Source organism: Scaptodrosophila lebanonensis, unplaced genomic scaffold (genome assembly GCF_003285725.1).
Source record: "Scaptodrosophila lebanonensis strain 11010-0011.00,11010-0021.00 unplaced genomic scaffold, SlebRS2 tig00001445-arrow-arrow-pilon, whole genome shotgun sequence".
Lineage (NCBI taxonomy): Eukaryota > Metazoa > Arthropoda > Insecta > Diptera > Drosophilidae > Scaptodrosophila > Scaptodrosophila lebanonensis.
Genome location: NW_022060757.1, coordinates 1 through 502,097, shown reverse-complemented (window position 1 = coordinate 502,097; position 502,097 = coordinate 1). Strand labels below are relative to the sequence as shown.

General features: G+C 41.3%; 7 protein-coding genes across 8 annotated transcripts; 2 read left to right on the top strand and 5 right to left on the bottom strand.

Moving 5' to 3' along the window:
- Nucleotides 1-43,274: 43,274 nt before the first annotated feature.
- On the top strand, nt 43,275-139,843 carry LOC115633564 (putative uncharacterized protein DDB_G0271606). Its single transcript, XM_030531021.1, has 5 exons — nt 43,275-43,280; nt 48,174-48,371; nt 48,674-49,061; nt 138,836-139,110; nt 139,664-139,843. The coding sequence occupies exons 1-5, from the start codon at nt 43,275-43,277 to the stop codon at nt 139,841-139,843; spliced, it is 1,047 nt and encodes a 348-aa protein (XP_030386881.1).
- A 21,963-nt stretch (nt 139,844-161,806) lies between these two features.
- On the bottom strand, nt 161,807-162,139 carry LOC115633563 (thioredoxin-2-like). Its single transcript, XM_030531019.1, has one exon. It carries the CDS (start codon nt 162,137-162,139, stop codon nt 161,822-161,824), a length of 318 nt encoding a protein of 105 aa, XP_030386879.1. The 3' UTR covers nt 161,807-161,821.
- A 42,958-nt stretch (nt 162,140-205,097) lies between these two features.
- Nucleotides 205,098-207,906, top strand: LOC115633565. Of its 2 annotated transcripts, XM_030531022.1 has the most exons (3): nt 205,098-205,295; nt 205,361-205,461; nt 205,520-207,906. In XM_030531022.1, exons 1-3 carry the CDS (start codon nt 205,216-205,218, stop codon nt 207,841-207,843), a joined length of 2,505 nt encoding a protein of 834 aa, XP_030386882.1. In that variant the 5' UTR covers nt 205,098-205,215; the 3' UTR covers nt 207,844-207,906. The 2 variants fall into 2 exon arrangements, with proteins under 2 accessions (XP_030386882.1, XP_030386883.1); XM_030531023.1 differs by lacking the exons at nt 205,098-205,295; nt 205,361-205,461 and having other exon boundaries at nt 206,349-206,563; nt 206,656-207,906.
- Nucleotides 207,907-209,594: 1,688 nt separating this feature from the next.
- On the bottom strand, nt 209,595-259,463 carry LOC115633562. Its single transcript, XM_030531018.1, has 5 exons — nt 259,088-259,463; nt 213,423-213,801; nt 210,937-213,356; nt 209,667-210,428; nt 209,595-209,617 (listed from the first exon to the last, which is right to left on the bottom strand). Exons 1-5 carry the CDS (start codon nt 259,461-259,463, stop codon nt 209,595-209,597), a joined length of 3,960 nt encoding a protein of 1,319 aa, XP_030386878.1.
- A 3,155-nt stretch (nt 259,464-262,618) lies between these two features.
- On the bottom strand, nt 262,619-421,466 carry LOC115633561 (trichohyalin-like). The gene is made up of 8 exons (XM_030531017.1): nt 421,149-421,466; nt 410,735-411,139; nt 405,488-405,892; nt 400,126-400,645; nt 273,528-273,848; nt 268,371-268,691; nt 263,092-263,534; nt 262,619-262,630 (listed from the first exon to the last, which is right to left on the bottom strand). Exons 1-8 carry the CDS (start codon nt 421,464-421,466, stop codon nt 262,619-262,621), a joined length of 2,745 nt encoding a protein of 914 aa, XP_030386877.1.
- Nucleotides 421,467-425,058: 3,592 nt separating this feature from the next.
- On the bottom strand, nt 425,059-431,911 carry LOC115633559 (trichohyalin-like). Its single transcript, XM_030531016.1, has 3 exons — nt 431,546-431,911; nt 426,342-426,746; nt 425,059-425,064 (listed from the first exon to the last, which is right to left on the bottom strand). Exons 1-3 carry the CDS (start codon nt 431,909-431,911, stop codon nt 425,059-425,061), a joined length of 777 nt encoding a protein of 258 aa, XP_030386876.1.
- Nucleotides 431,912-437,630: 5,719 nt separating this feature from the next.
- LOC115633566 (angiomotin-like) lies at nt 437,631-442,361 on the bottom strand. Its single transcript, XM_030531024.1, has 4 exons — nt 442,352-442,361; nt 441,806-442,185; nt 437,682-437,888; nt 437,631-437,636 (listed from the first exon to the last, which is right to left on the bottom strand). Exons 1-4 carry the CDS (start codon nt 442,359-442,361, stop codon nt 437,631-437,633), a joined length of 603 nt encoding a protein of 200 aa, XP_030386884.1.
- Between the last annotated feature and the right edge of the window lie 59,736 nt (nt 442,362-502,097).

The window sequence follows — 502,097 nt, the reverse complement described above, 5'->3', positions numbered from 1 at the left end:
CCAAACAAAGCCACACGCACCTACGAAAACATTTTCGCGTACGGTTTTCCCAGCCTTTACCGTGACAGGTTTTTAGAGGGGGAGTACTGTGGCAACCTCATTCGCCACTATTGGTATCACTACCGAGGGCAACTCCGTGGCAAGACTTTCGATGTGATCTATCGACGCTACGGCCTTGCCCGCGCTACAACACGTATATAATATATTGAACATTATCTTGTAAAGTATTGTATTAAAAAAGTGTATATAATACTAATAGATGGCTCTTGCATTCGCCATAAGTTCAATGCAACTGGCTCCCTCTATCAATCAAGCACTCATTTGTCGTGTGCCATCTTCAACAGTGTTGCCCATTTAGCTATTTTCTAGCCAGTTTTAAAGATGCGGCGAAAATTACAAAACTGCTGCCTTTCCCAATCAAAAAGCCAAAATAAAATAAAAGAAGCACTGTTTTGCAACAGTATTATAATATAATTGATATTAATAACATCAATTCTTATATTGACCCAATTCGTTTAGCTAATTCTAGCTTGTTATAATTGCGGATCCAGCTCTTTAATGGTCAAAAACTGGCAGCCCTGCTACACAAAAAAAAAAAAAACAGCGACCACGTGGCAATCAAAATAAAAGAACAAATTGAAAAGAAAACCGTATGTACATATGTATGTATGTATATGTTCAGAAGCAGAAGAGCAACAAAATAGTTGTTTCGCCGCAGCAATTTATCGATAGACAATTACAATTATGTGCACATCTATGTGTATGCGCGAGTACATATATGTATTTAAATATGGATGTACTATATGTATAATAATTCCGGGTATAAATACAATAAAATAAATACACTTGTACACTTACATATGAAATACTAGCAGGTATTGCCCGTCTTAACCCCTCAATATAATGTTTCCAATTGTATTTATTTTGTGTGTGCATAACCTACCCATATATTTTCACCTTATAAGTTACCAGTAGGAAGGCATTTAAGGTATTAAATGAACATATTCTGTTCTTGACAAACAGTAGTCCGTTACATTTTTGTTTTTGCCAACTATTTCGTTAAACGAACATGACCTATAACTAATATTTTTTAAAGCTCGTTTTCCCCCCTTTGGAGCTAGAATTTTCCAAAAGCCTTTCTTAGTGTGCTCCTACACTATGATGGATACTATGAAAGGATACTTGAGTCCAAATTTCATCTTTTACCGTTTGGGCTGTGCGTTGATCACCAACTAGTCAGGACAAACTGTGAAAATTTATATGAGTTTTTATAAATTATTAAAAAAAGAATAATTGGACGCTTGCTTTTAACTTTTTTTAATATCGGCGCTCGCCAGGAGTCACGGGCGCACTGCCCACCGTCCGTAGGAACAGGTGCTTTGCAGACTTGACACCTGCCTCCCATAGACCGCCGAAGTGAGGCGCTCTGGGTGGTATGTACGCAAACTCGCATCCTTTTCTTGATGTGAATTCGCGTACGCCTTCCGCTCCTTCTCCCATCTCGCTCGGAACTCCTGCAGCTTCCTGTCGGCTCCCACGAAGTTCGTTGCGTTGTCGCAGTAAACTTTGCGAGGGACGCCTCTCCTGCCGACGAACCTTTCAAAAGCCAAGAGAAAAGCAAGCTTTCGAGGCAAAACAAACGAAAGAGCCACGTACGACTTGTACGGTGGCTTGCCACGGATGCGGAGCGTTGTGCTTATAGGACCACAAAAATCACACCACATACTTCGAACGGGTGGAACGGCTGGAGCCTGTCTGCCGAAGATTTCCCATTACTTGGGAGGCCAACCGGGCTTCCATTTGAAGCAGAGGATGCACGAATGTACTGTTCGGCGACACACTGAGCGTTAACCAGCCAAACTCGCTCACAAAGCAGGCTCACCACGATCTAGGGCCAGCATGGCAATTTGACACATGCAAATAAGATACGTACGATCTTATGAATTGTGACTTTTTAGAAAGCAACAACGGAAACTTGGCTTCGTACGGGATAGGAGCATTTAATATCTTCCCCCCACTCTCAGCAAGGAAACAAGACCCCGTCTTCTCTAAACTCATGTAGAAATGGACTCAGACGCTGTAAGTTAGCGTTAAGTGTTCTCTTTTTTTCGAACCTTGTCATTTCGTCACCAAATCATTTTTCTGGATGACTTGAACAATTTGGTTGAATACCAAATTGAGTTCGCTTGGCTTGGCTATCGGGTCAAAGGGCTTCGAGAACTTTCAGCAATTTTGAATGTGACGAGTAGCTTTCGATAACTTCGAGAATATATTGGCTTGCCGATCTGCGAGTAAAGCTACAGCAGACTTACGAATTTCTAGGGCAGCTAAATTTTTAGGCGCTCGAAGTGAGCATTCACAGGCCAATTTTCTTCCGATTCCATGAGGAAGGCTGGCCCTGTAAACGCAACTCGTCTACATTACATCCTCTGGACACGATGTCTGCTGGGTTGGATTTCGTTGGGACATGTCGCCACGTTGCATTCTCGGACCACTCTTGGATTTGAGAAACCCTGTTTGAAACGAAAACTGACCATGCCGACGGATGCGACTTGATCCAGTGGAGCGTTATTTCCGAGTCAGTCCACATAACTATCTTGTCTATTGGAAAATTAAGCAACGGGCGGACTTGACGAAAAAGATCTGCGAGAAGGTGAGCTGCACACAGCTCAAGACGAGGCAAAGTTTTCGTCTTGAGTGGAGCTACTTTGGATTTTGAGGTCAAAAGTGACACTTTCCAACCATTCGCAGTCGAAACACGAACATAAATACAGGTGCCATAAGCTCGCATTGAGGCATCGGCGAACGAATGTATTTGAATGGGTGACTGCGTATCTGTATGGATGAATCTAGGGACTTGAATACCGCTGAGGTTCAACAATTCTGCTTAAATGAGTCCCAAACTGTATGAAGATTCTCAGGGATGGATTCGTCCAAATCTAGTTTTTGTAGCCCCAAATCTTGCAGCAACATTTTTGCTTTGGTGATCAGCGGGCAAAGAAGGCCCAGAGGATCGAAAAGCCTGGCAGTCACCGATAATATGTTCCGTTTTGTCGGGCGGAGATCTAGGAAGGAATTTTCCAACTGGAACTGAAATACATCTTCCTTAGGCAACCACATAACGCCGAGCGTTTTGGTTGGGTCTGAGTCGACTGTGGCTACTGGAATAACTGTGCTATCAAATGCGGACAGTTCCGAGCAGTTCGAAAACCACTTTGCCAATTCGAAGCCTGCACTTTCAAGAACGTTCAACGCTTCAGCAGCTGTTGGATGTGAGGAACGGACCATTTCACTCAGCCTTGTTAAGCACCCCGCACCGCCAAGAACGGAGCTGGCGACGTGCCATATGTTACAGTGTTTAACCTGAAGATTTTCAAAGACTCAGACGGATCTCTTCGCCACTATGAGCTGATAGTTTCTATCTGCTTCGTGCACCATCACCTGACGGTACATTTTTTTAATGTCTGCCGCTAAGGCGAACTTTCGCTAACGAAAACGAAGCAGCGTAGAATAAAGCTCCTCCTGAATTGTTGGACCGACCATTAAGTATCATTCAACGCAATCTGAGTGGACGTGCGACAAGAGGCATCGAAAACGACACGTAACTTGGTCGACGTGCTTTGAGGCCGCAGGACACACTGATGCGGAATAAAATAGTGTGGAGTATCTGGAATTTTGTTGTCCGTTGAGGACATGTGACCGAGCGAAACATACTCGTCCATAAATTCCAGATACATGCTTTTCATTTGAGGGTCTTTTGACAACCTCCTTTCAAGCGACAAAAAACGACGTTTCGCAATTTCATACGACGAGCCAAGATTTTTGGGTCAGATTTAAAGGTAACCGTACCTGAAATCGACCAGACGACAAGATTTTTGTATTATCAACAAATTGTTGTTCACAAAGCTGTTGCTCAGCTGAGAGAACTTTCGAATTATTAGGCAAGTCCTCAATGGACCAAAACTTTTGTATCGTTGAGTCTATCGAAAGTAATTGTTCTTCTTGGCAACTTAAATTCACTGCTTCTTCTATACTCGTTGTACTGACACTATCCAGCCGAGAAGCGTTTTTGTAATGTGGGAGACTCAGGGCCTTGCTTTATTTGGCCTACCGACAATAAGTCGAAGAATGACTCTGCTCCAATTAGCATATCAATTTTTTGCGGTTTATGGAATTGAGGATCGGCCAATTGAATATTTTCGGGACCCTCCACCCGCTGGTGTTCACCGCTTGATCGGGATGATAACCAGAAATCGATCCCAAGATCCAAAAATCTGCGGAAACTCGCTACAATTGACACGCGACTTCACCACTGTATGAATTCTTTTCTTGGCACGCGCATTGGTGTCTCCAATGCCGCGCAAGACCATACACGTATCCTCTCGTCTGAGCTGTAGCTTTTGAGCTAGATCCTCAGTCACAAAGTTGACTTGTGACCCAGAATCTAACAATGCTTTTGCTAAAACGAAATCGCCACTTTTCGTTTTAACGCTCACGACTGCTGCTGCAAGAACCACTCTATCCGAAGCAGTCGCATGCATGGCATGCGAAGTGGAAGAGCTATCTTGAAGATGTGGTGGCTGAGAGGGTGGTGGTAACGCAAGATTTGTGCTAGCAGTATAAATATGTAGCAGTGTGTGATGAGAACGTTGGCACACGCTACATTTCTTTGCCTTACACTTCGCTACTGTGTGGCCTCGTCGAAGACAGTTTATGCACAAAGGCGCACCTTTAGCGAAGTCAAACCTTTGCTGCACTGACAAGGCAATATATGCCGGGCAATTGCCAATCGAATGGTCAGCTGAATTGCAAAACTGACAAAGGTTATTCTGTTCGTTTTGCAGCAACGAACGAATGATTTATCTGCTAGCATTTTTTTACTTTTTGAGTCTGAGTGTTATTGCTCGACTGGCTGCCCTTCGCTTGAGCTTTACTAGCTTCTTCAGCAACAATATGCTGGTAGCGTTGTTAAGAGTAGTCTCACAATCTCGCCATAGTGGGAGCGTTGTGTAGTCAAGCTGCTATTCCCACTTACTTTTTTGTGGTAGGATCGACTTGCCCATAATTAAATAAATTAAAAGGCATTAGCGATTTCTTGTCGTCCCAATTGACAGAAGTGAGTCATAGGTTGGCCGACCACTGTGTCGATCAGGCTTCTCAAAGCTGACGCAGATGGCTGGGAAATCTTTTGCAGATTGAAAAGTGTCGATATGTTATCGAAAAATATTAGGCTGTCTTATTTTACACCCGCTTTAGACTTTCAATGGCTTTGCTATAATTGTCTTCCGTCACTTGGAAGGCGCGAACTGCGCCTAAAGCGTCACCAGCCAAACATGATATTCAGTGATTGAATTTTTCAATATCATGCAGTGTGTCATCATTGTGAACAAAAGTTTCAAAAAGACTCATGAAATTTTTAAATTCAGAATGCTTGCCGCTAAAAGTTGGAAGAGCGACCGCTGGCAATCGACAGCTTGGCTTTTTTGAAGTAGGCTTGAATTGTCGATGGTTTTTCTTCTTAGTTTTTCCAGCTGGCCTTTTAATAAGGATTTGGTCATAATGCAAGTTTCTTCCAACTCTTCACGGTAGTCTTCTTCTGTATCTTTGCTTCAATTTTGCTTTGCAATATATTTGCAGTTTCTATATGAGTTGTTAGAAGCTCTAACCTGCATTCTAACTCGATTGGCTCTAACGAAATCGAGCCTTCTTTTAATTGCCGTTGCATACGACATATACTCCTCATACAGCCCTCGCGCTTCCTTTTAAGTTCGATCAAGTTCGATCAAGTCCTTACCCATATTGATTTAAGGTTTTAAAAACTTTGATCGAACGAAAATTGTCAAGTGGCAAACGAGTAATCGAAAATAATATGCTGTTTCTCAGCAAGTGTAGGGGAGCGCAACAGATGGTGCGAACGAAAACGAGAAGAACTGCAGTTGACTGACCGTCGAAGGCAATACTTTTGGAAGCAGCAGCGAAAGTGGCGACAAACGAAAAGAATAATTCTAATACAATGCCTTGTGTGCGTTAGCAGAACAGCTAATTCTTATGCATGTATTATACGAAGCGCAGGCAAACAAAAGATGCAGCAGCTTAAGCGCGAACACGACAGCAATGTATTAGCTAAGTTATGTATGCGAGTATGTCGGTATATATGTACATATGTAATAACGACAACGGCGAATTTGATGAGAACAACGAGAGCAAGCAACAAACGAAAACTCCGACGGTTAGCTGAGATTGACCCTGTAACCGCAACTCGTCTACATTACATCCTCTGGACACGATGTCTGCTGGGTTGGATTTCGTTGGGACATGTCGCCACGTTTGCATTCTCGGACCACTCTTGGATTTGAGAAACCCTGTTTGAAACGAAAACTGACCATGCCGACGGATGCGACTTGATCCAGTGGAGCGTTATTTCCGAGTCAGTCCACATAACTATCTTGTCTATTGGAAAATTAAGCAACGGGCGGACTTGACGAAAAAGATCTGCGAGAAGGTGAGCTGCACACAGCTCAAGACGAGGCAAAGTTTTCGTCTTGAGTGGAGCTACTTTGGATTTTGAGGTCAAAAGTGACACTTTCCCAACCATTCGCAGTCGAACACCGAACATAAATACAGGTGCCATAAGCTCGCATTGAGGCATCGGCGAACGAATGTATTTGAATGGGTGACTGCGTATCTGTATGGATGAATCTAGGGACTTGAATACCGCTGAGGTTCAACAAATTCTGCTTAAATGAGTCCCAAACTGTATGAAGATTCTCAGGGATGGATTCGTCCAAATCTAGTTTTTGTAGCCCCAAATCTTGCAGCAACATTTTTGCTTTGGTGATCAGCGGGCAAAGAAGGCCCAGAGGATCGAAAAGCCTGGCAGTCACCGATAATATGTTCCGTTTTGTCGGGCGGAGATCTAGGAAGGAATTTTCCAACTGGAACTGAAATACATCTTCCTTAGGCAACCACATAACGCCGAGCGTTTTGGTTGGGTCTGAGTCGACTGTGGCTACTGGAATAACTGTGCTATCAAATGCGGACAGTTCCGAGCAGTTCGAAAAACCACTTTGCCAATTCGAAGCCTGCACTTTCAAGAACGTTCAACGCTTCAGCAGCTGTTGGATGTGAGGAACGGACCATTCACTCAGCCTTGTTAAGCACCGCACCGCCAAGAACGGAGCTGGCGACGTGCCATATGTTACAGTGTTTAACCTGAAGATTTTCAAAGACTCAGACGGATCTCTTCGCCACACTATGAGCTGATAGTTTCTATCTGCTTCGTGCACCATCACCTGACGGTACATTTTTTTAATGTCTGCCGCTAAGGCGAACTTTCGCTAACGAAAACGAAGAGCAGCGTAGAATAAAGCTCCTCCTGAATTGTTGGACCGACCATTAAGGTATCATTCAACGCAATCTGAGTGGACGTGCGACAAGAGGCATCGAAAACGACACGTAACTTGGTCGACGTGCTTTGAGGCCGCAGACACACTGATGCGGAATAAAATAGTGTGGAGTATCTGGAATTTTGTTGTCCGTTGAGGACATGTGACCCGAGCGAAACATACTCGTCCATAAATTCCAGATACATGCTTTTCATTGAGGGTCTTTTGACAACCTCCCTTTCAAGCGACAAAAAACGACGTTTCGCAATTTTCATACGACGAGCCAAGATTTTTTGGGTCAGATTTAAAAGGTAACCGTACCTGAAATCGACCAGACGACAAGATTTTTGTATTATCAACAAATTGTTGTTCACAAAGCTGTTGCTCAGCTGAGAGAACTTTCGAATTATTAGGCAAGTCCTCAATGGACCAAAACTTTTGTATCGTTGAGTCTATCGAAAGTAATTGTTCTTCTTGGCAACTTAAATTCACCTGCTTCTTCTATACTCGTTGTACTGACACTATCCAGCCGAGAAGCGTTTTTGTAATGTGGGGAGACTCAGGGCCTTGCTTTATTTGGCCTACCGACAATAAGTCGAAGAATGACTCTGCTCCAATTAGCATATCAATTTTTTGCGGTTTATGGAATTGAGGATCGGCCAATTGAATATTTTTGGGGACCCTCCACCCGCTGGTGTTCACCGCTTGATCGGGATGATAACCAGAAATCGATCCCAAGATCCAAAAATCTGCGGAAAACTCGCTACAATTGACACGCGACTTCACCACTGTATGAATTCTTTTCTTGGCACGCGCATTGGTGTCTCCAATGCCGCGCAAGACCATACACGTATCCTCCTCGTCTGAGCTGTAGCTTTTGAGCTAGATCCTCAGTCACAAAGTTGACTTGTGACCCAGAATCTAACAATGCTCTTGCTAAAACGAAATCGCCACTTTTCGTTTTAACGCTCACGACTGCTGCTGCAAGAACCACTCTATCCGAAGCAGTCGCATGCATGGCATGCGAAGTGGAAGAGCTATCTTGAAGATGTAGTGGCTGAGAGGGTGGTGGTAACGCAAGATTTGTGCTAGCAGTATAAATATGTAGCAGTGTGTGATGAGAACGTTGGCACACGCTACATTTCTTTGCCTTACACTTCGCTACTGTGTGGCCTCGTCGAAGACAGTTTATGCACAAAGGCGCACCTTTAGCGAAGTCAAACCTTTGCTGCACTGACAAGGCAATATATGCCGGGCAATTGCCAATCGAATGGTCAGCTGAATTGCAAAACTGACAAAGGTTATTCTGTTCGTTTTTGGCAGCAACGAACGAATGATTTATCCTGCTAGCATTTTTTTACTTTTTGAGTCTGAGTGTTATTGCTCGACTGGGCTGCCCTTCGCTTGAGCTTTACTAGCTTCTTCAGCAACAATATGCTGGTAGCGTCTGTTAAGAGTAGTCTCACAATCTCGCCATAGTGGGAGCGTTGTGTAGTCAGCTGCTATTCCCACTTCTTTTTTGTGGTAGGATCGACTTTGCCCATAATTAAATAAATTAAAATGGCATTAGCGATTTTCTTGTCGTCCCCAATTGACAGAAGTGAGTCATAGGTGGCCGACACTGTGTCGATCAGGCTTCTCAAAGCTGACGCAGATGGCTGGGAAATCTTTTGCAGATTGAAAAGTGTCGATATGTTATCGAAAAATATTAGGCTGTCATTATTGTACACCCGCTTTAGACTTTCAATGGCTTTGCTATAATTGTCTTCCGTCACTTGGAAGGCGCGAACTGCGCCTAAAGCGTCACCAGCCAAACATGATATTCAGTGATTGAATTTTTCAATATCATGCAGTGTGTCATCATTGTGAACAAAAGTTTCAAAAAGACTCATGAAATTTTTAAATTCAGAATGCTTGCCGCTAAAAGTTGGAAGAGCGACCGCTGGCAATCGACAGCTTGGCTTTTTTGAAGTAGGCTTGAATTGTCGATGGTTTTTCTTCTTAGTTTTTCCAGCTGGCCTTTTAATAAGGAATTTGGTCATAATGCAAGTTTTCTTCCAACTCTTCACGGTAGTCTTCTTCTGTATCTTTTGCTTCAATTTTGCTTTGCAATATATTTGCAGTTTCTATATGAGTTGTTAGAAGCTCTAACCTGCATTCTAACTCGATTGGCTCTAACGAAATCGAGCCTTCTTTTAATTGGCCGTTGCATACGACATATACTCCTCATACAGCCCTCGCGCTTTCCTTTTAAGTTCGATCAAGTTCGATCAAGTCCTTACCCATATTGATTTAAGGTTTTAAACTTTGATCGAACGAAAATTGTCAAGTGGCAAACGAGTAATCGAAAATAATATGCTGTTCTCAGCAAGTGTAGGGGAGCGCAACAGATGGTGCGAACGAAAACGAGAAGAACTGCAGTTGACTGACCGTCGAAGGCAATACTTTTGGAAGCAGCAGCGAAAGTGGCGACAAACGAAAAGAATAATTCTAATACAAATGCCTTGTGTGCGTTAGCAGAACAGCTAATTCTTATGCATGTATTATACGAAGCGCAGGCAACAAAAGATGCAGCAGCTTAAGCGCGAACACGACAGCAATGTATTAGCTAAGTTATGTATGCGAGTATGTCGGTATATATGTACATATGTAATAACGACAACGGCGAATTTGATGAGAACAACGAGAGCAAGCAACAAACGAAAACTCCGACGGTTGGCTGAGATTGACGTGGGGGGGATGCCGTATGTAAAAGTGGCTATGTATATTTATGTATGTATGTATGTATAACAAAATCAACGACAATAAATTGGCACTTTAAATAATTGCCTATAGCGGTTCACTTTTATTTAATATTAGTACGACATGCGATTTATATTTGTGTTAATTATGCTCAACTATCTACCGTATTATATTATGGTCACGTATGTGCCCAAGGTTGACAGTTGAAGGCCGAAATAAGCAATTCGCTGGTTAAATTCCACTTTCAAACTTTAGCACAGTACCTGTGAAGTCGACTTTGGCTCAGGAACTTCCCTTTGGTCGACTTGACTCATCCTCCAATAATCCAGTTGACGTGACAGCAACACACACAATCCCCAGTGCAGAAATAATAACACGACCGACGCGGTTCCGCACAATTAAAGTTTTTAATTAAAAAAAAACAAGCAAGTCCCTGCTCGGGCGCCAATGAAAATTTATATGAGTTTTTATAAATTATTAAAAACAAAGAAAAATATGACGCTTGCATTTAACTTTTTTAATATCGAAAATTACGACACGATGCGGTGGCGTTTGTGCTTCTATTTAGTTCTATTTTACAACTAACTTCAAAATTCGGCTTACATGCTAAACTAAGCCTAAGGCGGCGAAAAAAGGGCGCGATGCGACGTCCGCAAACGGCCGCAAACTATCATAATCTAAAACAGCATCCTGCGCCAACAAACTGTTTTATATATAGAGACTAGCAGATATTGCCCGTCGTAGCCCAGGCAAGTTAATTTTTATACCCTGTACCCCAAGGGTACAAGGGTATATTAGTTTTGGTGCGAGTGCACATGAACACACAAGGAAGGGCTTGGTAGACCCCACAAAGTATATATATATTCTTGATCAGCATGACAAGCCGAGTCGATATAGCCATGTCCGTCTTTCCGCCTGTCTGTCCGTCTGTCTGTATGAACGCAAGGATCTCCGAAAGTATAAGAGCTAGAATAACCAAACTTGGTTTCCATATTCTCCTAAGACCGAGAAAGTACGAGTTTGAGTTTTTTTTTCGATGCACCCCCGCACTCCCCCGCAATTCGTGTTTTTTTCTTTAACTTCCGTAATTCTCTGAATTTGAAATAAAATTTTGGTAGGTACATCCAGTTAGTACTAATGTGTCCGTGTGCCAAATTCATCATGATAGGTCAATTCTGAAGAAAGTTATAGCCATAAGTAAAATCGCTGCTCATGCGCTGCCTGCAGCTCTGTCGGCAGCACTGCCCGCAGCTGTTGTTGTTGTTGCTGCATTGGTTCAACTTTGTGCTGCATACATACACGCATATAAACACGCATAGGTACGTGATGTAAATGTATGCTGTAAAAACTGAACATAAACATGTATTCTAATTTAATTTAATTAATTAATTAATTAATTCATTTTTTTTAAATAATTTTATTTAAAAAAAAAATTTTTTTTTTTTAATTTTCCCTTTTTGTGGAGAGTACAGGCTATTTTACTGTCGGGCTTGCTCGACTGTAGCGTTCTATCTTGTTTATGATTCCAAATATGCGAAATTATGTTGGCGAAATAATTGCAAATAAGCGAAAACGAAATTGTAATTGAAAAAAAGAGGTTCACAAATGTTTATTTTGAATAGGTAGCGATCGCCGAGATTTACAAAGTTTATGCTGGTAGACGGAAAGCTAAGCTTCTCCGTACCACATGCGATAAACGAAAAACGAACTTGACTTGCAGAGTTAGCGACAATAACTAGTACATATGTGGCGGCTGCGCAGCAGCCTATGCAAATTTATGGCAAGCAACAAAAGGAAACGTTAAGTGCTCAGCTTGCTATGCAAAGCAAGTGACAAGAAAACGAGCACTTTGTATTGAGTTATTTACGTTACTTATTAACTATGATGTGCTGCTGGTTTTGGCTGTTTTTGGCCGGATGACCAAACATACTCCCCCTGTTGAAGAACCAGGGTCTTCAAACAACATCTTGTTTCGGCAGCGGGCATGATTTGCGAACGGCTCGTCGAATGGTTCGAGTGGAAGTCCTCAATTTTGCAACTCTCGACACGCCATCTGCGCCGCTGATGAGGCTGACCACCCTTGCTAATGGCCATTTGAGGGGCGGCAAATTCTCGTCCTTGACCAGAACGACATCATCAACGGAGAGTCCAGTTCGAGACACTCGCCATTTTGAGCGCTGTTGAAGAAGCGTCAAGTATTTTTCACGCCAGCGAGCCAAAATATCTGCTGGTAGTACGTCACGCGCTGCCATCGATCCAGCCGATTGAAGTTGAGCTTCGTCAGATCAGGCTCAACGTACGTTGACAGCGTAGCAGCACCAAGAAATGAGCTGGAGTCAAGACATCGAGATCTGCTGGATGTTCTGAAAGGGATAACAATGGGCGAGAATTAATAATTGCCCCGATATGGCATACAAGCGTGCGCAGCTCATCAAATTCGAGCAGCGATAGTCCAACGGATCTGTAGAAATGATGCTTGGCAGTCTTTACAGCCGCTTCCCATAGACCATCAAAGTGAGGCGAGCGCGGCGGAATGAAACGCCAATCAATACAGTCAGCAAGGCAAAATCTTGTACAGCCTGCAGGTGCTCGCTGGATTCAAAAAGACGCTTTAGCTCAGCCATCTCGTTCCGTGCGCCAACGAAATTTGTAGCGTTGTCAGACCAGATCCTCGTAGGTCGACAGCGCGTCAAAATAAAGCGTTTAAGTGCATTTAAGAATGCTCCGGTGGTTAAATCTTTCACCAACTCCAAATGCAACAGCTTTGGTGGCGAAGCAAATGAAAATGCAAATATAGCATTTTATTGGTGCCTTATTGCGGACCTCGCTTTTGTAGAAAAACGGCCCACAAAAATCCACACCAGTGACCATAAAGGTATGTGAAGCATCAACTCGATCCTTTGGCAGGTCAGCCATAACATGCTCTACAAGACGAGGCTTGGCTCGAAAAACAAATGGTGCATTTGCTGACTACGCTGCACACTGTTTTCCGACCGCCAATTGGCCAATACGCAAACCGAATTGAGGCCAGAAATGCACGAGGTCCAGCAATGCACGAGAATGCAGATTACGGACATGGTAGTGCATAATGACTGAAACGCGTGACTGGATGACGCCTTGGAAGTATAATTGGATGCTGGGCTTCAAAGTCGGGCGCAGAGTTACTTAGACGGCCACCAACGCGCATCAATCCAGAGCTGTCGATAGCCCATGAATTCGTACACGATGCAGGAACTTGTATACATATGCAAACACGCGCTGCAGCTTTCCAAATGTGTTAACATATTTGCATTGCTGTGCAATGTCTTCGCACAGTGTGGTGCTTACAAAACACTTTAGAGCGCTGCTCAGGAAGCGACGAGACGGAATCGCAAGACTCTGGCCAAGAAGATTTATCTTTCGTCAGAAATGCGGGACCATGTAGCCACAAGTTGGACTGGACTAATTCGCTGGGCAAAGCTCCACGTGAATGTATGTCCGCAGGATTCAAATCGGTTGGAATATATCGCCATTCCATGCCAGAGGGTCAACTCTTGAATAGTTGCGATGCGATTGGAAACGAAATTTGAAACCTGGATGGCTCGCTGCGAATCCAAGATAGCGCTACTGCAGAATCAGACCAACAATAAAACTTGCAGTCGAATAACTCCATACGAGATATTTCGTTTATGAGTTGTGCCAGCAAAATGGCTCCGCACAACTCTAGTCAGGGCACGGTCAACGATTTGAGTGGCGCCACACGAGATCTGGAACACAGCAGCTCCGCACGAGATTGGCCTTGCGTGGTCGAAATGATGTAGACGCAAGCTCCATAGGCATCTATGCTGCTTTGTGCGCTCAAAATCTGCAATAAGATTATGCCAAGATGTTGTCAATGATGCTGAAAGGCTTTCATCCCAATCAAGTTTTTCTCTCCAAAGCGCCTGCAGGAATATTTTAGCCTTTGCGATTACTGGTCCAATAAGGCCAAGAGGATCATAAAATCTGGCAATAGTTGACAAAACAGTGCGCTTGCAAATTCGACCAGATGTCAATGCTGGCAGAAACGTGAAAATGAATAAATCCGTCGCAGGATCCCACGACAGTCCTAGAGTTTTTGTTATGTCGCTGCCATCATCAAACTTAACTAGAGTTTCTTTGTCTTCTTCCGGAACTTGTTTGAGCACATCAGGATTGCTGGAGCACCACTTCCTTAGCTTGAATTAGCCTTGGCAAGTAGCCCTGTGGTTTGTCTCATAATTTCTATGACTTCGTTTGTAGAAGCACCCACCAGTGATTAAATCATCAACATAAAAAATCGCGGCGCAAGATATCGGAGCCAATAGGAAATAGCTCATGCTCATCTTCAGCCAGCTGATGCATAGTGCGAACGGAGAGAAACGAGGCAGGCTTTGTACCGTAAGTGACGGTATCAAGACGGAAAACTTGAATAGGCTTTTGAGGCGAGTCACGCCATAGAATGCATTGAAAATAGCTATCCGGATTTGATACTCGCACGCAGCGGTACATCTTGCAGATGTCTCCTGTTAAAGCGATAGGAAACGTGCGAAATCGAACAAGCGTGTTTGCGAGCTTTGACTCAATGGAAGGACCAGCCATTAGGATGTCATTTAAAGAATGCTGTCCTCCTTCAGAACGCAATGGTGCGGAAGGAAATACTTGCACAAATTAGCGAAACTGGCGATACAAGCGACATATGACCCAACTCTAAATACTCCTTAATGAATGCAGAGTACTGTGCTTTGAGAAGTGGATTGCTGTGCTGTGCTGAGCTTTACAGGTAGTCGGACGGAATACTCGCCAGTACGCAGGAGCCTGTAATTAGCCTTGAAATGCTCCTCGCAGTCGAACTCTTCTTTTGTAAGTAAATGTAATAATAGTGTGCAGATCATCTGTAAGTGCTTTTGATCTCTGTATAATGCGTGGGCGTTTGATTGTTTTGTGGACTCCATGCAAGATAACTTAAGATATGCTTCCACAGCGAACAGTCATTCCATTATTCGGGTTCTATGTAAGCAAAAGAAGGGTGTTCATATTTGTCACCTCAACGCACAAAGTCTAGTGAATAAAATGGACGAGTTTAGATCTTTGTTTGTCAATTCTAATGTAGATGTAGTGTGTGTGTCTGAAACGTGGTTTGTCTCTAGTCTTAATGATCAATATGTATGTTGTAATGGGTATAATGTCTATCGTTCTGACCGTGAGGGGCATGCGGGGGGTGTGGCCATATATGTTAAAAATAGTCTTAAATGCCAGGTGATTAGCAACCAGCCATTGGGCAGCAATCTGGAATATTTGTTTCTGCAAATATCAGGCCGCAAAAATATTGAAAGCATCCTTGTCGGATGTACGTATAGACCTAACAGACACACTGACTACAGAGACTTTCTGGATACCTTTTCCGCAGTGTCTATAAAATATAACAATATTGTCCTGGCTGGAGATTTTAACAGCAATATGCTAATCGAGCACCACCTAAAAGATGACATGATCGGTTTGGGCATGAGACTGGTAAATACTGTTTTATCTACACATTTCTCCAACACCTGTAATACCCTCCTTGACGTATTCTTTGTTAATGACACCAATAAAGCGATTCTTTTTGACCAGCTCTCAGCACCAGCTTTCTCCAAACATGACATGATCTTTTTGACGTATGATATCTACCTAGATCAAAATAACCATACAATCACTTATAGGGACTTTAGGAATATTGACATTAGGCTACTCTTTGATTACTGCGAAACCATAATCTTTGACGAGATATATACAAAACCCACAGTAGACGAGCAGCTTGAACTTTTTAATGAACACTTTCAGCACCTTTATAATAGTTTTGTGCCGCTGCGACTAAAAGTAATTAAGCCTGTTAAAAACGAATGGTTTAGTAGAGAAATTGGTTATGCAATAATACGACGAGATCATGCTTTCAATAAGTGGAAACGCTATAAGACCACGGCTCACCTTTTGCATTATAGGAAACTCAGAAAAATAGTTGGGCTGAAAATCATAAATGCTAAGCGTGCCCATTACTCAGCCAAATTTACATCAGTCCTGTCATCAAGTCAGGTTTGGTCGGAAATAAAAAAGGTAGGGATTGGAAAATCCCTACCCTCCGTAAACCTTGACGTAGATGTCGATGAGCTTAACAATAAGTTTGTAGATTTAGCAGTACCTGAAGTTCTCGAAAATGCGTACGCGAACCATACTTCGCTACTAAACTGTGATATTAGTTTTAGTTTTATGTGTGTACGTGAATGTGATGTTTTAGATTCTATCCTCGAGGTAAAGTCCAATGCGGTTGGTCTCGATGAAATTCATCCTAAATTTTTAAAATTGCTACTCCCCAAACTTTTAACGCATATAACATATATCTTTAACTCAGTGTTTACAACCTCGTGCTTTCCGTATAAATGGAAATTCGGGAAAATAATGCCAATACCTAAGGGAGGCAATGATTTTCGGCCTATTTCCATACTACCGTTCCTCTCAAAAGCATTTGAACACCTGATGACAAACCAAATTACTAACTTCATGGTAACAAACTCACTATTAAGCGACAAACAATCGGGCTTCAGGAAAAATAGAAGTTGTATAACTTCAATATTAACAAGAGAGAACGCTACAGTCGAGCAAGCCCGACAGTGTAATACCCTGTACCCAGGTAAACTTCCGTCACTGAGTTATATGCGCCCATAGCAGCAGCAAAAAGAGGAAGAAGAAGAGCGAACTTGTTGCTGCAGTTTGTGGGGGTTGTACTGGGGAGAATTTGTTTTGCTAATAACTTTCTTAGAATTGACCGAATTGAATAAAATTGTATACAACAGTAGACAATTATATATTAATTATGTGTGCAAAGTTTGGTTTAGGTAGCATTTGAAATGTGGACGCTATTGACGAAATTCTGTAGCGGGGAAAGGGGGGGAAAATTAAAAAAAAAACATAAACTCGTCCTTACTCGGACCTAGGAGAATCTGGGTGCCAACTTTGGTTATTCTAGCTTTTATAGTTTCTGAGATCCTCGCGTTCATCCAGACGGACGGACAGACGGACGGACATGTCTAGATCGATTTCTCTCGTCATGCTGATCAAGAATATATATACTTTATGGGGTCGGAGATGCTTCCTTCTGTATGTTACATACTTTGCACAAACCTAATATACCCTTTTTACCCTACGGGTACAGGGTATAAAAATTACAGAGGACATTCGTGAGCAAATGGACAACAGTATGGTAACTTTTTTGACCCTTCTTGACTACTCAAAAGCTTTTGACACGGTAAATCATACCATACTCTGCACCAAACTTGAAAGACTCTATAACTTCTCTGACTCCGCTATACATCTAGTCCAATCATACCTGTCCTGTCGCCATCAAGCAGTCGTCACCTCGTGTAGTGTTTCGTCTTTTCTGTTAATAAAACGTGGAGTCCCACAGGGTTCAGTGCTAGGGCCCCTGCTATTTTCTATTTATGTTAATGACCTTCCATGTTCTGTGTCAAACTGCGATATTCACTTGTATGCAGATGATGTTCAGTTGTATGTTAGTCGTCCGTTAGATAGATTAAAAGAATGTGTACGTGCTTGTAATGACGATCTGTTGAAAATCAGTGAATGGGCGAGAATAAATGGTCTGGAAGTCAATCCGGAAAAATCTAAATGCCTGGTAATTTATAAAAAGAAAATTAACTTACTTAATCTAGAGAAATTACAACTGAAAGACAAACATATTGAATACGTAAGGCAGGCAAAAAATTTAGGGATAATCATTAATGAGACACTATCATGGCACAATCATGTTAATAATGCTGTAGGAAGAACGTATAGTGCACTTAGGTTTCTCTCTTTGACGCAGAATTTCCTCCCAGCCAAACTCAAGCTACTTATTGCTAAGACATACTTGATACCCTCACTATTTTATGGAGTAGAATTATTCGGAAACTGTGACGCCGTAAGCCAGAACAAACTAAAAGTAGCCTTTAAAAGCATTGCACGTTATGTCTTTGATATTAAAAGAAGAGAATCCATAACGGAATACGCAAAACTAATTTTTAACTTGACTCTTAACTCCTGGATTAAACTTAGGACCCTAATTTTTATACACAGAACCATTACTCGAAAAGAGCCGAATTATTTGTATGACAAAATTTCATTTACCTCTTCAAGAAGAACAAATAATATAGTCTGCATAAGATATAGATTATCTTGTTCCGAAAAACACTTTTTATATTTGCTGTTCGTCTGTGGAACGAGTTACCGCATGGCTTAAAAACAATCAGCAATGAAACGCATTTTAGAAATAGAATTCATGCGCACTATTAAGAAAATACCTAAATGAAATAAAGTAAGAGCACAATATTAATACATTTACACTCAGTAGGCAACATTTTTGGTCAGATTATAAAATAATAATAATATTAATAATAAGAACCAAATACACTTTAAATTTATGTATAATTACACTAGGAATAAATAAATAAATAAATAAATAAATAAATAAAAAAATAAAAAAATAAAAATAAGTTTTACAGCCGGATCGACACCACTTTCGAGTTCCCAAAAAGAGCGAACCATCTGCTCGATTCGTGTATTGCAATCCTGTGGAGACGGAGACTTGGATGCAACCAAAGCAGATTTCTAACGCTGCGAGCCACCTCCAGTAACTATCCAGCCCAAACGAGTCTTTTGCAGAAGTGGCAGGCCATCAGCCTGTTTAATCTGACCTACGCACAACAACTCGTAGAATAAATTGGCACCGATAAGCATATCAATTTGCTGTGGCTTGAAGAACGCCTGATCAGCTAAGCGGACATTTCTTGGTATATCCCAATGAGATATGTCAACCGTGAAATTTGGTTGGTTCTCAGTAATGGAAGGAGCGACCAAAGCAGTAATATTTGCGGAATAGTCAGTGACCAATGATTGCAAGCATAAGTGCACAGTGCAACCATCAGACTTGAAACCAAGACCAGACACAGAGGCCGACGACTTGGTCTTTCGAAGTTGGAGCCGGGGAGCGAATCGCGAAGTTATAATGTGCAACTGTGATCCGGAATCGAGCAGTGCACGGCAGGGTACCCAAGTCCCGGCGCGATTTTGAATGCTGATGACAGCGGTGGCCAAGAGCACAACATCTGAGCCGAGATTTTGGGCAGGCAATGAAGCAAGCGATGATGGCGAAACAGCTGCGAGAGCGCTACGTGGCAGTAACGATGAAGACGGCCGCGGACGATTGCTCAGGCATCAAATGTACGGCAGCTGAATTATTAAAATGCAATAAACTGTGATGTTTGGCACCACAGGTTCTGCACGATCCAGAATTGCAAGTTCTCATTCTGTGTCCTTTTCTAAGACAATTTATACACAGAGAGAGGCGTTTCGCTTCCTTTAAACGAAGTACAGGCGACAAATTACCAAAAAGTGGGCAACTGTATATTTCGTGTGCATTATTGTCACAAAACAGACAACCATTTGCGGATGGGTTAGTGGCGACAAACGAGCGTTTGGTGTTAGTGTTTTTATTCTTTCCCACCTGATAATTCGACGAATATGATGCCATTGCATGCTCGATGTTTTCCAATTTTGGCACCTGCTATCCAAGAACGTCGCAAATTGCTCCCATGACGGTATAACGTTTAATGGGGCGGCTTCCTCCCACTTTGCCTGCGTCGCAGCATCCACCTTGCCCAAAATTGTCTGAACGACGATGCTGCCAGCTACATCTTGCATATTGCCCAAGCTCAACAGTGCACGCATATTTGCGTTGACTTTGTCGGACAACTCTCGCAGCTTGCTTGTAGTTTCAGCCTTTTTAATGCCCAAAATCTCGGAGATGTGTGCCTGGAAAATAAGACGCTTATTGTTAAACCGCTTGTCGAGTAGGTCTAACGCCACTGAATAATTTGCACCACTTATCTCAAGCGCACGAATCGTGTCCAACGCAGATCCTCTTAAGCTTGACCTCAACTGCTGCAACTTTCCACATCGGAGAGATCTGGATCCTTGGCGATCACTGATGTGAACATCGAAGCGAAATCTGCATATTCAGTAGTGGAATTATACTTTTATATACCCTGTACCCGTAGGGTAAACAGGGTATATTAGGTTTGTGCAAAGTATGTAACATACAGAAGGAAGCATCTCCGACCCCATAAAGTATATATATTCTTGATCAGCATGACGAGAGAAATCGATCTAGACATGTCCGTCCGTCTGGATGAACGCGAGGATCTCAGAAACTATAAAAGCTAGAATAACCAAAGTTGGCATCCAGATTCTCCTAGGTCCGAGTAAGGACGAGTTTATTTTTTTTTTAATTTTCCCCCCCTTCCTCCGCTACAGAATAGCGTCCACATTTCAAATGCTACCTAAACAAAACTTTGCACACACTATTCATATATAATTGTCTACTGGTGTTCAAAATTTTATTCAATTCGGTCAATTCTAAGAAAAGTTATTAGCGAAACAAATTCTCGCCAGTACAACCCCAACAAACTGCAGCAACAAGTTCGCTCTTCTTCTTCCTCTTTTTGTTGCTGCTATGGGCGCATATAACTCAGTGACGGAAGTTTACCTGGGTACAGGGTATTACACTGTCGGGCTTGCTCGACTGTAGCGTTCTCTCTTGTTTTATATTTAATTAGTTAATATTTAGTTAATTAATTAAATTAATTTAGTTAATTAATTTAATTAAAATACTTAATTAATTTAATTTAATTAATTAATTAATTTAATTACTTTTTGTGGGGTGGTACAGGGTATTTAAGAGTTGAGCCTGCTCGACTTTAGCATTCCTTTCTTGTTTTATTATTTATTTCTGCGAATAAAAATTCTAAAATAAAACAATTCACAATTTTAGCATACCGTTTAACTTTCAGTCTTCGTCAAAATAACGTTAAACGTACAACTAAGCCCACTACAATTAATATTCCTTTTTTTGATAAGGATAGATACTTAATAATGGGCATTTTAATTAGACAAATCAATTTCATGTTTCCTCCTTTCCACACCACCTTAGAGGTAGAGGTTTGGGTGCGTCTTTATTAACGTGGTATCCCCTTTAGGTCTACTCCACGGTCCCACTTAATATACACGTATTTAACATAGGTTAAATGTGCACTATATAAACCATTAAAAAATCTTTAAGTTGCAAGTTTTACATTAGTTCTGTTGTAAAACTTATCTATAAACAACATTTGCCGATTTCCCCCCTTGTGCGAGAATCATTAAGCTGCTAGCGGAGCTAACCCTTGAACAGGCCACATAAAACTGTCCATGAGAGAAGCAATCCTCCTGTAGGTCTAATCCAGCTATCTTTAATGTCTGGCCCTGTGACTTATTTATTGTAATGGCAAAACAGACTTTGAGGGGAAATTGAAGTCTTTTAAATTGAAATGGAAGGTTTGATGGTATAAGTGGGATTCTTGGTATAAATACCGTCTCCCCTTTGGCACAACCAGTGGCTTCAATTACATAAGAGTGAAGACTTTTTACTTGCAATCTTGTTCCATTGCATAATTTGGGAGGATTAAGATTCCGTAGCAACATTATTGGTGCTCCCACCTTAAGAATAAGGTTATGTGGGGGAAGGCCCGCAGGATTTTGCGAGTTGAGGAACTCAACAGGATAATTAACTGCATCCTCGACTTCTATTACAGAGTCGACGGACTTATAGGTAATTTCTTCTCCATCAAATGACTTTAGAGGTATGTTATTTATTTTGGTGGCTCCTTCATTTTTTGAGGTTAAAATTGCTCGCTCAGATAACCAATCCAGCGATTTTGTTGATATATTTGAAATATCTGGAAATATGCTGGAGATAAGCTCTTTTAGAGACTTAACCAAAGTGCCCAAACATGATGGAATGACTATTTTCCCATCTGTTGTTGGACTACTCCGTCTCCTATTTTAAGAAGTGTTTCTGCGAAAATGCCGGCAGAAGTATCACCTTTTAGGTACACTCGCATATTTTTTGTTAGTGCCAATTTTTGGATCTTAGGGCACAAAAATGAGGATTTCAAGCATGACTTTATTTCATCAGCTTTTGTTCCTCGAGGCACTACTGGAAGCGTTTGACGAAAGTCTCCAGCTAAAAGGACAGTAATTCCTCCCATTAAGGAGTTATTATCTCTTAAATCCTTTAGTGTTCTATCTAAAGCTTCAAAGCCGCCATTGTGCACTCATCCCAAACAATAAACTTGCAATCCTTAAGAACCTTAGCCATATTGCATTGCTTTGAAATACAGCAATGTGGCGTTTCTACATTTATTAAATCAAACGGGAGTTTAAATGCAGACTGTGCTGTCCGACCTCCGTTGAGCAATGTGGCTGCAATACCAGAAGAAGCTACAGCCAAGGCTATTTTCTGGTTGTGCCGCACTTTCGCTAACAGTAAATTTAGCAAAAATGTTTTTCCTGTACCACCAGGGGAAAAAGATTTCACCTTTTTCAGCTTCAATGCTTTCTAATATTTTTTTATATACCCCATTTTGCTCATTTTGAGTAAATGTTCATTGTTATTAACAATATGTTCATTGTTTTCATAACTTATTTCTCTGAGGTACTCTTTATTTTGCAGCACTTCTTCGGATCTACTCGGCTTAGGATGTCCATATACTGTAAGATTTTGTCCGCCTATGGACAAAAATATATCTTCAATATGGATGAGACATTTATTAAAGATTATATCCATAATAACTGAATCAATATTACCATCTGTTGGTAATTCCATATCATTTACAATGTCTTCCGATAAGCTTTCTTTATACTTATCCCAAAGGCTTAAAGCGTCAGATATTTGACAAAAAACTAACATAATTGCGAAAAGCTCTCGCAATTTACGGGGACCTTGACATAGTACTGCTTCTGCTAAGGTAGAGTCCCAGTGCTTGTCATCCTCAAGTAAGCCTAAGGCTTTGCACGCTAATTGAAATGTGTCATAGCTGACACCATTTACTGTTTTTAGGTGCAAAAATGAGGTTGGTCCCCGTACTTCATGGAGTAGAAGTCTTAAGTAATAACATTCAGTTTTTTGGGGTGCACAGTGTACACTCTACCTAAAGCTTGATCTTTTTTTACTCCAGGAAAATTATCCACATCACAGCCGCGTTTCCTTCTTTGAAACTTCTGGCTATTCCATGTATAATAAGAAGGAACTTCTACATACAAAAGTGTTTTTGAAAAGCCATCAATTTTGCATAAATCAAAAAACGCTGTAAGTGTCGTTTTGGATGGGTTTCTTAGCTTTTCAACTAATTGGTTGGGATTATTTGGATTAAAGTAAATGCGCTGGCCATTTTCTAAGTGCACAGCCAAGTGTGTGATAGCCGGAAACCGTTCATGTATGGGAAATGCAAGAATTCTCCACACGGCTTCTGAACTACTGATGTATCTACCACTTTCATACGATTGAACCTCATCTCTGTGGTTCTCAAGCGTATATGCTGCTTGATCATTGCCTTTATTAACATATTTGCAAATGTATTTGATTGACTTCACAGAACTGCAGTACTCCACATTTATGTGAGCTTCGAAAGTTCGTGAAAGTACACAGTTGTAAGGTACAACCCAACGATTATCTATGATGTTACCATTCATTTCGACAATAAAGCCTCCATCATCTGGAGCTCTTCGCCGATATTGAGGGTAACCATCAATTCCCGTGTTAGTTGCATTAAGCAACTGCCGAGGAAACCGTTTGCTACATTTACCTTCTTTCATGAAAGGACCACGTTTTTGCCACTCTATAGAATACATAAAGCATTGGACTTTACCAAACAAAGCACCCTTTGTCAATAGTGACATTAAAGCCTTGACTTTTAAATGAAAAACTCGAGCTATAATATCATGACGATCGTAAGACTTTTGACCTGGCATTAATGCATCTGTTATATCCTTCCACCTAGGATTACAGGTAAATGTAATAAAAAGGTCAGGACGACCGAAATGTCTAACATACGTCATAGCATCTTGAGCATGTGTCGCGCTGAGCCGGTAAAAGAAGATAGTAGAATTACCATTTGCCCAATCTGAGCAACATCAATATCTTGCTTTCCTATAGCATCTTGGAGATGTATGTAACTGTCTGCTCTCAATTGGGCTGTTGTGGCGAATGTAATTAAGCCTTTCTGTTTCAATTTTGGCATACATATCAACCAAGAACTTACTGAATAGAGATCGACAGTAAACCAAATGATTGGCTTCAGATTGACGAATCATTATTCTGTAGCTATAAAAGCTTAGAGCAGAAACCGTCTTGGTCAGAGGCAGTTTTGAGGTTACATTGAGGTGTGTCAACGGAATATCCATCCTCCCCATAACAGAAAAGCAGTGGATATTGCAAAGCATCGTAAGAACGATGAACTTCACTGATTCGTTGCAATTTATTATTATGACTTTCAATAATAATATCGCGCTCCTCAAACTGCTGTCCGACTATTAGCAAAGCTACTTCGCTTGCCTGGGGTGCATTAAAGCGACCCTTATGAGCCCCAGCTGGTGTTCTATCAGCGTGAATAATCATTTTATAGTCTTTATTATTTTTGGGTGCTTTATCAAGAGCAACTTTTAATCCTTGATATATGAGTTACTTATGCGCAACATGGATTGGAGCGCCTTTATTAAGTCAAGTTTGACATCAGAGATATTTTTTCTCCTCAGTTTCGATTCTCTTTCATCTTCACCAACAAAATATATTTGAAGAAACTGTTCTTCTTTTTGAGGGCAAGGGTAAAGACTACCAACTAAATGATAGACTTGACCCTGCACCTTAAATGTTGGCATAAACCCATCATTTACAATTCTTGTACTTCCAAATGAAGTCATTTGGAAGCAACTATTGTATTTTCTTATGCGGTCCATAAAATGGATATGGTTGGGATAGCCACCTAATATTAGGCTAGCAAGAGGTTCAGGTAATTCCCTAAATGAAGGCAGATTAACTTTCCCTCTTTGCAGCACATCCCTAGAGACTCATCTTTCCATTTAAGAGCATTACAAAACTTGCATTTGTGATCCATGGAACCTAGCGCAATGCTTAAGTCTGTACTATATGCCGTTTTGGAATCATACATTAAACCAGACATTGCTTTAACTTTCCATGGGAGCAAACGTCTCTCTTCTTGCACTTTAGGATTATTGCGTTCATAGCGGCGAAAAGCTCTTCTATGAACATCAGGATTTTTATTCTGATATTTATCGGCTGAAGCTCGGTGCACTTCAGGATTCTCATCCTGATATTTCTGTGCTACAGCACGGTGCACTTCAGGATTATTTTCCTGATATATTTTTGCTGCAGCTCGGTGAACTTCAGGATTATTTTCCTGATATATTTTTGCTGCAGCTCGGTGCACTTCAGGATTCTCATCCTGATATTTCTGTGCTGCAGCTCGGTGCACTTCAGGATTCTCATCCTGATATTTCTGTGCTACAGCACGATGCACTTCAGGATTATTTTCCTGATATATTTTTGCTGCAGCTCGGTGAACTTCAGGATTATTTTCCTGATATTTATCTGCTGCAGCTCGGTGCACTTCAGGATTCTCATCCTGATATTTCTGTGCTGCAGCACGGTGCACTTCAGGATTATTTTCCTGATATATTTTTGCTGCAGCTCGGTGCACTTCAGGATTATTTTCCTGGTATTTATCTGCTGCAGCTCGGTGCACATCAGGATTCTTTCCCTGATATATTTTTGCTGCAGCTTGGTGCACTTCAGGATTCTTTTTCTGGTATTTTTTTGCTGCGGCTCGATGCACATAGGGATTGTCATTCTGATACTTTTCAGCTGAATCTATGAGTTTTTCACGATGCTCAGCGCGATTTATTTGAGATGCAAGCTTTCGCTGCTTTTTTCTCATTTCGTCACAAAATCGAGCTCGTCTTTTAATAGGCTTTTTCTCACTTCCTGTTTGGGATTCCCTTTGAGCCCCAAGACTTGTGTTAAGTACAGTTTCAGAACGAAAGTGTATTTCTGTTCCCCGATGCGCATTAGGATTGTTCTCCTGATACTTTTTCGCTTCATCTTTTAGCAGTTCACGATGCTCAGACCGATAAATTTGAGATGCAAGCTTTTGCTGGGTTTTTCTTTTTTTATTAGAAAATCGAGTTCGTTTCGTGCAGTGATTGCTTGCGATCCCTCCTGAGAAACAGAATCTGCAGTGGACAAGGGTTCATCAAAGTGCCCATTAGAGAGGTCGCCGGAGAAGCGGAGCCTTTTCACAGGGCCTTCTGTACCAAATCTTCCAAGAATATTCCCATTACGAAAGACTTCAATGCAAATTGGATATAATTCGCTTGCTGCTTTTAGCTCGCATGTGGTCCCATATGTGTGGGAAGCATCATTTCGGACTTATATAGTGCAGGTGTACTATAATTATTGCCCATAGAATCGAATGTAAAAGAAACAAAATTATGTCGGTTATTCACCACATGGGTTACTATTTGTTGGCGTATTAAGCCTGCAAATTCCTGTGAACCTTTTAAAACATGTGAAATTGCTCTAAACAGGCAAGCTCCATCGCCAATTATAAAAACGACAGAGTGGGGCACCATTATGCCATTTATATTCAAGCTTTCAGTAAGCATGATGTCTTAGTGGTAGCACTACCGTAAAATATGGCAAATTTTTAATTGCTTAGTAGTAAATTAGCAAATGAATTCGTTTTATAAAAAACGTTCTCAGCAACTACTATAAATTATAGTATAAGTATAGTAGTTTCTGACTCCACTATTTAGAAGAAAGTGGAAATATCGTAATTTTTCAACTATTTTAAAAATAGTTTTTATGAAATTTTACGATATATTATATGTTTCAGTATCAAAAATACCGTGTTGTGTGATAGCCTAAAATGTTTTCAAGGCACAAAACACTATTTATATTTTGAATATAAAAAAATATTGCAAAATAATTTTACCGTAAGAATACAACTATTTATAAAATAGTTTCCTGTAAATCTTAGGATTTATATTTCAGTACTAAAAGTACTGTGTTGTATTATCCCCTAAAATATTTAAAACATGCAAATATTTAAGGCAGAAAATACAATTATTTTGAACAATATTGCAAAATAATTTTACCGTAAGAATACAACTATTTATAAAATAGTTTCATGCAAGTCTTACGATTTATATTTCAGTACTATATATACTGGGTTGTATAATCTCCAAAAATATTTCAAACATGCAAATATTTAAGGAAGAAAATACAATTATTTTGAACAATATTGCAGAATAATTTTTCCTTAAGAAAACAACTATTTATAAAATACTTTCATGCAAGTCTTACGATTTATATTTCAGTACTATGTATACTGGGTTGTATAATCCCCAAAAATATTTCAAACATGCAAATATTTAAGCAGAAAATACTATTATTTTATATTATTATTATATTAGTATTAAAAATACTGTCTTGTTTGATAGTCTAAAATATTAAAAGCATGCAAATATTTAAGACAACAAATTCAAAACAATATTTTGAGTCACCTCAAAAATATTTATACCGATATATAAATACCGATTATAAATACCGATATTTATAGTGGAATATTCAAAAAACTTTCTTGTATGAGAGTCCAAAAAAATGCACTCATGCAAACACAGGCAACAAATACAGAATAGTGAAATTTTGTTGAATAGTGCAAAATATAATATCAAATATTTTTAAGCCCATATATACATATGCATATGTATGTATGTATGTATGTATATATGTGCACTCGCGACTTGTAACAATTTCACTTTAAAAACTGAAAAGCAGCTATTCGCACTTATCGACACTAACGCATGGTATAAATCGACTAAGAACAATAAATAATTTTCTGAAATATACGTGAAACGTACTTGGAAAAATATTTATTCTACTTCTCTACTTTCGATCGAACCGCGTGGTTAATTGACTAATTTGTAGGGTTGTAAACAAACATCGATTTTTTTACATCGTCGATGTACTCGATTTTTTCCGATGATTTGGCAAAAGCCATGAAAGCCTAATTTTAAAAGGAATTCAAAAGTAAACGGAATCTTGTTTGAGACTTAAGAATTAAAACCAAATATAAAATTTTCATAAATATCGAAAAAAAAACAACAAAAATCGATGCATTGATTTTTTGTCGCGACAACCGGAATAAATGGCACTTGACGATAGATCGATTGTGTGAAAAATCGTTGCTCTTTACTTTACTTACGCCTCTACCAATTTGCAGATGGCTTTTATCTCTGACAAAAACAAAGTAAAAGGCACATGCATTTATAAATTATCAAAATATTCAATAAAATTCTGCCGGCATTGCGACCATAAAATGCGTAGATCCGTTATATGGTTTCTTTTCAACATTATTATAGCCTGTACCCAAAGGGTGAAAGGCTATACTAGTTTTGTGCGCATGTATGTAACACACAGAAGGAGGCGTGGCAGACCCCACAAAGTATATATATTCTTGATCAGGATGAGAAGCCGAGTGGATATAGCACCCCCCCCACTCCCCCGCAATTCGTGTTTTTTCTTATAACTTCCGTAATTCTCGGAATTTTGAAATAAATTTTGGTAGGTACATCCAATTGATACTAATGTGTCCGTGTTCCAAATTTCATCATGATAGGTCAATTCTGAAGAAAGTTATAGCCATAAGTAAAATCGCTGCTCATGCGCTGCCTGCAGCTCTGTACATACATACACGCATATAAACACGCATAGGTACGTGATGTAAATGTATACTGTTAAAACTGAACATAAACATGTATTCTAATTTAATTTAATTAATAAATTAATTCATTCATTTTTTTTTAATTTCATTTTTTTTTTAAATTTTTCTTTTTTGTGGAGAGTACAGGCTATTTTACTGTCGGGCTTGCTCGACTGTAGCGTTCTATCTTGTTTTAATATGACAGCAAAAAGAATGCCTTCAAGAACAGCCGACATTGACAACGTAATGATAAGGCTGTCGCAACTTGGGCGCCTGGATGTCACACACCTAAGCCATTCCGCAACGACGTTCTGCGACACATGTTGACAGATTGTTGGCATTAATTGTAATTTTCCCGCGTCATCATAACAATGCCCCTTAAAGAAAAGCTTCTGTCGATGCTAGAAAGGTAAACTTAGAATGAGATATTGTATTGCAAAGATTTTTAATTGAGTATTGATAACAGTGGAAATCAGATTCTTTGGAATTCTTATTCAGACGGTACGTGCCTAATTTATTGCCCCCTTTTTAAAGAAGGAGGGTACTTGGTACTTCAAGTGCTTGGCTTTGATCTCAATTGCTTTAATTGGAAAACTATGCAGCGCTTGTGTTTGCTAATTAACAGCAAAACATTAAGGTCAAACAGCCAAAGACGAGTTGCAAACCCCGAAGCTACCGACAACAGATAACGGTGCGGATGCGTTATACCAGATGAAAGCTATTCAGAGACAATTTTCGCCGTGTATGTATACGCAAAACAATAAATTCAAATTCGAATAATCATGTGAAAGAAGATTTTAAATCTGTTCTGATTGCTTTACAATGAACACTGTTAAGCAGTTAGTTTTGCTTCTAATTCTATTATTAGGTATGCTGTTTGTTTGGTCATCCGGCCAAAAACAGCCAAAACCAGCAGCACATCATAGTTAATAAGTAACGTAAATAACTCAATGCAAAGTGCTCGTTTTCTTGTCACTTGCTTTGCATAGCAAGCCGAGCACTTAACGTTTCCTTTTGTTGCTTGCCATAAATTTGCATAGGCTGCTGCGCAGCCGCCACATATGTTCTAGTTATTGTCGCTAACTCTGCAAGTCAAGTTCGTTTTTCGTTATCGCATCTGGTACGGAGAAGCTTAGCTTTCCGTCTACCAGCACAAACTTTGTAAATCTCGGCGATCGCTAGCTATGCAAAATAAACATTTGTGCAACTCTTTTAAATTGAACAATTTCGTTTTCGCTTATTTTGCAATTATTTCGCCAACATAATTTCGCATATTTGGAATCATAAAAAAGCTTATGATTATACATTTTGGTGACCCCGACGTGATTAATAATTCCACAAAACCTTGCTTAATCGCGTTTAAAAACAAAAGCGTACATAATTGAGTTCATTGTACACAAAAAATATTCAAGTACATAAGTGCAAAAGTATAAGTTCATAGTGCCTACTGTACCGCCAATAAGCAGCCGTGTGAAGCGACGTTTTTGAGGGCAACGAACATCAGCAGATAAAACAGTTATTCGCGCGCGTCATTTATCTCTGCTATTTTCGGTTTTCGGTTCTCTCTCGCGTTCATAATGTCTGAGAGCGGCGGTCAAATGCGCGCCTTCCAAGCTGTCGCATCAGCTGCTGCTGACGTAGCTGATGCAGCGACGCTTGCGCCAACAGCTTCGACGTCAACAGCTGTGGGCAATGCAGTGCAGGCTACGAGCAATAGTGTTGAGTTTTATAAGCGCAAGGCGCAATCATTATATGCGTGGGCGCTTTCTATTCAAAATAAAATAAATGATTGTGAAATTGACAATATTTCAGAAAGTGAGCTGCGAAAACGTGTGGAAATGCTGCAAAGTATTCAGGCCTCTTTTAATTTGGTGCATGACAAATTAGAGGAGCTGGACTTTGACGAGATTGGCAGCAGTTTGCGCTGCAACTTTGCTGAGCTGGTGGTCTGCTTGGAGGGCCGCCTGCTAAATGCAATACAAAGGATGCAATCTGGCGCGCCGCCGTGTTCGACGCTTCGGCAAGATGATCAGTCTACCATTGTGATAAATCGGTCTCGTTTGCCTGAGCTTAAGTTGCCTACATTCAGTGGTGGATATACTGAATATGCAGATTTCGCTTCGATGTTCACATCAGTGATCGCCAAGGATCCAGATCTCTCCGATGTGGAAAAGTTGCAGCATTTGAGGTCAAGCTTAAGAGGATCTGCGTTGGACACGATTCGTGCGCTTGAGATAAGTGGTGCAAATTATTCAGTGGCGTTAGACCTACTCGACAAGCGGTTTAACAATAAGCGTCTTATTTTCCAGGCACACATCTCCGTGATTTTGGGCATTAAAAAGGCTGAAACTACAAGCAAGCTGCGAGAGTTGTCCGACAAAGTCAACGCAAATATGCGTGCACTGTTGAGTTTGGGCAATGTGCAAGATGTAGCTGGCAGCATCGTCGTTCAGACAATTTTGGGCAAGGTGGATGCTGCGACGCAGGCAAAGTGGGAGGAAGCCGCCCCATTAAACGTTATACCGTCGTGGGAGCAATTTGCGACGTTCTTGGATAGCAGGTGCCAAAAATTGGAAAACATCGAGCATGCAATGGCATCATATTCGTCGAATTATCAGGTGGGAAAGAATAAAACCACTAACACCAAACGCTCGTTTGTCGCCACTAACCCATCCGCAAATGGTTGTCTGGTTTGTGACAATAATGCACACGAAATATACAGTTGCCCACTTTTTGGTAATTTGTCGCCTGTACTTCGTTTAAAGGAAGCGAAACGCCTCTCTCTGTGTATAAATTGTCTTAGAAAGGGACACAGAATGAGAACTTGCAATTCTGGATCGTGCAGAACCTGTGGCGCCAAACATCACAGTTTATTGCATTTTAATAATTCAGCTGCCGTAAATTTGATGCCTGAGCAATCGTCCGCTTCTGACTTACACTCGCGGCCGTCTTCATTGTTACTGCCACGTAGCGCTCTCGCAGCTGTTTCGCCATCATCGCTTGCTTCATTGCCTGCCCAAAATCTCGGCTCAGATGTTGTGCTCTTGGCCACCGCTGTCATCAGCATTCAAAATCGCGCCGGGACTTGGGCACCCTGCCGTGCACTGCTCGATTCCGGATCACAGTTGCACATTATAACTTCGCGATTCGCTCCCCGGCTCCAACTTCGAAAGACCAAGTCGTCGGCCTCTGTGTCTGGTCTTGGTTTCAAGTCTGATGGTTGCACTGTGCACTTATGCTTGCAATCATTGGTCACTGACTATTCCGCAAATATTACTGCTTTGGTCGCTCCTTCCATTACTGAGAACCAACCAAATTTCACGGTTGACATATCTCATTGGGATATACCAAGCAATGTCCGTTTAGCTGATCCGGCGTTCTTCAAGCCACAGCAAATTGATATGCTTATCGGTGCCAATTTATTCTACGAGTTGTTGTGTGTAGGTCAGATTAAACTGGCTGATGGCCTGCCACTTCTGCAAAAGACTCGTTTGGGCTGGATAGTTACTGGAGGTGGCTCGCAGCGTCAGAAATCTGATTTGGTTGCATCCAAGTCTCCGTCTACACAGGATTGCAATACACGAATCGAGCAGATGGTTCGCTCTTTTTGGGAACTCGAAAGTGGTGTCGATCTGGCTGTAAAACTTACAAAAGAAGAGTTCGACTGCGAGGAGCATTTCAAGGCTAATTACAGGCGCCTGCGTACTGGCGAGTATTCCGTCCGATTGCCTGTAAAGCTCAGCACAGATCTGCTTGGCGATTCCTATACGCAAGCCTATCGTCGGTTCATAAACTTGGAGCGAAAGTTAGAACGCAATCCACTTCTCAAAGCACAGTACTCGGCATTCATTAAGGAGTATTTAGAGTTGGGTCATATGTCGCTTGTATCGCCAGTTTCGCTAAATTTGTGCAAGTATTTCCTTCCGCACCATTGCGTTCTGAAGGAGGACAGCACAACGACAAAGTTGAGAGTCGTGTTTGACGGTTCCGCATCCACATCCTCTGGTCATTCTTTAAATGACATCCTAATGGCTGGTCCTTCCATTGAGTCAAAGCTCGCAAACACGCTTGTTCGATTTCGCACGTTTCCTATCGCTTTAACAGGAGACATCTGCAAGATGTACCGCTGCGTGCGAGTATCAAATCCGGATAGCTATTTTCAATGCATTCTATGGCGTGACTCGCCTCAAAAGCCTATTCAAGTTTTCCGTCTTGATACCGTCACTTACGGTACAAAGCCTGCCTCGTTTCTCTCCGTTCGCACTATGCATCAGCTGGCTGAAGATGAGCATGAGCTATTTCCTATTGGCTCCGATATCTTGCGCCGCGATTTTTATGTTGATGATTTAATCACTGGTGGTGCTTCTACAAACGAAGTCATAGAAATTGTGAGACAAACCACAGGGCTACTTGCCAAGGCTAATTTCAAGCTAAGGAAGTGGTGCTCCAGCAATCCTGATGTGCTCAAACAAGTTCCGGAAGAAGACAAAGAAACTCTAGTTAAGTTTGATGATGGCAGCGACATAACAAAAACTCTAGGACTGTCGTGGGATCCTGCGACGGATTTATTCATTTTCACGTTTCTGCCAGCATTGACATCTGGTCGAATTTGCAAGCGCACTGTTTTGTCAACTATTGCCAGATTTTATGATCCGCTTGGCCTTATTGGACCAGTAATCGCAAAGGCTAAGATATTCCTGCAGGCGCTTTGGAGAGAAAGGCTTGATTGGGATGAAAGCCTTTCAGCATCATTGACAACATCTTGGCATAATCTTATTGCAGATTTTGAGCGCACAAAGCAGCTGAAATTTCCAAGGCTTGCACTTTCTGCTGGTGTTTCCATTGAAGTGCATGGTTTTAGTGATGCCAGCATAGATGCCTATGGAGCTTGCGTCTACATCATTTCGACCACGCAAGGCCAATCTCGTGCGGAGCTGCTGTGTTCCAGATCTCGTGTGGCGCCGCTCAAATCGTTGACCGTGCCCCGACTAGAGTTGTGCGGAGCCGTTTTGCTGGCACAACTGTGCGAAGACATTGCACAGCAATGCAAATATGTTAACACATTTGGAAAGCTGCAGCGCGTGTTTGCATATGTATACAAGTTCCTGCACCGTGTACGAATTCCTGGGCTATCGGTGGACTGCATCCGTCATGGTACACTGCTGTTGATGCGCTCAATTCAAATGTCTACGCTTCGGGACGAATACAAGACCTTGCAGGCCGGACACACTTTGAAATCGTCTAGCTCCTGTCTTTCTTTATCTCCGTTTCTCGACAGCTCTGGATTGATGCGCGTTGGTGGCCGTCTAAGTAACTCTGCGCTCGACTTTGAAGCCCAGCATCCAATTATACTTCCAAGGCGTCATCCAGTCACGCGTTCAGTCATTATGCACTACCATGTCCGTAATCTGCATTCTGGACCTCGTGCATTGCTGGCCTCAATTCGGTTGCAGTATTGGCCAATTGGCGGTCGGAAAACAGTGTGCAGCGTAGTCAGCAAATGCACCATTTGTTTTCGAGCCAAGCCTCGTCTTGTGGAGCATGTTATGGCTGACCTGCCAAAGGATCGAGTTGATGCTTCACATACCTTTATGGTCACTGGTGTGGATTTTTGTGGGCCGTTTTTCTACAAAAGCGAGGTCCGCAATAAGGCACCAATAAAATGCTATATTTGCATTTTCATTTGCTTCGCCACCAAAGCTGTGCATTTGGAGTTGGTGAAGGATTTAACCACCGGAGCATTCTTAAATGCACTTAAACGCTTTATTTTGACGCGCTGTCGACCTACGAGGATCTGGTCTGACAACGCTACAAATTTCGTTGGCGCACGGAACGAGATGGCTGAGCTAAAGCGTCTTTTTGAATCCAGCGAGCACCTGCAGGCTGTGCAAGAATTTTGCCTTGCTGACTGTATTGATTGGCGTTTCATTCCGCCGCGCTCGCCTCACTTTGGTGGTCTATGGGAAGCGGCTGTAAAGACTGCCAAGCATCATTTCTACAGATCCGTCGGACTATCGCTGCTCGAATTTGATGAACTGCGCACGCTTGTATGCCATATCGGGGCAATTATTAATTCTCGCCCATTGTTATCCCTTTCAGAACATCCAGCAGATCTCGATTTCTTGACTCCAGCTCATTTTCTTGGTGCTGCTCCGCTGTCAACGTACGTTGAGCCTGATCTGACGAAGCTCAATTTCAATCGGCTGGATCGATGGCAGCGCGTGACGTACTACCAGCAGATATTTTGGGCTCGCTGGCGTGAAGAATACTTGACGCTTCTTCAACAGCGCTCAAAATGGCGAGTGTCGCAGCCTGGGCTCTCCATTGATGATGTCGTTCTGGTCAAGGACGAGAATTTGCCGCCCCTCAAATGGCCATTAGCAAGGGTGGTCAGCCTCATCAGCGGCGCAGATGGCGTGTCTAGAGTTGCAGAATTGAGGACTTCCACTGGAACCATTCGGCGAGCCGTTCGCAAATTATGCCCGCTGCCGAAACAAGATGTTGTTGAAGACCCTGGTTCTTCAACAGGGGGAGTATGTTTGGTCATCCGGCCAAAAACAGCCAAAACCAGCAGCACATCATAGTTAATAAGTAACGTAAATAACTCAATGCAAAGTGCTCGTTTTCTTGTCACTTGCTTTGCATAGCAAGCCGAGCACTTAACGTTTCCTTTTGTTGCTTGCCATAAATTTGCATAGGCTGCTGCGCAGCCGCCACATATGTACTAGTTATTGTCGCTAACTCTGCAAGTCAAGTTCGTTTTTCGTTATCGCATCTGGTACGGAGAAGCTTAGCTTTCCGTCTACCAGCATAAACTTTGTAAATCTCGGCGATCGCTACCTATGCAAAATAAACATTTGTGCACCTCTTTTAAATTGAACAATTTCGTTTCGCTTATTTTGCAAATATTTCGCCAACATAATTTCGCATATTTGGAATCATAAAAAAGCTTATGATTATACAAGGTCCTTTTTACGAAGCGCAAAGTCCTGTCGCAAATCTCAAAACTGTTCGATCCGGCAGGCTGGCTGGCCCCGTTCATCTTACAGTCAAAAATATTCATGCAGGAGGTTTGGTTAAGCGGAATAGGATGGGACGATCCGCTCCCCTCAGAACTCCTGCAACGGTGGTACGAGTTTCTACAGAGCTACCCAGAGCTTGACCAGATCCGGATTCCGAGATGGGTAGATTTCCGCCCTCAATGCCTCTTCCAGTACCATGGTTTCTGCGACGCGTCACAGCGGGCGTACGGAGCCGCACTCTACGTCCGAGTAGAGTTTCGCCAGGAAATCCGAGTCCACCTCCTTACAGCCAAAACGAGAGTGGCTCCAACCAAAACAGTGTCGCTGCCACGTCTAGAATTATGTGGCGCAGTCCTACTAGCTGATATGTGCGCTTCAATCCTGCCACACCTTCAGCTCAGTAGCCTTCCGATTCAGTGTTGGACTGATTCCACCATTGTGCTAGCCTGGTTGCGCAAGCCCGCGTGCAACTGGACCACCTTTGTGGCCAATCGATTGGCTAAAATTGTACAAGCCACGAACAAAGATGATTGGCTCCACGTTCGCTCTGAGCATAACCCCGCCGACCTCGCGAGCCGAGGAGTCTCTCCGCAGGACTTAAGAGACAGCGACTTGTGGTGGCATGGGCCGGCCTGGCTCGTGACCCCGAAAGAGAATTGGCCTGCTCAAGAGCAGCCTCCACAGGAGACGGACATGGAACAACGCCGCGTCCAAACGCATGTCGCCACACTGCCTTCAGCTCCAGACTTTCTTGAGCGGTTCTCCGACTTTGGGAGAGCGCTCAGGGTCATGGCGTATATCCAGCGTTTTGTGCAGCGCTGCCAGAAGGCCCCCACTCCGTCGACCAAGGAGCTGACACACCAGAAGCTGGTCCGGACCCAGCGGATCTTGACGATTTGCGCCCAAAAGAAGGAGTATCCCCAGGAATACGGCGCCTTGTCGAATCAGAAGAGGATATCCTCCAGCAGCTCCCTCCAAAACTTGAATCCGTTTATGGATGATCTAGGTGTCATCCGGGCATGCGGACGATTGTCTTCCTCCGACTCGCTCACCTACGACGAGCGACATCCAATCGTCCTGCCTTACAGCTGTGCCTATTCTCGGCTCCTAGTCCGTTTCGTCCATCGGCTATCCCTTCACAGCGGGAACCAGCTGACCGTCAGCCTCGTCCGAGCGAAGTTTTGGATCCCCAAACTGCGGAATTTGGTCAAAGCCACCATCAACTCATGCAAGGTCTGCGTCGTGTTTAAAAAGCGGCTGCAGACTCAGCTGATGGGCAGCCTTCCGGCTACACGTAGTACCTTTTCTCCTCCATTCACTCATACAGGCGTTGATTACGCGGGCCCGTTTGAAATTAAAAATTATACGGGCCGCGCCTGCCTCATCACGAAGGGCTACGTGTGTGTCTTCGTGTGTTTCAGCACGAAGGCTATCCACTTAGAAGCAACTTCCGACTTGACCACCGAGAAGTTTCTGGCCGCTTTCGCGCGCTTCGTCGCCCGGCGGCGGTGTCCCCAACAAATTCATTCTGACAATGGGACAACATTCGTTGGAGCAGCAAAAGCGTTGGAGCGCGATTTTCTGGAAGCAGCCCGGGCGCGGATAGTCGGATCCTACGGCCACCAAATAGTGTCATGGCGTTTTATCCCGCCAGGTGCACCCCATATGGGCGGTTTATGGGAAGCCGGCGTCAAAAGCTTCAAGGCGCTTTTTTACAAAGCCGCCTCCAACTTCAAGTACACATTTGAAGAGCTCTCCACGCTCCTGTGCAAAATTGAGGCGGTTCTGAATTCACGTCCAATCGCGCCCATGTCAGAAGATGCCACAGACGTCCAGGCGCTAACGCCAGGCCACTTTCTCACCGGCGGGCCTCTCCTCTCCATTGCTGAGCCGGAAATAACGCAGAGTGCGCCATCCATTATTAATCGGTGGCAGCGCCTTAAAGCGCTCAACCAGCAGCTGTGCCTCCGATGGAAGGAGGAGTACTTGAAGGAATTGCAGAAGCGCCACAAATGGCAGCAGCCACAGGAGGACCTCAAACCGGGCGCCATGGTCATTGTCAAGGAGGACAATATCCCTGCAAATGAATGGCGCCTTGGTAGGATTCAAGCGGCGCACCAAGGTCCGGATGGCAAGGTCCGAGTGGTCGACGTCCGAACTGCGCGCGGCGTCATCCAACGACCCGTCGCCAAACTCGTCCTACTCCCTATGCTCTCCTAAATCCCACTAACACACTGCTTGCCACTTTCCTTCCCGTTTCTGACAAAGCACTCACAAGTTCTTTATTTCCATAGGATCTCAACATGCCCTCTCATCGCCTAGTACGTTCCTCTGCCACTCGTCAGCCAAGGGGGCTACCTACCTACCTACCGGTGCAGGATGTGTCGTGGTGTGCACGCCCTAAAGAAGTGCCCGCGGTTCCTGAACCTGCCTCCCGTCAAACGTGCGCGTGCAGTAGGCATTAACCAGTACTGCTCGAACTGCCTCGCACACGAGCACGCGGGCAGCGTCTGTCGCAGTGGTGCCCGGTGCAAGATCTGTGGGGCCGCGCACCACACTTTGCTGCACGTTGGCTCGTCGCCGCGCCAACCTCCGAGCCGCAGCACAGCACCTCCTCCAGCGTCACCATACACCAGCTCGCCGTCGCCTCCACGTGCTTTGGCTTACTCCAGCTCGCCGTCGCCTCCCCGCGCTTTGGCTTACCCCAGCTCGCCGTCGCCTCCACGTGCTTTGGCTTACTCCAGCTCGCCGTCGCCTCCACGCGCTTTGGCTCATCCCCGCACGCCATCACTGGATCGCGTCCCGCGTCGCGTTCAAGCGCAGGTCCCGCGCCCAACCTTATGGGGCACCAGTGTCCTGCCCACCGCCACGGTTTTTATGACGAGCAGGAGTAAGCGATGGGAGGTGAAGGTTTTGCTCAACGCCTGCTCCCCGACCAGCACCATCTGACGGCACTCGGCTGGACGTCATTCTCGTCGGACGGGACCGAGGTGTGCCGTGCCGAAATCGAATCCAGGGCATCCAGCTGGCGTCATGACGTAGCGCTAGCAGTCGTGACGGACCTTGCACATCGAACCCCCCAGCGGCGCATCACAGAGCCAGTGGATGGCCATTACGGCAATGTGCGCCTGGCGGACGAGCGCTGGCACACCCCAAGCACGGTATCCATCGTGCTCGGGGCAGAGATCTACCAAGAGATCCTCTTGCCGGGCGTTCTGCCGGCAAGCCACGGAGTCCCCGCAACCAGCTGGGCTGGGTCCTCGCTGGCGCGCTACCCTAGGAGGCACTAATTTGCATCCTGCAGGGGGGGAGGATGTTGACGTGGCAGCACTGCTAGTAGCCTGCATGGCAGGCTGGCAACGTTTGCTAGCAACATTCGCTAGCAACATCTGCTAGCACAGCGCGGCTGACGTCAGCGCCCTCTCTCTCCCACACGCTAGTTAAGGACCAGAGCGCTGTAACTAGGTTAAGTTAGTTACAAATTGTCTTTATACGAAGTGAATACATACGTGCAGAAGAGCACTTTGACACCTGAAAATCCCGCCATTTTGTTCTTGTACTGGAGTTTGGATATTTTATCCCCGACGCCCCCCGACTTTTACACCCTGTGTTACACAAATTACCTCGAGCATTGCTAACTCCAATTTAAACATGACCCTAAGAAGTTCTACAACTTCGTAAATTCTAAACAGAAATCTTCGACTTTGCCATCGTCATTTTTTCTTGCGAATGACAATTCTGTTAATGATTCCGTAAGTGCTGAATTATTTGCAAAGTTTTTCCAGTATTTTTTAAAAATCGGTCAACAACGACTAATCTGCTAGAATTTACATCTGTCATAAATGATGCATTCCTAGCAAAGATGCAAGCTGATGTTATATATACTGACTTCAGCAAAGCATTTGGTTCTGTGAATCATGACCTTCTCCTCTTAAAGCTATCTCGTATGGGATTTCCGTCAAACTCTTTGAATTGGATTTCCTCATACTTAAAAAATAGGACACAGAAGGTACTACTCAGGTCGAATATTTCTAAACCTGTTATCGTAACTTCGGGCATACCTCAAGGTAGTCATCTCGACCCCCTATTATTCACTCTATTTATTAATGATCTTCCGTCTATCCTGCTGCATTCCAGTATACTAATGTATGCCGATGATGTAAAGCTTATTTTTTCGTATAAAGATCCTCTTTATAAGTCTTGTCTGCAGTATGATCTAAACTGTTTTCAACGGTGGTGCTTGGTCAACTACCTGCACCTTAACTGTTCTAAATGCAAGTTTATGACTTTTTACCGGTCCAGACCACATCTAGGTACTTATGCTATTGACAATATACCATTGCAACGTATATCTACAGTTGAAGATCTTGGAGTTCTTTTTGATTCCAAATTGAATTTCAATCTTCACATCTCCACTATCGTTAACAATGCTAACGCGTTGCATAGCGGGCAGCCGCGCGTCATTACGAGTAGTCGTAAGAATGAGTATTTTGTAAAGACTAAGAAGCCATGAAGGCAAGTAATTTTAAGTTGAGTTAGTTAGTTCTTTTTTGGCTCATGCCCAACGCGCACTGAAGCGCTCTGTATGATATTGGAAATAAAACAACGTAAAAGAAAGACACGTGGTGAAAATTCTTGGCATACCGCCCTTTTATTTTGCACATATTTGGTGGACACCTCGGCACTTTGGGGTGCCTAATTTATTTCAGCATACTCTGGCCGGCGAGCATACCCGCGGCAGAGTAACAACGTTACAAGTGGCGCCCGAGCAGGGACCCCAAAGAAGTTTGAGGTTAGATCCGACCAAGTAGTCCATTGCTGAGCCGGAAATAACGCAGAGTGCGCCATCCATTATTAATCGGTGGCAGCGCCTTAAAGCGCTCAACCAGCAGCTGTGCCTCCGATGGAAGGAGGAGTACTTGAAGGAATTGCAGAAGCGCCACAAATGGCAGCAGCCACAGGAGGACCTCAAACCGGGCGCCATGGTCATTGTCAAGGAGGACAATATCCCTGCAAATGAATGGCGCCTTGGTAGGATTCAAGCGGCGCACCAAGGTCCGGATGGCAAGGTCCGAGTGGTCGACGTCCGAACTGCGCGCGGCGTCATCCAACGACCCGTCGCCAAACTCGTCCTACTCCCTATGCTCTCCTAAATCCCACTAACACACTGCTTGCCACTTTCCTTCCCGTTTCTGACAAAGCACTCACAAGTTCTTTATTTCCATAGGATCTCAACATGCCCTCTCATCGCCTAGTACGTTCCTCTGCCACTCGTCAGCCAAGGGGGCTACCTACCTACCTACCGGTGCAGGATGTGTCGTGGTGTGCACGCCCTAAAGAAGTGCCCGCGGTTCCTGAACCTGCCTCCCGTCAAACGTGCGCGTGCAGTAGGCATTAACCAGTACTGCTCGAACTGCCTCGCACACGAGCACGCGGGCAGCGTCTGTCGCAGTGGTGCCCGGTGCAAGATCTGTGGGGCCGCGCACCACACTTTGCTGCACGTTGGCTCGTCGCCGCGCCAACCTCCGAGCCGCAGCACAGCACCTCCTCCAGCGTCACCATACACCAGCTCGCCGTCGCCTCCACGTGCTTTGGCTTACTCCAGCTCGCCGTCGCCTCCCCGCGCTTTGGCTTACCCCAGCTCGCCGTCGCCTCCACGTGCTTTGGCTTACTCCAGCTCGCCGTCGCCTCCACGCGCTTTGGCTCATCCCCGCACGCCATCACTGGATCGCGTCCCGCGTCGCGTTCAAGCGCAGGTCCCGCGCCCAACCTTATGGGGCACCAGTGTCCTGCCCACCGCCACGGTTTTTATGACGAGCAGGAGTAAGCGATGGGAGGTGAAGGTTTTGCTCAACGCCTGCTCCCCGACCAGCACCATCTGACGGCACTCGGCTGGACGTCATTCTCGTCGGACGGGACCGAGGTGTGCCGTGCCGAAATCGAATCCAGGGCATCCAGCTGGCGTCATGACGTAGCGCTAGCAGTCGTGACGGACCTTGCACATCGAACCCCCCAGCGGCGCATCACAGAGCCAGTGGATGGCCATTACGGCAATGTGCGCCTGGCGGACGAGCGCTGGCACACCCCAAGCACGGTATCCATCGTGCTCGGGGCAGAGATCTACCAAGAGATCCTCTTGCCGGGCGTTCTGCCGGCAAGCCACGGAGTCCCCGCACCCAGCTGGGCTGGGTCCTCGCTGGCGCGCTACCCTAGGAGGCACTAATTTGCATCCTGCAGGGGGGGAGGATGTTGACGTGGCAGCACTGCTAGTAGCCTGCATGGCAGGCTGGCAACGTTTGCTAGCAACATTCGCTAGCAACATCTGCTAGCACAGCGCGGCTGACGTCAGCGCCCTCTCTCTCCCACACGCTAGTTAAGGACCAGAGCGCTGTAACTAGGTTAAGTTAGTTACAAATTGTCTTTATACGAAGTGAATACATACGTGCAGAAGAGCACTTTGACACCTGAAAATCCCGCCATTTTGTTCTTGTACTGGAGTTTGGATATTTTATCCCCGACGCCCCCCGACTTTTACACCCTGTGTTACACAAATTATCTCGAGCATTGCTAACTCCAATTTAAACATGACCCTAAGAAGTTCTACAACTTCGTAAATTCTAAACAGAAATCTTCGACTTTGCCATCGTCATTTTTTCTTGCGAATGACAATTCTGTTAATGATTCCGTAAGTGCTGAATTATTTGCAAAGTTTTTCCAGTATTTTTTAAAAATCGGTCAACAACGACTAATCTGCTAGAATTTACATCTGTCATAAATGATGCATTCCTAGCAAAGATGCAAGCTGATGTTATATATACTGACTTCAGCAAAGCATTTGGTTCTGTGAATCATGACCTTCTCCTCTTAAAGCTATCTCGTATGGGATTTCCGTCAAACTCTTTGAATTGGATTTCCTCATACTTAAAAAATAGGACACAGAAGGTACTACTCAGGTCGAATATTTCTAAACCTGTTATCGTAACTTCGGGCATACCTCAAGGTAGTCATCTCGACCCCCTATTATTCACTCTATTTATTAATGATCTTCCGTCTATCCTGCTGCATTCCAGTATACTAATGTATGCCGATGATGTAAAGCTTATTTTTTCGTATAAAGATCCTCTTTATAAGTCTTGTCTGCAGTATGATCTAAACTGTTTTCAACGGTGGTGCTTGGTCAACTACCTGCACCTTAACTGTTCTAAATGCAAGTTTATGACTTTTTACCGGTCCAGACCACATCTAGGTACTTATGCTATTGACAATATACCATTGCAACGTATATCTACAGTTGAAGATCTTGGAGTTCTTTTTGATTCCAAATTGAATTTCAATCTTCACATCTCCACTATCGTTAACAATGCTAACGCGTTGCATAGCGGGCAGCCGCGCGTCATTACGAGTAGTCGTAAGAATGAGTATTTTGTAAAGACTAAGAAGCCATGAAGGCAAGTAATTTTAAGTTGAGTTAGTTAGTTCTTTTTTGGCTCATGCCCAACGCGCACTGAAGCGCTCTGTATGATATTGGAAATAAAACAACGTAAAAGAAAGACACGTGGTGAAAATTCTTGGCATACCGCCCTTTTATTTTGCACATATTTGGTGGACACCTCGGCACTTTGGGGTGCCTAATTTATTTCAGCATACTCTGGCCGGCGAGCATACCCGCGGCAGAGTAACAACGTTACAAGTGGCGCCCGAGCAGGGACCCCAAAGAAGTTTGAGGTTAGATCCGACCAAGTAGGGAAGAGAGCGTGGACCTACGATGCTACGAACGAGCTGGATACGTGTGCTGCGGAAGGAAGAGCTCAGCACGGTGCTGCGCGAGTTCGACATCGAGGAGACCGGCACCGTGGAGGCGTTGCGGGTGCGGCTGGCAACTTTCGTGAAGTCGGCCCAAGAAGAGTACCGACCCCGCCTGGAAGAACTAGCGGCATATTACGAGAACATGTCGTCGCGTACCGCGGCGACAGGTCAGTTGAGCCCGGTGCCCGGCGGACGGCTGGGAGTCCCGAAACAAGAGGACGTACCGGAGGGGCTGCTCGTCGTGACAGAGGCAAACACGACACCGCTAACTCCTGCGACAGTGCCGACCATTTCGGTAGCGGTCGCGGCCTCGCCGGGAGCTACCACAACCGAGCCCACGGCAGCCTCAGCGACGCCAACAGTGGCTCCAGTGCTCTCAACGGCGGATCTGACACAAGCGATTGCCGATTCGGTGACTGTTGCGTTGGCTCAGTACACCCACCGGTTGGCCCAGGCTATGGAGGATGGTTTCCAGAAACTGTCGAGCCAGGTCTGCGCTTCCACCGCGCCTGCTGGTAATGCGCCTGACGAAGATGACCCAACAGCACCGACTCCAGCGTCATCGCTCGCAAGCGCGCAGGCGGTGGCAGAACCACAGGCGCCAACATCAGCCGAACGAGACAGACGAGCCGCACTGTCGACACAGGTAGCCCAGTGGGGCGTCCGATTCGACGGCAGCGGGGACCCAAGAACGTTCCTCCGGGATCTGGAAGATAAGGCACAGATGAGGAACGTGCGATTAGATGAGTTGCTGACCGTGTTACCGGAAGTCCTGGTTGGCGAGGCGAAGGAGTGGGAGTGGTCAAGGCGCAATTTGGTATAACGGTGGGCAGAGTTCCGCCAAGACCTACTAAAAGAATATCCAGCGGGTCCCCACATAGAAGAGCGCCGGCGGGAAGCATACAGCCGGGTCCAGGGCGCATCAGAGGGCCCTGTCGAGTATGTCCGAGCGATGCAACGACTGATGCGCGGCGCGGGGATGACTGCAGAGGAGCAGCTGAGACTTGTCCACGCCAACGGGCTACCAGAAATACGCGCCAATCTCCGCCTGGCAGGCGAAGAAGTAAGCTCACTCGATGGGTACGTACAGGCGGCACAGGGCGTGCACCAAGCAATCTTAGCACGGTCACAGGCGGCCGGCAATGATGAGACGAACGCCACACACCCTACGCCGATCCCACGGCCGGTGGCGGTTGGCCCAGCGGACACGCATCGTCGCCCACCCATCTGCAGACGTTGCGGGATGGGAGGGCACAGTATGGACGCGTGCCCAAACTCTCAACAGCTCTACTGTTGGGACTGTGGTAAGATGGGGGTGCGTGCGAACGAATGCTGCCGACGCGCGACGGGAAACGCCAGGGGGGCTCATCCCACATCAACAGTCGGCGAGCCCACGCAGGCAAATTCCAATTAACAACGACACGCAGGGTAGCGGCCGCGCTACCAGTAGACTATGTTGGTGTACTGGTAGAGGCGGTCGTGGACACCGGAGCGACACGCAGCTTCGCGAGTCCGAGAAAATGTACGGTCCGTGAGCGTGACTGTGTCCATGGCTGACGGGACACAGAAGACGGTCCGTGAAGAAACGAAGGCGACAGTCGCGCAGTACTGCCGCTGCTCACACTCCCCGGATGCATAGATGAGCTCACATTGGGACTGGATTATGTCCAAATGGCCAACGGGGCGGTGACTGTGGGCGGCCAAACTGTAGAACTGCGAACGAACGATCCACGGCCACGCAGACGGCGGAGGCGAAATCGCAGAGCCCGACATGCAGCCTTGGTGACAAGCGAACAGGCGGGGCTCACTATAGCCGCCCACCTAACGGAGCAGCAGACCCAGACGGCCGCCAGGTTCATCGAGGGGGAACTGGCAAGCTTTGAGAGCATCACAGGAGTCTCGTCGGCGGCGGTGCACAAAATCCGGATGAAAGACGAGCGTCCCATCAAACAGCGGTACTAGCCCCGGAATCCGGCCATGCAGGCAGTGATCAATGAAGAAGTCGACGAATTGCTGGCAAAGGGCTGCATCGAGCAATCCGACAGTGCCTACAGCACACCCATCGTGTTGGTGCGCAAGAAGACAGGCGCCTGGAGGATGTGCATCGACTACCGACAGCTGAACGAACGCTCAGAACCAGATGCGTACCCAATTCCGCGGATCCAGCACATTTTGGAGCAGCTGCGCCAGGCCAAATACATAAGTAGCATCGATTTGCGGAATGGGTACTGGCAGATTCCGATGGAGCGCGAAAGCCAGCGATATACAGCGTTCACGGTGCCAGGACGCGGGCTGTTCCAGTGGCGTGTGATGCCGTTCGGCCTGCATTCTTCGCCCGCAACATTCCAGAGGGCGTTGGACAGCGTCATCGGCCCGGACATGGCACCGCATGCGTTTGCATACCTCGACGACATAGTGGTGGTCGGCAGGACGTTCGAGGAACACTTGAGCAACTTGCGCGAGGTGTTCCGGCGACTGCGGGCGGCCAATCTGCGAATAAATCGAGATAAGTGCGAATTCTTTCGTAAATCCATTAGGTACCTGGGGCATCTAGTGACGGAGGCGGGCATCCAAACGGATCCGGAGAAGGTAGCAGCTATCCACGAGCTGAAGCCGCCATCAAATCTGAAACAATTGCGGCAGTACATTGGAATGGCCTCGTGGTATCGACGCTTCGTACCACAACGGTTGGGGCCCTTACCAAACTGTTGAAGAAGGGCCACAAGTGGAGTTGGGGAAAACAGCAGCAGGAGGCATTCCAGTGTATCCAGAAGCAGCTGATGGAAGCTCCGGTGTTGCCGTGCCCCGATTTCTCTCGACGTTTCTGCCTACAGACGGACGCCAGCGAGTGTGGGCTGGGCGCGGTTCTGACGCAAGACATAGACGGCCACGAACACGTAATTTCCTAGTGCCTCGCAATTGTTTGGGGAATCCGAAAACTGCGACACTATTTGGAAGGCTACCATTTCACTGTCGTGACCGATCACTTGGCGTTGCGTTGGCTCAACTCGATTGAGAGCCCCACCGGCCGCATCGCACGCTGGGCTTTGGAGCTGCAGCAGTACACCTTCGATGTCCAGTACCGAAAAGGAGCCCTGAATGTGGTGGCCGACGCACTGTCACGACAACCACGCGAGGTGATCGGCCGTGCGCACGTGGAGTCAGAGGCAGCACCAACTTGTAAATGGTTACAGCGGCTAACGACAGCGGTGTTGGAGAGTCCCAGCAAGTACCCAGATTACGCCATACAGAACGGCAGGCTGTACCGCCGCATCGCCCACGTGCTAGGAGAAGATCAGGTGTCTCCATGCGTCTCTATGCGTGGCCGCGCCTCTACGACAGGAGGTGCTGAGGGAATGCCACGACGACGCAACGGCGGGCCATATGGGAGTATGCCGAACCTGTGCACGCATTCCAGACCGATACCACTGGCCTGGTCTGTATCGCGACGTAGCGAAGTATGTGCACCAGTGCCTGTTGTGCCAACGTTATAAAGCCCAGCAACAGCTGACGGCAGGCAAGATGCACTTCAAACCAGCGGAGGCAGCGTGGGACGTCGTCTGCGCCGATTTTGTGGGGCCGCTGCCGCGGTCCAAACGAGGCAACGCGTATCTACTGGTCCTGGTCGATAAGTTCAGTAAATGGGCAGAACTGGTCCCCATCCGCAAGGCGACGGCAGCGGCAGTGAAGCTGGCCTTGCGAGAGCGGATTCTGGCTCGGTTTGGCACACCAAGAAAGCTCATTACAGGCAATGGAGCCCAGTTTACGAGCCGCGCGCTGAAGCAGTTCCTCGCCGAGGCAGGCATACAGCAACAACTGACGGCACCATACACACCGCAGGAGAATCCCACGGAGCGGACCAATAGAACGGTCAAAACACTGATCGCTCAGCTGGCGGATGGGCAGCACAACACGTGGGACGAACAACTGCCGGAAGCACAATTGGCCATTAATACAGCGATTTCAGACGCAACGGGCTACCCACCGGCTTTCATCCTATTTGGGAGAGAACCACGGCATCCACACACACTGTACGGCAGGGATCCTGATGCCCCTGAGGCAGCACCAGGTAGCCCAGAAACACACGCAACGCTGCTACAGTTTGTTGCCCGTATAGCAAGAAGAAACCAAGGGGTGGCCAGCGAGGATCAGGCACGCCAGTACAATCTGCGGAGACGCGAGTGGCGACCCAAACTGGGCGACGAGGTGCTCGTGCGACAGCATCACCTGTCCAACGCAGCCGAGCAGTTTGCGGCCAAGCTGGCGCCTCGCTTCGATGGACCATTCACGGTGCGAGCATTTATATCCCCAGTCATAGTGCGTGTGCAACCAGTGGCGGGCGGCAGAGGTAGAACGGAACATGTGCGGGATCTAAAAGCGGTGAATGCGGTGAAGACAGCGAAGCCGACGAAGGCAGCGACGACAGAGGCAGCGTTAGTATGGTCACCAGGGCCACGCCACCGACAGCTTCACAGCAGCCACAGCAGTCCATTGCTCAGCGACCACAACAGCAGCCGCAACACCAATCTCCGCAGCCACAGCGGCAGTCCGGGCAACTAAATCGGCCATGTCAACGAACACGACGACAGCAGCCGCGGTCGCAACAGCCGCACGACAGCAGTTACAGCAGCCAGGGCCCTATTGGCCACACCGATAGCAACAACAGCAATGCAACTGGCGTCCACTCAAGCGGGAGCGGCAAAGTGGCCGTTCTGGCCGAAGAGGACACCCATGTAAGCCGAAGACATAATTAGACAAAACTTGTTGTTACGTTTCAGGCCTGATGAAGCGACATACACACACCACACCAGTCGAGATACCCAAACCGCGCAAAATATGCCAGGGGCACCGCGGATGGACAAGGACCGGGCGGGCAGCTGGACAAACACGACGAAAAGGAGGTTAGGCACAACGCAGAAAATAGCCCAGGACCGGAAGCCAAGCACAACATAAACATGTGGGCGGTGATGTCGAGTTGCCAGAGCGACAGGTGGCCGTCGATAACGAGTTATCGTGGAGATGCGATAAGTGGCAGCACCGGCCACTATCGCTGCGAGTGGTAACACCGACTATAGACCGCCGGGCATGGGTAGCACTGGCAAACCGCGGGGGCCGTCGAGTGAGAGTGCGACGCCAACGGATACAGCAGGCGCGGCTGGAGGAGCAGCAGCGAGAGCAACGCCAATGGGCACAACAGGCGCGGCTGGAGGAGCAGCAGCGCGATGAGAGGCTGCGGCGTCGGGAGCAGCGAACACGCGAGCGGCGCGAGGAGCAGCAGCGGGTGGAAGGGGCCATACGAGACGTGGAGGCGCGTCTGACATACGCCAGATGGGGCAGAGAGCCCGATGGCACAGCGAGCGAGCAGCCGATGGTAGTGCTGGAGAGGTGCGGCGGCTCCACAAAGCCCCTTGCTTGGGCGATGTGTTTGAAGGAAGGCTTCCGATGGTGGCGTTGGCAGCCACCCCCCTCGACCGGATCGTGTTCCGCTCAGGAAGGAGGAACGTGTAATGACGCGTTGCATGGCGGGCAGCCGCGCGTCATTACGAGTAGTCGTAAGAACGAGTAGAGACTAAGAAGCCATGAAGGCAAGTAATTTTAAGTTGAGTTAGTTAGTTCTTTTTTGGCTCATGCCCAACGCGCACTGAAGCGCTCTGTATGATATTGGAAATAAAACAACGTAAAAGAAAGACACGTGGTGAAAATTATTGGCATACCGCCCTTTTATTTTGCACATATTTGGTGGACACCTCGGCACTTTGGGGTGCCTAATTTATTTCAGCATACTCTGGCCGGCGAGCATACCCGCGGCAGAGTAACAACTTTACAATGCACTAGTGTTTACGCCGTGCACAACCCTTTTCGAGTATTATGCTCTAATTATAATTCTTTTCACTTTTTAATCTCAAGTGAGCTCTCTCTCCCCTCACTAAAAGCTTCTATTAGATTCGCTATTAGATATTTGTGTCATTTGTATAGGCTTTTTATTCCAATAGCTATATTTTAGTTTAAGTTCTCTTTTGTATTGATTTTTTGTTTTCTTTTTCTTTTACATCGACTGCATTGTTTGTCGATAAAATAAATAAAGGTAATTTAACCTATTGGCAATTTAATATTTTTTCTGCGGCGTAAACAAAAAAATATAAGAAACCGGATCATCAGGAAAACATGTATCGTTAAAACCTAATTCGGCGGTTTTTCCATTAGCACTGTCCACTTTAGAAGGCGTTTAAATTAACCCAGAAAATAATTATTTTTCGACTGGCCATAAGCACAGGGTCCGCCGGCGTATACATCCGCGCATCAACTGCTGGGCTTAGAGTTCTCGGGTCCGCCAGTGAGTACGAAAATAGTTCGTTTTTTCGGACAAAAATTTAACAGCGGCTTAATAAATAGCTCCAGACGTTGTAGAATGAATCGTATATAGGTATATGCATAGTGCCGAATCTAAATGTGAGCGAACAGAAAAACGGCAACTAAGTAATAGGCACAAAAAAAACAAGACTGAAATTAAAATATTTACCCTGTTCGGCATCAACTTAAGAGCAATTCTTTTGCCAACGCAAATGGCATCCAAGCAAAAAAAAAAAAGATAATAGGCAGTAGCTCTAGCTTGCACTTAACGCAGGCGTTCACTTTTATACCAAAATTTGTTTTTTTTTTAACAAAAGTTGTTCTTTTCTTTTAAATTTCTTGCACGGGAGCAATTATTTCTTATCCAAATTAAAATTTTAATGCAATCACATTTCTTTTTACTATGAGAAAAAGCGCGCCTGTTCCGTTCGGCGGTTCAAAGGAAAAAGAAAGTGGCTAGTTCTAACCTAGGCTCATTAGCCCTTCCACGGAAGTGGTTGAGGTGGCAGTTGTCAAAAGAAAAGTGCAAGGAGAACACTGACATTGACAATTCAGCCAAAAGAAAGGAAAAGAGAAATGAACCTTGCCACGACCATAGATGGCGCTCGTATGCAACTAATCTACTACTAAGAGAAACCATAGATTCTACTACTAAATGTAAAACCGAATCTTCTACTAAATATAAAGGCAAAAAAAAAAAATTTTACTACAAAACAAAAATAAATAAAAGCAAAGTTTCTAATATTTGCGACAAGCAAATTCCCTGGCCAAAATCACACTTGGGGAATGCAATTCCACAACGGGTGATCCACGCTTGTCGAAACATCACTTGCTTGGACCAAACTATTGCTTAATATCTTTATCATGATATTTCCCAACCAAATTTCCTTATAGGTCCTCTAGCTAGTAATAACTATTTCCAAATTTCCGTTTTATTCTAGCTTTTACAAATGTAGGCGCTAGTTTGGCATTAAATCCTTTACTAAAATTGCTTTGCTGGAAATTCCTACGGTACACTTCCTGACCTACAACAAAAGAAACTTCTAACAATTCGAGCTCGCGCAACAGTTTATATGAATTCCCTTCGGTAATCATGTGCTGTCCAAAAACCAATCTATAGGGAGTATTGTTCACGGCGGAATGCCAACTTGCCCGCAGTGCGCAACAAATGCTACTTAACTTTTCGTCCCAGTTTGACTGATCAGGATGAATATAATCTTTAATTGCCGTCAAAACTGAGCGATTTACACTTTCTGAAGCATTCGCTTGCGGAGCGTATAACTCTGTATATGCGTGATGTACACCATATCGCTGTAGCAAGTCTTTAAAGATACGGAACTTAAATTGAACTCCGTTGTCTGAGACTATAACTTCTGGTATCCCGAAACAATGGCATAAATCTTCTTCTAAGAACTTCAAAATGGCATCGGCTGTGAACTTCTTAACAGGCTTTAAAGAAGGGAATTTAGAAAAGTGATCCAGTACTATAAATATTCCTACATTACCGGATTTAGACCTGGGATACGGACCCAAAAAATCTACATACAACCTTTGGAAAAAACGCTTACTTTCACCCGTTTTGCCCAAAGGTAGACGGAGTACATAATTAGGATGTTTAGTGCTTTTGCACACTTCGCATCGATTGACGTATTCCTTTACATCTGTCACCATATTTGGCCAATAATAATGACGCTTAAGTTTTTCAAGCGATTTATTTATTCCACAGTGGGATGACAATGGGTCATCGTGAACTCTTTTCAAAACTTCAGGGATCAACTCTTTTGGGAGCCATAATTTCCATACCAAGTCATCTGCTATTCGCTCTCCTGAAGCATGTTCGCTTCGTCGATAAATAAAATTATCCACTTTTTTTATGTCAGGTGTTCAAGCTTTCTGCTGCTCCAGCTTCGACCTCAAATCCTGATAACTTGGTGAATTGAAATGCGGATGCTGCAAATCTATAACACAACCCAAATCTATTGCAGAAAAATCTTCTGTGAAGGTACGCGATAATGCATCTGGGACTACATTCTGACTACCCTTCCTATGTTGTATGGTAAATTAATACCCTTGCAATTTCAAGGCCCATCGCGCTGATCGACTGCTAAGATCTGACTGTGACATTAACCATTTAAGGGACGCGTGATCAGTTATAATTGTAAACTGCTGCCCTTCTACGTATGCACGAAACTTCTTAAGACTTAAGATAGCTGCCAAGCATTCTTTCTCTGTTACTGAGTATTTACGCTGACACTGATTCAATTTCCGAGACATATAGGATATTGGCACCTCATTTCCTTCGTTGTCTTTCTGCATGAGCACTCCACCTACTCCCGAGTGACTTGCATCACAATGAATATAAAATGGAGACTTAAAATCGGGCGTGTGCAAAAGAGGCGCTGTACACACGGCTGTTTTGAGCTTCTGAAATGCACATTCGGCTGCGTCAGTCCATATAAATTGTCTGGATTTCTTTAGGGCATCCGTAAGGACTATTGCTATTGCTGCATAATCTATATATATAAAACAGTTTGTCCTGACTGACTGACTGACTGATTGGTGATCAACGCATAGCCCAAACGGTAAAGGCTAGGAAGCTGAAATTTGGACTCAAGTATCCCTTCATAGTCTAGGTGCCCACTAAGAAGGGATTTTGGAAAACTCCAGCTCCAAAGGGGGGAAAACAGGCTCCAACGTTTGTATGAAAAATCTAAAGTTTTCATCTGATTAACTTCAAACTCAGTTTGTATACTATAGAACAATTCCAAGAAAAACAGTATACTTCGTTTTTTGATATTTTTTTGGGGCCCAAAATATGGGAGATTTCCTGTAAGAAAAATGTTGGGGCAGCCCACAGCCCACACAGTAAAAGCTGGGATGCTGAAATTTGGGCTCAAGTATGCTATCATGGTGTAGAGGCGCACTAAGAAGGGATTTTGGAAAATTCGAGCTCCAAAGGGGGGAAAACAAGCTCCAAAGTTTGTTTGAAAAATCCGCATTTTTTAGCCGATCGACATAAAACTTGGTTTCTGAAATCAATAAAAGAATACAAATAAAACTGCATACTCGGTGTTCTAAATTTTTTGTTGGAGCTTGAATTATTGGGGTTTTAATATTTATTCACTATTTCAAATGAAAAGATTGTGTTATAAATTTAGTCCGATCAATTTAAAATTTGGATAATGTAATCTACGTAACTAAATCTACAACTTTGCATTCAAGGATTTTCAAAATATGCATTTTACAAAAGCAGGCAGATCAAACAATACAAAATGTCAAACAGTTGGGGACAAATAAATATACATACACACACACACACACATACAAACAGCTGTTCGTGTAGTTGCGTGCAAACGATTGAAATAGCCAAAGCAAAATGTGAGACACTAATGTGTGAATGTCCAAAGATACATATGTATGTGCACATCTATGTACATATGTATCTACATATGTATGTATGTACATTCGTCTTGCACTGACAGAGCAAGAAATGTTAATTAATTGAAAATTATATAATATAACATTTTTAAAAGTAATTTTTTCTTTGTTTAGTGCATTTGGCATTAGTGTGTTCATTAATAACTTTATGCAGCAACAACAAATATCAAATAGTTGGGGACATCACATACACACACTCACACACAACAAGCAACAGTTCGTGTCTAAGTGTGCGGTTCTCTACGTACGGTTGAAAAAGTAAAGAGAAACATATGTACATATGTATGTATGCCTGTGTATGAATATAGCATGTATTTACATTCGTATTAATGTATACATTGGGCAATCGAACACAGTTGTTTGATTGTAAAAAAAAAATAATGCTCTAAAAACAACAACAACTGCAAGTCATTAGCTCGCTCTTCTTCTTTCGTTTTGACCATTTAATGTTAATTGCAAAGGCAAAATGCCAAAATGTTACAGTTACCGTCGCTAGGCAACGACTGCGTAAGCGATAGTAAAGCAGAAACCTAATAACGGAGCTACGCATATTCTGATTCGCATTGCGGGCAGATGTATGTATGTATGTATATCATTTGTTCTTATTGATGTCAATAAATAATTCAATTTTATTATTTTAATATTCTGATTATTGCATTCAAACTTCGATATTTTGATGGTATCGTTGGCTTCAACTATCTAAAATTAGGATATACCCTTATAATTATTCCCCTTTTTTGCACATAGTCTATCTTAAAACGTTGCGTTATCTCTATATATAAAACAGTTTGTCCTGACTAATTGGTGATCAACGCACAGCCCAAACGGTAAAAGATGAAATTTTGACCTAAGTATCCTTTCATACTATCCATCATAGTGTAGGAGCACACTAAGAAGAGCTTTTGGAAAAATCTAGCTCCAAAGGGGGGAAAACGAGCTTTAAAAAATATTAGTTATAGTGGTCATGTTCGTTTAACGAAATAGTTTGGCAAGAACAAAAATGTAACGGACTACTGAACAATTTTTTGTCAAGAACAGAAAATGTTCATTTAAATACCTTAAATTCCTTCCTACTGGTAACTTATAAGGTGAAAACATATGGGTAGGTTATGCACACACAAAATAAATACAATTGGAAACATTATATTGAGTCGGGTTAAGACGGGCAATACCTGCTAGTTCCTAATAAATTTATTGTACCAGCCAGTCATACCTAAGAACCGGCGTAATTGCTTAACAGACTTTGGAGTAGGTAACTCTTTTATTGCAACTATTTTATGACCATCCATCGAAATGGTACCATGCCCTACAATATGGCCTAAATACTGCACTTCTGCAACACAGAAATTACTTTTTTGAACATTAATTGTTAAGCCAGCATCGGCCAACCATTTTGCTATGTCCTTCAGAACAGCAATATGTCTTTCAAACTTATCGGAAATGATGAGAAGATCATCCAGATAAACAAATACTTTGACAGGAACTATTCGGTCCATTAGTTTTGACATTGTGGACGGTGCGTTGGTAAGGCCAAAATGCATTACCGTGAATTGGTAAAGAGCCCGCCCGGGAACGGTGAAAGCAGTTTTGTCCCTTGAACTGGCATCTAGAGAAATCTGCCAATAAGCATCTTTCAGATCCAGAGTTGTTATAAATTCAGCCTTGGGAAGCCGACTAAGTATGCCATCTATCAGTGGCATGGGATAAGCATCCTTTCTCGTCACTTCATTGACCTTTCGACTATCTAGACATAGACGCACCTTTCCAGGCTTCTGGAATGGGGGACAACCACGCACTCTCTGACTCTTCAATTAATCATGCGGTCGAGTTCCTCGTACATCAGTTTCTCTACGGCCGGAGAAACAGGATAATGCCTCTGTTTAATTGGTTTGGCATCGCCAACATCTATTACATGAGACAACAAGCTAGTTTTTCCTAACCCTTTCTCTATCAATGAAGGAAAACACTCAATGGCGTCCTTCAACGCTTTCTGTTGTTCGTTATTTAAGGGACGCTGTTTCATAGCAATATCTTTTTGCACGCTGGCGTGAGCAGCGGGGCAATTGGACACCTGATTCGATAAGCCCATTGGCAATAAATCAAAATCTGTCCAAAAATCTATTCCTAAGTACAACGGTTGAGTTATGGAGGGTACTAAATAAAATATCAAAGCTTTACTACTTCCGAGATACTCAACTTTACAACGAATCTTTCCTACGATATTTTGCGTTTTACCATCGGCGGTACGCACACTGGACTCCATAGGCTTGTACGGCTTCCCAGAGTCTCTCAACAAATCGATGCTCCGGTATCCATTAAACCTATCATAGAACTACCAAGCATGCTGACTTCAGCATATGGCCTTAAATCATGACCGACTATGGCGGCGATCAACGCTTGTTTTTCAATCTTCTTCCGCTTAAAATATTCCTTCTGTCGCAAGCGAGAACGAGTGATTCTCTTCTTCTTTATGGTTATTTTTGTAGATTTATGCTTTAGACAGTTATGTAGCTGTATTTATAAGGTAAGTCAAGGGAAAAGGGATTAGTGGGGGCAGAACCGTCCACTATTCCGTATTGGTGGCCTTCGTCACTAGTTTGCGTACACTTTTCGGCAGTGCACGCTGCAAACAGTTTTTTGAAGCATTACAATTATAGCAAGATGGTTTATACGTATCTGGCTGTCCACAACCATAACAAAATACGCGTCGTTCAGAAACGTTCCTGATACCGATGTCCAATTGCACGACAATTCAAACAGGACAAAGTCAACGCGGACACTTCATTGTCGCTTAGATCCGACTCTTCTAATGGAGCTTCTTTTTCATGTAGGGTGCGCTGTGGAGCAGTTCGCATTTTAGGCCCTGCAGGTTTAGCTAACGACTGCAAAAACGACTCACGCTTTCTTACTAGGTGTCGGAGCTGGGCTACACTAAATATGCGTTCATACAGAAGCTCATGTTGGATTTCTGGCAACAAGTTAGCTTGCAGTGTCTCTAGCAAGGCTGTCTCTGGCAAGGGGTTAGACAATTGTTCAGCTAGACAACTACTGACTCATAAAATTGGTCAAACGACTCATTTGGCTGTTGCTTTCTGTGACTCATGACAGCTCGAATATTGCTATCAGTTCGCTCATCTTTAAACTGTATTCACAACTGAGTACACAAATCCTCCCATCGGATGGATTTAGCGCTTTTATGATAGCGCCAAAACCAGTCACTAGCACTACCAGCACTACTTGACAATCGACATGGCTGCTCATCCTGTGGCGGAAGAGTATGTGTAGCAACATTTGTTACTTGACTCGGACTGTCATTTCGGATTGTATGAAAACCCTCGGCTATAGCCTCTCTCAACATATTTGTTTGTCGTAATGTAGCTTCTGACAGTATTTCCGTTTGTCGGATAGCGGCTGCTGCCATTGCCTCAGCTACAATTTGCTGTAATTCACTCATATTCGGTGAGGGAGCCGTAGAAGAACCATACAGTTGACCCAAGGTAGAACCTTGCAGGGGAGCTTGGCAAACAGAACAAACTTTCTTCGAGCCTACTTTAGTGTTTACACAGACTTTATGAAAAGTGTGACCACAACTATTAGTTATCAACTGAGCCTCAAACTGCACTGATCGGAGGCAAATAAAGCAGTCAATATCGCTCAAAGTCTCGTTTGATTTGTCGCCGCTGCGATTTAAAGACATTTCCGCCAACTCTCAGATTGGCCAAACAGTACAAACAGTTGGTATGTACACCCAAAAATATCAAAGAAAAAGAATAAAAATATTCCTTTGTAGCGAATAACTTTAATTCTAACACTATTCTATAATAAGGCAAGATAAGATAGCACTAAATACAAATCAAAATCAAAACTACAACATCCGGAAATCATGAAACGCTTTCCTGAGCAATGTAATGTATCAAGTGAAAGAGAAACCAGAAAACTGGCACAAGTACCACGGACAGTATACAGCAAACGGCAGCGCAACTGATATCCAGCAATACCTATGCTCTACATAAAATAGTATGCAGAATGCTCAGCTTTCAATATAGTAGTAATATTCTAACGAGTACTTATTAATCCAAGGAATAAGGTAATTAACTCAAGGCGTCAGCAAAATAACTTCACATTCCGGTAATAATTCTCGAATACTATAACCAACATCTTCTAGCCGAACAAGGAAAAAAATTTAAAAGTTGAAAGAACGGACATTATCCTAAAATATTGTGCATTCGCATTTACATATAATTAGCGCGATACGGCCTTAAAGAAGTTTTTGCAGTATATCCAGCACTGGTCAAATAATATAGCTCGCACACAATACCAAAGACAATGGTAGATAGGACAAGGGATGAGAGTTGTGCCGGCAATGCACTTATGTTGAAAGTATCACTGATCTAATACACAGCGTAGGGTGTAACTAATGTTCTGAATTTAAATAAGCGCTAGGCCGTAGATTGCATTCACATAGAACCTAAATCCAGCAATACTTTTGCAGAATTATCAGAAACACAGGAAAAAGAAGTCATCGGTTATCTCATGATTGTGGAGCTGTAACTGATCTAGAAATGCAACATGTCCAACAAATCTAACCAAATGCGCAAGCGTTTACAGCTTCTATTAAGGCAGGGCTGGAAGTTATTTGAAACCACTACAGTGTCCGCCGCACTCAAGTACGTAAACTGGTATTTGGGAAAAACATTTAAATTAACCTACACTGATTGATTTAAGTCAGCTGTTAATGACTGAAACTAGGATGGGGCTTGCTGAACCAAGCTTATAAGTTGATAAGCTAAAAACATAAACTAATAAAAGAAATCTTGTAAATGGCTTAGAATGTAGCATTGAGATAGAAACAGGCCTCTTAAATTGGCTCCAAATAATTAAAATACTAAAAAAAAATATTGTATCTGGCTTAACATTTAGCATTGATTCCGAAACAGGCAAATAAGTAAAATATGAAAAAGAAATAGTGCAACTGGCTTAACATTTAGCATTGGTTCAGAAACAGGCCCCTCACGTTGGGCGCCAAAATAATTAAAATAATAATAATGGTGGGAGTGGGTTATGTTGAGGGTACCGCAACACTGCGTGCTCACAAAGGTATATTATTTTATTTATTAAAAAATCGCGTGCTGTTTTGAGGGAGGAGGGAAATGATGTTCTATCAATCAGCGATCAGTTATCGGGAGGAACAGAAGGAAAAGGAGGGGCAGAAAGTATTAGGAGAAGAAGCTTGCTACGCTAGGAGTCATAGTTGCAAAATGAGCTCGCAATGGTGGTAATGAGCGGCTCGAGTAACCCCACCCTTCCATGATCGTCATGCTGCATCTACAAAAATTGACGATCCCTAAGCACACTACGGATTCCAAAATTGGCTCACGGACGGCGCACATGATTCCCGAATTTAGACACTTACGTCGATTTCATTATAAATTTATTCATATTAAAAAAAAAACTAGTTCTAATAAGTAAGTAAACAAAAAAAAATTCAGGGAGTTTCTCGCTTCATCGATAATCACTTTAATCCATATTAAAAAAGGAAAACACAATAATAACAAGTAAAAAAGCTAAAGTCGGGTGTCCCGACTTTGAAATACTCTGTACATATGTTTACAATAATTATAGAAAATAAAAAAATTTAAAAAAAAAAAAAATTTGATCGATTTTACCTCCCTCGGTATTCGAAATCACGTAAAGGGTTTATAATTGCACATTTACATCGCAATTGCGCCTGTGTGAGTGTATGTATGCCTATGCGCATCTATTCGTGTCTGTGTAAGCATTTTCGCAGTCAACCAAACAGCAACATCAACAACAGCCCCGGGCAGCGCTTGAGCAGCGCTGCAGCAGCAAATATATTTATGGATATAACTTCTTGTTAAATCGGTCTATCATAGTGAAACTTGGCATACGGACACATAATAACTAACTGGGGATATTTGCCAAATTTTAGTTTGAAATTCCAAGAATTACGGGAGTTACGATTTGCGGGGTAGAGGGGCGAGGGAGGGAAATTCCAAAATACACATTTTCTGCGTATTCACGTAAGGCATCTGGCACTAAAATTTGGTGTTCCTAGGTCTTATAGTCTCCGAGATATAGGCGATTATACGAATGGAAAATCGGGAAAACCCCCATAGGGAAGTGGGGGGGGGGGGAAATCAAAAAAATAAAACAAACTCATATAGAATACACACATAACGCATCTTTGTGCAAAATTTGGTGTCTCTATCTCTTATAGTCTCTGAGATCCAGGTGTTCATACGGACGGACAGACTGACAGACGGACAGACAGGGCTAGATCGACTCGTCTCGTCATGCTGATCAAGAATATATATACTATATACACGCCTCCTTCTGCCTGTTACATTTTTCAGCTCCCGCAAACCTAATATACTTCTGTACATTTCATGTACAGAGTATAAAAATAATAGCAATAATAATTAATAATAGTACTAATAATAATAACAGGAAATACAATAATTAAATACAAATTCCATGAAAGAATTTAAACAGTATATATGAATTAATTAATTAAAATAATTAATTAAATTAAATTAGAATACATGTTTATGTTCAGTTTAAACAGCATACAATTACATCACGTACCTATGCGTGTTTATATGATTGTATGTATGCAGCACAAAGTTGAACAAAAGCAGCAACAACAACAACAGCTGCAGGCAGCGCATGAGCAGCGATTTTACTTATGGCTATAACTTTCTTCAGAATTGACCTATCATGATGAAATTTGGCACACGGACACATTAGTACTAACTGGATGTACCTACCATTGATTTCAAAATTGCGAGAATTACGGAAGTTATAAGAAAAAACACGAATTGCGGGGGAGTGGGGGGGTGTATCAGAAAAAATAAACAAACTCGATATGCCTAGGGCTTATAGGAACCTTGATACCAATTTTGGTTATCCTATCTTGTACTTACTGAGATCCTTGCGCTCATTTAGACAGACGGACAGACAGACAATCGGACATGGCTATATCGACTCGTCTTCTCATCCTGATCAAGAATATATATACTTTGTGGGGTCTGCCACGCCTACTTCTGTGTGTTACATACATGCGCACACCCTTTCACCCTTTGGGTACAGGCTATAAAAATATGGAGAAGGATAAAAAAAATGCGCAAACGAAAATTGCATATGTTTTGTGCAGTAAAATGTATTAATGCACTAAGGTCAATGACCGACTTAAAGCACACAGCTGACTACGATGTCGGCATTGCTTCGAATTTGCATTAGAATTTCAATAGAGAGCTATTAAACATTGCGGTTTCTGCCCGCTTAAAATGAGCGCTTTAAGAAATATAAGAATAATAAAAACAAGAAAGGAATGCTAGTGTCGTGCGAGCACGACTCTTAAATACCCTGTACACCAGTCACACAGAAAATTACTTTAAATTGAAATCATTTTCCACTCGGCATTCATAACATTAATGACTGTACGCAGCATAAAAGTCTTACATAGTTTAAACTCGTAATTTTAAAACTCTAAAGAAGTTGCCTTTTTACAGGATATTAAAAAATACTAGTATATAGTAATGCGCCGCTCGAATTCGCTACCGATTTATAAATGTCGATACCCAGGGAATACCACGAGGAGGCTATTGCAAGCGCAATAGGGTCACCTGCACATAGTGTTAGGGACCTACGAGTCGACTTGGGGCACTCTAATTTATATTATTTATCATATAATTGAAGAACCCCCTTATTATGGAGAAAAGAAAAAAAAATTTAAAATTTAAAAAAATAAGGGTATCCCTAGCAAAAGTCATAGCGCGCAAACACAAATTAAAATCTCCTAATACAATTGAGGAATCACTGCATAAAAAGGGATATTTAACAAATAATTTCTAAAATTCAGTTTTAAAATTAATAAGCGGATAATTTGGACTTCTATATACTACCAAAACCCCTAAAGACATGTACTTAAATACGGCAAACTCAAACACATCTGAATTATTACAAAATCGCCCACTGCTACAATGACTAACATTCTCTAATAATTCATTTTTTTTTAAAATAAAAATGCCTCTTTTATGTCGTACTGTGTTGGATACAAGACAGTCTAAACGTACGACAGGGCTAAATCCAGGAATTTCGTATACTTCGTTATTAGCTTATCAGACTGGACATCGCTAAGGTGACAATGAAGACTTTTTGTATTGTGGAAAATAATGTTGAAATTGGGACTATTTATTAAATAGTCGAAGTGCGTATGGAGCAATTTAACTGAACGCAATTTGCTTAATTCTTTTTCCACTTTATCTTCAGCATGAGGAGGTAATGGAGGATGAAAATCTCCTATTATGAAAAGACCGGACGCACTAGTTGCCCTACTACACGCTACATATATTGATGCACGTTGCATACGAGCGCATGTGTGGACCACCACCTTGCTATATGTAGCTCCCTGACTTTTGTGAATAGTTATACCTTCTGCAGGTACAACTTGAAACTGCCTACGGTCAATATTAACGTTATCGTTTTTTTTATATTGAAAGCTTCGAAGAGCTTTCTGAATGGGGGTCCAAGAATGTTGTGCAAGATTTCTACATTTCGGACGGGCACTGCACCTAAACTTTCCTCCAAAAAGTCTATCCACAAAGTAATAGGACTATTGGATTCATTGAAATCTACTTGCATAAGTATGTCTGTTGCTCCATTAACAAGGCCATCTGCAGTATCTATATTGACCGTCATCATATATTTAGCGCTGGTTTTTAAAATAAGAGAGTTGCATAAGCCCTGAGTTTCAGAAGTTTTGAAATTTTTTATGGATTCTAAAATCCGACTCCTATTTGCGCTATTTAGATGAGTGCCTTTGATAAAATCGTCGGAATAGGAAATATGTTGAACAGTGGGAATTGAGTTGAGCTTAGATGTGTTAAAAAAGTCAGTGGCCGCGTTTGTACTAAAAAGATGTATGGCATCTATAGGTACATTTGCATTTTCGACAATCCGTGTGCGAATTAATGCAATGTCAACAGGGGTCATTTTCCCAGATGCCATGTTATTTAATGCTATGGCAAAACCCTGATCTCCTCTTTGCCGCATAATTTCTGTTAGCTCGAAGAATTTGAAATTATCCCAAAAAGGTGTAGTTAATACACTATAAGGATCGGACGGATTGGAATCGAATATCCAATTATCCCCTACCGGACGCAACTGTCTCAAGTCCCCGAAAACAATGACGGAAATTCCCCCAAATATTGTTGGACTTTTGAAAATTTGTTTAAGTCGTGAGTCTAAATGAGCAATCATCTTGGCACCTACCATAGAAATTTCGTCAATTATGAGTAACTTGAGATCAATTAATCTCGAATGTAAAGTATTTACTAAGTCGGAACTTAATGGAACCGGACTGATTAATCGGAAGAGAAAACATTGAGTGCAATGTGGAACCGCTGATGCCAAAGGCAGCCTTTCCTGTAGGTGCACACAGAAGAATTTTAGTTGACATCGGATTGCAACCTGGCTTTTTGTTGAAGTATATTGAAAGGGCTTGAAAAATAACTGAAATTAAACGACTTTTACCAACGCCAGCACCACCCCCAACAATCTCCAGAAAAACTGATTTTGTTTTCATATTGTGCATGACGTGGTTAAAGTAAACTCTCTGCATCAAATTAAGGGATTTAATAATATTTAATACATTTTCGGACGAAATCAAAGAGGGAAGTTTTATTATTCGGACATTATTATTATTATCGGACAAATCTGAATTTTCGTTATTTGTTTCTAAATTTAAAACATTTAGTTGAGAATTTATTTCAGGCAAGCCTAAAACTCTAAATTGATCGTCTATCACAGCCTGATTTTCATCTAAGTATAAAAAGCTATGAATTCTGCTAAGCACAAACTAATAAGGTCATTGGCGCGTTGAACATAATGGTCCAATGGACCAAGAATGAATATATCTGTTGAATCAGATGGAAGATTGCGTAATTGCTGTTTAGATTTCAGCATTCTAACTCTATTTCTTGGTAAGCCTGTATTTATATATTTTGCAGCGTTGCTGCTTGCTGATAATTGCATGCCCAGACAACAATATACGGCTTCCTGGGCGGATAGTTCTGTACCCGAAATAAATTTATGACCTAAGTGCTGTAGCTTTTGCTTTATTGTAAAATTGCCCCTATGTACTTCTTCTATAGCTTTTCTCATTAAATTTGAGATGCCCCTTTGAGATTTATTAATGTAATTAATAATGTAGCTACAACAAGCATACGAGTCTAGTATGAACTGAATATCCATATTAGCCCTTTGAAGAGAGAGAAGGTGCTTGTTGTAAGCATTAGTCATACGCGCTTTAAAAGATCTTTTTAGAAAAATATGGGGCTTTTTAAAGTTTGATCTAAGCGCGTATTTGTAATCCTCAAATGTTACATGAATGTGAGATAGAAAATTGTCAAATATATCAAGATGATTGACAGTTTCCGAATCGATAACAGCATTTAATACTTCTTTAATTTGTTCAAAATTGGCCTTATGAATTGAAATATTGGGGAAATCTTCAGGCAAAGGAACTAATATTTCTGTTCTAGGCATAGGTAAGGTATACCAAAACGACAAATCAGTTGTTCTCTTATTTTACGTCTACACGAATTACTATGCTTATGGTTTTGGTATCCTATGAACGGACTAATGGCTTGATCATTTACATCAGTGACTGGAGGAATTGAAGTGTCATCATTTAAATCTAATTTTGGGGCATTTTCAAGCCAAAACATACCATGTATGTGCGGTGAACCTCTGTGTTGAAACTCAACTCTCCAGTAAAACTTAGTAACATAATGACTACCGAATATACCCCCATTTTTCTTCATCAATTTTAATACCTCTCTAAAACGAAAATCAAAATATCTAGCACAAGTGACCGGATCTGTTCATTAAAATGTAACCCTGATGCTGTCTCTTCTGTAATAACATTATTATCTACTACTTTAGAAAGAATAACTAACAGTTCGGGCCACCTAGTCTCAGCAGCCGACAAACTTATAAAAAAGGTAGGAAGGCCGAATTGTCGTATCATGGCCAGTACCTTTTTCTTCTCATCTTCCCAATGGGCTGGAGACGAACGAATACCTTTCAAAACTCTATAGCCATCATTGTGGCGAACTATATTGTCTATATGGTCCTCATTAAGGGCATTTGCAGCTGTTATGCCTTGAATGGCGCTATGCTTACGTAAGCAAGTATAAATATTATTTCTAATATTAATCATTTCTAATGACTATAGCCATGAAATAAGCAATCTGGCCTACAGGCTCTTCTATCTATATTCCTAAGTTCTGATCGCACTATATGCGTTAAGCTTCTAGAGCTTTTTCTTTCGCTACCTGCATAAATAGTCGGAAAAGCCAACTCCTTAGAATGGGAATCTGTAACAAGATTCAAAGGCCTTTGACCTTCACCAGGTGCTATAATTACCCTACCAATATCAATGTTTTCTACAGGAATATTATCTAGCAATGTAACTTGTCCACCTGGATTTAATTCCTCCTCTTCTAGATATTCAGCCTGGTCGCGTTGCTCTGACCGGGTGCTTGCTAACTTCTGAACTAGTTCGCTATCAAGTGGTGATGCAACAAATGGAATCACATCCGAATTAAAAGAAGCCATCCATTCTTCATTAATGCTAACTACATGTTTTCTGTAAACCTCAGTGTTAATCAAAAAGCTTATTGCTGCATAAACTTTTGATGGTCGAATGGTTTCCACCATGAAAGAATGCCTATATTCCATTTTGCTTTTGAGGTGGAGCTGAACAACCTCGGCTTCATTAAAAGCTCTCGGAAGAGAAGAAACTACGTTTGCAACGGGAATAGGGACGTTAACAATAGCTCCTTTTAACCCTGTTTGGCGTTCATATCCTAGCGACTTAATTATCATAAATGGAAGACGAGGCGAAATAAGTCTTTCCTCTAAAGGCGTCAAGCATTTGAGGCACTCGGGAAGGTCTGGAAAGTCTAAATTATTTGTTATAGAATTTAAAGGTTTTCTGCGACCTTTAATAGAAGCTGCGCATGTTCTGCAAAATCTGTAAGTGTCGTCTGAAGATGGAAATTGACTGGACAGAAATAATATTTCCGAACTAAAACTGTTGTTGCTTTCAATGGTATGGCGGCTTAATTTTTGAACTTGCTTTGGAGACCACAAGCCCTTACAGCAAAGGCAAAGCTGATCAGGGTCTTGCTTAACTGTCCTATTAAACACCCGAATATGAGAGGCTAATGATGCTATTTGCACATTATGTTGAGTATTCATTCGTTCTTCCCTATTGCAAGATGCATTTTGTCGGTTTTCCACTGCTCTGTTCTCTGCGATATTTCTGTACTCACTAACTCTTTGTGCTAAGTTCCTATTGGCGATAACGCCTTCCTGTCTTGCCTGCAAACGTAAATTTCGTCTTGGAAGTGTGTTGCGCGCCTGCTCTATAATTCTGCGAACTGGGTCTGCACTAGCATTTGATCATTTAATACGTTCATTATGTCTTTCTCTTTCTCTAACTTCTAATTCCTGCCTACGAGTTGCACGACGCAGGGTGTTAACTGCCTGCTCTTGTTCCCTGACTTCTGAGTCCTGTCTGCGAGATCGGCGGCGTGAAGTGTCACCTATTTGCTCCTGATGCCTGACTACTGAGTCCTGCCTACGAGTTGCACTACGCAGGGTGTTAACTGCCTGTTCTTGTTCTCTGACTTCTGAGTCCTGTCTACGAGATCGCCTACGTGCAGTGTCGCCTTCCTGCTGGTTTTCCCTATAAACTACATTATTTCGTCGAGCTGCTTGTAGTTGACTATCCTGCAGACGCTCGGCTTCTCTATACTCAAAATTTTCCCTCCGGGCTCTTTGTGATTCAGAATTTAAATCATTTTCTGCCTGTCTATATTCTATGTTTGACCTAGTCAGTTGATTTCTCTGCCTTTGCCTTTGAGACCTATTTAATGCGGATTGTTTTTTTACGCGAGGCATTTAATTTTAAAAAATATAACCTTCAATTATAATACCAAAATATATATAATATTATAATATATGGTACAATATTTTATATAAAATTAATATTTAATATAATATAATATTAAATATAATAAAAATATGTACGAGTATAATAGCAGTAATACTTGTTTATAATTATAAACAAATACAAGTCAAAATAATAAGAAATTATATATATTGAAGAAATTATATTAAAACTTAAAAACTAATTAAATTTTAAGCAGTTATAATTCAAATAAGTAGCTAAAAGTCTTTAAAAAGACTAATTAGAAAAGGGGCCAATTTTACTTTTCCTATAAAAATTCTATTGGACGGTGCAACTGGATGTGGTTGTTGCTTTCGGTGCGGACAAAATGTCTAATGACACAAAAAACAAACAAAGACAAGTAAACAACGCAAGCCTTCGGACAAAAAAGCAAATAAAAAATTGCTGAGCTGACACGTGCATGCGGTGGGGCCTTACAAAATTTCTATGTATACACACACACAGACAAAGTAACACCGATATGTGCGCTGGAAAAAGATGCACTACAAATTAATGTGTACACACAACTGGTCACTTTCACCGAATTTAAAATTGGAGCGTACTTACTTTGACTTGCATCAAAGGGAAGAGGGGAGAGTTGTGCACTGGAGCAAGTGTGTATTGATGCTCCACCTAAAATCACAAAGAAAAATCACTCCCGTGCAATTACGTGGCCGTAAAATTACGATGGTGAACGAGTACAACTGCGCCAAAAGTTCGCGCCAAAAAATATTGTACCTTTTTCAAACAAATATTGAGGACACAAATATAAGCTTAATTAGCTCAATTAATCAAGTTTTTAAACTAACACAAAATTTGCAAAAATCAAAGCGAAATACTTATAAATTGGACACAAATTAATTAATATTCAAAATAGACCGCAGCTGAATGTGCGCTTGCGTGAAAAAGTTTGTGGCAACCTCATTCGCCACTATTGGTATCACTACCGATGGCAACTCCGATGGCAAGACTTTCGATGTGATCTATCGACGCTACGGCCTTGCCCGCGCTACAACACGTATATAATATATTGAACATTATCTTGTAAAGTATTGTATTAAATAAAGTGTATATAATACTAATAGATGGCTCTTGCATTCGCCATAGTGGTGACCCCAACATTTTTGAATCATACGTAAAACTAAAACGTTTCACATTGTAGCGCATGAAACAACATAGATACGACCTACGCTCCCTTACAAGAAAAAAACTAATTTTCCAAGACGAACCTTCTACAAGCAACATGAGTGAGTTGGAACAGGCAATCAAGGATCAGCTACGTTTGCTTCAGAGCGAAATGGACACATTACGTGCTGTTCAACAACCAAGCAATGGGGCAAATCAATTTGCACCGCCACCGCAACGCTTGCAAATACAGGTACCCAAATTCACTCGCAGCAATCCACAACTTTGGTTCGCACAGGTGGAACGCGCTTTTCGCCTTAACAACGTCCATGCTGATGTAGATAAATTTGACCTGGTCACAGTACAGTTAGAGGAAGACATCGCACTGGTCGTGGCTGATTTAGTAACCAACCCACCGGCTAACGACAAATACGCTGCTCTTAAAACTCGTCTCCTGGAAAAATTTGCCGAAACGCCTGAATCTATGTTGCGTCGTTTGTTACAAGGGGGAGAGACGGCTGGCATGAAACCGTCCGGAATTTTGGCGCACATGCGTCGGCTGGCCCCAGATCCCAAGCACGAAAATATAATCCTTACACTGTTTCTTGCAGAGATGCCGGTGTCCATTCGACCAATACTCTCGGTGTGGGAAGAAACCGATCTTGACAAACTTGCCAGGATTGCTGACAAGATGTTAGAAGCTGGCGGAACAAATACTACATATTCTATGGCTGCCGCCGAAGACTCCGTTAGCGCAATCGCTTCCCCAAAATCAATCACAGATCTAACAGAGGCTATTCGTACACTGTCAGAAAAGGTCGAGAAACTGCAAACCGATGTTACACATCTCAAACAAAATCGTTCACGTAGTCGATCACGTGAAATGGCTAAAACAATCCACAAAAAGGCAGACGAACAACAGCCAAAGGTTTGTTTTTATCATCAGACTTTTGGCAAGGATGCCCGTAAATGCCAGCCTGGCTGCTCTCAAAATCAAGCTTTAAACTAACAAAGCTGTCATCGAACGCGCTGGTAGGCGACAGCAAACAATCTTCCAGCGATATAGTCAAACCACCTACAACTCTAAAGGAAACTCGTCTACATATTTTCGACCAAGCAACACAAACTCGATTTCTGGTGGACTCGGGATCAGTGGTGTCTGTGATACCGCGATCTGCAGTCAAACAGAAGACTCAACAAAGCGATCTCCTCTTGTATGCCGCAAATCAATCCATCATTCATACTTACGGCAGACAAGTTATCCAACTGAAGCTGGGACTGCGTCGCGACTTTAGTTGGCCCTTCATCATAGCTGATATACACACTGCTATAATTGGTGCGGATTTCCTTATTAACTTTAAACTCATCATCGATCTCAATAATCAGCAACTCATCGACTCAACGACTGGATTAACTACAGGCGCCCGTTTGATGAAATCTGATCAACCTGCAATCTCAACAGTACAAAGCGCTGATGACTTTCGAAATCTTCTCAAAGAATTCGTGGAGGTTACAAGACCGCCAAACTTATCTACACAGACTGACTCTGAGGTCCGTCATTTCATCGAAACAACTGGTAGCCCAGTCGCTGATCGACCTCGGCGCCTCGCCGGCGAAAAACTTTTAGCTGCAAAAACAGAAGTCAATTTTCTCATCAAACAGGGAATCTGTCGACCATCAAAGAGTTGCTGGTCCAGCCCTCTGCACTTAGTAGCCAAAAAGGATGGTAGTTGGCGCGCCTGCGGGGACTACAGCAAATTAAACGCTGCTACAATTCCAGATCGTTATCCGATCGCGCACATTTACGATTTTTCAGAACAGCTAAACGGAAAAACGATCTTCACGGCACTCGACTTGGTGCGTGCATATTATCAAGTACCAATGGCCGAAAACGATATCAAAAAGACTGCTGTTTGTACACCATTTGGCCTTTTTGAGTTTCTAAGGATGCCTTTTGGATTAAAAAACGCTACCCAAACCTTCCAAAGATTTATGGATAATCTATTTCGTGGATTGGATTACGTATACTGCTACATAGATGACATCCTCATAGCCTCTACGACAGCTGATGAACACGAAAAGCACCTCAGCACAGTTTTGGAGATTTTGCGAAAACACGGCTTGTGTATCAACGCCAGCAAATGTCAGTTCGCAAAATCCGAGGTTCGTTTTTTAAGTTATACTATTAACGAAAACGGTATAAAGCCACACAACGATCGCATAGAAGCAATTTTGAACTACGCCAGACCGGATACCATTTGTGAGCTAGGTCGCTTTCTTGGAATAATAAATTATTACCGCCGTTGCTTACCTCATGCGTCCCATATTCAGGCACCTCTTTCTGAGCTCACAAGAGACATCAAGAAAAATGACAAACGCAAAATTACATGGACTCCTGAGTTGACAAAAGTTTTTGAGGACTGCAAGTGCAGCGTGGCGGATGCGACGCGGTTGGCGTATCCAATGACTAAGGCAATATGGGCTTTAGTTTGTGACGCTTCTGACGTTGCCATTGGAGCTTCCCTCGAGCAACAAGTCGACGACATGTGGCAGCCACTGGGTTTTTTTTCTAAGAAGCTAACCAAAACGGAACAAGGCTACAGCACCTACGACCGTGAGTTGCTTGCCATTTATGAAGCAATCAAACACTTCAAACATCTTCTCGAAGCACGCGTTTTTGTCATTAAAACGGATCACAAACCATTGACCTTTGCTTTCAACCAACGACCAGAGAAGGCATCCGATAGACAGCTGAGGCAACTAGATTTCATATCACAATTTTCGACCACAATTGTACACGTGAAAGGCGAACAAAACGCAGTTGCAGACGCACTGTCGCGACTGTGCGAAATAAAGATGCCGACCACAATCACCTTCTCCAGTATAGAAGCAGCTCAAGCTTCTGACACTGAGCTGAGTGAGCTACTAAAAGGAACAACAGCATTACAGTTGAAATCAATTCGGAACGATGACAACACAACCATTTTCTGCGATGTTTCTACAGGCCACATACGTCCATACATACCCAGAAGTCTGCGTCATCAGGTGTTCGTTTCTGTACATGGATTGTCACACCCTAGTGGCAGAGCAACACTTCAGCAACTACGGAAACAATATGTCTGGCCATACATGAACAAAGACGTTTTATATTGGTGTAGAAATTGTCTCCCATGTCAGAGGGCGAAAATTCACAAGCACAATTCTTTGCAGCCTCGAAAAATTGACGTTCCCGACAAGAGATTTGAGCATGTCCATATGGACATAGTCGTATTGCCACTTCAACAAGGTTTTCGTTATTGTTTAACAATGATTGACCGATTTTCACGCTGGCCTGAAGCCATACCGCTTCGCGACATTACAGCAGAGACGGTTGCATCGGCATTCTGGACACATTGGATTGCTCGTTTCGGCACACCTAAAACTCTGACAACCGATCAAGGTACCCAATTCGAGTCTGCGTTATTCAAGGAGCTTATTAAATTGATTGGTGGACAACATATTCGTACAACGCCTTACCATCCACAATCCAATGGCCTCATCGAACGATGGCACAGATCGTTCAAAACAGCCCTTATGTGCCATTCCGATTCTCCTTGGACGGAAATACTACCCACTGTGCTACTTGGATTGCGGTCATGCTACAAACACGATTTGAAGGCGTCTGCAGCAGAAATGCTATATGGCGCACCGTTAAGATTGCCGAATGAATTCTTCGACGACATTGATGTTGCTGCTGATTCTGATATTTTCATCACTAAGTTTCGCAGCTATATGCGACAAGTACGCCCAACAGCAACATCGCATCACATCCGAGACAAATTATTCTTACAAAAAGGAATCAACGACTGCACACATGTGTTCATAAGAGTTGATTCCGTCAAACAGCCGTTGCAGCCGCCATATACTGGTCCCTACGAACTGGTGCGAAGAGAAAATGATCGTGTCTTTATCATCAAGAAAAATGGTAAAGAAGTAGCGATTTCCATAGACAGACTCAAGCCGGCTTTCGTGGTCAAGGACGATGCTGACAAACAGCCAAACAAAGCCAACACGCACCTACGAAAAACATTTTCGCGTACGGTTTTCCCAGCCTTTACCGTGACAGGTTTTATAGAGGGGGAGTACTGTGGCAACCTCATTCGCCACTATTGGTATCACTACCGATGGCAACTCCGATGGCAAGACTTTCGATGTGATCTATCGACGCTACGGCCTTGCCCGCGCTACAACACGTATATAATATATTGAACATTATCTTGTAAAGTATTGTATTAAATAAAGTGTATATAATACTAATAGATGGCTCTTGCATTCGCCATAAGTTCAATGCAACTGGCTCCCTCTATCAATCAAGCACTCATTTGTCGTGTGCCATCTTCAACAAGTGTTGCCCATTTAGCTATTTTCTAGCCAGTTTTAAAGATGCGGCGAAAATTACAAAACTGCCTTTCCCAAATCAAAAAGCCAAAAATAAAAATAAAAAGAAGCACTGTTTTGCAACAGTATTATAATATAATTAGATATTAATAACATCAATTCTTATATTGACCCAATTCGTTTAGCTAATTCTAGCTTGTTATAATTGCGGATCCAGCTCTTTAATGGTCAAAAACTGGCAGCCCTGCTACACAAAAAAAAAAAAAAACAGCGACCACGTGGCAATCAAAATAAAAGAACAAATTGAAAAGAAAACCGTATGTACATATGTATGTATGTATATGTTCAGAAGCAGAAGAGCAACAAAAATAGTTGTTTCGCCGCAGCAATTTATCGATAGACAATTACAATTATGTGCACATCTATGTGTATGCGCGAGTACATATGTATGTATTTAAATATGGATGTACTATATGTATAATAATTCCGGGTATAAATACAATAAAATAAATACACTTGTACACTTACATATGAAATACTAGCAGGTATTGCCCGTCTTAACCCGGCTCAATATAATGTTTCCAATTGTATTTATTTTGTGTGTGCATAACCTACCCATATATTTTCACCTTATAAGTTACCAGTAGGAAGGCATTTAAGGTATTTAAATGAACATATTCTGTTCTTGACAAACAGTAGTCCGTTACATTTTTGTTTTTGCCAAACTATTTCGTTAAACGAACATGACCACTATAACTAATATTTTTTAAAGCTCGTTTTCCCCCCTTTGGAGCTAGAATTTTCCAAAAGCCTTTCTTAGTGTGCTCCTACACTATGATGGATACTATGAAAGGATACTTGAGTCCAAATTTCATCTTTTACCGTTTGGGCTGTGCGTTGATCACCAACTAGTCAGGACAAACTGTGAAAATTTATATGAGTTTATATAAATTATTAAAAACAAAGAATAATTGGACGCTTGCTTTTAACTTTTTTTAATATCGGCGCTCGCCAGGAGTCACGGGCGCACTGCCCACCGTCCGTAGGAACAGGTGCTTTGCAGACTTGACACCTGCCTCCCATAGACCGCCGAAGTGAGGCGCTCTGGGTGGTATGTACGCAAACTCGCATCCTTTTCTTGATGTGAATTCGCGTACGCCTTCCGCCTCCTTCTCCCATCTCGCTCGGAACTCCTGCAGCTTCCTGTCGGCTCCCACGAAGTTCGTTGCGTTGTCGCAGTAAACTTTGCGAGGGACGCCTCTCCTGCCGACGAACCTTTCAAAAGCCAAGAGAAAAGCAAGCTTTCGAGGCAAAACAAACGAAAAGAGCCACGTACGACTTGTACGGTGGCTTGCCACGGATGCGGAGCGTTGTGCTTATAGGACCACAAAAATCAACACCACATACTTCGAACGGGTGGAACGGCTGGAGCCTGTCTGCCGGAAGATTTCCCATTACTTGGGAGGCCAACCGGGGCTTCCATTTGAAGCAGAGGATGCACGAATGTACTGTTCGGCGACACACTGAGCGTTAACCAGCCAAACTCGCTCACAAAGCAGGCTCACCAGCGATCTAGGGCCAGCATGGCAATTTGACACATGCAAATAAGATACGTACGATCTTATGAATTGTGACTTTTTAGAAAGCAACAACGGAAACTTGGCTTCGTACGGGATAGGAGCATTTAATAATCTTCCCCCCACTCTCAGCAAGGAAAACAAGACCCCGTCTTCTCTAAACTCATGTAGAAATGGACTCAGACGCTGTAAGTTAGCGTTAAGTGTTCTCTTTTTTCGAACCTTGTCATTTCGTCACCAAACTCATTTTTCTGGATGACTTGAACAATTTGGTTGAATACCAAATTGAGTTCGCTTGGCTTGGCTATCGGGTCAAAGGGCTTCGAGAACTTTCAGCAATTTTGAATGTGACGAGTAGCTTTCGATAACTTCGAGAATATATTGGCTTGCCGATCTGCGAGTAAAGCTACAGCAGACTTACGAATTTCTAGGGCAGCTAAATTTTTAGGCGGCTCGAAGTGAGCATTCACAGGCCAATTTTCTTCCGATTCCATGAGGAAGGCTGGCCCTGTAAACGCAACTCGTCTACATTACATCCTCTGGACACGATGTCTGCTGGGTTGGATTTCGTTGGGACATGTCGCCACGTTGCATTCTCGGACCACTCTTGGATTTGAGAAACCCTGTTTGAAACGAAAACTGACCATGCCGACGGATGCGACTTGATCCAGTGGAGCGTTATTTCCGAGTCAGTCCACATAACTATCTTGTCTATTGGAAAATTAAGCAACGGGCGGACTTGACGAAAAAGATCTGCGAGAAGGTGAGCTGCACACAGCTCAAGACGAGGCAAAGTTTTCGTCTTGAGTGGAGCTACTTTGGATTTTGAGGTCAAAAGTGACACTTTCCAACCATTCGCAGTCGAAACACGAACATAAATACAGGTGCCATAAGCTCGCATTGAGGCATCGGCGAACGAATGTATTTGAATGGGTGACTGCGTATCTGTATGGATGAATCTAGGGACTTGAATACCGCTGAGGTTCAACAAATTCTGCTTAAATGAGTCCCAAACTGTATGAAGATTCTCAGGGATGGATTCGTCCAAATCTAGTTTTTGTAGCCCCAAATCTTGCAGCAACATTTTTGCTTTGGTGATCAGCGGGCAAAGAAGGCCCAGAGGATCGAAAAGCCTGGCAGTCACCGATAATATGTTCCGTTTTGTCGGGCGGAGATCTAGGAAGGAATTTTCCAACTGGAACTGAAATACATCTTCCTTAGGCAACCACATAACGCCGAGCGTTTTGGTTGGGTCTGAGTCGACTGTGGCTACTGGAATAACTGTGCTATCAAATGCGGACAGTTCCGAGCAGTTCGAAAACCACTTTGCCAATTCGAAGCCTGCACTTTCAAGAACGTTCAACGCTTCAGCAGCTGTTGGATGTGAGGAACGGACCATTTCACTCAGCCTTGTTAAGCACCGCACCGCCAAGAACGGAGCTGGCGACGTGCCATATGTTACAGTGTTTAACCTGAAGATTTTCAAAGACTCAGACGGATCTCTTCGCCACACTATGAGCTGATAGTTTCTATCTGCTTCGTGCACCATCACCTGACGGTACATTTTTTTAATGTCTGCCGCTAAGGCGAACTTTCGCTAACGAAAACGAAGCAGCGTAGAATAAAGCTCCTCCTGAATTGTTGGACCGACCATTAAGGTATCATTCAACGCAATCTGAGTGGACGTGCGACAAGAGGCATCGAAAACGACACGTAACTTGGTCGACGTGCTTTGAGGCCGCAGGACACACTGATGCGGAATAAAATAGTGTGGAGTATCTGGAATTTTGTTGTCCGTTGAGGACATGTGACCGAGCGAAACATACTCGTCCATAAATTCCAGATACATGCTTTTCATTTGAGGGTCTTTTGACAACCTCCTTTCAAGCGACAAAAAACGACGTTTCGCAATTTCATACGACGAGCCAAGATTTTTTGGGTCAGATTTAAAAGGTAACCGTACCTGAAATCGACCAGACGACAAGATTTTTGTATTATCAACAAATTGTTGTTCACAAAGCTGTTGCTCAGCTGAGAGAACTTTCGAATTATTAGGCAAGTCCTCAATGGACCAAAACTTTTGTATCGTTGAGTCTATCGAAAGTAATTGTTCTTCTTGGCAACTTAAATTCACTGCTTCTTCTATACTCGTTGTACTGACACTATCCAGCCGAGAAGCGTTTTTGTAATGTGGGAGACTCAGGGCCTTGCTTTATTTGGCCTACCGACAATAAGTCGAAGAATGACTCTGCTCCAATTAGCATATCAATTTTTTGCGGTTTATGGAATTGAGGATCGGCCAATTGAATATTTTCGGGGACCCTCCACCCGCTGGTGTTCACCGCTTGATCGGGATGATAACCAGAAATCGATCCCAAGATCCAAAAATCTGCGGAAAACTCGCTACAATTGACACGCGACTTCACCACTGTATGAATTCTTTTCTTGGCACGCGCATTGGTGTCTCCAATGCCGCGCAAGACCATACACGTATCCTCTCGTCTGAGCTGTAGCTTTTGAGCTAGATCCTCAGTCACAAAGTTGACTTGTGACCCAGAATCTAACAATGCTTTTGCTAAAACGAAATCGCCACTTTTCGTTTTAACGCTCACGACTGCTGCTGCAAGAACCACTCTATCCGAAGCAGTCGCATGCATGGCATGCGAAGTGGAAGAGCTATCTTGAAGATGTGGTGGCTGAGAGGGTGGTGGTAACGCAAGATTTGTGCTAGCAGTATAAATATGTAGCAGTGTGTGATGAGAACGTTGGCACACGCTACATTTCTTTGCCTTACACTTCGCTACTGTGTGGCCTCGTCGAAGACAGTTTATGCACAAAGGCGCACCTTTAGCGAAGTCAAACCTTTGCTGCACTGACAAGGCAATATATGCCGGGCAATTGCCAATCGAATGGTCAGCTGAATTGCAAAACTGACAAAGGTTATTCTGTTCGTTTTTGGCAGCAACGAACGAATGATTTATCCTGCTAGCATTTTTTACTTTTTGAGTCTGAGTGTTATTGCTCGACTGGCTGCCCTTCGCTTGAGCTTTACTAGCTTCTTCAGCAACAATATGCTGGTAGCGTCTGTTAAGAGTAGTCTCACAATCTCGCCATAGTGGGAGCGTTGTGTAGTCAAGCTGCTATTCCCACTTCTTTTTTGTGGTAGGATCGACTTTGCCCATAATTAAATAAATTAAAATGGCATTAGCGATTTTCTTGTCGTCCCCAATTGACAGAAGTGAGTCATAGGTGGCCGACACTGTGTCGATCAGGCTTCTCAAAGCTGACGCAGATGGCTGGGAAATCTTTTGCAGATTGAAAAGTGTCGATATGTTATCGAAAAATATTAGGCTGTCATTATTGTACACCCGCTTTAGACTTTCAATGGCTTTGCTATAATTGTCTTCCGTCACTTGGAAGGCGCGAACTGCGCCTAAAGCGTCACCAGCCAAACATGATATTCAGTGATTGAATTTTTCAATATCATGCAGTGTGTCATCATTGTGAACAAAAGTTTCAAAAAGACTCATGAAATTTTTAAATTCAGAATGCTTGCCGCTAAAAGTTGGAAGAGCGACCGCTGGCAATCGACAGCTTGGCTTTTTTGAAGTAGGCTTGAATTGTCGATGGTTTTTCTTCTTAGTTTTTCCAGCTGGCCTTTTAATAAGGATTTGGTCATAATGCAAGTTTCTTCCAACTCTTCACGGTAGTCTTCTTCTGTATCTTTTGCTTCAATTTTGCTTTGCAATATATTTGCAGTTTCTATATGAGTTGTTAGAAGCTCTAACCTGCATTCTAACTCGATTGGCTCTAACGAAATCGAGCCTTCTTTTAATTGCCGTTGCATACGACATATACTCCTCATACAGCCCTCGCGCTTCCTTTTAAGTTCGATCAAGTTCGATCAAGTCCTTACCCATATTGATTTAAGGTTTTAAACTTTGATCGAACGAAAATTGTCAAGTGGCAAACGAGTAATCGAAAATAATATGCTGTTCTCAGCAAGTGTAGGGGAGCGCAACAGATGGTGCGAACGAAAACGAGAAGAACTGCAGTTGACTGACCGTCGAAGGCAATACTTTTGGAAGCAGCAGCGAAAGTGGCGACAAACGAAAAGAATAATTCTAATACAAATGCCTTGTGTGCGTTAGCAGAACAGCTAATTCTTATGCATGTATTATACGAAGCGCAGGCAAACAAAAGATGCAGCAGCTTAAGCGCGAACACGACAGCAATGTATTAGCTAAGTTATGTATGCGAGTATGTCGGTATATATGTACATATGTAATAACGACAACGGCGAATTTGATGAGAACAACGAGAGCAAGCAACAAACGAAAACTCCGACGGTTAGCTGAGATTGACCCTGTAAACGCAACTCGTCTACATTACATCCTCTGGACACGATGTCTGCTGGGTTGGATTTCGTTGGGACATGTCGCCACGTTGCATTCTCGGACCACTCTTGGATTTGAGAAACCCTGTTTGAAACGAAAACTGACCATGCCGACGGATGCGACTTGATCCAGTGGAGCGTTATTTCCGAGTCAGTCCACATAACTATCTTGTCTATTGGAAAATTAAGCAACGGGCGGACTTGACGAAAAAGATCTGCGAGAAGGTGAGCTGCACACAGCTCAAGACGAGGCAAAGTTTTCGTCTTGAGTGGAGCTACTTTGGATTTTGAGGTCAAAAGTGACACTTTCCAACCATTCGCAGTCGAAACACGAACATAAATACAGGTGCCATAAGCTCGCATTGAGGCATCGGCGAACGAATGTATTTGAATGGGTGACTGCGTATCTGTATGGATGAATCTAGGGACTTGAATACCGCTGAGGTTCAACAAATTCTGCTTAAATGAGTCCCAAACTGTATGAAGATTCTCAGGGATGGATTCGTCCAAATCTAGTTTTTGTAGCCCCAAATCTTGCAGCAACATTTTTGCTTTGGTGATCAGCGGGCAAAGAAGGCCCAGAGGATCGAAAAGCCTGGCAGTCACCGATAATATGTTCCGTTTTGTCGGGCGGAGATCTAGGAAGGAATTTTCCAACTGGAACTGAAATACATCTTCCTTAGGCAACCACATAACGCCGAGCGTTTTGGTTGGGTCTGAGTCGACTGTGGCTACTGGAATAACTGTGCTATCAAATGCGGACAGTTCCGAGCAGTTCGAAAACCACTTTGCCAATTCGAAGCCTGCACTTTCAAGAACGTTCAACGCTTCAGCAGCTGTTGGATGTGAGGAACGGACCATTTCACTCAGCCTTGTTAAGCACCGCACCGCCAAGAACGGAGCTGGCGACGTGCCATATGTTACAGTGTTTAACCTGAAGATTTTCAAAGACTCAGACGGATCTCTTCGCCACACTATGAGCTGATAGTTTCTATCTGCTTCGTGCACCATCACCTGACGGTACATTTTTTTAATGTCTGCCGCTAAGGCGAACTTTCGCTAACGAAAACGAAGCAGCGTAGAATAAAGCTCCTCCTGAATTGTTGGACCGACCATTAAGGTATCATTCAACGCAATCTGAGTGGACGTGCGACAAGAGGCATCGAAAACGACACGTAACTTGGTCGACGTGCTTTGAGGCCGCAGGACACACTGATGCGGAATAAAATAGTGTGGAGTATCTGGAATTTTGTTGTCCGTTGAGGACATGTGACCGAGCGAAACATACTCGTCCATAAATTCCAGATACATGCTTTTCATTTGAGGGTCTTTTGACAACCTCCTTTCAAGCGACAAAAAACGACGTTTCGCAATTTCATACGACGAGCCAAGATTTTTTGGGTCAGATTTAAAAGGTAACCGTACCTGAAATCGACCAGACGACAAGATTTTTGTATTATCAACAAATTGTTGTTCACAAAGCTGTTGCTCAGCTGAGAGAACTTTCGAATTATTAGGCAAGTCCTCAATGGACCAAAACTTTTGTATCGTTGAGTCTATCGAAAGTAATTGTTCTTCTTGGCAACTTAAATTCACTGCTTCTTCTATACTCGTTGTACTGACACTATCCAGCCGAGAAGCGTTTTTGTAATGTGGGAGACTCAGGGCCTTGCTTTATTTGGCCTACCGACAATAAGTCGAAGAATGACTCTGCTCCAATTAGCATATCAATTTTTTGCGGTTTATGGAATTGAGGATCGGCCAATTGAATATTTTTGGGGACCCTCCACCCGCTGGTGTTCACCGCTTGATCGGGATGATAACCAGAAATCGATCCCAAGATCCAAAAATCTGCGGAAAACTCGCTACAATTGACACGCGACTTCACCACTGTATGAATTCTTTTCTTGGCACGCGCATTGGTGTCTCCAATGCCGCGCAAGACCATACACGTATCCTCTCGTCTGAGCTGTAGCTTTTGAGCTAGATCCTCAGTCACAAAGTTGACTTGTGACCCAGAATCTAACAATGCTCTTGCTAAAACGAAATCGCCACTTTTCGTTTTAACGCTCACGACTGCTGCTGCAAGAACCACTCTATCCGAAGCAGTCGCATGCATGGCATGCGAAGTGGAAGAGCTATCTTGAAGATGTAGTGGCTGAGAGGGTGGTGGTAACGCAAGATTTGTGCTAGCAGTATAAATATGTAGCAGTGTGTGATGAGAACGTTGGCACACGCTACATTTCTTTGCCTTACACTTCGCTACTGTGTGGCCTCGTCGAAGACAGTTTATGCACAAAGGCGCACCTTTAGCGAAGTCAAACCTTTGCTGCACTGACAAGGCAATATATGCCGGGCAATTGCCAATCGAATGGTCAGCTGAATTGCAAAACTGACAAAGGTTATTCTGTTCGTTTTTGGCAGCAACGAACGAATGATTTATCCTGCTAGCATTTTTTACTTTTTGAGTCTGAGTGTTATTGCTCGACTGGCTGCCCTTCGCTTGAGCTTTACTAGCTTCTTCAGCAACAATATGCTGGTAGCGTCTGTTAAGAGTAGTCTCACAATCTCGCCATAGTGGGAGCGTTGTGTAGTCAAGCTGCTATTCCCACTTCTTTTTTGTGGTAGGATCGACTTTGCCCATAATTAAATAAATTAAAATGGCATTAGCGATTTTCTTGTCGTCCCCAATTGACAGAAGTGAGTCATAGGTGGCCGACACTGTGTCGATCAGGCTTCTCAAAGCTGACGCAGATGGCTGGGAAATCTTTTGCAGATTGAAAAGTGTCGATATGTTATCGAAAAATATTAGGCTGTCATTATTGTACACCCGCTTTAGACTTTCAATGGCTTTGCTATAATTGTCTTCCGTCACTTGGAAGGCGCGAACTGCGCCTAAAGCGTCACCAGCCAAACATGATATTCAGTGATTGAATTTTTCAATATCATGCAGTGTGTCATCATTGTGAACAAAAGTTTCAAAAAGACTCATGAAATTTTTAAATTCAGAATGCTTGCCGCTAAAAGTTGGAAGAGCGACCGCTGGCAATCGACAGCTTGGCTTTTTTGAAGTAGGCTTGAATTGTCGATGGTTTTTCTTCTTAGTTTTTCCAGCTGGCCTTTTAATAAGGATTTGGTCATAATGCAAGTTTCTTCCAACTCTTCACGGTAGTCTTCTTCTGTATCTTTTGCTTCAATTTTGCTTTGCAATATATTTGCAGTTTCTATATGAGTTGTTAGAAGCTCTAACCTGCATTCTAACTCGATTGGCTCTAACGAAATCGAGCCTTCTTTTAATTGCCGTTGCATACGACATATACTCCTCATACAGCCCTCGCGCTTCCTTTTAAGTTCGATCAAGTTCGATCAAGTCCTTACCCATATTGATTTAAGGTTTTAAACTTTGATCGAACGAAAATTGTCAAGTGGCAAACGAGTAATCGAAAATAATATGCTGTTCTCAGCAAGTGTAGGGGAGCGCAACAGATGGTGCGAACGAAAACGAGAAGAACTGCAGTTGACTGACCGTCGAAGGCAATACTTTTGGAAGCAGCAGCGAAAGTGGCGACAAACGAAAAGAATAATTCTAATACAAATGCCTTGTGTGCGTTAGCAGAACAGCTAATTCTTATGCATGTATTATACGAAGCGCAGGCAAACAAAAGATGCAGCAGCTTAAGCGCGAACACGACAGCAATGTATTAGCTAAGTTATGTATGCGAGTATGTCGGTATATATGTACATATGTAATAACGACAACGGCGAATTTGATGAGAACAACGAGAGCAAGCAACAAACGAAAACTCCGACGGTTGGCTGAGATTGACGTGGGGGGGATGCCGTATGTAAAAGTGGCTATGTATATTTATGTATGTATGTATGTATAACAAAATCAACGACAATAAATTGGCACTTTAAATAATTGCCTATAGCGGTTCACTTTTATTTAATATTAGTACGACATGCGATTTATATTTGTGTTAATTATGCTCAACTATCTACCGTATTATATTATGGTCACGTATGTGCCCAAGGTTGACAGTTGAAGGCCGAAATAAGCAATTCGCTGGTTAAATTCCACTTTCAAACTTTAGCACAGTACCTGTGAAGTCGACTTTGGCTCAGGAACTTCCCTTTGGTCGACTTGACTCATCCTCCAATAATCCAGTTGACGTGACAGCAACACACACAATCCCCAGTGCAGAAATAATAACACGACCGACGCGGTTCCGCACAAATTAAAGTTTTTAATTAAAAAAAAACAAGCAAGTCCCTGCTCGGGCGCCAATGAAAATTTATATGAGTTTTTATAAATTATTAAAAACAAAGAAAAATATGACGCTTGCATTTAACTTTTTTAATATCGAAAATTACGACACGATGCGGTGGCGTTTGTGCTTCTATTTAGTTCTATTTTACAACTAACTTCAAAATTCGGCTTACATGCTAAACTAAGCCTAAGGCGGCGAAAAAAGGGCGCGATGCGACGTCCGCAAACGGCCGCAAACTATCATAATCTAAAACAGCATCTGCGCCAACAAACTGTTTTATATATAGAGACTAGCAGATATTGCCCGTCGTAGCCCAGGCAAGTTAATTTTTATACCCTGTACCCCAAGGGTACAAGGGTATATTAGTTTTGTGCGAGTGCACATGGAACACACAGAAGGAGGCTTGGTAGACCCCACAAAGTATATATATATTCTTGATCAGCATGACAAGCCGAGTCGATATAGCCATGTCCGTCTTTCCGCCTGTCTGTCCGTCTGTCTGTATGAACGCAAGGATCTCCGAAAGTATAAGAGCTAGAATAACCAAACTTGGTTTCCATATTCTCCTAAGACCGAGAAAGTACGAGTTTGAGTTTTTTTTCGATGCACCCCCGCACTCCCCCGCAATTCGTGTTTTTTCTTTTAACTTCCGTAATTCTCTGAATTTTGAAATAAAATTTTGGTAGGTACATCCAGTTAGTACTAATGTGTCCGTGTGCCAAATTTCATCATGATAGGTCAATTCTGAAGAAAGTTATAGCCATAAGTAAAATCGCTGCTCATGCGCTGCCTGCAGCTCTGTCGGCAGCACTGCCCGCAGCTGTTGTTGTTGTTGCTGCATTGGTTCAACTTTGTGCTGCATACATACACGCATATAAACACGCATAGGTACGTGATGTAAATGTATGCTGTAAAAACTGAACATAAACATGTATTCTAATTTAATTTAATTAATTAATTAATTAATTCATTTTTTTTAAATAATTTTATTTAAAAAAAAAAATTTTTTTTTTTAATTTTCCCTTTTTGTGGAGAGTACAGGCTATTTTACTGTCGGGCTTGCTCGACTGTAGCGTTCTATCTTGTTTATGATTCCAAATATGCGAAATTATGTTGGCGAAATAATTGCAAAATAAGCGAAAACGAAATTGTAATTGAAAAAAGAGGTTCACAAATGTTTATTTTGAATAGGTAGCGATCGCCGAGATTTACAAAGTTTATGCTGGTAGACGGAAAGCTAAGCTTCTCCGTACCACATGCGATAACGAAAAACGAACTTGACTTGCAGAGTTAGCGACAATAACTAGTACATATGTGGCGGCTGCGCAGCAGCCTATGCAAATTTATGGCAAGCAACAAAAGGAAACGTTAAGTGCTCAGCTTGCTATGCAAAGCAAGTGACAAGAAAACGAGCACTTTGTATTGAGTTATTTACGTTACTTATTAACTATGATGTGCTGCTGGTTTTGGCTGTTTTTGGCCGGATGACCAAACATACTCCCCCTGTTGAAGAACCAGGGTCTTCAACAACATCTTGTTTCGGCAGCGGGCATGATTTGCGAACGGCTCGTCGAATGGTTCGAGTGGAAGTCCTCAATTTTGCAACTCTCGACACGCCATCTGCGCCGCTGATGAGGCTGACCACCCTTGCTAATGGCCATTTGAGGGGCGGCAAATTCTCGTCCTTGACCAGAACGACATCATCAACGGAGAGTCCAGTTCGAGACACTCGCCATTTTGAGCGCTGTTGAAGAAGCGTCAAGTATTTTTCACGCCAGCGAGCCAAAATATCTGCTGGTAGTACGTCACGCGCTGCCATCGATCCAGCCGATTGAAGTTGAGCTTCGTCAGATCAGGCTCAACGTACGTTGACAGCGTAGCAGCACCAAGAAAATGAGCTGGAGTCAAGACATCGAGATCTGCTGGATGTTCTGAAAGGGATAACAATGGGCGAGAATTAATAATTGCCCCGATATGGCATACAAGCGTGCGCAGCTCATCAAATTCGAGCAGCGATAGTCCAACGGATCTGTAGAAATGATGCTTGGCAGTCTTTACAGCCGCTTCCCATAGACCATCAAAGTGAGGCGAGCGCGGCGGAATGAAACGCCAATCAATACAGTCAGCAAGGCAAAATTCTTGTACAGCCTGCAGGTGCTCGCTGGATTCAAAAAGACGCTTTAGCTCAGCCATCTCGTTCCGTGCGCCAACGAAATTTGTAGCGTTGTCAGACCAGATCCTCGTAGGTCGACAGCGCGTCAAAATAAAGCGTTTAAGTGCATTTAAGAATGCTCCGGTGGTTAAATCTTTCACCAACTCCAAATGCACAGCTTTGGTGGCGAAGCAAATGAAAATGCAAATATAGCATTTTATTGGTGCCTTATTGCGGACCTCGCTTTTGTAGAAAAACGGCCCACAAAAATCCACACCAGTGACCATAAAGGTATGTGAAGCATCAACTCGATCCTTTGGCAGGTCAGCCATAACATGCTCTACAAGACGAGGCTTGGCTCGAAAACAAATGGTGCATTTGCTGACTACGCTGCACACTGTTTTCCGACCGCCAATTGGCCAATACTGCAACCGAATTGAGGCCAGAAATGCACGAGGTCCAGCAATGCACGAGAATGCAGATTACGGACATGGTAGTGCATAATGACTGAACGCGTGACTGGATGACGCCTTGGAAGTATAATTGGATGCTGGGCTTCAAAGTCGGGCGCAGAGTTACTTAGACGGCCACCAACGCGCATCAATCCAGAGCTGTCGATAGCCCATGAATTCGTACACGATGCAGGAACTTGTATACATATGCAAACACGCGCTGCAGCTTTCCAAATGTGTTAACATATTTGCATTGCTGTGCAATGTCTTCGCACAGTGTGGTGCTTACAAACACTTTAGAGCGCTGCTCAGGAAGCGACGAGACGGAATCGCAAGACTCTGGCCAAGAAGATTTATCTTTCGTCAGAAATGCGGGACCATGTAGCCACAAGTTGGACTGGACTAATTCGCTGGGCAAAGCTCCACGTGAATGTATGTCCGCAGGATTCAAATCGGTTGGAATATATCGCCATTCCATGCCAGAGGTCAACTCTTGAATAGTTGCGATGCGATTGGAAACGAAAATTTGAAACCTGGATGGCTCGCTGCGAATCCAAGATAGCGCTACTGCAGAATCAGACCAACAATAAAACTTGCAGTCGAATAACTCCATACGAGATATTTCGTTTATGAGTTGTGCCAGCAAAATGGCTCCGCACAACTCTAGTCAGGGCACGGTCAACGATTTGAGTGGCGCCACACGAGATCTGGAACACAGCAGCTCCGCACGAGATTGGCCTTGCGTGGTCGAAATGATGTAGACGCAAGCTCCATAGGCATCTATGCTGCTTTGTGCGCTCAAAATCTGCAATAAGATTATGCCAAGATGTTGTCAATGATGCTGAAAGGCTTTCATCCCAATCAAGTTTTTCTCTCCAAAGCGCCTGCAGGAATATTTTAGCCTTTGCGATTACTGGTCCAATAAGGCCAAGAGGATCATAAAATCTGGCAATAGTTGACAAAACAGTGCGCTTGCAAATTCGACCAGATGTCAATGCTGGCAGAAACGTGAAAATGAATAAATCCGTCGCAGGATCCCACGACAGTCCTAGAGTTTTTGTTATGTCGCTGCCATCATCAAACTTAACTAGAGTTTCTTTGTCTTCTTCCGGAACTTGTTTGAGCACATCAGGATTGCTGGAGCACCACTTCCTTAGCTTGAAATTAGCCTTGGCAAGTAGCCCTGTGGTTTGTCTCATAATTTCTATGACTTCGTTTGTAGAAGCACCACCAGTGATTAAATCATCAACATAAAAATCGCGGCGCAAGATATCGGAGCCAATAGGAAATAGCTCATGCTCATCTTCAGCCAGCTGATGCATAGTGCGAACGGAGAGAAACGAGGCAGGCTTTGTACCGTAAGTGACGGTATCAAGACGGAAAACTTGAATAGGCTTTTGAGGCGAGTCACGCCATAGAATGCATTGAAAATAGCTATCCGGATTTGATACTCGCACGCAGCGGTACATCTTGCAGATGTCTCCTGTTAAAGCGATAGGAAACGTGCGAAATCGAACAAGCGTGTTTGCGAGCTTTGACTCAATGGAAGGACCAGCCATTAGGATGTCATTTAAAGAATGCTGTCCTCCTTCAGAACGCAATGGTGCGGAAGGAAATACTTGCACAAATTTAGCGAAACTGGCGATACAAGCGACATATGACCCAACTCTAAATACTCCTTAATGAATGCAGAGTACTGTGCTTTGAGAAGTGGATTGCTGTGCTGTGCTGAGCTTTACAGGTAGTCGGACGGAATACTCGCCAGTACGCAGGAGCCTGTAATTAGCCTTGAAATGCTCCTCGCAGTCGAACTCTTCTTTTGTAAGTAAATGTAATAATAGTGTGCAGATCATCTGTAAGTGCTTTTGATCTCTGTATAATGCGTGGGCGTTTGATTGTTTTGTGGACTCCATGCAAGATAACTTAAGATATGCTTCCACAGCGAACAGTCATTCCATTATTCGGGTTCTATGTAAGCAAAAGAAGGGTGTTCATATTTGTCACCTCAACGCACAAAGTCTAGTGAATAAAATGGACGAGTTTAGATCTTTGTTTGTCAATTCTAATGTAGATGTAGTGTGTGTGTCTGAAACGTGGTTTGTCTCTAGTCTTAATGATCAATATGTATGTTGTAATGGGTATAATGTCTATCGTTCTGACCGTGAGGGGCATGCGGGGGGTGTGGCCATATATGTTAAAAATAGTCTTAAATGCCAGGTGATTAGCAACCAGCCATTGGGCAGCAATCTGGAATATTTGTTTCTGCAAATATCAGGCCGCAAAAATATTGAAAGCATCCTTGTCGGATGTACGTATAGACCTAACAGACACACTGACTACAGAGACTTTCTGGATACCTTTTCCGCAGTGTCTATAAAATATAACAATATTGTCCTGGCTGGAGATTTTAACAGCAATATGCTAATCGAGCACCACCTAAAAGATGACATGATCGGTTTGGGCATGAGACTGGTAAATACTGTTTTATCTACACATTTCTCCAACACCTGTAATACCCTCCTTGACGTATTCTTTGTTAATGACACCAATAAAGCGATTCTTTTTGACCAGCTCTCAGCACCAGCTTTCTCCAAACATGACATGATCTTTTTGACGTATGATATCTACCTAGATCAAAATAACCATACAATCACTTATAGGGACTTTAGGAATATTGACATTAGGCTACTCTTTGATTACTGCGAAACCATAATCTTTGACGAGATATATACAAAACCCACAGTAGACGAGCAGCTTGAACTTTTTAATGAACACTTTCAGCACCTTTATAATAGTTTTGTGCCGCTGCGACTAAAAGTAATTAAGCCTGTTAAAAACGAATGGTTTAGTAGAGAAATTGGTTATGCAATAATACGACGAGATCATGCTTTCAATAAGTGGAAACGCTATAAGACCACGGCTCACCTTTTGCATTATAGGAAACTCAGAAAAATAGTTGGGCTGAAAATCATAAATGCTAAGCGTGCCCATTACTCAGCCAAATTTACATCAGTCCTGTCATCAAGTCAGGTTTGGTCGGAAATAAAAAAGGTAGGGATTGGAAAATCCCTACCCTCCGTAAACCTTGACGTAGATGTCGATGAGCTTAACAATAAGTTTGTAGATTTAGCAGTACCTGAAGTTCTCGAAAATGCGTACGCGAACCATACTTCGCTACTAAACTGTGATATTAGTTTTAGTTTTATGTGTGTACGTGAATGTGATGTTTTAGATTCTATCCTCGAGGTAAAGTCCAATGCGGTTGGTCTCGATGAAATTCATCCTAAATTTTTAAAATTGCTACTCCCCAAACTTTTAACGCATATAACATATATCTTTAACTCAGTGTTTACAACCTCGTGCTTTCCGTATAAATGGAAATTCGGGAAAATAATGCCAATACCTAAGGGAGGCAATGATTTTCGGCCTATTTCCATACTACCGTTCCTCTCAAAAGCATTTGAACACCTGATGACAAACCAAATTACTAACTTCATGGTAACAAACTCACTATTAAGCGACAAACAATCGGGCTTCAGGAAAAATAGAAGTTGTATAACTTCAATATTAACAAGAGAGAACGCTACAGTCGAGCAAGCCCGACAGTGTAATACCCTGTACCCAGGTAAACTTCCGTCACTGAGTTATATGCGCCCATAGCAGCAGCAAAAAGAGGAAGAAGAAGAGCGAACTTGTTGCTGCAGTTTGTGGGGGTTGTACTGGGGAGAATTTGTTTTGCTAATAACTTTTCTTAGAATTGACCGAATTGAATAAAATTGTATACAACAGTAGACAATTATATATTAATTATGTGTGCAAAGTTTGGTTTAGGTAGCATTTGAAATGTGGACGCTATTGACGAAATTCTGTAGCGGGGAAAGGGGGGGAAAATTAAAAAAAAAACATAAACTCGTCCTTACTCGGACCTAGGAGAATCTGGGTGCCAACTTTGGTTATTCTAGCTTTTATAGTTTCTGAGATCCTCGCGTTCATCCAGACGGACGGACAGACGGACGGACATGTCTAGATCGATTTCTCTCGTCATGCTGATCAAGAATATATATACTTTATGGGGTCGGAGATGCTTCCTTCTGTATGTTACATACTTTGCACAAACCTAATATACCCTTTTTACCCTACGGGTACAGGGTATAAAAATTACAGAGGACATTCGTGAGCAAATGGACAACAGTATGGTAACTTTTTTGACCCTTCTTGACTACTCAAAAGCTTTTGACACGGTAAATCATACCATACTCTGCACCAAACTTGAAAGACTCTATAACTTCTCTGACTCCGCTATACATCTAGTCCAATCATACCTGTCCTGTCGCCATCAAGCAGTCGTCACCTCGTGTAGTGTTTCGTCTTTTCTGTTAATAAAACGTGGAGTCCCACAGGGTTCAGTGCTAGGGCCCCTGCTATTTTCTATTTATGTTAATGACCTTCCATGTTCTGTGTCAAACTGCGATATTCACTTGTATGCAGATGATGTTCAGTTGTATGTTAGTCGTCCGTTAGATAGATTAAAAGAATGTGTACGTGCTTGTAATGACGATCTGTTGAAAATCAGTGAATGGGCGAGAATAAATGGTCTGGAAGTCAATCCGGAAAAATCTAAATGCCTGGTAATTTATAAAAAGAAAATTAACTTACTTAATCTAGAGAAATTACAACTGAAAGACAAACATATTGAATACGTAAGGCAGGCAAAAAATTTAGGGATAATCATTAATGAGACACTATCATGGCACAATCATGTTAATAATGCTGTAGGAAGAACGTATAGTGCACTTAGGTTTCTCTCTTTGACGCAGAATTTCCTCCCAGCCAAACTCAAGCTACTTATTGCTAAGACATACTTGATACCCTCACTATTTTATGGAGTAGAATTATTCGGAAACTGTGACGCCGTAAGCCAGAACAAACTAAAAGTAGCCTTTAAAAGCATTGCACGTTATGTCTTTGATATTAAAAGAAGAGAATCCATAACGGAATACGCAAAACTAATTTTTAACTTGACTCTTAACTCCTGGATTAAACTTAGGACCCTAATTTTTATACACAGAACCATTACTCGAAAAGAGCCGAATTATTTGTATGACAAAATTTCATTTACCTCTTCAAGAAGAACAAATAATATAGTCTGCATAAGATATAGATTATCTTGTTCCGAAAAACACTTTTTTATATTTGCTGTTCGTCTGTGGAACGAGTTACCGCATGGCTTAAAAACAATCAGCAATGAAACGCATTTTAGAAATAGAATTCATGCGCACTATTAAGAAAATACCTAAATGAAATAAAGTAAGAGCACAATATTAATACATTTACACTCAGTAGGCAACATTTTTGGTCAGATTATAAAATAATAATAATATTAATAATAAGAACCAAATACACTTTAAATTTATGTATAATTACACTAGGAATAAATAAATAAATAAATAAATAAATAAATAAAAAAATAAAAAAATAAAAATAAGTTTTACAGCCGGATCGACACCACTTTCGAGTTCCCAAAAAGAGCGAACCATCTGCTCGATTCGTGTATTGCAATCCTGTGGAGACGGAGACTTGGATGCAACCAAAGCAGATTTCTAACGCTGCGAGCCACCTCCAGTAACTATCCAGCCCAAACGAGTCTTTTGCAGAAGTGGCAGGCCATCAGCCTGTTTAATCTGACCTACGCACAACAACTCGTAGAATAAATTGGCACCGATAAGCATATCAATTTGCTGTGGCTTGAAGAACGCCTGATCAGCTAAGCGGACATTTCTTGGTATATCCCAATGAGATATGTCAACCGTGAAATTTGGTTGGTTCTCAGTAATGGAAGGAGCGACCAAAGCAGTAATATTTGCGGAATAGTCAGTGACCAATGATTGCAAGCATAAGTGCACAGTGCAACCATCAGACTTGAAACCAAGACCAGACACAGAGGCCGACGACTTGGTCTTTCGAAGTTGGAGCCGGGGAGCGAATCGCGAAGTTATAATGTGCAACTGTGATCCGGAATCGAGCAGTGCACGGCAGGGTACCCAAGTCCCGGCGCGATTTTGAATGCTGATGACAGCGGTGGCCAAGAGCACAACATCTGAGCCGAGATTTTGGGCAGGCAATGAAGCAAGCGATGATGGCGAAACAGCTGCGAGAGCGCTACGTGGCAGTAACGATGAAGACGGCCGCGGACGATTGCTCAGGCATCAAATGTACGGCAGCTGAATTATTAAAATGCAATAAACTGTGATGTTTGGCACCACAGGTTCTGCACGATCCAGAATTGCAAGTTCTCATTCTGTGTCCTTTTCTAAGACAATTTATACACAGAGAGAGGCGTTTCGCTTCCTTTAAACGAAGTACAGGCGACAAATTACCAAAAAGTGGGCAACTGTATATTTCGTGTGCATTATTGTCACAAAACAGACAACCATTTGCGGATGGGTTAGTGGCGACAAACGAGCGTTTGGTGTTAGTGTTTTTATTCTTTCCCACCTGATAATTCGACGAATATGATGCCATTGCATGCTCGATGTTTTCCAATTTTTGGCACCTGCTATCCAAGAACGTCGCAAATTGCTCCCATGACGGTATAACGTTTAATGGGGCGGCTTCCTCCCACTTTGCCTGCGTCGCAGCATCCACCTTGCCCAAAATTGTCTGAACGACGATGCTGCCAGCTACATCTTGCATATTGCCCAAGCTCAACAGTGCACGCATATTTGCGTTGACTTTGTCGGACAACTCTCGCAGCTTGCTTGTAGTTTCAGCCTTTTTAATGCCCAAAATCTCGGAGATGTGTGCCTGGAAAATAAGACGCTTATTGTTAAACCGCTTGTCGAGTAGGTCTAACGCCACTGAATAATTTGCACCACTTATCTCAAGCGCACGAATCGTGTCCAACGCAGATCCTCTTAAGCTTGACCTCAACTGCTGCAACTTTCCACATCGGAGAGATCTGGATCCTTGGCGATCACTGATGTGAACATCGAAGCGAAATCTGCATATTCAGTAGTGGAATTATACTTTTATATACCCTGTACCCGTAGGGTAAACAGGGTATATTAGGTTTGTGCAAAGTATGTAACATACAGAAGGAAGCATCTCCGACCCCATAAAGTATATATATTCTTGATCAGCATGACGAGAGAAATCGATCTAGACATGTCCGTCCGTCTGTCCGTCCGTCTGGATGAACGCGAGGATCTCAGAAACTATAAAAGCTAGAATAACCAAAGTTGGCATCCAGATTCTCCTAGGTCCGAGTAAGGACGAGTTTATTTTTTTTTTAATTTTCCCCCCCTTCCTCCGCTACAGAATAGCGTCCACATTTCAAATGCTACCTAAACAAAACTTTGCACACACTATTCATATATAATTGTCTACTGGTGTTCAAAATTTTATTCAATTCGGTCAATTCTAAGAAAAGTTATTAGCGAAACAAATTCTCGCCAGTACAACCCCAACAAACTGCAGCAACAAGTTCGCTCTTCTTCTTCCTCTTTTTGTTGCTGCTATGGGCGCATATAACTCAGTGACGGAAGTTTACCTGGGTACAGGGTATTACACTGTCGGGCTTGCTCGACTGTAGCGTTCTCTCTTGTTTTATATTTAATTAGTTAATATTTAGTTAATTAATTAAATTAATTTAGTTAATTAATTTAATTAAAATACTTAATTAATTTAATTTAATTAATTAATTAATTTAATTACTTTTTGTGGGGTGGTACAGGGTATTTAAGAGTTGAGCCTGCTCGACTTTAGCATTCCTTTCTTGTTTTATTATTTATTTCTGCGAATAAAAATTCTAAAATAAAACAATTCACAATTTTAGCATACCGTTTAACTTTCAGTCTTCGTCAAAATAACGTTAAACGTACAACTAAGCCCACTACAATTAATATTCCTTTTTTTGATAAGGATAGATACTTAATAATGGGCATTTTAATTAGACAAATCAATTTCATGTTTCCTCCTTTCCACACCACCTTAGAGGTAGAGGTTTGGGTGCGTCTTTATTAACGTGGTATCCCCTTTAGGTCTACTCCACGGTCCCACTTAATATACACGTATTTAACATAGGTTAAATGTGCACTATATAAACCATTAAAAAATCTTTAAGTTGCAAGTTTTACATTAGTTCTGTTGTAAAACTTATCTATAAACAACATTTGCCGATTTCCCCCCTTGTGCGAGAATCATTAAGCTGCTAGCGGAGCTAACCCTTGAACAGGCCACATAAAACTGTCCATGAGAGAAGCAATCCTCCTGTAGGTCTAATCCAGCTATCTTTAATGTCTGGCCCTGTGACTTATTTATTGTAATGGCAAAACAGACTTTGAGGGGAAATTGAAGTCTTTTAAATTGAAATGGAAGGTTTGATGGTATAAGTGGGATTCTTGGTATAAATACCGTCTCCCCTTTGGCACAACCAGTGGCTTCAATTACATAAGAGTGAAGACTTTTTACTTGCAATCTTGTTCCATTGCATAATTTGGGAGGATTAAGATTCCGTAGCAACATTATTGGTGCTCCCACCTTAAGAATAAGGTTATGTGGGGGAAGGCCCGCAGGATTTTGCGAGTTGAGGAACTCAACAGGATAATTAACTGCATCCTCGACTTCTATTACAGAGTCGACGGACTTATAGGTAATTTCTTCTCCATCAAATGACTTTAGAGGTATGTTATTTATTTTGGTGGCTCCTTCATTTTTTGAGGTTAAAATTGCTCGCTCAGATAACCAATCCAGCGATTTTGTTGATATATTTGAAATATCTGGAAATATGCTGGAGATAAGCTCTTTTAGAGACTTAACCAAAGTGCCCAAACATGATGGAATGACTATTTTCCCATCTGTTGTTGGACTACTCCGTCTCCTATTTTAAGAAGTGTTTCTGCGAAAATGCCGGCAGAAGTATCACCTTTTAGGTACACTCGCATATTTTTTGTTAGTGCCAATTTTTGGATCTTAGGGCACAAAAATGAGGATTTCAAGCATGACTTTATTTCATCAGCTTTTGTTCCTCGAGGCACTACTGGAAGCGTTTGACGAAAGTCTCCAGCTAAAAGGACAGTAATTCCTCCCATTAAGGAGTTATTATCTCTTAAATCCTTTAGTGTTCTATCTAAAGCTTCAAAGCCGCCATTGTGCACTCATCCCAAACAATAAACTTGCAATCCTTAAGAACCTTAGCCATATTGCATTGCTTTGAAATACAGCAATGTGGCGTTTCTACATTTATTAAATCAAACGGGAGTTTAAATGCAGACTGTGCTGTCCGACCTCCGTTGAGCAATGTGGCTGCAATACCAGAAGAAGCTACAGCCAAGGCTATTTTCTGGTTGTGCCGCACTTTCGCTAACAGTAAATTTAGCAAAAATGTTTTTCCTGTACCACCAGGGGAAAAAGATTTCACCTTTTTCAGCTTCAATGCTTTCTAATATTTTTTTATATACCCCATTTTGCTCATTTTGAGTAAATGTTCATTGTTATTAACAATATGTTCATTGTTTTCATAACTTATTTCTCTGAGGTACTCTTTATTTTGCAGCACTTCTTCGGATCTACTCGGCTTAGGATGTCCATATACTGTAAGATTTTGTCCGCCTATGGACAAAAATATATCTTCAATATGGATGAGACATTTATTAAAGATTATATCCATAATAACTGAATCAATATTACCATCTGTTGGTAATTCCATATCATTTACAATGTCTTCCGATAAGCTTTCTTTATACTTATCCCAAAGGCTTAAAGCGTCAGATATTTGACAAAAAACTAACATAATTGCGAAAAGCTCTCGCAATTTACGGGGACCTTGACATAGTACTGCTTCTGCTAAGGTAGAGTCCCAGTGCTTGTCATCCTCAAGTAAGCCTAAGGCTTTGCACGCTAATTGAAATGTGTCATAGCTGACACCATTTACTGTTTTTAGGTGCAAAAATGAGGTTGGTCCCCGTACTTCATGGAGTAGAAGTCTTAAGTAATAACATTCAGTTTTTTGGGGTGCACAGTGTACACTCTACCTAAAGCTTGATCTTTTTTTACTCCAGGAAAATTATCCACATCACAGCCGCGTTTCCTTCTTTGAAACTTCTGGCTATTCCATGTATAATAAGAAGGAACTTCTACATACAAAAGTGTTTTTGAAAAGCCATCAATTTTGCATAAATCAAAAAACGCTGTAAGTGTCGTTTTGGATGGGTTTCTTAGCTTTTCAACTAATTGGTTGGGATTATTTGGATTAAAGTAAATGCGCTGGCCATTTTCTAAGTGCACAGCCAAGTGTGTGATAGCCGGAAACCGTTCATGTATGGGAAATGCAAGAATTCTCCACACGGCTTCTGAACTACTGATGTATCTACCACTTTCATACGATTGAACCTCATCTCTGTGGTTCTCAAGCGTATATGCTGCTTGATCATTGCCTTTATTAACATATTTGCAAATGTATTTGATTGACTTCACAGAACTGCAGTACTCCACATTTATGTGAGCTTCGAAAGTTCGTGAAAGTACACAGTTGTAAGGTACAACCCAACGATTATCTATGATGTTACCATTCATTTCGACAATAAAGCCTCCATCATCTGGAGCTCTTCGCCGATATTGAGGGTAACCATCAATTCCCGTGTTAGTTGCATTAAGCAACTGCCGAGGAAACCGTTTGCTACATTTACCTTCTTTCATGAAAGGACCACGTTTTTGCCACTCTATAGAATACATAAAGCATTGGACTTTACCAAACAAAGCACCCTTTGTCAATAGTGACATTAAAGCCTTGACTTTTAAATGAAAAACTCGAGCTATAATATCATGACGATCGTAAGACTTTTGACCTGGCATTAATGCATCTGTTATATCCTTCCACCTAGGATTACAGGTAAATGTAATAAAAAGGTCAGGACGACCGAAATGTCTAACATACGTCATAGCATCTTGAGCATGTGTCGCGCTGAGCCGGTAAAAGAAGATAGTAGAATTACCATTTGCCCAATCTGAGCAACATCAATATCTTGCTTTCCTATAGCATCTTGGAGATGTATGTAACTGTCTGCTCTCAATTGGGCTGTTGTGGCGAATGTAATTAAGCCTTTCTGTTTCAATTTTGGCATACATATCAACCAAGAACTTACTGAATAGAGATCGACAGTAAACCAAATGATTGGCTTCAGATTGACGAATCATTATTCTGTAGCTATAAAAGCTTAGAGCAGAAACCGTCTTGGTCAGAGGCAGTTTTGAGGTTACATTGAGGTGTGTCAACGGAATATCCATCCTCCCCATAACAGAAAAGCAGTGGATATTGCAAAGCATCGTAAGAACGATGAACTTCACTGATTCGTTGCAATTTATTATTATGACTTTCAATAATAATATCGCGCTCCTCAAACTGCTGTCCGACTATTAGCAAAGCTACTTCGCTTGCCTGGGGTGCATTAAAGCGACCCTTATGAGCCCCAGCTGGTGTTCTATCAGCGTGAATAATCATTTTATAGTCTTTATTATTTTTGGGTGCTTTATCAAGAGCAACTTTTAAATCCTTGATATATGAGTTACTTATGCGCAACATGGATTGGAGCGCCTTTATTAAGTCAAGTTTGACATCAGAGATATTTTTTCTCCTCAGTTTCGATTCTCTTTCATCTTCACCAACAAAATATATTTGAAGAAACTGTTCTTCTTTTTGAGGGCAAGGGTAAAGACTACCAACTAAATGATAGACTTGACCCTGCACCTTAAATGTTGGCATAAACCCATCATTTACAATTCTTGTACTTCCAAATGAAGTCATTTGGAAGCAACTATTGTATTTTCTTATGCGGTCCATAAAATGGATATGGTTGGGATAGCCACCTAATATTAGGCTAGCAAGAGGTTCAGGTAATTCCCTAAATGAAGGCAGATTAACTTTCCCTCTTTGCAGCACATCCCTAGAGACTCATCTTTCCATTTAAGAGCATTACAAAACTTGCATTTGTGATCCATGGAACCTAGCGCAATGCTTAAGTCTGTACTATATGCCGTTTTGGAATCATACATTAAACCAGACATTGCTTTAACTTTCCATGGGAGCAAACGTCTCTCTTCTTGCACTTTAGGATTATTGCGTTCATAGCGGCGAAAAGCTCTTCTATGAACATCAGGATTTTTATTCTGATATTTATCGGCTGAAGCTCGGTGCACTTCAGGATTCTCATCCTGATATTTCTGTGCTACAGCACGGTGCACTTCAGGATTATTTTCCTGATATATTTTTGCTGCAGCTCGGTGAACTTCAGGATTATTTTCCTGATATATTTTTGCTGCAGCTCGGTGCACTTCAGGATTCTCATCCTGATATTTCTGTGCTGCAGCTCGGTGCACTTCAGGATTCTCATCCTGATATTTCTGTGCTACAGCACGATGCACTTCAGGATTATTTTCCTGATATATTTTTGCTGCAGCTCGGTGAACTTCAGGATTATTTTCCTGATATTTATCTGCTGCAGCTCGGTGCACTTCAGGATTCTCATCCTGATATTTCTGTGCTGCAGCACGGTGCACTTCAGGATTATTTTCCTGATATATTTTTGCTGCAGCTCGGTGCACTTCAGGATTATTTTCCTGGTATTTATCTGCTGCAGCTCGGTGCACATCAGGATTCTTTCCCTGATATATTTTTGCTGCAGCTTGGTGCACTTCAGGATTCTTTTTCTGGTATTTTTTTGCTGCGGCTCGATGCACATAGGGATTGTCATTCTGATACTTTTCAGCTGAATCTATGAGTTTTTCACGATGCTCAGCGCGATTTATTTGAGATGCAAGCTTTCGCTGCTTTTTTCTCATTTCGTCACAAAATCGAGCTCGTCTTTTAATAGGCTTTTTCTCACTTCCTGTTTGGGATTCCCTTTGAGCCCCAAGACTTGTGTTAAGTACAGTTTCAGAACGAAAGTGTATTTCTGTTCCCCGATGCGCATTAGGATTGTTCTCCTGATACTTTTTCGCTTCATCTTTTAGCAGTTCACGATGCTCAGACCGATAAATTTGAGATGCAAGCTTTTGCTGGGTTTTTCTTTTTTTATTAGAAAATCGAGTTCGTTTCGTGCAGTGATTGCTTGCGATCCCTCCTGAGAAACAGAATCTGCAGTGGACAAGGGTTCATCAAAGTGCCCATTAGAGAGGTCGCCGGAGAAGCGGAGCCTTTTCACAGGGCCTTCTGTACCAAATCTTCCAAGAATATTCCCATTACGAAAGACTTCAATGCAAATTGGATATAATTCGCTTGCTGCTTTTAGCTCGCATGTGGTCCCATATGTGTGGGAAGCATCATTTCGGACTTATATAGTGCAGGTGTACTATAATTATTGCCCATAGAATCGAATGTAAAAGAAACAAAATTATGTCGGTTATTCACCACATGGGTTACTATTTGTTGGCGTATTAAGCCTGCAAATTCCTGTGAACCTTTTAAAACATGTGAAATTGCTCTAAACAGGCAAGCTCCATCGCCAATTATAAAAACGACAGAGTGGGGCACCATTATGCCATTTATATTCAAGCTTTCAGTAAGCATGATGTCTTAGTGGTAGCACTACCGTAAAATATGGCAAATTTTTAATTGCTTAGTAGTAAATTAGCAAATGAATTCGTTTTATAAAAAACGTTCTCAGCAACTACTATAAATTATAGTATAAGTATAGTAGTTTCTGACTCCACTATTTAGAAGAAAGTGGAAATATCGTAATTTTTCAACTATTTTAAAAATAGTTTTTATGAAATTTTACGATATATTATATGTTTCAGTATCAAAAATACCGTGTTGTGTGATAGCCTAAAATGTTTTCAAGGCACAAAACACTATTTATATTTTGAATATAAAAAAATATTGCAAAATAATTTTACCGTAAGAATACAACTATTTATAAAATAGTTTCCTGTAAATCTTAGGATTTATATTTCAGTACTAAAAGTACTGTGTTGTATTATCCCCTAAAATATTTAAAACATGCAAATATTTAAGGCAGAAAATACAATTATTTTGAACAATATTGCAAAATAATTTTACCGTAAGAATACAACTATTTATAAAATAGTTTCATGCAAGTCTTACGATTTATATTTCAGTACTATATATACTGGGTTGTATAATCTCCAAAAATATTTCAAACATGCAAATATTTAAGGAAGAAAATACAATTATTTTGAACAATATTGCAGAATAATTTTTCCTTAAGAAAACAACTATTTATAAAATACTTTCATGCAAGTCTTACGATTTATATTTCAGTACTATGTATACTGGGTTGTATAATCCCCAAAAATATTTCAAACATGCAAATATTTAAGCAGAAAATACTATTATTTTATATTATTATTATATTAGTATTAAAAATACTGTCTTGTTTGATAGTCTAAAATATTAAAAGCATGCAAATATTTAAGACAACAAATTCAAAACAATATTTTGAGTCACCTCAAAAATATTTATACCGATATATAAATACCGATTATAAATACCGATATTTATAGTGGAATATTCAAAAAACTTTCTTGTATGAGAGTCCAAAAAAATGCACTCATGCAAACACAGGCAACAAATACAGAATAGTGAAATTTTGTTGAATAGTGCAAAATATAATATCAAATATTTTTAAGCCCATATATACATATGCATATGTATGTATGTATGTATGTATATATGTGCACTCGCGACTTGTAACAATTTCACTTTAAAAACTGAAAAGCAGCTATTCGCACTTATCGACACTAACGCATGGTATAAATCGACTAAGAACAATAAATAATTTTCTGAAATATACGTGAAACGTACTTGGAAAAATATTTATTCTACTTCTCTACTTTCGATCGAACCGCGTGGTTAATTGACTAATTTGTAGGGTTGTAAACAAACATCGATTTTTTTACATCGTCGATGTACTCGATTTTTTCCGATGATTTGGCAAAAGCCATGAAAGCCTAATTTTAAAAGGAATTCAAAAGTAAACGGAATCTTGTTTGAGACTTAAGAATTAAAACCAAATATAAAATTTTCATAAATATCGAAAAAAAAACAACAAAAATCGATGCATTGATTTTTTGTCGCGACAACCGGAATAAATGGCACTTGACGATAGATCGATTGTGTGAAAAATCGTTGCTCTTTACTTTACTTACGCCTCTACCAATTTGCAGATGGCTTTTATCTCTGACAAAAACAAAGTAAAAGGCACATGCATTTATAAATTATCAAAATATTCAATAAAATTCTGCCGGCATTGCGACCATAAAATGCGTAGATCCGTTATATGGTTTCTTTTCAACATTATTATAGCCTGTACCCAAAGGGTGAAAGGCTATACTAGTTTTGTGCGCATGTATGTAACACACAGAAGGAGGCGTGGCAGACCCCACAAAGTATATATATTCTTGATCAGGATGAGAAGCCGAGTGGATATAGCACCCCCCCCACTCCCCCGCAATTCGTGTTTTTTCTTATAACTTCCGTAATTCTCGGAATTTTGAAATAAATTTTGGTAGGTACATCCAATTGATACTAATGTGTCCGTGTTCCAAATTTCATCATGATAGGTCAATTCTGAAGAAAGTTATAGCCATAAGTAAAATCGCTGCTCATGCGCTGCCTGCAGCTCTGTACATACATACACGCATATAAACACGCATAGGTACGTGATGTAAATGTATACTGTTAAAACTGAACATAAACATGTATTCTAATTTAATTTAATTAATAAATTAATTCATTCATTTTTTTTTAATTTCATTTTTTTTTTAAATTTTTCTTTTTTGTGGAGAGTACAGGCTATTTTACTGTCGGGCTTGCTCGACTGTAGCGTTCTATCTTGTTTTAATATGACAGCAAAAAGAATGCCTTCAAGAACAGCCGACATTGACAACGTAATGATAAGGCTGTCGCAACTTGGGCGCCTGGATGTCACACACCTAAGCCATTCCGCAACGACGTTCTGCGACACATGTTGACAGATTGTTGGCATTAATTGTAATTTTCCCGCGTCATCATAACAATGCCCCTTAAAGAAAAGCTTCTGTCGATGCTAGAAAGGTAAACTTAGAATGAGATATTGTATTGCAAAGATTTTTAATTGAGTATTGATAACAGTGGAAATCAGATTCTTTGGAATTCTTATTCAGACGGTACGTGCCTAATTTATTGCCCCCTTTTTAAAGAAGGAGGTACTTGGTACTTCAAGTGCTTGGCTTTGATCTCAATTGCTTTAATTGGAAAACTATGCAGCGCTTGTGTTTGCTAATTAACAGCAAAACATTAAGGTCAAACAGCCAAAGACGAGTTGCAAACCCCGAAGCTACCGACAACAGATAACGGTGCGGATGCGTTATACCAGATGAAAGCTATTCAGAGACAATTTTCGCCGTGTATGTATACGCAAAACAATAAATTCAAATTCGAATAATCATGTGAAAGAAGATTTTAAATCTGTTCTGATTGCTTTACAATGAACACTGTTAAGCAGTTAGTTTTGCTTCTAATTCTATTATTAGGTATGCTGTTTGTTTGGTCATCCGGCCAAAAACAGCCAAAACCAGCAGCACATCATAGTTAATAAGTAACGTAAATAACTCAATGCAAAGTGCTCGTTTTCTTGTCACTTGCTTTGCATAGCAAGCCGAGCACTTAACGTTTCCTTTTGTTGCTTGCCATAAATTTGCATAGGCTGCTGCGCAGCCGCCACATATGTTCTAGTTATTGTCGCTAACTCTGCAAGTCAAGTTCGTTTTTCGTTATCGCATCTGGTACGGAGAAGCTTAGCTTTCCGTCTACCAGCACAAACTTTGTAAATCTCGGCGATCGCTAGCTATGCAAAATAAACATTTGTGCAACTCTTTTAAATTGAACAATTTCGTTTTCGCTTATTTTGCAATTATTTCGCCAACATAATTTCGCATATTTGGAATCATAAAAAAGCTTATGATTATACATTTTGGTGACCCCGACGTGATTAATAATTCCACAAAACCTTGCTTAATCGCGTTTAAAAACAAAAGCGTACATAATTGAGTTCATTGTACACAAAAAATATTCAAGTACATAAGTGCAAAAGTATAAGTTCATAGTGCCTACTGTACCGCCAATAAGCAGCCGTGTGAAGCGACGTTTTTGAGGGCAACGAACATCAGCAGATAAAACAGTTATTCGCGCGCGTCATTTATCTCTGCTATTTTCGGTTTTCGGTTCTCTCTCGCGTTCATAATGTCTGAGAGCGGCGGTCAAATGCGCGCCTTCCAAGCTGTCGCATCAGCTGCTGCTGACGTAGCTGATGCAGCGACGCTTGCGCCAACAGCTTCGACGTCAACAGCTGTGGGCAATGCAGTGCAGGCTACGAGCAATAGTGTTGAGTTTTATAAGCGCAAGGCGCAATCATTATATGCGTGGGCGCTTTCTATTCAAAATAAAATAAATGATTGTGAAATTGACAATATTTCAGAAAGTGAGCTGCGAAAACGTGTGGAAATGCTGCAAAGTATTCAGGCCTCTTTTAATTTGGTGCATGACAAATTAGAGGAGCTGGACTTTGACGAGATTGGCAGCAGTTTGCGCTGCAACTTTGCTGAGCTGGTGGTCTGCTTGGAGGGCCGCCTGCTAAATGCAATACAAAGGATGCAATCTGGCGCGCCGCCGTGTTCGACGCTTCGGCAAGATGATCAGTCTACCATTGTGATAAATCGGTCTCGTTTGCCTGAGCTTAAGTTGCCTACATTCAGTGGTGGATATACTGAATATGCAGATTTCGCTTCGATGTTCACATCAGTGATCGCCAAGGATCCAGATCTCTCCGATGTGGAAAAGTTGCAGCATTTGAGGTCAAGCTTAAGAGGATCTGCGTTGGACACGATTCGTGCGCTTGAGATAAGTGGTGCAAATTATTCAGTGGCGTTAGACCTACTCGACAAGCGGTTTAACAATAAGCGTCTTATTTTCCAGGCACACATCTCCGTGATTTTGGGCATTAAAAAGGCTGAAACTACAAGCAAGCTGCGAGAGTTGTCCGACAAAGTCAACGCAAATATGCGTGCACTGTTGAGTTTGGGCAATGTGCAAGATGTAGCTGGCAGCATCGTCGTTCAGACAATTTTGGGCAAGGTGGATGCTGCGACGCAGGCAAAGTGGGAGGAAGCCGCCCCATTAAACGTTATACCGTCGTGGGAGCAATTTGCGACGTTCTTGGATAGCAGGTGCCAAAAATTGGAAAACATCGAGCATGCAATGGCATCATATTCGTCGAATTATCAGGTGGGAAAGAATAAAACCACTAACACCAAACGCTCGTTTGTCGCCACTAACCCATCCGCAAATGGTTGTCTGGTTTGTGACAATAATGCACACGAAATATACAGTTGCCCACTTTTTGGTAATTTGTCGCCTGTACTTCGTTTAAAGGAAGCGAAACGCCTCTCTCTGTGTATAAATTGTCTTAGAAAGGGACACAGAATGAGAACTTGCAATTCTGGATCGTGCAGAACCTGTGGCGCCAAACATCACAGTTTATTGCATTTTAATAATTCAGCTGCCGTAAATTTGATGCCTGAGCAATCGTCCGCTTCTGACTTACACTCGCGGCCGTCTTCATTGTTACTGCCACGTAGCGCTCTCGCAGCTGTTTCGCCATCATCGCTTGCTTCATTGCCTGCCCAAAATCTCGGCTCAGATGTTGTGCTCTTGGCCACCGCTGTCATCAGCATTCAAAATCGCGCCGGGACTTGGGCACCCTGCCGTGCACTGCTCGATTCCGGATCACAGTTGCACATTATAACTTCGCGATTCGCTCCCCGGCTCCAACTTCGAAAGACCAAGTCGTCGGCCTCTGTGTCTGGTCTTGGTTTCAAGTCTGATGGTTGCACTGTGCACTTATGCTTGCAATCATTGGTCACTGACTATTCCGCAAATATTACTGCTTTGGTCGCTCCTTCCATTACTGAGAACCAACCAAATTTCACGGTTGACATATCTCATTGGGATATACCAAGCAATGTCCGTTTAGCTGATCCGGCGTTCTTCAAGCCACAGCAAATTGATATGCTTATCGGTGCCAATTTATTCTACGAGTTGTTGTGTGTAGGTCAGATTAAACTGGCTGATGGCCTGCCACTTCTGCAAAAGACTCGTTTGGGCTGGATAGTTACTGGAGGTGGCTCGCAGCGTCAGAAATCTGATTTGGTTGCATCCAAGTCTCCGTCTACACAGGATTGCAATACACGAATCGAGCAGATGGTTCGCTCTTTTTGGGAACTCGAAAGTGGTGTCGATCTGGCTGTAAAACTTACAAAAGAAGAGTTCGACTGCGAGGAGCATTTCAAGGCTAATTACAGGCGCCTGCGTACTGGCGAGTATTCCGTCCGATTGCCTGTAAAGCTCAGCACAGATCTGCTTGGCGATTCCTATACGCAAGCCTATCGTCGGTTCATAAACTTGGAGCGAAAGTTAGAACGCAATCCACTTCTCAAAGCACAGTACTCGGCATTCATTAAGGAGTATTTAGAGTTGGGTCATATGTCGCTTGTATCGCCAGTTTCGCTAAATTTGTGCAAGTATTTCCTTCCGCACCATTGCGTTCTGAAGGAGGACAGCACAACGACAAAGTTGAGAGTCGTGTTTGACGGTTCCGCATCCACATCCTCTGGTCATTCTTTAAATGACATCCTAATGGCTGGTCCTTCCATTGAGTCAAAGCTCGCAAACACGCTTGTTCGATTTCGCACGTTTCCTATCGCTTTAACAGGAGACATCTGCAAGATGTACCGCTGCGTGCGAGTATCAAATCCGGATAGCTATTTTCAATGCATTCTATGGCGTGACTCGCCTCAAAAGCCTATTCAAGTTTTCCGTCTTGATACCGTCACTTACGGTACAAAGCCTGCCTCGTTTCTCTCCGTTCGCACTATGCATCAGCTGGCTGAAGATGAGCATGAGCTATTTCCTATTGGCTCCGATATCTTGCGCCGCGATTTTTATGTTGATGATTTAATCACTGGTGGTGCTTCTACAAACGAAGTCATAGAAATTGTGAGACAAACCACAGGGCTACTTGCCAAGGCTAATTTCAAGCTAAGGAAGTGGTGCTCCAGCAATCCTGATGTGCTCAAACAAGTTCCGGAAGAAGACAAAGAAACTCTAGTTAAGTTTGATGATGGCAGCGACATAACAAAAACTCTAGGACTGTCGTGGGATCCTGCGACGGATTTATTCATTTTCACGTTTCTGCCAGCATTGACATCTGGTCGAATTTGCAAGCGCACTGTTTTGTCAACTATTGCCAGATTTTATGATCCGCTTGGCCTTATTGGACCAGTAATCGCAAAGGCTAAGATATTCCTGCAGGCGCTTTGGAGAGAAAGGCTTGATTGGGATGAAAGCCTTTCAGCATCATTGACAACATCTTGGCATAATCTTATTGCAGATTTTGAGCGCACAAAGCAGCTGAAATTTCCAAGGCTTGCACTTTCTGCTGGTGTTTCCATTGAAGTGCATGGTTTTAGTGATGCCAGCATAGATGCCTATGGAGCTTGCGTCTACATCATTTCGACCACGCAAGGCCAATCTCGTGCGGAGCTGCTGTGTTCCAGATCTCGTGTGGCGCCGCTCAAATCGTTGACCGTGCCCCGACTAGAGTTGTGCGGAGCCGTTTTGCTGGCACAACTCATAAACGAAATATCTCGTATGGAGTTATTCGACTGCAAGTTTTATTGTTGGTCTGATTCTGCAGTAGCGCTATCTTGGATTCGCAGCGAGCCATCCAGGTTTCAAATTTTCGTTTCCAATCGCATCGCAACTATTCAAGAGTTGACCTCTGGCATGGAATGGCGATATATTCCAACCGATTTGAATCCTGCGGACATACTTTCACGTGGAGCTTTTCCCAGCGAATTAGTCCAGTCCAACTTGTGGCTACATGGTCCCGCATTTCTGACGAAAGATAAATCTTCTTGGCCAGAGTCTTGCAATTCCGTCTCGTCGCTTCCTGAGCAGCGCTCTAAAGTGTTTGTAAGCACCACACTGTGCGAAGACATTGCACAGCAATGCAAATATATTAACACATTTGGAAAGCTGCAGCGCATGTTTGCATATGTATACAAGTTCCTGCACCGTGTACGAATTCCTGGGCTATCGGTGGACTGCATCCGTCTTGGTACACTGCTGTTGATGCGCTCAATTCAAATGTCTACGCTTCGGGACGAATACAAGACCTTGCAGGCCGGACACACTTTGAAATCGTCTAGCTCCTGTCTTTCTTTATCTCCTTTTCTCGACAGCTCTGGATTGATGCGCGTTGGTGGCCGTCTAAGTAACTCTGCGCTCGACTTTGAAGCCCAGCATCCAATTATACTTCCAAGGCGTCATCCAGTCACGCGTTCAGTCATTATGCACTACCATGTCCGTAATCTGCATTCTGGACCTCGTGCATTGCTGGCCTCAATTCGGTTGCAGTATTGGCCAATTGGCGGTCGGAAAACAGTGTGCAGCGTAGTCAGCAAATGCACCATTTGTTTTCGAGCCAAGCCTCGTCTTGTGGAGCATGTTATGGCTGACCTGCCAAAGGATCGAGTTGATGCTTCACATACCTTTATGGTCACTGGTGTGGATTTTTGTGGGCCGTTTTTCTACAAAAGCGAGGTCCGCAATAAGGCACCAATAAAATGCTATATTTGCATTTTCATTTGCTTCGCCACCAAAGCTGTGCATTTGGAGTTGGTGAAGGATTTAACCACCGGAGCATTCTTAAATGCACTTAAACGCTTTATTTTGACGCGCTGTCGACCTACTAGGATCTGGTCTGACAACGCTACAAATTTCGTTGGCGCACGGAACGAGATGGCTGAGCTAAAGCGTCTTTTTGAATCCAGCGAGCACCTGCAGGCTGTGCAAGAATTTTGCCTTGCTGACTGTATTGATTGGCGTTTCATTCCGCCGCGCTCGCCTCACTTTGGTGGTCTATGGGAAGCGGCTGTAAAGACTGCCAAGCATCATTTCTACAGATCCGTCGGACTATCGCTGCTCGAATTTGATGAACTGCGCACGCTTGTATGCCATATCGGGGCAATTATTAATTCTCGCCCATTGTTATCCCTTTCAGAACATCCAGCAGATCTCGATGTCTTGACTCCAGCTCATTTTCTTGGTGCTGCTCCGCTGTCAACGTACGTTGAGCCTGATCTGACGAAGCTCAATTTCAATCGGCTGGATCGATGGCAGCGCGTGACGTACTACCAGCAGATATTTTGGGCTCGCTGGCGTGAAGAATACTTGACGCTTCTTCAACAGCGCTCAAAATGGCGAGTGTCGCAGCCTGGACTCTCCATTGGTGATGTCGTTCTGGTCAAGGACGAGAATTTGCCGCCCCTCAAATGGCCATTAGCAAGGGTGGTCAGCCTCATCAGCGGCGCAGATGGCGTGTCGAGAGTTGCAGAATTGAGGACTTCCACTGGAACCATTCGGCGAGCCGTTCGCAAATTATGCCCGCTGCCGAAACAAGATGTTGTTGAAGACCCTGGTTCTTCAACAGGGGGAGTATGTTTGGTCATCCGGCCAAAAACAGCCAAAACCAGCAGCACATCATAGTTAATAAGTAACGTAAATAACTCAATGCAAAGTGCTCGTTTTCTTGTCACTTGCTTTGCATAGCAAGCCGAGCACTTAACGTTTCCTTTTGTTGCTTGCCATAAATTTGCATAGGCTGCTGCGCAGCCGCCACATATGTTCTAGTTATTGTCGCTAACTCTGCAAGTCAAGTTCGTTTTTCGTTATCGCATCTGGTACGGAGAAGCTTAGCTTTCCGTCTACCAGCACAAACTTTGTAAATCTCGGCGATCGCTAGCTATGCAAAATAAACATTTGTGCAACTCTTTTAAATTGAACAATTTCGTTTTCGCTTATTTTGCAATTATTTCGCCAACATAATTTCGCATATTTGGAATCATAAAAAAGCTTATGATTATACACTGTTCATAGAAATAACGAAAGCTTCTTAAATAGTTTACAGACAGACTCTGTATTTTAGCAAGCATTGCTTTATCTCATTACAGGGCGCGCATGTATATCTAATTTGTGTTCAGGAACCGACATAGGAGTCCTTGAATATGTATGTATTATTCACTGAAAATGTAAGTACACATTAACATGTGGATGTGTATGTGTTTGTTTGGGTTTCTGTCCGCACTCTCTTCATTAACATATAACGCATGACGATATTTCCCCCCCGTCTCATAATCTAATGGCGTTGCCAAGTAAATGTCATTGTGCGTGGCATGTTCAGTGCTTTGTCACGAAAAAAAGGAAAAAGTATGCATATTAGAGAGCTGCATGGATACAGCTATAGTTCACTGTCATCCTCATGACTGAAGTATCCTTTTTAAATTTATTTCATTTTAATTAATTTACAAGCAAACATTTATGAATCTTTTAATCTAATTTAATTTAAAATATTGGTCACCATTCATTCGGTTATTCATTAAATGGGTGTATCAGATTTGGAGCGATCCACCTTTATAAATAGAGCGAGTGATTGGATTGAGTGCATCACTGGGTACGATGCATTCGTGCAGGTCTTTAATGCATATGCAAATTTGAGTGTGTGTGTTTGTTTTTAACGCGCTCGCTTTCTGGCTGTCCTGTCCTTGAAGTGCATTGTAGGATGTTAAGTTTGTGCATGGCTTTTATGTACGCTCAGGTACGACTGAAAAGGTCCTGGTACGCTTGTGCTTTAAGATCACGCTGAAACCAGGTTAATTAGAGCATCACGCGGGCAGGCATCTGCACATTTTGTGATTGCACGTATTTTCTGTGTGACTGGGTATGCGGTGTACAAGTTGGGTCGCAATTGTTAAACGTCATGAAGTATGTTCCAAAGCAGACCCTTCCCTTATTAGAATATGAAGTAACAGAATTATTATTACAAAAATGAACAAGATTTCAAAGTTATTCAAGTAAAGTAATGAACATGAGCTGAAGAACATTACCATTATGCATAAGTACATAATTCTAAAGTTCTCTATACACACTGTTCTCCGTCTAAAATATGACTCTACTAGGCTTACTGACGGATAGGACTTTTAAAAATGAATAATTTGCGACATTTGGTTGTATATTATTTTCTGTCTATAAACCCCTTCGACATTTTTTACGATTTTTCCTCCATTTAGTCGAGTGCAGCATTATCAGGAGCGTCTGTTCGTTTGCAATTCAAATGCCACATATCGTATGCGCAATGTAAAATTGAATGCAGCTGTAGCGTGAAGCTTGACAGCCAATATAAGCAGCATGTGCTGTTGCCATACGCTGCATATACACTACTCGTATATATGTATGTATGCATATAAGTATGAATAAATGCATACAGATCCGACACTTTACATATGTACATACGGGCACCATACACTCGCAGATACTATATGTTCATGTGTACATAGAAGGTTTTATGGCATGCAATATAATTTAATACGTATTGATTGGTATTCAATTGCGTCCGCTGACAGACTTGCAGACAACGCCTGGAAAAATATCATTCAATTTATTTTGCAAATGTCAAGGCGCTATATAATTCGGCTTTTATGTACATTGTCCTGTCTAGCACAAGCCCGCTCATTTCCTGGCATCGATCCGCATTTTAACCTTGTGCCTTTCCCTGGACAATGCGCATCACGAAATCATTCCTTACCACTCCACGGTCAACACCTGCGGCACTTTACAACCAATTTTGTCATTCAGTCATTCATCAGCGTATACGGACATAAAAAAATTCGCTCAACAACGGCCATCAAGAAATTCGTTTATCGATTTTTCTTCCTTTCATTGCAAACAAGAATTATTGTCAAGAGATTTTTATTTCGTTCTCTGTGGCGGCTGTCAAATGTGTTGAGTGTGTGGCGAAAGTTTTACGACGTTTGTCTTGGCATTTGACTTTGCATTGTGTTAATACTTCCATATACACGCAAACACACGTGCACACACACACTCAGTCAATTCTTAGTCTTGATGTATTGCAAACGTCTGACAAGAAACCCCGACCTCACTCAGCATTCATATATATACTTATATGTAGATAGTTTTATCTTTTGGCCATCATCAAGCTAAGTGCTGAGTTATTTTTATGGCGCCAAAAGCATTTTACGGCCCATGTTCAGCCGCGCCTATCAAAATATTTGGATATTGATGTAACTATGGGATTCATGTTTTATGACATACTTGCAGGCTAACCTCCGCTGGCACAGATTTCTGCTCCATTATTAAAGTGCGCACACTCAATATTTTTCCTGTTAAAGTAATTTTAGCGAAAGTTCTAAAGCGAGCAATTGAAGAAAAAAAAAGGAGCCTCATGCTCATTAAGTAAATATTTGATTTGCCCAAAAACCTACAAACGACAAACTATGCGAAAAAAAACACGTCAATGGAGCAATTCGGAGAATTAGTTTTATATAAAAGCGGACAAGATTAGAGGTTTGGACTTTTAAATAATTAAACATTTGAAAAACTCGCGAATTATCGTAAAGGCTTTGAATATTTCTTTAATTTTTTTTTATTTCTGTCATTTATCTTTATCTATATATTCCTAATAGTAAACTTGTTACTAAGTGGTAATGTGTTCCATTGTTCGGCTGAGCGAAAACCGCAGACAAGCTGAATTGTTTTATATAATTTCTGGACTTTTTCTTTAAAACTATTTATTTTTGTAAAACTATTTGCTAAGTGGTGATGTGTTCCATTGTTCGGCTGGGCAAAGGCAAAAATAGTTCCAAAGTGGCTGCTTCAATAAATAAAAATCGAAGGAAAAAATATATACCAAGTGTACCAAAACAGTAGCAGAGCTGAAGGAGCGAACGCAACCAAAGCTAGACCGGAACAGGAAATGAAAAGTTTGTGTGCCCTGGGGTTTGTGGTTGAATAAAAAAACGGACGTTCGCTCTTCGTTTTATTTAGCTTACACAGATGGATTTGCATATATTTAAATAGGTACATGTATGTATAAGTGTTCAAACATAAAAAACGAATTTCGCAAATTATTTTATGTGCCTCTCTCGGCGGAATTATTCCGTCACCCAGAGAAAGACTTTTCTATCAATCTATGCAAATTTATATGCCAAGCCACAAATAAAGTTGAGCTAAGGCCATATACAAGCAAAAGTTGTTAACAAGCAATGAAAGCTAGAGTTGATGTCGTTTGAGAATTCACAAGCATGTTGAATGAATTAGGAGGAGACTGCTCCAGTCCCGCTTCTACAAGAGCAACGTGACGAGCAAGTTAATGGTGAGCATTGAGTATGCGCCATGTTGTGCGCTTAGTTTGGACCCATTGTACAATATGTATTTCTAAAGTTATGTAAGTTAAAGATGCTTTAGGAAAATATCGAAAAATGGCTCGCGTGCCTTTGCGGCCCAGCGACACAATCTCAATACTGGAAATGCCTGAGCACTTCCTCGCTCCTTTGTAGAAGAGCAGTGCTCGGAATTCTGTTTGAACACAGGCAGCAATAACAAACGAAATTCAATCAACTTACGAGTAAATCTCCATATGGGCAAGAGGGTAGGCAGTCGGGCGGTCGGGCGAAATCCAGCACTAAAAATTCATATGTCAATAAAAATCAAATGAATACCTGAGATGGGAGGACTTTATTGTTGTTGTTGTTATTGTATTTTCATATTTTGGGTGGCATGTGTTGGCGGATAATCAAAATAAACGGCAGCTGTTGCTGCCACCTATCCTGGTAGCGTGTGTAGTGCGTGCGTGTGTGTCTGTCGTTTTTAAAGCATTTTATTCTTCTTCTGGAGCATTTTTGTGTCAATAAAAATCTTTTATTTATAAACAAAACGAAGGGATCTGAAAGTTAACAGCCGCAATGACAACAGCAATAGCAGCAACAGCCAGATCCATAATCAAACTTCAATAAGTGAAGGGAAAATAGAAAATTGAAATTGCCAAGGCGAGTAAGAAATCAAGGAAATGCCGAAACTAATATTCATTCATTTGTTTGTTTAGTTGATTGTGGCATCTTTTGTCAAACTATTAATTAGGCTAATGAATGCCCTTGGCCTCAGCAAATAAGTTGAAAATCAAATCAAATAAAATGCGGTGCGAATTGGCCGGCAGCGAGCTCGGCTTTTTCTTTTGAGTAACTTATCAGCAATTGAGCAAATACTATTCGTACAAGACAGGCAGAAATAGCAATAATTAACGAAAGACAATTAAGATGCAAGCAAACTGCCGTTTGAATTGACCTTCAGCGAGTGGTTATTTATGTGGAGCATGGCGCGTGGTCCGTGTGGTAAATGGGCAAATGGGAGTGGGAAACGGAAAACTGGTCAGCCACAACTCTGAAGGCGTCATAAATTCATTAGTGCAACTATGTTAAATTTCAGAACATTTAAGCAACCAAAAAGATAAGACAGCAGGGTCGGTTTCACCGCACTAGTCAATTAAAGTGACTTGTTCTCTGTTAACATTGCTCTTTCATGGCGCCCAATGTGGCGGCTGCTTTATTTCCTAGGGCTCTAATTAAGTATGCGTAACACGAAGGCTTTCCAAACACAATGCCAAATGGGGACTACACAACAGAACGAGGGAGGACAAAACTGTGGTCGGCTTTGTTTTAAGGCCACTTCCCTGGTGCTGCTGCCTTTGTTGAGCTCAAAGCCGGATATTAAAGCCGTCCTTTTTATGTATGGATGGGTGACAGCAACAATTCTTTTATATATATGTATATATATACTGTATAAAACAAGTAGAAAAGCTAAAGTCGGGTGTCCCGACTTTGAAATACTCTGTACATATGTTTACAATAATTATAGAAAATAAAAAAAATTAAGAAAATAAAAAAAAAAAATTTGATCGATTTTACCTCTCTCGGCATTCGAACTCACGTAAAGGGTGTATAATTGCACATTTACATAGCAATTGCGTCTGTGTGAGTGTATGTATGCCTATGCGCATCAATTCGTGTCTGTGTAAGCATTTTCGCAGTCAACCAAACAGCAACATCAACAACAGCCGCGGGCAGCGCTTGAGCAGCGCTGCATCAGCAAATATATTTATGGCTATAACTTCTTGTTAAATCGGTCTATCATAATGAAATTTGGCATACGGACACATAATAACCAACTGGGGGTATTTCCAAAATTTTAGTTCGAAATTCCAAGAATTACGGGAGTTACGATTTGCGGGGTAGAGGGGGGAGGGAGGGGAATTCCAAAATATACATTTTCTGCGTATTCACATAAGGCATCTGGGACTAAAATTTGGTGTTCCTAGGTCTTATAGTCTCCGAGATATAGGCGATTATACGAATGGAAAATCGGGAAAACCCCCATAGGGGGGAAGTGGGGGGGAAAATCGAAAAAATAAAACAAACTCGTATAGAATACACACATAACGCATCTTTGTGCAAAATTTGGTGTCTCTATCTCTTATAGTCTCTGAGATCCAGGTGTTCATACGGACGGACAGACGGACAGACGGACAGACAGACAGACAGGGCTAGATCGACTCGTCTCGTCATGCTGATCAAGAATATATATACTTTGTGGGGTCTGCCACGCCTCCTTCTGCCTGTTACATTTTTCAGCTCCCGCAAACCTAATATACTCTTGTACATTTCATGTACAGAGTATAAATATATTATCCAGTTCGGCCTACAACAATTGTTGTGTGAATTTAAATGGAGCACTCATAATAGAGGAGGGTAATAGAGGCGGTTTAAATATGTATAAAATATTTTTATATTTTTTCATATTCGGTAAAACAGAAATTTTGTAATAGTCTTCATTATCCTAGTTATTGATTGAACAGTTTTGTAACTTGAAGCGTCAAATGGTATACTATTTTAATGTAAATGTATGAAAACTCAGAAGGAGGCGTGGCTGACACCCAAAAGTATTTATATTCCTTATCATATGACAAGACTAGTCAATACTGATGCTACGGGAGTTATGGAAATCAGTGATTACGGGATCTGCCACGCCTCCTTCTGCCTGTTAGATTTTTCACATCCCGCAAACCTAATATACCCTTGTACATTTCATGTACAGAGTATAAAAATAGTATTTAAGAGTTGAGCCCGCTCGACTACAGTATACCTTTCTTTTGTTGAGGTATTTAAGAGTGGATTGCGTCCGATTCTACAAGTAGCATTCCATTCTTGTTTTGATTCTTTTTAATCTTTATTTAAGATCTGTCCTATTTTGGACAATTGTTCGATTTTGACATTTGTGTAATCATCCTTGTCATGGTGGTGAGTACCTTCTCAAGGAACGAAATCCTGCTAGCTCGTTGAGATATGCCAGGTGCCCTTGTTTTGAATTGAAATTAAAGAAAATGTAGAGAGTGGATTACTTAGTTCAGTAATTCATTTGAATATTAAATAGATTTTTAAACTTCGCCGCATAATTTTGGAAGTACTGTATGTTTTTAATTAATATTGTAGCAGTTCTATCTACATAGAGCAGCTTACTCTTGCATTTTATGCATTTATTTCCAAATTATTACTGTATTTAAAACTTGTAACATCATAAATAAATGCTACAAATCATTTATTATCTAAATTCGTCAATACAAATTGTAATTAATTTCAAAATACATTTTATACTTATTTTGCTTGCCATATTCGAACACAGTAGAAGTTAAACCAAGCATATGAGTACAGATATGAATTTTAAGTATAGCATATTTTGGGATCAATTCGGGGTGTAGCCGTATGGCCTAAACGCACACACATACACACGCACTGACATTACTAATTTCCGTACCATGAATGGAAAATGGGCTTCTTACGTGCTTCATGCAGGCACACGTGCAGATGAAAGCGAGTTTTATTTGTCACTTTCTGCCACTAAAGGAGTGGCACAACCCATAACACAGATACAGCCGCATATACAGGCACCGACAAGCATGGCTTCACAGACATAACAAACACCCTGCAAGCGCGCATTCGAGGTCATTGTAAGTGTCTCTTTGGGGCACTTTTGTGTTTATTTCTGCAGCATTTCCTTGTCATTTTTCTTGTCTTTTTGCGCCTCCTGCGTGACAGCCGTCCCCGCCATCGGTTTCTCTGCCATCTTATGTTTTTGCTTTGTTTCCTACACTTGAGCCGCTTAATGTTAAAGGCAGTTAATAGGACGAGACTTTTCATCTTGCGTTTTGCACGTCCGACAGTTTCAGATTTTGTGTATCTTTGTGCTCCTAAGTGTGTATATGTGCTTCTGATTGAGACGCTGCTCGTGGGGGCTAAAAGTTGTAGCGTTTGCTGTTTTGGAAATGCTCGCGTCATTTTTATACATTTTTATAAAAAGGGTATATTAGGTCTGTGCAAAGTATGTAACATGCAGAAGGAAGCATCTCCGTAAAGTATATATATTCTGAATCAGCATGACAAGAGAACTCGATCTAGATATGTCCGTCCGGATGAACGCAAGGATCTCAGAAACTATAAAAGCTAGAATAACCAAAGTTGGCAAAGGTCCGAGAAAGGTCGAGTTTATTTATTTATTTTTTTTTTTTAATTTCCCCCCCTGCCCCTGCTACAGAATTTCGTCAATAGCGTCCACATTTCAAATGCTACATAAACCAAACTTAGCACATATAATTTATATATAATTATCTACTGTTGTTTAAAATTTTACTCAATTCGGTCAATTCTAAGAAAAGTTATTAGCAAACCAGTACAACCCCCCACCAAACTACAGCAACAAGTTCGCTCTTCTTCTTCCTCTTTTTGCTGAAGCTATAATGCACATATAACTCAATGACGGAAGTTTACCTGGGTACAGGGTATTTCACTGTCGGGCTTGCTCGACTGTAGCGTTCTCTCTTGTTTTTTTTTTACAATCAAACGACAGTGTTCGATTGCCCAATGTATACATACATACATACTAATGTACATATGTACATGCGATATACACACATACACAGGCATACATACATATGTATGTATGTATGTATGTATATACATTTGCATGCATGTTTCTCTCCACATTTTCAACCGTACGTAGAGACTGCACTCATAGACACGAACTGTTGCTTGTTGTGTGTGCGAGTGTATGTACATATGTGATGTCCCCAACTATTTGATATTAGCGTTTTTTGTTATTTGTTGTTGCTTCATAAAGTTATTAATCCCTAATGCCAAATGCACTAAACAAAGAAAAAATTACTTTTAAAAATGTTATATAATTTTCAATTAATTAACATTACTAGCTCTGCCAGTGCAAGACGAATGTACATTCATACATATGTAGATACATATGTATATACATAGATGTGCACATATGTATGGACATTCACACAATAGTGTCTCAAATTTTCCTTTGGCTATTTCAATCGTTTGCACGCAACTACACGAACAGCTGTTTCTATGTGTGTGTATGTATACTTAGTTGTCCCCAACTGTTTGATATTTTGTATTGTTTGTTCTGCCTGCTTTTGTAAAATGCATATTTTGAAAATCCTTGAATGCAAAGTTGTAGATTTAGTTACGTAGATTACCTTACCCAAATTTTAAATAGATCGGACGAAATTTATAACATAAACTTTTCATTTGAAATCTCCATATATATGTATATATATTCATTTTATTTCATTTATATGTAATATGTACATGTACATTTTAATTTTCAGGCTGTGCCTGTTGGATGGGCCCTTGGAATCCCCAAGGCACCCAATTCCCCTCCACCAAACCACCTGGCCAAACTCCTTCTTGCAGCGGCATGAGTGCAAGGCCTTGTTGGGGCTGCTTCAAGCCATGGATTTGACTTTGCAGCTCCTGGATCTGACGTTGTTGTTTTTTAATTTGTGCAGCCAAATTTTTGATCTGCCGCTGTTGTTGCTGCTGTTGTTGGGCATGCTGCCGGCGAAAATTATTCAATTTTAACAGCAGCTGTTGTTGTTGTTGTTTTTTAGGCTGTTTTGGCTGGGGCTGATGTTGGCGCTACTGTTGTTGCTGGGGCTGTTGTTGTTGCTGAGGCTGTTGTTGTTGCTGGGGTTGTTGTTGTTGCTGGGGCTGTTGTTGTTGCTGGAGCTGTTATTGTTGCTGGGGCTGTTGTTGTTGCTGGGGCTGTTGTTACTGCAGTTGCCTGTAAGCCTGCCATGCGAACCCAGGTTGCAGGTGCTGTTGTAAGTGCAGCAGTTGAGGTGGGTGTGGCGAAAGAAAATTAGAAGCCGGACCCTGCAGTGGTTGTTGCATTGCTGCATTATACTTCAGCCAGCGCTGAAACTGCAACCACTGCAGAGCATCGGGATTGTAGCGACCTCCCTCGTTGGCACTCATTTTAATTGTGATCGTAACTTCTGTCTGCATTGCGTAGCAGAATATCCGTAGGTCCGTTATTTGGATTCTCCTTTACTATCGCTTACTCAGTCGCAGTTAGAGATGGGCAAACACGACAGGGCCACAAAATGATCTTTTAAAAACAGGCACGCTCACGCACTACGAAAATTTTTCTAAACACGGCCCAACACTTGTTATAACCAATAAATGTAAAAACGGAAAATATATCTATTGTTGGCGCAGATGCTGCTTTAGATTTAGTTTAAGAGAATTATTTGAATTTTAGTTTAGGGTGAAAAGAGAGCGCGAGAGCGGCCGTTTGCGGACGTCGCCTCGCGCTCTTTTTTCGCCGCCTTAGGCTTAGTTTAGCATGTAAGCCTAATTTGAAGTCAGTTGTAAAACCGAGCTAAATACAAGCACAGTCGCCGCCGAATCGTTTTGTAAATTTCAATATAAAAGTTAAAGTAAAAGCAAGCGTCCCATTTTCTTTGTTTAAATAATTTATATAAACTCATATAAATTTTCATTGGCGCCCGAGCAGGGACTTGCTTGTTTTTTTATACCCTGTACCCGTAGGGTAAAAAGGGTATATTAGGTTTGTGCAAAGTATGTAACATACAGAAGGAAGCATCTCCGACCCCATAAAGTATATATATTCTTGATCAGCATGACGAGAGAAATCGATCTAGACATGTCCGTCCGTCTGTCCGTCCGTCTGGATGAACGCGAGGATCTCAGAAACTATAAAAGCTAGAATAACCAAAGTTGGCATCCAGATTCTCCTAGATCCGAGTAAGGACGAGTTTATGTTTTTTTTTTTAATTTTCCCCCCCTTCCCACGCTACAGAATTTCTTCAATAGCGTCCACATTTCATATGCTACCTAAACCAAACTTTGCACACATAATTAATATATAATGGTCTACTGGTGTTCAATTTTATTCAATTCGGTCAATTCTAAGAAAAGTTATTAGCGAAACAAATTCTCGCCAGTACAACCCCAACAAACTGCAGCAACAAGTTCGCTCTTCTTCTTCCTCTTTTTGCTGCTGCTATGGGCGCATATAACTCAGTGACGGAAGTTTACCTGGGTACAGGGTATTACACTGTCGGGCTTGCTCGACTGTAGCGTTCTCTCTTGTTTTAAATTCAAATCTTTAATTTGAACCGCGTCGGTCGTGTTGTTGTTGCTGCACTGGGGATTGTGTGTGTTGCTGCCACGTCAACTGGATTTAGAGGATGAGTCAAGTCGACCAAAGGGAAGTTCCTGAGCCAAAGTCGACTCCACAGGTACTGTGCTAAAGTTTGAAAGTGGAAATTAACCAGCGAATTGCTTTTTTCGGCCTTCAACTTTCAACCTTTGGCACATACGTGACCATAATATAATACGGTAGATAGTTGAGCATAATTAACACAATATATAAATCGCATGTCGTACTAATATTAAATAAAAGTGAACCGCTATAGGCAATTATTTAAAGTGCCAATTTATTGTCGTTGATTTTGTTATACATACATACATACATAAATATACATAGCCACTTTTACATACGGCATCCCCCCCACGTCAATCTCAGCCAACCGTCGGAGTTTTCGTTTGTTGCTTGCTCTCGTTGTTCTCATCAAATTCGCCGTTGTCGTTATTACATATGTACATATATACCGACATACTCGCATACATAACTTAGCTAATACATTGCTGTCGTGTTCGCGCTTAAGCTGCTGCATCTTTTGTTTGCCTGCGCTTCGTATAATACATGCATAAGAATTAGCTGTTCTGCTAACGCACACAAGGCATTTGTATTAGAATTATTCTTTTCGTTTGTCGCCACTTTCGCTGCTGCTTCCAAAAGTATTGCCTTCGACGGTCAGTCAACTGCAGTTATTCTCGTTTTCGTTCGCACTGCTAGACGACCATCTGTTGCGCTCCCCTACACTTGCTGAGAACAGCATATTATTTTCGATTTCTCGTTTGTCACTCGACAATTTTCGTTCGATCAAAGTTTAAAACCTTAAATCAATATTAGTAAGGACTTGATCGAAGAACTTAAAAGGAAGCGCGAGGGCTGTATGAGGAGTATATGTCGTATGCAACGGCAATTAAAAGAAGGCTCGATTTCGTTAGAGCCAATCGAGTTAGAATGCAGGTTAGAGCTTCTAACAACTCATATAGAAACTGCAAATATATTGCAAAGCAAAATTGAAGCAAAAGATACAGAAGATGACTACCGTGAAGAGTTGGAAGAAACTTGCATTATGACCAAATCCTTATTAAAAGTCCAGCTGGAAAAACTAAGAAGAAAAAGCATAGATAATTCAAGTTCGGCAAACGGTATTGCACCGCCTACTTCAAAAAAGCCAAGGTGTCGATTGCCAGCGGTCGCTCTTCCAACTTTTAGCGGCAAGCATTCTGAATTTAAAAATTTCATGAGTCTTTTTGAAACTTTTGTTCACAATGATGACACACTGCATGATATTGAAAAATTCAAAACTTAATATCATGTTTGGCTGGTGACGCTTTAGGCACAGTTCGCGCCTTCCAAGTGACGGAAGACAATTATAGAAAAGCCATTGAAAGTCTAAAGCGGGTGTACGATAATGACTGTCTAATATTTTTCGATAACATATCGACACTTTTCAATCTGCAAAAGATTTCCCAGCCATCTGCGTCAGCTTTGAGAAGCCTGATCGACACAGTGTCGGCCACCTATGACTCACTTCTGTCAATTGGTGACGACAAGAAAATCGCTAAAGCCATTTTAATTTATTTAGTTATGGGCAAAGTCGATCCTACCACAAAAAAGAAGTGGGAAGAGCAGCTCGACTACACAACGCTCCCACTATGGCGAGATTGTGAGACTGCTCTTAACAGACGCTACCAGCATATTGTTGCTGAAGAAGCTAGTAAAGCTCAAGCGAAGGGCAGCCAGTCGAGCAATAACACTCAGACTCAAAAAGTAAAAAATGCTAGCAGGATAAATCATTCGTTCGTTGCTGCCAAAAACGAACAGAATAACCTTTGTCAGTTTTGCAATTCAGCTGACCATTCGATTGGCAATTGCCCGGCATATATTGCCTTGTCAGTGCAGCAAAGGTTTGACTTCGCTAAAGGTGCGCCTTTGTGCATAAACTGTCTTCGACGAGGCCACACAGTAGCGAAGTGTAAGGCAAAGAAATGTAGCGTGTGCCAACGTTCTCATCACACACTGCTACATATTTATACTGCTAGCACAAATCTTGCGTTACCACCACCCTCTCAGCCACTACATCTTCAAGATAGCTCTTCCACTTCGCATGCCATGCATGCGACTGCTTCGGATAGAGTGGTTCTTGCAGCAGCAGTCGTGAGCGTTAAAACGAAAAGTGGCGATTTCGTTTTAGCAAGAGCATTGTTAGATTCTGGGTCACAAGTCAACTTTGTGACTGAGGATCTAGCTCAAAAGCTACAGCTCAGACGAGAGGATACGTGTATGGTCTTGCGCGGCATTGGAGACACCAATGCGCGTGCCAAGAAAAGAATTCATACAGTGGTGAAGTCGCGTGTCAATTGTAGCGAGTTTTCCGCAGATTTTTGGATCTTGGGATCGATTTCTGGTTATCATCCCGATCAAGCGGTGAACACCAGCGGGTGGAGGGTCCCCAAAAATATTCAATTGGCCGATCCTCAATTCCATAAACCCCAAAAAATTGATATGCTAATTGGAGCAGAGTCATTCTTCGACTTATTGTCGGTAGGCCAAATAAAGCAAGGCCCTGAGTCTCCCACATTACAAAAAACGCTTCTCGGCTGGATAGTGTCAGGCAGATGCTCTACTCAACCTACAACGAGTATAGAAGGAGCAGTGAATTTAAGTTGCTAAGAAGAAAAATTACTTTCGATAGACTCAACGTTACAAAAGTTTTGGTCCATTGAGGACTTGCCGAATAATTCGAAGGTTCTTTCACCTGACCAACAGCTGTGTGAACAACACTTTGTTGATAATACAAAAATCTTGTCGTCTGGTCGATTTCAGGTACGGTTACCTTTTAAATCTGACCCAAAAAAATCTTGGCTCGTCGTATGAAATTGCGAAACGTCTTTTTTGTCGCTTAAAGGAGGTTGTCAAAAGACCCACAAATGAAAAGCATGTATCTGGAATTTATGGACGAGTATGTTTCGCTCGGTCACATGTCCTCAACGGACAACCAAATTCCAGATACTCCACACTATTTTATTTCGCATCAGTGTGTCCTGCGGCCTCAAAGCACGTCGACCAAGTTACGTGTCGTTTTCGATGCCTCTTGCTGCACGTCCACTCAGATTGCGTTGAATGATACCTTAATGGTCGGTCCAACAATTCAGGAGGAGCTTTATTCTACGCTGCTTCGTTTTCGTTTGCGAAAGTTCGCCTTAGCGGCAGACATTAAAAAAATGTACCGTCAGGTGATGGTGCACGAAGCAGATAGAAACTATCAGCTCATAGTGTGGCGAAGAGATCCGTCTGAGTCTTTGAAAATCTTCAGGTTAAACACTGTAACATATGGCACGTCGCCAGCTCCGTTCTTGGCGGTGCGGTGTTTAACAAGGCTGAGTGAAATGGTCCGTTCCTCACATCCAACAGCTGCTGAAGCGTTGAACGTTCTTGAAAGTGCAGGCTTCGAATTGGCAAAGTGGTTTTCGAACTGCTCGGAACTGTCCGCATTTGATAGCACAGTTATTCCAGTAGCCACAGTCGACTCAGACCCAACCAAAACGCTCGGCGTTATGTGGTTGCCTAAGGAAGATGTATTTCAGTTCCAGTTGGAAAATTCCTTCCTAGATCTCCGCCCGACAAAACGGAACATATTATCGGTGACTGCCAGGCTTTTCGATCCTCTGGGCCTTCTTTGCCCGCTGATCACCAAAGCAAAAATGTTGCTGCAAGATTTGGGGCTACAAAAACTAGATTTGGACGAATCCATCCCTGAGAATCTTCATACAGTTTGGGACTCATTTAAGCAGAATTTGTTGAACCTCAGCGGTATTCAAGTCCCTAGATTCGTCCATACAGATACGCAGTCACCCATTCAAATACATTCGTTCGCCGATGCCTCAATGCGAGCTTATGACACCTGTATTTATGTTCGTGTTTCGACTGCGAATGGTTGGAAAGTGTCACTTTTGACCTCAAAATCCAAAGTAGCTCCACTCAAGACGAAAACTTTGCCTCGTCTTGAGCTGTGTGCAGCTCACCTTCTCGCAGATCTTTTTCGTCAAGTCCGCCCGTTGCTTAATTTTCCAATAGACAAGATAGTTATGTGGACTGACTCGGAAATAACGCTCCACTGGATCAAGTCGCATCCGTCGGCATGGTCAGTTTTCGTTTCAAACAGGGTTTCTCAAATCCAAGAGTGGTCCGAGAATGCAACGTGGCGACATGTCCCAACGAAATCCAACCCAGCAGACATCGTGTCCAGAGGATGTAATGTAGATGAGTTGCGTAGCTCCATTTGGTTTACAGGGCCAGCCGCCTAAAAATTCAGCTGCCCTAGAAATTCGTAATTCTGCTGTAGTTTTACTCGCAGATCGGCAAGCCAATTATATTCTCGAAGTTATCGAAAGCTACTCGTCACATTCAAAATTGCTGAGGGTGTTCGTTTGGGTTTTTCGATTTATACAAAGGTGCAGAAAGGTCTCGAAGCCCTTTGATCCTATAGCCAAGCCAAGCGAACTCAATTTGGTATTCAACAAAATTGTTCAAGTCATCCAGGACAATGAGTTCGGTGACGAAATCGACAAGGTTCGAAAAAAGAGAACACTTAACGCTAACTTACAGCGTCTGAGTCCATTTCTACATGAGTTTAGAGAAGACGGGGTCTTGTTTTCCTTGCTGAGAGTGGGGGGAAGATTATTAAATGCTCCTATCCCGTACGAAGCCAAGTTTCCGTTGTTGCTTTCTAAAAAGTCACAATTCATAAGATCGTACGTATCTTATTTGCATGTGTCAAATTGCCATGCTGGCCCTAGATCGCTGGTGAGCCTGCTTCGTGAGCGAGTTTGGCTGGTTAACGCTCAGTGTGTCGCCGAACAGTACATTCGTGCATCCTCTGCTTCAAATGGAAGCCCCGGTTGGCCTCCCAAGTAATGGGAAATCTTCCGGCAGACAGGCTCCAGCCGTTCCACCCGTTCGAAGTATGTGGTGTTGATTTTTGTGGCCCTATAAGCACAACGCTCCGCATCCGTGGCAAGCCACCGTACAAGTCGTACGTGGCTCTTTTCGTTTGTTTTGCCTCGAAAACGGTTCACTTAGAGCTTGTGTCAGATCTAACCACTGATGCTTTTCTCTTGGCTTTTGAAAGGTTCGTCGGCAGGAGAGGCGTCCCTCGCAAAGTTTACTGCGACAACGCAACGAACTTCGTGGGAGCCAACAGGAAGCTGCAGGAGTTCCGAGCAAGATGGGAGAAGGAGGCGGAAGGGGTACGCGAATTCACATCAAGAAAAGGATGCGAGTTTGCGTACATACCACCCAGAGCGCCTCACTTCGGCAATCTATGGGAGGCAGGTGTCAAGTCTGCAAAGCACCTGTTCCTACGGACGGTGGGCAATGCGCTCCTGACCGCAGAAGAGCTCGGAACACTCCTGGCGAGCGTCGAGGCGGTGCTGAACTCTCGGCCACTGGGACCACTCAGCGCGGACCCCAGCGACGGCGAGGCGCTAACCCCGGGCCACTTTCTAATCGGGCGGCCTCTTCTGGCGACTCCAGCTCCACCGCTCCCGGACATCGACAGCCAAACCTGCTTAAGGTGATTGCGCAATGCCTCGTGTCTCAAGCACAGGTTTTGGCAGCGATGGTCCCGGAAGTACATTTCGAGCCTCCAGGTGCGAGCGAAGTGGTTCCAGGAGGAACCCAACGTCGTCGTGGGACAACTCGTCGTGGTGGCCGAAGACAACGTGCCGCCACAAAAGTGGGTACTTGGCAGGGTCACCACAACTCACGCCGGGACAGACGGGAAGGTGCGGGTGGCCGACGTCGCCACGAGTAGTGGCAATCTACGGGGGGCTATTCATCGGCTGGCGCCATTGCCCGTTGAAGGACGATGTCCCTCCAAAGGGGCCGGTGTTGGCGCAGATGCTGCTTTAGATTAAGATAGTTTAAGAGAATTATTTGAATTTTAGTTTAGGGTGAAAAGAGAGCGCGAGAGCGGCCGTTTGCGGACGTCGCCTCGCGCCCTTTTTTCGCTGCCTTAGGCTTAGTTTAGCATGTAAGCCTAATTTGAAGTCAGTTGTAAAACCGAGCTAAATACAAGCACAGTCGCCGCCGAATCGTTTTGTAAATTTCAATATAAAAGTTAAAGTAAAAGCAAGCGTCCCATTTTCTTTGTTTAAATAATTTATATGAACTCATATAAATTTTCATCTATATTAAGCACTTCAAATTTGTATTAAGAAATAGTTACTTATCTATATTTGAGCTAAGAAGAAGCGGAAAAAACTCGTTCACTTGTTTGAAAAACTGTCAGGGATATTAAGTATATTGATATATTTGCCTTAGCAATTCAAAAATTTTTGTTTTTTCCACTACTTTAACACACAAATTGCTGAATCAACTGCACTACTTATATAGTAATATACTTCAAAATCTATTCTTGACCTGCCCAGAAAATTTTGGAATTATTAGTACCCAAATATTTAAGAAAGTCGTGTTGGCTATTAGTTGTTTGGTTTTCTGATTCAAATTTTCAATCTATTTAAGCCATTCCTTTTCTATCGGAACTTAAAAAATTCTATTCTTAAAAAGTTAATTTAAAACAAGAGAGAACGCTACAGTCGAGCAAGCCCGACAGTGTAATACCCTGTACAAAAAAAACATAAACTCGTCCTTACTCGGATCTAGGAGAATCTGGATGCCAACTTCTGGTCTGGATGAACGCGAGGATCTCAGAAACTATAAAAGCTAGAATAACCAAAGTTGGCATCCATATTCTCCTAGGTCCGAGTAAGGACGAGTTTATGTTTTTTTTTTTTTAATTTTCCCCCCCTTCCCACGCTACAGAATTTCTTCAATAGCGTCCACATTTCAAATGCTACCTAAACCAAATTTTGCACACATAATTTATATATAATTGTCTACTGTTGTATTTTATTCAATTCGGTCAATTCTAAGAAAAGTTATTAGCAAAACAAATTCTCCCCAGTGCAACCCCCCCAAACTGCAACAACAAGTTCGCTCTTCTTCTTCCTCTTTTTGCTGCTGCTATGGGCGCATATAACTCAGTGACGGAAGTTTACCTGGGTACAGGGTATTACACTGTCGGGCTTGCTCGACAATAGACAATTATATATAAATTATGTGTGCAAAGTATGCTTTAGGTAGCATTTGAAATGTGGACGCTATTGACGAAATTCTGTAGCGGGGGAAGGGGGGAAAATTCCAAAAAATAAAATAAATTCGTCCTTTCTCGGGCCGTCAGCCAATGGGTATCACAAGGGGATCACGTGTAACCACCAAGCCAGGTGGTACGCGCCGTAATTGTGATACACCATGGGAAGTGCGACCATACTCTCCTCGCGAGGGCGGCAGCAAGCAGGCCCTTGGCACGGTCATGTCTCTGCCTTGTGGTGCTGACTAATGGTGGTCGGGCGAGACGTGAAAACTCTATACAATTTTCCTCAATCCAAAGCAGAACAGCTTAGGCCGATGGATGCGTGGCTGAGGGGGTGCTCAGTCTCTACTATGCGAACTCTGGATACCTGCCGACCTCCAGTTTAAATCAGGCTTCCCGTGGTACTCGGGCTATGCCACGGGTGACCCAACCCTTCCCGACTACTCGTGGGACCAACATGAAACCAAGCATCAAAAAACAAAATAAACTAACAAAATAAAACAATGAGACCGGAACTCGCCATAAGCCGGACGGGACCTCAAATCCCTCTAACCAGATGGTCATAGATTTGACTGTCGCCAGGATGGGAACTCCTAGCAGCTCCCATCCCCTTGCTGCCAGTGCAGGTGGAGACAATCCGACAAGCCAATCGGTTGTCTCAGAATCTGGGGAGCATCAGACCCCCTCCACTTCGAAGGCGAAGCAGCTAAGCCAAGCTTGGAGGAGGCTGGTAACTCCGCAGAGCCAGAAACTTCGGCAATGCTACCACCTAAAACAAAAACGTCGTTTCAAGACAAGAGACGCGCAGCAGTCATTCTGCAAAAAAAAACACTCCGCCCCCGAGATGTCACCAGACGGTCGAAGGATGGTGGAAGAGAGAACGCTACAGTCGAGCAAGCCCGACAGTGTAATACCCTGTACCCAGGTAAACTTCCGTCACTGAGTTATATGCGCCCATAGCAGCAGCAAAAAGAGGAAGAAGAAGAGCGAACTTGTTGCTGCAGTTTGGCGAGGTTGTACTGGTGAGAATTTGTTTCGCTAATAACTTTTCTTAGAATTGACTGAATTGAATAAAATTTTAAACAACAATAGACAATTATATATAAATTATGTGTGCAAAGTATGCTTTAGGTAGCATTTGAAATGTGGACGCTATTGACGAAATTCTGTAGCGGGGGAAGGGGGGGAAAATTCCAAAAAATAAAATAAATTCGTCCTTTCTCGGGCCGTCAGCCAATGGGTATCACAAGGGGATCACGTGTAACCACCAAGCCAGGTGGTACGCGCCGTAATTGTGATACACCATGGGAAGTGCGACCATACTCTCCTCGCGAGGGCGGCTGCAAGCAGGCCCTTGGCACGGTCATGTCTCTGCCTTGTGGTGCTGACTAATGGTGGTCGGGCGAGACGTGAAAACTCTATACAATTTTCCTCAATCCAAAGCAGAACAGCTTAGGCCGATGGATGCGTGGCTGAGGGGGTGCTCAGTCTCTACTATGCGAACTCTGGATACCTGCCGACCTCCAGTTTAAATCAGGCTTCCCGTGGTACTCGGGCTATGCCACGGGTGACCCAACCCTTCCCGACTACTCGTGGGACCAACATGAAACCAAGCATCAAAAAACAAAATAAACTAACAAAATAAAACAATGAGACCGGAACTCGCCATAAGCCGGACGGGACCTCAAATCCCTCTAACCAGATGGTCATAGATTTGACTGTCGCCAGGATGGGAACTCCTAGCAGCTCCCATCCCCTTGCTGCCAGTGCAGGTGGAGACAATCCGACAAGCCAATCGGTTGTCTCAGAATCTGGGGAGCATCAGACCCCCTCCACTTCGAAGGCGAAGCAGCTAAGCCAAGCTTGGAGGAGGCTGGTAACTCCGCAGAGCCAGAAACTTCGGCAATGCTACCACCTAAAACAAAAACGTCGTTTCAAGACAAGAGACGCGCAGCAGTCAGTCTGCAAAAAAAAACACTCCGCCCCCGAGATGTCACCAGACGGTCGAAGGATGGTGGAATGGGCGAAGAAAATCTTACCGGATTTCAAGCCAGCTCCGGTAAGAAGAAATAAAAATGCCCCGAAAAGGCAGAGGTCGGCAGAAGATACGCCGCCACAACCAGCGAAAAGAACACGACCTCCGCAGCCTCTGCATCGAACCTTCGCAGAAGTGGCGAAGGATAAGATCCTCATTGGTGTCCTTGACAAGGGCAGCAAAGATGGTCTTATCCCGAGACACCGATGGGCAGGAGTCGAAAACGAGCTGCAAGGTCGGTTTCTGACGGACCTGGCAACGAGTGGAGGACCACCACCTATATGCGACGATGCAGGATGGCATCAAGGCAGGGCCTATAAGAAATCTATTGCAGCACTCGGAGAAGTGTATCCAGGTGCAAAATTGGTTGCGGTGGACTGGTGCGACATACCCAGCAGACCATGTGCCAGGGTCAGGGTATCGGCCAAACCAGAAAAGCCAGAAGAGATCCTAAAGGTGTTTCAGATCTGCAACCCGAGCATGAAAACGGACGACTGGAGCGTGGTCAAGGTAGAGGAGGCGGAAGGGACCACGCGCCAGATCGTACTCGTTATAAATAAGGAATCGGTGGACGAGCTGGCAAGATGTGGCTACAAATCGGTAGCCATACGTGTCTACCGAGGAGACACAGCGAGTGGTAAGTCCACCACACAAAGCGCAGAACCGGTCGTTCCAGGCAGTCCTGAAACAGAGGTCGCGTCGGATGATGAGGATATCCATTAAGGATATTCCTCCGAAACCTCCGAACTGGCGAAAGGGTTCGCTACTTTAGGCCAAGAGGATGAGGACTTCATCCTAGACGACGACGAGGCCGATAGGACAGTGGTGGAGATGGAGGTAGATGCCCTTGAGGTTTCTACAGATTAATCTCCACCACTGCAAAGCAGCAACAGCTGCCCTAATACATCGTCTGAGCAAAGACGACATCGACGTAGTCCTCATTCAGGAACCTTGGGTCCGTAGGGACAAGGTTTCTGGACTGGGGACGAAGGAGTATAAGCTGATTACAGCGAAGAGCTCAGGCAAGACCAGAACCTGTATTTTAATCAAGAAAAACATAAACATTTTTCTGCTATCTAATTTCAGTAATGAAGATAACACAGCGGCATGCATTGAGGCTAAGCCAAAGCCTCTAAGAATATGCTCAGTCTATATGGCTTACGAGGAAGCTAACCCTCCACCTCTGTTGACAAGACAGATAATAGAGGACAGCAGGCAGAACAACATTGATCTGCTCATAGGATGCGATGCCAACGCTCATCACACTCAGTGGGGTAGCACTGATACCAATGTACGGGGTGAGTCCATTTTTAACTACATCCTGTCTACTAACATACTTTTATGTAATGCTGGATCAGATCCAACTTTCGTGGTAAGGAACCGAAGTCAGGTTCTTGACCTCACTTTGGCGTCAGACGCACTTTACAATCGTATTTCCAAATGGAGAGTCCTATTAGAACACTCCTTCTCAGATCACAGATACATTCAATTCGAAGTATCTCTGAAGAATGAAAGACCAATCGCGACAAGAAATCCTAGACGCACAAATTGGTCTTTGTACTCTAATCACCTAAGTAATATACTTCCAAACTATCCTCCCGATGGCCCAGACACAGTTGAATTCACCTCGTCGCTAATAAAACAATTCACCACAGCGTGCAATATCGCGCTGCAGAAATCATGCCCCACTGGGAAACCAAGAGGCAAACTCAAGCCTCCCTGGTGGACTCCACAGGTCAGTGAGGCAAGAAAAAAGGCTAGGAAACTCTTCAATGCAGCCAGATCCCAAGGGGGAGACCAACACTGGTATGCATACAAACAAAGCCTGTCAGAGTACAAGAAAATACTCAGACAGGCCAAACGATCTCAACGCTAGGTTACCTTCAGAAGCCAGACAAGACTTGGACGACCTCGAGTCAAGAGTCTTTAGAGCTGCTTCTAGGCACCCATTTTCCCAGCTCTACAAGCATCAAACCAACCGGCCTTTCAGCAAGCGCAGGTCCATCTCAAACGCCACCCTATCTTCTATCTGAAAATAATATTAGATGGGCAATAAAAAGCTTCAAGCCCTATAAATCTGCAGGGCCGGATAATATCATTCCGGCGCAGCTAATTCACGCAGGAAATACTGCCATCAGATGACTGGCAGATATTTTTCACAAGATCTTCCTGACAAGGAATATCCCAGAAGCTTGGCTGAGATCAAGAGTGGTCTTCATACCCAAAGCAGGTAAAGCCTCGCACACTACCCCGAAAGATTTCAGGCCGATAAGTCTCTCATCTTTTCTATTAAAGACATTCGAGAGATTAATGGGTCTCTATTTAAGAAGTAAGATCCCCCTCTCAGAGCTTTCAAGCTCTCAACACGCATACTGCAAAGGCAGATCTATTAAGTCCATTAAGTCTACACTGGGGATGTCCACGGTATCCAGATATGTGAGTGGCGGAACGCTCTCACCCTTCTTATAGAACGTGGCGGTTAACTCACTCCTACGATCCTTAGAAGGGATAGGGGGATGCCGCGCGATAGCCTACGCAGATGACGTGACCATTTCCTTCTCGGGTAAATTTCCTCAAACCTTGTGCGAACGCATGACTGATGCGTTAAGCACACTTTCAACTTGGGCAACGTCAAGTGGCCTAAGTGTAAACCCCAGCAAAACTGAGCTGGTATTATTCACGAGGAAATACAAAATCCCATCTCTTCGTCCCCCATTACTAAATGGGGTACCATTATCCTTCAGCAGCTCAGCCAAATATCTAGGCTTGATACTAGATAGGAAGCTGGACTGGAACTTGAACATTGAAGACAGAGTGCGGAAAGCCAAAATCGCACTCTATACCTGCAGAAAATCCATTGGACTGAAATGGGGCATGGCCCCCTATGTGGTCCACTGGCTATATACTGCAATAATCAGACCCATACTTTTATATGGTGTCTCCATATGGTGGCCATCACTTACGAAAAACTCATGTCTTCAGAGACTTAACAAAGTTTAGCGACAGGCTGAGCTAACGATCTCGGGCGCATTACGCACTACTCCAAATGATGCACTAGATGCAATTCTGGGAATACTCCCAATACACCTCATGGGAAAAATGAACGCCACGCTGGCGGCTCTTCGCATGAGAGAAACAAACCAGTGGTCAGAAGAATGCTTTGGCCATGCCAAAATTCTGAGGGGAAATGACAATATCCCATCAGTCACTGACCACTGCATCGCAGAGGAGTATCCACATACTCCTTTCCACACCATCATTCCCTCTAGGGAAGATTGGAACTTCGGCCCGCCAGGCCCAACCAATTCCATCAAAATATATATAGACGGTTCTAAGCTGGATAACCGCGTAGGCGGGGGTGTCTTCTGCGAAGAACTCGGAATCAGAAAAGCCTTCAGGCTACCGGATCACTGCAGTGTGTTCCAGGCGGAAATCATAGCCATTCAAGAAGCTCTTCTTATACTGCCAAGCCCAGCCACATATACCAGAGAAATCTGCATTTACTCGGATAGCCAAGCGGTTATAAAATCCCTTAATGCCATCACGTCGAACTCGACGTCAGTACAGAACTGTCGCAAATCTCTTCACGAGATGGCAACACAGCTCTCTATATACCTCATTTGGGTCCCAGGCCATAGGAATATCGAGGGAAACTGCATAGCCGATGAGAAGAATCACACGCCAAACATGGCCAACCCTCAACAAGAGACGATCTTCTGAACTCTACAAACTGAGCAGAGGCCAATGCTCAGTCGTAATCAGAGCCATCACAGGGCACTGGCTGGTGGGCACCCATGCCGCCAGACTAGGACTCCACCATAACGATTTCTGCAGAAGCTGCAGAGACGTGGAAGAGGAGGAAATGGTAACACACCTCTTCTGCGACTGCTCGGCCTTGTCAAGGACAAGACAACGATTCCTAGGAGACAGCCTCCTACCAAATCTATCGGCACTAGCAAACAAGAAGCTGATAGACATTTTCAAGTTCATCCAGGCAGTCGGATGGACGTAATACTCGCGCAGACATGCAGCCAAACACGGGTATTTTGGGAAGTGGACTTGTCCATGCGGTATAACAACGGGCCAATCTCCAGGGCCTAAGTGAGTCGGGGTGCATACCCTGGCTGCCGCTCCGACCTACCTACCTACCTTTCTCTGGATGCCAACTTTGGTTATTCTAGCTTTTATAGTTTCTGAGATCCTCGCGTTCATCCAGACGGACAGACGGACGGACGGACGGACATGTCTAGATCGATTTCTCTCGTCATGCTGATCAAGAATATATATACTTTATGGGGTCGGAGATGCTTCCTTCTGTATGTTACATACTTTGCACAAACCTAATATACCCTTTTTACCCTACGGGTACAGGGTATAAAAAGAACTCACAATACTAAATGAAATAAAAATACCCAGAAGGTTAATTGGAAATAACGCCAAAACAATAGAGTTGCATGGTTTCGGTGATGCATCTGAGAAAGCATATGGTGCAGTTATCTATATTAAATCAATAGATTGTAACAATAAAATATGAATTAACATAGCCGCGTCCAAATCCAGAGTAGCGCCAATTAAACTTTTAACAATACCAAAGCTTGAATTATGCGCCGCAGTACTTTTAGTTGAGTTAACGAAAAAGGTTACAGATAGTTTGAAAATCCAATTCAGCAAAATTTTCTACTACAGCTATTCAACGATTGTGCTTAGCAGGTTAAAACTTGACTCAGCGTCATTAAAAACATTTGTGGCAAATAGAGTTAACTTTATTCAAACAGAAACAAAAATTGCATGTTGGCAGTTTGTTGAGTCAGAGCAGAATCCAGCGGACATCGTGGCTAGAGGTAAATACTCATCGGCGTTAATAGGAAACCAGCTGTGGTTTCAAGGGCCATTATTTTTAAAAAGTAATAATCACCAGTCTCGACATAATTCAGTTACATTTAAAAGTCAAAGCTTTAATGACATTATTGACATATGGTGCTTTGTTTGGGAAAGTCCAATCCTTCTTGTAATCTATAGAGTGGCAGAAACGTGGTCTGCCCCACGAACATATGCTTCTTCGGTTAGAAAAACATATTATGCCAGATCAAATAAGTGCGATTATCTGTGCATAGATACCAGATCCTGAAAAGGATCATATTCTACATGAAATCGTCAAGGCTAATATGATTAATGGGCCTTGCGGTAAATTAAACCTAAAGTCGCCCTACATGAAAGAAGGTAAATGTAGCAAACGGTTTCCTCGACAGTTGCTTAATGCAACTAACACAGGAATTGATGGTTACCCTCTATATCACGAAGAGCTCCAGATGATGGATGCTTTATTGTCGAAATGAATGGTAATATAACAGTTATGTGAAGTCAATCATTTGCAAATATGTTAACAAAGGCAATGATCAAGCATCATTTACACTTGAGAACCACAAAGATGAGGTTCAATCGTAGGAAAGTGGTAGATACATCAGTATTTCAGAAGTCGTATGGAGAATTCTTGCATTTCCCATACATGAAAGGTTTCCGGCTATAAATAATCGTAAATTAATTGATAAGCTAGATTTGCTCTGTCTAGACCACGAATGGTACATTATCACATTTGTAAAATTGCAAGCGTTTTTGCAATTTTATATACATAAACTTTTAATGGTTATGTACATACAAACGAAATTTTATTTTGACCACGGTAATGAAACAGTCCTTTGTAGGCTGAGGACGTAGTCCCTGGACCAGCTGTGTCAAAACTGCAGCTTGAGCGCCGAAAGTTGCTGCCACCGTTTCAAGAACCCGGAGCTGGTCCTGCTGCTAGCCCTTCTTGGCTCGGATTCGTGCGGCAGCGAACGTAGCGGCCGAATTATGAGGCCTGGAGTGAGGGCCTCGCCGACGCTTGGATCGCTGCTGAGGGGGGCGATAGGCCTGGAGTTGAGTAGAGCCTCTACTTCCACCAGATGCGTGTTCAGCTCTGCCTGCGTCCGATTGGCGTTCCCGACTCCTCGCAGAAGATGATTCTTGGCGGCCTTCACTGCTGCTTCCCACAGTGGGGTGCTCGCGGCGGGATGAACACGCAGTCTATCCCTCGCTGTGCGGCGTACGACACCATCCTGTCCTTCTGGTCGCTGAATGCTGCCCGAAGCTCCTTCAGAGCGTTGCTTGCTCCCACGAAATTTGTCGCGTTGTCGCTGTGGAAGACCCCGTCAACCGATGAACCTTTTAAAAGAATTTAAAAAACAATCAGGTTCGAGATGGACTGAGGCTCACGTGGAAAGGACCAAAATAATCTACGCCACAAACCGCGAACGCGTGCTCAGGATTCACGCGATCGGCTGGAAAGTTGCCCATTATCTGACTCAGCAACTTTGGTTTGTAGCGGAAGCAATGCACGCAGTTTTTTACTGCCCTTGTCATGCCTCTCGAGCATTAATAAGCCATATTTGTTGCCTTAGAAGAGCAACCATGACTTTGGCACCTGCATGACTTTGGCAAAGCATGAATTTCGTGGCATCAGCAAAGGAAATTTTGTGTCGTACGGTAGCGAAGCGTTGAGCAATCGTCCGCCTACTCGCATAAGTTGCAAGTTAACTCCGTTTTTCTTGTACTGATGCAAGAACGGATTTAAACGCTGATATTTCGGCTGAAGCAGAAACTATAAAAGCTAGAATAACCAAAGTTGGCATCCAGATTCTCCTAGGTCCGAGTAAGGACGAGTTTATTTTATTTTTTTTAATTTTCCCCCCTTCCCCCGCTACAGAATTTCGTCAATAGCGTCCACATTTCAAACGCTACCTAAACCAAACTTTGCACTCATAATTTATATATAATTGTCTACTGTTGTTCAAAATTTTATTCAATTCGGTCAATTCTAAGAAAAGTTATTAGCGAAACAAATTCTCGCCAGTACAACCCCCACAAACTGCAGCAACAAGTTCGCTCTTCTTCTTCCTCTTTTTGCTGCTATGGGCGCATATAACTCAGTGACGGAAGTTTACCTGGGTACAGGGTATTACACTGTCGGGCTTGCTCGACTGTAGCGTTCTCTCTTGTTGATATAGTTATGTTGATTACATTACCCAAATTTGAAATCGATCGGACAAAATTTATAACACAAACTTGTAATGACGCGTTGCGTAGCGGGCAGCCGCGCGTCATTACGATGCCAAATAGTTGTAAGTTAATAAGTAATTGTAAGAATAGTAAGCCATGAAGGCGGGTAATTTTAAGTTCGTTTTAGTTAGTCTTTTCCTTGGTCTCGCCCAACACGCACTGAAGCGCGGGCAGTTTGTCATTTTGTTTGAGAATATAAATCACGTGGAGAAGTTTTGGCATACCGCCCTCTTTTATTTGTTCGACACCTCGGCACTTTGGGGTGCCTAATTTATTTCAGTATACTCTGGCCGGCGAGCATACCCGCGGCAGAGTAACAACGTTACAAGTGGCGCCCGAGCAGGGACCCCAAAGAAGTTTGAGGTTAGATCCGACCAAGTAGGGAAGAGAGCGTGGACCTACTATGCTACGAACGAGCTGGGTACGTGTACTGCGGAAGGAAGAGCTCAGCACGGTGCTGCGCGAGTTCGAAATCGACGAGACCGGCACCGTGGAGGCGTTGCGGGTGCGGCTGGCAACGTTCGTGAGGTCGGCCCAAGAAGCGTACCGACCCCGCCTGGAAGAACTAGCGGCATATTACGAAAACATGTCGTCGCGTACCGCGGCGACAGGTCAGTTGAGCCCGGTGCCCGGCGGACGGCTGGGAGTCCCGAAACAAGAGGACGTATCGGAGGGGCTGCTCGTCGTGACAGAGGCAAACACGACACCGCTAACTCCTGCGACAGTGCCGACCATTTCGGTAGCGGTCGCGGCCTCGCCGGGAGTTACCACAACCGAGCCCACGACAGCCTCAGCGACGCCAACAGTGGCTCCAGTGCTCTCAACGGCGGACCTGACACAAGCGATTGCCGAGTTGGCTCAGTACACCCACCGGTTGGCCCAGGCTATGGAGGATGGTTTCCAGAAGCTGTCGAGCCAGGTCTGCGGTTCCACCGCGCCTGCTGGTAATGCGCCTGACCCAACAGCACCGACTCCAGCGTCACCGCTCGCAAGCGCGCAGGCGGTGGCAGAACCACAGGCGCCAACATCAGCCGAACGAGACAGACGAGCCGCACTGTCAAACTCTCAACGGCTCTACTGTTGGGACTGTGGTAAGATGGGTGTGTGCGAACGAATGCTGCCGACGCGCGACGGGAAACGCCAGAGGGGCTCGTCCCACATTAACAGTCGGCGAGCCCACGCAGGCAAATTCCAATTAACAACGACACGCAGGGTAGCGGCCGCGCTACCAGTAGACTGTGATGGTGTACTGGTAGAGGCGGTCGTGGACACCGGAGCGACACGCAGCTTCGCGAGTCCGAGGCTGGCGCAACGCCTGCGGGCGCCAGATGGAGAAAATGTACGGTCCGTGAGCGTGACTGTGTCCATGGCTGACGGGACACAGAAGACGGTCCGTGAAGAAACGAAGGCGACGGTCACGGTGGGCGACAGTCGCGTAGTACTGCCGCTGCTCACACTCCCCGGATGCATAGATGAGCTCACATTGGGACTGGATTATGTCCAAATGGCCAACGGGGCGGTGACTGTGGGCGGCCAAACTGTAGAATTGCGAACGAACGATCCACGGCCACGCAGACGGCGGAGGCGAAATCGCAGAGCCCGACATGCAGCCTTGGTGACAAGCGAACAGGCGGGGCTCACTATTGCCGCCCACCTAACGGAGCAGCAGACCCAGATGGCCGCCAGGTTCATCGAGGGGGAACTGGCAAGCTTTGAGAGCATCACAGGAGTCTCGTCGGCGGCGGTGCACACAATCCGGATGAAAGACGAGCGTCCCATCAAACAGCGGTACTAGCCCCGGAATCCGGCCATGCAGGCAGTGATCAATGAAGAAGTCGACGAATTGCTGGCAAAGGGCTGCATCGAGCAATCCGACAGTGCTCAGAACCAGATGCGTACCAAATTTTGCGGATCCAGCACACTTTGGAGCAGCTGCGCCAGGCCAAATACATAAGTAGCATCGATTTGCGGAATGGGTACTGGCAGGTTCCGATGGAGCGCGAAAGCCAGCGATATACAGCGTTCACGGTGCCAGGACGCGTGCTGTTCCAGTGGCGTGTGATGCCGTTCGGCCTGCATTCTTCGCCCGCAACATTCCAGAGGGCGTTGGACAGCGTCATCGGCCCGGACATGGCACCGCACGCGCTTGCATACCTCGACGACATAGTGGTGGTCGGCAGGACGTTCGGTGTTCCGGCGACTGCGAGCGGCCAATCTGCGAATAAATCGAGATAAGTGCGAATTCTTTCGTAAATGCATTAGGTACCTGGGGCACCTGGTGACAGAAGACGGGATACAGACGGATCCAGAAAAGGTGGCAGCCATACGTGAACTGAAGCTCCCGGCCAACCTAAAACAGCTGCGGCAGTACATCGGGATGGCCTCGTGGTACCGCCGCTTTGTACCCAATTTCGCCACAACGGTAGGCCCACTCACCGAGCTGTTAAAGAAAGGCCACAAGTGAAGTTGGGGAACACCGCAGCAGGAGGCATTTGATTGTATCCAAAGACAGCTCATGGAAGCGCCGGTGTTAGCGTGCCCCGATTTCACACAACGCTTCTGCCTACAGACTGACGCCAACGAGTGTGGGCTGGGCGCGGTTCTGACGCAAGACATAGACGGCCACGAACACGTAATTTCCTACGCCAGTAGGAAGCTGCAGAAAGCGGAGGTCAACTACAGCGCCACGGAGAAGGAGTGCCTCGCAATTGTTTGGGGAATCCGAAAGCTGCGACACTATTTGGAAGGCTACCATTTCACTGTCGTGACCGATCACTTGGCGTTGCGATGGCTTAACTCAATTGAGAGCCCCACCGGCTGCATCGTACGCTGGGCTTTGGAGCTGCAGCAGTACACCTTCGATGTCCAGTACCGAAAAGGAGCCTTGAATGTGGTGGCCGACGCACTGTCACGACAACTACGCGAGGTGATCGGCCGTGCGCACGTGGAGTCAGAGGCAGCACCAATTTGTAAATGGTTACAGCGGCTGACGGCAGCGGTGTTGGAGAGTCCCAGCAAGTACCCAGATTACGCCATACAGAACGACAGGCTGTACCGCCGCATCGCCCACGTGCTAGGAGAAGATGAGGTGTCTCCATGGAGGCTATGCGTGGCCGCGCCTCTACGACAGGAGGTGCTGAGGGAATGCCCCGACGACGCAACGGCGGGCCATATGGGAGTACGCCGAACCTGTGCACGCGTTCCAGACCGATACCACTGGCCTGGTCTGTATCGCGACGTAGCGAAGTATGTGCACCAGTGCCTGTTGTGCCAACGTTATAAGGCCCAGCAACAGCTGACGGCAGGCAAGATGCACTTCAAACCAGCGGAGGCAGCGTGGGACGTCGTCTGCGCCGATTTTGTGGGGCCGCTGCCGCGGTCCAAACGAGGCAACGCGTATCTACTGGTCCTGGTCGATAAGTTCAGTAAATGGGCAGAACTGGTCCCCATCCGCAAGGCGACGGCAGCGGCAGTGAAGCTGGCCTTGCGAGAGCGGATTCTGGCACGGTTTGGCACACCAAGAAAGCTCATTACAGACAATGGAGCCCAGTTTACGAGCCGCGCGCTGAAGCAGTTCCTCGCCGAGGCAGGCATACAGCAACAACTGACGGCACCATACACACCTCAGGAGAATCCCACGGAGCGGTCCAATAGAACGGTCAAAACATTGATTGCTCAGCTGGCGGACGGGCAGCACAACACGTGGGACGAACAACTGCCGGAAGCACAATTGGCCATTAATACAGCGATTTCAGACGCAACGGGCTACCGACCGGCTTTCATCCTATTTGGGAGAGAACCACGGCATCCACACACACTGTACGGCAGGGATCCTGACGCCCCTGAGGCAGCACCAGGTAGCCCCGAAACACACGCGACGCTGCTACAGTTTGTTGCCCGTATAGCAAGAAGAAACCAAGGGGTGGCCAGCGAGGATCAGGCACGCCAGTACAATCTGCGGAGACGCGAGTGGCGACCCAAACTGGGCGACGAGGTGCTCGTGCGACAGCATCACCTGTCCAACGCAGCCGAGCAGTTTGCGGCCAAGCTGGCGCCTCGCTTCGATGGACCATTCACGGTGCGAGCATTTATATCCCCAGTCATAGTGCGTGTACAACCAGTGGCGGGCGGCAGAGGTAGAACGGCACATGTGCGGGATCTAAAAGCGGTGAATGCGGTGAAGACAGCGAAGCCGACGAAGGCAGCGACGACAGAGGCAGCGTTAGTATGGTCACCAGGACCACGCCACCGACAGCTTCACAGCAGCCACAGCAGTCCATTGCTCAGCGACCACAACAGCAACCACAACACCAATCTCTGCAGCCACAGCGGCAGTCCGGGCAACTAAATCGGCCATGTCAACGAACACGACGACAGCAGCCGCGGTCGCAACAGCCGCACGACAGCCAAGACAGCAGTTACAGCAGCCAGGGCCCTAGCGGCCACACCGACAGCAACAACAGCAATGCAACTGGCGTCCACTCAAGCGGGAGCGGCAAAGTGGCCGTTCTGGCCGAAGAGGACACCCATGTAAGCCTAAGACATAATTAGACAAAACTTGTTGTTACGTTTCAGGCCTGATGAAGCGACATACATTACCACACCACTCGAGATACCCAAACCGCGCCAAATATGCCAGGGGCACCGCGGATGGACAAGGACCGGGCGGGCAGCTGGACAAACACGACGAAAAGGAGGTTAGGCACAACGCAGAAAATAGCCCAGGACCGGAAGCCAAGCACAACATAAACATGTGGGCGGTGATGTCGAGTTGCCAGAGCGACAGGTGGCCGTCGATAACGAGTTATCGTGGAGATGCGATAAGTGGCAGCACCGGCCACTATCGCTGCGAGTGGTAACACCGACGATAGACCGCCGGGCATGGGTAGCACTGGCAAACCGCGAGAGGTGGCAGCGCTAACTAAACAGCTGTCACAACAAGATTACACGAGGAGACCGGCGCGTCGAAAAAAAAATTTAAGAAGCAAAAAAAATATCACCGACGCCGGCAGGCAACCGACGTCGCCGCCGTGGGCACCGCGGGGGCCGTCGAGTGAGAGAGCGACGCCAACGGATACAGCAGGCGCGGCTGGAGGTGCAGCAGCAAGAGCAACGCCAACGGGCACAACAGGCGCGGCTGGAGGAGCAGCAGCGCGATGAGAGGCTGCGGCGTGGGGAGCAGCGACAACGCGAGCGGCGCGAGGAGCAGCAGCGGGTGGAAGGGGCCATACGAGACGTGGAGGCGCGTCTGACATACTCCTGATGCCTGCAGGAGCTGCAATGGCTGCATGCAGTGGGGCCGCAGGTGGCACAGCCGCAGGTCCCCTGGCCAGTGTTTATGGCGTGGGGCAGAGAGCCCGATGGCACAGCGAGCGAGCAGCCGATGGTAGTGCTGGAGAGGTGCGGCGGCTCCACAAAGCCCCTTGCTTGGCGATGTTTTCACCGGCGGAGGCGCATGGCTTGCGGCGGATGGCCGAGGAAGGAAGGCTTCCGATGGTGGCGTTGGCAGCCACCCCCCTCGACCGGATCGTGTTCCGCTCAGGAAGGAGGAACGTGCCCCGCTCAGGAAGGGGGACGTGTAATGACGCGTTATTTTAAGTTGGTGGTGAAAATTCTTGGCATACCGCCCTTTTATTTTGCACATATTTGGTGGACACCTCGGCAATTTGGGGTGCCTAATTTATTTCAGCATACTCTGGCCGGCGAGCATACCCGCGGCAGAGTAACAACGTTACAACGGATGCAGTCCACCGATAGCCCAGGAATTCGTACACGGTGCAGGAACTTGTATACATATGCAAACACGCGCTGCAGCTTTCCAAATGTGTTAACATATTTGCATTGCTGTGCAATGTCTTCGCACAGTGTGGTGCTTACAAACACTTTAGAGCGCTGCTCAGGAAGCGACGAGACGGAATCGCAAGACTCTGGCCAAGAAGATTTATCTTTCGTCAGAAATGCGGGACCATGTAGCCACAAGTTGGACTGGACTAATTCGCTGGGCAAAGCTCCACGTGAATGTATGTCCGCAGGATTCAAATCGGTTGGAATATATCGCCATTCCATGCCAGAGGTCAACTCTTGAATAGTTGCGATGCGATTGGAAACGAAAATTTGAAACCTGGATGGCTCGCTGCGAATCCAAGATAGCGCTACTGCAGAATCAGACCAACAATAAAACTTGCAGTCGAATAACTCCATGGGAGATATTTCGTTTATGAGTTGTGCCAGCAAAACGGCTCCGCACAACTCTAGTCGGGGCACGGTCAACGATTTGAGCGGCGCCACACGAGATCTGGAACACAGCAGCTCCGCACGAGATTGGCCTTGCGTGGTCGAAATGATGTAGACGCAAGCTCCATAGGCATCTATGCTGGCATCACTAAAACCATGCACTTCAATGGAAACACCAGGAGAAAGTGCAAGCCTTGGAAATTTCAGCTGCTTTGTGCGCTCAAAATCTGCAATAAGATTATGCCAAGATGTTGTCAATGATACTGAAAGGCTTTCATCCCAATCAAGCTTTTCTCTCCAAAGCGCCTGCAGGAATATTTTAGCCTTTGCGATTACTGGTCCAATAAGGCCAAGCGGATCATAAAATCTGGCAATAGTTGACAAAACAGTGCGCTTGCAAATTCGACCAGATGTCAATGCTGGCAGAAACGTGAAAATGAATAAATCCGTCGTAGGATCCCACGACAGTCCTAGAGTTTTTGTTATGTCGCTGCCATCATCAAACTTAACTAGAATTTCTTTGTCTTCTTCCGGAACTTGTTTGAGCACATCAGGATTGCTGGAGCACCACTTCCTTAGCTTGAAATTAGCCTTGGCAAGTAGCCCTGTGGTTTGTCTCATAATTTCTATGACTTCGTTTATAGAATCACCACCAGTGATTAAATCATCAACATAAAAATCGCGACGCAAGATATCGGAGCCAATAGGAAATAGCTCATGCTCATCTTCAGCCAGCTGATGCATAGTGCGAACGGAGAGAAACGAGGCAGGCTTTGTACCGTAAGTGACGGTATCAAGACGGAAAACTTGAATATGCTTTTGAGGCGTGTCACGCCAGCTATTTGGATTTGATACTCGCACGCAGCGGTACATCTTGCAGATTTCTCCTGTTAAAGCGATAGGAAACGTGCGAAATCGAACAAGCGTGTTTGCGAGCTTTGACTGAATGGAAGGACCGGCCACTAGGATGTCATTTAAAGAATGACCAGAGGATGTGGATGCGGAACCGTCAAACAAGACTCTCAACTTTGTCGTTGTGCTGTCCTCCTTCAGAACGCAATGGTGCGGAAGGAAATTTATACTTGAACAAATTTAGCGAAACTGGCGATACAAGCGACATATGACCCAACTCTAAATACTCCTTAATGAATGCCGAGTACTGTGCTTTGAGAAGTGGATTGCGTTCTAACTTTCGCTCCAAGTTTATGAACCGACGATAGGCTTGCGTATAGGAATCGCCAAGCAGATCTGTGCTGAGCTTTACAGGCAATCGGACGGAATACTCGCCAGTACGCAGGCGCCTGTAATTAGCCTTGAAATGCTCCTCGCAGTCGAACTCTTCTTTTGTAAGTTTTACAGCCAGATCGACACCACTTTCGAGTTCCCAAAAAGAGCGAACCATCTGCTCGATTCGTGTATTGCAATCCTGTGTAGACGGAGACTTGGATGCAACCAAAGCAGATTTCTGACGCTGCGAGCCACCTCCAGTAACTATCCAGCCCAAACGAGTCTTTTGCAGAAGTGGCAGGCCATCAGCCAGTTTAATCTGACCTACGCACAACAACTCGTAGAATAAATTGGCACCGATAAGCATATCAATTTGCTGTGGCTTGAAGAACGCCGGATCAGCTAAGCGGACATTGCTTGGTATATCCCAATGAGATATGTCAACCGTGAAATTTGGTTGGTTCTCAGTAATGGAAGGAGCGACCAAAGCAGTAATATTTGCGGAATAGTCAGTGACCAATGATTGCAAGCATAAGTGCACAGTGCAACCATCAGACTTGAAACTAACGTCACCAAGACCAGACACAGAGGCCGACGACTTGGTCTTTCGAAGTTGGAGTCGGTGAGCGAATCGCGAAGTTATAATGTGCAACTGTGATCCGGAATCGAGCAGTGCACGGCAGGGTACCCAAGTCCCGGCGCGATTTTGAATGCTGATGACAGCGGTGGCCAAGAGCACAACATCTGAGGCGAGATTTTGGGCAGGCAATGAAGCAAGCGATGATGGCGAAACAGCTGCGAGAGCGCTACGTAGCAGTAACAATGAAGACGGCCGCGAGTGTAAGTCAGAAGCGGACGATTGCTCAGGCATCAAATTTACGGCAGCTGAATTATTAAAATGCAATAAACTGTGAAGTTTGTCACCACAGGTTCTGCACGATCCAGAATTGCAAGTTCTCATTCTGTGTCCTTTTCTAAGACAATTTATACACAGAGAGAGGCGTTTCGCTTCCTTTAAACGAAGTACAGGCGACAAATTACCAAAAAGTGGGCAACTGTATATTTCGTGTGCATTATTGTCACAAAACAGACAACCATTTGCGGATGGGCTAGTGGTGACAAACGAGCGTTTGGTGTTAGTGTTTTTATTCTTTCCCACCTGATAATTCGACGAATATGATGCCTATGCATGCTCGATGTTTTCCACTTTTTGGCACCTGCTATCCAAGAACATCGCAAATTGCTCCCATGACGGTATAACGTTTAATGGGGCGGCTTCCTCCCACTTTGCCTGCGTCGCAGCATCCACCTTGCCCAAAATGGTCTGAACGACGATGCTGCCAGCTACATCTTGCATATTGCCCAAGCTCAACAGTGCACGCATATTTGCGTTGACTTTGTCGGACAACTCTCGCAGCTTGCTTGTAGTTTCAGCCTTTTTAATGCCCAAAATCTCGGAGATGTGTGCCTGGAAAATAAGACGCTTATTGTTAAACCGCTTGTCGAGTAGGTCTAACGCCACTGAATAATTTGCACCACTTATCTCAAGCGCACGAATCGTGTCCAACGCAGATCCTCTTAAGCTTGACCTCAAATGCTGCAACTTTTCCACATCGGAGAGATCTGGATCCTTGGCGATCACTGATGTGAACATCGAAGCGAAATCTGCATATTCAGTATATCCACCACTGAATGTAGGCAACTTAAGCTCAGGCAACCGAGACCGATTTATCACAATGGTAGACTGATCATCTTGCCGAAGCGTCGAACACGGCGGCGCGCCAGATTGCATCCTTTGTATTGCATTTAGCAGGCGGCCCTCCAAGCAGACCACCAGCTCAGCAAAGTTTCAGCGCAAACTGCTGCCAATCTCATCAAAGTCCAGCTCCTCTAATTTGTCATGCACCAAATTAAAAGAGGATTGAATACTTTGCAGCATTTCCACACGTTTTCGCAGCCCACTTTCTGAAATATTGTCAATTTCACAATCATTTATTTTATTTTTAATAGAAAGCGCCCACGCATATAATGATTGCGCCTTGCGCTTATAAAACTCAACACTATTGCTTGTAGCCTGCACTGCATTGCCCACAGCTGTTGACGTCGAATCTGTTGGCGCAAGCGTCGCTGCATGAGCTACGTCAGCAGCAGCTGATGCGACAGCTTGGAAGGCGCGCATTTGACCGTCGCTCTCAGACATTATGAACGCGAGAGAGAACCGAAAACCGAAAATAGCAGAGATAAATGACGCGCGCGAATGACTGTTTTATCTGCTGATGTTCGTTGCCCTCAAAAACGTCGCTTCACACGGCTGCTTATTGGCGGTACAATAGGCACTATGAACTTATACTTTTGCACTTATGTACTTGAATATTTTTTGTGTGCAATGAACTCAATTATGTACGCTTTTGTTTTTTAACGCGATTAAGCAAGGTTTTGTGGAATTATTAATCACGTCGGGGTCACCAACTGACAACTCTTTGTTAAGGTCCTTGTATAAAATCCTGTTTCGAACAAAATAATCTTCTGTAACGTTGTTACTCTGCCGCGGGTATGCTCGCCGGCCAGAGTATGCTGTAATAAATTAGTAAATTAGGCACCCCAAAGTGCCGAGGTGTCCAACGAAATAAAAGAGGGCGGTATGCCAAAATTCCTCCACGTGTTTTATATTCTCAAACAAAATGACAAACTGCCCGCGCTTCAGTGCGTGTTGGGCGAAAGCAAAGAACAAACTAAAACTACTTAAAATTACTTGCCTTCATGGCTTCTTAGTCTCTACTCGTTCTTACGACTACTCGTAATGACGCGCGGCTGCCCGCTATGCAACGCGTCATTACACGTCCCCCCTTCCTGAGCGGGGCCCGTTCCTCCTTCCTGAGCGGAACACGATCCGGTCGAGGGGGGTGGCTGCCAACGCCACCATCGGAAGCCTTCCTTCTTCGGTCATCCGTCGCAGGCCATGCGCCTCCGCCGGTGTAAACATCGCCCACGCAAGGGGCTTTGTGGAGCCGCCGCACCTATCCAGCACCACCATCGTGCCATCGGGCTCTCTGCCCCACGCCATGAACACTGGCCAATAGACCTGCGGCTGTGCCACCCGCGGCCCCACTGCATGCAGCCGTTTCAGCTCCTGCAGGCATCTGGCGTATATCAGACGCGCCTCCACAACTCGCATGGCTACTTCCACCCGCTGCTGCTCCTCGCGCTGCTCGCGTTGTCGCTGCTCCCGACGCCGCAGCCTCTCAACGCGCTGCTGCTCCTCCAGCCGCGCCTGTTGTGCCCGTTGGCATTGCTCTCGCTGCCGCTCCTCCAGTTGTGCCTGCTGCATCCGTTGGCGTCGCTCTCTCACTCGACGGCCCCCCCGGTGCCTACGGCGGCGACGTCGGTTGTCTGCCGGCGTCGGTGAGCTTGCTCAGGCGGGCGCCCGAAACTGGCAGTTCCGGGGGTCCCGGTCGAATGCCATCTGTTCTTGCAGCCTGCACCACTCTTCCAGATCCTCGCAGCCCTTTATCGCGTCCATGTTTCGTCGTTTTTTCCCTTTGGCCTTATGTTATTTTTCTTCAATGTTGCCGTTCGACGCGCCGGTCTCCTCGTGTAATGCTGTTGTGCCAGCTGTTTGATTAGCGCTGCCACCTCTCGCGGTTTGCCAGTGCTACCCATGCCCGGCGGTCTATCGTCGGTGTTACCACTCGCAGCGATAGTGGCCGGTGCTGCCACTTATCGCATCTCCACGATAACTCGTTATCGACGGCCACCTGTCGCTCTGGCAACTCGACATCACCGCCCACATGTTTATGTTGTGCTTGGTTTCCGGTCCTGGGCCTGAAACGCAACAACAAGTTTTGTCTAATTATGTCTTATGCTTACATGGGTGTCCTCTTCGGCCAGAACGGCCACTTTGCCGCTCCCGCTTAAGTGGACGCCAGTTGCATTGCTGTTGTTGCTGTCGGTGTGGCCGCTAGGGCCCTGGCTGCTGTAACTGCTGTCTTGGCTGTCGTGCGGCTGTTGCGACCGCGGCTGCTTTCATCGTGTTCGTTGACATGGCCGATCTAGTTGCCCGGACTGCCGCTGCGTCTGCGGAGATTGGTGCTGTGGCTGCTGTGAAGCTGTCGGTGGTGTGGTCCCGGTGACTATACTAACGCTGCCTCTGTCGTCGCTTCCTCTGTCGTCGCTGCCTTCGTCGGCTTCGCTGTCTCCTGCATTCACCGCTTTTAGATCCCGCACATGTGCCGTTCTACCTCTGCCGCCCGCCACTGGTTGTACACGCACTATAACTGGGGATATGAATGCTCGCACTGTGAATGGTCCATCGAAGCGAGGCGCCAGCTTGGCCGCAAACTGCTCGGCTGCGTTGGACAGGTGATGTTGTCGCACGAGCACCTCGTCGCCCAGTTTGGGTCGCCACTCGCGTCTCCGCAGATTGTACTGGCGCGCCTGATCTTCGCTGGCCACCCCTTGGTTTCTTCTTGCTATGCGGGCAACAAACTGTAGCAGCGTTGCGTGTGTTTCTGGGCTACCTGGTGCTGCCTCAGGGGCATCAGGATCCCTGCCGTACAGTGTGTGTGGATGCCGTGGTTCTCTCCCAAATAGGATGAAAGCCGGTGAGTAGCCCGTTGCGTCTGAAATCGCTGTATTAATGGTCAATTGTGCTTCCGGCAGTTGTTCGTCCCACGTGTTGTGCTGCCCGTCCGCCAGCTGAGCAATCAATGTTTTGACCGTTCTATTGGTCCGCTCAGTGGGATTCTCCTGAGGTGTGTATGGTGCCGTCAGTTGTTGCTGTATGCCTGCCTCGGCGAGGAACTGCTTCAGCGCGCGGCTCGTAAACTGGGCTCCGTTATCTGTAATGAGCTTTCTTGGTGTGCCAAACCGTGCCAGAATCCGCTCTCGCAAGGCCAGCTTCACTGCCGCTGCCGTCGCCTTGCGGATGGGGACCAGTTCTGCCCATTTACTGAACTTATCTACCAGGACCAGTAGATACGCGTTGCCTCGTTTGGACCGCGGCAGCGGCCCCACAAAATCGGCGCAGACGACGTCCCACGCTGCCTCCGCTGGTTTGAAGTGCATCTTGCCTGCCGCCAGCTGTTGCTGGGCCTTATAGCGTTGGCACAACAGGCACTGGTGCACATACTTCGCTACGTCGCGGTATAGACCAGGCCAGTGGTATCGGTCTGGAACGCGTGCACAGGTTCGGCGTACTCCCATATGGCCCGCTGTTGCGTCGTCGTGGTTTTCTCTCAACACCTCCAGTCGTAGAGGCGCGGCCACGCATAGCCTCCATGGTGACACCTCATCTTCTCCTAGCACGTGGGCGATGCGGCGGTACAGCCTGCCGTTCTGTATGGCGTAATCTGGGTACTTGCTGGGACTCTCCAACACCGCTGCCGTCAGCCGCTGTAACCATTTACAAATTGGTGCTGCCTCTAACTCCACGTGTGCGCGGCCGATCACCTCGCGTGGTTGTCGTGACAGTGCGTCGGCCACCACATTCAAGGCTCCTTTTCGGTACTGGACATCGAAGGTGTACTGCTGCAGCTCCAAAGCCCAGCGTACGATGCAGCCGGTGGGGCTCTCAATTGAGTTAAGCCATCGCAACGCCAAGTGGTCGGTCACGACGGTGAAGTGATAGCCCTCCAGATAGTGTCGCAGCTTTCGGATTCCCCAAACAATGGCCAGGCACTCCTTCTCCGTGGCGCTGTATTGGATACAATCAAATGCCTCCTGCTGCGGTGTTCCCCAACTCCACTTGTGGCCTTTCTTTAACAGCTCGGTGAGTGGGCCTACCGTTGTGGCGAAATTGGGTACAAAGCGGCGGTACCACGAGGCCATCCCGATGTACTGCCGAAGCTGTTTTAGGTTTGGCCGGGAGTTTCAGTTCACGTATGGCTGCCACCTTTTCTGGATCCGTCTGTATCCCGTCTTCTGTCACCAGGTGCCCCAGGTATCTAATGCATTTACGAAAGAATTCGCACTTATCTCGATTTATTCGCAGATTGGCCGCTCTCAGTCTTCGAAACACCTCCCTCAGGTTACATAGGTGTTCTTCGAATGGCTTCCCAACCACAACTATGTCGTCCAGATAGGCAAACGCGTGTGGAGCCATATCCGGGCCGATGACGCTATCTAGCGCCCGCTGGAAGGTGGCTGGGGCGGAGTGCAGGCCAAATGGCATCACTCGCCATTGGAAAAGGCCCCGTCCGGGTACTGTGAAGGCGGTGTATTTACGGCTGTCGGGCTCCATGGGGATCTGCCAATAACCGTTTCGGTACGCTTCTTGGGCCGACCTCACGAACGTTGCCAGCCGCACCCGCAACGCCTCTACGGTGCCGGTCTCCTCGATTTCGAACTCGCGCAGCACCGTGCTGAGCTCTTCCTTCCGCAGTACACGTACCCAGCTCGTTCGTAGCATCGTAGGTCCACGCTCTCTTCCCTACTTGGTCGGATCTAACCTCAAACTTCTTTGGAGTCCCTGCTCGGGCGCCACTTGTAACGTTGTTACTCTGCCGCGGGTATGCTCGCCGGCCAGAGTATGCTGTAATAAATTAGTAAATTAGGCACCCCAAAGTGCCGAGGTGTCCAACGAAATAAAAGAGGGCGGTATGCCAAAATTCCTCCACGTGTTTTATATTCTCAAACAAAATGACAAACTGCCCGCGCTTCAGTGCGTGTTGGGCGAAAGCAAAGAACAAACTAAAACTACTTAAAATTACTTGCCTTCATGGCTTCTTAGTCTCTACTCGTTCTTACGACTACTCGTAATGACGCGCGGCTGCCCGCTATGCAACGCGTCATTACACTTCATAGCTGTTAGAGCTTTCCAAAACTATTTTGACTGCCTTTATCCAATTGTCTGCCTCTTGTGTTTCCCGCAACCTATACTTTACTGACTCTTTAATTATTAGACAAGACAATCGGCTTAATGCATCAACGTGCTTCATTTGGCTTCCCGATCTATGTTCAACTTGGTAGTCAAATTCTTGCAGAAACATAGCCCATCTAGCAACTCGCACTGGTACATCGTCTTACTTAACTGTCATCGCAGAAGCATTGCAGTCCGTCATAATTTTGAATTTTATGCCTAATAGGTATATTCGCCACTTTTTTATTGCTGTTATAACTGCCAAGATTTCCAATTCGTAAGAACTGTACTTTTCTTCACACGGATTTGTTTTCTTGCTCATAAATTCTATCGGGTGGAAGAGTTGATCTTCTGAGTCCATCTGCATCAAAACAGCCCCAAACCCATGCTTACTTGCATCTGTATGCACTTCTGTTACTGCGCTCGGTTTATATAACTTTAATAGTGGAGCTGAAACAAGCAAATGCTTTAAGAATTCAAAAGCAACGAGGCCCTTTTGATCTAACTCAATTTTTCTATTATTCCCTTTCGGATTGTCTCTACGAAGCATGTCGGTTAGCGACTTGGCCTCTAGTGCATAGCTTTTAATGAAGCGTCGTAAATATGACGTAAGACCCAAAAATCGTTGAAGAGCATTTTTGCTTTTAGGTACTGGGAAATTTACTACCGCATCAATTTTGTCCCGTGTTGGCGAAATGGTTGCGTTTTCAATAACATACCCTAAAAATTGAATTTTCTTTCTGAGATACTGTCCTTTTTCCCATTTTATACGTAAACCGGCCCTACCTGCGACTTGCAAAAACTCTTTTAGCATTTCTATACCCTCATTCTCGTCCCTTGATGGAATAATTATGTCGTCCATGTAAATAATTATTTTCTTCGCTTGCAACAGGTCTCTAAGTACAGCGCTAATATATCGACAGAATACAGCTGGTGAATTTGTAATACCAAAGGGTACGTGTGTGAACTCGTACTGGCCATTGTGGGTTACAAAAGCTGTAAATTTTCTGGATTCGTTTTCCATGGGTACATGGAAAAATCCGTTTGTAAGATCTAGTGTGGTAAACACTTTCGAACCCTGTAAGCGATCTAACACGTCATCAATGAGCGCCATTGGAAAATTGTCTTTTTTAATTTTTAAGTGTAACTTCCTATAGTCGCAGCAGAACCTCTTCGACCCATCTTTTTTCGACACTAGCACAACTGGAGCAGCATATTCTGAAGAGCTTGGTACTACGATTCCCTCATCTAACCATTGCTGAACTTGTTTTTCAATAATCATTCTGTTTACATACGAAGTCCTGCGAGGGTGGTGAAAAACTGGAAAGTCATCTTCTAGAACTATCTTCATTTTAACTGGTGACTTAATGACCTTTTTGGGAGAGTAATTGTTTATCAACCCCTCTACTACAAACTTCTGTTCTTCCTTCAGGTGACTTAAATCGACCCTGTCTGATGCCAATCATTCCTGTGACATTTCCTCAACGCACATTCTACTAAACACGTTTGCAGATTCTTTATTTCTACCTTTAAACTTGACCCCTTCTGCGCTGAATGTTATGTCAACAGACTTTAGAACATCTTTCCCGATTATGGCAATGTAGTTCAAATCGTTCCTTTTAACCACATTAAAGGTAACACCAAAACATAAGTCCTCGACCTCTACATCAGTTGTGAAATACCCTATAGTAGTTAATTCGCCCTTGCCTATGCCTCGTAATTGTTTACTGTCCTTCACCAAATTCACAAATAAGACACAAATCGCAGCCAGTATCGATCATCGCTAAAAACGGCATGTCCTTGATGACAAACTGTTTATAGGTTAAGTCTTTTCTCACTGATTCTAATCCGGCAAACGCAACTTGCTCTTTTTTTTACTTTTTTTCACAATTTTTCGCGATGTGGCCCGGCTTGTTGCAATTATAGCATGTTGATGGTTCTTTGCATTCCCTTGCCTCATGACCTTCTTTATTGCATTTAAAGCATCCCTTAGTATTTTGTCCTGTCCTTTTTTCATTACAATTTCTTTGTTTCCACCCTCGATCTTATCGTAGATCTTGATTTCCTCTTTTAAATCTTTTATAGTTTTGCAATCCTTGTTGGATTTTGTGTCTGGCACACCATCGGCAAAGTAAGAGATCAAGCTCTCATCATCGAGTTGAATTTGTTTCCCCATCTCAATCAGGCTGTATAAATATTCGGTCAAAGTCTCTTTCGGTAGTTTTCGTCTTTTCCTTAGCAAAATGTGTATCTCAGCTGAGCTCAATTTCTGGCCAAATTCAGATTTGCCTTCAATTGTGTCCAACTGCGGACTCCAATCCTCTTGTAAACAATTTTGCTGCCCCAATCAATAGCTGTTTGGCGTAAATAAACTTTTGGAGGTCATCCCATCGCACGGTTATGGCAACATCTTCAAATTCTGCAATCCACTGTTCTACGTTTGGCTGACTTGTGCCAGAAAAAGCTGTAATGCTATCCTGCACGTCGCGCAATGTTCTGATTGCCTGTTCTGATTTGTCTTCCTCTACATCTAAATCAACCTCCTCCAAATCATAGTGGTCCAACAATCTATCCTGCAACACACTTTTTCTGCCCACTGTACTAAGTTTGAGCTCTTTTAAATGCTGCCGCAGCTCTTCTACTTTCAATGACATAATTGTTTTCGAATCCATTATTGTTTGCGCAAGTACTACTGCTTTGTACAACAAAATATTTTCTTAAATTATGTTAGTTTACAAAATTAATGGAGGATTCACTTCTCATTAAAAGAATTGACAAAATTTTAAGTTTTTTTTTTTTTTTTTTTTTTTTAATTGTTAGGCGCCTGCACATACACTCACCAATACCGCGTTCTCTGGTATTTGGATTTGCCTACCGCTTGTACTGCTGCTCTCCACTGTTTCAAACTGCTTCTACTGCTTGCTGTTGTTTGTATGCTGTTTCTCACTGCTTGCGTCCCGCGTCGCACTTCCCACGCTGCGCTACTTGCAAACTGCTTGGCGGCCGTTAACTCGCTACACAGCGATATTCTGTTGCGCTATACTTTTTTACGATGCTTATTGTTAACGTAACTAAGTATGTATGTCACAGCTTGCAGATAAACGTATACACGCACACACACTTTGCGTTGTTACGTTTTCTACGCCCTTTAACTGTGACTCCCTCGCTGCCGCCGCTTTCGATGTCGCAGAATGCAGATCAACGCACACACACTTTGCGTTGTTACGTTTCTGCGCCCTTCAACTGCGACTCCCTCGCTGCTACAAATTAGTTTATTTGGGATGTCTTGTAGTATACATAAGTTTTAAAAGTTACATGAATAGTTAATATAAAAGAAATGCGCAGCACTTCCGCGAACAACACTTTAAACTGGCCTTGGCAACAACACTCACTGTCTACACTCTGACCCGCAACTCTCAAACAACTGACTTCAGCCACTCCACTCAAGCGAATGCCTTATTCTCCTCTTCTGTTCGATTCTTAAGCCTATCGATACTCGCCGATGCCATATTAGACCAGGGTTGCTAATAGGGTATTCTACTCCCGCCTTATTCCCCACATCCTACATATATATATAAAAAAAATAATAATAATAATAAAAAATGTATATAAACATAAATATATTACTAATTAATACGTAATGTATAATTTTAAATAAAAATAACTACACTATGTTACGTTATTTTTCAAAAGGAGGGAGATGTGGTATGCGCATATGTCGTGAGTGCACTGTATCCAGTGCCCGTCAAATATATACAACAGCAACACTTTGTCGCTGCATAAACATAATTCAAACAGCGACACTTTCAAGTGCAATGACTTGAACGTAGCTGGCGCAATTAGCCGCGTCAGCATTCTTGTCCGCTCATGAGACACATATGTATACCACTCACCTATGTTATATATAAGCATATATACATAAGGCTGCTCTGCCGCTGACTCTGCTGAAGCGACGCAGCGATGCAGTTTTTAGGCTAAGCACATTTATGTATGTCAATGAATAAAGATTTACCAAGCGACTCGGAAGTGCTTTTTGTTTCTTTGTGTTCGAGACGTTTTCGACGTTAAGGATTCTCATCCTGACATTTCTGTGCTGCAGCTCGGTGCACAACAGGATTCTGATCCTGATATTTTTGTTCTGCTGCTTGGAACACATAAGGATTCTGATATATTCCTGCTGCAGCGCGGTGCACATTAGGATTCTCATCTTGATATTTCTGAGCAGCAGCTCGGTGCACATCAGTATTGTGACCCTGATATTTCTGTGCTGCTGCTTGGTGCACATAAGGATTCTAATCCTGATATTTCCCTGCTGCAAATCGGTGCACATCAGGATTCTGAACCTGATATTTCGGAGCTGCAGCTCAGTGCACATCAGTATTCCGATCCTAATATTCCGTTGCTGCAGCTCTGTGCACATCAGGATTCTCATCCTGATATTTCCCTGCTGCAGCTCTGTGCACATCAGGATTCTGATCCTGATATTTCCCTGCTGCAGATCGGTGCACATCAGGATTCTGATCCTGATATTTCGGAGCTGCAGCTCAGTGCACATCAGTATTCCGATCCTAATATTTCCTTGCTGCAGCTCGGCGCACATCAGGATTCTGATCATGATATTTCACTGTTGCAGCTCGGAGCACATCAGGATTCTGATCCTGATATTTCCCTGCTGCAGCTTGGTGCACATCAAGATTCTGATCCTAATATTTCTGTGCTTCACCTCGGTGCACATCAGGATTCTCATCCTGATATTTCCCTGCTGTAGCTTGGTGCACATCAGGATTCTGATCCTGATATTTCCCTGCTGCAGCTTGGTGCACATCAGGATTCTGATCCTGATATTTCTGTGCTGCTGCTCGGCGCACATCTTGATTCTCATCCTGATAGTTCCCTGCTGCAGCTCGGTGCACATCAGGATTCTGATCCTGATATTTCCCTGCTGCAGCTCGGTCCTGATCCTCATATGCTGTGCTGCAGCTTGATATTCAACTTTTAAAATCAATAAATTCACCAAATAAAACTGCACACTAGGTATTCTTAAGTTTGTCTTGGAGACTGAATTAGCCGTAGGAGCTAGGAGGCTGAAATTTAGGGTCAAGCATCCTATCATAGTGTAGGTGTGCACTAAGACGGGCATTTGGAAAATTCGAGCTCCAAAGGTGAGAAAATAAGCTGCAAAGTTTTGATCGGTTACTCGATCTAAAACTTTGTTTCTAAAATCAATAAAGACTTCAAATAAAACTGCATACACGGTTTTCTTAAATTTGTCTTGGAGACTGAATTATTGGGGAATTAATGGGGCACAAAAGGAAACTGCGTCAACAGCCCACAGCCCAAACCGAAGGAGCTGGATAACTGAAATGTATGGTCAAGTATCCTATGGTGTGATGGTGTGCACTAAGGAGGGAGTTGCACTTTACCTGCGAAATATTAATTAACAATTGATCCGGCTTGAGGGACCATGCTGCACCCGGACGCACAAGTGACAATCTCCTTTGTAATTATTTCATCACCTCACAATAACAACATTCACAATAAAAACACCAATAATTAATTACTCAATGATTAACTTTATTTGCAGTGTTTAAATATAACTATTTTTAAATTAGCTTTTGCACAGCGATCTTGTGTGTTTGCCGCAAAGAATCAGAATGAGAACAACGAACTAAAAAAAGAATGAACTGAACTTCTAAATCAAAAATGAAATGTTCTTTGCATAGTTTGATACATTAAATCGATAAACATAAACGTTTTGCTTCCTTAAAATTCAAATTTAACATTTTCAACATACTCCTCCCAAATTATTAAATCATTATTAATTTTCTTAATTTTGTTTCATAATGTTTTTCTTAACATCTAACTTAGCAAGTTTATATATATTGTTTTTTTATACCCTGTACCCAAAGGGTACAAGGGTATATTAGTTTTGTGCGAGTGCACATGGAACACACAGAAGGAGGCTTGGTAGACCCCATAAAGTATATATATTCTTGATCAGCATGACAAGCCGAGTCGATATAGCCATGTCCGTCTGTCCGTCTGTATGAACGCAAGGATCTCCGAAATTATAAGAGCTAGAATAACCAAACTATTCAGATTCTCCTAAGACCGAGAAAGGACGAGTTTGTTCATTTTTTCTGATCCAACCCCCCACTCCCCCCTATTAACGATTTTCTATAACTCCCGTAATTCTTGGAATTTTGAACTAAAATTTGGTAGTCACATTAGGTTAGTAATTATGTATCCGTATACCAAGTTTCAATATGATAGAATGATCGGAAAGAAAGTTATAGCCATATAAACAGGCCCAATGCACACATACATACATATGTACATGTAAATGTTTGTATGCATGCATGAAATATTTTATATTTAATTTAGTTAATTAATTAAATTAATTTAGTTATTAATTTAATTAAATTAATTAATTAATTTAATTACTTTTTTGTGGGGTGGTACAGGGTATTTAAGAGTTGAGCCTACTCGACTTTAGCATTCCTTTCTTGTTTATCTTAATGTCTACAACACGAATACAACCGTCTTTGGCCTCGTATAATTTCACTACCAAGCCTTTTAGCCAAGTGTTTCTGGGAAGGTCCGAATCCATTACTAAAACTACGTCCCCTATATTAAGTGCTTTTTTGTCATTTTTTCCAAAATTAATCTGCAAGTTTCTGCGAGGCTCGCCACATATTTACTAATTTTAATTCGTTGTGTTGGCGCCATAGGTGCATTTAATGAATTAATTGAATTTTGTATCGCTATTGATATTTGTATGTATCGGCTATCGATTACAATTAGATTTAAGAAGAAGAAGAATTTATTTATCTATACTTTTGTCATGAAGAGAGCACGCAATGCATACGGTGAAATAAATTAATACAATAAATAGGAACCAAATACTGCGGAGCAACCTTCGATAATTCTATGGGAATTAGGTACACAGCTGGCAGAAGATTTGGGCCGAATCATTGGCGCCCGAGCAGGGACCTGAGGAGAAGGTTCAACACTCGGCTCAACACCCAGCTCAATAATTGGAGCTCAATCGCTTTACATGGAGACTGGCTTTAGCGTGTACATCTCTGGAGACAAGGCATGGCGGCAGCAGCTCTAAGGTCGAATTGTGAGTAGGTATTGTACTGGTGCATTAAATATTTTGTGCTGAGGCATGTAAACTCAACTTCGGCGAATGTAAGGCAATCAATTAATTAATTAATTTCTTATAACGGCATCGGCTTTAGTTAAATGCAAGTATATGGATAAAAGGTATCACAGGCACATACACATTTACATACAGGCATAGCGGCAACCTTTTACAAGTTGACATTGAAGTGACATTTGGGTCTTTCAGTCAAGTTCAACGGCATAGGCAGCATAGTGTATACATATGTACATATGCATGTGAACGAATGCAAGTGGAATTTTACCACCGACGCATACATACATATGTACATACATAAAGCTGCGGTGCATGAAGTAAAGTTGTACTTTAAACATAAGCTTCGTTATTTTAGTAGCGTGTTCATTTAATCGAACGTATATTGCACATTGACTAGGTGCATTTAATAATTTGTTCGTATAAGGTAAAAGTGTACCTTAAACATAATTTCGTTATATTAGTAGCGTGTTCATTTAATCGAACGTATATTGCACATTGACTAGGTGCATTTAATAATTTGTTCGTATAAGGTAAAAGTGTACCTTGAACATAATTTCGTTATATTAGTATCGTGTTCATTTAATCGAACTTATATTGCACATTGACTAGGTGCATTCAATAACTTGTTCGTATAAGGTAAAAGTGTACCTTGAACATAATTTCGTTATATTAGTAGCGTGTTCATTCGATCGAACTTAGATCGCGCCTTCACTAGGTGCATTAAATAATTTGGCTATTTAAGTAGCAAACAAGTGTAGACGTTTGACTTAGGCGTTGTATCTACAGACTTGGCAAGGTTTGCAAAATGGCACCTAAAAGAACTAAAGAAGCGGAGCTCATGAGCGCACGTGATGGTCTAATGAATTCTTTTAATAGAAATAAAGGTTATGTTGCCAAGCACAATGCGCCCATGACCGCTGCTGACTTGGAGGCAAGATTGAGTTTAGTAGAAGCTAATTTTAGTCAGCTTTGCGATATTCAAGCTAAAATTGAGCAAGAGACTAACGATTCTTTAGAATCACAGTGTCGTTTCGAGGCTGAGGAGATATATTGCGAAATAAAGGTAAAGTTACTAAGTCGCATGAGACATCGTGGACGAAGCCAGTCAGATGCAGACATCCTAAACAGCACAGCTATTACACGATCGTCTAACCTGCCGGCTATTCAAATACCACAATTTTCTGGAAAATTCACTGAGTGGACAAGTTGGTTTAATACGTTTAGCACACTTGTAGGGTCGGATTCAGAGTTGGATGACTTGTCGAAAATGATACATTTGCGAGCTTCGTTAAGTGTAGTTCCTCTGACCACAATAGATTGCCTGGAGTTATCAGGAGCCAACTACAAAGAGGCATTGCGATTATTGCAGGATATGTTCGACAATAAGGCCATTATTGCGCAGTGTCATATAAATGAGTTATTTAACTTAAAACGCATCAAGCAATCTGATTCCGAGTCGTTAAGAGGGCTTATAGATAGCGTCAATTCGCAACTTACGGCGCTTCGGTCAATACGTGAAGAAGCAGACCTATTAAACTTTTTTATTTTTAATTTGATTAGAGGCAAGCTTGATGACGAGACGGTGGATAGATGGGATAGTGACTGGGATTGTCAAAAGATGCCATCATGGTCTTCGTTATCTCAGTTTTTAGCTCAGAGAGCCATAAATTTAGCCAATAAAGAAGTTCGCCATCAGAAGGGTGGTCGAAATATTAATAAGGGCGAGTTTAAAAGGGCTAGTTTAGCTGCTGCACTTGGCAGTAATAGCAACAACATATGTTACTGTTGCTCGGGACCACATTATATAAAGGTATGCCCAAAATTTAAAGGCTTAACTCCAGTACAAAGGTACCAGGAAGCTAAAAGGCATTCGTTATGCTTAATTTGCTTTAGTAAGCGCCATGCAACTAAAGGTTGGACGAACCCAACGAACTACTGCATATGGAAGGTAGTGCAGTAGAAGGTCCTAGTATGAATGTTAAAGAATCGCCAGCCAACATTCATTCGGGATCAAGTTCTTTGCACAGTACACTACTTACTAGGGCTTCGACTAACTTTTTAGCCACCGCAGTAGTACTAATAAAGGACGATGAAGGAATTTACCATAGCTCCAGGTGTGTATTAGATTCTGGCAGCCAACTTAACCTTTTGACGCATAGCTTGGTCACAAGATTTAAGTTAAAAATGCAAGACACGTGTATTCGTCTCAGTGGTATAGGAAATTCTGCTTCTCAAATTCTCGGCGAGGTACAGGCAACTTTTAAATCTAGAGTCACAAGATTTGAAACAAGTGCGAATTTTTGCGTACTAACCAAAATAACTCAATATAATCCGACTAGTTCTCTGTTGGAGTAAAGTTGGCTGATCCTGCGTTTTATTCGGCAGAAAATATTGACATGTTAATTGGAGTTTCGTTGTTCTTTAATTTGATAGTAGCAGGCCAAATCCGACTAGGGGACAACTTGCCTGTATAATAATAAGCTTTTTTATGATTCCAAATATGCGAAATTATGTTGGCGAAATAATTGCAAAATAAGCGAAAACGAAATTGTTCAATTTAAAAGAGGTGCACAAATGTTTATTTTGCATAGGTAGCGATCGCCGAGATTTACAAAGTTTATGCTGGTAGACGGAAAGCTAAGCTTCTCCGTACCAGATGCGATAACGAAAAACGAACTTGACTTGCAGAGTTAGCGACAATAACTAGTACATATGTGGCGGCTGCGCAGCAGCCTATGCAAATTTATGGCAAGCAACAAAAGGAAACGTTAAGTGCTCGGCTTGCTATGCAAAGCAAGTGACAAGAAAACGAGCACTTTGCATTGAGTTATTTACGTTACTTATTAACTATGATGTGCTGCTGGTTTTGGCTGTTTTTGGCCGGATGACCAAACATTGCCAATATTACAGAAATCGTAGTTAGGATTTGTTGTTGTAGGCGAGTGTTGCGATACTGCAGGCATTTCACTTCTCGTAAATCAGGAAGAAAAAGACACAGACAAATTGAGCAAGTTGGTTGAAAAATTTTGGAAATGTGAGGAAGTATCGCAGCCAGTAAGTCCGCTAACTGAAGAGGAAATTCAGTGCGAAAATAACTTTAAAGATAACGTAAGTCAAGACAATTCTGGTCGTTTTGTGGTTCACCTGCCCTTCAAGGTGCCCACCCCAGTGTTAGGAGAATCCTATAACATTGCGTTGAATCGATTCTTAAACCTAGAGAAAAGGCTCAATCGAAATAAGGCATTAAAGAAAGAATATTGCAATTTCATTGAGGAGTACAATGTAAAGACGTCTTTGCAAAAAACAGACGTCTCTTGTTTATAATCTTTATTCATATTGATCTGTTACATTTTTACTTAAAGTCAGCTTAGCTAGGGCCGCGTAGCTGGGCTGTCGGTGACTCCGGCAGCGGAGCGGCTGCATTATATATTAGCCTATATACTCAGCGCTGTTGGCAGCGACAGCGCGAGAGAGAATAACATGCACACATGAAGTGATTATGATAAAGACGCCGACGCTGCGCTTAGGGCGCATAAGTGCGATCATGTTACGTCGCGTATGAATTATGCTTGGTTTTCATAAATACCCTGCGTATAGTGTGTACTCAGTACGTGTGTATACTACATCTCCCTCCTTTTGGAAAATAACGTAATACAATGAAGTTATTTTATTATATAGAACGATGTGTTTTTGTGTCTTATTTTATAAGTGCATAAAATGTGTTATCTCTATTAAAATATTTGTGTTCATTTGTAACGTTGCTCTGGCCCGGGTATACTCGTCGGCCAGAGTCGCTGCAAAATTCTTTGTTTGGTTCCCCAGGAATAAAGTGAGCCCGCAGTTACCATTCAAATATGATGCTCGCCGTGTATACAATTTGTGTTTTATTTCCCAAATGTAACAAATAGGAGGGTGCGCTTCAATGCGCGTTCGTTTCCCTCTCCAGCTGAACTAACTCCCAACTCTCTTCAACTTACAACTACTTATACCTACTTAAAACTACTCATCGGCATCGTACATCGTACGCGTAGATGGCAGCTGAGCGTCGTTACAAGCAGGACTTTCCCTTTATTATACCCTGTATCCAAAGGGTGAAAGGATATACTAGTTTTGTGCGAATGTATGTAACAGGCAGAAAGAGGCGTGGCAGACCCCACAAAGTATATATATTTTTGATCAGGATGACAAGACGAGTCGATATAGCCATGTCCGTCTGTCTATCTGTCTGTCCGTCTGTCTGTATGAGCGCAAGGATCTCAGTAAGTACAAGAGCTAGGATAACCAAAATTGGTATCAAGGTTCCTATAAGCCCTAGGTAGATCGAGTTTGTTCATTTTTTCTGATACACCCCGCACTCCCCCCCTATTAACGATTTTCTACAACTCCCGTAATTCTTGGAATTTTGAATTTTTGGTATTCACATTAGGTTAGTGATTATATAGCCGTATACCAAGTTTCATTAGAATTTACGATTCTGATGTAAATGTAAATGTATGTATGCATTTTATGTATTTTATGTTTAATTTAGTTAATTAATTAAATTAATTTAGTGAATTAATTTAATTAAATTTATTAATTTATTTAATTTCTTTTTTGTGGGGTGGTACAGGGTATATAAGAGTTGAGCCTGCTCGACTTTAGCATTTTTTTTTTCTTTTAGCTTTAAGACTGCACTGTGTCTTGTATGTTTATTTAGCTCTTTTTATACAAAATGTGGCTTATGTACTAATTATGTATATAATGTCATGTATTAACAATATTTGCTTAATGTCTAATGTGTGTAAGTAGATCAACTGTGTAAGTGTAAGTGAAGTGGAATGGCATACGACCCTTGGTTGTTCCTATCCTTTTCCCTATTCATCGATCGTCAATAAGTCTGTTTCGTTCGCTACTTTGATTGGTCATTGGGTCAGAGCCAGTGCTGACGCTGCAAGTCAAGTGGCGCACTTAGAGCGTTGACACTTGCCTTGTCAGTAAGTCAGCGGGCTGTAATCCTAAACCTTTCTTTCGCGTTCATTGTTTATGACAGTGGGCACTAGGTATTGATGAACGGTGGCTATGCTACACCTTCCCCCTTTGGAAAAAAATTTTATTTTCGTAAAATAAATGGAAAAGAAAATTTTTTGTATTTTTATACTCTGTACATGAAATGTACAAGAGTATATTAGATTTGCGCGAGCTGAAAAATGTAACAGGCAGAAGGAGGCGTGGCAGACCCGACAAAGTATATGGGACCATTCTGGAAGCACCAGCTTTCAAATGGTATAAGAACCATTAAAAACAGTTCACCCAGTCGAGTGTACCGAGGTAACATACATAAAAAAAAAATAAATAAAAAAAATACAGACGAATTGATAACCTATTCTTTTTTGAAATCGGTTAATAAACAGACTTTATGGTACTTTATGTTGTAGGCTCACAATTCAATGTTACAATTCATAAAAAAAAATTAAAAAAATTCTCCTACCACATATGTTAGTAATTAAAGCCTAACAGGTTTTAGTGTTTGCGAATTGCACTGACGTGCATCAATTCGCATGTAGGACTTAAATCTATGGCAAGTTAAGGCTTACGCATATTTGCGGCCCCCTTGCGTGACTTCGCCCGGTTGCGAAGTTTTAATTCGGCCTTCAATTCATTGATGTGCTCTATGTAGCGCTGTAGGTCTTCTCGTGTGGTGTTGGAAAATCATCCGTCGAACAATAATTTAGCGGACATTGAGACTAAAGCATTCCAAAAAACACTTTTTAGGCCGAAAGCTTTTAAATGGTGTCGATTAATCGTTGGGCATTGGCGCCGGCAAACTCCTCAATCTTTTTCAGGAACACAAAAGTGGGCATGCTGGATACATTCAACTCCATGACGATTTCTTCGCACTTATCCACATCGACCTTCAGCACAACAATTTTCTCTGCCAATTTTTGCGCAATCTCCTCCAGCTTGGGCGCAATAATTTTGCAAGGTCCACACCAGGTGGCAAAGAAATCCACAACCATTAGCTTGTCTCCAGCGCTGGCCAGCTGAGCGTCCAAATCGGCCTTGTCTTTCAGTTTTTTTCTGTTTGCCTGGGTACACAACATTTTTCCGTAGGTTTTCCTCCGTAGAAGAGCGACTGCTTTTTCTTCATCGACGGCAGGGTTTCACTTTGATTTTTACTGGAGTTTTCTCTCCCCGTTTGCTTGTTTCTTCTGTATTAGGACCATCATCCCGCAATCTTCGGACGTTGGTCCTGTCACGGTCGCTATGTAAAGACGTTTAGCTGCGCTGTTGGTGACGCCGGCAGCGTCAGCGCTGTTGGCAGCGAGAGCGCGAGAGAGAATAACATGCACACATGAAGTGATTATGATAAAAACGCCGACGCTGCACTTATGCCGCTTAGGGCGCATAAGTGCCATCATGTTACGTCGCGTATGAATTATGCTTGGTTTTCATAAATACACTGCGTACAGTGTGTACTCAGTATGTGTGTATACTACAACAAGCAATTAGGTCACTTGGAGGTAGTAGCACCCACAAAGATGCATGAAGTGCAATATGTTATGCCTCATCATCCGGTCTTCGATGCCTCTTGTAAATCCAGCAACGGGGTATCTTTAAAGGACACAATGTTGGTAGGTGCAACACTGAAACCAGATTTATTTGACATTCTGGTAAGATTCCGATTTTATAAGTATGCTCTTACAGCAGATATTGCCAAAATGTATCGGCAAGTGCTCGTAGAGAGCTCGCAGTGCAACTACCAATGCATTTTGTGGATAAGTGACAGCCACGAACCTTTAAAGGCGCTTCGCTTACGCACAGTCACTTACGGTACCAGTGAGATGTTTGTCGTATTTGGCGGATAAGCATGCCGAAAAGTATCCATTAGCATCCGAAACAGTCAGATGCAATTTTTCTATGGACGATATGCTAAGCGGTGGCGATTCCATCCCTCAGTTATTAACATTGTGGCAAGAAGTGACAGACATGCTTAATTTGGGAAAATTTGAGTTGCATAAGTTTCGAAGCAATTGCCAGGAAATAGTGAGTCAGCTGCCTAAATTGGACCCATTGGTTCTGGCAAGCGAGGACGCTGCAAAGACTTTAGGCATCAGTTGGATTTGTAAGGAAGACATATTCAGGTTTTCATTTCATCCAAAAGGTTCTCCTGTTATTACCAAGAGAGTAGTACTGTCTGAATTAGCTGAGTTGTTTGACCCTTTGGGGGTCTTAGGTCCCGTAATCATTCTCGGAAAAATATTTGTGCAGGAGCTGTGGCTGCTGAAACTTCAATGGGACGATGAACTTTCAGCCGGCTTAAAGGCACAATGGAAAAAATACCGAGGAGAACTGAATGCAATTAGCCAATGCATTTTGCCGCGTTCGGTGATGGCAAAGTCAGAGACAAGGCTGGACAAATCGCGATACACTTGGTGGCGGCCAAGTCAAAGGTTGCTCCAGTGAGAGTCACGTCGTTGCCACGCATAGGACAAAAAGGAGCACTGCTAATGTCAGAACTAATGGCAAAGGTGCAGTCCTGCATACAGTTAAAGTTAGCACAGTGTCGTTACTTTACAGATTCCACTATTGTTCTAAACTGGATTTCATCGCACGCTAGCCGATGGACAACTTTCGTCGCAAATAGGGTTGCAAAAATACAAGAAATGTCGAACATTCAAGATTGGTTTAAGGTTGAGTCGAAGTCAAATCCAGCGGACGTAGTTTCCCATGGCATGTATCCAAGGGAATTGAAAGACTCAGCGCTGTGGTGGCATGGCCCGAGCTTCTTGAAGCAACCAGTCAATGAATGGGTGAAAGGACATTGGTCCGGAACAGCAGAAGAAATGCCAGACCGAAGAAAGGAAAATTTTGCTCTAGTGTGTGCCCAGACAGAAACAGACCATATAGTAGAAGAACGCATTTTTGCGAACGATTTCCTTAAACTGCAGCGCGTCTTCAGTTTCATATTTCGTTGGAGAAAGGCTTGATCCAGTTCTATAGGCAAGGGTGAACTAACGGTTGCAGAAATGTATGGAGGATTGCGCTACATTATTTACAATTTGCAAAACATAGCGTTTAAAAGGGAATTCATTTGCCTTCAGAAAGAAATGTTCATTAAGTCGGCGAAGATACAACGCTTAAGTCCGTTCATACATATAGAAGAAGGAATCGAACAAATTCGCGTTGGCGGTCGGTTAACTAAAGCTGATGGTCCATTTGAGTTAAAACATCCTGGGCTGGACCAATTCATATGCATTTTAACGTGCGAGGGAAGCGCCCAGTCAAGGTCGCTAAGCAACTTCTGGTGAAGTGTGCAAACAGCTCTGCCCTAAACTTTGACGGCAGTAGCTCAAGTGGAGCCCATAATGAATTCCAGGCCGTTACACCCTCGGTCTTTAGATGCCAACGACTTAGAGGCCCTGACACCTGGACATTTTTTGGTTGGCCGTCCGCTGAACACCATGGTAGAGCCATATGATGAAGACGTGATAAAGATGTCCATGACTAATCACTAGAAGCGAATTCTACTGGTGCAGAATGCATTTTGGAAGTGTTGGGCGGCAGAATACTTGACTTTGCTACAAGAGCGGACAAAATGGAATGGCCTGTTCAAAAATGTGAAATTGGGCTCTCTCGCGTTGATTGCGGAGGACAACTTACCGCCGGGACAATGGCTACTTGGAAGAGTTCACGAACTTCATCCAGGAAACGATGGTGTGGTTAGAGTAGTGACTCTTAAAACCAAAAATGGCTATCTCAAGCGGAACGTACACAAAATCTGCCCCTTACCCCTAGACGAAGAAGGCTAGACTGATGTTGGAAGGAGCTTCCAAGGTCGGGAGTATGTTGGCGCCATAAGCGCATTTAATGAATTATTTGAATTTATGTTGGCGCCATAGGCGCAGTTTATGAATTAATTGAATTTTGTATCGCTATTGATATTTGTATGTATCAGCTATCGATTGCAATTAGATTTAAGAAGAAGAAGAATGTTTTTTATCTATTCTATATTTTTTGTCTGAAGAGAACACGCAATGCATGCGGTGAAATAAAATAAGACAATAAATAGGAACCAAATACTGCGGAGCAGCCTTCGATAATTCTATGGGAATTAGCTACACAGCTGGCAGAAGATTTGGGCCGAAACGATATCAGCTATCATATTTGTCACAGCATACTTCAATTCAATTTGACCCTCGTGCAGAACCTGACGTATAAAATGGTATCTGATATCCACGTGCTTGGTTCGTGAATGATGCACAGGATTTTACGCCAACTGCTGAGCGCTCAGATTGTCGCCGTACACCACAGTTGGTGTGTCTGCCGTGCCGCAGCCAATTTTAATGATGAGCCGTCTCATGGCTATCGCCTCCTTGCATGCAGTAGAGTGCCACATTGCGTTGTTTCTCCGATTTCCATGAAATCGGTCTTCCAGATAGGAAATATACGTAGCCCGTATACGACTTGTAGTCAGTTTTATCACCGCCCCAATCTGCATCTACGTAACCAGAGAAAGGTTGGCCGCACTTGCTGTAGTAGAGCTTCATCTCAATTGTAGACGCCAGATAACGCAGAATATGTTTTACAGCTGTAAGATGCTCGGAGGATCCTTGTTCCTCTGTGCCAGCTTCGCTACGGAGTGTAAAATATCTGGTCTAGTGGTTAGGGCCAGCCACATCAGCTCGCCCACTATCGATTGATACAGTGCCGGTTCCACCTTTTGACAGTTCGTACTCTCGCACGCCACCTGATGGCCTGCCTCCAAAGGCGTCGCTGCCGGCCTGCAATTTTCGATGTTGTGTTGATGCAATATTTTCTTGATATATTGCGAATGGCTTAAGGTAATGCCACCAACTTCACCATCCCGCTGAATCTCCATGCCGAGAAACAACTGTATAGGGCCCTTGTCGACGCATTCAAAAGCTCCTGATATAGCAGCTTTAAGCCCATATCTCGCAGGACATGGTCAAGCTTGAAATTCCATTCCCTTCCTGACTGCTTCAGTCCATAGATCGCCTTCTTCAACAGCAGGACTTGACCTGGATGACTTCCTTGTGGTTGCTTCATATATATGGTGTCTTTCAAGTCGCTGTTCAGGTATGCCGTGCATACGTCCATTTGGTGCAAATATAGGTTTAGCTCAGCCGCCAATGCCAGAATGAACCGGAAACTCTCCATTCGGCATACAGGTGAGAATCTTTCGACGTAGTTAATACCATACTGCTGCGAGCATACTTTGGCAACTAAACGTGCCTTAAAACGTTCTATGCCACCGCTTGCATTCGCTTCAAATTGAAAACCCATTTAAGGCCAATTGCTCGCTGATTTCTTGGTAAATCTGCAAGCGCCCAGGTTTCATTCGCCCTCAAAGAATCGTATTCTTTCTTCATTGCCTCGCGCCAGTAAGATGCATGTGTACTCTCCATTGCCTCCTCATAGGATAATGCACAACGACATCCCTTGTGACCATAGCGCTGGTCTACCCGTTCTTAGTAATCTTGGCCTGCCGGGTCCAACCCGCACACCACCATCCTCTTGGGCAGGTGCATCTTCAGCACTTTCGAATGCATCGCCACTGTCGACATCTGTACTGGAACTTTCTGCATCGCTGTTGTCGTCTTTGTTGTCATCAGAGCCATCATCGTTGCTGTCATTCAAATTAATCTACGGTGCCACGGAGCCTTTGGTACGGAGCCACGCTTCCATCGGTGTCATATTTGTCAGCGCCCTTGCATGCGACCGATTACGCAAATACGCTGCAGTGTTTATAGCCTCAGCCCAAAGCGCCTTGCAAAGTTTGGACTCCACTAACAAACACCTCGCCATTTCCACTAGGGTACGGTTAGCTCGCTCTGCAACTCCGTTCTGTTGCGGTGTGTATGCAACGGTCAGCTGACGTGCAATACCATGTTGTGTAAGGAATTCATCAAACCTTTTGTTTACATATTCGCTACGAATATATTTAAGCTTCTTGCCGCTCCATAAGATTCTTGTACTCAACGAACTTTTCAAATGCTTCATCCTTGGATTTTAAAAAGTACACGAATATACGCATGGAGAAGTCATAAATAAAAGTCAAGAAATATCTGGATCCGCCAAATGAACATGTTGCAAATGGCCCACATACGTCCGTATGAACCAGCTCCAGTAGTTCTTTTGTCCGACTTTCGGCAGCTTTTGGGAATGGATGAACATGAATCTTGCTCACCATGCACGTTTTGCATTGTTTCACTGAAGAAAATTCAGCCGCTTCCACACCTCGTACCATGCCTTTCATTGTCATTTCCTATAAACTTGCGTAATTTAAATAGCCGTATCTTCTATGCCACCATCGACTTGCACAGCAGCATAACATTGGTTTAATTTGTCTTCAAACATGTACAAATTACCAACTTTGTTTACTTCCAGTATGCAATCACCGTTTTGAATTATTTTGGCTTTTGCCAGGCCAAAATTAACAAAACATTTGTTTTCAACAGCCCGATTTACTGAAACTTTAATATATACCACTATACTCTATACATGCAAGATGTAGAGGGCTATCTGGTTGTCTTAGCCTATCGTTGGCCGCCATAAGTTTATGTAATAAACTACACATTGATATAAAGCTTATCGGGTCGCCTGGGCTCCCCATAGAGCGCCAACGTCATGTAAATCGAATCTACATTGAGGTATCCTGGCTAGATTTAAAAAAACCAGATAGCGTGAGTCGACGGTGTCACAGCGGAGGTCGGGACCCTTTGATACTACTTTGACCTAGCTCTTTCGGGGTGGTGTGTCCTGAAGACGCGAAGTACATAAATTAAATTATTATAGAGTCCCTGCTGAAACTAAATTTTGGGAGGCCTACTTCCAACAAAGCAACTAAAACAAATCAAAGGCCAATTAAACGGGAGAGGAATACTGACGGTACAGGTGATGGCTTCTTGCATCAGAATATATGTCTAGCTAGCTTGCGAGATCTTGAGATGGAAGTCGATGCTCGCGTTCTATACCCACCCAACCATGGAGCTCCAATGCGAGTATTGTTTATGGAGTTCCCCTAGAGTAAATGTTCTAGCTAGTTTACGTCACCATGTCACCAGAAAATCAAACTTTACCAATTCATTTTAAACCAAATTTAATAATACGCATGATTAATTATAAAGATATACATTGGCGAGAAAACAAATTATAAATCTAATAGCAGGATAAATTCATATGACAATGCAAACATAATAGGTATAATAATTCATTGGAGAAAACTTATTTAGTATGAGTAAAAAAAAATTTAAACCAAGTAGTTATTTATATATATAATTCAAAGTAAATAGGCTTAATATTTTATAGTGTCAAAAAAAATTGAAAAAAAATTAATTGTGAAATCCGAAAGTGTGTGTGCATATACGCTTAATGTTAGTTATTTTCATTTTATTCTTTATGCATTAAAGTAACGTCGATTCAAAATTTAACTACCCGAATCAGCAGCTGTTTATTTAATGGCAATTAAATGAAAAAAAAAAAAAAAAACTACACTAAAAGTTCACATGAGTGATAGTGAGGCAGGTCAGTGCTGCAGATCAGCGCATTCTTTGCGGGTTCATTGACCTCCGCATTTTAAGTTATTGTCATATGTTCTCTCAAAGGCATATTAGTATAAGAGAAAAAGTTAGTATCAGACGAAAGTAAATTGACATGCGATAACTGTCGAGCAAAAGCTCTGTACTAAAATTGATATGTATGTATGTATCACATTATATCAATTTAACTTCGGCTTACAAACGAGATAAGAAACAAAAGCGATAGCAATGATAAATACAAACTTACGTACAGACTCCAGCGATGAAGGGCCCTCCAGCGAGGGGTTGTCGTTGTTTTATGTACAGATTAATTCAATGCACATACATTTATATGCAAATGCATATTTATTTGGTGTGTTATTATATGGATGGGTTAATTTTGGGCTTATTTAAATTTGTCTTATTTATCTCGAGGCATATTTTTTCGGGTTCATTTTTTTTTACTATTATGATATATATTTGTACACATGCCTTTTCGAGAGCTGATTTCGGTTTAAGCTTTTATGCACTGATCTTGGGCACGAAGAAAAAACAATAGCAAAAAAAATTATACAAACTTAAATGCACATGTCTGCTAAAAAAAACTGTACCCATTGGTATTTATAAGTATATGCACTATATTGGGTTTTAAGGCATTTCCCTTTCTATGCACTTTACACACACTCTCTTCAATTTTGAAACTGTGATTTTCAAACTTAGACACTATATAGGCTATTTTTATGAGCAGTAGCACATTTTATGTAGTTAACGCTGAGGTGGTGGTGGCGGCAATGGTTTCTACGGCAGAGGGAAGTCGGCGGTGGTCAGGTTGGGCTAATGACGTTTCGACACCCAGAGCAAAAAGATATATCCCGCATGTTCGCAAGCTCCTTTTTGGAAGACGGAATTGTAGCATACGGCAATTCACTTTGCCGGTTGGAACCAAATGTTTCGTCCAAGTGTAAACAACGAAATAACCCTTATGTCGAAGTTATTTGATTCGGCTGCACCCAATACAGCAGCGACAAGGTATTAGTCGCAAATCTAGTGACGGATGCGCACCAATTACTTAGCAGCACCCTTAATAGGCAGTTGCCCACAGGCGGAAAATGCCATAAAGATTGGGGGGTCTTCAAATCGTCTCCAGCCGCACGGATTTACACTCGATGAAGGTCCAGGTTAACGTGGACAAAATCTTTGGGTTCGAGAGTGTCACGCCGTTTTCCTTTTGGGCCAGTGAATAACTCCCAAAACACGTGTTAGGCGTAGCTGACGGACGTGGCTACTTTGTAGAACTTGGCCATCCAAAAGTTAATGAACAAAAGAGCGCGATCTTAGCAAGATCAGGCCTTTTATAACACCTAATTCCAGGTAACTACTGAAGTGCGTAAAGTTAGATGCGCTTTACATTCCAACCCAAAACCCAGAGTTGTACTAACTAAAGCTTTCAGAGTAATACAGCTGATAGGGGCCTGAAGCTTTGGGACATATATTAACTATATCGTAAGTGCCAATTTTGTAGCACCGAGCTGCGATAAAGGTAAAAAAAAATCAATTTTAATACGGGCGACCATTACACCACACGATAATATGACAAGCATGATTGGAAGATTAGCGAGAATAAGCTTCGAATATCTTTTGCATGATAAGTTCCAATATCCCGACCTTGAAAATCTTCTAGTTGGTAGAAGCAATTTCCAAGTTTCTTACCTATTTGGCACTTTATGAACTGTGGTCCTAACACTTCTTGTCCTTCTTTAAAGGAAACTGGCTTCGATCATAAATTATATTGAGCTTCATTACGTTCATAAGCCTTTTTAATATTTGCTTGAATATCTTTGCGTAGCAATGCTAAATTATCTTTTCGATCTAGTGGAACAACAGGCTCTTCTAGCAACGATAAATCCTTTAACAAGCGATAATCCGAACCATGTGTTATCATATCCAATCCAAACAAGGCTTTATATGGCGAGCATCACAAGGATTGATGTAAAGCAGAGAGTAATGAGCAAGAAATGGCTGTAAGGTGTTAATCCCACTCGGTTTGATCTTGTTGCAGATACGAGCGAATAGCAGCTAACAGAGAACGGTTTACTCGTTCAGCAGCATTACTTTGCGGAGAGTACAATGCTGTATAAACATGCTTTATGCCTAATTCTGCTAAGAACGCATTAAAATTGTTTGCTTTGAACTGCGTTCCATTATCGCTAACAATGGTCTCGGGCACTCCAAAACAGTGAAATATTTGCTTTAACAAGAACTCTTGTATCGCAGCAGAAGTAAATTTCTTTAACGGGTGTAACCAATGAAATTTACTAAAATGATCTAGAACTATTAATAGTCCAATATGACCACTCTTACTACATGGATATGGGCCAAGCAGATCTATGTACAACCTTTGAAAAGGTCTACACGTTGGTGTTTGCGCACCCATAGGCGGGCGAAGAATACAAATAGGAGCTTTATTTTCCTTGCATGCGTCACAGTTACGAATGTAATTGCGCACATCTCTCGCTAAACCAGGCCAGTAGAGATTTCTGCGAAGCTTTTCAATAGTTTTCTACATACCACAATGCGAAGAAACTACGCTGTCATGAGCTTGTTTAAGCACATCGGCTCTTAAACGTTCTGGAACCCCCAATTTCCAAGAATTTGGTTCTTGTTTCTCTACTCAGGTAGCATGTTCAGTTCTCATGTAAATAAACTGATTTAAAATTTTAACGTCAGGAAATTTGGATTGCTGCAGAGTACATTTTTCTTTCAATTCCTTATAATCCGCATCAAAGAATGCATCTGATTCCAAATCAATAATAGGACCTACCGTTAATTCCGCTAACTCATCCTCACACATTCGAGACAGTGCGTCAGGAACAACGTAGTCTTTCCCTTTTCTATGTGAAATGGTAAACTTGTATGGTTGTAAACATTTTGTTGGCGCATTAGCCACATACGACTGGAATGATCTGTAACTACTTCGAATTCTTGAAGTTCAAAGTAGCACCTAAACTTTTCAATTGCTAAAATAACAGACAGACATTCACGTTCGGTAACGCTATAATTGTGTTGTGCACGACTCAGTTTTTTAGACATAAACGCAATTGGCATTTCATCACCCTCGGAAGATAATTGCACTAGCACAGCGCCTATTCCGAAGTTACTTGCATCACAATGAAGATAGAATTTCTTGGCGAAATCTGGATTTTGCAACACAGGAGCCGTAGTCAAAATGGTTTTCAAGTTATCCATGGCTTTCTGTGCTTCTTCAGTCCAGACAAACTTCTTTTTATTTGACAACATTTCGGTGATGGGGCATGTCAAATCTGCATAATTTGCAATAAAACGACGATACCAGCTACATACGCCTAAGAATCCTCGAACCTGCTTGAGATTTCTTGGTGATGGCCAATTTAAAATACACTCAATTTTTGCGGGATCCGTACAGATACCACCGCTGCCAATAACGTAACCTAAGTAGTTAACATTATTCACGCAGAGTTAAATGTGCTTTACGAAATTGTTCTACAAGACGAACCAACACCGAAAGGTGGGAAGAAAAGTCTTCAGAAACAATACAAACATCATCTAGATAACCAAAAACGCAATGACGAAGATCAGGGGGAATGATATCATCCATTAGACGACACATTGTAGACGGCGCATTACAAAGGCCAAAAGGCATCAGCGAATGCTGTTAAAGGCCTTGAATCGTCCGTAAGCTCAATTTGCCAATATGCATCTTTTAAGTCGAGCTTAGAGATTATATTTGCTTTTGGCAAGCGAGCAAAAATACCATCGATGATTGGTAGAGGATAAGCATCCTTTTTAGTGACGAACTTTATTTGGTTTTAATACAAGCCGCATTGGCGAACTCCAAGCGATGGAAGAAGGCTCTATAACTTCCAATTCTAACATTCGATCAATTTCTCCATATAACAATTTCTCAACTGCTGGGCTAACAGGGTAAAAACGCTGTTTCACTGGACGGGCATCACCAACATCAATATGGTGTTGAATTAAACGAGTGCGACCCAAAGCTTCTGAACAGTTTGGAAAAAGTGTTTTAACCACATCAAGCTGTTGCTTTTGTATATTGGTTAGTGGATATCAATTCGAGTCAGTAATTGTATGGTCGGCACTATTATCATTTTTCTCGGGAGTGGAAAATTCTACCAAACTGATAATATTAGGGGCCAAAGCAAAAATTTTCCAGAAGTCAATGCCTAAAATCAATCTCTGCTTTATAGAAGGAATAACGTACAGCTGAATTGATTTTGCAGTACCCTTATATGTCATATTGACAGTCAAAACGCCAATGACGTCATGAGCTTTACCATCTGCAGTTCTTACATATGATTTAATAGCTTGAAACTCAGGCAATATAGAAAAGTTTTCCATAGCTAAACTCGAACCAATACAACTTACGTTCGCACCTGTATCTAACAGACCGTGCTCAGTAAACTGCAAAAATGAACCTTACGCGTAACAACGCATGTCATTTTTGTGATTATTAACAGACGCGACTAACATTTTACATTGTTTCCTAATTTGATGGAAATAGTTTTTGATCCGTTGTGTATTTGTAGATATTACAGGATTAATATCATAGAAGATTTTATTTCTGACTTCTAAATAATTTCTCAGCCTCTCATGATATGGACGAAAACTTTGAGGGGCGACTGACACATTCTTATCCTCTTGCGGTCATTGTATAACTTGTACAGGAGCAAGAGAATCTGTGGCGTCCTTGTTGACATTTTCAGTTGATTGGTTGGGGGCATCCGGCTGTTGTTGGATGCACCCGGCTGGCGGTTTTCCGAACGACGACGATTGCAAGTTCGGCACTGTGGCTTATAAACATTGAGGGCTTCACATCCGTAACAAAATATTCGGCGCTCTGCCAAGCAATTTTCCCATACATGGCCTTGCCCATCGCAATTCCAACAGGTAATGTTTACATTGCGAATAGCGACGAGTTCATTTTCCATATTTAAATCGATGTCAGGATCAGTGTGCTCTTCTACTTCAATCTCCTCAACTGCATAACATTGACGACGCGGCATAGCTGGATTTATTCTTTGTCTTCCCTCCGCGCGACAACTGAGTTCGCTCACCAGATTCTCGTGCATTTGTACAAGTCGACTTAACTGACCGATGGAATGGATAGGCCGGTACAATAGTTTGTGCCGTATTTCTGGGAGCAAATTATTTTTAAGAACTTCAATCAATTCTTCATCCTCAAACCTTATCAAAGATTTATCAATCAATGCGATTACAGCTTCATATAAATTCGATAAAGTTTCACCTGATTTCTGTTTGCGAGACCGTATTTGTTCTTTGCTTGCAAATTCTGATCAGTACTCTTTGTACTGCTGTCGTAATGAAAGGCATATTGCCTGATATGATCCACTTGTTTGTGGTATCGCCCTGGCTCTTCCTACGAACAGAATGTGCATATGTTTACATAATGCAGTAAAATCGCTATCGAGAGTTTCATCGGTAAGTGCTTTTACGCGATAAATAAACTCTTCGACCCCTAAACTATCCGACGAACCATCAAAGTGCAAATTCCACTTCTGTATGACCTCTGCCACTTTACTGGGATGAACTGAAGTACGACTATTAGACGATCTTGCGGCTGTCGTTACTTGTGATGAATTAGCATTCGAAACAGGGCTCACATTTAAAGAGGACATTCCTCTAGAAACAGTCTGTTCAATCATAGCTTGTATAGTAAAATAATTAACTGGCTGTTCACGTGCATGACCGAAACGGTTGGGACGACCTCTTCTCCTAGTATTTCCGATTCGCTGTGGAGGAGGGTCTGCTGCAATTGTAGCTTGACTGACATCTAATTCTGGCACTGGTGCATCGCTCACATCCAGAGGACGGTGATCAATAACTTCTTCGGGGCCTTGAGCATCTCTCATGCTTTTTGCCAAATTTCTAGTGACCGGACGACGACTTGGACCAGGGCCTATAGGATCTACTTGCTTAGGTTGTGGAGGTTGTAACCAATTTAAATTGTTGGACCTCTAGCACAGTGGAACAATTGGGACATTCAGTGTGAGACTCTAGCCAACTTTCAAGACATATTAACACATTAACTGACAACAAATATTGCAATTCCTTACGGCAGTATCCGCTGAGAATTGCGCATTTTGGGGACTATGTTCAATAGGCATAATACTTTTAATATATTTTTTCTGATATATGACATTTTTGGTTGACATAATAACTAGAACAGAAATCAACTAGACATTATTCAAGTGCAAGAAGTAGTGTTTTTTTTTTTAATTTTATATGGGCTATTGCATTTATAAAAAGACAAATATAACGTGCTATGTATGTACCCTTTCAATTGACCGCCCTTACTCGGTACCGATATGCCAAAGCAGCATGATACATCTATTCTAGAAACAAAGGTAGTCCAATATCACCAGATAAATACTAACAACCATTTATCAATCTTACCTGATCAATGAAAAGGGCTCTCACAGTGACAATCGGCAGGGTATCCAATCTTAGCTGAATACGCAAGATTCCAGAAAGTATACAATAGTATTTCAAAAACTCAAAATGCTAAAAATCTAGACAAAATCAAAAAGCAATCGAAAACAAAACGAGCTAAAACTCCGAAGCAGTGTGATAGCGATGTTATTCTATCTGTTTAGGATTTTACAACTCGAATTTGATTAAGTCAATACACAACAAACTAAACGTCGGCAAGGCATCCGATCGCACTCAAATACCAGATTCCAGTACGTATATTCTGAAGTATTGAAACGTAATCACAACTCTTAAAGAACATTATGTTGTGCTATTCGCTCGTATCTGCAACAAGATCAAACCGAGTGGGATTAACACCTTACAGCCATTTCTTGCTCATTACTCTCTGCTTTACATCAATCCTTGTGATGCTCGCCATATAAAGCCTTGTTTGGATTGGATATGATAACACATGGTTCGGATTATCGCTTGTTAAAGGATTTATTGTTGCTAGAAGAGCCTGTTGTTCCACTAGATCGAAAAGATAATTTAGCATTGCTACGCAAAGATATTCAAGCAAATATTAAAAAGGCTTATGAACGTAATGAAGCTCAATATAATTTATGATCGAAGCCAGTTTCCTTTAAAGAAGGACAAGAAGTGTTAGGACCACAGTTCATAAAGTGCCAAATAGGTAAGAAACTTGGAAATTGCTTCTACCAACTAGAAGATTTTCAAGGTCGGGATATTGGAACTTATCATGCAAAAGATATTCGAAGCTTATTCTCGCTAATCTTCCAATCATGCTTGTCATATTATCGTGTGGTGTAATGGTCGCCCGTATTAAAATTGATTTTTTTTTACCTTTATCGCAGCTCGGTGCTACAAAATTGGCACTTACGATATAGTTAATATATGTCCCAAAGCTTCAGGCCCCTATCAGCTGTATTACTCTGAAAGCTTTAGTTAGTACAACTCTGGGTTTTGGGTTGGAATGTAAAGCGCATCTAACTTGATGATCACTGGGAATGGAAAACGCGGCACTACACGACCGATACAACAGAATAATTTCTGACAAAATTTAATTTGTTTTTTAATTTTTTATGAACGCAGCGTAAAAACACATGCATGTCAGTTTAAACGAATAACCCGACTGAAGGTTGAGGCAAAATTCCTAGGCTATAAAACTGGATGCTGGGTGTACCAGTGGAAAATTGCCGTTTAAGAATAAAGCTCATTGAGCGAAAAGCTCAGAATAGACTCACTCAAATTGAGTCATAATAAATGAGTAGTAGCTTAGTAAGGCTTGGAACGATTTTGACTCTCATGAGTGAAGAGACAGGAGAAACATTATAAAGAAAGATAAAAAGGGGAAGGAGAGCATAAATGTTAATTAACAGTGATAGACAAAATACAGACCCAGGAAAAAATGTTTGGTTTGAGCAGCAGTGGCAAAAAGCGCTCAATTATATCGCTGATCGAGGCAGCATATTAGAGCACAAGTCAGCACGACCGCCCACAGTGGTAGAGAATGGCCAAGGGGGATCCAGAATCCAGCTGTATATAAAGTAAAATAAATTACCATACACGGATCTGGGTCCTTCTTAGCACTAAAATGACCTCCAAATGGCCATAGAGCAAATTGAATTTAGATCTGATTTAAATATAACAAATTTTATATGAGGAATGTAAAATAAATCCCAATATTTAAAGTTAAACAATATGGAAAATCAGTTTATTTATGAAAAATTGGTTACAAGTTGCTCTTGTGAATCGTTGGAAATCAGTCAAAAATGTTCTTATTAGATTTGCTGGTATATGATTCAAGTAAGAAAAAATTTCCGACACAGACAAGCTGTTCGCCGAAAAACATTGACAGTAAAATCGCAGCATAATAATAAGAAGAACATTTAGACATGACAGAACGTATAGCTAATAGCAGGTAATTGTTAGAAAAGTTCCCGACTAGGACATATCGTGCACAGTTAATATGCCAGTCCAGGAACATAAACCACAATAAAATAGCATATTAGCCAACGAAGAAATAGGTACAAAAGGAGGGGTGAAGAATTTTTACAGCTGATATGCTGCCGTGCTGCACAAGCGCATGACGCGTATGGCCGAAATGACGTCGGCAGTGCACGGGACGCATAAGAGTAAGCAGGGCAGCAATATGATTTAAATCAAAGCAAAAAGAAAAACTAAACGGCAGTTAAAATTAGAATTTGTATTGTGCATTGCGAGGAATTTAATGTATGAAAAAGAAGGTCAATAAATGGAGACGATAAATAAATAGAGATTTAATTGAAAAATAAACTGAATTATTTGAATCAGAGATTACAAAGTTATTGATAAAATATTAGCCGAAGCATGAAAAAAGAAAAAATATAAGCCCTGGCTTATAATTGTGAGAGGAGAGCGACGATATATTGGTGAGGAGGACAGAAATAGAGCACCCAGAGAGAATCAACTGAGAGCGGGCGTATAAGAGATTCAAAAGCTTATGAAAAGGGGAACGACCTACACAAGCGTGTGTGAAGGGAGTTTCTTTTGCTTGTAGATCAGCATTGTGAATTAGGGCAGGTCAGTATGCGTGTGTATGCGCTGTGTGTACATGGCATATGAACACATAGCGCATGTACAAAATTATGTATGAGCACATTAATTGTGCAGCATGAAAATATAATGACCATAATACTTTATGCTGTATTTGATTTATTTATAGTGGTAGCATGTCGTATTTAAGAAAGGCAAAGTAAATGAATTGATATGTTTTTATTAAATAGGAGTAATTATGAAGAATAAATAATGAGTAAAAGGAAATATTTATTTAATAACAAGTAATTATTAGAAAAATTCACAACTAGAAACTATCGTGCACAGTTAAGCTGCAGTGCAGGAGGAAAAACCACAATAATAATATAATATAAGCTAATGAATAAATACGTACAAAAGGGGGGGTGAAGAATTTACAGCTGATATGCTGCCGTGCTGCACAAGCGCATGACGCGTATAGCCGAAATGACGTCGGCAGTGCACGGATTTCAGAGCAAAAAGAAAAAGCTAAGCAGCGAGACTAAAAATAGCATTTGTATTGTGCATTTGTATTGTGCATTGCGAAAAATTTAATGTATGAAAAGAAAATTAATAAATGGAGACGATGATTATTTAGAATTTAATTAAAGGTAAATTGAATTATTTGAATTAAAAAATTACAGTGTTTTGGTAAAATAATAGCCAAAGCATGAAAAAAGAAAAATAAAAGCCCTGGCTTATAATGGTGAAAGGAGAGCAACAATACATTAATGAGGAGGACAGAAACAGAGCACCCAGAGAGAATCAACTGAGAGCGGGCATAAGAGATTCAAAAGCGTATGCAAAGGGGAACGACCTACACAAGCGTGTGTGAAGGAAGTTTCTTTGCATTAAGATCAGCGTTGTGAATTAGGGCAGGTCAGTATGCGCTGTGTATGCGCTGTGTGTACATGGTGTGGATAAGAATAGCGCATGTACAAAAAGTAATGGGCGTAGTGTTGCTGTGCAACATGGATACTCCTAAGACCAGCATACTTTGTGTAGTAGCTGGTTTAGTTATAGTAGTAGCATATTGTAGGTGAAGGGCAATATACATATATTAATATAATTTGATTAAATATATTTACTATGAAAAGTAAATGATGAATTTAAGTGTGAATAGAACAAAAAAGAAATTTTTTATAAATGAAATATAAGTAAGAAAAAATTTGTGTATAAGGTAGAAAATAAGAATGACTGCCAGATTGTGAAATTAACAATATGTGAATCTTATTATTGATGAGAAAGAGTTCTATGACTCAAAGTTTGCAACGAATGCAGTTAGCAATCCAAATTGACAATCTGATTAGTTTATTCGTTGGAATTATTTAAAGAAAAAACGAGCTGCTCCATCCTTGTAAGGGAGGCCGTTAATTGTGTTTGAAAAGAAGCTATTTGGAGTTGCATATTTTGAAAGCTATCTGAAACAAAAATCCTGAATTCTGTGTCAGGGAGATTTAGTAAATTGGAAGTGTAAGAAGAAATTTGTAGGGCGTCATTTCGATTGTGAATAGTAGGATTCTGTAATGTAAGAGCCGTTTTAGGCGGTGGAAAATTATCGGCAGTTTTGCCCAATATTCTTGGGAATTTTTCCCCACGCATTTGATGTGGAATATCCGCAAGATCATGTTTAGCGTTGAAGGAACGAACTCTGTCGGCGTAAGATTTGGGCTGTGCGCCAGTTTTTCTGGAATTCGCTACTATTGATGACGCATTTGTGGTCAGGTGATGAGGAGTAGCAGAAGAGGGATTCTTTCCAACAAAATTTTTAAATTGCGTATTGAAAGACCCATCTGCAGCTTGTGGCTTTTGCCTGGCATTTGACGGATCAGTCAAAGTGGGAAAATTGGCTTCATCAAAAGGCATAGAAGCAATTTGCATTGCTCGTGTTCGAGCAGGAAGCTGGTGAACCTTATTTCGCCTGGCCTTGACAGCAGCAAGGATTGGGCAGCCAGAAAAATTTGCAGTATGTGTGCCTTTGCAATTTGCGCACGTAGGAGGAGTGTCAAATTCTTTAGTGCAGGTGGATGACCAGTGTTCATTTCCACATTTTACACATCTGGGGGAGTGTCTACAAAATCTTGCAGTATGTTGAAATCGTTGGCAGCGCTTACATTGTGGTATGTCGAGGTTTTTCATTGTTGCCTCGACACGCACAATGAAGTTGCCAATATTTTTAATTTGAAAAATTCTCTCATTATTAGGTGTGTTTAATAAATTAACGAAGAAGGCGTTTGGAGAATATTTAGCTGCAGGATCAGACTTCCTTTTATCAATAAAGGTGGGATTATGAACTCCCACAATGTCAAAGCCTTCGGCTGTTAAGGAACTTTTAATAAAATCGGAATTAGTAGCACGTGGCAATCCTCTGATGTAAACCCGAAGGGGCCTAAGCTCTTTCGGCTGGTGAGTATGGTAACAAAAGTTGTTTGAATCCAGAAAATGAATAATCGCCCTATAATCTTCAGGGATTTTGGCATGTATCCAAATATTACCAGAAGTACCCATTTTTAAAAAGAATTGGGACGGTGAAACTACATCTGACAAAGCGACTAAAAAAGCAGTGGCATCCTCACATTCTGCTTGGATGGGAGGGGGCTTTCCAGTGAAAATAATGGGAGAATTTGGCTTACCCTGGGTTTCCAAGTCATCAGACTGCAAGGGAACGGGCTCGGCAACAACATTCTGGTTGGTATTTTGTTGGTTCGGCGGTGAAGCGGGAAGAGCACTCGCGCCTTCCATACATAAGGAATCACTATCAATCTCCTCCTCGTTGGAATCAAGTTCGATAAGATCAGATCTAGAAAGATCCTGAACATCGGGTCTTAAGTGGTCGTGCTGGGCAGCCCTAGCCGAAGCAGAGGTGCTTCGTACAGCAGCACTAGAACGAATTCTCCTTGTTTTTGGTGATGTGTGGGATGCAGTAGTACGCTTGTATAGCGATGCCGTACTGCTTCCTGAGTTTGCCGCCTCAGCAACTGTTGGATTGTACGGTTGTACAGGTGCATGGAATTCACCCGAACGACGCACAACAGTAGTAGTATTTTTAATGGGGCGAAAACTCGTTTTGGGAGTAGAATTCGCAGGTTCGTTTTTCCCAGTGGCCTCCTTAGAAGAAGATGAATTTGGAGAGCCCTTTGCGGGACGCAAGAGCACATTAGAAGTCACCAGAGCGGACCCCTTGGGGCTTCTCTTGGGCTTTGGAGTGGTTGAATTAGATTTATCTTGATTCATGTTAAATAAATAAAGAAAAATTATGAACTTTAGTGTTTTGAGTCGAGTTATTCGTGGTAATAAAATAAAATTGCAAAAGCAAAAAACTGACCAGAATTTACAACAGGGCACAATTCCAGCGTCAAAAAGTCACCCGCGCAAGACGAAGAGTCCCAAACCGAGCTCGAGCACGCGCAGAAATATGGTCGCTGCAGCAAGAAACACCAGACAAAATCCTCGAGGAGGAAGATACCCCAATACTCGCAAACTGCAGCAGCCAAAAATCGTCGCAGCCAGAAAAAACCAGGCAGAAGAAAATTCACGTACGCAGGCAACCAATGCACAAAAATGGCCAAATGCAAATTATTTTATTCAAAAACTGTGAAAAAATCAATAAAAATGAATGATGAATAAGATAAATCGGACCAAATGAAGGTCAAGGTCAAGACGGATATGAGTCAAGACAAGCAAAGGTCAGGACAAATAAAGGTCAGGACACTTGAAGGTCAAAATGGCGGTGCAGTACAGTCACGCACACACGCAACACACGCCCGCGTAGTCCTACCAACACTAGCGAAATACCGCTGAAAAAGGGACACGTGGCCAACTTAAACGGCCAACAGCGTGGACAGGCAGCTCAAGCAGCTAACACCTCCAGCCGCCGCGACCAACCAGATAGACACGGTCCCCACAAAAACGATATGACACCAGGCGCGCAAGATCACTGGGAATGGAAAACGCGGCACTACACGACCGATACAACAGAATAATTTCTGACAAAATTTAATTTGTTTTTTAATTTTTTATGAACGCAGCGTTTTTTTTTATATATATATCATTTATTATGGCGCACATAGCCAGAAAATGGGTACAACTTCTCTTAAACTAAACTTAGAACTAATCCCAAATCCAGCCAGCAGTGCAGTAAAAGGAGGTGACGACAACAAAAATACTGCCTTGATCCTTCCCGTTTGAATGAGTGGAGGGAATGCGGTGAAAAGCCGAAGCGAGTAGGTGAGGCACCCCCTCCCTCAAGGGGGTACCGAGAGTAGATGTTGTGGTGTGACTGTTGTTGTTTTACAGGTGTATAAATTAAATCTAAGTGTAATTAATTCTAATGAGGAATAACAAACAATATATAAAGGTAAAAGTAATAAGAAAAATGAATTTTATAACAATAATAGTGTGAAGAGATTTAAAAAATTGAATTCAAGTTGTAAATTATAATATAAGGAGATTACAAAATAAAGTGAAATATAATTATAACAAAATATTTAAAGTTTACTTTTCAAAATTGAAATTTAAAATTTTGGGTAAATTCATTTTGTGTAACAAAAAACTAAGAACTAGACATTTTAGTGGGCTTAAACGTATGACAATAATAATCTTAAATAGTAAATATAAGTATGAATAGTGTAGTTGTAGATGTAACTGCTGTGAGGATCCAGTAGTACCATGGAAAGCGTTTGTGTGGCAGGCGTGGGCGCAGCCAAATGAATCCCAGGAACGGGCATGGAGATGCGCACCAGTGGGGTGCCAGCCGAGAGAAACTGGAGGTGCAAATCCAGGGACCATGGTGACAGTAGTGATAAAAAAGAAGTCATTAGTTATAATGTTGAATGTATAGATGAGAAGTGCCGTGAATGATGATGTATAAATAGTAATGTGTAGCGATGAATATGTAACCATATATAGGGGCGATGAAAGCGGTAAAATGTGTATTGATGAAATTTAGAATATGATGTGGTGTATAAATGGAAATCCAAAACCAGTGTGTATTTTCAAATGTATGTTGAAATGCATCTGTATATGTTGATTTAGTATTAATAAGTTAATTGTATTGTTGTATGTTATAAGGAATTCTAATATTTATGAAATGTGTTATTATGAATTATGGGCTATTTATTAGTAAATTATAGTGTGAAAAACAAAGTTATGTGGCTTAATGTTGTAATTGGAATTATGATTACCAATAATTGATAATTGATATTGAATGAAAGTAGTATGTAATAGTTGCGTGTATGTGTATTATAATTATGAATATTATTTTCATTTATAAAAAATTTTTTATATGTGTGATTATGTGAAAGTGGTTTTAATAAGTTTATATTTACGTTGCAGGAACAGTATCTTGTCAGAAGAGTATGTTGAATCCAAGGCATATTGGATACCAGACATCATTGCAATTAAAGCATGTATGAGTCCTATACAGGGAGTGTGATAGTCCATGAAGCCAAGAGAGACAGGACGGCGATTACAAAGATTCCAGAGTCGGAAGGTCCAGAGACGTCGTTGCATTCGAAAGCAGCACGCAAATCCAGCACGATAACGTAGCAAAATCAGGCAGCAAGCGAGCATAAAAAACATCATGTCGGGAGACAAGTGGGTACCAGTCCAAAATCCGGAACCAGATACAAGTTAGGCCAATCCATATAGAGGTAGTTTACCGGCGGTAATTATAAAAATAATTAGTTGGGTGTGGAGCGAGAAATATAAATGATGGTGAAAAGACGGCGTGGTAGTAATAAGTGTGGTGGTAAAGATGAGTATGCGTTGATTACTGGTATGATGGTGCGATATATAATAATATATTGCAAAATACAGCTTCGAAAAATTTTGGGAGGAGTTACTACTGCGAATAAATGGACTTCAATTCAATTATGTTCTTAATCCATCGTACCCTTATTTATTCACATGCAGCAGCAGCCACACATGTTGTGATCTAAATGTATATAACTTTTGTTATTCACAAGCAGTAGCAGCCCCACACGTTGGGCGCCAAACATTTATGTAATATACCACTCCTATACTCTATACATGCAAAATGTAGAGGGCTATCTGGTTGTCTTAGCCATCGTTGGCCGCCATAAGTTTATGTAATAAACTACACATTGATATAAAGCTTATCGGGTCGCCTGGGCTCCCCATAGAGCGCCAACGTCATGTAAATCGAATCTACATTGAGGTATCCTGGCTAGATGTAAAAAAACCAGATAGCGTGAGCCGACGGTGTCACAGCGTAGGTCGGGACCCTTTGATACTACTTTGACCTAGCTCTTTCGGGGTGGGGTGGGTTTGCTGTGTCCTGAAGACTCGAAGTACATAAATTAAATTATTATAGAGTCCCTGCTGAAACTAAATTTTGGAAGGCCTACTTCCAACAAAGCAACTAAAACAAATCAAATTGAAAGGGAGAGGGAAACTGACGGTACAGGTGATGGCTTCTTGCATCAGAATATATGTCCAGCTAGTGTGCGAGATCTTGAGATGAAAGTCGATGCTCGCGTTCTATACCCACCCAACCATGGAGCTCCAATGCGAGTATTGTTTATGGAGTTCCCCTAAAGTAAATGTTCTAGCTAGTTTACGTCACCATGTCACCAGAAAATCAAACTTTACCAATTCATTTTAAACAAAATTTAATAATAGGCCTTGTTTGGTCATCCGGCCAAAAACAGCCAAAACCAGCAGCACATCTTAGTTAATAAGTAACGTAAATAACTCAATACAAAGTGCTCGTTTTCTTGTCACTTGCTTTACATAGCAAGCTGTGCACTTAACGTTTCCTTTTGTTGCTTGCCATAAATTTGCATAGGCTGCTGCGCAGCCGCCACATATGTACTAATTTTTGTCGCTAACTCTGCAAGTTAAGTTCGTTTTCGTTATCGCATCTGGTACGGAGAAGCTTAGCTTTCCGTCTACCAGCATAAACTTTGTAAATCTCGGCGATCGCTACCTATGCAAAATAAACATTTGTGAACCTCTTTTAAATCGAATAATTTCGTTTTGGAATCATAAAAAAGCTTATGATTATACATTTTGGTGACACCGACGTGATTAATAATTCCACAAAACCTTGCTTAATCGCGCTAAAAAACAAAAGTGGACCTAATTGAGTTCATGTACACAAAAAAAGATTCAAGTACATACATACATAAGTGCAAAGGTACAAGTTCAAAGTGCCTACTGTACCGCCAATAAGCAGCCGTGTGAAGCGACGTTTTTGAGGGCAACGAACATCAGCAAATAAAACAGTTATTCGCGCGCGTCATTTATCTCTGCTATTTTCGGTTTTCGGTTCTCTCTCGCGTTCACAATGTCTGAGAGCGACGGTCAATTGCGCGCCTTCCAAGCTGTCGCATCAGCTGCTGCTGACGTAGCTGATCCAGCGATGCCTGCGCCAACAGCTTCGACGTCAACAGCTGTGGGCAATGCAGTGCAGGCTACGAACAATAATGTTGAGTTTTATAAGCGCAAGGCGCAATCATTATATGCGTGGGCGCTTTCTATTCAAAATAAAATAAATGATTGTGAAATTGACAATATTTCAGAAAGTGAGCTGCGAAAACGTGTGGAAATGCTGCAAAGTATTCAGGCCTCCTTTAATTTGGTGCATGACAAATTAGAGGAGCTGGACTTTGACGAGATTGGCAGCAGTTTGCGCTGAAACTTTGCTGAGCTGGTGGTCTGCTTGGAGGGCCGCCTGCTAAATGCAATACAAAGGATGCAATCTGGCGCGCCGCCGTGTTCGACGCTTCGGCAAGATGATCAGTCTACCATTGTGATAAATCGGTCTCGGTTGCCTGAGCTTAAGTTGCCTACATTCAGTGGTGGATATACTGAATATGCAGATTTCGCTTCGATGTTCACATCAGTGATCGCCAAGGATCCAGATCTCTCCGATGTGGAAAAGTTGCAGCATTTGAGGTCAAGCTTAAGAGGATCTGCGTTGGACACGATTCGTGCGCTTGAGATAAGTGGTGCAAATTATTCAGTGGCGTTAGACCTACTCGACAAGCGGTTTAACAATAAGCGTCTTATTTTCCAGGCACACATCTCCGAGATTTTGGGCATTAAAAAGGCTGAAACTACAAGCAAGCTGCGAGAGTTGTCCGACAAAGTCAATGCAAATATGCGTGCACTGTTGAGCTTGGGCAATATGCAAGATGTAGCTGGCAGCATCGTCGTTCAGACCATTTTGGGCAAGGTGGATGCTGCGACGCAGGCAAAGTGGGAGGAAGCCGCCCCATTAAACGTTATACCGTCATGGGAGCAATTTGCGATGTTCTTGGATAGCAGGTGCCAAAAAGTGGAAAACATCGAGCATGCATAGGCATCATATTCGTCGAATTATCAGGTGGGAAAGAATAAAAACACTAACACCAAACGCTCGTTTGTCACCACTAGCCCATCCGCAAATGGTTGTCTGTTTTGTGACAATAATGCACACGAAATATACAGTTGCCCACTTTTTGGTAATTTATCGCCTGTACTTCGTTTAAAGGAAGCGAAACGCCTCTCTCTGTGTATAAATTGTCTTAGAAAAGGACACAGAATGAGAACTTGCAATTCTGGATCGTGCAGAACCTGTGGTGACAAACTTCACAGTTTATTGCATTTTAATAATTCAGCTGCCGTAAATTTGATGCCTGAGCAATCGTCCGCTTCTGACTTACACTCGCGGCCGTCTTCATTGTTACTGCTACGTAGCGCTCTCGCAGCTGTTTCGCCATCATCGCTTGCTTCATTGCCTGCCCAAAATCTCGCCTCAGATGTTGTGCTCTTGGCCACCGCTGTCATCAGCATTCAAAATCGCTCTGGGACTTGGGTACCCTGCCGTGCACTGCTCGATTCCGGATCACAGTTGCACATTATAACTTCGCGATTCGCTCACCGACTCCAACTTCGAAAGACCAAGTCGTCGGCCTCTGTGTCTGGTCTTGGTGACGTTAGTTTCAAGTCTGATGGTTGCACTGTGCACTTATGCTTGCAATCATTGGTCACTGACTATTCCGCAAATATTACTGCTTTGGTCGCTCCTTCCATTACTGAGAACCAACCAAATTTCACGGTTGACATATCTCATTGGGATATACCAAGCAATGTCCGCTTAGCTGATCCGGCGTTCTTCAAGCCACAGCAAATTGATATGCTTATCGGTGCCAATTTATTCTACGAGTTGTTGTGCGTAGGTCAGATTAAACTGGCTGATGGCCTGCCACTTCTGCAAAAGACTCGTTTGGGCTGGATAGTTACTGGAGGTGGCTCGCAGCGTCAGAAATCTGCTTTGGTTGCATCCAAGTCTCCGTCTACATAGGATTGCAATACACGAATCGAGCAGATGGTTCGCTCTTTTTGGGAACTCGAAAGTGGTGTCGATCCGGCTGTAAAACTTACAAAAGGAGAGTTCGACTGCGAGGAGCATTTCAAGGCTAATTACAGGCGCCTGCGTACTGGCGAGTATTCCGTCCAACTGTTCTGCATCCACATCCTCTGGTCATTCTTTAAATGACATCCTAATGGCTGGTCCTTCCATTCAGTCAAAGCTCGCAAACACGCTTGTTCGATTTCGCACGGAGACATCTGCAAGATGTACCGCTGCGTGCGAGTATCAAATCCGGATAGCTATTTTCAATGCATTGTCACTTACGGTACAAAGCCTGCCTCGTTTCTCTCCGTTCGCACTATGCATCAGCTGGCTGAAGATGAGCATGAGCTATTTCCTATTGGCTCCGATATCTTGCGTCGCGATTTTTATGTTGATGATTTAATCACTGGTGGTGCTTCTACAAACGAAGTCATAGAAATTATGAGACAAACCACAGGGCTACTTGCCAAGGCTAATTTCAAGCTAAGGAAGTGGTGCTCCAGCAATCCTGATGTGCTCAAACAAGTTCCGGAAGAAGACAAAGAAACTCTAGTTAAGTTTGATGATGGCAGTGACATCACAAAAACTCTAGGACTGTCGTGGGATCCTGCGACGGATTTATTCATTTTCACGTTTCTGCCAACATTGACATCTGGTCGAATTTGCAAGCGCACTGTTTTGTCGACTATTGCCAGATTTTATGATCCGCTTGGACCAGTAATCGCAAAGGCTAAAATATTCCTGCAGGCGCTTGGGAGAGAAAGGCTTGATTGGGATGAAAGCCTTTCAGCATCATTGACAACATCTTGGCATAATCTTATTGCAGATTTTGAGCGCACAAAGCAGCTGAAATTTCCAAGGCTTGCACTTTCTGCTGGTGTTTCCATTGAAGTGCATGGTTTTAGTGATGCCAGCATAGATGCCTATGGAGCTTGCGTCTACATCATTTCGACCACGCAAGGCCAATCTCGTGCGGAGCTGCTGTGTTCCAGATCTCGTGTGGCGCCACTCAAATCGTTGACCGTGCCCCGACTAGAGTTGTGCGGAGCCGTTTTGCTGGCACAACTCATAAACGAAATATCTCGTATGGAGTTATTCGACTGCAAGTTTTATTGTTGGTCTGATTCTGCAGTAGCGCTATCTTGGATTCGCAGCGAGCCATCAGGTTTCAAATTTTCGTTTCCAATCGCATCGCAACTATTCAAGAGTTGACCTCTGGCATGGAATGGCGATATATTCCAACCGATTTGAATCCTGCGGACATACTTTCACGTGGAGCTTTGCCCAGCGAATTAGTCCAGTCCAACTTGTGGCTACATGGTCCCGCATTTCTGACGAAAGATAAATCTTCTTGGCCAGAGTCTTGCAATTCCGTCTCGTCGCTTCCTGAGCAGCGCTCTAAAGTGTTTGTAAGCACCACACTGTGCGAAGACATTGCACAGCAATGCAAATATGTTAACACATTTGGAAAGCTGCAGCGCGTGTTTGCATACGTATACAAGTTCCTGCACCGTGTACGAATTCCTGCGCTATCGGTGGTCTGCATCCGTCATGGAACACAGCTGTTGATGCGCTCAAATGTCTACGCTTCGGGACGAATACAAGGCCTTGCAGGCCGGACACACTTTGAAATCGTCTAGCTCATATCTTTCCTTATCTCCGTTTCTCGACAGCTCTGGATTGATGCGCGTTGGTGGCCGTCTAAGTAACTCTGCGCTCGACTTTGGAGCCCAGCATCCAATTATACTTCCAAGGCGTCATCCAGTCACGCGTTCAGTCATTATGCACTACCATGTCCGTAACCTGCATTCTGGACCTCGTGCATTGCTGGCCTCAATTCAGTTGCAGTATTGGCCAATTGGCGGTCGGAAAACAGTGTGCAGCGTAGTCAGCAAATGCACCATTTGTTTTCGAGCCAAGCCTCGTCTTGTGGAGCATGTTATGGCTGACCTGCCAAAGGATCGAGTTGATGCTTCACATACCTTTATGGTCACTGGTGTGGATTTTTGTGGGCCGTTTTTCTACAAAAGCGAGGTTCGCAATAAGGCACCAATAAAATGCTATATTTGCATTTTCATTTGCTTCGCCACCAAAGCTGTGCATTTGGAGTTGGTGAAGGATTTAACCACCGGAGCATTCTTAAATGGACAATTATTAATTCTCGCCCGTTGTTATCCCTTTCAGAACATCCAGCAGATCTCGATGTCTTGACTCCAGCTCATTTTCTTGGTGCTGCTCCGCTGTCGTTTTCTTGTCACTTGCTTTGCATAGCTAGCTGAGCACTTAATGTTTCTTTTTGTTGCTTGCCATAAATTTGCATAGGCTGCTGCGCAGCCGCCACATATGTACTAGTTTTTGTCGCTAACTCTGCAAGTTAAGTTCGTTTTCGTTATCGCATCTGGTACGGAGAAGCTTAGCTTTCCGTCTACCAGCGTAAACTTTGTAAATCTCGGCGATCGCTACCTATGCAAAATAAACATTTGTGAACCTCTTTTAAATCGAATAATTTCGTTTTCGCTTATTTTGCAATTATTTCGCCAACATAATTTCGCATATTTGGAATCATAAAAAAGCTTATGATTATACATTTTGATGACCCCGACGTGATCAATAATTCCACAAAACCTTGCTTAATCGCGTCCTTCGAGCCGGATCTAGGTCTGCACCTCCTCACTCATCCCACGTTTTGTGCAGCCGACACCCGTTCGCCCCAGCTTGTTTTTGGCGTTGGATACCTACGAGGAGAAAGCAGCTAAGTAAACCATTTACTTGGGGCTTTATACTTACGCCATATTGGTTTCATTGTCGGTCTGTCCGTCGACACCCACAACGGAATCAGCATCCCACTGTCCGTCCCCATTTCGTCGAAAGCCGGTGGCGCTTAAACGAAGAATAGGGTGCAAATTGATAATATAAAACCGAACTCCGTCCGTTTGCGGCTGCATCTCGGCATAGTTGAGCATGTGCATTCCTGTATGCAACAAGGGACCAGTGCGAAACGCAACCGTGTCTTACCTCTTGCACACTTCTAGTGCCCGCTCACCATCATATATAAAACACAAATACACGATTTCAACCATCACCACCTAATTGTGCACCCATATACACAGATATACAATACATATATATATCCATACCCATTTATATGTTGGCAGCTACATCAAACGTAGTCCGCAATATTTATATTGGCATACGCAACCATAACCGCATACACTAAAAGTATCGAAACCATATATATTGGCATATGTAGTTATATCCAACCACATTTACATATCCACATACATAAAATTATCCAAACATATTTACACGCATATATTTACATGTACATATCCACATACATAAAATTATCCAAACATATTTGCACGCATATGTTTACATGTACGTATCCACATATGTACATAAACTTATGCCAACATATCCATACACTTTTTCCGGCATAAACACTTGCATGTTTCCATATGCAACCTATTTAGTGGCACAAGATATATCTGGTAAATACAGTGTTGCACGATCCATTTGCAACCACAACGAATACATGTCCATATATTTTCTTTTGACATATACATATGTATATATTTTGAAGCCACAAATACATCAACATACATACTTGTACATACATCCACATATGCTTATATATATAAACCTGGATCCGTAATAAACATACGTCTGCATGCTCTTATACATATGCTTGGTACCCACAATAAATATATTCACACGCATAAGCTTATATTTACACATATTACACCTGCTTACGTACTAACAATTAATCCACCCATTAAATGTAAACAAGTGGTGCACACTTGTTTCGAAGCCGGTTATCGGAATATCGAAGACTGCAGTGTGACCTAATACTAGTCACAGTCACGAGTGCAGACGAATTAATGAATTTCGATACAAGTGATTTCTACTGGCGGCAGTGATTTTGTCACACAAAAACTTAATAAAACAAGTAAAAAAGCTAAAGTCGGGTGTCCCGACTTTGAAATACTCTGTACATATGTTTACAATAATTATAGAAAATAAAAAAATTAAGAAAATAAAAAAAAAAAATTGATCGATTTTACCTCTCTCGGTATTCGAACTCACGTAAAGGGTGTATAATTGCACATTTACATAGCAATTGCGTCTGTGTGAGTGTATGTATGCCTATGCGCATCTATTCGTGTCTGTGTAAGCATTTTCGCAGTCAACCAGCAACATCAACAACAGCCGCGGGCAGTCTATCATAATGAAATTTGGTATACGGACACATAATAACCAACTGGGGGTATTTCCAAAATTTTAGTTCGAAATTCTAAGAATTACGGGAGTTACGATTTGCGGGGTAGAGGGGGGAGGGAGGGGAATTCCAAAATATACATTTTCTGCGTATTCACATAAGGCATCTGGGACTAAAATTTGGTGTTCCTAGGTCTTATAGTCTCCGAGATATAGGCGATTATACGAATGGAAAATCGGGAAAACCCCCATAGGGGGGAAGTGGGGGGGAAAATCGAAAAAATAAAACAAACTCGTATAGAATACACACATAACGCATCTTTGTGCAAAATTTGGTGTCTCTATCTCTTATAGTCTCTGAGATCCAGGTGTTCATACGGACGGACAGACGGACAGACGGACAGACAGACAGACAGGGCTAGATCGACTCGTCTCGTCATGCTGATCAAGAATATATATACTTTGTGGGGTCTGCCACGCCTCCTTCTGCCTGTTACATTTTTCAGCTCCCGCAAACCTAATATACTCTTGTACATTTCATGTACAGAGTATAATTAAATACAAATTTATTATTTATTATTGGATTTATAAAAGGAAAAAATTTTAATAAAATTCAAGACAAGTTTATTATTGGTTTTCTAACAAAAAATTCTAACAAAATTAAATTCAAATTTATTATTGGGTTTGTTGTTGGTTTTTTTTTTGGGATTCTCCGTCCCATATCAGCGCCCCTCGCTGGTTTCATCAACGTAATTGCACGTATTTTTGTGGTGCTGCGTTTTTCATCAGTTTAAAAAAGAAGTTACTATTTTCTTTATTTTTCCCGTCTTTCTCATCGGTCGAGTTTATTCTCAAAGTTCTGTGGGGCGGCTTTATTTAACGGTTCCTCAGTCTAGCGCCTCCAGCTGCATTATCCAGATTAATAGAGCAATTATAACTCGTCGCAGAACTTGGTTGTCATAAGTTGACATCAACGCCGCTTTTCCGGCGTACTTAGATCCGATGTGCCTCAAGTGGGCCCACTCTATCAGGCTCGTGTGAGAGCCTAGTATGCCAAGTGAAGGCGAGGAGGACACGAAGAAGCATTTGGTCCTTCCGTCTACCTCGGTCGTCCCAACCACTTCGCAGCATTTGGCCGTTCCTTCTTCTGACACACAACCCAGTTCGGTTCCGAAACCACCGTCATCCTTGAAGAAAGTTTCGCCCTCTACCTCCAAGAGGAGCAGTCGGGGTTCACGCTTGTTGGTGAAAAAACCTTCGCCTTCCACTGCCAAAAAGGCCAGCCCCAAATCACAGTTGTCCGTGAACGCATTCTCGTCTCCCTCTCCAAGGAAGACCTGCTGTTCGCCACAGCTCTCTGTGAGGGTGCCCAGAATTGCGAAACCAGTTCCGTCTACTCGAGCAGCTGTTCGGATCACTTCCCAAACAATCAGAATGGTATTGGACGAATTTATTACGGTCAGCGATGACCTGTGCCAATATGAGGCGCTAGTTTCTTCGTCCGACCCAGCCGTGTCGCTTGTCACGCAGCAGATCCGACTAGACGAGGTCAAAGCCCTCTGGGAACAGGTCCAGCAAGAGCGTCGGCGCTATTCCCGGGCTCTGAATCAATCAGAGTCTGGCGACTCCGACAAGCAGGCGTTACAAACCAAATATGAGCACTGCTACCGCGTCTATGAGCGATGAGCCACTCAGCTTACCACGCTGATACGAGGCGCGTCCGCGCCGAGCAGTGCTCCCACTCCAGCGCCAACTCCAGCTCCCGAGCACCAATTCAGGGGCTGCAACCTACCACCAGTGGACACCGAGGTTTTCACTGGCGACTACCTGAAGTGGCCCACATTCAGGGACCTCTTCACCGCTGTATACATTCGCAACCAGCGGTTGACAGAGGTGGAAAAACTGTTTCACCTCCGCTCCAAAACTCGCGGCGAAGCGAAGGATATCGTGAGTAAGTCTCCACTCACCAACGACGGTTTCGCATCAGCTTGGAAAAATCTGACTGAGCGCTTCGAGAACAAGCGATTGCTAGTCAACAGTCAGCTCAAGGTCCTCGCCAACCTCCAGCCTATTCCTTCGGAGTGTGGCATCGCCTTAAAGGAGCTCCAAAGCACAATCCAAGGGTGCTTAACGGCGGTCGAGAATGCCAAGATAAGCACCGAAAATTGGAATTGTATCTTGGTGTTTTTCTGCGCCACCAAGCTTCCTCCAGCTACCCTTTGCTACGCCGCGCGTGCCCTCATCGACTCTGGTTCCGAGGGAACTTTCATTTCAGAGCGCCTACGCAGAACTCTTCGGCTGCCGTTCCTGAAGGTGCAGGCCCAGGTATCGGGACTGAACGCGACCACATCTGGGCTCGCGACCAAGGTGTGCAGTGTCAAGCTGGCATCTTCCTCGCAACCGAGGCGCGAAGTCGAGACGGCGGCATACGTGCTGCCGCAACTGGCAGGCACCCTGCCATCGTTCCCCATATCCGACGAGGCTTTGAGAGATCTTCCTGACCTGCCGTTGGCGGACCCATGTTTTTTCCGAAGCGCCACCATTGATTTGCTCATCGGCGCTGACATTCTGCCTGCGGTGCTGCTTGGCGGCACCCGATCAAACGTCTGCGGCTCGCTGCTGGCACAGGAGACCATTTTTGGATGGATTCTGACCGGGCCAGTGGCGGCGGCAAAGAAGACGGCCATCCGTTCCTTCACCACGCGAATTTCTCCGGGCACACAGCCTTCCTTGGAGCAGCTGCTCACGAAGTTCTGGGAGGTGGAGGATATTCCGGTGAGTTGCGAGAAGCAGGCTGACGCAGTGTGCGAACAGTTTTTCGTCCATACATGGTCTCGCTGCCTTTTAAGGACCCCCAGGACATTCAACTGGGCCATTCTAGATCCATCGCGATGGCCCAGTTCCTCAAGAACGAGGCTCAGCTGCGTAGGAACGCTCCGTTGAAGGAGCAGTATGATGCGGTCATCAACGAGTATCTCGATTTAGGGCACATGCGCCCTGTCCCTCCTCCGACGGACAACGCCAACTTTTACTTGCCCCATCCCACGGTGCTGAAGCCGGACAGCACCACGACCAAGGTCCGCGTGGTCTTCAATGCGTCCTGCCCGTCGTCCAACGGGAATAGTTTGAACGACGTGCTCCACACGGGGCCCGTCCTACAGGCCGACCTAACTTTACAGGTGCTGAAGTGGCGTTTTTTCCAGCACGTTTTCAGTGCCGACATCACCAAGATGTATCGGCAGATTCTGGTCGACCCCACACATACCCGTTTCCAGAGAATCCTGTTCCGCGATCCGGCAGGTGACTTGCGGGATTATGAGCTCCGCACAGTCACTTTCGGGGTGAACTGGCCATGCAAAATGTTTGCCTGCACTTAAGTCTTTAGCAGAACGTCTCCTTGTCTTTTAATTGTATTATATTGCATGAAAAGTTCCTCAACAATGACTCGTGACGTCATTTCATCTTGTTAATTATCTACTGCCAGTTCTGATTCAATTCTCTTAAAATCTATGAAGAACGAATTCTAAAGTATTTTCGATTGTTATTATTGCAAACGTAATATCTTTTTTATAAAATTGCTTTAAAATAAACAAATTAATTGATTACTGGACAGATAGAAACTATGAAGACAAGTCATTAATTCTTTTACAATATGATGGTAGTTGAAGTCTCTAAATATTTACTTTTACTTTTCTACTCACATTTATGTAGATTTTTTGAGACCCTGGTATATCAAAATACTTATATGTGCTTGCTAATGCCATCTGTTACTTTTCTATCACACCTTATTCCAGCCCGTTCAAGGAACTTGACTTCGAATTTGGTTATTTTTAAAACAACTTTGTGTGTTTTTGTTAAGATTTTCTCTATTGTTTGCTACTCAAAAAGCAACGCTGCGTGTAACTTTTCACCTTTCAACTGATCATTAAATATTTGAAGAGGCACGAGGTGTGAGAAAACTGCCAAAGGCATACTTATATGTACAAACGTTCTTTAAAGCACGTACAGGAAATTCCCGTATCGAAGTGCAGGGAATAATCATAATTTGGAAGCACGCAGGTTCACTTCCACCGAACAAATAACTAACTAATGCAGACCAGGTAGTAAACAAATACGAGTAGTATGCTTTTCCGAGCTGTGCTCACGGACTTCATGTATGTAGATGACGTCCTAGCCGGAGCACATACGAAGCAGGAAGCACTCTCACCCATTCGAGAGATACGAGAAGCCTTCAGCGCAGCAGGTTTTCCATTGCGCAAGTGGGTCGCCAACAGCAAGGACATCCTTCGCGACATACCACCAGAGCATCTGCTGCGCGCCGACTTCCTAGACATTGAGGATGCCAGCATGACTAAGACGCTGGGCATCCGCTGGAAGGCCACCAATGATGAATTCCTTTTCATCGCATCCGTTTTGGAGGAGAAGTCCTCATTCACCAAACGGGAGGTTCTGGCCCAGATTTCCAGACTGCTCGATCCCGCAGGATGGCTGGCCCCAATGATTGTACGTTCCAAGATTTTTATGCAAGAAATCTGGCTCAGCGGAATCGGATGAGATGACCCACTCCCCTCCGAGCTGCAGCAAAAGTGGAACGACTTTTTGCGCAGTTATCCCGTTCTGGACCGGATCCGGGTCCCAAGGTGGGTTCGTTTCCGACCACAAGGTACATTCCAGTACCACGGCTTTTGTGATGCATCGCAGCAGGCATACGGGGCGGCCATCTACGTGCGCGTCGAGGCGCACGAGCAAGTGGAGGTCCATCTCCTGGTAGCCAAAACCAGGGTGGCGCTAGTCAAAACGGTGTCACTGCCGCGCCTGCAGCTGTGTGGCGCCGTCCTCCTAGCAGACATGTATGCGGCCATCCTGCCACATCTTCCTCTCAGCAGCTACCCAACGGCGTGCTGGACGGATTCCATCATCGTGCTGGCCTGGCTGCGCAAGCCAGCGTGCAGTTGGACCACCTTTGTGGCAAATCGCGTATCCAAGATAGCTGAATCCACGGATATACAGGCTTGGCTGCACGTGCGCTCCGAGCACAACCTTGCTGACCTGGCGAGCCGAGGCGTTGCGCCGCAGGATTTGGCGGATAGCAGCCTGTGGTGGCACGGACCAGCTTGGCTCCAGACGCTTCGAGGGACCGCTTATCCCGGCCACGACACCAAGGTGCGAGTGGTTGACGTCCGCACTGCTCGTGGCGTCGTCCGACGACCAGTCGCTAAGCTGGGCCTCCTGCCCACTCTTCCCAATTAGCGTTCTACTAACCACATGCCTCACCTTATCCCAACTACCGCAACCGCTAATTCCCCCTACCATCTTTTTTTTTAGGCCCGTCGCTATGCCGTCTCGCCGTCCAGTGGAGGCTCCTACCACGATCACACCACCGGGAGTGGGCTCATATCGGTGCCGGCTGTGTCGCGGTGTGCACCCACTCCGCAAGTGCCCGCGTTTCCTGGCGCTGCCCGCGATCAAGCGAGCACGGGCGGTGCTCATAAACAAGTATTTCCTGAACTGCCTGGCTCATAAGCATTCGGGCGATACTTGCCGAAGTGGAGCCCGCTGCCAACAGTGCGGGCAGCGAGCAGGGCGGCGCTCCCGTCCGCACCGTCGGAACCGACCGCACCAGCGCGCCAACTCGCCACGTCCCATTCGTTCACCACGCTGGGCCGCTCCCGCTCACCGAGCCGCATCCGCTCGCCACGCCGCCTCCACTCGCCTGGCCGAAGTCGCTCGCCAAGCCGATCCCGCACGCTAAGCCGCTCCCTTACGCCGAGCCATTCCCCTTGCCACTCTCCGCTCCAGCATGCCCCGAGTCACTGGCTCTCAACAGGAAGTTCATGTGGGGCACTGCAGAGCGCTGCCAGCGTCGGCGGCCCTTCTCTCTCTCATATGTTAGCTAAGCGCCTTTGTAATTAGGTTAAGTGGGTTCAAAGTTGAAAACCAAAGTGAATACAAGTGCGTGCGCTGCAAGTGCACAGCAACGAAATTGAACAACCGCCATCTTTTTTTCCTCTGGGTTTTTTGGAAACTCATCCCCAGCGCCCCACGCCAACATTGTCCTTCGAGCCGGATTATTATTAATTATAAAGATATACATTGGCGAGAAAACAAATTATAAATCTAATAGAAGGATAAATTCATATGACAATGCAAACATAATAGGTATAATAATTCATTGGAGAAAACTTATTTAGTATGAGTAAAATAAAATGTAAACCAAGTATTTATTTATATATATAATTCAAAGTAAATAGGCTTAATTTTTTATAGTGTAAAAAAAAATTGGAAAAAAAAATTAATTATAAAATCCGAAAGTGTGTGTGTGTGTGTACGCTTAATGTTATTTATTTGCATGTTATTCTTTATGCATTAAAGTAACGTCGATTCAAAATTTAGCTACCCGAATCAGAAGCAGTTTATTTAATGGCAATTAAATGAAAAAACAAAACTAAACTAAAAGCTCACATGAGTGATAGTGAGGCAGGTCAGTGCTGCAGATCAGCGCATTCTTTGCGGGTTCATTGACCTCCGCATTTCAAGTTATTGTCATATGTTCTCTCAAAGGCATATTAGTATTTAAATTTGTCTTATTTATAAAAGCTTAAACTGAAATAAACTCGCGAAAAGGCATGTGTACAAATATATATCATAATAGCAAAAGAAAATGAACCCGAATAAATATGGGCCAGTGAATATCATTCAAAACACGTGTTAGGCGTAGCTGACGGACGTGGCTACTTTGTAGAACTTGGCCATCCAAAAGTTAATGAACAAAAGAGGTCGGTTTTAGCAAGATCAGGCCTTTTATAACACATAATTCCAGGGAACTACTGAAGTGCGTAAAGTTAGATGCGCTTTACATTCCAACCAAAACCCGGAGTTGTACTAACTAAAGCTTTCAGAGTAATACAGCTGATAGGGGCCTGAAGCTTTGGGACAAATATTAGCCCTTTGTATCGCAAGTGATAATTTTGTAGCACCGAGCTGCGATAAAAGTAAAAAAAATCAATTTTAATGCAGGCAACCATTACAAAACGAAATTGCCCGTCAGCTGCGGTACATACAGAACGTTGATCAGCTTAAGTGCATATAAACCACCGTTCAATGCCACTTCTCCTTTTCCTTCTTCTTGCAAAAAAACGCCATTTGCCAAACCTATCATTTCTGAATGTTTCTCAAAACTTGTAAACATTTCTCTATGACAATACATATGACTCGTTGATCCGCTGTCCAAACACCATTTCGTTCGATGAGAACTACCTGCGTTTAACGCATTTAGTAAGCTGAAGTGTTTTTGATCTCTTTCTTTTATATTTCTGCTCTCATTGTGAACGCTTACACTGCGGCAATTCGCCTTGAAAAGTCCCTTTTCGCCGCATTTATCTGTATCTATTGACCTTCGTTCACCCTCTTCTTTGAGCTTTATACTTAGAGTGTCAAATCGCGGTAAATCATCGCGCGTCTCCATAGCAACAACGAAATTTTCGTATTCTGATGGAAGGCTGGAAAGCAGAATAATAGCACGTAACTCATCATTTATCTCAATTCCCACAGAAGCTAGCTGGTCCAGTACTTCATTAAACGTGTTTAAATAATTGGAAATGCTCTGTCGTTGTGCCATCCACAAGCTTAGTATCTTTTTATAAAGTGCTACTTTGGTGAACTTCTTGCAATTTCATCCAAGCTTCACTTAATATTTATTAAATTGAACGAACTCTGGCCTGCGAGCATACCCGCGGTATTGATTGTGTATTGATCCATGCGGAGCTATGGGGCATGGCCTCTGGTGAAGTGGTTGCGGAAAGTGCTGAGGATGCCAAGTGGAGAGCTTTGGATCAGAAGGCCCTTACAACTATCACATTGAGTGTAAAACCATCGCAATTGGGTTATAGCAAGACCGCTGAATAAAATAGGGCGGTATGCCGAAATCTTCTTCACGTGTTTTATTTAAAACTCAAAAAATATATAACCCGCGCTTCAGTGCGCGTTGGGCAAAAATCAAAAAAAGACTAACAAACTCAAAAGAACTTAAAATTTACTTGCCTTCATGGCTTACAGCTAATTACGATTACTTATTACTACTTAACTACTCTCGGCATCGTAACGACGCGCGGCTGCCCGCTACGCAACGCGTCGTTACACGTCCCCCCTCCCTGAGCGGAGCACGATTCGGTTGGCGGGGGTGGCCGCCAACGCCACCATCGGGAGCCTTCCCTCGTTCGCCTTCCGCCGGGTCCCGATCGAACTCGATCTGCCTTTGGGTCCGACGCCACTCCTCCAGGTCCACATAGCCCCAATCCGCGTCCATTTTTCTCACTTCTTTTTTTTTTTTTTAAATTTATTACTTCCAAAATTTGCGACGCGCCGGTTTCCCGCCACGTGTATTAATGTTGTGCCAGCTGTTTTGTTAGCGCTGCCACCTCTCACTTTCGCGGTCCGCCAGTGCTACCCATGCCTGGCGATCTATCGTCGGTGTTAGCACTCGCATACTTATGCGATAGTGGCCGGTGTTGCCACTTATCGAATCCCCACGATAATACATTAACGACGGCCACCTGCCGCTCTGGCAACTCGACATCACCGCCCACATGTTTATGTTGTGATTGGCTTCCGGTCCTGGGCTATTTTCCTGCGTTGTGCCCAACCTCCTTCTTGTTGTGTTTGTCCAGCTGCCCGCCCGGCACTTGCCAATCCGCTGCGCCTATTTGGCACTGTTTGGGTATCTCGGCTGGTGTGATAATTGATTGCTGTTGCTGCTGTCGGTGTGGCCGCTAGGGCCCTGGTTGCTGTTGCTGCTGTCGTGGCTGTCGCGCGGCTGCTGCGACCGTGGCTGCCGCTGTGGCTGCTTTTGTTGACGCTGAGGAGTGGCCTGCTGTTGTAATGGCCGCTGTGCAGCTGTCGGTGGCATGGTGGCCATACTAACGTGGCTTCCGCCGTTGCTGCCTTCGTCGGCCTCGCTGTCCTCTGCATTCACCGCTTTCAAGTCCCGTACATGTGCCGTTCTACCTCTGCCACTCGCTACTGGTCGCACACGCACTATGACTGGGGATATGAATGCCCGTACCGTGAATGGTCCATCGAAGCGAGGCGCCAGCTTGGCCGCAAACTGCTCGGCCGCGTTGGACAGGTGGTGTTGCTACTCGCGTCTTCGCAGGTTGTACTGGCGTGCCTGATCCTCGCTGGCCATCGCTTGGTTCCTTTTTGCGACTCGGGCAACGAACTGTAGCAGCGTCGCGTGTGAATCTGGGCTACCTGGTGTTGCCTCGGGGCCGTCCGGGTCTTCGCCGTACAGTGTGCGTGGCCGCCTTGGTTCTCTCCCAAATAGGACGAAAGCAGGTGGGTAGGCTGTCGCGTCTGACCGTGCTGTATTAATGTCCAATTGTGCTTCCGGCAGCTGCTCGTCCCACATATTGTGTTGCCCGTTTGCCAGCTGCGCGATCAGCGTTTTTACGGTTCTATTGGTCCGCTCCGTGGGATTCTCCTGCGGCGTGTATGGTGCCGTCAGCTGTTGTTGTATGCCTGCTTCGGCGAGGAACTGCTTCAACGCGCGGCTCGTAAACTGGGCTCCATTGTCCGTAATGAGCTTTTTTTGGTGTACCAAAACGCGCCAGAATCCGTTCCCGTAAGGCCAGCTTCACTGCTGCTGCCGTCGCTTTGCGGATGGGGACCAATTCTGCCCATTTGGTGAACTTGTCCACCAGGACCAGTAGATACACGTAGCACGTGGGCGATGCAACGGTACAGCTTGTCGTTCTGCATGGCGTAATCTGGGTACTTGCTGGGACTCTCCACCACCGCTGCCGTCAGCCGCTGTAACCATTTACAAGTTGGCGTTGCCTCTGGCCCCACGTGTGCACGGCCGGCCACCTCGCGCGGCTGTCGTGACAGCGCGTCGGCCACCACGGTCAAGGATCCTTTCCGGTACTGGAAATCGAAGGTGTACTGCTGTAGCTCCAAAGCCCAGCGTGCGATGCGGCCGGTGGGGCTCTCGATCGAGTTGAGCCAACGCAACGCCAAGTGATCGGTCACGACAGTGAAATGGTAGCCTTCTAGGTAGTGCCACAGCTTTCGGATTCCCCAAACAATTGCGAGGCGCTGTAGTTGACCTCCGCTATCTGCAGCTTCCTACTGGCGTAGGAAATCACGTGTTCGTGGCCGTCTATGTCTTGCGTCAGAACCGCGCCCAGCCCACACCAATGTACTGCCGCAATTGTTTTAGATTTGATGGCGGCTTCAGCTAGTGGATGGCTGCTACCTTCTCCGGATCCGTTTGGATGCCCGCCTCCGTCACTAGATGCCCCAGGTACCTAATGGATTTACGAAAGAATTCGCACTTATCTCGATTTATTCGAAGATTGGCCGCCCGCAGTCGCCGGAACACCTCGCGCAAGTTGCTCAAGTGTTCCTCGAACGTCCTGCTGACCACCACTATGTCGTCGAGGTATGCAAACGCATGCGGTGCCATATCCGGGCCGATGACGCTGTCCAACGCGCGGAGTGCAGGCCAAACGGCATCACACGCCACTGGAACAGCCCGCGTCCTGGCACCATGAACGCTGTATATCGCTGGCTTTCACGCTCCATCGGAATCTGCCAGTACCCATTCCGCAAATCGATGCTACTTATGTATTTGGCCTGGCGCAGCTGCTCCAAAATGTGCTGGATCCGCGGAATTGGGTACGCATCTGGTTCTGAGCGTTCGTTCAGCTGTCGGTAGTCGATGCACATCCCCCAGGCGCCTGTCTTCTTGCGCACCAACACGATAGGTGCGCTGTAGGCACTATCGGATTGCTCGATGCAGCCCTTTGCCAGCAATTCGTCGACTTCTTGATTGATCACTGCCTGCATGGCCGGATTCCGGGGGTACTACCGCTGTTTGATGGGACGCTCGTCTTTCATCCGGATTGTGTGCACCGCCGCCGACGAGACTCCTGTGATGCTCTCAAAGCTTGCCAGTTCCCCCTCGATGAACTTGGCGGCCGTCTGGTTCTGCTGCTCCGTTAGGTGGGCGGCTATAGTGAGCCCCGCCTGTTCGCTTGTCACCAAGGCTGCATGTCGGGCTCTGCGATTTCGCCTCCGCCGTCTGCGTGGCCGTGGATCGTTCGTTCGCAATTCTACAGTTTGGCCGCCCACAGTCACCGCCCCGTTGGCCATTTGGACATAATCCAGTCCCAATGTGAGCTCATCTATGCATCCGGGGAGTGTGAGCAGCGGCAGTACTACGCGACTGTCGCCCACCGTGACCGTCGCCTTCGTTTCTTCACGGACCGTCTTCTGTGTCCCGTCAGCCATGGACACAGTCACGCTCACGGACCGTACATTTTCTCCATCTGGCGCCCGCAGGCGTTGCGCCAGCCTCGGACTCGCGAAGCTGCGTGTCGCTCCGGTGTCCACGACCGCCTCTACCAGTACACCATCACAGTCTACTGGTAGCGCGGCCGCTACCCTGCGTGTCGTTGTTAATTGGAATTTGCCTGCGTGGGCTCGCCGACTGTTAATGTGGGACGAGCCCCTCTGGCGTTTCCCGTCGCGCGTCGGCAGCATTCGTTCGCACGCACCCCTATCTTACCACAGTCCCAATAGTAGAACTGTTGAGAGTTTGGGCACGCGTCCATACTGTGCGCTCCCATCCCGCAACGTCTGCAGATGGGAGGGCGACGATGCGTGTCCGCTGGGCCAACCGCCACCGTCTGTGGGATCGGCGTAGGGTGTGTGGCGTTCGTCTCATCATTGCCGGCCGCCTGTGACCGTGCTAAGACTGCTTGGTACACGCCCTGTGCCGCCTGTACGTACCCATGGAGTGAGCTCACTTCTTCGCCTGCCAGGCGGAGATTGGCGCGTATTTCTGGTAGCCCGTTGGCGTGGACAAGTCTCAGCTGCTCCTCTGCAGTCATCTCCGCGCCGCGCATCAGTCGTTGCATCGCTCGGACATACTCGATAGGGCCCTCTGATGCGCCCTGGACCCGGCTGTATGCTTCCCGCCGGCGCTCTTCTATGTGGGGACCCGCTGGATACTCCTTTAGTAGGTCTTGGCGGAACTCGGCCCACCGTTGTGCCAAATTGCGCCTTGACCACTCCCACTCCTTTGCCTCGCCAACCAGGACTTCCGGTAATGCGGTCACCAACTCGTCTAATCGCACGTTGCTCATCTCTGCCTTATCTTCCAGATCCCGGAGAACGTTCTTCTGCCGTCAAATCGGACGCCCCACTGGGCTACCTGTGTCTGCAACGCGGCTCGTCTGTCCCGTTCGGCTGATGTTGGCGCATGTTGTTCTGCCACCGCCTGCGCACTCGCGAGCGGCGGCGCTGGAGTTGGTGCTGTTGGGTCATCATCGTCAGGTGCATCACCAGCAGGAGCAGCAGACGCGGTGGAAGCGCAGATCTGGCTCGACAGTTTCTGGAAACCATCCTCCATGGTCTGGGCCAACCGGTGGGTGTACTGCGCCAACGCAACTGTCATCGAATCGGCAATTGCTTGTGACAGGTCTACCGTTGAGGGCACTGGAGCCACTGTTGGCGTCGCTGAGGCTGCCGTGGGCTTGGCTGCGGCAGCTTCAGGCGAGGCCGCGACTCGGTAGCGGTCGCGCTGGTCGGCACTGTCGCTGGAGTTAGCGATGTCGTCCACGCTGGGTGCAGCTCGCACCGGGACCACGGCTGGTGTCGTGTTTGCCTCTGTCACGGCGAGCAGCCCCTCCGGTACGTCCTCTTGTTTCGGGACTCCCAGCCGTCCGCCGGGCACCGGGCTCAACTGGTCTGCCGCCGCGGTACGCGACGACATGTTTTCGTGATATGCCGCTAGGCGGGGTCGGTACTCTTCTTTGGCCGACTTCACGAACGTGGACAGCCGCGACCGCAACGCCTCCACGTTTCCGGTCTCCTCGATTTCGAACTCGCGCAGCACCGCGCTGAGCTCTTCCTTCCGCAGCACACGTATCCAGCTCGTTCGTAGTATCGTAGGTACACGCTCTCTTCTCTACTTGGTCGGATCTAACCTCAAACTTCTTTGGAGTCGCTGCTCGGGCGCCACTTGTAAGGTTCTTACTCTGCCGCGGGTATGCTCGCCGGCCAGAGTTCGTTCAATTTAATAAATAGTAGGCACCCCAAAATGCCGAGGCGTCCGCTGAATAAAAGAGGGCGGTATGCCGAAATCTTCTTCACGTGTTTTATTTAAAACTCAAAAAATATATAACCCGCGCTTCAGTGCGCGTTGGGCAAAAACCAAAAAAAGACTAACAAACCCAAAAGAACTTAAAATTTACTTGCCTTCATGGCTTACAGCTAATTACGATTACTTATTACTACTTAACTAATCTCGGCATCGTAACGACGCGGTGTGGATTTTTCAACCATGCTTTGTAGAAATTTTGTGATCCCTTCCTTAGTGCACGCAATCACACAATAGGATATTTGACCCGAAATTTCAACATTATAGATCCTACGGTTTGGACTGTGGGCTGTTGACCCGGTTTCCTTTTTTAACCCAATAAATCCCCAAAAATTCAATCTCCAAGACAAATTTAAGTTTATTTGTAGTTTTTAGTGATTTTAGAAACCAAGTTTTAGATCAAGTAACCGATAAAAATGTGGATTTTTCAAACAAATTTTGCAGCACGTTTTCCCCCCTTTGGAGCTTGAATTTTTGCGCACTAAAAAGGGCATTTGGGAGCGATTTTATTTATGGCTATAACTTTCTACAGAATTATACATCTGTATATCGACTCGACTTGTGATCCTGATCAATAATATATAAACTTTGTGGGGTCTGCCACGCCTCATTCTGCCTGATACATTTTCAGCTACTGCAAACCTAATATACTTCTGTACATTTCATGTACAGAGTATAAAAATCGTAGTTGCCTAGCGAGTAATTGTTATAGACATGTGTTCAAGTTTAGTTACAAAATATAAATTTTCGTGTACTAGATATATAGTCAAGTAAATACAACAAACATTTTTTTGGAAGCAAGTTTCGAAAGTTATTAGTAACCAGGGTTGACGTAAAATGTATTGCCTAAGTTGCCCAGTAAGCGCTCATAAATTCTATCGTAAGCGTTCTATCTACAATTGTACAAAAAGTCGAAGGTGCGTCGTCAATATATTAAAAATCTAATAACAATTTACATCACACATTAAATTTAAATCATTAGCCATTCCAGCTACTTTAGGCTAAATAACACCAGCGGCAGTTTCTACAGCCGGCAGTGCATTGGTATTCCCTTAAGGGTTGATAATAAATTGCACAGTAGCAGTAAGCGTACTTATTAAAGTAGCCGACATATTTAAAGGCACTAATTATTTAATTTCAGTTAATCATCAAAAAGAAGTTGAGGCTGGCTCCATAGGTGGACCAGTTGGCGTTGTCTTTTCCAGCACCGTTTGTGCAAATAGTCCTAATCAGGACTCCATTATTTTTGCAACCTATTTAAAGGCGTTTGCCTTAATTTATGTTCTTCCAGAGGTTGATTGGACAGCTGAAAACATTGACAAGTTGATACAGGATGGCGCAGCTCTATTTAAATCAAGCAGCAAAGACTTACAATGCGACGGTCCAAAAATCCAATCCCCAATCTACTCGGGCGCGGAGCTGCAGATTAAGCGAACTTTTAATATTGAAGGACATACATTCACTTTGGAGCTCGAGCCACGATACTTGGGCGATCCATGCAAGGCAGCAGAGAAACAGCCAGCGCACATAATACGCAATCTAAAGAGCGTTCTACATGCCTTCTTTCGGAATGGCCACTACTGCCTTTTGTGGACCTGTACGGGTTATTTGCTGATTTGGCGAAGGCGAAGGGTGTTTTTTGTATTAGATGTAAAAGGCCGACGGCGTGAAGACTTATGCAGTACCAATAATTATGGCGTGGCTATGCTAGTGTGTCTAAAGTCTATTAACGATGTTTTCCATTTGATAAGCAACATGAGCGGTGTGGGTTCTACCGATCCTTTTACCCTTCGGGAACTTGTAGTGGTACGTCTGGTTACTCCAGATGGCCGTGTTTTTATACGGGATATAACCACACGCTCTGTTGAATTCGAAATTGTTAACAAAAATTATGCATATTTAAAGTCTAATCTTCATCTGTCGTTAAGCCAAGAAGAACCTCTTCAAAACCGGAGTAGTCTCATGGTCTGCGTTGCAGCTATACTGGCTGCCAAAATCGATCATCCGGCCACTTGGAACACTAACATGTTAGATCGCCTGATTTGTTATGGGATAGAACTGTGTCGCAACTACTGGAAGTTGTGTGCAAATGATGGTTCATCTATCAATTTGGACATGTTTCCTACACAGCTGCGTCTGGGCCAATTCGTCATTGAACTGTCTCTACTTCCCAAAGTGTATTCAGGTCAGTGGCGCTGCACGGCTCACTTTAGAGATAATGATTTTGAGGAACTGGTATTTAAGACTTTACGGCAGTATAATAACGCACTTTTCCAGATAAATAATCAAATGTACGCATTGTGGTGCAAGAATGATTTCTACTATCTTCTGGACCCCTATCGCCATCAAATTGTTGGCTCTCGAAATGCTATGGATAGCAAGCCTGGTTTAAGGTGGGCAACAGTACGAATGTTTCGTGATCAGATTACTATGCTCAGCGTGTTTCATCAGCAACTCTTAGAGTCCAACAGTCATTCTATATTCTATCTGCACGCAGTACTTATTAAGAATCTTGCTGAGTGCCCTCGAGGATATGCATTAGCACCAACACCAGACGGTCTTGCGTACGAAGTAAAGTCCATCAATGAGACCATTTACTTTCCCGAACACAATTATGACTGTTCGAAACTATTGACCCACATAAGTGACAATGAGAAGGATGTCTGTAGTTGTTGCTTTGATTCCGATATTAGGTTGCAATTTGAAGAGGGTGAATGCCAGTTCCCGGTTGATGAAGGTAAAGGACATAATTCAAAACACTTGATGATGACGAGATTTGAGGACGCCCAGCCTTGCATCAGTTTGGAAAGTTACCAATCCAAGAAGAAACTAGTGTTGCCTAATTATACGATGAAGTCGCCTACTACTGTGCTGAACAGAACCCCAAAAATAGAATTTCTAACAGTTCCTAGAAAATCTAATAAAACGAAGGCTGTTGAAATCAGGGACAATATAATGAAACCGGTGCGTTCAAAATTACCGGAAAAAAAAAGCAAGTATTCTGATTCACGATTCGCAGTTACCAAAACCATCTACCAAAATGAAAAACAGCGGTATGCATCAATTAACTACCCTAGCTATACGGAGATTCCCAACAGCTTGGCTGTTGCAGGTTCTGAGAGTGGTACAGTGGAGAGTCTAAGGCGACTTTTGAACTCCTCCTTCAAGGTTACTGATCGAGTGCTCATAATGACACCTTGGGGAAATTATGTAGTCTTTCAAAAATCAGAAGGCATGAGAGACGCGCACCCATACTATATCTTTGATGGTTGCACATGCAATATTGATCGCTTTCGGCATTTGGATCTACGTAGTGGAACTTTAGGTCTACTGCCATTCTGTAATCAGCACGATGTGGTTTGCCACATTATAGACTCGCGTGAGACCCGTGCAATGAAAATCCTGCGTTTTAGTTTGGAACACTTTTGCACACGCTTTAAGAAATTTCTTAGTCCAAAACCATAGAAAACAGCCCAAGTCATTTATAACCCTTTAAGCCATTTTCGAAATAAATAAGTTATAAATTCATTTTGGTGGAGTTGCACAGTAATGCTTATCATTGCGACTCACAAAACATAACACAATACAAATTACAATAATATCTAAAATAAACACTTCTGGCTTGATGCATCGCGATAGGGGCATTTTACTCACCATTCGGCTAAATCTACTCCGAATAATTGCACAAACCTAGTCAGAGGGGTAAGTAGGACAACAAGAAAGAAGTAAAAAAGCCAAAGTCGGGTGTCCGGACTTTGAATTACTCTGTACATATGTTTAGAATAATTATAGAAATTATTATGTACGTTTATGCTCGTATATTCGTATCTATGTAAGCATGTTCGCAGTCAACCAAACCACAAGCATCACAATAATCACAAAAATATAACAAACTCGTATAGAATACACACATAACGCGTCTTTGTGCAAAGTTTGGTGTCTCTACCTCTTATGGTCTCTAGATCCAGGTGTTCATACGGACGGACAGAGAGACATAGATCGAATCGTCTCGTCAAGCTGATCAAGAATATATATACTTTGTGGGGTCTCCCAGGCCTCCTTCTGCCTGTTACATTTTTCAGCTCCCGCAAACCTAATATAATTCTGTACATTTCATGTACAGAGTATAAACAAGAGAGAACGCTACAGTCGAGCAAGCCCGACAGTAAAATACCCTGTACTCTCCTCAAAAAGGAAAAAATTTAAAAAAAAACCTTTTTTTTAAATTTAATTATTAAAAAAAATGAATGAATGAATTAATTAAAATTAATTAATTAAATTAAATTAGAATACATGTTTATGTTCAGTTTTAACAGCATACATTTACATCACGTACCTATGCGTGTTTATATGCATGTATGTATGCAGCACAAAGTGTTCAAAGCAGCAACAACAACAACAGCTGCGGGCAGCGCTGCCGACAGCGCATGAGCAGCGATTTTACTTATGGCTATAACTTTCTTCAGAATTGACCTATCATGATGAAATTTGGCACACGGACACATTAGTATTACCAAAATTGATTTCAAAATTCCGAGAATTACGGAAGTTATAAGAAAAAACACGAATTGCGGGGGAGTGGGGGGGTGTATCAGAAAAAATAAACAAACTCGATCTGCCTAGGGCTTATAGGCACCTTGATACTAATTTTGGTTATCCTAGCTCTTGTACTTACTGAGATCCTTGCGCTCATACAGACATACGGACATGGCTATATCGACTCGTCTTGTCATCCTGATCAAAAATATATATACTTTGTGGGGTCTGCCACGCCTCTATCTGCCTGTTACATACTGTAAAAAATATATTACTGTTTTATGCCCGGAACTCAAATAAGAGCGACTGTATGCTGCGTGTGTTCCTTTATTACTAGTTTTATATGTACAATGGATATTTGTATTAGTTATTATTCGTGTGTATGAGTATAAGAGTAAGGTTTACAAAGTAGAACGTTTGAAATGAAACGATTAGTTCTTGTGTGCTTATTTTGGGTATTTTGTTAGTAAATTTTCACATCCTCGGCCCCGGCAAGCTCGATTGGATTTCCAAAGGGTAGAGAAGTTGAACAGGCCGGCGCAGGATTTGTTGATTCTTTGATCTGATGTCGCAAGCTCTAGTTCTTCCATCTCGTCCAGTGTATGTTTTGACTACTACACCAAGTTTCCATAGTAGTCGCGCCTGATTATCATCGTGCACCAGTACGACGTCACCTTCAGTTAAGCTTCGACTCGGTTTTGACCTGTTAAAATAAAGAGTTCGTAATTGAGCGAGGTATTCCTCGCGCCAACGCTTTATGTAGCGCTGCATCAAATTGGTTCTGTGGCGCCACATTTGCGCCAAATTGCTTCCATCTGTCGTGAAGCCTTCACCACCTAGTAGTTTGGCCTCTCCCATAAAGTGAGCTGGTGTGAGAGGCTCTAAATCGTTAGAGTCAGTGGTGATGTACGTAAGAGGTCTTTGGTTAACTACGCATTCCACTTCGGTGAGCAGTATCTCCAAGTTTGTTTTGCTAAGGCTAGCTTTTCCAATGGCAGCTCTTAGGCAGCCTTTTACAGTGCGCACAAGTCTTTCCCAGAATCCGCCCCACCAGGCTGCTCGTTCTGGGATAAACTGCCAATTTATACCTCCATTGGCCGCATATTGTTGAATCTTGCTGTTTTCCATCAACTTCTCCAGTTTCTGCAGTTCCAGGCTGGCTCTTTTGAACGTCTTTGCATTGTCGGATATTATAGTTTTGACCGGTCCTCGCCTTGCTACAAATTTACGAAGCGCACCTATGCAGCTTTCGACAGTCATATCCGCTACCAGCTCCAAATGTACACCGCGTATAGCAGCGCAAGTAAATAGCATAATGTAGACTTTACGGTTGCTTGGTCCCTCTTCTGTTGCTATATAAAGCGGACCAGCAAAATCCAGTCCTGTTGTTTCGAATGCCTTGCTTGTAGTCAATCGATTCGTTGGTAGAGTTGTCCAAGGTTCGGATGCGCTCTTGCCATGTAGCCGTCTGCACACCACACACCTGCCCAGTACGTTCTTGATCAGCTGGCGCCCTTTTATTATCCAAAATCGTTTGCGAATTTGTGTTAATGTAGCGTTTATACCACAATGCATTATTCTCTGATGAGCATCTCTAATAAGCAATTCTGAAAAATGTGAATTTTTCGGTAAAATTATTGGATTATATAGCGTTTCAAAATTATGGTTGGGTAAACGCCCTGTAAGCCTCAATACTCCATCAGTCATGGCTGGATTTAAGCAGATGATCCTTGAGTCTCTTGGCAAGTCTTTTCCGGATTTCAGTGCTTCAATTTCGGGTAAGAATTCTTTTCCTTGTATAAAACGAATCCAATATAGCTCGGCTGCCTGTAGCTCTGCAAATGATAGCGCCTCGTTGATCTCGTTGTGTGTGTCTACTCCGTTAGTTGTGCGTTTTCGGAGACGTTCTATAAAACGTAACACAAAGCCGGTTACCCTAAGCATTTTTCGCAGTGTGCTATATCGTTGAACAGGAAATAGTGGTTCCGCTTTGCTGCCAAGATCGTCTTCTTTCTCCCCTACGACAGTTTAAAATTGTATTTATGGTTGGCCATTCGTGGATTGTCAATTCAAGCCATTTTGGGCCTCGCTTCCAAAGTTCTGATCCTAGGAGCCTTTTAGCTGTTATACCGCGTGTCAGAAGATCAGCTGGGTTGCAATTTCCTTGACAATGTCGCCACTCGTATATATTTGTGAGTTTGTTTATTTCGGCCACCTTTGATTTAATTGAAGACATTGGCTGCCCGCATCCTGAAATCCAGTTTAGCACAATGCTTGAGTCCGACCACATGTAGGTCGAAGAGACGCCGAGCTTTAGCTCCTTCTTTAGATATTGAGCAAGTCTAGAGGCCACCACTGCTGCCGTAAGTTCAAGTTTCGGTAAGGTGGCTCCACTACTCTCTTTGATTGGGCTTACTCTATTTTTTGAGCAAACAAATTTTATTTGTATTTCGCCATTCATCCCCACTTCTCTTAAGTAAGCGACGGCTCCATAAGCAGCAGGGCTTGCGTCAGCGAAAATGTGCAGTTCTAGGTCAGCCATATTCCCCGACACCATACACCGCTGCAGGGAAAAGTCTTCAAGCAATGCCATATCCTCTCGCCAGGCCATAAACTCGTCTGATAGTCTCGTGCTGAGTGTTGCATCCCATTCTAGATGCTCCTTCCATATCTTTTGGAGTAAAATTTTTATGTTTATTGTAAATGGACCGAGAATGCCCAATGGATCATAAATTCTGGCCATAGCTCGTAATACGTTGCGTTTTGTTGGACGTAGACTCTGAACATACGTTATGATCGGTTTTATGTCTACGCTCAATTCGTCAGTTATAGTGTCCCATTGGACTCCAAGCACCTTTTGAACTCTTGCTAAATTTACATCAGTTTCTTTAAATTTCCTTTTCAGTTCTGCATCGTTAGAGTTCCATTTTCGCAAGTTAAAGCTTGCGCCTTGCATGATGATCTTTGATTGGTAGTAAAGATCCTCTGCATCCCTTAATGTAGCCACGCTGGTTACCAAGTCGTCAACATAAAATGAGTCTTGCAGTTTCTGGCATATGGCTGCATGCGCCGGATCCTGCATTTGCAAGTGCTGCTGAATTGTTGACGTCAATAAAAATGGGCTGCATGTTACTCCAAATGTAACACGTGTCATTCGATACTCCGCAATTTTCGGATATAGTGTGCCAATAGATGCTACTGATGCATACCAAAAGAACCGGTGGTAATCACGATCGGATTCATCTATAGATATTTGCAGAAACGCCTTTTCGATATCCGCAACGATAGCAATTCTATGGCAACGAAATCTTATTAAAACAGCAGTTAAATCTGTTAATAAATTGATACCTGGGCTAAGATGATCATTCAATGAAGAAGCTCCATGTTCGCTGGCTGAGGCATCGAAAACAATGCGCACCTTAGTTGTCGCTTTGTCGAGCCGATAGACCGGATGATGGGGCATATAGTATGCCTTCTGGGTTTCACCCAAAACAGGCGCTGCTTCAGCCACGCCACTACTCAATAGCTCTCTGATGCCAGCATCGTATTCCTCTAATTTATCAGAATTTTTGAGCAATTTATTGCCCAAACTGCTTAGCCGATTCTTTGCATTTTGTTTGTTGTCATGCAAATTGTCCTTTGGAAGCTTCCATGGTAAGAGCACTGAGTAACGCCCGTCTATATGGCGTATTTCGGCTGCCTGTACTGCAGCTTGCGGTTCGGAGTACGACGATATGCCAATACTCTCCAAATTCCAAAATTGCTCAATGTCGAATGCTTCGCGATGCTCCAGAATATTTAAAACGCACCTTGATTCGCCTTGACCTTCCCCATAATGACCTTGTATTGTCCAACCGAAGAAAGTTTCTACTGCGACTAAGTTTCCTGCTAATAGTTCACGATTATTGTTATTAAATTTCCAGTAGTTGTCTTGACCAATCAGTAAATTAATGCCTGGAATTAGCTTTTCTTGGGCTACAATGCTTTCAGCCATATTTTTGTTCGATTGTTTATTTAAACGCGGCACAGGCAATACATCTTCGCATATGTTCGGCACTATAGTTGCATAAATCTCCACGGTTTCATCCGAGTACTGACTCTTTACATTAATAATTGTGCGTTTGAATTGTGTGGCCCGTGATTGTTTATCAGTTTGGCCGAATGCGACGATTCTAGTTCTTTCCGTACCTACGACCGGCAACTTTAAATGTTTTGCTAAACGTTCCGTCACGTAGGTGCATTGGCTCCCGTTATCCATTATAATCCGGGACAACACCTTTATTTCACCACTTATAAGAACCGCCTTGGCTGTTTGTAAATAAATCTCATTGTTTACGCGATGCACCATTGTACTGAGTGTCGCCGTCTCTGTGTGTTGTTCTTGTTCACCGCCTTGTTTCTGATTTGCCTTGCCATCGCACATAGCTGTAATGTGCCGCCCGCTACAAATTGAACATTTTAAATGCTGATTTTTACAAAATCTTGCCGTATGATTTGGTTTAGCGCACCTGAAACAGCTTCCCTTACTACGCAATATCTTTTTTCGCAACTCAATGCCTACTGTCTTATCTTTACACTCCTTCGTGTCGTGATTCGTACGTTTGCAAAATATGCATTGTTTTTGTTTCGCTTGTTCGACAGCATATAGCCCTACTGCCGTCGCATTGCCAGCTGCTCGCGTGATTTTGGTTTCCTTGCCGTCTCGTTCTCTCTTATCCCTATTTCCAACTTCGGACAGTTGCGCTTTCTCTAATGCTTCGACTTCGACTTTTATGTACTCCAAAAGTACAGTTAGTTGATCGTTTGACTCAATTACTGTAGAACTGAGCGCTTTGTGCGAGAGTTCCTCTCGTTTGCGTACTCTATGATATTCTATGCGCATGTCAACTGGAATTGATTTTAGAAGAAGTGAACTAACCATAATCTCATATTGAGACGTGGAAACTCCAAGTGCCTTTAATGTTCTTATTGTTGCCTGCGTTTCATTATATAGTTGGCGCAGACCCCTTACGTCATTGTTTGACTGGACGGCCTTCACACTTAACAATTTTTGCACATACCTCTCAATTATTTTTTCTGTGCTTCCATACTCTTCGAGTAGCAGCTCGACGGCATCTTTATAGCATGTTTCGGACGGAATAAAACCTTAAAGAACTGCGGCTGCTTCACCTGTTAGAGCATCATTTAAATAATTAAATTTTGCGACTGCATCTAACGAGCTATTTTCATGCACTGCTATTTTAAACTGCTCCCAAAAGGGTATCCAATTTTCGAACGATCCGTTGAATTTCCTTAGCTCGATTGGCTTTAATTTCGTGAAGCTCTTATAACTGTTGTTGCCTTCCGTTTGTCGCTCATTTTCAAGGCCTCTCTCGTTGTGGCCCGTTATAGGGTTTTGAGTGGAAATGGCCTGATGAGCCGATATCGCCATGCGGTGCAGTCTATATTCCAACTTAGCGACTGTACTTACAGCACGGTCATCATATTCAATAATTACGTCATAATCTCTTTCCTTTTCATCTTCGCCAAATGGCGCTGACAAAGCTTGCTCATCTGCACATTTTAGGTTTGCGTGTGCGTTTTTTAGTCGTTGCACGTACACGCTCAAGCCCTCCTCAGTGACATCCTCGGCCACCTTGAGGTACTTGTCGATATTATTACACAACTTGGTTAGTTGTGTTCTGCATGTGGATCTATAAGCGGGATCCATCTTTTTGATTATATATCCAATCAACGCCTCGAGTAACTGAAACACGCCCGTTAGTTATTCTTCTTGATTATATATGTCTAATCAACCTCATTAATTTTAGAATAACGACAGACACTGCGTTCCCGGGTTTCGGCACCATGTAAAAAATATATTACTGTTTTATGCCCGGAACTCAAATAAGAGCGACTGTATGCTGCGTGTGTTCCTTTATTACTAGTTTTATATGTACAATGGATATTTGTATTAGTTATTATTCGTGTGTATGAGTATAAGAGTAAGGTTTACAAAGTAGAACGTTTGAAATGAAACGATTAGTTCTTGTGTGCTTATTTTGGGTATTTTGTTAGTAAATTTTCACACATACATTCGTACAAAACTAGTACCCTTTGAGTACAGGGTATAAAAATGATTAAAAAAATTTAATTAATTAATTTAATTAAATATAAAATATTCCATACATGCATATATACATTTAAATTTACATCAGAATCCCATCTATTCGTGTTGGTGTACTTGTGCATATGTATGTATGTGTGCATTGGGCCTGGTTATATGGCTATAACTTTCTTTCTAATCACCCTATCATAATGAAACTTGGTATACGTGTAGGGATCTTTAGTGAGTTCCCTACGAGTGGGTAAAAATCTGTCCAGAAACTCCGTTAATAATAAGTACACCACACGTCGTCGTTTTAATCAATTGAGTACAATATTTATTCATGTGCAAATTAAATCAAATTAAATTAAAGTTTATTCATACCTTGTTCACAACGTCTCCTCGTTTCCGAAGTCAAACTCTTACTACTCAAAACGATATACCTTCTTAGACTACCCTGGACTGCCCACCCCGATAGTCCAATGATTATCTGCTGGTTAAAGAGCTGCCAACTCTACATTCGGCTGTCCTGATTCATTATTCGACCCGAATGATGGAGACCACATTTTCATATACTCTGCCAGTGTATTGGTCTTTAATGGCCCTTCACCATCGCCCACTTCCTCAACAATGTACCGGCCATGGCTTAGTTTACGCGTCACAACATAAGGACCCAAAAATTTTCCCTTCAGCTTCAATGCGGCGCCAAATTGGGTACGCTTGATAGCGACCATATCATTGACTTGGTACTCTTTTTCTGTCTTTCGGGACTTGTTGAATAACATGCGATTTTCATCTTGTATTTGTGCTATGTTCTCTTCAGCTGTCTTGCGAATATCTTCTTTCTCCTGCTGCAACTCCAAACTATACTCTTCCTCTACAAGCTTTTCTATATCACTGTCATACTTGGTTCTCATTTGTATGCCTGTCAGAATCTTAAATGGAGATATCTTAGTACTTCTCGGAGGAGTGGAATTTATAAACGATTGTACCCTACCTACATGCTTGTACCAGGCTTTCGGATCCTCTGCGCAAAGTTTGGTTAACATAGTAGTGACCACCCTATTAATTCGCTCCACCTGTCCATTACCACGCGGCACTCCTGTCGCTATCAGCAAATGTTGGATACTCTGTTCCTTACAATATTCTTCAAACACGTGTGCAGTAAATGCGGTACCTCTATCGGTGATCACGCGCTTTGGGTTTCCAAATACTTCGCCCTGTTTCTGCAACTTGTCAACCACCTCATCGGCGCCTGTACTCTTTGTTGGATAAAGCCAAACAAATTTAGAAAAAGCGTCGATAACTACTAAAACGTGGTTATATTGTTTCCTAGTCAACTCCATCGGTCCGATATGGTCGATATGATATGTTTGCAAAGGCTCATCAGAATTGTTGATTACATTCAAACATTCAAAACCCTTCTTTCTTTCCAAATTTCGCGTCACTCACAATGCACTCTACACAAGACTTAACAATCCTATCTACTTTCCCTAACAACTCTGGAATAAAGTATTCTCGCTGCACTAAATCGGTAGTTCTTTTAACACCAAAATGCCCTTGACGATGAGCTGTCATTATGATTTCGTTTTCCATCCTGGTTGGTATTACAATCAATTCCTTAACTGGGTCCTTGTGTAAGATTTCATACTTCAAATCAAAGTCGTCGTAAGTACCGGACTCTAACACTTTACAAATTGTTGCTATCCACTTATCCTAACGCTGAGCTTGCTTTATTCGGTGTCTTAGTGAATCTGCCAACAATAAACAATGCACTCTACTCAATGCATCGACATGTTTCATTTTTGTCCCTGAACGATGCTCAATTTCATAATCGAAGTCCTGCAGAAATATGGCCCAACGAGATACCTTCACTGGAACATCTTGCTTCTTCATCGTTAACGCAAAAGCATTACAGTCAGTAACGATCTTTATCTTTCTACCAAGCAAATAAACTCTCCACTTCTTAAGAGCCTGCACTATAGCGAGTACTTCAAGCTCGTATGAAGGATACTTTTTTCTTCAGCTGGGGTTGTCTTACGACTCATATATTCTACCGGGTGGAGACTTTGGTCCTCCGAGTCCTTTTGTAAGAGTATGGCACCATACCCATACATACTTGCATCGCAATGAACTTCTGTATAGCCCTTCTGATCAAACAGTTTTAAAACAGGGGAACAGGATAAATAAACTTTTAACTGATTGAATGCTGCTAACTCTTCTTCGCCCATTTTGAAACAAACATCCTTCTTCATCAGATTTGTCAGTGGTCTGGCAACGACAGCAAAATCCCTAACAAATCTACGGAAATAAGATGTGAGGCCCAAATAACGTTGAACTTTCCGGTCTCTCGGAATTGGAAAGCTTTCAACTGTCGAAGTCTTCTCTTTAGATGGTCTTATTGTTGAATTTTCTATTATTTAGCCCAAAAAATTCACCTTGCGCTGTAACACCTGAGATTTTCCCCATTTAATGCGCAATCCTGAAATCTCTGCGAGGCACAATACCTTCTCTAACTTTCTGAGTCCTTCTTGCTCATCTTTTAATGGAATAATATAATGTACCGTCGTCTATCAATGGTCTTAGAACAGCAAATATGTACCTCATAAAGACCGGGGGTGAATTAGAAATCCCGAATGGTACGTAATTAAATTCATATTGTCCACTTTGTGTGAAGAAAGAAGTATATTTACGAGAATCCTCATGTACCGGGACGTGAAAGAAACCATTAGACAAGTCCAATGTAGTGAAAATACGTCCTTCTTGAAACAAAACATCATCAACATCATCAAAACATCATCAATTAACACCATTGGAAAATTGTCGCGAATTATCTTCTCATTAAGTTTTCTATAATCGCAGCAAAGTCTTTTTGAGCCATCTTTCTTGGCGACAAGCACCACAGGGGAAGCGTATTCGGACACACTATGTCGAATTATCCCCTCCTTTACCTAATCCATGATCTGCGTATCGACTTTCTCATTTTCCACGAAAGGTAAACGTCTAGGTCTTTGACGGACTGGTACTTCATCTGACAATATTATTTTCAATTCGACAGGGGTTCTTTCTGGTTTTACCGGGCTATAATTTTCGACCAATCTCCCTATTTTTGACATCATATCACGGTTCAAATGCGACAGCTTTATTCCTCGTGAAAACTCTTCGATAACATTGGTAGACAGTATTTGACGGAACGCATTTTCCAAATCATATATTGAACTCGCTGATTCTGAAGGCCTGGTCCCTTGAGTATCACTATGTTGAGTGAACTCTAAGTCACGGCTTTCCTTTGCCAAACTACTGCTAATTGCTTTTTCATCCAACTTAGTGACCACATTAAACGAACCCAATGTATAGATTTTCTTGCCTCCTATTCCGATCAATTCTTTTACATCATTTTTCAACGCAACTGGGAAAATCTTTCTGTAAACTTTCTCGCTCATCGTACAAATATCGCTGCCAGAATCAAACTGGTCTGAGAAAATTGCTGGACATTCGACATTTTCTTCTCCCTTTCCATTCTTGGACCTTTTGTTTCGCATTGATTTGCCTTGTGGCCTAGCTGATTGCAATTGAAACCATTGACGGTATTTTCTTTGCAATCCTTTGCAATATGGTTGCTACCTCCACATTTGAAACAACGCCTATTGTCCTTGATTTGAATCGAACTATTCTCAAACTTTGATTTTGTCCTTAGTGTACTTCCTTGATTCGAACTGATCTTTTCATAAATTTTTAAATTGCTCGCGAAACTCCTTGAAATTGTTTGCTTGGTATAAGCAGCTCTTGTTTTGCTTGGTATCTTGAATGCCTTCAATAATATATTCAATAATGCTTTCTTCATCTAACTGGGATTGACTTGCCCAACGACACATACTATAGAAATATTCAATTAAGCTTTCCTTATGACTCTTCTTCCTATTTTCTAATAACTTATGGATCTGCTTTGCTGTTAACTTTTCACTAAATTCACGTTTTAGTGCTTCCTTCAGAGAATTCCAATCATTAATACCAGATTCACTACTCAAAAATAATTTCGCTGCACCTTTTACTAATGTCCTGCCATAAACAAACTTTTGTAAATCATTCCAATTCACTGTTAAAGCATTAAGTTCGTAATCATGCAACCAATCATCAACTTCCGGAGAGCCATTGCCAGTAAATGCTGAAAGGGAATCTTCGATGTCTCTTAATGTGAACGCCATTTAAAACTTGAGCGTCTTCTGTCTGTTCGTCCCCAGTTATGTTAATCGTTTCTTCATAAATAGATTCCTCGTTTTCGTCTTTATCTAATCCAAAATAGGACAATAGTCTTTCCTATAAAACTGCTTTAGCGCCTGAATTCTTCAACTGTAACTCTTTCAATTTTTCCTTCAACTCTGCCACTGTTAAGCTTAAAATTTATATTATAAATATAATATAATATTTTAAATTTATATTAGCTTATTTTAAAGTGTGTGAATTAAATTTACATTAAATAAAGTTTAAGTTGAGTCCGCTTGCTTAATTTGCTACACCATGCATTTCTTCTATATGATCAATACTTGCGTATACAGACATCATATGTGAATACACACAAACAGATGGTGCTTTTTCTTCTTGGTCTTCTTTACGTAGTTCGCAGGTAATACAAGCCGCACGTGGCTGTTGCTTTCCTCTATGTTCGCAATGCGGACGAAAACGAATAATGTCGGTTTTCGCCTTTCTTGGTCTGTAGATCCGCCGTTTTCTCCTTTCTTTAACGTTCGCTATTCTTTCGTTCGCCTTGCACGAAAACGAATAGCGTCGATTAAGTCTTCTTTGCCCTCTATTTTCGTCGTCGTTGTGATTTCTCTCTGCTCTGCTTCTACTGTTTGCTACAGTACCTTCGTCTTTGCGTCGTACTGTAGCCTCGTCGTATTTTAGCTCTTTGTCGTTAGCTACTTCTTCGTTCTACACATTGGACGAAAACAAATGGCGTCGTTTTACGTCCTCTTTACTGCGTTTAGCAATGCTGATTCTCTGCATCTGTTTTCGTCTGATCTTCGTTGCGTCGTTCGTGGTAATTTCACAATGTTGCGCAAAACTTAGTGGTTGGCAATTTATACATACACGTACACACACATTAAATGCTTCATTTGTACAATTTCTTAATGTTAATTTATAATTTGCACATTCACTTGTGGTTCTATCCCGGTTGAAAATTGTAGGGATCTTTAGTGAGTTCCCTACGAGTGGGTAAAAATCTGCTCCAGAAACTCCGTTAATAATAAGTACACCACATGTCGTCGTTTTAATCAATTGAGTACAATATTTATTCATGTGCAAATTAAATCAAATTAAATTAAAGTTTATTCATAACTTGTTCACAACGTCTCCTCGTTTCCGAAGTCAAACTCTTACTACTCAAAACGATATACCTTCTTAGACTACTGGACTGCCCACCCCGAAATCCAATGATTATCTGCTGGTTAAAGATCTGCCAACCCTACATACGGATATATAATCTCTAACTGGACGTGTCTACCAAATTTTGAGAATTACGGGAGTTATAGAAAATTTGAGTAGGGGGGAGTGGGGGTGCATCGGGAAAAATGAACAAACTCGTCCTTTCCCGGGCTCAGGAGAATCTCGATACCAAGTTTGGTTATTGTAGCTCTTATACTTTCTGAGATCCTTGCGTTCATACAGACATAGCAGAAGCAAAAAGAGGAAGAAGAGCGAACTCGTTGCTGCAGTTTGGTGGGGATGTACTGAAGAGAAATTGTTTCACTAATAACTTTTATTAGAATTAACCGATTTATATGATGTGACGCAGTTAAATTCTGCGCCCCAAACTATTATGATAGAATTTAAGTATATTAAATTACTAGATTTACTTGTAAGTTTTCCTATTGCACATATGAATATTGTACATTGTATTACTATCCTAAGTTTCTATTGCACACTTGAATATTGCACATTGTTTTATTAGCCTAAAGTTTTCATGCAATATTGCTAATTCTAAGACGCCATATTTTGCTTATTACTCTAATATTGCACATTGTTACGCTAAGACTAAACAGGAACACATGAAGTTAAAGATTTAGTTATAATTAGTATATTGCGCATTATCATGAAGGATCGGTACAATTTGAATTTGCACAACAAGAGGTATTTTATAAGTGTTGTAAATAGAGAGAGAACAGGCGAGGTGCGTAGCGAAAAGGGACGGAAGAAAACGAGGGCGAGCAAAAATGTAAGCTAGCTCTCGTCTCCAGTGACCACAGCAGCGAACAGATGTGCGAGTACCAGCCGCAAAGTATTAAGCGACCAAATAAAATCCATGTAAGTTGCAAGAATCCTGGTGTTAAATTTGTGTAGCATAGGGCCGGCAGCATTTTGAGTAGGTGTACAACGAAGTGGGGCGGTTGGTTATATCTGCTGGGCCATTAACAGGCATTAACGCTAAGGTGTTATAAACCGCGAAATCGGCAGAGCAAGTCGTTAACCATAATTGCAAGACGGCAGCAGTTTGGTAGATGCGTCGAACTTTCGTCCATCGGGCATCAACCAGTGAACGCAAATTCCACGTGTCACTGCCAATAGTCCCCTACAGCGTGCGTCGAGCTCTTTTGGTCGCAAGGTCCCGCAACTTACAAATTTTCTTGTAAGGGATCCTGGACAGCTGAGCATTACCTCGGCTGGAAAAATAATTTCTTTACAATGAAATTTAAAACAAAAGTAAATAGGTATATATGAATTATGTGTGCAAAGTTTGGTTTAGGGCGCTATTGACAAAATTCTGTAGCGGGGGAAGAAGGGAAAAATAAAAAAAAAAATAAAATAAACTCGTCCTTTCTCGGCCATAGAACAATCCGGATACCAACTTTGGTTTTGGTTAGCTTTTATAATTTCTGAGATCCTTACGTCCGGACGGTCTAGATCAGAATATATATACTTTATGAGGTCGGAAATGCTTCCTTCTGCATGTTACATACTTTGCACAAACCTAATATACCCTTTTTACCCTACGGGTACAGGGTATAAAAACAAGAAAGGAATGTTAAAGTCAAGCGACCTCAACTCTTGAATATCCTGTCCTACCATAAAAAAATGTATTAAAAATATTGGATGCATAGATATCTGTAAAGTAAACTTGAAGTACATATACGTACATATGTATGTATTTAAGAAATGAACACACGCTGCCTCATTAAGGTAATTGTCTGCTATGGATTGTTTCCCGTTTTATAGTTACATCGAGGGAAAAATGTGTGAGAAGGAATGAAAAAACATTGATAGCCCCAGGGGGAAAGGAGCCATCTTTTGTTTGGCGAGCAGTGATGATTCATTTAATTCTGTAGTCAGGCAGTTCATTGCCGTGTCATCTACATTATGTGCCACTGAACGCACTTTTAGCAAAGCTGGCTAAGTTATAACAGAAGTAGGACAGTATACATGTATATATGCCTGCAGCGCTGCCCGCAGCTGTTGTTGTTGCTGCTTTGGTTTTACTTTGCGCTGGATACATACATGCATATAAACACGCAGAGAAACGATTCTGATCTAAATGTATGCTGTTGAAACTGTACATGAACATGTCTTTAATTTAATTTAATTACTTAATAAATTAATTAACTTTTTTTAATAATTTAATTTTTTTTTCAATTTTCCTTTTTTGTGGAGAGTACAGGCTATTTTACTGCCGGGCTTGCTTGACTGTGGCGTTGTCTCTTGTTTACAAACACATTTTGTGTTTTTTCTTCGAACTTTAAATCTTCTGATTTTAGGAACAACAATTTTTTCAGGAGCTTTTCCTGAGACTTCACAAAAATCCCTAAATTTAGGAAACTCTAATTTTTCCTCAGAAACTTTCTCAAAAAACCATCTTGACACTATTATTATTTTTTAAACAAAAAATGTTGTTTATTTACTTTCCTTAACATTGTTTTTTTCCATGTTATTAATTGTTGTTGTTGTTTTGACGACCTATGGCCCAAACCTTGTAGGGCTTAGTTTCCGCTGCTTTTTCGTCTCTCTTGCGGTCATAACCTTATAGGGATTTGGTCTGTTGTCTTCCTCGCCGTTTTCCGAAGGACCAAATGTAAAAGGTGAACACTATACAGCGCGCGACCTTCTTACCACCAGAGGCTGCCGACTATATTTTAGTTGCAGATCGCTCTGGAGATCAAAAAAGGAATCAAACTAATTTCCAAATTCATTCTAACTTTATTCCTGAAATTCCTTCAGTATTTATACAATTTTTGTCTTACTATATGTACTAGCTTTTTCTTATAATTCAATATTTGATTCTTTCTCATTCTTTAAATATTGCACTTACTCTAATTTTACATTTTTTGTCTTATTCTATCCTAATCGTGTCAAGTGGATTTCCCCTCCATATGTACTTATCCGAAGCCGTTCTTATCTAGTGGATTGCGCACCCACCCTTAAACGCTGTCGTCTCATATGCACATGTCTACGATGCGTTGGTCTGCAGCACTGATGCACGCGGCTAGTTTTAGGCCGAGATTCTGTTAAGCCTACCTATATTTATTTCCCTATGCTAACTCCTGAGCTCTTGTTCACTTTTGTGAACATTGTGTCAATCGAACCCCTAAGGGTTCGCGGCCATCATGCGGTGTGGTAGATATTAAAAGGATATTCACCACAAATTTCCAACTGGTGACCCAATTAGACTAATCAAAACCTGTTATGCAACTCAATACGACCTTGTTCAAATATATTCCCCTCAATATCAAAGTATCTTACCATATTTCACTTCCAACTGGAGATCCAATTCGAGTATAATTAAATATATAACGCAACTCAATTCCAACTTACTAAAATAATTGTAAGTTGAATCAGGATCCAAACCACTGAACCGATTACGTAATATTTCTAAGTTGGCTCATGGACCAAACCACTAACCCAATTAGTTTAACTTGTATGGGGAAATATCACATACAGCTCAATACCAATTGGTAAAAATATTTAGAATCGCAACCAAAATATTATACCGCAGACAGTTTGTTGGCTAAGGCTAAACCAATTGCAAAATTTTTTTTTTTTGGAAAAACAGTTACATTTTTTTGAAATACTTTGTGGACAAATTTAATAAATTAATTAACTAAATTAATTTAATTAATTAACTACATATTAACTAATTAAATATAAAATATTCCATGCATGCATACATACATTTACATCAGAATCGTGCCTTATGCGTGTTTGTGTACTTGTACATATGTATGTATGTGTGCATTGGGCCTGGTTATATGGCTATAACTTTCTTTCCGATCATTCTATCATAATGAAACTTGGTATACGGATATATAATTACTAATCTAATGTGACTACCAAATTGTAGTTCAAAATTCCAAGAATTACGGGAGTTATAAAAAATCGTTAATAGGGGGGGGAGTGGGGGGGGGGGGGGTGGATCAGAAAAAATGAACAAACTCATCCTTTCTCGGTCTCAGAATTATTATGCACGTAAATCCGTGGAATAATGAGATGTTGCCGACGTGGCAGTTTTCACCCACACCAAGTGAAATGATTGAAGTGGACTCCTCAGCCTTGGAAGAGGAAGCACAGAAATATTATGATAAAAATATGCCTAAGAATTAATTAGGAGTGCCAGACTTCCACAGACGAGTTATGGAGATTGATGCAGATCTTAAAGCAAAGAAAAAGTCGAAGCAACATAATGGCCAGCCTGTTCCTCAAAATAATAAGCAACAGGACTTGATTGCAGAATTAATGTCAGATGATGCGATGTTACTATTCGCAATGGAAAAAGAAGCTCCCCTAGCTATGCCCGACGAAGACGATGTAATACTAATTTTAGTTGCAAAACATCTGTAGACTAGAAATTTATAAACATATGCATTGAATAAAAAAATATAACAAAATACTATTGTAGACCAACTTTCTTGGCAACCGCAAAACGACTGACAGCCATTTTAATTTCAGTTCGACGTATTTACACAATACTTAACATATAATATATGGTTAGTTAAATCATCGTATAGTATTTACATAAAACTACTCACTACTACAGTATTTACATAAGGGTGCTTACTACTACACCTCGGCCGACCTGACTTTAAGGATCTCCTGAGCCTAGCTGACATACTTCCTGTGACTTTGTTGCGTATAAACGTATTGGGTTTTTTCTTCTTAAATTAAAAATAAATAAATAAATCTTTTATCCATTCTTAACGGACCACTTTACAAGAGAATGTACCTGACCTAGCCTGAAGATGTTTAAAGATGAGGAAAGCATGAAGCTGACAAGGAGGATGTTTTTCCTTGTATACCCGCCTTACCTTGTTATCACATATTTCTAAATATTCCTGCAATAACCCATATGTAAATTTATTTTCAATGCATGTTTGTTTTATGATACCCCCTTTTATAAGACCCTACTCAACGTTCATTTGTAGTACTTTAATTCAACAATTATCATTTCAATCTTTATCAAAGCAGAAGTCATTTTAATGCTAATTATACAAATTTGAATTCCATTAATTATAAGCATTAATAAGATTCATATTTACAATTCTTAAAGCGGTGATATTAATGTGCAATCGATTTTATAAACCTATAACATAATTATTATTTTTTATAGCCTGTACCCAAAGGGTGAAAGGCTATACTAGTTTTGTGCGCATGTATGTAACACACAGAAGGAGGCGTGGCAGACCCCACAAAGTATATATATTCTTGATCAGGATGAGAAGCCGAGTGGATATAGCCTTGTCCGTCCGTCCGTCTGACCGTCTGTCCGTCTGTCTGTCCGTATGAACGCAAGGATCTCAGAAAGTATAAGAGCTAGAATAGCCAAACTTGGTTTCCATATTCTCCTCAGACCGAGAAAGTACGAGTTTGAGTTTTTTTTCGATGCACCCCCCCACTCCCCCGCAATTCATGTTTTTTCTTATAACTTCCGTAATTCTCGGAATTTTGAAATACATTTTGGTAGGTACATCCAGTTGGTACTAATGTGTCCGTGTGCCAAATTTCATCATGATAGGTCAGTTCTGAAGAAAGTTATAGCCATAAGTAAAATCGCTGCTCATGCGCTGCCTGCAGCTCTGTCGGCAGCGCTGCCCGCAGCTGTTGTTGTTGTTGCTGCTTTGGTTCAACTTTGTGCTGCATACATACACGCATATAAACACGCATAGGTACGTGATGTAAATATATGCTGTTAAAACTAAACATAAACATATATTCTAATTTAATTTAATAAATTAATACATTATTTTTTTTTAATAATTTAATTTTTTTAAAAAATTTTTTTTTTTTAATTTTTCTTTTTTGTGGAGATTACAGGCTATTTTACTGTCGGGCTTGCTCGACTGTAGCGTTCTATCTTGTTTGAAATTTGATTGGTATCTTTATGTTGTTTCAAAATTGGCACAATTATTATATTTTCTGTATAAGGTTTGTTTCTTTACTCACTATCGTTGTATGTTGCTCTCCAATGCATGCAGTGGTGCTTTACTTCGTGTTCATCTACATTTATATTATTCTGTGTCAAAATAAAAACATAAATAATTGGCCAGAAGAAATACTTGTATATGTAATTTAAATTCAATTTCAAACCACAACTATAAAAGATTGCGTTTTCCAAATTAAGTCGGCCTCGTTGTGCTGGGCAAAATTAATTATAAACTCCGGTCAAGCTTTTCTTCAGTTCCATGTGCCAGGTTACCTGATCAATACGTCAGTTTATCATTATGTTCCAAAAGCACAATTGTAAAAGCTCTTTTGCAAATTCTCCTCGTGTTATGTCCGATATAGGTTATATCTCCAAATTGCCACGAGAAATTTATATGCATATGTGCATCAATATGGTTGTTGGCGCAGATGCTGTTTTAGATTAGGATAGTTTAAGAGAAATATTTGAATTTTAGTTTAGGGCGAAAAGAGAGCGCGAGAGCGGCCGTTTGCGGACGTCGCCTCGCGCCCTTTTTTCGCCGCCTTAGGCTTAGTTTAGCATGTAAGCCGAATTTTGAAGTTAGTTGTAAGATAGCACTAAATAGAAGTTAAAGTTAAAGTTAAAAGCAAGCGTCCCATTTTTCTTTGTTTCTAATAATTTATATAAAATCATATAAATTTTCATTGGCGCCCGAGCAGGGACTTGCTTGTTTTTTTTTTTTAAATTAAAAACTTTAATTTGTGCGGAACCGCGTCGGTCTTGTTGTTGTTGCTGCACTGGGGATTGTGTTGTGTTGCTGCCACGTCAACTGGATTATTGGAGGATGAGTCAAGTCGACCAAAGGAAAGTTCCTGAGCCAAAGTCGACTTCACAGGTACTGTGCTAAAGTTTGAAAGTGAAATTTAACCAGCGAATTGCTTATTTCGGCCTTCAACTTTTAACCTTTGGCACATACGTGACCATAATATAATACGGTAGATAGTTGAGCTTAATTAACACAAATATAAATCGCATGTCGTACTAATATTAAATAAAAGTGAACCGCTATAGGCAATTATTTGAAGTACCAATTTATTGTCGTTTGATTTTGTTATACATACATACTGTTTTGGAACAAACTCCCGGACGAGTAGTGGACTGTAGTATTAAAACACGTGTGTACTGAACTGTTGAAACTTTAATACTAAATGATAATTTCACAATTATAAGAAATGCCGTCGCAGTGGTCACAAATGTTTTAAAGGGTGTACACACTAATTAGTATACATGAACCTGGATAATGATAATCAAATGTGTATAAACATTGGGTTGGAAAATATACGATATGTTGCAGGCGTTCATCAACATCCCGGCCCGCCCTGAAACACAGTTTCTGAACAGGGCAGTACCGCAAGCTTGGTAATAGGTCGGACCAATTCTCCTGATTTGGTTCTAAGTTTAACGACGCGAACCAATTGGTCCTTTCCAGGATAGGTTTCCAGAACCCATGCGATGGGCCATAAAGCTGGTGGTGTGTTGGATTCTTTAATGAGGACAATATCTCCAATTGAAATATTCGGTGTTCTCTTTGTCCACTTTGGACGTTGTTGCAGAGTGGTTAAATAAGCCTGATGCCATTGTTTCCAAAATCCTTGGTACATGGCCTGAATGCTCTGCCAGTAGCCCAGTCGACCAATTTGAATATGACCCAAATCAGGATCCGGTATGGTCGTGTATGGTCGTCCAATTAAAAGATGTGCTGGTGAAAGGTAGGTAGCTCACCATCTGAGCTGTGCTATACAGCGGGCGTGAGTTAACCACTGCGCTAATTTCTGCAAGAAGATCGAACAGCGACTCCCATTTTCCTCCCCAGTGAGGAGCGTGTGGTGGGATAAATACCCACTGGATTGCTTCATCTGCTAGTTTTCTAGTGACCAAATCGATGTGTGACTGCGATGCTAAGAGCGCTTGCATTTCATCAAGTGCTCGCTTGGCTCCAACAAAATTCGTGCCATTGTCGCTGTAGATTTTGGCACACTTACCCCGCAGAGACATGAAGCGACGCAGTGCAGCTAGGAATGTTTCACTGCTTAGGTCAGTGGCAAGTTCCAGGTGTATTGCCGATGTCACCAGGCAGACAAATAAGCATATGTAGCCTTTGATTATGCGCGGTTTGCGCCCGATGCCTTCCTTGAGGATGATCGGTCCAGCATAGTCGCAACCTGAATTTACAAAAGGAAGTGCTTGAGTTATACGTATACTAGGTAAATCAGCCATTTGCTGATGCGATGTATGTTGCCGCTGTCGAAAACACAACAAGCAATCATGAGTGATTCTTCTGATAATATTACGTGCGCCGAATATCCAGAACCTTTGCCTTACAATAACAAAGAGTGCCGAAACACCAGGGTGTAGGTTTACACGGTGCTCGTATTCCAATAACATTTTTGTAATTCGATGATTCTTGGGTAAGACGATTGGATGTTTGGCCTCGGTCGGTAATTGTGAGTACTGCAATCGCCCGCCAACCCTTAGTAAGCTTTCCTTGTCAATAATTGGGAAAAGCTTTGCCAGTTGCGATTGGTGCCGTAGTGGTTTGTTGGCGCGGAGCAATTGATAATCATCTTGAAAGCATTTCTGTGCGTGCAGCAAACAAAAAATGCGTGCTGCCTTTATTTCGTCGTATGTAAGCGTTTCTGATCTTCCTTCGCGAAGTTCCCTCTTGCAGCGTTGTATGAAGCGTGAAACGTATGCCCATATGTGTATAAGCTTCAGCCATGATGAAACTCGTTCTATAAGCTCATCTAGAGGGTCAGTTATTATTTCTGGGCTGTGCGTTGTTCACCCTGTCCTGAAGTTTTTCCTTGTCCCGTAGCCATGACGGACCATTCCACCACAGCTCAAAGTTGATGAGTTCGGATGCCATCATGCCTCTAGATGCACAAACAGATGGGTTTGATTTGGAATCCACATGATGCCAATTCTGCCTTGGAATTACTTCGAGGATTTCGGAAGTTCGGTTTCCGACAAATGTTTTTAGTTGAGATGGTGTATATGATAGCCAGGATAGAACAATTGTAGAATCGCTCCAAGCATAGATTGTAACGTTTTCGTGGCGTAACGATGCCTTGATTGATCGTATTAGCCGACTTAGAAGCAGTGCAGCGCAAAGTTCCAGGCGTGGCAAAGACTGCTGCTTCAGTGGTGCCACCCTTGTTTTCGCTGCCACTATGGATGTAGAACTGGAACCATCTTCGTGTATTACCCTGCAGTAAACTACTGCAGCGTATGCCTTAATGGATGCATCGGCGAAGGCATGCAGTTCGATGTCATTCCCATCGTTTTCCACAAACCTTGGAATGTGAAACAGTTTGAGTGTTTCAAGATCAGACCGCTATTTCAGCCAGTCTTCTGCCAGTTTAGTTGGAAGTAGCTCATCCCAATCCAGATTGAGAAGCCATAGCCTTTGAAACAGTATCTTGAACTGGACCACGCAGGGTGCCAAAAGCCCAAGAGGGTCGAACACTCGTGAGACATCCGACAGAAGTTGTCTTTTTGTGCAACTGGGATTTGCTGTAAGACCCAGATTGTATGTGAGTGTGTCTTCCGCAGGATGCCAGTAAATCCCAAGTACCTTAGCCAGTGTAGGTTGGTTTGGCTGTGAAGTTAAATTGGTATCGTCAGATTGTATGCGATTTGTATTTGATACCCATTTCCCGAGCTCTAGATTAGCGCAGGACATCAGTTTTATGAGTTCATTCCGGTTTTGGAGTAACTCATCCTCGTCATTCGAACCAGTAAGCACGTCGTCTACATAAAAGTCCTCCAGAAGGATTTTTGCAGCATGTGGAAACTCGTGTTGATGATCGTGGGCTAGCTGCTCCAACCCTCGAACAGCCAGGAATGGTGCGCATGACGTTCTGTATGTAACTGTGTTGAGTTGAAAATGCCTTATTGGTTCCGATGGATTCTCTCTCCAGACGATTCTTTGGAAATCGCGATGCTTGTCGTTCACCCAGATTTGGCGAAACATCTTGACTATGTCTGCCGAGAACACAAATTTATACATCCTGAAGCGCAGGCACACCGCCATGAGGTTGCGTTGGATGCTTGGCCCTGTGAATAAAATATCGTTTAAAGCCTTACCATTGGTGTCGCGAAATGAACCGTCGAAAACAACTCTCAGTTTTCGACCTACTATAGGATGATGTGGCAAATAGAAATGTTGGTCAGAGTTGACCTCATCTGGCGGCAGCTCTCTCATATGCCCCAGATTGGCATATTCCCTCATGAAGTTTATGTACTGAGTTCGTAGCTGTTCGTTCTTTTGTAACCGTAGCTCAACAGACTTGAAGCGACTGAGAGCCCCTTGTAGAGTGTCTCCGAATTGAAGATTTTCAGTGTTAAATGGAAGTTCCACAATATATTTTCCATTTTTATCGCGTGTGTGAGTGGCGAGAAAGTGCTTCTCCACCTGTTCATCTTCGAGTCCAACTGAAGACGCGGTGTCGACGTTGTCCAGTTCCCAGAATCTCTGAAGTGAAGCGTCAATATCCAATGTTGTCGTGAGTGTGATGGGGTTCCTTAGTTGCGGTGTATTGATTGATGTGATCACCCATCCAAAAATGGTAGAGATTGCGATTATATTTCCCTTATCGTCATATGTTTTCTCTCCAGTCAAAGTGGACCAAACATAATCGCTACCCAATAGTATGTCAACTGGTGCGTTTCTAATGAAGTGTGAGTCAGCCAGTTGCAGTTTTTCGAAAATCTGAAGTGCTGATGCGTCGACAGATTGCCTTTCCAACGGTGATGTGATTTTCGCCATGATGTGTGCATTGACGACCAAGCGTTGATCGGAAATACGGGATTTGATATGAAGTGTTGTACTTCCCCTTGTGGTACCAGCCTTTACTGATGCCATACCCGTAACCAATAAGCATGAATGTGAACGTGCCAAACCAAGAGAATTAACGCAACGTTCCGATACATACGACACTTCTGATCCAGTATCCAATAGTAAACGGCTCGTTATAAAGTCTCCGTTTGCGCTTTTAACCAACACCATGGCAGTTGGTAGTGTGCTTCTGTTTCCTGCTATCTGGACACATTGTGCAGTTTCCTTTGTCCCCTGTGATTGGGCAATGTGACTTAGAGTCACCGATGTATTATAAGGAGCGGTTTGTGTACGCTGATTCTCATCAACTGCTTGCGCGAGAGTTCCAATGAACTGAGATTGATTGTTCTCCACATGTATGAGAGAATGGTGATGACCCTTGCATTGTCTACACGTGTATTTCGATTTGCATTTATTCACTCCATGACCAGGTTTAAGGCAGTTGTAACAAAGATGTTTTTCTTTCACGAAAGATCGACGTAGTTCACCTGTCATATCCAAAAATTGTTGACATGCATACAGACTGTGTTCTGTTGACTTGCATTTTATGCAGCTGATGCCTTCAAGTGCTACCAATGACTGTGTAACTCGTCTTTGTCCTTTTGCTTGTGTTGTTGCTTTCACAACAGCTGAAAGTTCACGGCTACTCAGCTCCAACTCTTCGCAGCGAGAATCCAAAAACGTAAAGAATTCCTCAAGAGTAGGTGACTTCTTGTCCAGACTTCGCTCAATCCACCTGCGCCGCGTGTCAGCGTCAAGTTTCTCAAGCACCAAGAATATAATCCAGCAATCACGTCCCTTTTGATCGATAGCATCTAGACCTCTTATAATCTCATTTGCGCCGTCAGCTACCTTTCGCCATATTGGAGCATCAATTTTCGTAGTCGCTGGTAAGCCCATGAATTGTTCCAGAAATGAATTAACAATATGCCGTGGACGGTTATATCGTTCCTTTATACGTTCCCAAGCTGTGGTATAATCTGTATCTGTGACTGCCAAATGTCGCACTAAGTTGGCAGCATCCTCTATTAGTAGTGTTTTCAAATGATGAAATTTCTGTGTGTTAGACAAATGGTGATTGTTATGAATTGTGCTTTCATAAATATCCTGAAAAGCTGGCCACTCTGTGTGGTTGCCAGCAAACCTTTTTATTTGAATTTTGGGTAATTCATTCTGAATGGCAGGCGCCGCGCTGACCGCGTGCAATGCCGTTGCCGCCTGTGTGGCGTTGTTGCCGTCGTTGTTGCCATGCATCATTGTTGTTGTTGTTGTTTGATTAACCGCAAGCCGTTCGAATAGTTGTTGTTGCTGTTGTAGCAAACTTATAATGGCGTCGTTCTGATGAAGCCCGTTGCTTTCATCACCTTTGTTTGTTGTACTTGCAGTTTTGTGTAGCGAACCATGTTTCTTTAAAAGCAAAGCATTTGCCTTTAAATACTTTTCCTCGTAGATCTCAGCCTCTGGATCCACATAACCCTCCACCTCGTCTAGAAGGGCTATGGAGTCCCCAAGTGTGGTGAACTCCTTCCAAATAATCTGGAGCTGATCTATCAGTGAGGTTACCTCTTCCGATTCAACTGGATGATCTCCCTCACTCCACGCTAGTATGCGTGTGAGAGAAGCCTTTACTCTGGCGCGAACCTTCATCAATGCTTTTAATTGTTCCATTGCAAACAATTAACTTTGAGTAATAAATCAACAATTCCCTTTCTTGGTATCCGGTTTGAAGGACCATTAATGTTTTGGAACAAACTCCCGGACGAGTAGTGGACTGTAGTAATAAAACACGTGTGTACTGAACTGTTGAAACTTTAATACTGTTGACGCCGAAAGCTGATATAAGTTAAAGTTACATTAATTCCTCATGGCCGGGAGAATATTCATGTAAATACCTTGTTATAATTAGTAGTATTGTAAACAGAATTGAATTACTCAACCGATATTTCGTGGTTTATGTAAATAGCTGAATGATAAGAAACCCACAAATGTAATTGAAATGTAGCAGATATCGAATGAATTTGAGGTATCGATTGTGTGCATAAAAAAGACACACGCCCACCCCTAGGCTAAGCACATTATTATAATAAAATTCGTTTTCCGACTTAGTCGAATCAGCAGCCATTCGGCTTTTTATTGCGAGATTTTTCGATCCGCACCTGGTTCAGAAGTTGCGGAATCATTTGGCGCCCGAGCAGGGACTTCTTGGACAAAGTTCTAACCCGATTGGAGCTCATTGTTGGAGCTCTAACATATTTGGACATATATCAGCCTGGAGATTGGATGCTGGTGCACATTGGAGTGCAGCTTCAACTCTAACATTCGACTGTGAGTAGTTTTCTGCATGGTGCTCCTAGTATTTTTGCACGGCATATACATATTCTCAGTTTGATGTGTTGACTATTCAAATATTGTAAGTAAAATATAATTGAAATATTTACGCGGCATACAGTGGTACATTGGTGAGACACGTGTTGTGAAAAATTCGCGAAGAGGTTAATTCATATACATATGCTGTACATACATACATATATATGTATGTATACGTAAATGCAAGCGGCAACTACTTACCGTTTAACCTTGAATTGATTTTGAGTGCACATGTACTGAGAGCATCAAAGGTAAGGCAACGAAATTCTTGCTGTTCTTCTTGAGAAACAGTTAGAATAGCTGAAGCTGTTGCTGCTCTCAAACATTGTTGTTGTTGTTGGCGTAGATAGGAGTTGTTGCGGTATAATTAAACGCACATAAATACATACCTACACGAACATTAAATTTGGTCATATATTCGTCTGTAGGCTCGTACAGTTGGTACAGTGGGACTAATTCGTTGTTTGTTTGTATAAAAAAGTCAAAATTTCTAGTGGCTCCTATTAATCTGGTTAAGATTATAATAATATTAATATTAATTAATATTATTATTGAGGGGTAATTGAATAAAAATAAAATGGCTCCAAAAAGAAACATGAAAGAAATGGAGTTTTATTCTTCGCGCGAAAGTTTAATGAATTCTCTTAATCGTAATAAAGATTATGTTATAAACAATTGCCAGTCAATGACTGCAGCAGAGCTAGAGGCGCGCTTGAGCTTAGTTGAATCAATTTTCACGCAATTATGTGACATCCAGAGCCAAGTTGAGACAAAAATTGAAGATGCCAGCCAATACGAAACACGTCAAGTTATAGAAGATATGTATTGTGATATAAAGGCGAAGATTTTAAGCTACTTGACACAAAGGGGGCGTCATTCAGTAATCGGAACAGATCCAGCGGCCAATTCAACATTGCTAAATGGTGCTGCAGTTTCCCGAGTAGGTAAATTGCCAATGTTGAAGCTGCCAGAATTCTCTGGCAAATATACAGAGTGGACTAGTTGGTACAACGCATTCACTACCTTGATTGAGGCAGACCATGACATTGATGAGCTGTCAAAGTTTATTCATTTGAAGTCATGTCTAAGCGCTGTCCCATTGAGAACTATAGAGTGCTTGGAATTATCTGCAGTCAACTATAGGAAGGCCTTACAGTTACTTAGGGATCGTTTTGAAAATAAAGCTATTATCGTACAATCGCATGTGAGTGAGCTATTCAATATTCGTCGACTTAAGAATGCAGACGCAGAGTCACTTGGCAGTTTGGTAGATGCAGTGAATTCGCAACTTGTAGCCCTTCGATCTCTAGGCAATGAAGGGGAAATTCTTGAGGCCCTCGTGTTCCATTTGGTTCGTAGCAAGTTGGACGATGAAACACTAGAGAAGTGGGAGAGCGAATATGATTGCGCCAAGCTACCTTCTTGGCAGCTGCTAGCACAATTCTTATGCAATAGAGGAATTAATCTAGCCGGGCGAGAAGTCAGAAAGGCAGTCATTGCCAAATCAAATGCTAAGGGTGACAGCAAAAGGGCCAGTCTAACTGCTGCATTGGGAAATACTGCAACTAACTTGTGTTATAGTTGTTCGAGTTCACATCACTTGAAGATGTGCCCAAAGTTTAAGTCATTGTCACCGTTGCAAAGATATTACGAAGTTAAAAAATTTGGAATATGTCTTGTCTGTTTTAGTAAGCGTCATCAAACAAAGGATTGCAGCGCGCAGCGTTGTTCGGCTTGTAACAAGCCACATCATGAGTTGCTTCATAGATCAGCAATGGAAGTGGAAGGTTCAAGCAATTGTCCTGTCAGTAGGCAAGCTAATCCTAGCTCACTGCATAGTGCGATACTGCCAAGTCGGACAACAAGCTTTTTGGCAACGGCGGGTAGTTCTTGTGCAGAATTCGAACGGTAAATATTCGCAATGCAGATGCGTACTAGATTCAGGTAGTCAGTTGAATTTCATAACCACCAGTTTGGCATCACAGTTGAAACTCAATATAAAGGATGTTCAATACTCGCTAAATGGAATAGGAAATGCCAAGTCGAGAATTTTAGGTGAAGTTCAGACTACCATCAAGTCCAGGGCAACAAATTTCGTAGCTACAGACAAGTTCAGTGTATTGCAGGAAATAACGCGATACAATCCGGCAACAAGCGCGTCAGCAGAAGGCTTTTTCGTGCCATCAAAAGTAAAGCTGGCAGATCCCTTCTTCGATTCAGCTAATGAAATATCTATGCTGCTCGGAGTTAATTTGTTCTTTAAGCTTATCGTAGCAGGCCAAATTAAAATGGGCATAAATAAGCCATTACTTCAAAAATCTCTTTTAGGTTGGATTGTTGTAGGTGAATGTATAACAAGTGAAAGGAATGCCTTAATTGTTAGTCGAGTACCAAGTTCCGACCAAGAGGATACAAGAAAACTGCACAAGTTGGTGCAAAGATTTTGGCAGTGTGAAGAGATTTCACAGCCAGAAAACAGGTATACAGAGGCTGAGCAGACGTGCGAAACGCAGTTTGTCTCATCTGTGAGAAGGACAGCTGCTAATAGGTTCGTGGTACGTCTGCCCTTTAAAGTACCCAAAGAGGAATTAGGAGAGTCTTATAGTATTGCTCTCACCAGGTTTTTGAACCTTGAAAGAAAACTCATTCGTAATCCAGAACTCAAAAGGAGTTACACAGAATTCATAGAAGAATATCGGATGCTGGATCATTTAGAGGAGGTAGGGTCTGAACAGGTACAGAATGTTAGATACGTGATGCCTCACCACCCAGTAATTCGACCAGAAAGCTCAACGACTAAATTAAGAGTCGTATTTGATGCTTCATGCAAGACGAGCAATGGGCTCTCATTGAACGATATCATGTTAGTAGGCCCTACCTTGCAGCCGGACTTATTCGATATACTCACTCGTTTCCGGTTCTACAAGTATGCGCTTACAGCTGACATCTCAAAGATGTATAGACAAATCTTAGTAGAATCTGGTGACTGTAATTATCAGTGTATTTTGTGGCGACAAGAGCGTACTGAAGCTGTAAAGACACTGCGGCTGAAAACTGTAACATACGGTACAAATTCAGCACCATTCCTGGCAGTTCGCTGCTTATATTATTTAGCTGAGCAGGCTGGTCATCAATATCCTTTAGCTAGTGAAGCAGTGAAGCGCAACTTTTACATGGACGATATGCTCTGCGGAGCTGACTCCATTAATGAGCTAAAAGAGTTAAAACAGCAAGTGACAGAGTTGTTAAAGTTAGGGCGATTTGAACTTCATAAATGGCGCTCTAATTTCAAATTTGCCTCTCATGATGAGAGCACCGAGCCGTTGGAACTTAAAGTTACCGACGCTGCAAAAACGCTTGGGATACGTTGGGCGTCGACTAGTGACAAGTTCCAATTCGCTTACGGTGCGCAGTGCTCGGACGCGGTCACTAAGCGCGTAGTATTATCGGAGCTAGCGCAATTATTTGACCCGCTTGGGTTTTTGAGCCCCATTATTATATTAGGTAAAGTTTTCATGCAAGAGTTATGGCTATTGAAGCAGGGTTGGGACGAGGATTTGCCACCCAGTCATGCCATACAGTGGAAAAAATATCGTAGCGAGTTAAAACTCATACACGAATGTTCGTTGCCTCGAGCTGTCATCCCAAATTCAGGGGAAGTAGACACGGTTGAGTTTTATGGATTTTCGGATGCGTCCTGCCGTGCCTTTGGGGCAGCCATATACGCTCGGGTTATAGACAAGCTAGGAACCATATCTGTCAATTTGGTGGCGGCAAAATCCAAGGTAGCACCAGTTCGTGTCACATCGCTACCTCGTTTAGAACTTGAGGGCGCCAGACTTTTGGTCCAGCTGATGGCCAAGGTTAAGAAGTGTGTTCCTAGATATGTTTCTAGCGTCAGGTATTTCACAGACTCTACCATCGTGCTTAATTGGATTGCCTCTCATTCTAGCCGATGGACCACCTTTGTTGCAAATAGGGTCGCTTTAATCCACGAATTATCTAGTATAGATGAATGGTTTAAGATAGAATCGAAACTTAACCCAGCAGACATAGTGTCTCGTGGTCTGCATACGAGCGAATTGAGAAACTCGTCGCTGTGGTGGAAAGGTCCTAAATTCTTGCAGCAGCCAGAAGATCAGTGGCCCGCGGTGCATTGGAATCGCTCTGATTCACTTCCCGAGCAACGTAATTCTAAATTCACATTAGTAGCCAGTCCCCAAAGGCTTGTGGAGGATATCGTTAGCAAATGTAAATATGCAAGAGATTTTGTTAAGTTGACTCGCGTGTTTGGCTATATTTGTCGCTGGCGTCGGGTTATATCAAAAATTGAATTAGCTAAATCCAAGCCGCTGACAGCCTCTGAAGTAAAGGGTGGATTAAACTACATAATATTTAATTTGCAAAGTTTGAGTTTTCACGAAGAGATCGTAAAATTGCACGATGGCAAGCTTATTCGATCCGCGAAAATACAAGCGCTCAATCCGTTCCTAGACGTAATTGACGGGATAGAAATTATTCGGGTAGGTGGCAGGTTGTCTCAAGCTAATGTACCATTTGACACAAAGCACCCAATTTTATTGCCGAATAATCATATTGTTATAACCGCTTTATTTGAGTACACACATCGAACTAATATGCATGCCGGAGCGCATGCATTATGCGCTTTTGTGCGACAAAGGTACTGGGTCATTAATGCTCGAAAGCTAGCTCGCAAGACAGTGCGGAGTTGCTTGGCATGCTTTCGCCAGCGCCCAGTAGCGGCAAACCAGATTATGGGCTCGCTGCCAGCGAGCAGAGTACAAACGGGTGTGAATCCGTTTCAACGAGCAGGATTGGATTTCGCCGGCCCGTTTTGGATGCATTTCCACCAGAGAGGACGACGTCCAACCAAGATGTATATGTGTGTCTTTGTATGCTTCCTGACAAAGGCTTGCCATCTGGAGCTCGTGTCGGACCTTAGCACAAATGCATTTATTGCCGCCCTCAAACGTTTTTTTTGCGCGCCGTGGACTCAGCGCAGAGCTATTTTGCGACAACGCCACAAATTTTGTTGGCGCAGCTCGTGAAGTAAAAGAGCTGACTGATCGTATGTGGAACGAAACTGGCAAACGTCGAATCGAAAACCAATGCAGCAGCCTCGGGGTTCAATTTCATTTTATACCCCCTCGCTCGCCCCATTTTGGAGGGCTTTGGGAAAGCGCTGTGAAGGTGGCTAAGCAGCTGTTGGTGCGGTGCTTTAATGGAACGGCGCTCGACTATGAGGAACTCGCCACGGCCATTGCACAAGCTGAAGCCGTTATGAATTCGCGGCCACTCTGTCCATTGTCTTCAGACCCAAATGACTTGGAAGCCTTAACGCCAGGTCATTTCTTAATCGGACGTCCGTTAAACGCTATGACCGAAGCGTGCGATGAGGATATTCTGAAATTATCAGTAACGAATCGATGGAAGAGAATCGTAGCGGTGCATCACTCATTCTGGCGACGCTGGTCGCTGGAGTATTTAACTTTATTGCAAGAAAGGAGAAAATGGGCATCGACGTGCAACAATCTACAACGCGGGACCTTGGTTCTTATTGGAGAAGACAATACTCCCCCAGGACAATGGGTACTGGGTCGAATCCAAGAAGTTCATCCTGGCGCTGACGGAGCTGTTCGGGTCGTCACGGTGAAAACAAAGGCGGGATTGTTTAAGCGGAATATACACAAGCTTTGCCCACTACCGATATCAGACTGACGAGATGATTGTTGGAAGGAGCTTCCAAGGCCGGGAGTATGTTGACGCCGAAAGCTGATATAAGTTAAAGTTACATTAATTCCTCATGGCCGGGAGAATATTCATGTAAATACCTTGTTATAATTAGTAGTATTGTAAACAGAATTGAATTACTCAACCGATATTTCGTGGTTTATGTAAATAGCTGAATGATAAGAAACCCACAAATGTAATTGAAATGTAGCAGATATCGAATGAATTTGAGGTATCGATTGTGTGCATAAAAAAGACACACGCCCACCCCTAGGCTAAGCACATTATTATAATAAAATTCGTTTTCCGACTTAGTCGAATCAGCAGCCATTCGGCTTTTTATTGCGAGATTTTTCGATCCGCACCTGGTTCAGAAGTTGCGGAATCAAATACTAAATGATAATTTCACAATTATAAGAAATGCCGTCGCAGTGGTCACAAATGTTTTAAAGGGTGTACACACTAATTAGTATACATGAACCTGGATAATGATAATCAAATGTGTATAAACATTGTGTTGGAAAATATACGATATGTTGCAGGCGTTCATCAACACATACATACATACATAAATATACATAGCCACTTTTACATACGACATCCCCCTCCACGTCAATCTCAGCCAACCGTCGGCAGTTTTCGTTTGTTGCTTGCTCTCGTTGTTCTCATCAAATTTGCCGTTGTCGTTATTACATATGTACATATATACCGACATACTCGCATACATAACTTAGCTAATACATTGCTGTCGTGTTCGCGCTTAAGCTGCTGCATCTTTTGTTTGCCTGCGCTTCGTATAATACATGCAGAAGAATTAGCTGTTCTGCTAACACACACAAGGCATTTGTATTAGAATTATTATTTTCGTTTGCCGCCACTTTCGCTGCTGCTCCCAAAAGTATTGCCTTCGACGGTCAGTCTACTGCAGTTATTCTCGTTTTCGTTCGCACTGCTAGACGACCATCTGTTGCGCTCCCCTACACTTGCTGAGAACAGCATATTATTTTCGATTTCTCGTTTGTCACTCGACAATTTTCGTTCGATCAAAGTTTAAAACCTTAAATCAATATGAGTAAGGACTTGATCGAAGAACTTAAAAGGAAGCGCGAGGGCTGTATGAGGAGTATATGTCGTATGCAACGGCAATTAAAAGAAGGCTCGATTTCGTTAGAGCCAATCGAGTTAGAATGCAGGTTAGAGCTTCTAACAACTCACATAGAAACTGCAAATATATTGCAAAGCAAAATTGAAGCAAAAGATACAGAAGATGACTACCGTGAAGAGTTGGTAGAAACTTGCATTATGACCAAATCCTTATTAAAAGTCCAGCTGGAAAAACTAAGAAGAAAAAGCATAGACAATTCAAGTTCGGCAAACGGTATTGCACCGCCTACTTCAAAAAAGCCAAGGTGTCGATTGCCAGCGGTCGCTCTTCCAACTTTTAGCGGCAAGCATTCTGAATTTAAAAATTTCATGAGTCTTTTTGAAACTTTTGTTCACAATGATGACACACTGCATGATATTGAAAAATTCAATCACTTAATATCATGTTTGGCTGGTGACGCTGTAGGCACAGTTCGCGCCTTTCAAGTGACGGAAGACAATTATAGCAAAGCCATTGAAAGTCTAAAGCGGGTGTATGATAATGACTGCCTAATATTTTTCGATAACATATCGACACTTTTCAATATGCAAAAGATTTCCCAGCCATCTGCGTCAGCTTTGAGAATCCTGATCGACACAGTGTCGGCCACCTATGACTCACTTCTGTCAATTGGTGACGACAAGAAAATCGCTAATGCCATTTTAATTTATTTAGTTATGGGCAAAGTCGATCCTACCAAAAAAAAGAAGTGGGAAGAGTAGCTCGTCTACACAACGCGACTGCTCTTAACAGACGCTACCAGCATATTGTTGCTGAAGAAGCTAGTAAAGCTCAAGCGAAGGGCAGCCAGTCGAGCAATACCACTCAGACTCAAAAAGTCAAAAATGCTAGCAGGATAAATCATTCGTTCGTTGCTGCCAAAAACGAACAGAATAACCTTTGTCAGTTTTGTAATTCAGCTGACCATTCGATTGGCAATTGCCAGGCACTTCGTGCTCGAACGCATAAGCGACCCGTACAGGTTCGATTGAGTTTTGTAATCATTATTATCGTAATAAATAAAATTAAACTCATTGATAAATATGCTTCCTCATTTCATTCTTCACAGTTTTTCTTAACGTTTTCTTATCGCATTTAAAGGTTGCTTTCCTATATCTATACTACTTGGAGTTCCAGCTGTTAGCTATTGTTTACTGCTTGAGCACATAATGTGTTCCAATACCTGCAGAGTTATTTATGACTTTTCTTTGGGTTGATTTGAAAATGGTGAAGTGCTGGAACTGTCTCTGACAGACCATAAAATGATGAGTTTATGATTTTTGAGCTAGAGAAAAAAAAATATATGAAAGAAAAAAGAACACCGCCCTTCTAAGTCCATTGCTTCTTACCTGCTGCTGAATAAAACGCGAGGAACGACTCCAGTTCCTTTGCAGTTTACTGTAAGCAGTGCGTTACAACACTCAACGTTTTTCAAGTTTAAAAAATAAATACCAAAAACATTTTTCAAAGTGGTTTGCGCGAATAAACAATTCCAGTGCAATTTTATTATGTTCAAACCAAAAAAACAAAAAACAAAAACAGAAAAAGCGTGAACGTGATTCAGTGAAAAACAAAAAAAAAATAAATAAATAAAACAAACGTTGTGTTAAAAAACTAAAAACCAATACAACAATGTCCTTAAAAGTTAGTTGTGATCAATGCAAGACCACCATTGAAGGCGTTGAAGCCTTTGAGGAACACTACGCTGAGTGCTCAGGACCAAGGAACGTATTCACCACAATGATGGCGGCGGCAGCTAAAATTAGTAAAAGGGCATTTTCTGAGCAAGAAGAGGAAACCGCAAGCTTACGCGCTTCGAAGAAAATGAAAGGATCTGAGACCGATGTAGACTGCTTGATATGCAAAACAAAAGTTCCGGCAAAATTTTATAAAATTCATTTGAGAAGCTCAGCTCATAAAGACACTGCTTTTAAGCAACTAGATGGCAACAAGAACGTCCTTGTAATTTCACCAACAAGCAATTTCCCATGCAAAATTTATCGCATTAAGGGAGAACGTGAAAATATAATAGACGCAAAAGAAATTTATAACCACACGAAGCAAGATATTAAAACTCTGCTCGAACTACGGTTCAATGACCATAATGCTATTAAGTACAGCTTAAAACTGTTCGGTGAATATGTTAAAAATTCAGAGGAAGGAACTGTTGCGTCGTTAAAGCACTTTGCCACTACATTAAATAGCATCTATAATATCGATGAAATTGATGCTGAATTAGATAAAACAATTGAAAATCTTGCTTTATCATCAAGTGAGTTTCAAGAAAAAGATAGTGGATGGGAAATTCAAAAATTTACATATTTCGAAATGGTAGTTAAGAAATTGGAGCACATTCGAGCTTCATCGTACTGCCCGCTGCCATCCAATATCAGAACCAAAGGAGCAATAACAAATGTTATGAATAATGATGCATATTGCTTTAAATGGACCGTTTTAGCGGCAATAAGGTTTCGCAAATATCCTGAAGAGCCTCTGAATTTGTTAACAGCTACAAAAACATATAGGATAAACGACATATCATCAAACAAAATAACATATGAACGGGAGACATTGGATTTTACTGGAATGACTTTTCCTGTTGATAGAACAGATATAGCTCGTTTTGAAACATTGAATCGCAAATTCAGTGTTAATATCTTTGTTTTGGAAAAACGCTCTGATGGAAGTTCGAAGGTCGTTGGACCATCCTATCATACGAAGCAGAAAAAAGAAATTCATATAATCAGTACCATTATGCACTGATAAGGGACACAAAAAGACTCCTAAAGGCACAGTGTAACCAAAGGCTAGTAACTGCTAATAATGAATATTTAAAAAAATTTTAATCCAGCACAGGATAAGGTTTTTATAGCCTGTACCCAAAGGGTGAACGGCTATACTAGTTTTGTGCGCATGTATGTAACACACAGAAGGAGGCGTGGCAGACCCCACAAAGTATATATATTCTTGATCGGGATGAGAAGACGAGTCGATATAGCCATGTCCGTTTGTCCGTCTGTCCGTCTGACCGTCTGTCCGTCTGTCTGTATGAGCGCAAGGATCTCAGTAAGTACAAGAGCTAGGATAACCAAAATTGGTATCAAGGTTCCTATAAGCCCTAGGCAGAACGAGTTTGTCTATTTTTTCTGATACACCCCCCCACTCCCCCGCAATTCGTATTTTTTCTTATAACTTCCGTAATTCTCGGAATTTTAAAATCAATTTTGGTAGGTACATCCAGTTAGTACTAATGTGTCCGTGTGCCAAATTTCATCATGATAGGTCAATTCTGAAGAAAGTTATAGCCATAAGTAAAATCGCTGCTCATGCGCTGCCTGCAGCTCTGTCGGCAGCGCTGCCCGCAGCTGTTGTTGTTGTTGCTGCTTTGGTTCAACTTTGTGCTGCATACATACACGCATATAAACACGCATAGGTACGTGATGTAAATGTATGCTGTAAAAACTGAACATAAACATGTATTCTAATTTAATTTAATTAATCATTTTAATTAATTAATTCATTCTTTTTTTTTAATAATTTAATTTTTTTTACATTTTTTTTTTTTAATTTTTCATTTTTGTGGAGAGTACAGGCTATTTTACTGTCGGGCTTGCTCGACTGTAGCGTTCTATCTTGTTTTAGCATATATTGATGCTAACAATTTATATGGTTGGGCTATGTCCCAAGAACTTCCTATTTCCGACTTTCGCTTCTTAAGTACCTATGAAATACGATTATTAAATATTTCAAATCTTTCCGATAAAGAAGCCAACGGTTATACACTTGAAGTGGACTTAGAATATCTCAAAAAAGTTCATGATAAACATAATAGCTTACCATTCTGCCCAGAAAATAAGATACCCCCTGGTGGGAAACATAAAAAATTATTAGCAGACTTAACTAATAAAAAAAATTATATTATTCATATTAAGCAACTTCAGTTGTGTCTCCAGAATGGTCTTGAATTAACAAAAATTCATAGAGTACTCACTTTTAAACAAAGCCCTTGGCTAAAGCCGTATATTGACCTGAATACAGAGCATAGGAAAAAGGCGAAAAACGACTTTGAAAAGAATTTTTTTAAATTAATGAACAATGCCGTTTATGGTAAAACCATGGAAAATGTCGAGAAACGTCGAGATGTTAGACTAGTGAGTAGATATGAATCAGCTCAAAACTCTGTGGGTTAGAGACAACTTGTAGCTATGCCGAATTGCCATAGCATTGAAATATTTAATAATGATTTAGCAGCAGTAGAACTTTCTCAACTAGAAATAGTATATGATAAGCCGATTTATATAGGATTCACAGTTTTAGAACTTTCAAAATGGTTGATGTATGAATTTTATTACGAATTTCTTACTACCGTATCAGACACAATTAAAATAGTATACATGGATACCGACTCTTTTATTACATCTTCAACCGTTGACATATATGAATTAATTAAACAATATCCTGAAAGATTCGATACATCAAACTATAATGAAAGAAATAGATTCGGAATATTACCTGCTAATAACAAGGAACTAGGTTTAATGAAGGATGAAAATGCTGGGAATATAATGAAGTCCTTCGCGGGTTTGAAAGCAAAAGCTTATTCATATATCGTTGAAACAACAAAAGAAATTGATAGTGAAATTAAAAAAGTAAAAGGTGTTAAGAGATCTGTTGTAACAAAATTAAATCATTCCGATTATATTGAATGTATCCGAAAAAGGAAAATATTTTTGGGACAGCAAAGGGTGATAAGAAGCAGGGCACATACTCTTTATACTGAAATTGTAAATAAAGTAAGTCTAAATTATAAAGATTATAAGAGGTATATTACTGAAGATAGAATTAATACTTTAGCGTGGGGTCATTATAAAATTGACTTGAATCCAAAAAACAGAAATTTTTAAATTGTATTTTATATTTAAAACATAGCATTTTATATATTTATAAGCATCAATGAACTGTATATGTATTGTATATGTAAATAAACTTGTATTTAAACAAATAAATAAATTATTGAAAAGCAATTGTCTTTGTTAATCAATTTTTTTATTAATGCTCTTATTAAAATATATTTTTCTTAGCGATCCATGAATTATGGCTTTCATCGAAACCTAACCATTTTACCAATACCTTATTACCTTTAGTTGTCAAAATTTTCTCAACGAGATAAGCATTCTTATCTTTAACCTTTTGAAGTTCATACTCATAAAATGAACCCTCAATGAATTCCTTGTTATAATCTTGTAGCGTATACGTCACTGGAGAAGTTGACTTAACTTTTTTTACTGTAAATATTTCAGTGGTCCAGTTTGGTTCATAACCTTTTTCGAAATGCCCTTTGTATTTACTTATTCGAACCGAATCTCCTACTGAATACTTGTGCGACGGAAATACTTTAGGATAATTGTACACAGTATTTAAAATAAATTGTTAATTTTGCTTTCCAACAGAAGTGGGTTTCATTTTAATCGTCCTATGATATGTGTTGTTATACTTTGATACTAAATCTTGTATTCGATCTATCCATCTATTGTTTCCTTGCATACTAAACATTCTCCACATTAGATTTTTAGGAATTACATCTGATCTCAAAAAACATTTGTAACTGCTGATACGATGTTCTCAGCAGTTTTTTTTTACTGGTTCTACATAAGCAAATTTTGAGAATGTGTCAATGACAGTGAGCAAGTAGCGGTATCCATTATTTGATTTTTGAAATGGAATCATTTCAACTAAATCAATTTGCCAAGTATCATTTAATCCTTTTTGTACAAATTTGCGTCGAGTAAAGTTTCTTCTAGCTTGTTTATGAATTTCAAAAACAACTTGTTCTTTACTCATTTTAAATTGCTTATTTATATACTTAAATTAATGTCTCTCTCCTATGTTGCTTTTGTAAAACTGTTTGCTTATACACACTAACATCATGTTTTATTTCCTTACACATCTTTTTACAAATTTCAAAACATATGCGAGTTAAATCTATTTGGACATCTTGCGAATATGAAGCATTCAATTCGCTTAAATGTATTTCATATTTATTAAGCTCTACACATTTAGGAATTATGTGATTGTGATAAATAAAAGAAATCTGCTTTTGTAATATCGTATTCCAGCACAAAAATGTTGTTATCATTACACCAACTCTTAAAAACGATCTCCATATTTCATATCAAACTCAACTTTGTTACCATACTGGTTCAACGTCATAATACACTGTCTATCATTTTTTCTAAATTTAAAATTACATTTTATTGTCTACAACAGAGGGTGGTCTATTATAGTATCAGGCATTAAAAACTCGTATTGATCAAGTTTTAGTTGAATATACTCCTTATAGGTTAGTAATTGAATCCACTCCTCTTTTTCTAATCCAATTCAGTTATTTTTGTTTTGTTGAATCCAAACGATAGGAGTAAATTTTCGGCTTGTAGAAAATCCACATTTTAACTTTAGATTATGTATTATGTAATATTCGAAACCAAAAATAATTTCATGATCTTGTTTTTTTTTTTGGAGTTCTTATTGCATTTGCTTGTTAGCTGATGATCCATTTTATTTGAAAACGTCTAACGAACTAACTAGAAAAAGTCTTTGCTGCCTCTATATAAAGAGTCTTTGATATAATAAAAGGAACTCAGTATTGAAATTGTCATCAAGTCGAAATGTTAAAAATCGATAGAAATTCAAGCGTAGCAGTGGATTTTCAATATGTGTATGGAAATAATAAGCAAATCTTTGTTAAGGAATTGGCATTCATGCAAACTGGTTCAGTGCTACCAAATTTTTTTCATTTTAAACCTCCATATGGTACTAAGGAGCTGGATAATGATGTTAGGAAAACGCTGTACATAACCCCGATGAATATAAATGGACTAGACTGGTCTTCTGGCAATATATCATATTTGAACCTTGGAGACATACTATCGCCGCTAAATAGTTTTTCTACAGTCATTGTACGAGGAGAAATTAAAAAACAGTTTTTACGAAAATATTTGACGACTAATATTGTCGATGTTGATATGGGAAAAAGCTTATCATGTTTCCCAAACTATTTTACTAATTGTAGAATACATGCAAAACTAACAACCAAATGTGCACTCAATAATTTGTTTAAGATTTTTGTATTCCTAGAAAATTCTAATTACGAAATATATGAAATTTAAATTACAAAATGTTTGTTCAATTTGTACACCCGTTTACAATGCTAATTAGTGGACCTTCAGGATCTGGAAAAACCACTTTTTTAAGAAATCTTCATCGTATGAAACCGTGAAAATAAGTGAAAATATTAATCGAGTCATTTGGTGCTATGGAGAAGAGAATGCAAGACCTGATTTTAATAATGTGGAATATTAAAAAGGTGTTTCTGATTCTTTTGAAAATTATGAAAATGAGCCTGTTCTAATAATATTGGATTACTTAATGATGAATTGTTTACTAAAGGGTCGCATCTTAGAAATTTATCTGTTATAGTGGTAACACAAAACATATTTCATAAATCTTCACATACACGGGATATATCATTAAATACTAAATACATAATTGTTTTTAAAAATCCCCGAGATAAACTGCAATTTCAATACTTAGCTCGGCAAATTTACCCTGAAAACCCAAATGAATTAATGAGAATATATAAGGAAGTAACAGAAGAACCACATGGTTATTTACTTATCGATCTTACTCAACGAATGAACGACCTTCTAAGGTTTCGTACAAGTATTTTCAGTGCAGAATTCTCATATTGCTACTGCGATATAACTGAAAATGGTTTACAAAAAGAGCCTAAAACGGCTGAAAGCGAACAAGCATATGTTGTACTAGCAGGTATTGCCCGTCTTAACCCGGCTCAATATGTTTCCAATTGTATTTATTTTGTGTGTGCATAACCTACCCATATGTTTTCACCTTAAAGGTTATCAGTAGGAAGGCATTTAAGGTATTTGAATGAACATTTTCTGTTCTTGACAAAAAATTTTTCAGTAGTCGTTACATTTTTGTTCTTGCCAAACTATTTCGTTAAACGAACATGACCACTATAACTAATATTTTTTTAAACTCGTTTTCCCCCCGTTGGAGCTAGAATTTTCCAAAAGCCTTTCTTAGTGTGCTCCTACACTATGATGGATACTATGAAACGATACTTGAGTCCAAATTTAAATTCACATTTGAGTCTTTTCGTGCCATATTGAGTCAATACGGCCACGCACAAACTCGGAAACACGGCACTCGTGTCAATGCCGTGCAGCGCTGAGCCACGATCAAAAAGCACTGGCACCGATACCATCAAAATATCGAAGTTTGAATGCAATAAGCAGAATATTTAAATAACAAAATCTAATTATTTATTGAGATCAATAAGAACAAATCATATACATACATACATACATACATACATCTGCCCGCAATGCGAAGCAGAATATGCGTAGCTCCATTATTCGGTTTCTGCTTTACTTTCGCTTACGCAGTCGTTGCCTAGCGACGGTAACGACGGTAACTGTAACATTTTGGCGTTTTGCTTTTGCAATTAACATTAAATGGTCAAAACGAAAGAAGAAGAGCGAGCTAATGACTTGCAGTTGTTGTTGTTTTTAGAGCATTATTTTATTTACAATCAAACAACTCTGTTCGATTGCCAAATGTATACATTAATACGAATGTACATACATGCTATATTCATACACAGGCATACATACATACATATGTATATATGTTTCTCTTTACTTTTTCAACCGTACGTAGAGAACCGCACACATAGACACGAACTGTTGCTTGTTGTGTGTGAGTGTGTGTATGTGATGTCCCCAACTATTTGATATTTGTTGTTGCTGCATAAAGTTATTAATGAACACACTAATGCCAAATGCACTAAACAAAGAAAAAATTACTGTTAAAAATGTTATATAATTTTCAATTAATTAACATTTCTTGCTCTGTCAGTGCAAGACGAATGTACATACATACATATGTAGATACATATGTACATAGATGTGCACATACATATGTATCTATGGACATTCACACATTAGTGTCTCACATTTTGCTTTGGCTATTTCAATCGTTTGCACGCAACTACACGAACAGCTGTTTGTATGTGTGTGTGTGTGTGTGTGTGTGTGTGTGTGTGTGTGTGTGTGTGTGTATGTATATGTATATTTATTTGTCCCCAACTGTTTGACATTGTGTATTGTTTGTTCTGCCTGCTTTTGTATGCATATTTTGAAAATCCTTGAATGCAAAGTTGTAGATTTAGTTACGTAGATTACATTATCCAAATTTTAAATTGATCGGACTAAATTTATAACACAAACTTTTCATTTGAAATAATGAATAAATATTAAAACGCCAATAATTCAAGCTCCAACACAAATTTCGAAAATCTAAGTATGCAGTTTTGTTTGTTTTCTTTAATTGATTTTAGAAACTAAGTTTTAAGTCGATCGGTTGAAAAATGCGGATTTTTCAAACAAACTTTGGAGCTACTTTTCCCCCTTTTGGAGCTCGAATTTTCCAAAATCCCTTCTTAGTGCTCATCTACACCATGATAGGATACTTGAGCCCAAATTTCAGCATCCTAGCTTTTACCGTGTGGGCTGTGGGCTGTTGACGCGGTTTCCTTTTGTGTCCCAAGAAAACCCCAATAATTCAAGCTCCAACACAAATTTCGAAAATCTAAGTATGCAGTTTTCTTTGCATTCTTTAATTGATTTTATAAACTAAGTTTTAAGTCGATCGATTGAAAAATGCGGATTTTTCAAACAAACTTTGGAGCTACTTTTCCCCCTTTTGGAGCTCGAATTTTCCAAAATCCCTTCTTAGTGCTCATCTACATCATGATAGGATACTTGAGCCCAAATTTCAGCATCCTAGCTTTTACCGTGTGGGCTGTGGGCTGTTGACGCGGTTTGCTTTTGTGCCCTTTTTTACAGGAAAACTCCCATATTTTAGGCCCCAAAAAAAATATCAAAAAACCAAGTATACAGTTTTTCTTGGAATTGTTCTGAGAGTATACAAACTAAGTTTAAAGTAAATCAGATGAAAACTGTAGATTTTTCATACAAACGTTGGAGCCTGTTTTCCCCCCTTTGGAGCTCGAGTTTTCCAAAATCCCTTCTTATTGGGGACCTAGACTATGAAAGGATACTTGATTCCAAATTTCAGCTTCCTAGCCCTTACCGTTTGGGCTGTGCGTTGATCACCAATCAGTCAGTCAGTCAGGACAAACTGTTTTATATATATAGATGTTCTGAAAAAGGCTAACTCTAAATTAAGAAAAGCAATAATAAGCCATACCGGAAATGACCTTATAAAAACATTAGTTGAAATTGTATTTAACACTTTAAGTGGAAACAACAATTTAAACGGCAAGCAACTCAACCATCTGAAACGGTATAAAAATGTACTACGTAAGATTTCGTGCCCAAAACGCTCAATAAATTCAAAGAGAAAAGTTCTAATACAAAACGGTGGGTTTCTTCCAGTTTTAATTTCATCTTTACTTGGAGGCATTTTTGGAAAGGTTTTAGAAAATGTTTAAAAACCATAACCGATTAACTAAAGTAATAGTTTTACATCCTAACACATATCACAAACTCTTGCATGACGAAACGGGAGAAAATTTAATAAATAGAAAGCTGTTACCTATTTTTCTGACTAAAAGGCTCAGTGATTTTGACAAGTGGATAAAAATAAGACAAGAACTCAACATTTACTTAAATAAAAAAAGGAAGCCAATCCCGAGCATTTTGGCTGAAAGGCATAAGGAGATGTATGAGAAAAATTTAAGCGAATTATCCAACACAAACCAAACCCAAATAGATGAAATAAACTATACGAATCCAAATGAAACAATAAATTTAAATTATTCTGAAAATTTAAAAGAAGAAAATGAAAATCAGATGCCTTCATTGTCGGACGAGCCTGAAATTGACGCAATAACAAGAAAGAGAAAGTATGACGCTGTATCAGAACATAGTCCACAAAAACAATCCTTCAAGAAGTTAAAACCGATAATTACGTTAAAGAGCAAGCATCAATAGAAAACAATCGCTCTTAAAGAAAAGCTGAGCAACTACAAAAAGAAAAATACTAGCATTAGTCTTGACTATGCTAAGGATAAAGAAATACTGCGTAAATCGAGTCGTAAAACAAACCCAGTTCAAATTGGTAAAAATAAATTAAATTGGATTTCTTATCATTAATTCATATACTATTACAAATGTCTTATTTAAATGAGTTCTTTATCACAGTCCTAAGCAATAATTCTATGAATGTCTTTCCTGATAATGTGAAATGTGCATTTACAAACATAATACATTTTCCTGAAAATATAGGCGAAGATTGGGAGGTTGGTATAACCGATATGTATTTGAGTCAACTGCCCCTACATGATACCACTTTGATTGATAAAATTTCGAACGTGACCACAACAACCGGGTTGTTATTTATTTATACAGACATAATAAAACCACGTTGTGTGGGGGATAAAAGAACACGATGCCTTCGGATATTTTACTATAATGGAATTACTCAACAAATACAGTTTAAAAATGTGGAATACTACCCACTTGAAATGTCTTGTATCAAGGATATTTCCATTTTAATTACGGATTCGCGTGGATACAAAATTGCATTTGAGGCATCTTCTACACCAATTTTTGTTACTCTTCATTTTAAGAGGAAACGGGAAATACTATAAATAATAATGTCCTAAGCAGATTTGGGCTCAGAAACTCATCAAACAACATGGAGAAACTTTATCAAGAATATTATCGTAATCAGTGTGGTGGCGGTCTTAGCCATATTGGTACACTATACGTTACGCCCAGAATAGTACAACAAGGAAGAGGAATCGGAAATTTTTTTAGCGGCCTGTTTAAATATTTAAAAACCACTCTTTTACTCAGGTTTAAATGCAATAAAAGATCAAGCATTAGAAACGGGTAAAGCAGTAATAAGTGATTTGGGTAGAAAGCCTTTGCGGAATATAGTAAAGGAGCAAAGTCAAATTGCATTTCAAAACCTATCTACCAAAGCAATTAATAAAATGAAGAGAGCGCAAGATGGGGGCGGAAAAAAGAATAAAAAGAGGTTTGCAGTACGAAAGCGAGCTCATTTTAAACCAAGTCAACGGAGACGTTATACAAAGAAAATATCCGCCAAAAAGAAATATTCAAATAAACACCCTATATCGGACATATTTACCAAAACAAAATGAAAAATCTCATAGAATGTATGAAAAGTGAACTTGATTTATTTGAACCACATCCAACACAAATCAGTATTTTGCGTACTGAGGAGGTTTCATACAATCCTATCGCGTCATTGGATGGTACAAGCTCAATTGAGTTCGTATGCTTGGGTAATGGAGAAACTTGTAGAGATTTATCAAGTCTATACTTAAGACTAGTAGTACAAATTAAGGATGGACAAGGCAAAAACTTAACTGATGATTCTGTTACTGTAGTTAACAATATATTGCACTCAATATTTAGAAGTTCAAGCGTATATTTAAATAATACATTAGTATCACAAAACGACAATAATTATCATTATCGTGCATATCTTCAAACTATTTTAAATTACGGTAGTGATGCTAGCAGAAGTCATTTAGCAACTCAAGGATACTACCCCAGTTATTCAAACAATAATAATACTATTGATGGCACTTCAACTATTAAAAATATTTTCCAGAAGAGCAACAAAGTTGAATTATATGGCAAAGTTCATGGAGACATATTTAATCAACCCAAGCTGTTATTAAATAATGTAGATTTACGCATTATATTTAATATAGAAAAAACGGCATTCTATTTGATGGAAGAAAACACCGAATCCACATTAAAAATATTAGAAGCACAAATATTCATGAATCATATCACTGTTAATCCAAGTGTTCTATTAGCACACCATCATGTCCTACAAAGCAAAAATGCGTTGTATCCTTTTAATAAAGTAGAAGTAAAGTCATTTACACTTTATCCTGGAAATAACACACTATCAATTGATAATGTTGTAATTGGACAGTTACCTAATTTTATTGCCTTTTGTATGGTGAAAAACAAGACATATTCAGGAAATAGAGCATTGGATCCATTCAACTTTGAAAATTTTAAAATTCAAAGATTTAATCTTCTTGTCAATGGAGTACAAATTCCATCGCAAGCCTCAGAGTTTGATTACTCAAATCCAACAAACAGCCAGAGCTCACGTGCATATAACATGCTTTTCAGAGCTAATGGTATAAATCATTTTGATAGAGGACTTCAGATTTCTAAAGAAATGTTTGATAAAAGCACTTTTATATTAGCATTTGATTTAACAGCTGATCACTCAAACTCTACAGTCTCTTCCAATTTAATTTCTCAAGGAACAATACGAATTGAAGGGCGCTTTGCAGATCCGTTATCTGAAGCGGTTACATGCCTCGTTTATTGTGAATACGATTCAATGCTTGATATTGATAAACATCGAAACGTGAAAATATTTATATAATAAATTAAAATAAATCTAAAAATGAATACTCTTCAAATCGAAAGTTTCCTAAAAGTAAACTCATCAACAAGACATATATTTGGAGGAGTTTATCCATCAAATAAGCTACCAAAACAAATACTGAAAAGGCCATCACTAATTGTAGCCAACACTGATCCTTCAAATAAACCTGGTGCTCACTGGGTTGCATTTTACTTTGATAATAACAAACAAGGAGAGTTTTTCGATTCATAAGGTCAGTATCCTGAAAATAATGATTTTGTAAAGTTTTTAAAAAATAATTGTGACAAATTTAAATATAACAAACAACAAATCCAGGGATATTTTTTAAATACCTGCGGTCATTACTGTATGATGTATGCCTTACATAAAAGTTTGAGAACTTTACTGTGGAAGGCAAAACGTAGTAGAGAACACAACACTGCACAATTACAAAAGACGTCTTCTTTATTCGGTGACTCGTCAGAGACTGAGCTCGAGCGAATTGCTCGAGCTACAGGGTACAGCGAGATCGGGAAAACAGCTGATAGGGTTGCCAGAGTTCTGATGTATCTACTTATCCTACTACAACTCGGCCATCCTGACAGCCGGATCTCCTGATCCCGGTGTGTTACATTTTCTTAAATTTATGTACAATTTCAGAATTTTCTTATATCTAAATTTTACAATATGTGTCTTAATGTCTAAATTTATTGACGATATTATACAATATTCTTAAATTATTTTCTTTTCCCTATCCAGTGTCGTATGTTTTGAACACTCCAAACACCCTTGTATGGGTTTCGAGAAACTTGAAAATTCTCTACATCTTTTAACAGAAACCTGTCGTTTCGCAACACTTTTGCTATTTCATATGGTCCTTTGTTTTTGGGAATCAGCTTTCTAGCAGCCCCTACCGTGCAATCGAAATTTTTTACCATTACGTAGTCTCCCTTTTTATAGCTTCGCGGTTTTCTCTTCGACTTGTTATAATATAATTCATTGTACGACTGTGAACGTTTTTGGGTTTCTTTAACTTCATTTCTGATTCTTTTGGAACTGCCTTTATAAACCGTATTGTTAACTTCTTCCAACTTTTCTCTGAGCTCGTCTAATATATCACCTTTCTGCTCTACGCCGAACAATACCTTACTTGGAATCTGTTTAATGCTACGATGGAGTGTGTTGTTAAGGGAGTATTCAACTTGTTCGACTACTGAGTCCCAATGTCTGCCCTTATCTGGTTCAGTCAACTTCGAAATCATTGGACCTAAACTCCTGTTTATCCGTTCAACTTGTCCATTTGCCTGTGGAGATCCAGTCGCTATCATAATATGTTTAATATTCAAACCAGTCAGAAACTCTTCAAACTCTTTGGACGTAAAACAACTACCCCTGTCAGAAACTATGCATTTCGGTCTGCTATATGCTCTAAAATAATCTCTTAACGCTTTCATGACCTCTTTTGTATTCGTTGTTTTCGTTGTGTATAGTCTAACGAATTTCGTGAACCCATCTACAATCAAGAAAATATGTTTATTTGCCCTGCCTGTAGCTACTGGTCCGTAATGATCAATATGTATTAACTGGAATGGTTTATCCCCTTTTGGTATGCTATGTAAAAGTCCCTCCGTTTTTCCACTCTTTGGCGAAAATGCCACACACTTCAGACAATTTTCAATATGATTGCTGCACTTTTCCTTAAGATTTGCGAACCAATAACTTCTCGAAATAATGTCCATCATTTTGTCCCTGCCAATATGGCCCAGTTCATTATGATATTTGTGCAGTACATGGCTTTCCATATCTCCCGGTACGTAAAAGAGTAACCTATCGTCGTTTGTTTTCCTATAAACAATCCCGTTTCTCATCTCGTACATTTTGTGCTCATTTTTCTCTAAAATTTTTTTAATCGTTTGTATTTTTGGGTCTCTTGCTTGACAGATAACAAGATTGTCCTCAAAACTATTTGTCTCCACTACCAAAATATTTGTGCATCTGCTTAACGCGTCTACATGTTGCATTCTACTCCCGGCTCTGTGAACTAGCTCATAATCGTAGTTTTGCAGTTCCAATGCCCATCTAGCGATTCTAGGATTTAAATCAACCTTGTTCAATGTAAGGGTTAAAGAGTTGCAATCTGTGACTATTTTGAATCGTTTCCCGTGTAGGTAAATTCGAAATCTCCGTATGGCATAAATTATCGCCAATGTCTCTAGCTCGAAACTATGATATTTTGACTCTGTCTCTGTTGTACGCTTAGAAAAATAAAATATTGGATGCGTTTTCCCATCGCTTTTTTTCTGCATGAGTACCGCTCCGAAACCTAATGAACTTCCATCGCAATGTAATTCGACTTCCTCCTTATAATCGTAAATGGCTAAAATAGGAGACTGCATTAATTTGTCCTTAAGAGTTAAAAAACATTCTAATTCTTTTTCCTCGAATGAAAATGGTTTGTCTTTTCTCAAAAGATCATATAGTGGCTTGGCTAAAACCGAGAAATCTTTAATAAAACGCCTGAAGTATGAACACAAGCCAAGAAAGCTTTGGACTGTTTGCACCTTATCAGGAACTGGAAAATTTTTAATCGCATCTAAACCTTTGTCTTCTGCCCTTATGCCTTTACTTGATATGCGAAAGCCTAAATATTTTATACTCGATTGCATAAGCTCGCATTTATCCATCCGTAATTCTAGTTTGTTTTGAACTAATCGTGTGAAAACTTCCCCCAGTGTATTTAAGTGTTCCTTCATGTTTGTGCTCGCCACCATGATGTCATACATATAGACAATAACCTTACTTTCTCTAATTAAATCATCAAAAATCTTGTTCACAAAACGCTGGAATACGGCTGACGCAATTTTTATCCCAATTGGCATTCTTAGGAACTCATATTGGCCTAGTGGAGTTACAAAGGATGTATATTTCACCGATTCTTCATTAACAAAAACATGGAAATACCCATTTTTAAGGTCTAATTTTGAAAATATGGTTTTATTTAGGAGCCTATCTAATAAATCGTCTATTAATGGCATTGGATAGTTGTCCTTTATTAGCACTTTATTCAATTTACGAAAATCAATGCATAGTCGTAAATCGCCCGTCTTCTTTTTAACTAACACAATGGGTGAAGCATACTCCGATTCGCTTGGCCGGATTATTCCCCCTTCTAAATACTCGTCTAGCATAGCCTGGAGTTTTTCTTTCTCTGAGTAAGAGAGCCGTCTTGGTGAACATCTAAAAGGTTTTGAGTTTTCCAAACAAATTTTCATTTCACTCCTAATCATCGGGAAATTTGGCTTTTTTGCATTTAAATAAGTCTCTTCGAACATTTTGACAAACCGACCCTTTGTTTCGAGATCTACATTTTCACCGCAGTTGTAATATGTCATTTGATTGTCGACTATGTTAATATTAAACATATCTTTCTCAAAGCTATCCATCATGGATACGCCTGCATTGTCAGTTTCATAAATTAGCTCATTAACCGATTCAACGCCTGACAATTGTTCAGCAACAGTTTTATTTCCCAAAATTTGATCTTTAACAGTCTTAGCATCTAACAGTCCCCTACTAGCAGTTTTATTACGTAACAATTGGTCTTCTACAGTCTCATCCCATATTAATTTTCCATTAAACGTCTCATCCCGTAACATTCTTTTACATCTATGTTGCCTATCATTAATATTGCTAACCGCTTGATTTGATATTTTCTTTGCTTCTCTTTCGATTTTTATAGGGGCCGCTGCTCGCTGATCAGCTTCATTCGAAAAAAGTTTCGAAACGCATGGATTTTCTGCTTTGTATGCCGAACCAACATTTTCATTGTCTCTCGATAACCCCGTATTCGTTACATGTATTTTTTTAATTCAATAGTTGCAAGGGTGTCTGGACTAATATTCAAATCCATCGCATTCATAAAATCCCTGCCCAATACAACATCATGACTCATAGACTCGTTCGCAACAACAATTAAATCAAAATTTATTTTCAGTAATCCTTTAAACATAAAGCAAGAAATCTTTCCAAAGACATTTAACTGGCTTTTATTCAGCCCAAAGTATGAATTATAAACTAAATCTAAAGAAATTTCATTTGGTATGCATGACCTTTTTACAAAAGAAATGGCGCTACCAGAGTCTATGAGGCATTCTGTAATGAGGGCATATTTAATATTATTTAAAAAGTGTATTTTAAAATACCTTACATATTTATTATCGCTCAAACTCTTCTTCTGCGATCACTGCGCCACAAAATGACCCATCTGACCGCAAGCGAAACATGATCCGGCTGTCCGCTTTGGCTTGCGGCAATCTCTGGCAAAATGACCCTTTGAGTTGCAGTTTCGGCAGCGCGAATCGTAGCTGGCCCCAGACATGGACGATGTCTCCCTGTTTGCGCCACCTGCTGGTACCTGCTTTGAGAGGCGCACGTTGGCGAATGCCTTCTGCAACTCCTCCGGCCCAGTGAAGCGTTGTATGCGAGCCTGATCGCGCAAGCTCTTTGATGGGATGCCTTTGATGATTTGCTCCATAAGCTCATCTGTATCGACGTTGATGGACTGCGCCAGCACCAATTTTTCCTCCATGTACATGGCAAACCTCTCGTCTTGGTGCCATTTGCGCTGCTCAAATTTGCGTCTTATTTCTGATTTTGATGTTTCCTCTCCAAAAGCCATAATTAGCTGATCGCAAAGCCTATTTATGGGCTGAAGCATACGTGTTGAATTTGAATGTAGCCAGCGTTGAGCGTTTCCCTTCACCTTGGCAATGAACAACATGCGAAGACTGCAATCATCTAATTTGTAAATCTGGGCGATGTTCTTGAGCTGATTTACTCAAATGCGCGCACAAGAGTTGCCATCAAATTCAACAGAAGCTTCTTTTGCGAAAGCGAATGCAGTTGATATATTTTTCACTGTCTGGCATCTTTCGTATTCGCTCACTCGTTGCATCTCCATTTCGTTGGTGTTTAAGCTGCTGCTGACGTCGACGTTGTGTGTGTTGCCGTTATCGGTGTCAGCGTCGGCTGCTCTGTCGCTATTGCCATCTTCACTGGTAGTTTTACCGTTACTGGCGTCGTCGTTGCTTGCTATGCCGTCCCTTTGGATGTTGCTGGCGTTGCTATGGCTCGCCGCTTGACGCGTCATATTTTTGCCTGCCTCCGTTCGAAATTGTAACAGCAACATTTTGTTCGCATTTACTTCTGCTTGCAAATTCTTTATAATTTCTAGAAGGTCATGCGACGCCGTGGTCACGCCATCTTGGTTGTCATGCTGCGGCTGGCAGACGACGCTCGGTTCTTGCTGCTGCTCCAAGTAGACGCTGCACTCGGCCTGTAAGACTTGGGCTTGCTCATCGCCGGAGCCCTCGGAAATGTAGTCTGTGTCTGCAGTTGGAGCGTCGCCGAGGAGCTCCGGAGAAATCTGGCCAAGACGAGCCATTAGTTCCGCCTTCGTGCCACTTGTCGGCAAACCAAGGACGGTTAGCCACCTTTTTAATTGGGTGACCGAAAAAATGTTGAAATTGGTACTGTTCATGGCGTTAATCCCACTTCTGAGTTTGTGGAAGGCAAAACGTAGTAGAGAACACAACACTGCACAATTACAAAAGACGTCTTCTTTATTCGGTGACTCGTCAGAGACTGAGCTCGAGCGAATTGCTCGAGCTACAGGGTACAGCGAGATCGGGAAAACAGCTGATAGGGTTGCCAGAGTTCTGATGTATCTACTTATCCTACTACAACTCGGCCATCCTGACAGCCGGATCTCCTGATCCCGGTGTGTTACATTTTCTTAAATTTATGTACAATTTCAGAATTTTCTTATATCTAAATTTTACAATATGTGTCTTAATGTCTAAATTTATTGACGATATTATACAATATTCTTAAATTATTTTCTTTTCCCTATCCAGTGTCGTATGTTTTGAACACTCCAAACACCCTTGTATGGGTTTCGAGAAACTTGAAAATTCTCTATATCTTTTAACAGAAACCTGTCGTTTCGCAACACTTTTGCTATTTCATATGGTCCTTTGTTTTTGGGAATCAGCTTTCTAGCAGCCCCTACCGTGCAATCGAAATTTTTTACCATTACGTAGTCTCCCTTTTTATAGCTTCGCGGTTTTCTCTTCGACTTGTTATAATATAATTCATTGTACGACTGTGAACGTTTTTGGGTTTCTTTAACTTCATTTCTGATTCTTTTGGAACTGCCTTTATAAACCGTATTGTTAACTTCTTCCAACTTTTCTCTGAGCTCGTCTAATATATCACCTTTCTGCTCTACGCCGAACAATACCTTACTTGGAATCTGTTTAATGCTACGATGGAGTGTGTTGTTAAGGGAGTATTCAACTTGTTCGACTACTGAGTCCCAATGTCTGCCCTTATCTGGTTCAGTCAACTTCGAAATCATTGGACCTAAACTCCTGTTTATCCGTTCAACTTGTCCATTTGCCTGTGGAGATCCAGTCGCTATCATAATATGTTTAATATTCAAACCAGTCAGAAACTCTTCAAACTCTTTGGACGTAAAACAACTACCCCTGTCAGAAACTATGCATTTCGGTCTGCTATATGCTCTAAAATAATCTCTTAACGCTTTCATGACCTCTTTTGTATTCGTTGTTTTCGTTGTGTATAGTCTAACGAATTTCGTGAACCCATCTACAATCAAGAAAATATGTTTATTTGCCCTGCCTGTAGCTACTGGTCCGTAATGATCAATATGTATTAACTGGAATGGTTTATCCCCTTTTGGTATGCTATGTAAAAGTCCCTCCGTTTTTCCACTCTTTGGCGAAAATGCCACACACTTCAGACAATTTTCAATATGATTGCTGCACTTTTCCTTAAGATTTGCGAACCAATAACTTCTCGAAATAATGTCCATCATTTTGTCCCTGACAATATGGCCCAGTTCATTATGATATTTGTGCAGTACATGGCTTTCAATATCTCCCGGTACGTAAAAGAGTAACCTATCGTCGTTTGTTTTCCTATAAACAATCCCGTTTCTCATCTCGTACATTTTGTGCTCATTTTTCTCTAAAATTTTTTTAATCGTTTGTATTTTTGGGTCTCTTGCTTGACAGATAACAAGATTGTCCTCAAAACTATTTGTCTCCACTACCAAAATATTTGTGCATCTGCTTAACGCGTCTACATGTTGCATTCTACTCCCGGCTCTGTGAACTAGCTCATAATCGTAGTTTTGCAGTTCCAATGCCCATCTAGCGATTCTAGGATTTAAATCAACCTTGTTCAATGTAAGGGTTAAAGAGTTGCAATCTGTGACTATTTTGAATCGTTTCCCGTGTAGGTAAATTCGAAATCTCCGTATGGCATAAATTATCGCCAATGTCTCTAGCTCGAAACTATGATATTTTGACTCTGTCTCTGTTGTACGCTTAGAAAAATAAAATATTGGATGCGTTTTCCCATCGCTTTTTTTCTGCATGAGTACCGCTCCGAAACCTAATGAACTTCCATCGCAATGTAATTCGACTTCCTCCTTATAATCGTAAATGGCTAAAATAGGAGACTGCATTAATTTGTCCTTAAGAGTTAAAAAACATTCTAATTCTTTTTCCTCGAATGAAAATGGTTTGTCTTTTCTCAAAAGATCATATAGTGGCTTGGCTAAAACCGAGAAATCTTTAATAAAACGCCTGAAGTATGAACACAAGCCAAGAAAGCTTTGGACTGTTTGCACCTTATCAGGAACTGGAAAATTTTTAATCGCATCTAAACCTTTGTCTTCTGCCCTTATGCCTTTACTTGATATGCGAAAGCCTAAATATTTTATACTCGATTGCATAAGCTCGCATTTATCCATCCGTAATTCTAGTTTGTTTTGAACTAATCGTGTGAAAACTTCCCCCAGTGTATTTAAGTGTTCCTTCATGTTTGTGCTCGCCACCATGATGTCATCCATATAGACAATAACCTTACTTTCTCTAATTAAATCATCAAAAATCTTGTTCACAAAACGCTGGAATACGGCTGACGCATTCTTTATCCCAATTGGCATTCTTAGGAACTCATATTGGCCTAGTGGAGTTACAAAGGATGTATATTTCACCGATTCTTCATTAACAAAAACATGGATATACCCATTTTTAAGGTCTAATTTTGAAAATATGGTTTTATTTAGGAGCCTATCTAATAAATCGTCTATTAATGGCATTGGATAGTTGTCCTTTATTAGCACTTTATTCAATTTACGAAAATCAATGCATAGTCGTAAATCGCCCGTCTTCTTTTTAACTAACACAATGGGTGAAGCATACTCCGATTCGCTTGGCCGGATTATTCCCCCTTCTAAATACTCGTCTAGCATAGCCTGGAGTTTTTCTTTCTCTGAGTAAGAGAGCCGTCTTGGTGAACATCTAAAAGGTTTTGAGTTTTCCAAACAAATTTTCATTTCACTCCTAATCATCGGGAAATTTGGCTTTTTTGCATTTAAATAAGTCTCTTCGAACATTTTGACAAACCGACCCTTTGTTTCGAGATCTACATTTTCACCGCAGTTGTAATCTGTCATTTGATTGTCGACTATGTTAATATTAAACATATCTTTCTCAAAGCTATCCATCATGGATACGCCTGCATTGTCAGTTTCATAAATTAGCTCATTAACCGATTCAACGCCTGACAATTGTTCAGCAACAGTTTTATTTCCCAAAATTTGATCTTTAACAGTCTTAGCATCTAACAGTCCCCTACTAGCAGTTTTATTACGTAACAATTGGTCTTCTACAGTCTCATCCCATATTAATTTTCCATTAAACGTCTCATCCCGTAACATTCTTTTACATCTATGTTGCCTATCATTAATATTGCTAACCGCTTGATTTGATATTTTCTTTGCTTCTCTTTCGATTTTTATAGGGGCCGCTACTCGCTGATCAGCTTCATTCGAATTTGTAAATCTGGGCGATGTTCTTGAGCTGATTTACCCAAATGCGCGCACAAGAGTTGCCATCAAATTCAACAGAAGCTTCTTTTGCGAAAGCGAATGCAGTTGATATATTTTTCACTGTCTGGCATCTTTCGTATTCGCTCACTCGTTGCATCTCCATTTCGTTGGTGTTTAAGCTGCTGCTGACGTCGACGTTGTGTGTGTTGCCGTTATCGGTGTCAGCGTCGGCTGCTCTGTCGCTATTGCCATCTTCACTGGTAGTTTTACCGTTACTGGCGTCGTCGTTGCTTGCTATGCCGTCCCTTTGGATGTTGCTGGCGTTGCTATGGCTCGCCGCTTGACGCGTCATATTTTTGCCTGCCTCCGTTCGAAATTGTAACAGCAACATTTTGTTCGCATTTACTTCTGCTTGCAAATTCTTTATAATTTCTAGAAGGTCATGCGACGCCGTGGTCACGCCATCTTGGTTGTCATGCTGCGGCTGGCAGACGACGCTCGGTTCTTGCTGCTGCTCCAAGTAGACGCTGCACTCGGCCTGTAAGACTTGGGCTTGCTCATCGCCGGAGCCCTCGGAAATGTAGTCTGTGTCTGCAGTTGGAGCGTCGCCGAGGAGCTCCGGAGAAATCTGGCCAAGACGAGCCATTAGTTCCGCCTTCGTGCCACTTGTCGGCAAACCAAGGACGGTTAGCCACCTTTTTAATTGGGTGACCGAAAAAATGTTGAAATTGGTACTGTTCATGGCGTTAATCCCACTTCTGAGTTTGTGGAAGGCAAAACGTAGTAGAGAACACAACACTGCACAATTACAAAAGACGTCTTCTTTATTCGGTGACTCGTCAGAGACTGAGCTCGAGCGAATTGCTCGAGCTACAGGGTACAGCGAGATCGGGAAAACAGCTGATAGGGTTGCCAGAGTTCTGATGTATCTACTTATCCTACTACAACTCGGCCATCCTGACAGCCGGATCTCCTGATCCCGGTGTGTTACATTTTCTTAAATTTATGTACAATTTCAGAATTTTCTTATATCTAAATTTTACAATATGTGTCTTAATGTCTAAATTTATTGACGATATTATACAATATTCTTAAATTATTTTCTTTTCCCTATCCAGTGTCGTATGTTTTGAACACTCCAAACACCCTTGTATGGGTTTCGAGAAACTTGAAAATTCTCTACATCTTTTAACAGAAACCTGTCGTTTCGCAACACTTTTGCTATTTCATATGGTCCTTTGTTTTTGGGAATCAGCTTTCTAGCAGCCCCTACCGTGCAATCGAAATTTTTTACCATTACGTAGTCTCCCTTTTTATAGCTTCGCGGTTTTCTCTTCGACTTGTTATAATATAATTCATTGTACGACTGTGAACGTTTTTGGGTTTCTTTAACTTCATTTCTGATTCTTTTGGAACTGCCTTTATAAACCGTATTGTTAACTTCTTCCAACTTTTCTCTGAGCTCGTCTAATATATCACCTTTCTGCTCTACGCCGAACAATACCTTACTTGGAATCTGTTTAATGCTACGATGGAGTGTGTTGTTAAGGGAGTATTCAACTTGTTCGACTACTGAGTCCCAATGTCTGCCCTTATCTGGTTCAGTCAACTTCGAAATCATTGGACCTAAACTCCTGTTTATCCGTTCAACTTGTCCATTTGCCTGTGGAGATCCAGTCGCTATCATAATATGTTTAATATTCAAACCAGTCAGAAACTCTTCAAACTCTTTGGACGTAAAACAACTACCCCTGTCAGAAACTATGCATTTCGGTCTGCTATATGCTCTAAAATAATCTCTGAACGCTTTCATGACCTCTTTTGTATTCGTTGTTTTCGTTGTGTATAGTCTAACGAATTTCGTGAACCCATCTACAATCAAGAAAATATGTTTATTTGCCCTGCCTGTAGCTACTGGTCCGTAATGATCAATATGTATTAACTGGAATGGTTTATCCCCTTTTGGTATGCTATGTAAAAGTCCCTCCGTTTTTCCACTCTTTGGCGAAAATGCCACACACTTCAGACAATTTTCAATATGATTGCTGCACTTTTCCTTAAGATTTGCGAACCAATAACTTCTCGAAATAATGTCCATCATTTTGTCCCTGCCAATATGGCCCAGTTCATTATGATATTTGTGCAGTACATGGCTTTCCATATCTCCCGGTACGTAAAAGAGTAACCTATCGTCGTTTGTTTTCCTATAAACAATCCCGTTTCTCATCTCGTACATTTTGTGCTCATTTTTCTCTAAAATTTTTTTAATCGTTTGTATTTTTGGGTCTCTTGCTTGACAGATAACAAGATTGTCCTCAAAACTATTTGTCTCCACTACCAAAATATTTGTGCATCTGCTTAACGCGTCTACATGTTGCATTCTACTCCCGGCTCTGTGAACTAGCTCATAATCGTAGTTTTGCAGTTCCAATGCCCATCTAGCGATTCTAGGATTTAAATCAACCTTGTTCAATGTAAGGGTTAAAGAGTTGCAATCTGTGACTATTTTGAATCGTTTCCCGTGTAGGTAAATTCGAAATCTCCGTATGGCATAAATTATCGCCAATGTCTCTAGCTCGAAACTATGATATTTTGACTCTGTCTCTGTTGTACGCTTAGAAAAATAAAATATTGGATGCGTTTTCCCATCGCTTTTTTTCTGCATGAGTACCGCTCCGAAACCTAATGAACTTCCATCGCAATGTAATTCGACTTCCTCCTTATAATCGTAAATGGCTAAAATAGGAGACTGCATTAATTTTTCCTTAAGAGTTAAAAAACATTCTAATTCTTTTTCCTCGAATGAAAATGGTTTGTCTTTTCTCAAAAGATCATATAGTGGCTTGGCTAAAACCGAGAAATCTTTAATAAAACGCCTGAAGTATGAACACAAGCCAAGAAAGCTTTGGACTGTTTGCACCTTATCAGGAACTGGAAAATTTTTAATCGCATCTAAACCTTTGTCTTCTGCCCTTATGCCTTTACTTGATATGCGAAAGCCTAAATATTTTATACTCGATTGCATAAACTCGCATTTATCCATCCGTAATTTTAGTGTGTTTTGAACTAATCGTGTGAAAACTTCCCCCAGTGTATTTAAGTGTTCCTTCATGTTTGTGCTCGCCACCATGATGTCATCCATATAGACAATAACCTTACTTTCTCTAATTAAATCATCAAAAATCTTGTTCACAAAACGCTGGAATACGGCTGACGCATTCTTTATCCCAATTGGCATTCTTAGGAACTCATATTGGCCTAGTGGAGTTACAAAGGATGTATATTTCACCGATTCTTCATTAACAAAAACATGGAAATACCCATTTTTAAGGTCTAATTTTGAAAATATGGTTTTATTTAGGAGCCTATCTAATAAATCGTCTATTAATGGCATTGGATAGTTGTCCTTTATTAGCACTTTATTCAATTTACGAAAATCAATGCATAGTCGTAAATCGCCCGTCTTCTTTTTAACTAACACAATGGGTGAAGCATACTCCGATTCGCTTGGCCGGATTATTCCCCCTTCTAAATACTCGTCTAGCATAGCCTGGAGTTTTTCTTTCTCTGAGTAAGAGAGCCGTCTTGGTGAACATCTAAAAGGTTTTGAGTTTTCCAAACAAATTTTCATTTCACTCCTAATCATCGGGAAATTTGGCTTTTTTGCATTTAAATAAGTCTCTTCGAACATTTTGACAAACCGACCCTTTGTTTCGAGATCTACATTTTCACCGCAGTTGTAATCTGTCATTTGATTGTCGACTATGTTAATATTAAACATATCTTTCTCAAAGCTATCCATCATGGATACGCCTGCATTGTCAGTTTCATAAATTAGCTCATTAACCGATTCAACGCCTGACAATTGTTCAGCAACAGTTTTATTTCCCAAAATTTGATCTTTAACAGTCTTAGCATCTAACAGTCCCCTACTAGCAGTTTTATTACGTAACAATTGGTCTTCTACAGTCTCATCCCATATTAATTTTCCATTAAACGTCTCATCCCGTAACATTCTTTTACATCTATGTTGCCTATCATTAATATTGCTAACCGCTTGATTTGATATTTTCTTTGCTTCTCTTTCGATTTTTATAGGGGCCGCTACTCGCTGATCAGCTTCATTCGAAAAAAGTTTCGAAACGCATGGATTTTCTGCTTTGTATGCCGAACCAACATTTTCATTGTCTCTCGATAACCCCGTATTCGTTACATGTATTTTTTTTAATTCAATAGTTGCAAGGGTGTCTGGACTAATATTCAAATCCATCGCATTCATAAAATCCCTGCCCAATACAACATCATGACTCATAGACTCGTTCGCAACAACAATTAAATCAAAATTTATTTTCAGTAATCCTTTAAACATAAAGCAAGAAATCTTTCCAAAGACATTTAACTGGCTTTTATTCAGCCCAAAGTATGAATTATAAACTAAATCTAAAGAAATTTCATTTGGTATGCATGACCTTTTTACAAAAGAAATGGCGCTACCAGAGTCTATGAGGCATTCTGTAATGAGGGCATATTTAATATTATTTAAAAAGTGTATTTTAAAATACCTTACATATTTATTATCGCTCAAACTCTTCTTCTGCGATCACTGCGCCACAAAATGACCCATCTGACCGCAAGCGAAACATGATCCGGCTGTCCGCTTTGGCTTGCGGCAATCTCTGGCAAAATGACCCTTTGAGTTGCAGTTTCGGCAGCGCGAATCGTAGCTGGCCCCAGACATGGACGATGTCTCCCTGTTTGCGCCACCTGCTGGTACCTGTTTTGAGAGGCGCACGTTGGCGAATGCCTTCTGCAACTCCTCCGGCCCAGTGAAGCGTTGTATGCGAGCCTGATCGCGCAAGCTCTTTGATGGGATGCCTTTGATGATTTGCTCCATAAGCTCATCTGTATCGACGTTGATGGACTGCGCCAGCACCAATTTTTCCTCCATGTACATGGCAAACCTCTCGTCTTGGCGCCATTTGCGCTGCTCAAATTTGCGTCTTATTTCTGATTTTGATGTTTCCTCTCCAAAAGCCATAATTAGCTGATCGCAAAGCCTATTTATGGGCTGAAGCATACGTGTTGAATTTGAATGTAGCCAGCGTTGAGCGTTTCCCTTCACCTTGGCAATGAACAACATACGAAGACTGCAATCATCTAATTTGTAAATCTGGGCGATGTTCTTGAGCTGATTTACCCAAATGCGCGCACAAGAGTTGCCATCAAATTCAACAGAAGCTTCTTTTGCGAAAGCGAATGCAGTTGATATATTTTTCACTGTCTGGCATCTTTCGTATTCGCTCACTCGTTGCATCTCCATTTCGTTGGTGTTTAAGCTGCTGCTGACGTCGACGTTGTGTGTGTTGCCGTTATCGGTGTCAGCGTCGGCTGCTCTGTCGCTATTGCCATCTTCACTGGTAGTTTTACCGTTACTGGCGTCGTCGTTGCTTGCTATGCCGTCCCTTTGGATGTTGCTGGCGTTGCTATGGCTCGCCGCTTGACGCGTCATATTTTTGCCTGCCTCCGTTCGAAATTGTAACAGCAACATTTTGTTCGCATTTACTTCTGCTTGCAAATTCTTTATAATTTCTAGAAGGTCATGCGACGCCGTGGTCACGCCATCTTGGTTGTCATGCTGCGGCTGGCAGACGACGCTCGGTTCTTGCTGCTGCTCCAAGTAGACGCTGCACTCGGCCTGTAAGACTTGGGCTTGCTCATCGCCGGAGCCCTCGGAAATGTAGTCTGTGTCTGCAGTTGGAGCGTCGCCGAGGAGCTCCGGAGAAATCTGGCCAAGACGAGCCATTAGTTCCGCCTTCGTGCCACTTGTCGGCAAACCAAGGACGGTTAGCCACCTTTTTAATTGGGTGACCGAAAAAATGTTGAAATTGGTACTGTTCATGGCGTTAATCCCACTTCTGAGTTTGTGGAAGGCAAAACGTAGTAGAGAACACAACACTGCACAATTACAAAAGACGTCTTCTTTATTCGGTGACTCGTCAGAGACTGAGCTCGAGCGAATTGCTCGAGCTACAGGGTACAGCGAGATCGGGAAAACAGCTGATAGGGTTGCCAGAGTTCTGATGTATCTACTTATCCTACTACAACTCGGCCATCCTGACAGCCGGATCTCCTGATCCCGGTGTGTTACATTTTCTTAAATTTATGTACAATTTCAGAATTTTCTTATATCTAAATTTTACAATATGTGTCTTAATGTCTAAATTTATTGACGATATTATACAATATTCTTAAATTATTTTCTTTTCCCTATCCAGTGTCGTATGTTTTGAACACTCCAAACACCCTTGTATGGGTTTCGAGAAACTTGAAAATTCTCTACATCTTTTAACAGAAACCTGTCGTTTCGCAACACTTTTGCTATTTCATATGGTCCTTTGTTTTTGGGAATCAGCTTTCTAGCAGCCCCTACCGTGCAATCGAAATTTTTTACCATTACGTAGTCTCCCTTTTTATAGCTTCGCGGTTTTCTCTTCGACTTGTTATAATATAATTCATTGTACGACTGTGAACGTTTTTGGGTTTCTTTAACTTCATTTCTGATTCTTTTGGAACTGCCTTTATAAACCGTATTGTTAACTTCTTCCAACTTTTCTCTGAGCTCGTCTAATATATCACCTTTCTGCTCTACGCCGAACAATACCTTACTTGGAATCTGTTTAATGCTACGATGGAGTGTGTTGTTAAGGGAGTATTCAACTTGTTCGACTACTGAGTCCCAATGTCTGCCCTTATCTGGTTCAGTCAACTTCGAAATCATTGGACCTAAACTCCTGTTTATCCGTTCAACTTGTCCATTTGCCTTTGGAGATCCAGTCGCTATCATAATATGTTTAATATTCAAACCAGTCAGAAACTCTTCAAACTCTTTGGACGTAAAACAACTACCCCTGTCAGAAACTATGCATTTCGGTCTGCTATATGCTCTAAAATAATCTCTTAACGCTTTCATGACCTCTTTTGTATTCGTTGTTTTCGTTGTGTATAGTCTAACGAATTTCGTGAACCCATCTACAATCAAGAAAATATGTTTATTTGCCCTGCCTGTAGCTACTGGTCCGTAATGATCAATATGTATTAACTGGAATGGTTTATCCCCTTTTGGTATGCTATGTAAAAGTCCCTCCGTTTTTCCACTCTTTGGCGAAAATGCCACACACTTCAGACAATTTTCAATATGATTGCTGCACTTTTCCTTAAGATTTGCGAACCAATAACTTCTCGAAATAATGTCCATCATTTTGTCCCTGCCAATATGGCCCAGTTCATTATGATATTTGTGCAGTACATGGCTTTCCATATCTCCCGGTACGTAAAAGAGTAACCTATCGTCGTTTGTTTTCCTATAAACAATCCCGTTTCTCATCTCGTACATTTTGTGCTCATTTTTCTCTAAAATTTTTTTAATCGTTTGTATTTTTGGGTCTCTTGCTTGACAGATAACAAGATTGTCCTCAAAACTATTTGTCTCCACTACCAAAATATTTGTGCATCTGCTTAACGCGTCTACATGTTGCATTCTACTCCCGGCTCTGTGAACTAGCTCATAATCGTAGTTTTGCAGTTCCAATGCCCATCTAGCGATTCTAGGATTTAAATCAACCTTGTTCAATGTAAGGGTTAAAGAGTTGCAATCTGTGACTATTTTGAATCGTTTCCCGTGTAGGTAAATTCGAAATCTCCGTATGGCATAAATTATCGCCAATGTCTCTAGCTCGAAACTATGATATTTTGACTCTGTCTCTGTTGTACGCTTAGAAAAATAAAATATTGGATGCGTTTTCCCATCGCTTTTTTTCTGCATGAGTACCGCTCCGAAACCTAATGAACTTCCATCGCAATGTAATTCGACTTCCTCCTTATAATCGTAAATGGCTAAAATAGGAGACTGCATTAATTTGTCCTTAAGAGTTAAAAAACATTCTAATTCTTTTTCCTCGAATGAAAATGGTTTGTCTTTTCTCAAAAGATCATATAGTGGCTTGGCTAAAACCGAGAAATCTTTAATAAAACGCCTGAAGTATGAACACAAGCCAAGAAAGCTTTGGACTGTTTGCACCTTATCAGGAACTGGAAAATTTTTAATCGCATCTAAACCTTTGTCTTCTGCCCTTATGCCTTTACTTGATATGCGAAAGCCTAAATATTTTATACTCGATTGCATAAACTCGCATTTATCCATCCGTAATTTTAGTGTGTTTTGAACTAATCGTGTGAAAACTTCCCCCAGTGTATTTAAGTGTTCCTTCATGTTTGTGCTCGCCACCATGATGTCATCCATATAGACAATAACCTTACTTTCTCTAATTAAATCATCAAAAATCTTGTTCACAAAACGCTGGAATACGGCTGACGCATTCTTTATCCCAATTGGCATTCTTAGGAACTCATATTGGCCTAGTGGAGTTACAAAGGATGTATATTTCACCGATTCTTCATTAACAAAAACATGGAAATACCCATTTTTAAGGTCTAATTTTGAAAATATGGTTTTATTTAGGAGCCTATCTAATAAATCGTCTATTAATGGCATTGGATAGTTGTCCTTTATTAGCACTTTATTCAATTTACGAAAATCAATGCATAGTCGTAAATCGCCCGTCTTCTTTTTAACTAACACAATGGGTGAAGCATACTCCGATTCGCTTGGCCGGATTATTCCCCCTTCTAAATACTCGTCTAGCATAGCCTGGAGTTTTTCTTTCTCTGAGTAAGAGAGCCGTCTTGGTGAACATCTAAAAGGTTTTGAGTTTTCCAAACAAATTTTCATTTCACTCCTAATCATCGGGAAATTTGGCTTTTTTGCATTTAAATAAGTCTCTTCGAACATTTTGACAAACCGACCTTTTGTTTCGAGATCTACATTTTCACCGCAGTTGTAATCTGTCATTTGATTGTCGACTATGTTAATATTAAACATATCTTTCTCAAAGCTATCCATCATGGATACGCCTGCATTGTCAGTTTCATAAATTAGCTCATTAACCGATTCAACGCCTGACAATTGTTCAGCAACAGTTTTATTTCCCAAAATTTGATCTTTAACAGTCTTAGCATCTAACAGTCCCCTACTAGCAGTTTTATTACGTAACAATTGGTCTTCTACAGTCTCATCCCATATTAATTTTCCATTAAACGTCTCATCCCGTAACATTCTTTTACATCTATGTTGCCTATCATTAATATTGCTAACCGCTTGATTTGATATTTTCTTTGCTTCTCTTTCGATTTTTATAGGGGCCGCTGCTCGCTGATCAGCTTCATTTGAAAAAAGTTTCGAAACGCATGGATTTTCTGCTTTGTATGCCGAACCAACATTTTCATTGTCTCTCGATAACCCCGTATTCGTTACATGTATTTTTTTTAATTCAATAGTTGCAAGGGTGTCTGGACTAATATTCAAATCCATCGCATTCATAAAATTCCTGCCCAATACAACATCATGACTCATAGACTCGTTCGCAACAACAATTAAATCAAAATTTATTTTCAGTAATCCTTTAAACATAAAGCAAGAAATCTTTCCAAAGACATTTAACTGGCTTTTATTCAGCCCAAAGTATGAATTATAAACTAAATCTAAAGAAATTTCATTTGGTATGCATGGCCTTTTTACAAAAGAAATGGCGCTACCAGAGTCTATGAGGCATTCTGTAATGAGGGCATATTTAATATTATTTAAAAAGTGTATTTTAAAATACCTTACATATTTATTATCGCTCAAACTCTTCTTCTGCGATCACTGCGCCACAAAATGACCCATCTGACCGCAAGCGAAACATGATCCGGCTGTCCGCTTTGGCTTGCGGCAATCTCTGGCAAAATGACCCTTTGAGTTGCAGTTTCGGCAGCGCGAATCGTAGCTGGCCCCAGACATGGACGATGTCTCCCTGTTTGCGCCACCTGCTGGTACCTGTTTTGAGAGGCGCACGTTGGCGAATGCCTTCTGCAACTCCTCCGGCCCAGTGAAGCGTTGTATGCGAGCCTGATCGCGCAAGCTCTTTGATGGGATGCCTTTGATGATTTGCTCCATAAGCTCATCTGTATCGACGTTGATGGACTGCGCCAGCACCAATTTTTCCTCCATGTACATGGCAAACCTCTCGTCTTGGTGCCATTTGCGCTGCTCAAATTTGCGTCTTATTTCTGATTTTGATGTTTCCTCTCCAAAAGCCATAATTAGCTGATCGCAAAGCCTATTTATGGGCTGAAGCATACGTGTTGAATTTGAATGTAGCCAGCGTTGAGCGTTTCCCTTCACCTTGGCAATGAACAACATGCGAAGACTGCAATCATCTAATTTGTAAATCTGGGCGATGTTCTTGAGCTGATTTACCCAAATGCGCGCACAAGAGTTGCCATCAAATTCAACAGAAGCTTCTTTTGCGAAAGCGAATGCAGTTGATATATTTTTCACTGTCTGGCATCTTTCGTATTCGCTCACTCGTTGCATCTCCATTTCGTTGGTGTTTAAGCTGCTGCTGACGTCGACGTTGTGTGTGTTGCCGTTATCGGTGTCAGCGTCGGCTGCTCTGTCGCTATTGCCATCTTCACTGGTAGTTTTACCGTTACTGGCGTCGTCGTTGCTTGCTATGCCGTCCCTTTGGATGTTGCTGGCGTTGCTATGGCTCGCCGCTTGACGCGTCATATTTTTGCCTGCCTCCGTTCGAAATTGTAACAGCAACATTTTGTTCGCATTTACTTCTGCTTGCAAATTCTTTATAATTTCTAGAAGGTCATGCGACGCCGTGGTCACGCCATCTTGGTTGTCATGCTGCGGCTGGCAGACGACGCTCGGTTCTTGCTGCTGCTCCAAGTAGCCGTTGCACTCGGCCTGTAAGACTTGGGCTTGCTCATCGCCGGAGCCCTCGGAAATGTAGTCTGTGTCTGCAGTTGGAGCGTCGCCGAGGAGCTCCGGAGAAATCTGGCCAAGACGAGCCATTAGTTCCGCCTTCGTGCCACTTGTCGGCAAACCAAGGACGGTTAGCCACCTTTTTAATTGGGTGACCGAAAAAATGTTGAAATTGGTACTGTTCATGGCGTTAATCCCACTTCTGAGTTTGTGGAAGGCAAAACGTAGTAGAGAACACAACACTGCACAATTACAAAAGACGTCATCTTTATTCGGTGACTCGTCAGAGACTGAGCTCGAGCGAATTGCTCGAGCTACAGGGTACAGCGAGATCGGGAAAACAGCTGATTGGTTGCCAGAGTTCTTATGTATCTACTTATCCTACTACATTACTAAATAAATTTAAGAAAACTGATTACAGTTTTAATGATAGATTTATTTTAAAATTATTTAATGCTAGTTTTAAGAAAAGAGAAATGAAACAATAAATGTTATTTTAGTTTAACGATATGAATTTATTTTATTCTTTTTTTATGCACCGAGCTGTGAGCTTATAATAACGATCCATTAGATTCACAGCCTCTTTCGTTAAAAGTGGAGCAGCATGACAAAAGCAAGTGTCTGGTCCAGCGTCTACCTTATCATTTGACCAGGGACATGTTTCCAAATGTGTTCCAAAGCGGGAGGTTATGAATCGAGATCGATTCATTTCATCAAGCATCTGTTTTAGATTTTCCAGTCGCTTATAATGTTAATCGAAAATCATGTCCTGGAACTGATTTAGAAATACTTCGATTTGTTTTGTCACCATTTTATAGAAGTTCATAATTATTTGTTCAAAAGTTTTTTTTTATTTTGCTGCTAATTTTTGTGTAGTGGAGATGCTGGCGATCAGAATAAGACTATGATTTTGATGCAATACAATATCCTCCTTTATACTTGCATTTATGTGCATACTGTGTAACGTTGTTACTCTGCCGCGGGTATGCTCGCCGGCCAGAGTATGCTGAAATAAATTAGGCACCCCAAAGTGCCGAGGTGTCCACCAAATAAAAGAGGGCGGTATGCCCAAACTTCTCCACGTGTTTCTTTAATTGTAAAACAACATACAGAGCGCTTCAGTGCGCGTTGGGCATGAGCCAAGAACCAGAAGTGAACTAACCTAAACCGAACTTAAAATTACTCGCCTTCATGGCTTACTATTCTTACAATTACTTATTAATTTACAACTACTTGGCATCGTAATGACGCACAGCTGGTTGCTGCGCAACGCGTCGTTACACCTCCCCCTTTCCCCAAGGGGTCGAACGGCCCGATCGGTAGTGTTTTCGAATTTTCCTTCACCGCGCCATAATCGAACGGCAGATGTGTAGCAGCTGGGTGGCAGCGCTGCCACCCCTCGCGCTTGGCCACCTGTCAACGCCACCTGTACCTTCACCGTCAGCTGTTCGCTCTGTCATTCGGTCGCATTGTTGTTTTCTGCATTTCCGCCGTGTCGTCATCCTCTGGATTCTGTAATGGGTGCTGTAGTGGCTGCTGTGGGACTGGCTGCTGTTGCCGTAGCTGTTTAGGGATCGCCAATGGAATTAGCATACCGCCCATCTGCTGCGTCTCTGGTATATTCGGCGCTGAGTGTGTATCTCAGGCGGTGCGGTAATCTACATCGCTTCACATGGCCTGAAACGTAACAGCAAACTGCGTTTAATTATGTTTGTAGGCTTACATGGGCATCTTCTTCGGCTAGAACAGCAGCTTTGCTGTTCCCGCTTTGGTGGACGCCGGTGGTGTTGCCGTTGATGTTGTCGGTGTGGCTGCTACGAAGCCCTGGTTGCTGTTGCTGCTGTCGTGACCGTGGCTGCTGTCGTCGTGCTCGTTGATATGGCCGATTTTGATGCCCGGACTGCCGCTGTGGCTGCTTTTGTTGACGCTGAGGAGTGGCCTGCTGTGGCTGCTGTGAAGCTGTCGGTGGCGTGGCCCTGGTGACCATACTAACGCTGCCTCTGTCGTCGTTGCCTTCGTCAGCTTCGCTGTCTTCTGCGTTCACCGCTTTTAGATCCCGCACATGTGCCGTTCTACCTCTGCCGCCCGCCACCGGTCGCACACGCACTATAACTGGGGATATGAATGCTCGTACCGTGAATGGGCCATCGAAGCGAGGCGCCAGCTTGGCCGCAAACTGCTCGGCTGCGTTGGACAGGTGATGTTGTCGCACGAGCACCTCGTCGCCCAGTCTGGGTCGCCACTCGCGTCTCCGCAGATTGTACTGGCGTGCCTGATCCTCGCTTGTCACCAAGGCTGCATGTCGGGCTCTGCGATTTCGCCTCCGCCGTCTGCGTGGCCGTGGATCGTTTGTTCGCAATTCTACAGTTTGGCCGCCCACAGTCACCGCCCCGTTGGCCATTTGGACATAATCCAGTCCCAATGTGAGCTCATCTATGCATCCGGGGAGTGTGAGCAGCGGCAGTACTACGCGACTGTCGCCCACCGTGACCGTCGCCTTCGTTTCTTCACGGACCGTCTTCTGTGTCCCGTCAGCCATGGACACAGTCACGCTCACGGACCGTACATTTCCTCCGTCTGGCGCCCGCAGGCGTTGCGCCAGCATCGGACTCGCGAAGCTGCGTGTCGCTCCGGTGTCCACGACCGCCTCTACCAGTACACCATCGCAGTCTACTGGTAGCGCGGCCGCTACCCTGCGTGTCGTTGTTAATTGGAATCTGCCTGCGTGGGCTCGCCGACTGTTGATGTGGGACGAGCCCCCCCTGGCGTTTCCCGTCGCGCGTCGGCAGCATTCGTTCGCACGCACCCCCATCTTACCACAGTCCCAACAGTAGAGCTGTTGAGAGTTTGGGCACGCGTCCATACTGTGCCCTCCCATCCCGCAACGTCTGCAGATGGGTGGGCGACGATGCGTGTCCGCTGGGCCAACCGCCACCGGCTGTGGGAACGGCGTAGGGTGTGTGGCGTTCGTCTCATCATTGCCGGCCGCCTGTGACCGTGCTAGGATTCCTTGGAGCACGCCCTGTGCCGCCTGTACGTACCCATCGAGTGAGCTTACTTCTTCGCCTGCCAGGCGGAGATTGGCGCGTATTTCTGGTAGCCCGTTGGCGTGGACAAGTCTCAGCTGCTCCTCTGCAGTCATCTCCGCGCCGCGCATCAGTCGTTGCATCGCTCGGACATACTCGATAGGGCCCTCTGATGCGCCCTGGACCCGGCTGTATGCTTCCCGCCGGCGCTCTTCTATGTGGGGACCCGCTGGATATTCTTTTAGTAGGTCTTGGCGGAACTCGGCCCACCGTTGTGCCAAATTGCGCCTTGACCACTCCCACTCCTTCGCCTCGCCAACCAGGACTTCCGGTAACACGGTCACCAACTCATCTAATCGCACGTTCCTCATCTCTGCCTCATCTTCCAGATCCCGGAGGAACGTTCTTGGGTCCCCGCTGCCGTCAAAACGTACTCCCCACTGTGCCACCTCCGTGCTCAGGGCTCTCCGCTCCGCTCGTGACATTGTCGAGTGGGCCGAACCAGCCGCGGATGCGGTTGACACGGCTGATGTTGGCGCCTGTGGTTCTGCCACCGCCTGCGCGCTTGCGAGCGATGACGCTGGAGTCGGTGCTGTTGGGTCATCTTCGTCAGGCACATTACCAGCAGGCGCGGTGGAACCGCAGACCTGGCTCGACAGCTTCTGGAAACCATCCTCCATAGCCTGGGCCAACCGGTGGGTGTACTGAGCCAACTCGGCAATCGCTTGTGTCAGGTCCGCCGTTGAGAGCACTGGAGCCACTGTTGGCGTCGCTGAGGCTGCCGTGGGCTCGGTTGTGGTAGCTCCCGCGACCGCTACCGAAATGGTCGGCACTGTCGCAGGAGTTAGCGGTGTCGTGTTTGCCTCTGTCACGACGAGCAGCCCCTCCGGTACGTCCTCTTGTTTCGGGACTCCCAGCCGTCCGCCGGGCACCGGGCTCAGCTGACCTGTCGCCGCGATACGCGACGACATGTTCTCGTAATATGCCGCTAGTTCTTCCAGGCGGGGTCGGTACTCTTCTTGGGCCGACTTCACGAACGTTGCCAGCCGCACCCGCAACGCCTCCACGGTGCCGGTCTCCTCGATGTCGAACTCGCGCAGCACCGTGCTGAGCTCTTCCTTCCGCAGCCCACGTATCCAGCTCGTTCGTAGCATCGTAGGTCCACGCTCTCTTCCCTACTTGGTCGGATCTAACCTCAAACTTCTTTGGGGTCCCTGCTCGGGCGCCACTTGTAACGTTGTTACTCTGCCGCGGGTATGCTCGCCGGCCAGAGTATGCTGAAATAAATTAGGCACCCCAAAGTGCCGAGGTGTCCACCAAATAAAAGAGGGCGGTATGCCCAAACTTCTCCACGTGTTTCTTTAATTGTAAAACAACATACAGAGCGCTTCAGTGCGCGTTGGGCATGAGCCAAGAACCAGAAGTGAACTAACCTAAACCGAACTTAAAATTACTCGCCTTCATGGCTTACTATTCTTACAATTACTTATTAATTTACAACTACTTGGCATCGTAATGACGCACAGCTGGTTGCTGCGCAACGCGTCGTTACAACTGCTTATATTTTTTTGTTTGTTTCATCGCCTTCGTTTTTACATATGAATTCAAAACGCGCGGGACTATATCTGGTCTTCTCTTTTCCTTTATATACAATTTGGAGTATTCCGTTTTCCTTCAGTTTTTTATAAGGATTTTTGGTCGAAAATTTTTGTACATAGATTTTAGGAAGGAATATCCAAAGACATTTTCCATCCCTCTCCTTTAAGTATAAGGCAATTTTATCTCCAAACTCTGTATGCTTTAATTTACAGTCAATGATATCGTAGGCCACTCCCTCCGAAAGATTTTCAACTTTGGTGTACCCCTGTCCAGTGGAACAGTGTGCATTGTTTAAGTGTTCAACAAATGACTGAAAAATCAAAATACCATATACAAATACATGTACAATGTATTAATTTGTACACAGCTACATACCATTTTATTTGATTTTTTTATATATATTTTCTTTTGGGAGATTAAGTGTCTTGCTTCCACTCACACGTTTTAAAGACTGCATATTATGATCATATGTCCTTTATTTATATATGTATTTTTGAAAACGAAAATGAATACGAAGACACGCCTTTTTCATTTTTTTTATTTATTTTTTTTATACATAATATATTTAAAATCAAACTTATCCCATTGGATAGTGACATTCGGTAGATATGTGTACTTTCCCACTCTTTTTTTTTTTCTTTTTTCATATCTGTCTTACGCCTGAGAACATAAAGTTAAATACCAGTATAAAAAGAGTTGCAATCAAATCATTACTATACAATTCGGGTAACACAATAAAAACAATGAAGAAGTTTGAATGTGTTCTATGTCCATTTGACAAATTTTTTGAAACAAAATACGGTTTAAAAAAGCATGTGCTTAAGAAACATAACTTCAGTTATATCAAAGCTCGCTCGTACCCTTATTAACAAGTAAGAACTTTAATTATGTTTTTTTTTTTTTTTTTTTGTTTTCTTATTTATTTGCCAATTTTCAATTTCAGACACAATTGCATTAGTTAAATCAAAGGAAATGTATCGTGCACTAATAATAAAATAAATAAATTTGTGAAACAAATTAATAAAAATAGATTATAATAGTATTATGTTATATTTTTGTATGTAAATTTCTAGTCTCTTGATGTTTCGCAACTAAAAGTAGTAATTCGTCGTCCTCGTCGGGCATAGCTAGGGGAGCTTCTTTTTCCATTGCAAGTAGTAACAATGCGTCGTCTTCATCTGGCATTAATTCCGCAACAGCCTGATCTTTTCTTTGCTTCGACTGTTTCTTCGCCTTAACATCTGCATCAATCTCCATAACTCGTCTATGGAAGTCAGGCACTCCCAACTGATTGTTAGGCATATTATCATCAAAGTATTTCTTTGCTTCCTCTTCCAAGGCTGAGTAGTCAACTTCGATCATTTCACTTGGTGTGGGCGAAAACTGACAAGCAGGCAACATTGCATTGTTCCAGGGATTTATTTGCATAATGTTATTATATATTGACTCAAATTCTGCCTCCCCCAAAGATTCTATGAGAGAGTTTGTGGTAATTACTTTTCTGAGAGGAAAAGCTGCAGCTTCATCGTCATCGGTAAAAATAATTTCTAAACTCTCATCCCCTTGTGTTGATGACTGAGGGGGGTTGAATTTGAAGAATTCATCCACGTCTTCAATGGTGGTCTTGCATTGATCACAACTAACTTTTAAGGACATTGTTGTATTGGTTTTTAGTTTTTTAACACAACGTTTGTTTTATTTATTTATTTTTTTTGTTTTTCACTGAATCACGTTAACGCTTTTTCTGTTTTTGTTTTTTGTTTTTTTGGTTTGAACAAAATTAAATTGCACTGGAATTGTTTATTCGCGCAAACCACTTTGAAAAATGTTTTTGGTATTTATTTTTTAAACTTGAAAAACGTTGAGTGTTGTAACGCACTGCTTACAGTAAACTGCAAAGGAACCGGAGTCGTTCCTCGCGTTTTATTCAGCAGCAGGTAAGAAGCAATGGCCTTAGAAGGGCGGTGTTCTTTTTTCTTTCATATATTTTTTTTTCTCTAGCTCAAAAATCATAAACTCATCATTTTATGGTCTGTCAGAGACAGTTCCAGCACTTCACCATTTTCAAATCAACCCAAAGAAAAGTCATAAATAACTCTGCAGGTATTGGAACACATTATGTGCTCAAGCAGTAAACAATAGCTAACAGCTGGAACTCCAAGTAGTATAGATATAGGAAAGCAACCTTTAAATGCGATAAGAAAACGTTAAGAAAAACTGTGAAGAATGAAATAAGGAAGCATATTTATCAATGAGTTTAATTTTATTTATTACGATAATAATGATTACAAAACTCAATCGAACCTACGCATAAGCGTAGTAGTATAGATATGGTGTAAAGATAGAAAAGCCTTAAAACCATCTCCTTAATGGAAAAACGCCTGCGCGCCATTTGTCTGCAATCATCGTTTATTGGCTTCTTCTTTTGTTACTTTCTTAGCACAGGCATTTTCCGTATGGGTGTCACTGCCACACAAGTTGCAATAAACGAGTTTGGTGTAACCATCTCTTGAGGGGTTTTTCTTGAAAATTTTATCCATGGTTTTATTTCTTATTGATGTATTCGTACTTCAATGCTTTATGCACTAGTGCACCAGATTAACTAATGCTTAGTATTTAATACCAAAAATATATAAACATTGCTTTCACCAAAAAAAAAATCATGCGTCAACTTAGAAATATTACGTATTTGGATCAGTGGTTCGGTTCCTGATACAACTTTCATTTATTTTAGTAAACTGGAATTGAGTTGCGTAAGATATTTAATTAGAGGATTTCTGCTAGGCGAATTGGATCTCTAGTTGAAAGTGAAATATGGTTAGATACTTTGATATTGAGGGGAATATATTTGAACAAGTTTGTATTGGAAATTAGTGGTGAATATTTCCCCATACAAGTTAAACTAATTGGGTTTGTGGTTTGGTTCATGAGCCAACTTAGAAATATTACGTAATCAGATCAGCGGTTTGGATCCTGATACAACTTACAATTATTTTAGTAAGTTAGAGTTGAGTTGCGCAAGATATTTAATTAGACTCGAATTGGTTCTCCAGTTGGAAGTGAAATATGGTTAGATACTTTGATATTGAGGGGAATATATTTGAGCAAGGTCGTTGCAAGGAGTTGCATAACAGGTTTTGATTAGTCTAATTGGGTCACCAGTTGGAAATTAGTGGTGAATATCCTTTTAATATCTACCACACCACATGGTGGGCGCCTTTGCTAAATGTGGGGAGTTTAGGTGAAAAAGTAGTAGCGACCCCATATCTATACTACTACGCACTTCGTGCTCGCACGCATAAGCGACCCTTTCAGGTTCGATTGAGTTTTGTAATCATTATTATCGTAATAAATAAAATTAAACTCATTGATAAATATGCTTCCTCATTTCATTCTTCACAGTTTTTCTTAACGTTTTCTTATCGCATTTAAAGGTTGCTTTCCTATATCTATACTACTGTTACCTTTTAAATCTGACCCAAAAAATCTTGGCTCGTCGTATGAAATTGCGAAACGTCGTTTTTTGTCGCTTGAAAGGAGGTTGTCAAATGACCCTCAAATGAAAAGCATGTATCTGGAATTTATGGACGAGTATGTTTCGCTCGGTCACATGTCCTCAACGGACAACAAAATTCCAGATACTCCACACTATTTTATTCCGCATCAGTGTGTCCTGCGGCCTCAAAGCACGTCGACCAAGTTGCGTGTCGTTTTCGATGCCTCTTGCCGCACATCCACTCAGATTGCGTTGAATGATACCTTAATGGTCGGTCCAACAATTCAGGAGGAGCTTTATTCTACGCTGCTTCGTTTTCCTTTGCGAAAGTTCGCCTTAGCGGCAGACATCAAAAAAATGTACTATCAGGTGATGGTGCCCGAAGCAGATAGAAACTATCAGCTCATAGTGTGGCGAAGAGATCCGTCTGAGTCTTTGAAAATCTTCAGGTTAAACACTGTAACATATGGCACGTCGCCAGCTCCGTTCTTGGCGGTGCGGTGTTTAACAAGGCTGAGTGAAATGGTCCGTTTCTCACATTCAACAGCTGCTGAAGTTATTCGGAGCGACTTTTATGTCGACGATATGTTAACTGGTGCTGAAAGCGTTGAACAGCTAAAAAAGCTTCAAGCAGAAGTGTCGCATGTTCTCCAAAGTGCAGGCTTCGAATTGGCAAAGTGGTTTTCGAACTGCTCGGAACTGTCCGCATTTGATAGCACAGTTATTCCAGTAGCCACAGTCGACTCAGACCCAACCAAAACGCTCGACGTTATGTGGTTGCCGAAGGAAGATGTATTTCAGTTCCAGTTGGAAAATTCCTTCCTAGATCTCCGCTCGACAAAACGGAACATATTATCGGTGACTGCCAGGCTTTTCGATCCTCTGGGCCTTCTTTGCCCGCTTATCACCAAAGCAAAAATGTTGCTGCAAGATTTGGGGCTACAAAAACTAGATTTGGACGAATCCATCCCTGAGAATCTTCATACAGTTTGGGACTCATTTAAGCAGAATTTGTTGAACCTCAGCGGTATTCAAGTCCCTAGATTCGTCCATACAGATACGCAGTCACCCATTCAAATACATGCGTTCGCCGATGCCTCAATGAGAGCTTATGGCACCTGTATTTATGTTCGTGTTTCGACTGCGAATGGTTGGAAAGTGTCACTTTTGACCTCAAAATCCAAAGTAGCTCCACTCAAGACGAAAACTTTGCCTCGTCTTGAGCTGTGTGCAGCTCACCTTCTCGCAGATCTTTTTCGTCAAGTCCGCCCGTTGCTTAATTCTCCAATAGACAAGATAGTTATGTGGACTGACTCGGAAATAACGCTCCACTGGATCAAGTCACATCCGTCGTTTCGAACAGGGTTTTTCAAATCCAAGAGTGGTCCGAGAATGCAACGTGGCGACATGTCCCAACGAAATCCAACCCAGCAGACATCGTGTCCAGAGGATGTAATGTAGACGAGTTGCGTAGCTCCATTTGGTTTACAGGGCCAGCCTTCCTCATGGAATCGGAAGAAAATTGGCCTGTGAATGCTCACTTCGAGCCGCCTAAAAATTCAGCTGTCCTAGAAATTCGTAAGTCTGCTGTAGTTTTACTCGCAGATCGGCAAGCCAATTATATTCTCGAAGTTATCGAAAGCTACTCGTCACATTCAAAATTGCTGAGGGTGTTCGTTTGGGTTTTTCGATTTATACAAAGGTGCAGAAAGGTCTCGAAGCCCTTTGACCCTATAGCCAAGCCAAGCGAACTCAATTTGGTATTCAACAAAATTGTTCAAGTCATCCAGGACAATGAGTTCGGTGACGAAATCGACAAGGTTCAAAAAAAGAGAACACTTAACGCTAACTTACAGCGTCTGAATCCATTTCTACATGATTTTAGAGAAGACGGTTTCTTGTTTTCCTTGCTGAGAGTGGGGGGAAGATTATTAAATGCTCCTATCCCGTATGAAGCCAAGTTTCCGTTGTTGCTTTCTAAAAAGTCGCAATTCATAAGATCGTACGTATCTTATTTGCATGTGTCAAATTGCCATGCTGGCCCTAGATCGCTGGTGAGCCTGCTTCGTGAGCGAGTTTGGCTGGTTAACGCTCAGGAAGTGTGTCGCCGAACAGTACGTTCGTGCATCCTCTGCTTCTAATGGAAGCCCCGGTTGGCCTCCCAAGTAATGGGAAATCTTCCGGCAGACAGGCTCCAGCCGTTCCACCCGTTCGAAGTATGTGGTGTTGATTTTTGTGGCCCTATAAGCACAACGCTCCGTATCCGTGGGAAGCCACCGCACAAGTCGTACGTGGCTCTTTTCGTTTGTTTTGCCTCGAAAGCGGTTCACTTAGAGCTTGTGTCAGATCTAACCACTGATGCTTTTCTCTTGGCTTTTGAAAGGTTCGTCGGCAGGAGAGGCGTCCCTCGCAAAGTTTACTGCGTCAACGCAACGAACTTCGTGGGAGCCGACAGGATGCTGCAGGAGTTCCGTGGAAAAATTGAAACACAATCAACACCCCACAGCCCAAACGGTAAAAGCTAGGACGCTGAAATGTGGGCTCAAGTAGCCTATCATGGTGTAGATGCACTAAGAAAATTTTGGAAATTTTTGGAAAATTCTAGCTCCAAAGGGGGGAAAAGTAGCTCCAGTTTGTTTGAAAAATCCGCATTTTTCAACCGATCGACTTGAAACTTAGTTTCTAAAATCAATTAAAGAATACAAACAAAACTGCATACTTAGATTTTGTATTGCAGCTTGAATTATTGGGATTTTAATATTTATTCACTATTTCAAATGAAAAGTTTGTGTTATAAATTTTATTCCGATCGGTTTAAAATTTGGGTAATGTAATCTACGTAACTAAATCTACAATTTGCATTCAAGGATTTTCAAAATATGCATTTTACAAAAGCAGGCAGAACAAACAATACAAAATATCAAACAGTTGGGGCAACTAAGTATACATACACTCACACACACATACAAACAGCTGTTCGTGTAGTTGCGTGCAAACGATTGAAATAGCCAAAGCAAAATATGAGACACTAATGTGTGATTGTCCATACATATGTGCACATCTATGTATGTACATATGCATCTACATATGTATGTATGTACATTCGTCTTGCACTGACAGAACAAGAAATGTTAATTAATTAAATTAAAATTAAAATTATATAACATTTTTAAAAGTATAGTAATTATACTCTGTACATGAAATGTACAGAAGTATATTAGGTTTGCGGGAGCTGGAAAATGTAACAGGGTGAAGGAGGTGTGGCAGACCCCACAAAGTATATATATTCTTGATCAGCGTGACCAGACGAGTCGATCTAGCCCTGTCTGTCTGTCCGTCTGTCCGTCCGTATGAACACCTGGATCTCAGAGACTATAAGAGATAGAGACACCAAATTTTCCACAAAGATGCCTTATATGTGTATTCTATACGAGTCTGTCTTATTTTTTTGATTTTCCCCCCCACTTCCCCCCATGGGGGTTTTCCTGATTTTCCATTCGTATAATCGCCTATATCTCGTAGACTATAAGACCTAGGAACACCAAATTTTAGTCCAAGGTGCCTTGTGTGAATACGCAGAAAATGTATATTTTGGAATTTCCCTCCCTGCCCCTTATCCACCGCAAATGCGATTTTCTCTAACTCCCGTAATTCTTGGAATTTCGAACTAAAATTTTGGAAATGCCCCCAGTTAGTTAATATATTTGCTGCTGCAGCGCTGCCCGCGGCTGTTGATGCTGGTGCTTTGGTTGAGTGCAAACATGCTTACACAGACACGAATAGATGCCAATAGGCATACATACACTCACACAGACGCAATTGCTATGTAAATGTGCAATTATACACCCTTTACGTGAGTTCGAATACCGAGGAAGGTAAAATCGAACAATTTTTTTTTTTTAATTTTCTTAATTTTTTTTATTTTTTATAATTATATGTACAGAGTATTTCAAAGTCGGGACACCCGACTTTAGCTTTTTTACTTGTTTTTTCTTTGTTTAGTGCATTCGGCATTAGGGTTTTCATTAATAACTTTATGCAACAACAACAAATATCAAATAGTTGGGGACATCACATACACACACTCACACACACAACAAGCAACAGTTCGTGTCTATGTGTGCGGTTCTCTACGTATGGTTGAAAAAGTAAAGAGAAACATACATATATATGTATGTATTTATGTATGCCTGTGTATGAATATAGCATGAATGTACATTAGTATTAATGCATACTTTGGGCAATCGAACACAGTTGTTTGATTGTAAAAAAAATAATGCTCTAAAAACAACAACAACTGTAAGTCATTGGCTCTAGTTTTACTCTAGCAAATTGAGATGAGAATTGTCAGTGCTTTTTGATCGTGGCTCATCGCTGCACGGCATTGACACGAGTGCCGTGTTTCATATTCCGAGTTTGTGCCTGACCGTATTGACTCAGTATGGCACGAAAAGACTCAAATGTGAATTTAAAATGAGGATATACCCTTGTAATTATTCCCCTTTTTTGCACATAGTCTATCTTAAAACGCACAGCCCAAACGGTAAAAGATGAAATTTGGACTCAAGTATCCTTTCATAGTATCTATTTAGAGGAGATATCGAATATATCACCTGATCAGTTATATTTAATAAAAAACACGGGACGAATTCAATTAAACTTAACTTTTTTGTAGCGTGTCTAGAATTGGAGTGTTTGAACATGAACCTGGCTGCAGTCAATGTGCGTCTGCAGCGTTAGAAAAAAGCTCGTCTGCATATAAAAGCTCTGTCTGCAAGTGAGAGCCAGAGCGGATTGATTAAAGATCAATCAGAGACAGCTAAGCAAGATGAAGATAACATAATTTCTAACAAGAACTAAACAAACATAAGCCAATAGGCATTTACATTTACTTTACATTAAATCAATTGTTCTGCTCCGAACATACTCCCGCCGTTGGAAGAGGAAGTCTTTCAACCATCGCAGAACTCTCAAGGGGCAGAACAGCAATATTGGCAGTAGCCCTTTTGACCAAGCCAGTAGGAGTCCGAACCAGCGCGACTCTGATGATACCATCCTGACCAGGAATGACTTCTTCTATTCGACCAAGACTCCATTTAAGAGGCGGCATATTGTCATCCTTTAGCAGCACCATATTACCGACTTGAAGATTCGGCAACGTGGCTCGCCATTTGCCCCTCTCCTGAAGCAGGGACAAGTATTCCGTGCTCCATCTCCGGTAGAAATTTTGCTTCATCTGGGCGACCATTTGCCAACGACTGAGATGACTAGCGTGTAGATGCGTGATGTCCGGCTCAGCAAAAGTGGAAAAGCTAGAGCCAATCAAAAAGTACGCAAGTGTAAACACTTCTAAGTCTTCTGGACTTTCTGAAATTGGACAAAGTGGACGGGAATTACGCATGGCTGATATTTCGTAAACCAGGGTACGAATCTCATCAAGAGTAAGAATTGAGTAGCCGACGACACGATAGAACCTATATTTAGCTGCCTTTACTGCGGCTTTTCACAAACCACCAAAATGTGGCGCACGTGGTGGGATGAATTTCCAATCGATATCATTGGACAAACAGGTAGCAGAAACAGAAGCGATGTGCGGCTCACTCAGGAACAGTCTTTTCAGCTCTAAAAGTTCATTTTTTGCACCCACAAAATTTGTGGCGTTATCACTTCATATGGTGCGTGGTTTCCCTCTCAGACTGATAAAACGTTTTAAAGCTGCGATGAATGATGAAGTTGAAAGGTCTGGCACCACCTCCAAATGCGTTGCCTTTGTTGCAAAGCAAACAAATATCGAAATATAGCATTTGTGAGGTGGCTTGTTTCGAGCTTCAGCTTTGTGAGAGAAAGGACCGCAAAAATCGATGCCAGTTACGTGAAATGCTGGACAAGGCTGAACACGTTCTGCAGGCAGGTTTCCCATAATATGTGTGATCAATTTAGGCTTTGGGCGAAAACATCGGATGCACTTGTTAATCACCGAAGCCACTGCCTTTCGTCCTCCGACTGGCCAATACCATTGCCGTAGGATTGCAAGAAGACTCTGAGGCCCAGAATGCATATATTTTTCGTGATAATAGCGTATAATAGCTGCGGTGACCGGATGCCCTTTAGGAAGTAGCATTGGGTGCTTGGCGTCGTAGTCCAACTGTGAGTTATGGAGTCTACCACCAACCCGAAGCAATCCATTTGAATCCACTTTCGGCCTTAGCGAAAGCAGTTTGCTTTTTGATGAAACTTCCTTATCGGCCTGAAAAACCTTGTATTCATTAAAAAAATGAACACGTTGAATACTTCGAAGAAGAAAATAAGTGCCCATTCTTATTTCCTCGACGGCGTGCCCGATGCGCGCTGAGCATTTTTGTGCCTCAGCAGCGAGAACAGATATATGTATCCAAAAATGCGTTGGAGCCTGCCAAATGAGTTTTGGTACTTGCAAGCAAATGATATGTCTTCTTGCACGTCCGCAACTAAGACATTATGCTGGCGCTCTGGTAAATATTTCTGCAAATGAGCACAGGAGGGCCATTGCGATTAACTCATGCTAACGAAATCTGGCCCGTTCATCCATAAACTATGATTAAGCAGCTCCTTTGGAGTACAGCCTCGTGATAGCACATCAGCAGGGTTCAAGTTGGTTGGAACGTGATGCCAAGTTACATTTTTGGTCAGTTCCTGGATCCGCGACACCCTGTTGGATACAAAAACGTTGAAGTTAGAAGACTTTTCTCGAATCCAAGATAAAACAATCGTTGGATCCGACCAACAGTGCAAATCACATGCAAATGGCATGCTTTGCGCGACGATATCAATAAGTTGAGATAATAAAATTGCAGCCGACAGCTCCAGTTTAGGAACAGTCAAAGTTTTTAAGGGTGCGACCTTAGACTTTGAACAAAGCAATTACGAAGAGATGCATCCATTTGCTTCTGACCTTACGTAGGTGCAAGCCCCATACGCCGCATGACTGGCATCGCAAAAACCGTATAGTTGTATTGAAGCTTCCGGCAGCATAACGAAACGAGGAAAACGCACGTTTTGGACGATTGATAGCTGCGAGGTGAGCTCTGACCAGACAGTTTCCAAATGCATAGGCAGACTGTCGTCCCAGGTTAGATTTTCCTTCCATAAAGCTTGCAAAAAGATTTTCGATTTTGTTATTATAGGCGAAATTAATCCCAACGGGTCATAAAATCTTGCGATTACTGACAATACAGATCGTTTGGACCCCGGAGACGCATTTGAAATTCCCGAAAAATTAAAGAGCAAATTTTCCATATTGGGGTCCCATACCAAGCCCAAGCTATTATGGCCCAATATCCGTTCCATCATGAAGTTTCAAAAACTGCACTTTGTCATGCTCTGGCTCACCTTCAAGAGCGCGTGGATCGTTAGAGCACCATTTTCGTATCGGAAAATGACTCTTTGACTTTACGCTGGATTTCCAAAACCTCTTCAAGTGAATTGCCTCCAGACATGAGATCGTCGACGTAAAAGTCTCTTCGAACCACCTCAGCACCAATGGGAAAGGATGCCTCCTCATCGTACGATTATTGGTGCATAGTACGAATTGCTAAAAAAAAAACTGCACATCTTGTCCCATACGTGACCGTTTCAAGTTTATATACTTTTATTTCATCCTTGGGGTCGTCGCCCCAGAGAATACAAATATTCGTCTGGGTGGGACACCCGTAAGCATCGGTACATTTTGCAAATATCACCGCATAACGCAATCTTCAAAAATCGAAAACGCAAAAGAGTATTAAAGATTTTTAGTTGAATTGTAGGGCCCGTTAATAAGAAATCATTCAGAAAATCCTGAGGTTGTTTTTGCCGAACCATCAAAAACAACGCGTAGCTTGGTGCTGGTACTATCCAACTTTTGAGGTAATCCAGGCTTATCTAAAGCTAGAGACATGGGACCCAAATCACTGTATTCCTTAATGAACGAAGAGTACTGCTCCTTTATGAGTGGGTTTTTCTCCAATTTCATCTCTAAGCCTTTAAAATGTCGAAGAGCGCGAGGATAAGAGTGTCCAAGAGCTTTAAAATCAGAGTTTGGGAGAAGTCGAAGTCGATTGGCCGTCATCAAGGCGCTAATAATCTTTTTAAATAGCAACTCGGCAAGATCAAGGCGATGAGTCGAAACAAAAGCATTTGACCAGATCGTTGAGTGAGCTTTCCTGAGATCGACTACGTTGAGATTTGGCCATTGCAAATCATATCAAAAAAGAGACCAGCTCCAATCAAAATGTCAATACGTTGCGATTTACAAAAAAAACGGGTCAGCCAAGGAAATGTCCTTAGCAACATTCCACTCAGTTGCATTAATATCGAAGTGTGTCTGGTGATCAGTTATAGTGCCCGAGATAACAGCTGAGAATGAAGCACGATAGCTCGCATCCTGTGATTACACGACAACGTCTACTGATCTATCAGAATCCAACGTTGATTCTCCAATACCAGATAATGAAATATGTGACTGTCGAGAATAAAGTTTCAATTGACCAGCAAGACGCGTTGTAATAAAATTAAGTTGCTATGCTGAATCAAGTATGGCACGACAAGGTATAAAGATGCCAGCTCGATTGCGCACATAGACTATGGCAGTTGCGAGCAACACGTAATCATGATGCAATATGTTTGAGGATTTAGGTGGAGGGTGCGAAATCGGAATATTGAAACATGAGACAAGTGCAGATGAAACTGGCTGAGTACTTTGCTCATTTATTGGCTGTGCTATGCTGGCATTCGATGCAGCATGTCCTGAAGTAAGATGCAGCAAAGTATGATGCTTCATGCGACAATGCTTGCAATGGCTCGATTTGCATTGTTGTAGACCATGGCCCTTGCGTAGACAATTAAGGCAGAGATGCAATTTCATGGCTTCCTTATATCTTAGAGCGGGGTTAAGATTAAGAAACCAATGCATTTGGACAAATAATGATCTTTCCCTTCACAAAAAATACACAGAGGAGAGTTGGCAGTATTGATTGAGGTAATTAAAAAATTTTGAGCAGATCTACGCAAGTTTTTTCCCACCTGTTGGCTAGGTAGTTCTGTTACCATGGCGCATTCCAAATTTTCCAGAGTGCGGCATCTATTTTCCAAAAATGAAGCCATTGCTTCCCAAGTAGGCAGCTTATCTATGGGTAAGTCTTCATCCCATTTTTCGCGAGTTTTCTGGTCCACTTTATGGATCACAATATGCATCAGCAAGCCGTCCACTATCTCTTCAGAGGAAGCCAGTGTTCTCAGTGCCCTTAAGTGAGAATTTACTTTGTCGCTTAGTTCTCGACACCTTTCAACCCAAATATTGCTCCTTTGTGTGCCTGAAAATGCAAAAGCTTGTTATCAAAGCGATTTTTAAGCAGCTCCATAGCCTTTTTGTAGTTCGCGTCAGATGGTTCGAGCGAACGAATTGTTTCAAGCGCAAAGTTTTTAGCAACAGAAATAGAATGCGCATCTTGTTGCTTTCTGTGCATAGCTAGCTCCCGAGACAACTTAGCTTTGACCACGAGATATGCGCTGGCAAAATTCATACGCGCATCACCTGCCAGTTCCATTAAGTCAAGCCTTTCCAATGTTGTCTGTGTTGCGTTGAAGTCCACATTAATGCTCTCCAGAAACTCTACTCGAGCCGTTAAATCAGCTTCATCAAAGCTGCTTAATGCTTCAGCGTGCAAGCCTGAATTTAATGAAGCAACTTGCCGATTTATTGCCTCCACTTTGGCTTTAAAAAAGTCAACTGACGCGTCCATATTTTTTTGATTAATTTGAGTTAATTTTCACCACAGAAAATATAACCGTAATTATGATACATGCAAAGCACACGACAAAGCACCCTTTATGAAGAAGCGCGAGTGAAAAGAATGCAAAGAAATATTGGCGCGGGAGTTACCAATAAACATTGGTGTTAGTAATCGATCTTCTGGACGTATTTGTTTTAAAAAATTAAACGCTCTCTTCAGTTTTAATGTAGTCAAAGACTATTATATTCAACTATTTTTATGCTTTTTGTCAGTTTTTAGCAGCTGGTCGAACACGTCCTCCACAAGAGACTGAATAATCGGAACTGCTTCTTTTGGAACCAACCATCTCTCAGTTCTTTATACTTGCATATTCGGTGTACGGTCAAAACAGGGTAGTCGAGCCTTCCGAACAAATACAGGGGCTCTTTTCTATCAGGAACCAATGACGGTATGTAGTTTTGGCAGTGCCATCTCGGATGTGGTCGAAATGGTAACTCCTCCCCCCTGGAGTGAAGTGGCGGCCATACGAGGTAATGGCCAACACGTAATTGGCTGGTCCTGTAAATATGTCGCTGCCACTGTTGTTATGGTCGGCGTAGTTGCCCCAAATATTTCCAGCGATTGCCTGCTTCGTGATCGACCATTGCATTTTCCTTACATAGATATGACTTATATAATTCAGTACAATTATATTGTAGTACTTAAAGCTATGTGTTTGTTATACAATAAAATCTTAGATAGTAGTAAAAAAATTATGTTGTGTTCAATGGTAATGACATAGCGTGTGCAAACTTAAAATTTTCTTTTTCGAATATTTCAAATATAGAAACATTAATTTAACTAAAATAATAAGAATTTCCATTTTTCAATATAGGTTTCATTATTTAAAAAAAAATTATTTTATATAAGTGTTTCTAACTTAGTAATATAATAATAACAATATAAAAGTATGAAAGTTCTTCTGATCAATCATGAAGTTTTGTTCATTAATGCTTTCAAATATGTTTCTTATATTATCTTCGATGATTTGTTTCTGTGTATTTTCAAAAATTAGCAATGCCTCTTTCCTTTAGGCTAGGGGTTAGTGTTTGGAGGCGTTCTTTAAATTTTCTAATCTTCGAATCTACTATAAGATAATGTTCTATTTTTAATGTTGTCATGGAGATCTTAGAATTCGATGAAAAATTGTAAAAGGCGGTGTCTGTTCTTGGGCATAATATTTGGTTACCAGCCACCCAGGCTTTGCAGCATGGGCTATAAATAATATTATTATTTTTGGATATGTTTAATATAATTCTTTTTTGTCTTAGACTTATGAATTTTTTGTTTTTTATTAGTAGTTATTGTAAAATCGTTATCTTCTTCAATTTTATGTTTCGTAAATCTAGGCGTGAGCTTATTTCGTCGGTTTTCTTTCCTATAGACTATGTCTTCTCTTTGTAACGGAATGGGATTTGTTCTTTCTTCGTTTAATTTTTGTGTTCTGGCCTCTATTGATGCTTCCGCTTCCTGTTTTACTTCCTGGTATAGTTTTTGCCTGAATTCATTGAGTTCCCTAAGATATTCATGCTCTGTGTTAAACGTTATGTCTTTTTGAAAAGTGTGTACGTCCGGTAAATAATTCAAATGGGGTTAATTTTGTTGCTGAATGTATTGAGTTGTTATACGTGGTAAAAACTTCTGAGAGAATTTCTTCGTGGTCTAACAGAATCTTTAGAGCTTTCTTCTTTTCAAATATTATTCTGTATATTTCCGTAAGGGAAGAGTGCAGTCTCTCTACTGGTGCATTACTTGATGACTGTTGGAACGAAGTTATGTGTATTTGGATGTTGTACTGTTTACAAAAGTCACTTAATAATTTATTCGCGAATTCCGTCCCTTGATCGCAAACGATTTTAAGTGGTATACCAAATGTGTTAATATAGTTTCGCATTGCTTTTACGATATTGATACTATCTCTAGCTGGAATTGTAAATCCAATTGCGAATCTGGAGAATTTATCGATTATTGTTAGAATCATTTTATTATTGATTGTATATAAATCTATGTGAAGTATTTCTAAAGGTTTCTTTGGGGTTTCAGTTTCTTTAAACATAATCTTTTGCGGCTGTCTGTCATATTTTAGTGTTTGACAAATTTCGCAACTATTTATGATGCTTGCTATTCTTTGTTTCATATAGGGGAAGTAAATCGTTCTCTTTAAGTGCAGTAAGGTTTCGTCTATTCCCCTATGGTTGTTGTTGGTATGGTATGTTTTGATCTCTATGTCTTGCAGCTTCGTATCCGTGATATCTTTTAACAGTGTTTTACATCTTATTATTTTATATATTCCAGATTGGGAAAAATATTCCATAAATACTGTTTTGACAATTTCGAAGGTTTCGTCTGCCACTAGAATCGCACACGTCTTGTTAGGTCTTAAATAACTTTTAAAAACTAGCGCGACTTGTTCTTTGGAGAAAGTATTATCGAAAATAGTGCGTCTTAATTTGTTTTTAAATGGGACTATCGTTTCGGTTTTGGTCTGTTGTTCTTTCTTTAGGATAAGTTGAATATTAAATTCGTTTAAAGGTTTATCGGATTCTTGGATTGTATTTTCTTCTATGTGAATTTCATTGTTGACGTTTATATCTAAAATGACACGACTTAAGGCGTCTGCGGCCGTATTCTGTGATCCCTTTTTATAACAGACTTCGTAGCCGTATTCCAGTAGTTGGAGTTTCCAGCGGACTAACTGCCATGTTAAAGGTCTATGGTCTGTAACAATTTTGAACTTTTGACCGAACAAATACGGTCTGAAATGTTTTGTAGCCCAGATTATGGCCAACATCTCCTTCTCAACTGTTGGATATTTTGTTTCGGTGTCTGAGAGTGTGCGACTCGCGAAAGCTATTGGTTTATCGTTGCCCAGGGAACCTTGTGATAGTATTGCGCCTATTGCAAAATTGCTTGTATCCGTGGTTAGGATGAATGGTTTTGAGTAGTCAGGGTATTGCAGAAGTGGATCATTGCAAAGAAAATTTTTACAATTTTCGAATGTCTTAGTGTACTCCTCTCCTATAACGACTGAGGTTTTCTTGCCTTTTAATTGTTGAGTCAGTGGTTTCGTTAGTCTGGCGAAATCTTTAATCATTTTTCTATAATATCCCAAGAGGCCCAAAAATGACTTTATTTCCTTTTTTGTTTTAGGCATAGGAAATGCTTTGATAGCTGCTAGCTTGTCTGGATTTGGCTTAATTCCTTGCTCTGTTACCACGTGACCTAAGTACTCTAGTTCTTTTCTTAAGAAATTTGATTTATGTGGTTGTAGTTTAAGTCTTGCTCCTGTGAGTTTTTGAAAGACACTCTTTAAATCTTTGCTGTGTTCTTGTAAGGATGGTGAAAGCACTATAATATCATCTAAATATATCAAACAACATTTGCCGTTTAGGTCGGCCAAAATATTGTCCATAACCCTTTGGAAGGTTGCCGGGGCATTTGTCAGCCCGAAAGGCATTCGTAAGAATTCAAAACGACCGCCATTCGCCGTAAAGGCCGTCTTTGCGGTATCTCTTGGATCCATCTCAATTTGATGGTACCCGCTGGCTAGGTCCAGACCCGAAAAATATTTTGCTCTGCCGATTTTGTCTAATACCTAGTTTATATTCGGCATTGGATATTTATCCTTGACCGTTTTTTCATTGAGCTTCCGATAATCAACAACCAGTCTCCATTTTTTTCTTTAGATGCATCTAATTTCTTGGACACCAAAAATACGGGTGAGCTCCAAGGCGAATGGCTGTGTTTAATAATATTTTGGTTTAGGAGCTTGATAATCTGTCTTTGGATTTCTTGAGTTTCTACCTGGCTGTATCTGAATGGTCTGGTGTATAACGGAATCTCATCGAGGGTCTTTATTTTGTGTTTCACTAGATTAGTGAAGGATAGTGTTTCTTCTTCCTTGTAGAAGAAATCAGGAAATTCATAGCATAGTTTTAAAACTGCTGACTTTTCCTCCTGATTTAAATGATTTGTCTCTATTTTTACTTGGTTCACCTTAGAGTCTTTATTATTTTTTACTTCTTCGTTTGCTATAACATTAACCGTAACAAAGTCTTCTTTCTTTAGTTCTAACACCTCTAGGTCGGTATCTAATAATAATCTCTATGTAGCTAAAATTGTCTTTGGCATTGTATAGTCCGCCCGAAAAAATAAGGTCTTTTGTTATTTGTACTGGTTTATAACTATATGCATTTATGTTCAAATGGTGGATGACGATTCTGTAATATCCGAGGATAAAATGAACTAGGAATGAAACAAGATTACCGGTTCTCTCCGCGACTGCATCTGTATACAATATACACACATAGTTCCCATTGGGCAGTCAATTAGATATGTCTGATTACGGCATTCTGAAAGAAATGCATGACCGGTAAAACAAAATTCATCCCTGAGCTAAGGTGAACCTAGAAACAAATAAATCGATTGGGACTCGAAATTGCGACTAGCAAACAGCCTGTGGGGGGGGGGGGGGGGTTCGTTGATTCATTTGATTCTGCCATTAACTCGTCGTATACACATAGAATAAATAAATGAGTCCGCTATGCCTTAAATGTCACAAAAAAATTAACTGGGCAGATTATGACCCGAAAAAAAGAGAAAAAGGAGTTAAGAAAGGAGGAAAAGCCCTATTTTACACCTCTGAGCTACTAGATGTTATCGTAGCTAGGCTTCTTTACCCACCCTACCATGATTTTCCTTTAGCCAAATATGTGGAAAATCCCTAAAGTTTCTACGACACCATATTCCCCGCCTACATTACTTTCAAGGAAATTTACTCAAAATTTACACATTCATGATAATATACATTTATTTAGATAAAGATGGAAAAATTAATTGTAATAACGCTCATTTCAAATTTTAAGATGCGAACTTCATGTGCCTTTAATGGCGAAAATTGTTTGAAAAGTATACAAGGTTATCAATAATAAGAAGGATTTAAACTATAATACAAAATGGTTACAAAAAAAACTAACTTCAAATGATTATCTTCCAAATTAAGTATAATAATAATAATATAAGTACTATGCGTTTCATTTCATGTTTAACTAGGTGTGTACCACGGTGAGGGGTTGGTTACAACGACAACGTTATGTATAGATTTCTGCATATTAGGCTAGCTCACATATTCGATGCCTCAGCGGATAAGTATAATCAAAACAAAGTACAGGAAAAAATATGCTTTACCCGTTTCTATTTTCGTTCAGGCGCAAATGCATAAAAATCAAACAGCTGATAACTGCAACCACCAGTATTGCATTATGCATTAGTTTGGTATACAAACTCAGGTGGAGTTTGCATTTGGCATTTCAATATGTAATATACATAGGTTTGGCTCGGGTTATTATAATCACAACACAAAGTTAAATATTTTAATTATTTGGAACGAACTCACCCATCGTAATCTCCTCCGAAGGCCTTCGTAGTCGACGCTGATGTAGTTGCTGGAGAATACATTTAAATTTGTGTCGTGTGGGTTTGGGTTGCCAATTTTATCAAACAATACATATCCATCCTACATCGAAGACATGCTGCGCTTTCTTTACATACTCTTGTTGTTGTGGAATTTATATTAAATAACTGCTTCTGTAGTTAGACAGAAAAGTTCAAATTAATAACCTAACTCAAAATTAAAATTAAACGAATTTCAGATGGCGATAGCCTAACATGGCTATTCGCGTTGGACCTGTGTTCTCTCCTTGGTCATGTGCCAGAACCTTCTCTCTCCTTCCTAGTAAAATGCTGGGTTTAGTTTCGCGCTCGACACGAGTGCTGTTGTAGTGAAGTAGCTTTTATGGAGTCCTAGCAACAGTCGCTTGAAACCTGCTCTGGGAGGCGCCGAATTTCTTGGCCAATTCTCGCAATGGTATAACATGTGTCCTCCGTAGTAATTGCGACAGAGCCTTTAGCCACTTTTAGGTCAGATTCGAGTGAATTCCATGCGGTGCGCGGTTCCTGAATCGGGCACCAAGCTCACATTATTTGCCTTTATGGGGCCTCACGCTATTGCGCCGCCACTAAATTAATAAAGCTGGCCTTCAACTTGCTGCATGTGGACTTATTTTTGTTGTTTTCCCTTTTTTCCTCGTTGCCAACAATTCTGCACCAAAATATCTATTTCACTGCCCACTTATGGGTAGCTAAAAGAACATAACTTACTATAAAACAATAATATTTGGTGGATGCCTGATATTTACCGAGATTAATTTCTTTATATTAATGACAGAACGAGATTCACGATTTATTTCTTTCTTGACTGCACTAAGTACGTCCGTCGCTGATGCTGGCTCAAAAGGAAAGAAGAACTACGATTGTACTCTCTATCGCTTATAAGCTGTGCACGCTATGATCCTCTCAGAGAGAGAGAGAGAGAGAGAGAGAGAGAGAGAGAGACAGAAAAATAGCGCGACATCGCATCTGCCAATTTGACATTTGCACTCACGATCATAAGCTCGATGCACCGATAACCCTTAGGTTTAGGTATTGGCTAAATTATGCATCCCTTGTTCACCACAACCACAGGTAAATTCTAGGGTCATGACCCGGGGAATTAACCTGAAAACACAAATTATTGCCGAATATCTTTGGCATGTAAGGTCCATTGCAGTCGACCGTTGAAGTCTTCTAGTATATAATAACAATTTCCAAGCCGCTCTCGTACTCGAGATTTTATCCACTGTGGATTGAATTTGGCATTTTGATTTTTCGCAAAGTTGCTTAGGCTGAAATTTCTTCGGTACACCTCTTGTCCCACTTTAAAAGACCTAATACGTGTCCTTAGATTGTACTGTTTTGCACTCCGTTCGGCTGCTTGGGCAATATTTTCCCTCAATTCCTTTCTTAACAATTGTAATTGGTCGTCCCGCTGTAATACATTATTAGATTCTTCCAACATTTTAACATTTTCTAACAGCTTATAATGAGTTCCATGGGTAGCCATGTCAAAACCAAATAAGGCGTGAAAAGGAGAACAGCCTATGCTCAGGTGGTAAGAATTACGCAAAGCACAGCTAATGCCGTGTATGTGCAGATCCCATTCGCGGTGGTCGTCTTTCAAGTAAGCTCGAATAGCTGCAATGATTGATCGGTTTACTCTTTCTGAGGCATTCGCCTGGGGAGAGTATAAGGCTGTGTACATGTGTTTTACTCCTAGTGATGTTAGCCAGGCATTAAATTCACGAGCCTTAAATTGCGATCCGTTATCACTTATCAAAATTTCTGGCACCCCATATCGAAAGAAAATGTGATCCTACAGAAATTCCTTAATGACATTCGCGGTAAATTTTTTCAATGGGCACAACCAATTATATTTTGATAGATGGTCGACCACTATTAATAAGCCAAGATTGCCGCACTTGCTGCGTGGATAAGGCCCTAAAATGTCAACATACAAACGTTGAAATGGCCTAAAAGATACTGCTGGCTTTCCCATTGGAGGCCGTAAGATCTGATTTGGTGGTTTTGTAGTTTTACATATTTCGCAACTACGGACATAATCCCTAACTTGTGAAACCATCCCAGGCCAGTAAAAGTTCCTGCGTATAAGTTCCAAAGTTTTATCATCATGCACCCGTTTAATAACTTCATTGGTTAAGCTGGTGGGAATCCACAGCTTCCAGTTGGTTTGTCTGCTTAGTTCTGATCCATCATCATGTTCTGTTCGAACATAAACAAACTTATCAAGGATCCTTAAATCAGGATAGCTTGCTTCGTTCTCGCGAATTTTCGTTTTTAAGTCCTCATACTCGCTTTCGTCAAAATCAGGTGAATTTAAATCTATTTCCGATTGAAGAACTTCTAATCCTGCAACTTCTTCCGAAACTGAACGAGATAGCGCGTCGGGAACTATATTTTCTCTACCTCGACGATGACTTATAGTAAACGCATAGCCTTGTAGTTTCATCGCCCATCTTGCCAGCCTGCCTTTTAAATTTTGTTGCTTCATAAGCCAAACTAAACTGGCATGATCTGTTATGACTTCAAATTCTTGCAATTCAATATAACACCGAAATCTTTCTATCGCTTCGAGTGCCGCTAGGCATTCGCGCTCAATAACACTATAGTTACGCTGGGCGGTATTCAGTTTCTTTGACATAAAAGCAATCGGCTGCTCTGCCCCATCTTCTGACAATTGCACTAACACTGCCCCAATACCATAGTCACTAGCATCACAATGCTCGTAGAATTTCTTTTTAAAATCAGGGTTCTGAAGCACTGGTGCTGAGGTAAGTAAGTTTTTTAATTTCTCAAAGGCAATTTGAGCCGCGTCAGTCCAAGCAAATTTCTTTTTGGTAGACAGGAGTTCGGTTATAGGAAACACAACGTCAGAAAAGTTATTTATAAACCTTCGATACCAACTTGCAACTCCCATGAATCCTCGAGCCTGTTTTAATGTCTTGGGAACTGGCCATAACCGGACTGCATCGACCTTACTCGGGTCAGTTGAGATACCTCCACGACCTATTAAATAACCTAAGTATGGTACTTCGATTACACAAAACTGTGTCTTCGTTATGTTTAATGTTAAATTAGCTTTACGAAATTGTTCAGACAATTTTATAAGAATCGACAAATGGGTTTCAAAATCTTCAGAAACTACACAGAGGTCATCCAAATAACCAAATACACAATGCTTCAACTCTGATGGGATAAGTTCATCCATTAGTCGGCACATGGTTTGCGGAGCATTACAAAGACCAAAAGGCATGACCTTAAACTGATATAGCGGTCGGCCTGGTACCGTAAATGCTGTAATAGCTTTTGACTCTTCTGTTAAGCCAATCTGCCAATATGCATCCTTTAAATCAATTTTTGTAATAATATTTGCTTTAGGCAGTCTTGCAAAAATGCTATCAATGCTAATCAGGGGATATGCGTCTTTTTTAGTGAGCTGATTTATTTTTCGTGCATCTAAACACAACCGCACTTTTCCTGGTTTTACAACAAGACGCATGGGTGAGCTCCATGGGCTATAAGATTTCTCAATAACTCCTAGCTCCAGCATTCTATCAATTTCTTTATACATCAACTTTTCTACAGCTGGGGATACAGGGTAGAATCTTTGTTTAACTGGAGTGGCGTTTCCTACTTCAATATGGTGTTTAATTAACGATGTTTTACCTAATCCCTGTCGTTCAAAATTTGGAAACAAGCGAATAACAGCCTCAAGTCGGGTCTGCTGCTCAATCGTTAGGGGAAATTTATTTTCATTTACAGCGTTATCTATCTTTGGTATTGGCAACTCGATCTCTGATATAAGACCAGGGGCCAATTCAAACGTTTTCCAAAAATCAATTCCCAATATTACCCGCTTATCTATTGATGGTATGATATAGAACGTAATAATTTGATTGGTATCCCGATAATTCACTTCGGTCTTGATTAAACCTATAACAGGATGTTTCTTTCCATCAGCTGTCTTGACATCTGAAACCATCTTACTGTATTGAGAGCTGCCAGACCAATCGATCCTTGCTAAATCTGCTCCTATACAACTTATGTTCGCCCCAGTGTCCAGTAGTCCATGCTCCGAGAAATTCAAAAATGATACCGGAACATACAAACGACAGTCCGAAGCTTCATTAATAACTGATGAAATTAGTAACTTTCTTGCTGTCTTTACTTTTGTCCAGAAGTTACGCATTCGAATGGTTGAACGTTTAGGTAAATGTTTAATGCTAGCTATTGAGGTTTTAAAAATTCTCTCACGAGCTGCCTTATAACTTTCAAATCTTTCATGATATGGTCGTAAAGGCCATAATTTAGGATTAGCAATAGTGTAGGTATGTTTAGTCTGGGGTTTTAATACTACCTTCTCTATCGGAAGTAAAGGCTGTGTAGGCATTTCTGCCGACACCAAGTTTTCTTTAGAAGCAATAATTGTTTTGGGCCACTTGATTGCTTCCAATCAAGGGTCCCTAATGGAAGTTTCCCGCCCGTCGCCGGCATACTTCGCACTGTGGCTTATAGACGTTCTTCTCACCGCATCCATAACAAAAAATTTTCCTTTCCTGTAAACACATGTCCCAAGGATGCCCTTCGATATCACAGTTCCAGCACACTAATTTCTTAGGGACGCGGTGAACGGCTTCTATCTCAAGGTCTGCACTTTCTGCACTCATAACTTGAATTTCCCTTTCCATGCCTGCAACAGTCCGTCTATATGACGTCGGAACTGCATTATTTTTCGCTGGGTGTCTAAATAAGTTTTCTTCCATAAATTGTTCTCGCTTTAAAGCTAATTGACGTAAATGAGCCACTGATACTACCGAAACGTATAAAAGCGCCTCCCGCATATCTGGCATCATATTTCGCCGTAAAAGTTGAACCAGACGATAATTTTCTAATGGCATTGACAGACGAGATGCAAGCCTCATAATATCGTCATAAAAAACATCAAAGGACTCTCCTTTTTTCTGCTTTCTGGCTCTAATTTCTTCATAGATCAAATCATCATCTTTGTTATCCGCACACTGACTTTTAAAAGCTTCGCAAAATTCATCCCAAGTGACTACATGATGCTCTTTCCGATATCGCCAGTACCAATCTCTTGCCCTTCCTACAAGAAGAATGTGCAAATTATTACACAGAAGTGAAAAGTCACTTCGCAAACTGTCTGCTGTAAGCGCTTTTATCCTATATAGAAATTCTTCTACTGTAGGACCTTTTTGTGTGCCATCATATTTTATTCCCCAACTTTGTATTAACTGAGTGGCTTTCTCCGGCCTTATAGACGCATTATATGCATTTGACTCCGTTCCTAAAGATAAACTTGGTCTTGGAGGAGATACCTCAGTATTTGGAGCTTCGTGAGCCCTGGATCGTTGGCTCTGCCTAGGAATCTCTTGTCTATACAATTGTAAGTCTTCCATTTTACGTTCAAATAGATTTTCTATCTGCTCGAAGATGAAATGATAATCTATCTGAGGTTGTTTATTTCCGTTAACTGAAGGCATTCGTTGCGGTCTTTCTCCTCTGTATCGAGAAGCCGTTGATCTGGGAGGACGACCCTTACGAGTGACTGCTGTTGCATCGTTCTCCTCGCCTTGGTTTCCACCTAAGTCGATGGTGGCGTTCAAGCTTGCTGCTTGTCCGGTTTCCACGCTATAATGTTCTTGAAGTCCCTGCGATACTTCTTTTGTCTTACTACGCGTATTATGTGTCTTTGGTATAGCTCCCCTACCTTCCACAGTACCCACACCTCCTTTCTCGTGAGAGGACAAGTCCTCTGCTGAAAGCAGTGATTTACAACTCGGACATTCTCGTGTAGTAGCTGAATAGGTGGTTATGCAGACTCTATGAAAAGGGTGGTCACACTTGGTGACAACTATATCTTGTGTTGCATCCAATGGCTGGATATTTGGCCTAGGACTTGGATTTCTGAGATTTTCCCTACTATGTGACAGTCTCATTATGATATATTTGGTTGGAATATTAAAATTACAAAAAATGTTTTTCTTTGCCTCTTATTTTTATTTTTTATTTTTTTAATCAAAATTCTTTTAACGTTGTTTATAAAATGTTGCTTTCCTTATATCGTAAGTAGAAGTGAAATGGTGAAGGGTGTAATAATGGTGCTTTTAAGTTTTTCAAAACCCGAAATTGTGATGTGTACAACTGCTGCAATCTTCGAGTGTTTTCCTGCTCTACGCCTATTTTCGCCCAGGCGGACGGTCTGTCGGTCAAGCCAACAAGTCGTATTTCCTGTCTAGACAAAATCTGCACACGCAAGATAGTAATAAAACTAGAAATGTATATTTGCAGCGAACAATTATCAATCGACACACTGCTAGCTACCAGAAATCCTTGCTGTTTCATTCCATGGTACAAATCTCGGTTATCCCAAACGATTTATAATTCCAGTAGTAGAAAGCTATTAAACTAATAGTAGCAATATGACAAATGACAATCACCCAGTAGAATACTTGACATAATTTAATACCTGCATGAATCCGTTACCATAATACACCGGCATGCTTAACGGATGATACTTTGGGTCTTGCCCAAATTCATAATCATCAGCTAAGTAAGTTGCAGACATCTTATAGTCATTTTACCATGCCAATACCAAAAGATATCTATATCTATATTAAATTTAAAAAACAATTATTTCCTTGCCCCAGCTACCAATAACTATTGCGGTCATGAACTCGGGCTTGCCAAGCTTTGTAATTCCAAACAATAATGCTGATACTATGAACAGATCTTTAAGAATATTTTGGGATTTGTTTTCTAAGAAAGTTAATAGTCAGTGTTTTCACTTAAATCAGGAGCGGTCAATCTGGGTCACAAGCCCCAAGAAGCTTTCCAGCGTCCCAATAAAAATGGACCAATACTATAACCTCCAAAGATAAAGATACTATCATTTACATCCAAAGGATAGGTTCTCTTGAATTATGAAACCGATCAAAATGAACTACGAAACGCTCGATTCAATCGGCCCCACGTTGGGTGCCAAAAATTTATAACTATATGCATTTATGTTCAAATGGTGGATGACGATTCTGTAATATCCGAGGATAAAATGAACTAGGAATGAAACAAGATTACCGGTTCTCTCCGCGACTGCATCTGTATACAATATACACACATAGTTCCCATTGGGCAGTCAATTAGATATGTCTGATTACGGCATTCTGAAAGAAATGCATGACCGGTGAAACAAAATTCATCCCTGAGCTAAGGTGAACCTAGAAACAAATAAATCGATTGGGACTCGAAATTGCGACTAGCAAACAGCCTGTGGGGGGGGGGGGGGGGGGGGGGGGTTCGTTGATTCATTTGATTCTGCCATTAACTCGTCGTATACACATAGAATAAATAAATGAGTCCGCTATGCCTTAAATGTCACAAAAAAATTAACTGGGCAGATTATGACCCGAAAAAAAGAGAAAAAGGAGTTAAGAAAGGAGGAAAATCCCTATTTTACACCTCTGAGCTACTAGATGTTATCGTAGCTAGGCTTCTTTACCCACACTACCACGATTTTCCTTTAGCCAAATATGTGTAAAATCCCTAAAGTTTCTACGACACCATATTCCCCGCCTACATTACTTTCAAGGAAATTTACTCAAAATTTACACATTCATGATAATATACAAGTTAACACGCGCAAGGCAGAATCTGCTGACCAGGTCATTAGACCGGACACCGTTGCAACACAGCGGCCGGCGGAACCTGATACCCGCATGCCTGCGCTGAGTGACCACTGCAAGAACGGTCACGAGGCGCCGAGTCAGCGTTCTGTTGCCTGCGCTGCCACGGCCCATGGGCTATGCTCCGGCGCTGCCGCGGGCCATAGGCTATGTGGCTTGCATTGAATATTTATTTAAGTTAGTATCTTTGTATTTTAATGTACGGTCACACTCACCGGTGACAGCATTAACTATGAAAAAGGCTAACTGTCACATTTGACGTTTCAGTTGCATAAAAATTGAGAAAAGTTAGTTATAATTTGGAAGTCATTATACTCAGTTGAGTTAAATAAACATCTAAACGAAACCTACTCCAACCGAGATTTGTTTACTGGCGCCCAACGGTGAAGTAATTACTCGCGTTTTTAAATTAACTTAGTAAATACCTCGTTGTGCCAACGCCGCGAGAAAAGTATTTAGTGTTACATTTAATAAGAATAAAAAAAAAAAACAACATCGTCGTGCCAACGCCGCGATCAACATGCCAAGTGCTACATACAAAATTAAAACAAAATAATATCGTCGTGCCAAACGCCGTGATTGATGTACTAATTGTTACAATTACTAGTAACTAAAATAATTAAAGTGCTACAACAAGCAGTTTAAAGTGAGACTTCAACATCTGAAAAGTAACTAAAAGTAAAAATAATCGAAGTGATACAGCAAGCAGTTTAAAGTGAGACGTCAACATCTGAAAAGCGGCTATTGCTGAGCGAGTGAAAAGAACAGAAAAAAAGAAAAAAACAGCTCTAAAGTTCAGAACAGTGCAAAACCAAGCAGCAGCCCCAACGGCAGTCCCAACTACACGAAGAGGATTCGGCACCCTACAGACAGCGCTACACGCATCGGCCACCAGCAACTGTAGTTTCTTGGAAATATGAAGTTCATGTAAGTGAAGTGTTTATATTGCCTTATTTTAAATAAATAAAAATAAAAGAAAGGAAGAAAAGAAAAGCGAAACCAATTGTCCAGAATTAGGGTGAGCCAGGAAAATCTCTCTCGTTTGTGTTGCGTAAAGATAAAAGGAAGAAATATAAAGAAAAAAAAAATATTTTTTATTTTTTTTATTTTTTCACACAAATTTTTGCAGTGGAATTTTTTTTCCTCAATTGACGGAGGTTTGTGCTGCTGAGGTTTGAAATTTTTCACATTTTTCTATGCAAGTCGTCACAACAAATTGACGTTGTCGAGTATAAGATTTTTGATTGTATTTTTGTTGTATTGTTATATTGTCTTTATTATATTTTTATATTATACAATTTTATAAGTTTACCGCAAATTCATTCTGCGGGGATTTGGAAAAAAAGACAGTTTTATGTCATAAATGTTCAATTTTTTTTTAAATTTAAATTGTTATATGCAAGTTTTGTTACTGACAAATCCAAAAGGAGTAGATTAGAGACTCATATCTTGATATACAGAACCGATAAACGAACGGACAGTAGTGACGAAGAGTTAATACCTTCATACAGGGCTATAAGTTCAACTAACAGCATGAGTGAACAACAAGTGGCAAATCTGGAGGCCCAAATGCGGGCGTGCCTTGAACAACAGGCACAGCTTTTCGAGCAAAAGCTCGCGGTAGTTACAGATCAGTTGAATAATCTTAGGGGGACCGTGCCAGAGGTGAAGGTATACCTGGCCACAAAAATTGTACCAGGACAAAGGTGCGACGAGCCCTTAGACATAGTGAAGTCTATCCCCGAGTTTGATGGGAAGCAAGACAATTACGTCTCTTGGAGACAAGCTGCTGCATCGGCATATAAGGTTTTCGAGCCCTACAACGGGAGCTCTAGGCATTACCAGGCAGTTGCCATTATTAGAAATAAAATAAGGGGACCTGCAGATGCAGTACTTGCATCCTTCAACACTGTGCTAAATTTTAACTCTATAATTGCAAGATTGGATTTCACATTTGCCGACAAAACGCCGGTACATGTGATCCAACAAAACCTGAATATTCTGAGACAGGGCGACTTGACCTTGTTGAAATACTACGATGAAGTAGAGAAAAACTTGACACTAATTATAAATAAAACTCTTATGACTTATGATTCGGCTGCAGCAGCCGTTTTGAATGAAAAATATAGAGCTGACGCGCTTCACACTTTCGTTTCTGGATTGAGAAAATCAATGAAATGGGCTGTTTTCCCAGCTCAGCCGCGTGATCTGCCAACCGCCCTGGCACTTGCACAGGAGGCAGAATCAAGCAACGAAAGAGGCATTTTCATGGCAAATTTTGCCAAACATACTGAGGAAAAAACTCAGAAGCCTAGTGTTCAGCGGCCTAAAAGCTGGCGCCAAAGCGGCCAGCCGGAAAATGAGGGCAATTTTCAACAAAAGAGCCCATTCTTCCAAAAGGGGCATAGGGAACATCAGGGACAGCCAAGGGCGGATAGTTCGAAGCAACGCTTCCAGACACAAAAGCCACAAGGGCAGCGTCCCGAGCCGATGGAGGTTGATACTTCATCGCGTTTTAGGCAAAACACGCAGTCACAGGGCAATAGGAGGTTTCAAAATTATGGCGACCAATCAATGCGAAGCCGCCAAAGATTGAACCACTTGCCTCACGAACATGACGGAGAAAATTATGAAGCCCGATCACAATCGGAAGCAGCAGCGTTCGAAGACGAATTGTCCGAAGCTGAAAACTGCAATTTTTTAGGGGTAGCTCCCTGCTCCCGTACGTCACACGTACAGTAGCGGGGCAAACTATCAAGTTGCTTATTGACACGGGAGCGTCCAAAAGTTTTATCAAACCTCTTTCAGTACTGAAGTACTTTGTGCCTGTTGAAAAAACTTTTCAAGTAAGGTCAATACATGGGCACACAAAAATCGAGCAGAAATGCCCGATTCATTTATTCAATATAAAAACATATTTCTTTGTTGTGGAAAACCTCGGGAGATTCGATGGCATAATTGGTTTCAACCTGTTAAGGCAGGTCAATGCAAAATTAGATTTCACAAAAAATTGTATCAAATATAATGACGGCTCAGAGCCGATTCACTTTGTTAAATGCCAAAATGTAAATTTCATACAAATCGATGACGCGGATGTTCCCACCGCAGTAAAAAAAAACTTTTGATAAAATGATTGACCAAACGGTTCAAGCATTTGCGGACGTTAACGAGTCCCTACCTTACAACATCAACACGGTTGCCACTATTCGCACAACCGACGGAGAACCTGTGTACTCCAAGTTGTATCCCTATCCGATGGGCGTGTCCGAATTTGTCAACGCAGAGGTTAAACAACTTCTAGCGAATGGCGTCATAAGACCGTCAAAATCGCCCTATAATAACCCTATATGGGTCGTCGACAAAAAAGGTGTCGACGAATCAGGGCACAAATTAAAGCGGTTGGTTATCGACTTTCGAAAACTAAACCAGAAAACGATTGATGATAAGTAACCCGATCCCAACTATTTCTGCAATATTAGCAAATATGGGAGAGGCACAATATTTTACAACATTGGACCTCAAATCGGGCTTCCACCAAATAGAATTGGCGGAAAAGGACAGAGAAAAAACAGCTTTTTCTGTCAATAACGGGAAGTATGAATTTTGCAGACTTCCCTGTGGGCTGAAAAATGCTCCAAGTATATTCCAGAGGGCAATTGATGATGTTCTCCGGGATCAAATAGGAAAGACTTGTTACGTGTATGTAGATGACGTGATAATTTTTTCCAAGACCAAGGAAGATCATGTGATGCAGGCTTTTTAAAACCCATTCAATGGTTTTAAAAAGCCTTCGGGATGCGGGCATGAGGGTCTCCCAGGAAAAGTCTAAGTTCTTCAAAAAGAGCGTAGAGTATCTGGGATTCACTGTGAGTAGGGGTGGAATACAAACATCACCTGCAAAGGTGCAAGCTATTAAAGATTTCCAGCCTCCAAAAACCTTGTTTGGTCTTAGATCTTTTTTAGGGCTAGCAAGCTACTATAGGTGTTTTATAGCGGGATTTGCCGCTATCGCGAGACCCCTAACGGACGTCTTAAAGGGCGAGAACGGCAAGATAAGTGCTAATCATTCGAGAAAGGTTAATCTTGAATTGACCCAAAGTCAACTCACAGCTTTTGACAAGCTAAAACAGATACTAGCTTCCGAAGACGTGATACTAACGTATCCCGATTTCAAAATGCCATTTGACCTGACAACAGACGCATCAGGTCATGGTCTCGGAGCAGTATTGTCTCAGGGCGGACGCCCTATTACTATGATTTCGCGAACTTTACGCGATAATGAAGTGAACTTTGCTACCAATGAGAGAGAGCTTCTTGCCACTGTGTGGGCCTTGAAAAATCTTCGGAACTACTTATATGGAGTCAGAAACTTGAACATTTTCACTGACCACCAACCTCTGACATTTGGAGTGTCAGACAAGAATCCGAACGCAAAAATAAAACGCTGGAAAGCTTTTATTGATGAACATAATGCGAATATCATTTATAAACCTGGCAAAGAAAACTTCGTGGCAGACGCTTTGTCTCGTCAGAACGTTAACGCCCTAGAAGACTCTGTGCATTCTGATGCTGCCACAGTGCATAGCGAGGAATCCCGCACTTACACTATAGAGGCGACAGACAAACCGGTAAACTGTTACCGGAATCAGATAGTTATTGAGGAGAATAACACCCCTTCGGTGAAAACTTTCATCTTCTTTAAGGAAAAAGTTAGGCACATTGTCCGGTTCTCTGACCGAAACACTCTCTTGCAAACTTTGCAGGACGTGGTAAGAGCGGACGTAGTCAACGCAATACATTGCGATTTGCCTATTTTGGCCTTTATTCAACATCAGTTGGTAGAAGCATTCCCCTCAACCGTATTTAGATATTCCAAGAATATTGTAACGGACATAACTAATGGCACAGAGCAGAGGGAAATAGCCACGATAGAGCATAATCGTGCTCACCGTGCAGCCCAGGAAAATGTTAAACAAATACTTCGGGACTATTTTTTTCCCAAGATGAGTCGATGAGCGACAGAAATAGCCACAAATTGCAAATAATTTTGACATTCAAATTTCGAAAGCACCTCCTTTGCATAGTACTTCTAATGGACAAGTAGAGCGTTTCCATAGTACCCTTGGGGAAATAGGTCGTTGCTTGAAATTGGACAAGAACTTAACAGATACCGTCGATATCATTCTCCTTGCAACCGTACAATACAATAGGTCAATTCATTCAGTGACAGACAGAAAGCCTATAGAGGTTATTCATTCAACTCCGGTGGAACTTGCAACGCAAGTTGAAAACAGAATTAAAACAGCACAGGATAGAAAGCTTGAACAAGCAAACAAAGATAGAGTTCATAAAACTTATCGGGTTGGGGAGAAGGTATTGTTGAAATCAAATAAAAGATTAGGAAATAAGTCGTCACCCTTGTGCTCGGAAGAAGTAATAGAGGCAGATTTGGGCACAACGGTTCTTATAAAAGGGAGGGTGGTCCATAAAGACAGCCTTAAATAATAGCAATAAAATTTTTAAGACTCTTTGTTCTATTTAGACTAAGTCCGAATTTTTACTATATCAGAAACATTTTTCTTCCATATTGATTTGACCGCAGTTTGGGACACTCGCTCGTACTGACTCTGACACTGACCACTCTGACAGCAGCGACATCAAGACTTACCGACTACTCTCACGCTGACTACATACCTATAACTGACGGGGACGTGACCAACTGGGAACAGATCAAGTTTAGGCAAGGACAATTAATAGAAGCCGAAACAGGCAATTTAATAAGCCCTCTAATTCTGAACAGCGTCGATATTAATGAACTGGCAAATGAACACTTCACAAATGTTAGCATATCAGACATTTTGTCAGTATCTAGTATTAAAGCATTTCAAAATACCAATATGTTATATTTTCTCATTAAATATCCAAAACCAAAACCAGTTTGTAAGAAAATTAATGTCTTTCCGGTTCAAAAGAACAAATTGATTTTAGATTTAGAAGACAGTAGCACGGTAGCCGATTGCGGAGCGCAGACCTTCGCCGTTTCCGAATGTAACGCAGCTGTGGGCACTACCTTCTGCAAGAAGATGCAGACTTCAACTTGCGCTCAACAGCTGGTGTCTGGAATCATCGCACATTGCGCAACTCGCCCTGGACATCTGGAACCGGTGACCCTGATTGACGAAGGCCTCCTCCTGATCAATGACGCAACCATTAAGGTCGAAGATAATGGCATCAGTCAGTTGGTTTCGGGAACATACCTGGTCTCCTATAATTACCACATTTCCCTGAACGGCACTCTCTATGTCAACCATCGAGGCGTCTTGAGGAAAAAACCTGCGGTGTCCGCCTCGTCACAAATCAACGTGACCAGCCACCGAGAGCACCTAAGTTTGCCCTTCCTCCACGATCTGAGCTTGAAGAATCTTCAACGCATTGGCGACCTTCAATCCGAACTACAGTCAAGGCCGTTGCTAAGCAGCTGCCTTGCTCTCGCACTCGTCCTGCTTTGCTGTGTTGGCATTCTGAGGGTCCGACGACATCGAGCCCTAAAACGCCGAATTGAACCCGCAGCGCATCTGGGAAAACCCGAGGACGGCTTTCACTTAACCCCGGGAGGAGTTAACACGCGCAAGGCAGAATCTGCTGACCAGGTCATTAGACCGGACGCCGTTGCAACACAGCGGCCGGCGGAACCTGACACCCGCATGCCTGCGCTGAGTGACCACTGCAAGAACGGTCACGAGGCGCCGAGTCAGCGTTCTGTTGCCTGCGCTGCCACGGCCCATGGGCTATGCTCCGGCGGTGCCGGGGGCCATAGGCTATGTGGCCTGCATTGAATATTTATTTAAGTTAGTATCTTTGTATTTTAATGTACGGTCACACTCACCGGTGACAGCATTAACTATGAAAAAGGCTAACTGTCACATTTGACGTTTCAGTTGCATAAAAATTGAGAAAAGTTAGTTATAATTTGGAAGTCATTATACTCAGTTGAGCTAAATAAACATCTAAACGAAACCTACTCCAACCGAGATTTGTTTACTGGCGCCCAACGGTGAAGTAATTACTCGCGTTTTTAAATTAACTTAGTAAATACCTCGTTGTGCCAACGCCGCGAGAAAAGTATTTAGTGTTACATTTAATAAGAATAAAAAAAAAAACAACATCGTCGTGCCAACGCCGCGATTAACATGCCAAGTGCTACATACAAAATTAAAACAAAATAATATCGTCGTGCCAAACGCCGTGATTGATGTACTAATTGTTACAATTACTAGTAACTAAAAATAATTAAAGTGCTACAACAAGCAGTTTAAAGTGAGACTTCAACATCTGAAAAGTAACTAAAAGTAAAAATAATCGAAGTGATACAGCAAGCAGTTTAAAGTGAGACGTCAACATCTGAAAAGCGGCTATTGCTGAGCGAGTGAAAAGAACAGAAAAAAAGAAAAAAACAGCTCTAAAGTTCAGAACAGTGCAAAACCAAGCAGCAGCCCCAACGGCAGTCCCAACTACACGAAGAGGATTCGGCACCCTACAGACAGCGCTACACGCATCGGCCACCAGCAACTGTAGTTTCTTGGAAATATGAAGTTCATGTAAGTGAAGTGTTTATATTGCCTTATTTTAAATAAATAAAAATAAAAGAAAGGAAGAAAAGAAAAGCGAAACCAATTGTCCAGAATTAGGGTGAGCCAGGAAAATCTCTCTCGTTTGTGTTGCGTAAAGATAAAAGGAAGAAATATAAAGAAAAAAAAAATATTTTTTATTTTTTTTATTTTTTCACACAAATTTTTGCAGTGGAATTTTTTTTCCTCAATTGACGGAGGTTTGTGCTGCTGAGGTTTGAAATTTTTCACATTTTTCTATGCAAGTCGTCACAACAAATTGACGTTGTCGAGTATAAGATTTTTGATTGTATTTTTGTTGTATTGTTATATTGTCTTTATTATATTTTTATATTATACAATTTTATAAGTTTACCGCAAATTCATTCTGCGGGGATTTGGAAAAAAAGACAGTTTTATGTCATAAATGTTCAATTTTTTTTAAATTTAAATTGTTATATGCAAGTTTTGTTACTGACAAATCCAAAAGGAGTAGATTAGAGACTCATATCTTGATGTACAGAACCGATAAACGAACGGACAGTAGTGACGAAGAGTTAATACCTTCATACAGGGCTATAAGTTCAACTAACAGCATGAGTGAACAACAAGTGGCAAATCTGGAGGCCCAAATGCGGGCGTGCCTTGAACAACAGGCACAGCTTTTCGAGCAAAAGCTCGCGGTAGTTACAGATCAGTTGAATAATCTTAGGGGGACCGTGCCAGAGGTGAAGGTATACCTGGCCACAAAAATTGTACCAGGACAAAGGTGCGACGAGCCCTTAGACATAGTGAAGTCTATCCCCGAGTTTGATGGGAAGCAAGACAATTACGTCTCTTGGAGACAAGCTGCTGCATCGGCATATAAGGTTTTCGAGCCCTACAACGGGAGCTCTAGGCATTACCAGGCAGTTGCCATTATTAGAAATAAAATAAGGGGACCTGCAGATGCAGTACTTGCATCCTTCAACACTGTGCTAAATTTTAACTCTATAATTGCAAGATTGGATTTCACATTTGCCGACAAAACGCCGGTACATGTGATCCAACAAAACCTGAATATTCTGAGACAGGGCGACTTGACCTTGTTGAAATACTACGATGAAGTAGAGAAAAACTTGACACTAATTATAAATAAAACTCTTATGACTTATGATTCGGCTGCAGCAGCCGTTTTGAATGAAAAATATAGAGCTGACGCGCTTCACACTTTCGTTTCTGGATTGAGAAAATCAATGAAATGGGCTGTTTTCCCAGCTCAGCCGCGTGATCTGCCAACCGCCCTGGCACTTGCACAGGAGGCAGAATCAAGCAACGAAAGAGGCATTTTCATGGCAAATTTTGCCAAACATACTGAGGAAAAAAACTCAGAAGCCTAGTGTTCAGCGGCCTAAAAGCTGGCGCCAAAGCGGCCAGCCGGAAAATGAGGGCAATTTTCAACAAAAGAGCCCATTCTTCCAAAAGGGGCATAGGGAACATCAGGGACAGCCAAGGGCGGATAGTTCGAAGCAACGCTTCCAGACACAAAAGCCACAAGGGCAGCGTCCCGAGCCGATGGAGGTTGATACTTCATCGCGTTTTAGGCAAAACACGCAGTCACAGGGCAATAGGAGGTTTCAAAATTATGGCGACCAATCAATGCGAAGCCGCCAAAGATTGAACCACTTGCCTCACGAACATGACGGAGAAAATTATGAAGCCCGATCACAATCGGAAGCAGCAGCGTTCGAAGACGAATTGTCCGAAGCTGAAAACTGCAATTTTTTAGGGGTAGCTCCCTGCTCCCGTACGTCACACGTACAGTAGCGGGGCAAACTATCAAGTTGCTTATTGACACGGGAGCGTCCAAAAGTTTTATCAAACCTCTTTCAGTACTGAAGTACTTTGTGCCTGTTGAAAAAACTTTTCAAGTAAGGTCAATACATGGGCACACAAAATCGAGCAGAAATGCCCGATTCATTTATTCAATATAAAAACATATTTCTTTGTTCTGGAAAACCTCGGGAGATTCGATGGCATAATTGGTTTCAACCTGTTAAGGCAGGTCAATGCAAAATTAGATTTCACAAAAAATTGTATCAAATATAATGACGGCTCAGAGCCGATTCACTTTGTTAAATGCCAAAATGTAAATTTCATACAAATCGATGACGCGGATGTTCCCACCGCAGTAAAAAAAAACTTTTGATAAAATGATTGACCAAACGGTTCAAGCATTTGCGGACGTTAACGAGTCCCTACCTTACAACATCAACACGGTTGCCACTATTCGCACAACCGACGGAGAACCTGTGTACTCCAAGTTGTATCCCTATCCGATGGGCGTGTCCGAATTTGTCAACGCAGAGGTTAAACAACTTCTAGCGAATGGCGTCATAAGACCGTCAAAATCGCCCTATAATAACCCTATATGGGTCGTCGACAAAAAAGGTGTCGACGAATCAGGGCACAAATTAAAGCGGTTGGTTATCGACTTTCGAAAACTAAACCAGAAAACGATTGATGATAAGTAACCCGATCCCAACTATTTCTGCAATATTAGCAAATATGGGAGAGGCACAATATTTTACAACATTGGACCTCAAATCGGGCTTCCACCAAATAGAATTGGCGGAAAAGGACAGAGAAAAAACAGCTTTTTCTGTCAATAACGGGAAGTATGAATTTTGCAGACTTCCCTGTGGGCTGAAAAATGCTCCAAGTATATTCCAGAGGGCAATTGATGATGTTCTCCGGGATCAAATAGGAAAGACTTGTTACGTGTATGTAGATGACGTGATAATTTTTTTCCAAGACCAAGGAAGATCATGTGATGCAGGCTTTTTAAAACCCATTCAATGGTTTTAAAAAGCCTTCGGGATGCGGGCATGAGGGTCTCCCAGGAAAAGTCTAAGTTCTTCAAAAAGAGCGTAGAGTATCTGGGATTCACTGTGAGTAGGGGTGGAATACAAACATCACCTGCAAAGGTGCAAGCTATTAAAGATTTCCAGCCTCCAAAAACCTTGTTTGGTCTTGCGGGCATGAGGGTCTCCCAGGAAAAGTCTAAGTTCTTCAAAAAGAGCGTAGAGTATCTGGGATTCACTGTGAGTAGGGGTGGAATACAAACATCACCTGCAAAGGTGCAAGCTATTAAAGATTTCCAGCCTCCAAAAACCTTGTTTGGTCTTGCGGGCATGAGGGTCTCCCAGGAAAAGTCTAAGTTCTTCAAAAAGAGCGTAGAGTATCTGGGATTCACTGTGAGTAGGGGTGGAATACAAACATCACCTGCAAAGGTGCAAGCTATTAAAGATTTCCAGCCTCCAAAAACCTTGTTTGGTCTTAGATCTTTTTTAGGGCTAGCAAGCTACTATAGGTGTTTTATAGCGGGATTTGCCGCTATCGCGAGACCCCTAACGGACGTCTTAAAGGGCGAGAACGGCAAGATAAGTGCTAATCATTCGAGAAAGGTTAATCTTGAATTGACCCAAAGTCAACTCACAGCTTTTGACAAGCTAAAACAGATACTAGCTTCCGAAGACGTGATACTAACGTATCCCGATTTCAAAATGCCATTTGACCTGACAACAGACGCATCAGGTCATGGTCTCGGAGCAGTATTGTCTCAGGGCGGACGCCCTATTACTATGATTTCGCGAACTTTACGCGATAATGAAGTGAACTTTGCTACCAATGAGAGAGAGCTTCTTGCCACTGTGTGGGCCTTGAAAAATCTTCGGAACTACTTATATGGAGTCAGAAACTTGAACATTTTCACTGACCACCAACCTCTGACATTTGGAGTGTCAGACAAGAATCCGAACGCAAAAATAAAACGCTGGAAAGCTTTTATTGATGAACATAATGCGAATATCATTTATAAACCTGGCAAAGAAAACTTCGTGGCAGACGCTTTGTCTCGTCAGAACGTTAACGCCCTAGAAGACTCTGTGCATTCTGATGCTGCCACAGTGCATAGCGAGGAATCCCGCACTTACACTATAGAGGCGACAGACAAACCGGTAAACTGTTACCGGAATCAGATAGTTATTGAGGAGAATAACACCCCTTCGGTGAAAACTTTCATCTTCTTTAAGGAAAAAGTTAGGCACATTGTCCGGTTCTCTGACCGAAACACTCTCTTGCAAACTTTGCAGGACGTGGTAAGAGCGGACGTAGTCAACGCAATACATTGCGATTTGCCTATTTTGGCCTTTATTCAACATCAGTTGGTAGAAGCATTCCCCTCAACCGTATTTAGATATTCCAAGAATATTGTAACGGACATAACTAATGGCACAGAGCAGAGGGAAATAGCCACGATAGAGCATAATCGTGCTCACCGTGCAGCCCAGGAAAATGTTAAACAAATACTTCGGGACTATTTTTTTCCCAAGATGAGTCGATGAGCGACAGAAATAGCCACAAATTGCAAATAATTTTGACATTCAAATTTCGAAAGCACCTCCTTTGCATAGTACTTCTAATGGACAAGTAGAGCGTTTCCATAGTACCCTTGGGGAAATAGGTCGTTGCTTGAAATTGGACAAGAACTTAACAGATACCGTCGATATCATTCTCCTTGCAACCGTACAATACAATAGGTCAATTCATTCAGTGACAGACAGAAAGCCTATAGAGGTTATTCATTCAACTCCGGTGGAACTTGCAACGCAAGTTGAAAACAGAATTAAAACAGCACAGGATAGAAAGCTTGAACAAGCAAACAAAGATAGAGTTCATAAAACTTATCGGGTTGGGGAGAAGGTATTGTTGAAATCAAATAAAAGATTAGGAAATAAGTCGTCACCCTTGTGCTCGGAAGAAGTAATAGAGGCAGATTTGGGCACAACGGTTCTTATAAAAGGGAGGGTGGTCCATAAAGACAGCCTTAAATAATAGCAATAAAATTTTTAAGACTCTTTGTTCTATTTAGACTAAGTCCGAATTTTTACTATATCAGAAACATTTTTCTTCCATATTGATTTGACCGCAGTTTGGGACACTCGCTCGTACTGACTCTGACAGCAGCGACATCAAGACTTACCGACTACTCTCACGCTGACTACATACCTATAACTGACGGGGACGTGACCAACTGGGAACAGATCAAGTTTAGGCAAGGACAATTAATAGAAGCCGAAACAGGCAATTTAATAAGCCCTCTAATTCTGAACAGCGTCGATATTAATGAACTGGCAAATGAACACTTCACAAATGTTAGCATATCAGACATTTTGTCAGTATCTAGTATTAAAGCATTTCAAAATACCAATATGTTATATTTTCTCATTAAATATCCAAAACCAAAACCAGTTTGTAAGAAAATTAATGTCTTTCCGGTTCAAAAGAACAAATTGATTTTAGATTTAGAAGACAGTAGCACGGTAGCCGATTGCGGAGCGCAGACCTTCGCCGTTTCCGAATGTAACGCAGCTGTGGGCACTACCTTCTGCAAGAAGATGCAGACTTCAACTTGCGCTCAACAGCTGGTGTCTGGAATCATCGCACATTGCGCAACTCGCCCTGGACATCTGGAACCGGTGACCCTGATTGACGAAGGCCTCCTCCTGATCAATGACGCAACCATTAAGGTCGAAGATAATGGCATCAGTCAGTTGGTTTCGGGAACATACCTGGTCTCCTATAATTACCACATTTCCCTGAACGGCACTCTCTATGTCAACCATCGAGGCGTCTTGAGGAAAAAACCTGCGGTGTCCGTCTCGTCACAAATCAACGTGACCAGCCACCGAGAGCACCTAAGTTTGCCCTTCCTCCACGATCTGAGCTTGAAGAATCTTCAACGCATTGGCGACCTTCAATCCGAACTACAGTCAAGGCCGTTGCTAAGCAGCTGCCTTGCTCTCGCACTCGTCCTGCTTTGCTGTGTTGGCATTCTGAGGGTCCGACGACATCGAGCCCTAAAACGCCGAATTGAACCCGCAGCGCATCTGGGAAAACCCGAGGACGGCTTTCACTTAACCCCGGGAGGAGTTAACACGCGCAAGGCAGAATCTGCTGACCAGGTCATTAGACCGGACGCCGTTGCAACACAGCGGCCGGCGGAACCTGACACCCGCATGCCTGCGCTGAGTGACCACTGCAAGAACGGTCACGAGGCGCCGAGTCAGCGTTCTGTTGCCTGCGCTGCCACGGCCCATGGGCTATGCTCCGGCGGTGCCGGGGGCCATAGGCTATGTGGCCTGCATTGAATATTTATTTAAGTTAGTATCTTTGTATTTTAATGTACGGTCACACTCACCGGTGACAGCATTAACTATGAAAAAGGCTAACTGTCACATTTGACGTTTCAGTTGCATAAAAATTGAGAAAAGTTAGTTATAATTTGGAAGTCATTATACTCAGTTGAGCTAAATAAACATCTAAACGAAACCTACTCCAACCGAGATTTGTTTACTGGCGCCCAACGGTGAAGTAATTACTCGCGTTTTTAAATTAACTTAGTAAATACCTCGTTGTGCCAACGCCGCGAGAAAAGTATTTAGTGTTACATTTAATAAGAATAAAAAAAAAAACAACATCGTCGTGCCAACGCCGCGATTAACATGCCAAGTGCTACATACAAAATTAAAACAAAATAATATCGTCGTGCCAAACGCCGTGATTGATGTACTAATTGTTACAATTACTAGTAACTAAAAATAATTAAAGTGCTACAACAAGCAGTTTAAAGTGAGACTTCAACATCTGAAAAGTAACTAAAAGTAAAAATAATCGAAGTGATACAGCAAGCAGTTTAAAGTGAGACGTCAACATCTGAAAAGCGGCTATTGCTGAGCGAGTGAAAAGAACAGAAAAAAAGAAAAAAACAGCTCTAAAGTTCAGAACAGTGCAAAACCAAGCAGCAGCCCCAACGGCAGTCCCAACTACACGAAGAGGATTCGGCACCCTACAGACAGCGCTACACGCATCGGCCACCAGCAACTGTAGTTTCTTGGAAATATGAAGTTCATGTAAGTGAAGTGTTTATATTGCCTTATTTTAAATAAATAAAAATAAATGAAAGGAAGAAAAGAAAAGCGAAACCAATTGTCCAGAATTAGGGTGAGCCAGGAAAATCTCTCTCGTTTGTGTTGCGTAAAGATAAAAGGAAGAAATATAAAGAAAAAAAAAATATTTTTTATTTTTTTTATTTTTTCACACAAATTTTTGCAGTGGAATTTTTTTTCCTCAATTGACGGAGGTTTGTGCTGCTGAGGTTTGAAATTTTTCACATTTTTCTATGCAAGTCGTCACAACAAATTGACGTTGTCGAGTATAAGATTTTTGATTGTATTTTTGTTGTATTGTTATATTGTCTTTATTATATTTTTATATTATACAATTTTATAAGTTTACCGCAAATTCATTCTGCGGGGATTTGGAAAAAAAGACAGTTTTATGTCATAAATGTTCAATTTTTTTTAAATTTAAATTGTTATATGCAAGTTTTGTTACTGACAAATCCAAAAGGAGTAGATTAGAGACTCATATCTTGATGTACAGAACCGATAAACGAACGGACAGTAGTGACGAAGAGTTAATACCTTCATACAGGGCTATAAGTTCAACTAACAGCATGAGTGAACAACAAGTGGCAAATCTGGAGGCCCAAATGCGGGCGTGCCTTGAACAACAGGCACAGCTTTTCGAGCAAAAGCTCGCGGTAGTTACAGATCAGTTGAATAATCTTAGGGGGACCGTGCCAGAGGTGAAGGTATACCTGGCCACAAAAATTGTACCAGGACAAAGGTGCGACGAGCCCTTAGACATAGTGAAGTCTATCCCCGAGTTTGATGGGAAGCAAGACAATTACGTCTCTTGGAGACAAGCTGCTGCATCGGCATATAAGGTTTTCGAGCCCTACAACGGGAGCTCTAGGCATTACCAGGCAGTTGCCATTATTAGAAATAAAATAAGGGGACCTGCAGATGCAGTACTTGCATCCTTCAACACTGTGCTAAATTTTAACTCTATAATTGCAAGATTGGATTTCACATTTGCCGACAAAACGCCGGTACATGTGATCCAACAAAACCTGAATATTCTGAGACAGGGCGACTTGACCTTGTTGAAATACTACGATGAAGTAGAGAAAAACTTGACACTAATTATAAATAAAACTCTTATGACTTATGATTCGGCTGCAGCAGCCGTTTTGAATGAAAAATATAGAGCTGACGCGCTTCACACTTTCGTTTCTGGATTGAGAAAATCAATGAAATGGGCTGTTTTCCCAGCTCAGCCGCGTGATCTGCCAACCGCCCTGGCACTTGCACAGGAGGCAGAATCAAGCAACGAAAGAGGCATTTTCATGGCAAATTTTGCCAAACATACTGAGGAAAAAACTCAGAAGCCTAGTGTTCAGCGGCCTAAAAGCTGGCGCCAAAGCGGCCAGCCGGAAAATGAGGGCAATTTTCAACAAAAGAGCCCATTCTTCCAAAAGGGGCATAGGGAACATCAGGGACAGCCAAGGGCGGATAGTTCGAAGCAACGCTTCCAGACACAAAAGCCACAAGGGCAGCGTCCCGAGCCGATGGAGGTTGATACTTCATCGCGTTTTAGGCAAAACACGCAGTCACAGGGCAATAGGAGGTTTCAAAATTATGGCGACCAATCAATGCGAAGCCGCCAAAGATTGAACCACTTGCCTCACGAACATGACGGAGAAAATTATGAAGCCCGATCACAATCGGAAGCAGCAGCGTTCGAAGACGAATTGTCCGAAGCTGAAAACTGCAATTTTTTAGGGGTAGCTCCCTGCTCCCGTACGTCACACGTACAGTAGCGGGGCAAACTATCAAGTTGCTTATTGACACGGGAGCGTCCAAAAGTTTTATCAAACCTCTTTCAGTACTGAAGTACTTTGTGCCTGTTGAAAAAACTTTTCAAGTAAGGTCAATACATGGGCACACAAAAATCGAGCAGAAATGCCCGATTCATTTATTCAATATAAAAACATATTTCTTTGTTCTGGAAAACCTCGGGAGATTCGATGGCATAATTGGTTTCAACCTGTTAAGGCAGGTCAATGCAAAATTAGATTTCACAAAAAATTGTATCAAATATAATGACGGCTCAGAGCCGATTCACTTTGTTAAATGCCAAAATGTAAATTTCATACAAATCGATGACGCGGATGTTCCCACCGCAGTAAAAAAAAACTTTTGATAAAATGATTGACCAAACGGTTCAAGCATTTGCGGACGTTAACGAGTCCCTACCTTACAACATCAACACGGTTGCCACTATTCGCACAACCGACGGAGAACCTGTGTACTCCAAGTTGTATCCCTATCCGATGGGCGTGTCCGAATTTGTCAACGCAGAGGTTAAACAACTTCTAGCGAATGGCGTCATAAGACCGTCAAAATCGCCCTATAATAACCCTATATGGGTCGTCGACAAAAAAGGTGTCGACGAATCAGGGCACAAATTAAAGCGGTTGGTTATCGACTTTCGAAAACTAAACCAGAAAACGATTGATGATAAGTAACCCGATCCCAACTATTTCTGCAATATTAGCAAATATGGGAGAGGCACAATATTTTACAACATTGGACCTCAAATCGGGCTTCCACCAAATAGAATTGGCGGAAAAGGACAGAGAAAAAAACAGCTTTTTCTGTCAATAACGGGAAGTATGAATTTTGCAGACTTCCCTGTGGGCTGAAAAATGCTCCAAGTATATTCCAGAGGGCAATTGATGATGTTCTCCGGGATCAAATAGGAAAGACTTGTTACGTGTATGTAGATGACGTGATAATTTTTTCCAAGACCAAGGAAGATCATGTGATGCATATTGAATGGGTTTTAAAAAGCCTTCGGGATGCGGGCATGAGGGTCTCCCAGGAAAAGTCTAAGTTCTTCAAAAAGAGCGTAGAGTATCTGGGATTCACTGTGAGTAGGGGTGGAATACAAACATCACCTGCAAAGGTGCAAGCTATTAAAGATTTCCAGCCTCCAAAAACCTTGTTTGGTCTTAGATCTTTTTTAGGGCTAGCAAGCTACTATAGGTGTTTTATAGCGGGATTTGCCGCTATCGCGAGACCCCTAACGGACGTCTTAAAGGGCGAGAACGGCAAGATAAGTGCTAATCATTCGAGAAAGGTTAATCTTGAATTGACCCAAAGTCAACTCACAGCTTTTGACAAGCTAAAACAGATACTAGCTTCCGAAGACGTGATACTAACGTATCCCGATTTCAAAATGCCATTTGACCTGACAACAGACGCATCAGGTCATGGTCTCGGAGCAGTATTGTCTCAGGGCGGACGCCCTATTACTATGATTTCGCGAACTTTACGCGATAATGAAGTGAACTTTGCTACCAATGAGAGAGAGCTTCTTGCCACTGTGTGGGCCTTGAAACATCTTCGGAACTACTTATATGGAGTCAGAAACTTGAACATTTTCACTGACCACCAACCTCTGACATTTGGAGTGTCAGACAAGAATCCGAACGCAAAAATAAAACGCTGGAAAGCTTTTATTGATGAACATAATGCGAATATCATTTATAAACCTGGCAAAGAAAACTTCGTGGCAGACGCTTTGTCTCGTCAGAACGTTAACGCCCTAGAAGACTCTGTGCATTCTGATGCTGCCACAGTGCATAGCGAGGAATCCCTCACTTACACTATAGAGGCGACAGACAAACCGGTAAACTGTTACCGGAATCAGATAGTTATTGAGGAGAATAACACCCCTTCGGTGAAAACTTTCATCTTCTTTAAGGAAAAAGTTAGGCACATTGTCCGGTTCTCTGACCGAAACACTCTCTTGCAAACTTTGCAGGACGTGGTAAGAGCGGACGTAGTCAACGCAATACATTGCGATTTGCCTATTTTGGCCTTTATTCAACATCAGTTGGTAGAAGCATTCCCCTCAACCGTATTTAGATATTCCAAGAATATTGTAACGGACATAACTAATGGCACAGAGCAGAGGGAAATAGCCACGATAGAGCATAATCGTGCTCACCGTGCAGCCCAGGAAAATGTTAAACAAATACTTCGGGACTATTTTTTTCCCAAGATGAGTCGATGAGCGACAGAAATAGCCACAAATTGCAAATAATTTTGACATTCAAATTTCGAATGCACCTCCTTTGCATAGTACTTCTAATGGACAAGTAGAGCGTTTCCATAGTACCCTTGGGGAAATAGGTCGTTGCTTGAAATTGGACAAGAACTTAACAGATACCGTCGATATCATTCTCCTTGCAACCGTACAATACAATAGGTCAATTCATTCAGTGACAGACAGAAAGCCTATAGAGGTTATTCATTCAACTCCGGTGGAACTTGCAACGCAAGTTGAAAACAGAATTAAAACAGCACAGGATAGAAAGCTTGAACAAGCAAACAAAGATAGAGTTCATAAAACTTATCGGGTTGGGGAGAAGGTATTGTTGAAATCAAATAAAAGATTAGGAAATAAGTCGTCACCCTTGTGCTCGGAAGAAGTAATAGAGGCAGATTTGGGCACAACGGTTCTTATAAAAGGGAGGGTGGTCCATAAAGACAGCCTTAAATAATAGCAATAAAATTTTTAAGACTCTTTGTTCTATTTAGACTAAGTCCGAATTTTTACTATATCAGAAACATTTTTCTTCCATATTGATTTGACCGCAGTTTGGGACACTCGCTCGTACTGACTCTGACACTGACCACTCTGACAGCAGCGACATCAAGACTTACCGACTACTCTCACGCTGACTACATACCTATAACTGACGGGGACGTGACCAACTGGGAACAGATCAAGTTTAGGCAAGGACAATTAATAGAAGCCGAAACAGGCAATTTAATAAGCCCTCTAATTCTGAACAGCGTCGATATTAATGAACTGGCAAATGAACACTTCACAAATGTTAGCATATCAGACATTTTGTCAGTATCTAGTATTAAAGCATTTCAAAATACCAATATGTTATATTTTCTCATTAAATATCCAAAACCAAAACCAGTTTGTAAGAAAATTAATGTCTTTCCGGTTCAAAAGAACAAATTGATTTTAGATTTAGAAGACAGTAGCACGGTAGCCGATTGCGGAGCGCAGACCTTCGCCGTTTCCGAATGTAACGCAGCTGTGGGCACTACCTTCTGCAAGAAGATGCAGACTTCAACTTGCGCTCAACAGCTGGTGTCTGGAATCATCGCACATTGCGCAACTCGCCCTGGACATCTGGAACCGGTGACCCTGATTGACGAAGGCCTCCTCCTGATCAATGACGCAACCATTAAGGTCGAAGATAATGGCATCAGTCAGTTGGTTTCGGGAACATACCTGGTCTCCTATAATTACCACATTTCCCTGAACGGCACTCTCTATGTCAACCATCGAGGCGTCTTGAGGAAAAAACCTGCGGTGTCCGCCTCGTCACAAATCAACGTGACCAGCCACCGAGAGCACCTAAGTTTGCCCTTCCTCCACGATCTGAGCTTGAAGAATCTTCAACGCATTGGCGACCTTCAATCCGAACTACAGTCAAGGCCGTTGCTAAGCAGCTGCCTTGCTCTCGCACTCGTCCTGCTTTGCTGTGTTGGCATTCTGAGGGTCCGACGACATCGAGCCCTAAAACGCCGAATTGAACCCGCAGCGCATCTGGGAAAACCCGAGGACGGCTTTCACTTAACCCCGGGAGGAGTTAACACGCGCAAGGCAGAATCTGCTGACCAGGTCATTAGACCGGACACCGTTGCAACACAGCGGCCGGCGGAACCTGATACCCGCATGCCTGCGCTGAGTGACCACTGCAAGAACGGTCACGAGGCGCCGAGTCAGCGTTCTGTTGCCTGCGCTGCCACGGCCCATGGGCTATGCTCCGGCGCTGCCGCGGGCCATAGGCTATGTGGCTTGCATTGAATATTTATTTAAGTTAGTATCTTTGTATTTTAATGTACGGTCACACTCACCGGTGACAGCATTAACTATGAAAAAGGCTAACTGTCACATTTGACGTTTCAGTTGCATAAAAATTGAGAAAAGTTAGTTATAATTTGGAACTCATTATACTCAGTTGAGCTAAATAAACATCTAAACGAAACCTACTCCAACCGAGATTTGTTTACTTACATTTATTTAGATAAAGATGGAAAAATTAATTGTAATAACGCTCATTTCAAATTTTAAGATGCGAACTTCATGTGCCTTTAATGGCGAAAATTGTTTGAAAAGTATACAAGGTTATCAATAATAAGAAGGATTTAAACTATAATACAAAATGGTTACAAAAAAAACTAACTTCAAATGATTATCTTCCAAATTAAGTATAATAATAATAATATAAGTACTATGCGTTTCATTTCATGTTTAACTAGGTGTGTACCACGGTGAGGGGTTGGTTAGAACGACAACATTATGTATAGATTTCTGCATATTAGGCTAGCTCACATATTCGATGCCTCAGCGGATAAGTATAATCAAAACAAAGTACAGGAAAAAATATGCTTTACCCGTTTCTATTTTCGTTCAGGCGCATATGCATAAAAATCAAACAGCTGATAACTGCAACCACCAGTATTGCATTATGCATTAGTTTGGTATACAAACTCAGGTGGAGTTTGCATTTGGCATTTCAATATGTAATATACATAGGTTTGGCTCGGGTTATTATAATCACAACACAAAGTTAAATATTTTAATTATTTGGAACGAACTCACCCATCGTAATCTCCTCCGAAGGCCTTCGTAGTCGACGCTGATGTAGTTGCTGGAGAATACATTTAAATTTGTGTCGTGTGGGTTTGGGTTGCCAATTTTATCAAACAATACATATCCATCCTACATCGAAGACATGCTGCGCTTTCTTTACATACTCTTGTTGTTGTGGAATTTATATTAAATAACTGCTTCTGTAGTTAGACAGAAAAGTTCAAATTAATAACCTAACTCAAAATTAAAATTAAACGAATTTCAGATGGCGATAGCCTAACATGGCTATTCGCGTTGGACCTGTGTTCTCTCCTTGGTCATGTGCCAGAACCTTCTCTCTCCTTCCTAGTAAAATGCTGGGTTTAGTTTCGCGCTCGACACGAGTGCTGTTGTAGTGAAGTAGCTTTTATGGAGTCCTAGCAACAGTCGCTTGAAACCTGCTCTGGGAGGCGCCGAATTTCTTGGCCAATTCTCGCAATGGTATAACATGTGTCCTCCGTAGTAATTGCGACAGAGCCTTTAGCCACTTTTAGGTCAGATTCGAGTGAATTCCATGCGGTGCGCGGTTCCTGAATCGGGCACCAAGCTCACAATGTTTGCCTTTATGGGGCCTCACGCTATTGCGCCGCCACTAAATTAATAAAGCTGGCCTTCAACTTGCTGCATGTGGACTTATTTTTGTTGTTTTCCCTTTTTTCCTCGTTGCCAACAATTCTGCACCAAAATATCTATTTCACTGCCCACTTATGGGTAGCTAAAAGAACATAACTTACTATAAAACAATAATATTTGGTGGATGCCTGATATTTACCGAGATTAATTTCTTTATATTAATGACAGAACGAGATTCACGATTTATTTCTTTCTTGACTGCACTAGGTACGTCCATCGCTGATGCTGGCTCAAAAGGAAAGAAGAACTACGATTGTACTCTCTATCGCTTATAAGCTGTGCACGCTATGATCCTCTCAGAGAGAGAGAGAGAGAGAGAGAGAGAGAGAGAGAGAGAGACAGAAAAATAGCGCGACATCGCATCTGCCAATTTGACATTTGCACTCACGATCATAAGATCGATGCACCGATAACCCTTAGGTTTAGGTATTGGCTAAATTATGCATCCCTTGTTCACCACAGGTTCTATAAAAAATGTGCCTTCATTTAATTTAACGGGTAGCCTAACAATGGACTTTGACATTTCGTTGACCACGTGCAGAGCTGAAGTTCTGTTGTCTTCTTTGTACAAGTTCATATTGAATATTGGTGTTGTTATAACATTATTTGGTATATCAACAACTGATTTTATTTGGGTTAATATGTCCAGTCCTATAAGACCATCAAAGAGTGGGTGAAATTTAAAAAGTAATAATGAGAAACTTCTGTACTCGTGGAATTCGTTAAATAGCTTAATATTAGTTTTCTTAAGAATGTTACGCTTGTTTAGAACTGTTTTAATTAGGGCTGGTGTCTTGAGTTCTATTTGAAAGGCCTCATTAACTAGCTCTGGTCTTATAAACGACACTTCTGCCCCGGTATCCACCAGAAATTTAGATGGGTTCGAATTATTGAGTTGTAGCAGGTCATAGAGCAGTGTCGATGTATGTGTTAGATTGTTTATGTATCCTGTTTGTTCCGCGAAGCTTGAATACGAAAATTTGACCCTTCGTCGAAGTTATGTAGTGAAGCCCTAACTTCTACCGGGTCACTCTCTTCTACATTATGCATAGTCTTGCTGTTGTTATAGTTCTTGGAGTAGTTTTCATTCCTTTTCTCAAAACGATAGTTCTGATCTTTCTGTCTTGGCATTATTGCCGGAACCTCTCTGAGTGGGTTCTGGTTAAAATTACTGTCTCCCCTAGGTCTGCCTTCACCGTAAGTATTGTTTGAGTAGTTTCTGTATGGATTAAACTGTTCATATGGTTTCCTATACGATCCGCGGTTATCACTTTGGTACCCTGTAATACGCCTTTCTCTTTGGTTTGTCGATTGGATTCTCGGCCCTTCTTGCTTCCTCCTATTTTCTTGGAAGTAAATATTCCTCTCTTTAATTGCAAGCTCATAGGCTTCCTGTAGATTGGTGGGTCTCATTGATCTAACTGCTGTTCCTAGTGGACCGCTGATACCTGTTAAGAATATGTTTAGGCGTGTTTGAGCAAATAGCTCCTTCTTGGTCTTGATTAAAGTAGGTTCTGATTCTTTGGTTTCAGTTAATTTAAACAATGTTAACTTTAATTCTGATATTTCTTCGTAAAATTTTTGTAATGGTAGTCTTTTTTGGACTAGATTATGTAATTCGTACATCAGTGTTGGTTCGTCGCGTCTGTCAGAGCAATGCAAAATTAATGCGTCTTTAATTTCATTCCACTTTAAAGTGGCCCCTGATGCTATGACAGCCTCATTGGCTTTGCCTTCTATTTTGTTTCTGATTGCCCTAAGCAAATGTTGTCCACATGGGGTATTATCTGTTCCTCTAATAAATAATAGAATCTCCTCAACATTAGCTATAAATTCGCTCAGGGTTTTGGGGTTTCCGTCATAGGTAGGGAGGAATCGTATTGGATCAGGAATTTTCAAGGGGAATTTTCAATTGGGTTTACAACGGCCAGTTGGTGGGATGATAGGGAACCTGTTGAAGAGGACATTGTCGAACCTTCCGACTGAGCTCGGACTAAAATTTGATTGCCTAGGTCTGTTAACTGTGAGTTAGTGGGACCAATCTGTTGGGTTTTTGTTTTGTTTCTGGTTGTTGGGAGAGGCCCTTTTACTTTCTGAATCCTAGACATGTGTTTCTGCCAGTTACTATTTTTTAGCAAATCAAGAATTTTTTTAAAATTAAGTATATTAGTACACTTATCTTTAGAATTTGTAATTAATTTTGATTGGAGGAGTCGGTGACGTGAAGCTGGGTGACGTGAAGTTGGGTGAAGTGAAGCTTAATTGGTGTGTAGTGATTTGGTGCTGTGTTCTTCGACCGTTGTGTTATATTACTTAACTTCTCAAAGCAATTGTATTTTCTTTTGATTGGTGAAGTAAGTGAACATGTAATCTGCAATTGATTATATTAGTAAATTGTTGTAGTAGTTCTGTTTTCATTTTTATTATTCTTATTGTTAAAGAATTTTGATTCACTGCGAAACGTGTTCCTTATATTGAACCTTTAAGGAATCATATTACATGTATATACACTTTCGTTGTTATTCGTTATTCTGCGCATTTTAAATTATGCTTACTTTATTTGCATCACTTGATTCTATGGTAGGCCAAATGATACTAAAATTGGATAGAGACAAACCAGTGGCAGTTAGCGTATGCACATTGTAATTATGTGTTGATAGACGGCTACTGCACTGGAGGAACTGGGATAGGTATATGACGTGGATGTGTGAGGCGTTTAGACTAATCGGTTATGCTTTACTATTTTGGAGCGTGTAATGAAGGGCATAAGGCTTGATGCCGCAAAACAGATTACTCGAATTAGATGGAAGGGAAAGCGCGAGAGAAATAGGGGTAACGGGAAAATAACGAATAAAAATGCTATGCGCAACACAATTGCCAGGCGTTGCCTTTAGTTGTCAACGCGACACTTGTATACATTTTATTCATCATGTGTTTTCTTTTGTATTTCTATATTCTATTGTATTTGTCCGCCTCCGATTCGATTCGACCTGAACATACCTTTTGCAACATGTTAGTGACCAGTTCGAACAATAAATTCGCGTCAACACGTAGGGCAGCTCGAGGTCTACAACGAGACGGCTGATTGAGTTTACTTGAAAGATGACACTTTTGAGCATAAAATATTCGCGTCTAGCAATTTTCTTATACTCAAGCTGGGTGTTTCTCAATGAACCGCAACTGTTTTAGTGACCTGTTCGAACAACCAGTAATTGTTCGCGTCCAACGAATTGCGGCTCGGCGCCATTTCTTCACCATACAGTCGCAACACACTTCTGTGACCTGTTCGATCGGCATCGTTTCCAGCGCGTCCAGCGTGTTGGATTCGACTTTCTGGGATTGTGACGTCCAGCACTAGCACATTTTTGAATATCCACACACATACTACCACATAAATATTTTTCAAGTATTCCGTTGCATATTGCCGCAATGCAACTTAAATACATACATATATACATACATACACATGTAAGAATATATATATATATGTATTCGCGTAGAAATGCATGTTTAGTGTAACATTTTTACATTATTTTACAATTACACTTTACTACAAGGAGTTATATTTGATTGCTCCCTTCTCGCTTCGCACTTCAATAGCGTTTTGTGACTTAAGTATACACCGAATAAATGAAATTTAATTCCTTCATCTTCGGGAGGTTTGGTTCGGAAAGAAAAGAAAACGACTGCGCCAGTTACCAATAAACATTGGTGTTAGTAATCGATCTTCTGGACGTATTTGTTTTAAAAAATTAAACGCTCTCTTTAGTTTTAATGTAGTCAAAGACTATTATATTCAACTATTTTTATGCTTTTTGTCAGTTTTTAGCAGCTGGTCGAACACGTCCTCCACAAGAGACTGAATAATCGGAACTGCTTCTTTTGGAACCAACCATCTCTCAGTTCTTTATACTTGCATATTCGGTGTACGGTCAGAACAGGGTAGTCGAGCCTTCCGAACAAATACAGGGGCTCTTTTCTATCAGGAACCAATGACGGTATGTAGTTTTGGCAGTGCCATCTCGGATGTGGTCGAAATGGTAACTCGGGCGAGACTGCCTATGCACGAATGTAGGCACAAGTATGTATGCGTATAACTGTTCACGCAGCGGCACTTATTTCAACCACCAAACTACACGCCGACGAGTGCTGTGGTATTGCTTGTGTGTTTGTATGTATGCTGTAAAGCGACCGATAATTATGTGTTTTGCATCGAATTATGCACAAACAGCTAAATTGTTACAACGATATGAAACAATTTTACAAAACCACGACCAATTCTAGATCATGTCGGGGTCACCAATATGTTTAGAGGAGATATCGAATATATCACCTGATCAGTTATATTTAATAAAAAACACGGGACGAATTCAATTAAACTTAAGTTTATTGTAGCGTGTCTAGAATTGGAGTGTTTGAACAAGAACCTGGCTGCAGTCAATGTGCGTCTGCAGCGTTAGAAAAAAGCTCGTCTGCATATAAAAGCTCTGTCTGCAAGTGAGAGCCAGAGCGGATTGATCTTTAACAGAGACAGCTAAGCAAGATGAAGATAATATAATTTCTAACAAGAACTAAACAAACATAAGCCAACAGGCATTTACATTTACTTTACATTAAATCAATTGTTCTGCTTTGAACAGTATCCATCATAGTGTAGGAGCACACTAAGAAAGGCTTTTTTCCAAAAAATAAAATAAACTCGTCCTTTCTCGGACCTAGGAGAATCTGGATGCCAACTTTGGTTATTCTAGCTTTTATAGTTTCTGAGATCCTTGCGGACATCCAGACGGACGCACAGACGGACGGACATGTTTAGATCGATTTCTCTCGTCATGCTAATTCAGAATATATATACTTTATGGGGTCGGAGATGCTTCATTCTGCATGTTACATACTTTGCACAAACCTAATATACCCTTTTTACCCTACGGGTACAGGGTATAAAAATATAGAGCCTTACAATCAGGAGATAATAGAGCAGCCCGTTTGCAGCACATGCGGCAACATAGTGCTGAGTATCGAGCCTCACAAACAGCAGAAGATAAGGCAGCTCGTTTGCAGCACATGCGGCAGCATACTATTTTTTTTTTTTTTTTTTTTTTTTTTTGATTAACAGTTGATTTAATTTTGCAATCTGTCCTAACGGACAATCAGCAAATTATACTGGAGGAACATTGGCATTATGATTTTGTATTATGTGTGGCTTTGTGGAGAGATGGATTGAAAAGTTTAGATTGTGCGATGAGGAAGGTCAAGCGGGTGGAATCTTCTCAGACGACGGGTGGAGTTGCTGTTGTTAAGCAGGTTAATGGCGAGGAGATTGGTGTGCCTGTCCAGTCGCTCTGCTCAGCCTGGTAGTCTCCTCGTGAACCCAAGGGACACCGAGTTCATTCTGAATCTCCACGGTTGAGTGGAATGGGTGCGCATTGGAGATGGCGCTTTGTTTTGAAATTTTTGAATGATATTACAGTTGGTTCGGCAGGCAGTGCCCCAGATCGGAATCCCATAGGTCCACATGGGTTTCATTATAGCCTTATAAATTAATAGCTTGTGGACTTTTTGCCAACAAGCCAGAGATGCTTTTTCAGCCTTTTCTTCAACTGTGACCTTTTGTTGAGTAGATGAGGTGTCCAGGTTAGTCGTCTGTCTAGCACCAGACCCAAATACTTGGCTGTATCGCTGCTAGGGATGGTTGTGCCGTCCAGTTGAACTTCTTAGGGCAAAAGTGGTTTGAGTGGACTTCTCGGGGTTGACCAACAAATTCCATCTCCTTAGCCAGACGTTAATGGAGTCAAGCTGCATTTGGATGATGGCAGAGGCATTCTGTGGCAGTCAGTAGTCTTCTATCCGATATGACAGGCATGTCAGCGGTATATAGAGTATAGAGGACTGGGCCCAGTACGCTGCCCTGAGGAACTCCGGCTCTAATGTCTCTAATGGCGGAGCCTTCATCTCCGCACTTCACGAAGAACATTCTTCCCTCGACGTAAGATTTTAGAAATAAGTAGTATGGTGCAGGTAGGGCAATCTTCAGCTTGTAGAGCAGTCCAGTGTGCCATACTCTGTCAAAGGCTTGCTTGACGTCCAGGAAGACTGCCGAGCAATATTTCTTTTCCTCGAATGCATCCAGAATGTTTGCAACAATCCTATGGCATTGTTCAGGTGTGCCATTCTCTGAAGCCAAACTAGTGAGCCGGGATCAAATTGGCCTCCTTAAGGATTGCTCGGACTCTGCCCAAAAATAATCTCTCAACTACTTTGGAGAGAACCGCCAATAAGCTAATCGGGCGATATTAAGTAAGATTAGCAGCAGGTTTCCCAGGTTTTTGAATTACGATTATTTCAGCGCATTTCCACTGGGTGGGGAAGTGTCCTAGTTGAGAAAGGTGAGAATGCGTCAAACAGATAATCGGCAAAGGCTGTTGCCCTTTCACTGTCAGAACGACACCAGACTCCGTTGGCGTTCTTAACTGGCTCTCCTTCTGTTAAGGGTCGCCTGGCTCCACATCTTCAAGAAACTGATCCAGGGATTGCGTTCGAAGATTATATAACAGCTCTTTGAGTGCTTTGGTCGCTCTGTTGAACACAGTTTTGTCTCTGGGGTTGCGAGAATTATGCCACAGTCGGCGTAGACGTCTTTTCTCAGCAACCAATGCTGCAACTTTGGGAGACCAAAGGTGGACATCTCTATGGGCGACGCTATAGAAGGGTCTGATTGGGGGTATGGCATGCGACACAGCGTTGTGGATTTGAACGTTGAGATGTTCTACAACTTCATCCAAGTCGTCTCCAGTTGCAATCTCAACCATTGGGTCCAAATTGCTCTGCAGCCAGTGCTGATAGCGATCGATATTGGTGTTACGCCTAAACAATCTGCTCCTTGCCGAATTGGTGCTGGCTGGTATGTTTACCAGGAGCTTGACAGCGCAGTGGTCAGAACACAGCTCTAACACGTTGCTGGTGATGAACTTATGCCTTGCGATCCCTTTAGACACCGCAATATCCAGCACGTCGGGGATCTTGTTGCTGTCAGTGGGCCAGTAAGTAGGGTCACCGGTGGAATGGCAGTCGAGTCTGGAATCAGTTATACACTTGTAGAGGGCTCTGCCTTTGGGGTTGATAGTGCGGGAACCCTACCATATGTGTTTGGCGTTAAAGTCACCTCCAGCAATAAACCGTAACCCAAGGTTGTCCAACAGACCATGGAATAGAGCATGCCCTACAAGGTGTCGTGGTGGACAGTACACGGCCGCAATTGTTGTGTCTCCAGTTGGACTGAGTACTCTTATCTTGGCACACTGTGCCCATGGCTCCTGGTATGCAGGGAGTTCGATATATTTAATCCCGCTCCTTATGATTACAGCCGCTCCGCCTCGGGCATTGCCGCTGGGATGGTTCACGGCTATGACATAATAGCCGCTAATGGTGAAGAAGGACCTAGTGGAGAAGTGAGTTTCCGAGACGAGGAGTATGTCAACGTGATTTGTCTTGAGGTAATGTTCGACCTCGGGCCTGCTCTTGCACAGACCGTTCGCGTTCCATATAATTATATGGAGATTTATTTGCATTGCTTCGCCAAGAGTGACGTCAGCAATTGCAAATTGGCAGCAAATTGATCTAGCATTTTCTCCATCATGGCTTCCAGGCGGTCCATTCTGGAGTTAATTGCATTCGGGGCAGAGGGAGTGGTATCAGACTGATGCGGGGGTTGTTGGGATCCACGTAGCGTACTGGCGAAACTTATGCCAGGAACAACTGTGGATGTCACGCGGCTTGAGGTTGGTAACAAGGGCCTTGGTTTAGGTGAATGGAGCTGCTTGGCCTTCTGATACACCTTACAGCCTTTATAGGAGGCTGCATGATTGCCCTTACAGTGGGCGCAACAGACGGGAATCTCTTTGGATTTGGTGCACTCGATAGAGCTGTGGTATTCGCCGCACTTAACGCATTTAGGTGGAAGCCAGCAGTATTTTTGGGAGTGCCCGAAGCCTTGGCATCGATGGCACTGCATGATATCCTTGGATTTCAGTGGTGGTTCAATCGTTTTATACCAAAGGCTTCCTTGTTGTTGCTGATGGGTTCCAAGTTCACGAAGAACATAGACAACGGCAAATTGTTGCTACGGCTGACAGCGTTTTTGATCTCACGGCCTCGAACCGTGTGTCCATGTTCTGCTAAGGCTTCCTTAATGTCATCTATGTCAGTGGAGTGATGCAGTCCTTTGACAACTATCCTATAGGCACGCTCATCCTTAGCCTGGAAAGTCTGGTAACTGATGTCGTTCGTATTGAGGTAGCTTTTAAGCTTTGAGAAGCTCTCCTTATCAACAAGATTGACCCTGACGCGACCGTCTCTGCCAGCCTTATAGTCAAAGTTCACTTTTCCAATGGCCAGATCAACGTCCGTTATGAATTCCTTGATGTCGCCGACATCAGGAATGAAAATCGGTGGTGGCTGGATTATCCTCTCTGGGGCAGTAGGGGCGTCCTGAAAATTATCGGCTTCGTCGTCTTTTTCTCCATCGCTTCCATCGGAAAGCGCAGCGAATCTATTAGCATTATTGAATTTGTTATTAGTGGCTTTGGGATTATTGCGCTGCGAGGCTTTGCGAGGAGGGGCTTTGCGAAGACGGGCTTTGCGTTTTATCTCCCTTGGCTCCAAGCCGGACGAGCTTGCTTCACCATCGCTCGAGCCATCTAGCTGTGCCTTAGGAGACACATTTGACACCTTTGCCTGCTTCGCTGATGGGACTCCACTAGGATTGAAGTTTCCTCTTGGTAGAAGCTTCGGTGGCGTTAGCTACCACTTTGGTTTATGTGGGGCTGGTGGGACCATAGTGCCTATTGGGGCCGCTATGGCGACAACAACAACGAACTATTGCAGTTATGAGCGAGTGAAAACTTGAACTAGGTATCTGGATTTTTTGAAGACGCACTAGAAGCGTTTATATTAAGAAATGAAATATAAAATATTTTTACGGAGCGCACAGTAAAAACACGACTTCTCACTTTGACGTTTATCGCAGTGAGCGCAGCATAATATTGATTCTGGAGAATTATATAGAGCGAGTAAAGCGGCTTTTATGCGTGCAATTAACACATTTTGTGATAAAATTTGTGAAATTTGCACTAAACGATGCTACCCGCATCAAATTTCAAAGCGGACTATAAACAGTAATATAGAAGCTTATTTGCCCGATGAACTTAAGCTTAACAAGAGAGAACGCTACAGTCGAGCAAGCCCGACAGTGTAATACCCTGTACCCAGATAAACTTCCGTCACTGAGTTATATGCGCCCATAGCAGCAGCAAAAAGAGGAAGAAGAAGAGCGAACTTGTTGCTGCAGTTTGGGGGTTGTACTGGCGAGAATTTGTTTTGCTACAAACTTTTCTTAGAATTGACCGAATTAAATAAAATAGATGCTTCCTTCTGCATGTTACATACTTTGCACAAACCTAATATATCCTTTTTACCCTATGGGTACAGGGTATAAAAATTGCTTAGTTGTTTGTAACCGGTGCAAGACTCATCATTCGAAGAAAAAGACTGCACCATCTAAATCGTATTGGAATAATCTACTTGTAGATCCAGGGCCTCTTCCAGAAGTTATTACAGATTTGTCACAGTTTGAACAGCGATTAATTTCACGTACCATTCCATTTGTTAAAGCTATCAAGTTGAGTGGGTTGTTTGGACAATATAGTTTCCGATGTCAGGCGGTATTGTTTGCACATGATGTTTTGAAGTTACTCCAATAATGCTGGTATTGTCGTAGTTACTGAGCGTCTTGAAAATATTAATGTAACGCGACAGTTTTCGATATCTAGATAAAAAGTATATGTTGCCTTATATTAGTTAGTAGCAAACAATCCTCTGTAAAAAGATGTTAGTATCAATAATAACATTGAGCTTCATGAAGAAGATATAATAAGAGTAGAAGAAGTGTCGTTACAGAATGAAGTTGAAGTCAATGAGGAATCAACAGAGAATACTAGTGCTTACATGAGAATTAACGAATCTGCAAGAATTTTACGTGCCTCATGTGATCAAGCAAATGATAATATATTCATATTAGGATTTGCGGGTGTACAATGTTGTGCTATGGTATTGGCAAATATTGTAAGATCTTGTATTCTTCCGCCACAATGTTGGTCAACAAATATTCTTAATTTGAATATGATAGCGGGTGATCAGTAATATCAGATTTCAAACGGAAATAAGTCTCGTGGCTTATCCTGTACAAAATGATGGATACTTGCTCGTACGGAATTTTAACGTTATTAAAGATGATCTTATTATATTCAACAAACGACTTCAAATAAATTTTCATAATGAACCAAGCCTATTCGGAAGCTTAAATGACCAAGTAAATGAATCATTTAGACGAATTTGTGAGAATTTGCAAACGAACAACAAGTAACAAAAATGTTCAATTCACAATTGACTACGTTGATGTTGAAGTTTTTGATATACCCGATTCTGTAGAGTCAGAAAATCAAACACAACACATTACTGAAAGAGTATTAACTCCAAGAATTCCTGCCCCACAACAAGCAATGAATCAAACAATTCCACTGCTCACATCACTGATGGCATCCATTGATATGATGCAACCTAATGTAGAAGATGAATTGCTGGTTTCACTGAATCCTAATGAAATTACCCGTAAAACAACTGACAATATTGTAAATGTAGCTCATGAACTGAAAGCAGAGGAATTTGTCTGGTATTTTTTATTTCCATACGGAAAAATTGGACTTAAAGAACCAAGGCCATTAAACATAACACCATTAGATTATTTTCAACGCAACAATTACCTCTTTTATGCTTTATCGTTCTTTGAATATTATCGAGTAAAATGTACTATATCAGCATGTGGAAAAAAAATTTGTTATCAAGATGGAGTAGTCGAAGATATTCATCGTTACGTGAAAAATTTGAGAGGATCGGCAGCTTATTGGAGATCCACTTTGAATGAGATTCTAGCTCAAATTAGATGTTTGGGACCTCCAACATATTTTGTAACTTTTAGTTCAAATGATCTTAACTGGTTTGATCTACGAAAGGTTTATTAATAGCTGATGGTAGACCTGATGTAGATCCGAGTACACTCGATATTTACGAGACTCAAAACCTAATAGAAAAATACCCAGTAATATTAAGCCGACAATTTATGGTTAGAGTTAATGAGTTATTAAAATATATAAAAAATAATAACGAAATTTTTGGAGGGAGAGTAAAAGATTATTCGTGGCGTATTGAATTCCAACGTCGTGGTAGTCCTCATCTTCATATGGTAATTTGGATAGAAAATCATCCAGAGGAAGGAAAACTTCTCCTTGATCGTAACTGTTCCTGTAAAATGCCTCCAGCATAAGAAGATCCAGAACTTCACGATCTTGTCAAAAAATGTCAAATTCATCGACATACAGAAACGTGTACGAAAAATAGTAATTCTGTAAGATGTCGATTTAACTTCCCACGGCAAGAATGCAATGAGACTCAGATAGTGTCTCATTCCTCAGAAGACTTTATTCGTAATGGAGGAAGAATTTGTTTACTTAAGCGTCGGAAAGATGATGCTTGGGTTGTAATGGTCGCCTGCATTAAAATTAAATTAATGTTACTTTTATCGCAGCTCGGTGCTACAAAATTAGCACTTGCGATAAAAAGGGCTAATATTTGTCCCAAAGCTTCAGGCCCCTATCAGCTGTAGTACTCTGAAAGCTTTAGTTAGTACAACTCTAGGTTTTGGTTGGAATGTAAAGCGCATCTAACTTTACGCACTTCAGTAGTTCCCTGGAATGAGGTGTTATAAAAGGCCTGATCTTGCTAAAACCGACCTCTTTTGTTCATTAACTTTTGGATGGCCAAGTTCTACAAAGTAGCCACGCCCGTCAGCTACGCCTAACACGTGTTTTGGGTGTTATTCACTGGCCAAAAGGAAAACGGCGTGACACTCTCGAACCCAAAGATTTTGTCCACGTTAACCTGGACCTTCATCGAGTGTAAAACCGTGCGGCTGGAGACGATTTGAAGACCCCCCCAATCTTTATGGCATTTTCCGCCTGTGGGCAACTGCCTATTGAGGGCGCTGCCAAGTAATCGGAGCGCATCCGTCACGAGATTTGCGACTAACCCCTTGTCGCTGCTGTATTGGGTGCAGCCGAATCAAATAACTTCGACATAAGGGTTATTTCCCGGCGGAATTCAAACCGCAGTCGTTGTTTACACTTGGACGAAACATTTGGTTCCAACCGGTAAAGTGAATTGCCGTATGCTACAAGTCCGTCTTCCAAAAAGGAGCTTGCGAACATGCGGGATATATCTTTTTGCTCTGGGTGTCGAAACGTCATTAGCCCAACCTGACCACCGCCGACTTCCCTCTGCCGTAGAAACCATTGCCGCCACCACCACCTCAGCGTTAACTACATAAAATGTGCTACTGCTCACAAAAAGAGCCTATATAGTGTCTAAGTTTGAAAATCACAGTTTCAAAATTGAAGAGAGTGTGTGTACAGTGCCTCGAAAGGGAAATGCCTTAAAACCCAATATAGTGCATATACTTATATGTACCAATAGGTACAGTTTTTTTTTAGCAGACATGTGCATTTAATTTTTTTTGCTATTGTTTTTTTTTCGCTCCCAAGATCAGTGCATAAAAGCTTAAACCGAAATAAACTCTCGAAAAGGCATGTGTACAAATATATATCATAATAGCAAAAGAAAATGAACCCGAAGAAATATGCCTCGAGATAAATAAGACAAATTTAAATAAGCCCAAAATTAACCCATCCATATAATAACACACCATATAAATATGCATTTGCATATAAATGTATGTGCATTGAATTAATCTGTACATAAAACAACGACTACACCTCGCTGGCCCTTCATCGCTGGAGTCTGTACGTAAGTCTGTATTTATCATTGCTATTGCTTTTGTTTCTTATCTCGTTTGTAAGCCGAAGTTAAATTGATATAATGTGATACATACATATATATCAATTTTAGTACAGAGCTTTTGCTCGACAGTTATCGCATGTCAATTTACTTTCGTCTTATACTAACTTTTTCTCTTATACTAATATGCCTTTGAGAGAACATATGACAATAACTTAAAATGCGGAGGTCAATGAACCGGCAAAGAATGCGCTGATCTGCAGCACTGACCTACCTCACTATCACTCATGTGAGCTTTTAGTTTAGTTTTGTTTTTTTCATTTAATTGCCTTTAACTAAACTGCTGCTGATTCGGGTAGCTAAATTTTGAATCGACGTTACTTTAACACATAAAGAATAAAATGAAAATAAATAACATTAGGCGTATATGCACACACACTTTCTGATTTCACAATAAATTCTTTCCAATTTTTTTTAGACTATAAAATATTCAGCCTATGTTCTTTGAATTATATATATAAATAACTACTTGGTTTAAATTTTTATTTTTTTTACTCATACTAAATAAGTTTCTTCAATGAATTATACCTATTATGTTTGCATTGTCATAAGAATTTATCCTGCTAATAGATTTATAATTTGTTTGCTCGCCAATGTAAATCTTTATAATTAATCATGCGTATTATTAAATTTTGTTTAAAATGAATTAGTAAAGTTTTATTTTCTGGTGACATGGTGACGTAAAACTAGCTAGAACATTTACTATAGGGGAACTCCATAAACAATACTCGCATTGGAGCTCCATGGTTGGGTGGGTATAGAACGCGAGCATCGACTTCCATCGCAAGATCTCGCAAAATAGCTAGACATATTTTCTGATGCAAGAAGCTATCACTTGTACCGTCAGTTTCCCTCTCCCATTTAATTGGCCTTTGATTTGTTTTAGTTGTTTTGTTGGAAGTAGGCCTTCCAAAATTTAGTTTCAGCAGGGACTCTATAATAATTTAATTTATGTACTTAGAGTCTTCAGGACACAGCAAACCCACCCCACCCCGAAAGAGCTAGGGTATCAAAGGGTCCCGACCTCCGCTGTGACACCGTCGGCTCACGCTATCTGGTTTTTGTTGTTTTTACATCTAGCCAGGATACTTCATTGAGTAGTTTATTACATAAATTTTTGGCGCCCAACGTGGGGCAAAAACTAGATAGCGTTTTACAGCAATGATTAGTTTATTACATAAATTTCTGGCGCCCAACGTGGGGCTGCTACTGCTTGTGAATAACAAAAGTTATATACATTTAGACCACAACATGTGTGGCGGCTGCTGCATGTGAATAAATAAGGGTACGATGGATTAAGAACATAATTGAAGTGAAGTCCATTTATTCGCAGTAGTAACTCCTCCCAAATTTTTCGAAGCTGTATTTTGCAATATAGAGTTCATTATGACTGATGGCACGTATGTGTTACCTGGCACAACATAATGTTCTTTAAGAGTTGTGATTACGTTTCAATACTTCAGAATATACGTACTGGAACCTGGTATTTGAGTGCGATCGGATGCCTTGCCGACGTTTATTTTGTTGTGTATTGACTTAATCAAATTCGAGTTGTAAAATCCTAAACAGATAGAATAACATCGCTATCACACTGCTTCGGAGTTTTAGCTCGTTTTGTTTTCGATTGCTTTTTGATTTTGTCTAGATTTTGAGCATTTTGAGTTTTGAAATACTATCGTATACTTTCTGGAATCTTGCGTATTCAGCTAAGATTGGATACCCTGCCGATTGTCACTGTGAGAGCCTTTTCATTGATCAGGTATTCAAAAGTTTAGTAGATATTAAATTGCGTCACCTTCCTTTCGGATCGTAAGATTGATAAATGGTTGTTAGTGTTTATCTGGTGATATTGGACTCCCTTTGTTTCTGGAATAGATGTATCATGCTGCTTCGGCATATCGCTACCGAGCAAGGGCGGTCAATTGTAAGGGTACATACATAGCACGTTTAATTTATCTTTTTATAAATGCAATAGCCCATATAAAAAAAAAAAATAAAAAAAAAACACACTACTTCTTGCACTTGAATAATGTCTAGTTGATTTTTGTTCTAGTTATTATGTCAACCAAAAATGTCATATATCAGAAAAAATATATTAAAAAGTATTATGCCTATTGAACATAGTCCCCAAAATGCGCACTCCTCAGCGGATACTGCCGCAAGGAATTGCAATATTTGTTGTCAGTTAATGACAAATACGCAGTCATATTTTATTACAAACTGTAAACACATTTTTCACAAAACATGTCTTGAAAGTTGGCTAGAGTCTCACACTGAATGTCCCAATTGTTCCACTGTGCTAGAGGTCCAACAATTTAAATTGGTTATAGGAAATTGCTCTCCACAACCTAAGCAAGTAGATCCTATAGGCCCTGGTCCAAGTCGTCGTCCGGTCACTAGAAATTTGGCAAAAAGCATGAGAGATGCTCAAGGCCCTGACGAAGTTATTGATCCCCGTCCTCTGGACGTGAGCGATGCACCAGTGCCAGAATTAGATGCCAGTCAAGTTACAGTTGCAGCAGACCCTCCTCCACAGCGAATTGCAAAAACTAGGAGAAGAGGTCGTCCCAATTGTTTCAGTCATGTACGTGAACAGCCAGTTAATTATTCTACTATACAAGCTATGATTGAACAAACTGTATCTAGAGTAATGTCCTCTTTGAATGTGAGCCCTGTTTCGAATGCTAATTCGTCACAAGTAACGACAGCCGCAAGATCGTCTAATAGTCGTACTTCAGTTCATCCCAGTAAAGTGGCAGAGGTAATACAGAAGTGGAATTTGCACTTTGATGGTTCTTCGGATGGTTTAGGGGTCGAAGAGTTTATTTATCGCGTAAAAGCGCTTACCGATGAAACTCTCGATAGCGATTTTACTGCATTGTGTAAACATATGCACATTCTGTTCGTAGGAAGAGCCAGGGATTGGTATTGGCGATACCACAAACAAGTGGATCACATTGCCTGGACAGATTTTTGCCTTTCATTACGACAGCAGTACAAAGAGTACCGATCAGAATTTGCAAGCAAAGAACAAATACGGTCTCGCAAACAGAAATCAGGTGAAACTTTTTCTAATTTTTATGAAGCTGTAATCGCATTGATTGATAAATCTTCGATAAGGTTTGCGGATGAAGAATTGATTGAAGTTCTCAAAAATAATTTGCTCCCAGAAATACGGCATAAACTATTGTACCAGCCTATCCATTCCATCGGTCAGTTACGTAGACTTGTACAAATGCACGAGAATCTGGTGAGCGAACTCAGTTGTCGCGCGGAGGGAAGACAAAGAATAACTCCAGCTATACCGCGTCGTCAATGTTATGCAGTTGAGGAGATTGAAGTAGAAGAGCACACTGATCCTGACATCGATTTAAATATGGAAAATGAACTCGCCGCTATTCGCAATGTAAACATTACCTGTTGGAATTGCGATGGGCAAGGCCATGTATGGGAAAATTGCTTGGCAGAACGCCGAATATTCTGTTACGGATGTGAAGCCCTCAATGTTTATAAGCCACAGTGCCGAACTTGCAATCGTCGTCGTTCGGAAAACCGCCAGCCGGGTGCATCCAACAACAGCCGGATGCCCCCAACCAATCAACTGAAAATGTCAACAAGGACGCCACAGATTCTCTTGCTCCTGTACAAGTGATGCAACGACCGCAAGAGGATAAGAATGTGTCAGTCGCCCCTCAAAGTTTTCGTCCATATCATGAGAGGCTGAGAAATTATTTAGAAGTCAGAAATAGAATCTTCAATGATATTAATCCTGTAATATCTAGAAATACACAACGGATCAAAAACTATTTCCATCAAATTAGGAAACAATGTAAAATGTTAGTCGCGTCTGTTATTAGTAACAAAAATGATATGCGTTGTTATGCGGAAGTGTCATTTTTGCAATTTACTGAGCACGGTCTGTTAGATACAGGTGCGAATGTAAGTTGTATTGGCTCGAGTTTAGCTTTGGAAAACTTTTCTATATTACCTGAGTTTAAAGCTATTAAATCACAGGTAAGAACTGCAGATGGTAAAGCTCATGACGTCATTGGCGTTTTGACCGTCACTATGACATATAAGGGTACTGCAAAATCAATTCAGCTGTACGTTATTCCTTCTATAAAGCAGAGATTGATTTTAGGCATTGACTTCTGGAAAATTTTTGCTTTGGCCCCTAATATTATCAGTTCGTTAGAATTTTCCACTCTAATAGTATAATAGTACCGACCATACAATTACTGACTCGTCTTATTATCCACTTACCAGTATACAAAAGCAACAACTTGATGTGGTGAAAAAATTGTTTCCAAACTGTTCAGAAGGTTTGGGTCGCACTCGTTTAATTCAACACCATATTGATGTTGGTGATGCCCGTCCAGTGAAACAGCGTTTTTACCCTGTTAGCCCAGCAGTTGAGAAATTGTTATATGCAGAAATTGATCGAATGTTAGAATTGGATGTTATAGAGCCTTCTTCCAGCGCTTGGAGTTCGCCAATGCGGCTTGTATTAAAACCTAACAAGGTTCGTCTATGTTTGGATGCTAGGAAGTTAAATGATGCCACTAAAAAGGATGCTTATCCTCTACCAAGCATCGATGGTATTTTTGCTCGCTTGCCAAAAGCAAATATAATCTCTAAGCTCGACTTAAAAGATGCATATTGGCAAATTGAGCTTACGGACGATTCAAGGCCCTTGACAGCATTCACGGTTCCTGGTAGGCCTTTATACCAATTTAAAGTGATGCCTTTTGGCCTTTGTAATGCGCCGTCTACAATGTGTCGTCTAATGGATGATATCATTCCCCCTGATCTTCGTCATTGCGTTTTTGGTTATCTAGATGATGTTTGTATTGTTTCTGAAGACTTTTCTTCCCACCTTTCGGTGTTGGTTCGTCTTGCAGAACAATTTCGTAAAGCAAATTTAACTCTCAATATTGAGAAAAGTCAATTTTGCGTGAGTAATGTTAACTACTTAGGTTACGTTATTGGCAGCGGTGGTATCTGTACAGATCCCGCAAAAATTGAGTGTATTTTGAATTGGCCACCACCAAGAAATCTCAAGCAGGTTCGAGGATTCTTAGGCGTATGTGGCTGGTATCGTCGTTTTATTGCAAATTATGCAGACTTGACATGCCCCATCACCGAAATGTTGTCAAATAAAAAGAAGTTTGTCTGGACTGAAGAAGCACAGAAAGCCATGGATAACTTTTTATTTATTTATTTATTTATAAAAATCAACAAATTTACTGTCAATAAATAATTGGTAATATTAGAAAGTAAAATAAAGATATTTATAGTATTACATTATAAGTTAAACTTAAAAGATAAGAAAGCCTAAGGGAGAGCTATACAATGACGTCTATTAATGCCTCCGACACGTTGGGGGAATTTTATTTGCCAGTTGGCCAGCTATGCCCCGATTCACAGCCAACTGATGGTCAGAGACATTATAGACCTAACAAATTAAACAAATAGCAAGTAGAAGAGAAGAATTAATTCTACTTAAGAACTAATTAGAAAAAGTAAGGTGTAGAAAGAGGAAGAGGAAAAAGAAAAAAATAAGAGGGAAAGAGAGATACAAAGACAGAGAAAGAGAAAGAGGTAAATCTCCAACCCGGTGGGGGAAAATTTAAATGCCAGTCCGGCTAGCTATGCCCCGACTCACAGCAGAAGTGGTCAGAGATTTTCCCGAAGATAATTATAAAGAATAATCTTCACCGAACAGAGAGAGAGTTCTGTCGAAAGTAAATGTGAAAGATCATTATAATTACTGCAAATGACCCGAAAACGATTGTGCAAAGCGTAATCGGTTGCGCATCTAGCCAATATGAACGGCAAATAATTCCTTGTTGGTCTACAAGGAACTGAAAAATTAAGGCGACCTAAGAGGGCAGAGGAGTCAACCTCACCGATAACTAACTTGTGGAGAAAAACTATTCCAAGAACAGTCCTACGATTTTCTAAAGATGGAAGGTTTATAAGTAATAGTCTACTTGAATACGATGGCATCAAAACATTAGGATCCCAGTTAAGTCCGCGTAAAGCAAAAAGCAAGAATTGCTTCTGAACAGATTCAATACGCTCCTGATACTTTCTATACTGTGGACACCAGACACAAGAGCAGTATTCAAGCACAGGGCGTACTAGAGACGTGTACAGAAGTTTGGTAGTATAAGGATCAGTAAATTCCTTGGACCATCGTTTAATGAATCCAAGTACACCCTTAGCTTTATTTACAATGCTAGAAATGTGAAGATTGAAGTTCAATTTGGAATCAAAAAGAACCCCAAGGTCTTCAACAGTCGATATACGCTGCAATGGCACATTGTCAATCGTATATGTGACTAAGAGGGGCAAAGTTCGATGAAAGGTCATGAACTTACATTTAGAGCAATTGAGGTACAAGCGGTTTACTATGCACCAAGATTGCATGCAGTTCAGATCATCCTGCAGGCGTTGAAAATGAAGAGGGTTTTTGTAAGATAGAATAAGTTTCACATCATCAGCATACATAAGTATATAAGAGTGTGACAAGATAGAGGGGAGGTCATTAATAAATAATGTAAAAAGTAAAGGGCCAAGATGACTACCTTGAGGCACACCTGATGATGCATAAACGGGCTTAGAGATATGCGACCTGAGCAAAATTCGTTAGGTCCTGTTTTTTAAATAGGACGAAATCCAACGCAACAAATCGGCAGGAAATCCTATGCGGCTAAGCTTAAAGAGCAGAAGGTCATGGTTAACAGAGTCAAATGCTTTACTGAAGTCAGTGTAAACGACATCAGTCTGCATTTTTAGAATAAATGCCTCATTTACCAAAGAAGTAAATTCCAGCAAATTGGTCGTAGTAGACCGTCTCTTAATAAAACCATGTTGAGCAGGAGATATGACAGATTTGCAGAGATGCTGCAAAGTGCCGCAAACTATTTTTATACCCTGTACCCGTAGGGTAAAAAGGGTATATTAGGTTTGTGCAAAGTATGTAACATACAGAAGGAAGCATCTCCGACCCCATAAAGTATATATATTCTTGATCAGCATGACGAGAGAAATCGATCTAGACATGTCCGTCCGTCTGTCCGTCCGTCTGGATGAACGCGAGGATCTCAGAAACTATAAAAGCTAGAATAACCAAACTTGGCATCCAGATTCTCCTAGGTCCGAGTAAGGACGAGTTTATTTTTTTTTTTTTTAATTTTCCCCCCCTTCCCCCGCTACAGAATTTCGTCAATAGCGTCCACATTTCACATGCTACCTAAACCAAACTTTGCACACATAATTCATAAATAATTATCTACTGTTGTTCAAAATTTTATTCAATTCGGTCAATCCTAAGAAAAGTTATTAGCGAAACAAATTCTCGCCAGTACAACCCCCACAAACTGCAGCAACAAGTTCGCTCTTCTTCTTCCTCTTTTTGCTGCTGCTTTGGGCGCATATAACTCAGTGACGGAAGTTTACCTGGGTACAGGGTATTACACTGTCGGGCTTGCTCGACTGTAGCGTTCTCTCTTGTTTCAAATAATTTTGGTATAGCGGACAACTTTGCAATACCTCTGTAATTCGAAATATCAGACTTACCACCCTTTTTATATAAAGGAATTATAAAAGATTCTCTCCAAATAGCTGGAAAGATTGAAGAACTAAGCGACAGATTAAAAAGTTTAAGCAATGGTTGTAAAAGAGAACTAGAACATTCCTTGAGTACACAACTAGGAATGTTGTCTGCTCCAGGAGAGTACGAAGACTTCAAGGATTTGATAGCAGAAAGTAGACAACTATCAGTAATTATGGGAGCGTAAATAGTGTGGGAAGATGAAATGCTATAAGGATAAGAGGTATTACTAATAGAGACAGAGGAATAAGTTGACTGGAAGAAGTTGGCGAACAAGTCAGCAGCTTCAGAATCATTGCTGGCTTTCTTGTCACCAAGGAAAAATGATGAAGGTAGCGAAGCAGTTTTACGTTTAGAGTTAACGAACTTATAGAACTTTTTAGGGTCCTGTGCAAATTGTATCTTACATCGGGCAAGGTAATTATTATAACACCGTGAGTTAAGAAGGACAAAATTGGATTTCGCTATAGAGTATTTATAGAAGTCAATAGATAGGCCCGACCGCTTATACTTTTTAAAGCATTTAGATTTAACATTTTTTAAGTTTGAAAGTCTTGGCGAAAACCACGGAGGTTTTGATGACGCAGACGATATGACACGATTTGGGATACAGACATCAAAAAGAGCATTAATAGTGTCATAGAAAAACTTAACGGCTATGTTGATATCAACCGCACTATACAGAAAAGACCAATTAATTGCTAAAATAAGTTCATTAAGCAAAGAAAAGTTTCCTTTGTGAAAGCAACGACTTGTTTTATTAGAATTAAGTGTAGGAATTAAGGTGTGATTTGAAAATGACAGAGAGATTTCTAAAGTAGGGTGGTAAGTATCTTCAGGCACTGACAGGGGTGAAGACCTAGAGACAACTGCGCTACTAGGGTCAGTGACATAGACGAGATCAAGCATTCTACTAACTTGAAAACCATTTTGACTACGGCTCCTGTGTTGCAAAATCCAGATTTCGCCAAGAAATTCTATCTTCATTACGATGCAAGTAACTTCGGAATAGGCGCTGTGCTAGTGCAATTATCTTCCGAGGGTGATGAAATGCCAATTGCGTTTATGTCTAAAAAATTGAGTCGTGCACAACGCAATTATAGCGTTACCGAACGTGAATGTCTGGCTGTTATTTTAGCAATTGAAAAGTTTAGGTGCTACTTAGAACTTCAAGAATTCGAAGTAGTTACAGATCATTCCAGTCTTATGTGGCTAATGCGCCAACAAAATGCTTCTGGTAGATTGGCCCGCTGGATTTTCCGTTTACAACCATACAAGTTTACCATTTCACATAGAAAAGGGAAAGATCACGTAGTTCCTGACGCACTGTCTCGAATGTGTGAGGATGAGTTAGCGGAATTAACAGTAGGTCCTATCATTGATTTGGAATCAGATGCATTCTTTGATACAGATTATAAGGAATTGAAAGAAAAATTTACTCTGCAGCAATCCAAATTTCCTGACGTTAAAATTCTAAATCAGTTTATTTACATGAGAACTGAACATGCTACCGGAGTAGAGGAACAAGAACCAAATTCTTGGAAACTTTGGGTTCCAGAACGTTTAAGAGCCGATGTGCTTAAACAAGCTCATGACAGCGTAGTTTCTTCGCATTGTGGTATGTAGAAAACCATTGAAAAGCTTCGCAGAAATCTCTACCGGCCTGGTTTAGCGAGAGATGTGCGCAATTACATTCGTAACTGTGACGCATGCAAGGAAAATAAAGCTCCTAATTGTATTCTTCGCCCACCTATGGGTGCGCAAACACCAACGTGTAGACCTTTTCAAAGGTTATACATTGACCTGCTTGGCCCGTATCCACGTAGTAAAAGCGGTCATATTGGACTATTAATAGTTCTAGATCATTTAAGTAAATTTCATTGGTTACACCCGTTAAAGAAATTTACTTCGGCTGGGATACAAGAGTTCATGTTAAAGCAAATATTTCACTGTTTTGGAGTGCCCGAGACCATTGTAAGCGATAATGGAACGCAGTTCAAAGCAAACGATTTTAATGCGTTCTTGACAGAATTAGGCATAAAGCATGTTTATACAGCATTGTACTCTCCGCAAAGTAATGCTGCTGAACGAGTAAACCGTTCTCTGTTAGCTGCTATTCGCTCGTATCTGCAACAAGATCAAACCGAGTGGGATAAACACCTTACAGCCATTTCTTGCTCATTACGCTCTGCTTTACATCAATCCTTGTGATGCTCGCCATATAAAGCCTTGTTTGGATTGGATATGATAACACATGGTTCGGATTATCGCTTGTTAAAGGATTTATCGTTGCTAGCAGAGCCTGTTGTTCCACTAGATCGAAAAGATAATTTAGCATTCAAGCAAATATTAAAAAGGCTTATGAAGGTAATGCAGCTCAATATAATTTACGATCGAAGCCAGTTTCCTTTAAAGAAGGACAAGAAGTGTTCCGTAGAAACTTTGCCCTTAGCAAGTTTTCGAAAAATTTCAATGCGAAATTAGGACCACAGTTCATAAAGTGCAGAATAGGTAAAAAACTTGGAAATTGCTTCTACCAACTAGAAGATTTTCAAGGTCGGGATATTGGAACTTATCATGCAAAAGATATTCGAAGCTGATTCTCGCTAATCTTCCAATATATATAGTCAGATTATCGTGTGGTGTAATGGTCGCCTGCATTAAAATTAAATTAATGTTACTTTTATCGCAGCTCGGTGCTACAAAATTAGCACTTGCGATAAAAAGGGCTAATATTTGTCCCAAAGCTTCAGGCCCCTATCAGCTGTATTACTCTGAAAGCTTTAGTTAGTACAACTCTAGGTTTTGGTTGGAATGTAAAGCGCATCTAAATTTACGCACTTCAGTAGTTCCCTGGAATGAGGTGTTATAAAAGGCCTGATCTTGCTAAAACCGACCTCTTTTGTTCATTAACTTTTGGATGGCCAAGTTCTACAAAGTAGCCACGCCCGTCAGCTACGCCTAACACGTGTTTTGGGTGTTATTCACTGGCCAAAAGGAAAACGGCGTGACACTCTCGAACCTTCATCGAGTGTAAAACCGTGCGGCTGGAGACGATTTGAAGACCCCCCCAATCTTTATGGCATTTTCCGCCTGTGGGCAACTGCCTATTAAGGGCGCTGCCAAGTAATCGGTGCGCATCCGTCACGAGATTTGCGACTAACCCCTTGTCGCTGCTGTATTGGGTGCAGCCGAATCAAATAACTTCGACATAAGGGTTATTTCCCGGCGGAATTCAAACCGCAGTCGTTGTTTACACTTGGACGAAACATTTGGTTCCAACCGGCAAAGTGAATTGCCGTATGCTACAAGTCCGTCTTCCAAAAAGGAGCTTGCAAACATGCGGGATATATCTTTTTGCTCTGGGTGTCGAAACGTCATTAGCCCAACCTGACCACCGCCGACTTCCCTCTGCCGTAGAAACCATTGCCGCCACCACCACCTCAGCGTTAACTACATAAAATGTGCTACTGCTCACAAAAAGAGCCTATATAGTGTCTAAGTTTGAAAATCACAGTTTCAAAATTGAAGAGAGTGTGTGTACAGTGCCTCGAAAGGGAAATGCCTTAAAACCCAATATAGTGCATATACTTATATGTACCAATAGGTACAGTTTTTTTTAGCAGACATGTGCATTTAATTTTTTTTGCTATTGTTTTTTTTCGCGCCCAAGATCAGTGCATAAAAGCTTAAACCGAAATAAACTCTCGAAAAGGCATGTGTACAAATATATATCATAATAGCAAAAGAAAATGAACCCGAAAAAAATATGCCTCGAGATAAATAAGACAAATTTAAATAAGCCCAAAATTAACCCATCCATATAATAACACACCATATAAATATGCATTTGCATATAAATGTATGTGCATTGAATTAATCTGTACATAAAACAACGACTACACCTCGCTGGAGGGCCCTTCATCGCTGGAGTCTGTACGTAAGTCTGTATTTATCATTGCTATTGCTTTTGTTTCTTATCTCGTTTGTAAGCCGAAGTTAAATTGATATAATGTGATACATACATACATATCAATTTTAGTACAGAGCTTTTGCTCGACAGTTATCGCATGTCAATTTACTTTCGTCTTATACTAACTTTTTCTCTTATACTAATATGCCTTTGAGAGAACATATGACAATAACTTAAAATGCGGAGGTCAATGAACCGGCAAAGAATGCGCTGATCTGCAGCACTGACCTACCTCACTATCACTCATGTGAGCTTTTAGTTTAGTTTTGTTTTTTTCATTTAATTGCCTTTAACTAAACTGCTGCTGATTCGGGTAGCTAAATTTTGAATCGACGTTACTTTAACACATAAAGAATAAAATGAAAATAAATAACATTAGGCGTATATGCACACACACTTTCTGATTTCACAATAAATTCTTTCCAATTTTTTTAGACTATAAAATATTCAGCCTATGTTCTTTGAATTATATATATAAATAACTACTTGGTTTAAATTTTTATTTTTTTTACTCATACTAAATAAGTTTCTTCAATGAATTATACCTATTATGTTTGCATTGTCATAAGAATTTATCCTGCTAATAGATTTATAATTTGTTTGCTCGCCAATGTAAATCTTTATAATTAATCATGCGTATTATTAAATTTTGTTTAAAATGAATTAGTAAAGTTTTATTTTCTGGTGACATGGTGACGTAAAACTAGCTAGAACATTTACTATAGGGGAACTCCATAAACAATACTCGCATTGGAGCTCCATGGTTGGGTGGGTATAGAACGCGAGCATCGACTTCCATCGCAAGATCTCGCAAAATAGCTAGACATATTTTCTGATGCAAGAAGCTATCACTTGTACCGTCAGTTTCCCTCTCCCATTTAATTGGCCTTTGATTTGTTTTAGTTGTTTTGTTGGAAGTAGGCCTTCCAAAATTTAGTTTCAGCAGGGACTCTATAATAATTTAATTTATGTACTTAGAGTCTTCAGGACACAGCAAACCCACCCCACCCCGAAAGAGCTAGGGTATCAAAGGGTCCCGACCTCCGCTGTGACACCGTCGGCTCACGCTATCTGGTTTTTGTTGTTTTTACATCTAGCCAGGATACTTCATTGAGTAGTTTATTACATAAATTTTTGGCGCCCAACGTGGGGCAAAAACTAGATAGCGTTTTACAGCAATGATTAGTTTATTACAGGGTAAATAATTATCATCTAGACTTATTGAGACTGTGGACGGGTAACATAACATAGACATTCAGCCATGCGGCTCAAATGAAGCGATAGCATATTACATTGCAAAGTACTTATCAAAAGGAGAACCTGAAGGAGTAGATATTGGAATAGCACAAGCAATTCAACAAACACAACGTGAAGAATCAGATATTTCACAATATTTGCAATTTGAACGGGCCACTCTACTGGGTATTGTAGTAATATTTTCGAAAGATATTGAAAACGTCCTTTGGATCGTTCTGATTATAATTTTTCCAATGTGAGTCTTACAGAATTTGCAATGTTATTTGAACCTTTCTATAATAAGAAAGCAAAAGAACCTGACGAAAGTGTTAACAATGATGCATACGAAGTTCAGTAAAATGGCTGTAAGGAATAATCCTGCAGTTGTAAGAGTGCCATATTTTATAGCTACATCTGATCCAGAGAACTTTTTCTACAGCTTGGATTTGATAATGCTAAAGATGCATTTTTAGCTCAGGAAAATCAAGTTAAGGCAATGAGCGAACATATGCACCTACATCGTGAGCGTGATGAACAGCTTGAAAATGCATTTAATCAAGTGCCTGCATTTGAAATTTTGGAACAGCCAGTGGCAATAAATACTGAGGGCGAAGAAGAAGAATTGCCAGATATAAATATGAGCAATGATCAGTTCCAAAGGGTGTAACGTGCACGACATCATGCGGTCCCGGCAACACCTCTGTCTACTATAGGGGTCCGGCCGTGCTCAGGGCGACTGGGGGGGTTCGTTGGTGCTGCTTACTCCATGGCCGTCACATAAATAAAAATTCGTAGACAGATAAGGAATGAATCCAAAAAGCCACTTGTATTACCTTGAGATGCGTCTACTTTAGGGATTTGAAGAACCAAGATGGAAGGGTTCTTCTTCTATACCCTCCCTACCTGTAGGATCGGAGAAATTATAGGATCCTACCCTTTTGCAATTGAGGTGTGAGATACTTTAGGTGCCCATAGGGAAATTAAATTATATCATGTTTTCTTCAAAAATAACCGCATATAATTCAAGAAAATTCATCTTTAGAAACAATTCATATTGATTAAGATAGGAAGTTTAAGTAAGATAAGGAAAATAAGAAGTGTTTTTACAAAATTACTTATAATTAGGAAGTCATATATACAAGAATAAAGGTGAATAGTTAAGTATACTAACAAAATGTACGCCGCATTCAATTATAGGCGTTTTAAGTAAACAAACGTTTTCTAGCGGATTGCTATGCTATTGTTGCACTCAATTTATGACCTTTTACACTTAATATTTTCGACTGTGCCGTACTTACAACATTCAGAGTCCATCGATGTCAGCAGGCCTGTTGACGATGATTGGCTGTTGGTACAAATTGGCATATTATGTTTGCAACAATACACTCATAGCGCACCGAGGCTTTATAAGACGTAAAAAGAAAACAGAATTAGATTTAACCTATTAAATTAAGATTATTGGCAAATATGACTTATCCCATCGATACAAAGATTGTGGTCTGTGTGTCTCTGTCAATTAGGTGCGGTCAGATCTAAAACCATTTGAACTGGAGGTGGATTTGGCAAGCGCCATGTTTTAATACGAAAGATCAGCTTATAGTGCGCGCATTGGAGTCAAATTCTGGGGTTCAGTAGAGCTGGTGTTGGGCTTTAGCATCAGTTCATGCTCTAGCAACTGAGCTAGCCGGGCGTGTCTCTAACGCCTGCCCATGCTGGGCCTTAACACACGTGTTCCTAGCGCCGACGCTGCGGTCTGGGCTGGGTAAGCGTACCAAAATTTCGCAAATGCGTTGGTAGCCCAAAACAAAAGCCACCAATATATGTCGAGGCAGTTTCACTGATGTAAAGGGATGCTTGTTAGAAGCATTAAATTATTGACATTATTGCACGAGGCTTACCTGGTGTAAATGCCAAATTGCACCAAAATATAAAAACAATCAAAATAATCACGGCGGCGCGCTTAGGTGGGGGTTTTAAAATACAGTACTCATTTTATTTGGGTCAAAATACTTGCACCCTCACAAGGGCACAAAAAGCATGGAATATTGACCAAAGACAACTCTTTAATTTTATTACAAACAGTATACAAGACCAACTTAATGGAGACCAAAATCGTGAAAGAATTTTCGCAACTGATGGAGCAGGCACTGGAAAAACTTTCCTGTTTAATTTATTGAAAAACTAAGTAAACCGGTGTTATGGAAAATCAGCAGTGAAAGTTGGTGCCCTCACTGGAGTGTCAGCACGATTAGTCGGTGGATCTACATTACACCGTCTGCTAAAATTACCTGTACTAAAAGATGGAGTCATCATCAATATGACAATTCTAACTGGTAACTATTTAAGAGTAATGCGTCAACTATGGCAACACGTAGAATTTATTTTTATTGATGAAATTTCTATGGTTCCTTACGAGATGCTCTGTATGATTGACTCTCGTCTACGACAATTAAAAAGTTCAAATGCTTTTTTTGGAGAGATTAACATTTTATTACTCGGTGATTTAATGCAATTACCTCCTGTACGAGGACATCAAGTTTTTCAACAACCAGAACATATGAAGCCAGCTACACATTTATGGCGGCTCTTCAAGCTGGTTGAACTAAAACAAAATATGCGCCAACAAGGAGACACAACATTCATTGATGTACTTAACGCCTTGAGGATTGGAGAATTGACATTTCAGAATCTTACAATACTTCTAGAAAAAGTATCGACAGATGCTAACAATGAATTCTCAATTTATAACGCATTAAGAATCTACCCAACGAATGATCAAGTAGCTAAGCATAATGAAAAATTTCTTCAGTATTTTGAGAAAAAAGGGACAAATATTTTTACAATAAAAGCACAAGATCAACTTATTGATGCTTAGGTGATAAGAATGTGGACTCTGTTATACCTAATGATATAAACAAGACGGGTGGTCTTCCTAAAGTATTTAAAAATTGACGTGGCAAAAGGTTTAGTAAATGGTAATATGGGTATTATCACTGAAATTATTTGGCCACATTTTCGTTGTGATCAAGTATATGATTCAGACATACCACCAGTCCGTATTTACTTTGGTCAAGATGATATACATCTAATTAAACCAATGTCAATATAGTTTCCAGCAAAATATAGCTATGGTACCGCTGAAAGACGAATGCTGTCGGTCAGGCTTATGTAGCTCTGATTCGCGGAAGATCACTCAATGGTATTCGAATAGAATAACTTGATTGCTCGAAGCTAACGGGAAAAGTTCCATGTAATAGTGATGCGTTAGAAAGGTTACGTAAACATGAATGAAATGAATTTAGATTTATTGTCAAACGTAAGACAAGGCTCTTTATTTATATAATTACTTTTGACATATTTTTAAGGCTACAAATTAAGAAAATAAATTATAGATTAAAAAACTAAAAAAACACGCTTAAAAATTGCACAGGGGTCAAGGATTGATGACAATACAATTATTATTAATTGCATGATCATTTTAGACATTATTTTATTATATTACAGAGTTAGGTTTGCGGGAGCTGAAACATGTAACAGGAAGTAGGCGTGGCAGACCCCTCAAATATATATATTCTTGATCAGCATGACGAGACGAGTCGATCTAGCCCTGTCTGTCTGTCAGTCTGTCCGTATGAACACTTGGATCTCAGAGATTATAAAAGCTAGAGGCAACAAATTTTGCACAAAGATGCCTTATGTGTGTACGCTGTGCAAGTGTGTTTTATTTTTTTGATTTTCCCCTCTCTTCCCCTATATGGGGGTTCTCCCGATTTTCCATTCGTATTATCGGTATATCTCGGAGACTATAAGACCTAGGGACACCAAATTTTACTCCCAGATGCCTTATGTGAATACGTAGAAAATGTGTATTTTAGAATTTCCCTCTTTCCCCTCCTCTCCAGTACAAATCGTAACGCCCGTAATTCTTGGAATTTCGAACTCATCATTCATCATGATAGGCCGATTTAACAGGAAGTTATAGCCTTATATGTACATAGGACCAAGTAGGGCCAGCAGATGTTGTTGTTGTTACTGCTTTGCTCAGGCACACGAGACATACACAGACACACACAAATACACACATACACGCATAATTATTCTACACATATGTACAGAGTATTTCAAAGTCGGGATATCCGACTTTAGCTTATCTACTTGTTATAGCCTGTACCCAAAGGGTGAAAGGCTATACTAGTTTTGTGCGCATGTATGTAACACACAGAAGGAGGCGTGGCAGACCCCACAAAGTATATATATTCTTGATCAGGATGAGAAGCCGAGTGGATATAGCCTTGTCCGTCCGTCCGTCTGTCCGTCTGTTTGTCCGCCTGTCTGTCCGTCTGTCCGTATGAACACAAGGATCTCAGAAAGTATAAGAGTTAGAATAACCAAACTTGGTTTCCATATTCTCCTAAGACCGAGAAAGTACGAGTTTGAGTTTTTTTTCGATGTACCCCCCCACTCCCCCGCAATTCGTGTTTTTACTTATAACTTCCGTAATTCTCGGAATTTTGAAATCAATTTTGGTAGGTACATCCAGTTAGTACTAATGTGTCAGTGTGCCAAATTTCATCATGATAGGTCAATTCTGAAGAAAGTTATAGCCATAAGTAAAATCGCTGCTCATGCGCTGCCTATTAATTAATTTTAATTAATTCATTCATTCATTTTTTTAATAATTTAATTTTAAAAAAAAAATTTTTTTTTTTAGTTTTTCTGTTTTGTGGAGTATACAGGCTATTTTACTGTCGGGCTTGCTCGACTGTAGTGTTCTATCTTGTTTTTACATAAATTTTTGGTGTCCATGGTTGGCAAAAACTAGATAGCGTTTTACATCAATGTATAGTGTATTACAGCCTCCACACTACGACTAACCTAAAACTAAACTCAAGCCACGTTTCTTACTTTCACTACTACAGAATTTAGTACATATCAAGTTATATACTAAACTTATAGACTAGGCTTATAACTATATCCACGCCTTATGCGCCTGTCGCAGCATCCAGCTAGCGCGTCGTTACAACATAAATATACATATGTATATTTGCACATATAACCATACATAGTATTTAGTGTACTTTACGTCCTAGTGCTTGAATCGTACCAAAGTAATTTGCTATTTGGGAAATGAACTCTTTAGAAACTTTAGAGTGTCGGAATAGAAACCTCATATAGTAAATAAACGTATAATTGTAAACACAAATACTGAACAAGCGAAGACGGGCAAGACCTGCTATTAAATAAATAAAATTATAATAATTGTAATTATACATATAAAAATGCACATAGGTGTCGAAGTTACAAAAGGCTTGAGCACGTTATTGCATCAGCCGATTTTCTTTTCTGAGCAATAAGGGCACATTATTGCATCATTCAATTCGAGCTATAAGTGCGTAATTCTAAAAAGATAAATCAGTCTAAGTGCGACCAGCATTGATGGAAGATGTGAAGCGTACAAGTGAATTAAATTTTTTTACATAAATTTCCCTAGCAATACGTTTGAAAAATATATTAATATACCAATAAATTATTAATAAATAACGTACATATGTACATTAAAAAATAATGAAACTTGATACTGAGAATGATTTGAGTAACACATACATATATGTATATGTATCATAATATTACAGTTCACAAATATATATATCCATATGACTGTCTGTTATTAACACACATGTTTGGAAACGCTACACTAGCAACGATTTTAGTGACATATAAGTAAGTATTATAAATATATGTATGAACTATATAACGGCAAAAGTTCACTGCTACAGTTCACAAACATATGTGGATGTACATGTGGATACATGCCAGTGTATTATTCACACACATAACATACATACATAAATCAGCGAAACACGCGGTAAACCGCAAAAATTAATATAACATAAGTTGAGAAGTCGGGTGTCCCGACATTGAAATACTTTGTGTGTGTGTTCTGATGGCTGCGAACTATATTCTTAGCAGTCTTCCAATACTAAATTCCGCTACATTGTAAGTGCGGACAATTTTGGAAGGAAACAAGTAGAACAGCTAAAGTCGGGTGTCCCGACTTTCAAATACTTTTTACACACAGTGAGTCACAGCTTATTTCGTCAAGGCGTTCTACAACTCTTTAAAACGACGTAGCAAGTAAACGCTTCGTTATATCTAAATTATAGCTATTTACTTATAATATATTTAACATGTTTAGGGAATTTTGAGCGTTGCTTTAATTTTCAACAAAAAAATAATGGATAAACCAAAAAAATAAAAGGTCACACCTTATTTCGTGCAAGGACTTACGTTCGCAAGCAATGTCGAATGGTTAACCGAAATGGAGTTCTTCTCCTTTCATTGAAATTGGATATTTGTTAACTAATTTATTTCCACAAATTTATAGAAATATTTATAGAAATTTAAGAAAACCCAATGCTATCAGCTCCAAAATTTTCAAAATTGTCATGGTGGCAGACATAATTTATGCCGACGAGTCTAAAATCAATGCCTATGGGTCCGACGGAATGACACGGGAATGGCGTAAGCCGAATAATCTGATTCAAAAGAAACATCTTATTCCCACAAGCACGGAAGAGGAAGAGTACATGTTTTATTTTACACCAACGACGAATTAGACAACGACCCAAATAATCTGGAACTGTTCTCACGGTATGATTCCAGCAGCACAGTCACTAGACTTGAATGACAATTTTGTTGGCAATTTTGGATTTGGCTATTAGCAAACGAAAAATTTCAAACATACTATAAATGATCCCAAGGAGGCAATATTGGAAGAAGGCAAAAAGCACAATTAGGAACTAGAAAGAAATTTGTGTAATAACCGTTAAAATGACCAAACCAAAAATTTAATACAAGCCCGCCATAACCCGGGTAAGTTATTTTTATTAGTTAATTCTTCGACTAAAAATTAAATAAATTACAATAAGAACCAAAAAAAAAAAAAAAACAAACATGTTTTTTAGCATACCGTTTAACTTTTGTCCTTGTCAAATTAACAACTAATCCCGCTACAATTTATTAATCATTATTTAAATAAGGATAGACACTAAATAATGGGCATTTTAATTATACAAATCAATCTCATGTATCCTCCTTTCCCACCTTAGAGGTAGAGGCTTGGGTGCGTTTTTTTAACGTGGTATCCCCATAGGCCTATTCCACGGGTCCATTTAATCTACTCATATTTAACACACGTTAAATGGGCACTATATAAACCATTTAAAGTTTACTTTCAAGTTGCAAGTATTACATTATTTCTGTTGTAAAACTTCTCATTAATCATTAATGAATCATTAATGTTGTGTATCACGCCGCGTATATTTCCAGAATGGGGTACAATTCAAATGTGTAGCTAAAGGGCACGTGATCAATGTGACCAGTTGACACTTTCACAATAATAGTTAAGAAGGTATCCAATACCTAACCTGCTTATCATTAGCTTTGTAATAGCACGCAATAAAATATATACATTTGCATAAATACATGTTTAACAATTATATTTAACAATTAACAAAACCATTATTCATGGATTCAGATAGAAATTTCATTATAAATTCGAGTTTAAATTCAATGTTACACATTTCATTTTGTTTTCTTAATTACAAATATTTAATTTATAAATTTCATTTTTTTAAAAGTTGTTTTAGGTGAAAGGCTTAAAAACTATGCCCACTATACGTGGTCTTAGCTGTCTTCTGATTGGTGTTAGTTCAGAAGGAATAACAATATCATTTTGATTTTTAGTTTCACTTGAACTATCACTTTCGATTTGATTATCTTGTTTTTATGTTGCACTGTGTTGGCTTTCTTGTTTTCTAATTTGATTTTAGTGTCATTTTTTTTCACGAGTGTTATGAGTTAAGACAAATATAATCAAACAAATAAGGTCGAGGTCCCAATTGTTGGCTAACTGTTGCTTGAGTCCAACTTGCCTTGTTAGGATTTTTATAGTCCCTAACCATAACCTTTTGACCTTCTTTACCTCTGTAACTCATGACACTATCCTCCCGCCTTTTTGCATATTTTATCATGCACAATTTGAGGTTTTAAAATCGAAAATCTGGTCTTTAGTTGTCTACCAAAGAAAAGTTTGGCTGGCGATTCACCGGTCGTACAATGAATCGTGTTCCTGTAATCTATTAAAAACCTATTCAGGATTATGTCAAAGTTAGAATTGCAGTTCACTTTAATGCTTGCATTTATTGATTTTTTACTGCCTTTACGAAGTTTTGAGCTTGGCCATTTGTCCTTGTCAAAACATGCTTTGTGCCGTTGTTGGCCATGAAAATGCGAAATTCGTCTGAAGTGAATTGTCTACCATTATCAGACACTAATACATCAACTAATCCATATATGCAAATAATTCTGTATTCTACTCGATGCCTGACCATTTAATTTCCACGGTTCAAAATGGATATTTCTGAAGTTGGTTGTGATTCCTGACATGGGATGCATTCTCTAATTAAGTTTTCAATTTATAAATCCATATTTGGCCACCAAACTTACGAATGTGCAAACATTTTTGTTTTCATCATTCCCAAATGTGACTTGTGGAATTCTTGTAGATTCTGATTCCTAAGTTTGGTTGGAATTACTACACGATGATCCCATACAATCGTATTTAAATGTGAGCTCATTTGCTTTATTTATGAAATTTTACATTTAAACCTTGTTAAATTTTTGTAGCGATCCAATTTTAATGGATTCACACACCTTTCAAAGGATTGAAACATGTTTTACGAGCAATACTTTTGAAATTCAATTTAAACGTTATATCAGATTGAATGAAGTTAATATAATTGTGTTCCTCATCTTTGTTTGATTTGGACAAACGAGGCATTTTAGAAAGTTCGTCAGCCTTGTTTAATTAACCTCTTATGTGTTCAACTGTGTATTAAAATCTTTACAATATTGAAGCCATAAATGGCAATGCCTTTTTACAAGTATACTCTGTACATAAAATGTGATTTCCCCCCCCCCCCCCCCACTTACAGCCTATGGGGGTTTTCCCGATTTTCCATTCGTATAATCGTATCTCGGAGACTATAAGACCTAGGAACACCAAATTTTAGTCCCAGATGCCTTATGTGAATACGCAGAAAAGGTATATTTTGGAATTTCCCTCCCTCCCCCCTCTACCCAACAAATCGTAACTCCCGTAATTCTTGGAATTTCGAACTAAAATTTTGGAAATACCCCCAGTTAGTAATTATGTGTCCGTATGCCAAGTTTCACTATGATAGACCATATATATATTTGCTATAAATATATTTGCTGCTGCAGCGCTGCTCAAGCGCTGCCCGCGATTTTCTCTAACTCCCGTAATTCTTGGAATTCCGAACTTACTTTCCTCAATGCTATGAATTGTTTCATATTGTGGAATTCTAGAAAGGCTATCTGCATCATTTTGTTTGCCATTTATGTATATATTCTTTGGTATAGTTAACAACTGATAATATGAATGCCCACCTTTGAACTCTGACTGAAGACATAAGTGGTAGTCATTTTTATTCGCCAAATGATCAGTTTTTAAAATTAAATGCTGTTGTACCATCTGGTAATCTGTGAGACAGTATGCCTGCTACTGCTGAGTTACTGGCATCTGTGTGAAATATGATAGGTAATGAACTATCAAAGAGTAGAAGAACCTGATCAGAAGCTACTTCTGCTTTAATTGTTTCAAAAGATTTTGTATTCTTTTTAAGCAATGTGTATAACGGATTAATCTTCCATCTGAATTTCGCTATAAACTTTGAGTAATGATTTGCCATGCCAATAAATGCTCTCACTTCAGTGATATTTCTGGGCATTGGACAATTGAATACACTTTCACAACTATCCATGTTCTTCGCAAACCATTTTTTCCAGTGACTGTAATGTCATCATGATAAACGACTACATTAGGTATACCACGTAAAATAGATTATATTGTCTTTGGAATTATAGACGGTACTGGTTTAACACCAAATGGAAGTCTTTTTTCCTTTTCAGTGTACCTATGTGTGTACTCCAAGTACAAAGCTGTTCCAATTTCTCATCTAATAAAAGTTGATTGTATGCATTCAATAGATATAGTTTTGAAAACAATTAACCGCCGCTTAATGCTGCAAATATTTCGTCTATACGTTGTAGTGGGCCACTTTTCGTTTGAACGATTTTTTTTTTCTTCTTAAATTTATCAGCGTAGAAGTATGCAACGCCAACTATTAATTGTGTGGCGAAAATAGTGCGCTGACGGAAAGAGTAAGAAAAAAGGTATAAACTTACGTTGGTTTATTTTTGGCTAAGCAAGCTTTAAGATAGGAAAAAAAAAATAAATTTGAGACATAATTGTTTATTTAAACTCCCCCCAGTTAGGTATCGGAGTAAATATATATCTGTCGACACTGTCACTTGCTGCAGGAATGATAGTTGGCAACAGTGGGAGTTCGGCTCGGCTGATTGTTAGAAAGAAATGACAGGTCAAGGCTGAATACGAAGGAGGTAATAGAAATTTCCGGAAGACGAGGTTTTCTGTTTGTGAAAGTCTCCTAGGTCTGCCTTTCTCCTCGTGGTCGCCCTAGCATAAAATTAATTAAGTTGTTAATTACGTTACATTAAATACCTGCAAAAATATTCATTTGTGCCTTATTTAACCCAAATTTGAGTGGCTTAAATTGGATCGGCAGAAGTCGCGCTTTTAAATCAACTTCTAATTGCCATCGGACGTTTTTCTAGCAGCAAGAGCTTGGGACATTATTGTTCAAGTCTCGGCGAAGTGGTGCTTTTCCCGTCTGGCACCTTTGCTTAAGCTTAATACAAACAACAAGCCCATAGCTTAAGTTTAGCAGAGGAGCGAACAAGAGAAGAGGGATAGAAAAAGAAACCAGACATACTATGAAAGCTTTTAGTTAAAAGCTTTCGTAACTTCATACGCAGAAAATGTATATTTTGGAATTTCCCTCCCTTCCCCCTCTCCCCCGCAAATGCGATTTTCTCCCGTAATTCTTGGAATTTCGAACTAAAATTTTGCAAATACCACCAGTTAGTAATTATGTGTCCGTATGCCAAGTTTCACTATGATAGACCGATTTACCAAGAAGTTATAGCCATAAATATATTTGCTGCTGCAGCGCTGCTCAAGCGCTGCCCGCGATTTTCTCTAACTCCCGTAATTCTTGGAATTCCGAACTTACTTTCCTCAATGCTATGAATTGTTTCATATTGTGGAATTCTAGAAAGGCTATCTGCATCATTTTGTTTGCCATTTATGTATATATTCTTTGGTATAGTTAACAACTGATAATATGAATGCCCACATTTGAACTCTGGCTGAAGACATAAGTGGTAGTCATTTTTATTCGCCAAATGATCAGTTTTTAAAATTAAATGCTGTTGTACCATCTGGTAATCTGTGAGACAGTATGCCTGCTACTGCTGAGTTACTGGCATCTGTGTGAAATATGATAGGTAATGAACTATCAAAGAGTAGAAGAACCTGATCAGAAGCTACTTCTGCTTTAATTGTTTCAAAAGATTTTGTATTCTTTTTAAGCAATGTGTATAACGGATTAATCTTCCATCTGAATTTCGCTATAAACTTTGAGTAATGATTTGCCATGCCAATAAATGCTCTCACTTCAGTGATATTTCTGGGCATTGGACAATTGAATACACTTTCACAACTATCCATGTTCTTCGCAAACCATTTTTTCCAGTGACTGTAATGTCATCATGATAAACGACTACATTAGGTATACCACGTAAAATAGATTATATTGTCTTTGGAATTATAGACGGTACTGGTTTAACACCAAATGGAAGTCTTTTTTCCTTTTCAGTGTACCTATGTGTGTACTCCAAGTACAAAGCTGTTCCAATTTCTCATCTAATAAAAGTTGATTGTATGCATTCAATAGATATAGTTTTGAAAACAATTAACCGCCGCTTAATGCTGCAAATATTTCGTCTATACGTTGTAGTGGGCCACTTTTCGTTTGAACGATTTTTTTTTTCTTCTTAAATTTATCAGCGTAGAAGTATGCAACGCCAACTATTAATTGTGTGGCGAAAATAGTGCGCTGACGGAAAGAGTAAGAAAAAAGGTATAAACTTACGTTGGTTTATTTTTGGCTAAGCAAGCTTTAATATAGGAAAAAAAAAAAATAAATTTGAGACATAATTGTTTATTTAAACTCCCCCCAGTTAGGTATCGGAGTAAATATATATCTGTCGACACTGTCACTTGCTGCAGGAATGATAGTTGGCAACAGTGGGAGTTCGGCTCGGCTGATTGTTAGAAAGAAATGACAGGTCAAGGCTGAATACGAAGGAGGTAATAGAAATTTCCGGAAGACGAGGTTTTCTGTTTGTAGGTCTGCCTTTCTCCTCGTGGTCGCCCTAGCATAAAATTAACTAAGTTGTTAATTACGTTACATTAAATACCTGCAAAAATATTCATTTGTGCCTTATTTAACCCAAATTTGAGTGGCTTAAATTGGATCGGCAGAAGTCGCGCTTTTAAATCAACTTCTAATTGCCATCGGACGTTTTTCTAGCAGCAAGAGCTTGGGACATTATTGTTCAAGTCTCGGCGAAGTGGTGCTTTTCCCCTCTGGCACCTTTGCTTAAGCTTAATACAAACAACAAGCCCATAGCTTAAGTTTAGCAGAGGAGCGAACAAGAGAAGAGGGATAGAAAAAGAAACCAGACATACTATGAAAGCTTTTAGTTAAAAGCTTTCGTAACTTCATACGCAGAAAATGTATATTTTGGAATTTCCCTCCCTTCCCCCTCTCCCCAGCAAATGCGATTTTCTCCCGTAATTCTTGGAATTTCGAACTAAAATTTTGCAAATACCACCAGTTAGTAATTATGTGTCCGTATGCCAAGTTTCACTATGATAGACCGATTTACCAAGAAGTTATAGCCATAAATATATTTGCTGCTGCAGCGCTGCTCAAGCGCTGCCCGCGATTTTCTCTAACTCCCGTAATTCTTGGAATTCCGAACTTACTTTCCTCAATGCTATGAATTGTTTCATATTGTGGAATTCTAGAAAGGCTATCTGCATCATTTTGTTTGCCATTTATGTATATATTCTTTGGTATAGTTAACAACTGATAATATGAATGCCCACCTTTGAACTCTGACTGAAGACATAAGTGGTAGTCATTTTTATTCGCCAAATGATCAGTTTTTAAAATTAAATGCTGTTGTACCATCTGGTAATCTGTGAGACAGTATGCCTGCTACTGCTGAGTTACTGGCATCTGTGTGAAATATGATAGGTAATGAACTATCAAAGAGTAGAAGAACCTGATCAGAAGCTACTTCTGCTTTAATTGTTTCAAAAGATTTTGTATTCTTTTTAAGCAATGTGTATAACGGATTAATCTTCCATCTGAATTTCGCTATAAACTTTGAGTAATGATTTGCCATGCCAATAAATGTGTGAAATATGATAGGTAATGAACTATCAAAGAGTAGAAGAACCTGATCAGAAGCTACTTCTGCTTTAATTGTTTCAAAAGATTTTGTATTCTTTTTAAGCAATGTGTATAACGGATTAATCTTCCATCTGAATTTCGCTATAAACTTTGAGTAATGATTTGCCATGCCAATAAATGCTCTCACTTCAGTGATATTTCTGGGCATTGGACAATTGAATACACTTTCACAACTATCCATGTTCTTCGCAAACCATTTTTTCCAGTGACTGTAATGTCATCATGATAAACGACTACATTAGGTATACCACGTAAAATAGATTATATTGTCTTTGGAATTATAGACGGTACTGGTTTAACACCAAATGGAAGTCTTTTTTCCTTTTCAGTGTACCTATGTGTGTACTCCAAGTACAAAGCTGTTCCAATTTCTCATCTAATAAAAGTTGATTGTATGCATTCAATAGATATAGTTTTGAAAACAATTAACCGCCGCTTAATGCTGCAAATATTTCGTCTATACGTTGTAGTGGGCCACTTTTCGTTTGAACGATTTTTTTTTTCTTCTTAAATTTATCAGCGTAGAAGTATGCAACGCCAACTATTAATTGTGTGGCGAAAATAGTGCGCTGACGGAAAGAGTAAGAAAAAAGGTATAAACTTACGTTGGTTTATTTTTGGCTAAGCCAGCTTTAAGATAGGAAAAAAAAAAAATAAATTTGAGACATAATTGTTTATTTAAACTCCCCCCAGTTAGGTATCGGAGTAAATATATATCTGTCGACACTGTCACTTGCTGCAGGAATGATAGTTGGCAACAGTGGGAGTTCGGCTCGGCTGATTGTTAGAAAGAAATGACAGGTCAAGGCTGAATACGAAGGAGGTAATAGAAATTTCCGGAAGACGAGGTTTTCTGTTTGTAGGTCTGCCTTTCTCCTCGTGGTCGCCCTAGCATAAAATTAACTAAGTTGTTAATTACGTTACATTAAATACCTGCAAAAATATTCATTTGTGCCTTATTTAACCCAAATTTGAGTGGCTTAAATTGGATCGGCAGAAGTCGCGCTTTTAAATCAACTTCTAATTGCCATCGGACGTTTTTCTAGCAGCAAGAGCTTGGGACATTATTGTTCAAGTCTCGGCGAAGTGGTGCTTTTCCCCTCTGGCACCTTTGCTTAAGCTTAATACAAACAACAAGCCCATAGCTTAAGTTTAGCAGAGGAGCGAACAAGAGAAGAGGGATAGAAAAAGAAACCAGACATACTATGAAAGCTTTTAGTTAAAAGCTTTCGTAACTTCATACGCAGAAAATGTATATTTTGGAATTTCCCTCCCTTCCCCCTCTCCCCCGCAAATGCGATTTTCTCCCGTAATTCTTGGAATTTCGAACTAAAATTTTGCAAATACCACCAGTTAGTAATTATGTGTCCGTATGCCAAGTTTCACTATGATAGACCGATTTACCAAGAAGTTATAGCCATAAATATATTTGCTGCTGCAGCGCTGCTCAAGCGCTGCCCGCGATTTTCTCTAACTCCCGTAATTCTTGGAATTCCGAACTTACTTTCCTCAATGCTATGAATTGTTTCATATTGTGGAATTCTAGAAAGGCTATCTGCATCATTTTGTTTGCCATTTATGTATATATTCTTTGGTATAGTTAACAACTGATAATATGAATGCCCACCTTTGAACTCTGACTGAAGACATAAGTGGTAGTCATTTTTATTCGCCAAATGATCAGTTTTTAAAATTAAATGCTGTTGTACCATCTGGTAATCTGTGAGACAGTATGCCTGCTACTGCTGAGTTACTGGCATCTGTGTGAAATATGATAGGTAATGAACTATCAAAGAGTAGAAGAACCTGATCAGAAGCTACTTCTGCTTTAATTGTTTCAAAAGATTTTGTATTCTTTTTAAGCAATGTGTATAACGGATTAATCTTCCATCTGAATTTCGCTATAAACTTTGAGTAATGATTTGCCATGCCAATAAATGCTCTCACTTCAGTGATATTTCTGGGCATTGGACAATTGAATACACTTTCACAACTATCCATGTTCTTCGCAAACCATTTTTTCCAGTGACTGTAATGTCATCATGATAAACGACTACATTAGGTATACCACGTAAAATAGATTATATTGTCTTTGGAATTATAGACGGTACTGGTTTAACACCAAATGGAAGTCTTTTTTCCTTTTCAGTGTACCTATGTGTGTACTCCAAGTACAAAGCTGTTCCAATTTCTCATCTAATAAAAGTTGATTGTATGCATTCAATAGATATAGTTTTGAACACAATTAACCGCCGCTTAATGCTGCAAATATTTCGTCTATACGTTGTAGTGGGCCACTTTTCGTTTGAACGATTTTTTTTTTCTTCTTAAATTTATCAGCGTAGAAGTATGCAACGCCAACTATTAATTGTGTGGCGAAAATAGTGCGCTGACGGAAAGAGTAAGAAAAAAGGTATAAACTTACGTTGGTTTATTTTTGGCTAAGCAAGCTTTAAGATAGGAAAAAAAAAAAATAAATTTGAGACATAATTGTTTATTTAAACTCCCCCCAGTTAGGTATCGGAGTAAATATATATCTGTCGACACTGTCACTTGCTGCAGGAATGATAGTTGGCAACAGTGGGAGTTCGGCTCGGCTGATTGTTAGAAAGAAATGACAGGTCAAGGCTGAATACGAAGGAGGTAATAGAAATTTCCGGAAGACGAGGTTTTCTGTTTGTGAAAGTCTCCTAGGTCTGCCTTTCTCCTCGTGGTCGCCCTAGCATAAAATTAACTAAGTTGTTAATTACGTTACATTAAATACCTGCAAAAATATTCATTTGTGCCTTATTTAACCCAAATTTGAGTGGCTTAAATTGGATCGGCAGAAGTCGCGCTTTTAAATCAACTTCTAATTGCCATCGGACGTTTTTCTAGCAGCAAGAGCTTGGGACATTATTGTTCAAGTCTCGGCGAAGTGGTGCTTTTCCCCTCTGGCACCTTTGCTTAAGCTTAATACAAACAACAAGCCCATAGCTTAAGTTTAGCAGAGGAGCGAACAAGAGAAGAGGGATAGAAAAAGAAACCAGACATACTATGAAAGCTTTTAGTTAAAAGCTTTCGTAACTTCATACGCAGAAAATGTATATTTTGGAATTTCCCTCCCTTCCCCCTCTCCCCCGCAAATGCGATTTTCTCCCGTAATTCTTGGAATTTCGAACTAAAATTTTGCAAATACCACCAGTTAGTAATTATGTGTCCGTATGCCAAGTTTCACTATGATAGACCGATTTACCAAGAAGTTATAGCCATAAATATATTTGCTGCTGCAGCGCTGCTCAAGCGCTGCCCGCGATTTTCTCTAACTCCCGTAATTCTTGGAATTCCGAACTTACTTTCCTCAATGCTATGAATTGTTTCATATTGTGGAATTCTAGAAAGGCTATCTGCATCATTTTGTTTGCCATTTATGTATATATTCTTTGGTATAGTTAACAACTGATAATATGAATGCCCACATTTGAACTCTGGCTGAAGACATAAGTGGTAGTCATTTTTATTCGCCAAATGATCAGTTTTTAAAATTAAATGCTGTTGTACCATCTGGTAATCTGTGAGACAGTATGCCTGCTACTGCTGAGTTACTGGCATCTGTGTGAAATATGATAGGTAATGAACTATCAAAGAGTAGAAGAACCTGATCAGAAGCTACTTCTGCTTTAATTGTTTCAAAAGATTTTGTATTCTTTTTAAGCAATGTGTATAACGGATTAATCTTCCATCTGAATTTCGCTATAAACTTTGAGTAATGATTTGCCATGCCAATAAATGCTCTCACTTCAGTGATATTTCTGGGCATTGGACAATTGAATACACTTTCACAACTATCCATGTTCTTCGCAAACCATTTTTTCCAGTGACTGTAATGTCATCATGATAAACGACTACATTAGGTATACCACGTAAAATAGATTATATTGTCTTTGGAATTATAGACGGTACTGGTTTAACACCAAATGGAAGTCTTTTTTCCTTTTCAGTGTACCTATGTGTGTACTCCAAGTACAAAGCTGTTCCAATTTCTCATCTAATAAAAGTTGATTGTATGCATTCAATAGATATAGTTTTGAAAACAATTAACCGCCGCTTAATGCTGCAAATATTTCGTCTATACGTTGTAGTGGGCCACTTTTCGTTTGAACGATTTTTTTTTTCTTCTTAAATTTATCAGCGTAGAAGTATGCAACGCCAACTATTAATTGTGTGGCGAAAATAGTGCGCTGACGGAAAGAGTAAGAAAAAAGGTATAAACTTACGTTGGTTTATTTTTGGCTAAGCAAGCTTTAAGATAGGAAAAAAAAAAAATAAATTTGAGACATAATTGTTTATTTAAACTCCCCCCAGTTAGGTATCGGAGTAAATATATATCTGTCGACACTGTCACTTGCTGCAGGAATGATAGTTGGCAACAGTGGGAGTTCGGCTCGGCTGATTGTTAGAAAGAAATGACAGGTCAAGGCTGAATACGAAGGAGGTAATAGAAATTTCCGGAAGACGAGGTTTTCTGTTTGTGAAAGTCTCCTAGGTCTGCCTTTCTCCTCGTGGTCGCCCTAGCATAAAATTAACTAAGTTGTTAATTACGTTACATTAAATACCTGCAAAAATATTCATTTGTGCCTTATTTAACCCAAATTTGAGTGGCTTAAATTGGATCGGCAGAAGTCGCGCTTTTAAATCAACTTCTAATTGCCATCGGACGTTTTTCTAGCAGCAAGAGCTTGGGACATTATTGTTCAAGTCTCGGCGAAGTGGTGCTTTTCCCCTCTGGCACCTTTGCTTAAGCTTAATACAAACAACAAGCCCATAGCTTAAGTTTAGCAGAGGAGCGAACAAGAGAAGAGGGATAGAAAAAGAAACCAGACATACTATGAAAGCTTTTAGTTAAAAGCTTTCGTAACTTCATACGCAGAAAATGTATATTTTGGAATTTCCCTCCCTTCCCCCTCTCCCCCGCAAATGCGATTTTCTCCCGTAATTCTTGGAATTTCGAACTAAAATTTTGCAAATACCACCAGTTAGTAATTATGTGTCCGTATGCCAAGTTTCACTATGATAGACCGATTTACCAAGAAGTTATAGCCATAAATATATTTGCTGCTGCAGCGCTGCTCAAGCGCTGCCCGCGATTTTCTCTAACTCCCGTAATTCTTGGAATTCCGAACTTACTTTCCTCAATGCTATGAATTGTTTCATATTGTGGAATTCTAGAAAGGCTATCTGCATCATTTTGTTTGCCATTTATGTATATATTCTTTGGTATAGTTAACAACTGATAATATGAATGCCCACATTTGAACTCTGGCTGAAGACATAAGTGGTAGTCATTTTTATTCGCCAAATGATCAGTTTTTAAAATTAAATGCTGTTGTACCATCTGGTAATCTGTGAGACAGTATGCCTGCTACTGCTGAGTTACTGGCATCTGTGTGAAATATGATAGGTAATGAACTATCAAAGAGTAGAAGAACCTGATCAGAAGCTACTTCTGCTTTAATTGTTTCAAAAGATTTTGTATTCTTTTTAAGCAATGTGTATAACGGATTAATCTTCCATCTGAATTTCGCTATAAACTTTGAGTAATGATTTGCCATGCCAATAAATGCTCTCACTTCAGTGATATTTCTGGGCATTGGACAATTGAATACACTTTCACAACTATCCATGTTCTTCGCAAACCATTTTTTCCAGTGACTGTAATGTCATCATGATAAACGACTACATTAGGTATACCACGTAAAATAGATTATATTGTCTTTGGAATTATAGACGGTACTGGTTTAACACCAAATGGAAGTCTTTTTTCCTTTTCAGTGTACCTATGTGTGTACTCCAAGTACAAAGCTGTTCCAATTTCTCATCTAATAAAAGTTGATTGTATGCATTCAATAGATATAGTTTTGAAAACAATTAACCGCCGCTTAATGCTGCAAATATTTCGTCTATACGTTGTAGTGGGCCACTTTTCGTTTGAACGATTTTTTTTTTCTTCTTAAATTTATCAGCGTAGAAGTATGCAACGCCAACTATTAATTGTGTGGCGAAAATAGTGCGCTGACGGAAAGAGTAAGAAAAAAGGTATAAACTTACGTTGGTTTATTTTTGGCTAAGCAAGCTTTAAGATAGGAAAAAAAAAATAAATTTGAGACATAATTGTTTATTTAAACTCCCCCCAGTTAGGTATCGGAGTAAATATATATCTGTCGACACTGTCACTTGCTGCAGGAATGATAGTTGGCAACAGTGGGAGTTCGGCTCGGCTGATTGTTAGAAAGAAATGACAGGTCAAGGCTGAATACGAAGGAGGTAATAGAAATTTCCGGAAGACGAGGTTTTCTGTTTGTGAAAGTCTCCTAGGTCTGCCTTTCTCCTCGTGGTCGCCCTAGCATAAAATTAACTAAGTTGTTAATTACGTTACATTAAATACCTGCAAAAATATTCATTTGTGCCTTATTTAACCCAAATTTGAGTGGCTTAAAGTGGATCGGCAGAAGTCGCGCTTTTAAATCAACTTCTAATTGCCATCGGACGTTTTTCTAGCAGCAAGAGCTTGGGACATTATTGTTCAAGTCTCGGCGAAGTGGTGCTTTTCCCCTCTGGCACCTTTGCTTAAGCTTAATACAAACAACAAGCCCATAGCTTAAGTTTAGCAGAGGAGCGAACAAGAGAAGAGGGATAGAAAAAGAAACCAGACATACTATGAAAGCTTTTAGTTAAAAGCTTTCGTAACTTCATACGCAGAAAATGTATATTTTGGAATTTCCCTCCCTTCCCCCTCTCCCCCGCAAATGCGATTTTCTCTAACTCCCGTAATTCTTGGAATTTCGAACTAAAATTTTGCAAATACCACCAGTTAGTAATTATGTGTCCGTATGCCAAGTTTCACTATGATAGACCGATTTACCAAGAAGTTATAGCCATAAATATATTTGCTGCTGCAGCGCTGCCCGCGGCTGTTGTTGCTTACACAGACACGAATAGATGCCCATAGGCATACATACACTCACACAGACGCAATTGCTATGTAAATGTGCAATTATAAACCCTTTACGTGAGTTCAAATACCGAGAGAGGTAAAATCGATCAAATTTTTTTTTTATTTTCTTAATTTTTTTTATTTTCTATAATTATTGTAAACATATGTACAGAGTATTTCAAAGTCGGGACACCCGACTTTAGCTTTTTTACTTGTTTTTTTTATTTTCTATAATTATTGTAAACATATGTACAGAGTATTTCAAAGTCGGGACACCCGACTTTAGCTTTTTGACTTGTTTTTTTTTCTTTCTTTGCGGCCTGGGTGCGAAAGATTATCTTTTGCCCTTGATGACTGCGTAACCTTGGAAATGGTACAGTAAACAGCTGTTGCTTTGCTACTGACCTTTGTTTTTTTGCATGTTACAAGTTTTTTCAAATATCCCACTCATAATTTATAATTTGTAAATTACTAGGCCGAAGAGCCACAAATGTTTACTACGGTTAACGCCTAATGCTAATGCATAGCGGCATATCTTTTGAAATTATTAAATTGATACACGTTTATATATTCGGCTTAAGCCTTTTGTCAACTTCAATACCCTATCAAATAATTATATCAAAGCCATACTATATATGAATTCTTATTATATATATTGATATAGATTAGGCTACCGTGGACTACTCGTAGGGATCCTGAAGATTTCAGTGGACCATTAGAATCATGGTAGGGTGGGCATACGTACCCTTAGGTGCGTCAAAAAGCGAGGAAGTCCGTCTGCCTGTCTGTATACACTATCTTTTCTTCACTCTGTCGTCTGCTGTCCAATTTCCATAGAATCATCCCTCACTATCCCCAAATCCCCATAAATCCTTTCTATAAGTACGCGAATTCTTTTTAAAAATACGATTATTAGAGCACGGAGAAGTAATTGTCTTGGCGGTTAACATTTTGCCCCACACCATTTGCCGACGAGCATGCAGCTGAGGAGCAAGCGCGTACTCCGTCTAATGACATACGTCCATCCGCTTCCATACCTGAGAAGGTATGGCCAACCGTTGCACGTTACAACGTAGTAAAGGATATTTGTAATCTACTAACCACTTGTTAATTGTAACCTCATTATCACCGCATATTCTGTGTTTGCCATCCGGCTTTAATATTGGTAGTAATGACGTTCCCCATTCTGAGTGATCAACTTGTTCTGAAATGCCTTTTTTAATCAGATCATTTAATTCAGTTTCAACTTTGCTTTTCGAAGCAAGAGGTATGCTACGTGGTTTTAAAAATATGGGTTTAGCATTGATATCAATCGGCAATGAAATTTCACCTAAACTGAACGTTCCAAGTGTATTATCAAACAAATCTTTGAACTCACTTCTAATCTGACCTGCAATATTCTGAGTATTTATTCTATTCACTTGTCTGAATTCAAATTTAAACTCTACTGACACTGTATAAGTTTTGTGTTTATTTGTTGTAGCTGAACTGTAAACAGAAAAATTATTGACAGAATTTACGCTAAAATTGTTAACATAATTTATGTTCTTATCTCTATTTCTGCATATGTTTGCAAGGTGCCAAATTTTACCGCAATTGTGGCATTCGCTGTTTTTAAAGCGACACGAGGTTGAGCTGTGATTGCTCCAACCGCAATGTGAACATGTGCTTTTCTAGTTCTGCTGCTACCGTCCATTCTTCTTGTAGTTGTTATTGCTGCCCGTTGCCTTCTCGTTGCTTCGGCTGCTGGTGCTGTTGTTGTTTCGTCTTGGTGTACTAAAACCGTTACTTCTGCGCTGCCCTTTATGCCCTACTTCGTTGACTGCGCTCACACTTGAAGTTTCAGTTGCCTTTACGATTATCTTCATTTCCATTATTGTGGTTTTAAGTAATGCTTTTGTTAAAGCTAGAAGCCCTGTGACAAACCGATCCAACACAGAGTCGTCACATTTAAACCAAATTGGCAATTAATGGCGAGTTGCTTCACTTTAGCAAACCATTTTCACAAAGTATATATTTTTGATCAGGGTGACAAGTCGAGTCGATATAGCCACGCCCGTCTGTCCGCCCGTCCGTCCATCTGTATGAATGCAAGGATCTCAGAAGGTACAAGAGCTAGAATTACCAAACTTGGTATCCAGGTTCCCCTAAGTCCTAGGCAGGTCAAGCTTATTTTTTATACCCTGTACCCGTAGGGTAAAAAGGGTATATTAGGTTTGTGCAAAGTATGTGACATACAGAAGGAAGCATCTCCGACCCCATAAAGTATATATATTCTTGATCAGCATGACGAGAGAAATCGATCTAGACATGTCCGTCCGTCCGTCTGTCCGTCTGTCCGTCCGTCTGGATGAACGCGAGGATCTCAGAAACTATAAAAGCTAGAATAACCAAAGTTGGCATCCAGATTCTCCTAGGTCCGAGAAAGGACGAGTTTATTTTATTTTTTGGAATTTTCCCCCCCTACCCCCGCTACAGAATTTCGTCAATAGCGTCCACATTTCAAATGCTACCTAAACCAAACTTTACACACATAATTTATATATAATTGTCTACTGTTGTTCAAAATTTTATTCAATTCGGTCAATTCTAAGAAAAGTTATTAGCGAAACAAATTCTCGCCAGTACAACCCCCACAAACTGCAGCAACAAGTTCGCTCTTCTTCTTCCTCTTTTTGCTGCTGCTTTGGGCGCATATAACTCAGTGACGGAAGTTTACCTGGGTACAGGGTATTACACTGTCGGGCTTGCTCGACTGTAGCGTTCTCTCTTGTTTTTTTATTACGAAACACCCTCCCACTCCCCCACAATTCCTGTTTTTTTTATAACTCCCGTAATTCTTGGAATTTCGAACTAAAATTTTGGAAATACCCCCAGTTGGTTATTATATGTCCGTATACCAAGTTTCACTATGATAGACCGATTTAACGATAAGTTATAGTCATAAATATATTTGCTGCTGCAGCGCTGCTCAAGCGCTGCCCGCGGCTGTTGATGTTGCTGTTTGGTTGACTGCGAAAATGCTTTCACAGACACGAATAGATGCGCATAGGCATACATACACTCACAGACGCAATTGCTATGTAAATGTGCAATTATAAACCCTTTACGTGAGTTCGAATACCGAGAGAGGTAAAATCGATCAAATTTTTTTTTTTATTTTCTTAATTTTTTTTATTTTCTATAATTATTGTAAACATATGTACAGAGTATTTCAAAGTCGGGACACCCGACTTTAGCTTTTTTACTTGTTTTGATAATCTTGACACTGAACTTGAAGGCAAAGACAAAGTCAATTTAAATTCTCTGTTAGAAAAATATTCATCATCCTTTATTAAAGGAACCCCTTGTTCACGAGTTAGTACTGGAGAAATGAAAATAAGGCTAATTGATTTACGATCGTACAGATTCAGTCCAAATGAAAGATAAATTGTGAGGAATAAAATCAACGAACTTATAACATGTAATGTAATCAGACCTAGCTGCTCACCATATGCCAGTCCCGCAATGCTCGTAAAAAGGAAAAACGGGTCTGACCGTCTGTGCATCGATTATCGCGAATTAAATTCGAACACAGTTTCCGATAACTATCCGTTGCCTTTAATAGCTGACCAAATAGCTAGACTCCGTGGAGCACATTTTTTTACGTACTTAGATATGGCCAGTGGGTTTTATCAAATTCCTCTCCATCCTGATTCCGTCGAGTGTTCGGCGTTTGTGACTCCAGATGGGCAGTACGAATTTTTGTCTATGCCATTTGGGCTCAAGAATGCCCCTTCGGTTTTTCAACGAGTAGTTATGAAAGCTCTTGGGGATCTGGCAAACACATACGTAGTCGTTTACATGGACGACATTATGGTAATAGCTTCGACAAAAAAAGAAGCATTTGACAGATTGCACGTTGTTTTAGATATTCTTGTCACTTCGGGGTTTTCGTTCAATATCACAAAATGCTCTTTCCTCAAAACTAAGGTACAATATCTGGGCTATGAGGTTAGTGCCGGCGAAATTAGACCAAATCCTCATAAGATTATAGCGCTAACATTGCCTTGTCCAAAATCCGTTACAGGAGTGAGACAATTCATTGTACTGGCTTCCTATTTTCGGCAATTTATACATGGATTTTCTAAACTAATGAAACCGTTATATTTTCTCACTTCTGAGAAAAATAAATTCACTTGGAAACCAGAGTACGAAGAAATCCGAATAAAAGTTATTTCCATCCTTACGAATAAACCAATTCTTGTAATTTTCGATCCTCAATATCCAATTGAACTGCATACCGATGCCAGTTCTGACGGATATGGTGCCATACTCCTGCACAAGATTGATAACAGACCCCATGTTATAGAATATTTCAGTAAAACTACTTCTTCTGCTGAGTCAAAATACCATTCGTATGAGCTGGAGACTTTGGCAGTTGTAAACTCTGTGAAACATTTTCGCCATTATTTATCGGGCCGAGATTTTACAGTGTTTACAGACTGCAATTCACTGAAGGCCTCACGGACGAAAAAGGACCTAACTCAAAGAGCACAACGATGGTGGTCATATCTGCAGACATTTACCTTTGATATTCAATATAGAGAGGGAAAACGAATGGCACACGTCGATTTTCTATCAAGAAATCCCCTTCCTCTAGAGTCTGTTAAAAAGAGTACTGTGAGTAAACTCATTGAAAAGCGCGTTAATCTAACAGAAATTTCAAGCAACTGGCTTCTCGCTGAGCAGTGTCGCGACCCAGATATAGTTGATATTGTTACTAAATTGAAAACTAATGTTCTGGATGAGGAAATTGCAAAAACTTACGGATTAAGAACATGAATACTTTATCGAAAAATACAGCGTTATAGTAGAACCTGTTGTTTGGCAGTGGTACCCCGTGCTTTCAGATGGTCGGTGATAAATCAAGTCCACGAGTCTATCATGCATTTGGGATGGGAAAAGACACTTGATAAAGTTTATGATTATTATTGGTTCGATGGAATGTCAAAATATGTTCGAAAATTCGTTGCATACTGCATAACGTGTAAAATTTCAAAATCGTCTTCTGGCAAAATTCAAGCCGAGCTTCATCCCATCCCAAAAATGAATATACCGTGGCATACCGTCCACATAGACATTACTGGAAAGTTAAGCGGGAAAAGTGACAAAAAGGAATATATTATTGTTCAAGTGGATGCTTTTACCAAGTATGTCTATTTAGGTCACACCTTAAATTTGGAGGCAGAGAGTTGCATGAAAGCTATAAAGTCTTCTATATCCTTGTTTGGAGTACCAAACCGCATAATAGCCGACCAGGGAAACAGAAAATTAATCTTCATTTAATCGCAACAGGATCTAGCCGCGCTAATGGTGAGGTTAAACGCATCATGAGCACGTTAAAGGGTTTGCTGACTGCTGTAGAGTCAGGTAACAGGTCGTGGCAGGAGGCGTTGGGTGAAGTGCAGCTGGCATTAAATTGTACAATTAATCGCACTACGAAAGCAAGCCCGTTAGAAATGTTTATTGGAAAGGTAGCGCGTCCGTTAGGTCTACTTCCACCTGGTGATGCGGAATTTGAAGTTGACTTGTCAAATGTAAGGGCTCTAGCAACTAAAAACATGTTAAGTACTGCTATTTACGAGAAATTGAGGTTTGACAAAGGCAAGACAAAAATAATTAAACATAAAAAGGTGACGTTGTGCTTCTAAAAAACGAAGAAAGACACCAAACCAAATTAGACCCAAAGTTTAGGGGACCATTCGTAGTAACAGAAGTTTTGGATGGTGATAGATACACGCTAAAGGCGTTGAATAACAAAATACTGTACAAGTATGCACATGAGAATTTGCGAAAACTGCCAGATGGGCAAATACCCACCGAGCTAGACATATGTGATGAGCGCACAGATGTGCTTGAAGGTTACAATGAAGAAGTCGTTGTAAATGAAGATGTGAACAACAGTGAGACTGTTGAGAATTTGGAAACTGTTGAGAGTGATGATGATGAGGTCTAAAGGACAAAAAGAGAAACTGAGTACACGTGTCATAATTCAAGCACAAGTGCAGAACTAATGTTTTGATCATGGCGTGTGGGGCATTGGGTGCACACAGTGTTGATATGGTTGTTGAGACGACAACAAACTTTGTATGAGAAAAGTAACTGAAAGATTGAGATACCGAAATTGATTGAAAAATGAGTGTTTTATTTGAAGTTTGTATTTTTATAAGAATTATGGTAAAAATGGAAGTTGTATTTAAGCAAAAGAAAATTCAATGAAGAAAAGAATTGCGCTGTTAATAATTATGATTACTCCGTTGTTTAATTTAGAATATTGTTAAATTTTATAATTTGTATTACGGTTTAAGAGATATACGATGTTATAAAAAACTATCCAATCCCAACTGATGCAGATAGTGCACGACGATTCGTCGCGTTCTGTAATTATTACAATATTCACGTCACTTGACTAGATTGTGCAAAAAGAATGTTCAATTCGAATGGACAATAGAATGCGATGACGCATTTAATTATTTAAAAAAGGCACTAATGAAGCCAACATTGCTTCAGTACCCCGATTTCAGCAAAGAATTTTGCATAACCACAGATGCAAGTAAACACGCATGTGGTGCAGTATTATCTCAAGAGTACAACGGTATGCAACTACCAATTGCATACGCGTCAGAACAGGAATTAAATGCAATTCACTGGGCAATAAAACACTTCAGACCATATGTTTATGGCAGGCATTTCTTGGTTAAAACAGATCATAGACCACTAACATATCTGTTTTCAATGAAAAATCCAACTTCTAAACTAACGAGAATGAGACTAGATTTGAAGAATACCAATTTACGGTAGAATATCTCAAGGGGAAAGATAATCATGTAGCGGATGCGTTATCTAGAATTAACATAGACTCGCTAATAGAAATGAATAGGAACATACTGATGGTTCAAACAAGATCATCAAAACGACAGGAAAACATCTGCGCAGATGATAAAATAAAATTGCAAAAAGAACAAAAAGAACCCAATGTCTATGAAGTCATTAGCAATAATGGCGTAAGAAAATCTGTGAAACTAAAAATCGGTAAATTCAATTGTTTAATTAAACGATGAAAAAGAATATTTCACAGTTTTCAATTAATGATTTGTATTCCATGTAGCGTGCCGGTGGATTAAACAGAAAATTATTCTATCGAAGTAAATTTCCTGACCATGGAGGAGATAGGAGGCGTGCACTTCTCGCTATGCTCGGGATTAGCTCGTCGGATGGGGTGGGGTTCTTCCTCACTCCTACCAGGTAACACACTGCCACAATAATTAAGTGCACATGACAAAGAAAGAAACTAAAGTACATGCAAACTACTAGCAATATTCCCCGAAACAATTTAGCATATAATCGACAGATGCAACCGCGAATTAGATCGATTTGTGAGGGTATCCTGATGTTGGTGGAACCCTATTCTTTACCCACCCTACCTAGACAACACCGATGTTGGTAATTAAGGGTTGTCCCTACTATAACTTCTAATTAAGCTACTCGGTTTGTTCAGTCATTGGCCTGATGTCCAGCGATAGACCCTTAAAAATAAATTTTAAGCGTTCATGTCTATTTTTCTAATAATTCAAAAATTTCTTGGTTTATTTGTACCTTAAAGGGGGAATTAAAATTCATTGTTTCAAATTCGAATTGAATCAAATGTGTTGACCGTTGAAAATTAATAAGTAAACATAGTTCCGAAATAATTAGGAGAATATTAATAAAAAATACAATTAAATTAAATATAGAAAGAAATAGGCGGGTATAGTTTCAAATAACTGGTTTAAATTAAACGCATGTAGGTTATGTAAAGGAGTCATGATCAACTATAAAAATACATAGGTTTGACTTACCAAGCAATGCCGTCGTTGAGCTCAATGAGACCATGCTGGAATTCTTAGAAAAATTACAATTATAGTGGATCAAACTTTTACATAAACATGCGTGAGTTGAAACTTTTAAAGATTACAATTAATTACCAAAGAAAAAATTAAATTAAAGTATTTTACTTTTTGTTTTTTTAACGCATGGTCCATTATCATTTCATTTAACATTTCTTCCTTTTTTCTTTTCAAATCAGTTAAGATATTAAGAACACTTTAAAGAAAAAAAACTATTTTTAACCTGAAGTGACGTAATGTGACGCAGCACCCGAATTGCCTGATAAAAAAAAAAAATACAAATAAATTAGCAATTCTTTTTAGTCACTTAAGAGTGATCCACGATTTTCATTATATAAAGCAAAGCGAAAAGACCTAGCACATCATTGGGAAAATTGGTCGTTTCAGAGATGGCATCGCATTTTTCCTTCGGCGATCCAGAAATACATTTCGGCGACGCTCAGAAAAAAAGTATTCAAACATTGTCCCGTTAGACAGCATCTGGCTAGGCTTAGAAATCACCACGCCTCCAATTTGATGAAACAGCTGCAGCTCCAATTGATATAAAAAACAGCCACAGCGCAGTTGCCGAAATACAGAAAACGGTCGCAGCGACGCTTGCAGCGCTGTCGCCAGTAACTAAAGCGGCGACTGCAGCCTAGCCATGACGTCACCGTCAGATAAGTGGGTTTTATATGAACCTCCACGTTTGCTTATGCGTGCGAAGATTTACCACGCATAGATATATATATGTGACATATACCCGAGATTTGGGGCGACCCTAATCAGGAATCAAAAACCCAAGGGTGAGGGTAAGGGCACTGGCACTAGGCACTGTAATTAGTTGAAATTGTAGGCTATATTCATAATAGAACGACACTAAATTACCTGGCCACTCCAGTAGAAAAACTGAATAAACACTGGTTTTGGGGAATTTATATTTACTTTAACTTTTTGTTAAATTCAATTCTTGTTAATTCTTTTTTTTTCCACGTGCAATGTATTATAATCGGCTCTTGGACACAATCACTTGTCAGACTTAGTCTGCTTCACTCAGAAGTCGGTATAGAAGTGAACTGTACCCCATGCAAACACTTTAGCTAGCCCTATGCAATTTTCAGCCAAAGCCGATCTTGAATCAACAACAACATTAGCGCTTAGCCGAAGTCTGCAAAAAAAAACGTATGTACTGATAAGCAACGGCAAAATCGTATGATGCTGCTCCGCTTATCCAAGGTGACCGCAGCATAATAGATAAAATATAAGAGTATGACAACTCAAATCATTTATGATTGCCCCTGTAGGAAATTGGACACTACAGCACAGTTGATGGAACGCTGGTTTCACCAGTGGGGCATAAACTGAAAAAAGTACAATTTTCTAGCACATTATTTCACACCCTTTTGCAGATCTTTGAGGTGAAAAACGCCTATACTTTTTCCCTCTGCGTTGGCCAATTGGTAAAAGGATGGGCTTACTTTTCGTATTACCTCTGCAGGAATGAAAACTGGTGCTAGCTTAGAGCTGAATTTCTTACTAGCATTGCTTTGACAGAAATTTCGGGCGTAAACTTTTTCGCCAACTTTGAATTGTATTTTTCTACTCCTCAAATTATACGATTTAGCATTTTTCTCATGTGCATCAGAAATAGCTGTTTGGGCTGCTTGCCGTATAATTTGCAAAGCATCGGGCGGGTTAATTCTTATATCATCTGTAAGCAATTGCAGTCGCCTGAGTAGGTCGTAGTCTTTGCCATTCATAACCATGTTTTGGCCAAAGACCGTAAAATACGGTGAGTATCCAGTACTTCGGTGGACACTTCCTCTTAAAGCCGCACTTATTCCTGATAGTTTGGCATCCCAGTTGGTGTGGTCTTTGCCAATATAGGCACGAATAGCAGCTAAGAGTGTTCGATTTAGTCTCTCACTAGCATTTGCTTGAGGCGAATAAATGGCCGTGCAGATTTGAGAGACTCCAAATCGCGTTAAGAATGCTTTGAATGCACCGGAAACAAATTGGGAACCATTATCGGTTAGTATGGTTTCAGGGACTCCGAAGGTTGGAAAAAGTGTATTTTCAAGATATTCACAAATTCTATGCGAAGTAAATTTTTTTAAAGGACAAAAAAAATGAAACTTTGTGCAATGATCTACGATTATCAAAAGCCCTATATTTCCCATTTTCGATCTAGGGTATGGACCTAAAAGATCCATATAAAGTTTTTGGAACGGCCTATCAGAAACCATCGGCTTTCCTAGAGGAGGTCTTAAAACTTTATTAGGGTTTTTTGTCTGATGGCATACTTCGCAGTTGGAAATATACTCTTTTATTTGACTCGCCATTTTCGGCCAAAACACATATCTTCGCAACTTTTCAATTGTTTTTGCCATGCCACAATGGGCTGCATTTGGAGGATTGTGTGCCCTTGAAATTACATCAGCAGTGAGTTCATTAGGAATCCACAACTTCCAAGAATATTGGCCAGGGATCTCTGTGGTGGACTGTGTTCTTTTATAAACAAAATTATCAACGACCTTTAAATCGGGTAATTTTGCTGGAGCGTTTTGAACTTGTTCTATCAAATTTGTGTATGCAACAGATTTAAACGCAGGTGACCTAACATTGACTATAGGGCCTTGTTCATCTAACTCCACTTCGGCCAATTCCTCCTGCCTGGAAAGTGTGTCAGCGACTACATTTTCAGATCCCTTTCTATGGCTAATCTTGTAATTAAAACCTTGCAATTTGATTGCCCATCGTGCCAATCGACCAGTTAAATCTTTCTGCGCACTTAACCATTTTAATGAGGCATGGTCAGTGACCACTTCAAAGTCTTGTCCCTCAATATATGGCCGGAATTTCTTAATTTCTTTCAATACTGCAAGACACTCCAATTCAGTAACAGTATATTTGCTCTGCGCCTTCGAAAGCTTCCCCGACATAAAAGCAATTGGTAATTCATCACCTGTTTCATTTTTCTGTGCTAAGACACAGCCGATGCCATGCGTACTTGCGTCGCAAATCAAAAGAAAAGGTTTTGAAAAGTCAGGAGCACATAATACTGGTGCTGAGGTCAAGCTATGTTTTAATTGTGTAAAAGCTTTATCCGCGTCGGGATTCCAAGCGAATGACTTGGGGTTTTTCAGAAGGTCAGTTAATGGGACACTTGTCGTAGAAAAGTTATCGACAAATCGGCGGTACCAACCTGCCATTCCTAAGAACCGTCTAAGTTGCTTGACTGTTTTAGGAATAGGAAAATTAGTAATAGCATGTATTTTACTAGGGTCAGTGCGGAGTTCGCCTTCGCCAATTAAAAACCCCAAATATTTTATTTCAGTCATGCAAATGTTTGACTTTTTAATGTTGATAGTAAGGTTTGCCTTGCGCAAATGTAAAGCTACTTCTTGCAACAACAGTAGGTGTGAATCAAAGTCATCAGACAACACTAGTAAATCGTCTAAGTATACGAATACTCTAGTGCGCAATTGGGCCGGTATTACCTGGTCCATGAGCCGGCAAAGTGTTTGTGCGGCATTGGTAAGACCGAACGGCATAACCTTGTATTGGTATAAGGGCCGATTTGGCACCGTGAAGGCCGTATATTGCCGTGAAGACTCATCTAGCGGAATTTGCCAGTAGGCGTGCTTCATGTCCAAGCCAGTAATATATCTTGCCGGTGGCAGTCGACTGAGGATGCCGTCTATATGTGGCAACGGATATGCATCTTTGCGGGTATGCTTATTAATTTCCCTGGAGTCTAAGCAAAGTCGATTTTTAGATCCTTTTTGTACCAAGACGCAATTACTGCTCCAAGGACTGTTCGAAGGTTCTATTACTCCTAGGGATATCATTTTCTCAACCTCGTCAAACATTAGTTTTTCCTTGGCCGGTGAGATAGGCCAGTGTCTTTGTTTGACTGGAATTTTTGTTTCCATAACAATCGAATGCTGTATTAGGCTAGTTCTCCCTAAGCCTTCTCGCTCGAATGACGGAAATGCATTTATGACAGTCTCTAGTCTAGCTTTTTGTTCCCTACTTAAAACATGCATTTTCGGCTTGTCTTCGTCGGACGCGTCTTTGCCAGTATCTAGTTCACAAATGGTAGGATTATCGTCTAAAAGACTCGTTAACCGACCAAATCTTTGAAAGAAATCCATGCCTAGATAAATCTCTTGCTTCAAAGCTGGTATTATAAAAAACTGCATTTCGTCTTTTTGGGTACGGAATTGAATTGGCATGGTTAATCTTGCTTTTACTACACAAGACTCATGGCTTGCGGTTCTTATTTTCCCTGAACACCTTTTTGCCTTGGGGTGCTGTTGAAAATATTCCGCTGCTTTACCACCAATACAGCTGACGGTTGCGCCAGAGTCTAGCAGTGCTTTATACGTTTGTCCTTCTATTGTCAAGTCCGTGTACAGTCTATTGTCTGAACTCATAAAAATTGCCGAGATCAGTTTCTTCCTGACTGTTTTTATATCTTTCCAATATCTCCTTAATCTAGTTGTAGACCGCTTGGGTCTAGAAATATTACTAAAATAACTAACATTGCTATCTATATAATTATCATTACTTGTAATTGTATGTTTAATCCTATTCAAATTTTCCTGTATATTCTGTTCGGCCAAGCTATCTTCAATGTCTTGGTCCTTATCTTTATCCAACATAATTTCTGTTTTATTAGTATCTAACTGGTTTTCGGATGTGTCACACTGGTAGACCTGTCTGGCACACCCTTCTTGCCGTTTTCCGGGTTGCACTTTTCGCATTGAGGCTTGTACGTATTTTTGGCTCCACAGCCATAACAAAAGATACGTCTCTCCCCCATGCAATCATCGAAACGGTGACCGGCTTTGTCACAGTTCCAACACACAAGGCGTTTACGAACTATTTCTGAAATGTTTTCCTCTTCAGCATCTGTGAAATCTTCTTGAACCTCGGAAACGTTTGGCTTAAAGTGCTTTGGTCGGAGTACAGGAAGGCTAGTGTCTTTCAGAAAGTTCTCATGCTTTCTGACTTCTAATCTCAATTCATTTCTATTGGCAATCTTAAGATGTAGAAGTTCATACCGAAGCGAATTCTTAGAATTACGAATTAAAATATCGACTAACTTTTGTTCACTTATCTCATGGGAAATTCGATTAACTAACTCTTCTAAAGCCATCTGATAATCATCAAAGGACTCTGTCTCCTTTTGACGCCGTCTTCGGATGAGCTCCCATAAATCAAAGTCATCCTTGGCATCGTCGAACCTTTGCCTAAAGGCGGCGGAAAACGCCTGCCAAGAGAACTCACTATGTTTCCTGTGGAAACTCCAAAACCAATCGCTTGCTTTCGCTGCGAAAAGCAAATGCAAATTGTCGCAAAGCAAGTTGTAATCATTATTTAGAGTCTGGGCAGTCAAAGAGCGCAGTCGATATAGAAATTCATCGACGGGCATCGCATCTTTTGAGCCATCGAATTTGAGTCGCCAACTAGCCAAGATATTGGCAGCTTTTTCAGGCACGATATTTCGATTCCCACTACCCGAATGGCCTATATTAGAATTTTCTTCGGCTTGAGATCTACTTCTAGCATCTCTTCCTGAGCTGTGCTGATCTCGCTCACTCAGTTGCGGACTGTGACTAACATTTGCCGAAGATGGATTGTTGTTAATATTCAGACTATTCATTCGAACCTGAAGTGAACTTTCAATTGATGTCTTAATTAGATTACTAATTTCCGACATCATATTTCTTTGTTGTTCCTGTATGGCCGAGTGGATATAGTTCGTCATACTTTCATTGGTCTCGCCACCTATGGAGTGATTCCCTAAGCTTCCCAAGGATATACGACTTCCTACTAAGTGACTGGGGTACCGGGTTTGTGAACGAGTTTGCATACGACTACGTGGGTACGCGCCTTGACCTCTATGCGGCCTACCTTTTCCACGTGGCTTACCACTGGCTTTGCCTATTGGATGGGTGTCAGCTTGAGTGGTTTGTCTTACAACCACTTCAGGAACCTCTATCGGTCCGACTTCGGCTTCTAACTCAACTGCTAAATTGTTTCCCTCATAACTCAGACAGTCTGAGTCAATGGCTACGTTGCATATAGGGCAACCTTTATTAGTTTTTATGTACTGTACCATACAAGTACTATGAAAGTGGTGTTGGCACGGTGTTGTAGCAACCAACTGATTCTGACCCAAGGCATCATTACAAATAGCACACTGCTGAGGCGAGAAACCAGAGGCAGTGTTGCCTTCAGGACTACGTGTCACGGGCATCTTTCAATTACAATAAAAAAGTTCTTTATGTAGTTTTAATCAAAAGAAAACAATAATAATAAAAATCTGTGACCCAATATCGTGTAATTTTAGGTCTATCGCCTTTCAAAAATGCCAAATACTATTCCTATCCAATCTTATTCCTAAATCTGTCAATTGCATGTGATACTGTAAAACTACTCTTTGCTATTTCCAAGTCACTAAAGAAAGAATATTTTTGCTGGTCAGACTTCCGAAGCTTCTTCAGAGATCTGCTATTCCCAGCCTAAAGTTCTCTTTCGAGTAACTCGGTTGGGGAGTCGAATAAACAATAAGAGCCATTTGAACATTCGGTTAAGTACTGGTCGACCAATCTGGTATTTACCGAATTGCAATCGCAGTTTCCAGGTACTATGACACGAGTTCTTTCAGCATAAAATATTTAAAGACCAGATTCGATATGGTTGCTCGATCCGTATTCAACGAATCGTAACAAAATTCCTAATACCGAGGTTCCGCGCCATATTTATACCTATCCTTCATCCGATCTCTATATGAATATTAGGAAAAAAAATGAAAATTATTTTGGATGGATTTTTCGAGCCTTTTGCCGCGAAGCTAACCAATTCATAAACAGGTGTTCGCTAATACCTTCTCTAGTAATTCTTTCCCTATAGACCGAGTCAGAAATCTAGGTCGAATTCTGTACTTATTGAATTAGATAAAGCCGAATTAGGTTTGGCCTCACGTTTGGGCGCCATTTGTGTAGCGTGCCGGTGGATTAAACAGAAAATTATTCTATCGAAGTAAATTTCCTGACCATGGAGGAGATAGGAGGCGTGCACTTCTCGCTATGCTCGGGATTAGCTCGTCGGATGGGGTGGGGTTCTTCCTCACTCCTACCAGGTAACACACTGCCACAATAATTAAGTGCACATGACAAAGAAAGAAACTAAAGTACATGCAAACTACTAGCAATATTCCCCGAAACAATTTAGCATATAATCGACAGATGCAACCGCGAATTAGATCGATTTGTGAGGGTATCCTGATGTTGGTGGAACCCTATTCTTTACCCACCCTACCTAGACAACACCGATGTTGGTAATTAAGGGTTGTCCCTACTATAACTTCTAATTAAGCTACTCGGTTTGTTCAGTCATTGGCCTGATGTCCAGCGATAGACCCTTAAAAATAAATTTTAAGCGTTCATGTCTATTTTTCTAATAATTCAAAAATTTCTTGGTTTATTTGTACCTTAAAGGGGGAATTAAAATTCATTGTTTCAAATTCGAATTGAATCAAATGTGTTGACCGTTGAAAATTAATAAGTAAACATAGTTCCGAAATAATTAGGAGAATATTAATAAAAAATACAATTAAATTAAATATAGAAAGAAATAGGCGGGTATAGTTTCAAATAACTGGTTTAAATTAAACGCATGTAGGTTATGTAAAGGAGTCATGATCAACTATAAAAATACATAGGTTTGACTTACCAAGCAATGCCGTCGTTGAGCTCAATGAGACCATGCTGGAATTCTTAGAAAAATTACAATTATAGTGGATCAAACTTTTACATAAACATGCGTGAGTTGAAACTTTTAAAGATTACAATTAATTACCAAAGAAAAAATTAAATTAAAGTATTTTACTTTTTGTTTTTTTAACGCATGGTCCATTATCATTTCATTTAACATTTCTTCCTTTTTTCTTTTCAAATCAGTTAAGATATTAAGAACACTTTAAAGAAAAAAAACTATTTTTAACCTGAAGTGACGTAATGTGAATTGCCTGATAAAAAAAAAAAATACAAATAAATTAGCAATTCTTTTTAGTCACTTAAGAGTGATCCACGATTTTCATTATATAAAGCAAAGCGAAAAGACCTAGCACATCATTGGGAAAATTGGTCGTTTCAGAGATGGCATCGCATTTTTCCTTCGGCGATCCAGAAATACATTTCGGCGACGCTCAGAAAAAAGTATTCAAACATTGTCCCGTTAGACAGCATCTGGCTAGGCTTAGAAATCACCACGCCTCCAATTTGATGAAACAGCTGCAGCTCCAATTGATATAAAAAACAGCCACAGCGCAGTTGCCGAAATACAGAAAACGGTCGCAGCGACGCTTGCAGCGCTGTCGCCAGTAACTAAAGCGGCGACTGCAGCCTAGCCATGACGTCACCGTCAGATAAGTGGGTTTTATATGAACCTCCACGTTTGCTTATGCGTGCGAAGATTTACCACGCATAGATATATATATGTGACATATACCCGAGATTTGGGGCGACCCTAATCAGGAATCAAAAACCCAAGGGTGAGGGTAAGGGCACTGGCACTAGGCACTGTAATTAGTTGAAATTGTAGGCTATATTCATAATAGAACGACACTAAATTACCTGGCCACTCCAGTAGAAAAACTGAATAAACACTGGTTTTGGGGAATTTATATTTACTTTAACTTTTTGTTAAATTCAATTCTTGTTAATTCTTTTTTTTTCCACGTGCAATGTATTATAATCGGCTCTTGGACACAATCACTTGTCAGACTTAGTCTGCTTCACTCAGAAGTCGGTATAGAAGTGAACTGTACCCCATGCAAACACTTTAGCTAGCCCTATGCAATTTTCAGCCAAAGCCGATCTTGAATCAACAACAACATTAGCGCTTAGCCGAAGTCTGCAAAAAAAACGTATGTACTGATAAGCAACGGCAAAATCGTATGATGCTGCTCCGCTTATCCAAGGTGACCGCAGCATAATAGATAAAATATAAGAGTATGACAACTCAAATCATTTATGATTGCCCCTGTAGGAAATTGGACACTACATCCAATGAAAAGTTCGACTTAGGTAAATTTTTTCAAAGGCTTAATTCAGAAGCGGGATTACATAAAATTGTTAATTTAAAGTTGTCACAAACTGAACATATTTTCGATTTTGTACCACTTAATGAATTTAAAAATATGGGCAATAAATATTTGAATACATTAAAAGTAGCGCTACTAACAAAAGTGACATAAATAGACAAAAATGACGAAAGTCAAATCAATGCAATACTGTCAAAATTCCATGATGATTCTATAGAAGGAGGCGTACCTTGTTAAAAATTAGGAAATACTTCTATTAGCCCCAAATGAATAAGACAATTAAAAAGTATGTCAAAACTTGTGTGAAATGCCAACAGGCAAAAACCACTAAGCATACTAAAGCTCCAATGATATTAACAAATACCCCAAATACCGCATTTGACACTGTTTTAATAGATACAATAGGACCATTACCTCGTACAGAGAATGGCAATAAATACACAATAACTATAATATGCGATCTCACTAAGTATCTAGTTACAATACCAGTAGCGGATAAAAGTGCAAAAACAGTTGCTAAGGGAATATTTGAATCTTTGGTATTAAAGTACGGTCCTATGAAGACGTTCATAACAGACATGGGTACTGAATACAAGAATTCACTCATAAATGACTTGTGCAAGTATATGAAGATAAGTAATATACACTCAACAGCACATCATCACCAGACGTTAGGGACAATTGAAAGAAGCCATCGAACATTAAACGAGTTTATTCGTTCATATATTTCAATTGACAAAGACGATTGGGACATATGGTTTAATTATTTCACCTATTGTTTCAATACGACTCCATCGACAGTACATGAATACTGTCCATACGAACTTGTTTATGGTAGATTACCAAGACAGTTCACAGCATTTAATAACAATACTACAATTGACCCTATTTATAACATAGACGATTATGCTAAAGAGTTTAAGTTTAGATTGGAAACAGCTTATAAAAGAGCAAAAACTTTAATAGATATAGAAAAACAAAAACGAAAAATAGAATATGATAAAAAATTAAATGACATAGAACTAGAGATAGGAACTTTAGTACTATTAAAGAACGATACAGCTCATAAGCTAGAAAGAAAATATTTAGGTCCTTATAAAGTTATAAGCATAGAAACAACATAAAAATAGATTCTGGAAAAAAGAAACCACAAATAGTAAATAAAAGCAGGTTAAAATTATTCAAAAGTTACATTAGCTCGAGCTAGAACATATTAAAATTGTTAGACCCTATAAGCCATAAAATAAACAACCAATCAACATATAAAAATAAAATAACTGAAAAAAAAAAACACTTTTATTTATAGGCCTGCGAAATAAGTCACCTTATCAACATATTTTTCTTAATTAAAACAAAAATCTTCGATATTTTAAAATGATTGTAATTTTTCCTTAAACTTTATAAAATGACAGTTTAAATTCAGTTTAGTAATATTTAAGAAATTATAAGAAACTTTTTTAAAAATTTAATGAAAATTTTTCCGAACGAAATAATTGAACTGATCAAATTGAAAAAACTAAATTTATATCTCGATATACTTGTGTTTTTAGCGTTAATTGTTTAGATATGTCCTCCATTACTATTAATTACTCTTAACATGCGATCTGGCATTGAACTAACCAAGTTTTGAAGAAGTGATCCGTCCAATTTGGCCCACTCTGTTACGATTACTTCTTTTAATTCTTTCAAGGATCTAAATTGTCTGCCATGCATGTAAACCTTACTGGAAAGGATTCGCTAAAGGTTCTCTATGGGATTAAGATCTGGACTTTTTGCAGGCCACATCAAAAGTGGTATTTTTTTATCCTCAAAAAATTGTTTTGTGCGTTTTGAGACATGGATTGGAGCATTGTCCTGCTGGAATGTCCATTAATCTCCACACATTTCTTCTCCAAAATTAATCAGGTTTTCGTCCAATAGCTGTACATAGTTTTCGGAGTTCATTTTATGTGAGACAAAGCATATAGGACTCTTTCCAGCAAAGCAAAATGCAGCCCACTCCATTAGCGATCCTCCTTGAAAATTGCGCGACACTTTCATTTGTTTGGGGGTCCTGAGGTCACGATAATAATATTGATACCCATCTGGTCCATCTAAATTAAATTTTTTTTCGTCATTGAAAATAATTTTTTTCCACTACAGGTCCCAAAACTTATGCATCTCTGCAAAGTGCATGCGGGCAAGGAAGTAGTTCACATTTGACGGTTTTTTTTTCATATGAAATGAATTGATCGGCTCGTAAAATTTGTTGCACGCGATGTTTTGACACTGAGAGATCCAGTTCCTGACAAATTTCGCCTGCGCTCAGGTTTTATTTGAGTGCTAACGATTTTATTCTCCTCTTATCGCGATTTTGTACCAATGGCGGGCGACCGGAGCGTGGCTTTTTTCCGTGGTGTTCGGGGTCTTTCAAAAACTTTTGTATAGTAAAAAAGCTCCTTTGTATTTTGGAAGCAATTTCACGTAAGGGCATTCCAGTTTCTCGATATGCTAATATTTTAGCTCTTTCTTTATCAGATAGGTAACGGCTTTGATGCATTTCTACTAAAATTATGGTTAATTATAAAATATTGATATATATATATATATATATATATATATGTAAGATAGGCAGATGGGCAGTGGTGATATTGGCAAAGCGCACACAGGAGAATGGCATAGTAGAAGAGGAAGATCGACATCAGTAGTGAGTTGTCAGCCGTCGTCGGAAGGAGTCAGTTGTAAACGGTCGTTTCAAGCAGTCAGTCGTCAACCGTCATATAAGCAGTCAGTAGTCAGCCTTCATAAGTAGTCGTGAGAAGTAGTGCCGTTGTACAACCGTACGCAGTTGTCTTGTATCCACCGCCGCCTATTCTTGTTAAGACATTTACCTTGTCCGCTAGTTTTAAATCACATTAACGTCATAATCAATATTTTATAATACACATATAATAAATACACTATTATTACATTTGGGGGCTCAACCGTTCGAACTTGTGATTGGAAACGCGGAGGAAACCATATGTGCAGCTTACAGTGTGTCAGAATAATGTTACATTTTGGGGCACAACTCGTGATTGGAAACGCGGAGCAAAGCAGATGTGCAGCTAAAGTGTGTCCCAATAATACTAAATTGAAGTGCTGAATTTATAGGACTTATGATTAAAGCCGCGGAAAAAGCCGCCGCGTAGCATAAAGGTCCGAATATTCAATTAACGGTCTAAGTAGTTCGATGAACAACGAATTAAATAATACACAGATCAGACGCGCAGTAAAGAGACGTAAAAATATTGTGACAGTGGCAGACGCATTTATTCTAACTCGCAATAAAAAGAGGTACAGTTAGCAACAAGCAGAAAAACTATCGAACGTCTATCTGGTACGCCACGAATACACGCAAAACTCATGACGTTTAAAAAAGAACAAAAGCCGACTGTAAAAAGAGCTAAAAGAGAAGCGATAAATTTGAAAAGTATAGTGAAACAAATTGTAACGGCAAAACCTAACACTCGTGCAGCACATAATTTCAACAAGATGAATGTAGTACCAAAGGGTAACATGCAAGAAGCCGAACAAGCGATCGTGGAAAGCAACGAGAAGCCGCCACTCGTTTCAGTGTTGCAAAAGGAAATAGCTGCTACGTCAACGAGTGTACGAGAAAATTCGAGAATAAACGAAGAGAACACAAGTGGGATAGCAGACAACAATACAACGTTACAACAACTCGTTCAACTGTTGACGCTTAAAATCCAAGTCGATGAGAAAAATCAGAGCGATTGCCGAATTGTTGCGGATAATTTCAATAAAATCATTCCGGATTTTGATGGCGAAAGCATACCAGTGGTTTACCAACTTCGATATGAATGCCGATGCTTACGGCCTTAATGAGAAACAAAAATATGTACAGGCGCGCTCCAAAATGATACGTACAGCTCAATTATTTTTGGAATCGGCAACAGTCTGCGATTATAAAGAACTGTTGCTTGGAATTGTTGGTCGATGAATTTGGAAAACAATATGTGTGCAGTGCCGACATACACAAGGAACTTAAAAGTCGCGTGAAATCGAAGGGCGAAAGTTTTCATGAATATCTGCTGCATATGAAACGCATTGCTGCACGCGGCATTGTGGACACTGAGTCGGTTATACGATACGTTGTGAATTGCTTAAACATGAGAAGTGACTACAAGTTTAACCTATATAGCTGTAAAACATTAAAGGAGTTAAAAGAAAAGTACGATGTCTATGAAAGCGGTTCGGAGCCAGAACAGGAAGCATTAAAGTTTAAAAAGCCGTATGAAAACAATAAAAAATCCATGCAGAATAGGCCAGAGAAGAAGCAGTATTGTTTTAATTGTGGATCAGCAGAGCATTTACGCAAAGATTGCAGGGCCGATCTTAAATGCTTCCGATGTAATAAAAGCGGCCACATGTCAAAAGAATGTAAAGCAGAGAAAAGTGTCAACATGGTCTATCAGGCAAAACGCTTAAAGAAGCTTATGGTCAACAACATTGAGGTGCAAGGGCTGGTCGATACGGGCGCTGACGTCACAAAATTAAGGGAAGCAGTATTTAACAAAATGAAAATTGGTGAGCTGCAGCAAAGTTTTTCTACTCTACGTGGCTTGGGAAGCAATTCAACGCGACCTCTTGGATTTGTTATTGCCGAAGTTTTGATTGACGACATGAAAGTAGCCCATAAGTTTTTCGTTGTGGCTGACAGGGCCATAGAATGCGATGCACTTCTGGGATACGATTTCGTGAGCAAGTTTGGATTTACATTAACGGAAGCTGGCTACAAGTTTTCTCCCCTTGGGGAGGAAACTGACGAACCAAATCAGATAAGTATATTTAACGTAATCGAAACAAACACTGATCCACATGTACCTTCGCAGTTTAAAGATGCGGAGCAGACAATGATCGAGAGCTATAAACCAGCCGAATACAATATGACTGCTGCAGAAACTGATGCCATGCTGAAAATCGTTCCAGATGAAAACATCATGCCGTTTCAACACTCCCCAAGTCGTATTGCATTTGCTGAAGCTGAAGCAGTAAAAAAACAAATCGATGAGTGGCTCAAGGCAGAAATCATACGACCTTCTTCTTCAAATTTTGCAAGCCGTATCGTCGTTGTGAAGAAAAAGGATGGAAGCAACAGAGTTTGTGTCGATTTTCGCAAGCTTAATCAAATGGTTCTGAAGGACTGTTTTCTGGTTCCCATCATTGATGACGTTTTGGAAAAGCTGCAGAAGGCGCGGTACTTCACTTCAATGGATTTACAGAACGGTTTTTTCCACGTCTTGGTCGAGGAAAACAGCAAGAAGTATACTCCATTTGTTACTAAGGATGGTCTCTATGAATTCAACAGAGCACCTTTTGGCTTTTGTAATTCACCGGCTGTTTTCATACGATTTGTAAACCACGTGTTCCAAGGTTTACTAAGCGAAGATGTGATGGATTTATATATGGACGACATAATAATACACGCAGAGTCGCCGGAAGAGTGTCTCAGCAAGATGAAAAGAGTATTTGACACTGCAGCTGCAAACGCCTTACAAATAAATTGGAGAAAATGCCGTTTTCTGCAAACATCGATTAATTTCCTGGGACACACAGTTGAAGAGGGACGAATTAAGCCGGGCAAGGAGAAGGCAGATGCCGTCAGCAAGTTTCCAGTGCCGAAAAATATCAGAGGAGTATAATCATTTCTCGGTCTGACAGGATTTTTTCGCAGATTCATACGGAAGTACTCTCAGATAGCAAAACCGCTCACAGATTTGTTGCGAAAAAGTGTACATTTCAAAATGGGACCTGACGAGTTGCTAGCTTTTCGTAACTTAAAAGAGGCCCTCATAGAAGAACCAATAATGCGACTGTACAACAGAGAGGCAAAAACGGAATTGCATACCGATGCATCGAAGGACGGCTTTGCAGCGGCTTTAATGCAATGGTTTGATGGTCAATTGCACCTTGTTTCATTCTGGAGTAAGAAGTCATCGGATGCAGAGTCTCGCAAGCATAGCTACATACAGGAGGCGAAGGAAATATATCTAGCAGTTAAGAAGTATCGCCATTATTTACTTGGCGTGTCGTTCAAGCTGGTTACGGACTGCGCCGCATTTAAACAGACCCTTAACAAAAACGATGTACCACGAGACGTTGCTCAATGGGTCGTATATTTGCAAGATTTTCAATTCAACGTAGAACACCGTGCAGGAGAGCGACTGAAGCATGTAGACTGTCTTAGCCGCTACCCACTGCAAGTCATGATGGTATCTTCGGAGTTAACAGCACGCATAAGGGCGTCGCAGCAGAAGGATCCTATGGTCAAGGCGATCTATGATATTCTCTCCATCCGTCCCTATGAGAACTTCAAAATAAAAGGCAGTTTGTTATTTAAAGTAGCGAATGGAGTTGATGTACTGGTGGTGCCAAAACTGATGGAAAAGGAGATCATACTGAACGCGCATAACATTGGACATTTTGCTGCACAAAAGACAATGCATACAATCCAGCAGACTTACTGGATCCCTCACCTGGAGAACAAAGTTGCACATGTTATAAATAATTGCGTACAGTGCATTGTGCACAACAAAAAGGTTGGCAAGAAAGAAGGTTTCCTTCATGTTATAGAAAAAGTCGTACTCCCGTTACATCATCATCATCTTGGCCCAATGGACTCCACTGCGAAGCAGTACAAGTATATATTTGCCATGGTGGATGGGTTTACCAAATTCGTATGGTTATACCCGACCAAAACAACAACAAGCGAAGAAGTGGTTAAGAAGCTTAGCGAATGGGCCGCAGTATTCGGAAATCCAATCCGTACAATCACAGCGGACGCATTTAAGCAGTATGCTGATTCAAATACTATCGGCCACGTTTGGAGTACCACAGGAGTTCCCCGCGGAAACGGTCAGATAGAACGAGTAAACCGTTCCGAGCTGGCAATTATATCGAAGTTGTCCTCGGAGCAACCAGCCAAATGGTTCAAATACGTGCCGATAGTCCAAAAATCCATAAACTCCACAGTCCACGTTGCTACTAAAAGATCACCTTTTGAGATAATGTTTGGCGTAAAGATGCACAACTCTGCAGATAACCGAATTGTGGAAATGCTCGAAGAAGAAATGGTTGCTAATTTTGACAACGAAAGGCAATTATTACGACAAGCTGCGAAAAAATTATAAAAAACAGTACCATAAGAAGCGTAAAAGCGAATACGGATACCATATCGGCGATTTGGTGGCAATCCGTCGTACGCAATTTGTAGCAGGAAGGAAGTTGGCGAGCGAGTACCTTGGCCCATATGAGGTAACAAAAGTTAAAAGAAACGGGCGCTACGAGGTGCGAAAAGCAGCAAATGTTGAAGGACCAATAAGCACGGCCACAAGCTCTGATAACATGAAGCTTTGGAGGTATGCGGTGAACAACGAGGACCCATGGTCATCGGGGACCGATGACTAGTGCAGGATGGCCGAGTGTAAGATAGGCAGATGGGCAGTGGTGATATTGGCAAAGCGCACACAGGAGAATGGCATAGTAGAAGAGGAAGATCGACATCAGTAGTGAGTTGTCAGCCGTCGTCGGAAGGAGTCAGTTGTAAACGGTCGTTTCAAGCAGTCAGTCATCAACCGTCATATAAGCAGTCAGTAGTCAGCCGTCATAAGTAGTCGTGAGAAGTCGTAGTGCCGTTGTACAGCCGTACGCAGTTTTCTTGTATCCACCGTTGTTCGCAACAAATTTATGTAAGGTGAGAACAGATGAGGTTGCATGCCAAATTCTTTAATGTACAGAGGTGTAATGTACACACAATAAGACAAGTATAATGTACAACCATACACATTCTATGGGCTGACGTTGTTGGGGGAGAGGGTCGGTGCGGGATACCTTGACTGCGGCTAGAAAAACAGCCTGTGGGAGGGTTCTTGACCGTACACTCCATCAACACCCATAATACATAATTAATTTATAGAGATCCCTATGCCTGGGACATAGAAAAAAAGAGAGAGTTGGGGCGGCACTTGCAATAGGCTAACAGTCAAAAAAAGAAAAAAGAAAGATAATGAAAAGAATCAGAAAATGTATTAGGAAACAGCAATACCAGATGGTGTGGTTGATACGCTCTCTACCCACTCTACCAATGAGTTTTCCATTGTGTGTTATTTTATGAAAAATCCCAAGAAGAGGCTACTTCGCCTGCCTTATCCCTTTACATTAGGAAAAATATATTAAATTCAAAGTCATAGTTATTTTATTCAATATATAATGAAAAATACTAAATTCCAATTAAACTTCATTCTTTTCCATTTATAAAATTCAAGTAATCATAACGTAAACAAAAGAAAACAAGTAAAAAAGCTAAAGTCGGGTGTCCCGACTTTGAAATACTCTGTACATATGTTTTCAATAATTATAGAAAATAAAAAAAAAAATAAATAAAAAAAAAATTGGATCGATTTTACCTCTCTCGGTATTCGAACTCACGTAAAGGGTGTATAATTGCACATTTACATAGCAATTGCGTCTGTGTGAGTGTATGTATGCCTATGCGCATCAATTCGTGTCTGTGTAAGCATTTTCGCAGTCAACCAAACAGCAACATCAACAACAGCCGCGGGCAGCGCTTGAGCAGCGCTGCAGCAGCAAATATATTTATGGCTATAACTTCTTGGTAAATCGGTCTATCATAGTGAAACTTGGCATACGGACACATAATTACTAACTGGAGGTATTTCCAAAATTTTAGTTCGAAATTCCAAGAATTACGGGAGTTAGAGAAAATCGCATTTGCGGGGGAGAGGGGGGAGGGAGGGAAATTCCAAAATATACATTTTCTGCGTATTCACATAAGGCATCTGGGACTAAAATTTGGTGTTCCTAGGTCTTATAGTCTCCGAGATATAGGCGATTATACGAATGGAAAATCGGGAAAACCCCCATAGGGGGGAAGTGGGGGGGAAAATCAAAAAAATAAAACAAACTCGTATAGAATACACACATAACGCATCTTCGTGCAAAATTTGGTGTCTCTATCTCTTATAGTCTCTGAGATCCAGGTGTTCATACGGACGGACAGACGGACAGACGGACAGACAGACAGACAGGGCTAGATCGACTCGTCTTGTCACGCTGATCAATAATATATATACTTTGTGGGGTCTGCCACGCCTCCTTCTGCCTGTTACATTTTTCAGCTCCCGCAAACCTAATATACTCTTGTACATTTCATGTACAGAGTATAAACATAATCAAACTAAAATTAAAGGTTAAAATTCATCAATAGTACAAAAGAGTTGATAAACCAAAGTTATTCTGCATAAGCAAGAGTAATTCATAATTGCGATATAAGTTTGATTCCTCAAAACAATGAAATATGATATCAGAGTATTCCGGTTTAAAGAAAAAGCAATAATTCATGCATAAATATATCTAGTGATAAGCATAAGTGCATCGAGAGCACAAAGATAAAAACATTAGTATCAGTCGCTAGTAAAACAGTTATACCGATCTGTATCATCATGTAACGTTGTTACTCTGCCGCGGGTATGCTCGCCGGCCAGAGTATGCTGAAATAAATTGGTAAATTAGGCACCCCAAAGTGCCGAGGTGTCCAACAAATAAAAAGAGGGCGGTATGCCAAAACTTCTCCACGTGTCTTTAATTAATCCAAAATAACAAAAATGCAGCTCGCGCTTCAGTGCGTGTTGGGCGAGACCAAAAGAAGAACTAAAAACTAGCTGAACTTAAAATTACTCGCCTTCGTGACTCCCTAATCCTTACAAAATACTTGTTCGCTTACAACTACTCGTAATGACGCGCGGCTGCTCGCTACGCAACGCGTCATTACACGTCCCCCCTTCCTGAGCGGAACACGATCCGGTTGAGGGGGGTGGCTGCCAACGCCACCATCGGGATCCTTCCTTCTTCGGCCATCCGCCGCAAGCCATGCGCCTCCGCCGGTGAAAACATTGCCCAAGCGAGGGGCTTTGTGGAGCCGCCGCACCTCTCCAGCACGACCATCGGCTGCTCGCTCGCTGTGCCATCGGGCTCTCTGCCCCACGCCACAAACACTGGCCAGGGGACCCGCGGCTGTCCACCCGCGACCCCCTATGCAGCCATTGCAGCTCCTGCAGGCATCTGGCGTACGCCAGGCGCGCCTCCACGTCTCGCATGGCCCTTCTCACCCGCTGCTGATCTTCGCGCCGCTCGCCTTGTCGCTGCTCCCGACGCCGCAGCCTCTCATCCCGCTGCTGCTCCTCCAGCCGTAGCCTCTCCTCTCGCCGCTGCTCCTCCAGCCGCGCCTGTTGCGCCCGTTGGCGTCGCTCTCGCTGCTGCTCCTCCAGCCGCGCCTGTTGTACCCGTTGGCGTCGCTCTCGCGCTCGACGGCCCCCGCGGTGCCCACGGCGGCGACGTCGGTTGCCTGCCGGCGTCGGTGATCTTGCTCGGGCGGGTGCCCGGAACTGGAAGTTCCGGAGGTCCCGATCGAATGCCATTTGTTTCTGGAGCCTGCGCCACTCTTCCAGGTCCCCGTAGCCCCTGTCCGCGTCCATGTTTCGTCGGGCCGAAGATTGCAGGGCCGATCTTAAATGCTTCCGATGTAATAAAAGCGGCCACATGTCAAAAGAATGTAAAGCAGAGAGAAGTGTCAACATGGTCTATCAGGCAAAACGCTTAAAGAAGCTTATGGTCAACAACATTGAGGTGCAAGGGCTGGTCGATACGGGCGCTGACGTCACAATATATTTTTCTACTCTACGTGGCTTGGGAAGCAATTCAACGCGACCTCTTGGATTTGTTATTGCCGAAGTTTTGATCGACGACATGAAAGTAGCCCATAAGTTTTTCGTTGTGGCTGACAGGGCCATAGAATGCGATGCACTTCTGGGATACGATTTCGTGAGCAAGTTTGGATTTACATTAACGGAAGCTGGCTACAAGTTTTCTCCCCTTGGGGAGGAAACTGACGAACCAAATCAGATAAGTATATTTAACGTAATCGAAACAAACACTGATCCACATGTACCTTCGCAGTTTAAAGATGCGGTGCAGACAATGATCAAGAGCTATAAACCAGCCGAATACAATATGACTGCTGCAGAAACTGATGTCATGCTGAAAATCGTTCCAGATGAAAACATCATGCCGTTTCAACACTCCCCAAGTCGTATTGCATTTGCTGAAGCTGAAGCAGTAAAAAAACAAATCGATGAGTGGCTCAAGGCAGAAATCATACGACCTTCTTCTTCAAATTTTGCAAGCCGTATCGTCGTTGTGAAGAAAAAGGATGGAAGCAACAGAGTTTGTGTCGATTTTCGCAAGCTTAATCAAATGGTTCTGAAGGACTGTTTTCTGGTTCCCATCATTGATGACGTTTTGGAAAAGCTGCAGAAGGCGCGGTACTTCACTTCAATGGATTTACAGAACGGTTTTTTCCACGTCTTGGTCGAGGAAAACAGCAAGAAGTATACTCCATTTGTTACTAAGGATGGTCTCTATGAATTCAACAGAGCACCTTTTGGCTTTTGTAATTCACCGGCTGTTTTCATACGATTTGTAAACCACGTGTTCCAAGGTTTACTAAGCGAAGATGTGATGGATTTATATATGGACGACATAATAATACACGCAGAGTCGCCGGAAGAGTGTCTCAGCAAGATGAAAAGAGTATTTGACACTGCAGCTGCAAACGCCTTACAAATAAATTGGAGAAAATGCCGTTTTCTGCAAACATCGATTAATTTCCTGGGACACACAGTTGAAGAGGGACGAATTAAGCCGGGCAAGGAGAAGACAGATGCCGTCAGCAAGTTTCCAGTGCCGAAAAATATCAGAGGAGTATAATCATTTCTTGGTCTGACAGGATTTTTTCGCAGATTCATACGGAAGTACTCTCAGATAGCAAAACCGCTCACAGATTTGTTGCGAAAAAGTGTACATTTCAAAATGGGACCTGACGAGTTGCTAGCTTTTCGTAACTTAAAAGAGGCCCTCATAGAAGAACCAATACTGCGACTGTACAACAGAGAGGCAAAAACGGAATTGCATACCGATGCATCGAAGGACGGCTTTGCAGCGGCTTTAATGCAATGGTTTGATGGTCAATTGCACCCTGTTTCATTTTGGAGTAAGAAGTCATCGGATGCAGAGTCTCGCAAGCATAGCTACATACAGGAGGCGAAGGCAATATATCTAGCAGTTAAGAAGTATCGCCATTATTTACTTGGCGTGTCGTTCAAGCTGGTTACGGACTGCGCTGCATTTAAACAGACCCTTAACAAAAACGATGTACCACGAGACGTTGCTCAATGGGTCGTATATTTGCAAGATTTTCAATTCAACGTAGAACACCGTGCAGGAGAGCGACTGAAGCATGTAGACTGTCTTAGCCGCTACCCACTGCAAGTCATGATGGTATCTTCGGAGTTAACAGCACGCATAAGGGCGTCGCAGCAGAAGGATCCTATGGTCAAGGCGATCTATGATATTCTCTCCATCCGTCCCTATGAGAACTTCAAAATAAAAGGCAGTTTGTTATTTAAAGTAGCGAATGGAGTTGATGTACTGGTGGTGCCAAAACTGATGGAAAAGGAGATCATACTGAACGCGCATAACATTGGACATTTTGCTGCACAAAAGACAATGCATACAATCCAGCAGACTTACTGGATCCCTCACCTGGAGAACAAAGTTGCACATGTTATAAATAATTGCGTACAGTGCATTGTGCACAACAAAAAGGTTGGCAAGAAAGAAGGTTTCCTTCATGTTATAGAAAAAGTCGTACTCCCGTTACATCATCATCATCTTGGCCCAATGGACTCCACTGCGAAGCAGTACAAGTATATATTTGCCATGGTGGATGGGTTTACCAAATTCGTATGGTTATACCCGACCAAAACAACAACAAGCGAAGAAGTGGTTAAGAAGCTTAGCGAATGGGCCGCAGTATTCGGAAATCCAATCCGTACAATCACAGCGGACGCATTTAAGCAGTATGCTGATTCAAATACTATCGGCCACGTTTGGAGTACCACAGGAGTTCCCCGCGGAAACGGTCAGATAGAACGAGTAAACCGTTCCGAGCTGGCAATTATATCGAAGTTGTCCTCGGAGCAACCAGCCAAATGGTTCAAATACGTGCCGATAGTCCAAAAATCCATAAACTCCACAGTCCACGTTGCTACTAAAAGATCACCTTTTGAGATAATGTTTGGCGTAAAGATGCACAACTCTGCAGATAACCGAATTGTGGAAATGCTCGAAGAAGAAATGGTTGCTAATTTTGACAACGAAAGGCAATTATTACGACAAGCTGCGAAAAAATTATAAAAAAACAGTACCATAAGAAGCGTAAAAGCGAATACGGATACCATATCGGCGATTTGGTGGCAATCCGTCGTACGCAATTTGTAGCAGGAAGGAAGTTGGCGAGCGAGTACCTTGGCCCATATGAGGTAACAAAAGTTAAAAGAAACGGGCGCTACGAGGTGCGAAAAGCAGCAAATGTTGAAGGACCAATAAGCACGGCCACAAGCTCTGATAACATGAAGCTTTGGAGGTATGCGGTGAACAACGAGGACCCATGGTCATCGGGGACCGATGACTAGTGCAGGATGGCCGAGTGTAAGATAGGCAGATGGGCAGTGGTGATATTGGCAAAGCGCACACAGGAGAATGGCATAGTAGAAGAGGAAGATCGACATCAGTAGTGAGTTGTCAGCCGTCGTCGGAAGGAGTCAGTTGTAAACGGTCGTTTCAAGCAGTCAGTCATCAACCGTCATATAAGCAGTCAGTAGTCAGCCGTCATAAGTAGTCGTGAGAAGTCGTAGTGCCGTTGTACAGCCGTACGCAGTTTTCTTGTATCCACCGTTGTTCGCAACAAATTTATGTAAGGTGAGAACAGATGAGGTTGCATGCCAAATTCTTTAATGTACAGAGGTGTAATGTACACACAATAAGACAAGTATAATGTACAACCATACACATTCTATGGGCTGACGTTGTTGGGGGAGAGGGTCGGTGCGGGATACCTTGACTGCGGCTAGAAAAACAGCCTGTGGGAGGGTTCTTGACCGTACACTCCATCAACACCCATAATACATAATTAATTTATAGAGATCCCTATGCCTGGGACATAGAAAAAAAGAGAGAGTTGGGGCGGCACTTGCAATAGGCTAACAGTCAAAAAAAGAAAAAAGAAAGATAATGAAAAGAATCAGAAAATGTATTAGGAAACAGCAATACCAGATGGTGTGGTTGATACGCTCTCTACCCACTCTACCAATGAGTTTTCCATTGTGTGTTATTTTATGAAAAATCCCAAGAAGAGGCTACTTCGCCTGCCTTATCCCTTTACATTAGGAAAAATATATTAAATTCAAAGTCATAGTTATTTTATTCAATATATAATGAAAAATACTAAATTCCAATTAAACTTCATTCTTTTCCATTTATAAAATTCAAGTAATCATAACGTAAACAAAAGAAAAACATAATCAAACTAAAATTAAAGGTTAAAATTCATCAATAGTACAAAAGAGTTGATAAACCAAAGTTATTCTGCATAAGCAAGAGTAATTCATAATTGCGATATAAGTTTGATTCCTCAAAACAATGAAATATGATATCAGAGTATTCCGGTTTAAAGAAAAAGCAATAATTCATGCATAAATATATCTAGTGATAAGCATAAGTGCATCGAGATCACAAAGATAAAAACATTAGTATCAGTCGCTAGTAAAACAGTTATACCGATCTGTATCATCATGTAACGTTGTTACTCTGCCGCGGGTATGCTCGCCGGCCAGAGTATGCTGAAATAAATTGGTAAATTAGGCACCCCAAAGTGCCGAGGTGTCCAACAAATAAAAAGAGGGCGGTATGCCAAAACTTCTCCACGTGTCTTTAATTAATCCAAAATAATAAAAATGCAGCTCGCGCTTCAGTGCGTGTTGGGCGAGACCAAAAGAAGAACTAAAAACTAGCTGAACTTAAAATTACTCGCCTTCGTGACTCCCTAATCCTTACAAAATACTTGTTCGCTTACAACTACTCGTAATGACGCGCGGCTGCTCGCTACGCAACGCGTCATTACACGTCCCCCCTTCCTGAGCGGAACACGATCCGGTTGAGGGGTGTGGCTGCCAACGCCACCATCGGGATCCTTCCTTCTTCGGCCATCCGCCGCAAGCCATGCGCCTCCGCCGGTGAAAACATTGCCCAAGCGAGGGGCTTTGTGGAGCCGCCGCACCTCTCCAGCACGACCATCGGCTGCTCGCTCGCTGTGCCATCGGGCTCTCTGCCCCACGCCACAAACACTGGCCAGGGGACCCGCGGCTGTCCACCCGCGACCCCCTATGCAGCCATTGCAGCTCCTGCAGGCATCTGGCGTACGCCAGGCGCGCCTCCACGTCTCGCATGGCCCTTCTCACCCGCTGCTGATCTTCGCGCCGCTCGCCTTGTCGCTGCTCCCGACGCCGCAGCCTCTCATCCCGCTGCTGCTCCTCCAGCCGTAGCCTCTCCTCTCGCCGCTGCTCCTCCAGCCGCGCCTGTTGCGCCCGTTGGCGTCGCTCTCGCTGCTGCTCCTCCAGCCGCGCCTGTTGTACCCGTTGGCGTCGCTCTCGCGCTCGACGGCCCCCGCGGTGCCCACGGCGGCGACGTCGGTTGCCTGCCGGCGTCGGTGATCTTGCTCGGGCGGGTGCCCGGAACTGGAAGTTCCGGAGGTCCCGATCGAATGCCATTTGTTTCTGGAGCCTGCGCCACTCTTCCAGGTCCCCGTAGCCCCTGTCCGCGTCCATGTTTCGTCGGGCCGAAGATTGCAGGGCCGATCTTAAATGCTTCCGATGTAATAAAAGCGGCCACATGTCAAAAGAATGTAAAGCAGAGAGAAGTGTCAACATGGTCTATCAGGCAAAACGCTTAAAGAAGCTTATGGTCAACAACATTGAGGTGCAAGGGCTGGTCGATACGGGCGCTGACGTCACAATATATTTTTCTACTCTACGTGGCTTGGGAAGCAATTCAACGCGACCTCTTGGATTTGTTATTGCCGAAGTTTTGATCGACGACATGAAAGTAGCCCATAAGTTTTTCGTTGTGGCTGACAGGGCCATAGAATGCGATGCACTTCTGGGATACGATTTCGTGAGCAAGTTTGGATTTACATTAACGGAAGCTGGCTACAAGTTTTCTCCCCTTGGGGAGGAAACTGACGAACCAAATCAGATAAGTATATTTAACGTAATCGAAACAAACACTGATCCACATGTACCTTCGCAGTTTAAAGATGCGGTGCAGACAATGATCAAGAGCTATAAACCAGCCGAATACAATATGACTGCTGCAGAAACTGATGTCATGCTGAAAATCGTTCCAGATGAAAACATCATGCCGTTTCAACACTCCCCAAGTCGTATTGCATTTGCTGAAGCTGAAGCAGTAAAAAAAACAAATCGATGAGTGGCTCAAGGCAGAAATCATACGACCTTCTTCTTCAAATTTTGCAAGCCGTATCGTCGTTGTGAAGAAAAAGGATGGAAGCAACAGAGTTTGTGTCGATTTTCGCAAGCTTAATCAAATGGTTCTGAAGGACTGTTTTCTGGTTCCCATCATTGATGACGTTTTGGAAAAGCTGCAGAAGGCGCGGTACTTCACTTCAATGGATTTACAGAACGGTTTTTTCCACGTCTTGGTCGAGGAAAACAGCAAGAAGTATACTCCATTTGTTACTAAGGATGGTCTCTATGAATTCAACTGAGCACCTTTTGGCTTTTGTAATTCACCGGCTGTTTTCATACGATTTGTAAACCACGTGTTCCAAGGTTTACTAAGCGAAGATGTGATGGATTTATATATGGACGACATAATAATACACGCAGAGTCGCCGGAAGAGTGTCTCAGCAAGATGAAAAGAGTATTTGACACTGCAGCTGCAAACGCCTTACAAATAAATTGGAGAAAATGCCGTTTTCTGCAAACATCGATTAATTTCCTGGGACACACAGTTGAAGAGGGACGAATTAAGCCGGGCAAGGAGAAGACAGATGCCGTCAGCAAGTTTCCAGTGCCGAAAAATATCAGAGGAGTATAATCATTTCTTGGTCTGACAGGATTTTTTCGCAGATTCATACGGAAGTACTCTCAGATAGCAAAACCGCTCACAGATTTGTTGCGAAAAAGTGTACATTTCAAAATGGGACCTGACGAGTTGCTAGCTTTTCGTAACTTAAAAGAGGCCCTCATAGAAGAACCAATACTGCGACTGTACAACAGAGAGGCAAAAACGGAATTGCATACCGATGCATCGAAGGACGGCTTTGCAGCGGCTTTAATGCAATGGTTTGATGGTCAATTGCACCCTGTTTCATTTTGGAGTAAGAAGTCATCGGATGCAGAGTCTCGCAAGCATAGCTACATACAGGAGGCGAAGGCAATATATCTAGCAGTTAAGAAGTATCGCCATTATTTACTTGGCGTGTCGTTCAAGCTGGTTACGGACTGCGCTGCATTTAAACAGACCCTTAACAAAAACGATGTACCACGAGACGTTGCTCAATGGGTCGTATATTTGCAAGATTTTCAATTCAACGTAGAACACCGTGCAGGAGAGCGACTGAAGCATGTAGACTGTCTTAGCCGCTACCCACTGCAAGTCATGATGGTATCTTCGGAGTTAACAGCACGCATAAGGGCGTCGCAGCAGAAGGATCCTATGATCAAGGCGATCTATGATATTCTCTCCATCCGTCCCTATGAGAACTTCAAAATAAAAGGCAGTTTGTTATTTAAAGTAGCGAATGGAGTTGATGTACTGGTGGTGCCAAAACTGATGGAAAAGGAGATCATACTGAACGCGCATAACATTGGACATTTTGCTGCACAAAAGACAATGCATACAATCCAGCAGACTTACTGGATCCCTCACCTGGAGAACAAAGTTGCACATGTTATAAATAATTGCGTACAGTGCATTGTGCACAACAAAAAGGTTGGCAAGAAAGAAGGTTTCCTTCATGTTATAGAAAAAGTCGTACTCCCGTTACATCATCATCATCTTGGCCCAATGGACTCCACTGCGAAGCAGTACAAGTATATATTTGCCATGGTGGATGGGTTTACCAAATTCGTATGGTTATACCCGACCAAAACAACAACAAGCGAAGAAGTGGTTAAGAAGCTTAGCGAATGGGCCGCAGTATTCGGAAATCCAATCCGTACAATCACAGCGGACGCATTTAAGCAGTATGCTGATTCAAATACTATCGGCCACGTTTGGAGTACCACAGGAGTTCCCCGCGGAAACGGTCAGATAGAACGAGTAAACCGTTCCGAGCTGGCAATTATATCGAAGTTGTCCTCGGAGCAACCAGCCAAATGGTTCAAATACGTGCCGATAGTCCAAAAATCCATAAACTCCACAGTCCACGTTGCTACTAAAAGATCACCTTTTGAGATAATGTTTGGCGTAAAGATGCACAACTCTGCAGATAACCGAATTGTGGAAATGCTCGAAGAAGAAATGGTTGCTAATTTTGACAACGAAAGGCAATTATTACGACAAGCTGCGAAAAAATTATAAAAAACAGTACCATAAGAAGCGTAAAAGCGAATACGGATACCATATCGGCGATTTGGTGGCAATCCGTCGTACGCAATTTGTAGCAGGAAGGAAGTTGGCGAGCGAGTACCTTGGCCCATATGAGGTAACAAAAGTTAAAAGAAACGGGCGCTACGAGGTGCGAAAAGCAGCAAATGTTGAAGGACCAATAAGCACGGCCACAAGCTCTGATAACATGAAGCTTTGGAGGTATGCGGTGAACAACGAGGACCCATGGTCATCGGGGACCGATGACTAGTGCAGGATGGCCGAGTGTAAGATAGGCAGATGGGCAGTGGTGATATTGGCAAAGCGCACACAGGAGAATGGCATAGTAGAAGAGGAAGATCGACATCAGTAGTGAGTTGTCAGCCGTCGTCGGAAGGAGTCAGTTGTAAACGGTCGTTTCAAGCAGTCAGTCATCAACCGTCATATAAGCAGTCAGTAGTCAGCCGTCATAAGTAGTCGTGAGAAGTCGTAGTGCCGTTGTACAGCCGTACGCAGTTTTCTTGTATCCACCGTTGTTCGCAACAAATTTATGTAAGGTGAGAACAGATGAGGTTGCATGCCAAATTCTTTAATGTACAGAGGTGTAATGTACACACAATAAGACAAGTATAATGTACAACCATACACATTCTATGGGCTGACGTTGTTGGGGGAGAGGGTCGGTGCGGGATACCTTGACTGCGGCTAGAAAAACAGCCTGTGGGAGGGTTCTTGACCGTACACTCCATCAACACCCATAATACATAATTAATTTATAGAGATCCCTATGCCTGGGACATAGAAAAAAAGAGAGAGTTGGGGCGGCACTTGCAATAGGCTAACAGTCAAAAAAAGAAAAAAGAAAGATAATGAAAAGAATCAGAAAATGTATTAGGAAACAGCAATACCAGATGGTGTGGTTGATACGCTCTCTACCCACTCTACCAATGAGTTTTCCATTGTGTGTTATTTTATGAAAAATCCCAAGAAGAGGCTACTTCGCCTGCCTTATCCCTTTACATTAGGAAAAATATATTAAATTCAAAGTCATAGTTATTTTATTCAATATATAATGAAAAATACTAAATTCCAATTAAACTTCATTCTTTTCCATTTATAAAATTCAAGTAATCATAACGTAAACAAAAGAAAAACATAATCAAACTAAAATTAAAGGTTAAAATTCATCAATAGTACAAAAGAGTTGATAAACCAAAGTTATTCTGCATAAGCAAGAGTAATTCATAATTGCGATATAAGTTTGATTCCTCAAAACAATGAAATATGATATCAGAGTATTCCGGTTTAAAGAAAAAGCAATAATTCATGCATAAATATATCTAGTGATAAGCATAAGTGCATCGAGATCACAAAGATAAAAACATTAGTATCAGTCGCTAGTAAAACAGTTATACCGATCTGTATCATCATGTAACGTTGTTACTCTGCCGCGGGTATGCTCGCCGGCCAGAGTATGCTGAAATAAATTGGTAAATTAGGCACCCCAAAGTGCCGAGGTGTCCAACAAATAAAAAGAGGGCGGTATGCCAAAACTTCTCCACGTGTCTTTAATTAATCCAAAATAATAAAAATGCAGCTCGCGCTTCAGTGCGTGTTGGGCGAGACCAAAAGAAGAACTAAAAACTAGCTGAACTTAAAATTACTCGCCTTCGTGACTCCCTAATCCTTACAAAATACTTGTTCGCTTACAACTACTCGTAATGACGCGCGGCTGCTCGCTACGCAACGCGTCATTACACGTCCCCCCTTCCTGAGCGGAACACGATCCGGTTGAGGGGTGTGGCTGCCAACGCCACCATCGGGATCCTTCCTTCTTCGGCCATCCGCCGCAAGCCATGCGCCTCCGCCGGTGAAAACATTGCCCAAGCGAGGGGCTTTGTGGAGCCGCCGCACCTCTCCAGCACGACCATCGGCTGCTCGCTCGCTGTGCCATCGGGCTCTCTGCCCCACGCCACAAACACTGGCCAGGGGACCCGCGGCTGTCCACCCGCGACCCCCTATGCAGCCATTGCAGCTCCTGCAGGCATCTGGCGTACGCCAGGCGCGCCTCCACGTCTCGCATGGCCCTTCTCACCCGCTGCTGATCTTCGCGCCGCTCGCCTTGTCGCTGCTCCCGACGCCGCAGCCTCTCATCCCGCTGCTGCTCCTCCAGCCGTAGCCTCTCCTCTCGCCGCTGCTCCTCCAGCCGCGCCTGTTGCGCCCGTTGGCGTCGCTCTCGCTGCTGCTCCTCCAGCCGCGCCTGTTGTACCCGTTGGCGTCGCTCTCGCGCTCGACGGCCCCCGCGGTGCCCACGGCGGCGACGTCGGTTGCCTGCCGGCGTCGGTGATCTTGCTCGGGCGGGTGCCCGGAACTGGAAGTTCCGGAGGTCCCGATCGAATGCCATTTGTTTCTGGAGCCTGCGCCACTCTTCCAGGTCCCCGTAGCCCCTGTCCGCGTCCATGTTTCGTCGGGCCGAAGATTGCAGGGCCGATCTTAAATGCTTCCGATGTAATAAAAGCGGCCACATGTCAAAAGAATGTAAAGCAGAGAGAAGTGTCAACATGGTCTATCAGGCAAAACGCTTAAAGAAGCTTATGGTCAACAACATTGAGGTGCAAGGGCTGGTCGATACGGGCGCTGACGTCACAATATATTTTTCTACTCTACGTGGCTTGGGAAGCAATTCAACGCGACCTCTTGGATTTGTTATTGCCGAAGTTTTGATCGACGACATGAAAGTAGCCCATAAGTTTTTCGTTATGGCTGACAGGGCCATAGAATGCGATGCACTTCTGGGATACGATTTCGTGAGCAAGTTTGGATTTACATTAACGGAAGCTGGCTACAAGTTTTCTCCCCTTGGGGAGGAAACTGACGAACCAAATCAGATAAGTATATTTAACGTAATCGAAACAAACACTGATCCACATGTACCTTCGCAGTTTAAAGATGCGGTGCAGACAATGATCAAGAGCTATAAACCAGCCGAATACAATATGACTGCTGCAGAAACTGATGTCATGCTGAAAATCGTTCCAGATGAAAACATCATGCCGTTTCAACACTCCCCAAGTCGTATTGCATTTGCTGAAGCTGAAGCAGTAAAAAAACAAATCGATGAGTGGCTCAAGGCAGAAATCATACGACCTTCTTCTTCAAATTTTGCAAGCCGTATCGTCGTTGTGAAGAAAAAGGATGGAAGCAACAGAGTTTGTGTCGATTTTCGCAAGCTTAATCAAATGGTTCTGAAGGACTGTTTTCTGGTTCCCATCATTGATGACGTTTTGGAAAAGCTGCAGAAGGCGCGGTACTTCACTTCAATGGATTTACAGAACGGTTTTTTCCACGTCTTGGTCGAGGAAAACAGCAAGAAGTATACTCCATTTGTTACTAAGGATGGTCTCTATGAATTCAACAGAGCACCTTTTGGCTTTTGTAATTCACCGGCTGTTTTCATACGATTTGTAAACCACGTGTTCCAAGGTTTACTAAGCGAAGATGTGATGGATTTATATATGGACGACATAATAATACACGCAGAGTCGCCGGAAGAGTGTCTCAGCAAGATGAAAAGAGTATTTGACACTGCAGCTGCAAACGCCTTACAAATAAATTGGAGAAAATGCCGTTTTCTGCAAACATCGATTAATTTCCTGGGACACACAGTTGAAGAGGGACGAATTAAGCCGGGCAAGGAGAAGACAGATGCCGTCAGCAAGTTTCCAGTGCCGAAAAATATCAGAGGAGTATAATCATTTCTTGGTCTGACAGGATTTTTTCGCAGATTCATACGGAAGTACTCTCAGATAGCAAAACCGCTCACAGATTTGTTGCGAAAAAGTGTACATTTCAAAATGGGACCTGACGAGTTGCTAGCTTTTCGTAACTTAAAAGAGGCCCTCATAGAAGAACCAATACTGCGACTGTACAACAGAGAGGCAAAAACGGAATTGCATACCGATGCATCGAAGGACGGCTTTGCAGCGGCTTTAATGCAATGGTTTGATGGTCAATTGCACCCTGTTTCATTCTGGAGTAAGAAGTCATCGGATGCAGAGTCTCGCAAGCATAGCTACATACAGGAGGCGAAGGCAATATATCTAGCAGTTAAGAAGTATCGCCATTATTTACTTGGCGTGTCGTTCAAGCTGGTTACGGACTGCGCCGCATTTAAACAGACCCTTAACAAAAACGATGTACCACGAGACGTTGCTCAATGGGTCGTATATTTGCAAGATTTTCAATTCAACGTAGAACACCGTGCAGGAGAGCGACTGAAGCATGTAGACTGTCTTAGCCGCTACCGACTGCAAGTCATGATGGTATCTTCGGAGTTAACAGCACGCATAAGGGCGTCGCAGCAGAAGGATCCTATGGTCAAGGCGATCTATGATATTCTCTCCATCCGTCCCTATGAGAACTTCAAAATAAAAGGCAGTTTGTTATTTAAAGTAGCGAATGGAGTTGATGTACTGGTGGTGCCAAAACTGATGGAAAAGGAGATCACCTGGAGATCACCTGGAGAACAAAGTTGCACATGTTATAAATAATTGTGTACAGTGCATTGTGCACAACAAAAAGGTTGGCAAGAAAGAAGGTTTCCTTCATGTTATAGAAAAAGGCGTACTCCCGTTACACACGCTGCACGTGGATCATCTTGGCCCAATGGACTCCACTGCGAAGCAGTTCAAGTATATATTTGCCATGGTGGATGGGTTTACCAAATTCGTATGGTTATACCCGACCAAAACAACAACAAGCGAAGAAGTGGTTAAGAAGCTTAGCGAATGGGCCGCAGTATTCGGAAATCCAATCCGTATTATCAGTGATCGGGGCACAGCATTCACAGCGGACGCATTTAAGCAGTATGCTGATTCAAATACTATCGGCCACGTTTGGAGTACCACAGGAGTTCCCCGCGGAAACGGTCAGATAGAACGAGTAAACCGTTCCGTGCTGGCGATTATATCGAAGTTGTCCTCGGAGCAACCAGCCAAATGGTTCAAATACGTGCCGATAGTCCAAAAATCCATAAACTCCACAGTCCACGTTGCTACTAAAAGATCACCTTTTGAGATAAAGTTTGGCGTAAAGATGCACAACTCTGCAGATAACCGAATTGTGGAAATGCTCGAAGAAGAAATGGTTGCTAATTTTGACAACGAAAGGCAATTATTACGACAAGCTGCGAAAAAATTATAAAAAACAGTACCATAAGAAGCGTAAAAGCGAATACGGATACCATATCGGCGATTTGGTGGCAATCCGTCGTACGCAATTTGTAGCAGGAAGGAAGTTGGCGAGCGAGTACCTTGGCCCATATGAGGTAACAAAAGTTAAAAGAAACGGGCGCTACGAGGTGCGAAAAGCAGCAAATGTTGAAGGACCAATAAGCACGGCCACAAGCTCTGATAACATGAAGCTTTGGAGGTATGCGGTGAACAACGAGGACCCATGGTCATCGGGGACCGATGACTAGTGCAGGATGGCCGAGTGTAAGATAGGCAGATGGGCAGTGGTGATATTGGCAAAGCGCACACAGGAGAATGGCATAGTAGAAGAGGAAGATCGACATCAGTAGTGAGTTGTCAGCCGTCGTCGGAAGGAGTCAGTTGTAAACGGTCGTTTCAAGCAGTCAGTCATCAACCGTCATATAAGCAGTCAGTAGTCAGCCGTCATAAGTAGTCGTGAGAAGTCGTAGTGCCGTTGTACAGCCGTACGCAGTTTTCTTGTATCCACCGTTGTTCGCAACAAATTTATGTAAGGTGAGTGTATAATCATAAGCTTTTTTATGATTCCAAATATGCGAAATTATGTTGGCGAAATAATTGCAAAATAAGCGAAAACGAAATTGTTCAATTTAAAAGAGGTGCACAAATGTTTATTGTGCATAGGTAGCGATCGCCGAGATTTACAAAGTTTATGTTGGTAGACGGAAAGCTAAGCTTCTCCGTACCAGATGCGATAACGAAAAACGAACTTGACTTGCAGAGTTAGCGACAATAACTAGTACATATGTGGCGGCTGCGCAGCAGCCTATGTAAATTTATGGCAAGCAACAAAAGGAAACGTTAAGTGCTCGGCTTGCTATGCAAAGCAAGTGACAAGAAAACGAGCACTTTGCATTGAGTTATTTACGTTACTTATTAACTATGATGTGCTGCTGGTTTTGGCTGTTTTTGGCCGGATGACCAAACATACTCCCCCTGTTGAAGAACCAGGGTCTTCAACAACATCTTGTTTCGGCAGCGGGCATAATTTGCGAACGGCTCGCCGATTGGTTCCAGTGGAAGTCCTCAATTCTGCAACTCTCGACACGCCATCTGCGCCGCTGATGAGGCTGACCACCCTTGCTAATGGCCATTTGAGGGGCGGCAAATTCTCGTCCTTGACCAGAACGACATCATCAATGGAGACTCCAGGCTGCGACACTCGCCATTTTGAGCGCTGTTGAAGAAGCGTCAAGTATTCTTCACGCCAGCGAGCCCAAAATATCTGCTGGTAGTACGTCACGCGCTGCCATCGATCCAGCCGATTCAAATTGAGCTTCGTCAGATCAGGCTCAACGTACGTTGACAGCGGAGCAGCACCAAGAAAATGAGCTGGAGTCAAGACATCGAGATCTGCTGGATGTTCTGAAAGGGATAACAATGGGCGAGAATTAATAATTGCCCCGATATGGCATACAAGCGTGCGCAGTTCATCAAATTCGAGCAGCGATAGTCCGACGGATCTGTAGAAATGATGCTTGGCAGTCTTTACAGCCGCTTCCCATAGACCACCAAAGTGAGGCGAGCGCGGCGGAATGAAACGCCAATCAATACAGTCAGCAAGGCAAAATTCTTGCACAGCCTGCAGGTGCTCGCTGGATTCAAAAAGACGCTTTAGCTCAGCCATCTCGCCAACGAAATTTGTAGCGTTGTCAGACCAGATCCTCGTAGGTCGACAGCGCGTCAAAATAAAGCGTTTAAGTGCATTTAAGAATGCTCCAGTGGTTAAATCCTTCACCAACTCCAAATGCACAGCTTTGGTGGCGAAGCAAATGAAAATGCAAATATAGCATTTTATTGGTGCCTTATTGCGGACCTCGCTTTTGTAGAAAAACGGCCCACAAAAATCCACACCAGTGACCATAAAGGTATGTGAAGCATCAACTCGATCCTTTGGCAGGTCAGCCACAAGACGAGGCTTGGCTCGAAAACAAATGGTGCATTTGCTGACTACGCTGCACACTGTTTTCCGACCGCCAATTGGCCAATACTGCAACCGAATTGAGGCCAGCAATGCACGAGGTCCAGAATGCAGATTACGGACATGGTAGTGCATAATGACTGAACGCGTGACTGGATGACGCCTTGGAAGTATAATTGGATGCTGGGCTTCAAAGTCGAGCGCAGAGTTACTTAGACGGCCACCAACGCGCATCAATCCAGAGCTGTCGAGAAACGGAGATAAAGAAAGACAGGAGCTAGACGATTTCAAAGTGTGTCCGGCCTGCAAGGTCTTGTATTCGTCCCGAAGCGTAGACATTTGAATTGAGCGCATCAACAGCAGTGTACCATGACGGATGCAGTCCACCGATAGCGCAGGAATTCGTACACGGTGCAGGAACTTGTATACATATGCAAACACGCGCTGCAGCTTTCCAAATGTGTTAACATATTTGCATTGCTGTGCAATGTCTTCGCACAGTGTGGTGCTTACAAACACTTTAGAGCGCTGCTCAGGAAGCGACGAGACGGAATTGCAAGACTCTGGCCAAGAAGATTTATCTTTCATCAGAAATGCGGGACCATGTAGCCACAAGTTGGACTGGACTAATTCGCTGGGCAAAGCTCCACGTGAAAGTATGTCCGCAGGATTCAAATCGGTTGGAATATATCGCCATTCCATTCCAGAGGTCAACTCTTGAATAGTTGCGTTGCGATTGGAAACGAAAATTTGAAACCTGGATGGCTCGCTGCGAATCCAAGATAGCGCTACTGCAGAATCAGACCAACAATAAAACTTGCAGTCGAATAACTCCATACGAGATATTTCGTTTATGACTTGTGCCAGCAAAACGGCTCCGCACAACTCTAGTCGGGGCACGGTCAACGATTTGAGTGGCGCCACACGAGATCTGGAACACAGCACCTCCGCACGAGATTGGCCTTGCGTGGTCGAAATGATGTAGACGCAAGCTCCATAGGCATCTATGCTGGCATCACTAAAACCATGCACTTCAATGGAAACACCAGGAGAAAGTGCAAGCCTTGGAAATTTCAGCTGCTTTGTGCGCTCAAAATCTGCAATAAGATTATGCCAAGATCTTGTCAATGATGCTGAAAGGCTTTCATCCCAATCAAGCTTTTCTCTCCAAAGCGCCTGCAGGAATATCTTAGCCTTTGCGATTACTGGTCCAATAAGGCCAAGCGGATCATAAAATCTGGCAATAGTTGACAAAACAGTGCACTTGCAAATTCGACCAGATGTCAATGTTGGCAGAAACGTGAAAATGAATAAATCTGTTGCAGGATCCCACGACAGTCCTAGAGTTTTTGTGATGTTACTGCCATCATCAAACTTAACTAGAGTTTCTTTGTCTTCTTCCGGAACTTGTTTGAGCACATCAGGATTGCTGGAGCACCACTTCCTTAGCTTGAAATTAGCCTTGGCAAGTAGCCCTGTGGTTTGTCTCATAATTTCTATGACTTCGTTTATAGAATCACCACCAGTGATTAAATCATCAACATAAAAATCGCGACGCAAGATATCGGAGCCAATAGGAAATAGCTCATGCTCATCTTCAGCCAGCTGATGCATAGTGCGAACGGAGAGAAAAGAGGCAGGCTTTGTACCGTAAGTGACGGTATCAAGACGGAAAACTTCAATAGGCTTTTGAGGCGAGTCACGCCATAGAATGCATTGAAAATAGCTATCCGGATTTGATACTCGCACGCAGCGGTACATCTTGCAGATTTCTCCTGTTAAAGCGATAGGAAACGTGCGAAATCGAACAAGCGTGTTTGCGAGCTTTGACTGAATGAAAGGACCAGCCATTAGGATGTCATTTAAAGAATGACCAGAGGACGTGGATGCAGAACCGTCAAACACGACTCTCAACTTTGTCGTTGTGCTGTCCTCCTTCAGAACGCAATGGTGCGGAAGGAAATACTTGCACAAATTTAGCGAAACTGGCGATACAAGCGACATATGACCCAACTCTAAATACTCCTTAATGAATGCAGAGTACTGTGCTTTGAGAAGTGGCTTGCGTTCTAACTTTCGCTCCAAGTTTATGAACCGAAGATAGGCTTGCGTATAGGAATCGCCAAGCAGATCTGTGCTGAGCTTTACAGGCAATCGGACGGAATACTCGCCAGTACGCAGGCGCCTGTAATTAGCCTTGAAATGCTCCTCGCAGTCGAACTCTTCTTTGGTGAGTTTTACAGCCAGATCGACACCACTTCCGAGTTCCCAAAAAGAGCGAACCATCTGCTCGATTCGTGTATTGCAATCCTGTGTAGACGGAGACTTGGATGCAACCAAAGCAGATTTCTGACGCTGCGAGCCACCTCCAGTAACTATCCAGCCCAAACGAGTCTTTTGCAGAAGTGGCAGGCCATCAGCCAGTTTAATCTGACCTACGCACAACAACTCGTAGAATAAATTGGCACCGATAAGAATATCAATTTGCTGTGGCTTGAAGAACGCCGGATCAGCTAAGCGGACATTGCTTGGTATATCCCAATGAGATATGTCAACCGTGAAATTTGGTTGGTTCTCAGTAATGGAAGGAGCGACCAAAGCAGTAATATTTGCGGAATAGTCAGTGACCAATGATTGCAAGCATAAGTGCACAGTGCAACCATCAGACTTGAAACTGTCGTCACCAAGACCAGACACAGAGGCCGACGACTTGGTCTTTCGAAGTTGGAGCCGGGGAGCGAATCGCGAAGTTATAATGTGCAACTGTGATCCGGAATCGAGCAGTGTCATGCACCAAATTAAAGGAGGCCTGAATACTTTGCAGCATTTCCACACGTTTTCGCAGCTCACTTTCTGAAATATTGTCAATTTCACAATCATTTGTTTTATTTTGAATAGAAAGCGCCCACGCATATAATGATTGCGCCTTGCGCTTATAAAACTCAACACTATTGCTCGTAGCCTGCACTGCATTGCCCACAGCTGCTGACGTCGAATCTGTTGGCGCAAGCGTCGCTGCATCAGCTACGTCAGCAGCAGCTGATGCGACAGCTTGGAAGGCGCGCATTTGACCGTCGCTCTCAGACATTATGAACGCGAGAGAGAACCGAAAATAGCAGAGATAAATGACGCGCGCGAATAACTGTTTTATCTGCTGATGTTCGTTGCCCTCAAAAACGTCGCTTCACACGGCTGCTTATTGGCGGTACAGTAGGCACTATGAACTTATACTTTTGCACTTATGTACTTGAATATTTTTTGTGTACAATGAACTCAATTATGTACGCCTTTGTTTTTTAACGCGATTAAGCAAGGTTTTGTGGAATTATTAATCACGTCGGGGTCACCAAAATGTATAATCATAAGCTTTTTTATGATTCGAAATATGCGAAATTATGTTGGCGAAATAATTGCAAAATAAGCGAAAACGAAATTGTTCAATTTAAAAGAGGTGCACAAATGTTTATTTTGCATAGGTAGCGATCGCCGAGATTTACAAAGTTTATGCTGGTAGACGGAAAGCTAAGCTTCTCCGTACCAGATGCGATAACGAAAAACGAACTTGACTTGCAGAGTTAGCGACAATAACTAGTACATATGTGGCGGCTGCGCAGCAGCCTATGCAAATTTATGGCAAGCAACAAAAGGAAACGTTAAGTGCTCGGCTTGCTATGCAAAGCAAGTGACAAGAAAACGAGCACTTTGCATTGAGTTATTTACGTTACTTATTAACTATGATGTGCTGCTGGTTTTGGCTGTTTTTGGCCGGATGACCAAACAGTGAGAACAGATGAGGTTGCATGCCAAATTCTTTAATGTACAGAGGTGTAATGTACACACAATAAGACAAGTATAATGTACAACCATACACATTCTATGGGCTGACGTTGTTGGGGGAGAGGGTCGGTGCGGGATACCTTGACTGCGGCTAGAAAAACAGCCTGTGGGAGGGTTCTTGACCGTACACTCCATCAACACCCATAATACATAATTAATTTATAGAGATCCCTATGCCTGGAACATAGAAAAAAAGAGAGAGTTGGGGCGGCACTTGCAATAGGCTAACAGTCAAAAAAAGAAAAAAGAAAGATAATGAAAAGAATCGGAAAATGTATTAGGAAACAGCAATACCAGATGGTGTGGTTGATACGCTCTCAACCCACTCTACCAATGATTTTTCCATTGTGCGTTATTTTATGAAAAATCCCAAGAAGAGGCTACTTCGCCTGCCTTATCCCTTTACATTAGGAAAAATATATTAAATTCAAAGTCATAGTTATTTTATTCAATATATAATGAAAAATACTAAATTCCAATTAAATTTCATTCTTTTCCATTTATAAAATTCAAGTAATCATAACGTAAACAAAAGAAAAACATAATCAAACTAAAATTAAAGGTTAAAATTCATCAATAGTACAAAAGAGTTGATAAACCAAAGTTATTCTGCATAAGCAAGAGTAATTCATAATTGCGATATAAGTTTGATTCCTCAAAACAATGAAATATGATATCAGAGTATTCCGGTTTAAAGAAAAAGCAATAATTCATGCATAAATATATCTAGTGATAAGCATAAGTGCATCGAGAGCACAAAGATAAAAACATTAGTATCAGTCGCTAGTAAAACAGTTATACCGATCTGTATCATCATGTAACGTTGTTACTCTGCCGCGGGTATGCTCGCCGGCCAGAGTATGCTGAAATAAATTGGTAAATTAGGCACCCCAAAGTGCCGAGGTGTCCAACAAATAAAAAGAGGGCGGTATGCCAAAACTTCTCCACGTGTCTTTAATTAATCCAAAATAACAAAAATGCAGCTCGCGCTTCAGTGCGTGTTGGGCGAGACCAAAAGAAGAACTAAAAACTAGCTGAACTTAAAATTACTCGCCTTCGTGACTCCCTAATCCTTACAAAATACTTGTTCGCTTACAACTACTCGTAATGACGCGCGGCTGCTCGCTACGCAACGCGTCATTACACGTCCCCCCTTCCTGAGCGGAACACGATCCGGTTGAGGGGGGTGGCTGCCAACGCCACCATCGGGATCCTTCCTTCTTCGGCCATCCGCCGCAAGCCATGCGCCTCCGCCGGTGAAAACATTGCCCAAGCGAGGGGCTTTGTGGAGCCGCCGCACCTCTCCAGCACGACCATCGGCTGCTCGCTCGCTGTGCCATCGGGCTCTCTGCCCCACGCCACAAACACTGGCCAGGGGACCCGCGGCTGTCCACCCGCGACCCCCTATGCAGCCATTGCAGCTCCTGCAGGCATCTGGCGTACGCCAGGCGCGCCTCCACGTCTCGCATGGCCCTTCTCACCCGCTGCTGATCTTCGCGCCGCTCGCCTTGTCGCTGCTCCCGACGCCGCAGCCTCTCATCCCGCTGCTGCTCCTCCAGCCGTAGCCTCTCCTCTCGCTGCTGCTCCTCCAGCCGCGCCTGTTGCGCCCGTTGGCGTCGCTCTCGCGCTCGACGGCCCCCGCGGTGCCCACGGCGGCGACGTCGGTTGCCTGCCGGCGTCGGTGATCTTGCTCGGGCGGGCGCCCGGAACTGGAAGTTCCGGGGGTCCCGATCGAATGCCATTTGTTTCTGGAGCCTGCGCCACTCTTCCAGGTCCCCGTAGCCCCTGTCCGCGTCCATGTTTCGTCGGGCCGAAGATTGCAGGGCCGATCTTAAATGCTTCCGATGTAATAAAAGCGGCCACATGTCAAAAGAATGTAAAGCAGAGAGAAATGTCAACATGGTCTATCAGGCAAAACGCTTAAAGAAGCTTATGGTCAACAACATTGAGGTGCAAGGGCTGGTCGATACGGGCGCTGACGTCACAATATATTTTTCTACTCTACGTGGCTTGGGAAGCAATTCAACGCGACCCTCTTGGATTTGTTATTGCCGAAGTTTTGATCGACGACATGAAAGTAGCCCATAAGTTTTTCGTTGTGGCTGACAGGGCCATAGAATGCGATGCACTTCTGGGATACGATTTCGTGAGCAAGTTTGGATTTACATTAACGGAAGCTGGCTACAAGTTTTCTCCCCTTGGGGAGGAAACTGACGAACCAAATCAGATAAGTATATTTAACGTAATCGAAACAAACACTGATCCACATGTACCTTCGCAGTTTAAAGATGCGGTGCAGACAATGATCGAGAGCTATAAACCAGCCGAATACAATATGACTGCTGCAGAAACTGATGTCATGCTGAAAATCGTTCCAGATGAAAACATCATGCCGTTTCAACACTCCCCAAGTCGTATTGCATTTGCTGAAGCTGAAGCAGTAAAAAAACAAATCGATGAGTGGCTCAAGGCAGAAATCATACGACCTTCTTCTTCAAATTTTGCAAGCCGTATCGTCGTTGTGAAGAAAAAGGATGAAAGCAACAGAGCTTGTGTCGATTTTCGCAAGCTTAATCAAATGGTTCTGAAGGACTGTTTTCTGGTTCCCATCATTGATGACGTTTTGGAAAAGCTGCAGAAGGCGCGGTACTTCACTTCAATGGATTTACAGAACGGTTTTTTCCACGTCTTGGTCGAGGAAAACAGCAAGAAGTATACTGCATTTGTTACTAAGGATGGTCTCTATGAATTCAACAGAGCACCTTTTGGCTTTTGTAATTCACCGGCTGTTTTCATACGATTTGTAAAACACGTGTTCCAAGGTTTACTAAGCGAAGATGTGATGGATTTATATATGGACGACATAATAATACACGCAGAGTCGCCGGAAGAGTGTCTCAGCAAGATGAAAAGAGTATTTGACACTGCAGCTGAAAACGCCTTACAAATAAATTGGAGAAAATGCCGTTTTCTGCAAACATCGATTAATTTCCTGGGACACACAGTTGAAGAGGGACGAATTAAGCCGGGCAAGGAGAAGACAGATGCCGTCAGCAAGTTTCCAGTGCCGAAAAATATCAGAGGAGTATAATCATTTCTTGGTCTGACAGGATTTTTTCGCAGATTCATACGGAAGTACTCTCAGATAGCAAAACCGCTCACAGATTTGTTGCGAAAAAGTGTACATTTCAAAATGGGACCTGACGAGTTGCTAGCTTTTCGTAACTTAAAAGAGGCCCTCATAGAAGAACCAATACTGCGACTGTACAACAGAGAGGCAAAAACGGAATTGCATACCGATGCATCGAAGGACGGCTTTGCAGCGGCTTTAATGCAATGGTTTGATGGTCAATTGCACCCTGTTTCATTCTGGAGTAAGAAGTCATCGGATGCAGAGTCTCGCAAGCATAGCTACATACAGGAGGCGAAGGCAATATATCTAGCAGTTAAGAAGTATCGCCATTATTTACTTGGCGTGTCGTTCAAGCTGGTTACGGACTGCGCTGCATTTAAACAGACCCTTAACAAAAACGATGTACCACGAGACGTTGCTCAATGGGTCGTATATTTGCAAGATTTTCAATTCAACGTAGAACACCGTGCAGGAGAGCGACTGAAGCATGTAGACTGTCTTAGCCGCTACCCACTGCAAGTCATGATGGTATCTTCGGAGTTAACAGCACGCATAAGGGCGTCGCAGCAGAAGGATCCTATGGTCAAGGCGATCTATGATATTCTCTCCATCCGTCCCTATGAGAACTTCAAAATAAAAGGCAGTTTGTTATTTAAAGTAGCGAATGGAGTTGATGTACTGGTGGTGCCAAAACTGATGGAAAAGGAGATCATACTGAACGCGCATAACATTGGACATTTTGCTGCACAAAAGACAATGCATACAATCCAGCAGACTTACTGGATCCCTCACCTGGAGAACAAAGTTGCACATGTTATAAATAATTGCGTACAGTGCATTGTGCACAACAAAAAGGTTGGCAAGAAAGAAGGTTTCCTTCATGTTATAGAAAAAGTCGTACTCCCGTTACATCATCATTATCTTGGCCCAATGGACTCCACTGCGAAGCAGTACAAGTATATATTTGCCATGGTGGATGGGTTTACCAAATTCGTATGGTTATACCCGACCAAAACAACAACAAGCGAAGAAGTGGTTAAGAAGCTTAGCGAATGGGCCGCAGTATTCGGAAATCCAATCCGTATTATCAGTGATCGGGGCACAGCATTCACAGCGGACGCATTTAAGCAGTATGCTGATTCAAATACTATCGGCCACGTTTGGAGTACCACAGGAGTTCCCCGCGGAAACGGTCAGATAGAACGAGTAAACCGTTCCGTGCTGGCGATTATATCGAAGTTGTCCTCGGAGCAACCAGCCAAATGGTTCAAATACGTGCCGATAGTCCAAAAATCCATAAACTCCACAGTCCACGTTGCTACTAAAAGATCACCTTTTGAGATAAAGTTTGGCGTAAAGATGCACAACTCTGCAGATAACCGAATTGTGGAAATGCTCGAAGAAGAAATGGTTGCTAATTTTGACAACGAAAGGCAATTATTACGACAAGCTGCGAAAAAATTATAAAAAACAGTACCATAAGAAGCGTAAAAGCGAATACGGATACCATATCGGCGATTTTGTGGCAATCCGTCGTACGCAATTTGTAGCAGGAAGGAAGTTGGCGAGCGAGTACCTTGGCCCATATGAGGTAACAAAAGTTAAAAGAAACGGGCGCTACGAGGTGCGAAAAGCAGCAAATGTTGAAGGACCAATAAGCACGGCCACAAGCTCTGATAACATGAAGCTTTGGAGGTATGCGGTGAACAACGAGGACCCATGGTCATCGGGGACCGATGACTAGTGCAGGATGGCCGAGTGTAAGATAGGCAGATGGGCAGTGGTGATATTGGCAAAGCGCACACAGGAGAATGGCATAGTAGAAGAGGAAGATCGACATCAGTAGTGAGTTGTCAGCCGTCGTCGGAAGGAGTCAGTTGTAAACGGTCGTTTCAAGCAGTCAGTCATCAACCGTCATATAAGCAGTCAGTAGTCAGCCGTCATAAGTAGTCGTGAGAAGTCGTAGTGCCGTTGTACAGCCGTACGCAGTTTTCTTGTATCCACCGTTGTTCGCAACAAATTTATGTAAGGTGAGAACAGATGAGGTTGCATGTCAAATTCTTTAATGTACAGAGGTGTAATGTACACACAATAAGACAAGTATAATGTACAACCATACACATTCTATGGGCTGACGTTGTTGGGGGAGAGGGTCGGTGCAGGATACCTTGACTGCGGCTAGAAAAACAGCCTGTGGGAGGGTTCTTGACCGTACACTCCATCAACACCCATAATACATAATTAATTTATAGAGATCCCTATGCCTGGAACATAGAAAAAAAGAGAGAGTTGGGGCGGCACTTGCAATAGGCTAACAGTCAAAAAAAGAAAAAAGAAAGATAATGAAAAGAATCGGAAAATGTATTAGGAAACAGCAATACCAGATGGTGTGGTTGATACGCTCTCTACCCACTCTACCAATGATTTTTCCATTGTGCGTTATTTTATGAAAAATCCCAAGAAGAGGCTACTTCGCCTGCCTTATCCCTTTACATTAGGAAAAATATATTAAATTCAAAGTCATAGTTATTTTATTCAATATATAATGAAAAATACTAAATTCCAATTAAACTTCATTCTTTTCCATTTATAAAATTCAAGTAATCATAACGTAAACAAAAGAAAAACATAATCAAACTAAAATTAAGGGTTAAAATTCATCAATAGTACAAAAGAGTTGATAAACCAAAGTTATTCTGCATAAGCAAGAGTAATTCAAAACAATGAAATATGATATCAGAGTATTCCGGTTTAAAGAAAAAGCAATAATTCATGCATAAATATATCTAGTGATAAGCATAAGTGCATCGAGAGCACAAAGATAAAAACATTAGTATCAGTCGCTAGTAAAACAGTTATACCGATCTGTATCATCATGTAACGTTGTTACTCTTCCGCGGGTATGCTCGCCGGCCAGAGTATGCTGAAATAAATTGGTAAATTAGGCACCCCAAAGTGCCGAGGTGTCCAACAAATAAAAAGAGGGCGGTATGCCAAAACTTCTCCACGTGTCTTTAATTAATCCAAAATAACAAAAATGCAGCTCGCGCTTCAGTGCGTGTTGGGCGAGACCAAAAGAAGAACTAAAAACTAGCTGAACTTAAAATTACTCGCCTTCGTGACTCCCTAATCCTTACAAAATACTTGTTCGCTTACAACTACTCGTAATGACGCGCGGCTGCTCGCTACGCAACGCGTCATTACACGTCCCCCCTTCCTGAGCGGAACACGATCCGGTTGAGGGGGGTGGCTGCCAACGCCACCATCGGGATCCTTCCTTCTTCGGCCATCCGCCGCAAGCCATGCGCCTCCGCCGGTGAAAACATTGCCCAAGCGAGGGGCTTTGTGGAGCCGCCGCACCTCTCCAGCACGACCATCGGCTGCTCGCTCGCTGTGCCATCGGGCTCTCTGCCCCACGCCACAAACACTGGCCAGGGGACCCGCGGCTGTCCACCCGCGACCCCCTATGCAGCCATTGCAGCTCCTGCAGGCATCTGGCGTACGCCAGGCGCGCCTCCACGTCTCGCATGGCCCTTCTCACCCGCTGCTGATCTTCGCGCCGCTCGCCTTGTCGCTGCTCCCGACGCCGCAGCCTCTCATCCCGCTGCTGCTCCTCCAGCCGTAGCCTCTCCTCTCGCTGCTGCTCCTCCAGCCGCGCCTGTTGCGCCCGTTGGCGTCGCTCTCGCTGCTGCTCCTCCAGCCGCGCCTGTTGTACCCGTTGGCGTCGCTCTCGCGCTCGACGGCCCCCGCGGTGCCCACGGCGGCGACGTCGGTTGCCTGCCGGCGTCGGTGATCTTGCTCGGGCGGGCGCCCGGAACTGGAAGTTCCGGGGGTCCCGATCGAATGCCATTTGTTTCTGGAGCCTGCGCCACTCTTCCAGGTCCCCGTAGCCCCTGTCCGCGTCCATGTTTCGTCGGGCCGAAGATTGCAGGGCCGATCTTAAATGCTTCCGATGTAATAAAAGCGGCCACATGTCAAAAGAATGTAAAGCAGAGAGAAGTGTCAACATGGTCTATCAGGCAAAACGCTTAAAGAAGCTTATGGTCAACAACATTGAGGTGCAAGGGCTGGTCGATACGGGCGCTGACGTCACAATATATTTTTCTACTCTACGTGGCTTGGGAAGCAATTCAACGCGACCTCTTGGATTTGTAGCCCATAAGTTTTTCGTTGTGGCTGACAGGGCCATAGAATGCGATGCACTTCTGGGATACGATTTCGTGAGCAAGTTTGGATTTACATTAACGGAAGCTGGCTACAAGTTTTCTCCCCTTGGGGAGGAAACTGACGAACCAAATCAGATAAGTATATTTAACGTAATCGAAACAAACACTGATCCACATGTACCTTCGCAGTTTAAAGATGCGGTGCAGACAATGATCGAGAGCTATAAACCAGCCGAATACAATATGACTGCTGCAGAAACTGATGTCATGCTGAAAATCGTTCCAGATGAAAACATCATGCCGTTTCAACACTCCCCAAGTCGTATTGCATTTGCTGAAGCTGAAGCAGTAAAAAAACAAATCGATGAGTGGCTCAAGGCAGAAATCATACGACCTTCTTCTTCAAATATTGCAAGCCGTATCGTCGTTGTGAAGAAAAAGGATGGAAGCAACAGAGCTTGTGTCGATTTTCGCAAGCTTAATCAAATGGTTCTGAAGGACTGTTTCTGGTTCCCATCATTGATGACGTTTTGGAAAAGCTGCAGAAGGCGCGGTACTTCACTTCAATGGATTTACAGAACGGTTTTTTCCACGTCTTGGTCGAGGAAAACAGCAAGAAGTATACTGCATTTGTTACTAAGGATGGTCTCTATGAATTCAACAGAGCACCTTTTGGCTTTTGTAATTCACCGGCTGTTTTCATACGATTTGTAAAACACGTGTTCCAAGGTTTACTAAGCGAAGATGTGATGGATTTATATATGGACGACATAATAATACACGCAGAGTCGCCGGAAGAGTGTCTCAGCAAGATGAAAAGAGTATTTGACACTGCAGCTGAAAACGCCTTACAAATAAATTGGAGAAAATGCCGTTTTCTGCAAACATCGATTAATTTCCTGGGACACACAGTTGAAGAGGGACGAATTAAGCCGGGCAAGGAGAAGACAGATGCCGTCAGCAAGTTTCCAGTGCCGAAAAATATCAGAGGAGTATAATCATTTCTTGGTCTGACAGGATTTTTTCGCAGATTCATACGGAAGTACTCTCAGATAGCAAAACCGCTCACAGATTTGTTGCGAAAAAGTGTACATTTCAAAATGGGACCTGACGAGTTGCTAGCTTTTCGTAACTTAAAAGAGGCCCTCATAGAAGAACCAATACTGCGACTGTACAACAGAGAGGCAAAAACGGAATTGCATACCGATGCATCGAAGGACGGCTTTGCAGCGGCTTTAATGCAATGGTTTGATGGTCAATTGCACCCTGTTTCATTCTGGAGTAAGAAGTCATCGGATGCAGAGTCTCGCAAGCATAGCTACATACAGGAGGCGAAGGCAATATATCTAGCAGTTAAGAAGTATCGCCATTATTTACTTGGCGTGTCGTTCAAGCTGGTTACGGACTGCGCCGCATTTAAACAGACCCTTAACAAAAACGATGTACCACGAGACGTTGCTCAATGGGTCGTATATTTGCAAGATTTTCAATTCAACGTAGAACACCGTGCAGGAGAGCGACTGAAGCATGTAGACTGTCTTAGCCGCTACCCACTGCAAGTCATGATGGTATCTTCGGAGTTAACAGCACGCATAAGGGCGTCGCAGCAGAAGGATCCTATGGTCAAGGCGATCTATGATATTCTCTCCATCCGTCCCTATGAGAACTTCAAAATAAAAGGCAGTTTGTTATTTAAAGTAGCGAATGGAGTTGATTTACTGGTGGTGCCAAAACTGATGGAAAAGGAGATCATACTGAACGCGCATAACATTGGACATTTTGCTGCACAAAAGACAATGCATACAATCCAGCAGACTTACTGGATCCCTCACCTGGAGAACAAAGTTGCACATGTTATAAATAATTGCGTACAGTGCATTGTGCACAACAAAAAGGTTGGCAAGAAAGAAGGTTTCCTTCATGTTATAGAAAAAGTCGTACTCCCGTTACATCGTCATCATCTTGGCCCAATGGACTCCACTGCGAAGCAGTACAAGTATATATTTGCCATGGTGGATGGGTTTACCAAATTCGTATGGTTATACCCGACCAAAACAACAACAAGCGAAGAAGTGGTTAAGAAGCTTAGCGAATGGGCCGCAGTATTCGGAAATCCAATCCGTATTATCAGTGATCGGGGCACAGCATTCACAGCGGACGCATTTAAGCAGTATGCTGATTCAAATACTATCGGCCACGTTTGGAGTACCACAGGAGTTCCCCGCGGAAACGGTCAGATAGAACGAGTAAACCGTTCCGAGCTGGCAATTATATCGAAGTTGTCCTCGGAGCAACCAGCCAAATGGTTCAAATACGTGCCGATAGTCCAAAAATCCATAAACTCCACAGTCCACGTTGCTACTAAAAGATCACCTTTTGAGATAATGTTTGGCGTAAAGATGCACAACTCTGCAGATAACCGAATTGTGGAAATGCTCGAAGAAGAAATGGTTGCTAATTTTGACAACGAAAGGCAATTATTACGACAAGCTGCGAAAAAATTATAAAAAACAGTACCATAAGAAGCGTAAAAGCGAATACGGATACCATATCGGCGATTTGGTGGCAATCCGTCGTACGCAATTTGTAGCAGGAAGGAAGTTGGCGAGCGAGTACCTTGGCCCATATGAGGTAACAAAAGTTAAAAGAAACGGGCGCTACGAGGTGCGAAAAGCAGCAAATGTTGAAGGACCAATAAGCACGGCCACAAGCTCTGATAACATGAAGCTTTGGAGGTATGCGGTGAACAACGAGGACCCATGGTCATCGGGGACCGATGACTAGTGCAGGATGGCCGAGTGTAAGATAGGCAGATGGGCAGTGGTGATATTGGCAAAGCGCACACAGGAGAATGGCATAGTAGAAGAGGAAGATCGACATCAGTAGTGAGTTGTCAGCCGTCGTCGGAAGGAGTCAGTTGTAAACGGTCGTTTCAAGCAGTCAGTCATCAACCGTCATATAAGCAGTCAGTAGTCAGCCGTCATAAGTAGTCGTGAGAAGTCGTAGTGCCGTTGTACAGCCGTACGCAGTTTTCTTGTATCCACCGTTGTTCGCAACAAATTTATGTAAGGTGAGAACAGATGAGGTTGCATGCCAAATTCTTTAATGTACAGAGGTGTAATGTACACACAATAAGACAAGTATAATGTACAACCATACACATTCTATGGGCTGACGTTGTTGGGGGAGAGGGTCGGTGCGGGATACCTTGACTGCGGCTAGAAAAACAGCCTGTGGGAGGGTTCTTGACCGTACACTCCATCAACACCCATAATACATAATTAATTTATAGAGATCCCTATGCCTGGAACATAGAAAAAAAGAGAGAGTTGGGGCGGCACTTGCAATAGGCTAACAGTCAAAAAAAGAAAAAAGAAAGATAATGAAAAGAATCGGAAAATGTATTAGGAAACAGCAATACCAGATGGTGTGGTTGATACGCTCTCCATTGTGCGTTATTTTATGAAAAATCCCAAGAAGAGGCTACCTGCCTTATCCCTTTACATTAGGAAAAATATATTAAATTCAAAGTCATAGTTATTTTATTCAATATATAATGAAAAATACTAAATTCCAATTAAACTTCATTCTTTTCCATTTATAAAATTCAAGTAATCATAACGTAAACAAAAGAAAAACATAATCAAACTAAAATTAAAGGTTGAAATTCATCAATAGTACAAAAGAGTTGATAAACCAAAGTTATTCTGCATAAGCAAGAGTAATTCATAATTGCGATATAAGTTTGATTCCTCAAAACAATGAAATATGATATCAGAGTATTCCGGTTTAAAGAAAAAGCAATAATTCATGCATAAATATATCTAGTGATAAGCATAAGTGCATCGAGAGCACAAAGATAAAAACATTAGTATCAGTCGCTAGTAAAACAGTTATACCGATCTGTATCATCATGTAACGTTGTTACTCTTCCGCGGGTATGCTCGCCGGCCAGAGTATGCTGAAATAAATTGGTAAATTAGGCACCCCAAAGTGCCGAGGTGTCCAACAAATAAAAAGAGGGCGGTATGCCAAAACTTCTCCACGTGTCTTTAATTAATCCAAAATAACAAAAATGCAGCTCGCGCTTCAGTGCGTGTTGGGCGAGACCAAAAGAAGAACTAAAAACTAGCTGAACTTAAAATTACTCGCCTTCGTGACTCCCTAATCCTTACAAAATACTTGTTCGCTTACAACTACTCGTAATGACGCGCGGCTGCTCGCTACGCAACGCGTCATTACACGTCCCCCCTTCCTGAGCGGAACACGATCCGGTTGAGGGGGGTGGCTGCCAACGCCACCATCGGGATCCTTCCTTCTTCGGCCATCCGCCGCAAGCCATGCGCCTCCGCCGGTGAAAACATTGCCCAAGCGAGGGGCTTTGTGGAGCCGCCGCACCTCTCCAGCACGACCATCGGCTGCTCGCTCGCTGTGCCATCGGGCTCTCTGCCCCACGCCACAAACACTGGCCAGGGGACCCGCGGCTGTCCACCCGCGACCCCCTATGCAGCCATTGCAGCTCCTGCAGGCATCTGGCGTACGCCAGGCGCGCCTCCACGTCTCGCATGGCCCTTCTCACCCGCTGCTGATCTTCGCGCCGCTCGCCTTGTCGCTGCTCCCGACGCCGCAGCCTCTCATCCCGCTGCTGCTCCTCCAGCCGTAGCCTCTCCTCTCGCTGCTGCTCCTCCAGCCGCGCCTGTTGCGCCCGTTGGCGTCGCTCTCGCTGCTGCTCCTCCAGCCGCGCCTGTTGTACCCGTTGGCGTCGCTCTCGCGCTCGACGGCCCCCGCGGTGCCCACGGCGGCGACGTCGGTTGCCTGCCGGCGTCGGTGATCTTGCTCGGGCGGGCGCCCGGAACTGGAAGTTCCGGGGGTCCCGATCGAATGCCATTTGTTTCTGGAGCCTGCGCCACTCTTCCAGGTCCCCGTAGCCCCTGTCCGCGTCCATGTTTCGTCGGGCCGAAGATTGCAGGGCCGATCTTAAATGCTTCCGATGTAATAAAAGCGGCCACATGTCAAAAGAATGTAAAGCAGAGAGAAGTGTCAACATGGTCTATCAGGCAAAACGCTTAAAGAAGCTTATGGTCAACAACATTGAGGTGCAAGGGCTGGTCGATACGGGCGCTGACGTCACAATATATTTTTCTACTCTACGTGGCTTGGGAAGCAATTCAACGCGACCTCTTGGATTTGTTATTGCCGAAGTTTTGATCGACGACATGAAAGTAGCCCATAAGTTTTTCGTTGTGGCTGACAGGGCCATAGAATGCGATGCACTTCTGGGATACGATTTCGTGAGCAAGTTTGGATTTACATTAACGGAAGCTGGCTACAAGTTTTCTCCCCTTGGGGAGGAAACTGACGAACCAAATCAGATAAGTATATTTAACGTAATCGAAACAAACACTGATCCACATGTACCTTCGCAGTTTAAAGATGCGGTGCAGACAATGATCGAGAGCTATAAACCAGCCGAATACAATATGACTGCTGCAGAAACTGATGTCATGCTGAAAATCGTTCCAGATGAAAACATCATGCCGTTTCAACACTCCCCAAGTCGTATTGCATTTGCTGAAGCTGAAGCAGTAAAAAAACAAATCGATGAGTGGCTCAAGGCAGAAATCATACGACCTTCTTCTTCAAATATTGCAAGCCGTATCGTCGTTGTGAAGAAAAAGGATGGAAGCAACAGAGCTTGTGTCGATTTTCGCAAGCTTAATCAAATGGTTCTGAAGGACTGTTTTCTGGTTCCCATCATTGATGACGTTTGGAAAAGCTGCAGAAGGCGCGGTACTTCACTTCAATGGATTTACAGAACGGTTTTTTTCCACGTCTTGGTCGAGGAAAACAGCAAGAAGTATACTGCATTTGTTACTAAGGATGGTCTCTATGAATTCAACAGAGCACCTTTTGGCTTTTGTAATTCACCGGCTGTTTTCATACGATTTGTAAAACACGTGTTCCAAGGTTTACTAAGCGAAGATGTGATGGATTTATATATGGACGACATAATAATACACGCAAAGACGCCGGAAGAGTGTCTCAGCAAGATGAAAAGAGTATTTGACACTGCAGCTGCAAACGCCTTACAAATAAATTGGAGAAAATGCCGTTTTCTGCAAACATCGATTAATTTCCTGGGACACACAGTTGAAGAGGGACGAATTAAGCCGGGCAAGGAGAAGACAGATGCCGTCAGCAAGTTTCCAGTGCCGAAAAATATCAGAGGAGTATAATCATTTCTTGGTCTGACAGGATTTTTTCGCAGATTCATACGGAAGTACTCTCAGATAGCAAAACCGCTCACAGATTTGTTGCGAAAAAGTGTACATTTCAAAATGGGACCTGACGAGTTGCTAGCTTTTCGTAACTTAAAAGAGGCCCTCATAGAAGAACCAATACTGCGACTGTACAACAGAGAGGCAAAAACGGAATTGCATACCGATGCATCGAAGGACGGCTTTGCAGCGGCTTTAATGCAATGGTTTGATGGTCAATTGCACCCTGTTTCATTCTGGAGTAAGAAGTCATCGGATGCAGAGTCTCGCAAGCATAGCTACATACAGGAGGCGAAGGCAATATATCTAGCAGTTAAGAAGTATCGCCATTATTTACTTGGCGTGTCGTTCAAGCTGGTTACGGACTGCGCCGCATTTAAACAGACCCTTAACAAAAACGATGTACCACGAGACGTTGCTCAATGGGTCGTATATTTGCAAGATTTTCAATTCAACGTAGAACACCGTGCAGGAGAGCGACTGAAGCATGTAGACTGTCTTAGCCGCTACCCACTGCAAGTCATGATGGTATCTTCGGAGTTAACAGCACGCATAAGGGCGTCGCAGCAGAAGGATCCTATGGTCAAGGCGATCTATGATATTCTCTCCATCCGTCCCTATGAGAACTTCAAAATAAAAGGCAGTTTGTTATTTAAAGTAGCGAATGGAGTTGATGTACTGGTGGTGCCAAAACTGATGGAAAAGGAGATCATACTGAACGCGCATAACATTGGACATTTTGCTGTACAAAAGACAATGCATACAATCCAGCAGACTTACTGGATCCCTCACCTGGAGAACAAAGTTGCACATGTTATAAATAATTGCGTACAGTGCATTGTGCACAACAAAAAGGTTGGCAAGAAAGAAGGTTTCCTTCATGTTATAGAAAAAGTCGTACTCCCGTTACACACGCTGCACGTGGATCATCTTGGCCCAATGGACTCCACTGCGAAGCAGTACAAGTATATATTTGCCATGGTGGATGGGTTTACCAAATTCGTATGGTTATACCCGACCAAAACAACAACAAGCGAAGAAGTGGTTAAGAAGCTTAGCGAATGGGCCGCAGTATTCGGAAATCCAATCCGTATTATCAGTGATCGGGGCACAGCATTCACAGCGGACGCATTTAAGCAGTATGCTGATTCAAATACTATCGGCCACGTTTGGAGTACCACAGGAGTTCCCCGCGGAAACGGTCAGATAGAACGAGTAAACCGTTCCGAGCTGGCAATTATATCGAAGTTGTCCTCGGAGCAACCAGCCAAATGGTTCAAATACGTGCCGATAGTCCAAAAATCCATAAACTCCACAGTCCACGTTGCTACTAAAAGATCACCTTTTGAGATAATGTTTGGCGTAAAGATGCACAACTCTGCAGATAACCGAATTGTGGAAATGCTCGAAGAAGAAAAGGTTGCTAATTTTGACAACGAAAGGCAATTATTACGACAAGCTGCGAAAAAATTATAAAAAACAGTACCATAAGAAGCGTAAAAGCGAATACGGATACCATATCGGCGATTTGGTGGCAATCCGTCGTACGCAATTTGTAGCAGGAAGGAAGTTGGCGAGCGAGTACCTTGGCCCATATGAGGTAACAAAAGTTAAAAGAAACGGGCGCTACGAGGTGCGAAAAGCAGCAAATGTTGAAGGACCAATAAGCACGGCCACAAGCTCTGATAACATGAAGCTTTGGAGGTATGCGGTGAACAACGAGGACCCATGGTCATCGGGGACCGATGACTAGTGCAGGATGGCCGAGTGTAAGATAGGCAGATGGGCAGTGGTGATATTGGCAAAGCGCACACAGGAGAATGGCATAGTAGAAGAGGAAGATCGACATCAGTAGTGAGTTGTCAGCCGTCGTCGGAAGGAGTCAGTTGTAAACGGTCGTTTCAAGCAGTCAGTCATCAACCGTCATATAAGCAGTCAGTAGTCAGCCGTCATAAGTAGTCGTGAGAAGTCGTAGTGCCGTTGTACAGCCGTACGCAGTTTTCTTGTATCCACCGTTGTTCGCAACAAATTTATGTAAGGTGAGAACAGATGAGGTTGCATGCCAAATTCTTTAATGTACAGAGGTGTAATGTACACACAATAAGACAAGTATAATGTACAACCATACACATTCTATGGGCTGACGTTGTTGGGGGAGAGGGTCGGTGCGGGATACCTTGACTGCGGCTAGAAAAACAGCCTGTGGGAGGGTTCTTGACCGTACACTCCATCAACACCCATAATACATAATTAATTTATAGAGATCCCTATGCCTGGAACATAGAAAAAAAGAGAGAGTTGGGGCGGCACTTGCAATAGGCTAACAGTCAAAAAAAGAAAAAAGAAAGATAATGAAAAGAATCGGAAAATGTATTAGGAAACAGCAATACCAGATGGTGTGGTTGATACGCTCTCAACCCACTCTACCAATGATTTTTCCATTGTGCGTTATTTTATGAAAAATCCCAAGAAGAGGCTACTTCGCCTGCCTTATCCCTTTACATTAGGAAAAATATATTAAATTCAAAGTCATAGTTATTTTATTCAATATATAATGAAAAATACTAAATTCCAATTAAATTTCATTCTTTTCCATTTATAAAATTCAAGTAATCATAACGTAAACAAAAGAAAAACATAATCAAACTAAAATTAAAGGTTAAAATTCATCAATAGTACAAAAGAGTTGATAAACCAAAGTTATTCTGCATAAGCAAGAGTAATTCATAATTGCGATATAAGTTTGATTCCTCAAAACAATGAAATATGATATCAGAGTATTCCGGTTTAAAGAAAAAGCAATAATTCATGCATAAATATATCTAGTGATAAGCATAAGTGCATCGAGAGCACAAAGATAAAAACATTAGTATCAGTCGCTAGTAAAACAGTTATACCGATCTGTATCATCATGTAACGTTGTTACTCTGCCGAGGGTATGCTCGCCGGCCAGAGTATGCTGAAATAAATTGGTAAATTAGGCACCCCAAAGTGCCGAGGTGTCCAACAAATAAAAAGAGGGCGGTATGCCAAAACTTCTCCACGTGTCTTTAATTAATCCAAAATAACAAAAATGCAGCTCGCGCTTCAGTGCGTGTTGGGCGAGACCAAAAGAAGAACTAAAAACTAGCTGAACTTAAAATTACTCGCCTTCGTGACTCCCTAATCCTTACAAAATACTTGTTCGCTTACAACTACTCGTAATGACGCGCGGCTGCTCGCTACGCAACGCGTCATTACACGTCCCCCCTTCCTGAGCGGAACACGATCCGGTTGAGGGGGGTGGCTGCCAACGCCTCCATCGGGATCCTTCCTTCTTCGGCCATCCGCCGCAAGCCATGCGCCTCCGCCGGTGAAAACATTGCCCAAGCGAGGGGCTTTGTGGAGCCGCCGCACCTCTCCAGCACGACCATCGGCTGCTCGCTCGCTGTGCCATCGGGCTCTCTGCCCCACGCCACAAACACTGGCCAGGGGACCCGCGGCTGTCCACCCGCGACCCCCTATGCAGCCATTGCAGCTCCTGCAGGCATCTGGCGTACGCCAGGCGCGCCTCCACGTCTCGCATGGCCCTTCTCACCCGCTGCTGCTCTTCGCGCCGCTCGCCTTGTCGCTGCTCCCGACGCCGCAGCCTCTCATCCCGCTGCTGCTCCTCCAGCCGTAGCCTCTCCTCTCGCTGCTGCTCCTCCAGCCGCGCCTGTTGCGCCCGTTGGCGTCGCTCTCGCTGCTGCTCCTCCAGCCGCGCCTGTTGTACCCGTTGGCGTCGCTCTCGCGCTCGACGGCCCCCGCGGTGCCCACGGCGGCGACGTCGGTTGCCTGTCGGCGTCGGTGATCTTGCTCGGGCGGGCGCCCGGAACTCGAAGTTCCGGGGGTCCCGATCGAATGCCATTTGTTTCTGGAGCCTGCGCCACTCTTCCAGGTCCCCATAGCCCCTGTCCGCGTCCATGTTTCGTCGCTTTTTTTTTTTTAATTTATATTATTTTCTCCAAATTTTCCGACGCGCCGGTCTCCTCGTGTAATCTTGTTGTGACAGCTGTTTTGTTAGCGCTGCCAACTCTCGCGGTTTGCCAGTACTACACATGCCCGGCGGTCTATCGTCGGTGTTACCACTCGCAGACTGATGCGATAGTGGCCGGTGCTGCCACTTATCGCATCTCCACGATAACACTTTATCGACGGCCACCTGTCGCTCTGGCAACTCGAAATCACCGCCCACATGTTTATGTTGTGCTTGGCTTCCGGTCCTGGGCTATTTTTCTGCGTTGTGCCCAACCTCCTTTTCGTCGTGTTTGTCCAGCTGATCGCCCGGTCCTTGTCCATCCGCGGTGCCCCTGGCATATTTGGCGCTGTTTTGGTATCTCGACTGGTGTGGTAATTCATGTCGCTTCATCAGGCCTGGAACGTAACAACAAGTTTTATCTAATTATGTTTTAGGCTTACATGGGCATCTTCTTCGGCCAGAACGGCCACTTTGCCGCTCCCGCTTGGGTGGACGCCGGTTGTATTGCTGTTGCTGCTGTCGGTGTGGCCGCTAGGGCCCTGGTTGCTATAACTGCTGTCGAGGCTGTCGTGCGGCTGCTGCGACCGCGGCTGCTGTCGTCGTGTTCGTTGACATGGCCGATTTTGTTGCCCGGACTGCCGCTGTGGCTGCGGAGATTGGTGTTGCGGCTGCTGTTGTGGTCGCTGAGCAATGGACTGCTGTGGCTGCTGTGAAGCTGTCGGTGGCGTGGTCCTGGTGACCATACTAACGCTGCCTCTGTCGTCGCTGCCTTCGTCGGCTTCGCTGTCTTCACCGCATTCACCGCTTTTAGATCCCGCACATGTGCCGTTCTACCTCTGCCGCCCGCCACTGGTTGTACACGCACTATGACTGGGGATATAAATGCTCGCACCGTGAATGGTCCATCGAAGCGAGGCGCCAGCTTGGCCGCAAACTGCTCGGCTGCGTTGGACAGGTGATGCTGTCGCACGAGCAACTCGCCGCCCAGTTTGGGTCGCCACTCGCGTCTCCGCAGATTGTACTGGCATGCCTGATCCTCGCTGGCCACCCCTTGGTTTCTTCTTGCTATACGGGCAACAAACTGTAGCAGCGTCGCGTGTGTTTCGGGACTACCTGGTGCTGCCTCAGGGGCGTCAGGATCCCTGCTGTACAGTGTGTGTGGATGCCGTGGTTCTCTCCCAAATAGGATGAAAGCCGGTGAGTAGCCCGTTGCGTCTGAAATTGCTGTATTAATGGCCAATTGTGCTTCCGGCAGTTGTTCGTCCCACGTGTTGTGCTGCCCGTCCGCCAGCTGAGCAATCAATGTTTTGACCGTTCTATTGGTCCGCTCCGTGGGATTCTCCTGAGGTGTGTATGGTGCCGTCAGTTGTTGCTGTATGCTGTATTGCTCGTAAACTGGGCTCCATTGTCTGTAATGAGCTTTCTTGGTGTGCCAAACCCTGCCAGAATCCGCTCTCGCAAAGCCAGCTTCACTGCCGCTGCCGTCGCCTTGCGGATGGGGACCAGTTCTGCCCATTTACTGAACTTATCGACCAGGACCAGTAGATACGCGTTGCCTCGTTTGGATCGCGGCAGCGGCCCCACAAAATCGGCGCAGACGACGTCCCACGCTGCCTCCGCTGGTTTGAAGTGCATCTTGCCTGCCGTCAGCTGTTGCTGGCTTTATAGCGTTGGCACAACAGGCACTGGTGCACATACTTCGCTACGTCGCGATACAGACCAGGCCAGTGGTATCGGTCTGGAACGCGTGCACAGGTTCGGCGTACTCCCATATGGCCCGCCGTTGCGTCGTCGTGGCATTCCCTCAGCACCTCCTGTCGTAGAGGCGCGGCCACGCATAGCCTCCATGGTGACACCTCATCTTCTCCTAGCACGTGGGCGATGCGGCGGTACAGCCTGTCGTTCTGTATGGCGTAATCTGGGTACTTGCTGGGACTCTCCAACACCGCTGCCGTCAGCCGCTGTAACCATTTACAAGTTGGTGCTGCCTCTGACTCCACGTGTGCACGGCCGATCACCTCGCGTGGTTGTCGTGGCAGTGCGTCGGCCACCACATTCAAGGCTCCTTTTCGGTACTGGACATCGGTGTACTGCTGCAGCTCCAAAGCCCAACGTGCGATGCGGCCGGTGGGGCTCTCAATCGAGTTGAGCCAACGCAACGCCAAGTGATCGGTCACGACAGTGAAATGGTAGCCTTCCAAATAGTGTCGCAGTTTTCGGATTCCCCAAACAATTGCGAGGCACTAGGAAATTACGTGTTCGTGGCCGTCTATGTCTTGCGTCAGAACCGCGCCCAGCCCACACTCGCTGGCGTCCGTCTGTAGGCAGAAACGTCGAGAGAAATCGGGGCACGGCAACACCGGAGCTTCCATCAACTGCTTCTGGATACACTGGAATGCCTCCTGCTGCTGTTTTCCCCAACTCCACTTGTGGCCCTTCTTCAACAGTTCGGTAAGGGGCCCAACCGTTGTGGCGAAATTTGGTACGAAGCGTCGATACCACGAGGCCATTCCAATGTACTGCCGCAATTGTTTCAGATTTGATGGCGGCTTCAGCTCGTGGATAGCTGCTACCTTCTCCGGATCCGTTTGGATGCCCGCCTCCGTCACTAGATGCCCCAGGTACCTAATGGATTTACGAAAGAATTCGCACTTATCTCGATTTATTCGCAGATTGGCCGCCCGCAGTCGCCGGAACACCTCGCGCAAGTTGCTCAAGTGTTCCTCGAACGTCCTGCCGACCACCACTATGTCGTCGAGGTATGCAAACGCGTGCGGTGCCATGTCCGGGCCGATGACGCTGTCCAACGCCCTCTGGAATGTTGCGGGCGAAGAATGCAGGCCGAACGGCATCACACGCCACTGGAACAGCCCGCGTCCTGGCACCGTGAATGCTGTATATCGCTGGCTTTCACGCTCCATCGGAATCTGCCAGTACCCATTCCGCAAATCGATGCTACTTATGTATTTGGCCTGGCGCAGCTGCTCCAAAATGTGCTGGATCCGCGGAATTGGGTACGCATCTGGTTCTGAGCGTTCGTTCAGCTGTCGGTAGTCGATGCACATCCTCCAGGCGCCTGTCTTCTTGCGCACCAACACGATAGGTGCGCTGTAGGCACTATCGGATTGCTCGATGCAGCCCTTTGCCAGCAATTCGTCGACTTCTTGATTGATCACTGCCTGCATGGCCGGATTCCGGGGGTAGTACCGCTGTTTGATGGGACGCTCGTCTTTCATCCGGATTGTGTGCACCGCCGCCGACGAGACTCCTGAGATGCTCTCAAAGCTTGCCAGTTCCCCCTCGATGAACTTGGCGGCCGTCTGGTTCTGCTGCTCCGTTAGGTGGGCGGCTATAGTGAGCCCCACCTGTTCGCTTGTCACCAAGGCTGCATGTCGGGCTCTGCGATTTCGCCTCTGCCGTCTGCGTGGCTGTGGATCGTTCGTTCGCAGTTCTACAGTTTGGCCGCCCACAGTCACCGCCCCGTTGGCCATTTGGACGTAATCCAGTCCCAATGTGAGCTCATCTATGCATCCGGGGAGTGTGAGCAGCGGCAGTACTACACGACTGTCGCCCACCGTGACCGTCGCCTTCGTTTCCTCACGGACCGTCTTCTGTGTCCCGTCAGCCATGGACACAGTCACGCTCACGGACCGTACATTTTCTCCATCTGGCGCCCGCAGGCGTTGCGCCAGCCTCGGACTCGCGAAGCTGCGTGTCGCTCCGGTGTCCACGACCGCCTCTACCAGTACACCATCACAGTCTACTGATAGCGCGGCCGCTACCCTGCGTGTCGTTGTTAATTGGAATTTGCCTGCGTGAGCTCGCCGGCTGTTGATGTGGGACGAGCCCCCCTGGCGTTTCCCGTCGCGCGTCGGCAGCATTCGTTCGCACGCACCCCTATCTTACCACAGTCCCAATAGTAGAACTGTTGAGAGTTTGGGCACGCGTCCATACTGTGCGCTCCCATCCCGCAACGTCTGCAGATGGGAGGGCGACGATGCGTGTCCGCTGGGCCAACCGCCACCGTCTGTGGGATCGGCGTAGGGTGTGTTGCGTTCGTCTCATCATTGCCGGCCGCCTGTGACCGTGCTAAGACTGCTTGGTACACGCCCTGTGCCGCCTGTACGTACCCATGGAGTGAGCTCACTTCTTCGCCTGCCAGGCGGAGATTGGCGCGTATTTCTGGTAGCCCGTTGGCGTGGACAAGTCTCAGCTGCTCCTCTGCAGTCATCTCCGCGCCGCGCATCAGTCGTTGCATCGCTCGGACATACTCGATAGGGCCCTCTGATGCGCCCTGGACCCGGCTGTATGCTTCCCGCCGGCGCTCTTCTATGTGGGGACCCGCTGGATACTCATTTAGTAGGTCTTGGCGGAACTCGGCCCACCGTTGTGCCAAATTGCGTCTTGACCACTCCCACTCCTTCGCCTCGCCAACCAGGACTTCCGGTAACACGGTCACCAACTCATCTAATCGCACGTTGCTCATCTCTGCCTTATCTTCCAGATCCCGGAGGAACGTTCTTGGGTCCCCGCTGCCGTCAAATCGGACGCCCCACTGGGCTACCTGTGTCTGCAGCGCGGATCGTCTGTCTCGTTCGGCTGATGTTGGCGCATGTTGTTCTGCCACCGCCTGCGCACTCGCGAGCGGCGGCGCTGGAGTTGGTGCTGTTGGGTCATCTTCGTCAGGTGCATCACCAGCAGGAGCAGCAAACGCGGTGGACGCGCAGATCTGGCTCAACAGTTTCTGGAAACCATCCTCCATGGTCTGGGCCAACCGGTGGGTGTACTGCGCCAACGCAACTGTCATCGAATCGGCAATTGCTTGTGCCAGGTCTACCGTTGAGGGCACTGGAGCCACTGTTGGCGTCGCTGAGGCTGCCGTGGGCTTGGCTGCGGCAGCTTCAGGCGAGGCCGCGACCGCTACCGAAATGGTCGGCACTGTCGCTGGAGTTAGCGATGTCGTCCACGTTGGGTGCAGCTCGCACCGGGACCACGGCTGGTGTCGTGTTTGCCTCTGTCACGGCGAGCAGCCCCTCCGGTACGTCCTCTTGTTTCGGGACTCCCAGCCGTCCGCCGGGCACCGGGCTCAACTGGCCTGCCGCCGCGGTACGCGACGACATGTTTTCGTGATATGCCGCTAGGCGGGGTCGGTACTCTTCTTTGGCCGACTTCACGAACGTGGAAAGCCGCGACCGCAACGCCTCCACGTTGCCGGTCTCCTCGATTTCGAACTAGCGCATCACCGCGCTGAGCTCTTCCTTCCGCAGCACACGTACCCAGCTCGTTCGTAGCATCGTAGGTCCACGCTCTCTTCCCTACTTGGTCGGATCTAACCTCAAACTTCTTTGGAGTCCCTGCTCGGGCGCCACTTGTAACGTTGTTACTCTGCCGCGGGTATGCTCGCCGGCCAGAGTATGCTGAAATAAATTAGGCACCCCAAAGTGCCGAGGTATCCAACAAATAACAGTATATTAATTAACTTCTCTAGAATAAAAAGTTCTAAGTACAGCAAATACATATGATTGAATTATAGCAACAGCTGATTCAAGGACTAATAAAGCAATTTGTGCAATTAGTAAAAATGTTTGATCGCTCAGATCATCCAAAGTTGCCGGTAGGCAAAGTGAAGGGGTCCCTCGTCGCGACGATCAAATCAAAGATGTATGTGTGTATATAAGTACCCTTGTACTTATATGCACGAACGCACTGGCTTGTGTATGCACTGAAGAGCACCGAAACGAAAGAAAGTAAACTGCACAAATCGACTTCCAATTTTCAAGTGCTTTATTGCTAGCCATGCAAGCCTTAGCATACGCATAACATAATGTGGACATTAACTTAACAGCGACCAAGAGACTAACATAAACAGCTGTTATTACAAATTAACATTTATGAGCGCTTACAACTAATTACTTACAAACGGCTTAAGTCTACAATTCAATGATAATTCAAACAACTTATATCTACAATTCAGATTATTTCAACAAACTTAAATCTATACTTAAGTATAAAGGCATGAAATGCCCTTACATCGGCCGCGTTGAAGCGATTCGCTTCAAAACAGCTCGACTGGCAGAGGCGTCAAGCGATGAATTGCCCTCTTAAATTCTCCTGCCTTCGTCCGTACTATCGCCACGCGCACTTTTCCATCTGCGCCTTTTATCGCCTCTTCGACGACTCCCAGCATCCACTGCTGAGGCGGCGCGTTGTCCTCGTGGACGAGTACGATCGTTCCGTTTTCCAGATCTGGCCGACCTACTGCCCACTTTTGGCGCTGCTGCAGGCTCAGCAGGTAGTCTTTTGACCAGTCTGCCCAAAACCGCTGCTTGATGCCTGAGATCAGCTGCCAGCGTTGCAAGTAGGTCAGCCTGTCGTCTCTCACGGGCTGCCCTGACCCGGTTGGCAGCGGCACGAGCGTTCCGCCTACGAGTAGGTGAGCTGGAGTTATCGCCTCGCCGTCGTTGGGATTGGCTCCGTCCACCACGATTGGCCGCGAATTGAGGATGGCCTTCACCTCTACCAGTACGGTTGCTAGCTCGTCCTGCCGCAGCTTGGCGCTTCCTATTGCCTTGAGGAGGAGCCCCTTTGCCGACTTTACCGCCGCTTCCCATAGGCCGCCGAAATGCGGCGCTCGAGGGGGAATAAACTGGAACGTTATTCCTTTGGTGGCAGCATACGACCTGATGGCATCCTGGGTGCTGATGAAAGTGGCCCGGAACTCCTCCAGCAAGCGCGCTGCACCCACAAAATTGGCGGCATTGTCGCAGTATAGCTGCTTGACTGCTCCACGGCGACCCACAAACCTGGATAAACACATTATAAAAGAATTAGCAGTCAAGTCAGAAAACGATATCAATGTGCACAGCTTTGGACGTAAAACAAACAAAGACGGCAACGTACATCTTAACTGGCGCTCTGCCACGTATCCCCAGCGTAACAGGAATTGGACCACAAAAGTCCACTCCGCTGACTTCAAACGGCTTACATCCATGTAGCCGATCAGCAGGTAAATTTCCCATTATTTGGTTGGCTAGTATTGGCTTGTATCGAAAACAATGCACATACTGCCGAACCACTGCGCTGCACGCTTGCTTAGCGTTTACTAGCCAAGTATTCTGGCGAAAAATAGCCAAGAGCGCACGAGGGCCTGCATGGCAATTGGTAACGTGCAAGTATCGCATATATAAATTAACAAATCGCCATCCCTTTGGCATGAGTAATGGGAATCTCGCATTGTGGGGCAACGACGCTTTGAGTAAACGGCCGCCAACTCGTACCAACATCAAAGTTCGCTTTCCATACTGATACGGACTCAGAAATGGATTAAGCTTTTGGTACGATGGTTACAGGATCACCGACTTGTCTAATTTGACTATTTCGGCTGCGAGAGCAGTATGCTGGATCACGTGCACAATAGCCAAAAAGGCGAAGTGCAATTCAGCCGAAGTTGGCACAAGCGATATGTGTCCTGACCCCTTTCCGTTTATAAGTCGAAACATGAACGACACTATGCGGAGAATTTTTAAGTACGACGACGACCTTTCAATTAAATTTAAAATTGCTTCTCCAGCACTGATTGCTCTTTGGTCAACTTAATTTGAGAATTAGTTGGCCAAAGGTTCTGGTCATACTGTAAAAACTTTGGACCACCAAACCAATGTGAATCAATCAATTCTGCAGTGGTACAACCACGCGAAGTTAAGTCAGCTGGATTTTCTGCAGTCGGTACATGGCGCCAAGTGGCGTCTGATGTCAATTCCTGTATGGTAGCAACTCTATTGGCGACAAATGTATTCAAATGTGAAGGATGAGTTTGCAACCAATGCAGGACTACCTCTGAATCAAACCAAAATACGATTTGGTCAACAGGCACATGGAGAAGATGCCGAGCTTTTTCCCACAAATTTGCTAGCAACTGTGCTGCGCACAATTCTAAGCGTGGCACCGACTTTGTCTTCAGAGGCGCTACCTTCGACTTTGCAGTCAGCAACTTCACAGTTACTGTGTGCTCTCGCTCAATTCGCAGGTAAATACAGCACCCATAAGCCCTTGTCGATGCGTCGGCAAAGCCATGAACCTGACACTTTGTGCCTTTGGTGACGCCAACATATCGGGGAATGCGTATAGCTTCAATCTCACAAAATGACTGCGCAATTGACTGCAAGTCGGACAGTAAATGGTCGGGAATTTGGTCATCCCAAGCGGATTTTTGAAGCCAAATTTCTTGCATCCGAATTTTTGGTCGAGTGATAATCGGACAAAGTAAACCAAGAGGGTCGTATAATCTGGATATAAACGACAAAATCGAGCGCTTGGTGGGGGCAATGTTTGTCGACATGTTCGACATCGAATATTTAAAAGCGTCTTCACGCGGGCTCCAAATGAGCCCCAACGTCTTCGTATCCTCCTGATGGCCGATCACCATTTCGTCAGAAGGCGACGCTTTAAATGTTTCACAATTTGATGCCCATTTCGTTAAGGTGAAACCGAATGATTCGAGCACTGAAACTAGCTGATTCCGTAGCATTCGCAATTCTTCTACTGTGTCTGCTCCAGATAGCAGATCATCTACATAGATATCGCTAGCCAGCGACTTTGATGCCAATGGATGGGAAACCGCATGTAGCTCACTCAGGTACTTTAAGCAACGAATTGCCAAAAAAGGTGCCGAAGCAGTACCGTATGTTACCGTGTTTAAACGATACAATTGGAGTGGTTCAGTGGAGTTGCTTCTCCAAATAATAAGTTGGAATTTGCGATGCGATTCGTTGATTTTGACTTGTCGGTACATTTTTGCAATGTCTGCCGACAGGGCGAATAGATGAAGTCGAAATCGCAACAATGTTGAGTATAGACATGGCTGTATGGTTGGACCAACCATCAGGATGTCATTTAAAGACAATTGTGACGACGTCTTGCTAGACGCGTCGAAAACCACTTGGTACGGTATAAAATAATGCGGCTCTCTCGGTACACTGTTCTCAATGGCACTCATATGGCCCAACGAAATGTACTCTTTCATAAAGGTAATGTACATCGACTGTGTATCAGGCTGCTTTGCCATTCTTCTTTCCAGAGCCAAAAACCGCCTTAAGGCTGACTCATACGAATTTACGAGACTTTTGGGACTGGATTTTTCTCGCAAAGCACTTGTTCTGGGGTGTACAAACTCTGGTCGGACAAATTTGGAACTTCTTCCAACTCCCAGCCAAGTGCCGTAAATTGCAAAGCCGGCGAGTCACTGGTACCCTTTATTTGCCCTTCTCGTAGCAAATCAAAAAATGCATCTGCCCCAAGTAGCAGATCTATGCGTTGCGGCCGATGGAATTGCGGATCTGCCAATTCACAACCGTTAGGCACGTCAACGTCTACTACCAGTTTTTCAGTCTGGTACGAAGAAATGTTATTCAACACTGTAAATTCTGCCGTCAGCTCAAATTTGTCAATTCGAGAAGCTATAGAAGTTTGAACGATATGACGTACTTCAGACTTTTGTTTGCCTATGTCTAATAAACAAATGTCTTTGCGCTCCCTCTTAAGCTTTAGGACTCTGGCCAAGTCCTCGGTCTTAAAATTGACCTGCGAACCAGAGTCTAAAAGTGCCCTGGCTAATTGGTAGGAACCTGACTGGTCCATTACCTTAACAATTGCTGTTGCTAAGATTACTTGGTCAGTCACTGTCGTGGCGTGGTTTACCGCCGACGTTTGTGTTGGTACTGCCGATTGTGCTACCAACGTGTGACTAGAAGCCGCAGCTTGCGAAATGTTCGAACTATATTCGTACTTGTGCAAGAGCGTGTGATGCGGCTTCGAACAGACTCTGCAACAACCAGACTTGCAGGATTTAGTCGTATGACCTTTTCGCACACAGTTTATGCACAACTGGACCCGTTTCACAAACTTAAAAGGCTCATCTCTAGCGATCGCTGAAAATTGAGGACATACTTGTATGTAGTGGTTATTCGACTGACAAAACGGACACTTAGGGGTCAATGGCTGACTTGGTTGTGCTACTGCCAACGCCGTTTTACCATTCCTTTTTGACCCATCGGAACTTGGCTTCTTAGGCCGGCCAGACGATGCCTCCTCAGCAGACAGATGCTGGTAGCGTTTATTAAGAGTGGCCTCGCATTCTTCCCAAGATGGAAGTTGACTGTAGTCAAGGCCCTCTTCCCATTTGGATCGAGTGATTTAGTCAACTTTACCCATAACCAAATGTATGAGAATGACGTTTGCTATTTGCTTCTCATCACCCAATGACAACAGCGATTCATAAATTGCCCTTACATTATCTATTAGGGAGCGCAAAGATGAAGCAGACGGCCCTTGCATTTTGGGCAAGTCGAACAGCTTGGACACGCTGTCGAAAACGATTAGGCAACTATTGTCATACACTCGTTTTAATGCTGCTAGCGCCTTTGGATAATGGGCATCAGTCACTTGATAAGCTTTGACTGTGCCAATCGCTTCTTTGTCCAAACAAGAAAGCAAGTGATTACATTTCTCTATGTTCGTCAGAGATGCGCCATGGTCAACCAAGTTTTCGAACAGACCAATGAAATTTTTGTACTCCGAATAAGCGCCACTGAATTTTGGGAGTTTCATCGACGGCAGCTGCTTGCTATGGCAACCTGATCCAAACATTGTAGAGTTTGCCAGGCTATCCCTATGAGGCTTAGGCCGAACACCTTTACTCATGAGCAGCGTTTCTGTCGTGACGCACAAATTTTCTAAATCTGCTCTTGAGGCTAAGGCCGGATCGATTTGATCCAACTCTTCCTGCAGATTGAACGCTCTGTCAATATATCTGGTTAAAATTTTCAACCGGCACTCCATTTCAACAGACTCAATGGGCTTAGTGGCATTTTGCGCGGAATCTTTAATGCGTTCTATATCTCTGACAACATTGTTGTGTGATTGCAATAATGCATCGAACTTGCTCGACTCCAAATCATCCGACAGCTTGCCGTAAGTTTGCTTGCTGCGTTTTGATGGAATGTTTGTAGCGAGTCTTTAAATGTTTGCACAAGACTAAAAGTGTATAAATAAATATACACAATATACACAAAAATATACACAAATGTATACACTGTATACTATTGGCAAGAAAGCGCAGGCGCAAAGGTTTAACTTTGTATGGTAAATAAATGTAATGTCTACAGTTGTGGCCAGCACTGTACGCAAGTATAAACCTATGTATGTACGCAACTATGTTAACAGCAGCTGACAACTAACAGAGGCGAGAGACGCGCAGCTGTTAGAATTAATGCTGAACAAATGCAAACTGCACGATAGCAGCGAACCCACGCAACAACAATATATCCGTAAGGGAAACGAATGACGTCGACGCTAGCTGAGCGACGCACGTTGACGGCTGAACTTGCAAGCAACGCAAGCAGCGCAAAGAACAATTAGCACAACAACAACAAGAACCACAGCGCAATTAGCAATTAGTCCAGCAACAACAATGCACAAGCAAGCGAAATTGACTCTAGCTTGCAGTTGCTAGACCAGTGCGGCAATAACAAAGAGAGCGCAAAGGCAGAATCCAAAATCAAACGGCACAGAAGAAAGGTGCGCTGAACTCTAACTTTGGCGCTTTCAAATTCTTGCGGTACGTTGGTATAATAAATGTCCAAAGTACAGCAGTTATATGTACATATGTACAAGCACAAATGTATATACATAGGTATTTATATATATGTGTATACATACATGTATGTATGTATGTATGTTGGCAAATTTGCATGTATGTACGACCAAATGAAAATTATGCACTCATGTACCAACAAATGTATATTAAACTTTATTTATTTAAAAGTTTACTGTATGTATATGGTATATGGTAACAAACAAATCGAATGCCAACATGTAAATTGCGGCCTAGTCATGCGAAAGCATTGAACGCATACACTCACATACATATGTGCCTTTATAGACAATTAAAATATGGATGTACATATGTATGTGCCAATTCCAATCAGACAGATTTGGCCGCTATTTAATTTGCACTCGTTACCTGTGTATAACTTCCCTGTGGAATTGGGCACTGCATCGCCAGCTACCGCAAATAGGAAAGTTCCAAACCAAATCTCCAGAACACACAACCAGATGGCAGGAATGACTCCAGACCCAATGTCCAGTGTCCAACAAGTCACCACGATGAGTCCACCCGGGGGCGCCAAAATGATCGCTCAGATCATCCAAAGTTGCCGGTAGACAAAGTGAAGGGGTCCCTCGTCGCGACGATCAAATCAAAGATGTATTTGTGTATATAAGTACCCTTGTACTTATATGCACGAACGCACTGGCTTGTGTATGCACTGAAGAGCACCGAAACGAAAGAAAGTAAACTGCACAAATCGACTTCCAATTTTCAAGTGCTTTATTGCTAGCCATGCAAGCCTTAGCATACGCATAACATAATGTGGACATTAACTTAACAGCGACCAAGAGACTAACATAAACAGCTGTTATTACAAATTAACATTTATGAGCGCTTACAACTAATTACTTACAAACGGCTTAAGTCTACAATTCAATGATAATTCAAACAACTTATATCTACAATTCAGATTATTTCAACAAACTTAAATCTATACTTAAGTATAAAGGCATGAAATGCCCTTACATCGGCCGCGTTGAAGCGATTCGCTTCAAAACAGCTCGACTGGCAGAGGCGTCAAGCGATGAATTGCCCTCTTAAATTCTCCTGCCTTCGTCCGCACTTTTCCATCTGCGCCTTTTATCGCCTCTTGGACGACTCCCAGCATCCACTGCTGAGGCGGCGCGTTGTCCTCGTGGACGAGTACGATCGTTCCGTTTTCCAGATCTGGCCGACCTACTGCCCACTTTTGGCGCTGCTGCAGGTTCAGCAGGTAGTCTTTTGACCAGTCTGCCCAAAACCGCTGCTTGATGCCTGAGATCAGCTGCCAGCGTTGCAAGTAGGTCAGCCTGTCGTGTCTCACGGGCTGCCCTGACCCGGTTGGCAGCGGCATGAGCGTTTCGCCTACGAGTAGGTGAGCTGGAGTTATCGCCTCGCCGTCGTTGGGTTTGGCTCCGTCCACCACGATTGGCCGCGAATTGAGGATGGCCTCCACCTCTACCAGTACGGTTGCTAGCTCGTCCTGCCGCAGCTTGGCGCTTCCTATTGCCTTGAGGAGGAGCCCCTTTGCCGACTTTACCGCCGCTTCCCATAGGCCGCCGAAATGCGGCGCTCGAGGGGGAATAAACTGGAACGTTATTCCTTTGGTGGCAGCATACGACCTGATGGCATCCTGGGTGCTGATGAAAGTGGCCCGGAACTCCTCCAGCAAGCGCGCTGCACCCACAAAATTGGCGGCATTGTCGCAGTATAGCCGCTTGACTGCTCCACGGTGACCCACAAACCTGGATAAACACATTATAAAAGAATTAGCAGTCAAGTCAGAAACGATATCAATGTGCACAGCTTTGGACGTAAAACAAACAAAGACGGCAACGTACATCTTAACTGGCGCTCTGCCACGTATCCCCAGCGTAACAGGAATTGGACCACAAAAGTCCACTCCGCTGACTTCAAACGGCTTACATCCATGTAGCCGATCAGCAGGTAAATTTCCCATTATTTGGTTGGCTAGTATTGGCTTGTATCGAAAACAATGCACATACTGCCGAACCACTGCGCTGCACGCTTGCTTAGCGTTTACTAACCAAGTATTCTGGCGAAGAATAGCCAAGAGCGCACGAGGGCCTGCATGGCAATTGGTAACGTGCAAGTATCGCATATATAAATTAACAAATCGCCATCCCTTTGGCATGAGTAATGGGAATCTCGCATTGTGGGGCAACGACGCTTTGAGTAAACGGCCGCCAACTCGTACCAACATCAAAGTTCGCTTTCCATACTGATACGGACTCAGAAATGGATTAAGCTTTTGGTACGATGGTTACAGGATCACCGACTTGTCTAATTTGACTATTTCGGCTGCGAGAGCAGTATGCTGGATCACGTGCACAATAGCCAAAAAGGCGAAGTGCAATTCAGCCGAAGTTGGCACAAGCGATATGTGTCCTGACCCCTTTCCGTTTATAAGTCGAAACATGAACGACACTATGCGGAGAATTTTTAAGTACGACGACGACCTTTCAATTAAATCCAAAATTGGATTTGAAGCATTATCGGCCGCAATGAGAACCGTCGCATTCTCCCGCTTCTGCAGCACTGATTGCTCTTTGGTCAACTTAATGTGAGAATTAGTTGGCCAAAGGTTCTGGTCATACTGTAAAAACTTTGGACCACCAAACCAATGTGAATCAATCAATTCTGCAGTGGTACAACCACGCGAAGTTAAGTCAGCTGGATTTTCTGCAGTCGGTACATGGCGCCAAGTGGCGTCTGATGTCAATTCCTGTATGGTAGCAACTCTATTGGCGACAAATGTATTCAAATGTGAAGGATGAGTTTGCAACCAATGCAGGACTACCTCTGAATCAAACCAAAATACGATTTGGTCAACAGGCACATGGAGAAGATGCCGAGCTTTTTCCCACAAATTTGCTAGCAACTGTGCTGCGCATAATTCTAAGCGTGGCACCGACTTTGTCTTCAGAGGCGCTACCTTCGACTTTGCAGTCAGCAACTTCACAGTTACTGTGTGCTCTCGCTCAATTCGCAGGTAAATACAGCACCCATAAGCCCTTGTCGATGCGTCGGCAAAGCCATGAACCTGACACTTTGTGCCTTTGGTGACGCCAACATATCGGGGAATGCGTATAGCTTCAATCTCACAAAATGACTGCGCAATTGACTGCAAGTCGGACAGTAAATGGTCGGGAATTTGGTCATCCCAAGCGGATTTTTGAAGCCAAATTTCTTGCATCCGAATTTTTGGTCGAGTGATAATCGGACAAAGTAAACCAAGAGGGTCGTATAATCTGGATATAAACGACAAAATCGAGCGCTTGGTGGGGGCAATGTTTGTCGACATGTTCGACATCGAATATTTAAAAGCGTCTTCACGCGGGCTCCAAATGAGCCCCAACGTCTTCGTATCCTCCTGATGGCCGATCACCATTTCGTCAGAAGGCGACGCTTTAAATGTTTCACAATTTGATGCCCATTTCGTTAAGGTGAAACCGAATGATTCGAGCACTGAAACTAGCTGATTCCGTAGCATTCGCAATTCTTCTACTGTGTCTGCTCCAGATAGCAGATCATCTACATAGATATCGCTAGCCAGCGACTTTGATGCCAATGGATGGGAAACCGCATGTAGCTCACTCAGGTACTTTAAGCAACGAATTGCCAAAAAAGGTGCCGAAGCAGTACCGTATGTTACCGTGTTTAAACGATACAATTGGAGTGGTTCAGTGGAGTTGCTTCTCCAAATAATAAGTTGGAATTTGCGATGCGATTCGTTGATTTTGACTTGTCGGTACATTTTTGCAATGTCTGCCGACAGGGCGAATAGATGAAGTCGAAATCGCAACAATGTTGAGTATAGACATGGCTGTATGGTTGGACCAACCATCAGGATGTCATTTAAAGACAATTGTGACGACGTCTTGCTAGACGCGTCGAAAACGACTCTCAACTTTGTTGATGTGCTTTGTGGCCTTAGCACGCATTGGTACGGTATAAAATAATGCGGCTCTCTCGGTACACTGTTCTCAATGGCACTCATATGGCCCAACGAAATGTACTCTTTCATAAAGGTAATGTACATCGACTGTGTATCAGGCTGCTTTGCCATTCTTCTTTCCAGAGCCAAAAACCGCCTTAAGGCTGACTCATACGAATTTACGAGACTTTTGGGACTGGATTTGAATGGCAACGAAACAGTCAGCCTGCCCGAGGGTAAGCGATTGACCGATTCGAGAAATGTTTTCTCGCAAAGCACTTGTTCTGGCGTGTACAAACTCTGATCGGACAAATTTGGAACTTCTTCCAACTCCCATAATTTACGGATGAGACTATCTAGTTCCTGACATTCTGGATTTGACAAAGAGCTTTGATTTAAGCTCGCGATGTTAACGGCAGCTCAGTTGACCCCACAGAACGGCAACGGCCAGCTACAATCCATAATAATGTATTGTTAAGGTGCTATCTGAATGCACGGCTTCAATGCTTTAATTAAACAGAAAAAAAAATAAATCCCTCAAATACAGTGACTCACAAAATTAATTCGCAATTAGTCACAAACTGTGCCAATACAGTGACCTATAAATTGTCCACTATCAATGAATTTCAAACTGTCAACTGCATTTGAAAAATTATATGTTAAAATGTTAATGTTTTCTTAACTCTATGTTAAAACTGCCAACTGCTCTCGTCGTTTTGATTCGTCTTCTTCGTTTTTGTCTCTTTTATGGTGAGTGCTTCCAACTCATAAACACCGAATGACCCACCAGATATTCACCACCTTCACTTGTGTTGAATACGTCTGCTTGAATTCAACTGCCACCGGCGCCAAGTTTCTGCTCTCTTCGCTTCTTAAGCCTTTTGCCGCCGCTCACAAAATTAGAGATCGCACATCTGCCGTTTCTATTAAACGCTTCTTCTTGTTCAGCTCACCACAGCACCAACACACCAGCCTCTTGATTGCGTTGTCTGTATACACACAAGTCGTCGTGTTTCTTTCAGTAACGGTAAATGCTTCTCCTTTATCGCCTTCTTCGTTGCCGTTTGAGTCGGTTTCTCGTCGCTTCTGTTTCGTGAAATTTCACAATGTCACCAGAAATTACCAGCACTATTACGATCTCGCTCCCTTAAATTTTTTTGCATTACAAATTTTTGCATACTTTCCACAACAAATTTCAACTTTGTAACTTTTAGATTTGCAACAGTTCACAGCCACTACAGCACCGCATCAATTACACACATGTCTTTTTATCATACTTGTTATTAAGAATCAATTAAAATCCCGGACGAGCCCCCAAAATGTGGTCTCCAATATTTCCGTAGTGTCGAAAACAACCAAGAGACGACGTAGTATGATAATGTTTAATAGTTTTTAATATTATAGGTTTATTTAGATGTAATAACAATGTTTGTTTGTGTGTGTGTATGTTTGTGTAATCTATATATATAAAACAGTTTGTCCTGACTGACTGACTGATTGGTGATCAACGCACAGCCCAAGAAGGGTGCCCACTAAGAAGGGATTTTGGAAAATTTGAGCTCCAAAGGGGGGAAAACAGGCTCCAACGTTTGTATGAAAAATCCGCATTTCTCAATCGATCGACTTCAAACAATACTATCAGAGAAATTCCAAGAAAAACTGTATACTTGGTTTTTTGAAATTTTTCTTGGGGCCTGAAATATGGGAGTTTTCCTGCAAAAAAAATGTTGGCGCACAAAAGCAAACCGCGTCAACAGCCCACAGCCCAAACGGCAAAAGCTATAAATCTGGGCTCAAGTATCTCATCATAGTGTAGATGTGCAATAAGAAGGAATTTTGGAAAATTCGAGCTCCAATGGGGGAAAACGAGCTCCAAAGTTTGTTTGAAAAATCCGCATCGAAATTTTTTGTTGGAGCTTAAATTATTGGGGTTTTCTTGGGGCACAAAAGCAAACCGCGTCAACAGCCCACAGCCCAAACGGTAAAAGCTAGGAGCTGAAATTTGGGCTCAAGTATCCTATCATGGTGTAGATGCGCACTAAGAAGGGATTTTGGAAAATTCGAGCTCCAACTGCCCACCAGTTAGCCTCAATAATATTACATTCCCAGAAGAAGACACTCCCAAATATCTTGGCATCACCCTCGACATGAGGCTAACGTGGAAACCGCACCTGCAGAAGAAGCGCCGCCAGGCAGAAGACCGCATTAAAGCGTTCTACTGGCTGATGGGTAGGAGATCCAAGCTGCTGACGTCATCAAAGCTTCTTGTATACAAGGCGATCATCAGGCCAATCTGGACATATAGTATCCAATTGTGGGGCACTAATATCCGAATTATACAGACATTCGAGAACAAAGCTCTCCGCATCGCCACCAGCGCTCATTCTCTGCACGACAACGACACCATTCATGAAGTCCTCAGCTTCCCTTGGCTTAAGGACGAAGTTAAGAAAATCAGCAAGCGGTACATGCAGAGGCTACATGACCACCCCAACAACTTGGCGATGAACTTGCTGGACAACAGCGAACGGACCAGGAGGCTGCTCAGGACCCATCCTCTGGACCTCCCCAGGGACTAGCCGGATACTACAACTACACTCTAAATGAAATAATAAACTGAGAAGTTTATCTTTATCAAATTTAATGATTGTCCATGATGGACAGTTTTAAATAAAATACGAAGAAAAAAAAAAAAAAATGTACCAACAAATGTATATTAAACTTTATTTATTTAAAAGTTTACTGTATGTATATGGTATATGGTAACAAACAAATCGAATGCCAACATGTAAATTGCGGCCTAGTCATGCGAAAGCATTGAACGCATACACTCACATACATATGTGCCTTTATAGACAATTAAAATATGGATGTACATATGTATGTGCCAATTCCAATCAGACAGATTTGGCCGCTATTTAATTTGCACTCGTTACCTGTGTATAACTTCCCTGTGGAATTGGGCACTGCATCGCCAGCTACCGCAAATAGGAAAGTTCCAAACCAAATCTCCAGAACACACAACCAGATGGCAGGAATGACTCCAGACCCAATGTCCAGTGCCCAACAAGTCACCACGATGAGTCCACCCGGGGGCGCCAAAATGATCGCTCAGATCATCCAAAGTTGCCGGTAGGCAAAGTGAAGGGGTCCCTCGTCGCGACGATCAAATCAAAGATGTATTTGTGTATATAAGTACCCTTGTACTTATATGCACGAACGCACTGGCTTGTGTATGCACTGAAGAGCACCGAAACGAAAGAAAGTAAACTGCACAAATCGACTTCCAATTTTCAAGTGCTTTATTGCTAGCCATGCAAGGCTTAGCATACGCATAACATAATGTGGACATTAACTTAACAGCGACCAAGAGACTAACATAAACAGCTGTTATTACAAATTAACAACTAATTACTTACAAACGGCTTAAGTCTACAATTCAATGATAATTCAAACAACTTATATCTACAATTCAGATTATTTCAACAAACTTAAATCTATACTTAAGTATAAAGGCATGAAATGCCCATACAATAGTGTTAATAATAAATGTCCGGCAATTATATTTGCTGTTAATCGAACAGCTAATGTTTAATGATTACATTTCTAATAGTTTCAATACATATTATAAATGGTATTAAAATAGCAGGAGTTCCTTGAGGTACTAAATGTGCAAATATGTGTTGTGTATGATTAATTCAACCATATAGTATAAAACATAATCATAGTGGTAAAGCAAGAGTTAATGTAAGCGTTAAATGACTTGTTCTTGTAAAAATGTAAGGGAATAGCCCTATGAAGTTATTAAATAGGATAAATGAGAATAAAGAAATAAAAATAAATGTGGATCCATTATGTCCTGAGGGCCCTAAAAAAGTTTTATATTCTTTGTGTAATGTTAAAAGAATTGAATTTCAAAAAATATTATATCGGGAAGGTATAAGTCAATAAATTGATGGAATTATTAATAATCCTAAAAATGTTCTTAATCAATTTAATGATAAATTAAAACATGCTGATGGGTCGAATACAAAGAATAAATTAGTTATCATTTCCAATTTATTGAATTTAAATTAATATTTTTTATTTAGGTGAAGTTGGTATATATGAATAATAATTAATTGAACAAAATAGAATGAATACAATAGACAAAATTAAAAATAATAATAATCAGCTAATTGGGGCTATTTGTGGAATTAAAAAATATTAAGAATATTTAATAATTTTAGTTTGACATACTAATGTTATATTTTAACTAATTTTTTTTTCATTAGAAGTAAGTGCTAATTTACTATGAGGTGGTTTAAGAGACCAGTACTTGCTTTCAGTCATCTAATGAAGAATTCTTAGAAATTCATTTAATAAAATAATTTACAGGTACTCTTTCGATTACAATTGGTATAAAACTATGATTTGCTCCACAAATTTCTGAACATTGACCATAAAATATCCCTGGACGGTTTATAAAAAAGTTAGTTTGATTTAATCGTCCCGGGGTTCCGTCAACCTTTACCCCAAGAGTTGGAATTGTTCAAGAGTGAATAACATCTGCGGCTGTCACTAAAATTCGGATTTGTGAATTTATAGGAAGAACGATACGGTTATCGACGTCTAATAAACGAAATCCATCATTTGATAATTCATTTGTTGGGAATTATATAAGAATCAAATTCGATATTAGTTAAAGTCTGAATATTCATAAGCTTCAATATCATTGATGGACCAATTGATTTTAAAGTAACCTGAAGGTTCATTAATTTCAGTCAAGTAAGTATAATAGTCGAAGAGATGGGAAAGCAATAAATAATAAAATAATAGCGGGTAAAATTGTTCAAATTATTTCAATTAATTGTCCATGTAATAGAAATCGGTTAATATATTTATTAAAAAATAGTATAAATATTAAATATCCAACTAGTACAGTAATTATTACTAAAATTAATAAAGCATGATCGTGAAAAAAAATTAATTGTTCTATTAAAGGAGAAGAACTATCTTGAAGACCTAAATTAGCTCATGTAGACATTAATTTTCTAATAAAAGTAAATTACTTTATATATGGAGCTTAAATCCATTGCACTAATCTGCCATATTAGAGGTTAGTTAGTTAAAAGAGGCAATTCAGAATAACTGTGTTCAGCTGGTGGGGTATTTTGATATCATTCAATAGATGAATTTAATTGAATTGGGTAAATTACTTGTCGTTGTGAGACTAATCTTTCTCAAATAATATAAAAAAAAAATAAAATACCTAATAAAGAAATTGAGGATCCAATGGTTGAAATAACATTTCATGTAGTATAAGCATCTGGATAATCAGAATATCGTCGAGGTATTCCAGCTAGTCCTAAGAAATGTTGGGGGAAAAATGTTAAATTTACTCCAATAAATATAATAATAAATTGACTTTTCAATCATTTTGAATTTAATGTTAGTCCTGTAAATAAGGGATATCAGTGAATAAATCCTGTTATAATAGCAAATACTGCTCCTATTGATAAAACATAATGAAAATGGGCTACTACATAATAAGTATCATGAAGAATAATATCAACTGATGAATTTGCTAAAACAACTCCAGTTAATCCTCCAACGGTGAATAAAAATACAAACCCTAGGGCCCATAAAATTGCTGGTGAGTATGATAGTTGTGTTCCGTGTAATGTTGCTAATCATCTAAAAATTTTAATTCCTGTTGGGACAGCAATAATTATAGTAGCAGATGTAAAATAAGCTCGGGTATCAACATCTATCCCAACTGTGAATATATGATGAGCTCAGACAATAAATCCTAATAATCCAATTGCTAATATTGCGTAAATTATTCCCAGGGAACCAAAAGTTTCCTTTTTTCCTGATTCTTGACTAATAATGTGAGAAATTATCCCAAATCCAGGTAAAATTAAAATATATACTTCTGGGTGTCCAAAAAATCAAAATAAATGTTGGTATAAAATTGGGTCCCCTCCTCCTGCAGGGTCAAAAAATGACGTATTTAAATTTCGGTCTGTTAATAATATAGTAATAGCCCCAGCTAAAACAGGTAAGGATAAAAGTAATAGTAAAGCAGTAATTACTACTGATCAAACAAATAAAGGTATTCGGTCTAATGTAATACCAGTTGATCGTATATTAATAACAGTTGTAATAAAATTTACGGCTCCTAAAATTGAAGAAATTCCGGCTAAGTGTAAAGAAAAAATTGCTAAGTCTACTGATGCCCCCCCATGTGCAATTCCAGATGATAGGGGAGGGTAAACAGTTCAACCTGTTCCGGCTCCATTTTCAACTATACTGCTCACTAATAAAAGAGTTAGGGCGGGAGGTAGTATTCAGAAACTCATATTATTTATTCGAGGGAAAGCTATATCTGGGGCTCCTAATATTAAAGGAACCAATCAGTTTCCAAACCCTCCAATTATAATAGGTATAACTATAAAAAAAATTATGATAAATGCATGGGCTGTAACAATTACGTTATAAATTTGGTCATCACCAATTAATGCCCCTGGGTGTCCCAATTCGGCTCGAATTAGGATTCTTAAAGAAGTTCCTACTATTCCTGCTCAGGCTCCGAAAATAAAATATAAGGTACCAATATCTTTATGATTTGTTGAAAATAATCATTGTCGCGATTAAATGGCTGAAGTTTAGGCGATAGATTGTAAATCTATTTATAAGAATATTTTCTTTTTAATCAAATATTAGGTCTTATAGTCAAAAATATGACGTTAAATTGCAAATTTAAAAGTGTAAAATTTACTAAGGCTTAAAGGATATTCCTATATTTATAGCTTTGAAGGCTATTAGTTTGTTTAACTTAAAGCCTTAAAGTATAAAAAAAATAATTCTGACAGTTATTAATCCAAATAATGACATAAAAGAAAAAATTATGTATAAATTTATATTAAAATTATTAAAATTAATTTTATAAATTCAATTATTTTCTTGATAATTTAATATAAATGCTGAGTAGCAAATTCGTAAATAAAAATATAGTGTAATTAATGTTGATATTATTAAAATAATTAATAAATTGTATTGATTACATAAAGTTAATTGTTGGATAACAATTCATTTAGGTAAAAATCCTAAAAAGGGGGGGAGCCCTCCTAAAGAAAGCAAATTTGTAAATAACATAAATTTTAATGATTTACTGTTAAAAAATCTTGAAAATAATTGATTTAAATGAAATAATTTAAAAATATTAAATTTAAAGGTTAAAATAAATGATAAAAAAGAATAAAATAAAAAATAAATTAATCAATTTATTTCATTTACATATAAGGCTCTTAATATTCAACCTAAATAGAAGAAAATGCCATAAGTTTTCGTAAAGAAGTTTGGTTTAATCCTCCTAATATAAATATAAATACATATATATAAACTAAAAAATTTTTTGTAAAAACTAAGATTAGATACCCTCTTATTAAAAATGTAAAATTAGTATCTGGAGTAGTAATAGTTATGTTCTTGAAACTATTTTAGTCTATCCAGAGGAACCTGTTTTGTAATCGATAATCCACGATGGACATTACTTAAATTTGGTATTCAATTTATATACCGTCGTTATCAGAATATTTTATAAGAATAATAATATTCAATAATTTTTAATAGAATTTATATCAGATCAAGGTGTAGTTTATATTTAAGTAATAATGGGTTACAATAAATTTATTTATACGGATAAAATTATGAAAAGATTTTTGAAAGTGGATTTGGTAGTAAAATTATAAAGATAAATAATTTGATTTTAAATATGTACACATCGCCCGTCGCTCTTATTATTAAGGTAAGATAAGTCGTAACATAGTAGGTGTACTGGAAAGTGTACCTAGAATGACAATTTAAAGCTTATTTAGTAAAGTATTTCATTTACATTGAAAAGATTTTTATGCAAATCAATATAAATTGATTAAATTTTATTTATTAATTTTTTTTTGTTATTTATTAATATATTAAAAATAATTATATAATTTAATGTTTTAGTATTGTTTAAAGAAAAAATAATTTTAATAATAGTTTAATAGTATTGTGAAAGAAAGTTGAAATAATTTGAAAAATTTTTAGAAAATTTTATTCATTGTACCTTGTGTATCAGTGTCTTTAAAGGTATCTAGTTTTTTAAGAAATAAATTCAATTTAGAAATTATAAAATAATTAATTTAATTAATAAAATTAATTATTTATAATTTTAATATTTTATGGGATAAGCTATAAAATAAATTTTTAAAAGTTATAAATAAATTTAATAAATATATGTTTAGAATTACCAATTATTAATAAATATGTTATAATTTATTTTATAAAGAAATTATTTATTTAACTTTAATTATTTATTAAAATATAAATTTTAATGTAAAAAATTTAGTAATAATGATAAAATTAGTATATTATATTGTAGATATAAATTTAAATGATAAGTTTTTATAAAGAATTCGGCAAAAATAATGTTCGCCTGTTTAACAAAAACATGTCTTTTTGAATTTTATTTAAAGTCTAACCTGCCCACTGAGAAATTTTAAATGGCCGCAGTATATTTACTGTGCAAAGGTAGCATAATCATTAGTCTTTTAATTGAAGGCTGGAATGAATGGTTGGACGAAATATTAACTGTTTCATAAAAATTATTTATAGAATTTTATTTTTTAGTCAAAAAGCTCAAATTTATTTAAAAGACGAAAAGACCCTATAAATCTTTATATTTTAAAAATTTTTAATTTTTAAGATTAATTTTGTTATAATTTTTTAAAATATTTTATTGGGGTGATATTAAAATTTAACAAACTTTTAATTGATTAAATCATTAATTTATGAATTATTGATACATTAATAATGATTAAAAATTTAATTTACTTTAGGGATAACAGCGTAATTTTTTTGGAGAGTTCATGTCGATAAAAAAGATTGCGACCTCGATGTTGGATTAAGATACAATTTTGGGTGTAGCCGTTCAAATTTTAAGTCTGTTCGACTTTTAAATTCTTACATGATCTGAGTTCAGACCGGCGTAAGCCAGGTTGGTTTCTATCTTTAACAATTTATAATATTTTATATTTTACGAAAAGAATAGTAATAATTATAATTAACTATTTTGGCAGAATAGTGCAATAAATTTAGAATTTATTTATGTAAGTTTTATTACAAATTGTTGAAATATGGCCATTCATACCATATGTTTATATCAAAGTAGCGATCTGGCAACTTACTCTCTTTGTCTACTAGTTGCCTTATTCTTAAGTCCAGTTCGCCTTACACTTTCATCCTGTAAACTTCGACCTAAGCAAACACGCATCGCGCAGTAATAAAACATTATTCACTTTAGTATACTCACTTATGTCTTTATATCTGATTACATTGGCGCGACTCCGCCAACAGGTTATGGGCCCAGATTACGCATAAAGTGAATTACTAAAAGAGAAAAGTCGAAAGCTGTCCGCCGTGAAAAATGGCTAGTGCTTTCATTAAGATAGAACCGTTAAACGCGGAGAACTATGACACGTGGAAACTACAAATGCGTGCAGTTCTTGTGAAGAACGAACTGTGGAAATATGTCGATGGAACGAAAAGTTGCCCATCGACTGAATACGAACGGAGCGAGTGGGAAACACGTGACGAAAAGGCACGTGCAGATATCTTGTTGTCGGTGAGCCCATCAGAGTTGGCTATTATAGAAAATTGTGGAACAGCAAGTGAATGTTGGTCGAAATTAATGGAAACATTTCAATCGAAAGGCCCCGTGCGAAAAGCGAGCCTATTGAAACGAGTTGCATTATCACGAATGAATGCAGGAGATGACGTGCGAAAGCACTTAAACGATTTTTTCGATGCAGTGAAAAAACTAAAGGAAATTGGCGTCGCAATTGGTGACGATTTGCTAGCGATCTTGTTATTATATAGTTTGCCTGACTCATATGAAACGTTTAGATGTGCTATGGAAACACGGGACGATTTGCCGCTTCCCGATGTATTGCGAGTGAAAATTCTAGAAGAGTCAGAAGCGCGAAAAGCGAAGGATGATCGTGAAGAGCAAAATGTAATGTATGCTAACCGTCGGAAAGACAGTAGCAAAGCGGAGAGAAACAGCAATGTGACAAAAGGAGACAGAAAATGTTTCGCGTGCGGCAAAATGGGACACATTGCCCGATACTGTAAAAGTAAGGCGAAGAATTACGCAACAAATGAAGTAAACGGTAAGCAAGCGGGAAAAGCGGGTGCAGAAAACAGCATGCTAAGCGCAATAGAAAATGTTTTCGCCGCGGAATCCAATAACGGCTTATGGTGCCTAGACAGCGGTTGTTCAGCACATTTGAGTTCTAACAGAAGTGCGTTTAGTAGAATGGCAACAGTCGAAAAGACTTTGCATTTGGCGAACAACAACACAACGAGTATAAAAGGCATTGGTGAAATACATGTAACAGCAAAGAAAAAGAAAGGGAAAAAAAACATAACTCTAAAAGAGGTGTTTTATGTATCTGATTTACGCAACAATTTATTGTCAGTATCAAAAATTACAGACAACGGCTACGAGGTGCATTTTCGTAAAAATGATGCGGTTATTATGAAAAATAATAATATTTGGCTTCATGCAAAAAGGTATGGCAACTTGTATTATTTGGAATGCGAAGAGCATCAGGCGAATAATGTGAATGATGAAGCGAATGATATTGACATGTGGCACTATCGTATGGGACACGTAAATGAAAATGATCTAAAGAAATTGGCATCGGATGGAAAAGCTTACGGATTGAAAATTGATAAAAATGCGAAATTATCAAATGCGAAAAGCAGACTGCAAAGAGTTATAAAAGCGTAAATGAAAAACGAACGAGCGAATTGCTCGAAATTATACACAGCGACGTATGCGGACCAATGAGAACGACATCATTGAGTGGTTCTAAGTATTTTGTAACGTTTATAGATGACCACTCCCGATATTGTGAAGTTTATTTTCTTAAACAGAAATCGCAAGTATTTGAAGCATTTAAAACATATAAAACTAAAGTAGAAAACTTCACAGGTAAAAAGATAAAGGCTTTGCAATCTGACAATGGCACTGAGTATCGCAACAAAGAGTTCGACGAGTACATGAGAAAGCAAGGGATTCTGCGTAGACTTTCGGCACCGCATACACCACAGCAAAATGGAACAGCAGAAAGGCAGAATCGTACCCTAATTGAAATGGCTAGGTGCATGATGAAACAGTCTGGCGCACCACCATCGTTTTGGGCAGAAGCAGTAAATACGGCGTGTTATATCCGAAACCGATGTATCACGAAAGGGCTATCTGGAGAGATACCACACACATACTGGACGAAGAAAATTCCTACAGTGGCACATTTACGCATATTTGGTACAAAAGCATACGCTCTCGTCAAAGGAAGTAATCGTGGAAAATTCGAATCAAAATCAGAGGAATGCATACTGGTTGGCTACTCATCAGAATCGAAAGCATATAGATTATACGTGCCGAAAAGGCGCACAGTAATAATCAGTAATGATGTCAAATTTTTGAATATTCCAGGCTTTAATAGCGAATACAGAGAGTTCTATAACACTGAAGAACTCACAGAGAATGGTATCAGCATTAATTTATCTAACCAGCCGCAAATAAGTGAAAGCTCATCCAGCGAAGAAGATTCCGAAGAGGTGCAGCAACGACATGGTAGAGGACGACCCAAGCTAGTGAGAAGTGGTCAACGTGGAAGACCTCGAAAGGTCTATCAGCCAGCAACCGAAAAGGCTAACGACGGCAATGATGATGAGATGCATTCAGACTCATCACAAGGAGATATGTATGAAGACTGCGAAATGGCATTTGCAGCAGTGGGAGATCCAATTTCAATAGAGGAAGCGAAAAGCTCCAACGACTCGGAAAATTGGACCAAAGCAATCGAAGACGAGTTCATGGCACATGTTCGCAGCAACACATGGAAAATGGTAGAACGTCCTAAAGATCGAAAAGTGATTGGGAACAAAATGGTATTCCGTACAAAGGACGACGGCAGCACTACCGGAAAGAAGAAAGCGCGATTAGTTGCAAAAGGCTTCTCGCAAAAACCTGGCGAAGATTTTCATGAGACGTACTCACCAGTAGTGCGTTTCACATCGATAAGAATGTTATCAGCTTTATCAGCAGAGCTTGATATGGAAGTCCACCAAATGGATGTAGTAACAGCATACTTAAACGGAGAGCTGGAAGAAAAGGTATACATGGACATACCAGAGGGATTTACCGATTTCATGAAAAAGTTGGAATCGAGGGCAGCAGTAGGCGCAGTAGAGTCTTCATGTAAGGATAAACACATCGAAGCAGCAAAGGCATGGCGAAAGTCATTGAACGGGATGAAGAATCCAGTTTGTTTACTCGAGAAGGCGTTGTATGGATTACGTCAATCTGGCCTACGTTGGTACTGCAAATTATCCGAAAAGTTACAAGAAATGGGTCTTGAGGCAACCAAGGAAGACCCATGTATGTTTGTTAAGCGGCAAGGGAAGAAAATTCTTTTGGTCGCGATTTACGTCGATGATTTGTTATTGGCATCAAATTATGCGGAATGGCTACAACAAACCAAGGCATCCCGGACGATCATTTGAAATGAAAGACATCGGTCCAGTTAAAACTTGTCTTGGCATAGAGTTTCAACAAAACTTGGACGAGCACCAAATCTTTATTAGTCAGGAGCAGTACACTGTAGCAATTTTGAGAAGATTTGAAATGGCAGAATGCAAACCGGCATTAACTCCAATTGAAGCGAAATGTACATTAAAGCGACCTACAGAGGCTGACGAGATCGAAATGAGGAAGTATCCTTATCAAAACTTAATCGGTGCTTTAATGTTTCTTTCAGTGACAACACGACCAGACATCGCTTACGCTGTGAACTTCCTGAGTCAGTTTAATACAAGTTACAACGGTGAACATTGGAAGGCAGCGAAACGATTACTACGGTACCTAAACGGTACAAAACAGCACGGCCTGTTATACAAGAAGACAGGCGACGACTTATATGGCATGGTAGATGCAGACTGGGGCGCAAACCTTACCGACAGGCGCTCCTATTCAGGTCTGGCATTCATCCTGGCTGGTGGAGCTATAAGCTGGGAAGCGCGAAAACAGCGCACGGTGGCATTGTCAAGTACAGAGGCAGAATATTTGGCAATGTCTGACGCAGTTAAGGAGGCCTTATACTTGAAGGCGCTTCTTAAAAGGATCGGCCGAAAATGTGAGCAGGTGACGCTCTTAAACGACAATCAGAGCGGACAGAAATTGGTCAACGGGTTCGGCTTTCATCCTCGCACTAAGCATATTGATGTGCGCCACCACTTCATACAGGAGAAGCATAAGAGCGGCGACATCAATGTTGAATACCTGCAGACGGAACTGATGGCAGCAGACGTCCTAACGAAGGGTCTCAATAGCACTAAGCATCGAGAGTGCATTTCATCCTTGGGCGTCACTTGTATTTAATCTGCAGAACAGCTACTTTGAGGGGGTGTGTTGAAATATGGCCATTCATACCATATGTTTATATCAAAGTAGCGATCTGGCAACTTACTCTCTTTGTCTACTAGTTGCCTTATTCTTAAGTCCAGTTCGCCTTACACCTTCATCCTGTAAACTTCGACCTAAGCAAACACGCATCGCGCAGTAATAAAACATTATTCACTTTAGTATACTCACTTATGTCTTTATATCTGATTACATTGGCGCGACTCCTCCAACACAAATAGTACTTGTTTTATATAGAGTTGTTAATATTATTATTAATTATTTGTTATTATTATTAATTATTTGTGTGTTAGTAAGTGTTGCTTTTTATACCCCATAAAGTATATATATTCTTGATCAGCATGACGAGAGAAATCGATCTAGACATGTCCGTCCGTCTGTCCGTCCGTCTGGATGAACGCGAGGATCTCAGAAACTATAAAAGCTAGAATAACCAAAGTTGGCACCCAGATTCTCCTAGATCCGAGTAAGGACGAGTTTATTATTTTTTTTTTTTAATTTTCCCCCCCTTCCCACGCTGCAGAATTTCGTCAAAGGCGTCCACATTTCAAATGCTACCTAAACCAAACTTTGCACACATAATTCATAAATAATTATCTACTGTTGTTCATTCAATTCGGTCAATCCTAAGAAAAGTTATTAGCGAAACAAATTCTTGCCAGTACAACCCCCACAAACTGCAGCAAGTTCGCTCTTCTTCTTCCTCTTTTTGCTGCTGCTTTGGGCGCATATAACTCAGTGACGGAAGTTTACCTGGGTACAGGGTACTACACTGTCGGGCTTGCTCGACTGTAGCGTTCTCTCTTGTTTTTATTAAATTGTATTCTTTTAATTTAGGTGGCATATTTTTTTTTTTGTGTTATACAAGTTTAGGAGTTTACACTGTTATAGTTGCGGGTTGATCTACTAATTCAAATTATGCTTTATTAGGGGGATTACGAGCTGTTGCTCAGACTATTTCTTATGAAGTTAGATTAGCTTTAATTTTATTATCTTATATTTTTATACCCTGTACCCGTAGGGTATAAAGGGTATATTGGGTTTGTGCAAAGTATGTAACATACAGAAGGAAGCATCTCCGACCCCATAAAGTATATATATTCTTGATCAGCATGACGAGAGAAATCGATCTAGACATGTCCGTCCGTCTGTCCGTCTGGATGAACGCGAGGATCTCAGAAACTATAAAAGCTATAATAACCAAAGTTGGCATCCAGATTCTCCTAGGTCCGAGTAAGGACGAGTTTATTTTATTTTTTGGAATTCCCCCCCCCCTTCCCCCGCTACAGAATTTCGTCAATAGCGTCCACATTTCAAATGCTACCTAAACCAAACTCTGCACACATAATTTATATATAATTGTCTACTATAATCCAAATAACGATATAGAAGAAAAAATTATATATAAATTTATATTAAAATTATTAAAATTAATTTTATAAATTCAGCTATTTTCTTGATAATTTAATATAAATGCTTGTAGCGTGTAACGTTTAACTGCTTGCTCAGCGGCTATCAAGGACTGTTTAACTATCTGAAACTGGCGCACGCTCAGTTTTCCGGCTCTAGCTCGTCGGCTTTGGGGTGGGAATCCATCCAGCTCAGAAATAAATATGTCGGGTGCTACTCTACTATTACATTACAATATTAAAAAAATAAAGGGAGCGTGCTAGTTGCTAGCTAATAGAAAATTAGGGACAGACCGAGAAATAAAGTAGATATAGGATAGAATAGGTGGAAGACGGTGTTTATGTGCGATGTGCTATAACCACTGCTGTGCTTGTGGATTAAATTCGCCCACCCAACCATGGTCATCATTGCCAAACTGAAAACAAGTTATTAATATACGGATGACCCCTTCTTTAAACCCTACACAGAAGCGTTGGCCAGCATGAGTTCAATGTTTACTTATATTTATTCCATAGTTACTTAACAGCTAATAATCAGACAAACAAATCATATGGCATACGTACAAATAAATAGAGTTTAGAACAGCTGTGTCTTATGCTCTAGCTGTATTTGATTATTGCTTATGCAAAAAGAAGTATGAAAGAAAAAATGAAAAAAAAACTTAAGAGAAGTTTTATAATTGTAAGAATTAACGCATTCGATCAGAATAACTGGACATTATCCGCGTGAGAGCAGTACTCTTTCAACAACTATTCGCTCTCTATTTAGCTCTTCTGATGCGAAGGCACACAAGCAGGGAGTAAATTAATGCCGTTTTAAATATTTATTTCTGGCTTGACATTGCTTAGCGCAGAAGCTTGAACATTATTAAATGCGTTTGGATACAAAAAAAAAAGACAAGTTACAAACTTACCCCACTCCTAGCCAGTGATGAAAGCGCTTCCATTTGGGCGGTGGGCTGAATATGTGGCATCTGAAAATTCACTCACAACAACGAAAATAATTTAACACAAAAAAAACTAAGCACAATTTACCTCTGCCTTCGCATAGCAGAATTATGTGACGAAAAAAAAACATTAATAATACAAAATCATTAGATTACTTATATATATAAATACACGTACTTGTAGTGCATTATTCTTTCTTAGAACAAAAAAAACTAACACTATAACTTAAACACTATTTATTTCCGCTTAGTCGCGGACCGACAAATATGCGGCGGTTTGCCGGCGGTAACGCTGCACTTGCACTAATTCGGCAATGTCGCTATTCTTCCCGTACGCCGGTGCCGCTAAGTGGTTGCGCTCTTTTGTTCCTCCCTCCCTTTTACTCAAATGAGGTTCAAAGTCCGCTGCTCATGCGCGGCAAATTTAAATTCAAATTCAGGGAATTGAGCCACTGCGAGTCGCTTCTTTAGAATTTGCTTTTTTCGCAATATTAACTGCTGCCGTCAACCACTAAAATTTATTTGGTAATACGCGCCAAGTCCTGTAACCAATTTTTCTCTTATATGGACTGACTACACCGTAACCGCTGCATTAAAATCTTACCCCTTGTCCTTGGCGCAGGTAAAGAAAAATATTAAATTTTCCTCGTTCCAATATATAATCGCTACGTTGGCACTTAACAATATTTACACCTCGTAGGTTAACGAAGTAAATTTTGAAATTTGGATAAATTTGAAACAATTTTAAGTTCACAAATAGAAACTGCACTTTCACGTTTCACGGCTTCAACTCCACTGAAATTGTGATGGCGGCCTAACTATGATGGGACAGCGTCTGGGGAATTTAGAAATTCCAGAGAGAGGCTTTCTCCCTTTGCAACACATCCAACTTCCCTTGCAACCCACAGCAAATTACGCTATCGTCAGCTAGGTGGCGGTATTAAGCCCAGCGCTTCTCAAACTATGCCTTAATGAGAAATATAGCTACAAGCGCCACTACAAATCCCCCCTGCCAAGATCAGACTAGGGGACGGTTCGACCCAAAGGCTGATACCGCTTGTTGCTGCACGATTTGCTACTGCCGAATATCTTTGGCATGGTATTTGCCGATACTGCGACCTTGCATATCCTCAAGCTCATAAATTGAATTTCCCAGCTTTTTACGCACCCGGGCTTTTACAAAACGTGGCCCAAATTTAGCATTAAAGCCGGTTTCGAAGTTACTGGCCTTAAAGTTCCGTCGAAAGACTTCTTGACCCACTTGATATAGTACTTCTGTGGCCCTCAAATCGTATTGTCTTTTATTCCTATCATGCTTATTCTGCCTGTTTATATTCGCTTTTTCCCACACAAGTTCACGTGAGTCATTGCGATCGAGCATCAGTGAGCGGTCTTCGAGCAGCCCCAATTTGCGTAATAATGAATACGTTGACCCACAATTGACCATGTGCTGCCCAAAAACCATATAATATGGTGTTACTCCGATACCAGAGTGTACAGCCGACCGTAAGGCACAACAAATTTGGCTTAGATACTCATCCCAGTCCTTCTGATCAGGCCTCACATAAGATCTAATTGCTGCTATTACAGAACGATTCACTCGCTCGGCTGCATTAGCTTGGGGAGCGTGTACTGCTGTCAACATGTGCGTTATTTGGAACCGCTGCAACAAGTTTTGAAAAGAAACTGCTCTAAACTGAGACCCATTATCTGAAACAATCGTTTCAGGTACTCCGTACGTGAGAAACAAATCGTCTTCTAGGTATTTAATTACAACATCCGCAGAAATTTGTTTGACTGGTTTTAGAAAGACGTACTTTGAAAAGTGGTCTAAAACAATAAATATGCCTATATGACCACTACGGGATCGGGGGTATGGCCCCAGGAAGTCTATATAAAGCCTTTGGAAAAATCTGTGCGATTCTGGCGAATTTCCCATGGGTGGCCTTAGTATTTGGTTGGGTGCCTTTGAAGACTTACAAACCTCGCATGCATTTATGTATGTTCTAACATCATTTACCAAGCCTGGCCAAAAGTAGTACCGCCTCACACGCTCTAACGTTTTATGTATGCCACCATGCGCAGCCAAAGGACTGTTGTGAGCATTAAACAGAACTTCCTTAATTAGTTCCGACGGCACCCAGAGCTTCCAGGCATACTCATCATGCATTTGGTCCCCAGTTAGATGTTCAGCACGACGATAAATCAAACCATCTTCAACTTTTAAATCCGGTAACTTGTCCTGCATCCCTTTTATGCGTTCGCCTAGTTCAATATATTTTTCCGATTTAAAATAGTCAGATTTTAGGTCGATAATGAGTCCATTTTTCAGATCTATTGCTGCTACTTCCTCCTCATTCATCCGCGACAAAACATCTGGTACAACATTCAACTTTCCTTTCCGGTGCTGTATTTTAAATGTATAGCCCTGCAATCTCAAAGCCCACCTTGCCAGCCTAGTGCTCAGATCCGTTTGAGACATTAGCCATTTTAATGAAGCGTGGTCCGTTATGACCGTAAACTCATGGCCCTCAACATATGCTCGAAAACTTTTAATTGCCACCATGGCTGCTAAGCATTCTTGCTCCGTTACCGAATAATTCCTCTGCGCCTTGTTAAGCTTTTTGGACATATACGCAATCGGACATTCATCTCCTTCCTCTGACATTTGTACTAAAACGCCGCCCACACCTGACTTACTGGCATCGCAGTGAATAAAGAAGGGCTTAGAAAAATCAGCACTTCTCAGTACTGGGGCTTCACTCAGTTTGCATTTGAGCAGCTCGAAAGCCTTTTTAGCGTCTTCAGAAAAGAAGAATTTTCGTTTTGGAGTCAACAAATCTGTAAGCGGTGCAGTGATAGAAGCATAGTTAGGTATAAACTTCCGATACCATCCAGTCAAACCTAGAAATCTTCTGAGTGTTCTCAGCGTTTTCGGTACTGGGAAGTCGGTGATTGCAGATATTTTAGCGGGATCTGTTCTAATTCCTCCATCGCCCACTATATGTCCTAAATAATTAACACGCTTCATGCAGAAGTTGCTCTTGCCAATATTTATTGTTAAGCCAGCTCTTTTTATATGTAATGAAAGTTCCCTTAATACCTCCAAATGCCTGTCAAAACTGTCGGACACCACCAGCAAATCATCTAAATATATGAATACTTCATTACGAAGGTAAGGCGGTATGACTTTGTCCATTAGACGAGACATAGTTTGGGGTGCGTTGCATAGGCCAAAAGGCATTACTTTAAAATGGTAAAGTGGTCTACCTGGCACAGTAAACGCCGTTTTATCTCTAGAAGCTATATCCAGAGGGATTTGCCAAAACGCATCCTTAAGGTCAAGGCTCGTTATAAATTCAGCTTTTGGCAGCCTGCTTAAAATCCCACTTATTTGAGGCAACGGATATGCGTCTTTCAAAGTCACCGTATTTACTTTTCTGCTATCTAAGCAAAGTCGCACTTTTCCTGGCTTCTGCACCAGAACGACTGGCGATGACCAGGCGCTTTCAGACTCTTCAATCACTCCTAATTCCAACATTCGGTCTACTTCCCCATATATTAGTTTCTCGACCGCTGGTGAAACTGAAAAGTGACGCTGTTTAATAGGTTTTGCGTCTCCCACATCAATAACATGGGCCAATAGGCTTGTTTTTCCTAGTCCCTGCTGAGCAAAAGATGGAAATAAATTAACTACATTGGCTAGTTTTAAGCGTTCTATTTCGTTTAACTCGTGTTCTACAGTGCTAAGATTCAACTCTGAAATATTCAGTTGAGCTGGTAACAGACCAAATAATTTCCAAAAATCAATGCCGAGATATACATCTAGTCGCAAGGACGGAATTATATAAATAGTTATTGACTTCCGCTCGCCATTGAAAACTACATCAGTCTTAATTTTCCCTTTAATTATTTGTTTGCCTCCATCCGCCGTACTAGCAACTGAGTGCACTGGTTTTACTGTTGCCTCACTATTAAGAACATTTTCGGCAAAATTGCCGCCAATACAACTAATTGCTGCACCTGAGTCTAACAGGCCACGGACTGTAGTGTTAAACAATTCCACTGTAATGAATGGTCTGGGGTCGCTGCCTTTGCTGACAATTGTACAAATATGCTTTAAATCACGTCCAAGACCTTTCCTTTTTTCCCAAAATGTCTTGATGCGTTTGCTACTGCGTGACTTAAATTTCATAAAAGTTTGAACAAATTGTATTTTATTATTTTGCAGGTTTTGTAAATGTAGTAACTTTTTGTGTAAAAGATTGGATGCTGTATCAATTAAAAATTCTGGGTTCAGCGATGAATTAACTTCGTCCCTAACTAAATCTACATTAACGCTAGGGCTATTTACTCTGTGTTTGTTGATTGAGTTCTGAGCACACGAGAGACTCTCCCCTTTTTCTGAAGCCTCTGTGCGCTCACTATTGAGTTTTTTGCGCATTTAGGGCAGCTCGGTTTGTAAGTGTTTGCAGCACCGCACCCATAACAAAACACACGCCTTTCTGCTAGACAGTCTTGGTACCTGTGCCCTTCTCTCTTGCAGTTCCAGCAGATTAGTGCGATTGCCTCTACATTGCCGTCTATTTCATCACCAGAGTCTTCACCTTCGGACATAATTAGATCCTGCTGTAACTCGGCCAGATCTCTTTTAAATGGATTCTTTTTAATATAGTTTTGTGTTTGCCTAATGTCCTTTAAAAATGTTTCTCGCCTCCTGCACGCTTCTCGTAGCTCAGAAACAGAACTTATTTCAACATTTAAAAGCTCGTGTCGAATTTCAGGTCGCAAGTTGTTCCTTAATATTCTTACCAACTTGCTGTTACCTAATGGATATTCCATTTTGTCCGTTAAAGCAATAATAGCGTCATAATATTGATCGAAACTTTCATTTGACTCTTGTTTTCTTTGTCTAATCGAATCTTCAATGTCCCCGTCATCTCTGCCGTCTCGAAATTGTTTTCTTAAGGCCGTACACAGAACATCCCAGCGGATTTCTCCTACACTTTTGTGGTGTCGCCAGTAAAATTCGTTTGCTTTACCTTCAAACAAAGCACTAGCATTTCTACACATGACCATAAAATTGCTTTCTAAAGTCTCGTGCGTCAGTGCTTCTACTCGGTAAATAAAGTTGTCTACAGACAATCCTGATCCTGTGAATTTTATTTTCCACGCACTCATAATATGACCCACTTTGTCAGGTCTGTGCATCAAATCAGAAGTTGCGCTTCCTGTACGAGATGTGTCTATTCTTGAATGTGCCCTTTGCAGCTGCGGCTGCTCATTGACTGACAACAACTGATCCACAGTGGGGCGTTCAGAACGATTTTGGACGTTTTGTGTCTCTAATCCAAGACGCTGTACACAAGCGGATACGTTTGCCTCGATTAAACGAGACATTTGCTCCGTTAAAGCTGTTAACAACTCATTTTGCATTTGCCTAAGGGCCTCCTGATTTGCCATGATCGCAGAATTTGATGTTGAGGCTATCTCTTCCCCAACTCGGCCTGAATTTGGCTCACTGCCAGCCATTGATTGAGCTTGCGAACGACTTTGTGAACGTGTGTTATAGGCACCGCTTTGAACTTGGGATGCGGTTGTGGTCAAGCAGACAAAATTACAATTAGGACACGTATTAGCAGTTTTAAAATGATTGGAAATGCAGGCCTTATGAAAATGATGGTTGCATTTTGTCTTATAAAATTCTGCTGGATTTTGCACTTCCCCATCACAGAGTCCGCACACAGTTTTATTGCGCTCTGAAACCGCATCAGAATTATCAAACGAACGATTTACTGCCATCCTAAATGACACCTACTAGAATGCCAACAGCTGTTAACAATTTAACTCGCCAAAATTTAAGCAAACGACCTTGCTATTTGTAACAATAAGTGTACAAAGAGAGAACAAAAAGAGTGCGCACGATCAGCTGTGTGATACTATTGTTAACGGCACTGGTTAGACTAATTTATGCTGATAAAGCTCAACAGCTCAAAGTTTGTCACGCAAAGTGAATGTTATGTATATAATCAAAACCAAACACAAATAAAAAGGAAAAATAAATAAAATTGCTGTTAAACACAAAGATAATAAAATTATGCGATACAATATTCATTAAATAATTTGAACTCATGCTAACCTGGCATCTATGTAAAGTCTTAAACACTGCACATGAAACCTCGATTTGAAAAATACAGAATACAGAAAAGGTCAGAATTAAAACTAATGATTGTGGCACGCAAACATTTTCTAAAACAATTTATCTTAGCTTTGTCCAATGCAATCATTTCGCTTTATAGATTTTAATTCAAGAGAGTCTATAAAATCAGTCATTTGTCGTGGTCAAAAGAATTTTCAAAATGTTCTTTATGATGTCCAAAGCGCTCAATCACTGACTCAATAGACTTTGAGGCGAAGAAAAAAAAACAGAAATTCCTGCCCTTTGTATTTTATATCCGTGGTAAGGTTATGTCTCGAAAGTCATTTAACCAAAAGTCCTATGCGTCTATAACATATTTAGAGAAGAAATGTATTGCTTCCTTAGTAATTGGGAATAATCGTGGATAGGTGACAAACTGAGTGTTTACTTCTACCTATATTCCAAGCGCTTAATTACCCATATACCGCGTACACAATAAAAGGTAATCATTTGTTTTACTTTTTAAATGTGGCCAAATAAAGAATACTATATATTCTACTACCCTGTCATCCAAACAGTTAATAAATAAGACAAATGATTTTATAAGAAAGTACGATTGAAAGAAAAATGAGTAAAGAATTAAATTTGAAAAGTGAACACATTGTTATAAACAAAATGATTTAAAACAATGAGGCCACACCTGTTGGGCGCCATTTAGTATTTATAATATAATTATAAATGTAGCGTGTAATGTTTAACTGCTTGCTCAGCGGCTATCAAGGACTGTTTAACTATCTGAAACTGGCGCACGCTCAGTTTTCCGGCTCTAGCTCGTCGGCTTTGGGGTGGGAATCCATCCAGCTCAGAAATAAATATGTCGGGTGCTACTCTACTATTACATTACAATATTAAAAAAATAAAGGGAGCGTGCTAGTTGCTAGCTAATAGAAAATTAGGGACAGACCGAGAAATAAAGTAGATATAGGATAGAATAGGTGGAAGACGGTGTTTATGTGCGATGTGCTATAACCACTGCTGTGCTTGTGGATTAAATTCGCCCACCCAACCATGGTCATCATTGCCAAACTGAAAACAAGTTATTAATATACGGATGACCCCTTCTTTAAACCCTACACAGAAGCGTTGGCCAGCATGAGTTCAATGTTTACTTATATTTATTCCATAGTTACTTAACAGCTAATAATCAGACAAACAAATCATATGGCATACGTACAAATAAATAGAGATTAGAACAGCTGTGTCTTATGCTCTAGCTGTATTTGATTATTGCTTATGCAAAAAGAAGTATGAAAGAAAAAATGAAAAAAAAACTTAAGAGAAGTTTTATAATTGTAAGAATTAACGCATTCGATCAGAATAACTGGACATTATCCGCGTGAGAGCAGTACTCTTTCAACAACTATTCGCTCTCTATTTAGCTCTTCTGATGCGAAGGCACACAAGCAGGGAGTAAATTAATGCCGTTTTAAATATTTATTTCTGGCTTGACATTGCTTAGCGCAGAAGCTTGAACATTATTAAATGCGTTTGGATACAAAAAAAAAAGACAAGTTACAAACTTACCCCACTCCTAGCCAGTGATGAAAGCGCTTCCATTTGGGCGGTGGGCTGAATATGTGGCATCTGAAAATTCACTCACAACAACGAAAATAATTTAACACAAAAAAAACTAAGCACAATTTACCTCTGCCTTCGCATAGCAGAATTATGTGACGAAAAAAAAACATTAATAATACAAAATCATTAGATTACTTATATATATAAATACACGTACTTGTAGTGCATTATTCTTTCTTAGAACAAAAAAAACTAACACTATAACTTAAACACTATTTATTTCCGCTTAGTCGCGGACCGACAAATATGCGGCGGTTTGCCGGCGGTAACGCTGCACTTGCACTAATTCGGCAATGTCGCTATTCTTCCCGTACGCCGGTGCCGCTAAGTGGTTGCGCTCTTTTGTTCCTCCCTCCCTTTTACTCAAATGAGGTTCAAAGTCCGCTGCTCATGCGCGGCAAATTTAAATTCAAATTCAGGGAATTGAGCCACTGCGAGTCGCTTCTTTAGAATTTGCTTTTTTCGCAATATTAACTGCTGCCGTCAACCACTAAAATTTATTTGGTAATACGCGCCAAGTCCTGTAACCAATTTTTCTCTTATATGGACTGACTACACCGTAACCGCTGCATTAAAATCTTACCCCTTGTCCTTGGCGCAGGTAAAGAAAAATATTAAATTTTCCTCGTTCCAATATATAATCGCTACGTTGGCACTTAACAATATTTACACCTCGTAGGTTAACGAAGTAAATTTTGAAATTTGGATAAATTTGAAACAATTTTAAGTTCACAAATAGAAACTGCACTTTCACGTTTCACGGCTTCAACTCCACTGAAATTGTGATGGCGGCCTAACTATGATGGGACAGCGTCTGGGGAATTTAGAAATTCCAGAGAGAGGCTTTCTCCCTTTGCAACACATCCAACTTCCCTTGCAACCCACAGCAAATTACGCTATCGTCAGCTAGGTGGCGGTATTAAGCCCAGCGCTTCTCAAACTATGCCTTAATGAGAAATATAGCTACAAGCGCCACTACATGCTGAATAACAAATTCGTAAATAAAAATATAGTGTAATTAATTAGTAATTAGTGTAATTATTATTGAAATGATTAATAAACTGTATTGATTACATAAAGTTAATTGTTGAATAACAATTCATTTAGGTAAAAATCCTAAAAAGGGAGGTAATCCTCCTAAAGAAAGTAAATTTGTAAATAATATAAATTTTAATGATTTTCTGTTAAAAAATCTTGAAAATAGTTGGTTTAAATGAAATAATTTAAGAATATTGAATTTAAAGGTTAAAATAAATGATAAAAAAGAATAAAATAAGAAATAAATTAATCTATTTATTTCATTTACATATGAAGCTCTTAATATTCAACCTAAATAGAAGAAAATGCCATAAGTTTTCGTAAAGAAGTTTGGTTTAATCCTCCTAATATAAATATAAATACATATATATAAACTAAAAAATTTTTGTAAAAACTAAAATTAGATACCCTCTTATTAAAAATGTAAAATTAGTATCTGGAGTAGTAATAGTTATGTTCTTGAAACTATTTTAGTCTATCCAGAGGAACCTGTTTTGTAATCGATAATCCACGATGGACATTACTTAAATTTGGTATTCAATTTATATACCGTCGTTATCAGAATATTTTATAAGAATAATAATATTCAATAATTTTTAATAGAATTTATATCAGATCAAGGTGTAGTTTATATTTAAGTAATAATGGGTGACAATAAATTTATTTATACGGATAAAATTATGAAAGATTTTTGAAAGTGGATTTGGTAGTAAAATTATAAAGATAAATAATTTGATTTTAAATATGTACACATCGCCCGTCGCTCTTATTATTAAGGTAAGATAAGTCGTAACATAGTAGGTGTACTGGAAAGTGTACCTAGAATGACAATTTAAAGCTTATTTAGTAAAGTATTTCATTTACATTGAAAAGATTTTTATGCAAATCAATATAAATTGATTAAATTTTATTTATTAATTTTTTTTGTTATTTATTAATATATTAAAAATAATTATATAATTTAATGTTTTAGTATTGTTTAAAGAAAAAATAATTTTAATAATAGTTTAATAGTATTGTGAAAGAAAGTTGAAATAATTTGAAAAATTTTTAGAAAATTTTATTCATTGTACCTTGTGTATCAGTGTCTTTAAAGGTATCTAGTTTTTTAAGAAATAAATTCAATTTAGAAATTATAAATTAATTAATTTAATTAATAAAATTAATTATTTATAATTTTAATATTTTATGGGATAAGCTATAAAATAAATTTTTAAAAGTTATAAATAAATTTAATAAATATATGTTTAGAATTACCAATTATTAATAAATATGTTATAATTTATTTTATAAAGAAATTATTTATTTAACTTTAATTATTTATTAAAATATAAATTTTAATGTAAAAAATTTAGTAATAATGATAAAATTAGTATATTATATTGTAGATATAAATTTAAATGATAAGTTTTATAAAGAATTCGGCAAAAATAATGTTCGCCTGTTTAACAAAAACATGTCTTTTTGAATTTTATTTAAAGTCTAACCTGCCCACTGAGAAATTTTAAATGGCCGCAGTATATTTACTGTGCAAAGGTAGCATAATCATTAGTCTTTTAATTGAAGGCTGGAATGAATGGTTGGACGAAATATTAACTGTTTCATAAAAATTATTTATAGAATTTTATTTTTTAGTCAAAAAGCTAAAATTTATTTAAAGACGAAAAGACCCTATAAATCTTTATATTTTAAACATTTTTAATTTTAAGATTAATTTTGTTAAAATTTTTTAAAATATTTTATTGGGGTGATATTAAAATTTAACAAACTTTTAATTGATTAAATCATTAATTTATGAATTATTGATACATTAATAATGATTAAAAATTTAATTTACTTTAGGGATAACAGCGTAATTTTTTTGGAGAGTTCATGTCGATAAAAAAGATTGCGACCCTCGATGTTGGATTAAGATATAATTTTGGGTGTAGCCGTTCAAATTTTAAGTCTGTTCGACTTTTAAATTCTTACATGATCTGAGTTCAGACCGGCGTAAGCCAGGTTGGTTTCTATCTTTAACAATTTATAATATTTTATATTTTACGAAAAGAATAGTAATAATTATAATTAACTATTTTGGCAGAATAGTGCAATAAATTTAGAATTTATTTATGTAAGTTTTATTACAAATAGTACTTGTTTTATATAGAGTTGTTAATATCATTAATTGGAAGTTTATTATTAATTATTTGTGTGTTAGTAAGTGTTGCTTTTTATACCCCATAAAGTATATATATTCTTGATCAGCATGACGAGAGAAATCGATCTAGACATGTCCGTCCGTCTGTCCGTCCGTCTGGATGAACGCGAGGATCTCAGAAACTATAAAAGCTAGAATAACCAAAGTTGGCACCCAGATTCTCCTAGATCCGAGTAAGGACGAGTTTATTATTTTTTTTTTTTTAATTTTCCCCCCCTTCCCACGCTGCAGAATTTCGTCAAAGGCGTCCACATTTCAAATGCTACCTAAACCAAACTTTGCACACATAATTCATAAATAATTATCTACTGTTGTTCAAAATTTTATTCAATTCGGTCAATCCTAAGAAAAGTTATTAGCGAAACAAATTCTTGCCAGTACAACCCCCACAAACTGCAGCAAGTTCGCTCTTCTTCTTCCTCTTTTTGCTGCTGCTTTGGGCGCATATAACTCAGTGACGGAAGTTTACCTGGGTACAGGGTACTACACTGTCGGGCTTGCTCGACTGTAGCGTTCTCTCTCTTGTTTTTATTAAATTGTATTCTTTTAATTTAGGTGGCATATTTTTTTTGTGTTATACAAGTTTAGGAGTTTACACTGTTATAGTTGCGGGTTGATCTACTAATTCAAATTATGCTTTATTAGGGGGATTACGAGCTGTTGCTCAGACTATTTCTTATGAAGTTAGATTAGCTTTAATTTTATTATCTTATATTTTTATACCCTGTACCCGTAGGGTATAAAGGGTATATTGGGTTTGTGCAAAGTATGTAACATACAGAAGGAAGCATCTCCGACCCCATAAAGTATATATATTCTTGATCAGCATGACGAGAGAAATCGATCTAGACATGTCCGTCCGTCTGTCCGTCTGGATGAACGCGAGGATCTCAGAAACTATAAAAGCTATAATAACCAAAGTTGGCATCCAGATTCTCCTAGGTCCGAGTAAGGACGAGTTTATTTTATTTCGTCAATAGCGTCCACATTTCAAATGCTACCTAAACCAAACTCTGCACACATAATTTATATATAATTGTCTACTATAATCCAAATAACGATATAGAAGAAAAAATTATATATAAATTTATATTAAAATTATTAAAATTAATTTTATAAATTCAGCTATTTTCTTGATAATTTAATATAAATGCTGAATTACAAATTCGTAAATAAAAATATAGTGTAATTAATTAGTAATTAGTGTAATTATTATTAAAATGATTAATAAACTGTATTGATTACATAAAGTTAATTGTTGAATAACAATTCATTTAGGTAAAAATCCTAAAAAGGGAGGTAATCCTCCTAAAGAAAGTAAATTTGTAAATAATATAATTTTAATGATTTTCTGTTAAAAAATCTTGAAAATAGTTGGTTTAAAATGAAATAATTTAAGAATATTGAATTTAAAGGTTAAAATAAATGATAAAAAAGAATAAAATAAGAAATAAATTAATCTATTTATTTCATTTACATATGAAGCTCTTAATATTCAACCTAAATAGAAGAAAATGCCATAAGTTTTCGTAAAGAAGTTTGGTTTAAATCCTCCTAATATAAATATAAATACATATATATAAACTAAAAAATTTTTTGTAAAAACTAAGATTAGATACCCTCTTATTAAAAATGTAAAATTAGTATCTGGAGTAGTAATAGTTATGTTCTTGAAACTATTTTAGTCTATCCAGAGGAACCTCTTTTGTAATCGATAATCCACGATGGACATTACTTAAATTTGGTATTCAATTTATATACCGTCGTTATCAGAATATTTTATAAGAATAATAATATTCAATAATTTTTAATAGAATTTATATCAGATCAAGGTGTAGTTTATATTTAAGTAATAATGGGTGACAATAAATTTATTTATACGGATAAAATTATGAAAAGATTTTTGAAAGTGGATTTGGTAGTAAAATTATAAAGATAAATAATTTGATTTTAAATATGTACACATCGCCCGTCGCTCTTATTATTAAGGTAAGATAAGTCGTAACATAGTAGGTGTACTGGAAAGTGTACCTAGAATGACAATTTAAAGCTTATTTAGTAAAGTATTTCATTTACATTGAAAAGATTTTATGCAAATCAATATAAATTGATTAAATTTATTTATTAATTTTTTTTGTTATTTATTAATATATTAAAAATAATTATATAATTTAATGTTTTAGTATTGTTTAAAGAAAAAATAATTTTAATAATAGTTTAATAGTATTGTGAAAGAAAGTTGAAATAATTTGAAAAATTTTTAGAAAATTTTATTCATTGTACCTTGTGTATCAGTGTCTTTAAAGGTATCTAGTTTTTTAAGAAATAAATTCAATTTAGAAATTATAAATTAATTAATTTAATTAATAAAATTAATTATTTATAATTTTAATATTTTATGGGATAAGCTATAAAATAAATTTTTAAAAGTTTAAATAAATTTAATAAATATATGTTTAGAATTAGCAATTATTAATAAATATGTTATAATTTATTTTATAAAGAAATTATTTATTTAACTTTAATTATTTATTAAAATATAAATTTTAATGTAAAAAATTTAGTAATAATGATAAAATTAGTATATTATATTGTAGATATAAATTTAAATGATAAGTTTTTATAAAGAATTCGGCAAAAATAATGTTCGCCTGTTTAACAAAAACATGTCTTTTTGAATTTTATTTAAAGTCTAGACCTGCCCACTGAGAAATTTTAAATGGCCGCAGTATATTGACTGTGCAAAGGTAGCATAATCATTAGTCTTTTAATTGAAGGCTGGAATGAATGGTTGGACGAAATATTAACTGTTTCATAAAAATTATTTATAGAATTTTATTTTTTAGTCAAAAAGCTAAAATTTATTTAAAAGACGAAAAGACCCTATAAATCTTTATATTTTAAACATTTTTAATTTTTAAGATTAATTTTGTTATAATTTTTTAAAATATTTTATTGGGGTGATATTAAAATTTAACAAACTTTTAATTGATTAAATCATTAATTTATGAATTATTGATACATTAATAATGATTAAAAATTTAATTTACTTTAGGGATAACAGCGTAATTTTTTTGGAGAGTTCATGTCGATAAAAAGATTGCGACCTCGATGTTGGATTAAGATATAATTTTGGGTGTAGCCGTTCAAATTTTAAGTCTGTTCGACTTTTAAATTCTTACATGATCTGAGTTCAGACCGGCGTAAGCCAGGTTGGTTTCTATCTTTAACAATTTATAATATTTTATATTTTACGAAAAGAATAGTAATAATTATAATTAACTATTTTGGCAGAATAGTGCAATAAATTTAGAATTTATTTATGTAAGTTTTATTACAAATAGTACTTGTTTTATATAGAGTTGTTAATATCATTAATTGGAAGTTTATTATTAATTATTTGTGTGTTAGTAAGTGTTGCTTTTATACCCCATAAAGTATATATTCTTGATCAGCATGACGAGAGAAATCGATCTAGACATGTCCGTCCGTCTGTCCGTCCGTCTTGATGAACGCGAGGATCTCAGAAACTATAAAAGCTATAATAACCAAAGTTGGCATCCAGATTCTCCTAGGTCCGAGTAAGGACGAGTTTATTATTTTTTTTTTTTAATTTTCTCCCTCTTCCCACGCTGCAGAATTTCGTCAAAGGCGTCCACATTTCAAATGCTACCTAAACCAAACTTTGCACACATAATTCATAAATAATTATCTACTGTTGTTCAAAATTTTATTCAATTCGGTCAATCCTAAGAAAAGTTATTAGCGAAACAAATTCTCGCCAGTACAACCCCCACAAACTGCAGCAACAAGTTCGCTCTTCTTCTTCCTCTTTTTGCTGCTGCTTTGGGCGCATATAACTCAGTGACGGAAGTTTACCTGGGTACAGGGTACTACACTGTCGGGCTTGCTCGACTGTAGCGTTCTCTCTTGTTTTTATTAAATTGTATTCTTTTAATTTAGGTGGCATATTTTTTTTTGTGTTATACAAGTTTAGGAGTTTACACTGTTATAGTTGCGGGTTGATCTACTAATTCAAATTAATGCTTTATTAGGGGGGATTACGAGCTGTTGCTCAGACTATTTCTTATGAAGTTAGATTAGCTTTAATTTATTATCTTTTATTTTTATACCCTGTACCCGTAGGGTATAAAGGGTATATTGGGTTTGTGCAAAGTATGTAACATACAGAAGGAAGCATATCCGACCCCATAAAGTATATATATTCTTGATCAGCATGACGAGAGAAATCGATCTAGACATGTCCGTCCGTCTGTCCGTCTGGATGAACGCGAGGATCTCAGAAACTATAAAAGCTATAATAACCAAAGTTGGCATCCAGATTCTCCTAGGTCCGAGTAAGGACGAGTTTATTTTATTTTTGGAATTCCCCCCCCCCTTCCCCCGCTACAGAATTTCGTCAATAGCGTCCACATTTCAAATGCTACCTAAACCAAACTCTGCACACATAATTTATATATAATTGTCTACTATAATCCAAATAACGATATAGAAGAAAAAATTATATATAAATTTATATTAAAATTATTAAAATTAATTTTAATAAATTCAGCTATTTTCTTGATAATTTAATATAAATGCTGAATAACAAATTCGTAAATAAAAATATAGTGTAATTAATTAGTAATTAGTGTAATTATTATTAAAATGATAATAAACTGTATTGATTACATAAAGTTAATTGTTGAATAACAATTCATTTAGGTAAAAATCCTAAAAAGGGAGGTAATCCTCCTAAAGAAAGTAAATTTGTAAATAATATAAATTTTAATGATTTTCTGTTAAAAAATCTTGAAATAGTTGGTTTAAATGAAATAATTAAGAATATTGAATTTAAAGGTTAAAATAAATGATAAAAAAGAATAAAATAAGAAATAAATTAATCTATTTATTTCATTTACATATGAAGCTCTTAATATTCAACCTAAATAGAAGAAAATGCCATAAGTTTTCGTAAAGAAGTTTGGTTTAATATCCTCCTAATATAAATATAAATACATATATATAAACTAAAAAATTTTTTGTAAAAACTAGGATTAGATACCCTATTATTAAAAATGTAAAATTAGTATCTGGAGTAGTAATTGTTATGTTCTTGAAACTTAAAAAATTTGGCGGTATTTTAGTCTATCCAGAGGAACCTGTTTTGTAATCGATAATCCACGATGGACCTTACTTAAATTTGTTATTCAATTTATATACCGTCGTTATCAGAATATTTTATAAGAATAATAATATTCAATAATTTTTAATAGAATTTATATCAGATCAAGGTGTAGTTTATATTTAAGTAATAATGGGTTACAATAAATTTATTTATATGGATAAAATTATGAAAAGATTTTTGAAAGTGGATTTGGTAGTAAAATTATAAAGATAAATAATTTGATTTTAGCTCTAAAATATGTACACATCGCCCGTCGCTCTTATTATTAAGGTAAGATAAGTCGTAACATAGTAGGTGTACTGGAAAGTGTACCTAGAATGACAATTTAAAGCTTATTTAGTAAAGTATTTCATTTACATTGAAAAGATTTTTGTGCAAATCAATATAAATTGATTAAATTTTATTTATTAATTTTTTTTGTTATTTATTAATATATTAAAAATAATTATATAATTTAATGTTTTAGTATTGTTTAAAGAAAAAATAATTTTAATAATAGTTTAATAGTATTGTGAAAGAAAGTTGAAATAATTTGAAAAATTTTTATTTTAAAAGAAAATTTAATTTATTGTACCTTGTGTATCAGTGTTTATTAAATAAAAAATATTTATATATTTTTCTCGATTTTAAAAGAGTTAATATAATATGAAAGTTAATGTTGAAAAATTATTTTTAATATTATATTAGAAATGAAATGTTATTCGTTTTTAAAGGTATCTAGTTTTTTAAGAAATAAATTTAATTTAGAAATTATAAATTAATTGATTTAATTAATAAAATTAATTATTTATAATTTTAATATTTTATGGGATAAGCTATAAAATAAATTTTTAAAAGTTGTAAATAAATTTAATAAATATATGTTTAGAATTAGCAATTATTAATAAATATGTTATAATTTATTTTATAAAAAAATTATTTATTTAACTTTAATTATTTATTAAAATATAAATTTTAATCTAAAAAATTTAGTAATAATGATAAAATTAGTATATTATATTGTATGTATAAATTTAAATGATAAGTTTTTATAAAGAATTCGGCAAAAATAATGTTCGCCTGTTTAACAAAAACATGTCTTTTTGAATTTTATTTAAAGTCTAGCCTGCCCACTGAAAAATTTTAAATGGCCGCAGTATATTGACTGTGCAAAGGTAGCATAATCATTAGTCTTTTAATTGAAGGCTGGAATGAATGGTTGGACGAAATATTAACTGTTTCATAAAAATTTTTTATAGAATTTTATTTTTTAGTCAAAAAGCTAAAATTTATTTAAAAGACGAGAAGACCCTATAAATCTTTATATTTTAAAAATTTTTAATTTTTAAGATTAATTTTATTATAATTTTTTAAAATATTTTATTGGGGTGATATTAAAATTTAATAAACTTTTAATTTATTAAGTCATTAATTTATGAATAATTGATCCATTAATAATGATTAAAAATTTAAGTTACTTTAGGGATAACAGCGTAATTTTTTTGGAGAGTTCATATCGATAAAAAAGATTGCGACCTCGATGTTGGATTAAGATATAATTTTGGGTGTAGCCGTTCAAATTTTAAGTCTGTTCGACTTTTAAATTCTTACATGATCTGAGTTCAGACCGGCGTAAGCCAGGTTGGTTTCTATCTTTAAAAATTTATAATATTTTAGTACGAAAGGACCAAATATTAGAATAATTTATATTTTATAAAAAGAATATTAATAATTATAATTAACTATTTTGGCAGATTAGTGCAATAAATTTAGAATTTATTTATGTAAGTTTTATTACAAATAGTACTTGTTTTATATAGAGTTGTTAATATCATTAATTGGAAGTTTATTATTAATTATTTGTGTGTTAGTAAGTGTCGCTTTTTATACCCCATAAAGTATATATATTCTTGATCAGCATGACGAGAGAAATCGAGCTAGACATGTCCGTCCGTCTGTCCGTCCGTCTTGATGACCGCGAGGATCTCAGAAACTATAAAAGCTATAATAACCAAAGTTGGCATCCAGATTCTCCTAGGTCCGAGTAAGGACGAGTTTATTATTTTTTTTTTTAATTTTCTCCCTCTTCCCACGCTGCAGAATTTCGTCAAAGGCGTCCACATTTCAAATGCTACCTAAACCAAACTTTGCACACATAATTCATAAATAATTATCTACTGTTGTTCAAAATTTTATTCAATTCGGTCAATCCTAAGAAAAGTTATTAGCGAAACAAATTCTCGCCAGTACAACCCCCACAAACTGCAGCAACAAGTTCGCTCTTCTTCTTCCTCTTTTTGCTGCTGCTTTGGGCGCATATAACTCAGTGACGGAAGTTTACCTGGGTACAGGGTACTACACTGTCGGGCTTGCTCGACTGTAGCGTTCTCTCTTGTTTTTATTAAATTGTATTCTTTTAATTTAGGTGGCATTTTTTTTTTTGTGTTGTACAAGTTTAGGTGTTTATACTGTTATAGTTGCGGGTTGGTCTTCTAATTCAAATTATGCTTTATTAGGAGGGTTACGAGCTGTTGCTCAAACTATTTCTTATGAGGTTAGATTAGCTTTAATTTTATTATCTTTTATTTTTATACCCTGTGCCCGTAGGGTATAAAGGGTATATTGGGTTTGTGCAAAGTATGTAACATACAGAAGGAAGCATATCCGACCCCATAAAGTATATATATTCTTGATCAGCATGACGAGAGAAATCGATCTAGACATGTCCGTCCGTCTGTCCGTCTGGATGAACGCGAGGATCTCAGAAACTATAAAAGCTATAATAACCAAAGTTGGCATCCAGATTCTCCTAGGTCCGAGTAAGGACGAGTTTATTTTATTTTTTGGAATTCCCCCCCCCCCCCCCATCCCCCGCTACAGAATTTCGTCAATAGCGTCCACATTTCAAATGCTACCTAAACCAAACTCTGCACACATAATTTATATATAATTGTCTACTATAATCCAAATAACGATATAGAAGAAAAAATTATATATAAATTTATATTAAAATTATTAAAATTAATTTTATAAATTCAATTATTTTCTTGATAATTTAATATAAATGCTGAGTAGCAAATTCGTAAATAAAAATATAGTGTAATTAATGTTGATATTATTAAAATAATTAATAAATTGTATTGATTACATAAAGTTAATTGTTGAATAACAATTCATTTAGGTAAAAATCCTAAAAAGGGAGGTAATCCTCCTAAAGAAAGTAAATTTGTAAATAATATAAATTTTAATGATTTTCTGTTAAAAAATCTTGAAAATAGTTGGTTTAAATGAAATAATTTAAGAATATTGAATTTAAAGGTTAAAATAAATGATAAAAAAGAATAAAATAAGAAATAAATTAATCTATTTATTTCATTTACATATGAAGCTCTTAATATTCAACCTAAATAGAAGAAAATGCCATAAGTTTTCGTAAAGAAGTTTGGTTTAATCCTCCTAATATAAATATAAATACATATATATAAACTAAAAATTTTTTGTAAAAACTAAGATTAGATACCCTCTTATTAAAAATGTAAAATTAGTATCTGGAGTAGTAATAGTTATGTTCTTGAAACTATTTAGTCTATCCAGAGGAACCTGTTTTGTAATCGATAATCCACGATGGACATTACTTAAATTTGGTATTCAATTTATATACCGTCGTTATCAGAATATTTTATAAGAATAATAATATTCAATAATTTTTAATAGAATTTATATCAGATCAAGGTGTAGTTTATATTTAAGTAATAATGGGTGACAATAAATTTATTTATACGGATAAAATTATGAAAAGATTTTTGAAAGTGGATTTGGTAGTAAAATTATAAAGATAAATAATTTGATTTTAAATATGTACACATCGCCCGTCGCTCTTATTATTAAGGTAAGATAAGTCGTAACATAGTAGGTGTACTGGAAAGTGTACCTAGAATGACAATTTAAAGCTTATTTAGTAAAGTATTTCATTTACATTGAAAAGATTTTTATGCAAATCAATATAAATTGATTAAATTTTATTTATTAATTTTTTTTTGTTATTTATTAATATATTAAAAATAATTATATAATTTAATGTTTTAGTATTGTTTAAAGAAAAAATAATTTTAATAATAGTTTAATAGTATTGTGAAAGAAAGTTGAAATAATTTGAAAAATTTTTAGAAAATTTTATTCATTGTACCTTGTGTATCAGTGTCTTTAAAGGTATCTAGTTTTTAAGAAATAAATTCAATTTAGAAATTATAAATTAATTAATTTAATTAATAAAATTAATTATTTATAATTTTAATATTTTATGGGATAAGCTATAAAATAAATTTTTAAAAGTTATAAATAAATTTAATAAATATATGTTTAGAATTACCAATTATTAATAAATATGTTATAATTTATTTTATAAAGAAATTATTTATTTAACTTTAATTATTTATTAAAATATAAATTTTAATGTAAAAAATTTAGTAAAATTAGTATATTATATTGTAGATATAAATTTAAATGATAAGTTTTTATAAAGAATTCGGCAAAAATAATGTTCGCCTGTTTAACAAAAACATGTCTTTTTGAATTTTATTTAAAGTCTAACCTGCCCACTGAGAAATTTTAAATGGCCGCAGTATATTTACTGTGCAAAGGTAGCATAATCATTAGTCTTTTAATTGAAGGCTGGAATGAATGGTTGGACGAAATATTAACTGTTTCATAAAAATTATTTATAGAATTTTATTTTTTAGTCAAAAAGCTAAAATTTATTTAAAAGACGAAAAGACCCTATAAATCTTTATATTTTAAACATTTTTAATTTTTAAGATTAATTTTGTTATAATTTTTTAAAATATTTTATTGGGGTGATATTAAAATTTAACAAACTTTTAATTGATTAAATCATTAATTTATGAATTATTGATACATTAATAATGATTAAAAATTTAATTTACTTTAGGGATAACAGCGTAATTTTTTTGGAGAGTTCATGTCGATAAAAAAGATTGCGACCTCGATGTTGGATTAAGATATAATTTTGGGTGTAGCCGTTCAAATTTTAAGTCTGTTCGACTTTTAAATTCTTACATGATCTGAGTTCAGACCGGCGTAAGCCAGGTTGGTTTCTATCTTTAACAATTTATAATATTTTATATTTTACGAAAAGAATAGTAATAATTATAATTAACTATTTTGGCAGAATAGTGCAATAAATTTAGAATTTATTTATGTAAGTTTTATTACAAATAGTACTTGTTTTATATAGAGTTGTTAATATCATTAATTGGAAGTTTATTATTAATTATTTGTGTGTTAGTAAGTGTTGCTTTTTATACCCCATAAAGTATATATATTCTTGATCAGCATGACGAGAGAAATCGATCTAGACATGTCCGTCCGTCTGTCCGTCCGTCTGGATGAACGCGAGGATCTCAGAAACTATAAAAGCTAGAATAACCAAATTGGCACCCAGATTCTCCTAGATCCGAGTAAGGACGAGTTTATTATTTTTTTTTTTTAATTTTCCCCCCCTTCCCACGCTGCAGAATTTCGTCAAAGGCGTCCACATTTCAAATGCTACCTAAACCAAACTTTGCACACATAATTCATAAATAATTATCTACTGTTGTTCAAAATTTTATTCAATTCGGTCAATCCTAAGAAAAGTTATTAGCGAAACAAATTCTCGCCAGTACAACCCCCACAAACTGCAGCAACAAGTTCGCTCTTCTTCTTCCTCTTTTTGCTGCTGCTTTGGGCGCATATAACTCAGTGACGGAAGTTTACCTGGGTACAGGGTACTACACTGTCGGGCTTGCTCGACTGTAGCGTTCTCTCTTGTTTTTATTAAATTGTATTCTTTTAATTTAGGTGGCATATTTTTTTTTGTGTTATACAAGTTTAGGAGTTTACACTGTTATAGTTGCGGGTTGATCTACTAATTCAAATTATGCTTTATTAGGGGGATTACGAGCTGTTGCTCAGACTATTTCTTATGAAGTTAGATTAGCTTTAATTTTATTATCTTTTATTTTTATACCCTGTACCCGTAGGGTATAAAGGGTATATTGGGTTTGTGCAAAGTATGTAACATACAGAAGGAAGCATATCCGACCCCATAAAGTATATATATTCTTGATCAGCATGACGAGAGAAATCGATCTAGACATGTCCGTCCGTCTGTCCGTCTGGATGAACGCGAGGATCTCAGAAACTATAAAAGCTATAATAACCAAAGTTGGCATCCAGATTCTCCTAGGTCCGAGTAAGGACGAGTTTATTTTATTTTTTGGAATTCCCCCCCCCCCTTCCCCCGCTACAGAATTTCGTCAATAGCGTCCACATTTCAAATGCTACCTAAACCAAACTCTGCACACATAATTTATATATAATTGTCTACTATAATCCAAATAACGATATAGAAGAAAAAATTATATATAAATTTATATTAAAATTATTAAAATTAATTTTATAAATTCAGCTATTTTCTTGATAATTTAATATAAATGCTGAATAACAAATTCGTAAATAAAAATATAGTGTAATTAATGTAATTATTATTAAAATGATTAATAAACTGTATTGATTACATAAAGTTAATTGTTGAATAACAATTCATTTAGGTAAAAATCCTAAAAAGGGAGGTAATCCTCCTAAAGAAAGTAAATTTGTAAATAACATAAATTTTAATGATTTACTGTTAAAAAATCTTGAAAATAATTGATTTAAATGAAATAATTTAAAAATATTAAATTTAAAGGTTAAAATAAATGATAAAAAAGAATAAAATAAGAAATAAATTAATCTATTTATTTCATTTACATATGAAGCTCTTAATATTCAACCTAAATAGAAGAAAATGCCATAAGTTTTCGTAAAGAAGTTTGGTTTAATCCTCCTAATATAAATATAAATACATATATATAAACTAAAAAATTTTTTGTAAAAACTAAGATTAGATACCCTCTTATTAAAAATGTAAAATTAGTATCTGGAGTAGTAATAGTTATGTTCTTGAAACTATTTTAGTCTATCCAGAGGAACCTGTTTTGTAATCGATAATCCACGATGGACATTACTTAAATTTGGTATTCAATTTATATACCGTCGTTATCAGAATATTTATAAGAATAATAATATTCAATAATTTTTAATAGAATTTATATCAGATCAAGGTGTAGTTTATATTTAAGTAATAATGGGTGACAATAAATTTATTTATACGGATAAAATTATGAAAAGATTTTTGAAAGTGGATTTGGTAGTAAAATTATAAAGATAAATAATTTGATTTTAATATGTACACATCGCCCGTCGCTCTTATTATTAAGGTAAGATAAGTCGTAACATAGTAGGTGTACTGGAAAGTGTACCTAGAATGACAATTTAAAGCTTATTTAGTAAAGTATTTCATTTACATTGAAAAGATTTTTATGCAAATCAATATAAATTGATTAAATTTTATTTATTAATTTTTTTTTGTTATTTATTAATATATTACAAATAATTATATAATTTAATGTTTTAGTATTGTTTAAAGAAAAATAATTTTAATAATAGTTTAATAGTATTGTGAAAGAAAGTTGAAATAATTTGAAAAATTTTTAGAAAATTTTATTCATTGTACCTTGTGTATCAGTGTCTTTAAAGGTATCTAGTTTTTTAAGAAATAAATTCAATTTAGAAATTATAAATTAATTAATTTAATTAATAAAATTAATTATTTATAATTTTAATATTTTATGGGATAAGCTATAAAATAAATTTTTAAAAGTTATAAATAAATTTAATAAATATATGTTTAGAATTACCAATTATTAATAAATATGTTATAATTTATTTTATAAAGAAATTATTTATTTAACTTTAATTATTTATTAAAATATAAATTTTAATGTAAAAAATTTAGTAATAATGATAAAATTAGTATATTATATTGTAGATATAAATTTAAATGATAAGTTTTTATAAAGAATTCGGCAAAAATAATGTTCGCCTGTTTAACAAAAACATGTCTTTTTGAATTTTATTTAAAGTCTAACCTGCCCACTGAGAAATTTTAAATGGCCGCAGTATATTTACTGTGCAAAGGTAGCATAATCATTAGTCTTTTAATTGAAGGCTGGAATGAATGGTTGGACGAAATATTAACTGTTTCATAAAAATTATTTATAGAATTTTATTTTTTAGTCAAAAAGCTAAAATTTATTTAAAAGACGAAAAGACCCTATAAATCTTTATATTTTAAAATTTTTAATTTTTTAAGATTAATTTTGTTATAATTTTTTAAAATATTTTATTGGGGTGATATTAAAATTTAACAAACTTTTAATTTATTAAATCATTAATTTATGAATTATTGATACATTAATAATGATTAAAAATTTAATTTACTTTAGGGATAACAGCGTAATTTTTTTGGAGAGTTCATGTCGATAAAAAAGATTGCGACCTCGATGTTGGATTAAGATATAATTTTGGGTGTAGCCGTTCAAATTTTAAGTCTGTTCGACTTTTAAATTCTTACATGATCTGAGTTCAGACCGGCGTAAGCCAGGTTGGTTTCTATCTTTAACAATTTATAATATTTTATATTTTACGAAAAGAATAGTAATAATTATAATTAACTATTTTGGCAGAATAGTGCAATAAATTTAGAATTTATTTATGTAAGTTTTATTACAAATAGTACTTGTTTTATATAGAGTTGTTAATATCATTAATTGGAAGTTTATTATTAATTATTTGTGTGTTAGTAAGTGTTGCTTTTTATACCCCATAAAGTATATATATTCTTGATCAGCATGACGAGAGAAATCGATCTAGACATGTCCGTCCGTCTGTCCGTCTGGATGAACGCGAGGATCTCAGAAACTATAAAAGCTAGAATAACCAAAGTTGGCATCCAGATTCTCCTAGGTCCGAGTAAGGACGAGTTTATTTTTTTTTTTTAATTTTCCCCCCCTTCCCACGCTGCAGAATTTCGTCAAAGGCGTCCACATTTCAAATGCTACCTAAACCAAACTTTGCACACATAATTCATAAATAATTATCTACTGTTGTTCATTCAATTCGGTCAATCCTAAGAAAAGTTATTAGCGAAACAAATTCTTGCCAGTACAACCCCCACAAACTGCAGCAAGTTCGCTCTTCTTCTTCCTCTTTTTGCTGCTGCTTTGGGCGCATATAACTCAGTGACGGAAGTTTACCTGGGTACAGGGTATTACACTGTCGGGCTTGCTCGACTGTAGCGTTCTCTCTTGTTTTTATTTGCATACGCTATTTTAAGATCAATCCCAAATAAACTAGGAGGAGTAATTCCTCTAATTTTATCAATTGCAATTTTAATAATTCTTCCATTTTATAATTTAAGTAATTTGAACAACAGTAGACAATTATATATAAATCATGTGTGCAGAGTTTGGTTTAGGTAGCTTTTGAAATGTGGACGCTATTGACGAAATTCTGTAGCGGGGGAAGGGGGGGAAAATTAAAAAAAAAAAATAAACTCGTCCTTACTCGGACCTAGGAGAATCTGGATGCCAACTTTGGTTATTCTAGCTTTTATAGTTTCTGAGATCCTCGCGTTCATCCAGACGGACGGACAGACGGACGGACATGTCTAGATCGATTTCTCTTGTCATGCTGATCAAGAATATATATACTTTATGGGGTCGGAGATGCTTCCTTCTGTATGTTACATACTTTGCACAAACCTAATATACCCTGTTTACCCTACGGGTACAGGGTATAAAAAATAGTGTTAAAGTTGCATTATCCACCGCGAATCCTCCTCATACTCATTGAACAAGATCAATTCCTAAATATGGGACTGCGGATAATAAATTAGTAATTACTGTTGCTCCTCAAAATGACATTTGTCCTAAAGGTAATACATATCCTATAAATGCAGTTGCTATCACTAAAAATAGAATAATTACTCCGATTATTCAAGTTGGTGTAAATAAGTAAGAGCCGTAGTAAATCCTTCGTCCTACGTGTAAGTAAATGCAAATAAAAACAAGATAGAACGCTACAGTCGAGCAAGCCCGACAGTAAAATAGCCTGTACTCTCCACAAAAAGGAAAAATTAAAAAAAAAAAAAAAAATTAAAAAAAAAAAATTATTAAAAAAAAATGAATGAATTAATTAATTAAAATAATTAATTTAATTAAATTAGAATACATGTTTATGTTCAGTTTAAACAGCATACATTTACATCACGTACCTATGCGTGTTCATATGCGTGTATGTATGCAGCACAAAGTTGAACAAAAGCAGCAACAACAACAACAGCTGCGGGCAGCGCTGCCGACAGAGCTGCAGGCAGCGCATGAGCAGCGATTTTACTTATGGCTATAACTTTCTTCAGAATTGACCTATCATGATAAAATTTGGCACACGGACACATTAGTACTAACTGGATGTACCTACCAAAATTGATTTTTAAATTCCGAGAATTACGGAAGTTATAAGAAAAAATACGAATTGCGGGGGAGTGGGGGGGGTGTATCAGAAAAAATAAACAAACTCGTTCTGCCTAGGGCTTATAGGAACCTTGATACCAATTTTGGTTATCCTAGCTCTTGTACTTACTGAGATCCTTGCGCTCATACAGACAGACGGACAGACGGACAGACGGTCAGACGGACAGACGGACAGACGGACATGGCTATATCGACTCGTCTTCTCATCCTGATCAAGAATATATATACTTTGTGGGGTCTGCCACGCCTCCTTCTGTGTGTTACATACATGCGCACAAAACTAGTATAGCCTTTCACCCTTTGGGTACAGGCTATAAAAATGATGCTCCGTTAGCGTGAAGGGTTCGAAGTAATCAACCATAATTTACATCTCGACAAATATGATTTACTCTATAGAAAGATAAGTTTACATCCGCTGTATAGTGTATGGCTAAAAATAGCCCTGTTAAAATTTGAATAATTAAACATAGTCCTAAAAGTGAACCAAAATTTCATCATCTTGAAATATTAATAGGAGCTGGTAAATCTACTAATGCATTATTAGCAATTTTAAATAAAGGGTGAGAAGTTCGTAAAGGTTTATTCATTAATTTATTATTCGTAAAGGTCCTTTAAATATTTTTGTAACTTTTACTGCAATAATTAATGTAATTAGTAGGTAATTTATTAATAAAATTGTAATTAAATTTGTTGGGAAATTATATAATTTATTTAACGATAAAGAGTTTTCTGAAAAATAAGATTTAATATTAATAATTTATAATATTTCGTTATTTATAAATATATTTGTTTTATCAATAATTCATGAAATTATTATTATTATTAAAATAATTGAAATTAAAGAAAATATTGTTAATTTAATTGATAAATTAAATATTTTGTAGCTGCAGAATCCAGAAAAATTAGTTATTCGCCTTGCACTCCCAAGTAGCTCCCCACGCTCCACATTTGCCATGTACAACGTGCCCAAATAAATACACTTTATTGGGTTTTGTAAAACGTTATAATAAACTCCACTGCATTTAATCCAATTGCTTTATCGAGTCGAGACTGGGCTCGACCATTACAGAAGCGAGTCGCTACTAGACTAATGATAAAGAACTAGTGCAGGCATGACAAAGCCTACAGCGAAAGAGATGCATAAACAATTAAGATAACTGGCGTTGCCAGACAAAATTCAATTATACATTTCGTTAATTCAGTTTAAATTCAAATTCAACTTATAAATATATGGCAGTAAATAATATCTCCTCAAACATCCTCCCCACGTTGAAAGGCTCGACTTTCAAAATTCATCCAGAGGGAGAGGCGCAAGTTTGTGGACCGGACGCCTTAGTGTACCTCTTCTTGTGGCAATATCAGCTACTCTAACCTTGCCGTCTTTTCCTGGAATGACTGCAGTCACCCTGGCCAATGACCATTGTTGTGGCGGCAGGTTGTCCTCATGTACGATTACAACTTGTCCCACCTTCAGGTTCGGTTGATCCCTTGTCAACCTTGCTCGCTGCTGAAGAGTGTGGACATAATCTCTTTGCCACATGCTCCAGAACTGTTGTTTAATGTATGACACTCTTTGCCATCTGTCAAGGTACCGCATTTTCTTCTCAGCATCATCCGATGTGGAAAACAGAGGCTGATCAGGTGGCGATGTTAGCGCATTGCCAATCAAGAGATGTCCGGGTGTGATAGCTGTGGCATCGTTCGGGTCATCTGTTATGGGAGCAATCGGCCTTGAGTTTAAGATTGCTTCTACTTCAATGAAAACGGTCTGAAGCTCTTCCAGTGTTAAATGTGCGTTTGCGATGTTCTTCAGGACCAGCGTCTTGGCCGATTTGACGGCGGCCTCCCAGAGGCCACCAAAGTGCGGAGCTCTGGGGGGAATAAAACACATATCAAAACCTTTAGTTGAGCTGAAAGATTGTATTAAATCGATAGACTGTTGATTTAACATTTGACTTGCGAAGTCGGAAAGTTTGGATGCAGCGCCAACAAAATTTGTTGCGTTGTCGCAGTAGAGCCTTGCAGGAATGCCACGGCGCGCAACAAATCGGCGGATGCATAGTAAAAATACGTTTGTAGACAGCTCAGTCACAAGTTCGATGTGAACTGCCTTTGAAGCAAAACAAACGAAGATTGCTGCGTATGTTTTGTACGGAGTTTTGCTTCTTATCCGGTATGAAGTGTAGAACGGTCCACAGAAGTCGACGCCGGTAACCGGTTTGCATATGACGATTGTTGAATGTGCGCGATTACCTTCCAAAATGTTGCGTTCATTTCAGATGCAGGGATATGTACCACATCTGGTGGCTTCAACTCGCAATTTGGCTTTATGCGATTAAAACATCTGTAGACGTACGATAAGATTCGCATTACTCGCGTGTAGGAAGAACATTTCCGTATGACTTCTTCCACTGCTGAGTTCACGTTACTGTTGTTACAGATAAGTACAGCTTTGGCGCGTACTTCGAGTGTCGTAGGTAAAATTTCAGTTAGTTGCGGCCACTTCTCAGCGGAAGAATATAAAAAGCTTGGCCCAGTCAGCCATATAGATTCTCCAAGTTCTTCTGGCCGGCATCCTCGAGATACTATGTCCGCAGGGTTCGACGCTGACGGTACATGCCTCCAGGTAACATTACCACTGTTTTCTTGCAATTCCGAAATCCTGTTTCCAACGAAACAATGCAGTTGCGAAGCGTGCATTCTCATCCATTGTAGAACGATCCTTGAGTCAGTCCAAAACGTTACGTTGCTCGTATATGAACGCAGTTTGGACTCAAATTTGCGCCACGTGCGGCACAGAAGAAGGGCGGCACATAGTTCCAATCTTGGCAGTGATTGTACTCGTATCGGTGCAACCTTCGATTTTGCAATGAGTAAATTTGTCTTTATCTCATCTGGCAGCTGAGCACGAACATAGATGCAGCATCCATAAGCCCGCTCTGATGCGTCCGCGAAACCGTGAATTTCGCAGCGCTCGGTTGGCGATGTGAAAACGAAGCGTGGAAACTGAAGTGTGGTTATGGTTCGAAGATCTTCCAGCATCTCTATCCATTTGTTTCGAGAGACGTCGTCGACTGGCGTGTCCCAATCTAGACCCTTTAAGGCCAGATCCTGTATAAAGATTTTACAGCGGATAAGTATTGGTCTGATAAGTCCCAGCAAGTCAAATATGCGCGCTACCACTGACAAAACGGATCGTCTTGTTACCTGGTCAGGTGGTTCAAATTCATTGCGAAATGCAAACTTGTCTATATTGGGCTGCCATGCGAGCCCCAGCGCTTTCATAAATTCATTATCCTCGAGTTTGATTGAAACTTCATTGGATGAGGTTGCAGCAATGTCATTAGAGTTGCTGCTGAACTTGGTTAACTGCAAGCCTGCTTTGAAAAGTAGCGCTACAACATCATCCTTTTTGTGTTGAAGCTCTTTTATGGTGTCTGCTCCTGTGAGTAGGTCGTCTACATACAGGTCATTCCGCAGCACGGCGGCTCCTACAGCAAATTCCGATTCGTACAGTTCGGCTATGTGATGAAGTCCTCGAACAGCAAGAAATGGCGCAGCTGACATCCCATATGTAACAGTGTGTAGCTGATATGCTTTCACATCGTCGCGTAGATCAGGTCTCCATAGTATTAATTGAAAGCACCTGTCTCTTTCGTCGATAACAAATTGCCTATACATTTTCGTAATGTCTCCGGTGAGGGCAAATCTATGTAAACGAAATGAAAGAAGCGTTGTAATGAGGTCTTGCTGAATCGTTGGGCCAATCATTTGCAGATCGTTTAATGAGAGGCCAGAAGTCGTTTTGGCTGATGCGTCAAAGACGACTCGCAGCCTTGTCGTAAGGCTCTGAGGGCGCAACACGCAATGGTGCGGTATGTAGAAGTGTGGTTGTGTGTGGTCCACGTTGGACGCAAGGGACATATGCCCGAGATTTATATACTCATCTATAAATCCAGCATATTCCTTCTTCAGAATCGGGTTGCTTTCAAGTCTGCGTTCGAGCAGTTTGAACCTATGTAGTGCGATTTTGTAAGATTCACCAAGCTCGGATGGTGATCTTTTAAACGGCAGTCGGACTTGTATCCGGCCGTCCTCGAGAAGAGAAACTGTATGGCGAAAATGCTGCTCGCAGCGTTGCTCTTCTTCTGTAAATTCGGATGGTTTTGTAGTACAATTATCTATTTCCCAAAATTTCTGAACTAGCCTCTCAATTGAAACTGATTGTTGAGAAAAGTTGCAGTGTTGCAGTTGTCCATCAGCGTTGTGATCGAGGACACCGCCAACTACCCATCCATAAGCTGTGTTGATAAGGCACGGCATTCCGTTGCCCATACTATGCTTGCCTTCTCTGAGGGCTTCAAAGAAACCTTCAGTGTTGATCAAAATGTCAATTTTGGTTGATACAAAGAACTTTGGATCTGCTAGAACAATGTTCGGAGGTATACTCCAGTTTGACGTCTTTAAAGTTTGCGGTGGCTGATTTACACAAATCTGCTTGACGACAGAAAATGTGGAAGCCCAACTGAACTCAGTACAGCGAGCCTTCAGTTTAGCAGAGACACTAAACTTGATTTTTTGCCTAACAGCCGAAATACCGCTGACCTCCTGATGAATGCGATGTTTGTCAAGTCGCAGCCTTTTTGTAGTTTCATCTGTTATAAACGAAACTTCTGACCCAGAATCTAGAAGCGCTCGGACCAAATGTAGCTGACCACATTTGTCGCTTATGTATACAACGGCTGTCGGAAGAATGCCTCTTTTGATTGGAGTAATCCTTGCAGCAGCATTCGACGAATGTAGAGTTGAGTTTTCAACTTTAATGTTAACTGGACCTGCGTTATCTGGAAGTGAACTAACTTGACAAATTTTACATCTGGACGTGGATGAGCAATCTTTCACCCTGTGGCCTTTACGCAGACAGTTGAAACATATGCCAGCCTTCCTTACTGCATCTCTGCGCTGTTCCAGTGACAAATCAGCAAAATCCTTGCATGAGCTAATGTAGTGTGCAGTTGCCTTGCAGTACACACATTGGCATTGTGTACCTACAAAGGCCCTTGTTGTAGAAGATTGTTTCGTTTCATGTTTAATATTACGCCGTTCCGATTGGCGAATACTTCCTCGTTGACTTTCGAGAAACTGGCACCGCCGACTTAGAATGTTGCAACATTCATCCCACGACGGCAGTTTCTCTAGATTTTGTTTTTCGTTGTAGTTGGTTTTGCTTTCGGCATCCACCTTCGTAAGAACAATATGGCATAGGACGCTATCCATAATTTCCTGAGCAGATCCGAGAGACAAAAGTGATCCGCGTATTGCAGATGCATTATCGACGAGCCTTTGAAGAGCTGTCGCCTCAGGTTGTACCATCGTAGGTAGCTCAAATAAGCTAGATATACAATCTTGAAAAATGAGAACATTATTGTCATACCTTGCTTCCAATCTTGCCCAAGCTTTGGGGTAATTCTCTTCAGTTATTTGGAAGGACTGCACCACTTCAAGTGCTGGCCCTGTTAGACAATTTAATAGATAATTAAATTTGTCTATCGTTACGATATGCGGATCCTCGTGGATGAGATTCTTGAATGAACTTTTAAACCGTCTGAAGGTCGCATATTTGCCATCGAAGCTCGGAAGTTTAAGCTTAGGCAATCTATTGTGATGTGTAACTCCATTGCCCACAGTGGCGTTCATGAAGCTGGCTTCTGTAATGATTGACTTGTTGCCGTGACCCCTTTCATGCAAAAGAGTCCTAATTTTAGCCTTTGCAGCAATGTATGTTTCCTCTAGTTCGGCGCGTGCATCATCAGTGCAATACAGCGACTCGATTTGAGATTGCACGTTGCACAGCTGACGATAATGTGATTCCAACAGTTGCAGTCTGCACTCAAGCACATGAAGATCTTCACCTTCTCCAGATTCGATTACCTTATTGTGAAGGTTTTCAATATGCCGTAGATATGATGTGCGTTGATTCCTTAAGTTTACCAACTTTGCCTCAGCTTTCGCACATTCGCCTTCAGCCTTTCCACTGTTCATTGTGAATATGAGTGGAATGATGAGTTGTGCAGAATCAACAAAAATACTCAGGTTTCACTCAACGTGAGTGAAGCGAAAATTGAATGCACGCTGCTAAAAGGCAGCCAAATGAAATTAAGGCAACGAGTGATAAGTACAGTAACGCTAAGCAATGCGTGTGCCTATGTACATATGTCGCACTATGTATGTAGTATATTTCGCAATTCTATGTATATACGTATGTATTAATACGTGTAGGTATACTTGCGATTTAAACTATTGCGGTACTTCTTGCGGGTTGTCGATCATGCGATGCAGTGTGTGGAGAGATTGTCGGTGGTGAAGGGTCCTGTCACGGTCGCCAAAATGTAGCTGCAGAATCCAGCAAAATTAGTTATTCGCCTTGCACTCCCAAGTAGCTCCCCACGCTCCACATTTGCCATGTACAACGTGCCCAAATAAATACACTTATTGGGTTTTGTAAAACGTTATAATAAACTCCACTGCATTTAATCCAATTGCTTTATCGAGTCGAGACTGGGCTCGACCATTACAGAAGCGAGTCGCTACTAGACTAATGATAAAGAACTAGTGCAGGCATGACAAAGCCTACAGCGAAAGAGATGAATAAACAATTAAGATAACTGGCGTTGCCAGACAAAATTCAATTATACATTCGTTAATTCAGTTTAAATTCAAATCAAACA

Coding starts and splice junctions, on each gene's coding strand:
- LOC115633559 (XM_030531016.1), bottom strand. CDS start 431,911: ATGGACGCGGACAGGGGCTACGGGGACCTGGAAGAGTGGCGCAGGCTC. Junction 426,747..431,545: donor GGCGCGAAGATCAGCAGCGG/GTGAGAAGGGCC, acceptor TTACATCGGAAG/CATTTAAGATCGGCCCTGCA.
- LOC115633562 (XM_030531018.1), bottom strand. CDS start 259,463: ATGGCTCGTCTTGGCCAGATTTCTCCGGAGCTCCTCGGCGACGCTCCA. Junction 213,357..213,422: donor AGTAAGGGAAGCTGTTTCAG/GTGCGCTAAACC, acceptor TTCAATTTGTAG/CGGGCGGCACATTACAGCTA. Junction 210,429..210,936: donor AAATACAATTTTAAACTGTC/GTAGGGGAGAAA, acceptor GGATAATAAAAG/GGCGCCAGCTGATCAAGAAC.
- LOC115633564 (XM_030531021.1), top strand. Junction 48,372..48,673: donor TGGCCGAAGAGGACACCCAT/GTAAGCCGAAGA, acceptor GATAAGTGGCAG/CACCGGCCACTATCGCTGCG. Junction 49,062..138,835: donor GCCCCTTGCTTGGGCGATGT/GTTTGAAGGAAG, acceptor CGCCACCGACAG/CTTCACAGCAGCCACAGCAG.
- LOC115633565 (XM_030531022.1), top strand. CDS start 205,216: ATGTATTGCCTAAGTTGCCCAGTAAGCGCTCATAAATTCTATCGTAAG. Junction 205,296..205,360: donor AATTGTACAAAAAGTCGAAG/GTGCGTCGTCAA, acceptor TTAAATCATTAG/CCATTCCAGCTACTTTAGGC. Junction 205,462..205,519: donor TAATAAATTGCACAGTAGCA/GTAAGCGTACTT, acceptor ATTTAATTTCAG/TTAATCATCAAAAAGAAGTT.
- LOC115633561 (XM_030531017.1), bottom strand. CDS start 421,466: ATGGACGCGGACAGGGGCTACGGGGACCTGGAAGAGTGGCGCAGGCTC. Junction 405,893..410,734: donor GGCGCGAAGATCAGCAGCGG/GTGAGAAGGGCC, acceptor TTACATCGGAAG/CATTTAAGATCGGCCCTGCA. Junction 400,646..405,487: donor GGCGCGAAGATCAGCAGCGG/GTGAGAAGGGCC, acceptor TTACATCGGAAG/CATTTAAGATCGGCCCTGCA.
- LOC115633563 (XM_030531019.1), bottom strand. CDS start 162,139: ATGTTGTGTACCCAGGCAAACAGAAAAAAACTGAAAGACAAGGCCGAT.
- LOC115633566 (XM_030531024.1), bottom strand. Junction 437,889..441,805: donor GATCCGCGCTGCAGACACAG/GTAGCCCAGTGG, acceptor CAATCTCCGCAG/CCACAGCGGCAGTCCGGGCA.